Source organism: Coturnix japonica, chromosome 1 (assembly GCF_001577835.2).
Source record: "Coturnix japonica isolate 7356 chromosome 1, Coturnix japonica 2.1, whole genome shotgun sequence".
Classification (NCBI taxonomy): Eukaryota; Metazoa; Chordata; class Aves; order Galliformes; family Phasianidae; genus Coturnix; species Coturnix japonica.
In genome coordinates this window covers 149,246,404-149,823,119 of record NC_029516.1, presented here as the reverse complement: position 1 = coordinate 149,823,119, position 576,716 = coordinate 149,246,404, and the positions used below count along the sequence as shown (strand labels likewise).

Sequence of the window (576,716 nt, the reverse complement as noted above, 5' to 3'; positions counted from 1 at the left end):
TTGACCCCTGCTCTCTCCTAAGCCTTCCATTTTCATTGTGACATCTGATTTCTCACCAACTGCAGGTCCACATCTGGGGATTCATCTCATTGCAAGGCAGGGTCAGCACTTCTTAGCCCAGGAGGTGGGTGAGAACCAGACGGGGACAATGAAAACAGGACATTCCAGAGTGAGGTTCAGGTTGGATATTAGAAGATAATAGCTCTCAGAAAGAGTGGTGGTGCATTGGTACAAGCTGTGCAGGGAGATGGTGGAGTCAGCTCTGGAGGTGTTCAAGAACTGTGTGGATGTGGCACTGAGGGAAGTGCTCAGTGGACATGGTGGGGCTGGTGGTTGGATTAGATGATCTTAGAAGTCTTTTCCAGCCTTAATGATTGTATGATTCCGTGCAAGTGAGGACATTGCAATCATATTTGGAGAGGGTGAGAGCTGGTTGCAGCAAGGAAGATAAACAGGGTGTGTTTGTGCAAGTGACCTTTCTTATATTAGCATGCCAAGGAGGGACCAAATGTACTGCAGTGAAGGAAGTGAGTCCACACGCATATGGGAGCGGGTCCAGCACTACAGGGTTGGCACAGGCTCAGAAGCTGCCTCTCATGGTGATGGTATGGAGCTTTAGGGGCAGCTGCCATTCACAGCACTGGAATTTTGAAGCTTTTCAGACTGCAGACTGTGCTGAAAGGGATGAAGCACTTCCCAAATGCCAGCAGGCAAGGCGTTCTGCTCTGGCACCCCGCAGTCCTCCAGCGGGCATCAACAATGGGGACAGTCCCACAGCTCCTGCGATGCTGAATGGAGCCCTGCGAGTGCTTCATTGAAACTCATAATTTGTTAGTTCAAGATTTGGCTGCTAAATTATTTGTGGACCAATCTTAACTTTTTTATTTTGTGTGTGTGTGTCAATACTGTACTTGTTTTTCTCTGAATATTTTGAGCGGGTAATTATCCAGTGTATACTGTATGCTGCAGAACCCAGGAATATTTGCTTTGGCTTTTCTTCCTGGTTAGTTTGAATGTGCATTTGCTGGCCTAGATCTCGTGGCATTGTTCCTGACTGCATAAATGAAATTTTTAAACAAGGGAATAATGAATACAGACCAGAGAATAAGGCACATCCTGTGGCAGTTTCACAAAGGCAATTTTTCTTGCTAGGACCCATGAGGAGCTCAGTGGTTGTGATTATTTACACATGTACTTTAAGGGCTGGCTGCATACCGCTGATGCGGGGTAGCAGGCACCTAGTGATCAGAGCTCGCTGAGGCTGATGGGTGCTTTGAATCATCCATCCTTTTGTCCGTGTGTCCTTTCCCTCTCCTCCTTTCTGTCTGAAAATAAACAAGGAAGAAAACCTTCACTTGAAACTGCCTGGAACCAAGGGCTGGGTGTAACCAGCTTCACACGCAGACAAGAGTCAGAGCATGGTGTTGTGTGTTGCTGTTTCCATAGCTCAGCGTATCGCATAGATGGGTGGCATTTGGGAGGCCCAGAGGATCGCCGTCACCCATGCACACACCCACACGTGTACACCCACGTGGTGTGGCAGCAGGTCAGTTGTGGTGCCTGCAACAGCACCTTTGTGGTGAAGAGAGCTTCAGAGCTCACTGAATGTTCCTTCAGCTTCTCAGGTGGGTTCTTACACCCTGGGCTGAGACCAGCGGTGCTGGAGCAAAATGGCACCTGGGCTGCCACTTTGTGACCATCAGAGAAACGACTGAATTCTTCACAACAGCTCAGTCTTTCTCTCTTTTTTTTTCCCAACTCTTTGCATAAGATCTTGTAGTTACGCCAACACAGGCATGACTTCAGGAGATCCACATCCAGTGCCACAAACGTGTGCACGCACCCCAGACTCAAGGAGCAAAGAGTTAACAGTCTATCACTTCTCATTCTGCATGCAAATTGCCAGCAAATTTTCCTGGTGTTCTTTTCAAAGTAAGTGGTTTGAAAATGCAGCCCCTTCCTCCATGTAACCTCTGGCTGTGATTAAAGAGCTTCCAGGCTGGGCAGCCCTGGCCGCACCCTTTGGACGATTATTGCAGTGGCTGCTGCATTCTCTAATCCCTGTTAATATCACTGCTTGTCAAAGGAGATTTGTGACTTTCCTGGAAGACGGCCGCCTATTTTGTACCAACTGGGGGAGAACGAGACGCCTCATCAGCTCGTGCCGGGAACAGCGAGTGGCAGACAAGAAAGGCTCCCTGTTCGCTGGGGAGAAGGCACAGGAGGTGGGCGAGATGCTGGCTCCTGCTCGTCTGCTTGTACTGCTCCTGCCCTTTTTGGATGCCATGTAACCCTGGGTTTTAGCTGCCACAGTCCCTCTACCTCTTGTGGCATCATTTGCTGGAGGTGGGAGCTTTCATATCCTGGCCAAAATGCAAGACAGATTATGTCCTGTTGACCTATATTCCCCTACAGTCATTTTTAATTAGTACAGCAATTTGCAGCATTACGTTTCTCCAGGCCACATCGCTGAGCTGAGCCTGTGCTCTCTGGGGGGATTTTGCAGGCTCTTCTGAGCAGATACACAGAGGAATGCCAACCTGACACAAGGGTCTCCTCACATCCTCATTGCTTCCTCCAAAGTCCTGTCCTGTTCCCCAGAGAGCCCTGAGGTGGTAGAGGGAGAGACCTGCCCCCAGCTTCCCCTCTGCTTGGTTGATCCTCCCAGGGGCAGGAAACCGGATCACGGCTTCAAGGGGGGGATTCACATGGGACCATCTGCACAGCTGGCACAGGCAGAAGCCTGCAAGGCTGGTGGAGGTGGAGTGAGGAAGGCTTGCAAAGGGAAGGGAGGGATTGCGAATGAGAGGAGCTGATTTCAGAGACTGACAGAACAGCTGAGGCTGGAAGGACCCTTTGGGCTTACCTGCCCCTTCCCCAGCAGGGGCACCCAGAGCAGGGTGGCCCAGGGCCACGTCCAGATGGCTGTGGGAGTTCACCATGGGCCAGTGATGTGTCAAAGAGGCCAATAGTCTCCTGGGCTGCATTAGGCAGAGCATCACCATCATGCCAAGGGAGGGGATCCTTCCCCTCTGCTTAGCACTGGTGAGGCTCCTCTGGAGTGCTGAGTTTCTCAGTACAAGAGAGATCTGGAGATACTGCAGTGAGTCCAGTCACAGAGATTGAGGACTGGAGCATGTGGTGTGAGGAAGGGCTGGAAGAGCTGGAACTGCTTGGCTCAGAGAGGACCGTATCCATCAGTACCTGACAGGAACTAATAAGCAAATTTTCCCTTCCCTTCTGCCAGTCTGGCTTTCCCCTGATTTTCTTGCTCTTGCACCTGGTGGTGTTTGTTTGTTTTATTTCATTTTTACCTGTAGATGGTCTGACATTATTCTTTTTCCATACATTTATTAACAGTTGCAGTTGTAAAGCAATCGTGTATGGACCTATCAATGCAATGTGAATATATACAGAATCCCAGTCTTCAGTCTTGTGATATGAAATGTAGAAAATAGATACTTCTGCCAGTTATTCCTTCAGCAAAGGAATCTACTGAGACTCATAGTTCTTGCTTATATCAAAATTGATCTACATTACCAATTCATGACCAACCATGAAACTATTCCAAACAACTGCACAGTCACTATTCATTACAATGTCTTCAGTAAATCAGCAAACATTTGATATACTCTTAATTTTGTGGGTAGTGAAATTATTTGGCTGAATGTTTTTAACAGCTCTAGCTACTTTTATTCCTTTTGTTCATTTCCATAGACTCGGTGTTGTTGTTTAGAGATCATAGATTGTTTCTGTTCTTTTCCATCTCTTTAAGAATCTGAAGGGAAGTTGGAGAACTTCTGGTCATGAAATAATGGCACTCTGGACTTCTCCCAAGCTGCCCCACGGGCCAAGGATACTCAGGTCTGTGTTTATACCAGTGCCATGCATAGGATAAACATGCTCTGGTGATGAGTCAGAGCAACAACAGAGTTATTGCATCCTTCAGAGGATGGTTCTCACAATTGCTTGGTGAGGTGTTCTTTCCCTGGAAAGCAATAATCAGTCACACACCAAAAAATGAGTGCTTATTGCCATCCTGAGTTCCCAAGAGGGGAAGATGTGACCAGGTAGCCAAGAGCCAAGGGACTCCTTTGCCTACAGCTGTACTGAGCCTGGGTTAGTGCTGTCTTGCAGCAATAATTGTCTGCCAGCATTATTATAAGGGCATCTTTGCCTGTGCCTCTGAATGCTCTGATTTTATAGGTCTGGGAAATGAGAGATAAAGGCCAGTGGATAACTCAGCACACTTTGGAAACCAGGTTTTTATAACCCTAGTACTCCTTCTTCATTTCCCTGCTGTGTCATCTAAGGGCACCTTAAATCCAGAACAGGTGTGGCTGGGCAGAAAGGTGTGCGGAGCTCATTAGCTCCAGCAGGCATTGTTTCCAGGCCAGGTGCCAGTATGCTACTGAGTGATATGACTGCTGGGCTGTGGTTGGTTTCTGACCAGATCAGGGCCATGGCAGAAGGAGTGTGTGTCTGTGGATGGTCTCTTTGAGCAGAGCCCAGGCAGGAAACACAGTCCTGGGAGCTTACCCATGAGGCTGCTGAATGGGCCACAATGAAATGGAGGTGGAATATATATGGTTTGGGCATTGTTGCCCTGAAAAGATAAAGACACTTGGTATTGTTAAAGCTGGTGCCTTTCTTTCTGCCAAGCTTGAGAACCACAATTTTCAGCCCCACCAACTAACCTGTTACCTTGCTGTTAGGGATTCCTGCGTGGGACATGAAGCATCCATCTCTGCCTGAGCCATGGAGGAATGTGGTAGCACATCAGAGGAAGATGCACCAGTCCCTTTGTTAGCAGGAAACCTGTGATGTGGGGACATTTTTTTTTCTCTCCTTCTCTAATGTCTTACTTGCTGCTGGTATGGGGAGAGACACTGACTCTGCAGACTTGCACCAATTACAAGGGAGGCCGAAGATCAAGACTGCTCTTAAATGGAAGGAAAACACTGCAACAAGAACTTATCAAACCTCATGCCATGTCCCTGACCAGTGGCATTTCTGCCATGTAGTTTTGCATTGCAGCCAAAACCTGTTAGTTTCAATCAGGGCTTCATACAGCTGCTTAGTTCAGTGGCACTTAGGTGGCCACAAGGTTGGTAGCAGCAAGTGTCAGGTCAGAGCATGCCCCATCCAACCAACCTGACTCATACAGGTGTTCTGAAAGGTTAGGGTTCCAACTGGTCCAGAAGAAGCACTGCTCAGCTGGATTCCACGGGTACGTACTGCATCCTGTGTCAACAGGCAGGCTTTCAAATAACTGCACTAGCATCTCTTTACTCCAAGCTCATCCACAAATTTCAGACAGGTCAGATGAAAGAGAGCTGTGGCCTGAAATGGTGGAAGGAAGAAGGATGCTTTCCATGAGATTCATATTCTAAGCTGTGCACCTCCTTTCCTGCCCAGCACCTGCAGGTCCTGCCTCAAGCATGTAGGCAGCTGTAGAGGAGGAATCTGTTTGATCTTATGTTGTGAAGTTTAGCATTTCCTGATGAAATCTCTATTAGATGATTGAGAGAGTCTGGCCATGATTACAAAATGGAAGTAAAGGACCCAAAGGGCAACTTAGTCTGTTTGCATGGGCAAGGCAGGATTATGTTTGACAACACACACACAGAGTCTTCCTTCTAGGTCATCACTTCTATTACTATCCCTTTCCTGGCTGCTACTCATGCAACAGCTGAGAGGTAGCTAATATAATTAGCAAATTGTAGATAGGGACAGCACCGCTAGGCAGAAAAAACACAGGTTAAAAGGCAGCTTAGTGATGAACATGTTAAATCAAAACCCAGAGTATTAACAAACTGTTGTCTTGTAAACTTACTGAGACTTTAGCCTTCAGCTTCAAGTAAATGATGAAAAGTAGTGATAAGGAGTAGAACAGAAAGTGTTAAGGGGAGAGCTGTGTTTGAGAGATCTCCAAGAGGAGTGATGGGAGTGGACATGATAGAACTGGCTATCAAAAAGAAAGTCTGAGAAGCCAAGAGATCTGTGCTAAGATGATAAGTCTGTGGTGCCAGCCATTGGTAGGGATCTTTCTCCCAGCCTGCACAGGAGAGTGGGGTTAGTGTTAGAGCTGAGCAAGAAAGAGCGTAGAGGTGTAGCTGGAGTGGGGCTGGAACTGAGTGTCCAAAGGAAAGTTAGTGAAGGCAGGAGATCTGTGCTGAGAAGTTTGTATTCAGTATTCTAGTTTAAGCCTAAGCTACAGTGTTAGGATTGAGAAAGAAAGAGGGTCTAGAGCTGCTATTGGAAAGAGGCTGGAATTGGAAACCCAAGGGAAAGCTAGGGCAGCCAAGAGAACTGTGCTGAGAGGAAGTTTGTGGTTTAGGGCAGGAGCAGGAATCTTCATTTGAGCCTGAGTGGCAAAGTAGGGTTAGGGTTAGGATTGAGCAATCAAGGTTCAGTTGTAGTGGGACTGGAATTTGTTGTCCAAAGAAAAATTAAGGTATCCAATAGATCTCTGCTGAGAGAAAGTCTGTGGTGCAAACCAGAGACTGGACCTTCATGTCAGCCTGAGCAGGGCTAGAGAAGAGAGATCATCTAGAGTTGTGGTTGTAGTGGGGCTGGAATTGGTTGTCCAAAGAAAAAGTCAGGGCTTCCAAAAGATCTGGTCTGGGATTAAGTCTGTGGTGTGGGCTCACTGTGGAGATCTTAGTCCACTCTTCATCTTTAAATAGTAACAGGTCATCTCATGTTTACTTCCTTGTCCATTTTGGATTCAAACATTAAATGACACAAAATGTTTTAAGCTTAAAATTGTGTAATTAAACCAAAGCTTTTCAAAGTACAATGTGCAGCTAAACCGAATGATCATCTGGAGTTCAAGCACATGAGCGTAGAGACCCAACACAGACACTCAAGAACTATTTTTCTTCTCTCCTTCACATGTTCAGGCTTTGAGTACTCCCAGTGCATGAAATTTCTTGTACAAGCTCAGAAGTTTCTTCCCATGCCAGTTTAACTGGTGCAAACTCAGTTTCACTGCTGTGGTAGTTCCTGGGACAAACTTCCAGAAGAGGAGTAGAGAGGGGAGGGAGAGAGGACTGTGCTTCACCTTAGTGAAAAAGCAATATTAGAGACAGAGAAATAAAACATCCGCAGTGAACATGAGGAATTCATTCTGATTAGAAACATTCAAAAGCATAATCCATAGCTTTCTGATGATTTAAAACTTTAAAAAATATGCCACTTTTAAATAATATTGTCTGCTGTGGTTATCTTGGATATCATTCCTCTTTGTAGATATTGCCACAGTGGTTATGGTCAGTAGAGACACCTGAGCTAAGACTAAAGCAGTTAGAAAGGGAACAACATGCTGGGCAAGAGATTTCAGTCATTCTCCTTTGTGCTGCATGAAAAACCAAACCTGGAGATGTATCAAAGGTTTGTTCAATAGATATACTTCCAGCCAGTGGATTTGTTCAGCTCACCAGTTACTGAATGGACATAGAGGGAAAGCTCATGACTACAGGCAAGAGCAATGAGGCCTGATCTGTATGGGACAGTCTCAGAGATTTTGTCAGAGCTTACATGGCCGAGGCTCTATATATTATAGAATCATTAGGGTTGAAAAAGACCTCTAAGTTCATGTAGTCCAACCATCCACCCATCGCCAATATTGCCCACTAAACCACATCCCTCAGTACCACATCTACACCAGATGTTACCAAGCTAAACATAAGTTTGTCGACATATTGCTAAGTAGGATCATCTGGTGAGTTTATATGAGTTTCTTAGACTACTGTGGATGTTATATTATGTAAGAGAGGCAGGGTGTCCCCACATTATTATTGTAATTAAAGAATATTGTGCTTTTAATCTGAACAGTTCCTTCCTTAGCATTGTTTGATACAAGTGATGATAACAGACTAGTTATTGTGAGTTATTAATAACATATTACTTACTCACCATATGCCTTGGAGCCAAAGCAGTAAGCAATGCTGCTTTGTGCTAGTTGTCCCTCCCCATATAGATATCTTAGCACATCACCTTTGATTTTCCTTGCCTCCCAGGCCTTGCTTCAGTTTGGACTTGATGTTTACTGGCCCCATTTCCAGTTTCCTCATTCTTTAAGGAGTCTGGGTTCCAGCCAAGATAAAAAAAAAAAAAAAAAAAAAAAAAAAAAAGAAAGAAAGAAAAACAGAAAAACAGTTTGTCTTGCCTTCTGCATTATCTCTTGCATTTGTATGGCATGGATGCTCTGGTCTGTTTCTAATTTTCACGATTATATGGTGTTTTTGAATCCAAGGTGCTAAATATAGAGCTAACCTCTAATAGCCAGATTCCTTTTCATTTCTGTCTCATAATTTTCTGCTTTTATCATTTAAGCTGAATAGATTTACGTTATTAGGAGCTCTCCAGTAAGCACAACTGGGTTATGAACGGGACGAGTGCCTCAAAAGTTTCCAGGAACATTTGTCTGATTTAAAAGATATAAGCCATGTATAAAAATATATAAAAATGCATGAAATATAGGCTTTTCCAGGTTCTTCAATAAAAAAGAACTTGTTCAGTGCAGGGTGGCACCTTCCCTCTCCCCTCCCTACTGTTACTCTGTGTATGCTCTCAGGGCAGGACAAACACATCCAGCACTCCGCTTAGGAAAATGAAACCCTGGAGAAAAATCAGCAGACAGCATGAAAAACGCTGGCTCAGACATCTCATGTTGGTAGACTCCTGCCAAAATTAGTTCTGGGTGAGCCAGTACATCTGTAGTCAGAGCAAAGTATTCTTCTTTATCCCTAGCCCTAACACAGTCGTGCCCAAAAAACACAAGTCAGGAAAATGTTTGGGGAAACTATTAAGGAGCACAGAGGGAGAGGAGTATTTATGTATCCAGACAAACACAGAGCCATTTGAGATGAATATGAAGTCATGTGCAATAAACAGCCTGGATTTATAGGGACTAAGCGAGTAAATATAAGTGATTGATCCTTGGAAATACTTCAAGATCCGCCAGGGATCTGCAAAATATCTGAAACAAAAAGGGAATAAAAAGGAAAAAAAAAAAAGAAAGGAAAAAAAAAAAGAAAGAAAGAAAAAGAAAAAGAAAAAGAAAGAAAAAGGCTGTGTGGTAAGAACGTGGCAAGAAACCCAACTGACACGTTGCTCTGTGGATAATGGTTCAGTGGCTGCAGGCAGACTGTCCTCCAGGCCACGATCCTTTGTGCCTTGTCCAGTACTCCAAACTCCAGTCCCCACAGTCAGTGGTCCAAAGGGCCCACAGAGCTGGACCAGGAGCTGTGTCCATCACAGGACTCCTTTGCCAGGCTGCTCTGGCTGTTTATGTACACCAGTAAACATAAAGTGGTCAGGGTATGAGCCTGAGAAGTGCCCAAGCTCATTTGCACTACAGATTACGGATGCAGTCTTTGATATGGTTTTGGCCTGGTCCAGCTTGCACTTTTCCAGGCAATGCCTCACCATGGTTAGCAGATGGTTAATTCACTGCCAGCAGTGGTTTGGGCTCAAGAGATTTCAGCTTGAGGAATACATGAGTCTATCCCGTATCATCCCAGCCTCTAAGGCCTGACTGACAAAGCCCTAAATCAGATCATCTTTTAGCATCTCTTGCCTTGCCCTCCTCCTGGCTAGTAATGCCTCCTTTGAGGCCAGCTGTGAATTACTTGCCAGAGGGAAGTTCTTAAAAAGCTTTATGCTGGAGCAGCTCGCCTTATGTTCTCCATTAGGCAGTCTTTATTCCTCCCATGTCCAGCGTTACATCAGCAGAAGTTGGATTAGACGTGTATTTCCTAGCTAAACAATGACTAAAGGAAACACGATAACTATCTACAAGTACTTGGTGGGTGTAAACTTCAGTGAGGAAGAGGGATTGTTTAGTGTGGTTTTTATGGCCAAAAGCGATTAGATTAAACCAAACAAAGCAAAGCATATACTGAATGCCCTCTGTAATATCTTGTGGGCTGGAAGCACAGCTCCCAAGGGATGTGGCAGAAGCCATGTCTGGGTCACTGAGAACGCAGCAGGGAGCAGAGCAGTGTTTACTTTATTTGCATGGGAACTCCATCCCACGAACAGCCTGTCTACTCTCCCTTCCGTGCCCACACCCACGCTGCTGTGTCTACGTGAGCACACATCCAGCCCAAAGAGCGTCAGAGAAAGCTTGATTCAGCCCCTCCCCGCCACCACCCCACACCTGATCTGTCACCATATATTCTAGTGGTGTATGATGATAACCTAAACAATAAGGTTTTTTTTGCTGCTTATTGGTTCTGATCTTGAGACGTTTAAGCTTCACTTACACTTTCTATACTGATCAACAAGGGAGTTTTCCTCAGCACCACAGCACCCAGTTTAGCTCACCTCTACCCCTGGGTTATCACATACCTAACGGGATGCTAGCAGCATTCCTTTCAGATTATGCTCCTGTCGAGTGGTAGGACATTATATGGGATGAATAAACTTTGTACAAGGAGGAACTAAAAGGAGTTTAAGGTCATGACAGAACAAGAGGAAATGAGTTCAAACTAAAAGAGAGGAGATTTAGACTAGATATAAGGAATACGTTTTTTACAATAAGGGTGGTGAGGCAATGGCACAGGTTGCCCAGTGAGGCAGGTAGTGGATATCCTGTTCATGGGGGCACCCAAGGTCAGGTGGGTTGGGGCTCTGAGCACCTGGTGGAGCTGTAGGTGTCCCTGTTCATTGCAGAGGAGTTGGACCTGATGTTCTTTAAAGGTCCCTCCCAATCCAAATGCTTCTATGATTCTTCTGAGAACACATGGGCAGTCCCTTATTAATCAGAGGGCAAAATAAGCTGCCTTTCACACGCAGAAGCATGTCGTAATCCCAGCTACACATGCCTTTTTCCTCTGAGAACCAAGAGTAGAAGCCTGCGATCATATCTGACAGGAGTTTCTGAAGGAGAATGTGAGCTGACTTCAGCACCAAGAGCAAGTGACTCAATCACTGCTGAGTCTTTCAAAATCCTGCAGCCTCTTTGGGAAAAAGGAGCAAGCGTATACGTGATGTTCAATGAGTCAAGATGCTGTCCCTTGGCACGTCTGTTTCTCTGACTAATTACACAGACACAATAGCAAAGAAATTAGATAAGCCAGGTAAGGTCTGTTGTGGATGTCCTGGTTGTCTAGGAGACAAGAGCTTTATTTACCTGACGTGACTTGTGGGCAAGTGTAGAACAAGCATACCCTGTTCTTAAACAGCAGATTGCGTCCAAATTGCAGGTTATCTGTTCTGAAACACCACCACTTAATGCTTTATCTTTCCTTTTAATTGGTACATTAAATCCCACTTAGGACAAGTAGGAGAAGCGTCCTGCTACCGGCTGCCAGCAGAAAGAAAAGGAGGACGGATGCGTCCTCCCATGGCACTTTCAAAGAAGGCCCTGATCAGTTCATAAAAGGTCAGGAAGGGAGGGAGTGATTTAAAAGCCTTAAAAAAAAAAAACAACAGACCAGACTGGAGTGCGTCATCTCAAGTTTTCTTCTCCCAGGGGAGTAATTCCTCAGATGTTTCATGTGCCCCTCGCTGGTGTCTCTCTGTTCTGTTTTTCTATGGGGGCAATTGGTCTATTTTTGCATATTCTGAGCCTCCTCCCATCCCACAGCAGCAGAGTTACCAGACATCTGAGTACATGGGAGAGTTGAGTGGGGTTATCACCACCTTCCCTGAGCGTCCACAACCCAAAGCTAACATTACTTTGTTAGATGTACACATAGTAAACTACCCCACAGAGCTGTCATGGCACTATTGCAGAGCCCCTGCAGTGCTGTTACATCCTTCTCAAATTTGTCTGGCTTCAAGTGGCTCAGACTGTAACGTATTTTCTACATTCTAATAGACATGGAATGTCAGTCTTCATGGCTTCATTAAAAATGTTATGCTTAAGGATAATTAGTATAGTTTCCCATTCTGAACAAGAACTTATTTCACATCAAAGACTGGCAGCAGGTCATGCTTGTGATAATGTTTATAAAAGATTAATTCTTTTTCCCAGACACCTGCTGTCTTCGCAGATCCCAGTGAAACCATGCACGCTTTATATGAGCAGTGAAGAGGAAGAAATAAGAACCACATGGTTTCTGTTGCTTCACATGACCGTACATATGGACTCTTGAAAGATGCTACCAGTGAGTGCTCCCAAAAGCCCTGATGCATGTATGTTTGGCCTATGTCACAACAAGCTGCGACTCCTGTGTGATGTAGGCTGGCCTAGAAACTAGGGGCACTGCAGGGAAGTCCAATCTCCTTGGATTTTCACTGTTGGCACTGTAAACTTAGAAACTTTGGAGCACACTGACTGTCTTCGAAGAATAGCTGAGATCCAGTATGAGAAACTCTGGCCACCAACCCCCTTGGAGGAGGCTCAACTGGTAAAGTTTATGTGTCTTTTTAAAAATAGCATTTAATATAAAGTGTATGTTGTCACACCTTCTTTCCTCTGCGTTGAGGACATACCCCAGAAATGCAATATATACTAACACATGAATTCTGAGAAAGTCAGATGTAGGCAGCTCTAGGCAGTAGTCAGAGTCTTATGGACAGTATTATGGATGCTGTCAACAATACTGCCAGCAGTTTCACAGATATATCCAATGTAAATCATGGTGTTTTTTTCTAAGGTATGTTCTTTGCTCCCTGTTCCTGCCCAGACACACTCTCATGGAAGTGCTCTGGATTTCTCTTACAGTGTCCTTTAATAGGAAAAGCAATATGCAACCAAATAGATAAACTTGATAAGCCAAAAAGTGTTTTTAGCATTTAATTAGACTCTCATTTCAAAAGTACATAACCTATAAGATGTCTGAGAACATGAATCCTCAAAAACACAATTTTCCATGGCAATTCTCTCTTCCCAAGGCAGGGACTCCTCTGTTATTGAGCAACCAGACCTCTGCTTGTCTGTTGTCTGTCTGAGGCTCTGTGAGACTTGCATATCAGTAAAGCTTCAGCCCTGTTCATGGAACCCCAGCACGGCTGAGGCTGGCAGGGCCCTCTGGGTCCCTCTGTTCCAGCTGCTGCTCCAGCAGGGACACCCCAGGGCCACATCCAGGTGGCTCTGGGAGATCCCCAAGGAGGAGACCTCACAGTCTCTGGGCAACCTCTGCCAGTCTTCATTACTGCAAGGCACAGAAGTGCTGGTGATCAGAGGGAACCTCCTGTCTGAGGTTCAGACTTTGGTCTGCACTGGAGACTGGAGAGATGCTCCTGAGATGGTGGAGGACCAGAACCAAGTCTCCTCCCATGGGGTGCGTGCTCCCTAGCCTCATCTGAAGGATGCAGGTACACTCTCAGGTACATCTTCTTTCAGGCTCAGGAAATCTTCACAGCACTCAGCATCATGAATCCTCATTCCATGCCTTTGGCTTCCCCCTTCCTTCTCCTCTTCTTCCTTGCACTAGGAAATGCACATGTTGCAAGGTGTCTGCCTCATTGCTGTTTTTCCTTGCATGATGACCTGAAAAAAGGAGTACCTCAGTACAAGAGACACATCTGTAAACCAGAGGAAAGTCAGAGCAATAATAACAAAATAACAAAAAAACACAGTGCTCTTGGAAAAATCTGCAAGGCAGCAACTTAGAAGCCAGCTATTAGTATGCTGGGAAAAGTCTTGAGTGAAACAAACAAACAACAAAAATTGAACTTTTTAAGTATCTCTAAAACAGGCAAGTAAAAAGTAGTGTTGTCTGTATGTAGATAGCTTGTGTAAACAGCCTCTTCCTTCCCCACTTGGGGCTATGTCTCCGTAATTATGTATTATTTGCAGGAAGACAGTACAGTACAAAGTGTGAGGAGTGAATATGTTCCAAATGTGTCTGCACTCTGACCAAGAGGCTGTGATTTCAGGGAGAGGAGAACAAGCCTCTTCCTTTTGTTTACTCTCCTCCAGCTCTTTGTAACAACTGCAGTTTTAACTGGAAGTGACTCACCTGGCAAAGAACATAAGAAACCCCAAAGTACCGCTGAACTAAAGCACAGTGCTGGAAACAATCCTCCAAATTTAAGGATTACAGTCCTTTTGAAACTGTAATGATATTCAGACCCTTCAGGCTTCCCTAATTAGCAAGAGGAAGAGCTATCGCTCTTCTCTAAACGTGGTGTCAGCATTTGTTACAAGCAACGAGCATAAATTATCCACAAACCTCCTGATGACCTATAAACCTGTAACTTGATATGACTCACCCAATTTTTATGCTGGAACAAGTGAATTTTTTTTTTCATAGATTTTTATAGTAGAGACTCTTTCATCTATAAGGCTCCACGTAACAAGATCCCATGGCTGGGGGCTGAAGCTAGCTCCATTTCAGTTAGAAGTGAGGTGTACAGCTTAACAGTCATTAATTAAGCATTGAAAGAACTCCTCAGGGAATGTGACGAATCCGCCACCTCTTGAAGTGTCTGAACTTTGGCTTTCCAAACCTCTTGTTACTCCTGAAATTCAAAGTGTGGCCTTTGATTTAGGAGTTATGGGGAAGGGCATTGCTGTGTTAGTTCTCAGTGACACCGAGAAGACCTTTTCAACACTGAAAGTCATTCTATTTTTTTTTCTTCTTTCAATTGCACAACATGAAAATCGTTCCTTCTTCTGGCAACAGCCAGTTAACTTCATCTGAAATCAAGAGGCCACCACCAATTTAGACCAGTAAATAAGGCCAGACTTCTGAAAATCAGCTAAATTTGCAGTTGCCTAATGGGCTGCAGTATAGCATTTCCATTCATGCTGCTGCCTGCTCCTATTTCTTACCAATGTCTCTCTTTCACCGTCACTCCTTCCATCACAGCAACGATACTCTATGAGTCACTCGTAATTCCAATGGATTTTAATAAAAACTTCCAAAATATCTTAAAATAAGGGAAAAAAAAAAAAAAGCCTCCAAAGCCCCCAAAGGTTTCCCCTTTTTGTACTTCACAGGAGACCTTCTCTGCCTTTCCCTTTTCATTTCCCATCCACTCTTCCCCTGCAGGGTTATGCCAAGGTAGCTGCGAGGACGCCCAAGCTGACATACTCTGTTTGCATTCTTCAGCCTATTTGGGTTGGCCTCTCTTCTGTGTATGGGCTTGGCGATGTGAAAAAGTGACCTTGTGGCAAACTTGGGTGTGACCTTCTGAATCAACAACAGCTCCCAGTGTGACAGCCAGGGTTCCTACTCTTATTCCATGGAAAATGTGAGGCAGCTTATCCCATTTCCACCAACAAATAAACTGTTTTATGTTTATCTTACAGTAGGAGTATGTGTTTATAGTGTTATCACAGCGTGGCTAACGCCATGGTATTGCCACATCTTGTCTGCCTTCCTGATAGGTCGTTGCAGAAGCTTTATGTGTGTGCCCTGGCTTTGCTGATGGTGTTATTCCTGCACAGAGCCAGATCTTTGCCTTCCACCTTGGCGTTCCTTCTACCGTAGAACCACAACAGTAACACACATTCCTGCCACTTCCATGGTTCCCATGGTTCCCACTCCTTTAGATCTGAAGAGGGGAAATGGTTTCAAACTGAAAAAGGGGATGTCTGGACTGGATATAAGGAAGAAGTTATTTAAATTAAGGATAGTGATGCACTGGCATAGGTTGCTCAAAGAGGTAGTGGATGCCCTGTCTCTGGAGACATTCAAGGTCAGGCTGGATGGTGCTCTAAGCAACCTGCTCTAACTGGATGTCCTTGTTTTTTTGCATTTGGGCTATATGGACTTTAAAGGTTCCTTTCAGCTCAAATGATTCTATGATTCTGTTTTCCTCAGCATTTCAGCACAACCTGAGGCTATGGTGCAACTCAAAATAGATAAGCAGTGGAAGAAGGTAATCCTCCATTTATGCCGCCAGCTGCCAAACCATCTCATAGCTCCACAGCTCTGCATTGGTGGCACTGGGTATTTCAACAGCTCCTTGGGTTGGGTGAGTCTGGTGTTTGAGGTGTCAGAGAGACTGTCCAAGCCTGGAAAGATATTATGGGGAAGAGAGAGGGAGATGTACATTTCTGACTGAGCAGGACAATAGAGGATGTCCCACGTTGTGCCATATTTGCAGTGACTTTCCAAAATGAATAGACTTTCATCTATAAACAAAGAGAAACTTCATTTTTCCTCTGCTATTTGAAGTATTAAGTGGCATACGTATCTATATGAAGAACAGTTACAGTTTTGTTTTTATTCTTTCTGAGGCTCTGGTAATTCAGACAGCCTGAGGTCAGCACACAGGTGCTGTGGTGGGCTGGTGCACATGGGTATGCACACAAACAGTTGCTTTGACTGCTCCTTCCCACTCTCCAATCTGCCTCCATACGCACACTGCTGCACTCCTGGGCTGAGCTGAGCAGCTGCGATGCGGCAGCTGTAGCACACACCTGCCCTTTGTCTGCAGCCCTGCTCCGTTACATGCCTCAAACTTTGCGAAATAGAGTAGCTATGATGTAATATAAATACATTTATTTCCTCTACCCGCTGTTGTGGATCAATCAGCAGCTTGAAACAGCAGGAGGGAAATGAAGTGTCAATGCAGAGGAAAAAAAATGCTGAAGGTGTAATTAACCAACTAAGCACCATTGGGACACACTGTCCCACTCAGTGGGCTTCCAGCTGCTTTGGGCCATAACCAAATCTATTAATAGACCGTGTTGAACAAGGCTACTCACACTTTGGAGCTCTTGTTCCTTGCCTGTAATTTCAATATGCATTTGGATATTTCTGAAGCCAAGTCTTCAGAAAGAAGATGAAAAGCCTGACTGATCCCTTCAGAGGAAATCCCACGCTTCATACCACACTCAAACTTGAAGACAGAAATAGTGCTGAGACATGAAACTGAGCCCTAGTATAGACAAACAGCTGTCCATAGAGCATCTGCCTTGCTGCAGGCTTGATGATGGACGTAAGGGACAAAATGTGGGTCTGAAGGGGCAAAATTCGGCCTGTTGTCACTATAGAAAAAGACCTGCTGCATTCCTGCAGCTGATCTAAAAGTATCCTACACCCTGAGGACAGGCATATGTCCATGTTACTTCCCAAACCATCTGTAGCGTTCTTGTTTCAGGATCCTCCTCCTGCAAAGCAGCATGCACACGTACATGAGAAACCATCCCTGTGACCCTCTTTTTATGAGGGCTGGAAGTGATAGGAAAAGAGGGAATGGTTTTAAACTGAGACAGGGGAGGTTTAGGTTAGATAGGAGGATTAGATTAGTTAGATTTAGGAGGCAGTTTTTTACTCAGAGGGTGGTGATGCACTGGAACAGGTTGCCCAAGGAGGTTGTGGATGCCCCATCCCTGGAGGCATTCAAGGCCAGGCTGGATGTGGCTCTGGGCAGCCTGGTCTGGTGGTTGGTGACCTTGCACATAGCAGGGGGTTGAAATTGGATAATCATTGGGTTCCTTTTAAACCCAGGCCATTCTATGATTCCATGATTCTATGATTCCATGATTCTATGATGACTGTCTATAGCCCTACAGCAACAACCAGATAATTCCAAACATTTAAAAGTAAAGGTGATGATTTCTATCTGTCCCCATAGAGTCACAGTAGCGGGCAAATGTGTCAGATCAGACGTTCAGCAGGCTCAGAGAAGACAGATAGCTCCACGTATCAGGGCACTGTGGACCCATTACTCCATGAAGATATCTGTGACACCCTTGGACTGCTCATGTCCCTTTCCCCTACCAAAGACTGATCTGTGGCTGAAATCAGAAGTGAGTACAGTGACTCTGTGATTAATTCACATCTTGCCTGGGACCGAGGAAGTGATTTATGGTCCCTGAGGGAAGTGGTTGTTTTCTGAAGGACACGGCCCTGGAAAATTGAAGGCTGGTGAAAGCCTGCAGCGTCACCTGAAACTTGGGAGGTGAAACCATGATTGGTGGGAAAAAGCAGCAGCTCTGCAGAAGAGAAATGCTCATGGGAGAGGGTGTACCAGGAGAGCTGCGGAGGAAGTGTGTGAGGGAGCAGCTGCAGAAACAGGCTGTAGGGAGGTGGCAAACACTTTGGGAATGAGCCCTGGAAAAGAGAAACAGGGAAAGAGGAAAAAATGCAGTGACAGGAGTAGAGATTAAACGAGGGCTGCCAATGGAAGCAGCCTGAGGATGAGCAGCATAGGGATGGGAGCACTTGGAGGTGGTGCTATCCAGGTGCTTCAGTCACTGTGGGTTCAGACAATGTGAGAACCTGAGCAAAGCCACTGGAGCTGCATGGGAAGCCTCTCCAAGCTCACCTCTCCTGGTGGGACTGTCAGCTACACCACCAGATTACTTAACCCAGGAACAGGGTCACCCTTGTGGTAGACATGTATTGGAAGTCCTGTAGGAAGCTCCTTTGGTTGTCAGTGGAGCAACAGAGCAAGCAGCCTGCAATGACTCGGCCCACTTAAGGGCAGAGCTGCCTTCCCCAAGCATGTACCTCCTTGCTCTGACAACAGGAAGACCATAAAGCTGAGACAGCCTTAACTTAGGAATCTCAGCCAAAAGCTAGAGAGGATAAATCTGGATATTTGAATAGGTGGAGGATATATATGGAAAAGTTGGCACTGCACAGCATAGTCAAGGAGTGCCATAGTGAGAGCAGGTGAGTCATCTCAGGAGGCACCAGAGATGACTGTACAGTCATATATGCAATCAGCATCACTTATTGCACAATTAGAAGGGCACACAATGTGCTAGCCAGCGTGTTGGCTGTGGCTCCCCATATTATACACTTCAATTCAACTGTCTTGATACAGCTATCTTTTGCTATTAGTTATAAGGTAATGCTAGTGGGAAGTAGGGAATGACAAAATACTGCTGGAAAGCAATCAAGCTGTTAAACAAGCACTTAAATGCACATGTTAGTATTTCCCTTAGTGTGTTAATTCTATTTTACAATTTAGAAATAAACATACAGGTTTCGAGGAATACAAATAAACCAACGTCCAGAATTTTATTCATAAGATCTATCCAAAAAAATTCAACTATACTTAATATTTGTATACATTTCAGCAACTTCTTAGCTGTTGAAAACTTGTTTATTGCTAGTTTCCAGGGGTAAACATACTATTTTGGCACTGTCTGTTGAGGTTTTATGTTAAATTTGACACAGATGTTCTGTAGTCATTTTGAAGAGTAAAAATATTTCTGAAGGCAGTAATAAGGCCCAGTGAAAAATTAATTGCAATCAAGTCAAGACTGGATTTAAAGGAAAGGTTTCCAACCTCTCCTCTCCTCTCCTCTCCTCTCCTCTCCTCTCCTCTCCTCTCCTCTCCTCTCTCTCCTCTCCTCTCCTCTCCTCTCCTCTCCTCCCTCTCCTCTTCTCCTCTCCCTCTCCTCTCCTCTCCTTCTCCTCTCTCTCCTCTCCTCTCCTCTCCTCTCCTCTCCTCTCCTCTCCTCCTGTCCAACCTTCTCCCCACTCCTTTACTTCATTTTTCAGTTGTTGGGATACTGCATGTTAAAAGGAACATCCAGCTCCACATGATCTGGCTCACGGGACACACAGATCCTTTATATTTAAAACAAAACACTAACAGTGTTTCAATGGAGAGCATCATGGGTAAATGTCTTCTGTCATGACCTGTATTAATGGTACTAATATCCAGCTGTTAGCAGACTCCTCTTCCAATGAATGTTTTCTTTAAATGTATATTACAAATTTATTTTCACAGTGGCTTTCTTCTCTTTAACAAGATGTGACATATTGGCTCTGGTGTAGCACCTAATTGTTTGTATAAAGCTTTGAAACGTTTTTTTCTTCTGAATGCTGCTATGTAAGTACTGCATACATTGAATTGTACTGTTTTATTGTGCAACTAAAAGGTTTCCTGTTTTATGCTGTAATACAATTTGTTATTTTTCCAGCGCACACATTAGCCTGCATTCAGCTTCTGCACAAGGTAGAAGAACTCAAATTAAATTTACAAGCACACCTGAGCAAAGCTAGTTAGTTCTGGCCAGATCATGTTTCCATGATTAAATAATGCTGGCTATTATAACACATTGCAAGAAAATGCAGCTATAAATCCCTGTATGATTTTCCAATGCTTCATTGTGCCATAGAAATTCTACTAGACATTCCCCTAAGCAACAGGCTAGATGTGACTGAGCCACCCTGAGCAGATGTGTTAGCTGCTACATCTGATCAGATAAGAGTAGCAGTGCTGTACCCCTGTGAGTTTTCCCCTTAAGGTCCTTATGGTCCACAAAAACCAAACTGATCTTTGCTGCACTCCACTGCAGAGTTTATTAACTGAGGAAATTGGCTCTCCGAAAGATTTAGCAAATTGCTCAATGCCAGAGAGCAGATCTGCAGCAAGGAGAAAGAGCTAAGTGACTGTGCAGTAACCTTCAGTTACTGACATTTAATGTGTAACATTAACATTTAACGCAGTGTGCTGAAGGCAATGAAGTTCTGGGTAGTCACCCTGCCAGAAGTAGATGGGCACTGATTTCGGAGAACAGCGCACTATGTGCTGATGGTGAGGCAAGCCCGTAGTTATCACAGTGCTCATTGCCACATAGTCTGGGGCACTTGCAAATGGATCCCTGAGATGGTGGAGCAAGGGACCATCTCCTGTTTTCCTGAACAGCTGCTTCAGGACAAGGGTGAGATAGCTGTGTCTCCACTACAAACCATGAGAGTGGTGAGTCTTGGTAGTGACAACTGCCCATCACTTAGGGGTCAGAGCTCAGGAGGTCATGGTCACACTGTTTTCATTTTGATGGTGATTATGGTGCCAGCAGCAAATGAGATGTTGGTGTGCACCCAGCTGTGAACTGAAGATGCTCAAAGCATGGCCAGGACACGTCTGATGCAATGGAGACTAAACTCTGTATGGAGTTCAAGGTTTTTACAGGTGGCTCTGCTGGTTTTGCATTTCTTTATGATTTCTCGTTTCCAGTCACTTTCAATGTTGCCAAAATATGACCATTTGGAGTAAAGTTATACAATCCAGGTGTTTGCCTCAAGCTGAATTATTTTAGATGGAGTGGGGAGGAGAATTTCATTTAGAACTGTTCCTTGTGGCCAAGGTTAAGTCTGAAGGCTTACATTTAAAAAACGCTGTTACTTACCCACTGAAGCTCTCCAGTTCTCTGTCAGTGAAAAGATTGGTGTGTGAGTGAAATGAAAACAGAGCAGCCAATGAATTAGCCTCTATGGAGACAACTCATATTGATGGCATGAGGGATGGATGACTTGAATGGGGTGAACTAGCACAGCATACCATAGTTGGAAGTAGGAAGATAGGCTGTACTGGAAGGGAATGAACTGCTGAGAATAGAGGAAGTTTATAGTGGCGTGAATACCAAGTGAAGCAGAAGAAGATTAGGACATGGGTAACCACTGAAAGGTTTTTGCATCCTAAAGAAAGCACATGTTTATTGGTGGTTTATTCATGTATCCCAAAGTCCTTTGCACTAGAAGGTCACTACTAAGATGATGATCACCTACTCAGTGCATTATTTTCCAGTATATTCCTAATTTATACCACAGTCTTTGAATCATGAAGTATTTTCCTTATGGGGTTTTCTACAGCATTGCCATTGAAATACAAGAGCTCCATAACTATTAGCTGGTTCCATTCTGCAGCACTTGTGATGAGATACGATGATAAGGACCACCTCCTTTGGCAAACAGGCAGCTATGTCAGTGCTGCAGCTCTTCAGTTTGAACCCACCAGGACTTGATTTTTCAGTACACTCACTCTGTGATATGATGCAGCATCTCTTTCCCTGACTCACTGGAGTCTGAGAGCTCAGCATTTTTTCACATCAAACCACTGGTCTTGCAAATCAGGCAAGAAAATAAGAAGACACCATTAAAAACCATCTGTGAAAAAGAGTGGCTGAAAGATCTCTTGCAGCACTTTGGAGCAAGAGAGGAGACAGTGTCCAATATATCTTCTTACTCTCTCACTGTACTACTCCTCATTCACTTCTAGCTTTTGTAAAAAGACAAAGTAGAGATCCCACCACAGAATGGGTCCAATTTGTGTGCTGAAGGAGGGAGCTGTGTGGAAAAAGGCCTTCTGGTCACACAGTTAAAACAGTCCACAAATGCTTGGGTAGAGAATTCAGGTAGGAAAGGCAATTTTAAGTCAGCATTTTCTAATGTTTGTTTTTGCTCTGCCAAGCTTGTTAGTACCCCTTCAAAGCAAGGTTCTGATTTTTTTGGAATGAAATGTATTTGCTCTAACTCTTTATAAGGAAATAGCCTGCTCTTTCTTACAAAATATTTTTGCCAGTGGTAGGGTGCCCTTCCTGTGACTTTCCTCCCTGACTTGGGCTGAGCATCTGAAGATGATAAATGCACATCAAACTCAGCATTTCTTCCACCACCTACCTGCTTGACTCGCGTTTCATTAGAATTTCAGCAATGTGCTGGTTCATGGCAGATAACCTCCTCTCCCTTTCTGAGCTGTGAGCATCTGTGTGTGTCTGTGTGTGTGTAAGGGTGAGGGAACGGGTACATTTCTCATCTCCTCAGCGTTTATTGCATTCCTCTTTCTCTCCCTCCTCTGCAGCAATAAATCAATGCTACTTGTTATTGTCTGCTCCTTGGGCAATGTCTCAGGGTAAGGGGAGAGAGAGTCTCTCATGGTTGTATTGTTGGATGTTTTATCTAAAGCTAAAATGCAAATAAAATCAAATCACAGCCTTGTTTTCACAGATTCTGAGAGGAAGGACCCTATCCTGGCCATCTCAGCTGGATCACACATCACAGCTGATGCTTTGTCTCACATAGACTCCATTTGCTGAGCCCGGCCTTAATCTGCCCACATAGGCAGGAGCAGGCAGCAAGGCAACATTTCTGCTTCCATCGTGGAAAGTTTAGGGCTTGTGGTGCTGCTGCCCAATTCCTGCATCCACAGGCTGGGGTGCTGGATGCCCTGTCCCCCTACACATGCTGAGATGTAACATTCTCCTACATATGCTGAGATATGCATGTGCTCCTTGAACTTCTGCAGTGGGTCAATAGCAAGCGAACCCCTAAAAATAGGTTGTGGATAGAGCAAAATATAGCCTGAGTATTGTTTACTCTGACAAGAGCAGAGGCACACACACTGCTGCCTGGAGAATCTGTAAATCAAGAGCAACATCACAGTGGGTCTGTGACTTGTAGCTACTCCCTGGAGAAGATCTGACCAGAAAACTCTTGTCTTCTGATTTGTTGCCTGCTCTCTCATCACAACACACTTCTTTGATCTACACAGACTTCCTGATTTTCTACAAGAATAATAAAAAAAGAAAGTCTCTCCCATATCCCTGACCCTATGTGCAGGCATTAGATGCTCCCTCTCTCCCTGAAGTGACAGGCTGGAGAAATGCTCAGAAGGGTAAACAAGTGTAGTGGAGGAACAAGCAAGCAAGGCAGATGGGAACCTTTTGGAATAGAGGCATTTAACTAATCCAAGCTCAGGAACTTGAAATAAATACCTGTCCCACCTGCTTGAGATACAAGCAGGTTTAAAGCCAGGGCTTCATCTGGGATTTGTTCAGCCTTAACCCCTTTCAATGTTAACTGGGGTAACTCATCTGGAAACCCTCATGCAGCAGCTACTGAAGGCTTTTTGCAGGCAGATTCTCAGGCTCTGAAATACAGAAAATGGCCCCCCAACACATTAGCATGTTTCTATTGTGGCTTCATAGACATATTTTACATTTTCTTTCTTCAGTGGGAAATGGGGAAGAGTTGGACCCCCCAAGCAAGAAAAGTAATTTATCAACACAGTTTGTCAGCAGCGGCACTGGTAAAAGCATGCACACACATGTGTCTCTTCTTTCTCTGTGTCTTCTTTAAAATTTGCCTATTTTTTTATTAAAATGGCTGCCTCGAGCTACTGACAAACAGTGCCTGAAACATGAGATGTGCTGAGCATGAAAAGAAAGCAAACAACAACTTCTGTGCAAGCTCCAATTCATTCTGCTGATCTGATTTTGACTATTTCCTAGTGAAAGACTTTCCCCATTTTCTTGCTCTTGTTTTTGAGGTCACAATCATTGGACATGATGCGATTTTCAGACCCTTCAGGGAAGATGACACCCTTGAACTGGGGCATCCCTTCTCTGCTTGGGGAACTGCTGTGCTGCTCACAGCACCAGCACATGCAGCAGAGAGGCAACCCTGGCATGTACAAACACTCCACCTCTTTCATGTGGCTTTCTGAGGCTCCCAGATGCATTTAAGGATAAATAAATAAAAAATACGACATGTAGGAAGGGGAAAGTTTTGTCTCCGTGTGCTTGTTTGCTCCCCCTTCCTAGATAAAGAAGGTCTCTTTAGACTTCAGGCAGTTGTCAGGGGATGGACACATTCAGATGAGAGGTAATGGCCTTAGGTTGCATCAGGGGAGGTTCAGTTTGGAGATCAGGAGAAGTTTACTCTCAGAAAGAGTGGAGATACACCAGCACAGGCTGCCCAGGGAAGTGATGGAGTCACCATCTCTGGAGGTGTTCAAGAATGGCGTGGATGTGGCACTGAGGGATGTGGTCAGTGGGTAAGGTGGAGATGGGCTGATGGTTGGACTAAATGATCTTAGTGGTCTTGTCCAACTTTACTGATTCTATGTTACAACAGACATCAGCTGGGTTTGCAAATACAACAGAGATTTAGGGGAAATCTCTGCTTCAAGTGTTCTCCTTGCCTTGCTGCAAGGCACAATGGAGGTGATGGAAAAGGAAGAGCTTAGTATAGAAATGGGGGAGGAGCATCTTGGGGACAACGAGAATTAGCTTGGGAGCAGCTGGATTATGAAGACAATACGACTGCTCCATGAAGCTGAGGTCCTCAGAGTTCTGGCCTGTCCTACTGGTGCACCTGGGGCTCCCTTGGGTTTCTACATCTTTAAAACTTGCCCTGTGTGGGGGACTGGTGATTTCTCTTCCTGCTGAGCTCTGTACAGCAATTCAGCTTATCTCTGACTAAAGGAACCCACTGAGACAAATAGCTCTTAAAGAGAGAATGAATTATCCTCAGTCTTCCTGTCTTTTCACATCTCATTTTTCCACAACTCTCTTATTCGTTGATTATAATTGCCCCTTAATTACTCGTATGATTTCAATTATATAACAAGAAGGCTGTACAGTAGCTGCCAAAAGTATCTGTTAGGTTCTTCTTTTTTGATGATTAATTGAGTTTAAATAATTCTACAACTCTGTTTTCCATAGTCCTGAGAGAGCAGCGAGTTCATTCAATGCACGGACTTTCTCTGCTTGTTATCTACTTAATTTGGGTGCAGGTTTACCAGTTTCCTCTATGGAGATTACTATTTAGATCTGATAACGCTGACCAAACATTCTTAATGTGGCCAGAAGGATTTCATCTCTTATGCAATTAAATACTGTAGGGATATCCAGTGGTGTGAATGCAGTCAACAGCCAAGAACAGACCATTCATCACTGTCACTAGCACTGTTTCTGCTTTATATACCAACTAGACACTGAACTGGAAGAAGTCCAAATATCCTTGTGGGGTTGAGATGAAGACAGGACCAGCCCTTCTCAAGGACTTTTATCATGTTCAAGACAGAGAGAGATCAGACCCTGGGTCATACTAAGAGAATGTGCTTGCATAAAGCAACAATTAAACAATGAGGATAAGTTCTAGGTGGAGGCTAAATGTTGTTTCTGAAAGAAAGCATGAATAATCCCATGTGAAGTTACTTCTATTTTTTTTCCTGTACAAAATAGAGACAACAGCAATGAATAATCTTGCTGGAGATCCTCCCATACGTCAGTAGGGAGCTGGTATGGAGCTTTCTTTCCAGAAACGTCACACTGGATTCAGATGATTTTCTCCAAAAAGCAGGCTGACAGTGATGAGTGATAGAGATATTCAAGACAGACAAGGCTATCCATAGCTCAGAATAAGGCAGCAGGTGCAATTAACAAACCCTGTGATTGAACCTATGGGGATTCCTTCCAGGATGGCAAGTTTTTAAATAAGGCGTGTAAAAGTGAGAATGTTTGAATCACCATATGAGGAATCTTATTCTGTGTTAGATATTTTATCCTTGTTTTGCATTCATGCTTTTTTTTCTTCTCTTTTTCTTTTAAGTAATGTATGTTCCCATTGCTTGGTAAACACTAAGTTAAATCTCTTAAGTACGGCATAGCTCTTTTAAACTAAGTTTTGATCTTTTTGTTAATGTTATCCAGAAGCCTAAGAGGTACTAGAAGATACACAGCATAGGAGTCTGATTTGAACAGTCATGTAGCTTAACAGACATTTGTATGGAAACTTCACTTTTATCATTTTTGCTGTACCAAGAAATGGTGGGTGATTTACTCCATTAAAAAAATATATTATTCAATTTATGTCAGATTCTACTCCCACAGAAAGTGGAAATAAATGAAAAATGAAATGGATGGAATTTCTAAAACATATTTATTTTTAAATGACACATTCTTGAAAATGAAGCAATTGAATTGCCCAGGTCACTTTAACTTTCAAGAACTTGGATTTACTTCATCGTCTCACTCCATGACTAGAAGAGGAAGTTCTCCTGGTTCTGCAGCTCATTCTCATCTGAAAGCAAATAAGATATTCAACTGAACTGCATCCATCTGTCAAAAATCCATGGACATTTTATACGAACTGCAGATGAACATTCCCATGGATGTAGTGAAACAAACTGTATCAGTGCAGAGTGGTTTATCAGTTCAGATGCAGTTCCATGTGAAGTTTGCATTAGGATTTTCAGGTCAGGGAGCTTTCTAAAGATGTGTAATTGTGTTTGCACACCACTGAGCCTAAACTCATAAATTCTGAGGGGCTCAGTCTGGCTCCCTGCAGATCAGCACAAGTATCCCATGCCACACACTGGAGAACATGCTCTGGCTAGTGATTTGGCTGTTATTATTATCATCCAGAACATCTCTGTTGCCATAGCACAGATAATGTGGATGTTGCTAGAGTTGAAAAAGCAAGCAAACAGATTTGTTTCAAATAGTGTTTAAGCACACACATAGATTCTGCTTATTTGAACTTTTACAATTCAATGTTTTCGGCCTTTCCTCAAAAGATGTTAAATTAACATTCAGTGCATAGGACAGAGAACATTTTTGCATTATAGTTGAAATGCACTGATAAATAGTAGCAAATTTATACTCTAGCATGTGTTCATCACAGCTTTTTCAAGGCTTATATTTAAAATAAACAATATTGCCATTTAAAGAAATAAATTATTTCCACTTTCATCTTTTATCCTCAGGTAGGCTCTGTATTTGCAGGAATTCCTATAGCTCATGCTTTTCTACATCTGCCAATCTTTGTGCCACTGACAACTTTATTTCTGCCTCTTTTGGCTTTTGTGTTATCATGAAAAACTCTCTATGGACACAAGGAATATTAAATGGAAAATAAACAATATACCAAAGAACTGTCAAAAATTTCAGTGTCCAAATTTTCCACGCTTGCCCCTTTCAAGATTACGTGTTCATCACCAGACTCCATTTCTCTTTCACTAATGATCCTTTCCTTGAGGGAGTGTCTGATTATCTGACCTCTCTGACTTGTCCTCTCTTCTCCTTTTTCCCTTCACTGGCTAGAGGATTTGGGGATGGCCATAAATACTACAAAGGTCAATGGTTCCAGCTTTCCTTGGGAAGTGGAAACAAAAGCAAGCCCGCCCAATCATTCTGAACACTCTTTAAAGTCTTTAAGAAATAGTGGAAGGTACAAAGTGAAGTTTCATAACCTGTCTGAATCAGGATACCCTTCTTTGGCATATATCAGGAGAGGAAACGCAAAGTTTGGCCAATTTGAGTAGGACTTTGATGATAATTTGCCAAGAGAGAGAAGTTAAAGTAAGTGGTACAATATGAAATAACAGAAACTAAAATTAATGGAGCTGTAAATGGGATTGCACTGTGCGGGGCCCCAACATATGGTTCAAATTCAGCGCTTCCTCTGTATCTGACAGCATTCTTACAGCAAGAATGCTTCTGAAGAACCGCCGCTGCACCCACCATGAAAACACAGAGAAGAAAACCTCACCCCATGATGTCTCTTCACCATTCTTTCTCCTCCCATGGTGACTGTGGTTTTATTTGTGCTCGCAATGAAATGCAGGTCTGAGTTCGCACTCATAAATGGATTTATCTTATTTACAGTATAAACTTCAAGACAAACAGTTGAAGGTCATTGTGTTATTATTGTATCATCATTGTATCATTATATCTCAGAGTTCAGATATACTCCACAGCAAGAGCCATCTGAAATGTAGACTGATAGTAGGCTGAATGTAGGCAGCCTGACAGATATTGGTGTCGAATCTATAGGAGGCACAAGCATACCTGAAGAGGCAAATGGAGCTCAACCATACTATTGCAAAACAACTCCATTGGCCAAGTTTAGGAACCTTAGCATACACTTGTTGACAATAAAAGAGACGGATACCTTAGCTCCGAATATAATCAACTGAAATCTAGTCGGTGCAGTCAACAGTGCCTGGATAGCTATTCATAGGAGTAAATGTAGAGATTCAACTCAGTTGATTCAACATAGGTATCAGTGTTCTTCTGCAATATCCTCCTGTATTTAAGGTATTTGCGCAAGACTGTCAGATACATTTTGACACTAATGGGAAATTAGTGGTCTCTAGAAGCATCAGCTAGATACCCGGCAGGATACCATAGAAAGATCTATGCTTTGGCAACCAAACCTCGAGGTGATCTGCAATCACAGGAACACACTCTGTGTGGACTTAACAACAAATATATCAAGATTAAAAGCAGCCCATCAGCAAAAGTCTCAACCTCAACTCTTCTGTGTTAGCTATGAAGAGTCTACAGCACACAGCATGAATGAAAAGCATATGAGTTTCAAAGTTCATGAGTTAACCTGTTGCCAAGTTAATTCTTCACCATGTAGACTAGACTGAAGCTAAAATTCTTCAGCCTATGCCAAACACAGACCAACATTTTGGCCTCGTTCTAAGTAAGGAGAGTATATCACAATAACAGAAATCTGGAAGGAACTAAGCCAGATAGGAACTTCGCGAAAATGAAGAATTCATGTCTATGTATTAATTCTACTATTTCCATAGCATATAATTATTACCATCAGAGTGAACAGTGAGCTATCCCCCTTCCTCAAGCCTGCAGTGAGCCGTGTTTAATTGTTGCCAGGGATCCCTGTAGCAGCATTACCCTGTTTAATATTACATGACATGAGAAAATTAAACTATCACTATCAAGTTAAGAGCCCTCAGTTGTTTCTTCTTTACTTTTGTAATTGCTGGTGTGATGAGAAAATAATTATGATGTTGAGTTTATTGCTATTCTCATTGTCCTCTGTTAGTGATTTTTGCTGTTCAGCTACGGACATGTCCAATTTGAATTGTCTCTAATATTGTTGTCTTGGAAGGAAATTGAAAGGAAAGGGGAAGGGATAGGAAGTAGGAGAAATTAAAGGCTGATCTAAGATTAACATAGTGTTTACTTTGACTCTTGGCAAGGTCTGTTTGTAAAAGGAGACTCCCAAAGCAAAAATCATCTAGAGAGGTTTTGTTTAAAGTGACGCTGTCAGCTTAAATATAACACTTCAAGATCTTTTATAACTTTATGTTGTTATAAGTAACGCCCAAACGAATTATATCCTGTTAATACCATTGGAACACCTCAGATTATTACAGCTGACAGAGTAAAGAAAAATATTTTTCTCTAAGTTTTCATTTGTTTTCATTGCAGTTGATAGCTCTCTGTCCATGATCACTGAGATATATGGAAAGCCTATATACAAGAAGTGCCATGTAAAACATTGCCCAAATCTTCCATAGCTTTTTATTGATGTGAACTCACCAACAGATGAATTTTAATTTTTAATGTCATCACTTCTTTCTTCATGTGTTAGAGCTCTTTCCTGTTGCTTGTATGACTTTCTGACAGAGTAACAGGGAGAAAAAATAAAATAAAATAAAATAAAATAAAATAAAATAAAATAAAATAAAATAAAATAAAATAAAATAAAATAAAATAAAATAAAATAAAATAAAANTTGCCTCTTGCAAGGTCTGTTTTTGTAAAAGGAGACTCCAAAGCAAAAATCATCTAGAGAGGTTTGTTTAAAGTGACGCTGTCAGCTTAAATATAACACTCAAGATCTTTTATTAACTTTATGTTGTTATAAGTAACGCCCAAACGAATTATGTCCTGTTAATACCATTGGAACACCTCAGATTATTACAGCTGACCAGAGTAAAGAAAAATATTTTTCTCTAAGTTTTCATTTGTTTTCATGCAGTTGATAGTTCTCTGTCCATGATCACTGAGATATATGGAAAGCCTATATACAAGAAATGCCATGTAAAACATTGCCAAATCTTCCATAGCTTTTTATTGATGTGAACTCACAACAGATGAATTTTAATTTTTAATGTCATCACTTCTTTCTTTCATGTGTTAGAGCTCTTCCCTGTTGCTTGTATGACTTTCTGAACGAGTAACAGGGAGAACATAAAATAAAATAAAATAAAATAAAATAAAATAAAATAAAATAAAATAAAATAAAATAAAATAAAATAAAATAAAATAAAATAAAATAAAATACCAGCAATGGATTTAGAAATATAATTTTTAAAACCAGAAGGGAAAACAGAACAACAGAAATCACCATCAGACCTCAGCGGGAACAGGTCTCCTAAGGAACCTTGCTTTCAGCCATACAAGAACAAGGATACCTACCTCCTTTAGAAGCCTGTGGGAGAGGGCTGATAAAGAGATCCTTTAACGGTGATGTTTAGGAGTCACTGGTGTCAACGCTAGGAAATCCTGGGAGAGAGAAAGAAACAAAACTGGTTATTCATTTCCTTTGTTCAGCTGCCTTCAGAGGTTTTGAAGGAGCTGAATACAAAGACACAATGGCATATGCCAACTGTTGACTCTATCAAATAATAAAGCAATCCCAGTGGATATTAAGAAGCGTGGAATCACTCTAATGAGTCTGGCAAAATCTCATTAGGATGAACAGCAGGTGATGACAAAATATTTGCTCTGTATGCAAATGACTTGTTTCCTTCTCTGTCTACACGCAGTTACATGAACACTCAGAGTAGGAGCTATTGGATAATTACCCACTGGGGTAAAGCCCTGCATATGCGGTGGCTGCATTTCAAATGCATCAGTGGCAAAACTGGGAAGAACGCTTGAGAAAAGAACTGTGTTTTAGGGAAAGAGCCACACTCAGTCTCCTACCCCGAATAAAAGGCAGTTTTTCTGGACTTCCAGACATTCCATCTGTCTTTTCAGTAATGCCTTCAAAGCAAGAAGAGAAGAACTGCAGGTTGTCCAAACTTCTCCAAGAGCTGCTGGCATAGGAGGCATGGTGTTTGTGGGGGGAATGGAAATGATGAAAAGAAAAGAAGGCCAAGGCAGTTCCAGCTGTCAGAGGTATGTTATGTGCACAGTCCTGAGTCTGGTCTGTCTTCCTAGTTCAGAGCAAGACTACTAATTAAACAGGAAATATTCATCTGCGAACTCAAATATTGCTTTTTGCATGCATAGCAAATCACTTTTGCCACCTTTTGCTGCCTTTGCAGGCTGTGCAGCCCTTCACATTCACTCAGTTCCTGGTGGTATTTCTGGCATAGCACTCGTCCATTCTCTCAAGTGCGCCATTAATAATTCTTCATACATTTGTTTTTAATCACATTGATATTTATTTATTGCCACAGTTCTGTTCCTACTCCTCATACGTGTCAGAAGCAAAATTCTTGCATGGAGGAGATGGAAATCCCCCAAGAGCCCCACTCTTCTGTGTGTGCCAGAGAAGAGGAGGACACAAGAATTGAGTCAAAGAACATTCCAGACTAAATAAATGAAGCCATGCAAATACAAATGTTCCTGTAGATATTCTCTCTAGAACCTGGCATTCAAATGCTTTTGTTATGCCTTCTCCATGTAAATGTCTTTTGCACACACACAAAAAAGAGTCTGGAATGTATTTCAAGCCTCCTTTATAAATAAAGAATAGGATCCCTAAGGTTGTGTATAACTCCCAACTTTGATAGGCAAAGGACTATTTCTGTGATGACCTCATGCTCTCGTTGGGCTCATCAGCTCTTACCCGAAGTCTTGCTTACCTGAAGTCAATATGCTATGGGCTGTCCATCAGAGAGGGAATTTAGTAACCTAACTGGAGGAAAGAGCCATGTAGTCAAGGGTGAAAACAAAACACCAAGGAGCAAAAAAATGTCTTTCTCACTATTCAGCAACCTCAGATCTTTTGGAGAGCAAGGACAGAATACTAATCTGACAAATTGCTCCCTCTATGAAAGAAAATAAACATTTCATTAGCAGAGCTTTGGTGGTCCAAGGATACTGAAAAAAACCTGTACCTGATTTTAATAATTCTGTTTATTTTAAATTACTATTATTATTGTTAAATTCTAAGAATATTAGGGTCTTTAGTCTGCAGATGTGCTTTACATCCAAGTGGCTTTTCAGATAAAGCCAATATGATAATTTCTTCTTCCATATGATTAGGAAGCCTGGAAGGGTCCCAGACCAGGTCAGCAGGGGAACTGAAATAAAGTCCCTCACCCTCCTGATTTCCAGATCAACACCTTGTGATCTGTCATTTTGGTTCATTCCTGTGGATCTGGGACCTATGGATCTACTACAGATCTTTCTGTTACTGGACAATTTGTTATAACTGGGCAAACATCACCTGGACTAGCATGGGGAGTGTTTAAATCTCTGAGCATGAGGACTGGCAACGTAATATCTCATGATCCAGACCTCCAGTCTACAATTTGATGACTGGTGTATCCTACATGGTATTCGTCTTACATCTAATAATTGTATTAAATTGAGGTCTGCAGTTCAAAGCGCTGCCAAAATGACAGCGGGCCAAGAATTACATTAAGCATTAACATGCAGGCTCGGCGGGGCTTGCAGGGCAGCAAGGCTTGTTCTCACGCTTGGGTTACGCACACTGAGGTGCTGTGTTCCAACCCAAACCCACAGCAGAGTGGAGGGGCCACAGCCTTCTGTTTCTGCTTAGCAGGTTTTGCTGACCAGCCAAAAGCAGTGGAAATCCCAAGCCCTCAAAAAGCAGCAGCTCTTAAATAACTACACTTTTTGACTTTGTTTTGCTGTTGCTTTCATTTTCTTGCTTAGTTGGTTGGGAGAGAAGAACAACAATCGAGTGTTTTTCAGTGAAGCCAACTTCAATAAGAAATCTGGACAGCTGTGCCAGTGACCCATCTCAAGCTAAAATGTCCGTATGATGGCAGGGGTGGCCTGTATCAGCTTACCAATACTGAAACACATGTTGATCTGAGATAAAAAAAATATTGCAGATCCCTTCAAAACACAGTATGGATAAGACTTCACCAGGTTTGGCCCCCAACACCCAAAACAGTCCACCACCACTATCCCAACAGCTTATATGTCCTCAGACTCATCCTCTAACAGCATACCTCCAAACATGCAAAAAACATGTAAAAATCTAACTTGGGTGAGCAGAAGTGCAGCCATCAGGGCAACTCACATATTTCCTACCAAAATAGACAACAAACTGTATTTCTCTCTCAGGATCACATGGAGACCACACAGGCTTCAGAAATAATCCAGGATCAAGTAGAATAGACAGGACAGGACAAGCCCAAAGCAGTATGGGCAGCAGTTTGCACTGGTTGTCCTTGGCAACCATTCTTGCCTTCTGTTTTTTAGCAATATAGATGATATCTTGCAGAGGCTAGGAGGACAGCTTACCCATGCAGAGGTATCTAGTGCTATCTGAGATGCCAAAACAAATACCACATGGCTTTCACCTGTTTCTCCCAAAGGGAAAGTTTGCACATAATACCTTATTAGTCTCTGACAGGATGCAGAGACCTCTCAGATACTCTCAGGGGTCCAAAATGGCATGGAAAGTCTGTGTTTAAGAAACAAGATCCCCTGTGTGTCTGTGTTGCAAGGTGGTCCAGCTGCTCAAGCGCTAATCTGAATTTTTGCAGCATGAACTGAACTCTGAGCTTTTGTTTCTAGGTGAGTTTGCAATTAACAGCAGCAAGCACAGTCTCATCAGTGCCTATAGAGCAGGCCTACCCTAAAGGAGTGATAAAAACCTTTGGCTATTCTTGTTTCTCCTGTAGACCAACTGCTTTCCTTTGTGAAGACCTTTGAGACCTAAGATAAGGCTAAAATATTGATCATAGTAAAACAACAACAAAATAAAGCTCTGTAGATGGGCATCTTCACCTACCAATAGAAAGATCCTATACATTCATGTCTTTCTACTCATAAAAAACATTCTTGCCAAAACCAGGGGAGGAGAGAGCACTACCCTTTGATTTCTTTGTTCTCAGCACCTTGCCTTTGAGGGCAAAGAGCACTTCTTCACTTTTTTCTCCCTCACAGTCCCATTTATGCTGAGTTTTGCCTTTCAAATATCTATCTGACGAATGTCCTTTTACTTGAAATATCTCAGAAGGCTAATTATTCTCCTTTCCCATTTTTCTCCTTCTTCTTTGAGTAATAATTCAAAGTGGCAACCACTAATTTGCATAAAATTAGGTCTGTGGAACATACAGTCATCTTGTTTTTCAGCCCTTGCTGAGGCACTTACGCCAGTAGCCTAATTACCCTTGGATACTCCCACTAATCATTGGAGGACAAGAACAGGCACTTCTGGGAGTTCTACTCAGTGCAAGTGAGTGGGCACTTAGGTTAAAACACACTCTATATGTGCTTTAGCCTGTCTGTTCCCAGGCGGGAGTCTACCCAAGGCCAAATGTACCAGGTGTGCTTTGCTCCATGATGCTGTTGCACCACAAGACCTTTATCCTCAGCAGATCCAGAACTCTAGATGAAACTGGACAACAGGTGACTTCATGTCCTATAAATGTGATTTACTTTTTGGCTCCTCCACTTTGTGAAACCTTGGGATTTTCAGAATTAAACTGTTCGCAATTTAGCTGAGGGAACATCTGTGGGTTATTTCTTTATCCACTGATTTCCAGAGTCTCCATAGAAGACAGAAATTTAGAGTTTGCTGTATACTTGTTATTACTTCACTACCACACAAAAGTCTTAGCAGCACTGGGAACAGTGTCTTACCAGGCTTTCTCATGTAAGAGAGCAGTATAACTCCAGGTCTTGTATATCTAAAGCTTATGCAAACTTCAACAAGATTTTTCTTCTATTAACTATAGAAGAACAAAGCATCTACTCTTTCATATAAAAAAACTCACCTATTCTAGGAATCCCAAGTCAAGGTTTTTTTCCTGTGAAAAAGAACTTTGTGGAAATGATAGCAGAATATCAGATTACTGACTGTGTAACAGTCCTCTCTTTGGCTTCTGTCTGCTTCTTAACAACATCTAGCGAAAAGCTGAATGCCTTCCAGAGACACCTTTAATTCAGATGTTAAGAATGTTTATGCCTCTCAAGTGGTCAAATTAAATTGTATTAAATGAACCGTATGGACTTGATGTAGGTTCTAAGGCCTTCTTTAAACTGTTGTGTGTTCGTGAAACAATTAAAGCTGAATAAACATTGCTAAAAGAACTTTAGAGCGGATTAGCTCAAATGTTTAACTAAACCAATTTCTGCCACGGTTGGTTTCCATGGGCACTCATTTGATCTGGCAGAAATGGTCTTTCCTTAAGCATTTAACCAAAGTCTGATTGTAAGAGCTGCCTTTGTTCTGTCGATAGAGGTGAACAATGATTTTGCTTTTCATGATCATTTATAATGGAACAGCTCTATGTCAGACCCCTTGAATAAGAGATGTCTAGCAGCCAAGGAAGGAACTAATCACTGATTTGGATACAATGATTGGAGTGCAAGCATGCAAGAAAGCTCTAAATTTGTTACTGATGGCAAAACGTTTGGCTGGCTCTTAACAAAAATAATTATCTGTACATCAACTGTTTTTACAGACCACAATAGTCTGGGCCTAAATATCTGAACTTAGACTTTAGACTTGTTCAATTAGTCATGACTGGACTCCTGAGCTCTCCAAGGGAACCCACTGACATTACACCAGGACTTGATGTCAATAGGAACAAGTAAGACATCCAGTCTGGTTGGCTGAACTTAACCAGCTCTCCACACAAACCCCTCACTCTCCTTCCTTCACTCTGCTCTCCAAAGTATTCAGGAAAGCCTTTGAGAGAGGAGTTAGGAGTGTGAATATAAGTGAAGGGGGAAGAACTGGCTGTGGCAAGGTTATCATATTCCTTCAGAGTAAATCACTTTCAGCCTGCATTCACTGACAGTGTAAGCCTGAAATCCAAGCTATAGCTTCAGCAGGACTTAATTGTTTTGTTTAGTCCTGACATAAGTTGTAATACCAATTGCGTATGGAGGAAATTTTTAAGGTGAGTTATCAGAAGCTACTTTTGAATGCAATGAAGAAAAAAAAATAGCAAAACATTTTCCCCAGCTTCCCACAGAGGTGCTCTATTTTAGATCTAGCTATAAACACCAGTGGAACTTGGCTGGAAACATATAGCATAAGATCAGCTAGGTCAAACTACAGGGCTGTCAATTGGACTACCACAGTCAAGACATGACTCTGTAGCCTCTGTAGCACTACTCAGAGATGTCATTATCTTTATTTATCTATGAAATAATGACTGTGTTTTTAATAGCTACTGCCAGTAGCTGTGTGGAGGGTGACCTACTAAGCATAAACAGTAAATATTTATCCTACTGATCCATATCTTCTAATCCATCACCAGTCTTCGGCGCTGTGATCTGATACTCCTCTGTGACACCACCCTCACATACTACAGAAAGCAACAATTCCAAATGGTGATCTTTGCACTGTACTTAACAATATCGGGAAGTAATCATGGCTAATTGTTATGGCTGTAATTCCAAACCTGACAGCTGGCAGAGAATCAGAGGTCTCAGTCACATTTGCTGAATGTCTCCCTGATACGTTCCCCCAGACACTTTATGGCAGCACTCTCCTTCGACTACTTGCATTTCTTTAGCACTCAGGTAGTTGCTGCCAAAGCTATCCTCCTCTAGGGTAATTATTTGCACAGTGTAATTTCTTGGCAGCACAGCTGGCAAATGTTGCTCTCACGCAGGCTAGACTAGATCTGTGCAGAGAAGGGCTGACAAGGTAAAGATTTTAGGATCATCTAGAGTGAATGAATAAACACTGGTTATAAAGAACAAGCAGGTGCCATCTGCACCCACTCACATAACTCCTGTTGACTTCAGTGGGAGCGTACTGATTTTCACAGCCAGTTATTTATTTTCTGAAAGTTCTTTCTTTAGTATTAACAATGTCTCAAAATAACAATCCCAAAAATCTCAGGCAGCTAGAGAACTGAAAATGTTAGTAATGGAGCATGCATCCATTCTCATGATGGTCAGCAGAACAGATCTGTTGGCACCTGAGCTAAGATGGGGGAGGTAGCATTTTCCAAATGGTTTTGAGAGTATAAGATCAATTTTTCTAATGACCAAAGGAGAACATGAGGGAGAATTGACATGTTGTGAAACAGCTTCTGGATCCACTGGCACATGGATTGGAATTGCGCTTGAAGATTGTGAAATGCTTTTCACTTCACTAGCAAAGATTGAGAACCATGTACACTCTGCCATATATTTTATCCTATTGTTCAAAATAGGACTATAACTTTGAGTCTAGAAGCAAAACTGAGAAGTGAGTCCATCTGTGAGTTCAGTACACTGTTGTAGACTTTCACATAGAACCTTTGGCCATTGTGGTTCTTATACCTCCTTTGGTGTATGCATGTGCTGCATAAATGTGGCTTGCCTCTAGACTTGTCCAGCTGCAACCAGGGCACAGGCACCTGATTGAGTTACCGTGCCTGAGTCATCAGGTCACAGCTCCCTGCATCCCAGCTAAGCAGTTGTAGCTGTCTGAACACTCAGTGCCTGAGGCATGAGTGAGGTAATTCAACAGCAGAAAAGTCTGACGGTAAGACACCGGCACTTTGTCATGTGTAGGAGCCTTTGCACTAAAACCTGCATATCAGCAGGTAAGGTATACCTCCTTTCTGGTGTTTCTGTTGAAGCTGATGCTCTAAAATCAGTAGTGTGTACGTGAGCATAGGAAAGGTCAAACTGGTGTAAGCAAACCAGCACGTAGACAACACTTACCTGAGAATTCAGGAGGGTGCATTTATCTTAGGTTAAGATGCCATCTTGGAGACCCAACTCTGTTCTAATGATTCTTTCTTATAGCCTACAACTGTTAACAAAAGAATTTAAAGTGTGCCTAGCTCTACAGTCTGACACTCTGGCATTCAAAACACAACTCACATGCTGGCTGACTGGTGTAAGCAGACCCGATGACTCTTACTTAATGCCATTGAAATGTAGCCTTTCCCTGAGTTGTCCAAAGTTCCTTCTAAGTTAAAACTTAAAAGTTGCCCACTAAGAAGACAGAAAACCTTTTTTCCGTCTCACCACACTGCCTTAGATTTTCAAGAAACATGAAGGTGTAGCACTGAAGGACATGGTTTATTGGGCATGGCAGTAGTGGTGGGTGGATGACTGGACTGGATGATCTTAGTGGTGTTTTCCAACCATAATGATTCTATGATTCTATATTTCTACTGCCATTCCTTCCTCCCCAATTCAGTTCTGGGCATCAGTACGAAAAGGAGATTACAGTACAAGAGTACAACCAGCAGTACACTGTGGCGGGGTTGGGACAAGCTGAATTTGTCACTGCTCTCACAGGCTTAGGAGCATCCAAAATGCACAGCACGCCAAAAGAAAACCAATTTAACAATAAGCTCTTGAGATTTATGGCTTGTTATTTATTTATTTATTTTTCAGGAGCTTAGAGAAAGCGAGGAAGAAAGGAAAAACTTTGGATGCTCACAGTTCACCCGGCACTATTCAGCATCTTCACATGGCTGTGAAGAGCAAAGCACAGTGCACTGCTGTGCTGGACCAATGAGGCAGGGCTTTGCCAGTAAAAGTGAAAAAGAGTAGAAGACTTCAAGATAAATAAGACAGCAGGAAAAAGTAATGAAGGAATTAAACTGACCTTCTTTAGAAATGGGTGAGACGGGGTAAACAGGGAGAGATCTTGTTTTGCTTTCATCCTGGAAAAAATAACATTTCTTCCTTTCCAGTTCAGCACAGTTGAGTGATTTGGAAACAAATCTGTTTTCTCTGGAAAGATTTATTTGCCCAACAGACTTAGACTTTTTTTTTTCTTCTTCTTTTTTTTTTTTTTTTTTCTTTTGGCAAAAAGCAATAGGTTGAAAGAACAAGGCTCGTCTTGTTAGCAGGTTTAAAGGGCTCAGTAATTAACTGGTACATTTGGAGGCACGGCATGCAGGATACTTGCTGCAACCTACTTTATTACAGTGCTGCAAAATGGGCAGAAGCTTTAAAGAACTTTATTTCTCAGGCAGTATCAGATAGCTGGATTATTCAGTTATGAAGTTAAGCCAAAGCATTTGCTGAGGTAAGGACACTCTGGTGTGACCCTTGAGAACACGCTTTAATCTGAGACATCCTTTCTCTCTCCCTCCCTTCCTTTCCCTCTTTTTTTCTGTCTTTTCTAGCTTGAAAACAAAGTGACATTGATTTAGTCTGGGGATAACATGCGCTTTTTCACATCACTCCCTGCGCTACATAGTAGGTGCCTTCAAATCACAAATTGACATCCTGTGATCTGGGGAAGTCGGTCACAAGGGTCATTTATCCCTGAAGTCATCTCTTCTTGGTGTACAATGTGTAATAGAGTTATTCACAGTAAAAAACAACCCTCTCTTACTCCCTTATCCTTTTTCTGCCTCTTATTTCTTTTTCAAATTGGTATGATACTTCAGGCAATTGCTAGCTTGGCACAAACATTTAAATGTTGGTGGCCCAAAATAGGGCTCTAATTCCATGCTGCAATGATTTAAATCCTGGCAACTTGACCTTGTGAAGCTCTAAAAATCTGCAGCTTGTTGTAACTTATAGCATGGAGAAGTACAGTCCTACAGTACAACTACTGGTAGCCTGGTCCTTGAATCTGGGAGCCAAAATAGATTCACTCCTGTCAGGAAATGCAAAGCTAGTAAATCTCTTCAAGCACTAAACAGACCCTTGGAGATGGTGACATTGCAGAACAGTACACAAACATTTCCCAGCCTTGTCGGGAGCCCTTCAAACTGAGAGCAAGATCTGACACTCAGTTATCAGTGTGCATTTGTTGCTATGTCACTTTCTTCCTTTCTCAGCAAATCACAGAATCATAGAATCATTTGAATTTGAGGGGACTCTTGAAGGTCAGCTAGTCCAGCTCTGCCATGCACAGGGACATCTACAGCTAGATCAGGTTGCTCAGAGCTCTGTCCAGACTGACACTGAATGTCTCCAGGAATGGGGCATCTATTTTAGATCCTGACCTGCTTTTGTCAGGTAACTTCTTCCTGCTGGGAAAAGAAACATCACAAACTTCTGCGAATAAATGTTTCTATATACATGTTTCTCTGGGAATAAACGTTTCTATTTACTTTGCAACTACGGTGTTGCTTAGTAGATAAACTGAATGACATTTGTCCAGCAATCTCTGTCCTTCTTTCCATTTGAAAACAAAGTAATTGATTTTCAACTTAACCACCTTGGATGCAAATAGTGATTTGTTGAAACACTGCTTCCTCCTGATCGCCTTGCTACCCTGGAGAAGGGCAGAAGCATCTGCAACCATTTGGTTTCTCCAGCAGCCTCTTCTTATGGCTGCTCTGGCATTAACACCTTGCAATAACTGGATGAGGCCATGGGCAGCCTGGCCTGGTGGTTAACAGTCCTGCCTTTGGCAGGGAGTTGGAATTGGATGAACTTGGAAGGTCCTTTCCAACCCAAGTTATTTTATGATTCTGTGATTATGGTGCTGCCTTTCTTCAGCTCCTCATATGATACCAGGTTGGTATAATAGTCCTATCTGCTACTTCTGACACAAAAGACTCAGCCTTGCAACTCAGCAGGATGCAGGAGGAAGATCCATCTGTAATCAGTAGGAATTTGCTTGATGCTGTCCTTCATAGGAGAACAGAAGTGCAGAGGGAAAGGATGATATTGAAAAGATCAAATCAGATAGGGAGGAACGAGTTAATGAGCATGCTTCTCAAAAGAGATACGTCTCCTGACATCTCAAGAGATGGGTGAAGGGCATATTGCCTTGTCAGTTAAACACAGCCGTTAGTTTTGAGCCCATAATAATTAGCCAGCTTAGAAAAACATGCAGCTCAGCAGTTCTAAAAGCGGACAACAGCTTCTGCCACTCCTCAGCACAGATATATTTGTCCACATCCTCTCCAAGTGACATGCTGGTACAGAGGCGGCTTGGTTGGTAGTTAAAAGAGAACCTAGGATTAAGTGAGGCCTCATCCAGTGTTTTTCTCACTTGCTACATCCAGGTCAGTCTAGGACAAACCACTGGGAAGGAGTGGAAAGCTTGCTGTATGCTGGGATCCTGCTTGAACAGCAGAGCACATCACAGCCGTGCTAACATCCAAGTCACTTCCCTTTTACTGCGCTGCCTTGCACCTGCATAAGCAACAGTCATGGTCCATAATCTCTGCAGAGTGTAACTGGAGCAGAAGGGAGGAGGGGAAAGCTTCATTTTGCCCTGTAGTGAAAAGGGCACGTGGGAAGAAATGGCAATATTAAACCAAGGGTGGAATAGACGAGATAAAGTCTCAACTTTGCTTTATATGGCTTTTAAAAAGATTCACTTTTCCTCCTGGCCCTTCAGTCCCTACACTACAATTCCCAGCTGCTAAGATTCAAATCACTAGAAATGAAGCTGCAATTCCAGAACTACTGCTTATTGTGGTGTGTAATCTTTGTCACTTCTCACAGAGTAAAACAAGAGGCATCTGTCTACCAGGACTTCAGACAGTCCCAGCTGAAGCATGACCTCCGCAGAGACCTCAGTCCCAGGAAAGAATCATAGAATCATTAAGGTTGGAAAAGACATCTAAGATCAACTAGTACAACTATTGAACCATCCCCACCATGCTCACTAACCATGTCCCTCAGTGCCACATCTACACCAGTCTTAAACACCTCCAGGGATGGTGACTCCATCACCTGTTCCAATGCTTCACCACTACTTCTGAGAAGAGATTTTTCCTGATATTCAACCTTAACCTCCTCTGGTGCAACTGTTGCTTAGCACTAACGCCTTAAGCCTTACCCACAGAAACTACATCCTTAAACTGAAATCATCTTTCTTGCATCACTGTTTTGCTGCCTCATAGGAGCCTTCCATCACATCATGATTTTCATTTTTCCTTCTTTGCAATCCCAGACAAAGTGGTTGGGTGTTTTGGTCTCAAGAATCTCTCACAAATGTATGTTGACTCCAGTGCCAGGAGATGAGATCATGGTGCTTCTGTGTATCAGTGGACACCATATTAGAGAACAGAGAAAGATGTTCTTGTAATGCACATCTCTTGGTCTGTTCCTGTGTTAAAGGCACTTCCAGCACCTCATGGTCAATCTATCATCTGCTCATTTTCAGCAGTTAGGGATGAGGATCAAACTCTGTACCCTAAAGGTTACTTACCAGCTCTCCCCATTTCCTCCTGCTGGAAACATCCATGTGTCTTGGGCAAGCATGCATCTGCACTGCCAATGAAGCCCAGTTCAGACTGTTCTCCAGTCTGGAGCAGCTGAACCCCTGTTCTACCTGGATCTTGCAAGAAGGAGCCTGCCGTTCCTCTCACTTTCTTTTACCAGTGTGTTTAAATATCTATACTCCAAAAGTATGCAAAACAGAACCATTTGACTTGTTGTCCACAATGAATGCAATTCATAACTTTACAACAGAAATTTACAATCCCCTTTCGTGTATAAAAAGTTTCCTGTCATGGTTTTGCATCTACTCTATAGCTCAGCTCTGGATGGAAACACTTGGTGTAATCTCTTTAGAGATAAATAAGCCTTCTGCTGAAAGTTAAATGATGCCATTATTTTCTGCATGTTTATAGACATTATCCTGTCTTGCTCCCATGCCTGGATCCAAGACAGCCTGAATCTTTGTTTTCCATTTCTGAAAGCTCTGGAGGACAGAATGAACACAAGCATGCAGGAGGGGCACAGCAAGGCGAGCCAGCACTGGGTTCATGCACAAACGTGCCTGCTCTGCAGAGCCAAGTGGCAGATGCTGGACACCCCAGCTGTTTCCTTGGCCAGGAGAGTGTTTAGTCTAGGATCCATCTCCGGGCTGCAGTGGGGCTGGGAAAGGGGAATGCCACAGCATTGAAAGAGGCATGGGGAGCAGGACCCAGACTCCAGCAGTGGGGAAGTAAACTTTCCATCTTGTTGTGGTTTAACTTGGCAGGTGGCTCAGTACCACATAGTTGTTTGCTCACTGCCCCCTTCTCAATGGGATGGGGGAGATAATAAATAACAATATAGAACTTATGGATGGAGATAAAACTGTTTTGTAGGAGAGAAAAGGATAATAGCTATGTCTATACATATAAGTGCATATAACAAATGATGAACAAGTAATTGATTGCCTACCACCCCCCAGCCAATGCCCAGCTCACCCCCTGATTGGAGGAAGAGAGAGAAACTAACTTCCATCCCCTTCAAAACTCTTTCTATTTGATATCATATGGTATGGAATATCCCTTTGGCCAGTTTAAGCCAGCTGTTCTAGTTATATTCCCTCCTAGCTCCTTGAGCCCTTCACTGAGAATGGCCTTGGCTCTGTACAACACTGCTTAGCAGCAACTGTAAATATTGGAGTGTTATCAATACTGTTTTTCTCCTAGAATCAAAAACACATAATCATATCAGATACTGTGAAGAAAACAATTCCAACCCAGCTAAAACTAAGACAGTACTCACCCTTTATTCCATGCCATTTGCATAATGCTCAAGTGCCACAATTTCTACATTCTAACTAATTACCATCAGCTATCTTTTTAAAACTTGTATATATACATATAGTTTAGGGACAATCCATTTAAATTGTCCATGGTATTCATTTAGTTCATAAATTTAACCTCCATCTATCCTTCAGTGCAGGAAGGTGATTTAAATTGTTCTCTTTCAGCATCAGATCACTCAAGTAAGCAGGAGTTTGAATAAAATAAATGCCTTGGATATGTGAAAGGGAAATCAGTGAGGAAAGTTGAAAGACAGGAAATCATTGTGACGAGAGGAAATGTGGCATCTTTGCTGGAGTGGGAATGGGAATGAGAATGGAAAGGGGAAGAAGAGGAAATAACAGAAAGGGGAAGGGAAATTGAAAAGTAAAGAAAAAGGCGAAGGAAAAATGGAAGGAGCAAAGATGGGTCTATGGAGAAAATAATAACAGCACTGTAGTTGTCTGGGTTGCGGCTATCCTGCAAATTCTCATTCTAGTAAAATGCTGTTTGTGAAGGCAGCACAACCTTTTGTTTATGGGAGCTCTGTGAAGGATTTTCTCCATGCTGTTTTCCCTCCAAGATTTGACACAAACTTGGTCTTTGCTGTGTTGGATACCGTAGGGAAGCAGAAGTCCTTTAAAACTGAGGAGCCTAATATTCTAATCAGCTGGAATTCAATGAAGTGTATCAACCTTATTTCACAGGCAGAGGCTTCAGTCACAGGGAGACACTAAGTGACATGTTGGAGTCATAGGCAATGGGAATTGCAGACCAGCAGTCTAAGGAAAAAGCTGCGTTCCTACTGTAGTGATACAAACCATTTGGACAAAAATGCATGCATATGCTTAAAAACTGGAATAATTTGAACTCTAGGAATAAAGAAGTCTTAATAAGCACCAGCTTTAGTTTTGTAGTGTAAAGAATTGCTGCCATTGCTTCTGTGTTGCTAAAGAGATTAGCAGGGTATTTATTGCCTTTTACATTCGTACTCTGGCTACAGTATCCTGGTGTGTAATGTCAGACCTGGGCAGTTTCATTGCTCTGTGTCAGGCAGCAGGAAAGGAAAGCAGCACAATAACAGCATAGCACTGAGAGCAGTTACATGTGCTTAAGTAACCATCTGGGAAATGGAAAAGCCTGCTCCAGCCAATTAGAAGTATTAGACCAAGCCTCTATTTAAGTTACAGAGAAGGTTTGTAAACTGTCCAGGCTTTTGGGGTTTGGGTTTCCCCCCATTCCTTGTATTAACAGCTTGCTAGGAACTAGACAGCCACAAACTCACAGCCATGTTTTTCATCATCTTCCAGCAAACAGAGAGAATTTGGCAAATGTTGGGGGCAAATCCAGAGCTGGATTCCAGCTGCTGAATGGCTAAGCCCCTGTACACACTCCTGCTCAGCAGGGCAGACCATTCCCACCTCAAACCAAGCTGAGACTCATGCGTCAGAGCTATACTGAGAAGCACAGAATGGGAAATGGCACCATCAGCAAAGTGCTTGGCAAAGGGATGCTTCCCAACCTCCTCTGCAAAAACAGGGAAGCAGATGTAATTCTTCCTCCCCCGTGATGCTGTTTAACAAGCGGAGGAGCTGGGGCTGGTTTAGCTTCACTTTCTGCCAGCTGCACCATCCCTGGGGTGCAGGCAATGCCAACAGCCAAGCAGCAGCACTTCCCGTGCCCTGGGAGAAAGGAGAGCCAAAATGATCATGAGATGTGGCCATGGGGATAGGACTTCTCAAGATTATGAAGTTGGCTCAGGCACTGAATACTTGGAGGGCATCCAGTCTTTTCTGCCACCTCAGTGATCCCAAGGAGGAGCGATGGTCACTTATGAGTGATAAGGGAGGTCCTGATGCTGGCGGTGGCCAGGATGATGGTCCTCATAAACCTGGAGCAGAGACATACGCTGTCACTGTAGTGCTGCTTTAACACATAACATTACAGAAGGAAGAAAACAGTTCTGTAGATAAATTTCAAACCTATTTTGGCCTTTTAGAAAGTGCAGATAAAGTTTAAGCACAGCCCCCACCTGCAAAACTAATTTAACAACATATCTGCACGACATTTTGTGGAAACCCGATGGCTTGTGTTGCCCAGCACTCAGAGGAGTGCATTTTTGACCTCCTTAAAAGCAGTTACCTCATTTCTGGGTAATTAGGTAGTCAGAAGCACCAGCTGGGCCTAAACAAACATCCTTTACCCTAACAAGGAAAGTTATTGTCTAGTTTTTCAGGACACAGTTTTCTGTAGTATGCAATGACTCTAATGTCTATTAATTATTTCTAAATGGTTTAAGCATTATCTGCCTTTGGGTAAATTCTTTCTCTGTAGCGTAATCTAACCTGTGGGAGAGGAGAGAAAAAACAACAGTCCTTTGCAATTTCACCTCCACAAACATAACAGATTTTTCTTTTACTCATTATCACCTTCACCATCACACACCGAATGCTTAAGGACTTGGAAAAGGTTAGCAGGATGATTTCCCGGACTCCATCTCACATGTCACTGACTCACAGGATTTAAGGACCATCAATGCATGTGAGCCTTTTGGGTTTCATCTCTCCCACCAGCAGCAACAAGAAGAGAACATGCCTGTTTGCACTTCACCTTTACTGCAATTAAACTGTTGTTATTCTCAAGGTTGTGATCACAAGGTAATGAGTTAAATGAGATTGTACTTCAGGAAGCTGACATAAATGTCTCATGAACAGACAATCTGGAAACCTTAGATGTATCTACTTATGTAGAGTCGGCAGTTTTGTTTTAAAGAAGAAAAATACCTCCAGGCCTCTAGTTATGTTGTGTAACTGTAGGTTTTACTTGTGCTCCCTTTGCTTCATTTCGTCAGAGTTAAGCCCAGACACTATATTTTTTACTCTTGTGTCTCTCCATTAGCTGAACTGCTCATCTTCACTGCCGAAAGAGATAGAAGTATAACTACAAGTAAAACAATTTGGGATTATCTTTCTTCTCTATTACTACACCTTCCTTGCAACCACAACAGAGAAACTATTCACTTTGACAGGACAAGATGACGGGAGAAGGCAATATGGAGGACCAAAGAAAATGTGCAACCCACAAACTGGCTTCCAAACAGAAAGCTAAGCTCTTCTCATGGGTACACCAATGAAAACAAACTGAGCTTGATTTCTCAGTATCCAGCAGCTTTGTGTCCCTCAGGTACAGTTAGGTGGACAGAATCAGTAATGTAAATGTTACGTTGTTGATTCCAGAGGAGAGATTCCCTGTTTACTTCTGTCAGTGTTTATTAATACTTTGCTTAAGAGAGAAGCAGGTCAGTGTTGTGGAAGATAGCATTTAAAATATCAGAATAGTGTCTTCCAGTCTACTTAAGCCAAAGGAGTTTCCACTTTTCATGGCAGTTTTCTCTTGAAATAGCATAGCTACAAAGGTTCCCTTATGTGACCATAAAGCACCAAGCATGTCTGTCAGCACTCAATAAATTCAAATTAATAATTAGTCCTCAAAGGATTACATACTGCTTCCAAGATACCTCAGCATGTGGGCAGGAGAATGGTCTCCCCACAAAGAATGAGCAAGTTCTTTGCTTAATGGGACTGCTATAAATGAAGCTGTTTTCTCCTATGAAAGACTGGATTTATAACTTAATGTGTTCACCCAGAAGTCAAGTTTGCCCCCTCCCCCCAAAAGAAAGAAAGAAGAAAGAATAAAAAATTCCCCTATGCAGTGTTTGCAGCATACAGCAAAACTGGGAGTCACATGGAATACAAACAGGCTTCATCTCTTCTCTCTTTCACCTATTATCACTTGAGTAAGGAGGACTACAAAGGCCTGAGTCAACTCTGACTCATCTTCTGGGTCCTGAGAAAGAGTTCACCCCCATCAGCGATCCACGCACATTGTACAGACACATGCTGCAGCTTGGGAAGGGCAGCTTCTTGGGGAGTTGCCTCACAATTGCTCAAGGAGTGACATGGATCCACCACCTCACTCCACTTGCTTAGCTCAGCCAACTCCCTGACTAGTCTTCCCTCTTCCCTTCTAGCTCTCCTGAGGCTACTTCATGCCCCCTTCCAGTCCTGGCAGGACTGATGGGATCACACATCATTACGGCACGGCTTGAATGACTCCAGATCCACCAATTTGGCCTAAGATGGATCAGAAACAAGATCATTTTCTACTTATCCATCCTCAGTCCACCATGCAAAAGACCTGACGTGAAAGACCGTGTCCCTGGGGTATTTATGTCTCTGTCACTGTGTGTTGAGTGTTTGTGTGAGTTAATGCGGATGAGTTTGACTGGACATCTCCAAAAACATGTATGCTCCAAACATATAAGGACATAGCACTAGTCTAGCCTAAAGCATACCTCTCCTTTCCAGCCAGTCTCAAGGCTTTCATTCCCCTTGGGGTAATGGGTTCCTCTTGACAGAGTGGTTATTGCAGCCAGAAAACATACACAGCATTTCCTCCTGAGCCTTAGGAGGCAGTGACATGGCTTGATAGAAACCATGCAGGATGGGCCACACAGGCCAACATGGAACCACAGAGACAGCTATGGCATGTGGCAGTCTGACTCCCATGTCTAGTCAGGCACTGACATCATGTGAGGGACATCATACATCATTCCCTGCATGTCAGAAATGTAACCTTCCCTACAGACAAGACAACCCTCTAGGATACTGTCAGGATCCGAACCCTTACCTTGCAGAAGCAGTCATCCCATCCTAAACTCTACAAAATCATAAAGTTTCACAACCAGATATCTGACTAGAAAATAACATGTAATCCAGTAATCATCTGTCAGGGCTACAAGGCTGCCAGAGCAAGTGCAGACCCTGCTAAAGCATGTTTGCTGGGTCAGTATCTTTGCGTGTTTCTCAGCTCATGTTTCCAAGTGTGGCCTCCAGCCAAATCCCATCTGAGTGCAAGGACGTGACTCAGAAAAGGTGTTTCCAAGAAGGAAGTTGAGCATATGCTACAAAGGATTTAGGGCATGTTCAAAAAGGTACCCTAGTCTTAGAGGCTGCAGGGAGCCAGAAGTGTGAGTGGTGTTATCTACCTCATGGGGTAGGTAGATCCAACAGGTTTTGGAGGCCCCCGAGGAAAAGGAGAACAGGCAAGATTTCTTCATGTCAAGTTCCTAGTTTCACAGAAAACATAGTCATTAAATTTTTGTTAGAATAACTTTGCATAAGCATATGGGAATATCTTAGTCCTTTGATGAAAATGGTACATGGGACCAGAAGAAAACTATTTATATCTAGTGGATGTAACCTAAGCCCATGGAGATAAAACTGAACTAGTCTTGACCCCATTAACAATTTTACTATGACATTATGGTGTTTGGGATAGCCTGAAGAAGCCATTGAAGAAGATGAAAGTGCAATTCGTTTTTAAGGTTCTGCTATGGTCAGGAGAGAGTATAAGATTCTGGCAGACTTGAACTTAACCTAAGAATTCACACGAGGCTGAGGCTGAGAAAAAGTGCTCCTGCACTGGGAATGGGAATCTGCTTAGACAAAAAGACTGTGTGACAGCACTTACCTCATCTTCCAGCCATGTTTGCAGAGAACCATTCTTCTTTGGTATTATAGCTTTTACTACAGCATCTCACCACCTGTGCTTATCTCAAACCGGCATTTCCCAGGTCAGATCAGATGTTCCTACAGTCTGCCTGCAATGTTCAAATGATCATAGAAAAAAGAAACATAAAATCATGGTTTGGTTTGGAAGGATCATTTAGTTCCAAACTCCCTGCTGTAGGCAGGAACACCTCCCTCTAGACCAGGTTGCTCACAGCCCCATCCAGCCTGGCTTTGAATGTTTCCAGGGAGGGGGGCAACCACAGCATCTCTGGGCAACCTGTTCCAGTGTCTCACTACCTTCACAGTAAATAATTTCTTCCTAATGTTTTGTCTAAATCTACCCTCTTCCAGTTTAAAACTATTTCCCTTCATCCTGTCACTACCTACCCTTATAAAAAGTCTCTCCCCAACTTTCCTGTAGGCCCTCTTCAGGTACTGGAAGGCCACTAGAAGGTCCCCCCTACAGCCTTCTCCAGGTTGAACAGCCCCATCTCACTCAGCCTGTCCTCATAGTGGAGGTGCCCTCTGATCATCTTTGTAGCCCTCCTCTGGACTCGCTCCAACAGTTTCACGTCTTTCTTATGTTGGGGGCCCCAGAACTGGATTGCAACAGCTCTTTGGAGTATAGGAACAGGATACAATTAAAAAATAAACCAAGATTATTAGACATGTATTTTCAGGCATCTCCTGGAGCAACAACTAGGAGAAACAAACACACCTGAATTTGATGCTTTTGCCAAGTCTGGATTCACTCTTGAACTTCAAGTATTGTTATCCTCAGCAGGAGTTTGTTCTGCCAGCTCTACAAAATTAAGTAACATCATTAGAAATCAGAGAGTCTTGACCTAAACTGTAACTTTCCACAAGGATACAGAACTACACCACCCAACCCTAACCTTACTAGTGGGATCTAGCATCTCCTTGCAATAATGAACCAGATAAATATGAACGAGAGGAAGTCCTGCTGGCAATGGCACCACACAACAGCCCTGGCTGGGGTGAGGCTACCACAGCTTCAGTGTTTGGGAGAGCAGGTGTGTTCTGAGCTGTGTTAAGAATCAGGATGTTTGTCAAATCTCAACTGGAGGAATGCTCTGTGTATGGGGAGTGCCACAGAAGAAGTCACAAAGTTCAGTCACAAACCAAAAATAGACTGAAAGGCAAAGGGAAATTAAACAATTGAAGCTGGCGCAGCGTTAGGGTTCACTGCCTGCAGCCCTGGTGAAGAGTGATGTCAGGGCATACCAAGGCACAGAGGCAAGAACCATGTCACCTGGCTATCTACAACAGACTTACTCAGATACGAACTAATCACTGTTACTTCTCTATTGAGTCAGTGAACGGGAATATGTGGCAAATTTTGAAAGTATTTCAGACCACTTATTGTTGCACTTATCTTTTGTGATGATTCTGGGAGATCTAGGGTGCCCAGATGTAGATGTCTATATTTCTTCAGAGGAATCTGGCCCAGAGAAACTCTGAATGAGAAAATTTTGATGTCACTCTTAAAATGTTCTTCTCTGTATCTTCCTTGTTCTTTATGGGCAAGGAGGATGTCTTTCCTGAATTCCAAGCTCTCCAGGTGTCTGCATCACATGGAACCAAATTTCTGATGGAAGACTGAAGGCATCTATCTCACCATCCCTGGAGGTGTTCAAGAGCTGTATGGATGTGATGCTGAAGGACATGGATTAGTCAGCATGGTGGGGATGGGCTGATGGTTGCACTAGATGGTCTTAGAGGTAACTATTCTATGATTCTATGATCTCAATATCTCCATCACAGTGGAGACTGTCCAGTGGAGACCATCCAGACTGTCATGCTATCAAGCTTCTTTTTAAAGGTTTGCAATGCACATGGATAGCTGCTTGAGGGGGTCTTTTGGGGGAGAGTAGGGAGTAGAGAAGGGAGTCGTGGGAGCAGAGGGAAAAGGGAAAAGGAAAAGGGCAAGACAGAAGGAACTAGAGAAACAAGAGGGAGAGGAGGTGTTGTCACCCACCTCCTGCTCTTGGTCTGCCTCAAGAGATGCTTCACAGATGTTTTTGGCTCAGGCCACCTACCTCATCTCCATTACATAATGGGAAGGTTGCTGACAAGCAGCATATTTCACAGCGCTTTGTTCATGTCCATGTTTACCACTCACCCTCTGCGACTCCTACAATCTCCCCGGGAGTCTTAGTCAGCAATCTAACAAATTTCAGTGCAGCTGGAGAATAAAGCTGAAAGTTTTCCTTTGCTCCATGCTGCTACTCCAAGTTTCTCATCCTTCCCCATCTCAACTCTCTCCTCACCTGGTGTTTTCTCACTGCTGACTCCTCAGCCAGCTTTGTTGCAATCCTTGAGAGCACCGGATGCTGTTTTAAAAACACACCCTCAGGACCTCATAGGTGTTTACTCCTTTCTGCTAAAAAGAAGATTTGTGGGGAATGACGTGTCCCTTGCACAGTTCAGAGGCAGGGCATTTCCCACATCATAAAAGAGTGGACTGAAGCCGCAGAACCTGAAACGTCATTTCAGAATGTTGTTGTTTGAGAGAGAATTTCTCATTGCTGTTAAAAATCCAAAAACACAAGGCTACTCAAAAAGCCAAAAATAAAATCCCCTGGCAATTTGTGTATGCTTCAAAATGTTGATGGCTTTTTAGAAACCCTTTTTAGACCTATGAGACTCTGTGCCAAACTAAGATTCAGCAGTAAAAACAAACAGATAATGGAATAAACACTGTGATGACAAAAAAAAAAATAAGGAGGAATTGTTGCAATAACATACTTTTCCGGGAAAATTAACCATAACAACAGTGCTGGTGAATCATTAGAGTTTTCTGAACCATAACAGCTCTTGCTTATAAACATGATTGTGAAATCTTACAGTATTATTATTTCCACAGTAGCACTGGCAGTAGCTCTTTAAAGATTTTCTGGCTTAGAGAGAAATTTCTCATAAACACACTGAGATTTTTCTGTGCTTCTCAGCAAACTATACTGAATCAATGGCAATTATCTGGCCTAATTATTTACAAATCTTTAAAGGTCTTCTTCCAGTTTCATCACGTGCAAATACAGACAAGCTATGAGGCTGCTCAGAAGAAAATAAAGAGTTAGTATGCTTGTAAGAAGAGGACAGACTCATAACTCAGATTGGTGCATGTGAAGAGGGAGAAACCTTTTCTTAACGCATTGCCTTCAGTTTCAAGCAGTGTAGATCACATATAAGAGATTTTGCTTTAAAGGAGGATTTCAGCCTTTCCTCCAAAATCTCACCAAACCCTAGATGAAGTCAGTTTTATAGTCTGAAATCACAGAATCACCCAGGTTCCACTGTAACCCTTCTGGGGAACCACCGGAACCAGGTGGTGTTACCAAACTGTGGTTCCATTGGATAGGTTGTTATGATGTAGGCATCGAAGCAGAGACACCGATGCTCATTTGGGGAATGAGGATGAGGTTCACCACTGTGTTTCAGCTGTGTTCACAAATTACACTATCTGAATATGGCACCTAACCTGCAGTGCAAATCCAGGCTGTGCCGGTGATTACCATCATGGAGCAGTAGCTTTCATGGATTAAATTGTGGTGATGTGAGAACCCCCAGCTCAGTTTTCACCTACACGCCCTGCTGCAGCTGGTGGTAGGCAGCATTCCTGCAGACAATTTCAGCAGAAAAGACTGGATAAAATGTGAAGGATTAACTGTTCTCACTTAGCCTTTGACGTATTCCCTCTGCATCACAGCTTTTGGCACATCTGTGCTTCTATGAGCAGTGGTGAAAAGTATTCTTCTAATGTGATATCCACTGGGAACTGTGCCTGTGATCACACTTAAACACATACACAATAATCACTGATTCAGAGTGATTTTCCCTGTAAACAGCAGCATGATTTCAGTGGATTCTCAAGGGCCACTTGCTCGTACAACACAATGTTAGCTCCAGAGTCATGCTGACCCTCACTATGGCTATCCAGTAGCTTACTGACCTAACTGGTGGAACTGATGGGAACCTGTAAGAGTATAACTAAGACATCATGATTCCTGTTAGTGGAGTCAAGACACCACTCTTCTCCCTTTAGCAAAATTAAATACATTGGAAGATGGAAGCGGATAAGTCCTTCTTACCCAATAAAGAGCAGATGGTGGTAGTGGTTTGGATGGTGACCTGGCCAATGAGGGATTGAGAAGGAATTTCTTCCAGTAGCTCTCAATGTTCCTGGAAAATGAGTCTTGGGAAATTGTGGGCATGATGTCTCTACTGGAGGAAATACTACTTCCTTCAAGAGAAGACTCAGACCTACCTTCTGGAATAGTGTAAGCTTGCCCTGAAATTTGCCCAATTAGCTTTCCTTGTCAAACATTTCTCTGGTTATGACAGACAAATGAGGAAAAAAGGTGGCTATCATACAGACAACAGCAGATCTGACATCCTCACATGACTTCCAGCAATCTGGAAAAGAACATATAGTAATAGTTTACATAGGTATGAGAAAATCTTAAAGGGATGGAAGAGTATTGACTAAATGCCTTGCATGCCCGCCACAAGAATCAGATAACTGGCATATCTATCTGGTATTTCAAGGAAGCTAGACAAGGTTCTGAATGTATAATTGCCCTACCATTGACAATGACTGTATGAATGTTCTGTTCATGGCATACATGGTCACAGAGTCACAGATGCAGTCATCCAGGCACAGGGATGTGACCACACATGAGCTGGATTCAGAAGAGATGGAATGTGTAGCAGTGTCCATTTGTGTAGATGAAAATAACATGGATATGCTTGTCAGCCTACAGAAGCACGGATGAGAGACGGTTGTCTCTCTGAGTTGACTGCAAAGGGGCCTACTGAACTAGATTAGATTATACAGTGACTGTTCAAAAGCTAAGGCCTTACAAATTGTATCCTATACATGAATGACTACATGGATAAGGAAAATATGAAAATGGTCTCTTCAACACAGCTGATAATGATATAATAAAATCCAGAGGATGAAAGCAGAAGCAAAGCAGATTCAGACTAAGAGTGAGGAGCATTTTTTAACCACTGAGATAATTAACCATTGGAAACACTTACCCAGGGTTGTGGTTGATTCTTCCATCACTGACAGTTTCCAAACTGAGACTGGACTGCTTTTCGGAAAGAGATATTCTTTGCTCCAAGCAAGAGTGGAAGCAGGAAATTCTTTTGCAGAGGCCCAGTAGAGTTTAGGCTAGAAGTTACTGAAAAATAGGTAGAACAGGCCTGGAGGCTCAAAAAGAAGTATTTGTATTACAGAAATATGCTTACTTTGCATACACTGTCGTTATTGCAAAGATGAAATGCTTGGAATCATCTCTCTTGTACATTCACCAAATGCTTGGACCCCAACTCCAAGCAGAATTCAGTTTCCTTCGGGGCTTGTGTCAGCATATTGCTGAAACGATATTATCTTGAGCTTCAGTTTCTAAAGGTAGCTTAAATGATCAGAGAATCATAGAATCGTTTGATTTGGAAGAGAGTTTTAAAGGTCTAGTCTAGCTCCCCTGCAATGAACAGGGACACCCACAGCTAGATCAGGTGCTCAGAGCCCCATCCAGCCTGATCCTGAATGTCTCCAGAAAAAGGGCATTCACCACCTCTCTGGGCAGCCTGTTCCAGTGTCTCACCATTCTTACTGTATATAAGGAAGAAGTTTTCTACATTCTAAATCTCCCCTCTTTTAGTTTTATACCATTTCCCTTCATCCTATCACAACAGACTGTGCTAAAGAGTCTGTCATGTTCCTCTTACTGCCCCCCTTTAGATATGAAAGGCTGCTCTCAGGTCTTCCTTCTGTTCTCCAGACTGAACAGCCCCAACTCTCTCAGCCTGTCCTCATAGAGGAGGTGCTCCATTCCTTGGATCATTTTTGTGACCCCCCTCTGGATGCACTCCAACAGCTCCATGTCTCTCTTGTACTGAGGACTCCACATCTGGACACAGTACTCCAGGTGAGGTCTCACCAATGCAGAGCAGAGGGGCAGGATCACCTCCCTCACCCTGCTGGCCACATTGCTTTTGAAGCAGCCCAGGATACTACCCTCTGTCTTGTGATTACTGCAGGGGTTGTCACATCCCAGGTGCACTTAGCTTTGAAAAACCTCATGAGGTTCATCCGGGTCTACTGCTTGAGCCTGTGTAGGTCTCTCTGAATGGCATCCCATCCCTCGGGTGTGTCAGCTGCACCACACAGCTTGGTGTCATCAGCAAACTTGCTGAGGGTGCACTCAATCCCACTGTTGATGTCACTGATGAAGATACTAAAGAGCACTGGTTCCAGTACAGACCCCTGAGGGACACCACTTGTCACTGATCTCTACCTGGACACTGAGACATTGTTATTCATCTCAAACACAAACATAGTTTCACTTCAGTTGTATAATGGTGATCTTATGAACATGCTTTGCAATTACTTCCATGCATAACAGAGGAACTTACTGATATCTGATGGCTCAGCCTGAATGTGTTCTTTGACTTCCCATATTGCAGCAGGAATCTAGAGAGATCTATAGTGTGAATGTATTCAGAACTGTTCTGCTTCTTTAATGCATTGATATTTTTGTGTTTTCTTGTAGCTCATTAACAAAACCAAAGAATTCATAAGAAGAATGTAGTCAGCAAAAGGTAATATCTTCCCCCTGCTGTTTTTAAACCCCATTATTTCCAGATGTGTGCTGAAAAGGAATTGTAAAGAAATAAGTAATTGTCAATTTGAGAATTATTTTAGCTGGCACTTGTAAGGGAAGAGGATAATCAAAAACCTTAGAGCAAAAGAGCAAAACAAATCAGACAAAAGCTCAAATCCTTGTTCTAGTTATTTATTGAAAGGTAGTTCCTCACAGTTGCAGTTAATCTCACAGCTAAATCAGTAACTGCTGTTACTGATAGGCATTAGTTCATTCTGAGACTTTCACTATGTTAGCTATCATTCAACTCACTTCAGGATCTGCATCCTAATTTGAGATTTCAGCTGACACCAGAACTAATAACACAAAATAAAGTTTATTAGTAGAGCTATTTTAGCTGTGACGATCTGAAAACACAGATCTATGCAGTTCATAGAAAGTGGTTACATTTTTGTTAAGCCAGTTTCCTTTTTGAAAGACCTATTTCATTCAAAATTCCTTCTTTTGGTATGAAATTGAATGAGGTTTAATTTCCCTTAGACTAATCACCTTGTGCACTGTAACAGCTGAATTCGGCTCATACTTTATTGTATCATCTCTGCATATATCATCATAAGTTGTAATCATCTACACACACAAGAAAACCAGAGTTATGTTTATGCATGTTCCCCTGCTGCTATGGTATATATAAAATAAGAAGAGGTGAACCTACAGGCACCTCAGATATTCTGCTGTTTGTAAAGCAAGGAGTGCCTGAAAGCTCAGAGCCCATTTAGTTGGGATCTACAAATTACCCTACACTTCACTAAACAGAGTGCTGCTATTCCAAGAAGTGTCAGAAAAATCCTTTGTTTTTAAAGGAAATAAACCAAAGCAGCTATATCAATAAGTGGAGTTAATTGTTAAAGCCAAATAACATCAGAGAGCTTAAAGAATGACAGATACCCCAGGAAGGGAGGCTTTGCCTTGCTTGAGTGGACACACACTGTAAACAGTAAGACATCAAAGAGTGATTTAATGCTAAGATCTCTGGGCTTCTTTACCAAGTTCTCTGTTTATATTACTTTTCATATAAGCAGACTCATCTGAGCATTTCCAGTATCGCAGCTAAGATCCAGCCCCCGAAAACAACTAAACATGTAGGTCACTTTATGCTGCAAGATTCACTGACCTGGATCAGCGGAATGAGAGGACACATTCAATTTATTCTCTCAGAAACCAAGCCACATCTTGTCAGCACAGAGAGGCTCTAGACTATAGAATCATAGAATCACAGAATCACCAAGGTTGGAAAAGATTTCCCAGATCATCCAATCCAATCTCCTATCACCAATATTCCCCCACTATACCATGTCCTTCAGTACAACATCTACATGGTTCTCAAACACTTAGCTGCCTCCCTGGGCAGCCTGTTCCAATGCTTCACCACTCCTTCAGAGACAAATTTTTTTCTAATGTCAAACTTGAACCTCCCCTGGTGCAACTTGAGGCCATTCCCTCTTGTGCTATCTCTGTTACCTGGGAGAAGAGGCTGACCCCCCCCTCACCACAGTCTCCATTCAGGCAGTTGTAGAGAGTGATAAGGTCTCTCCTGGGTCCCCTCTTCTCCACACTAAACAATCCCAGTTCTCAAACTTCTCATATGATCTGTATAGTTGTATGTAGGTAGCAAATTCAAGCTTGTCCCACTTTTTCCCATGTATTTGTATTCCTGTGTCACAACAAATATAGTCAAATCTTAGTTCGTTTATGGGAATTATTCTACAGACAACTTTTCTCCTGCTGGGAATGATGCATCAGAACAAAGCAACTGGAAAAACTGAAACCTCAGGCACAGAGGATTGGTCAAGGATTAGTCAAGGATTGGTGCGACAGTCAGGACAAGTGTTTAGTCACCCTGACACAGCCCACTGAGCCCTTGACCAATAAGTTCCAGCCTTTCTTGTTGTCCTCACTAAGGAGTACAAATATATATGAGAAATTCAAGTTCTCCTGTGGAAGATGTCTGAGTCAAGCGCTTGCCACATGGCTGTCACACCCACTGGTGTTTACTCAATTAACAACTCTTCAGTATATTGCGTGGATTATAGAAATGCTGTAGCTTTAGACGGGTTGGAAAAAGCATCATATTGCTCTAAAGTAATGGACTGTAATCCTTCCAGCGGACACAGTGGTCTCATGATCGATCCCTTCATACTGTAGGTTTGTGGTCTTTGCCCACAGAAATATTTCTGACGGAATATGTGATGATCCTTGGCCAGGTCTATATAATAATTTTCTTTCCCATCAGAAAGTTTGACTAGTAAGGGATTTACTTTCTATGTGAAATAACCATTCTGGTTTCCTTCTTTCTCCTAAGCTTGAGAAAATCTATCAGGGTTTGATTGCACATATTTTGAGAAAATTACCTCACTTGCCAATTTAAGAAGCTTTTTTTAATTTTAAATCTGAAAGCTTAGACACATGAAGGGCATGAAGTTGCATCCTTTTAGAAGATCTGGAAAGAAGACTTAGATTTGTTTGGACTTCTGGAAATTTCATCCCACTCTTTTCCATGCACACCAGGATTCATGAACGATGTTGCAACCAATGCAGATATTACTTACAGGAAAACTGGAAAATCCCCAAGCTTCTCCCCTCATTCATGACCATTATTCTGTGATGGCAACAAATTCAAGAGGCTACTGAAGTAATTTAACATTGAAAAAACACAAACTGCATGCCTAGTATCTGTATATGTATGTATGTATGCATGTATGCATGTGTGTACCTATCTACCTATGTATTACACATATTCTGTAATATCATATCACCACAGGTTTATTTATTTTATTAAGCTAAGTACACTCAAATAAAAAAGCAAGAAGGACGTAGGTGAAGGAAGCATTAATATCCCTTCTGAAATGAAGCAAAGAAAGATTGACTGCTTTTTTTCCAAGCCATCTCTAAGAACTATCTTACTTAGCTGCCTCAGTGACTGCAATGCTTAAACTCGAAAGAGGAATGAGTTTCTGAGCATGTAATGAGTCAGCTCCCACCTTCTTGTCCTGCTGGTAGAGACAGGTAGTAAAGGATCATAGCAAAGGATAACATCACTTGCCAAAACAAGAATAAAGAAATGAATACTGATTTATATGTCTTTAGCAAAAACAAAAACAAACAACAACAATAAAACAAACAAACCAAACTAAACAAAACAACTTCATATTTCTGTGACTGCTGAGCCTTTGAGTTCAACAGAGAGAGGAGAATTAAAAGCAAGTTGAGTGATCTGTCTCAGGCATGCTATCAGGAAAGTGTCATGTACATGGGCTATGAGCTCTTTTGAACAGTTACCAACCTGTGAACAATTTTCAGCAAGAATCCTACAGCCCTACAGAGGGTCTGGCAAAACAGGAGGTGATTAGAAGGCAGAGTACAGAGAGATCTGAAATGCCAGTTGCCAGCTGCCTCATTAGCAATGAGGGTCAATGAAGATGATGAGGCGATCAGAACGTATCTCATAAAAGGAGGGACTGAGCTGTGAATGCTCAGCCTGAGGAAGGGATGGTTCAAGGGGATCTTATCCATGTGGATGAATACCTAATGGAAGGATTGAAGTATAGGCTCTTTTCAGTAATACCCAGTGACAGGACAAGAGATTACGAGTACCAACTGAAATACAGGAAATTCCCATGGATAATATTATTATTTTTTTAACTATGAAAGTGGTTGAACTCTGGTACAAGTTGCTCAGTAAGGTAATGGTGTTTCCAGCCTTGGAGGTATTTAGAACCCAAGTGCACGTGTCCTTGGGCAACCTGCTGTACATGGCTTTGAGCAGGGGTGCATGCCAGCCTCAGCATGCATGTTGAGATCATCATGTTCTGTGATCCCATGAAGTGGAGCCAGAGCTCATCTTGTTCCCCCTGCGCTATACAGACAGGAGAGTCTTCCTTCCCTCAAGTCAGAAGGTCACAACACCCATGGGAGTGTCTACCAAGGAGCCTCATCCTTCTCCACCACTGCAGAGCAAATGCATAGCCACATTTCCTGGCTGTCTGTAATGTGGTTTCCCCAGCAATAGTGTTGGTTAAGGGGAAAGGAGAGGGAAATGTGGCCTCCCATCCCTCTTGTTGTGTTTTGAATGCAAAAGCATGCCCCAGGATGCTCTGAGAAATGCAGCAGCAATGACATAGCTTCACTCCTTACAGCACTGCTATGTTGCCTATTATTAGCTCCAATGAAACACAGTGTAAATAAGACAGAAACAAGAAGGATCAGCACCCAGCTAGTTAATGATGTTTTGAGTGCAATGAAAACTCATCAAAAAGATGTGGGCGTATAAGAGGAAGGAACTGCCCTTTCAGAGATGTTATAAATGGCCTTACATGCATACAAGTGTCTGTGCACTTTAGAGTGGTAAAAAGCAACCCATTAGAAACAACTGCTCATCGACGTGGGCGTGATGCAAAAAAATGTCTCGCTCTGATTTCCTAAAAGGCTGCTTCAACACAATTTGCTGGCTTTCCTGCTTTGCAATTTTCCATTCTACATCTTGTTAGCTAAGGGGGATTAATGAGAACAGCCTGTAGCCAGCTACACTGCCTTTCTGGCAGAGTTTTGTGAGGAAGCTGTAGAGATCAGTAAAGAGAGCTGAAAGCATGGGTGGCCACGAGCTGCCTTATTTTTCCCTGTTTGTGTAAAGGAAGCAAAAAGTACAGCAGCCAGCCCTGTTGGACAGGGGAGATATTTCACTGGAAATAACAGATGGTTTCAGGCTCATATCTTTCTTGCAGAAAACAGTGCTCAGGTGTCTTGAAAAACTGATGATTCAAGCTAAATTGTTTCTTTATCTTTGGTACACTGAGGTAAAGTTCAAAGCATAGAAAGAGAAAGCTTGGGCCTTGTTTGTTTGTTTGTGTTATTACATGTACCCCTTATTTTGGAGGACAGTGGATAACAGAAAGTTCAAGGTCTCCAATAGAGACTTTGGTTTGGCTGTAAGCTTCCAGGAGCATGGCAGTGACTGCTGGCTGGGGAAGAATTGCTCCTCGCATTGAAGAAAGATTACTCTGGTGCCCCAGGAGCTGTGTGAGTGAAGCCCAAACAGCCATATTGTTAGAAAGGACTTCCTTGGATGCTCCATCTCTGGAGGTTTTCAGGATCAGGCTGGATGGGGCCCTGGGCAACCTGGTCTCTCACAGAATCACAGAATGACCCGGGTTGGAAGGGACCTCAAGGATCATGTAGTTCCAACCCCCCTGCCTAGCAGGGCCACCAAACATACGCCTTTACTAGATCAGGTTGCCCAGGGCCCTGTCCAACCTGGACAGTGTCTCCTACTGGATCTGAACACTGGTGGCCCTGGCTGTGTCAGGGGGATTGGAACTTGAAGATGCTTGGGATCCCTTCCAAGCCAAGCCATTCTATGATTCTATGATTCCTATTTTAGGCAGTGTGCGTCAGTGCACAGCCCATGTGAATGATGAGTATGTGAATTGCTATCAGGAGCACAAGGCCAAGCCCAAGAGAATGAAGTCTGTCCTTGCTGACTTGTCACACATTTTGGGATAGTCAGGAGCAGGTGCATGTTACAGTGGCACTCGGAATGGTCATTTTGCCACCCACGATCTTAACGTCTGTCTGGTGACATGTCCTTATGCCCTTCTGGTAATGGAGGTGGTGATGCACCCCAGGAAGACCTCGCAGTGGTGGTCCAGCCCTGTCTGTTCTCCATCCCTTCCAACCACATGGGGCAGCTCTTGTCACCTCATTAGTCATCATACAGAGCAGAGGGTGGAAAACCAAAATAACTCGTTTCATGTGATTGCTACTATCATTTAGGTAAGGCCCAGTGTTCAAACCCAAGGCAGATCCAGAGATCACAGCATCCAGTGGGAGAAGGATGGGAGGAGAGGGCAGCTTGTGAGGTACACCCCCCTTTTCCTCATCTTCCTTGGGGTTTTGCACACTGAAAGCCTTGCTTTCATTCATGGCATACTGCACAGATGTAGCAATGAGGAGAAAAGCAGCCCTCTGGCATTTCCTGCTGATGGCTAACATCAGATGACTTGCAGTCACCCCTCCTTCTGCTCTCAGCCCTTGTGGATACTTACTCATGCTGCCTGTTCCCTGAGCTTATAGGCTTATAGGCATAACTGGAGTGGTTTGCAGATGGAGACACTGGGAAACAGCAAGAACCTCTTCCCCAGCACTATCAACCCTGCCAGATCTCTCAGATTTGGTGATAACATCACTGCCTGCCTTGTCTTCCTGTTCCTAGACACAGTTTTCCTTCCTATCGATCTAATAGTCACCGCATGTAACTCATACAGCTTGTTGAGAGTTATATTGATTTTTTTTTCAATAATTGAAAAATATAATTGATTTGATTCATGGTTTTATTTGATGGGGCTTTGCAAGGGTCTGTCCTAAATCACATCTATTCAGTACCTTTATTAATAAAATAGATAAGAGATCAGAAAGAATGTGTTAACTTTGGAGACTTAAGTGATGGCAAATGTTTTGAAGGAAAGAGTTAAAACCCAAAATAACCTTAAAAAAACTGGTCTTAAACTAAAAATCCAAATAGTATTCAGCAGGTACAGAAGGTACCACACTCAGGCTGAGATAATCACCTTTATCACAACATGGTCGTATAGCTTCCCTGACTATAAAAGGGAAAATGAGTTAACAGCAGTTCTAGAGAAGAAATAAAGATAACATTGGATTACTAGCTGACCATGAGTCAAAAAGATTATGCTGCTCCTGCAAAAAAAATAAAAGAAAATCTGGCATCATACTGATATAGCCTGAGGGGAATATACCTAGCAAAGTGCATTAAATAATCCTTTAGAAGCTCCCCGACAAAGCATCATCTGGAATACCTGGGCATTATATTTTCAGAAATCCTGGAAAAGAACTAAGTGGAATAGACTAAATAGTCTTAAAATACTGCTGAGAAAAAGATATCATCACTCTATTCTCCTCCTGCATTTGGAGAAGAAAGGAGATGCTCAAAACCAGCTCTGCAAAAAGTGTGGTGAATTGTTGAGTGGGAGATCTGGGGAGGCCCAGGAGCATCTGCTGCTGGAGATCTTTAAGAACAGGTCAGGCATGCATCTGTCAGTGAGAAATGATTCTGAGAAGGAGGGTCCTGCTGTGAGCTAAGTAGCCTTCTTCGTGCCTTGAGGCCCCTCCCAGCAATCCAACTTGCTTCCTGCCCAGACGTCAACCTACATCCTCTGCTATTACCCCTATCCTGCTGGTCTGACCTCAGCCCAGGCTTACCCATCCGCTCGCAGGAGCACATTTGTCAGCTTCCAGTGGATCACTGACAACCATCTTTATTTCTGTCTCTTATTTTTTCCCACCTCCTTTTCCCCATTGCCTTTTTCCCTTCCTTTCCCCCAGATTTTTCCCTCTTCCCACTCACAGAGATCCTCCATCCTGCCCCAATCCCTGACACCAGCCTTGTCCCTCTCTGCTGGCTGATCAGCCTGGAGATGGTGAAAGTCACTGTTCATGATAGTGCTCACACCAAGGAGATGGATGAAAAATCTCTGCTACCAGGTCTCTGTGTTGTTGCTCCAGAGTTTGTCTGGAGCAAACTCTTCGGCAGGGTCTACTGTGATAGAACAAAGGAAAATGGTTTCAAAAAGAGGGAAGATTTAGATTGGAGATCAAGAAGAAATTTGTTTTATGATAACAGTGGCAAGGCACTGGAACATAACGCCAGAGAGGTGGTGGATGCTCCATCCCTGGAGACACTCACAATCAGGCTGGATGGGGACCTGAGCACCTGATCTAGCTCTGCATGTCTCTGCTCATTGCAGGGAACTTGGACCAGATGGCTTTTAAAGGTCCCTTCAAACTCAAGCCATTCTGTGGTTCTATGATTGTATGATTCTGTGATCTGCTGACCTAGGTATTCACCACTGATGGGTTTACACTTGCTAAAGGGTTGGTTGTTATTTTTCCCATCTCCTGATGACATTCTTTTGCTTGTTTTTGAAGAGGGTTTTGCTTTGCGCTTGATGACCAGGCAAGATAGACTGAATGATTTAACCCAATCTCCTTACTATTTGTCTCATCTTTTATGACTTTTCTTTGCTTTTATCCTTAAGCTTTTCACATGTGCCTCCAGCCCAGCCCAAACCCAAAAGACTTCAATTCTGAGAAGTGTTTTTGAGCACACAATGCCTAAGGAGTGGGTTTAAAATTAAGCCAAATGAGCGAACATGTCCATAAAAGGAGTTCTCAGTGGGCCAAGGCTGTGTGTAGAACTGCAAATCCACTCTGGGATTTTGATTCCAGTAACAAACTCAGCTGAGATTTGCTCTCGCAGTTTACTCTATCCTCCAAAAGAATCCTATGGAGAGCATGATGCAGCAGTTACCATAGCAGCCAGCACACGAAGAGTCCATTAAGTGATTGCAGTCCTGTCTCAAAGTGAATTAACAGGCTGCAGGCGAACTTTTGCACCTCCAAAAATGTCTCTTGAGACAAATATGTTGTGTGCAATGGAACAAGAAAATGCCAATGGGTTGCTCTGATTTGCCGCTGCATTGTTATCCTTAATTATGTCTGTGCTGATTTTTGAAAAGCATCGCACACGCTTTTCCTTTTTCCTGTCAGGTGGTTTTTGTTTGTATGTGTGTTTTGTTAAAAGGATGAGACAGAGTACCCCAGTCGATAACTAATGAAATGTGCTTCAGGCCTCTCTGCACCTCACCACAATTGGATTGTCAACCGTCCCAAGAGAGATGCTATTATCTGCGTGGGCGTGGAGAGTGATCTATCACTATTAATCATTTATATTAGAGTTGCAGGTAGTGCTTCAAACTTATCACCACCTCATCACAATGGCTGTTTTTCACACATGGGATGTTGAAGGTCTTCTTGTATACTGAGTACAGAAGGAGTATACAAATGGAGTTGGAAGGTAGAAGGAGGATTATAACATTACAGGACTTTAGAAATATATAAGCATATCTTTGAAATCAGCCTTGCTTTCCTCAGTGAGCAGTACCTAATAGCTATGAGAAGCCAAGTAGGTTTTCCCACTCTCCTCATTCCACTGTTACACCCTCAGTGGTTTTTCCTTTACTTGGAGAGGGTCATTTTGGTTCAGACCTGTGGGGGAAACCAAATTTGCCATGAAAATGATGCTTCTCCCCCCAGCTTGTAAGGCTGAGGCCAGTTTGGAAGCAAGGAAGTTGGTTGCTCTTCTGTAGCTTGGGTGGCCTTGGGAATGCTCTGCTGTATAGAATCCTAGAATGGCTTGGGTTGGAAAGGACCTTAAAGATCATCTAGTTCTAGCCCCTCTGACTTGGGCAGGGTTGCCACCCATTAGATCAGGCTTGGATCCTAACTCAGATATCAAAAGCAATGTGCATGACAACATTGATCTATCTCCACTGCTCATGTTGAGACCCTGGAAGCACAAGAAAACGCTCTCTTCTCAGTATCCTCTCATCAGCACAGCTCCTTAGGTAACCCCCTTAGACAGAGGGGTGGCTGTGCTTCCAGAATGTGTCAGGGAGGAGCTTGGTCTTGCACACAGACTCCTCATGCAGACCTTGCATGATTTCTTCCATTTATCTCAGTACCTCAAATGAAAAGCTCAACCACAAATATTGACATCTTGTCCCACTGAGGATGTTTTTGGGCTTGCAAAAGCAGAAGTCCCAGGTTAAAATATCAGAGTGGCCTTTTAACTTCACCTTGATGCTCTTCCAGAAAGTCATTTACAGTCTTTGAACCCCTCCACACTTTGACAAGCATAAAAGCCACATGAAGAGTCATTAAAAACTTTCTATGAAGGAAGGCAATGAGAAAGTTATACCGTTTGGGAAAAAACAGAACAAACAAAAAAACAAAGTCCTCCAGCCTTCCAGAGAATTTGAGTTGAGCTTGACCTCAGTGAGGTATCATTCAGTTCCTGTTTGCTACCAAAGTACAATGAGGTTTATAGTCTGGCCCCACCTTTTAGTGTCTGGGTCTAAAAATACAGCAATGAACTTGTGACACAAAGGTCGTATCCCCCAGAGAAGCACAATTCAGATTTAGCTGCAAAGCACAAATTCACCACTGTATGAGGCAGATTGAATTCTAAGTAGGTGGATGGAGGGTTTTTTTGTTCCTTTCTCCGTCTTTCTATTTTTAGGTTGCCAGACTTGGTAGGATTACATTAGGATTAGGCCTGACTTACGCAGCTGTTTGTTTTAAACGATCGTGACTATAACCATTTTAAGGCTGTTGTCACCATGGTTACCCTGATGCTGTTCTCTGAGATGTCTGAGCCAAGACACAGCTGAGAGGGAGCAGGGGGCTACCTTGGTGGGAAAATGCATGGATGTATAATGCATAAAGCTTCTTCTTTCCTTAAAAGAGCTGAAACTCCCATAAACGAAAAAAGGATGTGAAAGCTTGCATTTAGCCTATGCTCACATGCCACCATGTTGACAACCTAATGAAGCTGTGAAGGGTCTGGAGCAAAAGCCTTATGGGGAGCAGCTGAGGGAACTGGGATTGTTTAGTTTGGAGAAGAGGAGGCTCAGGGGAGACCTCATTGTTCTCTACAACTGCTTGAAAGGAGGTTGTTGTGGGGTGGGGTTTGCCCTCTTCTCCCAGGTTATAGCAATAAGACAAGAGGTAGTGGCCTCAAGTTGTGCTCAGGGAGGTGCAGATTGGATATTAGGAAAAGTCAGTGGTGAGGCAGTGGCACATGCTGCCCAGGGAGGTGATGGATTCACCATCCATGGAGAACTGTGTGCATGTGGCACTGAAGGACGTGGTGAATGGGCATGGTGGGAATGGGCTGATGGTTGGACTAGCGATCTTTTCCAACCCTAATGATTCTATGTTTCTATGATTCTAATGGTCCTCAGACAGCTCTTTAAATAAGGAAAATCTCAGGTGATGGTGAGGGAGGTGGAGGTGATGGACAAATGACATTCAGGGAATCAAATCAAGGCCTTCACTTCAATACCACCTGAAAACTTACTTTTAAACATAATGCTGCTTATTACTGTGCTTTCATTTCTTCTGTGAAACCTACCACTCATGTCTGGTGGGAGTTAGACCAGACGCATTCTGTTTCTCAGCAACAGGCTGGTTAACGCTGAGATTTGCTCATCTCTGTCTCACTTGTTTCATCTTCATTTTCCAAAGTTTGTTGATGTACTCTTTTCCTGTTTGCTGTTGTTGTTGTTTTTGAAGAATTTCAGCTTCCCATTCACCTTAAGTTCTTTTTTTTCCCTGTTATTCCTTATGCGGTTATATCATTAGTGATTAATAGCTGGATGTAATTTGCGGATTATATGGCATCTTTCAGAAAGTAGGGTTGTTTATTAGTTACACTTGTCCAAGAATCAGAGTCTCTTTCAAATCTCATCTCACTTCATGGGTCCCCTGGGAGGTGTCTGAGTATGAGCCCTCCATTTGTGTACACAAGAGCAGCTCTACATCACAGAATCACATTATAGCCTGGGTTGGAAGGGACCTCAAGGATCCTGGATCTTCAGCTCCCCCCAGTACAGGTGGGACCACCAACCTCCACATTTAATACTAGATGTAATAGTAGGCTGTCCAGGGCCTCTACCTGGCCTTGAACACCTCCATGGATGGTGCATCCACAACCATTATGGGCAGCTTGTTCCAGCACCTCACCACTCTCATAGTAAAGAACTTCCCCCTGACATCCAACCTAAATCTTCCCTCCTTCAACTTAAAGACAGTCAAACCTCCTAAAAAGGCATCTTGGATTGTCCCCCAGACCACTGCACAAGAAGCTGTAGGAGAAAACGTTTACAACTAGGAGACACAAAGACTGCTGCACAAGGAAGGGATCATTACTCTGCCCACTCTGCCTCTTGCCAGCCAGCAGATTCCTGCAGTAGGCATCTTGCTGTAGGTCCAATCTGCAACCCTGCTCAGCTCTGGAAGATCCCTGAGTATGATAAAAATGGAGTGCCTGGCATATGGCAGTAGAGATGGTATGGCTGGATAACAAAAATTATGGCTGGATAGCAAAGAGGTTGCACAGTATGGTTGGTTAGCAAAAAGAGTATAAGAATTAGAGGAGCCAAGAGAAACAGCAATGTGCCTGTAGGGATTTTTGCATGGTGCTGATTTGCAATACACCTGGTGTTAGCCACTGCAGGTGCAAAATGCTCCCATTGTGTTCACACAGCTTAGTGAGGAGAAAGTTATAGGTCTGAACAAAAGTGTACCAAAGCCAGCATGTGTGTGAGACATATGTGAATATCAAAGGTGTTTATTTCCAGTCACTTATATGTGTAAAAAAACAGCTTATTCCCAGAGATAATTTCTCAGAACAGCCCAGACTCCTTTCCAGCCAATGTGGGTAATGCAGTACTTTAAAGCAGATGATGGTCTCACGTGCTTCAGTATATTCCAGAAGCAGTGTGAAGGGCACAGTCTAAGTGAAAACTATTTCAGTGTTCAGATACATCACACAGGCCACAGGACCCTTTTCAGTCACTGGTTAAACAAAGATCCTCTCTGTTCCAGAAGGCTCATGAAGACATCTAAATAGTTTGAGCCAGCAGTGTGCACTTGCAGCATGGAATGCCAACACTATCACAGGCTGCATCAAAAGAGGGTTGGTCAGCAGGGCAAGGGAGGGGAAATCATCTGTAGTACTGCATCCAGACCTGTGGCCCCCAGCATAGGAGGCATGCAGAGATGCTGGTGTGGCTCCAGAGAAGGGCTGTGAAGATGATCAGAGGGCTGGAGAACCTCTTCTGAAGAAAGGCTGAGGGAGCTTGTTCAGTCTGGAGAAGAGAAGGCTCTGGGGAGACCTCATTGTGGCTTTCTAGTACTTGAGAGCAGCTTATAAGCAGAAAAGGGAGAAACTTTTTGTATGGGCTGATAGTGATAGGACAAAGGGCTTTAAACTAAAAGAGGAGAGATGTAGGTTAGATGTTAGGAAGAACTCTTTACTCAGAGGGCAGTGAGACACTGGTTCAGGCTGCCTAGAGAAGCTGTGGGTGCCCCATCTCTGGAGGCATTCAAGGCCAGGTTGGATGGGGCTCTGGGCAGCCTGAGCTGGTGGCTGGCAATTCTGCCCACAGCAGGGAGATTGGAACTAGATGATCTTCAAGGTCCATTAAATCCAAGTCATTCTATGATTCTGTGATTCGATGATTTCATCCATGTTAGCTTCCACCAACCTACCAGTACCTTGTGATTCCTATTAGCAAAGCTGAGGGTGAGAAGAATGCCAACTGGAGAAGGGCAAACGTGGCCTTAGAATATGGGCAGCTACTTTCTGGGACTGGTGCTATGAAAACCTGATGAGGAGCACTGGGCAGGTACTGAGGGTGAAGTTGGCCTTTGGTATGATTAAACTGGGTATACTCAGCAGTGGTACTGCTGTAACACGACTCTCAAATATTTGCCTGCATACAAACCTAAAGTTGTTTCTCTGCCTTGAAACACCATGTACCCTTTGCATTAGCTTTCTTGTATACCTTTGCAGAACCGTAGCCCAGAAGGCCAGCCATATCCTGGGTTGCATCAATAGTAGTGTGACCAGCAGCAGGTCAAGGTGATTCTGCCCTCCTATTCTGCTCTCATGAGACCCCACCTGCAGAAGGCTCCTAGGAGACCTTATAGTGACCTTCCAGTACCTGAAAGGGGCTTACCGGAAAGCTGAGGAGGAACTTTGTATAAGGGCAGGTAGTTACAGGATGAGGGGAAATGGTTTTAAACTGGAAAAGGGTAGATTTAGACAAAATATTAGGAAGAAATTCTTGACTGTGGGGATGATGAGACACTGGAACAGGTTGCCCAGAGAGGCTGTGGATGCCCCCTCCCTGGAAGCATTCAGGGCCAGGCTGGATGGGGCTGTGAGCATCCTGGTCTAGAGGGAGGTATCCCTGCCTATATCAGGGTGTTGGAACTAGACGATCTGAAGAGTCCCTTTCAACCTAAACCATTCTATGGTTCTATGATTCTACAAACTTGTGGTTTATAGAACAAGATTTGAATTGTTGAGCGTACGTTGATTTTGCTCTTCTACTTCAGCCTTGCCATTCTTCCTCACAGAAACCCCAAAGGCTGTTTAAAACAAAAAATCTAACTCTCAGTAAAATGTGGTCTGCAAAGGGAGTGACAGGATTTGCTTGCAAATAGAATCCCAATCCAAAAATTCAGTAGATGTTGTATCTTTGTATAGAGAGATCCAGCAGCGTGTTTGAACAGCTGCTGCTGTTACACTTTTGCCAAGTAAGTTTAAAAAAGCCACCTTCTAACTGCCATTTTCACAAATATAAAAGATTTACTTCAGTGCTAACCTGAAATCTTCTTGTGGCTACCTTGAGAGTTACTTTCAAAGTATTCAAAACCTTTGAGCAGCATTTGCTGTCATTCTGCTTGTCATGGGTTTATACCTTTCCTTTTCATTTTTTTTCCTTGCATGTTTATCCTGAGGTAATACAGATTGTAAATATGGTAGTGATGTGTGGTCTGCATTTCCATGTGTATATATCCAAGAATTTTGTTTCAGAATTGTTTTTGTTTCTTGGTTTGTTTCTTGAAGCTCACATCAAATAAATATTTCATTTATTAGATTTTTTTGTTGTCGTTCTTTAGAATTTACTTTGAAATTACACATTTCAGAACTACAGATGTAAACGAAGAATATCTGCCGCAAAACTGGGCACAGGGTGAGCTTAATTCCATGTAACTGAACGGCACCAGATGGACTTGGTACATACTCATGGTTAAGAAAGATCTGTTCAGGACTATCTTACCAAAGACATGTCCTTTGTGTGCTATGGGCAGAAAGGGCTTAATTCCGCAGTACAGGAAGCGTGAGGGCCTTAACACTGGCAGTGGAGACAGAGGGTGCAAGAAGACATGCCCCCAGGCTTTCTTCCATTGTGTCACTCAAGCCATTCCCTTAGGGAGCAAAGTTTATTCTTACATTTTCTGAATGCTAATAACATTGCACTTTCTGTTTGCCTTCTGACTCTTCCATTACCAGTTGCAGTGCCAGAGTATAGGGCAGGGACCCGGTGGGAGGAAGTGAGGCTACAGCTGGAGGCATTAGAAAGCATATTGCTTTAGCACTTTGATGCTGAATAAGATAAGTTATGGCATCTTTGGTTTGATTCCAAATTACAATGGAGAAGGCAGCCTGTCTTCATATAGCAAAGATTTTTCTTTTGACTCCATCCTGAGTAAACATCAAGTAAACATTTTTTTCCAGGTATATCTATAGTATATTGATTTCCTTCCAGAGGAAAATAACACAAATGCAGAAGAAGAACAGCACACCTAAGCAGAGTTTGAGATTTTTTTAACTCTGCATACTCCATGGGTGAGAAGGTTGCTCCATGTGATCCAGCACAGATCTTTTTTCATCATCTTATAGCTGCTTTGGAGACTGGCATTTTATTTCATGTGTTTACCTGCTGTTAAAGAGTTCAAGCAGCCTGAACACGGGTCAGGTAGCATTCAGACACGACAGGGCTCTTTCTGTGCTCTGGCAATCATCTACATATGCTTTGAACAAATGGTATGCACAGTCTCCTTCAGTTTCACATCAGATGAGGAACTGCATTCATAGTGTGTGCTGACAGCTATCGGTCCTCTCTGGAGGGGCTGAGATGTTTTGCTCATCCTCCTGTGTGGAAAATGGAATGAGCAGGAGAATAAAGGGCTGGAAGGCATTTCTGAGAACATATAGTCAATGTGGTTTAGATCGGAATCGGAGGAGAAACTTATTTTGGCAGCAAATATCCCACTTACTTTATAAATAGCTGTTTAGATTGCAAAATAGTCTTCATAAGTAATACTGTTGATTTGGCCTTGGTGAGAGACAAAACGTGATATTCAGAATGGAAGAGAATAAAATAAAATGTTCCCTTGATGGAGTTGACATGCACTTGGCCCCAGATGGCATTTTCTGCTTTAGGACCCACCAAACTAGCTTACCATGTGGTCAAGATTACATTAAAGATTTCTACAGTCCCAGTGTGTACAGTAAGACATTCCCCCCTCCAAGGGAAGTAGCTCATCCTTTGGAGGTGTTTGTATCATTATTACCATGGCAACTAGAAAAGATGAAAGTCTGAACCCGAAAAAAGAACTGTCAGCTGAGCTACGGATGGGCAGTCAGATTGTAAAACCATGCACAGACTGTTAAAGGAAATGACTGTTATGCATTAAACAAACCCAGTCAAGTTCCTGGTGCTGTAGCCTAAAAATAGAACCGCATCTTCATTAAGTGCAATGGCTTTTATAAACCCCTGTTAAGGCAGATATCAAGAATGGGGAATCCTCCCACTGTCTGGGATGAGGCTTATTCATTTTGACTCCAGAGAAACCTGTCCTATAGCACAGACTGCTTCCAAAGAAGACCATTTGTGGGAAGCTGGTGTCCTTCCCACCAGCTTTTGACATGGGTTTTATGAAACTTGGCTTCGAACAGCTATGACACTTAACTTGGCAGAGCTGAGCTGTAAAAGTGAGACTTCAAACAGATCCTAAAATCTGAACCCATGGGAGATTTCAGACCTGGATACAGTATTTTGGATCTGACTCCAGTAGACTTGGTTGAAACTCTGTTTTCTAATTTGGTTTGGGAGAAACCCTTTCGTCAGCCAGGATAACGGTGTCATCTCACATGGACAGTATATATGCCATGCTACCTAAACTGGAAAAAAAATTAGTAGAATTCTGCAGAAATTATTTTCAGGAGAAGGAATAAATCTATAGTTTCCACTGATTAGAACAGGCACTTGGTTATTAAAAAGTAGCTAGAAAAGCTACAAATTTCCCATACAAATATTCCATTAAGGCATGATTTGGCCTTACATTTGAACTGTAAGTCCTGGTCTAAAATTAAACTCACTCTGGCTCAAAATGATGCCTCCCCACTTGTTCCCAGCTTCCACTGTAAAGGAGTCTGGCAGAAGTAGTAACATGAAGTTAGTTCTCAAATCCAGTTGCAAACCCCAGCACAGAAAAAATTCACCTCTTTCCCCATCATATTTGAAGTAAGAGGTTTGTTTGAATTGCTGTGAAATATTGTTTCATCTCATAAATGGAAGGCTGTGTAGAACAGGCCCTTTTATTATTAAACAGAATAAATTCAGTAAGACTCTTTCAGGTCTTCCCCCTTACTTATTTATCATAGGCTAATAGGGAGAATTCTTTCCCCTTGGTGAATTTAGGGATTAGATAAATAGAGCTCAATGCCATGAAGTCAGATGAGGACTCGCTCGTTAAACATTAACAAGCACCCAGCATTTTCAAGCGTCTGCTCATCGATGTCTTTGTGGCAGGGTGCAGGGCTTGTTTTTGCATGTTTTTAGTGCACTGTGTTGAGTAAACACGACTGTGTGTGATTACTGGGATAAGACTCATCTAGCTCTATGGGCGACAGGCTTCCTTGCTAGCAAAAGCAGGCTGTTGTTGTCGCGTCTCACCACCTCTCACAGCCTTCCTAGTACCTTGCTTCTGTGTGCTTATAGCCTGTCTGAATCAGCTGATTGTTTGCTTCAGAACTCTGAAGTGCAGGTTCTCTCTCATTCTGTTGGCAGATGACAGCTTTTTAATGGAGTAAAGGCAGCAAGGAGCCCTGGTAAATCCAAGGTTCATTAGGGAACTCTGTAGGGAAGAAATAGAAGATAGGCACTCCTGTGGCTGCAGCTGCCTCCAGATCACTAATATTTTTCCCATCTAAGAGATGGAAGGAAAAGTGGGAGGAAGAACAGAAAGATCCAAAGAACAGTGAGATTAACCACACTTTCTTCACCACTTATGCCCTTCCCATCAATATATCTGATGCTCATGGATCTAACTCTGGGAATAGAGGAGAGATGGTCCAAACATCAACTGCAAAACCTGCAGTGCAGAGAAAGAGAGAAAACAGGAGGTAATGACACATTCTTGCACAGGGTGATGCTTGTGTTTAGGGTGCATTTGTCCCTCCTTTCACAAGTGTGGCTTGGTTTGCAGGGCTTGCAGAAAATCTGACACTTGTGAAAATGAAAGGATGCTGGAGGAGGACTTGTCTGCATAGACAAATGAAGATAGTCACTTGCTCATTCTGCCCAGTCTCACCAGCACAAGTCTACTCCAGGGTGGTGGGTGCATACATACACATTAATGTGATGGTAAAATCATGAGGAGCACTCATCCTTCCACTGGGTTAAGGGAACAGCAATTGTTCAAGTATCTGCACCAATTTTGTAGACATAACTTGGGCCAGTACCCATTCTTAATGGCCTTTTGTCCTTTATCTTCATGCTTCACACACAGATGGCCTGGTGTCTTCCCACAGAGCAGAAGCTTCTGTCCTCACACACAATCCATAAAAAAGAGACAGTAAAAAAAGGAACAAATTGTGTCAGAAAAACTGAAATCTTAATGGGAGCACAAAGGAGGCAAAAGTCTCTATATTTGCATTTATTTTCACTAGTTCTCAGATTTACAGGAGATTCAGCAAAATGTAATTTGATAGTAAGCCCAACTAGTTACAGTATCCAAGGAGAGTGAAAATCCCCTCAAATTGGATGAAACTTGATGCTGCCAGCATACTGCTGAATCCCCTCCAGTGCATTTCCAAATCACATTCCTCCTTTACACTGCTGAGTGCTGCCCAAAGAATCAACAGTAAATCAAGTAACCTGCAATATACTACTTTTTTATGATGCATCTATAAATTTCATGGAACTATGGATTTCTTCTTATGAAATTTAATTTGAGTCACTTGGGGAAACATTTCCATATTGAAAGGAACTCCTGGCTTTCATTGTACTTATCCTTTTCTTTTTTTGAATTACAAATGATTTGATTTAAAGGGACATAGGCCAGGCAAAGCTTGCCTGTGCTGTCTGTAGGACCCATTTCCTCTTGGCACGATGAAACAGGGCAGCTGTTGAGCGGAGCAGTTTCACCTCTGCCAGTCACTTGGGGATGGGAATAGGGCTTATGATTGGTGCTGGCTTTTTGTCTCCTCATTCTTTGTGTCAGCAAGAGGACAAGGCATGAGAGTGGCTATCATTTCCAGAATGACTGAGTCAGGGACAAAGCTGTTGCTCATCTGCCTCGTGCACAAGTGCTCTGAGCCAGCACCAATTTCTACACTGATGTTCTGGGATTTCTGTGAACAGCACTTCTTGAAGTAAGTATGAGTGAAAAAATGGGTGCCCAGCATAAATTAGGCAAAGCCTTCATTATACCGAAGCTGGCTGGAAATGACATTCAGAAAATAAGACTGTTCCACTTGCTGTCCAGGTGCAATTTGGTACAAAGCTCTGTTCCCATGGTGTTCTGCAACACAGTCTCAGGTGCAAATGGGTCACATTTTGCTCCTGGTAAAGCAGAGAGAAGAGGCCAGTGCAGCAGCTTATGGCTCATAAACTAATACTAAATGACCTGTGAAAAGTAGTTAGGAAATGCAACTGTTAAGAACAGCAGACTTCAGTAAGCACAGATGCAACAGAAAATGTTAAGAGGGCAAATAATTAGAAATGGCTGAAAGCATCAGGATTAGGGAATGGAAAGGGTGTATAAGGGAGGAGGTGAGACTGAGGCTTATACTTGAAAACCTCTGGAAGTGAAGAACTGGAACAGGTCGCCCAGAGAGGTGCCCTGACCCTGGAGACATTCAAAGTTAGGCTGGACCAGCCTTGGAACAACCTGATGTAGTTCTGTTGTACCTGTGCATTGCAAGGGAGTTAGACTAGATGTCCTTTACAGGTCCCTTCCAAATCCAGTGATTCTATGATTCTATAATTCAGGAAGTAAATTCAGAAAGCATCCTTCAGTAGTTAGGGCTAGTCATCAATGCAGATTCTTTTTTTTTTAAACAAAACAAGAAAGATAATATTAGGTTCTTGAAAGGTATCACTGTGTACAGGTGTAAAATGGAGAACACGCTGACCTGAGCTGGTTTTCCAGTCCCAAGAGGTGTAGGCATTGAGGTTGCTGACATGACTGAAGCAGAGCCCATGGGAGCTTAAGGCAAAGATGAGGGAGATCAGAGAGAGTTGTGTTGGGCAGGATTATCTGTTCCTCTCTCACAGTGCAGAGACCAAAGCCACCATACTAAGTTGCTTACTGGTGCATCAGCAGAGCAGAAACACACAATACAATTCAGGGATATCCCTAATGAAGAAACCAGTCTGAATTCCCTGCTACCACTTTTCTACCTGAAGCTCTAAGAAAGAGTATCAGCAGGAAACGTGTTCAGAAGGAAAAGGGTAAAGTAATACAACCATCTCCTTTCATTGGTTTTTCTGATGTTGCAACAGCATCACAAGCAAGAAGAGTGTTGCCTCTGGCCTTTTCTCCTTCTGTTATCACAGACAGTCATCCCCTCAATTAAGTTTCTGATGCCATGCTTTCTAGACTCCTACCATCCTCACACACTTGTAGCATTTTTAATGTTACCCGTTATTCCATATTACCTAGTGGTTTGTTACAACTGCCTAACCAGATGGGTTTATCCCAAGAAATAGGTGATCTTCTCTCATGAGCATTCCAGGAACAGCTCGTACATCATCAGTGATAAACATCTTGATGTCCAGGAGCACTTGACCCAGAAAACATCTTGAGATCAATTCTAGTGCTGCATATCCTGGTTTCCATGAAATAATGGCATGCATCCACATACCTGAAAGTACATTCCACTACCTCAATGGTCTTTTTATTTTCCAAGAAAAGCATGCATAGTTTTATTCAATTCACTGTTTGCATTTCCAGTTTTTTATTATTACCCTTTAAAAATCTAGTTAGAAATGAGAAATATGGTTCCTATGGAGCAGATATGGAATTGCCAGTACAATCTCAATTTGCTTAGTTTTGGAAATCTGGAATTATTTGCTAAGTAAAGAGGGCTTTGCTGTTACATGATACATTAAATATTCCCTTAAGAAATCCTTTAATCAAGGAAATGCTTTATTTCAGGGTGGAACTGCTCTGTGGGCTAAATCATCATACATGTTAACTGGAGTTTAAAGTGTCAGAGGTCTGAAACACATAGGACATCATTTACAACTGGTAAAGTTGGCGTATAGTTTCCTCGAGGTCATAAATTATCCAACTACCCACCCACCATCTGCACATTTATTGCTTGTGTGTCGCTTGAATAGCTTTTGAATGTAGTTCAGCTTAAATAAAATCAGCAATGGGCAAAACCAGATGAATTTAAATTGGCTGTTCGGTCCAAAATTGTAACGGGATTTTAAAAAGACTTTGGCTAATGACTTTACACAGCCTTGTTTCTCAGTCTCCTACTGAACGCCGTGTTTTCTCATTGGAATCACAGGTCATCCCCAAATGATGGAATCACTTAGCTAATTTGGTGCCTTTCCAGCCTGCCTTACCATTTACACCATCAGCAGAACAGGTGATTGAGAGCTGCCTCAGTGCTGAAGGCCTTAAATAATACAGCTGCAGGCTCCCAGACCCCAACAGCAGAGCTGGTCCTTTCTGCAAGTCACCACTGAGAACCCAGCGGTATAAGGAAGTCAGGATAAGACCCTGAGGTCCACAGCAGTTTATTTCACAGGAAGCCTGCTTCTAAACTGTACGAAAGCAAGACTGGGGCTATTTGTTTTCAGTGCCTTCCCCTGAGGAATTTAATGTGCATTCACTTCTGACTGCTTCGGAACCACACAGGCGTTATGAGCAATTCCAAGTGCCTTTCCTGCAGCCGCCTTTAATTATTTTCTAGCATGCATGCTCCAGCACCCTGTACAACTCCCACATTGCTGTACTGCAACAACATCCACATATAGCTGACTCCACAGAAGTCCCGCATGTATTCCAATCGTGCAGCTCTCCCAGCACTCAAAGATCTGACAAGATCAAGGTGCCAGGCCACACTTCTCTCAGGCTGACACTACCACCTTCCACCCCCACAAAGCAAATTTTAGGCATCAATACCTCTACCTATGCTTTCTGTGTGCAACAATCTGCATGCACATCCCAGTGCTGGATGGTGGATGATTTGTGAGGTGACTGTTTCACTGTGGATAGGTTGGTCAGCGGCTCAGGGCTTCCCCACATAGCATGTGAATCATACCCTCAGGCCTGATCTGCCAGGATGCCAACTTCAGATTAGCAGGATACACATACATTACACTGATATTTGTTTTAGATGCCTGAAGCATGCACAGAAATTCAGTTAGCCACTTGAACCTGCCCAGATCCTCTTTAGAGACATCACTAAAATAATTGCACCTCCTTAAGGTGCTTTCATGCAACAATAAGAACCCTCCAGGTCAGGGTTCCCTGGGGTGTTCAAATCTTTCCTCACTGCTGAGGAACATTTAAGGGATTTAAAATGGGATTTGGATATCAGTGGGAATCTCTGTCGCTTACTGCACCCTTACAGAGCCTGCTGTAAGGCAGACTGGAAGCAGCAAAGGGCTTTTGTAATAAGAAAGCCCTTTTCCTTCCCGTTGTTTATAGCCCCATATGGTATCCTGTGGTAACTCTTCCCCTTGGGTAGTTGGATACATGTACTAGAATTACATACAAGAGATGACACATTTTCAAAATGCAGAAACTTTTGCTTCAGTGAAAGAAAAATTGACAGCTGATGCTGCAAACTTCACCCCCCAAATGCCGGTAATTTTTGTCCATCTTTATAATAGATAGGCAGGGTGCCACCAGCAAAGAACTATCTGTTCTGCACAATTAAGTCCTTTACTTTATAGAGACTGACAAGGAGCTTTGTGAAGTGCCAGAATAATAACTCCTGGGAGAATCAAAACAGGGACACGGAAACACTTGTAAAGCAGTTGAGAAGTCTGCAGCTGTGAGTTACTTTTGGGTGGATGGATGGATAGATAAATCAATAGGCACATAAACAACAACAGACAAAGACACACAGTTCACTGAAGTTTATAGTTCTCCAGAAAGGTAAATCTTGCACAGCAGCTCTGAGTTTTCACACAGCAGTACGTTGCATTGTTATTTGCTATCTGTTGTGGCAGGTGTATCAATCCTAAACACAGCAGTACTTTACAGCATACAATAGAGCCACAGAGTTGGAGTTTGTCATCCTACTCATCTTCTTCATTTGGTGGGGCTGATTCTTGGCAACCATTCCTTGCTGGTCACCCCAAGTCTGATCCTGTGTACTTAGGTGCTTCCTCCTATTGGATTATCAGAATGTAATTTCCAGCGTTCATTCTACCTCAAACACATTTGCCAAGTAGATAAAAGTTATCCACATCGATTTATGTAAGATATATCAGCCACAAAGGATCAAGTAACTCTATAAAGGTCACTCAGAAAGCTTTTTACTCAGCCAGAAAGTAAACCTTGATCTCTTGGGCTCTGTTTAAGTTGGCCAGTGGGATGGTGTGTGGGATACTCTGGGATCACATTCCATCAAAAGCACAGATGAGAGACTTTGCAAAATATGCTAGGGCTTCTCTCCAGCCCACACACTTTCTGGGGACACGGGACCCTGGGGTTGTAGGTGACACATGCCAGCGTCTCATTTCAGTGTGGCGTGGGAGCACACACCTCAGGAATGCTCCTGGGTACCACCACCACATGCATTGCTTAAACTCCTTTCCAACATCATTTGTCCTCCCTCACATTCATTTCAGTCATAACGTCCTGACAGGACAGGAATATAATCCTTTACTGGTTTGATTTTCTATTAAACAAAAGAACACTGTGGTGCTTGTCCTATTCCTAAAGCTAAAGATCCACGGGTTAATGTGTAACTAGTATATTCCCGAAGTATTTAAGTTTCTGTTTCCTTTTTCTTTGCCAAGGTAATGAGGTGTTTGATGAAGGGAGTTCAGCTGCAGATCTGCAAATGTTCATTCTGTAGGCTCGAGAGAAACCACAACAGGCTCTCGCATTTAATACTCTGATAAATTGGGCACTTCTGCACCTTATATCAGGCAGTGACACAATGCAGCCTTGTTAATCCAAATAGAAACTACTCCTTTGGTAATGGAGTCTAGGTCTGTTTCAGCAAAATTAGATTTGCATCACTAATTCAAAATACCATAAAAATCTGAAGGATGCTCTGGTTATCTGCTCATCTGTTCAGATAAGTGAAGCATAAAGCCTCAACAATGCGAGAGGTAATGGAACAAGCTGATGCCAGCATACAGCACTGGTTAGTTAGATTAAATGAGCATATCTATTGATGATTGTCTTCTGAGAAACACATCAAGGAATGTATTAAAACAGCTCAGGATCACTGATGGGTTTTTGCTATCTACTGCCTTGTCTCACATTGCTGATAAGTCCAAGGCCATCCTTCTTTTCCAAGACTTTGAACAATGTAATTAAGGTTTCTTGGAAATAAATCAATACTCGGTATCACCTCTGAATAGCGTGCTGGCCAGACAATCTGCCTTCCTTATTGAGACGTGGCTGGGAGTCACTTGTGTCAGAGTTTAAGCTCTCACCTTCTGTGTTTTTTTGCTGGGAGGTTTTCTGGTGGCAGTTAAAGCCTCAGCCCTTTCTCTCACAGGCTACAGCCTTTGCACTGCAGCACTCAAGACACTCACTCCACCCTGGAGGATGGCTGTGATTGACTCTGATTTCATTAACCCTTTGCAAGTCTGGGTGGAAAGTGTAAGGCAGCAGATTGACTGCAGTTTTCAGACCGCCTTCAAGTGCAGCTCATCACACTTTGCCTTTCCTTCATCTTCAGTTCCTCGGTAGTAAGCACAGAGGATGAGAAAGCAATAGACTCTCAAGCAGCATTACTCAACGGGGAGGGGGAAGGCACTCTGTGGAATTCTAGAGAGTTATTATCCAGAGACAGTTACGTCTCTGCTTTCAGCTGTCTCTGGTAATGGTAACATCTCTCTTTCAGGCAACAGGGTGGGAAGCCATATTAGTGAAAATTATTTACCTTTTTCAAACATGATTAATTCAGAGTCTGGGAAAGCTTAGGTAAATTCTCTGGAGGCTTGAAACTGTTTAGTCTGAATTTTAAGAGAAACGAAATTGCACTTTTGAGCAGTTAGGTCATAAGTAAACCCTAGGACTCATACTTCAGCTTTGAAATGATGTCAAAATAGGAGGCTTTACTAAAGCTTCCGGAGTCTGGAGTTTCTGTTAAAAAAAAATAAGAAACCACAGGGGCTTCGATACTGAGGTAATTCATCTGTCTGTGCTTCCTGACCCTTTTCTCTTAGTGAGGGACAGGAAAGGCCAAATTCTTGATGGTTTCTGTTTGAAGTTCCCTTGGGAAGAACCCTCAGTAAAGACAAGTGCATCCACCAAAGAGTGGCAGCTCCACTGTGCCACACGTGCGGGACAGCCAGATTCATCCCAGGTGAATCTCTGGGAAGTGGAACATCTCGGTCTCCCTATGCTTCTATACCACTGAACAGAGCTCCTTGGTCTTTCCTACAATTGAGACCTGGTCTGGGAGCCCAGGAACCCCTCTGCCCCTTCATGTCCTTGATTTCAAGAAATATCATACACAAAACTGGTTCAGACAAGCCTCAACCAGTGTCACTTTGTCTTCCCAGTAAATGAGGATGTGGAGAACTCTCCACTATTAGGTGATGGTATTGTTGATAAAGGCTCCTTCAATAGTACTATGGTAAGGACATAGAGGAAAATGGTATTTTGGGGGGTTGTACTATTCAAAAAGAGAAATAAAGGATTTGTTCAGGTACTTGACGTTAAGAATTAAACTTCTTCTGCAGTGAAATCTTCTGTCAGCTTACTGACAGATCGATCTGAACTGTTTCAGCTGGGATAGACTAGATCTGAAATATATCTTGAGATAGAATGGAGGAAAATAATCATTCTGATGACATAATGGAGGAAAATCAGGGTCAGCCAGACAATGTGGTGATCACTGACACACAGAGGCTATCCATAATATCTTTTGGTCACATTCAACAAAGTGCTGTATACAGTCAGATTACTTTCCTCTGTGCACCCAGAGAACAGTGGTAAAGCACTGAGATATTAATCTGCACTCTCATATGGGTGGATTAAGAAAGATGCTCTCCAAAGAGGCAAACTTTAAGTTACTTTAGTGCAACTCATTGGGTGGGCCTGCACTAGGTTTCAAATAATGTCTTTGTCCACATCCTTGGATGAACTGCCACCTCGCCTCTGACACTCAGAGAAATTCCCTAAAAGTTTGGCATTCATTTTTAAGAACACAGTGGCTTACACTCTCTACAGTGGCTGTAGAGAGTGAGAGACCTCCAGATGGCATTCTCCATTGTCATCTTCATAGAATCAGAGAATCAAAGAATCATAGAATCATAGAATAGAATCATAGAATCATAGAATCATAGAATCATAGAATCATAGAATCATAGAATCATAGAATGACCTGGGTTGAAAAGGACCAGATGATCATGTAGTTTCAACCCCCCTGCTACATGCAAGGTCACCAACCACCAGACCAGGCTACCCAGAGCCACATCCATCCTCCTCAACTGACCAAGGCAAAGGCTACATGCCATTTCTCCCTTCATGTCCCACTGTAGCGTGGGGCTTTGATGGAGAAAAATGCACTTACTTCACATCCTCATCTTTTTCTGTAAAACAAGATGCAACACATATGTATTGTAGTAGATAGAAGTACCTAAATTAAACAGAGGAACCTCAGATAGATAGGTTTTAAAACTGTGAAAGATGCTCTGTACTCTCATTGCTGTGATGCTTAACAGAAACTGTTAACAGAAACAGAAACTCAGCACAAGGGTCTCAGCCTTCTGAGAAACGCATCTCCCCTCCTGTGGCAAAGGAGATTTGAGGAGCTGGCGAGCATGAACTGGAATTTTCCATTGAAATATGGAAAGCCTTTCTTTAAGAAGTTAAATGGATAAAAACAGTGCATGAAATTGAAGTTGATAATTAGCAAGTCAGCCCCAGTAAGGAGCTCATAACCACTTTGACCTTCGGGCTTTGTGCAAGGGCTGAAAGGGGAAGCACATCTCCCCAGCAGTGCAGCACAACAGTCCATAAGGTATTACCTGAGGAAATGGCAGCACAGGGACTTAAGCCTTTAGGAAAAAGATAAAAAGAAAAAAATCACGGATCAAAGGTAACGTAAAAAGAGATTGGTCCTAATCTTCCTGCCAGAAAATTAACCTGAAGAGCTAATTCTCTGAGTTGCTCACTGTCTTGTCAGCAGTCCCATCACTACACCTGTCCCTCCAAGTGTTGCCACAGGTGAGGTGAGATTTTCCTAGTTTTCCTTGGCTGGAAAAATAGCACTGATCTATGTTTTATGTTCTGAATCTCACAGCTTTACAAGCACAAATACTTTTCCGGCCACTACTGATATTTAATACTTCTCTAAGCAGTTATTGCTTCCCTTGCATGTGGCCTTGGCCCACAGATACAGCCATCAGTGGAAAGCTTTACAGAAGGCTTTTGCTATATCTTCTGGTGATGGGCTGGAGCCCAGCAGGAGAAAGACCTTTGTACCACATTCACCAGGTCACTCGTATACTCTAGCACCTAAGCCAGGGACTTGCATTTTTCGAGTATCTCCTTTGATCTCATGTCACATATAGATAAAAACACCTTCTACTATCTGGGTATTTTCCCTCCATGCAAGTGCACGTTCTAATACAGCCACTTCCTAGTCCTTTCTTTGTTAAACTAACCAAATATGAGCTCTCTCAGCTATTTGCAGGCAAATTTCCCAATTCTTAAGTCATTTTTTGTTGCTTTATTGTCTTCTCCCTTTTGACATCCACTCTGAAATTACATCTGCCAGCACTAGATATACTTTCTCCAGGGGGAAATCATGTTCCTTACTCATCGCCCACCTGTTTATACAAGTAAGAATTATGTTTTTAGCTCTCCTTACCACACACTGGCAATGGGAACTCATCTCAGCCTCCAAGAGATAGTTCTCTATTTCTTAGGTGGGGCCCATGTTACTTGTAGCTTAGCTTTTGCTCCTGGCTTCAGTTTCAGTGCTTATTGTTTTAGGAAGCCTGGTGTATCGGGAGAGCCAGATTTCCGTAGATTAATATCCTGTAATCTACCTTTACACCAAATTCTGTGCCAGCCATTAATTTCGTCTACAGAGATTTCATAGCTGTTTCTAGCCTGGCCTCAAGAGTCTCAATTTAAGGTCTAACGCCTGGAAACATCTTTCATCTCTTTTTTGCTATGAAATCATTCAGGAACCACTATCACAACTTAAATTCACCCACTAAGATTTGGTAGCAAAGATTTTAGGATGGCTTTGTGGTGACATGCCATTAAGTCAAACAGTATGCAACATGAGCCAAGGTGGATTTTCTTTTCTCCTGCAGTGTAATATGAGGGTATGATGGGTAAGCAAGAGAAAAAGAGAAGGACAAAAGCCTGAATTGATAGCCAAGCCTAGAGCTGCTTGCATGCTTCAGTTGTACTGTAATCTGCACCCCCACCCTTGTAACGCAATGAATAAGGGAGGCAGGGACACTTTTAAAATAACTTTCACTGCAGTCACAGTTACGATGTGTACTTGTAGAATCACTCATCAGCTATGATTACCACTACCCAGCCAGGTCACAGGCGATAAGCAGAATATAAAACTGCACAAAGCAAAGGCAGGACAAAGGTGAGCAGCTCTCACAAGGTAGTGCTTGTGCTGGCAAGGGGACGTGTGTGGAGAGATGAATTTGGGTCACATGAAGAAAACTGGGGAAGTGACACCACCTTTGGTTGAACAAAGTCTAATGTGCTCTCAGACATCCTAGTCATCTGTCTTTAACTAGGCTAAAAATCTCTTCCTTACAGCTGAGATACTGCACTTAAAGTTTCACTGATGTCTTTTATAATAGAATATTTCCTTTTCAATACTTCGTTGGATGTATCTTTCAGTAATTCTAAAATCACATTTGTCTTTTTCATGGCTTCTTCACTGCAGCGGTTTCTAATTAGCAGTTTGTTTGTTTGTTTGTTTTTCCCTTAGCTGTTCACTTCAGAAAGGTTCTAAGCAGAAACCCCTCTTACTGGAGCCTAAGTATTCTTGAATTCTTTCCCATTTCAATAAAACACTCTGATTCCCCTCCACATTGGCAAAGTTATTTAAATCACCAGCCAAATCAGAGAGAGTGCCTTCCTTATAATACCTCTACTTTCAATGCTAACCCAATTTTCATCTTATTGTTATCCACTTCTTTATAACATTTTGTCTGCTAATTCCCTGCTTCAAGTCACATAATTGCCCATGTAGCTCTCTCTCGAATATCCCACTTAAGTTCAGATAGGTATTGTTGACTTAATTTTCTTTGTCTCAGGAAAAGAAATATCCTATCAAGGAGAGGCCAGTTTAGGCTGGTAAGATGCATTTATATAATTTACTTGTTATCCACATCTATTTACTTCATTCTAAGACCTGCAGCAGATGAAGATCAGATTAACAAGCCTACAGCTTCCCATTGTGTTTTTCACAATTCTAAAACATTGGTATTAACTTTGTTGTTCTCCATTTGTTTAATATCACCTCTAAGCTGGAAATTTTATTGATAGGTTTTACTATCCCTGGTGTAATTTGTCAATTCTTTCAAAGCCCTGTGATGGGGATTAACTGTTTATCATTTCAAAAGCATCTGAGTTCCATGTAGATAACTTCATTTTCATTAACCACTGCCTTTCTTCCTGCCTTTCTTGAAAACAGAGGCAACTCTTTTGCTTAGCTTTGGAAACAAAGTTATTTCAGTATCTTGAATTTCCATCCCTTCGTGCTCAACTTCCTTATTTCTTCATTTTGATACACCCAACAAACTCTTCATCTTTTTTCCCCCACTAATTTTGAACTACAACTTCAGTAAAAATTCATCCCAAACACATTCACATGAACTGTCTTTGTAAATAAGTTCCTACAGTTCATCAAAGTTTTCTCATTTGAAATTAAAAGGAAACAAACTAACAAAAACAACCCAAAATCTTACTTTCCATCTTACCTGTGTCCATACTGCCTTTTAGCTGAAATATATCTGACTCACAATCCATCATTCACAAATATTTGTCATGACCAGCTGTTTTATAATAGTCCAAGATCCCATATGAAAGCTCCATTCCTCCTTTCTTCTTGATCTTCCTCCTCTTCTCATTAACTCCCCCATAGAAATATCTCCTTGCTGGAAGCATCTGATTTCAGCAGCAGGGATTCCTTGCCCACTTCATGGGTGCTCTTAACCACCCCCTCAGAATCCTCTGTTGTAAAGTAAGAACGACACTGACATTCAGCTCTAAGCATGGGTTATTTAGGTGCCTATAAGATGCACATATGAGCTAGAAACTGAGTGCCAAGGCTCCTGCTGTCATCAGTGCAACAACCACATGTAGTTGCCTGGTGTAATTCATCTGAATAGCTCTTCACTCTCTTACTCTGATTCTGTCTCTAAAACATAGGCATCCAGAGAGATCAGAGATGCCCATTAGGATTCTACCTACTTCCAAGATGCTTTTCCAAAAAGATGTGGCTGTCTTGTAGATCCTGTGTTGTATCTGCAAGCTCACCGCAGATGTCTCAGTTGACCTCTGGCAACATATATGGTATCAGGTGCCTACACTTAAGCAACTGTATCAAGCTCCAACTATCCACTGGCAGCTTTGTAATTTTGTTTTTAGGAAGACATGTACATTCACATGCCAAAATTATTACATCTGGAGCAGATTTCCACCTCCAATTAAAAAGTATGATTCCAGAAGTAATCATAGTTCCTCACTGGATAGTAGCAACTCAAATTGAAACTTGCTATATGAAGCATAGTAGGTATTTCAGGTGTGAAGTATAATAAATTCTAGCAAAGGTGCACATGTATTTACTTGTCAAGTATTCTGGCTTAATAGAATAATGGAGTCACAGAATGGTTTGGGTTGGAAGAGACCTTTAAAGACTGTCTATTGCAACCCCCTGCCACAGGAAGGGACACCTTTCACTACACTGAGCTTCTCTGTGTGGCCACAAAAAACAAACAAACGCACACAAAAAAACCCAAAAACAAACCATAAACAAACAAACAAACAATGAGAGACAATAAAACAGAGAGATTAACTGGTTCTTTGCTTCTTTTGTCCTGAATCTAAGGCAAGAGTTTTATCAGGGGAAATATATCAAGTGAGCCCATCAGAGAATATCAACAGCACGTTTTTTCCTTGGAATGAAAAGCTGACTGAAAATCATAATTGTATAGAAAGATGTGCTAGCCTGTATGGGATCAGCTGTGTGATGACATTTGAGAAGACATATGGAAAGACCATCTGAGATCTGATGACTCACTTTTATACAGGCCCCAGGTGTGCTGGCCTCACCCCATGTTAGGATATATTCTGCATCCAAGTAATAATATAGCATGTAGCTGACTCCATCCAGCCCTGATGTGATGTTCCCACTCTTAGCTTGGACAAGAGGTCCCTTCATAGAGACACAGAGCCTGACACAGAAAAAGTATAAAGTGGGTGACCTTTTCCCCTGCTTCCCCCACAACATTTGTCATTGAATTTAATCAGACAGACGCTGTTCAGTAAAGCTGTCTAGTCAGAAGAGTTTTGCAAAGGTTTTAGCCTATGGTAGAGCTTGTATGAAACTAGAAGTTAGAGCAGTCTTAAGGTTGAAAATCATTTTTGCCTGGAGATTTAGGACTGTCATAGTTCAGCCACGGTGGAAAAGAGCTCAAACACCATCAAGTGCCCTATAGTGGAATTCTTCTGGTCTGTGCACAAAGACAAAAACAAGACTGAAGAAAAAGTGGCTCAGAATAACATGTCCCTTGAGAGAGATCTCATAGACTCATAGAGTGGCTTGAATTGGAAGAGGCATTAAGGATCATTTAGTTCCAGTCCCCAAGTCGTGGGCAGGGTTCCCAGTCACTAAATGAGGCACAATATCAGGTTGCCCATGGCCTTGTCCAACCTGGCCTTTAACACCTCCAGGGATGGGTTGTTCTTAGAAACTGATGTTTTCCACATAAGAATGTTCTTTCACTCACCATCAGCTTTTTATTTTTTTTTCTGCGAAGAAAAAAGAAACAAAGAGTAAGACTGGAAGTGTCTTTCATGCACGCAGTCATGAGCAGACTGCAAGAGAAAAGCAAAGCACAAGAAGACATACCAATGGAAAAAGCAACATTAACGGTTGGATGAAAGAACAGAGAAATAGAATCAAAGTATTTATGAGAACAGTGGGTAAAGCACTTAATGAACCTACTCCGCTGAATCCTGCTAGGGAGCTGGGTATGGTGAAGAGACACTCATTTAAGAAAGGAGTAGCAGACCTTAGTTTGTTTGATATGAAGTCTTGAAAGGCTGTATATCTGATGTCTATGCATTTCTAGCCAGTGAGGATGAAGAGGGGACAAAAATGATAGGGATGGTGGGGGCTGGGGAGAGAAGAGATGAACCACTATTGAGAATCCTGCCATAAGAACAAGTAGGTCAATAAAAAGCAGACAGGAAATTAAAGAGATATTTTTGCTCATTACAGCCATGATGTTTTTAGATGAGAATGGCAGACTACAGAAAATCCCACTGACATTTTAAAACAGAGATTGACCATCTTAGGAAAGGTAACATAGGAAGTGATGGCATAAGATTCACCTTTTATAACCACTAATTTTAGTAGGGTGTATTTTAAGCCCTCATGTCTGTCCCTATCTCAGCAGAATGAAGGTGAGATGAAGCCTTTTTCTCATGCCTGCTTTGTAAAAGGAAACAGCATGGAATCTGACCAGGCTGGCAACTAGCAGCACTGCTGGCACCTTCCCTCTCACTGACAGAGCAAAAAGAAAATCATGAACAGCATCACTGACAACACATCAGGCCACAGACTAATGTTTATTTGCTTTTTCCATTTGCAGCACTCAATAAGGAATGTTAATGGAAAGTTGTTTAAGCTCAACAGGCAAAAGCTAAACTCATGAATAAGAGGTCTTGGAACATTTCAGTTTGAAATTTCCTTCTCATTCTCCTCAACCCGTCCACCCCACCCCCTCTTTCCTATTAAACTGAAGTCCATTTCCCTAATGAAGTCCAAGGCTTTTAAATCTAGCCTAACTTTCACGATTGCTATCTTTTCCTGAATAAACAAAATACCTTATGCCTCCTGCTGGAGTCACAGACTTCTCTTATTTGCAGGGGAGAGTGGTAGCAACATTTTAAACACTGCTTCATGAACAAAGGCAAAGGAAAGTTGAAAACTGTGAGAACCAGAAAACTGCTCAGCCCTCATTCTTTACTGGGAACCACCATGATAATGAAACCTGATGTATCTCACTGCCTTCCTTGATCAGCTCCTGATTGCAGGGCTGCACAAAGAGGAGCTCAACAAAGGGGAAACGGGACCTGTCCATAGACCCAAGGACTGATCTTGCAAATCTGGAGGCACATAAAGAGTGTGCAGCACTTGTGTCAGCTCAGGCAGCTCCTGGGGGCTTCATCCAGAATCAGGCCCTAAGTACTTCTACCAATTACAAAGAGATAACCCACTCAGATAGCTGTGAGCCCTGGGCAATACAGTGAACTTGTCCCACAAGTAGCAATGGGAATGTGACTCTGACAGATAAAACATCCCAGCACTGCTGTAAGAAAGACTGCTATTTCTCACTGGGTATTGCCGTGACACCAAATGCTCCCTAGAGATTAGCCCCATATTCATGAGCCACTGGAAAAGGTCCTTCTTTCTTCTCTATTCTAAGGCATTGTGTTCCTAAGGAAAAGTGCAAGTCTGGAGAGAGAGGCTGTTAACCTGGCTGCCATCTGAGGTGGCTTAACTACACCAGCACCCTCCCTTTGACACACTGCAGCCCTGAGCTCTCTCCCTCCCTGATACACATGCCTGCAGCCCCTTGAAGAACACAGGAAATTCTGAGAGCCGCAGCTACTAACTGAAATGCCTCCTTTGGTCTATAAAATCAAAACAAAAACAGCAAAAGAAATCCATGCTGAGACACAGGAGTTTAATGTGCCTTTCTAGCCACACATGTTTCCAATGTGTTTTATAACAGCCACAACAAAACACAATTACTCAGTGCAGGCAGTTGTGCTTCTGGATGGTTCAGGAAAGCCCAGACTTGCCAGGGCTGAGCAGGCAAAGGCTGAAGGCAGGACTTCTCTCCCACTTCTCATCTGTCACCATGCGTTGTCACTGAGATGGAGCCAGACAAAGAGGGCAAGGCTCAGATGTGGCAGTGTAGCTGCACACTTGATATGGCTTATCTCCTTGGCTATACTTAAAGACTTGGGCATTGCCCTTTACTTCAATATGTAAGTGTTGCATTAGCCACCCTATATCCTGAGAAGTTCACCCGTCAGTAAAATTTGTCACATTGTTTTTTCTGCTTACTTGGTGGTGAAAAACTAGTTACAGTCAACTTTCACTTCCAGATGAGACTTGGGCTTTCAAGTGTAACTTAGTGTTACTCAGCCACTCTGCAGCTCTGTCATCTTAAAAGCTCATTTGGTCACATCATTCAGCATCTGAATTCAAGTCAGTTCTGGGTAATAATAATCATTCATTTCATTGATTTCTGTTGCATTCCTACTCACAGTAAATGATAAGGCAGCACTGTCTCATGGATTCAGGTTGAGACTCCAGCCTTAACAATGATGGAATGGACTCATGAGGGTGGATAGTGGTCAGAGACAACAACATACCAATTAGGAAGCCCTGCACTTCATCCACTGCTGGCAAGAGGAAAGGGTAATTACTGAAAAATAAAGCAAACTTTTTCTGGTGCAAGAGGGTAAGCTGGGAAACAAGCAAGATAAGGCTGCGGTCTGCAATGCTGCAAGTCTAAGGATGGATAAGGAACCATCTGGTATAATCTGTCACCCACAGGCAAATCATATTGTACAGCTGAAAACTCTTGACCAAAATAAATGGACTACTGCATATCTTTTAATAAGACTTTTCTGGTTCTGACATTGAAACCAACAGGTGCCCAGCAGCCGCAGATGCTCACACCCACTTACTCCAAGATAGCATGTGTTCCAGTGATGAAATGCACTGCAGTGAGAGTGAGATGCAATGACTGAAGGCAGTACTGAACTTCCTGCAGTGTTTCTGTTGCCTTTGAAGTAGACAAGACTGGTTACTTTCTGCAGATGTGGATTTGAAACCTACTCTCCACAGCTGTGTTTAGGTGTGGAGTTTCACTGTGAGCATCCATGAATTGCAAAAGGTCTTGGGGAAATGTCCAAAAGCTTTGGGGATAAGACTGGTCACTGGAGACACATAGGCAGGCAGCTGGCATCTCTCAGTGTTTGTCAGGACAGCTATACTAGAGAAAAGCTCATTAACTGTCAGTGGTGGATGTAAGCAGGCAAGACCTTCACAAAGGCTTTAATACAGACCTTACGTATAGCTTAAAGCCTGGAACACGCACTTCATACCTTCATTCATTCCACTGAATCAAAGTTAAAGGTCCATTAATACTTAGAGTTCTATAGCAGTTGAAATCATCAAAGACTATTGCAGGAGTTCCCTGTATCCTACACAATCCCTTGTGAGATAGGAAGGAGGAAACACTATCTATCTCTGAATAAATAAAAGACTTGAAGCACTAAGGTGCTAAAATCATTCAGTTAATTGCATGTCACCTGTCTATAGGAGAGCCAGCAAATGTCTCATCTCCTGTCTCCAAGGCAGGTTCCTTATCCACATAACAATTCATCTCCTGGGTTAAAGAAACTGCACCATAAGCAGAGGAAAAACAATCCTAACCAACACTTAATGAACTGACAAATGGAGATTAGGTTTTCAGGTCACTGTACTAAATATTGCCACTGAAAAGCATTAGATTTGCATAGTTGGGGTTGCTAAGAATGGATCATCTTAAGTTCTTCATATTTTTGGCCAGGACAAATACATGAGAAGTACAGTACAGACAGGTGCATGGGGTCACAAGAAAATGTCTTTTTAGAGGGGATGGTTCTTCCCTGGTTTGCCCTTTGAGCACAAGTTGCTACTCACACTGTGGCCATAAGTAGGAGAAATTGATGGGTTATACTGCTTCGCTACAATCCTATTTATTAATAGTAAAGTTATAGAAAGCCTTGCAGATTTGCTCTCCTGAACTGGCAATTCTCTGTTTTGTTCTTACTTTAACTTTTATAGAACTGTAAGTTAGCTTTCTGAACAAGGTCTGCTCCCAGTCTCTCATCTGGGAATGTGATGAACAGAGCACTCGTTCATCCCAGGCAGATGTACCATAGCTGGGATGGGGCAGCTCTACTCTCATGGGTTACATCATGTGGAACAACTTGATTTGACATGTATTGATGTGTTCCTGCCAAAAGAGGTGGAAAGGGGCTAAGACTGGGCTGAAGTTTAGCTGGCTGGGATTGCAACGTCAGTACAGCAGCAGGCTGTGTCTGTGCACAAACAACACAGGTATGAACTGTTGGATTCTTCGGGTGCGTTTCCATGTGCATTGCTTTCATTCCCCATGCCTGAAAATAAGAGCATTTTTATTTAGATGCGTTCTCACAGACTTAGAAAGTCGTGCCTATCTTGAAGATGTCATGCACTTGATGAGCTAACACATGGCATCATGCAGAGTAGCTGTCTGTAAAATTGCTATAGAGAGAGGAAAGCAGCCAGTCTTCTACTTTTACATGATTACTCATTTCATTGGAGTCTTATTACTTGAAATGTAATATGTTATTTGCTAACATATGCCTATTTCTCTGTCCCTGGGGATTTGGATGCTCTCTCCCACTGTCTTGCTGGAGAGCTGTGCACTTTCCTGGCTAGTGCAGGTCACTGGAAAATTTTTCTGCCAAACAGATCCTCTTCCTCCTCCTCATTCGTAAAACAGTCTCTGCTTTCACACAGGACAGCCCTCTTATTCTTTCCAAATGCCCAGATAAGTAAGCTTCAGCACACAGATGGGTAACCAGTGTTAGGGTTAAGGATTACAACAGCAAGGCAATGGGGAATAGCTTACTGTTTGCCAGCTTACTCAGACACATTCTCACCAACCTTAACAAGAGCCTAAGACATAGCAATATACTTGTGCTTATTTGCAGAGCCTAAATCCAGGAAAAACACTGAAAAAACCTAGAGATAAGGAATGAAGACAGAAAGTGCAAACACTTAGTGAATTATCTTGAGATCAGCCCCTACAAGACTTGTGTCACTCTCACTATCACCTAATGAGCTGATCATCCACACTTAGGGATCCACTTTTTAACTAAGCTTTATGTCTTTAATGCTCTTTTCCAAATGAAAACCTCAGTTCATTTGCTTCCTTCTCCTTGTGTCCCCTGGGCTTCTCTTCAGGTTCAAGTTACCCTTCACTCTCGGGATTATCAGTATTAATTTACCCAGGAAACATTTTCCACACTCCTGCCCCAAGGCTAGTGTCTGCCTTTGGCTTTCCAGAGATGCTGATGACTCTTTTGGTGAGCAAAGGCTGTTCTCTCCCATTCTGGTAGCAAACAGATATCGCTGATAATGACTTGGCTGAGCAAGTCATTAGCCTTCATTAGGGTAAAATACTTTCCCATCAGGTGAAGCCATATTCCAGGCTCATTGTGAAGCCTTTCTATTCAATAAATAAGATATCTTCTACAAAACACATCTTGACAATCATAATCTATACAGAAAACAGAGACTGCTTCTATGGCTATGTCACTTTACTAGCCCCAGACACAACAATAATTGTTATTATGGGGTGCTAAGGGTGATACAATTCTCATCCATGATGTGATTGGTCTCATTTAGGCCAGGAAATTTAGGGGATTTTTGAGTCTGACCCATCTCACTGCTGGAAGTCATTAGCATCTCTGAATGCTGGCTAAGCATCAGCTGACACTGGAGTTGCTTGCTCCTAGATGAGTTTATTTTTCTTTAGAGAAACCATTTTAGAAGCCAAGCAAACTATACAGGAGCTGGATGAGATATAGCTTGCCTTCATTAATGAGGTATGGTGCTGGTTTCACACTCTGGAGCTGGTGCTGAGAGTAAATCTAAGACATCCTGCAGCCATGTAAGTTTGAAAAATCTTGTATCTGTGGTTCTGGAGGACGTCACTGACGTGAGCAGAAAGATCTCGTTCTTGCTCAGGATATTTCAACTACACTTGCCTCCTTTGATGTGTAAACACAACAGTCCATCAGGGGCTTTGAGCAACCTGGTCTAGAGGGAGGTATCCCTGCCTATAGCAGGGGGTTGGAACTAGGTGATCTTAAAGGTCCCTTCCAACCCCAACCATTCCATGATTCTATGATTCTATAAGCTTCAGTCCTGTGAGCTAAACGTTCATACATATGGAGCATGGGTTCATCTAACATGAATGTGGTCCTTAAAGTCAGGTGCCTGCCTCCTTCCATGCCAACATCTATGATAGATCCTGACAGGAGGTGTATAGTCTACTGATCCTAGATACAACTTCAAGACACTATGAAGTACCATAGGGAGGTCTCTGTGGGATGTAGAAGCCACCTCATGTACATGGTTAGAGTGGAAAAGACTCACAGAGTAGGGTGTCCTGAGGGGGGATCACAACCCAACATGCCATACTTGCTAAGACGGCCATTACCATTTTATGCTACATTATATTGATTGTATCCCTCCCTCTCTGTTACGGTTGTGGGTTTTGGTTTTTTTTTAATTGTTATTTCTTATTTTTTTAACCAGGTTCTGAGAGCTGTGGCATTCACTGTGGATCTGCCAAGAAAAACAGCAGGTCCCTGGAACAGCATCTCTGCTGCATGACAAAGTAGTTGCAAAGAGAAATTCCCCATGAGCATGTTCCAGTGCTCATTGGCTATGCTGGCTGCTCGAGCTTATGTGCTGAAGTTACTGAGGGCAGCAAGGCAGGGATTTTCCAAAGAGCAACCAAGGAATTAAATGCCTAGATTCCTTTTGCATTCCACAGGTGTTCTGCATTGAGTTGTGCCCTAGGTTCATTTTCCAGCTCAACTCTGGTGCTGGAATAGATGCCCACTTGGCAGCCAGCTGGAGGCCAAAAGCCACCTTAGCAAGGTTTATCGGAGAGGAGGCCAGGGCTTTAGCACAGAACTATCTCAGGAATCTCAGCATTGTTACCACAAACCTATGATGTTTGAGTTTAGATTTTGAAAACATTCTTCTTACTCTGAAGAACCAACAGATGAATAATGCAGTTCTACATCTCCCAGGGGTAAGCCAACAGCAAAATTTACAATAACTAAAGAGTGCCTCTTGGTCATATTCTTCACGTGTCAGCATGACAAAAGCTTGACTTTGGAATTCATAGTTGAAAGAATGAAAATGACTCCTGATGGTCTCTCGGTTATAAACACTGTCCTTATCACTGTGAAGTAAAGAAAACAGTGGCAATGAGTGCTGTGCATACCTTGTGGTTGTTGGAGGCACTTTTAGTGGGCTCCTGAAGCACTGCAGTCTCACCTCACCTCTCACCTAGCCTGCTGATCTGCATCCAGAAGCAAGCACCAAGCTCAGGGGGTTTGTGGGCTGTTGTTCTACCTGATGCATGGAAGACTGAATCAGACATATGAGAAAACCCCAAATAATGTGAAATCTGACAGTCTGACATATCATCCAAGGCTCAGTAGCTGTGGCCATACAACTCACCTCTGATCTGGGGGATAGGCAGGTAGCATATACATTGCAATGGTTTGCATTTGTTATTCGAGGAAAAAATGCATTGAGCAGGGTAATGGACATGCAAGCAGGAGAGGGCAATCACCTTAGAGGAATCAGCTCCCCTACCAACCATCTGACATACTTTAGATCTTTAGATAAGACTAAGTGTGTGGCTTTCTCTATCACCTGGAAGAAAACTCAGTGGTAACTCTGAAGATAAACGCCTGCACTGCAAACTTCAGAAACCAGGTGAGATGCGAGCAAATACTCAGATATTGGATACAGCTGTCACCAGATTCACTCACATTATTCATAACCATAACTCATGTTTTGATTAAAGAATTAAACTCACAACATAGTGCTCAAAGCTTACTTTTCTCTGACCAATGCAACAAATTGCTTCTTTGCAAATCAACAGAAAACACCAACACATAGAATGTAAAGATTTTTATTTAATCATGATTATTAACAACTATGAACATTTCCTAATATTTTGACTACTGTATTCTTTTTCCTAGATAACGAATAGTTTTCCATACAAGAAGTCATAACATTAGAAGTCCAGTGCTAAAAACCTCATGAAAAACTCAAAAGTAAATAATGTTAAAATAGAAGGAAAATCGCTGTGAAATCAACACAGGGGAAATTAAGGTCCGTGCACCAACTCTGCAGACTCTCGATCCTGCTGGTAAAGAGGATGTAATCCAACCTCCTTTCATTTCTAGGGGGGAGGGGAGAAGAAATTAAAATAAAAATAAATCAGTCTTCAAATTTAATTTGCCTTAAATTTGCCATAAAACACTGAAAAGCACAAGCTTCTCAATTTACACAGTCTCATAACTGCAGGCATTTCTAATATCATTTCTACCCTTTATTCAGTGGTGACAAGTCCTGAGGGACAAAAGGAGAGGGATGAAGCAGTAACTACTGGCACATTCTCTAGCCTAATTATCACTTAATCAACCTCAGTGGGTCAAAAAAAGAAAAGGAGAAATGTCAATCAATTTTCTCCTCTTTGCTCACTCCCAGAAAGTCCCCTTATTTAAAGCATTTTAAAAACCACTTGTAGGACTCTGAAGACCAGGGAGGTGATCAACCCCCTGTATTCAGCTCTGATGAGGCTGCACTTCAAGTACAGTGCTTAGTTTTTGTGCCACTCACTACAAGAAAAACACTGTGATCCTGGAATCCTGGAGTGTATCCTGAGAAGTGCAACAAAGCTGTGAGGGGTCTGGAACAGAAGTATTATGGGGAGCATCTGAGAGAACTGGGATTGTTCACTCTGGAGGAGACTCAGGGGAGATTGCTCTCTACAATGACCTGAAAGGAGGCTCCTCTCCTATGTAACAGTGATAGGATGAGAGGTAATGGCTTTAAGTTGTGTCAGGGGAGATTCACGTTGGATATCAGGAATTTTTTTTTCTCAGGAGTAGTAATGCATTAGAACAGGCTGCCCAGGGATGTGGTGGAGTCACCATCCCTGGAGGTGTTTAAGGAAAGGGTAGATGTAGTACCGAGGGACATGGTTTAGTGAGCAATATTGGTGGTGGGTGGGTGGTTGGATTACCTGATCTTAGTGGTCTTTTCTATCCTTAATGATTCTATGATTCTATGATTGATCTTGTGGTTGGCCACATTGCCCATGGCAGGGGGTTGGAATTTTGAGGTCCCTTCTAACCCAAACCATTCTGTGATTTTATGAAGTAATCACAAAGTCATGCTTATCCTGGAGACAGGGCTCTGTCACATCCCTAAACCCTATGGCTTAACCAGAGGGTAAGAGTAACCACTTTTTTCTTGAGCAGAGAACAGGAATACTCATCCTGATTTGGGCTTAACACCTCAGAAAGTGCAGAGGTCAGGATAGATGATGGCAAGTACAGAATTAAAAAAATATGATTAATATCTGAATTTATGGAATGTGTGATATACAGCAAAGTAAATAGCACCATTCTGAAAAAAACACCTTCAAGCATCTTAAAGTGTAAGATGGAACACAAAATTATGGTATTTGTTTTGCCAGTCATCTCACACATACAGACAGCACACTGCTGTTGTGAAATACCCACATGAGACCTGGAGCTCCCTTTGGAAAAGCACTACGTTGATCCAATATCCTCACAGACAGGATCAAAAACAGTGGTTTGTTGGGAAGACTTGGCAGACCAGAACATGTTTACAGTTCAGGGCCTTTTGCATACAGATTTGGGCAGTCCTGCCAGGATTCCAAAACTCCTGCAACGGCAACTTGGTTTTGAGGAATAAATGGGGACTTAGTTTGCTGCTAGGTTTGCTGAATGATATTTGCTTCTATTTGTGATTTTAAGAGATTCCCCTCACGCCATGCTAAGCACTGTGATTGGTTTTGCTTATAAACAGTCCTCTTTTACAGGGAAGGCTGTGGTTCATTCTAACTGACTAACTTCCTTGTAGACTGGAAATATATACTGTTTACCTCAACATCTACACTGCCTGAGTGCACTGGTAAAATGGCAGCCATTGCTCAGCCCAAATAAATCTTCATCATCGAGCTCCTTCAAGCTTTAATATCAAGCCCCTGTAATTGTGCCTGCAGAGAAGAGGGGTGTGGAGAGAGGAATGATGCGTTATAACTTGTTTCAGTGGCTGGCAATCACCTCTCTGAAAGATAATTTCCTCCGATAAAATCTCTGCCAGGCAAGATAGACCTGCAGGGAAGAGTTTGGTTTTGAGAATTTAAATTGTTTCTTTACAACCATCAACTGCAGCTTGCTGGAGAGACTGAGTGTAGGGTGTTAAAACCATTATTGTGTGGCAGGTAGTCTGTATTTTATCTGTTGTTCTTTTAAGATGAAGTCTCTGACAGAGTGGCATAATCTGGAGTGCTGAAGAGTCAGGATGAGGTACAGTCCCTACCTGGACACTGGCTTCCTGCCCAAGGACACACAGGCAGAGGATCAAGTCTTCCACCAAGTGTGGAAAAAAGGACCTTCCTGCTCTGCCTTAATCCTGATGTTTCAGAAAGAAGTAACACAGCGGTTGCCGACCCTCTTAGAGATCCTGAACCAAACACTCCTGAAGCCCAACACACCAGGAAGTGCATGAATGGAATTTCAAGATAGTAACTACAAGAGTATGTAGAACTTCTGTGAGTTCATTAAATTGCTACAGACACGGCCAAACAACTCCAGGAAAGTTCTAAAATAAGATAGTAAATTAGAGCATAAAACTTATTCCAAAGAAAACCCTTTACCAAGCCCGTTCAGGTAGTTTGTGTATCTGTCTCACGAGTATTTGGGTGACTGGGATAGTGCCCACCAGAATCATTAATTGCATCAAATCCAGGTGCTCACTGGAAGCCAACATTTAACCATGCAAATGAATGTTTCTGTGTTCAAGGTAAACTCCAGAAGCTATGCACGTGCATTAGCGACTGCTTTGTGCCTGCAATGCCTCTTTCCTTTCTCCAAAACAAGTTTTTGCATGTGCATCACATTGTGCTTGTTTATGAAATTTTCATTTGTAAATATTTACTTTGTATTTTAATGATGTCTATTAACATCCCTCAAGAAAGATGCTGCTGTTGCAGCAACTGGTTCAACACTGGCAAAGACTGGGGCTGAGATTTAACAGATACTTCTCTGCAGTGAATGCCAACTTCAACTATTCCTACCCCCTACTTCTTGAAATATCTGCATTAATACTATCATCTTATCATTTCCTTTTCATCTGTAGCCAAGTAAATATCTTCAATTAGACTCAAATAGTGTGGATGGCGCCCTGCATGGCGGCCTGAAATTGAATCACATCTCAACAACTTCATTTTTCATTTCACTGTATCATAATTATCACAAATTACTCAATGTAGAAATGGGTGTAGCTTGAGTTTAAATGACTTCTCATATTCATGCAGTGAATGCAGTAGTAGCAAAGATAATAAAACGCTTTATCCCCTCAGACATTTAAAAAGAGAAACCTTTCAAAAATTATTTCTAAGGGCAATGGTCTTAGCAGTCAATCCAGTAACCCAGAGGTTATTTTGTTGTACCAGTAGCCAAGATGCCCCCAGCTTGTCAATTCATCTTTCTTGACGGATTGACAAAACACAGAGGGATCCACATTTTCCTGAGGTTCCCTTTGAAGTAACAAATGGCTAGGGCCAACTCCAGCTATGCCAGATGGTGTTACATAGAGATATTCATCCATGACTGGTTATCAGCAGGTAGACTGATGCCCTGCATAGGCCTGCTACTGTGAGCAGGTCAAATCTGGAGCAATTACATGTTGATAGCCCATTTGTTGAGAAATGCAGGCAGACACAGCTGTGTCCCATGGGCTGTTGCAAGTGTTTCACTCACCATCCAAGTGGGAGACATCCAAAGAGCTCAGCACTTCATCTACTGTACCCAGGACTGACAGTGTCCAACAGTCTCCAAGTGTGTATAAACAGGGCTTATATTCCTCAGTTAGGTAGAAGTCAAACTGATGTTACTGCTCTCCTTCCATTAAGGACCTCTTGTGTGTGTCCCATGAGTTGTCAGTGGTGTGATAAAAGCCACAGTACTTGGCTTGTCACCAAACTGTCCTTAATGTGGCCTGCCCTTCTGCTCAATGACATGAGAACTTTGGTTAGTAGAGCAGCAGAGTGGGAAACGAACACATATAGTGTAGTTTTTATTACACTTATGCCAGCTCCTATTTGAAGTCCCACCCCACAGGGGCTAGTGAAATGACTCATTCCAGTTTGCTACCCAAAGGTATTTAAAGAAGCTGCTGCGACACAACACACTGTCATCTCCTCAGAAGCCAATTTGCTCACCACCTTGTGGTGGGTCAAAGGCTTCCCAAGTAGATTAATTTCTAGCCTTAAGATATTGTCTCAGCAAGCTCTCCCCAGTGCAGAAAGCACTTTCATCAGACACTTTTACTGCTGGAAGTAACCAGAGATGATTGCTTTCGGGGACATTCTATGAGGGTGGCTGTCTGTTAAAACAGGTTGATGTATGAGTGGAAGGTTATTTGTAAGGCTTGAGGTTAACTGCATTGCTGTTTTTCAGAAGGATGATATCCCTAAAAGTCTGCTCCTGGCTTTGGTTTCATTGTTTTGATATTTTAAGTAATGCCAATGGCTCTCAAGAGAGAGAGAGCATGGACTTAGTTATCCCTGTTGTTCAGTGCTACTAATAAATACCAAATGGCAGCTAGACTGGAAGATACCTTGCCCTCCTCCAGACTGCGACATCCCCCAGAGGACACCACCACTGGCCATTAATGAGGAAATATCAGTCACTGCCAAAAAGAGTTTGTTCCAGCCATCCTCTGCTTCCTTATGTGAATGCAGAATAGTTGGGTAGCCAGCAGTGAGCAGGGATGGTGGGGATCACGGTCCTGCAAGGGAGCTCTGAGATGGCTGATGCTGCTGCAGTTACTACACTGTGCTCAGTGCCGTGATTTCTGAGCAAGAAGGGAGTGCAGGAATGGGCAAACAAAAACAAGCTGATCTTCAGTAGGATATGCATGACCATGCGGCATGTTTGGTGAGTCAGAGCAATTCCTAGAAAGAATAAAAAGAGTAAAAATCTACTGACAGGATGCCTTAATTAGGCAGTTTTGGTTTCCTCATGCAGAAGGCAATTAAGGCAGTGCTGGGAAAGGCTGTTCTGGCATCTCTGGGAAATCAGAGGGAACAAAGGAACGCAGCTCTCTCCCCTGTCACTCTGCGTATCCTCAGCATTGCTCCCCCGATGTCAGAAACAAAAACAGTGCTCACAGGTGCTGAGCTGCCTGGAGTTGTAGGCTCAACCTGATCTGTTTGCTGGCTAGCAGGCAGGCTGACACAGGCTGGCGTGCTCCAGGGGTTTGGTGTGAGCCATCACCCTGCCGGCATCTCCTCCCACCATCCTGGCGGGGCAGATCCACATGTAAAGAATGGCCAGGAGCGTGACTTACCTCTATCACCCATCCGCAATCACAGGGCTGGACACACATGCCTTGTGAATGGGGAAATAAAAAGAGCGGAGGTAGGTTCCCTGCTTCACGCTGCCCACCAGCCCCCTCTCCATCTTCCCAGTGCTGGGAAGTAGGAGATAACGTCACTCTGTGTCTGCTGCTCCTGCTGACAGCAGATAGCCAAGGGCAGGCTGCTCTGCCCTGCACACGTGGCTGCGTGCGTGCAGCTCTTTGTGCTCAGTCTTGAGTGTCAGAGCTGACAGCTCCAACTGAGCCTGTGGGAGTTCCTCCGGTGGCCGCTGTGGCTTTGAGCATGAAAAGATTGGGATCTAATGGCTAACAGAAAGATCATTTCCCCTACTTTATTAAATGCTCCCAACCCAGCACATGAAGAAGGGCAGTTGCTGCAGCTTAGTTCACTCTGAAAATAAAACTCACTACTGAAACAATACCCTACGTGGTTTGGGATTTCAGCTCACAGACCACCAGCCACTTGCTCTTCCATGGTGAAAAAGAAGGAAGGACTGAAAGAAAACTTCAGGGTTTCATCAAAACGGACTGAAAACAGCCTCAGTCCTTGTGCTCCTCATCACTCGAGAATCTACTGTGTGCCAGTGCTTGATAAGGGATTTGAAGTAATTCAGGGCATTTCCTTGTCCTCTGAAAGGCAGGATGGGATGTTCTGTAGCCTCCTGAAAAGAGGCAAAATATTCAAAGAATTTGAAAGCAACATTAAACTTTCAGACCAACTGTTCATACAGGACTTACTGTTTCTGCTTGGCCTTTGGTCATAACATCACTAGCTCCAGAAGCACAGATTCCTCCCACCACTTTGACACCACGTAGCTTTGGGGAAGCTGGCTCCCATCTCTCTGCTTCCTTCTCTCCCAGGCACATATTGTCTCATCTCTGTTGACCCTGAGTTGTCCTGGGTGGAGCCCATGTTAACACAGCCTCCAAAACAGTGCTTCTTGGTGCTACATGTTATAATTAATAATTATTATAAATATGACTCAGAGAGAACAAAGTCAGAAGAGATCTTGAGAGGTCACCTGGATGACTTGTTTATTCCACGGTCAATCAACAAATTCAAGTACTGATCTATTCTGCTCTGGACCTCTGCCATCTCCTGCTCTGATACAACCACTTAAGCTACTCAGTTTCTCCTGATAGCCTATTTCCTGTCTATGCTATCTTAACCATAAGAAAGCTTTCCACAGTACCTAGGAAAAATCTCTTTTGAGACTTTAGACTGGATATCAGGAAGAAGTTTTTTATGGTAAGGGTAGTGAGGCATTGGAACAGGTTGCCCAGAGATGTGGTGGATACTCCGTCCCCGGAGACATTCAAGGTCAGGCTGGATGGGCCTCTGAGCAACCTGATCTAGTTGTAGATGCTCTGTTCATTGCAGGGGAGTTGGACAAGATAACCTTTAAGGGTCCCTTCCAACTCAAACGATTTTATTATTCTATAACTGTAGTCCCACCTATCTTGTCTTGTCCTGTAAGGACATGGAGAGCAAACACTTCACTTGGGTAGCAGTCTTTGTTCTATTTGAAACCACCACAGTCTTTACTCCTCCATGTTCTTTTCTTCCAGATACTGAACAAACACAGAGACTTCAGCCCTTCCTCACAGGTGTTGGTGCCAAAAGCAGCAAAGTCATGATGATCTCTGCCATACTAAAGTAGTGACTGGGAATCTGTGAATACTTACATAAGTAGCCAGAGAATTATCCTACAGTGAAATACCCAACTTGGCAAGCAGAAGTGACCGAACACATCACTTCCCCATGCTTGCTGATATCTCTACCATTGTCTGACTCCACATATGCCGGCAACCTGAAGTGAAACACAACCACTTCAGACCTCATGGGACTCTCCTGCAGAGGTATGCAAATCTGCTGGTCTACCTTGCTTTACTTAGCAGCAGCTGAATGTGGGTGTAATGGCTGGTGAGGAGAGGTGAGGGTACAGCAGCCGCTCTGCACCTGGATGGATAGCAGCTGTCATCTGTGCCACCTGGGGCCAGCTGGTGGGCTGGGTTGGAGGCTGGTCTGAAGGGCAAGGAAGGAGCAACACAAGGAGGAAAACTGCCGTGGAAAGCAATGGGAGGAGCTACACAATGTCTTTGTAGGCCATTAGGATGTGAAAGGCACTGAGAACTTCCCTGGCTCTCTAACACAGCTTGGTGGGATGCAAGGCCTCTTTTTACTCCAGCTCCCGAAATGAGTGCTGCTCATTCTGCTTTCTTATGCCAGCTCTGAAGCAGCAATGGAGCCATGGAGTGTCACACCAAGGACCATGACAATACTCAGTGATTTCCATCTCCTACCTTCCCTGACAGCACAGACTCTGTGCCTGGTGAGGTTGTGTGAGAAATTAGGAGTGAAGCAAAACAACCCTGTTGACAATTCAGGGGAACCAAAGCCAAAGATAAGAGAATGTAAATGGCATTGTTAGAATGCCCTTTACTTTCTTTACCCCAAGATCCAGGAGCTACAAAATGTGGTGGCATCAGACCCATCACCTGGAAAGCTTTGACAGGGCTTGGTCATCTCCTTAACACCAACAATATCCAAGGGGATCCTGGGGCTCAGGACACATTCTAAGCCACCTGTAGGACTGTCTCCCCTTGTCTTAAATTATTTCAGGATCGTGTCGTTATATCCAGCAGCACATAGAGTCAAAGTGCTCTTTACTGAATTGCAAGACACACTCCCCTTTGCTGGTATTTACTCTCTCTTGAAGAACTGAGTTGTGCTTAGCATAATCAACACGAGTTCAAATAGAAAGACTTTTTATATCCTACATTTTGTAATTCTTATCTAAGAATTACATCTATCACAGCATGGGTAGAACTGCAAAATCATGTGTTAAGCAGAAGCCTTTCTGGATGAGCAGTTTAAGAGTCTCTGATTCTCCTCAGACCCATGATTACTTCTGACCTTTTCTCCATGTGACTTCAGCTTACATGGGATTCTCAGGTTGATGAATCTGTGCTCTCAGAGAAGCTCCAGATGGAAGGCTGTTTGTTTTCACCTTCCTCTGAATGTCCTGTCAAGCAGTTTGCTGCTACTCCAAACCCAGACAAACAAGATAACTACACGCGCAAATCCTGTTTGTGCTGTTGGGCTTCTTTACTCTAAATATAGCTGGGTGGAGGAACCCTGACTGATAAGGAGGTGCAGCCCTCTGCATATCTACTCAGTGGCCTTGGCCCCTTTGGGGCAAGAAGCTCTTTTCTTTGAGTTCCCCCCCCCAGATTCAGATTTTAGGGGTTTGAAAGCTGAGCAGGCAGCTGAAGTTGTTGAAGACAAATGAAAGAAGGAGGAATCCACATTCATCCCACTGCTCTTTTGAGGATGGGGTGACTCACTCTTGGGGTTTTTTCTGTTTTGGTGATGTAGTGGTGGGTCCCCCCTGAGCAGGGGCAGTTTCCATTTCTCCTGTTGGCAACCGTCCTGCAGAGCCAGGCTCTTTAGCTGCAAATTCTCCTCTCACTCACTCCATCTTAAACCTGGAGCCACTCCATGAAACTCAAAGGCTTGTTTTCACTGGAGCATTCCAGCTGTTTCACACAAGCCCTCTGTCAAGAGGCTGGCAAAGCTGAATTCATAGCAACCTGCCTCCAGGCTGACCTGCTACACACTTGTGTAACTTTGACCAAATCAAACGTGTTCCCATGATCTTTTATTTTTCACACCTTTTTTTTTTTTTTTTCCTTTACTTATCTTGAAGGGTTCCCTGGTGGAGTTGGTTCTTTCACTTTCGGAAGCAGCTTGGGCATGAGTATATTCTTGGACTCGAAATCCCTCTTCAACTCCTTCTTGCTAGAGGCCATTAATTAGGGTTTTGTTGTTGTTGTTGTCATTTGTTGTTGCTTTTGTTTTTAATTTATTTGCATTTGCTCTGTATATTTTGACTCTGTCTCAGTGAGGGGAACAGTGGCTTGAGGTGGCCGAATTATTGTGTCTCTCTAGGTCTCCTTCAAAGAATGTTTCCATGTAAATCCATGTAAAGCCATGCACACAGTCCAACTGTGCAAGAATGGAAATCCTGTTTAGGGCTCAGATAGACTCTTTTTGTAACGTCCTTTCTGGGAGATCTTGGAGGAGATAGTTACAATGGCCAGATTCTTGCCTTTTCACAAACATGCCATATCTTGGCTCCATTTCCTCCCTTGCTTATCACTATTTTGTTAGCTTGAAGATAACTTCCAGGCGATCTGCTCTCACCTAAAAGTCTGATCAAAGCAAATTCCCTGTTTTTTAAGAAGTAACAGGGGAAAGGGTGGGTGTCTTTTTTGTCTCATAACAGTTTATTTTCATCTGAATGTTTTCTGCTTTTGTAATTCATAAGCAATCGTGTTTTTAGAAGGCTTGCCAGTTATGATAGGTTTCCTTGACTTTACTGTAACAGACAAGGCTAAACACAGCTGTCTGGTGCCTGCAATCCTTAGGAGTCCTGCAGGACCCAAGTAAAAATAAACTGAACTTTAGACATAGTCAAGACAAGGGCTTTTTTTCAGCCAAATCCTTTGTAAATAGGCAAAAAGTCAAAGTAGATAGAGGGGGACAAATTCATGTCTGGGATCACTATAGTAGCTTTGCTGGAATTTTGTTCACAACATTCAGTTTCTGCAGTTTGTCCTCTGAAGAAATCCTTTTACTAGGAACAGACAGTAAGTAAATCAGAAACTAAGGCTCAGCCCCTCTACTTTTATATTAATGAAAATGAATAGGGAAGAACTTCTAACAGAGATAGCATGCATCTAAGTGTCAATATAAGATTGCCTTTGATGAGTTTTCATTAACTCCCAGAGCAGAAACAAAATATTACAGGATAATATGTGCCAAAACACTTTGGAATATTCAGAAAGCATATGAAGATGAATGCTTGTGAGAAAGATATAAAAACCATCCTGCATCTTTGATTTTCATTGGACATTTTGATTGCTCATCCAATTTTCAGAGAAGGAGGATTCAGCTGTGCTGAGTCATAAGCTGGAAGGGCATCCCAAACGTTGATTACTATCCCAGCATGACACCAATTGAAAGCATATCCAAAACTCCAGCAAGTCAAAATGCCCTACTTCTCCTCATAGCTAGGTTATGGAGGGCTATTATCATTTATCACCCATTTTTAGATTTAATTTGCAACACAGAAGGAGAGACTTTCCTCCAGATGGTAGTTTAGAAAAGGAGCTTAATGTGGATGCTCTACAGTTGTGTCTATATTACTGCACCTGGGAACATTTCCAAGTTCTTCATCTGGATGCACGCTCCAGATGTCTCCTTGTACAGGTGCTCACCAAACTGTGATTTTCTGTCACCCAGCTTTCCAGAGAAATGCAACCCAAATCAGATAATTGAAACAACATACTACAAAAAGGACCCCAAGTGAGAGCAGAGGGTGAATCTCATCAGAACATAGCATCCCATGGACAGGCCTGGCCTCTCTGGGCTAATCTCTGGAATCAGAGAATCATAGAATTCTTAGAGTTGGAAGAGACAGGGAAGGTTTAACTGAGACAGGGGAGGTCTAGGTTAGATATTAGGAGGAAGTTTTTCATACAGAGGGTAGTGATGCACTGGAACAGGTTGCCAAAGGAGGCTGTGGATGCCCCATCCCTGGAGGCATTCAAGGCCAGGCTGGATGTGGCTCTGGGCAGCCTGGTCTGGTGGTTGGTGACCCTGCACATAGCAGGGGGTTGAAACTGAATGATCACTGTGGTTCTTTTCAACCCAGGCTGTTCTATATTTCTATGACTCTATGATTCTATGACCTTTAAATGTCATCTAGTCCAACTCCCGTAGTGAACAGGGACATACACAACTACATCAGGTCACTCAGGGTCTGATCCAGCCTCTAAAAGCCTCTCCTTCTTATCTAGTGGGAAAGGTAATTTTGAGAGTGTTATACTCCTACGAGGCTGGATATTAGGAAAAAAGTTTCTTCTCAGAAAGTGGTGATTCATTTGAACAGTCTGCCCATGTTGATGGTGAATTCAGTGTCATTGGAAGTGCTGAAGAAAAGGGTAAGTGTGTCACTGAGTGACATGTTTTAGAGCGGTCGTAGGCAAGGGTTGATGGCTGAACTAGGTGATTTTAGTGGTCTTTCCAACCTTAATGATTCTATGATTCCACCTACTGATGTAAATACCCACTCTGTGCAGTCCTTTGGCATGAGTGTAAATGAACATCTGGGACCCTGAAAGGGGCCCTAGAACAGTCCTAACAAATGTGTCACTTTAACCCTGTGTGAAGGTGGGGGTGACAGCTGCAGAAAAGCATTGCAACAGCATGACATATTGGGAATGAAGTCAGAGACATTAAAGAAAGACAGATGATGAATTGGAAAAGCTCTAGGAACTCTTCCAAGCACCAACCTCTTATTTTATTTTCAAATGTACCACATCATAGGAAAGAAGCATGGCTCTGTAACGTTTCTCCTGGAGGAACTGGAATTAAATGTTATTCTTAGGAATAGTATATGCAGGTGTTCACCAGATATTAACAAATGTTTCACTATTAATTACAAGAGTGGTAGGTTCTATAGCAAACACTTCATCTTCTGATTCATACAGCGCCTGTCCTGTTGCCTCTCCACCGTTTAAAAAATGAATGTGTCAGTAATGCAAAAAACACACTAAGCAGAACTTTTACAAATGGATATTCTCCTACAATAACAGCACACACTGTACGTGTCCTTCTCCTTACAGCTCCCAGATGCCTTGGGGGAATCCCAGACTGGAAGCAAAAATAAACCAGTGTGATTGAGGTGATCAGGACCAGGCTTGATTTGTAAATTACTGAACACTCAAAGCAATAATTGCAGCAAAAATTAGGAGAAATCTGCAGGATGATTTATGTTGCCACACACCAGTCCATGAATCGCCCTGAACTACATAAAGAGGACTGGGTAAATTCATCAGAGGAACTAGTCCCTACGTACAGAACTCAGCGACCTCTCATCACAAACAGCAGAACAGGTTGTTGCCATTGTCTAAATGCACACACACACTCACCACACACTTACTTCTCACAAATGAAAGCCACATTCCTCATAAATAGTGGAATTTAGGGGGGGGACGGTTGGGGTGGGGAGGGGGCATATTATACCTACCTTCAATGCTGTTCTGTTGCTTTTAAAGTCAGATGGATTCAGCAGAAAATACCGTGGCAATATTCTGAAGGGCCCCACTCTGTTTCTATAAAGTGTTTCTTCATTAAAAATGTATTACAAAACTCTGAGATCTGAAGTGCATATCAATATTATAGTAGGCACTTGAGGTTTACATTCCTCAGATTGATCTTGCTCCTGTATAAAGTCTGCTTCAGTAAATGCCAGCTGGGTTTTTTTTGTTGTTGTTTGTGGTGGTGGTTGGTTGGTTGTTTTTTAAAATTGCTGTGCCCATGTTGAAATAATCTATTTAAGAATATTGCAGTGTAAGCAATGCTCTTCTTCTGTAGGAACAGATCTGTTTTCTAATGCAGGGGAGAAAAAAAATCAAAGCTTGACGTTATTGTTCCGTTTTCGAAGATGTATCTTTAATCAATAGATTTCTCTGATTCACTACTGGTTTGACAACACTGAAACTAGAGGAGCTGTGCCTTCTTCTGTCTGAGTTGATTTTGTTCCTGTATATAAATATGAATAAGAAGAGCATCTGCAACTACTCCAGATACACTGACATGACAAGGGCTATCAGCCCTCACGCTTCAGGGTACATAATCTGATAACCAGCTGATGTAAGGGAGAAATATCCCCCACTGGTACAATATTGACTAATTGGATTCATTATAAGCCTTTTATGTCTTTCTCTAAAACCCCTTGCATTAGGCACAAGATGGACCAGCAGCCTGTTCTGGCAAAGCAATTCCTGTGTATATAATCCACATAACAGTTGGCAGTGGGTGATGTGGCACCTGAAAGGGCCACTGAATTAGCAGCATACCAGCTGGAAGGGACTCTGCCTGTAACCCCATGGTGGCAAAGAGCCCCAGATGAGGCCTCAGTCAAGAGGCAGAGAAGAAGTCTATGGTTTATCTGATCTGTGGTGTTCAAAACTAAAGTGTATGTTATCTGACCTGAGATCCAGTCAAGGACAAGAAAATGAAGGGAAGGGAAGGGAAGGAAGAGGAGAAATAGAGCAACGTACCATAGAAAACTATAGCATAGCATTGAACAGATCTGAAGGCTGTGTACGGGAACAAGAATCCTGAAACTGGAGCTAAGCCAGTGCTGGTCTTTGAAGTGCTGGCTCATCAGATGCCAACCTATCTCCTTTATTTCCACCTTGGAGGAGAACAGATGTCTGGGTTGGAGTGAAATAAAACCTAAAAGCAGAAATTGATGGCCAATTTTATCCAAAGAACAATAAAATCCCTCATCATGTTCCAGAAAGCCAAAGTGCATTAATACTTCTCAAATGGTACTTCCCACAGAAGCAAAAGCTACATTAGCTTGTTAGCCACAAGGTGATTGTGTGGCTATCAGAGAAAGGGAAGAGGGCTCTGCATGATGCAGTTAGGAAGGTTGCTTGGAGAACAGCTACACTAGGGGGACAAGTCCATACTCTCAAAAGACACGTTCTTCAGACTATAAAAATGAGAAGGGAAAGCAGGATGCTTTAACTCCCCATCTTGCTGCGTCACAGTACGTTTTCCATCCAAGGCTGTGTTTGCAAATATGTCACACTTCAATGACACTTGAGGCTCAAAATGGAGCAATCTTGTTTATCTGGCTGCTTTCCAGGTTAGCTGGAGACTTCTGGGCTGTGTGCTGACAACAGTTTACTCAATTAAAAGAAATGGTACCCTCATCCTGTCTCTGGGAGAAGAGAAGGTTGCAATGCAGCATCCTCGTGTCTCTTTATGTGAGAAACACAAGTACTTAGACAAATAAAAATAGCATACTTGGTTTCCCTTTACTCTTATCATTCCCAGTGAATGTATTAGCTGGAATGAATATTTTATCTACTTGAAGTTCCCAGTGGATAAACATATCTGTCATGAATCATATACACAGACTGTCCCATAACCATCAAAATAAACATCCCTGCCTCAGTTTATCTCTGAGAAACAACCCTCTTGACACTGCAATGCAAGGCAATATTTAGGTAGTGAAGCTAGCCCCACACAATTGGGAGTTCTTGCATGCTGTTCTTTCCTCATTTGAGCTGGGGAGTATTCTGGGATGTTTTGTGGAAATCCTACTAAAAAAGTGTGTGTGTGGAAGGGGAGCGGGGTGGTCTTGTTTGTTCTCAAGTCCATTTCTCATCTGCCAAAAGACAGACAGCAGTGGGGCTGCTGGATTTTGGGCATATCTCTCAGTGAAGAACATGAGCCAGAAAGTCCAACATGTCTGTATCCTAACTGCAGCAAACCAACATAGCAAAAAACAAATGGGTCTTCTACCAGTTCTCTGCCTTCTTCTGGATCTGTAAGAAGTGCATTGGCAAATCTGTGGTTGTCAGGCATTTGGAGATCATATTTTTATGTTCATCTTGTAGCAGTGTGAAGCATGTTCAACTAACAGATTGGGATAAACTGGTGTTTGTACATCTGGGGCTCATATTCTACTCAATACTTTCATTTTTGCTGGCATGGGCTAGGATGTATGAGTATCAGAAGAGAATCAGGGTGAAAGGAATTGGCCTGCACTCAGGACACACCTTCTGAAACCACCTCAGTAATCTGCTTTCTTTCAGCTCTGCCTCAAGATATGCTTCAATACTCACAACCCTTGAGCAGCTTTACCAACACATGGTAGGCTGAAGGGGCAGCCACGGTGTTCATTTACAGACAAATCCATGCAGGTGGCCTATGGAGGATGCAAGATGGTAGCTACTGTCAGTGGAGGTGAAAGGGCCACACAGAAGGTCTGTGGCCCTCCAGGAGCCATGACACAGGGGCAAAAGAGGGCATGGCACCTAGGGGCATGGAGGCTACATCACGGATATGGCTAATGTTGACAGAGATGAGTAATTACTGACTCACCAGCTTTTGTTGTTTTTCAGCTTATTATGGGAAGTCTGACAGACCCAGCTCCAGCCTTTCTCCAAAGGGACTGTAAACCAGCAAGGTGTTGGCTCATTTAGTTTCACTCCTGTGATCCTCCACTCAAATGGAAAGGGACCACCAGGAAAGGAATAGAGTTCACGGTTTCCATGGTGTCAAAGCTGACAGTTCTGCATTTCACCCAATTTCTGGTTCAAAGGGAGATTCTGTTTCAAAAAACCTTAGTTCTTAGGCACCAGAAAGCGAGGTTTGGGACTTTAAAATATATATATATATATATGTAGTGAAAATGATGCGGGTACAATCCAGCTCAGCTTTGGAGAGGATGTGGAGGAAGAGGAGGATGAAGGGAAAGGACAATGAATTTATAATCTAGTTTTTAGCAAGGTGTAAATTTACCACCCAGACTCCCACCCATTATACCACAGACAGGAAACCAGCCGGTTGAGGGGGCAGTGAGTTTGTTGTTCCTCCTTGCACAATGACTATGTGTGTTATTTATTTCACAGGCCGAGCCATGACTGGTATAATTTTTAATCTGTCTCTTGCCTTTTTATGTTTTCAGATCAGCTACACATTTCATCAGCCTCCTGCCCACCAGCAATCATAAAATATGAGCCTTTGTGGGAAAGCAGAGACGTAGAAAGAGTTTCTTATGAAACTGTGGCTGGGATTGTTCCAGACACCTCAGGCCAGCTGCTCTCCAGGCAGCAGCTTTGTGATACAAGGGACAGTAAACATCAGCTTTGAAAAGTCAGGCAGTTGGGCCTTTTGGCTTCCAGCCCACAGAACAAGTTCTCCTGACTACTGAGGCATGGCTAGAAAAATAAAAGGGCTCTTTAGCGCTGATATCTTTGGACGCTGCTGTGCAATATGGCTGGAATGGATCCAGCATATTCCTACCTGCTTTGCATCTCGGGCTATAAAGCAAATCCAAACACATCACTCCTTTCCTTGTGCTCAGTTTTCATTAAAATATCTTCTGCTATTAATTCTGTTCTGTCCAACCTTGAACAATGCAGTGTCACCGGGCTGCTGCATTGCCTGTGGTGACTAGAAATAGCTTGTATCACTGGCAGAGTGGCAGAGATGGCAAAATTATCTTTTTTTCCCATTCCGCAATGCAGAATCTGTACTATTTGCATGAATTGTACCTACAGAAGTTCTGCTCATTACACATTCCTCATGACTGCTTGTAATGTCAGTCAGGTCAGAAGAAGGCAATACTCACCAGCAAGGTGTTTTATATCGAGGAGGCCACACTTTGTTTTACTCTTGAGAACCCTTCAGAAAAGGCACAGATGAAGATAGAAAGGTGGTCATCTTCTGTGAATGGAGAGACTGAATGGGCTGGGATTCTTCAGTCTGGGAAAGAAAATTAGGTGAAATCTAAAATCACGTATCTTTTTAGGTAGGTCAAGATGTGTGCGATGACCCACTGCAGGGGACACTGAATGAGATGATCAGGCAGAGCATTACAAGCAAACTAAAGGGGAACACTCTTCCACACAGCAGGGAGAGTCACAACCATATTTTTCTCCCTGCCATAACCTTTTGGAATGTCAAAAGTACAAACAGACAAAACAGTGAACACTGGGACAGAAAGGTCAAGGTGGACTCACCTTAGAGAATAGCCTGGTCACAATGGACAGCTCCAGAAATCCCTGAAGTACAGATTTTATCAGAAATTAGTTAGGTACGTTCTTGTCCTCTTTCTTTTCTGCTTTTTCAGCAGCTGCTACTGATAACTAAGGATACTGCCTTGATGAGCTTTTGATTTGACTCAGTGCAGCCACTCTCATGTGATTTAACAGTCTGGCTCTGCTTTGGAATGATTCCAGCATCTTCAATGAATTTGAAACAGCAATGATTTCCTACATGTTTGACAATTCCTGCTTTTGTTTCCATTGCAGCATTTCCTACGGCTGCTCTTTGCTTCTGAACTTTTCCTCTGAGTTCACGTCTTGGTTCTCTCTGTAGTGGTTACTGTTACATGAAGACAAACAGAAATAACAATGACAGAACATAATCTCTGATAGCATTTTATTAAATTGCCACAACAAATAGTGCTAAAAAGGAGGTAAAAACTCAGAAATCATGGTGGTTTATCTGGAAAAGGGAGGGCCCATGAGTGCCTATAGTGCCCCAGCCATGCACCACTCCCAGCCTGGGCACAGGTCTCCTTCTTTTCCACTCCTCTGTTCAGGTCTCTGATGAAAGGAAATTCGAATGTGAGTGTCCTACAAGATCTTCATGCTTCTGTTGTCAGCGAGCAGGAGAACGGCCTTTTTCTTCCACCCAGCCTCTCACAGTTGCAAATACCATAAACTATTTGGGGCAGGTGCTGTCTTGTCCCTCTGAACTGATACTATTTACCCTAATGTAATGCAGGCCTCTCATCCAACCTAAAGAACAATAGCCTCCTGTCTATATCAAAAGTGTCTCCACCCTCTATTATGATAAGAGGCAGTATCATTCTCCATAACCACAAAAAGCAACGATCTGGCTTAGGATGGAGGTGAAAAACTCACTGCAGACCAGCTCTGGCCCTTCTGGATGGATGAAACAAAATGCCCACCCTCTGTATTGCTTCAGTTAAGGGCACTGTGTAGCACTGGACACCTGAGCTGTGACATGCATAGCAGCAGCGAGACCTTCCTGGTGGTCAGGATCCCACTGCCAGCTCTCCTGGGCTTCTCCCCCCTCTTGAGGAAATGATCTAGCAAAACAGAGCAGGGATGCTAAGCACTGTGTTATTGCCTGTTGGAAAGAATAATCTGTCAAGGCTAATGCAGTCCACGGACCTGATGTTAAGTGGTATCCTGTACAATTTATCAAGGACTACATTATGAGCCCAGTCCTCCATCTGTTTCCTGAGAATGTGTTGGAGAGTTCTTCCTCTCTGCTACTGTCCTGCTTTAAAAACAAGTCATGTAATTGTAAGGAGAGTATTTGCAAAGCTGGAGCAGCAATTAAGCCATGGCTCCTGATCTCACCTTGACTTGCTCTTTCACAATAGCCTTTTCTTGTGATATTTGGCACTGAGAGAAAGAACTATTTATTGAGAACTGCCGATGGGCTGGCTCAAAAGAGACAACTCCTGTTTTAATTTCCCAAAAGCAGGGCCATCAAAAGGTCAAAGAAAACTGATGGAATAATTGAAAATAAAGATGTTAACTGGAGGGCTGGACTTTTATTGTGAAGGAACTGGGATGGCCCCTTCTCACTTGTAGCCACTCTCCATCCTGTGATTATGGAGCAGTTTGCTGCACTGCCCCAAAACAGAATGGAGCAATACTGAGCCCTGCTAGCATTCACAGAGCTGGGTTATGTGTTAAAAAGCAGCTACACTTCTTCTGTCTACCACGTAGTTTCATTTTCCTTGGAAACTCGTGAAATATGACTGCATGCACTTGTGTACGCAGCTATCCATCTCTTATACACGCAATTACCATAACAACCCTCCATTGCAGATTCCAGCTCTGCCATTACATCTTCGCACCTTCTGAGACTTGCTTTGATGTTCGTGCAAAAGTATGAAACTTTCACTGGTTAGCTTTCCTTCTTCTGGCTCTATTTTTTTAAACACACTATTTAGCTAATCCAGGAGCTTAGTTTGTCATGGGAGAAAATCCTCTTTTGTTGAATTATTAAAGCAACAGGATGCTTCTTCCAATATGCTGATACTAGTCTGGAAACCTAATGGAGCTGAGCCAAGCTGAACTATTCCAAAAGTGAGTTTGCCCTTATGGGGAAACTCCAGCTGAGAGATTAAGTATTAGATGGATGCTTACAGTTGGGAGATTCATGCTCATGCTTCAAAATAGGTGGCCCTTTTGCTCATCCAGTTCCTACTAGCAATGCCAGAAACTACACCAACCACAACCAGTATCGATCACTAAGTAATTCTATCACTCCTGCAAGAACATTTTAAAATGAAAGATATTCCTACTGTTATCTCCTGTAGCCAGAGCCTTTACTTGCTCAGGGAATCTGAGGCTGAATGTAAGCTAATCCTTTTGTAGCTTATGGTTACATCTCTGCTGTTGCTGTATGCCCACTTAAGTCTTGTGACAAAAAGCTAATAGCAGTTATAGAGAACAATTCCCCTAGTTCCTGCAATCCTGCACGTTCAGGTGTGAACCTTTGCTTTAGTACATGTTCTGAAACTCACTGGCAATTTTGCTGTCAGCTTCTAAATCAAGTCATATACAATTGAGAAAACATACCTGAATGAATGAGTGTGAAAACAGGGCTGTTCTTATAGTCTCATCTTCTGATCTTTCTTCTGGACCTCCTCGTCCCACAAAAGGGAGGATAATACAGAAAATGATGATTTAGAGAAGTAGTTGAGTCTTTAGAAAGGAGGGAAGGACTGAGATAGTCTAGTCAACTACGCATGGTGGCAACACTGAAGGGAGCAGCATTTGTGTTACTTGGCTTTTCCTTGGCTGTATCAGCTGTACCTCTCCTATGAAGATAGGTTGATGGAAATGGGCTTGTTTAGCTTGGAGAAGGCTCCGGGGAGCCGTCATTGTGGCCTCCCAGTACCTGAAAGGAGCTTATAAACAGGAGAGGAAACAGCTGCTTACGAGGGTGGATAGTGACAGGACAAGGGGGAATGGTTTTAAACAGATAGGGGAGGTTTAGATTAGATATTAGGAGGAAGTTTTTCACACAGAGGGTGGTGACGCACTGGAACAGGTTGCCCAAGGAGGCTGTGGATGCCCCATCCCTGGAGGCATTCAAGGCCAGGCTGGATGTGGCTCTGGGCAGCCTGGTCTGGTGGTTGGTGACCCTGCACATAGCAGGGGGTTGAAACTAATGATCATTGTGGTCCTTTTCAACCCAGGCCATTCTATGATTCTATGAAATGTTCACATGGAGAGTAAGAGGAGATATATGCATAATTACAAGCTTGGGTTTCATCTACAATCATGTCCACATACCAATTTGTTTTCACAGAATCATGGAATCACAGGATGCCTTGGGTTGGAAGGGACCACAAGGATCATCAAGTTTAACTGACTTAGATATACAAACACAGACCTGAACTGCGTGCACTCATACATGCACATTCATTCTTTCTCACTCACATACATATCTATTTCTATGCGTCTAACTGTATATGCATACAGATAGCCAGTTTCCCAATAAATTTCATAGTCCTTTTCCAATGTATTACAAAGCAGACATAGTCAGTGTTTCTACAGATAAATGGTATATCCCGCTGTGGAACTAATTGTTTCTAAATTGTTCTGTTTTAGCTGTGGGATGGCTCCATTTTAGGATGTTATTAAAGAAATTAAATATATATATATATATATATATAATTTAAAAATAATAATAAAACACTGCAAAGCTGTTTTTTCTCTTTTTTTTTCTTTTTTTTTTTTTTTCTTTTTTATTCTTTTAATCTCAGAGCTTCAGAATGCATTTGCCACCTTCTGGCCTCCTGTTGTGGGATGTCAGTTCTGCAATTTGTCTCAGTTACAAATTGGTTTGCTTTGCAGGTTTGTAGCTTGAACCAGAACCGCTAGTGGGAAACTCAGATGAATAAAATGAAAGAGACCCTCCAGGCACCATACAAATTTATAGCACAGATTGCCAGTGCCACCTAGAAAACTGAGTGAGATCAAACACTAATCCATCTGTGTCTGCAGGATGCGATGGAATCCAGCGTGGCCAAAAATGGACACATCAGCCTTTTTAAAATGTATGTTTCATTTCTCATGCATCGACAGAACAGAAGGATACAGACTGTGGCTGTCTCAAGGCATTATGAGATTTGCATACATGCTTCCATATATCTTCTGCATGTACGCATTTCTTTAGACAATGTACTGCTTTTATTTTTTTTTCCCCAAATGCAAATTACTTTTAAATGCACTACATTTAACAACCATATTCCCATACAATGCAGTTCTGTGTGTAAGCGCCATTGCCAGCCTTCCTGTACAAACCAAGATGCAGTGAGTGCGGTGAAAGCTGCACACGTTTCTACAACCTCAGCCTGTAGATTTATGATTTAATAAACAGCACAGGAAAAAAAGCCCAGCTAAAAAAAGCCCTGCAGCCCTGCCACTCTACTGAGAGTACCTAATTGCTCCGGAGCTCAATAAAAAGTCACAGTTTAATAAACTCCACCTCGTATTGCCACTTTACACATCCCCAATGCACAGGGTGTCTGAGGTCAATTTTATTGTTCAGTTTCTTGATTACGTTCATGCTAAAAGGAGGGATTGTGGATTCTAATTTGTGGTGACCTGCTTTTGTGAAAGGGCCTGGGGATGAGCAAAAATAGAGGTTAAGTTTGGATTCCTGTGTTTAAAACCATTTATTGCTGCTACAGCATATAGCCTCAATTCTGCAAAGCTTCTTTACCTGTATATCTAATTTCAAACAAATGCTTACGGTCATTTGTTTTATCCCAGTTTAACCCTGTATTTAAATCTATATCAGCACATGAGGGCTTGGCTGAATGAAGTCATAAAATAATTACAAGATAACTGGGTTTTCACAGCAAGTAACAACAAAGCCGTAACAGTTTAAATAATATGTGTGCTTGGCCATACATTACAGCTAATGTCACAGGAGGAAGAGGATATTTCTGGCATAGGGAAAAGATGGATACTGACAGCAAAAGGAGCTATACTACTAAACTCATAAATCACACAATTGCACGAATGTAAAAATTGAAGCTGAAAAGACAAAACTTGCTCTTAATCCAACTAACACCAGAAAATGAGTCAAAAGTGTGAAACCAAAGAGGAGGATAAATTCCTTCCAATTGCTCTCAGATGCCTTGCTTTGGAAGAAGAAGATGGATGAAGTCAGCTGTATTGAACACGCATGAATCCAATGCACCCAAAGTGGGGCAGGACAAACCCACATTAGTGGCACAGAAAAATAGGCAGGCTTTCTAAAAGGAATCTGAGTGTGTAAGTTCTTTGTTAGATTTCTTTTGAGAATATAAAATCCTCACTTATATACACTGATAGGAACAAAATGCTGGATTTGATTTAACAGAAATCAAAACAAAATAAAAACCTACATGTGGAGGAATGACAGGAAGGTGTAAGAGGATAACTTAGAGTAGAATCCAGGAAAAACAGCTGAAAGGCCATTTCATGGCACTTAACTGCTGTGCCTGAAGCTTGTCGGGCCATTTGTGCTCTCCTCTTTGGGAGCTTTGGACTTACACTGGTTTGATGTTAAGATGTGTGTAGTTATATACTACAGGATCTGAAATGCAAAACTAGGAGAAATTTGACAAAAAGTCAATATTTGTTTCTTTAGCCAAAAACCTCCTGAAAAACTGCTGGATATTCCACTGTTTCCAATGTTTACTACACCGGACACAGCACAGACAGCTGTGTTCAAGCTTGCCCTGGCACCAGAGCAGAGCGGTAACCTCAGCTACCCTTTCAGTCTCTAAGCTTTGATGATTCACATTTTGCAAGAGCAGCTTTGCTTATAAATAAGAGCAGGTTTAGCAAGTGAAACCAGTTAGCTTGTAACCACAAACTAAACGCATGCCTCCTAACAAAAGGAAGAGCTGGAAGCCAAAGAGCAAACCCCTCGTGCTGTGAAATGCTTCCCAAAGTTTAATTTCACATGTAGGACCAGTAGCACTCACAGCAGGAAGGTAAAGTGAGTCATGGAGGGATGTCGGGAATTGGGATGAGAAAGCATTACAAAAGTACTCATAACATAAATTGCTTATCATCCTGCCCTTTGTTCTTCAAACAGAGATGACTTTGGCACTATATTCTGCTCCAAGAAAAGAGGGAAATCAGGAGGGTGCTAGATTGGAAGCTGATCCCACAAGCGCTCTTACCAGCCCAAAATGATGCACAACTGTTTCGTATTCAATGCTGTAATGCAAGATAAATGAGGCAAATAATATTTTTGGAAACTGAGTGTGCTTTGTTGTCCTGTCTCTACGTGGGCTCATTTATTTCATTGAAACAGAGGTAAAAAATAACCACCATTCCAGCCTGACAGAGCTCCTACCGCTTTTCAGAATCCTTTACAATATTCAGCATGACAAAGTGCAAGACAGAGGTTCAAACCTTTTGGTAGTGACAGGAACTAAACACAACCTCCTTCCACTTTATCTCCAGTTCAATGCTGCCACATTATCTTATCATTCTCAATCTCACTGAGAGAAAAGGGACCACTGAGGAAGGAGGGTTTTTGCTTGACTACACCTCAAGTTAAGAGCACACATCCTATATCCAGCCAATGCAGGCTGCTATTTCCTAGGAGCTCTCTTCTCTTTTCTGAACACCACCTACATGTGAGGTCATTTTACTTATTTGTGGAGAAAAGACTGAACCTATTCTCACCACATCTCACTGACCCAGATGACTGGCAATGGCACAATGGTCACAATTAGGGGATAGGTACAAGGACCAGTTCTGGCTGTTGTTCCTAAAGGACACAACACATTATCACAGAATATTGTGTGTTGAAAGGGACTCACAAGGACCATCAAGTGCTGTCTTTTTTTTTTTTCCTCCTCACTTGAATGGATAGAAGAGTATACAGATGTAGCTATGTTTCTTAGAAAGTACTTGTTGCAAACAAAGCACCGGGTACAAAACGCTGCTTCTCTTTCTGTGTACATTTATGCAGATCACAAAACCATCATCTCAACACAGACCCTGATAGGCACAGAACACAGCATCAGTTTAACTTTCTCAGGGGAAACAGTGATTTTCCTGATGGTACTGATGAGGTCAGTAACTCATCTTGCTGTGAATCAGTTAACTCAGAGCAAAGGCAATCTACACAGACACTGCTTATCCTCCTCCTTCAGCAGTGTGTATTCTTTGCCTGCTTTTGCTGCTTCCGATAAAGCAGTTGCATTACATCAAAATCTTCCCTGATTCTGAGAAAACTGTCTCCTGCCAAGCTCTGGGAAACACAGAGATGTCTCATCGTGATGGAGGTCAGTGGGTTTATTTTGGCAACATGAGCACAGACACAACCAGGGAGCAGTGCAGAAGCCTGGGTTGGGTCCCATGCCCATTCCTGTGGCGGTCACTCAACCCAGAACCAATTGCTTCCCCATGGAGCACCAGCCTGCCCTGGTGTGAATGGGTTGACTCTGCAGAAGCAAGAGCAAAATCCACAGTAAACACACTATGAATGTAGCTAAATGGTTATCTCTCAAATGGACAAAGAGTGAGACACTTAGGATACCTGAGATTTTTCACTTAGTTCAATTATCTCCAAAAAGAGTGCCATGAATTCCTTTTCCTTGTTATCTTCCATGCCATGGTGAGGGAGGGGTAGCCCAATGGCATTTTCCTTTTCTTTTGTGCACTCACAGCAAGTTTATTAGCAGGTGAGCAAAACAAAGGCCTTCTAGCTTGTTGGCTTGAGAGTGAGTGAGTCATGGGCTTGAGAACCATGTTTGACGCATGTAGAGACCATCTGCTTTCACACGAGATCAGAGTCCCTGGTACAGTGTGCCATATTAGCACAGGAACATGGAGATGGAGGAATACGAGAATTTGGATCCCTAATTCAGAGCAGATAAAAAATCTGGTACAGGGAAATGAATATGTTTTTGTAAAGATACCCCACAACACAACAAATATATAATTTCATTCAGCAGCAGGAGACACATGAACAGATATATCCTAAGTTTAGATATGGTTATAGTTTATGTTTGGATTTCATCCCATCTAGCTTCAAAAATATCCATGTGATCTAGGCAGATTAAGCTCCCTGTAAGTCAATGGGAAGAAATGGGCACTTCTGAGCCTAGACCCACTTGATATATTTCTGCAGGTTGAGACAAATTGAACTTTTAGTGTCTTTTACTTGCAGCGATTGTTCTCTAACCCTCATGTGATAAAACCTCTGGTAGACCTACAATGAATCTCCAACAGTGTGATCTCCTATAAAGCATCCCAGTGAAGATAAGACAGTTTTACCTTATTAGCTTCTTTCACTACTCAGCATTTTTAAGAAAATCTCTATTACCTATTCTGCACCACAAATTAGCTCTAGAAAAGTCTGGTGACAGAATCCTATCTCTGTAAATGAGATCCACACTTGCATGTCCTGCACAAATCTCTGTCTACGTTGCTTTTGTTGTTCAGAAGCACTACAGGGTCAATGAACTCTACCTGCCAGCTCACCACCGCCTCCCAACTTGTCATATATCCAAATTTCCAAAAGCTGAGATGATAGCTTTGTGGTCTGTCTCATCTGCAGCACATCTGGATGGACAGCAAGGAACTCCCCATGCTCCTCCTGAATCATGTCCACTCTAGGAGGGCTGCATTGGCGAGGGTGCAATTGAGACAACAGAGTGGTACCCAGGTGACCTGACTTACCCACCCCAGCTGTTGGCAGATCAGGTGATCCCTCGACCAGCTATACCTGCATGGCACATCATGGGGCGGGAGAGGCACTACAGCTTGGCATTGTAAATGTATTAAGTGAAGGTGGGTAGGGAGGGAGCCAAGTGGGAACCTCATGTTCAAACACACAGGACCTAGCTGATGGTTTCAGGGAGGAGCCGTGTTTAATGTATCTGAGCTGGAAGGACAGGTTAGTCATGAATATGGCCTAAAGCAAGGAAGAAGCGTAGATGAAAGATGGGGAATCCCAAAGAGAAAAGAGGTGTTCACACATGCACACACATCTGTAAAGAAAACCCCAAACTTGACTTTGGGAAGGGCAGATTGCTTTGGCATTAAGAGAAGTACACAAACAATCGAATGTCCGAGGAATGACATATTCATTTTTTCATTCTCCATATCAACAGTGTACATGTGTTTTTATCTCCCATTCAATTAGAGACTGGGTGCTCATGTCTGATACAGTCTCATACAGGTGTGAGAACAACTGTGGTAAACAGCCTTCCTCTGTTATCCACACTGCTTTTGTACCCGCACATGTGTGTAGGGCGCATCCCATAGATGTTTGTCCTTAGAGGTTTGGGGTGTTGGCTCATTGAGTAGATAGAACTTAGCCTACAAGATACGTAATCATTAGTTTTCCTACTGAATGGGCCACAGGGCCCTGGAAAGCTTAGAGTCTACCTGTGATCTTCTGGTCCAAACATCTGTCCAGGAGACCATCACAGACAGTCATGGGAGAAGCTGTGTGTCCTTTGTGGGAGTGAAGAATCAGGGCCACCATCAGCCAAGTGATCTGAAAACGAGGTGACTTCAACAAGTCAGAGCAGAGCTTTGGCTCTAAGTCTTATGTGTGTTACATAACTCACCCTTGAGATGCATTACAGACACACAAACAAGAGGACAGCTGCTCTGTGGCCCTACTCTGGATCTTTTCTCTTACCCTGCATTGCACGCAAGACTATCTGAGACTGTGAAATCTCTGGACCTGCCTGGCACAGGGTGGTGGCATTCAACCAGCTTGTATGCAATAATACACCATTTAGGAGAAGCTTATTTGTCAGCCTGTATTGCTGAGGGGTCTCCATGGTAGTAGCACAGCTTTGTTTTCTATGTGCTAGGCAGACAGATGAGCTAAGAAAAGACTAGAAGTCTGGGCTGGTGCTGTAAGGGAAGACCTGTCCTGCTCATGCAGAAGCATTACTCCAATCACAGGGGATCAGGAAAACCAGCTACAGGCTCTCTGAATTTCTGCGTGAAGCAATCTCAGTTACACAACACACAATGGAGTTTACAGTGCTTAACTCTCTGTTCTTTATTGCAGCGTTGACTAATGAAGCCTTACTTTAAAATAAAACCCTGCTTCTGGTAACATTCGGGTATTAACATAATTATTCATTGTCTGTGTGTTGTGCTTGTGCCAATGCTAAAGAGCAGATGTTAATAGTGAAATCCGAAGAGTTTATTATACACAGAAATAATTAGCTTCCTGTTCTGTAAGAACAAGTCTGTTGTCCACCAGACTAATTAGAACATCAGTCAGTCTTGTGTCATGCTGTAACCAGATCTCTGAAATGTTATTTTCTAAGGTTTGAAGGCCTGACGATGAGGCAACTCATCTGGATCTCATACAAAAAGCCTGACTTTGCTCTCTTTAATCTCCTACCACCTTATTCACCGAAGCGCGATGATAACAATAAAGTACAAGTTATTATTGGTTTTATTGCAGTCATGTGTTATGATTATAACATTTTATTTTTATTTCTGTAGGATCTACAAGCTCTTTTGTTCATTGACAGAACCAAAAATAGATATACATATTTTCAAGTCAAGAGAAACTTGCAGCTGAAGTCAAAAGCAACAGGCAGATAAAGTCTGCTGTAAAAAAGATAAGAGGAATCTATTGCAGAGACAAGAAGAGTGAGCAGGCACCTGAGATGATGACATGTTAGTAGTTTTAAAGTACATAATTTTTTATTTTCATAAAAACAGAAAAATAATGTCCTTCCAGTAGTTGTGTAGGATAGGACTAGAGTTAACAACAATGGAATTCCATTGAAACATGAGGGAAAAACTTTCTAACTGCACAGACAGTGAAGCACTAAAATAGGCTCTCTGGGCTGACTGCAGATTTGTTTTCTCTCCATATGGCATTTGCCATCACTGTGGATGCTGCCATGGGTCAACATAAAATGGTTCCTGCAGGTTCCTTCTGCTCTGTTGTTGTACAGAATAGATGGGCAGGCCATCAAGGTGGTGAAACAGCAAGACAAACCTTAGAGACAAAACTGTTCAATAGATAAATAGACAGGACCACGTTTTAGAAGAGTTATGCTGAAGAAATTGGTGATGTGGAGACTTAGACATGTGCTGAGATCAACTCATGAGGACCAGAAGAATGGTAGTAGTGTGGAGGATTGTTGGTATAGGGGCTGGCAGGAGGGTCTAGCCATGATATATCTTAGATCTTAGGCAATGTTTAATACTCAAAGAGCTACTGCAGACTGGGTATTAATCTAGGCTGTAAAAGAGTTTGAGTCCACTAGCTATGCCTGAGTAGCAGGTCTTTACCTGAGCAGGAGGCCATGTAAGCACACAAAAAGGATCTAGTCATTGCTAAAGATGGCTCCACATCCAAACTTCTTCAGCACCTGGCAGTTCAGAACTAATCACTGTCATGCAAATCTTTATCCAGAAAGGGCAAGAGTTAATGGATAAAGGTGATTTATTGTTCCAACCATCTCTCTGCTTACACAGGAATTTTTACAGTTGGCAGATAAAACTTCTACCTAAAATACCAAGGCCAGGCTCTGTCACTGCAAAGCTGCCCTATGAGGTAGGCAGGAGGTGCCCATATATTCTGACGTGTGCTCTGCTCTGCACAGAGCTGCCAGCTCCTCATCTGACACAATGCCAAATCTTTTACTACATCTGCTCAAAAAGCCAGGCCAAAAGAGCAGGGGCCAGTTCACACGAATCTCTCCTTAAGTCTGTGTTGCGCAATGCTGGTTTCTGTTTCTCTTCTTGCAATAATAAGCTGCAACTGCTGCTTCAGGGATTCTACAAAGGGTGCCGTTTATGTAATATCCATTTAGAAATGACAGAGCTTTCCTTTCTGGGCCTTTCATGTAGCAGTCCACCCACACGCAGGCGGTGTACGCAAATGACGTATCACCCGGGGGCTGAGACTTGCTGCAGAAATTGATAGTAAGCCGTTGTTATTCTAATTATGTGGCCATCTTCCTTAATTAAAGCTATGCCACAGGTCATTTACCCTGATGCAGAGTCCACGAACATTAATCCAGGCAGCGTCTTGGAATCAGGGAGTTCTCATTAGCGTAGGATTGGCTGTGAGGGAAGTATAATCATCTGAAACCCTTTACAAAGGGATGTAAATTAGCATCCGTGCCTCCCGTGTACTGTTGAAATAGTGAATTATTTTACTAAGTGGAAATACAAATGAGCACATAGCAGTGACATTCATATTTGTAGATCGGCCTGCACTGTTTGCTGTGGGGATCTGTGTGTGTATTTCTGCCCTTAGCCAGAAACTCCAATTACCATCTCTGATGGTTTGCAGTCTCTTTAAGCTCATGCTCCTCCCCATGCAAAGCACTGCAATCTGTTTACACTGAAGTAATGAGTGAGAATAAAAACCAGACTTTATAATGCCTTATTAATCTGTGTGGCTCAGAATCAGAAGCACATAGCTTTATATTAGGAGTGGTTTTAGGCCTGACAGTGACTCCTGAATCCCTTCCTTATGACAGGATTTCACTCACCAACTTGTCTAATCAACCAACATTAGAACTTTGTTTAGACTTTGAAGCACATACTTGATTTTTCAGAGATTGAGACAGGCGTCAAGAAGAGGAGAAATGGATGTGGGTTTTTTTTGTTTTTTGTTTTTTGTTTTTTGTTTTTGTCAAGTACTCAGCACTGATTCTACACATCATCAAGTACATCACCCACAGCTCATCTAAAAACATCCCACAAAGGAGGTGAGATAGGAGTGATCAACTGTGTTAGAGCTGAAGAAAGGGACAGCACACCCAGGATCACAGGCCACACCACCGCATTTGTATTATGTGGATATGGGGACATGGAAGTTATGGATGCAGTTTTACAGAAGGAATTACTCTTCTAATCAGTTGAGTTCTTCTTTAGTTGGAATAATTAAGTTATTGGCATTGTTCCCATCCTGTTCAAAAGCTAAGTAATGGTCATAGCTAATAGTTAATCATAGACACCACTACCAGGGCTATAATTTTGGTAACTCAGTTTCAGAACAGACTTATGCTCTTGACAGTAACTTTGAGCAGTGATATAAATTAATGCGATATTTTGCTGGTGGATGCCATAAAGCTGTATTATAATATATGGATACAGTCAGAATAGTTCTTCACTGAAGTGGAAAAAGTTAGGGAGTGGCATTATAAATCCCTTTTTTCCTCAAATGCAAGGAGACTGGTTCTAAGGTGTGACCCTTCTGATAGTCTTTACTGGAAGAAGGTGAAAACAAAGAATAGGAACTAGTACATTTAAAAAATGAGTAAAAAATAGCTATTGCTTGTAAAGGTCACATTTAGAGTAGGAGAAAGCAGACTGCAGTAGAGCAATTCTATTTAATGTATATTAAGATATCGATAGGATCATCAGTAATGTGATATCCAGGTAGCTTGAAACACAGAGATGATATTGCTGACATCATAATTTTGCAGATGAAGAAACGAAGGTTCAAATTCTCAAAGCTATTAAAGTATTCAGATAAAGTATCTTGACTAAGTGACTTGCACTAAATTTGGTCAGGAAATTGGTCAGGAAATCAGTCAGATTTCTCTCTCCTTCCACAGCGCTCAGATAAGTGGTCCAACTTCTCCTTTCAGTGGGAAGGTTTTGCTTTGGTTATAATATAAAATGTTTTTAACCAAGCACATACAGTTGCTGAGTCCTCTCCTCTACTGATTGAAAAGCTGTTCAAACTCACTTTCACCCTCAGGAAAATAACATGTATTCTTTTGAACAATACAAAGTGTTCTCATGTGTGGTTTGCTGGCAACTCATAATGAATTTGTTTTCCCATATATATCTGTTTTTAGCAGCCATTTGCTCCTGGTCTCCAGTTGTCATCCTTTTTACCACTTAAATACAGAATCTTAGGTTCGGAATTATTTGATCTTCAGGGTACAACGATGAAGGTTGTGAAGTCTTCCAGGGGCAAGCTGAATTTCATGATAGAAAGCCTGGAGCTTACAAATCATAGCATCACAGAATGGCTTGGGTTGGAAGGGACCTTAAAGATCATCTTACTCCAACTCCCCCACCGTGGGCAGGATTGCCACCCACTAGATCAAAGAGACTCTTTGCTCTACCAGGATTTCATTGTATTTTGCACCATTGTTACACATAATCAGGTTTTCACTCGTGATCAGACATCAAAAACTTGCTAACCTAAATATTTTGTCCAAAGTCCAAATGATATGAAAACAAATGGAATAGTCCCATTAATTGTAATGGGCAGCCTGTCAATATGACTGTGAGGTGTATAGGCAGCAGCTGCTGATTTTGATCTAGTAAATTAACAGCAGTGGCAAAGTATTGACAGCAGGGCCTTCAGCAAAGGGGACAGTCTAAGTTAGTCAGACATGCACCAACAAGACAAGATGGAATTCACTGGATGATGCTACGGGAGTTACAAAGCTATTGAGAGGTCCAACCAATCAGGAGAATTTTCTGATGAACGAGAAAAGGCAAATGCTGGTGTTCTTGAAGAAGGGCAAAAAGGAGTATCCAGAGAATTACAAATCATCGGTCACACCTTTCAGTCCCTGAAAAAGTTATGAAGTAAATTCTTCTGGAAGCCATTTCCACACACATGAAGGACAGGAGAGTGATTTGGAACAGACAGCATTTATTTACCAAGGGTAGATCATGCCTTCCCCACCTGGTTTTCCTCTATGATGAGATGATTGACTCAGCAGGCAAGGGAACAGCACCAGGCATTGCTTTTAGGAAGACCTACTCAGTGCCCTTACAGTCAGATTGATCATGTATTGACTGCAGAAGTGGACTGTAAGGTGGGCTAAAATTTAGCTGAATTTTTGGGTTCAGAGGCTTGGAAGAGCAGAAAAAGTCCAGCTGGCAGCCAGGTCACAGAACAATAGTATCCTCTGCAAAGCCAACACTCATAGTCACAGAATCATAGAATCATAGAATCACAAGGTTGGAAAGGACCTACAAGATCATCTAGTCCAACTGTCCTCCCTTTACCATACCTACAGAAAAACCACTAGATCATAACTCCTAGCTCCCTATCCAGACGCCTCTTGAACACTGCCAGGGATGGCAACTCCACCACCTCCCTGGGCAGGCCATTCTGTACTCTTTCTGCAGGGTGGCCACTCACACACTGGGCTTTATTAGCAATTCAGCAGTCAGCTAGTCAAGGGTAGCATTTGCAGTCTAGTGAAACCATACCTAGAGTGTTGACTCCACTGTATGTAGAGTACATAAGTGAGAGCCCAGAGAAGGACCATCAAGATGCTCAAGGAGAAGAAGCACATGGCAAATGAGAAAAGAATGAGTTTTATTGAGGGGAAATGACCTGACTGTTGAATACAGCTACCTAAGAGTAGGTACAGAGAAGAAATTTGTCTCTGAGATGCATAAAAATAGAACAAAATATACAAAACCAATCAAGATTAAATATGTAAATTTCTAATTATATGTCAAGAAAAAGGACATTATGATGATAATACAATATTGATGTAGGTTACCCAGAGAAGGTGTGGTATCTTCATCTTTGGAGATACTCAGACTAGAAGCAGACACATCTCTGAGCAACCTGATGCTGTTTGGAGCAGTGGGTAGGACTAGATGGGCTGGTGAGGTCACTTCCATCCTAAATTACCCCATGATTATGCAATTCTAGGTGAGCTGAATGAGTTGCATTAGACCAATGAAGGTCTCTTGAGAAGATAGCTAGCACTAAACTGAAAATTCAAGAAGACAGAAAATCTATTTCTACCATTACTGTGATGCTTCAGCCAGCAGCATTGGAAATGAACTCTTCCTCATCTCTCAAACTGCCTTCTCAGTTGTGATAATGTGAAAGAAACGGTGACTGTGCAGAAATTAGAGACAACAAATTCTTATTTTACTTACAGTAAAACCCTGCCAAAAAGTAGATGTTCATTTTACTGTGCTTTAGTAGACACACTCTCCATCTTCTCAACAATTTCTATTACCTGTTATTACTTCTTGGGAAGGTCCTGAAGACACAGCTGCCTTTTATTGCATGTTGGTAATATGGCTTCAGATGAAACCCTTAGTAATGGTAGCAACAAAAATGCAAGGAAATCCTAAAAAAGCCCACCCCAAACAACAAAAAGCAACAACAGCAGAAAAACCATCCCCCATAGAAAGCCCACATGGAAAACCCCCTCACACCGTACAGACAAAGGACTTTTTCTCTCCCCTGTAATTTTGGGCAGACAGCTTGGTCATTCCCTAACCTTCTATTTTCAGCTAGCAGGAAGCCTTTGAGTTGCAGGATATGAGGGCGAAAGGGACAAATGTGTCATGGACATTACCAGCAAGCTGCTTGGGTGTGGAAGGTGACTCCACATCTTCTATCCCTATGAAGAGCTGGAGTGTGAGAAGGGCAGGTTGATGGGACAGACGCAGCTGACTGTCTCTCTCCAGTGCTTGCAATGGGAATCTCTACTTTCCTACCAGCACCGTGACATGCAAGCATGTCAGTCCTTGTTTTCATATTGCTCAGACCACACAGGAAAAAGGCAGCTGTTTTCCAAAATGAAGCGTGGTGTGACTGCAGCTGTATTCTTCATCCAACATTTGTGACCTTTCTTGCATTCTTGCTTCCTCCGCCCAGCAAGTCGTGGCAGGATAGAGGTACCAATAGGCACGGTGCTATTCCAGAGATGGTGCAGTACCTCACTGGGAGAACACCCCAGCTGGGTGTCGCACTCAAAGCTGATCAAATCGTCAGAAGAGGCTTTATTCTGCTTTTCTGACAGCAGGGGGGCAGGAAGCAGAGTCCCACAGTGGGATGCCTGGCTCTGTAGCTTTGGCAAAGCAGTGATGGGCCATTTTGCAGGTCCAGCCATCCACTCAGCAGCTGCCTGATTTGACTGTGCCCTACAATGACTGCAAGAGAAAATGGCTGAGACCAAGAGGGAAAGCATCCAAACCCGAGCTGACACAGCTCATTTAGTCTTGGCAGAACAACTGTCAAGGAGCAGCCATTCTGCATTCAATGCCACTGAAAGGATGGGATTGGCAACAGGACTCTCTGTTGCCTGTATTTCTTTCAGAAGAGCCTTGTTTGTTGTGCCACCAGTCTTTGAGTGAAGGCCTTTGAGAGAGAAAGCATAGTGCCACAAGAATTCCACCCTGGTCTCTGGAGGAAAGGAAAAGCAGGCCATGGTATTTTTCTATCCCTTTCCCCCTTTTTTCCTTAGAACACCTGAGACAAATAAAACAACACACACTGTTATACAGAACTAATATGCACCTATGGACTCCATGAGTGCCTGAGCAGTGTCTGTGAAGCCTCTGACTGCTTGGGATAGCCTTGTCTGTTCCAGCTTTAACCTGCTGAAGCAAATAGCAACAACTAAAACATTGCAATTGAGCACCATGCAAGGCCTGTGTCAGGCTACTGATTCCAGTGAGGTGTAGGCACTGTGTACAACTTTGGGAAGCTGGTATTGAGGGAATCCACAGATGCTGTAGCTCTGATCTCTCCTCCAAGCACTGTGCCTGACTTAAAGCTATTGATTACTGCTGTGTGTGGGGATCATCTATCAGATAATCTGCCAACAAGTAGGCATTTCTCAGGCTTCTTTCTCTAGCTGTCAACCACCAAACTGTCCTTTTCAGACATACGCAAGCTAACTCCATTTTCTTATTGGAAGAACCGGCATATCCATCCCCAGTTCTTTGTTTAAAAATGCCTCAGCAGCATGCTAGGCTGGAGGAGCAAGCCCTCTCCAAAATGGTACAATGTTATGTCTGCCTGAGTTCTTCAAAAAAAACACAGGAACGAGGACAGAATATGCAGTTCTGGGCTGAGGAAGGTAAAGAAAAGCAGTGGCTACGTCAGGCATAGCAGACACTGTGGAAAGCAGTGAATCTGGGGGACTCCATTTCCTGAAGCCATGCACACGCATTGTGAGCAGCATGAGATGAATGGGCGCCCCAGCAGCCTTTGCCTTGTTTGTTTGTTTCTTTGCTTGCTTGTATTGCCAGAAAGGAGCTGTGTTGTCCTGTAGCTGAGTCAGTATTCTGCATGATCAGGACATCAGCATGTGTTCCTATGCAGCCCACAGTACCACAGCCATGAGTACTCAAATGAGAACTGGAAGATCTGTTGGGATGATGCACCCTCAAAACTAAAGGAACTGAATCAACTGAATGTGCAGATCCTGTTTCTTTTTGACAGGATTGTAGATGTTCCTTTTTTCACCCATTTACTTTTCAATGTGCACAAATATTTATTCAATTCAGTTAAAAACGAAGCATGTAGATTTCCAGGTAAAAAGCAGTCGTAATGGTCAGAAAGTGAAAGCAGACACGAGTAAGATATTGACTTGAATGACACTATTTGCTGGATAGATTGATCGAAGCATGGCAAACAACAGACACGGAGCTATTTTGAAGTTGAAAACTTTTGCTCCTAAGTTTTATATATTAAAAACAAAACCAACACGAAACGAACACAACAAAACGACCGCAAGACGTTGTTGTTGAGGACAGTTTGATGTTGGATCACATGAACAGCTGGAGGCAATAAATGCAAAACTCAAAAACAAAGACAAGAAAGGAGAGAAAAAAACAAATCACCAGGCTTCCTACCAAGCCCATACGCTGCAACTCATGAACAGCTCTCCGGTGCTTTGCTCTTTTAGATGTAACCTGGGTGATGCAGTGTTGCTTTGGGTGATGCTGTAGGTCGGGCCTTTTGGTCCCTAAGTGGAGTGAGGCGGCTCTGCGGGATCACCTGCCCGGGGGGTGACAGCGGGGAGCGGTGTCGCGGCTCCCCGTGTGTCTGGAGGGACGGTGCCGCTCAGCGGCACGGATTGGGACTGCACGTTTCGGGTGGGGAGAGGGGAGGGGGAACCATCACCAGCCCGCCTGCAGACAAAGGGAACAGATGAAGGGCTTGGGGGGAGAAGCGACCAGTAGATCTCCGACAGGGAGATTGGAGAACCCAGAGCTTGTTGGAGCTGGGAGGTGTCTCACTGCTTGGGTCTCGTTTGCTGGGTTTCGTTTTTGGGGTCTCAGTTTCTGGGTCTCAGTTTTATTGGGTTGTTTCTTGTGTCTTGTTTCTTACAACATTGGCCTCAGCATAATTAGACGTGAGACTGCAACATCCAAAAATACAGGTCTTATAGAATTCCTCACAGACCCCTTGAATCAACCAGATATTCACCCTCCCAAGCAATTGGACCCCACGGCAAAGAGAATCCCAATGGGCTGAGGAGCAAAGTGGGTGAAACGACATGAAAATCCACCCACTCACCCTACCCCCCCCCCCCTTTTTTTTTTTTTTTTTTTTTTGCTGGATGATGAAAGGCTTCTGAACAAGGATGTTTATCAGAACGCTTGTTTTGCAAATCTGGGACCCTGTGTTACACTGCAGCTGCTATTTAAGGAGATATTTCAGCAAGAGATCAGGAGGGGTTGGAGCAGCTCAGCTCACACTTTCCTAGCAGATTTAAGCAGAAAGCCACCCCCCCTCCCTTCTCTCCCTCCTTCCACCCCCCGACCCCTGTGTCGTTTATCTGGTCCCCGTTGCCTTTACCTGCATGCTTTGCCCCCCTGCACCCACCGGCACACTGGCATGGTGCCTGGCACACGGGAACATCTATGCCACCATGCAGCCCATCACAGCAGAAATGCTGACAGATGGCAGGGCTGAAGGGACGCGGGATGACGGACAAACATTGCCGCTCCGGCAGCTGGAGCAACGGTAGCACAAACGAAACACGAGCAATTTCCTCCCTGCCAGCAAAGAAAATAGCTGTGGGGAGAAGGCAGGGAGGATAATTGTCAGCCTGCTCGAGGTATCATGGGAATAGGGGTATAATCCCAGCATAAACAACAGCGTCTTATTCTTGATACAGAGCAAAGCCTCACAAAAGCCAGAGCTGTGCAATTGCTGAATCAGCCATCCCACTGCCCACCTCTCTCCGACCTTCCCTTGTCCGTGATTGCAGCACGCAGGGGCTGCACTGTCACCAGCGGGCTGGGAGTGGAGGGTGACTGTCACAGTGCCATGCAGAGAGGACAAATGCTTCGCATTCCTGCTGCTCTCTCCTCCGCTGAAGATGCTGATTGTTGCTGCAGTGAAATTCCTTCAGCTCTCTCGGGACTCGGACCAGGCTCTGACTGCCTTCAGGAACTTTCTTTTTCTCCCTTTGCCATGATTAAAATATGCTGCAGCCATACGTTGTGTGCTGCAGGCCTGACTGTGTGTTCACAAAGCTTTCATAGCAGTGGTTGGAGCTGCTTCTGGCTCTCTCAGCAAGACAAACAGGGATATATCCATGATGCTCGAAGAGAAAGACCAGAAGCTCTGTGCAGAAGCCCTGTAATCCTCAATAAAGCCCAAATCCTGCAAATACACAGATACGTTCATGATGATGCATCCATGAATGGTGCCACTTAATTCAATGGGATTGTTCCTTCCACAGGCTACTGGGATGGCTGTGCTCTGCTAGGGTGAGCCTGTCACATCCAGCTTCCCAACGGCAGCTGAAGATGGGCTCAAACAATAAAAGAATAGAGCAGATATAGCTCCCTGGTATGCTTTCCCAGTTTCCAGTAACATCCTAACATGGTGCCTTGCTTTTGGACTCCTAACATAAGGGATGTCCTTATACCCCTAGCAGTTGCTCCTGTCCTTATACCAGCATGTATCAGGGCTTGCTTTGAGCAGGAGCTGTGGCTGTTTTATGCCATGGTCTCTGGCTCACCTCAACTCACAGATCAGCCCAAAACACAAGGTTTGTGGATAGATGATGCAGAAAATACAAGGCTCCCGGCTTATTCTACTTGCAGCAGCCACTGAGCAGCAGGCTCTGCTGTAAGAAAACTGATGAATGCAAAACTGCTGCAAATACTGTAATGAGAACAGATGTTGTGAAAAGAGAGAGAGATAGAGAAATAAATAAATAAATAAGTAAAAGGATTCTGTACTCAGGGCTTGGAGAGCAATCTCATTTTGTGTCCCACAGCCTGGAACATACACACAGACCAATGGAGGTCCACGAGAGGTCATCTAGGCCCCTTTCCCCCTTTTCCTTCTTCTTTCTGTTCCTCAGTCCCCCTGCTCCCCCTTGCCCTGCCAGTAAAACCCAGCTCTCATTTCCTTAGGCACAGACATGCAGAAACACTATTGGGAGGAAGCTTGTTTCCCTCTGCTGGGCTGCTCACACCTCTCCAAAACACATTCTCCAGCCATCCCTTGAGCCTCAGCTGTGGGGAAAGGCCCATAGGGAGTCATGAAAGCCAGGTGATTCCTCTAAGCCTGTTTTTTCCCCACCTCAATCTGATCCAGAGAGGGAGAAAAACATTAAAAAGAAAAATAAGAGCAATCTGCACATTCCTGTAACAGCAATAATAACTGGATGCCTCCAGCATTTCTGAGAGCAAGACTTTCCATTTTCCCCACGCAGGATTTCACCATTCCGAAGCAGCACTGCCTGTTTTGCTGCTTTCAGAGCATGGGGAGTCTGGGGATGCCGCTGCCTCTCCCTCTCTCACCGCTCACAAAAGCTGCAGTGTTCCCTGTCCCCAGCTGACTCGTCCTCTGAGGTCCCCCCTTTCCCTCGCCTGTCTCCAGCCATCAGCTCACGCATGCCTGGCTCTGCACAACAGAGCTGGTTTATGTGTGCCCGCACAAAGCAGGAGAAACGTCAGTGCGGGAACACCAGGCTGTTTGTAAAACCTGCCCTTACTCAGTCATGGAGCTGTGAAAACAGCCCTACCTGCCTCTCCACCCTCTTGGTTTTACCCAAACACAGGGAGCCTCACGTTTCTGTTGTTGCAAAGATGAAAGGCTTCTCTTTTTTTCTTTTCCTGGCACAAAAGGGAGTGCAACGTGCTCAGAAACAATGTGGTGCAACCACACCAACTATTCTGGGGGCTCGTAGGTGGATCTGGAAGGCAAAGCTAATTTGTTGTTGTTTTGGTTTGTTTTTTTCACAGCTGATCAGCCTCCAGCACCTGTGCTCTTCTCATTTTGGGCATTTCACGTTTGTCTGCTTCAGAACCATCAGACTTGGTTCTGTTCTCATCAATACCATAAGATGTTCTGTGCCTCATGGTGGAGAACTCAGCAAGGTAGAGGGCAAGCCTCTTCAACACATGGATTTTGGCAGGTTTCCCAATGATCTGTGATCATAGAATCAAAGAATCACAGAATGACTTGGGTAAGAAGGGACCTCAATGCCCATCCACTTCCAACCTCTCTGCCATAGGCAGTGTCACCCAGCAGCTCCGGCTGCCCAGGGCCCCATCCAACCTGGCTTTGAGCACCTCCAGGGATGGGGCACCCACAGCTTCTTTGGGCAGCCTGTGCCAGTGCCTCACCACCCTCTGAATAAGGATTTTCTTCCTAACATCTATCTTAATTCTCCCCTTTTTTAGTTTAGATTCTTGTACATCTACCCATGGGAAGAGTAGAGGTTGGCCTCTTCCCATTTCCAAACACCTGGTGAAGCTATTCCTGTTCTTGCCAATTTGCTCAGTCACATTGGGTATCTGTTCTCTGCCTGAGGGTTATCACTTATCAGCACTGAGATTGTTATTTTTATTTTATTATATTTAATTTGCCATTTGGAGGTGTGGTTTCATAGAACTGTAGAATCATTAATGTTGGAAAAGACCTCTAAGATCATCCAGTCCAACCACTAAACCCATCACCACCATGTCCACTATCCGTGTTCCTCAGTGCCTCCTCCAAGTGTTTCTTACCACCTCTGGGGACAGTGACTCCACCACCATCCTGGGCATGCTGTTCTAACGCCTCACCACTCTTTCTGAGAAGATCTTCCTGGTATCCATCCTGAACTTTCCCTACCTCACTATAACCTCTTTTTTGGGAGCTGCAGAGAGTAATAAGGTCTCCCCTTGTAGGGAATATAAACCTTGTTGGTTTACAGTTACCAGTGTTTCTAAGCACTTTGTGAGAAGTGGCTTCATCCTTACTTTTAGTATACTATTGCACTGATATGGTGGGATGGCCCCAAAAGAAGCTCTTAGTGGAAAGCAATGCTAAGATAAATTTGACCACAAACATCCCATTAATTTCCATATGTCACTGAGATCTCCGGTTGTCTTGGAAGAGTCTTTCACTAGCGTGCAACATCTGTTCTGGCTCAGAAGGATGGTTGTAAACATCACATCTTAATTAAAGCTGTGTATACAGCCGTGGGAGATGTACCTAGGAAAAAGGACTCCAATGGCACTGCTTCACAAGCTGGCAAAATAAACCCAGCGTCCTTACTCTCTCATTTTTGTGAATGCCGATTCTGTCACGGTCGAAAAGGAACAGAGAGGAAACGCAGCAAAAGGACACTGCCCCCTCTTGGCAGCGTGTCCCTTCGCTGCGGGAAATAACAATCCTTCACAAACAGCTCGATGAGAATCCCCCCCTCTCCCCCCCCCTTCTTACCCCCCGGACATCATTTCAGAGGCAACAGATGCGGATTACACATTCAGAATGGGTTCTGCTCTGTGGAGTACTCACATTTTACCTTTCTTTTCACTACATAGGAAATCTTTCTCTAAATGTAATGACTTCTCCCAACCGTGCAAAAATCAAGGCGGTCTTTCTACATGAGCTATTACCATCTCAATCTAGATAGCAAATTGACTGCAATGCAAGCACTCCCCGTTCTCTGTTTCCCTTTCAGACCTTGCAGCAAGGCTCATATATGCATACAACAGCTCTGTGAGACTGTTTTCAGCATTCAACTCTCATTCAGTCACTGTGAGATTCCCATAAAGTAGGATTTCATGAAAAAGCTCTTTTATAACATTTTTTTTGTGTTTGAGTGAGACTGAAATCAAACTGGAAACTCTTCAGAGGATACAGCAGCACACTGGAACCGTTAAAACATTTGCTTTAGTTGAATGCATTCAAGAAAAACACCTTTGCAGAGCACTCCATATCATATCATGATACATATATAAGGGTGAATATTCTGAATATTTAAGTGAGAATATGAGTTCCATTGGGCATCGGCTGAACACTTCCATGGCTCTCATGTCCCACCAGCTTCCTCTGAGGCTGCACAACCTGGTAGATCTTCATTGCCAAAATATCTCTACAGGAGGTAAACTACACTCTACTCTAAATGCAACTGTCGAACATGTTGATATCCATATCTGATCCAGCTGGCTTAGACTCCTTTAGTCAGAGGAAAGAAATAGTTCTTTGTAGGTGAAATTTGTCAGACCCTAATAGTTTAAGATGAAATGAGAGGCGCTTTACTTTTCTCTGTTGACTATAAAGAATGTACTGGTTGACAAAATCAGATGAAAATATCAGTATTTCAAGTCAAAGAATCATGCAATAATTTAGCAGGCAGCTTTGAAATTTGCCTAGTCCAACACTCCAAAGCCAGATCAGGTTGCTCAGAGTCTCGTCCAGTTGAGTGTTAATAACTGATGGCCTTTTTGTCTTCACTACACAGTATGAAATTCTTTCACTACTGGTCAGTCTGGCTCTGTCTTTCTCTATAATCCTCCATTAAGGAGGACTGTAGGCAAGAATAAATCCCATCCCTGATTCCCTAGACCCCTGGTCATAGGGCAACAACCATCTGTGTATTCTTTCCATCTCAGCAGACCCTATTTGAGATTGAGTATCCCATGCTCAAATGTTGAGATCTTTCAGAAAAGCTTTCTTTTCCATCAGAAAATTTATATCCAGCAGTGGTGCTGAGGTGGGAAGATTCAGGCTAGGCCACTAATTTATTTTCTATTTTGGGTTCATCCTTCCTTTGATAGCTGATCTGGATTTACACCTCTTGGTCTAATCTGATGTTGGTACAAGCATGTGTTTTGCTGTTGGAAGCATAGCACAAAGGCTATCCCACAATCCAGGACATAGCTCATTCCTTATAGGTCTTTCAGTCTATATAAAGCACCGTACAACTGAGTGCAAAGCAGATAGAAAGAGCACGTAGGTCACAACTGCAAGGCTGTGTGACTGTGTAATGGATGCTATGAATATACTCATTGGTTTTAAGCTGTACTCTGTTTTCATTAATTCTATTTATTTCCTTCTTACTTAGTAGATTTCGGATCTGCTTATTCTTTTAAAGAAAATTAACAAAAAATAAGAACAGTGCAAAGCTCATCCTATTTTATTCCCAATTCTCTTAGATAACTTAGAATGAAAGTATAATAAGCCAGCATACAAGATAGATGTGGGAAAGCTGATGTTCAATCAATGCAGCCCGTTATGCACAGTGTTGACATAAATGCAAAGCATAATCAAGAAGTTCATTCTGGAGCCATCGTGCTTTTTCTGATGGCAAATGAACGATAGCATAGCCTCCCACCCAGGAAAGTCCAGAATTGCAAAAAGAAAATGGATAGAATTAATCAAAAATTCAGAAGCTCTGTGATTTGTGTCCTTGTGAAAGCCCTGGCGGATCATTTCCTAGGGCTTTATTCTAAAAAGAAAATAAGAGCAGCATAAATATGCAAATGAGACATCCAAGAATGAGCAAGCAAGAGAAATATTATGACTGTTTGTCCGGCTAGCCTCATAGATAGATATATATTAACAAAACAGGCTCAAAGTCATACATGGCTCTTGTTTGCATTTTAAAACACAGATGCATAGCTGCAAGTGTGTGGCTATGCATGTAAATAAGTGATAAAAATATGGATGGATGGATATGCATTCAAATTAGTTGGCACCTCTATTCAAAGATCAGAGAAATATGTGCTTTCCATCATTTCTATTTAAATTGGAAGGAAAGTTTCTCCTTCCTAGACTTGTCTGCATATTCTCAAGCACAAAAACAACTTTTCTGACATAATGGAGACCTTCAACTTCATTGCTGTGTTTCACATTTTCTGCCAATAATTCTGTGTTCCCTCTCAAAATATTTCCCATGCAAGGCTCTCATATACTGATCCTATCACCATACTTTTCCACAACAGTATTAATGTTTATTTTCTTTTAGGATTCATTTGTTTTATCAAGAAACCATGTTACTCAGTGTGGGGAAGAGCTGGGCCTCATGAAGATGTCCCCTTGCAAGCAGATGAAAATGTACGTTTTCTATGTCTTGCTCACAAAGCACCTTTCACCCAGTATAATGACTTGAGTGATACCCTCAGCACCACCTGTGATAATCTGTACCATATTCTTCCACTTCATGCTAAAAGATGAGAAATTAATAGTAGATAATGGTTAATAAAGGCTATAGAGAGCATCATTTTAACAAGTAGCAGTGAGAGGCTTTGGGAGGTTTCTTTAAGATCACTTGCTGCACAAAAAACAACCAGCATACAGGAACTTTGAAAATGTCAAGGAAATGTAATGGGGTGATTTGTTAGAGTTGATAGTAAGAAAAGATTAGGACCACTGGTAATGCTCAACCATGATGAAAATATTGTAATTGTTTCTGTCAGTTCCATAGGCCAAAATGTGAAAACAGGTATTTACAGGGATATCGAAGGGGTACTTGGTCTAATTTGTCTTAATAGATACGAATACTGAAGGCATCATAAAGCTAAAATGGAAGAAACATCATGAGTACTTTAGTTTCAAGCAGAGACGTACACTTAGGTAGAAGCTGAATATTGATCTAGATATGCATATAGTAGGAAAGAAACAAATCTCCTTTCATTAAATTAACAGTGTGAAGCAATTTCTCAGGTAGTTCCAGTAGAGCACTTAGACATCCTACTGATAAATCAGGGTGAGCTTTCATCAAACTGTCATCAGTTTCAGTCTGTGAATCCACCTGAGTTACCTCTGATGGTAAAAAAAAAAAAAAAAAAAGAGTTTTTAAAGGAGATCTTATTTTGCAGTCATCTAATTCCTCTTCTCCCATAGGTCACTAGCCAAACTTAGGAGGATAATATCCAGAAACTGTTGTTTTTTAATCGACATTTCATTTTGAAGTTTGCCCTCCTCTCCTCCTTTTACAGATCCCTAATGGCCATCACTCTAATTAGATTTCACAAGGGAAGTAATGAATTCCAATCTTTAAGCAATGCACTGCAGAACTTCAAAGTAAACATTCCTCAAAGCGGCTGAAAGACCAAAGCCTGGCTGACTTAATTATAAGGCTTTGCAGTCAAGATGAACTACCAGCCTTTGGTCCAACTTAATTCAATTTTCCCACTTTAGTAGAACTGTTTCCATATTTGCACCATCCACCACAGGCACCTACAGAAAGGATCAAACTGCACCTTAGCAGAATATGTGATACCCTCCAAGTTTAACTAGGATAGTTTTCTACCGCTGCTCTTTTTGGTTCAGGCATAGTTATGGCATCTCTCTTGAACTTCCATTAAGGAAAGGGATAAAATAGAATGGAAATGACCCTTTGCATTCTGGGGCCTTTGAGGTCTTTGCAAACCCATAACTGAAAAAGGCACACCATTGCCCTTCTTCTCTGAAGTCCTCACAACACCATAGAGTTCTGGCTAACAGTATTCCATTCTTCTCCTGTTGTTATGGGAGGTCTTGCACTCTTTAGAAATAAAGTGGGGATTTTTTTTCATGCCAAATTATCTGCGATTATTTATTCACCTGAATTTTTAAACACAGCCTCTTTGGCAATGCTTCTGCTCTCTATATTCATGTTTTCACAAGCTTTTATTCGTTTTTTTTTTTTTTCTTGGCATTCACCTCTTAAAAAGAGAATTTTGAACTCATGTCCATAACCACACTCGCATTTCCCAAGCACTTCTACATCAAGAGAGGTAATTCAGACTCCTTCAAACAAAGAATCAATCTGATCAATCACAGCTGCTCAGTAAATTCAAAACACAAGCAATGGTCTCAATGAAACATTTATTTCTGATCCATCCACAAGGCTGAAAATATCAACTACCAGGCACCCTAAAAACTGCAATCTGCAAAAAGCAGAAAAAATGCTACAGCAACTTCAAATTGTTCCCCAAGCTTCTGATAAATAAATAAGAATAAAAGTGCTGCTTCCCACAGTGGATAAGGCAGGAAATAGGAAAGAATCCAAAATTTCCTGAGATGGTCCGTAGAAACTGCATACTCAGTCAGAATTTGAGAACAAAATGGTCAAAGTTGTTTTTACTTGATTCATTAAGCCAGATGATTTGTAAAAACAGCAACTTGGAGTGTAATTACTACATTATTGCAACAACACTGATTTTTACTGAGAGGCCCTTACCTATGCCTGGAAATTTTGACTACTTATAGGAGAAATTTTTATGGCATGCTTTATCTAGAATAAAAATGTGTCCAGACATTCCTACCCTTTTAAAAAGTGCATTTCATACAGTGAGTTCAGCCAAACTGGTCTAAAAACTCGAAAGGACATTTTAGTATCCAGAGGTAGACAATTATAGCTTTTGAGAGACTGGAGGTTCACAAGGTTTTGCAGCACAATTTCCAAAACTATTTTATGTCTTAAAATTCATAGAATAGGGATGGGTTTGTTGTTGTTGTTATTTCATTTCGCTTTCTTTGCAAGCATTATGCTACTGGGGTGCCCTAGTTTGCATCTTGTGCAAAGCCATGGGATTTCAATTATTTCAGTGTCTCCTTGGAATTCTCCCCTTTCTCTTCATAGCTTTAGGAGTATCTGATACATGTCTCATGGTTCTGAAATCTTGGGATGCTGCTTGCAGGGCCTGGAAGCCTGACACAGCCCTACAAATGTCTTTGTCTGTGAGTCTATCTAAATTAAATATGAGAAGATTTCCTCAGCTGTGTATGCAGTTTCTCACCTTGTGAGCTATGCAAGTGGAATTACTGATTCAACTAGCAACAGAAGAATAAAAGCACTGCAAATACACAGGTAAGAAGCTTCTCCCTAATGCATTCAGTGCTTTCAGAGTATTCAACCATCCCAAGTCTTGAACAACAACAAGTACTAAAATGTTTGAACCTCTCCCCAAGCGGTAGCTGTGATGAAGGACATGAGAAATGCCTGTTGTTCCAAAAAATAGTCAAAATCATAGCATATAGAATTGTTTGATTTGGAAGGGACCTCTAAGAGTCATCTCATCTAACTCCTCTGTAATGAACAGGGACACCTACGGCTAGGAGACTTATCCAGTCTAACCTCAATTGTCACCAGGGATGGGGCATTCAGCACCTCTCTGGGCAACCTGTGCCAGTGCTATATTCCTCTCATGATCTGCATCCTCTCAGCACTGCATCCTTTCCCAGACTCTTAGGTGGCTACCATGTAATTAAGGAATAAATTCACCATATTTAGCACCTTTCTTCCCTTTGCCCTCCTAGAACTGATCAGGTCCTAGTTCTGCCACATCCACTGTGAACTGAATTCTGCCATAGACAGAGTAATGAGGCTGGGAGTAGGAATGTTAACAGTAAGTATTCACAGGGGAGAGTACTTCTGCCTTTTAGTCAAGATATTCAGATGGGGCCCCACAGCAGCAGGGAGCCTGAACTTCTAAGTAAGAAATATGGGATTAACTCCATAACAAACAAGAAAAGATTCTTCAAAAATCTTAAACTCTCAGCTCGTGAGCCAAACATACCTCACGTCATTTATTCTCACAGTTAACTTCAGAGAAATATTGTGATAGAAAACCTTCCAAGTCTGCAGAATTGGGCTGTTGGCCAAGCTGAGTGAAATTTCAAAAAGCAGCTTCTCTTCTGCATCTTCAGCCCTGAAAGACAGCTGCACTAGGCTAGGTCAGATCTGCCTATCATTGCAGTCATCCTAGTGGGATCCCACAGTCCTGCCCGTAGATAGTAGGTGCAGTGATCATTCCTTGCTTCCCATGATCAACTGTGGTCACCTTTTTGCATAGACTAAAAGCTTGCAAATGTATGGTATACCTACATATAGTTTAAATTAGGGGTTGGAGGAAGAGAGGGGAACTGGGACAGGTCCATAAGCATTCCATAGTCCAACCTTGCCGTGTTCTCAGGAAAAATTGTAACTATATAAAGACATCTTGATAGAATCATAGAGTCACCAAAGTTGGAAAAGACTTATAAGATAACCCAGTCCAACTGTCTATCTACCACCAATATTTCCCACTAAACCACGTCCCTCAGTACAACATCTAAACATCTAACATCTCCAGAGTCAGTGATTCCATCAGCTGCTTGGGAAACCTATTTCAATGCCTGACCACTCTCTTGGAGAAGTATTTCCTAATGTCCAACATGAATCTACCCTGGTGCAACTTGAGGCCATTCCCTCTTGACCTCAGAGGCATATATAAGGCATTGGGAACCTCAGCCTTTTCCCTGTGAAGATGAACTCCTCTTTCACTACGTCTTTAATGTGCAGGCATAGAAATGTCTTCAAGATCATGATGCTGTTTTCTAGTACCTCTTCTATCCAACAGTACCTCACCATGAGTATCTGTTTCAGGCTTGCTGTATCCCAAGGCTGATTTCTTGCTTCTGTTTGTTTCTGCTACAGCAGCCTCCAAGCCTTCTGCAGAGCCAAGGAATGACAGGCTGTTTTTACAGCCTCAAATATTGGCTTGAAAGAAAGCGGTTCACCATTAGCTCAAGCAGTCTTTAACTCACTTGCTAAAGGAATGCTGCTGTGTGCCCGATCTCTGATATCAATTGTAACAGTGGGCACAGAACATCACCCTTTTCTTCCAGCCTCATCCATCTAGATGAGGATATATCAGTGTGCAAATTCAAAACATAATTCAAGGGATAAATACCCACTCTCACACACGGTTCACCTTTTCTATTATTTTTTTCACTGTAGAAACTGGGAAATTATATCCCCCTCTTAGTTTCCTTATGTCAGCTTTCCAACATCAGGTTTTAAAGCCTTTTGCTACAGTTAAAAATGTTCTCCTACCATAAATCCCATGTCAGCCTCAAAAATACTGACTATTTTTCACATGCTGAGTTGAGCCTCGTTCATGAAGATTGCTTATGGAACAATGCGACAGATTATGAGTTCTAGCAGGGAAGCCTAAAATAAATCCTAATTGAAGTGCAATAGAGTATGACTCTTTTGAAAAAGAAGGAATAGAGGGAGGCCAAGGTTATTCAATTAAGGCTCCTTCGAGCTTTTTTAGCACTGAGAAGCATAGATTTGTATAAAAAAACAGCCAACAAAACAGTCCCTCGACAAAGTTCAAATGTCATTCTTTCTGAAAGAGCATGCACGTGAAAACTGATTATCACCAAATTGACATTAATAGGGCAGAATTTGGAGAATTAAAGGCTGGAAGGATCATCTCATGAGAGACTAATGGAGTTAAATATCATAGCTAAACATTTACCAAAGGGAGCATAACAATCTACAGTCTCGGAAGGAAATGTTTACTGAAGAAATAAGAGGATTGGCTCATGCACATGGATACACACAAATTGTAATGCGAGCTCAGTGGACAGTAGGCTCTCTCTTTTCAGCATGAATTGAGATCTCAACAATTGTTTTAACTTGCAAAGGCACATCTTCAGCTTTAACTGTTTTATTTTCATCTCGTTCTTCATTTTCAAAACAAGAAGAGCTGCTCTGAAAGATGGATGGAAACGTGTCATTTTGAAGATGATAAAACCAGCCATCAGCTTTGTTTGAATCTTCACCCTTTGTCCTATGAAACATTTAAGCCTGAGCAGTGTGAGCTCACCATTTTGCAGGGCCTGCCTTTTCTGCTAGAAGACCTCTAGGCTAAATGCTGATATTAACTAATGAAGGGACTTCAGCCTAATTTTGCATCTAGTGGTCAATATACACACAGGCATTCTTCACTTAGGAAGCCATTCTTAAAGGAAATGTGAGAAATCTAGTTTTTTAGAGTCTAATTATCCACTGGACAAGACACTGAAACCCAAACCATGTTGCCCTGAGATACATTCTAGATAAGGAGAGTGTTCAAAACTATCTTTAGCTTTCACAGTCTTGTGAAGAACAAGAACATGTAACTGATTTATAGCCCCTAAAATTTCAAGTAAATGTGGGGCAGCTCAGGAGATTTTTCAGGGCTATCTCACCATTGTGCCATCATTTTTTTTTCTCACAGTATTGCTTACCATAGAACCATGGAATCATAGAATGGCCTGGGTTGAAAAGGACCTCAAAGATCATCCATTTTCAACCCCCCTGCTATGTGTAGGATTGCCAACCACCAGACCAGGCTGCCCAGAGCCACATCCCACCTGGCCTTGAATGCCTCCAAGGATGGGGCATCCACAACCTCCTTGGGCAACCTGTTCCAGTGTGTCACCACGCTCTGACTGGTGCCTTATGCTGTCAGTAAGACAGACTGAAGGAATGCTGTTACATAGATGTCACTATCAAGACTACATCTGTGTTGCAGCCACTGCTAAACATATGGTTATAACAAGCTGGGATGTTTATTTCAGTGGTGGGATAACCTAACCAGGGTTCCAGCCTAATTGAGGGAACTGAGGAAAGTCTGAGCATCAGATGTGGCAAGAAACATCCGCACCCACCCACGGGAGCTTCTCTAATTCACTTCTTACTCTGCTTACTTTTCAAGTTCTGAAAGATTTATACATGGATGATGTAAAACAGAAAGCAGAGATTCAGGGAAAAAAAAAAAAGCAGTCCGCATAGCCCTGTTTCATTTAAACCAATTTTATGAAGCTCCTATTAGCAGCACCTGTTAAAACCTACTAAGAAGATTTGAGCTACCTGCCACAACTTTGTTTTTAGAATGGACCTTTTTTTATATTCATTCTTGTGCAGGAAAGCTGAGCTCATTGCTTTCAAATAAAGAAAGCCAAAGTAGCACAGAAATGTTCTGCTTTACCAGTGCACACAATATTCCTTTAGGACAGAGCTTGAAGATAAATGTGAAGATACTTATATCAGGTAGATAGGGTTTTCTATTGCTGTCATTGATAAAATCAGCTGAAGCTGAAACTCTGAGCCAGAATTATGAATCGCTGTCTAAAAATATTACATCACATAAAGAAAGCAAAATTACACATCTCGAGATACAAACATTGCTTTTAGCTTCCCTTATAAAATGCTCTGTTGTATGAGTGGGCGCACCCCACATTTTAATGTCACAACCCATTTTGGATGTTTAGATGAAAAACAATTGTGGTTATAAGTTGTGAACCTCATTTGCCCAAGAACCGAGGAACTGACCTCTTGGATAAAATTAATTGTGAAAATGAACTCCTGTAGTGTAGTGGCATATTGATTTTGTCTCAGATCCCTTTTCTGTTTCAGGAATCAAATGGAAATCCATCTCGTGCCCTTGCTCCCATGACTGTCAGAATCCAGGTTGCCCTGGAGACACAACGTCAGATTTGCAGAAGCAGAGCAGAGGCATCGGCCCTGAGGCCCTCCAGGGACTGTGCTGCTGAAATTCTTCTGCGGGCCTCCTTCGACCCTCACGTGCTTGCAGACAAAGAGAGGCAGCTAAATATCTGTAACACGAGATGCTACTATAAATTAAACACTTACTAATGACAAATCAGAAGGATGAATTTAAAAAGCTATCTTCCTTTTTCTCTGCGTGCCTGTGGGAAAGCTAGTAATGTTTTTTAGCTGCACGGCCACAGGCACAGTGTATTTAATGCAAGAAAAGCAGCGAAAGCTCTTGTTCTTGTGAAAACATGATACCAGATAGCAATTAATAGCATCATGGATACAAGAATATACCCAGATGAGACAGTCCTTAAATCCACATGCATTTCTAACTGAACCATTCATCTGGGAATACTAGTTAGTATCTGCTGGAAACAGAAAGAACAAATCCCCCTCATAGGATGGGCTTGCAGTCCATCTGCAGTGGGATGTAAATCTCTCAGCAGGTCAATACATTTTTTCCTCCATATCCTCACATATAGGATTTGCTGTTCCCATCACTGCACTGTCCTGTTAAATTACTGCACGGGAGGCTGCAGCTCGTAGAGGGCATAGGCTCTCTGAGAACAAAAGCCTGGTGCACATGACATCAGTGTGCACACATACACACGCTGAGCCGCGGGACAAATGGGCGCAGCACAGCTCCCTCTCTGCATCACCCAATAGCAAATCAAGCATGGAGTGGAAATGAGGACGACAATGAGGGAATCCAGGAATACTGATTGTTTGCTGTGTAGGGTAGGCATTAGAACCTCCTGCAGAAACCCGGAAGATGGGAATGAGTTAGAGGAAATAAAGTTTCATTCTGCTGCTAGAAAATTGCATATGCATACAATGGAAAGGAAAACTTGTGCTTCTCTGCAGAGAATGGACCCATCGTCACTGCAGGGGGATTGTGAGTGGTGCTGGACAATAAGACAGCAATAGGAGAGAGTTAAGCATGAGGAAAAGAAAGAGGGTGGCAAAAAGATAGCTTTAGAAACCATGTTACAGTTGGGAAAGAAAGACCTGAACTGTGGCGGTGCTGCACCACCATTTTACTGAAATAATAGAAAATAAAACCTTTCTCAAACGTATCTCATACACTCCATTTTGATATATAAATGCAATTAAAGAGAACCATGTTCAGCATTGACTTTAGCAAAAAAAAAATTACTGCACAGTAATATTTACCCAGAGCAGTATTCATTGTGATCCTGTATTTGCGCTCTCCTCAGGGCAAACCACAATCACAATTAATGATGCTATTTAATAACATAATAATGGGGCAGAGGCAGCTAATATATTCAAGGGTGAGGTTAATGAATGAGATCAGGTCAAGAGGAAGGCACAAACAGTTTATGAAGCTTTTTAGGAGCTTCCCTGGTGGCAGTGAATCGGGTATGATCTGCCTGGGACTTTTAGTGAGCAGCAGTAATAAAAATGAGTAAATAAAAACCCTCCATACAGATGCAAAATAATCATTTCTGCTTTTTATCATGACCTCACTTTAAGCTTTATTATTGTATTTTTTTATGATCAGAAAGAAAATGGGTTATTGTTGGCAATGACACTGCAAGACATACAACTCAATCTGTTTGGAAACTCATTATTATTATTTTCTTATTGGAGTTCTCCACCTCAGTGATCTATATACAAAAGCCCGCTTCCTGTCTTGACAGGTTTACAGTGTAGGTAATTTAGTGCATAAGAACTAATGAACAAAGACCTTGGAATCAATTTGCTTTCTAAAAGGTAAAGCCTGTGATGTTTCTTCTCATTCCCACATTCTGTCCAGCTTGCATAGTCCTACCATGACCTGTAAGTGATATTTCTTTAAGGAGAAAGAGTCTTTGCTATTGTTCTGAAGCAAGTAGTAACAAGCCAGGGCTTACTATCACAGTCGAGTTAATGTAAATTACTGTGCTGTTTGAGCATTTGAACTGTGGTAACTAGCACGGCTTCAAGGTCTTCTTACTCTCTACAAAGCAAAATGCATTAGTGTAAAGCCATCTAGGAGGTGAGCTGGGCTAACAGCAGGCACGTGGGTACTAATGTGCTTCAGCAGCTGAGCAGTACCTTGTAAGCTGAGTAACTCACTGCTTTTGATAGCATGCTCTCAATCCACTGTGGAAGGGGATTAGGCGAAGGAAACTGACAAGCTCTGTCAGAGCTGTAGGTGCAGGGACTGAATGAAGGCAGCACGGTGCTGAAACAGCAAAAGGGGAGATGCCTGGATCATTCCCCTGCTACATCAATTGGTGCCCATGAAGTGGTTCACACAAGATTTTTGGGCAAAGGGGCAGAACTGAAAGGTGAAAGCAGGTTACTATTCTTTAACCCAGTGCAACAAGACAAGTTTTTAAGAGTACTTATATCATTTAATACTTGGAGTAGTTGATAATACACATATATACATACGCACAATACATACACATGCTACACATGCAATTAGCTGCCTTGCAGTGACGTGCTTGGTAGCAATAAGCTGAAGAGCATTGTCCCTTGTGGATCTTGCACATCCAGTCTGACCCCAGCTGTGAACGTCACCACAGTGAATTTACAGAAACCAAGAATGATGAAAGTCATGGTGAGGTTTTTAAGAGGGAACTGGATCTCTACTCTGAAGAACTGTGGTACTACAGTAGAGATAATATTTCTATTGAAGTAGGAGACTTGGGGGTGAAATATTTGGCAATGTACAGAGGGCAACGTACTCAGTAGCAAGTCCTTCCCTGATAAGTGCCATTCATAAGTAAATGGAACGTTTTAAAAGTATCTGTTCTCCCAGAGGACAAAGAAACTTTTAATTTGGTCAGTTCTGAATCACAGCCCAACCGAATGAAGAATAGATTCCTCTTCAAGCACACGTATCGGAATAACACAACAGATGATGACATAGGCTAAAGAGCTCTACTGTGCTCTGCAAACTTGTCTGAAAACCCAAATGCACACAGCAGCCGAGGATGGAAGAGCAAAGTGAGCGAGCACTGACCTCTAGTGGACAAAACACTACCGAACTTGAAGAGAATGGGAAGTCTCGCTGTTCACATGCCGTAACTATAGCACGGAAGCACAGAATGGTTTGGGTTGGAAGGGATCTTAAAGCCCATCCAGTTCCAACTGTGTGTGACGTGTGTGTTTTTACTACCCTATGATAGTGAGGGTTATGGGAAATATTTGATCAAGAAGGCAAGATAATAGGGGTGTGCATCTGGCTGGGATCTTGCATCTGGCATTACAGAAGTGCTTCATTACTGCTGTGAATTGTTCTTATTTCCTTTGAAACCTGTCTCATGCAAGAATTACTGGCTCAATACACAAGGCAGCTCTTCTTTCCTCAGAATGGCAGGGAAGGGAAGAAGCAGGAGAATCTCAAGTCCTTCATACTTCCCATTGCATGTGCATGAAACAAAGAAGGAAGAACTTCTATGAGGAGAGTAGGATAACAGGCAACCAGACTTACTGTCTAAATAATACTAAATATTATGGGATACTATGTCAGTCTTTGATTGATATAAAACCAATTTGTGTACCAAAGTTAGTGCCATCACGAAAGTGAGAATAAAATTTATCAGGGTGGCATGCAGTACAGAAAGTGACATTTTGGCTCTGGTCTGTGACAGAATCGTCTTGGATGTGCTCAGGAAGAATCCCACCACTCTCCAGAAGAATCCTTCAAAAAAGACAAACAGAAAACAAAACTTTATTTTTATATCTCTGCATTTAATGGGAATGGTATTAAACTGAGACAGGGGAGGTTTAGGTTTTGATATTAGGAAGAAGTTTTTCACTCAGAGGGTGGTGACGCACTGGAAGAGGTTGCCCAAGGAGGCTGTGGATGCCCCATCCCTGGAGGCATTCAAGGCCAGGCTGGATGTGGCTCTGGGCAGCCTGGTCTGGTGGTTGGTGACCCTGCACATAGCAGGGGGTTGAAACTAGATGATCTTTGAGGTCATTTTCAACCCATGCCATTCTATGATTCTATGTCTCTGTAATTTATACTATTCAGACAGAAACTCTAGTACCAGCTGAACTAATTGTGCTCATATTGTGGTTGGGACTTGTATTAGTTTTTCTTTTTTCCAACATTAGACTAAAATGATTGCTTTTCTGAAGCCATTAGAAACACTTAATTTGAAATATATATATATATATATATATATATATATATATATATATATATATATAATCCAAAAACTAAAAGTGTAACAGAAAAATAATAGTTGAAACCCAGTAAAGGTGAGTAGATACCTTTCTTTCAAAAGGTATCATTTGTTGATCTGCAAAGTACTAAAGAACGCTTTAAGATGTAGAGAACCCTCACCATGATACTGCTGCCAAATGCTATTCTGATAACTACTGTGGAATCAGCACTACGAGTTCTTTTGCTTTCATATCTAGCCAGCACAAAAACAGCCAAAAAAAACCCAACCCTGTTTGCTATGGAAATGCACTCCGCAGACTTACCGTGTTGCTCTTCTAATATCAATATATGGAGTTGTAGAGTCAAACTGTCGCACACACTTTGGATCAATTCTGTGAAACTCTTCAGCTGATTCACGGGGAAGTTTATAGCAGCAAGGTCCTACGGACGGTCCCAGGACCACAAGGATATCTTTCACATTACAGCCGTATTCAGATACCATAGCATTTACTGTGGCCATGGAAACTCCTAATAATGTGCCTTTCCATCCTGTGACAAATGAGAGGGTGAAAAAAAAATAATAATCTAAATTGTCTCTTCTACTTTATATTAAGTAAAAGCATGTTATTATTAAAGATCCAGAAAAAAATGAGTATTTAAAAAATAACCTGCTGTCATGTTTTATGTGATGATGAATATAGCATCGTTTCGTGTAGATGTGAAGTGGAAAGAAAAGACCTCCAGCCTTAGACTTCACACCTTGACATCATTCAGAATAGGCTGAAGGAAGTACAGCTTCGAGTCCTTCTATCTCAATTAGAGTCCTAGGAAGTCTTTGCATTGCAGTGTAAGTATCTCACTCCAAAGGCCAGGTTATCCTAATAACTTCTCCTGTTTTCTATACCCAAAGACTGAAATGACCCTATATCTAATTGTCTGTATTTATATAAGTATCAACAATATGTGTTCAGGTTAGACATGAACTGATGTGGGACTGGACAGGAAGGAAAGGATGTAGGAAACGTAAAGTTTAAGATAGTTGGAATCATTGTGAAGACTGTGATGTGGGAATGAGGGCTGAAACCACAACTTTCTCCTTTCTTCCAGAGAGTCGTGGTAGAATTTGCACTCCTCTTAATTTCCCTGACCTAAACTCACTAGGTTGGGGAATAACAGCTTTACTGAAGGAATGTCCAAGTTTTCATCCTCTTAGAATGAGTCACAGATCTGTCTTTATTTTGGATAATTTTTATGAATGCAGGAACACCTGTTAGAAGTAAATGGTTACTCACAAGTTATTTATTTCATAACTAATAAATAATATAATAATAATAAATAATAATAATAAGTAAATAATAAGCGTTTATTTAATCTCTATTTATTCTCTGTGTACTTTCAGTTGCTAATTTGTAATTCTTTGTTCAAATTTCCCTTAACTTCTAGTTATTTTGATCTCTGTGATTTAAAGTCCTTACCAGAATGAGCAGCACCACAGGCTTTTCTGACAGGATCAGCAAACAGCAATGGTATGCAATCAGCCCCCGGAGCTGCTATTGTAACACCTTTCTGATTCGTAACTATTCCATCGTAGCTGTCAGGCTCTGTCTTTCCCATAACACACACAGCATTAGCATGATCAATCTGTCAAAATAAAAACAGAATATGCACAGTGGTGAGACAGTAAAAAACATTCTGATTAATGCAAGTTGGTTGTGGCTTTGGTTTTCTTGCATAGACAAGTCTCTTCTGCACTAGATGCTATACATGAAAATCCGGCACTCTTGTTCAAATGCCAAGCAGATGTATCAGTAGAAAGACAGCAAAAAAATGGTATTGTTTGTTTATTTTTAATAAAAACTATATTGATGGTTTATTTGGTTATTCCACTCTGTGGTAAATCACAAGCTGGAATATACTTGGAAAAAACAATGCTGCTTCTCCATGTTGTACCAATGGCTGACAGTTTGGATGGCCATTTCTTCATTTAAAGTGCCAGCACAAATATTTGAATTGCCCTGCTTCTCACAGGTTCTTGCTGAGAAAGTTAAAAGTAATTCCTGCAGTTTTAGCTAGTGATACATGAAGGAAGATTTGATTGTTTTACATAAATGCATTGTTTGATAAGATACCTTGACTCTGTGAAAGTTCTCTGGATTAAATCCTGCAGCAGTAGCAAGCCTGCGGAGGTTTTCTTTAACAACAACTTGTGGATCTCTCCGCTTAGAACTGCTGAAAAGATTGCAGGAGCTCAGAGTTGGTATGTAGGAGATCCCACCTGTCCTTGTGGTGAATCCATGTAGGAAGATGTCATCTGGCAAAGCGAGAAAGACAACAAGCAATTGCATTCAATACAAGACCAGTCCAAATATTACATGGCTTTATACTGAAGAGAACTGGGATCAGACAAAAAAGTTCCGTGCTGCTTTACCTCTTATTCAGCTCTGCCATTTAAATTCTCCCTCTTGCTCATAATCATAATTCTCCGAGAGGTTTAAGGAGATGGAGGCCTGGCAGATGTAGCCTGGCTCCTTACAGAGGTGCAGTGCAAACCCAAGAGAAGAGGCAACTCACTCAGGAAAATGAGAATATATTTTTAAAACAACATTTATAAATGTTAAAAATGCCCCATCCCTGGAGACATTCAAGGCCAGGCTGGATGTAGCTCTGGGCAGCCTGGTCTGTTGGCTGGCAACCTTGCACATAGCAGGGGGGTTGAAACTGGATGATCATTGTGGTCCTTTTCAACCCAGGCCATTCTATGATTCTAGGATTCTATGATTTCAAGGTGGCAAATGAAGTATCAGTTCTCAAGACTTCAAGAAACTCAAACATGTTTATGAAGTACAATGGTAGGATCAAGAATTTCTTGCACTATTGAAAAATCCTGTTTTTACAATTTTGAGCCTTTATTGTAATCTCATGCACCAAATGGAATTTCTGGGTTTCTTGATAGGTTGAGGGTTCTGTATGGCAAAGCTGAATCTTGAAAGAAAGCCCCAGTACTGGTATTTGCTATCTTGATAAGTTTAGTGACATGATCAGAGTTAAGTTTTGAAATATCTTTTATGCAGTTTGGTCAAAGTCACAGACAAAAACTTGAAACACAGTGAAGGCAGATGACTTTAAGAAACCTGTGTTCCTTTCTTCTCTGGATCACCTCAGACACATTTTTAAGGGAAACAGTTCCAAATTTTTTGCAGTAGGAAACTTCTTAGCTTTCCTCTGAACCAAGAGACCCTATAATTGTCTGAGAGACATGCTGCAGCCATGACAGTAAGCCATGACATAGCAGGAACATTGAGCCATGAATCTGATTAATCAAGCTGCATGAGGCTGCAGACCAGGCAAAAAGTCCTACCCTGCCTTTCCAGGACATGACAGTAACTTTCAGAGCATGTAATTCCCAGATAGAGGGGTAGAGATTTACAGTCAGCAAAAATGCACTCATTAGAGCTGGGCCTCTCTCTACTCTGGCCGTGTCCTGGAAAAGACTTGCAGGTCTTTTACTGTTTTTCCATTATTGCTTCCCCTCTTAGAGACACGATACGCTATTCCAGTACCACATGGAGATATTTGCTGCAGAAGACATTTCCACATCTTACCCATTTTGCAGTACCCCTGAAGAAGTATGTTCAGGATCAGTGTACATAAAATCTGTTAGCTGAGATAACACTCTACCTGGAATTAGGGAAGATTTGAGGATGGTGAGCTCTCCTTTCAGGCTTGGCAGGCTTTCCAAGTGCATCTGAATCTCACTTCGGATCAGTGCCACATCAACTGTTTGCTCTTCACTCTTTGGTCCAATTGTCTGCAGGTTATTACAATCAGATGCTGCCCTTAATTCCTCAAATTCAAACTGGTAGACTGCAGTAAAGAGATGGTCTATATATATTTTCATTAGTTCTTTCCTTAGGGAGGGGAGAATAACTTTAATGATGCTTAAGTCCTTTTCATCAAGTATTTGTTTGATGGCGTACAACACAGCAGCTGTATTCTGAGCACATACCACCTCAAGTCCTTTCTTCAAACTCTGGAAATCTCTCAGAGCTGGAAGCAAGGATTCTTTCTCACCCTTCCTTTCACCCTCTGGCACTTGGCAGCACATGACATAAATAAATGGAGCAGGTGTGGAAGAGCACTTCTCAATAGTTTCCAGGGTGTTACGCAGTATTCCTTGAACGTTGTTGTGCAAGCTGTCTGGCAGGCCGAACAGATCGATCAGTACTGCTTCCACCATATTCCTGGCTACTTAAAAATTCCTACAGGCCAAATAAAAACAAACACAAAAACCAAATTTTCTTAGAATTTCCTCTACTCCATAAAAAGAAAATGCAGAAAAAGTATGGCAGCAAAATAGGTTTATGACAGAAGGAAGTGATGACACTCAAAGGGACCTGGACAGCCTTGAGAAGTAGGCCCACTTGAACTTAATGAGGTTCACCAAAGCCAAGTGGAAGATGTCGCACTTGGGTTGCAGCAATTTCAGTTATGTGTATGGACAGGGAGAAGAACTCCTTAAAAAGCACCCCAGCAGAGAAGGGACTTTGGGGGTTCTCGTAGACAAAGAAGTAAGCCAGCAGTGTGCATTTGTAACCCAAGCCCAGGCCAACTTTATCCTGAACTACATCAAAAGAGGAGTGACCAGCAGTATGAGGGATATTATTGTTCCCCTCTGCTCTGCCATTTTGATGCCCCACATAGAGTTCTGTGTCTGTGTCCGTGATCTGGGGCCTCCAACACAAGAAAAATGTGGAGCTGTTGGAGCAAGGCCAGAGGAGGCCACAAAAATTATCACAAGGCTGGGGCACCTCTCCCATGGAGAAAAGCTGAAGGAGCTGGGCTTGTTCAGCTTGTAGAAGAGAAGTGTCCAAGGAGATTTCATTGCCTAAAGGGAGCTTACAAACACAAGGGAGATGGAATTTTTACATGGACAGATAGTGATAAGACAAGGGGGGGGGGGGGGGGCAGGAAAGAAGGGAGATTTAGGTTGGATGGTCAGAGGAAATTATTTACTCAGGATGCTGAGGCCCTGGGGCAGGCTGCCCAGAGAAGCTGTGTGTGTCCTTGGAGCCACTCAAGGAGGCCAGGTTGGATGGGGCCCTGGGCAGCCTGAGCTGCTGGGTAGCACTGCCATGGCAGGAGGTTGGAACTGGATGGGCCTTGAGATCCCTTCCAATCCAATGCACTATCTGATACTGTGATTATATGAAAACTACAGGAAATTGAAATTATTTTACATAGTTTTTAGTTTGTCTACCATCTTACCTACCTAAGTTTTATCTCAGATCAGAGATGAAAGAAGGTTAGTCCTTAACATTAGATTCACTTATCTTCACTAAACAATCACTTAGCACACGTTAACATACTTATCTTCTTGATCTCTGACTGTTGGGACCTTCTGTGAGGGGAATCAAACAGGAAGGTTTTCACACTTTAAGGAGAAGTTTCTAGAACAATTTTTGGAGGCACATCATACATTTGCTGCTGAGGTGGAGCTCATATCTGATACCCCTCCTGGCAGTATCAGTGTTGGGTTCTGAATACAGCCACATCTCCTCTGCTCACAAGATATTTACTTCTGCTCTTTCACATTATTGACAGCATAAATTTGCTCATTTCTGACTTCTGCTTTGGGGGTTATATGTTAGGCATAGTTCTTCTTCTCAGGACACATAGGAACTCAGCACAGGATACTGAAACTTTACCAAACAACACAAGAAATAAACAACAGAACACAGCACATCCTCCTGTTTCAGTTTCTGCTCCATGCTAGCTGCAGTCTTTCCCTGAAATGAGGATGTACTGAAATTGTTGAAAACCATTCTGTAGTACATGGCTTTTCTTGTGGATTGAAATGAACTGTTCATGAATGCAAATTACTTGTTTACAGGAACAAAGAATTTGAGCATTATATACCAGAGCCGTATATATCATATAATGTCCGGGACTGTTCTCCTGTCTCAATTCCTCATTTTCCTCTAACTACACACTCTGGCTTTGCTGTATGTCGTTATCAAGCAGAACATGCAGCGTCAGTGTGTACTGGAGGCCTATCACTGTGGGACACTTGGTGCCCTTCCTGGCATTTTGTTGTTGATAGTGGACCCTAGTTTCCACACTCAAATAAAAGGTCAAATTCTCTTCTCGTTTTAATGGATTGTTTATTCAGAGAAGGTTTTACAGAAAACATTCTTTGTTTTCTTCATTGTTCTTTCCTCCAGACTGGAAGAAAAACAATCTTGACTGAAAATGATGTTTTCCTTTCTGCGAGTTGAACACTTACAAAGATTAATTAGAGACTATCAAAGCTGTTGAGCTGAAAGTATAAAAATGTGACAGCAGATAAAAGCATCTGCCAGGGAATTTATGACTCTAGATTTTGCTCAGGGTATTATTTACACAAAACTGATCACAGTCTTTAGAGAAAACAGCTTGCTCAGGAAACAGCGTCAAAAAAGGCTCATGTTAAAGATCACGACTTGGGAAATCAGGATATTTCCTTCCTTACCCTGGCACTCTCTGTGGGAGGTCGATAAGCATATGACAAGTCCTAATCTAGGTAGAGCTAATTGCCCCAGCAAAGGCAGTACAACAGAGGGGTGTGGTAGAAGAGTAGATTACTGCTCCACTTCAGATACGTCAATAGAGGAGAGCTAAGTAGAGCTGTGGGCCATCCCCATACTTCCCCGTAGAAATAACACCAAAGAAAAGGTGGAAGAAAATGTTTGCTGAGGGAGAGGTAACTGCTTGCATTGTTATTAAGCCATCTGTGCATTATCAGAAGTGTGCAGAGGCAGTTATTGAAGTGTATGCACAGAAACAATGGGGCTGATTCACCCTCCAACCCTTCCAGTTTCGTAGCAGAGTCCGACTCTTTTATAGCAGTGTCAGAAGTGCATTTGCTTAGAGTTATAGTAGAAATAGAAGACTGCTTTCTAAGTTCCTCGAACAAAATCCAACTCAAAATTCAGGCTTGCCAAGCAAAGCAATGTTTTGGCTTATCAGAAATGCATCCCTGATTATTCAGGTGTTAAGCAACACACTCTACACTCCCAGTGTTCCATGGAAAGCCACACTGCACGTAACTGCATCGGAAAACATTAAGTGCATTTAAAAATGGAGTTGCTCATTTCTGTACACAGCGTAAGACAAATACTTGCACCAACTTGAAGCCAGGGTCACTTGTTAACTATTTCACTCACCCTCTGAACCTCTGTCCACACAAATAGTTGGACAGTAAAACGATCCTCTGGCACAGACTTCAATAAAATAAAATAAAGAAAATGATAGACAAGGAGAGGAGATCGGGATTGAAAAGGAGAAAGGCAGAGGTTATATCGAAAAGAAACTGTAAAGTAAATAAAGCCAAGTGGTAGAGGCAACCCAGAAGGACATCTTGCTTTTTAGCAATCTTCAAAAAACCCAGATGTCTAATTCAGAGAATTGGTCTAGACAGGATTGCTGGTAACTTCCTGCATCTGTGAATCTTATTGGTCAAGTTATCTTACACAAACTCAGAGAAGTGACGTTTCTTTCTTTCAAGAGAAAAGGAAAAGGATATTTAACATCAGCCAAAAAGAGATACCCAGAGAAAACAGACCACTAAAGCAATCCAAATGAACAGGTGCAAGAGCACAATTTCACTAAAATTTCAAAAACAAAGAACTAAAAAGAGAAAAAAGTCATAAAAGCCTCTTAAATTTGATTAAAATATTCTGTTTCTCTTAACTTAAAAGTATCTAGGAAAGGTGGAAGAAACAAATCACCACTTAGAATGAAAATACTGAAGTATATGCAGTTTTCATCTGTAAACTCACAGGTTTAAAGCACAGGAATTTACTTACACAGGCAGAAAGTTCTTTCAGCCTCTTGAAAGTTATCATCTGATGTAAGCACACATTGCCAGCTTTATATATCTTACATCTCACAGTCAGTCCTACGGCTGATTTGCACAAAGTGGAAATTCCTATTCTAGGTAAGATCAGAGTGGGAACCTGTATTTCTTCTCCACGATGAGACCCTGCTCTGTTGCTGTCACTGTGCACAGGAAGTAACAAATGGCACTGAAAAGCACCGCTGTGATTCAGTGCCTGGATAGCCCTAACCCCGGAAGCAACATTAACCCCGCCATGAAACCCACTTCTGTCATCACACCTAATGCATTAGCATTGCACAACCTCGGATTCAGAGATGCAGGGCACACCAGAGCAGAACAAGAATACAAAGAAGTTAAGGCAGCACTTGTACAGACTGAGATGTTCCTCGTCTAAGAAACATGTAAGGCAAGGTGCACGTAGCTGCGTGTTCCAGCCAAGGATTTGGCAGTCAGTCAAGAAAAAGCATATTCAGCAGGACTTAGGGGTTATGAGAGGCCAACCCTCAGCCACAGTCTGCAACATGGAAGGCAGCTTTACTTTGGAGCAGAAGGAAATTTTGCAAAGCTCAGTGAAAAGAGTTCGAGTGTTTGGACAGGGCAATGCAGTGGTCGAAAGGCAAGGGGGGGAATGAGGAAATTCTATTAGGGTTATTCCAAGCCATTTGGTAATAAATGTATTTTCTCAGACTTGTTGAAATCAGTCATACCAGATAAATATATATATACACACACACACACACACACACACACATATATATATACATATACATATATATATATATACATACCAAAATAAATAAATAAATAAAATAAACTTATCCATGAACAGAGGGATTTGGGAAGTCTGATTCCCTACAAATTGCTCTCCTGTGTCTGTTGTGCCTCTTTTCCTTCCAGGTGCCAAACACTCCTTGGGGATCCTCTGCCATTTCTCCTCCCTTTTTCCTTCCAACACATACTGGGCAAAGGAAGGAGAGAGCTCAACTCTCCCAGTTTTCTGTCCCAAAGGAAACTGAGGTGGCTGTCTCCTCCTTTGAGTATCGAGGTACCTGTTCTCATGGTGTTTGCAGATAATGGGTATCTTTGAGGTTTTCAGCCCACTGTCAGACATGGATGAAGTAAGATATGGTGTAAAAATTAACAGTGCGACTTGACAGGGAGACCAACAAAACCACTTCCTTTCTTTCAACCAGATTAAATAAAGGAAAAGAAAAACTAAAAACCTACAACTTCAAGCATTACCTTCAGTGCATAGTGCTGAAAAGGGATAAAGAAAAGGCTAGAAAACAGTCAAGATACAAATCACACAACATCAGGATACAAATGACAAATTGGTGTTACTTCTCCAGCTGACATTCAGCTCCTACCACTGCAAAGTAAAAGAGGATGAAATAAACAGCTCATGGGCAGAGATGAGCTATTAAACCACCAAACTGATGGGACTTAAGGTTAAAGCTATTTCCCCTGGAGCTCAGAGGGATCTATGTGGATGTGAGACAAGACTATACGATAAGGAATGGTTGGCGCTCCTTGGTGGATGGCGGGCCGCACTTTGGGCGGGAAGGGGCAGCCAAGGCTGAGGTGGCTGTTGTGTCATGCTGAGGTGTGGGCAGAATGTTTCCTGAGGGGTTGGGGCGGCTTGTTTGGTGTTGGGGGTGTGAAGCAGATGGTAAAAGTGGTTATCTAGTCAAGACTACTAATTTTCAGGCACAGTTCATCCATTTTACATTGAATATACTACTCCTGGATGTACACTTTAAGTCTCATTGCACATTTTCTTCAGAGCTTGGCATCACTTTCAACAACAACACAGTATTTCTCCATTAACGTCTATATTACTTCTCTGAAAGTGGAATGGGCTGCCCAGGGAGGTGGTGGAGTCACCGACCCTGGAGGTGTTCAAGGAATGTTTGGACACTGTGTTGAGGAACATGGTTTAGTGGGAGCTATTGGTGATGGCTGGATGGTTGGACTGGGTGATCCTGTGGGTCTTTTTCAACCCTGGTGATTCTATGATTCTATCTGAAGCAAAACAGAGATAATAATGTTTTTGGTTTTGCATCTTTGTTTGTTTGTAGTACTAATTTGTGACTTATGGTCTGACATCTTGCTTTTTTGTCTTAAACCAAGAATAGTTTAATAAATAATGCACAGTTGCCATATAGTAATGACAATGATGTAAATATGAAGGTGTGCTCTAGAGACCAGTTAGACTAAGGACCTGCAGAGAAGCCAGCAAAAACACTGATATTTCATTTTCTAATATTCTGGAAGGAAGAGTTCTAGTTCTCAGTCACTGGCTTTGAGCATCCACCCACTGGTCCACAAACAAAATAAAACTGTGTGTATATAATTGTGTGTATGCAACCAAACAGAATTTCCCACAGGAAAGTCCTTATTATTGTTCTCCTGCATTAACAGGAAATAAAACGATGATAAGACAATTTGCTTCTGTTTTCATAGAATCACAGAATAGTTGGATTGGAAGGGATGTTAAAGCCCATCCAGTTCCAACCCTGTGCTGTGGGCAGTGCCATCCACCAGCTCAGGCTGTTCAGGGCCTCATCCAACATGGCCTTGAGCACCTCCAGGGATGGGGCATCCACAGCTTCTCTGGACAGCTGTGCCAGGGCCTCACTGCCCTTTTGTGTCCTTTATAGGTCATTCCTTTTGTCTGAAATGGCTAAGGAGAATTATCCTTCATTAACTGAAGTTGTAAAACAAGTTGCTGAGCAGCAGCATTTACAGTCATCGGAGATAGAAAAAAACAAAATCATTCTTTTCCAGTTGCAGGTAATAAACCTTCTTCAGAGTAGCTAAATTCATTTAATTTATTTATTAGATACGAATGTATTCTGATGAAAAAGACATGAACATATTTGATTTTTTTTTTTCTGGGTGTTTGCATTTAAGTGTAAGCTGTGCAGTTCCTCTCTGCTGTGTTTAGTTCTTGCCAAAACTGTATGTGTATCATTTGTAAGGCTGCTCCTTAGTTAAGACTTCCTTAGAGCAAGTTATAGCAGAAGCATTTATTTAATGTTATTTTGAAGATAAAACATTGAAATAGTCACCCCATAAAACACTCCATTTCAACATAGAGCTTATTGCATTTATGCCATTGATTTCTTGAAAAATGAATGGGAGAAAAAGGACACAAAAAAGGAGGTTTTGAGAGCATTGCTTTGCATAGATCCTTCCTCCCTTCCTCCCTTCCTCCCTTTCTCCCTTCCTCCCTCCCTCCCTCCCTCCCTCCCTCCGTCCATTCCTTCCTTCCTTCCTTCCTTCCTTCCTTCCTTCCTTCCTTCCTTCCGTTCCTTCCTTCCATTCCTTCCTTCCTTCCTTCCCTTCCTTCCTTCCTCCTTCCTTCTTCCTTCCGTTTCCTTCCTTCCTTTCCTTCCTTCCTTCCTTCCTTCCTTCCTTCCTTCCTTCCTTCCTTCCTTCCTTCCTATTTGGCAGAATATTGGATATGTGTGGTTCTTCTGAGATTCTTCTGTTTTCACGCACTCAGTTAATGGTGGCAGAGATACCAGTCCTGCTAAGCCTATAACTCCAGTTTACTTTAAGTTATGCTGAAACATTTTCTTCTTAAGAGCTGACAGTGTCTTATTAGATTCAAAGCACTGAATAGGAGACTTCATAGCACTCATAATGCTTCCATTAGGGAAAAGATAATAGGCAGCATCAATCACAATACAAAATTCTCTCTCCAAATACACAGAGAGTGTTAGTTAGGGTGGGATTCATCACAGCTTGCATCACCTGCAAATCATATGTTAAGCCCATATTAGTCATCTAGGCTTCCTCTAGTCAGCAAAAACAGACAAAGATTTCTGAGGCAGTGATTGAGCCCTCCCACCTTATGATGGGATGATGAAGTACTGGTTCCTGGAATGGTTTTCTTCTCATCAGTGAGCAGACATAGAAGCCCTTGTAGGGCTAGGTGCCTATTTCTTAAAGGTTTAAAAATAGCTGACGTTAATCCTTCACTCAGATACTACAGTGATGAAGGCAGGATAAAGTCTTCAGTAGAGCAGGCTAGTTAATCTCCCTCATTCCAAATACCCATCTATGTGTTTGTGTATGTGTGTCTAAGTGTGTTTTTAGCACCGTGTGGTTTTAGTCTGATTTGAACTAAATCAGTTTCGTCCTCTAAAAAAGCATTAAGGTTGCATTTGATCCTATGTAATTTAAAGTGATTTGAAGAATGCCTTATTTCATATTTTAGACTCAATTTAAGGATAAAAGTCTAAAATAGCATTCCTCCATTATGTCTCTAAGGTGACGATTTAATGATTTCACAAAATGCATCCCTGATTATCTTGCACTCAAACACATTTAAAGATGAGAAAAAGAATCTTCTGATCAATAAATTTGAATTACAGTGTTTAACAAGATACCTGACATCCTCTCAAATAAGAATATTCTCAAGTGAATGATGACATGTTTTACAGGTTAGATATCAGGAGCTAGAAAAAGAAATGGATTCTATTATGTTAGAAATGAAGACAACAGAAAGGGAAATACATCTGCAAGATGATGCCATAGCAGTGACGAAGTATCACTGTGAAAGCCTAGAAGCTGAAGTCAGAGCCCTATATTCTGAAAATATGAAGCTGAGGTTTGATGTAGAAACAATACAGGAAGAATATGAGATGGCAACTGCAAGAAATAGTAAATATCGGGAAAAAATAAAGGCTCATAAAAGTCTCTTTTGGGAGATGGAAAGTAAAATGCCCATTGTGATTGAACTTGCTAAAAAGAAAGCTATTGTTACAGAGCTGAGGATAAAGAAAGAAGAGTTAATGAGTGACCTCCAGAATCCAGAAGGCTCTGCTATAAAGCAAGTGCAGGTATTGTATTTCCTCACTGATTCATTTCTTTTCCTGTGCAACAATTTTGGCGCAGTTTATCTGATACGATTATTTTGTCTAATAACACTATATCCAAGATGAACTGACTAGGGGAATAAAGATTCATTTAAAATGGTAAGTTAATTGAAGAAAATAAGTCATCAGCTGTAGTAAAAAAATCATCAGCCCCAGGAACTGGTATATTATTGTAAAATTCATTCTCTGTAATTGAATGATCTCAGTTACGAAAATATTACAGGATTGTTAATTAAAATATATCATTGTCAAGTGATTATGTGGTTAGTTGGATAACGTTAAATGCATACTTTTTATAATTCTGTGGAACACTGCCACGATGTTGCGCATTTCATGGGAGCAAACCACAGCTGAGCCAACAGGAAGTAGATTTGATAAGAGGGTGATAGAAAGGAGGAGACAAGAAACATGAAATTCTTTTTGGTGTTCTAGTCTAATGTTGTAGATTTTGAGTGTAACTGCAAGAATCATTAAAAACTAAAAAAAGCTGGAAGTTCCCACCACAAAAATTTGTTAATATATGAGCAAACACAGGCTTGAAGTTGAAATGAAGTCACAGATTGCAACTCTGGCATAACTTACAACATTGGAAATGCAATATTACTCTATTCAAGTAAAATGATGATTTTTTTTTAAGCAAGAAATTTGTGAAATCCCAATACAATAAAGACCATTAACATTGTACTTTCCATGAGAAAGAAAGAATCTGTCTCAAATATTACAGTAAATACTCCTTGAGTATATAAATAGATTTAAAACAAGATCATAAGCATCCAAATGAGTTCAGATTTCTGTGTTGTAGTTCCTTGCATACTTCAGACCAAGAGTGCATCTTTTAAAGTACATAAAAGCGTAGATTCAGGTTGGCTATAAGGAAAAAATCTCTGAAAGAGCAGTCAGGTGCTGGAACAGGCTGCCCTGAGAGGTGGTTGAATCAGTGATCCTGGAGGTGTTCAAGGATCATTTAGATGCACTGAGGGACATAGTGGGGAAATCTTGGTGGTAGGTGGATGGTTGGACTGGATGATCTTGGAGATCTTTTCCAACCTTGGTGATTCTATGATTTTATGATATTTTTAATTACTACTTTAATTATTTTTAATTATTAATTTATTATTATTTGAATGTGAAATTATATATTAGAGATCTTGAACTCATATTTATTAATTAAATGAGACTATTAAACTGTGAGTAGATATATTGTGCAACCTTTCAAAGGAGAGGATTTCTCTGTCTTAACTTAAATCTGCAGGAAGAAATTGCGCTTATAAAACAGGAAATCACATCGGTGAAGGATTTCATCAATAAAAAAACGGATTTGCTGGAAGAAATTAAAAAAGCTCACACTAAGCTTAGAAAAGAAATTGAGGTGAGTCATTTTAATAAACTATAATTGCAGTTCTCTGACAGAATGTAGATAGTACAGATGAAGTTTGAAGTACTTGATGCATGGTTGCTGGCCACGCATTTATTCAAGCATATACAGTAACTTTACTATCTTAAATTCTTGATACTGCTAATCTTTCTAAAGTCCAGATCTTCACTGGGTTCATGAGTAAAAGTTAAGAACATTTTTTTTTAAGTCTTCTAAGAAAGATTTAAGCTGTAAATTGTGTTCTGAAAAGAAGCCACTGAATTAAAGTGCATTTTATTTCTGCAATATTTTTGAAGCATTTTAATTATCACTGCTGACTTGATTATTCATGACTTGTCTCCTCACTTCTTATACCTCATCAATGGGAGAATCAATCGCACCAAAAAATGGCTTTCCAGTGAATCTCCCTAATTTGAGTTACTTTAAATTAGGGATAACACAGAGCTCCTAATTAGCTGCCAAGATAAAATTCTGATAGATAGTTTAGCTCTTCTCTGTTTTAGTAATTAAACTGAATTCTATTTTTTCCACACTAAAAATAATTTGTATGTCTGGAAAGTTTTTAGTTTGGAAGTTTCACATCATTTACCTTCTTAATTCAAATAATTTCCCTAAAATGTGATGATCAAAGCCTGATAATGTGAGGATTAACTGAACTGATGTTACCTCTGTTGCCCACTGTAAAAAGCAGGAGGAAACAAGAATAATTTTTCAAGTGATGGAGAACAGCAGAGAGTTTTTAAACTGAAGAGCAAAGCACAGCTACATTAGTATAGGTCTCTGCTATTCAGCATCTGAAAAATATTTTATTACCAAGGCAACAGCTACTTAATAAAGTTCTCTAAATCCATAGTGAAATTAGGCAGTCTAAAAATAATGTTCTACTCTGTTATCTAAACCAATTTAATTAAGTAGAGAAGGTTAGCATATTTTTCAATTTGGATTATGAAATCTTTGTGTCTCAGAAGCAAGCAGGATTAAAAATCAAATGGTTCAGGGTATTATTTTCTATCAAGAGTTCACTGAAAAACAGTCCAGCTTTTTGTATATAAAGTGACAATGGACAAGCTGAAACATTAATGCCCAGCAGTCCTCAGCACAGCCCAGGAAAGAATACACAGTGCAAGCATGTGAGTAAGGGAAGACACTGGAGACATAGATGAAGTCCCACTAAGCTGGAAGGATGGGATTCAGCTCAAGACACTTAAAGTGCTTGAGTCAGACTGGTTCCCATTATAACCAGTGGAGATGTAGTTAGTACAATGGATGCAATCCAGAGGTCAATTCAGTTGACCAAATGTAGGTGCTTACAGTAGGGTGAATTGTGTAATCCAGTCTTTGTAGACTTCTATACCATGCATTGCCTAGGTTTCTACTGATCAAAACGAGAACGTAGAACAGGTCACACGTATGCCTCAAAAGCAAGCTGTCAGTCTGCAAACTGATCCTACATCATGCCTTCAGAGTCTGTCATAGTACTTTTACATCTTGTTTGAATTTTCAGCTTCTAACCATGCTTATGTTAGCAGTATCTGAGCTCCTCTCATTGGTTTAAAGTGAGGATGTGAGCTGCCATGTTTCTAAGCTTCCAGGTAAAGGAAATCATCATATCTGAGTGACGATTTGTTATTACTGCAGAACTTCTAGTACCTCGGTTCAGCAATGATTTCAAGTCCTTATCAAAGTTTTACTCCATCCCTGGAGGTGTTTGAGGCCAGGCTGGATGGGGCTCTGGGCAGCCTGATGTGTGAGAAATTTAAAGACTCACAGGAAGTCACTGTCAATGCTGTAGTTCTGTTGCAGCTGAATGCCATCATGGGTGCTTAACACAATGCAATAATGTTTCATTTAGCTGGCATGAGAATGTATTACCACTTGTACATCATTCAAATTACACTGGGGCCAAATTTTCATTAAGTGAAATTTCATTAAGTACATTTCCATTTTTATTGCAACGAATGTTTCATGCTTTTACACTTCAGAAAGCAAATCTCCAAAGGGTTGTCTGCAACAGCAGTATTTCTCAGATGGGGGCAAAACTGATCTGGTACTGCACTGTTACAGATTTGCCTTTCTACAATAATCCAACATTTTTCTAAGTGCATTCAATAGTGAAAATGCTACTGAGGCCACTTCTTGAATTTGAAATGACTACTTCATTTGAACTCTTAAAACCAAACACACTCGTCAAAGAATGAAAATGTCATTCTTCTTACCTGGAACATGAAATGTTCCATGTGCAAAGCCTTGCCACAGCTGTGAGATACTCACTCATGAGTTTTCAGGTGGGATTTACTTTGTTAAACAGGTATCAACAGCAGGTATCAACACTGAACTTATCACCTAAGCAGAAAGGTATGACTGATATTTTCCCAAAGCAGGTAAATACAATAAATTAGATCAATGGCGTCCTACATGTTTCTGTGTTATTTCAGTAGCCGTGAAGTCAGCACAGAATGGCACAGTTGGATGTCAGAATTGACACGTACAGTTAGGTGAAAAACATCTTTAAATACTGCTTTACTTGAAACACTTTTGAAGTGTGTTTTATTCTATATTTTTTAGGTACAGAATAAAAGATATGATGCGATTCTGAAACGTTTGCATTGTCAGCTGAACAAACTTCATTCAAACAAAAGACAATGGCGCTGGAACATACAGCAGATGGAGAAAAAGGCAGAAGAACTCAAAAAGCATCTTGGAGAAGTGGAGTTACAGATTATCACCTAAAACAAACCTAAAGAAGATATAATGCAATACAGAGTGGGTAATATTTTCCAGATAGGGTTATAGTTTTTTTTTGTTTTGTTTTGTTTTGTTTTTTGTTATTTGTTTGTTGGATTGGGTTTTCTGGGAGGCAAATGCTACAAACAGTAAAGTAGCTCAATTAAATTAATCTCAATCTAATGTCTTTGGAATAACATATGGACATATGATTTCCAGCTACAAGAGGCATATGAACAAGTATACTCAGATGAAAACTTCAGATAGACCAACTTCAAATGGTCAAATATATGTTTCCCCAGTAGCTAGCAAAGAGGAACGAATAGATTAAGAGAGTACTGCATCCAGATAGATTTTAAAATGGAACAACTCACTATCTAGAGACAGCAATTGTTGACCATAGATCACAGATAACAGAACTTGGAGTATAGAGGATATTAACTAAGTAGCCATCTAATGCTAAGAAGAGTTCAATTCTGGATAAGATCATTCTTAACATAAGTGACCACCAGAGACTCCTATTAAAATAGTGAACTGTAGATGTTTTTCCTTGCCACATTTTTATTATGTGCTTCCATTTGTGAAATTTACAGTATTTTGTCTATTCTTATACTTACAGTATTAGTTCTGGCTGAACGTAACCAGAGACATTTATCTGTTATGTGAAAGTAGGTAGTGTTTTACTTGGAGTACTGTCTTACATACATAGAGTTGTCTTTATACCTGAATATAGACTGAAGATTTTAGGAAGTGAAGTGTTTTCTGTTAAAAGTGTTAAACTGCCCCTATATTTTCAACTTGGGAAAGCAAAGTTTAAAATGCAATACTGTTTTTGATTTTCTTAGGACATTCATATAGAAATACGGGTTTTCCTTAATATGCATTTTAAGTCACACGCTCTTTTTTTTTGAGACTAGAAGGGGCACCAACAGATCTTTGTCTGGTTGGATACAAAATACATTACTGCAACATTAAAGCTGTTTCTCCCTTTGTACAGCAGAACATCTTGCATTTGATGTGTGATGTCTTCTAGAAACAGATTCAGACCTGAAAAACTGTAGAATTTACTGTTTATTGGTAGTTACAGGCCTTTTATAACTTACACTATCTTGTTTTCAGAGTTATTTTCTAGTTACATCAGAACAAGAACAATAAATGTGTTAGGGTATGTTTTGTAGCAACTACATAAAGTAAACCAACAGAATTTATTTGGATACTTCCATTACAGTAGACATAATGTCACAGTTTAACCTTGTGCATTAGAACCAGTTGAAAACAACTAGCAAACAGTCCAAAGTTTCTAACTTAACAGAACTATTACACATTGGTGTGTTTTTTTGACCAACAAAGATGTCCATTATTATTTCTCTGAGTAACAGGAATTGTCTGTGTATCAACACACCTGTAACACAATTCAGTCATGTCAAAAAGTTTCTGATACTCTTTTTTGTTCTGCATCTTCCAAGAAAGTTCATGGTTTTATCTACCAGGGTCCTTATCAACTTAATGGATCTCAGCTATTAAAGGTGTTTCTCAATTTTCTTGCTGTAAGATGGAAATTCAAGCATTCATTTAGCTGTGTGTGCTATGTGCAACTGTTTTGTTCTCATTTCTGTGTCATTAACACATTACACTAGAACTAAGTTTGTCTTGTATTCCATAAAAATGTCAGTTTTGATCCAAATAAAACTATCTACAGTCTTACTATGAGTATTCCATTCATGTGTTGGATCATCTTTAATAAGCATTTGTGGAAATGTGTTAGCCAGTCCTTAATCATAGAGTCATAGAATGGCCTGGGTTGAAAAGGACCACAATGATCATCCAGTTTCAACCCCCTGCTATGTGCAGGGTTGCCAGCCACCAGACCAGGCTGCCCAGAGCCACATCCAGCCTGGCTCTTGAATGCCTCCAGGGATGGGGCATCCACAGCCTCCTTGGCAACCTCTTCCAGTGCGTCACCACTGTCTGAGTGAAAATTAATGATCCTTTACAGGGATGTTTTGCTGATGCTTTTATGACTATGGAGTCTGAACCAATGTGGTTTGTTAGGAAGTCCACCATGCTGCAAAAAGTCTATTCCATCTCTGAAATAATTCATTTCAGGACATAGTTGTTATTGACATCTCACATCACCATCACATATAAAGGCCATTGATAGGCTCTTATGCCACATAAACATACCATTTTTGTGTCTAACTCAACTACCATGACACATTTCTGATTTCATTTCTTACCTTTGAAGCTTTTATTGTCCTCACCAAACTTGTAGAAGTTTAGTCACCAAGCACAGCTGAAATCTGTATTTGGTTGTTTAACGTGCTAAGAGTCAGATTATACAGTAGGAAATCATTTTGAACGCTGTTGATTGAACAAAACTGTGTATCTCAGAGTACTTTAATGTTTTCCCATGTGCAGCATTTCAAATTTAGAATTGTAATATTTAACAGGTAGATAATAAAAATAAGAAAGGCATAAACATTTTAGTAGCAAATTCTACTTAATCAGGAGAAAACTCATCAGGGAAAAAAACTCAATTGAATTGGGGAAATAAAATTCAATGTCTTCCCTAAACTTTTATCATTCTGCACAAGACATGAAAAAGAGAATATATTCAGCTTTTTACAAATTGCTTAATCCTAGCAAATCCTGGCAGCCTGCTGAGGCATGTTTTTCTTGGTACAATGGTGTTCAGCAGTAGTATCTGCTATCTCAGGGCCCTTTTTTTTTTCTCCTCTTAGCAAGCAAACACAAACAGTAGGAGAATGATTTATGATTTTGGGGGAATAGCTCAGTAAGTGTACTTTATGTAAGCTCCTGGCACAGAAGCATGCTGCCAAACCCCTATCAATCATTTCTGAGGGTGGTGTGGGAGTAAGGCAGGAACTTGGGCTTTAGAGCTATGCAGGCAATGGCAAGAGGAGTGACTGCCCACTCTGAATAGCAAAACAGTCAGCAAACAGCAGCAGAGAGACTAACAGCGTGGAAAACTTACCAACCAATGAGTCCTACCAGCTGTTGATAGATTCCAATGATAGTGTGTAATGAAGTAGGAAAATACCACGGAAACTCCACACTCAACAGCCTTTTGACACGTGTCAAAGTGTGGCACGTGATGCAGCAATATGTACTGATGGGTGGTAAAGAAAAGGATTTCCCCATGCTGACAGTCTACACAAAACCATTTCACATGTCGTAACAACAGCCTCTGATGCTGAAGAAGAGGAAGTGTCTCAGGAAATGTAAAAACAGTGGTTAAGATCTTTGTTCCTGTCAAGCCTACGTTCAGTATATAGAATGAAAAGGAAAATGAGTTGGAGATAGATACCAATGTTATGTTGTTTCACCTGTGGTGCAGAGCTTGCTTTGATCATCAGAGTAGCACAGGCACATTCAGAGAGCCACGGGCATGGGCATGTGACAGCCTATAATGCATGCTATTCTTCTGTGGGTCATACATGATGCTGTAGAGGAAGAACTGTGACCACACTGAGCACTGATAGTGTGCCATTCTGCTAAGGGTGACAAAAATCTTTCAGAACCCCTACCCAGTTTTCTGAAATGCATAAATATGTCTTTATCAAGAGCCTTCATTAAAATGCAGCCACAGCATGTAGATCTGAGTCATGCTAAGGCACTGATTTCTTGAGGAATTCCAACCAACGCTGAAATATTTGTCTTTTAATGGTCTACTTTGCAGAAGGAAAAACTTTACAGGAGCGGAGATAAGGCAGTGCAATGAACTGCCTCATAGAAATGTGAATCCAGCCAAAAACACTTTACCAGCGTTGTTTGAAGAACCCAGGCTCAAAGCTCTCGCTTTGCTTTTTCCAGCACTTAGAGGAAGGAACATCCAGTGACATAAGAAAAAAAAAAAGATTACCCACAAACCAAAAAGTACAAAAAGGACAAAGCAAGATCAGCAAACAAAATCTCGACTTTCCCCAGCCCCCAGAAGAAGGATTACTCTATTTCCCCATCTGCAGTAAGGAAAGGAAAGTACAGCTAGGGAAGAAAATTTCATCATGTTATTGAATGTACTTCTTCAACAATGAGTTGCTATGAAGAGCAAAGGACAGCGCTGTGTTGAACAGGGAGAGATTTCTCATGTGAGAAAATTGCATGAATGCTTCTACTTTCTGTAGCAATTTTAATTTATCCTTTTAAGCTAATGTAGTCTGATTTTAGATAATTTTGTAAAATTTTCTCTAAACCTTTTCCAAGAGGAAATATACCATGTACCATATATTCAATCATATAATATACCATATACCCGTATATCAAAACGTATTGACTGAATGCCATGTGAGTGCTTTGGCATTCACTAGCATATACACACTCCATTGTATCGGTGTAAGAAAATCGCAGTGTTTTCAATGAGTTACAAGCACTTTTCTGAGGTGGAACTTAGTACCGGTTTGAAACGCAGCCTTTTCTCCAGCTGTAAGGCTTATTGGCTCCCCCAAGTGGCGAAATGTATTTTTACACGGGCAAAGGAACCTGTACCTGTGTTTAGGTACTGATCGTTTTTAGTCAGCACTTAACATGGGAATAGCTAATATTTCTCCAGAACATGGTAAGTACTCTTAAGCACTATATGATTTCCGAAAAAGCAAGATGAAAGAGGTGCTGAGAATTCTAACTGCTACAACTGAAAACAACTGGAGTATTTAATTTATTCTCAATTCACAGGCTCATAGAATGGCCTGGGCTGAAAAGAACCACAATGATCATCCCAGTTCCAAACCCCCCTGCTATTGTGCAGGGTCACCAACCACCAGACCAGGCTGCCCAGAGCCACATCCAGCCTGGCCTTGAATGCCTCCAGGGATGGGGCATCCACAGCCTCCTTGGGCAACCTGTTCCAGTGCATCATCACCCTCTGAGTGAAAAACTTCTTCTTAATATCTAATCTAAACCTCCCCTGTTTCAGTTTAAAACCATTCTTCCTTGTTCTATCACCCTCACAAACAGCCACTGCCCCTCCTGTTTCTATGCTCCCTTCAAGTACTGGGAGGCCACAAATTACCAGTCTGTTTTTAAAAGAAGGAAAAACTGACAAATTTCCTCAGACCTTCTGTTCTAATCTGAGTTACAATGCAAAGTCCACTACAAATATATGTAATTCACATATTTTTTTTTCTTAAAAACTATTTAATTTTGTGTGTGCGCGTGTGTGTGCTAAAAGAAATCCTTTGCAAACTTTACGTCACTCTCCTCTTAAAACTCTTCTGTGAGACCAAAGGCTCTGTGTTGTTTGTTGAAAAACATGTTTTGAAAAGATTAGGTGCCCTAAAAAATGTCTTATAGAGGACTAAAACTGTCTATACCTGCTAGTTAAGGATTTACAACATACTGCAAACCAATGTTTTCAGGCTTCTCAAATAACCCTGCCTAATCTTTCAGGCCAAATCGTTTGGCCTGAAACTGCATTTCTGACTCAAGGTCAGTGTTCTGGAAAGCTTAAGCATAAGGTATGAAAGCCATCGCTTGAGGGTTCCCAATATGCTTGACAGGAGAAAAGCATCCCACAGCTGATGCAGTTTTTGCATGCCCTATGGCTGAGTCTGACTCCATTCACTACAAAGGGATGAGAGCACAAATACCCTTAAATTAAAAGTTTCCATTCAATAGCTATTATTTTGTGAGATAAGCCCAGAAACAGCACAGGCATTCTGTTGCTTACCCCTATTAAGATGTTTATTTTATGGCTCTGTGCTTTGGAGGAAAGGATTGGACTTTGACAGAAGCTTTTTATTGCATGGTTTCTTTGAGGCTAACCAGTCTATTCAATCCTACCTTCATAACACTAATGTAAAATTTACATCAACAGGCCTGCAGCCTTCTCAGTCAATATGGATAAAAAATGTTGTGATTAAAATGTTACCATCAGGTTTTGTTGTACCTGTTACAGCCTCTAAAGGGCTGGAAGGTCTTGTTCTGATGTGCCGCAGAGACCCTATTTACCTTTTGTGCATCTTCACTAAAACTATTTCTCTATCAAATTATGAGTTCTTACTACCGTTAAGACTTCTTTAACTGGTAATGTATTTGTATTAGATTGACTGATACAGCTGGAAAATCAAGCAAACATTTCAGAAGAGAAGAGCTTGGGTACCTGAAGTTTTTTCCCAATTACATCTGTTGATTCTTCCTTTATATTCATGGAAGGAAGGAAGCACTTCTAGGAGAGTTTCATCTGCTCTGTTTTGTATGACTGCATTAGGATGACAAGAATTTTGCCTTAAAATTTCAAGGGAGTGAGGGGTCCATATCTCAGGTGTAAATAACTATATTCTTTTGATGTCTAAAGTTAGATAAGATGTATTCAAGCCATAAATCCTTATGCCAATAAAAACATCATTAGAAAATGCTCAATATTTTTTCTTTTTGGCTGTTATTTTCTTATTTCTGGACATATATTTTTTTTCTTTGCATTTCTCTGTCTTTCTCTGTTGATTTCCTGGGCGTTAAGCTTTTCATTCATTTTATTGCATGCATTGCCCCATATTCCATATGTTATATTGGGGAGCAGTGGAAAGCTGGTTCTAACAGCTATTTCCATTTTTCAGTGAACCAGAACAGGCTTTTAGCTGATTTCCTCCTTGGTGGAGTATTCTTTGCTTTTTAAGTGCTGTTTTAGTTTCTGTTTTAGACCTCTCATTTTTTCTTTCTTTTTTTTTTTTTTTCTTTTCCATTTTTTTTTCCCTTTTTTTTCTATCTACTTTTCCCCAGACAACTTCACTCACAATTTTCATCAACCATGGGAATTTAGCCATTTTGCACCATCAATTACTGTACAGGGGATTTACCTTGCCCATTTTAGACACCTATTAAAATGCAATAACTCACATTCTGGTGGTGCCTTGCCCTTTGCATTGACAGAAAGGAATTCGGATGGGAAGAAATCTAACCTTTGGATAACTAATATGAGATGAGATGAAATACCCTAAGGCTCTAAGTCATCATGACTTGCCTTCCAGCCCTGCCTGTTTCCCTCTGCGGAAGGTGTCCAGGGCAACTAGTTGTAAACTCCTGGTAGATGATTAAAATTACATGGCATATATCCCATCTATCATCTCTAGTTATCCCTCACCGACTACAGGCCAGGAATTAATACAGCTCTACCCATTGCAGTGAAACCCATAATTGAGTTACGCTGTATTGAGAGCAGAAATACTTTCGGTGTTAAAGGATCACAAGGAATAATTTTAGAAACTTTAATAAGTTGTGTGACCTCCATGCTACATTTCTGAAATTGAATTCTCCCATGGCAAGACAATTTCTTCCCCGCATCTTGGCTCCTGCCTCAGACAAGTCATAAGTAATTTTGATATGTTTCATGGTTTATAAAAGCTCTCTCTCCTTCCCACTGCTGTATTCTCTTCTTGTCTTTTGTGTTTTAGCACACTGGTAATTATTTTCTGAATTATTAGGATATTCAGGCCAGCTAAGAGTGTCTTTGTAGTACTGCCACTACATCATTCACTACTTTCACCTCTTCTCCCGAGTAAATTTTAATTAAAGATCTTCAGCATTCCAGTCATGTGAACCATGCATCTCACCAGCTGACAATAATACATCAGTGAGAATTTCTAGTCTCTTCTTTTTTTACCTAGACTTAAAAAATTAGTATCTAAGGACCAGAAATATTCCAAGTGACCCCTGAAAATGAAGATGAATTTAGGAATATGAGCAAGGAGCCTATGGAAAAACTCATAGAAGGAGAAAACGTATAGAATGTATAATGTACAGAATTGGAAGGAGTACAGGGCTAGATAATCTCCAGAGGTCCCTTTCAACCCCTAAGATTCTGTGATTCTGTGTGATTCTGTAACTAATTAAACACAGGCTGCCATGAGTGGAACCAAAAGAAATTGGGGAAGGATAAACAAGCCTGTGCTCATTTTGTACTATGGACCCTATAGTAGAATCCAATATTCCTAAGTCTGAAAAATCCACAGCCAGCAGATAGTCTTGCTTTTCTCCTGCCATTGAGAAGTCACAGCCTACTGTCACTGTCAGTGCCTGTTAACACATACTATAGATGGGCATGTTCCTATGTGACCTACTCCAAGTGTTCCTGCTCTGGCAGGGGAATTGGACTAGATGATCTTCTGAGGTCCCTTCCAATCCCTGACACTGTGATTCTGTGATATACCTAATATATTAAGTATATTCAGCCATGGACACAACATTTTGTCATCTTCTGCTCTAGAGTGGAAGCTTCTTGAAAGTCCAAAGTGGAAGAGAGTTTTCTCATTTAAATTACTTTATTCTGCCCTTCAGTGGTATTCTGTAGTTCCTACACTCCTAACGCATTTGAGATCCCTTCTTACAGGCAGGGAACAGAATGTGAGTTCCAGTGAGTTACCTGTAATAACAGAGTCATTGTACAGCAGGACTTTGGATAGTAGCAGGATTAAGAATTCCTAAAGTAGTATGTGGAGAAGAAAGTCCTCCCAGTGTAATTTCTGTCATGTCCGGTCCTACCTCTGAGAGAAGCCACGTAAACAGAAGATTTGATCTAGGTAGGAAGAAAAGTTTCTCTCAACAGATTGCTTGCATTACTGTACGAAACTGCTCACTGAATTGCTGGAAAATCTCATTTCTATAGTCATAGTCATTTTAATGAACTACTCCTTTGTAATCATTCAATTATCCATCTTGCAGCTCGAGAAAACCAGTCAAACAACCATTTATCACAGCTCTGCAGCAATTAGTGCTCACAAAACAACAAAGAAGTGCCTCACTACTCAAAGAGGGATCAAAGTATGGCATCAAGTGTAACTCATTCCAATCATCATAACACATTGCAGTTTTTACAGTAGCAACCACAATGTTTTAGTGGTTTTGAATGCTTTGGTTCTTAAGAATTATACCTAACAAGAAGTATTTCCATAAGTATAGTAATTTTAAATCTTGCTTGTTCATTTGCTTGTTTTGGAAGGTGGTGGTAGTGAAAAGTAGGAACTAGTAGACCAGTCGCTTATTTACTGCAGATTCTACCTAGTTTAACTCCACTCACTTCAATGAGCATGGAGTTGATAAAAGGACCATATGCTAGCAATTATAGCTGTGGGTAGTTAGTTGTCACTTTTAAGACTGAATCAAAATTACTTTGCCTTCATGCTGCTCCGGCAGCTACAAATGGCTTTCTTTCCATTTGAGAGGCTTTGTGATATTTGATTTTTCCCTCAACGCTTACCTTTTTTTTCCCCCCTTTGTGTTACAATATATTGCTAGCTGATGGCACAGGGAATTTTGACTACTTTTTAGGTTAATGCCATCAGAGACTTCCATAACAATGCTTTTGAGACCATCAAGAGGGATAATTTTTTTGGCTGTTAAAGAGGAATTTGAACTTTCATCAGTGTATGCTTTATTTTTCTGATATTGTTTAGTGTAATAGTGATTGGTTTTGATACATAAGAGTAGAAAATCATATACACTGGGAAACAGACAACAAAAAATCTGTCATAAAAACATAAAAGAGCAGCAGAAAAAAAAACAGCACTGCAACATTGTTTTTAGAAGGAATGGAACACATGAAGAGCCGACATATTGTGATGCTAACAACTTTAATTAATGATGTATAATAGGTCAAGTATGAATGAGAAAGAGAAGATCTGTTAACAGAAAACATGTGCGAGTATATTAAAATTAGAAATTAAGGGATCTGCAATACAAAAGCAGAGAATTCTGATGAAATGCTTATTGGAAATCCTGTTGAGATTTTTATTTTTCCCTCCTGAATGGAAAATGAGGCGTACTTACTAGGGATAACAAAGGGGAAATTCTGCCTATTGAATCCAAATGACATGTGAAATGTACACCCTCTTTGTTTTGTTTCTCATTCACATATGACTGTCATCTTTAGGGTGGAGTTCAGGGAATGTTTGCTTAACCTAACAATTAGTTTGAATCAGCAGCCAAGTGGGAGTACTTTTTCAATGGGATTTAATGATCATGAAAGTGAATGGACTGTTTCATGGCCGCCAATTCTCTTACTTTTGCAGATGTGCCTAATAAACACCAACTGGGAGTGATATTACTTAGTAGACATGCTGATGCAGTTTTTTTTCAGTGATGGGGTTCCAAGTAATTTGCCTGGAAACCATCTTCCTCCACAGTCTGCACTAGGATGTTGCATTTTGCTGATCAGTCCTCCTAACCAGAATGGCATAGACATTTAGCAGTGGGTTGCACAGCAAGGCAGAAGACCACTTGCAGAGGAGCTTGCTGAAGCTGTGTGTGATTCTTCATGCCTAATCTTAACCATGCCAAACACATAAACTAGTAGGCTAGATTTCTTGTGCAAAAATCAAGTACCTTAAGAAGGTGATAAATACCCTCCACAAATAAGTTTGTCATGAAATGAATCTCTCTAGGGAAGCAGAATTGATCCACAGTGATGTCCCTGTCAACGCCTCCAATTGGCTGTGTTGGAGCTTGTCCAGTATTTAGCCATTAAAACATTAGGTGATGCAAACTAATCATCATGGCTTCTCAGACTGAGAAAAAAACACAGACCATGTAGATAATAATATTGACGACTGTCCCAGGTAGCATCAATCACCCTGGGGATATGAAGTTTTCTTTTTCCGTGGTCTATTGAGGGAACCAACACATACACCTTCAGCTGGACTTACTGAAATCAAACCAAACACTTTCAGTTAAAATAGAGCACTGATGGAACTCAATTTTATTCATGTGAAATTTGAATTTCTAGTTCAAGTAAGACCACTATTTTCATTCAGAATACCTTAGCCATTTATTTTTGGCAACTAAAACCACATGGAGGTTCTTGTCTCTTCCCACCGTCTATAATGGAGGCCTAAATATGTGAACAAAATAAAGCTAAACACTGTTGAGATTGTTAATGTATTCAGAGCTTAAAAATTGCATTGCTGGTGCAAATTGGATGAGCTGTTGAGAAAGTTGTGAAGTTTCCTCTTGGCTAAATAAGATTCTTGTTCTGGCCTGCTCAAGGTACTTGTATTTCCTCAAAGCTTTGTCTGGTTGTAGAGGTTGGAGATGGGTCTCTTGCTTTTAGGATTATAGTGCAGTTGTTCCGTGAGTATCCACAGAGAATGGAAAGAAAAGATGGAAGATTCATACAGGAAAGGAATCCACAGAGAAGGTTTCTAAAAGCTATACCATCACAGGACTCTGCAGCTCATAATGTTCTTGCTCATATCCTGTGCAGAATTCTGAATCAATCTAAGATCATGCTCATTAAGTTTATGTTAGGTGGAAGATCATAGAATCATAGAGTGACCTTGGTTGAAAAGGACACAATGATCATCCAGTTTCAACCTCCTGCTATGTGCAGGGTCACCAGCCACCGGACCAGGCTGCCCAGAGCCACATCCAGCCTGGCCTTGAATGCCTGCAGGGATGGGGCATCCACAGCCTCCTTGGGCAACCTGTTCCAGTGCATCACCACCCTCTGTGTGAAAAATATCTGAGCCTTCAACTCTAAATGTTACCTTACTACAGTGCTATTCTAGCAGAGAATAGTGAGGAATATGTGCAATGGCACCATATTAGTGACAGCATCACAGGCTGGTGCTGGGTTGTATTTTTGTTGTATCTAATCTTCTACTTACTCCAGTTATCAGATGTGTATCTGGCTACCACTATCTGGTCACTTCCTATCAAAAATACTACAGTGAGCAGACATTATTCTATATGTTTGTCAGGAATAAAGGCAGTACCATTCAGAAATGCCAAGGCAAAATAGTTGCTCTTAAATTTTAAATTACCGTTTGTAATGAGATACCCTGCTGATGGTTCTGCCAGCATTTCTTACTGTGGTGTCTCACATATAGAAATATATGATGAAGTAATGGAACTTGGCCCTCTAGATGGTGACATTTTTCCAGGTGAAGTAATTAAACAGATCCATATGGACAGCTTTACAGGCAGTGGTAATTGTGGTGACTGAAAAAGATAGTTTATGTTCCTTCCATTCAAACATGTAATGTTTCTTTTGCTGTGTTGTAAATGGTTGATCTGATATGAGTATAGTAGTTTAGCTTCCTTTAATTTTAATTTAAAAATATATACCCTTGAACACTTAGAGAACTTAGCAATTATGCTAAAAAGTGAAAAGCAGACAGAATCTCTGATAGCGTTCCCCCTTCAGAGCAGAATAATCTGCCATTTAATATCCCAGAGCATGTAAAATATGGTAAGAACATTGCAGAAGACAAAGCCACAACTGTTCCCCCCAGAATACTAAGATTTGTAGCCAATAGTCTCCAGAGAAGCAAATATGGGAGTTGCACTTTCACATAACATAAATATTGTAATCTGATGCCATTATTTAAATTGGGACAGTTTAATGGAACAGTTCCCAAACTTTTTCACTGGTTCCAGTGTGTTTCTCAGTTCCCTTCTAGTTGCAGCTACAGTCCTTTATTCCCATTTCTGATCATGATTTGTACTTTTTCAATGAAACTTTTGTCACTTGTACAGCACTTATTGAGTTCTGGTCCCTTTTATACAAACTACGGCTCTCATTTATTTCTCCTCCAGTGTCTTTCTCCCACAAGCTGTAGGCCATTCTGCTTTCTTCTGTGATACTCAGAGGTAAAAATGCATCAGAAATGACAGCACTTGTGTTTGTTATTTGACATTGTAAGAACAATGAATCACTTGCATACATCCTTTGGTCTGCAAAGAGTCTGCCTACCAAATCCAAGCTGCCTCACAAAGCTCTGCAAAAAAAAATTGTTTGGCACAGTTGAGAACAAATGAGTTCAGTCACTGAACTCGTTGTTTTCATTTTCTTCATCATCAATTCCATATCTGCAACTCTTTGACATGGCATATCACTGCTCAGAGAGAAGTGTGAGGTGTCTGTCAGTGGATGGCCTAGCACCAAAACAGACCAATTAGCAATGTCCCCATCTGCTGCCTAGGCTCATGCTTGCTTCCTGCCTGCTCCTGAAGCCAAGAAAGGAACTGGAAGCCTTGGATTTTATGCATGGCATCTGCAGCTGCATGTTGTCCTGAGATCTTCAGGCAGGAGCTGAAGAACAGAGGTCTTGTTGGCACCTTTCTTAACAAGGCTGGGCCTCTTAACGCTTAATGCTGTTCAAGTGATCATCACAGGGTGGTTGAAGTGCATTTGGGACAGAACAAGGAATTGGTGCTGATAGCAAAGCTCTTAGATTTTCACATCCTTTTTGTGACAGAAATCGCCTTGCCTAGCGAGAGAAATCAATGCTCTGAGTATCATCTTTATTAGGGTAAAATCACGAAGTTTAAAACTGAGACTGATGAAGAGTCTGAACAGTGTCTGGTGAAAGTCTGCTACAGAAATGACCTTTTATCTAGCAGGGTACTACATCTGCAGAACTTCATGTTTGCAATACCAGCCCATTAATTATTGGATAAAGTAAATGACACAAGAAGAAAATATTTGCACACATACTCATCTCCTATTAACATGGAAACAAAGTATGTTTTCTGGGTCTGCATGCTAATCACAAAGCACATCTTATTTTTATTCTGGTAACCTAGGATGATCAGAGGGCTGGAGCACAACTCCTGTGAAGAAAGATTGAGGGAAATGGGCTTGTTTGGCTTGGAGAAGAGAAGGCTCCAGGGAGACCTCATTGTGTCCTTCCAATACCTGAAGTGCACATATAAACAGGAGGGTCAATGGCTGTTTATGAGTGTGTATAGTGATAGGACAAGGGGGAATGGTCTTAATCTGAGATAGGGGAAGTTTAGGTTAGATATTAGAAAGAAGTTTTTCACTCAGAGGGTGGTGACACACTGGAACAGGTTGCCCAAGGAGGTTGTGGATGCCCCATCCCTGCAGGTATTCAAGGATGTGGCTCTGGACAGCCTCGTCTGGTGGTTGGCGACCCTGCACATAGCAGGGGGGTTGAAACTCTGTGATCATTGTGGTCCTTTTCAACCCAGGCCATTCTATGATTCTGTGATTCTATGAACCTTCTTTGTGGCCTTCAATTGCACCCTACTGAAAGTAAGTTCTATTTGCAGGTGTGGCAATTGGGTTTTCAGCATGTGTCACAAAGGTTCTTGGAGGTCCACGGATTACTTCTGAGGGATCTGTTAAAGGTTGCTGAGGAAAGTAGATCTGTTGTTTCTTAGCCAGAAGGGTCTTCCAGTTTGAAAGAGCTGAAGGCCATTTTGCTGGGGATAAGGATGGTAAAGCTGAATGAAAAATACAGGGGTTTGGGGAATACAGGCTCCAACTTTGGGATCTATTCTGAACTAATCTTTGTGAAAAGTGTATGGCAGAATAAAAACAGAATTTATTCCCTCTTCAAGGCAGTAGTGATTTTACTTTCCGGAGCTCATTTTAAAGGCTGCACCAAGAGCTTTCCACAGCAACTCCAGAGCACCCAGCCATTTCCAGCACAACTCCAAATGGAATTTTACTGTCTGAAATTCCTCAGTGTGTGGAATTTATACACCTGAAGGCTATTAAAAAAATCTTAACTTAGGGTCTGGGGCTGGAGATGAGCTCTGTTGTGAGAGCAGCTGATTCTCTGCACTTCTCATTCAGGCATGGAGAAATGGTTTATATTTGTAGCAATAAAAGCCCTGATAATCTGCACATCCTACCACTTCTGCTTATCTATTTCTTAGTAGGTGAAGACTATCATGACAAACAAGAGTTTTATGAGGAACTGGACTGGAGGAATATGCCTTCCTATGGTTTGCATCTGGTGAGGATGTCTGATGCCTGAAAAGAGCTTCCTCTTCTGCTTTCTCCTCCAAAGGAGCACTAACAGCCATGCTTTTCATCAAGCACTTGACAAAATTGTATATTTTTGATCCTGCTTCTCCTTTGCCAGATGCTGTGATTGCACTAATCTCTTTTTCTTAGGAAACAGGACTGAAATAGCTCGACAGCTGATTTTGCTTTTTCAAGCAAATTATCCAGAAAAAATTAAAAGCAACGATAACAAAAAACATATGCTGTACCTGTTTCCTTACTCGTTGACACTGGTTCGCCCCATAAGTGGAGCCAAGATTGCTTAGTTTAACTAAGAGTAGAAACATAGAATCTCTGAAGCACTGAAGCATAGAATGGTTTGGTAGGGATCTAAAAGCCCATTTACTTCCAGTCCATTGCTACGAGCAGGGACACTGCCCACTACATCAGGTTGCTCAAAGCCCCATCCAACTTCGCCTTGAATCCAATTTAAACTGACCTTTTTTCAGTTTAAAACATAGCACTGTTTGTGTATCTTTCTAAGGCATAAGTCAGAGAGTCAGTTCTCATTCCTGGTGTAAATCAGGAAGAATACCAAGCTCTGAGAACGAAAGTGGCTCATAACTTCTATATCTATCTGTATATTTCTTCTGTCAGGGTTACACTTTCTTCTTTGTTTAATAGCAGAAATCGAAGTGGGTGGAAGGAAAAAAAAACCGCAACAACAACAACCAAAAAACCCCACCAAAAAAACAGCACAATAGGCTGTTCTTTTTCCAAAGAAAATTAATTGGGAGGGATTGGAGAGGCTCTTTTCTCCTCCCTTAGGAGTCTCATCACTGATTTGTCCTATGAGATGCCTACATCTGGTTCAGTTTAGCTCAATCTCAGCTGAATCTGTCTTCAGTATTGACCCTTCATCCAGTTTCAGATGTCTATTGGAATGCTGCCTTTTCTCCCTTGCTCGCATCTTGTCATTTTTCTTTCTCCTACTGCTCTTATTTCATTTTGGACTTGTTTGCTTTATGGAAAACCCTGTAAATCATTCCAAGACCCACTGTCAGGAAGGATGCTACAGTGATTTTGGCTTGATTCCTTCAGTGTTTTTAAGTTGCTTGCAGTAGCTGTACTGTGTAATCAAACCCTGACACTGATCAAAAGCAAAAAAGAGCCAGCAGATGGCACCATTTATTACATTATAGAAGATTCATAACCAAAGCCTTGAGGGCTTTTCCCCCTTAAAACAGGTTGCCAGTAAAAGATAAATCAACCCTCCATTTTTAGAGATGTTACTTACAGGCTTAGTAGAGACCTCACTTTATATCCTTTCTCTGGGCTTCCTGGGAAGAATTCAGTGGCAATGCCTTAAATGGAAGAACATTTTAGAAACAATAATGGAACTAGAGGTCAATAGGATACAGCCCAGGGGAGCTTTCTTCTGTTCTGCTCTTAAAAATATCCCGTTGCTTCTTTACTTTCTCCATTCTATTAAATAACAGATTTGCTTTGAGGCGTATCTCCAAACCCAGTAACTTTGGAAAAGATTCAGGCAATGGTCAATTACGAACATGGTGTAGCTCTGCTGTTACAATTAATAGCTCTATTTTCTTACAACATATAGCAGCTGTTATCTGGGGCTCTCAGAGTGCTTCAGAACACTAATGAAGTACACCTCACAACACCTCTGTAGATAGGGAATATTAATTCCCTAGGAAGCACATTGACCTCACTGGGCGCTTGTGTGGTTCTGCTTGTCAGAGAAACTCATGTGACCAAAGATTGCAGAACTGGGAGTAAACAGTGTAATATATTTCATGCTATTTCAAGCATTTCTTTTTTACCCCAGAAGAAGAAAATAATAATAAAACAAAGTAGTTTTGCCTTACAGGAGTTAACCTTTGCAACTTTTTTTGGTAGGGGATCAGCCTGCTCTCTTTCCAATTAGCTACATGTATCCAGCTGGTAGTGTATGAACTGCATGTGCTTCAAAGACAGATTAGTGACTTCAGCATCATTTACTATTAAAGGTTAAAAGCACCAGCTCTTTCTAATCTCCTGCTGCACAGCCAATGTAATTTTAATACTGTACGCTGTAGAAAAGGAAAGAAATGCAATGCTGAAACATTTAACAGGATATATTTTTCCATCTTTATTTTAAGTTATGAAAACTGTCTGCTAAAAAGCTACTAAGTGTTTCCAGTCAATGATAGTTTCCTGGCATCAAAAGATTAAGAAAATTAAATGAAATATCCAGCAGAAAATAAACCAAGCGAAGACAAAGAGAACAACTTGGATTTTCTATACTTATCTGCCTGCTACGTGTATCTGCTTCACTGGTCTGTCAATTTTAATTGGACTGCAACCTACTGTAGCTGGGTTCACACTGGTTCAATTAAAAAATTCTGCTGTTCCTTTTTTTTCTTCTTCTTCTTTTTTTTTTTTTTTTCTTTTTTTCTTTTTTTCCCATATTGCCCATAAATAGGAGTATTGTAGGAGTAATAATGTTAACCCCAGAGTCCTGGCATGATACCAGGTCAGGTAATTATATTCTGCCTATGTAAATTTCAGTTGCAGCTTCAGCCGAATATGTTAGCTTTTATTTACCATTCCTGATCATCATGTTATATAACACTGCTGTGTGTCGTTAAAGAGCCATCCCAGTGTGGCTGTGTTTTAGTGGCCACTGAACTGGATACAAATAAGTCAGGATCTTCACTTTCAAGGCTATTTACAATACTTGCTTGCAGTGTTGGGGGGTGAGGATTGATCTAACTTCATGAAAAGCCTGTTGGGATGGACTCTATAGGCAGTCGATAGGTTGTGGAAACTTTGCATAGAGATGTGATTAAACTCAGCCTTTTTTGATGTACGTATGAGAAAGGATGAACAACTTTGTGTTTTCAGTGCTGTATCCCCTGCCCCTTCCAAAATAATAATAATAATAACTTAAGAAATGGAAAGTAAGTGTTGAGGACAAAGATTACTCCTGCTTTGGGTACCTGATGAGTGAAGGAAAACCTGTGCTACAAATAGAGCACGATAGTTATGAAGTGCAACAGGCGTACAGGAGATCAGCAGAAAAGAGACAACATAACAGTCAGAACAGTCTTCTTCAAAGGATCTCGGAACCAGGGAGGTGTGCACTGTTTCAGATGTGGAAGATGGATTTACTTCTCAAAGGCTTTGATGACAATTTGGCACCTACGTGCCTCTTGTGCCACAACTTACAGATATTGTTAACTTCTGCTTCATTAAGGTGGAAACTGAAACTGTGTTTTAGATTTTGTCAAGCTGCTAGTCAGCTTGTGTTATCCACACTGTCTCTCCATCTGCATTTAGCAAGCACCACCTGGTAAACTGTAGTCAGATTTTCCTTTGGGATCATAAAGGCCTCGCTCAGCAGATTTCCTCATCCCAGTAACAGCAATTCTTTTGACGAGCCCACCTGAATTAAGTAAAGTTTCATGGGCACACAGCAGATATTACCTGCAAGGCTGAGTAGGGGAGGTGAGGTCTTTTGGCTCTGGCACATGCTTGTTTTAAATTTCCACCAATTCAATCTCTCAGATAAAGGAGGAAGACCGTTGTTTTTGCTAGATGATGGAGACTGGAAGATGCAGGACACACTGCAGGGCTGGTGGCCATGCCAAACTCTTCTCAGAACTGATAGCAGTAGCTTATGTATGCAGTCATACAAGAGCACCGCAATCCGTTCACATACAGAACACGCAGAGCTGTCAGGTCTGTAGCAATCCAATTAGGTTACATGGTTTCTAAAGCTACGTGTTTTGAGGAAGCTTAAAGCAGAGTTAGCTCTGCGCTGGCTCAATGGCTGTGTCAGCTATCCGGTTGGGTGTGTTTTTACCTCTGGCTGCTGAAGCACTGGGACCTTTTCTGTTTTTCCCCTAGAGCAATACTAGGAGGAACACAATTGAGTTAACTATTGACTATCTTTATTATTATTTCTTAAATGAGAATCCTGATATATATTGGAAAGAAATAGTCATATTTCTTGGGGGGGGGGGGGGGGGGGGGGGAAGATCAATAAATGGATCTCATTATGCATTTTTCAGATTTCTTTACTGAAACTGAAATATTAAAGTTCGGCTGTAGTAGCTGAAGTGCTATTAATTTGTGTGGAACTTATTGTTTGACCTTTGCTTTTGTCAAAATCTCTTCCTTCTAACCTTTAGTCTCAGATACCTGCTTGTATTTCTGCTCATCCTGTTCCCATTATCCTGTTCCCATTATCTCAGCATCTGAAATGTGTGAGACAGAAAAGAAAAGCAGCTCCATGCCATGTCTATCTTCTTTTTTACAGCTCCTGTTTTTGTGGCAAATTAATCAAAAGCTGCATGGGAGAAAAGCCCCTCATCCTTCCCCCTTGGCAAAAAGCCTGAAAAAATGGAAAGATCAGTCACTGTGTGCTAACAGTAGCTGGCCTTCTTAATTTCATGTGGAAATTGGAATCAGCGTCCAACCCTCCAGAAATACTTTGCTGCCAATCCTGAGAAGCCAAATCATGGCTGTTACAAAATGAATGGCAAAAATGTATTTTGATTTCACTGGGGCCACAGTTTCAGTGCAGACACATAGAGCTAAGAAATTATTAGGCTGATCTCATCTGCCACAACGGAGAAGGAATCGGGAGAGCTGGCTGCATCCATACAGGAATGGAGACAATGGAGCTTCTCAGGTGCTATTTGTAAGGAAAGCTGAACTGCAAGAAATCTACAAAATAAAGGCAAAGGTTGGGAAGCAGTGTGCCTGCATGTCACTTTTGAAAATCATAGAATCACTAAGGCTGGAAAAGATCTTTAGGATCATCTAGTCCAATCATCAACCCATCCCCACCATGCCCACTGACCACGTCTCTCAGTGCCACATCTACACGGTTCTTGAACACCTCCACAGAGAGTGACTCCACCATCTCTCTGGAAAGCTTGTGCCACTGCCTCACTGCTTTTTTGGAGAAAACATCTTTCCTAATATCCAACCTGAACCTCCCCTGGTGCAACCTGAGGCCCCCAAACCAATTCAGCTCTGTGAAGATTTTCAAAGATAGACCTACTCAATTTTCATCTCACGTAACAGAGACATCTTACTCATGTGTGTCATACCGGGCTCCAATAGAAAGTGAAATGCTGATCTTGACAGCTTTGTTGGCATGAGCACTCCTGTTGGCTCCTGGTCTTGTAGAAAAGTTCCTTCCAAGTTCAGTGGTTGGCCAAGTCTGGCCAGTTGTGGGGAATGTGTCGTTGATTGGCTTTTGCAATGGATTTTAAAGGGCTGAACTGTAGATTGCTTCCCGTTCAATCGGCTTACCCACCTACTTGATGCATACTGATACATAATGGTAGCTTTCTTCCTAGTCGTCTGTGGGCTGGTCAGCAAATCTGACCCACAAAGCCAGACATGCGAATGCCTTCCAGTACAGAAATGACACTCACAGTCTGTTGCTGTGAACTCAAGTGCACCCTCATCTGTGAAAGGGAAAGGCTGAAAAAGAAATGATCGAAAGTGATCTACAGTAACCCGCAAAACTCCCAAGAGAAAGCCAGAAGGAAGAAAAGGAATCAGCAGAATTTTTAAATGTGCAACTCCCCCTTTTATCACGTTTCTAATCCCATTTTATCTGCTCCTTTTTGTTTTGCTTTGTTGTTGTTTGTCTCTAGCACGTACATTCTCCAGGCTTCATAATGCTTCATCTTAAGGGGGAACCTGAAGAGCGCATTTTGTCTGCTCACTAATAACCTGAATTTTTTTCATCACAGAAGCCAATCAAAGGAGGGAGATTACAGGAGACGGAGTACTGAGATTTGCATATTAACAGCGCAGTTATTGAAGAATAGCTGCCTCATATTGGGAGCAAACTGTGAGCTCCCATTGGCCAACAACAGCTGCCAGCCAATGCAGACAGGGGATTCAAAGGTCATATGTTGTTTTTTTATTTTTTTTTAATTCTTTCTTGAGAGTGCTAATATAAATCAGATACCAAAAGCAGCGTGAGCTTGTTCGGCACTGCTTCTCCAACACACGGCATTCACTGCCTGCCCATTGGCTCATGCAGCTCCATCCCCGCGTAATGGATCATATTGTGTATATTAATACTCCAGCTTTACAGTTCTATTTCCATTAGAGGAAGATTGCCTGTGAGCCTCTTAGTGGATAAATAGGAATTTACAGCTTTCAAAAATTCTCTTAAAGCTTGCAAGATCCAGGGAAGGAGGAATTACACATGACTATTTTTGAAGCTTTAGAAGGTCCAGAGGACCTAATTGTGTTCTCAGATATGTCAGGGCAGCTCCTATTGAATTATTTGGTTACAATGTGTGCTTACAAGACAGCTAAAATGAGCCTTTCTATTTATTTATTTATAATTAAATAAGTATGTGTATATGTAATAAATCCTTCAGTTATAAAAAAAATAGACCACGGAATCTTTGGGGTCAGGTCAGCCACATTCCATCTCAGAATGAGACAAAGAAACAAATTCAACACAAATAAAGACAACAAAGTTAAGAAATACGTTCGGAGAGTCAAGGTGATGTGATTTATGATCCAGCCCTTGATTTCACAAACCAATTTACACTAAAGTTGAAGTATAAGCTGTGCACGAACCTCTCCATGTATGCCTCGCTTTCCTCAGGGCTACATGGAACAGAGATGTTCCCAGCAACTTTTCCTTTCTACAGCTGTTTGTACCATGGCTGAAAAGCAAAGCAAAACCCATGAAGAAACGAGAGATCTAAATCTGCACTGCTGGGCAAGGAGTGTCTCCTGCTCCTCAGCAGAGGTAGTTAACAGTTACCTAAAGTAGCACATTAATTCCCACATTTTGTCCTCTACACGGATGTCCTTGTGTCGCTTGGTGTAATTTGTGTCAGTGCTGTTTGTCGTCACTTCTCAAAGTGAAGCTCTGACACCAACCCTGCCAGCCAGGGGGGAAAAAAAACTGCACAAGGAGGCGAAGAATGCCAACATTGCTTCGATCAGATGGAGGCAGTGGTGTGGAAATTGTCTCTGTTGCATAAGTGTGTTTGCTGGTAAACCTGGAGTGATGGGCTGGTGAGCGCACTTCATTAGCCCACTACCTGTGGATGCAGCTCAGTGCCACATTGGTGCAAAAATTACTGTGAAAAAAAACCCACAAAAACAGCGGCTGGAGACTTTTCTATCAGCTTTTATTCCTGCTACTAGAATTCATAGCTGCCCTGTGCAATATTTAATACCTGATGTTAGTTTCCACCCTTCAGCCACAGCCACTTTTCACGTACCAACTGATTGTCACCTAGAAGTGTGCTGAAATCCATTATAAATGGGCACACAGTGGCCTTCTCCAGTACTAAATCACAGCAGAATGGGGCCGCTTGCAGCAGCCCTGCACAGTGATTTGGGCAGGGAGAAGAATGGGCTTCTCCCATGCAAACAGCAGAGTTCAGACTGGCAAACACCTGCTGGGCATGAGGTTCAGCCTCAATGCTGAGTGAGGCACTGGGCAACTCCAGCAGCGCCACTTGGCTTTGGGGCAGCTTCTGCTGGATCCTCTGTGCCCAGCATCCCTTCCTGGGATGTGTGATGGGGAAGGCACACGGGAAGGCGAGGTCAAGGACTCCTGCCATGCTGCATAAAGTGATGGGATAGCTCAGGTGTCACCTGCCTGGGATGCAAAAGCAGCCCTCTAGCAAGGGTTCTCGCTGCGGGGTTCTGGTTTGGAACCACAGCCAAGTCCTTCTGGCAGGCGGATCCCGGCAGAAACCCCTATCCCATGGAAAAGGGGCAGCTCTTAGCGCTGGGAGCACAGCCCTCCATGAAGCCCGCAACCGGCTCTTTGCCAGGCAGGGCACCTGTCCCCAGCCCCTCAGGGACCTCTCCCCACCGCCGGGCTCTGTGCTCTCCGCCCTCCTCACCGCCCACTCCTTCTTTTTCCTCCTCCTCCCGCTGCTCCTCCGGGAGCCTCTCCTCCGCTGCACACCTGCCTTGCCATTTGTCAGCGGCTTTGCTAGGAGGGGAGAATTTTCCCTCGCTCCCTTACAGCATCCCTCTCCGGCACACACACACACACACGGAGGCACAGCGCTGTGTGTGTATATCTGTGTGCCTGTTTGCAGCGGCGGCCGCCGCCTCTCGGCACCCCGCTCCGCCGTCCCCGCGTTCCCCACCGCCGCGGGGCGTCCTCCGCCCGCCGCAGCGCAGCCGGCCCGGGGAGGAGGAGGAGGAGGAGGAGAAGGAGGAAGAGAAGGAGGAGGCGGCGGCGGCGGCAGCGGCTCCGCTGCTCCGCGGCCGCGCACCGGCAGCGGTAGGTACGACGCGGGGATGGGAAGAGGAGGGCGGTGGGAGTCAGGGGAGAGCCGCGCTGCCCTGCCCCGATGGAGGCGCCCGGTACCGCTCCGCTCCGTTCCCGGTATCTCGGGGCTGTGTACCGCCTCCGCCCGCCGCGCCCCCGCAGCGCTGCCGGGCACTGCGCTCCCTGCCTCCTTCCTTCCCCGGAGAGTCAGAAAGTTTGCTCTCCTGGGCGCCTGACTTGTGTTGTTATTGTTGTTGTTGTTGTTCGGGGTCCGCTTGTCGTAGGGTGTTGTTTTTTTTGTGTGTGTGTTGTGGTTTGTTCGTGCGGGTTTTATTTATTTATTTATTTTTCTTCTTCTCCCTTCTCCGCTAGTGGGCCATTTATTTATTTATTTATTTATTATTGGGTTTATTTATATATATTTTTAATTGCTGCTGCAGTGGAACAGAAGACGGGAGTTCCACCGAGTAGGGAGACCCCGGGACAGCCCTCCCATCTTCTCCATTAGGGCATCACAACCCGGGCAGCTGAGTCTGTACGCCCTAACCCTAACCCTATCCCCTCCCTATCTGGCTACGAGGGTCCTTAGCCTCGGTAGGGCAGTCCCTGCAACTGAGTGGCTGTCAGGAGGTGTCTGTCCCGTCTCTCTCTTCCTCTTTCCCTCCGTTCTCTGAGCGAGTGCCCTAAGACAGTGAAGCTGTCGCAGCCAGGAGGTGACAGCATCCCGCCGGAGAGGGACGGGGACCGCCGGCAGCGGGAGCTGCCGTAGGATCTATCTGGTGGGAGAGCCGTATCCTACCCGGCTGAGAGCGGGGTCGGCTGCGGGTCGAGTCTGTCTCTTGCTCCTCGAAGCTGCTCGGAGAGGTGGATGCCTGTTGTCTGGTATGGAAAAAGCTGCCTCGCGTTGTGCTCTTTAATTTTAAATGTGGTTTTTGGGAGGCTGATGCCAGGGAAGTAGGCTGCGGTCCCGGTAAATCCAGGGCAAGGAAGCAAGTCCATCCTTACCACGGACTGTAGATTTGCTGTGTTATTACTTTCTTCCATCCCTCTCTGGAAGTTCTGCTGTAATATGTCAAAAGCTTTGATGCCTTTTGCAGTGTACCACCTTCACTGTTGCTATTATTATTTATTCCATGGAATTTGAAAGGGAATTATAAAATTCATAGATGTTAATAAATAAGTTGAAAGGACTTTGAAATAGTGCATGTTGTGCATGGTGCAACATTGTAGATAAGCATACAGGAGTACTAAATGCTCTGCAGCTTTTATGTCAGACCTTTTCCTATAACGCGTTGTACAGAAGCCCCTTCATCCCTTTAAGTATGACTCTTGTGGTTTTGGTGCTGTGGTCTCGTCTCGTGTTGTGGGGGTGCCTTCCTAGGCACCCACGTTGGCTTGATCCTAGAAATATTTTATTCTCTAGCTTCACAAAGATGTCTCACTGTAATTTTATATATGTGTGTGTGTGTGAAATTGGCAATTGTGGCTTTTAGTTCTAGATCTTTTCTCCTGATGCTCTTATTTATTTATTGGTGTTAGAGCCAAATGAAGTGGATAGGGTGAGGAGGGGGTTAAAAGGAGGGAAATGAATTGTCTGAGACTCTTTGCAGCGTCCGCGTGTGCAAAAGCAATGACATAAAGAAATAAAGGCACCAGAACAGCCCCCAACTGAATTCTGGACCCAGTGCCTCCGTCCCTCCCTCCCCTGTGTGTGCTTGGTGGCACCGAGCGTTCTGCAGTGTGTGGTATTTACAGAACTTGCAGCCTACTGTAGCTCTTGAGTAGTAAGGGAATGCTTTGTGTCCTCAGAAGCCAGTCTGTGGCAAGTCCGTAGAACTATAGGTATGGTCAGGGAGCACCGATGCACGTGGGAGAGTGTATGTATATAAATATCACTGGGCTGTTCGAGTTCATTTCTCCTCAAGATAGTTAATCTTCTGTGGTCTGGAATGTTTACCTCCTTTTCCTGGAATTTTGATGTGTTTTTATTGTTACTCTCTCGGTGTGCATGTGTTCTAATACTAGTCTTAATCTTTGTCCTATGTAGAATAACCGGGTAATAGCTTTAGAAGACACTATTGCCAGGCAAGGCAGGCAATAGATCATGAAATCAGACAATAGTATTTTGTTTCCTAGCAACCCCCTACTGTGAACAGAAAACAAAACGGTGGTGGATGCTTCCACTTCACAAGAGCTGGATGTCAGCACCCTGAAGTAGGCACAGAGCTACCAGCCATGCCATCAGATTTGTCCCATTTGTTTCAGCTGCTTTGTTAATATCCCCCTTTTGTGAGAAAGGGACTTGCTAGTGTACATGCAGTTACATGGTTAAAATGCCACTCTGCTTTCTTTGCTTGGTAGTGGTGTCTGTTAGAGTGAGGAGGGTGAAAAATAAGTGGTATCTGTGGGCTTTTCTGCCAATACGAGTGATTTGAAATGCCCTTATTATTGCTGGAGTATTTCTAAATCCATGTGATTATAGATCCTTGAAAATCAGTTTTATCCTCTGCTGCGCCCGGTATGCAGTGTCTTGGACTTTGGTTAATTGTCTTTTAGCTTTGTGTTTTAAAACCACACTTGTTAGAATGGATTAAAATAAAATTCTCTGCCACCCACAGGAATGAGAAATAAAATCCCATAGTGCTGCTCTGCCACTTTTACGCTCTTGGCACCCAGTTCACCCCTTAAAAGAGCTGGAGCTATCACAGTGCAACAGGAATGGGTTCTAAGCCGCGATCTTTCTTAAAGTGCTTTTGATAATGCGGTAATTCCTTTGGTTAGTCTCTGAGCGCTGAAATGGAATCTCGACCCTGGACCAATCTCAGATGCACTTTGTGCACTGCCATCTATCCGAAAAAATCCATTAGTGCAGGCGGCGGATATAACCCTGCATCTGTGCTTACTGCCTATCAGGTTTCTGCTTTCCAGCAGGTGTTAGTGCTGGGGAGGCTGCTGGAGGGATCTAACTGTGGCATGGAGAGGAGGTGGGCAACTGTACAGCAGTGCAGGGGAGCTCTTGCACTCCTGCCTCCTGTACTTCCTTTATAGCATGGACCTAGATGAGCTTAAAGGTCCTTTCCAAACCAAACCATTCTATGATTCCATAGTTGAAAGTGGCACAAAGCTGTCGGCAATGTTTTACCTACAAGTCTTAGGAACCATGTAGAATGAACACAGTGGTGATTTTCCTGTTGGCTGCACCCCTGAATACCTGACAGCAAAGGTATCATTTCCATCTTGGAAACCCAAAAATTGTGAGAAATATTTGCTGTAGGGGAAACAGCAAACATAGTCCTGTATGCATAGGCAAACAATTAGTGTTTGTCCCAGGTGTGTGAGCTGCGTTCCTCTGAATGACTTTTGGAGCTCATAGTGTGATTCAAGAGATCCGATATGTATAATTACGTACATTGCCTGTAGACTTTATTTCTCTGGCATGCGTCCTACTGAGATATGAAAGTGTCACAACAAACAGACTAGGTGACCTTTAAGGGTCTTTTCTAACTGAAACAGCTCAATGATTCTTTGAAGTACTCCTTCAGTAAAAGCGGTTGAAATGCAGCGGTCAGAGAATACTGTAATCCTGATAAATATCAATGAGCAGCTACTTTCTTATAGGCATTTGGAATCAACATTTTTTAGTGCCATAGCATGCCTTGACAATTTAGTAGAGAAGCACATTAGTTGAATTTTGGAAGGTTTTATGGTTATAAAGGATGTAGGCTTTTTTTTCCCCCAATTTTCCCATGTTATTTCTTTCTCTTAAGGCACACCTCCCAAACAGAATCACAGAATGACCCGGGTTGGAAGGGACCTCAAGGATCATGTAGTTCCAACCCCCCTGCCTGGCAGGGCCACCAAACATACACATTTAATAGATCAGGTTGCCCAGGACCCCGTCCAACCTCGTCTTGAACACCTCCAAGGACGGGGCATCCACAACCTCCCTGGGCAGCCTGTTCCAGGGCCTAACCACTCTCCTAGTGAAGAACTTCCTCCTAACATCCAACCTAAATCTTCCCTCTTTTAACTTAAAGCCATTTCCCCGTGTCCTGCTATTGTCAACCAAACCTAGAATCTCATTTAGGTACTCTGCAGACTGAACTCAGTCCAGTGCCTCGCTGCAACCCCCACGTAGCTTCTGCCTATATTTACCAGGCAGCAGAACAAGGGAAGGCAAAGAAAACAAAAAGTACAAATAAACAGAGCAAAACAAAGCAAAGATGGAGAGAGAGAGAGAGTTTGTGAAGTTGGCTGCCTATAAACAATGGAAGACATTTGGAAACGATTTTATATTCTCTTCATGAAATTCCTGTTATGACAACTGCATTCGTTGGTGGTGATCAATGTGAAATCTGACATCTGCTGTCATGTAGGTTGGAGGCTGGTGGAAGCAGTCAACAAATGACTGAAAACCAAGGGCTAGTGCCTTTGTGCCTTCTTGCCACTTATCCCTCCTAAATTTTGTCTTGGAACAGTGAGTTAAGTCCATTTTGTTTAGATGCTTTGGGTAGAAATGAATTATAAAATTGACAGTTTTGTTTTCTCCACTTAACTATGCAATGATGGCAGCGGCTAATGAGCTAGCAGGGAACATGCTGCTCATCTTACTGAGATGCACATACTGTAGTCCTTTCACATTTTTTTTTTCCACAGGGCTGCTACTTATTTATTTATTTACTTTCAGAGGGTACCACAGCAACAAGAATGTAGACTTACTGACTGCATGTTTAAATCCAATAGATTTAATGACTGTTGTACTGTTGGATATTCACCAAAGTATTTATTTCCTTTTTCTTTTTAAATGAAAGGAACAAAAGCATTACATCAGTACTGGACTCTATCGAAGCTTCAGTTTTCAGTCCTATAACGTGAAAGCAGTGAGCTGTCAATTCTTGCCAAATATGGAAAATAAATAATCCGTGTGATTACAGCAACTTAGGATTTGGTTCAGCAAAACATTGACTCGTGTGCTTTATTTTTTTGTTGTTGTTTTTTTCAGCATATTCTTAAGCTCATCTCTGCTTGCTGAGATCAATTGGATGTAAGCCTGTGGTTAAAGTTAGGCATGTAATTAAATGCTTTGTTGAATAGGGGACTCAAACAAAACCTGTAACCTTTGGAACTAATGTCTTTGTTTTGGAGTAAACAGAACTTATGTAGAATAATTGTTACAGGATAGCAGAGTGGAGGGAACAAAATTTGAGAAAAGGCAAGTTCTCGAGGCAGGAAGTTTCAGATTGGGAATTTACTGATGGATAACAGCATCGCTGGGAGTAATCTAGATTTCAGACCCAGCAGGAAGTAATAATACATGGTTTTGCAGCATGATTAAAGAACAGCACAGTTTATGGTTGAGCTGACTACTGAAAGGAATCCTTTTTGCATTAGTCTTCTACGAACACATCTGAAAACTGAGTATCATATCAACAGAAATTTATTGACGAATTCAGTGGATCTCAGAGAAGAGCCACAAAATACTCAGGTGCCTGGAGAAACCAGCTTGATGGGAAATATTCAGAAAGAGTTATATATGGAAGTTAGAGTTTTAAGGGAAGTCATTTTTGTAGGCAACTAACAAATGTACTATAGGAAGCACTTCTGCATTTTGAAGGTGTTGGAGTACAAGATCTAACAACACTTTTCATGTCTCTGTTTTATTCTCATTTGAATTGAAGGTTACAAGAGAAACTAGGTCAGATCTTAGACCAGCCATCCCTGACTTAATTTTTTTCAAGTTGGAGTGTCTGTACTCTGGCAAAGCAATTTTCAGTGCCAAGACAGTTGGGTTTTATGTTTTTAAAAATACACAACTCAAAACAGGGTCATCATATGGGCTTGTGGTTGAGCTGATGTTGGGATGATGGATATTCTGAGGTGAGGGGTCTCGAACACAAGTCTTATGAGGAGTGGCTCAGGGAGCTGGGATTGTTTAGCCTGGAGAAGAGGAGGCTCAGGGGAGACATCATTACACTTTACAGCTTCCTGAACGGAGGTTGTGATGAGGAGGGGTTTGGCCTCTTCTCCCAGGCAACAAACAGGACCCCAGGAAATGGCAGCAAGAACCAGAAGAGGTTTAGATTAGACATAAGAGAACTTTTTCTCTCAGAGAGTGGTCAGGCACTGGAATGGCTGCCCAGGGAGGTGGTGGAGTCACTGTCCCTGGCAGTGTTCAAGAGGCATCTGGATGAGGAGCTACGAGATATGTTTTAATGTTTGTTGTAGCTACAGTAATGGGAAGACAGTTGGACAAGATGATCTTGTAGGTCCTTTCCAAACTTGTGATTTTGTGATTCTACGATTCAAGGATCAGCTACAGTAAACAACCATTTTTTAAGTTCTTATTTATTTCTGCCTTTTGAAAACAATGGTCATCCCAGGGGGGTGTACAGGACACAGAGATGATGGCTTCTGCAGAATTTTATTTCATCATGTGATGGATCTTAGTGCCATCAGGTAATCATGAAGAAATACTGCATGCTAATAATCTCTTTGTGTCTTTCTCCCACCACTCCCCTGCCTCTATCCCCATCTTGATCTTTCATCATGATGTCTCCTGTGATCTGGATGTTCTGTGTGCAGTGTAAGTTCATATGACTTTTCCAAAAGCCATACAAATCGCAGAAGATAAGGTAGATTTCCTTCTGCCAAATTTTGGATACCTGACAGCTGATTGATTAACCAAGGACTCTTTCGGTAATCAGAAGTTAAAACCTGATTTGGAGTAAGCCTTCCATGGTTGATAATGACTAAATCAGCAGTTTTGCATGAATGCCATACTCAGATGAAAGCTGATCTGGGTTACAGCTGATTGGTGAAGCTGATCTTTGGTTTAAGCAATTTATGTGCAGGGAAGGGATGTGCTGAGGGTGTAGAAACCAGGCTTAAGCGTTCTGTAGATTTCCTGTGTTCAGCATAGTATGGGAAAAAAATGCTCTGTAGACCACACACTCCCAGTATGCTCCATGTTACTACTTAAAAACACTTTGACATGTAAACCAGGTTCAGCCCTTTCTGGACTTTATGTCTGGGGGCTTGGTTGGTGGTGATGGAGGTCTGAAAAGAGGTTGACTGGAGAGAGATTCAATTGGGCAGAACAGAAGGATTAGCACTGAAGTTGTTGCCAATGCATTGTTGATGTTGGAGGGAAAATTTCTGATGGTTGGGTAATTCTTCTGTAGGAGACTAATAGAACCCATGCAGTTGAGTGGATAAAGCTAGGTAGTTGAGGATGGTGGAACTGGATAGATTGACTACTTAGTACTACATGTGTATGTTAACAGTGCTCTTCTTTGGAACTGTGTGTAAGGTTGAGCTTGTTGGATGGAATCTGGTAGGATGAAATATGCCACGTAAGTGCAAGACTGGTATTCTGCCTGTTTATTTTTAAACAAAAAACCTAGGTCAACAACTACCTTAACTACTTCTTTAAAAATTATTTATATATATATATATTTTCTGTCAGTAGATCTTTATTTTTGAATTTATTTTAAATGAGACTTTAAAATGCTGGTGATTTTTACAGAAGTACATTTAACATAGAATCATAGAATCACAGAATCATAAGATTGGAAAGTACCTACAAGATCATCTCATGCAACCTCCCATTACCGTAGCTACAGCTAGCCATTAACCCATATCTCCTAGCTCCCTATCCAAACGCCTCCTGAACACTGCCAGGGACGGTGAATCCATCACCTCCCTGGGCATCCATTCCAGTGCCTGACCACTCTCTGAGAGAAAAACTTCTTATGTCTAATCTAAACCTCTTCTGGTACAGAACAGCACAACACAGTGATGGTGTTTAGGATGTGAGCTTTGGTATGTTAGATCTTACCAACACACAATGAAGAACAGTTCCTCTGTGGCCAGAGTGAATGGCGCACAACTATTTTAGTATTACAGGTTTGATTTATATAGACTTTAAAGGGGTTTGTTCCCTACACACAGTGTAGAAAAAGTTTCAGTACATAACATCTGTGTTGGGGGTAGAATATAGTGAGGGTCTGACGCTGTTTTTTACTACTCTGCTTGTATCCAATTATACCTGTTAGCAAGCATTTTGACAGAGAAGCAAAGATGAAATGAAATGGAAGTAGCTGATAAAGGCATGGGATGAACGCGGGGAGGTGGAATGCAATAACCAGAGTGAGAGTACGCTCTTTGAAGAGGTGCTGGTGCTTGGGCCCTTATAAGAAGAGTCAAGGACTTTTAGCAATGACAAATAAGTTTCTTTCATCTGAAAGTAGCAGATTGCTCCCTGGAATGTTGCTATGTAATATCCTAATTTAGTATCTCCTGTGCATGCAGAGAAAGAGCTTGCTATTGCTACCGAGTGATGCAAGCACTTCCCTCACAGTCTGCAGCAGTAGAGGCTTATAGTTTGGTGGCAAAGATCCATGGCTTAATCTCTTCTGATGACTTACGATGGATGCTGGCATTGCTTCAGCACTGACTAAGTGAACCACTTAGTTTATTGAGAGTTTTCCTTGGAGGTGTGACCCTTGCTTAGCAGTGAAATCCGATGAGATCACAGCCCTGGTAGTGCAGTTATAGACACATCAAAAAAGTGTGTGTTTATGGTCCTCTGTTGGCAGATAAGGATGGCAGGCAGCTGGACGTGAGCAAGCACTCTCTGTGGATTCAGTGGCTGTAAAAGGGTGCTCTATTCACACATCCTCCTGCCTCCTTTGCTTGTGTGCATCTGGCTCCCAGAGTCTTCAGGTAAGCAGAGGTGTTCTTGGCAGGCTGCTGCATATGAGAACTGAAGACATAAAGGACCTGGAAAATAAGTTCTATTTTAAAATCCTCTTTCTGTTGCCTTTCCATTAGTTTGCCTAAAACGAGCATCTCTCAGCTGAATATTGTTTTAACAAATGAAAGGGCCCTTGGTCAGTTTTTGGTTCAAGGTTATTCATATCTTAACACTGAGAGGAAATGCTGTTTATGCTGATGACTCTTCTTCTGCAGTGTAATCTCCAATTTTGTATGAAGCAGATAGCAATTACCATTTTACTTCACTGACAGCCTGTGAGGGAGCACATGTTTCCACTACCTCGAGGGAGATGAGGCTCAACTTGAGCTGACACACTGCGGGTGAAAGGCTGGGTGTTCTGTTGCCAGTCTGCTCAGCTATCCGGTTGCTTGCCTGTTCTGTAAACAAGGTTAATACTACTACAGAGAACATGTGAAACCAGCTGCAGTGTGTGTGTCATTAGTTGAGTCTTGCAGTTTTATTTTCCACGTTGTATTTGTTGAACTTAGGTGTAATTTTGTAGAACATAGGTAATGGGCAGCTTGTATTGTTTTCTTTACATAATACAAGGTGGCTGCAATTTCTGTAGGGGAAGGAAACCATCAACTTTTTTTTAAAGTAAAAGGTTGAAAAAATGGAATTTCTTTTTATGCTTCTTGGAGAGTATTAAGTGAGATTATATAACTGCATAAACTCTCCAGGGAAAGAGAAGTCTCACTGATAATGAAAGAACGGAGTAGCTGCTTAGTGTAATCTGCTCTCTATGGAAAGTGGTGAGAAGGAAGCAAATGGAGCACTGTGCAGTCAGATCGGGCCTCATCTGTTAGGACCTGGGAGCAACAGCACATCTGATGGTGCAGTTTTATATAAGATGAGATTGCCAACCTTGCATCTAGGTTTACCTTTTCCAGTTCATTCTGCTTGGTGCTGTCTACTACAAATAAAATGGAATGGATAGAAGTTATATTTTTCCAGTTCGTGTTACTGAAGAATAAAGGGAGTAGTGTGATGTGGTCAAACAACAGTGTAATCAAGCAATTCTTCTGTATCAAAAGTGTAAGAGTTGTAAGAGTAGCTAGACAGTGGTCATCTTGAAATCATGCGGAAAATCTATTTCTTTTGGTTCTTCAATATCAAATGGCTGCCAGATGGAACTGAATATTGAATGGGAAGCAGAACATTGAATTTGGTAATCGTGAAGATGAGATGCTTTGACACCCCTGTCATCACTGAAATATAGCTGTGGTGAGCACTGAAGTCAGTGCTCTTACTGTTTCAGGGGCTCTTCAACATCGCTTCATTCTAAAGGAATCAGTTTGTTATCAAGGAGGGCAAAGAGCAGTGGCCACTCATATGGTGAATGCTAGGAAAATGAAGACCTAGTAGTTGATGAGAGACTTTCTTTTGTGGTAACATCCTTGTCAGCATAACACAAAATGAGCAACATAGGGTGATATATAAGCCTCTGTGTACTGTGCTTTTAAAGAGATTTAAATTCACTAATTCAGCATTCAATGGAAAACAGGGAAATACAGAATTAAAACCCCAAACCTGAAATAAACAGCACTTACATGAATGCATGGCGGCTCACTGAATATGAGAAACATTTAGAGAGCGATTGTGAGCATCCATACAAGGGAAAATGCCAACTTTGTATTGCCATAAGTCATTATGCAAGGAATTAATAAGTCATTGTGCAAGGAATCCCGTGGAATGGCTGTATGTGACAAGATGTTCTGCAAGCACCTGAGGAGCAAGTCTAGCAGCTGCAGAAACAAAATGAAATGAGAACTGCTGATGTAGATTTATTCCAATGCTGAGATCATTCTTTGTGAGAAAGAACAGTCACTGTAGTTAAGTGTTGGCTGGAGCAAGGAGTGTTTATGTGCCTTTAGTTACTCCTGGTTGTGCTCTGAGGAGGAAGATCCTGTTGTTTTTTTTCTGCCTCTGCTCTGTGGTTCTCAATAATAAAATTGTATTTAGGATTGAAACTGAGCAGGAGTTCTGTATAAATTTCATACTGCAACATAATGCCTGGAGAATCCATAATATTAGGAAGGGAACCAGTGACAGATTCAGAAGGGCTGTGACCAACTACAACCTCCAGTTCAAGTGGATTTTTTCTTCCCTGATCTTGAAAATAAATAACAGTAAATATTTGAGGGAAAACAAACAAACAAACAAACAAACAAAACAACTAAAGGAGTCCTCATCAGCTATAGAAATTACAGAAATTAGTGTTTTGAACGAAGATGGAGAACAGGAAGAACTGTGACATAATGAGGAAAAAAATGTCTGTTCATAATAGGCACAATAAGTACAGTAAGAGTAATAGGCTGCATATGTTACAAGAATAAACAAGTTCATGAAAAAAATTCTAGTGCAGAAAGGATGCAGAGGGATACTGGAATAGATTATGTGAACGTTCTGGGACCTATATCAGTTGAGGTCTCATAAAATATGTAGATACAACTGTGTTATCTTTAAAGGAGGCAGCTGCCCCTGTTGTGTTGCTGTTTCCAGCTCCATTTGTCTGTGATTCTCACCAGGTCCTACAGTGAGTGGGATAAAAGGAAATGGGATAGTTGGAAGGTTCATGAGTTAAACCGGAATCCAGATGATCAGTCTGTTATCCCTCTTTATGTCAGAATAATGGATAATCTAGCAGTGAATATATAGGAGATGCTGGCAGTTGAACATGGATAAGTTTCAGGTTTGAAAATATTTTCTTTCCTGCCAAGACCAGTGTTGAGTATTTTGCCATGTTGTGGTGTTAGGCTTGAAACATCTGGATAAGTTCACTTTTTCATGCGTGATCCCTTGCTAACACAAGCTGAGGTTCAGCCCTGGGTGGTACAGAAACACCAGGAAGCTTAGGCAGAGTAAAACTTACCTCTCTTCAAAGTGCTTTTGTAGACATAACCCATGTGGTTAAAGCACTACTGAAAATAAAGTGTGGGAATGCTACACCAGACTATTTAGACACTTGTGTTTCAGTCAGTTACTCAACACGCTTTAGACCATGTTGGAGGAATAATGCTGTAATAAAATGAGTTCAGTAGCGTGTGGTTTGTGTTTTGCATAGTACAATTGTCACGGACTTGTTGGAGTACTTCCAGTTGTGCTTGCTTTTGGTTGGAGGAAGAAAGTTGTTTGCATTCTGGGAAATGCGTGGTGAAGGCACTGAGAAAGGGAAACCAATGTCTGCCTTTCCCCTGACTTTCATTTAATAGTTAAGAACAGAAGTAGCATGCAGATCAATAAAAATGGCAGGAGTTCCAAAATAAGCAGACTTTTTGGGAGGAGAATGCTGAACTTTGCTTGGAAACCAATTGGTTCCTGTGCATTATGTGTTGATGGAAATTGAGTTCTTTTTATGTGAGTAATAAGTCAAGTGTTCTGTTAAGATCTAAAGGGCTGGATTCTGGTCTCCAGTAATTTAAATGTCGAGTAATTCAAACTGTGGGGATATTCATGATTTACACTACAATAACAGATTACAATCTGGTTCTTATTCCTTAGGATTTTAGTATGGTTATAAAAGGGATATTCATCTTCATTTTCTAAGTGTCTAGCAAGTTACCTAATTAATCCAATACTATCTTCATTCTGGAGGAGGTTGTTTAATTTGAATTTCGTTGTCAAATACCACATAGACAAGCTCGTGTGGTGCTAACATTAACTAATGATAAGAGTTATCCAGATATGCTGTTCTATCATTAACTTGAATTAGTGCAACTCCAATTGTTTTCAGCAGAGAAAAGCCACATTGCTGAATGGAAGAAAGCACCGTACTCTGCAGTTACCATGCAATTAACTGATATAACCCCTGTACTTGTCATGCTTTGTGGAAGATCCAGCCAGGGTGACCAGCTGCAGGTCAGTTGTGTGAGAACAGAGACCCTGGGGCTTAGAAACAGTTTATTAAGATAATACTGTGGTGTGAAGATCAGCTGTCACAGTAGTCACTAATGACAGTGTGTGTCTATTTACTGTATATTGTCTAAATAAGAGGTGCCTGAGTTGGAATGTTTTGCATTCTGGAGGAGGGTAAGAACAAGCAGCTGAATGGTGGGGGTGTGAATGTGGAGCTGGCTTTTGCCCTGCTTACTGCAGGTTCTTCTTCATTGTAGATTCCTATGTGGGTTTTCTATTAGAAAACCGAGTACCCAGCATTCAAATTAGGGTTGTAAGTTATTCTCCCCCCTCCTGTTCTGCCACTTATTTTTGCAGAAATGAAGGATTCTGCCATATTTCAGTTTTCATTCATGTCAACCAATGACACCAAAATGTACCGAGGAGAAGAGAGGAGAAATAGATGAAGATGCAGGGAATGACAAAGCTGTCCTTTAAGCTTTGTTCTCAGGAAGCTGAGCTAAAAAGACTTTTTTTTTCTTAGGCATTTCTTTGTCCAAAAGAAAAAAATCAGAAAAGTTGAACTGAATTCCTTCATCCAAGTCAAAGAGTACAAAGCATGATGTCACTTGCTGGAGTCTCTGTGTATTTGTCACTGGGAAGCCCACAGCAATGTACTTTCCAAATGGTCTGTAAAAAATGTACATATAATCTGTTTTTAAACAAAACATATCTTGCTTTTTACCATCAAAGCAAAATACAGCTGCTATGTTATGTAGACCTTTCGTTACCCTTAGGGTGTGTCTAATGGGAAGTCGGGTGTGTTACTGCTGCCCATAGGAAGTTCTTCCTCACAGTGAATCTTTACAAATTTCCAGAGAATTTTTATTTTTTCTCCTCAAAAAAATCTTAAATAATGTGTAAGTACGTTTGAAACAGTGTCTTATTGCAGCTTTATAAGAACATCAGAGTTTTGTTTTTTTTCTCAAGAGCACAAAGAAAACTCGATGCTTAAGATTCAGTTTTGCGAACCCTTCCCTCTTCTTCAAACATTCATATGGAAATACACCATTAACTGTGAAATTCCCTAGCAACCTTAGCAGCCTAGAAGAAGGGATCCAAAATCCAGCAGTAGTCAATTCTCAAGAGAATTTGTACTATCTATTGTTAATATTCATTATATTCTAATAAGTGATTTGAAAAATTCTTTTCAGAGTCTCTTTCTTTCTTTGAACTGCAGCAGTTGTTTTGTTGGAATAGCACAATATTCACTGCTGAAAAGCAGGACCCCAAGCTCAATCTTCATTCTCATCAAATCTCTCTTGAAAATCTGAAGATTTCTGAAGAAACTCCAGTTTAAATTTAATTCCCTTGCTAATTGCTTTAACGACCCATTTTTTTTTTCCTGATAAATTGTTCATTGAAAGCTGAAAGAATAATTACTTCATAACATAATAAATGGTTTGATAACTATGCTTAATGAGGGAGCTCATAATATCAGATATGTGGTGGCAGCAGTACGTTCTGCCATGTGGGGCACTCTGACAGCCTTTGCGCCTCCTAATTCTCTCATTAAGACCAGTCATCTTTGGAAACCCGGAGCTGGTGTTATGGTATGAAGTGTCTCAGGTGCAGAAAGTCATTCAGGCATTGCTTCATCTCAGCCTTATTCCCAAGGGGACAGAGAAGTTCTGGCAAAACATCCCCTTGCTTGACAGTGACAGGACCAACCCATAGCTGTCACATGGAGTGATCTGCCCTAGCCAGTGAAACGGGTTCCCACGTGATATTTTGGACTTATTTTCTTCTTGGAGCACACCTCTGCTCTTTATTACTTCCCTGTTCTTTGCTCCTCCATCCTTTCTATTTACTTTCTCTGCTTTTCTATGTTAGGAGGCTCTGTCAAAAGAAAATCCTAATTAATTACTTTCTACAGGAACAAGTTTGTTGAGCTTTTTTTTTCTATCATTATTTTTCTTTAATTTGGTATTTGAAGTTTCCCATATGAGCTCTTGAGCTCTTCCTCCTTAATACCTTTTCATCTACTGCAGACTCTCTTTTTTATATTCTATACAAGTGACAGTAATGTGTGTGTATGTCACATGAAGTAAAGATGCTTAGTGGATGTAGACCAGCAGAGCTGTATTGCCACACTTTGTGTTATTCCAAGGCTTAAAAACCTGAGCCTCTCTTTCAGGCTTAGAACTCAGTCTGTCTTGTCACCTGAGTTCCTCGCTCTCAAAATAACATTCTGTTAATAATAATCTCTGTTATGCTCCTTTCATTATATGAGATCAGTAGCATAAGAGGCTACCTGCACCTAGTAGAACAGTTTTGTACAGCTGTCAGAATTCTCATGTGTTTGCTAAAAGGTGCTTAATTTTATCCTTACTTTGAGGCAGTTGTTCCAAAGAAAGGAATATTTGTACCGTACAGCACCATTAAGTAGGTTAGGTGTGGGCCAGTCAGCTTGAGAAATGCGGTTATGGCATTAAGGTCTATAATCTCAAATGTTAAAAAAACATACTCACCTGTCTTTAAATGCAAAATGTGAGTGTGAAATAGGTACTACTGGAAAGCAAAATGACTGGTGAGCCAAAGTAATTAAGGGAAAGTAAATAATCTCTAAGATTCTCATTCCGCATGAAACTAATTTTGTATCTTAGCCTTCATGTATTTAAAAATAGTTTCCTGCTAATTCAAGATGCTTGTGTACTATGTGTGTGAAGAGCACTTCAGTTATAATGAAGGGATGGCAGATTAAGGAGTTATTTTCAATGGGTGTATATACATACATATATATATATATATTTTTTTTTTTTTTTTAAGAGAGACCTTCATTTTGGCAGTACGAGTGAGTGAATATTCCTGTAGCAATAGCTTGATGTGCAAGACAGCAGGTGGTCAGCCAATAATCTTCTGATACCTTGTGAGTAGAAAACCTTTGGTTTTGTCTTCAAGGCATAGAGATACCAGTACTTTCACTTCTTTTCTTCCCCCAGCCTAGTAAGCCGCTCACTGCTGGGCCATATATAAGCTTTTCTGCTTTAATTTCAAGAATACAGTTTATTAATAATTCTTTCCCACGCTAATAAAATCTACCTTGTAAAATGGATGGAATGCATTAGAGAAGCCAAAGTGCTCTGGAGCTGCCATCTGCCTTGAATAGTGCTAGCATGAGGCTGATGGTGGTCTGATGGAAACCTGTCAGCTCCATCAGTATCTCAAGTAGTTACCTAAGAGAGCTAATATATGTTCATTATTTATCTGCAGATTTATGTGCTGAAGAAGATTAATCCTACATTTATTTCTGCATGCATCCTGCCCTTTAACTCCCAAGGCTTTCTGTTGCCCAAAAAGGACCACATGTGTATTGCATATGCAGACTTCCTTCTCTTACTCAGGTACTTAAATGAGGTAGTAGGGCTGAAACAGATAAGGGACTCAGTTTTGTATGCGCAGCGTGCATGAAGAAGGGATTGCATAAGCTTGCTCTGAGTGTGTAACACAGCTGCCCTAATTATGAGCCTACACTGTTTTTAGGTATTGCTACACAGGCTCGGAATTGCTTGCTCCAGGTGTGTGAATTTCTTTGCTGACTGTACAGGAACCCTACAACTATAAATTTAAGTCATAGCAAACTGAGATGTGTAAAGCAGACAGACTGGATGTATTCCCCTGAGCATCAGTTGAGGATGCCGTGTGTTACTTGCTAAGCAGGGATGCTGAGCCATTTGGTAGTGAATTCAGATGAGGTGAAGATAGAATCATAGAGTCCTTAGAGCAGGAAGGGACCTTTAAGGGTTGTCTAGTCCAACTCTCTTGCCATGAGAAGCAACATGTACTGCTTGATCAGGTGCTCATAGCCCTGTCCAGCCTGACCTTGGGTGTCTCTAGGAATAGGGCATCCTCCACCTTTCTTGGCAACCCGTTCCTCACTGCCCTCACTGTAAAGATTTCCCTTGTATACAACCTAAATCTCCCCTCTTCATGTTTGAAACCATTTTCCCTTGTCCAGTCACCGCTGACCCAGCTCAAGAGTCTGCCCCCTTACTTCATACAGCTCTCCTTTAGATACTGAAAAGCCACTCTCAAATCACCTCAGAGCCTTCTCTTCTACGGGCTGAACATCTTTTTACCAGATATGTGGCTATTTTTTTAATGCAAGTTAGAGGCTTTCTGCTTTATTAACTGTAGATCCTCATGCTAGCTTAAGAGGATTGGAAATTAGTGCTCATGTCCTGCTGTCATCCTCATGCTCTCTGAAATCAATGAGGAGTACTCTGCAGATAAAGTCAATGCTTGGCCTGAACCCTGCAGATTTGGTGAAAGAAAATGAAGAAAACAAAATAAAAACAACCACAAAAAAAAAAATAAATCGGTATTCTTGAGAGCAGCGTAAACCTATTCAAAGCAAGAGAGTTCTGTAACCTGTTATCTGCAGCAGGAAAACTGCTTTTTATTAATCGATCAAAGAAAATGTTGAAAATAATTGGAAAAACGACTTGAGGGAGGGAAGAACAGTGTTACGGAGTATTAGTAGGAGGCTGATACTGTTTGTGAAATCAGACTATTCTTAAAGCTTTCATATGCTCTGTGTAGTGTATATAGAAAAATAACTTTTTTATCTGGGGAGAAGGTATGATTTTATCTCAGTAATTGAAAATAATCTGTGAAGTTGCTCCTTACCTAAACTTACACAACCCCCTTTTAAATCAGTTGTTATCTTTCAGTGAATTTCTCAATAAATGTTGCTGCCTGCACTTGGATGGCATGATCCTATGTAGCAAACAAGGCTGAGTACATTCTATTTATGACTGAAAGCAAGAATTCCTGGTGTTATCATGGTGGCATTTGGCAGTGATGCTATGCTTAAAGGTGGTTGTTGGTGTTTATTATGAATTGTGTATCCTTGAATGGCTTCATTCATGCCAGATGGAAGCCTGACCAGGTATCTATTCCAGATTTCTTTTCCTCTTAAATAAAAAAATATATTAAAAGAGGAAAGCTTCGAGTTCTGACTTTATTTGTTCACATTTGTTTGTCTGTCCACCCATTTCTTACAAAAATCTTGCTCTTTTCCTTCATTTCAAAACTTCATTCTGTTGTGCAACATCAGTGATTGCTCTTCGGTGACGTGCATTGCTCCCAGTGCTTTCAGTTCCTCCAAAAAGCCATGCATATGAAAAGGGGAGAAGGGAAACACAAAAGCATATGGAATTATCTCTACATTGAGCAATCTGTGTGCAATTCAGTTTCTGAGCAAAGTGCACAGTGAGTACTTTTATGGAAGTACTGATAGAGGTGGGTTTATTTATTTATTTTAGTGTCTCCTATTAAGAGCTCTCTTTTTTAAGGCAAAAAGTCTCATTTGAAGTCTGTTGAACTCGATGAGAGTTTTCAAAGTGGCCTTCCAGTGTCTCTTATAAGTCTGTAGAGCCCCACAAAGTGGTAGTGCTTAAAGGTGTAATTAGCCTTATAAATCTCAGTGGGTCGTTAGTTCTGAATCCCAGTAATGATAGGACCAGCATACATGTAACTGAAACATAGTGACAAGAACAGGAAGATTTATGCAAGTGTTATCTTATTTTGGTTTGCATGGTCATAGCATTGGTTTGTAATGTTGGCTTGGAGGCATTCTTGCTACCGTAACATCAGCGTATTCAAAATCAATACAGTAATGTATCACTGACATGTTTCTGGAAAGACATTTGTATCCATATGGTATAACCCAGTGGCTGGGTTTTATTTATTTTTTTTACATATCTGCAGGTAATGCAACATGGCTTAGAAAATCTCTCAAAGATAAGTGTAGAAGTCTCAACTCATCATTTAGCTTTATGAAATCATACTTGAAAATATAACTGTGCTTGTCACTTTCATTCAATAATGACAGCTCATGTTTTAAAGCACACACCTATGGAGGTTTTGTTTGGTCTTGGTAGTCAGAATGCTGAATGGTGCAGAGTTTGTAGCTCTCACATGGTTACACACAAATGAGGATGTGTTGCCTCAGGACACTGTGAATCCTTCACCTCTGCACGTACTCTGTGAGAATCTCTGATTCTGCTGGCTAGTGTAAGCCTCACCATCATTTAACGAGAAAGGCTTCTCAGTATATTCAGTGGGGAAAAAAAATGCTTGCCTTTGGATCAGTGAAAACTTGAATCTTATTTCTCCAATCAGAATTTATTGTAATTGATCCTTCTTTCATATTTTGAGATGGGAAAGGGTTGCTCCTATATACCTGCATAAGCAAGAAGTTAAAAAATGAGTCAGTGGAATGGCATAGCTTTCACCATATGTCATTGGATGCCAATTGTGTGTCCACTCCACCCCTTTGTGCTTCCAGTTCCTAGTAGCGCTGGTATTCTCTTGCTATCTGAAGCAGAAAGGGAAATGCTTGGTATCCCATACTATTCTACTATAACAACATATTCAGCTTTGTGAAGCATATATTTGTCATTATATCTGTTTCCACTTATAAAAGATAGATGATAAAAGCTTATTGCTTAGTCTCTGTCCCTTCTTTGCAAAGGTACTTACTGCCTTCACAATTCTGAGGGGATTGTTAGGGACCATTCCTGCCTATGTTTGTTAGGCACTTAGCAGTGATGGGGGCTTAGGTGAAAGAGGAAAGGCAGACTTTGTGTTTTCCACCATTCTTGAAACAAGGAATTCAATTTCAGTTTGATCTGTAGTTCTCCAGCAAAGCACTGACTTTGACTGCAATTGTGTTTGCTTTGTTGTTTTTTTGTCTAGTGGACGCCATTTGGCATTGTACTATATGTGAAATAATTTCATAACATTTCTCTAATCTAACTGTAATCTGCTATTGGAATCTATTAAATAGAAATACACACACACACAAAAAAAACATTAGACAGTGCAAAAAATAACACGAGACTTAGACAAACTGCATGAGCTAGAGCATGGCCTCAGGTCCTACATGAGAGGACCTGAAGTAGGTTGACCGGCCAGTTGTGTATTACCACTGTAGAGAACGGTTCATGTGCTTTGACAGTTTTGTGGATGAAGAAAAATAAGTCAGGACCTAGGATCAGGAGAAAAGGAGTTGCAAGACTTCTCATCAGTAAGTGACCCATCATGCTGATTCTTTACCAAGAGGGATGAAACTCTCAATAGCAGAGGGCACATCCAGTGTGGCTGCCAAACAGAATGGTCTTTGAAGAGCTCTCAGCCCCACAGAGGATTGCACCAAGTAGTACCATATAAAGGAGCCTGGGGCTTTCACTCTGTGCATTTAACTGGGACAGACGTGTACTGTTCAAGACTTTGTAAGATGCCATTTTTTGAACATTTGTTGGAGTACTGTCTGAGGGTCTGGCATAGATAGGGTTTTTCCTGCAAAGGACCTCATTTCAGGATAGAAAAACAGTTTTTATTTAGGTTTACTATTTAGTTTTTGGAAACTTGTTTAATTTAGTTTTTCTGCATATGCTACACAACTCCTGTTTGTTTTTGTTTTGTTTTTAATCCAGTAATACAATAGCATTGGAGTAAGTGTTATAAGTTGTTCTTTCATTCTCGATGTTTCAGCTTCCATTTCAGGAAGAACATGATCAGGGCAAGAATGTTCTCAGAATCACCACACTCCCTTGGGTTGTCATTACAGTCACACAAAAGAGACGTATAGTGAAACTTCACTTGTATGTGCTGTATGTGGTATCATTTACTTAAATGATATGAATGGGAGAGTTATCCCAGCGGATGTCTGTTATGATTCTTTTCTCTGGAAAGGTTATTCATAATTGTTGTTTATCATTTTGGAAAGGATTTTTTCAAATGTGTCTTGAGTATTTATTTTCCATAGACTTCTGCCTAGGGGGCTTAAAAGTGATAACAAAAAGAGTACACGGTCGAAAATAACTGTTAGCACAAAAGCAATTTTCAGTATTTTAAGTGAAAGAAGAGGGGAAAGTCCTTTTCATTTTGTTTTCTCTGACTTCAGTTCTTTAACTTCTACCTCAAAACCTCCATTTCCCCCCCTTTCCTCTTTTCATGTTATGGACAAGGGGAACTTTTGTTTAGTAAAAGCTTGATAGCATCCATAGGAACTTGGCAGTCCAAGTCTTTCTGTCTGTTCCTCTTTCTAGCTGAATTTCTTTGTGTCATTTTTGACTGAATCTTCAATGTTCTTTACATCAAAATTGATAGTGTTCCTTTCTACAAGCTCTTACAAAAACATATCCAATGGGAGGAAAACAATATATAGATTGTATTTTGAGACTGCCGCAATATTGTGATAAGAGAAACATTCTGACTGAGGTTTGATTTCCAGTCTCATTTGTTTGCCAATGCAATCTTATATGTCACATACATATCTCAGAAGATTATTGTGCCTCAGTGCAAGGAAATTTCTTCCCAAAGAGAAGCGCAGTTCTTACTGTAACATCTGATAGGAATTTTAAGCCAGTTTAATGTAAGAGGTAAAAAAAAAAATCCTCTTTAAAAACTTGATTTAATTTTATATAATCATATTTCTGTGTAATGCTGTGGGAATCGTATCAAAAATTGAAAATGGAATAGAATCTCCTAATTTTGTATGGCTAAGGAAGAACTGAAGGAAAGACTGACTCTGGTTGTGTTTGACTTCAAGGTCAGAGCAGAATGGCTGAATGTGGTAGTTAGATTCTACAGTTGGGACAGTCTTTTTCCATGTGGAGAGGTGATGGAACTACTGAATTGCTCCTGGTGTTTCCCCAAGATTCAATGTTTATTTGGCCATTAACTGTTCAGTGCACCTTCATCTTGGATGGAGAAAGTAAAAAATGAATCTTATGTTAGAGGAAGTGGAATGTTTTTGCTTTTAGATCTCTTGCTGGTTGATACAATCGCATGCCAAGGGCACAAGCCCTTTTTCATTTTGAAGTTAGTGATGTCTGGGTTCAGTGATGGACTTGCTTGATTTTCTAAAGCTCCTTGAGCAAGGAGTCGGAGTTGTTTGGGAAACTGTTGTATTTATGGAATCTCAGCATGCTGCTTATGAGTGCTGGTTCAGTTGTTTTATCGTGGGATGCCTTGGGTGGTCTGCTGCTGGAGGCCAGAGCAGGAGTGAAAGATGACCATTGGCCTTGATGGCACCCGTGGAAGTGGGAAGAACTGCTGCTGGGGTCTGAGGGAAGGAGGCTTCAGCCAAGTTGCTCTGCAGGAAAAGCACTGGAAACATTCACTGTTTTTCCAGAAGCAGAATGAAGAAAGTTTATAAATAAGACCTTGGGGAGTTTGCAGAGCTTCAGCAAGCTTGGCTGACTTTTGCAGGAAATAAGTTTGCTTTGCTTCACTCTCAGGCCTAGGGTGAAGGAAGTACTCTGTGTGAGTGATGGGGCAACACTATGACTCAGTAGAGACTTGTGAGGGAGAAAAAGATTGTATATTCCTTCTAGGATTCTGATTACACTTGAAGCATTGCAGTAAAGGGAAATAGAGAAATACAGATTCTAGGCAGGGTAGGATTCATAGAGTTCACTCTAGGCAGTGATTCCCTAGGAAGTGTATCCTAGGAAAGACTATGTTTTAGCTGTCATGGCATTTTTAGAATCAGCTTGCATCTATGGATCATATTTCTTTAGAGACATAAAGGAGGACTGTCCCAAATCAGTTTGCCCCACAAACCAGGTAAAAAACAAACATTCCCTACCAGAATCAGTAAGCTTCCTGACTGTCTAGATTGGAAACTTCATGAGCTTATTAAAAATGTGTCAAAATGCGTTGTCCAGTTCTCACTGATACTCTTAGGGAAAGGTAGAGCATTTTACTGTAGATTCTCTCTTTAGCGACATGGATTGTGAATCACTGCTATTATTACCTCATTCTGAATACCTGCTTGATCAAGAATTAAAATAAGTACTTTCTTTATTGGTAAGCCTCAGATATTCTTCCAACTACAAACCAGATGAAAGAATATTTGTCATCTACTGAATGTACATAGGAAATAAACGCTCTATAGATCCAGTTAGTTCTTTCTGTGCTTTAGAGATCCAGAATCCTTTCCCAAGTGTGCATTTGCCACCAAGTAAGGCCTCCTTACTGTAGAAACCATCAGTCATCAGCTTTTCTATCAGCAGTGTGCAGCAGAGCCAACAGGGCATGAAAATCTAGACTGCTGTGTCTTGGAATTAGAAGAGATAGCAAAAGAGACAGTGCATTTATTGAGCCTCTATGTGTGTGTAAGGGTGTCATCTTTTCTTTTTTAGCTGTTTTTTGTGTCAGTTTCTAACTTGTTGAGTTAGAATGACCAAACATGACCAAAACTTTTACGTGTCCTAGATACTGTTAATCAATTTGACATTGCTGAAAGAATTAGGAGGTGGTTTGGATCTTGGGAAAGAGTAGCCTGAATTCATCTCAGCTAACCTTTAGAGTGTTGAAGAAAGATGTCTCTTTCAGAAGTTGCCTTAATCTCTTTGTACGGAGAGAGGCAGGTATCTTTGTAGGTCTGTATCTGTAGGTATAGATTTTGGTCTTGGTGTGGCTGATGTCTTCTGAAGATACCAGTCTTGCTGCATTGACTGCATGAAGAGCCTTGGATGATTGTGTACTCAATTCCTGTCCTTCAGCTGAGAGCAACATTCATGTGGAATATGCTGAGAGTGGTGAGCAGCACCTTTTATTCAGCCTTTCATCACCAACTGTGTGCTGGTGTGGAGTAATTTGATAACAGGTAGACTGCCTGGACAAATGAGGTTGCCTTTACCTGTGTTGACAAAAGGATCAAGTGGAAGTCATCAAGAAATGCTGACAGTTCAAGACCTATTGATAATAGAAGCAAGAAAGGAAGGGGTGTGGCTGTAACTAACATGCTTTCTAACAAATGTTTTCCTGTGCGGAGCAGTGAGGAATGAAGTGAATTGTTCCCTGTGAACTTTGGAGAGTGACTTTGAGGGTTGAGGAATATTCATGTTCAGGTGCTTTAGTTTTTGCCTAATTCCAAGGGAAGAGATAATCACTCAGTTTTGAGGAAGTGTAGGGAAAGATGTGTCATTTCTTACTTGTAGTTCAGGAAGGTAACAACTTTTGAGGGGAACGTGGGGAAAAAAGGATGTATATTTGCTGTGTGTATAGTTAAGAATTATTTTTTGGGGGGGGATCAGTACCGTGCATATACTTTATATCATGATGAGTTGAAATTTTTGGAAGAAATACAATGGAAACTTTATAAATAGTTATGCAAATCATAGTTTTAATCATTTAATATTTTTTCGAAGTATATATTCGCTAGCAGTGCGTTAATTTCACTGAGCAAAATGCTGCTGCTGTGGGCTCAGAGTTTATGCCTTCCCTGCTCCTTTCCCATCTTTCTGTTTACTGTAAGTAATACCAGGTATAGGAATTGGAACTTTAACTGAAACTTAAGAATCTTAGGGGCTCTATTTCTCTGGAGGACCCTACAGAGACTAACTCCATGTAGTTTTTATCTACAAGTTTAAACTGTTTCTCTAAAGTGCCTGGCTTCTTTTGTCTCTGCTAGGAAATTTTAAATTAACTAGAGGTTACTTTTGAGTAACTTGTTCCTTGGAGAATATCACAAGGAATGGAAATTGGTCATAAATCAAATTCAGCTGGTCCAGAAATATTTGATGAATGTTGGGAGTAAACCTAAGTTTGGCTATCTTAAATTGTTAAGGTGCAGACCACTGTCTCTGGGACACATCTTGTGCTGATGCTTAGCATTGACTTTTGAGGGCTGCTCTCACATAGAAATGAGCACTCTTTCTACCGTGTACTTTGATAGCAGTTTCTGCTGTCCCACTTGCAAACAATGCAGAATGTTTCTGGAAATTGGGCTCATCTTTTCCATCTCTGGAAGAGACATTACAGAGTTGGAGCTGCTCTGGACTCAGCTCACTCAGGTGAGGTCTGTTCCAAACTAAAGTGAATTTGAGAGCTTTCTCTTGTTTTCCCTTCCTGTAAATCTTACTTTGAAGAAGTTACTATTTTTCGAGAGTAGCTGCCACCTTAGGGTGTATGCATTTGTACTTTTCAAGCTAGCTCATTTTATTTTATATATGTTTATCTGGTCTGAAAACTTTAATGTGTACTTATTTCAGGCTGTGTTCTGAACCCTCCATATCTGTTAGACTAATATATGCTGTGGAGGCTGTGGAAGCCTTACTTAGCTCTCAATACCCATGTTATAATAACTTATTATTTGGCTGAGGGCACTTTTGAGAGCTAATCCATGATGTGTTTACTTTGGCTGGAGGAACTGAAATGCTTTAAAGAAAAGAAATTAAAAGCTTCCCAAATGCTTCTGCATTTTTCTTTTCTACTCGTATTATGCTAATCTGATTGTTTTTAATGTGAGGGCTTTTTTTGCCCTGGGTCCTATGTAATCTGCAGTGTCATAAAAGGTATACCACTTTACTGCTAAGCAATGTAGGCTGCCTTGTAACCTAGAAAATCTGAGGCTCTCAAGCATACTGCATATTCGTAAATATTTTTTCTTTTGCATTCTTGAAATGTCACCATTCCTGAGGTCACTGTAGTTGATATTTAGGAGGTCTCACCAAGATGCCTAAGAGGGTGTATAACTGAACAGAAGCTTAAGAAGCATAACATAAAAATCTCTGTGAATATCTTTTTTTTTTTTTTTTTGGGGGGGGGGGTGTTTGGTTGGGGAAATAATTCCTTATATGCCAGGTTGGTTATTACCATCACTTGGTTAGCAGATAAACTAACTGTTTACCATTGGAATTAATTGTCCTCTCTTTGCTTTCTCTTTCTGGGACAGAAAGATGAAATGTGACAGTGACACCCTTGTCAGTATTAGGGAAGTTTCATTGTTTTGTTCTGTTTGTTGATACCTGTGTCTGGTGCAGCAGTAGGGGCAGTTCCAGCCTATTTTGAGGCCATCTCTTGGAAAAAACTGCTGCAGGTGTTCATACTGATTCAAGGGGTAATGCAGCGTTTGTCCTTCAGTGTGCTCGTCCAATTCGTGCATGGGTATCCATAATTATATTTAAGCTTTGTGTCTTTCTGCTCTCCAGTTCTTTCAGAGAAACCCATGTTAGTGAGGTCAGTAATGAAACCTTCAGGCTTTGTAGTGAGCAGCTATCCATGTGCCTTTCATGAAGAGACTAAGGTATAGAGAGTGCAGCTTGGGATCCATTGATGCCATGGAGCTGATGATATGCAGGCCTGCTGCCCTGGTGTTGGAGCCAGCTGGTAATTTCCTAATGGTTGGCTGGGGCCAGGGCTTGGATGAAAGGGAGCTGGCTGTAGCTGTGGCCAGATAATTTGGAGATGCTAATGGCTTGTTTGTTAAAACAAGTAGAAAGCTTGGCAGAGAGAGGGGATTTCTTCCCATCTTCTCCCACACTTGTCACCCTTCCACTTCCCATCTTTGCCCACTGATCACCAAGAGAGTGTTTGTTTTGTGGATGCTGGTTGTGAATGCCCTTTTCTATCAGTGTTTTGCGTGATTACAGTTGCACGTTGTGGAGGTGGGTAGTTCTGTTTCTATTTGGTACAGCCTGATTTGTTGTGGCGGCACACTCACAACTGTATCTTTGCAAACCTCTTAAGAAAAGAAAGAGGAAGATATGAGCAGTTGTAGGCTGTTGAACTGATTTTGGGCTGGCTGGCATGAGTGCATTTGTGTCCATGACTGAAAGCAAACTCTAGATTTTCCTTCTCAGCTGGCTTAGATTCAAGGTGCTTTACACAAAGTAGCATGGCTCTATGCGTGATTTATGGCCAGAGCTCAGAGGAGTGCTTTCTTGCGCGTGGTTGACACAAGTGAGGTCTGCCTGTATGTATTCCTTCAGCATGCTTGTCTAGACTGTGTGTACATAAGTCTCTGCTTTAGGGTCGTGCTCTCTGTGCTCCCTGTGCAGGAACCATTGTGTTTCCTTGCTGAGAAATTAGCTATGGAAGAAAGTGAACTTTCTGAGCACAGGACTGTGGCTTCTACTATGTCAAGGCCTTTGCAAATTAATGTCTATGGTTTCCCTTTAAAGAAGGGAATTCTGTACTCAGTATTTGCAGCTGTCTTCAGCAGAAGTGCAGCTCAACAGCTTGAGGTTTGGTTTTGTAAGCTGCTTTATCAGTATGGTCAGTACTGCCTTTATTGCAGTGTGAAGGCAAGTCCTTATAGGATGGTCAGACCCTAACTCTCTAATTTCTTCCTTACCAAATCTAAGTTACAGAAGAATTTTAAGGCATGTAAGGCGAAGATGACTTAACATTAAGTATATATATAGAGACATACACACGTATAATATTATATATATGTATTTTACCCACTCCATATCCTCTAGTTCCATTTTAGAGACAGATGGCTGCTTGTTTTATGAGCTGTGCCTTCCATTGTCAGCCCTAAGTAGGAAACATTACAGCAGTTCGGTGCAGAAGTGACAGCAGAATGGATCACTGTGATCAGGTCTGCCTTGGAGAGGAGTAGGTGAAATTCTGCCAGGTAGTAGTAATGAAGAAAAGATATTTTTGGCCACTGTTCACAAGTGAGGTATCAGTGTGTAGAGGTATGAGTTTGAACATGCACTGAGAGGCATGGGATCTCATTTAAAGTGCTGCAGTCTAATTTAAAATATGCCCATCGACAGCTTTTTCCATCTTGGATTCAGCCTGGAATAACTACTAGGAAATAAGTAGGAAAAGGGCCTTGAAGGGGGCTTTCATGTTTATGTATGGGAATATGCTTACATAGGCTATACGAAGACTATATGATGCTCACTTTATATTTCAGAAAATTCTCTAGTGAAATGCAATTAGATGACGATGATTATTTTAATGAACGTTTTCTTTTAAATTAACAAACTGTGCTGTGTTATAAACATCACATGGCTTTGGTCACTTAGTAGGGATGGTGAAATCCTTTGATATATCTTTTAGCTGGCAATTTGTGAGTTTTGAGGGTTTTGTTTTTTTTTTTTTTTCCATTTACAATGTATATTGCAGCATAAGGGGATCAAAAAATGTAATTGAAATAATTTTGTTTCCAGGGGGATTCTTTCCTCATTTATTTTTATGCATTCACTATTCATTTATTCACTCATTTATTTTTGTGCATGCTTTTTCATATGCCTTGAAACTCTTCTATCGTAGTAGAATACACTTTACTGTAGTGAATTTGTTCTTGTTACTATTTGGGCTTTGCTGCTTCACTTTTTTTTTTTTCTTTCCTTTTTTTCTTCCCAGAGATGTCAAAACATTAAATAAATATAGAGGAGATTTGCTGTGGATCAATCTTAATTATCCCGAGGATCTTACACACTTTAAATCTATAAACATGTGTACAAATCTCTTAAGCACGGAGGCAGTTCTGCTGAACTGGATGGGTCTGTTTTTAAACACGTAGGTAAGAAGAGGAATTTCTAAGCAGTGAGGCAATTGCTGGTCTGATCTTTGTTCTTTCTAGAGGATGGTTGACTAAAGTAGGGATGTGTGTGTATTTTCTTTTAATCGAACTAAGAACTTAAAGTTAGAGTAAAGCAAGGTCTCCTGGTGGCATGAAATTGACAGCTTGTGAAGTGCTGTGCTGTCCATTTTACAGCAGATGCTCCTTCTATCCATGCCTTTTAGCTGACTGAGCAGGACAGCAACAAAATCTTGCTGCTTAAAATCTGATCTTTGGCACTCAGTTCTTTTGGTTCGTAAATCACAGTAACTAATAGTAAGAGATTTTAATACATGATACTGTATTTTAATAGCTCTCTGGTATAACAGTTAAGTTACAATATTGCCCATTAAGCTTTCTTTCTAGTCACTGTAGGTTGTTTGGGGTTTGTTTATTTTGCTTTCCTTGAACAGGTGATTTCCCCACCATGGTCTCCTTTGTCCCCAGAGAATCTTTACTAATTTCAGCACAGAACTGTGAGTGAAGTTGCTTCTGTTTCACAAATGGGTTTCAGGACATTTTTGGTAGGGTTTCTTGGTATTTCTGGAAGCAAAGACATTAAAAAATAGAGAAAAGCTGAGCTGTTCAGGGAGGAAGGAGAAGAAACATAACAGGAACGCTGAAAATAAAGGTGAAAGCTTAAGAGAGGTCAGGGAATAAAAACATCCATGTGTGAGGTTGTGGAAGAAAAAAACACCATAATGAAGAGGGAAGAGAAGGAAAATAACAAACCAAGCTGCTGTGTATTGTCTTGGCATTTATACCTGGTGTCCCAGATAATGTTTGCTGGAGCAATGTTTCCCAGGTGCTGGAGTTTGGGGCATCATTTTGATGTATTATTGTCTTTAATTCTGACTTTTCTCACGATTCAAAACCACAGTTTATCAATTATTGTTTTTTTTCTTTTCTACAGTACTTCACTCTTGCATTCTCTGTTCATTCAAGGGCAGATCTGTTTATTGCAACACTGGAAAAGTGAAAATAGTGCGCCTGGAATTAGATACTAAAACAAGGATTGCGTTAGCCACACTGAGCTGAGCAGGGGTGAATGCAGCACAGTGACAACTGTTGACTTGCAAATTTCATATCCTCTCCACAAAAGAACCGTCACAGCTTCATCTTTTAATCTCATTTGCATCCCAGCTCTCTGCCTGCTGAGAGACCTGACCTTCCTGTTTCACGCAGTGGTACCACGGTTGTCTGATTTATCCTCAAATTAAAGGGAGCATGATTAAAAACGTAATTTTTTATAATCAAGCAAGGGAAAAAAGCAGAGCAAACTGGATCATCAGGCATAATATTTGGTGGTGTACATCTGCCAGAATTAAATACTAAAAAAAAAAATTTAAAAAGTATTAATTGGGATATTAAGGCCTGTTACTAATTGGAGGTAATTATACTCCTAGCATAAAACCAGCATGAATGTTGCAAGGTATGGAAACTTTCTCCAAGAAACCAGCATTCAGCCATCTATACTTTCATAGTCTCCAAGGAAGCAAACTGATAGATAAGTAACGTGGAATGCTTGGTGAATTTTGTAAAGGAAGACCTTGTTTCTTGGTAACATGTGCTCCAGAAGGCAGCTGTAGAGGTGCTCAATATACTGGGCTGCCTAGTATTGAAATGGACCGTATGCAACAGAGATGTAGAACAAGAACATGTCTTAGGATCTCTGGGTGTATGCAACATGGGGAATGCACCAATGAATGTTCCAGCTCTGTTCAGAAGTGCTGTGCTTTATTGGTGTTACCACAAAGGCTGAAATCAGTAAGGCAACTACGTGCCCTTTTCCTCAGCTTTTACACTTAACATCCGGTGTACACAGGGGAAAGAGCATTATCAACTGTAAAATGTGTGACATATCTCTGAGACAAGCAGAGAGGCTCTAAAGATTAAATGTTTAGTGGCCTCTTGGTAGTATTACGGGCGGAGGATGAAGACAGAGGAGAGAAAAGAAATTCTTCCATGAAGAGGCAAAGGACGAAGAAGCTGTCCTTGGAGAGGTAGCAAATAACTGAGTTAATAAGGAACTGTACCTAAAAAGTAGCTATGTATAGAAACAGCTTTTGGAGTTGTGTGGAAGAGTACTAGTGGTGAGTACACGAGGGCAGTGCAGCAGTAGTGTAGCAATGTCCTGTCATCTTTGCAAAGCACTTTTGCAAGAAGTCCATCACTGTTCAAGATTTCCAGCAGCTGTGCACTATTTCTGGCATTTGATTCCCTGTTCTGGCAGCGACCGTAAATTCAAAGACTTAAATTGCAATTAAGAATGATGGCTTCCAGACAGTACTGTTCATCACCCCAAGGAAAATAGAGCCATCAAAAATCCCTCACTTATAGATACTTGTGATCAAACAGCACAAACACGGGCAACGTTTTTAAATGTGTTACTATCTATATGTGGAATAGAGTTAGAACTATTCTGTGGTAGTCTGCACGTATTTAAGTAGCTCGATTACTCATGCTGTTTCTTCAGTGAGTTCTTTTTCATAAAAGTACCACAGTTCTGCAAAACGACCCATCAACTTATAATAACATGCCCTTTTAGTAAGAAACTGCTGAAAGGATGTACACAGAAAGTAACAAAACTCCACCAGGCTTCATATTAAAAGTTTTCATTACCATTCTCTCAGTCTGTTGCAAAGTTTACAGACAGGTCGTGTATAACACTGTGGTCCTGATGATTTGCTCAGGAAGGTGCCTTTGCTGTCTTTAACATTTTAATGCAGCATCTCATATTTCTGTATCCTACCTTATTAATGAGTTTGAATAATAACGCTATTGCAAATTAGTTATGGGTCAGCAGCTGCTAATTTTACGAGGCTGTACTATTTCCTTCACAGCTTTGCAGACATGCTCATATGTCATTCTGTAGTTATCCAGGGTAGATGTGAATCTTGTTAGAACCCAGAACTTTTTTTCCCTCTTGTATCTGACAACTTAGCCACTGGTTCCACTGAAAACTGAGAAGATAACTTCAGTATTCTGGAAGTGAGGGGCGATGGGAGCAGTTCAGATAGAAGGATGGATTTTGTGAGTTTTGGAAAAAAAATGTGAGTAAATCTTAGTGTTTAAGTATCTTTCTAGGCCATATAAATGTGAGAGGACCTGGTGCAGCAAGCGGTCCATTGAGACACTTATTTCTGAACAGTGATCCCAGGTGTTTTTCATATAAATGAATAGTGGCACCTTGATGATCTCAGGAGAATCAAGAACCTCTCCCCACCGATTCTCTATGAACTCAATATTTTTAACAGTGTTGTGACTGGTGCCACTGAATTATTATTATTATTATTATTATTATTATTATTATTTTTACTGAAAACCACATATTTGGGTCATTTCCTACACAAGGCTGGAAGTGCTGACCAGCCATGACTGCTGGAGAGAAGAACATAAAGCTTTTAGAGGAACATACTTGTAGGGATGAGCCCCCAATAAATATACTGTGAGCATGGAGAATGCCCCAAGGGAAGATCACATCACAGGGAGGGGCCTGATGTCTCAACTATTTATGGAACTTGGATGAGAGAAGGTTACAGAAATCAAGGAACTGAGGCTTATAAATAGAATCATTAAGGTTGGTTAAGACTTTTACGATCATCTAGTCTAACCATTAGCCTGTCACCACCATGCCTATTAATCATGTTCCTCAGTACAACATTTATGTCGCTCTTGAACACCTCCAGGGATGGTGATTCCACCGCTCCCTGTTCTGATGACTTACTGCTCTTTCTGAGATGAGATTATTTTCTGATTTCTAACCCAAACCTCCCTGGTGCAAGTTGAGACCCTTACCTCTTGTTCAATTGCTGTTACGTGGGAACACTGCTGGCTTATGTTCAGCTGAGTGTAGACAAGCACCCCCAGACCCTTTTCCTCCATGTAGCCACTGCCCCAAACTTGAGCATTGCCTGGAGTGAGCAAAGTGCAGGACTTGGCACTTGGTCTTGTTGAACTTCATGCCATTGGACTCGGCCCAGTGATGCAGCCTATCCAGGTCCCTCTTCAGGGTCATCCACAGTCAGGCCAACATTTCCTCTCAGCTTTATGCCATTTTACTGGGCGTGCACTCAATCCCTTCATCCAGGTCATCAGTAAAGGAATTAAATAGCACAGACTCCAGTGCTGACTCCTGGGGAACCCTGCAGGTGACTGGTCAGCAGCTGTATTTAACACCATTAATCAGAGAAAGTCACAGACAGTGTTGCTCTTAGAAACATTTATTTCTGCTTAGAAAGGTGATCTCCTCAGTCTTCACTGGTCAGCTTTCTGTCCCTTTTTACAGAAAATGTTTTCAGTTTTTACAGAAAATAGTTAATCTGTACAGAAGCACACACTGAAAGTAAAGAGTAAAGAGTCCCAGAAATTATTAAGTCCTGGAAAAAGTAGCTTTGACTATATCTAGAAAAGCTAAGCAAAGAGTTAAAGCTGAAAACTGGGGCTTACAATTAACTATTCAGCTCATTTTGTTTTTTCTTTATTTTACATCAGTGTCCAAAAATACGTGTGATCTTATATATTATGCATGCTACAGTCCTTAGGCAAAATAGGGTTAGTTGAGGACAGTGTCGGATATAGTATTTGTCATTACCTTTGATTTGCTTAGTTGCATGCTGCTGTGGATTTGTGTTAAACTATTAGTACTTAAATCTTGAATGCAGATTTTTTTTTTTTTCCTTGTTGTTTTCAATAGCAGAAATGTCTGCTGTTAAATGAAGTTTGCCTCCTCTGGTTTTGATTCTTTAATGAAAACAGATAGCCATGTTGAAGTAAATGTTCCAAATTCAGATATTCACTTCTCTTTCATAAGTGCTGCTACTCTGTATTATTAACTGCATTGCTATTGGATAGTAAGAAATACTATTTCTGTTCCATAACTCGATTTTCTGTTGAGTAGCTGTTCCATAAAGGTCATATCACTACCAAACAATAATCGTAAATGTCATGCTTTCCAGTATGTTTAACCATTTCATATCTGCATATATACGTAGTGGAACAGAATACTTTGCTAAATGAGTTTCAGAGATTAACTGAGTAATTTAATTCAAAATAAACCAAGCAACAACATCATTCTTCCTGGGCCAGTACCTTGCTGCTTTGATATCATCCACCCATTTTGAGATGACATATAGTTGGTCTCTATTTGTTTTCTGTTTATAAAGGTGATCAGTGTACTTTATACCAAAAACTGTGCTTAACGCAATGGCAATGATTTAACAAAAAGAGACACTTCATGCCTAAAAGTGGTTTGGTTTCTGACATTCTCTTGGGAGTGAGGGGTGAAAAAACTACCTACATGTTTTAGTAGACCTGTATAAGCTGACAATCCACCCATCTGACCACAGGCACTTGTCTGTAGTGGTCATGTATTTCTGGAGCAGTGTTTTGGATATTTCACCGAGGTCTTTTTGGGCATACATGTGTTACATGTAGGCATGTGGTCCACACCATGGCAGAAAGTAGCTTGTAACCACTATAACATTAAAAGCTTTTAGTGCAGGATTTAGTATAATATTTCAAACATTTCTGCTCTGTGCTAGATTTCCTCAAGGCAGAACAGAAACGTGTAAGCATTTTGTTCCTATTCTCACTCTTTTCATTTGCATTATTGTTCCAGACTGTATGTATTTCCTTTAGATGCTTGCTGTTTCACTGCTTTCTTCCTCCTCTTAATGTATACAATAGCGGCTTAGAAGGACCTAACAAGGAGAGGAAGGGAAAGCTTCCTCGAATGTCACAGAGGGAGAATTTGGTTCATGAAGCAGAGAGTTAAAATTGTCTTACACAGCTGATTAAGTGTACGCTGTCTTTGTATGCATGCCCTTGTGCAGTTCAGTGTAATTTATGTTGGCAGGGTATGCAGTTCTCGCCCAGTGACCTGAGCTCAGACTGTGACATGTTCAGCACAGCCTGACAGTAAGGGAAGACCACCTATGTGTATAAGCATATAAGATAGGATTGTTAATGTGGAGGCAGTAAGGTGAAGTTAAAGATGATTTTGTCTGCTCTTCATTTGCAGGCAGATTAAAAAAAATCAGGTCTGGTTATTCATTCAAGGTCCTTGGCCAGTCATTACATTACTTTCCTTAAGAAAGATCTGCCAAGTTGGCAGCTAATGAGACTTCATCTGGATAAGAGTGTTTTAAAAGTAATTGTGTATGAAATTGTGGTATAAATTTCCATTGGTTTGTGAGTGGTGAATCATTGCGAGCCTATCCTTTAGGTGAAGGGGAGCTTATCTGAAATGATACTAAAGGAGAGATGATTTTGCACTGCAATTTGAAAAGGTGTTGCCATCTTCGAAGGATACATACAGAAATGTAAGAATATACTTCAAATATATTAGGTTTTGTTTTTCTGAGATTACAGGTATAGAAACACAAAAAAATATATACATATAAGTGGGTACATATATACAGTAAATGTATTTTACAAAATGCTTCACATAAGCAGAATTGCTATCATAAACCTTCCTTCTTCTAATCTGAATTTCCCCAAAATATTTCTTCTCACACCACCAAGAAAGCTGTATTGCTGGAGCAAGAAAACTAGCCTTGCCTTTTGAAAAAATTATCAACTGGTTGTTTCTTAGTGTCTGAAGCATAGTATTCCTTATTTGTTTATGCATATGTATGCAGGAGTATTTATTGGCCATAGTACCTAGGAATCTGAATCATGAGTGAAGGTTCTCTCTTTAGTGCTATGTAGACACAGAACATGTATGTCTGTAAACTGGTTAGGAAAGCAACCAGAGAAGGAGGTAAGAGGTAACAGATGGCTACAGACAGATGGAAGAGTACAAGGGAATCATGAGACAGCATTGACCAGCATGATAAGCCATAGTTTTCAGCACATTGAGAAAAAAACATATTTTGGAGTCATCTCAGCAAAGCGTATTTTGATGTACTCTGCTTTGAAATGTTAAGCTAGCAGACAGTGAAAGTGCACAATACTGGAAGAGCTGATATCACCATAAAAACTGACAAAATACATCAGGTGTGTGATGGGCATAAAGAGGCTTAAAAATAAGAAGAAATTCAACTGGATTTGTGGAAGACAGGGATGCGAAGAGGAGCTATGTGGTTAAAGGGAATGGCAAAGGAAAACAAACTTTGCAGAGGGATATGACTAATGCAAGATTGTGTACATCAAGTGTAGAAGAGAGGATACTTGTGTTTTGGCCAGGGACATGAGCTGTGTGAATGAATAGGAAAGGCCATATAGCATAGGGAGGTTATGTAGAAGGAATGCACTGAACTGACGCACTAGCAGAATTTGAGAGACTCTCTGAGTTGAAAATGTTATCCTTGTGGTTTGCATGACAGGCAAGATAGTGATATTGTCCAAAGTGATTAGAGGAGGATATGGAAAGCTGAGATAGGAAAAAGAAGTCGTTATCTGCTTTATTTTATTGGTCTTTATTTATTCTGATCTTGAGTAAGACATCTCATGGCAGAGAAGGAGAAGGAATAAAAAGGGGATGTTGAGCATTACATGAAGAGGGTTTAGTGGAAACAGAAGGCAGACTGAGAGCAGAGGTGGAAGATTCGTGAATCATTCCCTGGGAATTCTGGTTTGCAGATGTTGTGTCGTGATAAGGCATAGATGGAGAATAGAAGGAGATTAAGGACAGAGCTGCTTTGAGTTCCCCTCAGGAATATCGTAAGTAATGAGGCAGCTACTTGAAATTTGGTATTTGTTTGATGAAGAAAGACTTTCAGGAAAAAAAAATAATACATTAAATATTGTATTTTTAATCACGTGTCTACAGTGCAATATGGGATATACAATCTCTGGAGATCTTTTTCAAACACAGCTGACTTTACAGCCCAAATCATTTGGATTGAGGCAACTTCGCTGAAGACTGATTTGGGGTAGGTTGTATCTTAGGGAGTGATAATGATTCTCTAAGAAGATTACAGACTTGTTGGGGCATCATATTTTAGATGATAATACATATTAACTTTTTGAGGACAACTGTGAGAATCCAAAAGTGAAGTTGCAGATCATGCTGCAGATAAACATCGATCAGAACTTTTTCATAAGTTATATGAATATAACAGTAAGTAATCGTATTACTTTTGTAGAGGTGATGAACTCTTTTCTCTCTTGAATGAAAATTTCTGTGGTGAAGACTTCAAAGAACAGGGAAGAAAATGCAGTCCCAAGTGGGATTTCAGAAGTATTTAGAAAGGCACGGGAATTCTCTTTTCTGTTTTCTTTTTAGATTTCTCTTATTTCTAGGATCTAGATTATCAGTTTATGTATACAGACACAAAGCTGTTGAAATTAAGAGTAGAGAAGGGAAGAACTGGCAGTGTATGTTATAGAGTGTGTTTGGAGCAGATTTAATATTAAAAAGAGTATTTCTTTTGCTCAGTGAAACTAAAATCTAGGAGATTTCTCTGTGAAAGAGTCCTAAGCAATATCTGAAAACAAATACACGAAATAATAACTTGGGACAGAAGATCAGCCATTTGGTACAGTCCTGAGCTTGATTATGCATAAACTAAGGAAGTAAATTCTATGCATAATTGGTAAAATGACCATGCAGCATGTTGAGAATATCCTGAGCAGTGTCTCCTACTATGCTTTATTTATTTATTTAAAAGAGTTTTTGTCAATAAATAAGAATAAAAGAATAAAGTGTTGTGGGGGTAGGGTGTGGCATGGAAAGAACTAAACACCAGAATTTGTGCCAGATCTTAGTAATTTGTGGAAGATAAGGTAACTTTCTGAGTTAGTTGGAAAAAAAATAAAATATTATTTGATCAAGAATAGAATATTCTGCTTTTTTTTTTTGTTTTTTTTTTTCAGCTATTTGCTTATTTGTTTTGATAAACTCTTTTTAATAGTTTATCAATAATATTTAATCAAAAAGTTTTTAATAGTACCCAGGTGAATGTGGTATCACTTTGAATTAAGCAGAGCTGAATAAACTGATTGAGGTATTACTGTCTTACTGTGTTTCAGAAGGGTTATTCAGAGAGATTTATTTTATTGCATGTACTTGCTCATGTCTCATTTTTAGTGTCTCATATATTATTACCAGTGATTTGAAATTAGTAGCAAATGCTGTGAACATTAAGGTCTGGGCCCTGGTAGGTACTGCAGAATGGTATGAAAAGACCTTTAGAACATGCACTGAAAGAGCTAAAAACTTGCGTACTAAGGGGGATCATCAGTGGGATAAAGCTGGCATTTCTGGCCTTCTGCCAAACCTTTCCTTCTCTATGACTAACCTCGGGGCTGGATAAGTAAGGATCACCAGGTGGCTTGGCTTCCTTTTTCACTTTACTCACTGAACTCGCCTGCAGTACTGCTGAAATGATTTAATCCTACTTTCAGGGGTTGGGTGATGCATAAAAATAAGGAAACAAGGAGCCAACAAACAACATTTTTGGGCACCTTTCCTCTCACGGCACCTCTCTGGTGACTCCATCAGTATTTCCTTACCAATCCAAAGCCTGAGATTGTGAGGGCCTTAGTCCAAACCACAGCTCACCTTTCCAGCCTTATTATGGATCCTGACCTTGTTCACTTTGACTGCCATCTAAGACCTTGTCTGATGCCAATTCTTTTCTGTTTGTGAGCAGAAGGTTGTACTAGGCATTATTAATCACCAGCACTACTGGCATTGGCATTAGAAAGTAGTTACCAGTGCTGTTTTAGAATTTCTCACATTATGGTTCGGTGTTTCTTCCCAGCTGATGCTTGAATGGCCTCTCTCAACATGAATTTCCCCTTTATGTGGACTGCTGCCTCACTTCTGTATTTAGATTATCATCTGTTTGCTCATGAATCTGCTTTAAAGCTTTCTTCTCTTGGTAGCATGCTTGTTTTCGAAGATGTACTTCCACTCTCATGTGAAGTTTGTCTTTTTCTCTTAGTTCTCAGGTCTATCAGGGCCTATCTTCTCTCTGGACCTGTATCTGAGATCATCAAACATCAACAGTAACATGAAATTTGGGAAGGAAGAAGAAACTACTCTGAGTAGCTTGATTGGGATTGAAATGTTACTTCTAACATTCACAGCCAGACCTTACTGTTACGATAGGGCAATGAAATTCACCTCAACAAATTGGCCTCATGTTGTTTCCTTAGTGCAAGTGTTCCATGGAACAGGCTAAACAGGGCCTTTTGCAGTTACAGGGCCTTATGTTAACTGTTCAGAAGTTAATGAACTGAATTAAGTCTAAGAAAACTGAAAATAAAGTCTCAAGTATAGATAGATAGATATGAATAGATATGTATTGCTGTTGGAGAGTACGTTCCTGGGTAGGAAAAAGAGTTAATGAGGCATTTCAGTGTCTTTATATGGAGCTGTATAAATTTCAGCCACTTAACTTTAGCAAGAATATCCTGGAGTGTTTGAAGTGTGGTGAATAATTTAAAATAAATAAGGATAATGAAGAAGACCCTGCTTGCCGTTTTGAAATGTAAATTCTGAAGACCCTTTAAAGTTTTTGCTCAGACAGAAAACAAGTAAATGATTAGGTCTTGCATTTTATAAACAGTTGGGTGGAAGACAAGTTTGGTTATCTTGACAATCTGTTTGATCTAGATCCGCAAGCATGCGGTCATCTGTCTTTATTGTGTGAAATTGTAACTGATTGCTTTTTTTTCGAGTGCTCTTGAAGCTGCGTCCAAGAGGGCTTATGAAGACCAGATGAGATTTGTTAAGGGTGGTTTCTTCAGAAGCAGTCCGTGTAAAATATGGCATTTTTTAAATGCATTATTAATGCTGTTGTTTCCTGTTCTAGAGTTGCCCTTGGCCTTAGGTAAAGTTAAAACTTTTATGATGTTACTTGCATTCTCTACCATTAGATAGGTGGATTTGTTCTGTACTTCTGCTTCACAGCAGGTATCTGGCAAATATAGCATCTCTGGCTAATGGGACTTAATTCTAAAACATTTATTGCCCATGGAAGCACAGTGTGGACAATTCCAATAAAATTTAAAGTACGTCTGGTAGATACCACAAGATTGTTTTCCAGTACCCAGTGACTTATTTCTTTTTCTTTTTCTTTTTTTTTTTTTTTTTGGTTAAGACTATTAGTTATTATGAAAGCAGTTAGACAAAGTATGACTTTTGACAGCCTTTGTTTGTGAAAATTGTTGAAAAGTGAAATATAAGGTACATTGGTGCAATTGCTATGTCAGTCTCGTGTATTGCTAATGAAGGGTTTCTCAGAGGTAGCTACTAATTCTGAAATAATAACAATGCATGTTGTAAAAATAAAAAAAGGAAAAAAAAGGTAGATAAGATTATTCAATCGCAGTAGTTTTTACTGAAGGAGGTTAGCTGTACCAGCAAAGTTTTAGCTTTCTCAGTACTTATTTGATACTGTTCTCACTTCAGAGTCATTCTCAAGAAACAAGAAAGGATATGCCACATGGCACATGGCTTTGACCAATACTTACCTTGTTTCCTCAATTGTAGGGGCTGGAAGGGACCTTCAGAGATCATTGAGTCCAACCCCACTGAAAACAGGCCCCCTACAGCAGGCTGCACAGATAGGTGTCCAGGGGTTCTTGTATATCTCCAGAGAAGGGGAATCCACAGCCTCCTTGGGCAGCCTGTTCCAGTACTCCGTCACCCTCACTGTGAAGAAGTACCTTTACATATTGGTGCAGAAGTTCCTATGCTCCAGTTTATGTGCATTTCTCCTTGTCCTGCCCCCACAGATGTTTTCTATGACTCTGTCTCTCTGTCTCTGCATCTTTTTTGGGGGGGCGTGATGCCTCAAGCTAATCATAACACAGCTCTGTTTAGAGAGGATTACTTTGCATGTCTCACGCTTTGTGATCTGGTTAATAAATTCTATTATGGTGTTTTGTATTTAGAAAACAGTAAGATTAATATCCTTTACTCGAGATTCTCTCTGCAGAAATGCAGCTGAGAAAGTGTTTCTTACTCCTGTATTTGTACAGTTCATTACACAGTTTGTTATCAAGATAGCTTGGGTATCTTGAATGCGTTCATATTAATTCGTAGAATTGCTTGAGTTGTAAGGGACCCTTAAAAAACATCTAGTCCAACTCCCCTGCAAAGAACAGGTGCCAGAATATACATAATCTGTCACCTATGTCACTGAATTCCCAGGCTGGTCAATGGAGCCTGGTCAATTGGACTAGTGTTTCTGAGGGTTGACAGAAGAGTCTTAGTAGATTCCCCAAGTACCAATGACTGTATTGATATGAATTGTAAAAGTAATTTGTCTGCAGTCTGGACCTGAATCCAATTCCATCTTTTTACTTCACTGATACACTTTTGAATTCTAATCTTGCCTTCTAAGGTGTACTTGAAGTCTCTTGGAGCTCAGTTTCTTCTATGAATTTTGCAAGTGGTCCTTCCATTATACTCTTCATGCTATTGATATAAATATTGAATGGATTGAACATGAAACACAACCATGTGGAGTCCTGCCTAATGTGCTGTTCTTGTGATTGTAGTGATTGTTTTCTGACTGTTTTTCCAACTAGACAGCACCCATGTTACTGTTCCAGTCATTTATTAAGGGCTGCTGTTTAAAAGTGCTTCACTGTTTTGTGGTTTTGCAGCCCCAGGAATGTGAACTCAGTTACTTTACGACAACATTAGAAGAGCCATCCTATTTCCCTCTGTCGTTTTTAGCTGCTCTCTGTAACTTCGGTATCAAAAGCTGACTTTCTTTTATTCTGATCTTTTTCTTAGCAAAATGTCTTGATGTATTTCTTTCTCAAATACTCCCAGATGTGGGAATAGTTAAAATGTGTTACTCCAGTCCTGTACTCTGGATGATTCTGGCAGTTGTTTCAAAAACTCTTTTCTCCTGAATTTCCCTGCCTTGGTGGTATGCAATAGATCTCCATTGTGGGGGTGTTCCTGGTTTGTTTTGTTTTGTTTTTCTTCTTCTCTAACACATTTTATAATCATTGCATTGAGATTTGTCCAAGTTCTAAATTTCTTTACAGCCTGGAACTAGATCAGTTGTGTGTGTGTTCTTGATGTACAATGCAGAATGCTTTTTCCACCACCTTTGAGTGAGCAGTATTTCTTTATGTTTTAGACACATGGGCTATTTAAGTCTGTTTTTTGAATTAAATACTGTTTTATTTAGATATCTGGCTCCACCAGCTTGTTCCCAGTGCTGGCTTTTGGGCATACAGAACTTTGAGTAGATTTATTCACTATTAGCTCTCGATGCTCTTCTTGATTAGTTTTCCTGTTAGCTTTTAGGCCTTTCTCAACATCATTCCTCTTCGTACATCCCCACAGGACTTTGTTTCTCTATCCTGACTTAAATTATTTTTTCAGTTATTGTAGTAAATTGTTGTACTTTCCCATTTTTCATGAGATAAACTATACTCCTACCCATTCATTCACATAATGCTGCCCACTTGCTGAAGAAAGTAAATTCTTCTGCATCTTCAAGGTCTAACATAGAGAAATGTCTGATTCAGAATTCTTTTTCTGCAGACCTGGCAAGTCCTTTTCCTTTTTGCTGCAGTGATGACACTGTGACTTCAGCAGTGGTTGCTGAAATGGTACCTTGGCATCAGCCACTGTCTTTCTGTTCCTCAGTGCTCTCAAGCTGCAGCCATTGTGTGTGTGGAAGATGAAACTTTCCCAGCCACTTTTGTCTACTGCAAAGGACTGGAATGCCATCTGTCAAATTTCACTTTAAAACTTGCTTCTTTGATCTTTCAGTTCCATTTCAGCCACATAAAATTTCACTCAGCGCTTGTGACAGAGCAAATATGAGCCTTGCAACTCTTAACCCAGACTCCTCGTGTTCAAACTGTTTTCCTCATCAAGGGTATAGGAATCAGCCATGCTTTGATGTAGCAGGCTGAGATCTGTGGCTCATTTCAGAATGTTATGACACCAATGGCTTCATAAATAAGAGATGTGATGTTACAGCTAGGATGCTTGATCTTTGAGTATTTATTTTTTGCTTGAATAAATTGATTTTACATTGTCTTGATGAAGTCACTGTGCCAGAATTTAGGTTCACTTAATCTTAGGAGAAAAGAATGTTGCACTAAAGAAATTCCACTGTACTGGGGTGATTTGTATCTTGCTGTTTTGGCAGCTGTGAAGCAGGCATATGGAAAATGCCACAATATCCACTGTGAACAGCAATGAAATAGTTAAGTGCTGACACTGAAAACAGCTGGTTTCATTTCTCTGATGTTACCTTCAAAAGAGGAGAATGGGGCCTTGATCATGGACCTCCATGGAGGAAATGTGAGACCACGGCCAAACTCAAGGATTTTTGGGCCATGGTTGTATAGCGCCCTGTTGCTGTATGTAGGGAATGTTTTACCAAGGTCTATAAAGTAGAAGTTAAAGTGTAATCTGTGGGCAAACACATATTTCATATCCTCCTCTGGACCTGATGTGCAAATCAGTGTGATCCTCTTTTCTGTACCCCCTTACATGTCCTGGCCCTTTAGCTCATCTTGGATGACACTATGCTTGTAGTTACAGAGGCTCCATCCCAGTTTTGGGTCTTAGCATTCAGGTGGGAGTCTCGAGTTGTGAGATTGTGTCATTTTTTTTCTTTAACTGCTTAGTTCACCAGTGCTAGGAAAAGTGCAGAGCTGGGCCTTTCCTTTTCATGGCTCAGAGGGCCTGTGTATGCCTATGACATATCTAATCAAATGGAATTAGTGGGAGGATGCGTACTGCAGCTCCAATTCCTTTTAATAACAGCTTGAAGGATGGCTTTTCTGCATGATCTCTGGTGTTCGCTGTGTTATTTAAAGACCTAATGTTCTGTCATATATAATTTATGCAATAGAGGTGCATTTCTATTATATTAGATGGAGAAGGATATTAGCAGCAGTACACTGCTATATTTTTTGCACTAAAATTTCTGCAGAGATAAAAAGATATCACATAAAATCAAGTTTTGCCTTTTTCTAGAACTTTTTCTAAGCAAAAAATCATAAATTCAGGCCATTTTAAACTGAAATGGATCTCTGGGATCCATCCAGTCCAACCCTTGCTCAAAAGAGGATCCACTATGAGGACTGTTCTGAAAGTAATGCCTCCTATTTTGTGATGTTGTCCCATGATGTCAGAGGCAGATGTTAGTGGTATGGCAGTAGAGGTTGAACCTTCCCACCTACATTCAGTTACATTTTGTTGCTGTGTGACAGATGGCAACAGAGGGACATTCTGACAGAATGGTGTCTGACATGGAAGTGCATATGAAGCAGAAGTGTGCCACTGAATTCTTCCATGTGGAAAAATGGCAGCCATTGGCATGCATTGACACTTGCTGAACATTTATGGTGACTGAACAGTGGATGTGAGCACACTGAGGTGTGTTTCAGAAGTGGAGACAGTGACAGCCACGTTCTGCATGGCCTTGTGGATTATTATGGGTGCAGTATGCAGACTTCTGTTCCTTGCTGGTGAAAATGAATATCTAATGGTGGTGACTGTTGAAAAGCAGAGATTTTTAGATGAGATTTACTCTATCGAACACTGTTATTGTGTTTTTTGTGTTCTTTTTTAGTATTGTATTGTGCTCTGTTGTAGTTTATTTATGGAAATAAATAGGAGGCATTACTTTCAGAGCGACCTTCTTAGATAAGGTTTCTCAGAGTACTGTCCAGCTAGAGTTTGATCATCTCCAGGCATGGTGATATCACAACCTTTAACTTTTTTCCTTATGTCTAATCAGAATGTCTTTTACTACAAGTTGTGTTTGTTACCTTATGCATTATCACTTTGCATCTTTGAGAAGAGTTTGGCTTTGTCTTCTCTGTACCCTAATCAGATAGGTATAGGCATCAGTAAAATCTTTCCTCAGCATGCTCTTTTTTAAAGCTGGAAAGAAAAGTGATTTTCTTAGCTTAATCTCCAGAAATTCACTGCAAGAAAAACATAATATAATGCTACTTTAAAAACATGTTTTGCTTTAAAAGCACGAAAGAAATCCTCAAAAGCAGTGTACTTTCTGGGGTAGCCTTTTGTGTAGTGTCTTCTTTGGAACTGTAGAATGTTGTTGCATATTTGTTTTCATAGTGCATGTATGTTATTGTATGTTTTTGAAGTTTATCATCTCTAAATTTCAATACGTACAACTTCAATGCTACAGAATTTTTCAATCTTGTTTTTGCGAGCGAACATGAAAATAACATCAGGTAGAAATCTACGCCAGTGTGTTATATCCATCTGTTTAGGTATCTACAACAGCATTGTGTGAGAAAGGGAAAAGAGCCCTGTCCTTGAAGTTTTATCTCACCAGAAGTACAGCGTTGCCTGTTGATGATTTCTCCAGTTCAGCTTGGAGGACGTGATCTTTAACAAGAATCCTCTGAGAGCTAATCAGTGTCAGAGCTGCTGTTGGGATTAGTGATGAGAAGTTGCTGTGAGCTTCTTGGCAACTCTTGTGCAACCCTGGATTGCTTGTTGTCAACAGAAAGAGAGATTTCTGCCTCCTTCACTACACCTGGTGATGAACTGAAGCCCATTCGAGCAGATCATCATGAAACTGTGCTGGAACAGGTCAGAGAGCTGTTAGCTGAGGTGTTGTTTGACGATCTGAAAAGTCTGCTCACCCAGCTAAGACCCTCTGGCACCCAGGTTTGCAAATTTAAATTAAAGATAGTAAGGACTTGAAGTTTCACCTTGAATGTAAATGCTGTTGTTTTTTAACCGAATGGAGTTGCAGGCACCTAGAAACTGTAGGGTGCCTCCTGTAAGGTCATGCAAACTAATGGGATGTCGGAGAAGAAAATAATTGATGCTGTGCTTGAACTTGCTGTAAGCTCTTAATTTTGGCACAGAACTCATTACTCAAATATGGAAAAAGCCAGGAACTGACACACAAGCTCACATTTTCCTCTTAGCAGATGGCCATTTCTGCAGACCTTTTTTGCCTGTTCTTTATGAGCTCCTGGAAAAATATATCCCCCTTAAATTTTTTCTGATCACTGACTTGTCACTGTTTCCTCTGAGCCCCTGGGTATGAGGTTAAGAATACACGTGCTTCCCAAGAAACATTAATAGAGTGTATCTGGACTCTGTGATGCCCTATATATTCACAGTCATGGGAGCAGGTACTAGCACATCTGCCCATGTTTGGCCTTCTTCAGGGATCACAGCCAATTTAGAGATGTCTGACTGGTAACTGAGTGTCTTTGCAAGGAAAGCACACGGGTATCTCACTGGCCTGTATTTTTTCAGGGACACTGGATCATAAGTAAATATTTTTTCCTACTTAGAAGCCGCTTTCAAATTGATGGACGGTCTTTGTCTTCTAGCTAAAATTATTTCTGATCTTTCACGCAGTTCTAAAACTTTGCTAGAAAGCGTGCTCTGTCATCATATCCAAGTGTCAGTCTTTTCAATGTGAAGATTGAGAATCTTTTCACCTATGAGACAAAGATTTGAATACACCTGTGGTGAGATACCTGCTTCCTACACATAATGACAAACAGATACCTGCATTTTTACAGCAAATGGTATCTTTTAAATAATTTGAAAGTGGACTTTGAAGGTAACTGTTATTTTCAGATCCATGGTATTTTAAGTTGTAGGAGTATATCTAAAAAATACGTGTGTGACCACCTTTCTGCACTTTTCATTGCTTGAGGTATTCCAGTAAATTTGTAGCTTAGTTTTACATTTCTATCACTGTCTGCTGCAAACAACAAGCATCTGAAGAAACAACTCCATAAATGCCCATGTCCCAGAGCTTTTACCTACCTTGCTGTTTACCTATTCCTAGCAATGAACTGTCTTCCTTGGCATCTCCTTTACAAACAATTACTTTTATAATGCTAATTTTACCAGCAGCTCATCTGCGTTTACCCTTCCCTTGGTTAGAATCATAGCAAAGGCTCTCAGGAGCTCGCTTCATTCTTCATTTGTATGGTGAAGGACAGGCACCTTGGAAATATCCTTTCAAGGCTGCCAGAAGGTGGAAATACCTAGCAGAGAGAAGAGAGGCACACGGTGTGTCATGGGGCTGTGCTGGCTGTGGGAAGGATAGTGAAGAGTGGAGCAAAGAGCAGAGCTATTGTAGGAGAGGACCTTCTGAAGTGGCCTCTTTGCTTACTGAAGAGCCCTGTCGTGATACCCTGCCTGAGAGCAGCACAGGAGTGAGGCTGAAACTGTGGTTGATTATCTCTGAACTCTTCTTGCTTGTGCTGCTTTTTGAGTCTCTAGCCCAGCTGTAAAGCAATAATTAACCTGAACCTTTTAATTTTTCCCAGTTGGCTGTAAATTAACTCTGTCATCCTGTTGTGTGGAGTAATCCTTCAAGCATTTGTGGGGTACGTGGCAATTTTAATGGTTTATGAGCGTATAGATGCTTTCTATTTGGTCAGTATTTCTGTAACATCATAATTCTCATTATTTTGGAGATTTCTTTTTGTGGAAGAGCCGTAATAATGGGCCTTACTGTCTTAGTCACTGCATATACATAGAACAAAAAGCAAAATCCCCACTCTCATTGCTGTGGGCATGTCCAAAGCTCTTTAGCAATACTTGTGGCCAAATATGCTACTTTAAAAACAAAATTAATTTGGGAAATTTGAGGATCGTAATCTTATTGTTAACAGAGCTTTGTTTCTTGAATAGGCTGTTGTTGTTCAGATATACTGAAATAGTATTGTTTTTAGTTGTTTCAGGTACAGAGAGCTCTTCAAGGCAGGAACATTTTTGATTTCTTGCAAATGACATTCTTAAAATAATTTGGATTTAAGAACGACTTGAAGAGAAAATGGGATCTTCACGTTGGCCAGTTAAGTTCCATGTAGCGGCTCATAAATCTCATATTAGTATCAAAACAGTGGGACAAATGTATTTTTTTTAATCTCACGTTTCTTTGTGCTCTATTTAATCAAGAGCCTAAAACTGCCATTTTATTAGTGTTGTGCAGTAATATGGTCCATAACTATAGAACCTATTAAACACTTCATAAAGCCTTCAGGGAATCTTCTTTCAAATGTTACACTATGTTTTTATAAGTTATAGCCCTCTGGAAATTGGCCTATTAGCAGTTTTCCATGAAAGTAAAGTGTTCCAGAAGAAAAGAGGATGACCTCAAGTGATCTCGATTGAAAGCATGAGTGAAACTTGATGATTACCAAATGTTTTGATATTGCATATGCTAACAGTGGATTTTTGTCAAACTACTTGTAGGTACATCTAGGCAAGACAGAAAGACATACCTAGAAATTATGGTTGCTTCTTGCATTGCAGTAATAATTTCAAAAGTAAAGCTATAGCTCAAGCTGTAACGCTCTTATTTTGTGAACTGAGTGGCAGAAATCCAGCTTGGGACAAGATAATACGGATACACCAATCTTTAAATATTCAGAACATGATCTTGCTTCTTTGCATTTGTAAAAGGATGGTATGAAAATCTAGAAGAACACAAAAACTAATCTAGCAGTGTGCCAAAGTAATTAAAGCAAAGTAAATAATCTCCAGTATTCTTATTCCCCACAGAAATTGTTTAATATCTTATCTTTCCAAACTAATTTTCTGCTAATTCATGATGTCTTTGTAAGTTCCTCCCTGTTTGGCCAGCGCTGGTGTTTTGCATGGTGTGGAAATAACTCAATTCCTCTTAAAGAGTGACCTGTATTGGGTACTGTGTTCTAAATGAAAAATAACAATAATAATAATAAATGACTTTTTTTTCAATACAGTGGAAATGCCAAGCATAAAGCTAACAGCTGTGAGCCTCTTTGGTCAGTTGTTATTTACACAGAGGAAGGTTTTTGCTTGGCTCAGGAGTGTGTGGCATGTTATTCCAACACTGTCTTGGTGCCAAGAGACATCTTGCTTCTGGGACCTGATGTTCATCTTACTTCAGTACCAATCAGAGCTGGCTCTGATGAAGCGGAGGAGGTGTATGGCTGTTGTAAGGTCAATCAGATGATCTGGCTTTGGATAGTCTGTAAATATTAGAGCCTGATGACCTATGGCTCCTCGTGGTTACTGTGAACAAGAGGCAGGATGTTACCCTGAGGGTCAGCTCAAGCTTCTGTTTAGGACAACCCTTGGGGGTTGGAACTACATGATCCTTGGGGTCCCTTCCAACCCGGGTCATTCTGTGATTCTGTGATTGGAGCACTCCACCTCTTTAACCTTTGAGGCTTCCGGACAGACTGCACAGCAAAAAGCAGTAAGATTCTGAATGTCGACTTTAGATAGTCTCTCTGGATTGAAAAGAGAAACTTGCTGGACACTGTCTTCATGCTCAGAAACTTCTTACGCTCTCTTATTAAATTAATATTAAATTAATATTAAATTAATATATTTTTATGTCTTTTTTTTTTTTTTTTTTTTTGGTTTTTATTTTCCCCAAAAGTAGGTCTGTCCTATAGAGAGTAGCATGGCATGGGGCGGGGGAATGGTGAGTTTCTTCTAGCCCAAGGGCTTGGTCATTTGCCTGTGATGTGGGAAATGAGCCCAATCTGCCCTGAGCTGGACAAGTCCTGAGGTAATCCCTACTTCTCAAAGGAGAAAGACCTAGCCCCAAGTACAAGTTTGGCTATACAGTGTTACTGTACCACTACTCTTGAAACTATTAGGCTGAGCAGAAGTCCAAGTTCACTGATCCAGAAGAGGAAACAAGGATGAATGTGACTTTCTAAATAGTGATTATAGTGAAATAGCCATGATGATAGAGATGATTTCCCAGGTGTGCGTTCTGTTTTTGAAGGATTGCAGTATTCTTACATAGGAGAGCATATTTATTTCCTTATATACCTGCATATCTTTAAGTGTGGTTTTAATTGAGCAAGATGAGTGCAAACTGGTGTTGTGGTGCTGTAATATGACCTAAAAGTTTTCATTTACTTTCCTTTTTGTTGCCAATTAGAAGATTTTACTGTTGTGTGCAGATAAGCTAAATGATAGAAGATTGCAGGAGCAGACACTGGGCAATTAACATCCTTCTTTGACAGGAAAACAAATGGTTAGTCTGGTTCTAAACAAAAGATCCTTTAGAGGCTGCTGCACCAATCTTTCAGCCTGGGCTTTCTGTCTGTCTGCTTGGTCCCACTCCAGCTGTTGCCCACAAACCTCACAATGCCCTTGCACATTGAGTAGAGCCCCTCACTCAGGAAAAGTGTTAGAAGTGGGGTTTAATGAGGAATTATGCTGAGCAGGGCAGGGCATGGCCACATGAGTCTACTGACCTCAGAACCGCAGCGCAGCTGAGGTTGTCAGGGCCCTCTGGATCCCTCTGCTCCAGCCCCTGCCCCAGCAGGGACACCCAGAGCAGGGTGCACAGGGCCACATCCAGGCAGCTCTAGGAGATCCACAAGGAGGAGACCCCACATCACTGGGCGGCCTGTGCCAGTGCTCCATCACTGCATAGTACAGAAGAGCTCCTGGATTTCAGAGGAAACCTCCTGGTCCCTGATTTGTGCCCATGGCCTCTGGTCCTGGCAGTGATCACCAATGAGAGAGCCTGACTTCAGCCTGGTTAGCCAGCAGCCACCTGTTTACACAGCGCTGGCCTCACTTGTCCCTTTGTTTCTCTGTTTTCCCATGCATGTCCAATTCCCTTGGTGACTCTGAGCATCCCATATGCATGGAGCTGGCCTTGGTGGATCAATGGCTCCAGTGGTATGCCTGGGGGAGCAGGGCAGGGAGTGGTTTGGGTTCCCCCACTGCTGGTTCCTGTTCTCCTTTGTGTGTGTGCAGCACAGCTTTCTATCACAAAACCTAGCACTGGGTAGCTAGATGGAGTGACTTCTTGTAGAGCAGCTTCTTTCTAATGTTTCTTGACATTAACAGCTCAATTTCTCAGTTAGAATTGAAAATAAAGTTGATTATGCATGTCCACAGGGTGACATTGTATTTTTGATCAGTAACTGTAAAGTAAACTGGAAAGTTCACTATAAATAGTGTTCTAGTTTAATTATTCCTAGAAGACCACTGTGACTCACTGTAGGGTTTTTGTTGTCATTCCTACAGCGAGCAAGCAATGTTTAAAAGACTTATTTTATGTATTTATAAAGGGACAAATTTGGATGATGTGGCTCTGTTTTTTCCAGTCACACTTCCTGTAAATATAGAAAAACTGCGTGTTTCTTGAGTAGCATTTCCATGTGCACGACTCAGAATGCCTTTTTATTTTGGTTTCAATAAATGTTACAGGCTGAAGGCTGCCTTCAAAGCAACTTCCTGCCTTGCACGCGATCTCTGAATGCGCTGAGTTCCGAGATGAGGTCTGTGAATGGTAATATTTGAAGAAAGCAGTGGATTTATGTAAAACAATATCAATGCTTTTGTAGGATCATTAATAAAGATCTGCCAGAGCTATCAAAATCTGCCTGGAGAGTACGAAGCAGAAGTGTTTAGTGTGAAGTTTAGTTTTATTTTCCTTAATTAGGCCACACTAATTTTCTCCAAGGAAAAAAGGACTGATTGTTCGTGCTAATTAGAGATACATCACTGGTCTGGATCACATCTGTAATTAGTACCGAGATTTTAAATAGGTATCAGAGATTTTTTTTTACTATAATTTGCATTGTTAATGTGCTATAGATGCATACATATATGTATCTACAGATTTAAGGAACAAAAGGAACAGCTGGTACATTTTTAAAGCAATTGGTTCAAGGTGTTTCATGATGTGACATTACTATTCCTTCTGCTTGTGGCTGAGCTGTGGTGTATTTGCTGCTTCTGGACACCTCCACTTTGTCACAGGAATGTAAGTGGAGCTGGGAAACCAGAAAATAAACCTATGCTCTCTGCTGTCATCCACTCAGCCCTGTAACTGCCAAAGTGTTGGTGGAAATAGTAGTGCTTAGGTTTGCTCTGTTGGTTTCTGAGACAAGTAGAGAAAAATGCTGAAAGGAAGAAATGATTTGAGGGAAGATGAGCAACAAGCTGGCCTGGGATGTGTAAGAACTGGATTGGAAGGTGGCATGTGTTTCCTGCTGTGCCCAGAATGCACCACTGAATGGGTACAAATGTAGATGGCAGGATAAAAATGGAAACAATTCAAACCACAAGCAATAAACTTGTATACAGATGGTTTTCTGGCATTCACAGCTGCATAGGTTTTGGTTGTGTAATTTTTTAGATGTGCAATGCAAGGTTAGAGCCTCTGTACGTCCATATCCAGCTGTTCATGCACATAAAATAGATAAAGAAGTGAAGCCAAGTAGACACTGTGTGTACATCAGACTTACTTGCAGTGATAGGCATCTAAAATATACTAGAGCAGCATCCTCTCCTGTCAAATGGCCCTTGTATCAGTCTTTTATGAAAAGCAGCTGTGTATTTTAAATCAAAAGAGTCTCTCCAATTTCATAAAAATGAAATATTGAAAACTGCTAAGTATACATTATATCTCTAGGATGAAGCTTAGGGGCTGGGAATCCCATGAATTGGAGGACTGATGAAGGTGTAAGGTAGATAAGTTCCTTGTGTAGACTTCATACATCCTGGAGGCTATGACTTTGTAAACCCTAGGATTTAGATTCTTTACACAGCAATGCAAGCAATTAGCTTTCCAAAAAACTTGTTTAGCCTTGCATTAAAAAACCAAAACCATTCTTTGAGTTAACATGGAATTTAAATCGATTTTCATTTTCATGGAGAAAACCTAAAAAGTACTGTCTTGGTCAGTGGAAAATCTGCATTTTTGTTTTGTATTTCTTCACTCTTATAAAATAAATTAAAACAAAAAAAAAAGTGTTTGAAATGTGTTGTTAAAATGTTTACACTGGACTTTCCAGTAAAGCTGGTATAAGACCACCATTCAAATGGCCAACTGCAACCCCCATGTGCTTGTTTTGGCTGCAGGCTGTCACTGCTAATGGAGAAACAGCTCAAGAGGAACAGAGTCAACCTTGGTGTAGATATTTCCATTTCTCAGCTTCTTTTTGGTAACACCATTAACTGGCATGAATTTGTCTGTAGCTTCAGGATGTATTTCAGTGAAAAACTCAGGGTTTTTTTTTCAGTTTTAGCTTCTGGTCCAGCTTCCTGCTGAAGTAAAGCACCATGGCCACTACCTGGTGATGCACAGTTGGGTTGCAGGCCTGTTGGAAGGCCTCCCAGGGGTCCTCAGGCTTTCCTTATCACATCATGTCCAGTATGAGTCCTTGTATGGATTTCTCTCTGTTTTCCTCTGGTCCAGCTATGTTAGCAGAGCACTGTACTTGCACGCAGCTTCTACTTATTTCTTACAGACTTCTCTTTCATCAATTAGATGACTGGGAGGGGATGTAAGTCATGGTTTGTTCTTCTGTGGAAGTTGAAATCTGGTCTTTCAGAGATGAGTCTTCTGTGGGAAATGAAGGAGTCCATCCGTCATTTCTAGAGGAACGCTGCACCTGTTTATGCATCGTTAATAAGACTTCTCTATTTAATGTTCTCTGGGGTATGTGTCTCTCCCTTGATCCACTTGAAGTGCGTTCTCATAGTTAATGATCTGAATTTGCCAAGCACACTGACTCATTTCAGTGCTGTTTTTCATTATGTAAGCTATTAACAGGTCACTGCTCAGATGCTGGAAAATCTGTTTCAGGCTAATAGCGAGGTGCACAAGTGCCTCTCCATGGTGTATTTGCTACCTGTGCACATGTGTTCTGGCTTGATAGTTGGTAGAAAATCTGATGGCAATATAAGATGCAGCGTCTATTCTGTTAGCAGTCAATTCCTAATCAGCCTTTCATTAACACATCCAACACTTCACCTTTTCTAGGATTTTTGCACTGCGTGACTGAAGGAGGGTGAGAGGAATCACACTGCTGTATGGAAGAAGGTGATGATAAGTGAGGAAGTCACATCCATCCCAGGAGAAAGAGAGTTATTATAGTAGAGGAGGTAATAATGCAGGATAAGAAACTCTTGGAGATTGTTTCAAGTGGCTGCATATGAGAACCTGGCTTTCTGGCATCCCTGAAAGTCAGTAACAGTGAGGATCCAGGATTTATGAAGGCTCCTGAAAAGAGTAGTAGTTGGACATAGGAAAGCCTTAAAGAAAGTATTCAGGGCTTGTTCTAGGGCCCAAGTTTTGAAAAATCAAAGTTACACTGCTAACATCAGATGGTAGATGTTACAGGAGCGATCCTCCTGTTGCCTCTTTTTGGATAATATCCTTTTCTTTTTTTACAGATGGTTGCCTTCATGTCCACACAGAGATTTTTTCCTTAATTTATTTTCCTCTGCATACAGGCAAGCAGAGAATGGATGAATGAAACAATGAAGTTAGACATTAACCCAAGCTCAAACTTTATTTCTGGACTTCACCCATTTTCCAGAAGGAGAAGAGGGGATTACTTTTTGTGGTTTTTTTTCTTTTCTCTTTCCCTAAGTGATACCTAAAAATACTCAGGAACAAAAGAGGAGAGCAAGGAAATCTGAAACAAAACAAATCACCACCACCACCAAAAAAAAACCACCATTCACACATTGCTCATTTTGGAGGAAAGTCTTGAGTTACTCTTCTCCTAGCTAGGACAAACCTAGGAGAATCTTCCATCCATGCAGATTCACAGTCCACTGGATAGAGCTGAAGATTTTGAATATCAGTGTCCTTCCTTACCAAGGAGAAAATGAAGAAGACCATCCTTCCATGAGCTTGAACAGGAAGGAAATACTACAGTTAATGTGTGTGCTGAGGTCTCAAAAATATTATCAGCATAAAGCAGCGCAGAGACAGGTTCCCTGCAAGGAAAAAGGGACGCTGGAGGACATATTATGTTACAGTATTTATTACATAAGAGGTATTCGTATGGAAAAGAGTGAATGCAGATTTTTTGAATAAAGAGGATAGGATGAATGATGTTAATGAAAAACTAATTGATGAAAGCAGGCGTTTGTCTTTCATGCCACTCTCATATTTTCTGAGCCCCTGCAATGATTTTATGGACATCTGAGTAAAATGATGGGAAGATTAATCCTTTGGCATGCTGAATTTGTTTGTAGGGTCTGCTGTGCCAAGATGGAGGTGGGATGAATCCAGATCTGATCCAACAGATGTTAGTCAGGTGCTTGTTCTCCACGCAGCTGAGAGAACAGCTTCAGGGAGTGATTCAGCCCAGCTATGTTTTGCACTGCCTATTTCTCCCCACGCTGTATGGAAATATCATCCAGCAGCAGCTTGGAATTGCTCTGCTCAGCACTGGGTCATTAACTGGCCACCTCAGTCAGGAGTCCAGTTGTCCTCATCTTCATGGTTTTCCCTGCTGGATATAGGGGGGAGACCTATAGTAGGTAGTTTTAGATTCCTTTCTGTTTTTCTTGAGATTCAGGAAACCTGGTGAATAATTGGTGGTACCCTGACAGCTGGGACTGTTCTGTTTATTTTAGTTCTTGTACTAAGAATAAGACTGCTTGTATGGCTGTGTTAATAAATATGGTCCCAAGTAGAGCCATGTGTTTTGCAGACTTTTTTTGTTATCTGATCCAGCTTCTCCACATCCTGCTTTTGTCACTAAGCACAGAACCCACTCTGCCAAGCATGTGCTATGAGAAGAACCTACCTGCTGGACACAGCGCACTTAATCTTTTCCAGATTCTGTTTCTTTCAGTTGATATCTCTAAACATCACATAGCAGGTTCTTACAAGAGCTTCTCTTTGATATTTACTGGTTTTTGGCCATGATTGTGACGCAGCAACCCAGGAAGTCCTCAATGCCGTTGTCACAGCTTGAGATTGTTCTGAACTCCTTTTGTAGCAGATAAGTTTCTTGTAAGAATTTACCTTTCCGGAGATTTAAGGGTTTTGAGCCATGTGTTCAGATTGATACTTTGAACTGAGGGACAGTGAAAAGCCAAGACAACGTGACCTCACCTTGGAGCCTACCAATCCAGCTGATGGAGTAGATGTTGCCTTGTAGTACAGTACTATCAATTAGACACCTGCCAGGGATTTCTGTGACTCACAGAGGTAATGGCAGGCTGGCTGCTGCTTTCTAGGTAGTCCCGCATAATACAGTCCTCTGTCCTCTGCACTGTGTAAAATCTAATCCTTGACATTGCAGGCGAGCTGTGTTTGTTCTGATTACGTGATGCATGTCTGTGAGATGAGTCAGCTGCACAACTCATCGTAACCAAGACAGCTGAAATTATGCCATACCACAGGAGATACTGATTTAGTCACTATTATTGTTTTCTCTAATACAGGGGAAGTCAACCATATGTTAATTATTTTTTTAAGAATAGCCCTATTAAAAATCTAACTGATATTATTAGCGGATAGACAATCTCTTTTACCGTGTAAACTCTGTGCAACCAGCAGACCTCATGATCCTGTTCTTGGTATGGAATTCCTTTGAAAGTTGGTGTGCCGGCGTTCCTTTCTTTCTCAGTTAAAAATGCTGCTTTTCAGAAAATCAATTGGTTTTCTAAGCATAAGCTTTAAAAGGTCATGCCAGAATATCTGATGACCTATTTGAGTTGCACTTTGAAAGAATATGCTCCATGTACTCCTTCCTATTCACGTAGTAATCTTGATTAGTTAAATGTGTTTTAAATTTCTAATTTAGGAGGACAGTAAGGTGATAAGATTGCAGCAAGGATGGATTTTAAGAAACTTGTGACATTTCTCTTGACAAAGTTGTGAGATCAGTACTTCTCAGCCTCCATTTGCTGGTTTATATGATCTATACAATGCCTCAAATATTTAGTGTTTGACACAGGCTTAAGCTTTAACATCCAGTCCATCTGGGGTCTCAAGTAAGGCTGGAAATATATTTTCCTTTTAAATGTTGGATGTGGCTTTGTGTTCAGAGTGGAAGTATCATCTAACTGATTGGGATCAATTTTAAATATGATATGCCAGCACTGCATGAATACATTTGACAATTTGGGGGTTAATTGGGTTATGCAATTGTTCTCACAGGCACTTCAAAGTTGTGGCAACAATTAAGTCATGTAAACTTGCTGGATTTTTGTGGGTAGTTAAGGTCCAGTTAAGAATCTAATTTGTAATGAGTTAGACTCCTTTTCTTCCATTTCAGAATTCCAAGCAAATTTTGGTATGTTTTTGTAAGTGTTTCTAGTCTGCAGAGCCCTTTATTTAAGAGCTGGTCAGTGTGATGTAATGCAGTAGAAAGGAGCTTGGGAGCTTTTCACTTGCACAAGGATCTGGAAGAGTCACCCAACAGATGCAAAGAGTGCTAATCCCTAAAAGCTCTTGGGATGCATTGCAGCAATACATGAATACTTCTGGATGGTGATCATCTCCTTATGCCCCCTTCTGGCCCTCAGAACAGTTGGAAAAAAAAAAGAAAAGCAATGTGCATCTTAAAGCAAAATGACACAGGTGCCATTGTTAGCAATCTAAGCTTAAAAAGCAAGACTCAGACCACCCAAATCACAAGATTTTAAGAACAAAGAAAGCTTTCATCCCAGTCTTCATGCATTTTAATTTCTCACGACTTCTCTCACTGTGTATGCGAGGGGGTGGACAATAACTTGACGCTGAAAAGTGCGCCTTTAATTCCCAGCCCTCTCTGCTTCCCCATTCTGAACTGGTTTCCTTTTGATCACCCTAAAACAAGGATGACCGCTCCACAGTTCTTATCACTTATCACTCTGCTGCTTCTTTATTCCTATTTCAGCACCTGGTCCCCTGGAGGCCCTGCTGACGTAGGACTATTCGATGCTAATGCGTCTAATCCCAAGCCCCCAAATGCTTTTCCTAGCATTCAAATGATCTATTTCCTTTGAATAAAAATGTATTATTATTTTTTCAGGTTCTTTCAATTTTCCATTATCTTTTTGATAATAATCTGAGCTTGTGGCAGGCTTTCATATCAGGCAATTCTGGCTTCCTAAAAGTGAGTACATTGCATCAATGACACCCAGAACTTCCTACTGCTGGGTGCTGCAGTGAATGATACTAAACTAAAGCCAAATTCTCCTAAGAGAAAAAGCTGTGACCTGCTTTGAAAGACCACTGGAAATAATGAAACTTAAAGCAGGTCTAACCCATGCAGATAGTGCCCTTGGGACAGAGGAGAGACTCTTTCCCAATGGTTATTCTTCCCAGCCTGAAGCTCTCAGGTTTAACCATGGCTCCTATAAAATCCACACTGGGAGATCTCCATGGAGAAAGAGACTTTGCTCCTGCCATTTCTGCAGCCCGACTGCATGTCTGGTCCCTGCTCATCACTGGCCATCTCTCTTTCCCTATTTCTCCCTCGCTCTCTCTCTCTGTCCCTCTCTCCTTTCTTGCCCATCCTTGAGAAACCTCCTGTGGCTGAACACACTCAGTTATTAAATCATCCTCCTCTCTAGATATTTCCATATAAGTGCAGAAGCCTGCAGGAGGAAATTATGTAGCCTTCATGCCTGCTGCCTGGCCACAATTCTTCTGACAGAGCAAAGCATGCAATAAACTGGACAAAGAAATCAAGTAGTTATTCTCCTGTGAAGCTGTGGGGGTATTTTCATGTTTTTGTATCTTTGCTAAGTTGTAATCCTGCTTACTGCTGGAAAAAGCCACCCTTGGAGCTGAGCTTCAAATCCTTTGATTTGATTTGTTTTCTTTTTCTTAATAGTTGATTCTTAACCTATTTAATTAAGGCAGAAATGTATTTTTTTCTCTCCAATTTTCTCGTGTAATTACTTAAACACTGGAAATCAGAAAAAGAAACATACAGCAAGGTTAACTTTTGGTTAAAATGCCATCACTAGAAATAGCTGTATGAACTGAGACGGTGATAATTCAATTAAAAATGATTTACGAAAGATTATTTCCACTTCTCCCTTGATCTGCCCTGCCCTTCTGTGTGGGACTTGGACAGTGCTTTAGTCAGCATTTCCATTCTTTTGGCTTATTATAACATGCTTTTGGGATTTGTTTTTTCGTTTCTTTTTGTGTTCTGTTTTTTTTTTCTTGGCTAGGATTACAGGCAGAATAAAGTTCAAGAGTGGCAGCAGACTGTGGTGCTGGGTTTACATATGGTGTTCTGCCCATGTCACCCGGAAAACTACAGGATAAAAGAACTTCTGAGTCTTTACGACTTCCTTGTACACAATGCCTTCTGCCTCAGAGTCATTCTGGAGGTGCCAGGATGCTGCTTCATCTGGGCTCTTTATCTTTGAGGCAGTCTCTTTCTCCTTTTGCTGACTCTGCCCTGCATCCACTGCTCTGTCTCTGATAGCATAGGGCCATAGAATCATAAAACCATAGAACTGTTTTGAGTTGGATGGGACCTTTAAAGGACATCTGGTCCAACCCTCTGAAACAAACAGGAATGTCTACACCTTGATCTGGGTGCTCAGAGCCCGGCCCAGTCTGACCTTGAAAGTCTCTTGACTGCTCTGTGAACATCATCCCACAGCAGTCAATGCCTCACCCTGATGTGGCTGTCAGTTTTTCTCTTGGCACACTTTCAGGCCACTTAAAAGCAGTGACTCACTTTTACTAAGGCAAGTTCAGTTTCTTGCACAGGTAGACTGCAGGGGTACAGCTGCCATTTTATGGTCTCTGCTCTGCTGCCGGCAGTGGGAATTAGCAGCTGTATTGGTTAAGGGTAATTCATGTTTTATATCTGTTATTATCTCAAGACAAGGGAGAAGGAAAAATCTCAAATTGACAAGCATTTTAAAGGATTATGTGTGGTACAATTTTAACATTGTATTTCTTTTCTTTGAAAAAGGAGAGAAGGTAGAATAATGGTAATTTGAGTTCTGATTTGCACATTTTGTTGGAGAGGGTGGAGAAGCCAGGGAGAAATTATGAGAATAACTTAGAATCAGGGATATAAGATATGAACTGTTGGTCACTATTTGCCTGTTATTTCCATTAATGTTCCATCTTTAGGAAAACAGAAATCCTGTTTGTGTTGTTTTTGACCCTTTTAGGTAAACAAACAAAAAAGTCAAGGAGTAAAATAAGGTACTATGTGCAGATCTGTGGAATAACCATAGACTCATAGAATGGCCTGTGTTGAAAAGGACCACAATGATCAGCCACATCCAGCCTGGCCTTGAATGCCTCCAGGGATGGGGCATCCACAACCTCCATGGGCAACCTGTTCCATGATTCCATGATATTCAGGTGATGATGTTCTTTTAAAATCCCTGTTGGAACAGACATCCCCTGCTGGAACAGACATCCCCTGCTACACACCATAAATGCATTCTCTGAATCTCAGGCCACTTGTGAAGTGGGTAGAAGAGATTTGGTCTGCGTTACAGAGAGACCGCTGTGGGAAAAATGGAATTGCAATAGATTGGAGAAAGCTAGAGTTACAGTTGAAAACACTTTATTCAGAAAATATTCTTTCTATATAGATTGTTAAGACTGTCTAAAAGTCCCTGGTGAGGGAAACCAAATCCACAATTGAATTGACTAGTCATTCTTTAAGAAGGCTCCTTTTATTTGTTTCTGCAGCACAGCAGAGAACAGAGGGTATATTAACACAGATGCTTGGCAAGATTTTTTAGCTATAACTGTCAAAGCCACTTCAAAATTAGAGTAAACTATTGGACAGCTATAAAAATGAGTGTTGTAACTTCATGAAACGCTGTTACCATAATCCTTGCAGATCAACATGTGGCAAGATTATTTTGTTGGAAATGTGTGCCCACAGGCTATTTATTTTTTGTGTTTTATTTAACTGCAAATGGCGTCTGAGATCAAGAAGGCTTAAACCAATTATGAGAGCGGGTGCAGCAAAAATCATGATTGATACATTTACAACACAGGGTCGATTTCTGTAGTAATGCCATTTTATTAGGGAGTGGAGCAAGGAGGAGAAGGGGACAGAAAGCGTAAGACTTTGTAGCACCAAATTAACAAGGTATTCTGTCCGCATACAGATGTTCCTTCCCTCCTGGAAGACGCACTGATGTCTCTATGCAGACCTCAGAGAAGAGACAGCCGTGTAGTTGTTACTAAGCCTACTTCCCTCTCACTTTGGCTTATTGGATTATTTTGTACAGCAGAATGGTAGGAATTTAAAAGTGAAAAAAAATGCTGTCGAGTCATCTGGCCCATCTTGCAGCTAATACAGGATTGTTCTCTGTGGATCTCTGTCCACTTGGCTTTAGATGTGATTGGACTTCAGCCAATTTCCTTTGGAAGATTATTCTACTATAGAATACATTTCATTATTAGGATTTATTTTTTTCCTGTCAGCCTAAATTTTACTTTGCTCAGTATAATCACATTACTCTTAGCTATAGTTTCCTGAAAATCCCTATTAAAGAAAAATCCTTACTGTGTGCATCCTTCCAGAGCTTGTAGATAATTATCATGCTTTTCTTTCAACTGTGGCTTTAGTCAAGCTATACATATTTAGTTATTTTAATATTTTCTAATAAATCAATCTTCCTAGATTAATGACGACATTTATTACAGCTATCATTAAGCCAAATCTCAAATTCTTCTATTTAAAATTCAACAATAAAAGGCTGGACTGAATAAAGACTTACAGATTAAATCCTGGTGTCACTGAAAACCCATCTTTTGAACTTGTGTTTTTGACTTCAGATCTCTAATTCGTCTGAATGGCAGCTCTCCTGAGGCAGACTTTAGCAGTAAGACTTATCTAAACCACCTTGAGTTATCTAGTGTAAGTGCCTACATCAAAGCCATTCTCCCTTGGTTCCTTTTATGATCATTGGACCCTATAGTTGGGTGCAATTCATCTAAGCCATTTTAAATATCCATGTTATGATGAGAAGGATTGAGCCCTCAAGGTACCTATTTCTCTTTCTCAATTAAGGGTAGCCCAAGGTGATGTGTTCCAATATTGTCATCTGCAGTTGGTGAGACAAATTCTTCACCCTGGTGCTGAAGTTATGGAAGTCAATACAGTTATGGAAGTCAATACAGAGCAGCTGTGCTGCAGGGCCACCTGAATTACACTCTTCAGTTCTTCTGTCCTAGACGAATGATTTCCCTTAGTATTCAAAGGCAAATTTTGTGCACATTGAGATATCATGATTAGAAAAGTCTTGATGCTCTCCACGGCAATGCTGCATACTGAAGACAGCACTGGGGAGCTTAGTCCAGTGACGCCTAGTGTACTGGGTGTGCTGAGATCTCCCTAACACATCTGAATGGCACTGAATTCAATGCAGAAGTATGATGGTTACACTGAAAAACTGGGGAGTGGATAAAACAGCCTTTTGCATAGACATGGAACAGATGCATTGCTTACCTGTAGAGAGCAGGGGATCTAGGTGTCAGCTGCTTAGGTTTTCAAGTCTCTCTAGGCTGGAGTAAGGCTATAGTAGATGTCTTTCACTTTCCAGGTCCTCTGGTAAGATGGCTGCTGCATGGCAGATGCCTACTGTTCTCCCCTTCTTGATTTTGTATTTGTCCTTTGCTGACAGCTTAGTGCTCAGAATCCAAACTGCATTTAACACGTAGCCCCGGGCAAATGACTGCTCAGGTGCAATCCTTGCCTTTTGGTTAGCCATAGGTTACAGCTTGCTCTCCATGCAGCTATAATAATTCCTAACTTAAAATGGAATAACCAGGAAAAGAAATCAGCATTTGTGTTTTGTTCATTAGTAAAATAAACAAATAAATAAATAGATAAATGATGGTTTCCCAGTAGATGGTTCCCTTCTGGCAGGCTTGATGGCAAAATAGGCTAAACCTCCATTCCCTGTAATTGGTGCATAGTATCTCGGCAGAAAATTTGTTCTAACTACATTTCAAGAGTAAATACCAGAGAGGGAGAAGAGCTGTTGAAAATGAGGGATAATATCAGCACAAGTTAACGTGTTTATTAATTAATCCTGAAAGAATTTAGCCTGAAAATTAAAAGAAATTTTTCAAACATCCCAAGAGGTGAAGTTCTGAAGTTCTGGAATAAACTCTGAACACATTATTAAAGTTGAAAACCAAAATAGATTGAAGATACTAGAATTTGGTAAACTTGTGCAGGGTTTTCTGCAACATATATTGTCGTGCATAGCAACATTTACTGTGGCTAACAAAAAATACAAGTAAGCACAGAATCATGGAATCATAGAATTGCTCAGGTTGGAAAAGACCTTAAAGATCACCGAGTCCAAGCGCAATCTAACCATACTAACCTAACTCTAACAACCCTCTGCTAAATCCTGTCCCTGAGCAAACATACAATATGAATGTCATACAATATGAATATCCGGTTATAGTGGTGCCAAAGCGGAATGAGAAAGGAGGTTGACAACTTCTCATGTGCTGACACCGTAATCTGTTGTATGTTGAATCCGGTGGTTCATGGAGTCTGCTGTTTGCTAGCAGATGCCAGGAAGACTCAGTTGGAAAGGTCAGCATAAGAAATTCCTTTCTGTTGCCAGGCTTTGAAGATGGGGGATGTCAGCTGTCTTCCTACCACCAGAATTTCTTGATTTTGGTCTTTTCTTATTGGTGTTAGGAAGGGATTCTGTGGTTGGTGTGTCTCTGCAGAGCAGATTCTGTGTAGCTCTCTTAGACCAAGATCAAAAACTAGGCAATAATCCAGTTTTTCCCCCTGGGTGTTATACTCCTTCAATACTGCTCCCCAAACACTGTACTCAAACTTTTCTCAGCCAAAACCTGTGCTGAAAACTTGGCAGACAACAGAGTTCTGCTCTTAACTCACAGTATCAAGAGCAAAATGCAGCTATTGTCATCATTCCTACAGGCATGCAACCCTCACCGGCTACAGGCCCACCACAGCTTCATCCTAATGCTAACAGACACGGTACAGGATTGTTTTGGGATATTTAACTCTGAAGCATTACTGTCCTGGAGATGAGAAGGCTTTGGAGGAATGTGTGTTTGGCAGGGGTAGCATTTTTAGCTACCTTTGCTTAAAAGTGCTCCTCTGTCCTGTCTGTCTGCTAACAACCTGTGTGTGTTACTCCTCATCATTTGTGATTTTTCAGAGGATGATGTCTTGGTGCCTGTCCTCCACTTCAAGCAGAAGCCACAAATCACTGCTGAGAAGGGCTTTCTAGGCTCCTTTCTAAGTTCTTGATCCTGCTTCCCTTCACAGCCTGCTTATGAGACAAGAAGGAAAGTAGGCCATTCTTTAAAGCTAAAAATAACTGTGACCAAACACCTACGAGTTGTTGCTGGCCTCCATTACAGTGGCTGTCTGTTTTAATGAGGACAGGGTGATCCTCCTTTGAAAGAGGGTATGATGTTTCTTCTACGGATTTCTCAACCCACCTGTGATTCCTGAGGCTGAGCTTTACTGGTGACTGGTTCTGTGTGGTTCGTCCTTTTATGCAGCTATGTGGTAACTTACTCTTCAGATATTACAGTGCTGGATTTTATTTAAGGACCTTCCCAGACAACTGAATGCCATGGGCATACCAACCTTACCTATGTCGTCCTTATAAGACTTAGTCCTGAAAAGTGTGATCTGTGTTCAATTTATTGGAACTTCTCTTTGTGATTATTTGAACAGAAGTTTCTCAGTAATTGTCACTGTAGTTGGAGAATGGAAGGGTTTGAAATGTATTCCACCTATAGCATTGAATTGCCTACCAAGTCTTTCAGAATGAAGCAGTGCAGCTCGTTTTTTCTGCCTTTCTTTTAAAATAGAAAAAAATAAAAGTTTGTATTTCCATACTGGATTTCTATTCCAGTCTCTAAACCTCAGTGATGAAAGCACACCTGCAGATCTCAGGCCATCTGCAGAGATGCAGCAGGGTAGCATCAGCTTTGCACTGTCTACCCCAAGGCAGCGGTTGTGTTTTCTACCTTCATCAGGGGAGGTGAGGACCACTTCCCTTCAGAAGTGCCTACCACAGTAAAGTCGCTCAACTCTTTCCCAGAAGTGTATTGGGTTGGGAATCTTTGCAGTGTAAATGCTGCTTCTGAGACAGTGCAGGGTGTTCTTCCCCACTTTTTCCCACAGGTAGTTTGGAGAATCCAGTCATGGAAAATGGATGTTGTCATTCAAACTTAGCTCCATGAGCCCAGAAGGGTCTGCATTCTTATATATCTCCTCACTTTACTTTTTCAGCAGAGAGCATTGGTTTTGTACTAACTTGCCAAGAAGATAATCAAAGAAAGGATTTCACTTTCTAATCTGCTTTGCTGTCAGTTCAAGATGGTCCCAGAAACCATTTGCTGTATTGATTAAGCTGCTGTCCAGTGTAGTTACTCTGTCCGTAACAGCGATGGTTGAACACTCTCATTGTGATGGGTGGCAGGAATCTGTTCACGGGGAGAGGTGTGGGACTGGCGTTGACACTGATTGACTTCACTTCCTGCCTATTTGATTGAAGCAGAGAACACAGAATTTAAATACTAATGTTGCTGAAGAGAGGAAAAAAAAATATCACTCCGCCAAGTAATAGGTTAAAAAAATGTTTTATTGCATTATCGTGTAGCACACTCCATTGCACACAGCATGACTGTAATGTTGTCAATGGTGGTGTACAGGTTAATACACTTTATTGAAGCAATTTCATTAGACTGAAACTGAAATCTGTACAGGAGGCTCTGTGTTTTTTTTTCTCTCTGAAGTCTAATAGGTGTTGTATCTTAGGGGAGCTGTAAGAAGATTGGCTCCCAAGAATAATCTGTTCCTTCTCTTCCAGAGAAAAGTTAGAATGTTTAATTTTAGTTAGGATAATTAGAATAATTTCACATGGGTTCAGGAGATAAGAGGGAAGGTATGAGATAGAGCCTCCTTAATTTGCCTTTATTAACTTTACCAACTGTGAACCTGCTGGCCTCGCTGTACTGTCAAAAGGGGAGACATTTTTCTGTACTTGTAGATTTATGTTAAAAAGAACAGATTTAAAATAGGGAAGGTAATCGTGGAACCTGAAAGGGTAATTCTGAAAAATGAGGTATAATAAAGAAAGGCTTGGCATGTCCATTTATTCCCAGGTTTCAGTCTTCAAATGAATGTAAAGGGAAGACAGGAAACCCACCATCTTGTAAATTTTAATGCAGAAAAAAAAAGAAAGAAAAAAAGAAAAAAAAAAAAAAGAAAAAAAAAAAAAGATGTAAAAATGAAAGCAGCCTGCTTTGTTACTACCTGGCATCTGAAACCGATATCAGTTATTAAGGATCTCACCTCTTAATTGCTGTATACAAACGCAATTCTTGAAAAAGTTGCAGTTGTTTCAGTGTATACTCTTTGCAGAGAAGTAGGGGCCTTATCCATAGTGTCTGATACACACTGCATATTCAGTGCAGCAAAATGGAAGGGTATTTGCAAATTAATGCCTGTGAAATGAGGAGATCGCAACACATTTCTGACATTGTGCTTCAGCCTGAGCTTTGTGATACAGTTTAGATAATTCTTGGTGTAGAATCTGCTCGCCTGTGATTTGAAAATTCTATGTTGAGTACTGTCCAATTTAGTCATTTTGCCTAAGGCAGTGAGCAAAACTTGTGTCTGTCTTTGATAGTAATTACTTATACAGTAATGTGAAATACATGATGGATGATGTAAGAGTTGAAGCTGTTTATTTATTAGTCAATTGTTTTGAGCAGAGGAATTCTTTTCTTGTAAGACTATCAGCACACATTCTCACCATACTCGCACTGTGAGCATAAATAAGCAAGGAATCACCCAGTAAAGTGTTACTTAGAGAGTGTTTGTTTGTTTCCCTTTTGCACTCCCAGCTCTAGAGTTACTTTTATTTCCTATGAAAACTTGCATTCTGTAGAATGCAATGGACACCTTCCAGCTGGAAAATTTTAGATCTAATAAATAGCATGTAAAGAGCTGGCAGACCATGCCCTGGACTTTTTCCATCCTAGACTCCAGAGAAATGTGACTGAAAGGAAGATGAAGAGGCCAGATAATTTGTGCTCTGTGTTTTCAGTCTTTGGATGACTGGAGCTTCTGAAAGTGTACAAAAATGGTCAAATTATAAAATAAAGCAAAGCCTCAAAAAATTCCCTTTTCCTCCTTTCCTCCCACCTCACCTATACACACTCACACTCAAGTAGGTAGGCAGACCAACTGGAATAAAATAATAAACACTCATAGTTTTCAGTTTTTCAGTTGGCTCTGAAGTGGAATCAGTTCTGCATTGGTACAGATGATGCTTGGAGTGCTTTTTGCAAAGGGAAAGAAGTGCCCTTTAAAAAAAAAAAAAAAAGAAAAAAGAAAACAGTGCAAAAACAATGATGTAGACCATTGGAACCTCAACACACCACTGCTTCTACCCCTGCTCCTTCTGACAGATGTGTTGAGAGAAAAAATAAGGTCTTTAAAGGATATAACCATGGTACATCACAATGTCATGTGGCGCACCTTCTCTTACACACCTTTCTAGGCCTAAATAGCAAAGTCAAGGTCCATCGGTTGCACACAGTTTTTGATGAGACCTATTATTTTCTTTTTTCATTAGAATTATAAAGGGTGGATTTAATTGTATTTAATGTCCTGGCTGGATGTTGTTTTTTTATGTGCTGTCAGATCAGAGCAATTCTTCATGGGGTAAATGTTACCCCAAGTTACACTCAGGCTTCAGTCGCACCTCAAGCGACTGCAGAAAGTACTGAGGTGGTTTAAAGGCAGCAAGGCTTGCAAATACCAATTTTTTACAACTGCCAGCGTGTCAAAACACTGAAGGAAAATATTGAAGTGTACCAGTGGGCTTCCAGTTTGTCTGGTGTTTTTTCTGTTGAATAATCACATCTTCTAGGGTCTAAAGTGGTAGTTTGTTGTATGTAATGTATTGCTGTCATGCCACAAGGCATTTAAAAAAAAAAAAAAAAAAAAAAAAGAGAGATTGAAATTATCTTGAGGAAACCAAATCGCTTTATTTCAAAGACAAATTGGATTGATCTATCTTACCATTCTCTATAGATTTCATAAGCACATTACTTGTTGAAGTGGTAGCAGACATTTTATATATTACAGCAATTTGCATACGTTCATTAAGCTGTGCTCTGTAAGGCTTTCTGACAGGGGCATTTGATGAATCCTTTTGTGAACTGCATTGTTTCTTTGCACAGAACAATCTGTTAAATCATGCCTTTGTCCTTCAGTTTGTCAGTATCAGTAAATGAAGCAGATGTTAATAACCGTGGGAGGGTTTGGGGGCATTTTTGGTGTTTGCAGAGTATGGGATAACTGTGGAGGGCATGGTGCATTTGCAAAAGTGACAGCTGGTGTTATTAAAGATAGAAAGTGTGCTACAAGTACGAAGTTTTCTTGGCATCTTTTAATAACCCTATGAGATCTTTTGGAACAGATAGATGGGTGGTCATTTCTAAAATAAAAGCTGATAATGTTATGCACAGCAAATTGACTGTGTGTATCCACATGTAATTTCTCTAAACTTTGGTAGCAAAGTTAGGCTGCCTTGGAAACATGCATAAATTCACAATGTTTCTCTATAAATATGTGATAAGAAATTCCCAGGTCAGCAATCCCTTGAGACGTGTCTTTGAGTGATACTATTTCATTCATTATCACATTAGGATGATTTTACACCCGGTTCCTGTTTTCAAGGTTACCTTTATAAGAGAAGTTTTGTTGGTCTTGGCTGCTCTCGGGTTCTACTTTGGTACTTGATTGAACTTGGGTTCTACTGCCCATCATAAAGACCACTCAGCTTAAGATACTTGCATCGTAGCATCATGTATGCGTTTAGGTGCCTAATGATGAGTGATAACTCCTATTCAGGTGAGGTAGCGTGAGGGCTTGTAGTCCACTGCAGAGGATGAAACATGCAACAGTTAACATGGGTAAGAGACAAGGGGAAAAAGAGAACCATAGAATGGCTTAAGTTGGAAGGGACCTTAGAGACCATCGAATGATAGAATCCTATCGTAGGGACCTCTGAGGGCAATCTAGTCCAGCTTCCCTGAAATGAACAGGGACACCACAGCTAGATCAGGTTGCCCAGGGCCTGATCCAGCCTCACCTTGGAAACCTGCAGAGATGGAGCGTCAACTGCAATACTAGATCATCTACTTCCAACCCAAAGCATAGTGTGTGAAATAAATTTATGTGAGAAAAGCGTTATAAAGCTGATTGCTGAAGAAGTGAATTCAGAAGAGCAGAAGACATTATTTCAAAAAATAAAGAGTAAATTTTGGCCATGCTTTGATCTTGCAGTTGCTTCTTATTGATATTACATACCAAACAGCCCCCACTGCTTTTGGAGGTGGTATTTGCTGATTTACACATTAACATTAATGGAATTCTCTTTGTGATTCCTCTGCTCCCTATTGTGGAAATCTCTACTGGGGAACTGAATAGGAGATGCGAAGGGCAGACGTGTGGCTTTACCCGTGCCTCCCTGTGATGCAGTCTGAGCTGCTGAGGAGCTTCTCTGTGGTTGACATCAGCAGCAGGAATGGAAAGATAGCGTATAGAATAAATAACTCTAGCTATTGTCATGTTTATAGAGATTGCCTGAAAATATGTAGAGAAGACCTGTGAGGGATGTCTGTAGTTGTTGTTTTTATACATGAAAGTAGGCAGCAGCTACAAATCAGTGAACTGTTGCTTTTGTATGAAGAACTGGCAAAATCTTTCATGCAGTTGCTGGATAAAAAATTTCTACTGCTTCTGCCTCACAGAGACAGCCTTATCTTTATGTCTGATTATCTTGCAAAAAAAAAAAAAAAAAAAAAAAGCAGTGAAATAATTACCCATGCTGATATTTACATTTTGTCTCCCTGCTTGAAAATTACCAGAGGTAATCCTACAGAGGGAGTCTAGGACTCTTTTGGTGGGTAGAGCCTTTTGAGAAGAAAATGCCTGCTATTCAGCTGCAGCACCTAGGTGCTCCCAGTCAGGTGCCCATTGATGCGTGGTGGGTGTGGACTGCTCTGTGACTGACTCATCTAACTACTGGGATGATTCACTTTGCAGACACTGGGAATCGTGGTGGGTACCAGTGGTGCAGCTGCAGGCAAAAGCTCAAGCAAAATTTTAGAGAAGGGAAAGAGGCAAGGCTTTTTTCTAATGTCTACTTTAAGTTTCTTTAGAGTTGTGGCTGTTCTGCAGCACTGTGTGGAAGATTGTTTCCTACTGCAGAATTCAAAGATGCTGTTGGTGCAATAGAAATGCTCAGTGCAGCATCTGTTCATGTTGGTGAAGCTGATGAGGTCATCTCAGAAATCACTGTACAGAGCAAAGATCAGACCAAGATCATTTGGACATGTTAGCTAGTTTTTTTCTCCTTCTTTTTTTTCTTTCCCTATGTCTTGTCCTAGTCTGCCGAGCCTGATTCTTTACGAAATGTATATTCTTCCTCTTTTTTTGCTTTCTTAAGCACATGAGACTTATGAAATGCCTTACTGTCTGTGTCACTGTGCAGGAATGACCAGAAAAACTTAGAGATACTCTAGGACTAATTGTAATTAAGTGTTACATACACTTACAAAAATGTACAACTAGAACTCCACATCAGTAGCAGAACTTCCCCATTCAGCATTTTTGGACAGAAGGAATGCACATGATGTCTTTAATTTTTTTTCATGTGGTTTCCCTGTTCCCATTGCTGTCCTGCTGCAAATTAAAGGCAGAAATCTGCTTAAATATACATAAGGATGTTTGTGGTTGCCTAATACATTTTTATTTTCTTCTATGCCATCATCAGTTTTGCATATTGACAATGTTGCTTTTGTTATTTCATTACAGATAGTTGAAGCAAAACTGCTGTTTGGAAATCTGATGTACTTTCAGAGCCTTTTTACTAATTTTGAATTCATATGGTAGAAGTCACCTAAAGACCTGTCTGTTATTACATGTGTAAAATTTAAGTTATCATACCATCAGTTTTATCACCCACAACATCCCATGTTATGCACAGCTACAGCGGGATCAGCTCATAAACTAATTTCCAAATATGATGGTATATTTTCTTTTCATTTGTAGTTTTCAGCTTTATTCTGTTAGTGATTTGTACATGTTATCTCTTTTCCAGATTTGGGGCTCTGAATTTGGAACAGTTTTTGGTTATATGCTTCCTGAAACTTGGAGAATACCTGCAATAAATAGGTAAGTGCAACAGATGTATTCATATTTTGTGTTGGATGATTTGGAATATCTGTGAGTTTTGTTTAATGCTGAACTTTGTAAAGCTCTTAATAAAATGAACTTACCACGAATGGGACAGTATGATGGATCTTTGCAGGCTAAATTTTCAATAGGGTGGTATTTGTATGTCATAAGTTGGGAAGTGCGTGATGCTCACGGCTACTCAGAGAGAAGCATGTAGCCAAATGTACAAATTTATCTTCAAAATGAAGGGAAAAGTCTCTATGAGCAAGTGACAAGCTCTGGAAATAAAGTGAGTTGAAAGAAGTGACTCTACTCTGAGTCCTCCTTTACTTAAGGCTGTGCTTTAGCTAGCTTTTGTCTGTTTCATTCGGTTTTCTTTGCAAGTACTGCTGGTAGTAAAGGTATGAATGTGACTAAATGCTTGAAGAAAAGGGCCATATAGGTTGAAATTTTGGGCATGCTGAAGTTCCTGGAAATTTTCTCAAGTATTTCAGTGAAGCTGATAATTTACTCAGAACATTTACAGAAAATACTCAGGCAATTTGAGAAGTACATTCTTGCATATAATGAAGCAATTTTTTAGGTGATTTCTTTTTTAAAACTCAGGTCACACTTTATGATGCTTGAAGTGCTGCTGAGCTCCTAGCAGTAGAGAAGGGAAAACAAGAAGATGTGGAAGGTTTTATTCTTCCTAAAGAGTTTACAGAATCAGCTTTTGCATCTCAGCTTTAAAAAGGAAAAGGCTTTTCAAATGTGTGAATGTAACAATTGAACTTATTTTGATCTGCGTGAGAAACTTTGAAGAAATTTATAGTGGCATAGAGGCTGAATTGTTCTTATGGAATAAAATTCAGGAGTAGGTTTTGACGTAGGAGACCCAAGAGATGGATTTTGAAAGAAGTTGCTTCTTGTATAAGAATTAGAATGCAAAGTATTTTCATACTGTGTTTCCTCCGTAAGTCCCAAGATGATTGGCAAAAACTGGAGAACCACTGTCTCCATTTTGTGTCTGGAATCAGACACTTGCTTGGTTTACTTGATGTATGATTGTTCTACTTCTGGATTGATTGGATGTTCAGGTTTGTGTCCAGGTCTGTTTGAGGATTATGTTGTTTTTGGAGTATGTACAAAATATCTGAACCCTACTTCTTATTATTTCTTTAATATTTCTTCAGTCTTGTGATATGCCTTTACTTCTCCCCTTTTCCTCCATGCTCTCCCTCCTTGTGGTACATTTCTGTCTCATTTGTTCTGTTTCATTTTCTCTTTTGCTTCTTTATTTTTTTTTTTTTTCCCATGACTTTTGCTTTTTCCATCTTGTTCTAATTCATTTTCAGTCTCTGGAGACTGGCAGCGGTGGGATCTTTCACAGGGAGGAGCTTCAGAAAAAAAAAAAGTCATAGCAGAATGAGCTTCCCTTTTACTGCCTCTCTAGAGAGCCTGCTGTAAAAGGAAACTTGCTGTCATTCCCGTAAATTTTCTTTTGCAGCCAGCTCTGCTGGGCGTCCCCTTTGTGCCCTGTGAACATCTGTGTTGCAGCTTACGTCTGAACCCAACTGCAGAACAAATATGTGAACCTGCTTCTTGTTTTGAGCAGGAAGCTGCTGCTATTAGTAGGGCAGGTGGCCTCGGTTCACCTGCGACTTCTAATCCCTGTCTGGGAGCAGAGCAGCCGCGTGTCCTCTCCCCTCCCTCTGCCGGTGCCTTTGTCCATGGGGAAGCACATTTCCCCATTTCCCTTAAGGCACTGCCCCATGCCTGTCAGCTGTCAGCATTCATTTTCTCCCTGAAATTTTCCCAAGACGTCATGCACAAGAAAGAAAGCAGCAAGCGCTGCATGACTTTTATGGCGTAGTTTACTTTCCGTTGCTCCTGGAAACTTGTGCCTGCGTGCATGCAGTCATTCAGGCACCACCCAGTGACACCACCCTTCTGCATGGGGAAGAAATCTTGAAGCCCTGAAGTGTTCAGGCTCAACCCCATTCCCAAAGCTGTGCAAAAGATTCCAGGAAAAGGTGACAGTTTTCTGAGCAGTTTTCTGTTGGACCCTGCAAGAGACAGCTCACTGAGCATGAATTGTGAACCTCACTTTAAACAGATTTATGTTAAACAAGTCTTCTTCTTCCACTCTCTTTTAAAGAAAGAAAGAAAATCAGTGCTGTCCTGTTTGCACAATCACCATCCCACTTGAGCGTGCTCAGCAACATTTGAGAAGCGTAGGTGATGAACTGCAATCTTTGTGACATATGTGCTCTGCAGAGAGAAATCTGTTGTGTCAGGTTGGCTTCAGCTTATTCTTGCAGGGTTGTTGTGATGAGTCTGGAAGGTGTGGAAACTTTTGAGGAGGATTGGGTGTGATGGCAGAGAACGGCTATGACTCTGGCAGGGGGATGTGAGGTCAGTCTGTGTTGGCAGCCATCAGCTGGGATGGAAGCATAGCTGACTTACCAATAGGCTGCACTAGGGCCACAGCTTCCCAAATATTTCAGTTACTTGGAAATACCAAATCTTCCCATCTGATGGCAGCTGGAATGGCTACTGGGCAACATTGTTTTCCTTCCCTTTCAGTAAATGTGCTGCCTTTTGGCAAGACTTCACAGCAGTTTTAGAGCTTTCCAAGCCAGGTTAGAAGAAGTTGGCCCCTCTCTTTCCAAAACTAACTGTCAGGGCAGTCCCAATTCTCTGCAGATGTCTCTGTGCGTGTGAATCCTGCACAGACAATGGTATCTTGTGCTCATTCGTGTGTGCACTTGTTATGGAGAGAAAGACTGGCCTGGCTGATTGTACTATTGGGAGTGCTAAACAGTGAAAAACTCTAAACAAAAAAATCTGGTCCTCTTCAAACGTTGGCGGACAGATATCTGTCTTCCATCTGCGGCAGCCTGTGCAAAACAGCAGAAGAGCTGCAAAGTTTGTGTTCGGAAACCTTGGAGAAATAACTGGCAGGCTCTGACTTATTTTTTAACTGCGCACGGATCTGAAACATTAAACACAGAAAGTAATGTTGTATTGTGACAAGCGGCAGAAGCAGGGAGGTTCAGCCACAGGCCTGTGCACCGTTCTGCAGGCTGTAAGCCATGGGATGTGGGGCCTATGGCCCTTGGGCACTGCTGCCCAGGCCCTGCAGTCCATTGGCAGGGGCAATGGTCACCCACTGTCATAGGCAGTCCCCTGAGTTCCCTGTGTCCTGCCTCCCCTGGCTGCACCCATGCTCCCCGGCTCCCAGGCTGTCCTTTGTGGGTGCCTGGTCCTCAGGTGGGGCACCCATCCTGTGATGTTGCAAGGCCTCATGCAATGGAATGAATGATGACTGAGAGGCTTGTGTTCTGGCTCTTTCTTGGGGCTTTGCTGCTTTCAGTGGGCTTTGGATCAGCCTTGTGGCACGACTGGGAAGCCAAGCAAGGGCAGCAGCGATTTGGTCTGCTTGGAGGAGGTGTCAGTTTCAGCCCTCCCCTGCTCATTATTACTTTTCCCTCTGCTTCCCCACCTAAGCAGTTCCCTGTATTTAGTACCACGTCTCCTCTGTGTTGTCCCTTCTATTTATCAAAGTTATGCAAAGAAATTCCACGTTAAAGCATTTACCTTTTCTGACTTGGGACTGCTTGTCTCCCTTAGCAGTACTAGAAAATATGTGTTTACAATAGGTGATTACAAGCACGACTCTTCAGTACAAGGGAATATGGAGACAAAGTTGTCTTCAGATTCCCTAGAACAATTGGAGCTGAGTCACATTGTTAAACATGCCATATGTTACCAAGTAACATACAGTGTTATTAAGTGAGGATGTCAGTAAAGTGTTACACCACTGTCAGACTTAAAAATTAAAGCATTAATACGGAGCTTTGAAATAGTCTTGTTTAGCTTTGGCCTCCATTTATATTAGTACTTCTGCATGCAAATTTAATTCCCAATGCAAGAAAATGAAGGTAAAGGAAGGAAAATGAAGGCGAGCCTTTCTGCATAAACGGCTTAGTGACTCTGAGTATTTACAAGGGGACGGGCCATATAGAATTTGAGTGTCCACCTTTCACTTAACGGGCTATCACCTACAAGAGATTCTTCTTTAGACCTCCTGAACCTCCCTTACAGTGCTGCTGCATGTCAGGATGTGCTGTGCAGGCAAGGGATGGAGGTAAATGTCTAAGTGAAAGATGTTTGTTTTATGTGAACAACCAAGAAACCAATGCAATGAAGGGATATGATCTGCTGTTGATTCTGCTATGCTTTTTTTTTTTTTTTCCTTTTTTTTTTTTCCCTAGTGCTTGCTTGAGGAAGTTGTTGTAGAATTGGAGAGAGGTGCATACTCATGTGTTGTGCTTTCTGAATGGGTATTAGCTGTAGATTCTAGCTGTAGACGTCCTGTTCTTTGCAATGGGGTTGGACTAGCTGACCTTTAAAGGTTCCTTCCAACTCAGACGATACTATGATTCTGTCTATACTCATCACACATATGCTCCTTGTCTCTGTGTATCCCAGCAATATGCACTGCTCTTCAGAATGTGGGGTTTGGGCCTGAAATCTCACATGTAGGTAAACTGTGTGGTATCCTGATGTAGCAACATAGGAACAAAGTAACGTGATTTTGTAAAGATGAGATATCCAGCACAGTGTATCATAAATTGATCCCAGGAGGACAGACCTAGAATATAAACTGTAGTGCTTTGAATATCTACATGTTATAATTGTATTAAACACTTTGCAGCAATTTGTATTGTATTACAGCTGACAAAGTATTTTACCTCCTAGTAGCTAACTAATGTAAATAGTGCTGATATTTTTCTTTTCCATATTTATAATTACATTAATTGCTTTGCGTATTAATAACAAACAGTTAAGTGTCAGCACCCAAGCTGTAGCTGCCAGTAATCCACAAGCAATTTGTTTTTGAACTCAAAATGTGAAACTGAAGAGTAATTACCCCTTTTGCAAGCACGTATCTCAACAGTGTAAATTTTACATGGGAAAGCTCACTGTTCTACCTCAATACTGTCATTTTCCGTATCGAATTTAGTACCAATAGAAAGTTTCAGCTTTGTGCTAAAAAGGTCGGGAGTCTTCCAATGAAAAATGAATAACTCACTCATATCAGTTAGGATTCGTGACTTGTTTCCAAATACAGCTAAACTTTGGGGAAGGTGTTTCCTGCCTCAGAAAATAGCCTTTTTCAGAAGCCAAACCTGGAAGATCCGTATGTGATGCCATTTTTACTTTTGTAATGTGATTTGACTGTGCTAAGAAAGTGCCAATGCAAACAAGAATTTTACAGCTGATTGGATTTTTTTTTTTTTTTAACATTAGGTGGATTTTTGCTTTTTTTAATGCTTCCAGAACAGTATTTTTCTACGTTGGTATCTTGAGGACTTAAGCATTTTAATTCTTAGAGACAAAGCAAATGGAGATCTCAAAGTAAACCTGGCTGATATTTCATTTAAAGAAAAATTCTTTCTCAGGTTTCTTGTTTATTTAAGTTTTTATTTTCTCTGCAATTTTCTTTTATTGTGTTTATCTGCTTGCTTGAGGCTGCTATTTAAAGCAGGTGAGGATTATGAAAGTTTGCAAAGCATTTGTATTTGTCAGGGCTGTACAGTGAAGAGTAGGTTCACGCTTAATATTGCAGATGTATGCTGGATGTTCTGGGGAAGAGCAAAGGTTGATTAAATTCACAAAATTAGGTGATTTGTAGTTTTCTAAATATGTCACTCAGCCTAAAATTAACTCAATTATTTACCAGTCACATACATGCTAATGAACTTTGACAATCTCAATCGACCTGCTGTGAAGAACTCCACTATCACCTAATAGTGTTCCCTCTGTGAAAGAGTGACTGTAGCGTTTATCACATGTAAAGCAAAAAAAAATGCTTGAGGATTTTATTATTTTTTTAATACCTGCCATTCCAGAGCACTAGTAAATTAATTACATTCAATTAGTAAAGCTATAAAAGTGGTGCTTAATTTTTGCGAGAGTGTCTCCTAAAGTTTAATCCCCCAGAGGTTTCTTGCATGATGGTGATGGAAGTGGCTGCTCCTAAATCAGCATCAGTTATATTATTTAAGAAATAAAGTTACTTTTCATGTAAAATGTGACAAAATTATAAAGCTTCAAGACACTCACATATGATAAATAGGTTTTATTACTATTTCTAAAGTTAGAATCACCTTGTAAAGACATCTTTAGCTATGTGTCACCACTAGCTATAAGAAATATATAAAGAAATTTGTGTGTTAGCTGAAGTTTTTAATGGATTTATCAACATTCTTGCTAAATCCAGAGGTATATTATGCAAATAGTAATAAGATTATCCTGCATTTATACTTGAGTTACAGGTAAATCTACAAAAGGCTGCCCTGGATGATGATGTAGTAGCTGCTTTTGCCTTTCTAAGGTTTTTAGAAGCATAGAATCATAGAATAGCTTGGGTTGAAAAGGACCACAATGATGATCCAGTTTCAAACCCCCTGCTATGTGCAGGGTCAGACCAGGCTGCCCAGAGCCACATCCAGCCTGGCCATGAATGCCTCTAAGGATGGGGCATCCACAGCCTCCTTGGGCAACCTGTTCCAGTGCGTCACCACCCTCTGAGTGAAAAACTTCCTCCTAACATTGAACCTAAACCTGCCTCCACCCTGACACAGAACCATTAATCACAACCCTTTTATTCTGCAACCAGCCAAGCAAAGCTTTCCCCAAAAAGCTTTACAGAATCCTGGGTTGCAATCAACATTGACCCATATAATAGACATCACTGTAGCATTGACATAGGTAGGGAAAAACAACAGAAGAGTTTTGGGCTTTGGTTATTTATATCAGAAAAATTGAGCTAGATAAATAAATATAATACACAATGTCTAAAGCTTCGGGGCACTGGCAGGATACTTGGAGACAGCTACACATTCAGCCCTTTTGGATGGAATGATTAAGTGGCTGATTGAGTGGACAAGGCAGGTCTCATTGTGCCCTTAGGGAGAGGTCAGCCGTGCTTCAGCTTCTCTTTAAAACTTTGGCAGAGGTGGGTTTGAAACTGCAACAGTCTCACTGTGAGATGTATTACTGGGTAATACATACCAGAGCCTGTTTTACTGGATTTTACTCAGTTACTACCACACACAAAAGAGCATGAAAAGTTAAAAGCAAGCAACAGCAACAAAATAAAACCTACAAAAGAAAAAGAAACTAAAACCATGTAGTCTTAAAACTGAAATTAAGTAATCACATCCAACTGAATTTCTTTTCTTATTATCCCAAATTATTACTGCATTTGTTTAGAATATATAATTTTTTTCTTTTTATTTTAATCATTTTTGTGATTTTCTTACTTGATTCATTCGGTGACATCAGCTGTAGTGACCGAACACTTGTTGCCATGGTGACAAATTACAGTGTTACAAAGCATCCTCAAATGAATCAGGTAAGAGAAACAGGTCAACTAAAAATGGAGAAAGTTTACTTACAAAGATAAATAGAAATGTTGGGAAAAAGTTTGAAGGACATTGGCTTTGAAATCTTCAGATGGTACTAATTTAGTCATACCTTCTGTGGAGCCAGAGATGCCAACATGGCTGCTGTGACAGTGAAGCACAAAGGGATTCATCCACACCTCATAACATCCATCAAGTGGAGATCACTTAAAATAGATAGGTAGTTCCAAATGAGTACAAGTGGAACCACAGCTTCTTGTTCATCCTTTAAATTATGATCATAAACATCACAGTTCATTGTGATTTTGTTCTTGCTGCTTAATGGAATGTGTTTTAAAAGGAAGATCTTGAGTGCTTCTATCATATCACAGTTCTGATGCCATTCTGGCAAGAGGCAGGAGCTCATCCAGTGGAGAGGATGTTGAAATTCAGGTGAAATCTGATTTGTGTCCCATATATGTATCAGAAACGTAGGTCAACATTTAGGAGACCCCTCTCAATACTCTCATGTGGTGTACTGTACCATCATGGAGTTAGGTATTATTTGAAGTGTATGCTAATAATAGCAAAAAGACCCTCCATGTATACAGTGACCGGAGTTAATTCCATTCATGTCATGACTGCTCTCAGTGGGAATGCCATGCCTTGCCTTGGCTCAGATGTTATTTCCAATAAATATGGAAATAATGGCTCACAGTGCTGCAGACTGTTAGGAGATCTCATGGGAAATCTCATCAGATTATGTGATAGGTTTGAAATTAATCCATGTCCCCACTGTATTTACACAATATATAATCGTGTCTCTGATGGCTTATAAGGAAAGGTAAACACTACCATCCTAAATCAGCAAGGGGACTTGCTGCAATACATTCTCTTGCTAGAGACTACATTTCTTTGTATTGATACAGGCAATTGACAAAATGATTATAGAACTTCTTTATGCTGCAAACATATTATTGTCTGGTTTGCAACCTCAGTATAGAAATCATCATCTTTCTTGCAGTAATCCTCGCCTTCTAGTTCAACAGGCATTAATTTTTATGTTATCCTTTTCAAAATCTGAAAGGGAAAAAATGTTGAGAACTTCTTGCTCCTAGTGGGAATATTGCCGTGCTACAGATCCATTCATCCATCATTCCTAGACTGCTCTATCCTCTTCATACGCTGTTGAGGCCTGCAGAACTGTGTCATGTTAGGCCAACAACTGTCTTCTTGTTGTCTTTCCCCATAGGACAGGAGGTTATTGCCTACAGAAATATGTACACTTCACTGTGTTTCTGAGTAGTGACTATCTCAAGAAACTTACAACAAATTCTCCAGCCCATGTGTTTCTGTCAGTTTGGAGGGTTAACATAGGTATTTGGTACTAACAGTGATTTTCAATTGCTGGACAGGGTGGTCCAAAAGTAATGCCTCCTGTTTATTTCTGTGGTGACTACAACAGATACAAAGAGCACAAAAGCTCTGTTTATTAGAGAAAATTCTCAGCTACAAAACAATAGTTTTCAACAGTCAACACCATAGCAGTGCATTTTTACCAGCGATGAACAAGAGTCTGCATGCTGTGCTTGTAAAAAGTCTGCACCAGTGGAGGTGACCTGATGTTTCACAGCTGCCATGATGGCATCACTGCTAGGAAAATTCTGCCCATGCAATCCATCTTCATAAGCCTGAGGGAATGGAGATCAGAAGGTGTCAATTCTGGACTATACAGTGTGGATGCCCCATCCCTGGAGGCATTCAAGGCCAGGCTGGACATGACTCTGGGAGGCCTGATCTGTTGGTTGGTGACCCTGCACATAGCAGGGCATTGAAACTAGATGATCGTTTTCAACCCAGGACATTCTGTGATTCTTCTCTGACCTGACTGGAAATTCAAGTCTTCAGCTTAGTCAGCATTGTGATATAGTGGTAGAGTTGATGGTTTGTTCAAGGTTCCAGGAAATCCAGTAGCATCACCCCTTCCTCATCTCAAAAGACAGTTACTTTACCTGCTGAGGGCTGTGTCTTGAACTTTTTCCTTAGTGGGGAATTCACATGTTATCACTCCATGGACTTCCATTTTTACACTGGTGCATAGTCGTAACATCATATCTCATCACTGCTGATGCTGAAGCCCAGGAATGTGTTGCCTGAAGCTTTATGTTGATTCAGTAGGTCCTGACAAACTTGCATATAGTGTTCTTTCTGTTCCTATGTGAGCATTCATGGGACCCACCTGGTGCAAATTTTGTGATTTTCCAGCGTTGGAACCATCGCTTCCAATGCACTGAAACCGATAATCAGTTTCATACACAGTTCTTTGGTTGCAATCTCCTTTTTGTTTTGATGAGCTGATTGAGACACTCTTCATTTTGTGTTGTCACATCTGTGCATGGCTGTCCGGAACGTGGCTTGTATTTTATGTCTATTGACAGTGCTGAAACGCACCACCTCACTGTGGTCCCCATGGATGTTCAGCAAGCACTGATGATTGTAGGTGGGTGCTTTTTTTTCTGCATGGAGGAATTCAATGATACATCTTTACTTCAGATGTACTTCCACGTCAGATGTCATTGTGTCAGACTGCTCCTCTGCTGCCATCTGTCACATGGCAGAAACATATAACGGGATATTGGTGGGAAGGTGCACCCTCTACAGCCATACCACTAACATCTACTTCTGATGCTGTGAACTGACATAGTAATAGGAAGCATTACTTTGGAGCAGCCCTCGTACAAACTCTGGTTCAACTTAGAGCTTCTTTTGTTTTCTTGCCATTTTGACAGACTGTACTCTCGGTGTATCAGCAGTTACATCTGACACCAGTGTCAAAATACAATAGATACAAGGCTCCCTTTAGTTAATCAAATAGAAAAGAAAATGAGGGAAAACCCACATAATCGTTTATTTCTTCTAATACTAGTGCTTCCCATCGTTTTTATCAGCTTTTAAAAATTCTCAATTGCATTTTAAAAGCTTGTACATTTTATGTGATGAGAACAAATGCAGCCACCTTCTTTTCTACTTCTTACTATTCATGGCGGCTGGATTTTGTATGTAATCTGTAATTGTATTTTACCCTCATCTGGAGTGAGGGAAGAGAAAAGGCCATATAGCTCTTTATTCTTGTTTATCTTTCTGAGCCAAAGCAATTAGAATGGGGGAATGCACCATCCAAATAGCTAAAACACTAAATTCTGATCGATTAATCACCAAGTTGACCAAAAAGGAAGCATAAACTGGCAGTACAGCTGCTGCTGACAGTGCAAGCACAAGGTAGTGAGTTTGCAGCAGGAGGATCTGAAGAATCATTATTACTGATAATGATGTATGAGTTGGAAGGAAATCAGGTTGTTTCAGAATCAACATTGGGTTTGTAAGCGGCAGTCTAGGGAAAAACAATTCTTGCTATATATCAGCTGAACTGGTTTTCAACTGAATTGCTGAGGCTTTTTTAACTTCACACACTGAGGAATTAATAATGTAAGTACATTTCTCCATGCTTTCTGAAGCATTGAAGAATACAAAGTGGAGCAGCATATGGTACTTAAATTTGTGTTTAGCATAGAAGTATTTATTTATTTGTTATGTGGAAAGAAAATGAATAATATTCTTTGTGCACCAAAACCTCTGTGTTGGGCATTTCCTGAAATTTCATTATGCAGAGGTCTTACAGAAGCTGTGCTGTTCAAAACATTTTTGTTTTCATGTCCTGGAATGTGTATTTGTTCAAACAAAGAAATGCTTATCTGTTGAAAAGTTAATGGTGATAGATTACTTCAGTTTTCATGCTTACCTACTGTTTTCCATTTGGCATTAAATTCCTGGTTGAATCCAAGAGCTAAATAGATCTGGATTTAAAAAGTTGCCTTGACGCCTTTTTCAGCCAACCGCTGTGACCTTATGATAAAAAGGAAATTTAGTCATCTAATGGAGCATCCTTCTTTATAGTTTAAACTCTAATAGATACCCAAAGGATTGCAATTTAAACCATTTTCTTTGAACAGTATTAATTTTCAGAGGATGTACAGGACCTCCACCTTTACTGTGACAACAACAGCACTTTAGGTATCAACAGTGTAACTATCTGTTGAATCTAAATAGCATGCAAATTGTACTCCCTATACTCTTCCTATCTCATTATAGGTAATGCTGCATATGCTCTGTTAATCCTTTTGAAAAATTATTGACTCCTGAATAACTTTCTTTTGCTGCTATAAATCGTATCTTGTGTCTATTTTTTTTTTCTGTCATTGACTTTTAAGTTCAAGGGCCCGTTTTACTTCTCATCAGAAAACAAATTTCTCTCTGTGCTTAAAATGAAGTACTCCAGGCTTGTGTGTTCCATTTTAATGGAGATGTTGTGAGACTCTCCTGCTTTCTCCTAACTAAGTGATGCTTATGCAGTGTGCAGAATGGGAGCGTACATAAGCAGAAGAGTAACAAAACAGTTTAAAACATCTGAAAGTTAACACTAGCATTTATTACCATATTCAAATGTATAAGAAAAAAAATAATTAGGAATTCTTCCCTCATTTGCCAATCTTTACCACACTTCTGTTGGTAGAATAATTTTTTACAGAATAGTAACCACCGGCCTTCAGAAAAAAAGATGCTACATATCCAGCTGAATCTTGAGATCTGTGTCTTCATCTGTATTTAGCTGGTCCATCTTGGCTGCTCGCTGAAGGGTTGTAGGCATCTGACTGTGAAGGAGATGAATGATCTCACAGTGCTTTAGGAGGAGGATTTCTTTTGCCCTAGGATGAACAAATATGTGCGCTTGACCAAACACTTAACATCAATATGTGCCTTTTTCCATCTGATGAGTGTGAAAGGAGCCTGAGCTGGCTCTGTTATATCTGAGCAGGGATATTTTTTTCTGATAAGCCTAGCCCAGCATGTCCAGAGATTCCTGCCTGCTATTTTTTCTTCTGACAAGATTTCTGTAGAACAGTTTTGCATCACTATTTCTGTCATTGTTCTTCGTTGTGTAATGCTTTCTGATGTGAGTTATAATGGAGACCCTCCTTCTTCACTCCCACTCAACGAGTTAGGATTCTTGTTTTTCTTTATGGGTGCATGCTGGTGTGCTAATCAGAGTGCATAGTTCAAATGTTTGGGTGATTTTTACTGGTGCTATATCCAGCTCATCCTGTGACTTACCACTGAATGATGGGGATATTGGCCTGTGGTTCTTGTTTCCTTTTCTTCTAAATGGAAGCACTGGTAATGATTGAATATTTTTTAATGTGCTACTTTATATGAGCTGAAATACGGAACATAGGCCCCGGAGTGTGTCAACAGAAGGACAGTGAAGGTGTGAAGGTTCTGGAGCACAGGTCTTATGGGCAGTGGATGAGGGAACTGGGATTGTTCAGTATGGAGGAGAGGAGGCTCAGGTGTGATGTTATTCTCTTTGCAACTACCTGAAAGGAGGTTGTGGTGAGGTGGGGGTTGGCCTCTTCTCCCAGGTAGCAGTGGCAGGATGAGAGATGATGGTCTTAAATTGTGCCAGGGGAGATTCAGGTTGGGTATGATGAAAAATTTATTCTCTGAAAGAGCAGTGAGGTATTGGAACAAGCTGTCTGGAGAAATGTTGGAGTCATCATCTCACCATCCCTGGAAGTGTTCAAGGACTGCACAGGTGTGACCCCGAGGGACATGGTTTAGTGGGCATGGCTGTGATGGGGCAGTGGTTGGAGTAGATCATAACAGAAGTTTTCCAATCTCAATGATTCTATAATCTTTGGTAAGGTAAAAGTCTTGGCTCAATAAACTACTTATAATTATTATTAGTATCTATGCTATTTTGTTTTCTGGCTTCCAGTTGGGTTCTGTGCACTCCTAAAAGGATTGTTTTCAGAAATTTGACTTAAGCTTCTCATTTACTTTCTTTGCCTAGAGTAATGAAAGTGAAGGACATTGAGTATTGTGCAAGTATTACTATATGACAAAGGTAGTGTTATGGTTACTTCAGGTCTGTCAGAATTCAGCCCCTTCCTTCTGCATGGAAAAGCTGTCTGACAAAAATGATTTTGAAAATGCCACTTCAAATTAAAAGTAGCAGGCAAAAATCATAGAATCATAGAATCACAGAATAATAGAATCATTCAGGTTGGAAAGGACCTTAAAGATGATCGAGTCCAACCATGACCTAACCATACTACCCTAACTAACAACCCTCCACTAAATCATGTCACTGAGCACCATATCCAAACAGTTTCTAAACACATCCAGGGATGGTGACTCAACCACCTCCCTGAGCAGCTTATTCCAGTGCTTAACAACCCTTTCTGTAAAGAAATTTTTCCTTATATCCAACCTAAACCTCCCCTATCCCAACTTGAGGCCATTCTCCTCATCCTGTTACCTGTCACCAGTGAGAAGAGACCAACCCTGCTCTTGCTGTAAGCATCTTTCAGATAGTGGAAGAGAGCAATAAAGTCTCCCCTCAGCTTACTTTCCCCCAGACTAAACAGCACCAGTTCCTTCAGTCTCTCCTCATAGGGCATATTCTTCAAGCCCCTTCACAAGCCTTGTTGCCCTTCTTTGGACCTGCTTCTGCACCTTCATGTCATTTCTGTACTGAGATGCCCAAAATTGAATATGGTGCTTGAAGTGAGGCCTCACCAATGCCGAGTACAGGGGCAGGATGACTTCCCTAGTCCTGCTCACCACACCATTTCTGATACAAGCCAGGATGCCATTGGCCTTCTTGGCCACCTAGGCACACTGCTGGCTCATATTCAGTCCATCAGGCATCTTCTAGCCACTCTAGCCTGTAGGGTTGCCTGGGGTAGTTGTGACCAAAATGCAGGACCTGAGACTTGGCCCTATTGAAATTCATACAGTTTGGCCAGTCTATCCAGGTCCCTCTGTTGTGCCCTTTTCCCCTCAGGCAGACCAACACTCCCTCCCAACTTGGCGTTGTCTGCAAACTCACTGAGGGTGCACTCAATCCCCTCATCAAGATCATTAATAAAGATGTTAAATAGAAGTAGCCCCAGTACCAAGCCCTGGGGTACACCGCTCATAACTCTTCACCAACTGGATTTAACTCCATTGACCACAACCCTTTGGGCCTGGCCATCTAGCCAGTGTTTCACCCAGTGGAGTGTACACCCATCCAAACCATGGGCAGCCAGCTTATCCGCCAGGATGTTGTGGGGGACAGTGTCAAAGGCCTAAGTGCCTTTGACAACCTTACTTTGACAACCTTACAGTCTTACTTTCATCCACTAAGCAGGTCACCTTGTCATAAACTTCAATCAGGTTTGTCAGGCAGGATCTACCATTTGTAAACCCATGCTGGCTGGGCCTAATCCATTGGTTGACCTTTAACTGGCCCATTATGGCCCCCAAGATCATCCTTTCCATAAATAAATAAATAAATAATAAACAAATTGGCCCAAGGATGGTATTATTTCTCTGTAGCAAGTAGTTTAGCAAGAAGGTCTTCCAAATATACTTCTGGTCTTTTGAAGAAATATATGTTCAAGAATGCATTAGCCTGCAGAGGGGTACAAGCAGGAACACTCTTAATATGATTTTCCATGTAAACATGAATGCCTTCTCCTAAGTCTAAGAACAGAAGTAGTTCTCTTTTGGGCAAGCAAATTAAGGGCACTTTGCTGGGCATGTTTGTGCTACTCTTTAATCTTGCTTTCTGTTTATCAGTGGCCTGCACAAATGGGCACAATCCCCAGAAAAAGAAGACAGCAGGCATAAGTTAATTAAACAAAAGAACTGCATCTGCATGTTGATGGATAAGCAGAGCGAGCATCTCACCTCCTGCTGATGTTGGTTGACTTTCTGTGTGAATTATTTCCCCAACCCTGCAGCCTTTATGTGGTGATAGGTGGTAGGTAGAAATGGGGATTTTCCAAGGAAATACTCTTCCACCTAACAGAGCCAAGCTGCTGCAATTCTTTCTTTTTTTCTTTTTCCCCCTGAAGGAAAAATATATACTTGATTTTATTGATAGTGTTTAGACTGCTAAGATGAACTGTGAGCAGAGCAGGCAGGCTGTATTTTATGGAGTCTGAGAGCATCCTCTTTCTGGAAAATCTTTCTGAAATTATCTCATGGTGAGTAGAATTTGATCCATTCTATAGATAAAAGAGGCTGCTGTTTACGAATATTTTGATGAAGCATAGACATTGCAATGTCTAGATGGTATGATAGATTTCATTATATCCTTAATGCAATCCAAAGCCTATAAGAAACAAGTAAATAACCTCAATTTTCTTTTATTTATTTATTTATTTTTAAACTCCTTTCCTCTCCTTTTCTTTTCTCCTTTATACTGCCTGAATTTTAACTACGAGTTCTTACAGATGTCTTCTGTGACCCGTCACTTGTAGCACTTCTCTGTGTGAAATTTTATTACAATGAAATCATCAGGGGAAAACAAGAAATCAATCTACTCAGATAGTTACTACTGCATTTTGGAAAGGTAAAAAACCTTTGGAGAATAGAGTTGCAATGGGCAGATGATGTGTTGCGACAGAGCTGTCTTTTCCCTGTGCCAGTCCATTTCTAAGATGGTCATGAAGAAGTGGAATACTCTGGCATCAGGCTCTTTCCCTTCTCGTGCCCCCTTTCTATCAGCAGCGCAGTGTTTGCTGCTGTTAGTAGCCACCTGCTTCCCTTCCAATCCTAGTCATGCAAAACAAGGCCATTTCAGAACAGTCATTATAGGTTTGGAAATGGCAAAGCAATTCTCCAAGTCCCACTGATTATGTTGTATAGCAACCCTACTGTATGCTGTTTCTGCTACTTGGAAGGCTGGTAGCTGCTTGGCAAGCTAAAGAAGAAGCTTCTTTCCAATAGCAGTGTTTTTCTTTTATCCCAGAGTGTGGTATTATTTTCTAGTAGTATGATTAGAAAAGAAAATATATACAAAGCTAAAGAAAATTTCCAACATATTTATAATATAATATTATGATGGGCATTAAATAAAGTCATTTGAGTGCTTGATTTCATTCAAATATGTTTTTGGCTTTTTAAAAGAAATAATTTTTACACAGAAACTCTCGCCTGAATAGCAATTATTTGATTAAAAGAATACTGGCCCAGGTCTTGTGCTTGGCTTTCTATAAGCTTAAGCATGCAATCATTTTTTATTGCATTGTTGAACGCAGATGGATTTAAATAGAGGTTCTCCCACACAGGTTCTTTAATGATACATGTAAGGAAGAGAGTGCCAGTGGATTGAAATGAAACCCAGAACCCACAGCTCCATAAGAGTGTAGGATGGGGTATGAAAGGAATCCTGGAGTTTTTTGGGAAGGACATTACACAGCAAGGAGACAGGAGCTGGAGTATTTGTGAGGATGGAAAAATAGCAATTTTTCTCTCAAGAGCCCTTTGTTTCAGTTGGATTTGGGCCCTGTTCCCTCATAACCTATTGCTGCCTACAACAATACTTCTAAATGCAAATGGCACCCATTCTATCTGCCTGCTTTCATTTACAGTTAGGGTTTCAAGGGTTTCCTACCTAGGAACTTTTCTTCAATATAAGTAAGGAGAAAAAAAAACTATATATGCAATTCACGCTAAAGTCTTCACAGAACGTCTGCATTCTGTCCATTGTGAAGTGAGGAGTAGATAAGTGCCAGAGGTTGAGCCTCTGAAACTCTGGACAAAGCTTCGTGCTGCTGGAAACGTTCTTGTTTTGAAAAGTGAATAGTAGCTGATTGTTACAGCATGGTCTGTGCTGATGGCAGGAGTATAGAAAAGGACTCTGGAATGAAATACAGTTGAAAATAAGTTTTAAACAGCAAGAATCCTGCCTGTAAAAGCTCAAGTGAAACTCCTTTTGCCAAGAATCTAATAAGCAGGAACTCGACAGATAAAAACTAGCAACAAACAGCTCCAGTTTTTCCAGTGGAAATGTGCTCAGAGCAATGATGCAAGACCTTGGTGATTCTGGGTGTGTCACCCACATCTTTCACTTCCAAGGAAGTCCAGAAATACTTGGTGTGTCCTCATCGTCTGGAGAGACTTGGCAGGAGATGTCACTGACTGTTTATTTGAAATATAGTCTCAGGCAAATAGGAGACATTCCATCTCAAGATTACAAGAAGTGAAAATAAAGTTTAAAAGAAAGCAGAGGTGTAATTATTTACCTTAAGGGATCTGTTTTTGAAGGTTCAAATAAAACAGATGTGTTTCTTGTCTACTACTGATGGAAATTTTGCAGAGTTTATGTAGGAATCAGTATATTTATCAATAAGTACATATGTCTAAATGGTGCCTAAATGCCTACAAGCCCTTTAACAGCATTTTAGAGAACTGTTTCAATGGTCTGCTCTTGTTACTGTGGCTGGTACTGTCTGAGAAGCTCCTGCCATAGCTCTCTGTTATTAAGATTCTGGCATGTATTGGTACTGTGTTCTTTTGGTATTCTCCACATGCTAATCAGATGTTGCAAGGCTTGAAAAAGAAATTTGTGAAATTGCTGTTTTCTTTTCAGTAGCTTCAGAAAAGAAGGTAGATTGTGTGGGTCAGAGGAAGAAATTGTTTTGAGTTTCTTCCTGGTGGCTGGAACTTAGAAACGCAGTGAGCAGATATGGAAGAATTTAATTCACCATCTGTAAATGTGCACGTCATTCTGCTAATTCCATGTCCCAAAACATCCAGATAAGTCCAGAATTGAAGTTTGCTTATATATATCTTTTGTCAATGGACTGCTCCAAAAAAAAAACCAAGAATAAACATAAAAGAACAAAATATCATTGAGTACTATAGCATCTATAGGAATTTCGCCAACATGGGTTTACGTACAGTCAATAAACTTAAGCAATTCAGCTTCAGATGTTTGGAGCTTTATTGAGTCCATTCACTTTGTAGATCTTCTCTGTTAGTATGAACTTTCTGTTACACACCTTGCATGAGCCCAGGAGGTTCAGCATCACTGGAGAAGATGTCAAGGGCAGTTATCAGGAGAGATTCCTCACCATTCATCTGCCTCAAACATCAGGTAAAAAAGTACTTCTTGGACATCATTAGATTTCCCGTGTTTAGAGTATTAAACAAAGTTAAAACATGAATCAGTTTTTCATCCAGATGCTGTGACTCAGTGGAAATGCATGTGTTTATTTCAGGATATGATTTGACCTAAATTTGCATCTTGGTCAGATTTGTGTACTGATTTCTTTTTCTTATCTTGTTCTCTCCGTACTGGGGTCTGAAAAAAGATTTCTGAGGGATCAGCTTTAGTGATTTGTATTTAAGTACTCCACATTTCTTCACTGGCCTCTTCTGTTTGTATGTTGCTCTAAGATGGTTCCCCAGTCAAGATTGGTGTCTCAGGAATTTGAGACTGTTTCTGGAAGGATTTTTAATCAAAAGGGAGGAGAACAAGCATTTTAGGCCAGGGTGTGGGGGGGCTGGGCTCTAGCTTTGTAGACAGAGCGAGGGAGGGAGTGATTTTGCAAATGATGTTCAGAAGCAGCTGTTGTTTCATTTCCATCATCATCATGCTGTACGTGAAGATCAGCAGAAGGGAAAGGAATGGTAAAGGGTCCCTTAAAAGAAGGAAACTGAAGGAAAAGGTAGAGGAACATAAAATGCAGAGAATTAGAGAGCAGGTGAACAAGTCTGCCCAGGGATGGAGAAAATGGGCAGAGTAAAAGTGGTAGTGTCATGGATTTTAGCCTGACTGGTCAGGGACCCTGGGAATGTATTTTGTACACTGATACACTGATATATTTTTATACAGTGATACACTGTACACTGTTTTTGGAATGGTTGCTAGCCAGGAAAGGTGGATTAAGGTAGGAGCAACATCTCCAGGCTGCAGACATAACTTTGTTCCCTCCTTCTTTACTCCCTTTCCTCTCTCTTGCCTAAAGGCTTTTTCTCCACTGCTTCTCCGACTAGGTAAGGGTCCCTGACTAAATGAATAGCCAGCAAGACTTGCTTGATTCTTGACCTGACTTTAATCCAGCTTTAAATTATGGAATTGTAATAGGGTAATTTATCTCCTTTGTTTAAGTAAACAGATAACATTGAGGCAGCTAACAACCTCCATTTGTATGCAGGAAGTTGGAGGGAAGTAAGGTTCTTTAGTACTAGGTCATTTCCTTGCCTGAAGATTACTTGGTAGGGAATAATCATCATTCACTGATTTCCATCAGCAACTTTACGTGGCGATGACAGGTAAATCATAAAGTAGAGTACAGATACTTGTAAATGTAGCAGCTTTTCAGCAAGGACCCAGTTAACCCATACAGGACTTTCTTTTAGTACAGCTTTTAAAAAGAAATAAGGAGTTTGAAATAACTGTGCTCTATATAAGAGCCAACAATAAAGCACATGTGGAGGAAGCTTCATTAAGATCGCTTGACCTATGAGTAAAATAAAAAGGAGGACAAGACAGACTTTCCTAGTGATTTACTTTCTGTGCCCATGAATCATGTTTTCTTCCTCTGTTATTGTGATTGCATTTTTTTTCCCTCAGCACTGCTTGCCCTATCATTATGGGTAGAAAAATAAAGGGATTGTGATATTTTCTCAGCAGTGATGAAAGGAACAGGACATTTCAAGGACATGCTATAAAAGTTGTTGGGACTGTAAGATGCCATAGCTTCATCATGTGGGGACTACTGTGAGTGGTCTGTATTGGATTAAGCAACGTTGCTGAAGGATGATAACCATTACCATAAGTAATACTGGTTTGGCATATTCACCCGCTGTTTTCACCCTCTTGTGGGCAAGTACGCTTTTGAGGACCTAAACCTCATAAGAAGGAGATCTAGGCAGTTCGTGTTGCCAAGGAACCTGGCAAAAGACACTGATTAAATATCAACCACCAACTATAGAGGGTTTGAAGTGTTTTGTCTTCAAGGGGCTTACTGGGAAAAAAAAAAAAATTAAAAAAAAATAAATAAAAGGCACAACATTCTGAAAATTTTAAAGAGATACCAAAATGTTGAGTATTTGCAAAATAGTACAAGATGAGTATATTTTAACTTGGATATCTGTGGGTTGGCTTTTTTCCTATTTTTGGTAGAAAAGAAGGGAAGAGGAAGCAGGAGGGGCTGAGTGCTCCTCTGCTGACTGGAAGCCCTGGACCTGGAAACCACAGAATAAAAACAGCAGATGTGAAACAGTGGCTTCTGACTCCCTTCATATGAGCACAAATTCATCAACCTAATAACATCATTTAAAACTTCTCTTTTGGGGCCATGTGAAAAAAAGAAAGAGCACGGAAGTAATTATTACTAGTGTAAAAAAAAAAATCCACAAGACGACATTTGTCCTTGGTAAAATGTTTCTTCATATTGCTTTATGGATTCTATTTATCCAGACAAATTATTCCCAAGACGTAAAGCAGCACTTCTGACATCATGCGAGATTACTATAGAAGACTATAATGTGGAAGTGGCTTTGTCATGAAAGATGAGTGTTCCTCTGGCTGTGCAGCAGAGCTATATGTTGGCCAAAGGAAGGATAGAAACCCTCATGATGTTCCAAACTCCAACCAGTATTTCCCTTCAAAAATATTAACAGTTAGACATTTTAATCCAATTACAGTAGCAAGTCAGAAAATCAGAAGGCTTTCATACTGATGGTATTGTTTGAAACATTAGTTGAGCTATGCAGCTGAGTCACTATAGAGGATTTAATTATGACAGTTACTGGTGTTTTTCAGAACATCAAAGTCCTAGCTAGTAGATTATGCACCAGATGTATTACATGAAGTAGAAGTTGATGATGGTTTTCTGGATGTTTGCTTTATGTACCAAGTGAGAGCATAATTATTGAATAGGTTGTACTACCGTTCTCACAGCTTTGTCTTTTTTGCTTTATTATTTTTCCCAGTAATTGCATTTTTTTAAATTTTTTTTTTTTTTTCTGTTAGAAGATGAGTTGGTGGAAAAGAAGCATCTACTTCTTTATTAGCTCAGCACACTAAACATCAAGTGCTGGGTCCCGCAATTTGGCCACTACCACTCCAGGCAATGCTACAGGCTTGGGGCAGAATAGCTGGACAACTGTGTAGAGGAAGTGGACCTGGTTGACACCCAGCTGAACATGAGCCAGCAGTGTGCCCAGGTGGCCAAGAAGGCCAGTGGCATCCTGGTTTGGACCAGGGGAGATTCAGGTTGAACGTTAGGAAAAAGTTCTCCAAGAGACTGGTCAGGCACTGGAACAGGCTGTCCAGGGAGGTGGTAGAGTCACCATCCCTAGAGGTGTAGAAGAAACATTTTGATATTGTACTGAGGGATGTGGTTAGCAGGAAGTATTGGTAGTGGATGGATGGTTGGACTGGATGATCTTGTAGGTCTTTTCCAACCTTGGTGATTCTATGATTCTATTACCAGGCTGGATGTGGCTCTTGGCAGCCTGGTCTGGTGGTTGGCAACTCTGTACACATCAGGGGGGTTGAAACTAGATGATCATCGAGGTCCTTTTCAACTAAGGGCATTCGACGATTCTGTGATGATTTTATGATCATGCTAGCAAGCATGTCATTTGGTATGCATTAAAGCTAAAGGTAGATTGGTTTATTTCAAGGTTATTTTCTAACTCATACAACATATGTAGTTCTTTTCTTCAGCAAGTGTTCAGTTAGTAAGGGTAGCATGAATCTCCTCCAGCTTTGCAAGAATGTCAGCAGACATAGGTTGTTACCAGCAGCAAACACGGGTCATTCACACAGGTGGGCTGGAGGATATTGTCTGGAAAAAAGCTTGTTATGTTTTTCTTGTTATGCAGTGTATTTCCTAATGACAGTGCTGAGTATAAAAAAAATACTCCCGTTATTTTCTGTGGACAGTTTAGGTCAGAAGTAAGATAAAAGTGTGAAGCCCTCCCTTTTTTATGGTAGCAATGTTGGAAGAATTTATTCTGGGAAGAGTGCTGAGCTGTTATGTAATTGCAAAGGTCCCTCTGGCCTAGCAAGCTTTTTCCAGTTCCGTAAAGCTCACAGCAGTTCAGGGAAAAGATGAACAGCCTTTGCTGGGACATGGCATCAATTGTGTGAGAAGTGGAAGTGGGTCATTCTGGACATAAAATTTAATGGAAACGTGTTTTGTCAACATGAAGACAGTTGAGAGCCCATCTGCTGAGGGTGTGTCCACTTCTCCTGCCATGACATCTGGTTAGAGGCAGGAGTAAATTTCCCCCCATGAATCATGCCGGAGCTGTAGAGCTGGGAAATAACTGCTTCTTCTCTTTCGTTATGCTTGATGTCTCAGCCTAGAGTGGGAAGTGCTGTGGTTTAGCAAGGGTCCCGGTGGAAAAGGAGGTTTCAAAAAACACTGGGAGGAAACAACTGATAAATCCTCGTATCATAGATGCTGAGAAATTTAGCTCTCTTTGTGGCGCTATTAAAACAACAGAAAATTGCTCACTTCCTAAAACACTACAGAAGAGATTTTTGTGATGCATCCTTTCCAAAGGGGGATAATGCATTAAAAAAAAAATAAAAATAGAAGGCAAAATGAGGGAGTTTGTTTCAGAACTGTAGATGCAGTGCATTAGATACATTAGAATGGAAAAACTGTTATTTAAAAATGCTGTTCAAAATGTGATGGTTGGGGCTAGTTCATTTTCTCTTCCACTTGGGTTTGAACATTTCACGTCCCATGGAAATTAGATATTGAAACTAATGTTCCCAGTAATAATGCATTAAGCTGGAAAGTGCTGGATCTCAGGCATATTAAGCAGTAAATACTCTGCATTTTTATTGTTGCCACATACCTTTCAGTAGTGAGTCCCATAATAATACAATATTATGCCTTCAATTGATGTGTTTATTGTTCGAAAAAGATGAATAGGCAGATGCTGACCCTGGCTGCCAGATAGAAAGGAAGATTTCCAAACCATTAAATGTGATACTGAACTTGCTGCATTAAACGTCTATCTTCATTTTGGCTAGGTCACTTATCTGCTAATTGTGATCTGTAAGTCTAGCTGTGAATATGTCATTGAAATGCTGTCAGAAAATCAAATCCTCCATTTGCATTCATAGTGGACAGAGGAACACCTCAGTGCCTTGCTTTATGATGGTATCCTAAAAACTTCAAAATGCTTTGCATCTTTCATTGCGAGGCAAATACTGCTGTAAAACCCAAGTCTAAAACCCTGTCTTGGAGGTTTTGGTAATATAGGTACCCTCTGAGTTACAAAAATCAGTTTATGGAAGGCAGGCCTTCTTAGTGTGGGTGCTGACTTACATGAAGACAAGAAACTTCTTTCTCATGGAGTGGAGTGATCTCTGTCTCACACTTTTCAGCTTAGATAATAGACAGATGAAGCTCAGCATCAGCATATCCTTAAAGGGATCTATTTTGTTGAATTAGAGAAAATGAATCTGTTTGGAATAATATAGCTAAACTATAGAATATTCAGCTTCCCTTTATTTTCAGTTGTCTGTGGAGCTAAGCAGGTTATTGTTTGCCTACAAAGGAATCATGCTGGATCTGCCTTTAATTTGTTGCAGGATATACAGTAGGGTGGGCACTTCTGCATGGCTGAAATGAGAAAAGTGTCTCTCATTTGTTTCCTCCAGCCAAGCATATATCTCTAATTTTAAGGGCATTCTACCCTTGGTTTAGATTTGTTTATTTTCATTTTATAGGCCCCATTTTAAATCCATTTTAATGAGCTGTTTATGCAGTGGTAGTATTTTTAATATATGTTTGGGTTCTGTGCAACTCTAAGTCAGTCAATGATGCATGGAGAGGGCATGAATTAATAATATGGCAAAGGCAACTGAAATATCTGTCTCCAATAACACCAACGAAGCAAGATTTTGACGTGGGTGTCTGTCTGATGCTTTGCTTTTCTTGCCGGCTCTGACAGCCTGAGCTGCTTTCCTACCCTTGGGGTTGCTGACAGCCAGCCCTTCTGTACCCTGCAGCTGGTTGGGACCCCCCACCTGATGCATTAAGCTCTCAGTGATGCTGTTATGGTGAGTGTGGGGTGAGCACTGGGGAGCAGAGAGAGTAGTGCCAGGACAGAGTTTTTCAGCCCGTGCGCTGTCTGCAGGACAGTCTTTCCACACTTAGCTCAGTGCATTTGAGTGAAGTGGAAGAGCACTAAGAATCAGGCCAGCACACCTAATTAGCACAATAATCAGCTTCATGTGAGGCATTGTTGGCCAGTTTGAGAGCCTCTATGAGTGTCTGGAAAGCATTTCAAGCAAACTTCCCAGACACGGCTCTGATAGGGAGTGTGATGTATGGATGCTGTCTGGGCATGAGTTTTTTGGCTGCTTGGACTTGTCCATCCAAAGTATTGCTGCAGAATCAAGGAAAGTAGCAACTGACTCATTTCTTTTTCAACCTAAAGCAATGCCACTATGGTAGGGTGCCAGTCCCCGACACATTAGATTCATTAAGAGACAGAGCTAATTTATCACTTACAGGGGTACACTAATGCCACTAAGGAACTTTCAGCCACGTGGTTTGCCTGTAGCTCTCCTAATCACAGCAGATCTGCATGGGGCAATTCAACCACCTGACCCAGAACACGAGGTGTGACGAGCCCTTTTGGATGGTCTTTATATGTGCCTGCTTCCTGGCCATTCATAAGGAGCTTCATAATATGTCTCCAGACATATCTTCAATATAATAACAAGAATAATTAAAACTCAAATACCAATTTGGTTCTCTGACCATCTGGGATCCAGGCTGAGAGATGAGATACAGTACAGACCCTAAAGCTGTTAGTAAGGTAAGCTTTCTTACTCTTTTTTGTAATTAATTTAAATGGTTCTTAAATGAATTTTTAAATGAGTTCATGCTCACAACAGCTTTGAAGGTCTGTGACTGTCCAGTGGGATCTGGCTGCTGCTTCTATTGCTGTGTCTTGGCCTGGCTTCCAGCTGGAAAAAAAGTACCTCTGTATCAGTGGAGTGAAACCCTAGCATGGTGATAAAGGAAAGCAAACAGAAATAATTGTAAGCTTTTCTGAGTCCCATTTAAAGAATCTCTGTTTTGATATATGGACACCAGAAAGAAAAACAAACAATAACTACAACAAAAGTGCTGGGAAAAGGGTATTACATGTGCTTTATTAGAATTAGCGTGTGATGGCTGAGTTACTTCCTTGTAAAGGGGAACACTGAAACATCAAGGGCATAAAGTTAAAATTGATTAAGGTGTAATCCATGGCAGTGTTTTATGGAATGTCACATTTTAATAGGGTTTTGTTTTCCCCCAGTTGAATATTTTGGAAAGTTTTAATTAAGTTTTGATCCACTAAACCGAGAGAATAACGAAGGAAAGAACTGAAGAGTGACATAGCCAAAAATAGAGGGCTCACCTTTGTACTTGCTCATCCTAAACAGCAGAGTCAAGAAAAGCAGCAATTGAGTCCTTTATTTTCCAACGTGTCACTATGGCAGGGTGCCATTTGCAGACTTATTAAATTCATTAAGAGATAGAGCTAATGGTATCACATTTAGTGGTACACTGATGCCACTAAGGAAATCGGAGGGCGCAGATTAAGCCAGTGGTCTATTGCACCATGTGACCAGGGCAGCTTGGTTGGAGTCGGGAGGGCTTGTGCTGAGGCTGTGTGTCAAGCCAGGGAAAAGCCAGTGTGTCTGGACTTCCAAAATCCTCCATAGGAGGATGAACTAGAATGAATCCTAGATAGGACAAAGAAGAGATGGAATACATCCAGATTCTAGTATGGATTCAGCAGGAAAGGAATGAGAAGAAGGCTGGCTGTTTGCCCGAGCTTCATTTGAATTACAGGGGAGGCTGAGGTAGGTGAGAAACTATCTTATCTAAACATAGACACGGGTTTTTGGCCATGTGAGTAATCTAATGCTGTCTATACCATTTTTGTTTCTTAAATAAGCTGGGTTTCTGGCTCTGTGTTTGTTTCAAGACAGACTTTTTCTTTGTAACAGCAGTCATCCTAGTATAGATGCATAACAGAGGACAAAATCAGCTCGTGGCTGTCCAGCTATAGCTAGTTTTGTCCCATGCTCTGCTGTAGCAGTGATGCAGAAGCAGCAGTTTGAAAGGCTGATCCTGTCCCAGGTTTCCAGCCAAGTCCTGGTACTGAGTTTGGGCAGCACCTGTTAGGGGACAGCCAGGTGATGTCTCTGAACTGCCATCAGCTTCAAAACTGCCAGTCACATGGCTATTGCTTTTAGTCTTAAAAAGCACAAGTCACTGGCAATGTTTAGGACTAAAGCTGTGAGAAGACACTCTTCAGCATTATAACAGAGCTTCTGTAGATAAACACCAGAGTACGCATACTGACATGGCAAAATATAGATGAACTACATCTTAAATATGTGATTAATACTGCACATATTAGACATACTGTGAGTTTGTGAGGTTCATCTATAGGTCAACTTTGATTCAGGGCCTATCTCAGGCCTCAGCATTTTAGTCTTTTTTTATTTTTTTCTCCAAGCTTGTTTTTGCTCTGTGCCTGTTGGACACTTGAAATCCCTACTGGAAGATCTGCTGCTTGGTGGGTAGTCCAGAGTAAACCTAAGCAGATCTGCCATCTGTCTTTCAGACTGGCATGATCTCAGCTGGTGGTATCTACAAACCATGCACTGGGAATTATCATCCCCAAGAGCAAGTAACATCACCAAAAAGGCAGTTCAGAGGCTTGGGTTTCAGTTTGTTGTTTGTGATAGCCTCTTGAATTGGTTGTGGACCTGTCAGGAACTAAATAACGTACCATGGGGAGCTTCATCAGAGAAGGAATACCAGGTTGCCGGTGGGAATTCCTATTGAGGCTCTCCTTTCCATCTTCCTGGCCCTTCTCAGCTCATTCCCAGGCAGTGAGCCAGGAAAGTTCCTGTTCAGTTCAAGCATACCAGAGCGTGATTCCCTGATATGTGAGCTGTGTGTAAGGGATGCCTCACAGTAAGTGGATGACTGTATGACAGAGTGCAACAGAGAAGAGTGCAGAAAGAAGAAGAAAACAGGAGCTGCTACGACTCAATGTTTTAACTGGGAGATATTTGGTATCCCTTTACTTCTCCATCAGGACCTAGAGCGTCCTTCAGCTCATGGTTGAGGAGCAGCATTATTCCATTTGTCATTTAGTCTGAACTGGGCTTCAGCTGCATCAGAACCCATCACCTGCTGCCTTCCATCCCATCTCTTTGGTCTCACTTTCCTTCATCTATTCTCACTCCTTTCTCATATTCTGCCAGGGGAAAACAAATTCCTGCTAACTGACAAAAAAATACCCAACCTCCCAAAACAAAATACAAAAGTAGCACCGGTATGTGAATTCAGTCAGTGTAATTAACTATCCATTCTCATTAGCTTTGTCCTCCTCCCTTCCCCTTCTTCCTCCCTTTCACTTTGCTGCTCTCCCTCACTATCTCACTTCTGAAGCAGGACTGAATTCCATGTGACAGAGAACTGTCTTTTGCTTGTTTAATTTAACTGTTGGATGCTGGAACAGTATATTGCATTCACTGGTGAAACAACAGATTGTCATTAGAGGAAATGAAATGACTAATAGCAACTGGCCTGCTCTGCTTTTCTGACAGGTCAACTTGTTGAGAGAGGTTTGGTAGCTGATAAGATAAGGCAGTGGAAAAGAGACTGAGGCTGTTTCATTGAAACTTAGAAAAATCTTGTGCCCTGTAGATTGGTTGATGTTCTGCCCTAATATTTCAATTTTATTATTAACCAGAAAAGTAAGATAAAGTCAGAGTTCCCAAGGCACAGCAAAACAAAATGAAAGATCCCAAGGCACAACAAACCAAAACAGCCCAAATAAACATATGCTTGAAGACATGCATAATGTATTAACTGTATTTTGCTTCATTTGTTAAGAGCAAAAGAGAACAAATAACCAGTGTTTTGGCCCCTTATGGGCCTCTGTCTGGGACACACTTAAAAATCATAAATTTTTAAAGAACTTCTTGTCATAAAAGTTTTTCAAGGTCTCCTACAAATATGTATCAACTCTTGCAGGTTCTTGGACTCTATGTGGAACAGAACATTTCTCTCTGATTAGCTAGATAAAGTTTATGCAACGAGTAACAAACTGCTTTAAACCTTCAAGTGTCTAGCCATATATCCTTGCACATGAAAGTGGGCGCAACAGAACTGTGCAATCGAATTTACAGGCATATGTGCAATTGGGATTGGGCCATTAAAGCATAGATTCTGTGATAGTGTCCTCAAAATTGCTGGGAGAATTTGGAAGCCTTTTCCTCTTCCTTGTCTTATGTATAAATCTTACAGTGAGATGTGGTAAGTGGACATGGTGGTGATGGGTTGATGTGTGGACTAGATCTTACTGGTCTTTTCCAACCTTAGTGATTTCATGACGTTGAAAAAAAATAGGTTTAAAGGCTGTTGTTTGGTTGTTATTTATTTATTTATTTATTTATTTATATTGTTCTGTTTCTCTTCCTGATGGACATTATCCCGCAGATGCTTTAGAAATTACAGCCTTATTTCCAGGGCAGAAGCAATAGTTCTGTCTCCAGTGCTATCCTTAACCTGACTCCTCTTCACATGCTGTCTAGTCAACATGCATCTGTCTGGTCTTTTGTGCCAGAGCTTGCTGACACAGCCATGACTGGAAACTAGCAGGAAACATCATCAAAATATGCCCTTACCAGAGCAGCGTGTGTTCTCTGAGGGACTTTATATCCTCTTCTGTATTTAAAGCACTGCATATATATGCTGTGAAGCTGCTGACAGATGGAAGCTGGTGTTATTAACAAGCTGATTTTAAAGGTGGCAAATTCCAGGAAAACCAAACAAAGCAGATTTTCTTCCTATTTTAATTAATGTTGTATATTCACCGAAGTTTTTAACTAAACAGGAGGAGTTTCAAACCTTTATCTGAAATTACTTTTGTAGAAATGTGGATATTGTTCTTTGAAACTGTTAAAAATAGGACTTGTAGATCAGAGAAGTGCCCCACTTCTCAGTTAGCTTGTATTTGTGCATACCATAGGCTGCAATACATGCAGACCACTACTGTTTTTGGAAATGCTTTACGAGACATTTATTCTCTCACAAAAGTCTTGTTTTTGTCATGTCTACTTGCAACCACTGCAGTTCAGCTGCAAAAGTGGCTGCTATTCCTTCAAAATATGGCTCTTATAACAAGGCTAGAGGAGGCCTTGTCATATTCTCCAGTGGTGACCTCTGTTTGCACTTGCACAGTCTTCAGTCCATGGAAGGCCTGTCTGTGCATCCAACTTTGCTATTATTCCATCATTATTTCCATTATTAGCTCATAGCTCAAATGTCTTACTGATGGGCCCATTACAAATGCACATACAAGTCAGTTGCAGGAACAAGAATAATCTGCTTTGTTCAAAATGTGATGTCAGTTTGCGTGACTATAGTTTCTGGAGTGCAAACAATTTGCAATGCTACTATATGAGCAAGAACAAGTGCTTGAAGGATTAATTCCAATGAAGAATTCTTGCTTCTGGTTTTGCAGCATTTTTGGACATGCAAAGCTGAGCAGATGTGAAAAGATGATACCTTTAAAATTCTCCTTTGGAAGGTACATCTTGATATTTGATAGGACAAGAAGGAAAGGCCTCAAGTTGTGCCAGGGGAGACTGAGGTTGAGTATTAGGAAAAATTTCTCCTAAAGAGTGTTCAGACACTGGAACAGACTGCCCAGGGAGGTCACTGTCCCTGGAAGTGTTGAAGAAATGCACTGATGTGGCACCAACCAGATATGGTCAATGGGCAATATCAGTGGTAGGTGGATGGTTGAAGCAATGCATTGATGTGGCACCAACCAGATATGGTTAATGGGCAATATCAGTGGTAGGTGGATGGTTGAACTACATGATCTTAAAGGTCTGTTCCAACCTTAATGATTCTATGATTCTATGTGTGCACTGGATTTTGAGCTGTGGGGGAGGGTTCTTCTTTTCTTCAATATATTTTTATTCAAGCTTTTTTGCCACTTGTTGCTGGCTCAAGAGTCAGTGGTAACATTGCAAAGCACAGCCAAAATGTAACTGGAGATGTTTTAGGATCCTAATTATACTTTTGTTTCTCAAAGTCCTTGTCAGACTGATTTCTGCCTAAAGAACAGCTTGTTAAAATTGAAGTGTGCAGGCTAGGTTATGTGGGTAGGGAAACCATTCTGAAAAGTAATGACCCATCCTTCCACCAGGGTCATTTCCCCACTCATTACTGAGATGGTGTGAAGTTGCAGAATCCCTCAGGTGTCCTCGCTCAGTCTTGCTGATGGATAGCCAGAAAGCCTCTTCTCATCTCATGCAGAACCTATTGGAGGTGAATGCTGGCATAGCGAGACACACAGGTGTCCCCTCCAGGCCTAATTACCCAACACACAACTGAGAGCAAAAGTGAAGGCCATCAAGAAGCTCTGTCACATCTTGATCCCAGTAGTTTATTTAGTGAGAAATAGCCTCTGGGAATCCTCACAAGCGCTGCTCATTCCTCCTGCCCATAATCCAGAGAAAGAATGCACTTTCAAATCCTGGCTTTACTCTTCTTTACTTTAAATAGTTTAGGACATGAGTTCTCAACATTATTTGTAGTTAACCTTTTCTGACCACAGAATCCACTTTGTGGCCTCAGTCCCATCAGATTATTTTGAATATACATAAAAGTAACAACAGACCTTGGTTTGAGAAAAGGCAGTTCAATCCGAAAGACCACTTCCCTCTGCTTAGAACTATTGTGCTGATATCATCAGTGCATTAATTTTGCTGGGTCAGTGGCAGGACTTTATCATCAGTAAAGCTCTTTAAGAAACCAGTATCAAAAGGAATCGGAATAAGCCTTTTGCAAGAAAGGATTGAGCTTATACTGACTCATTAACTTCTGATAACTCGGTGCCTTTTTTTCTAGGAAGAGAGAAGTGATGGGGAATGTTGCTGATACAGAGGGGAGTTGTTGGAAGTCTTGTCCATATAGTAGATCTATGTTGGCAGAGGATTATCTGTGACAGAGAGTTACTCATCTGAATAATATCTTAATTAGCCAGAATTCATATTTCATGTGCAGATTTCCCAAATCGTTGCACTGATCAAGAATCTTTGCCACTTGTTCTCGTTCTTTTCTTTCAGTAACAAAGAATGAATAAAACCAAGTCTTGCTTTCCATTGCTCCTTAGGATCAGCTCTGGGTACTGATTCGCTTTTATGGTTCTGCTTGTTCCACCATAAAAAAACAAAACGAAACAAAACAAAAAAGAAACCAAACACAATGATGATAATGCAAAGTTATTATTATTATTATTATTTTTAATAGACCCAGCTCTTGCAGTCCTGACAAAAACATTCTGCTCCAGGATTTTTTATTTTTTTTTTTTTTCTAGAGTTCCTGTCCTCACGGTCTAAATACTAAAATGGCATTTTCTAAGAGAGTCATTTAGAAGGGTGGTAGATGAATTACTATTTTTTCCTCTCATGTGCATTTGTGCTTACTTGCTGCTTCCTCTTAGAAATTATTTCCTCCTGTTCATAGTGGTCTCATTACCAGATATATGGAGGATGCAACATTGTGTATTGGAGATGTAATATGGCAGAACAACAGATGATTTTAATTGCAGCTCTGTTGCTCCAGATAGAAGACAGAAATATGTCATCTCTTAACAAACGTTGACTGGATCATAGTCCTTTATTTTTTTGATATTAGGTTTCAGAAGTGGCTCTAAAGTCAACTGGTTTATATCACTTTTGTCCCATTTTATGACCTGTTTATGCTGTTGTTATACATCATTTAGGCAGGCTACACTGATACTAAAAATACTGTGTTTGTATGATACAGTGCCTTATTATATTATAATGGGCAAATTACTGCTGTTTTTATTCCTGTTAGGATCTGCAGTAATTTAAGCTTGGTTGTAGGTGCTTCATACTAATATTCAAATGGTTATGTGCTCTGAAATATGATGGTGTTCCCTACCTTTCTTCTCTCAATTAGATGGTCTGTCACACCTGTATGGCTGCTGCTACTTTAAGCTCACATGGCTGACCGTTAACTCCTTGTGTCAGTGCTAGTCCACACACTTAAAAAATCAGGATATTTAGTTAATATTTGGGCACGTGTTTCTAGGACATCTCGTTCTATCTCTGTGCACTGCAGCTGCCTGGATGCTTTCAACTGGATGTAACCTAGAAAGTGATTATTTGCCTCTGTTCAGCATTTGTGAGATATCTGAAGTATTGTGTCTAGTTTTGGGCTTCCCAAAAACCAGAAAGTTGTGAATAAGATGAAGCAAGTCCTATGGAAGGCCACCAACACGCTCAGGGGGATGGAGCAGAGGATGGCTGAGAAGTAGAAAGAGCTGGGACTATTCAGTTGAAGAAGTCACTGGGGGGATCTTGCTGCTGCCTACAGCTACCTAGCGGGAACGGATAGAGAAGTCAGAGCCAAACTTGTATAAGGTTCACAGTGATAGGACAGGAAGCAATCAATACAGTTTGGGACCAGTGAAATTCTGATTAAGTATAGTTGGAAAAAAATAATCATTATGGGTGTGATCAAACAATGCACAAATTGCCCAGAGAGGCTCTGAGGTGTTCATTCAGACAAACTCAAAACTCAACTGGAGAAAACCCTGAGAAACTTGCTTTGAGCAGCAGGGGTCCCTTCTCATTTACCTTATTCTACAGTAACTTTATTCTCAGAGAGAGAGTAGATTTTGTGGACAGCACCGGAGGTCTGCATTTGAAGCTCTGGGATGCAGTATCCATAGAAATAGAATTTTGAGAGAATCACAGAATCACAGGATTTCAGGAGTTGAAAGGGACCTCAAGAGATCACTGAGTCCAAACCCCCTGCTAAAGCAGGTACCCTACAATAGATGACTCAGGTAGGTATCCAGATATGTCTTGAATATCTCCACAGAAGGAGACTCTGCTACTCTCTGGACAACTTGATCCAGTGCTCTGTCACCCTTACTGTAAAGAAGTTATTCTGCACTTTTGTACAGGATCTACCGTGTTCAAGTTTTATGCCACTGACTATTGCTGAGCACCACCAAGAAGAACCTGACCTCATCCATGTCAATGGTTTCCATTTTCCATTTACCTCCCAACTCCCTTTAGATATTTATAAACATTAATCAGATCCTATCTTCAGTCATCTTTTCTCCAAGATGAGGAGATTCGGTTTACTCAGTCTTTTTTTGTAAGGGAAATGCTCCAGGCCCTTCGTAGCCCTCCACTGGACTCCCTCTAGGAGATCCCTGTCTTTTTTGAACTGAGGAGCCCAGAACTAGACACAGTATTCTAAATGTGACCTCATCAGGGCAGAGTTGATAGGAAAGACCACCTCCCTTAAGCTGCTGGCCATGCTCTTTTTAATGCACCTCTGGATATTATTGGCCTTCTTGGCCACAAGTGCACATTGATGGCTCATGGTCAACCTTTTGTCTACTTGGACCTCCAGATCCTTCTCCTCAGAGGACCTCTTCAGAAGGTCTGAAGCATGCAGTTATTCCTCTCCAGGTACAAGACTCTACACTTGCTCTTGTTAAATGTTATCAGATTGCTCTCTGCCAAACTCCCCAGCCTGTTCAGGTCTTCTTGAATGGTAGCACAGTCTTACAGTGTGTGTATTCTGGATAGCTACATGGCTGAATGAAATTCCTTTCCAGAGTTTCATAAGTGGTGGCACTGCAAGAGAGAAGAGAAAGATGATGGCTTGCAAGACAGCCAAGGACAGAAACCTAGTTCATGTTCTATTTTTAGTGGACTTGGACAGGAACTCACACCAAATGCCACTGCCAAACTGCAGTTTTTCTAGGCTGCAGCTATCAGATGAAGGACTGGGAGACTCCTGTCACCTTCTATGGGCACACTGGGTCCCAGCCTTGTCCCCATGTTCCCTGCTGTCTGCCTTCAGTCTCTGGGAACCCCGGGTTGCTGGCAGCACAGCTGGTGTGTATCATTACATTTGCGTTCATTACAGACTGTTAGCATTGTGTGCTGTGACATGTACCTGGTATTTATTACTTTTTCCCCAAGTTGCATGTTACTGTCTTGGGTGGATGTGAGCCAGTTTCCAAATCCCACTCTTCCTTCTTTCCCTTGCACTAGCTCAGAATCGAATTGTATTTAGCAAGTATAACGGCACTGACCCATACAGTCCATAGCAGCCAGCTGCAGTCCTCAACCCCTTGCTTTCCTGTTTCCCTTACTCATTTTTCAGCTGAAGCAGATCTGCTCTTTCTGGTGCTCAGTATGGGAACCATGCTTCTCTGGCCCTAAGTGCAAGCACTTTCTGCCCCCTGCCAACAGTCATGCGAGAAGTTCACGTGCCAGCTGCACCAGATTAGGGAAAGAATGACTTGTCCCATAAACATGTGCCGTGAATAACAGCCACTCCATAATTCAGTTTTCAAGTCTATAACACATTTTGATCAAACAAGTAATTAATTCAGTTCACCGTTTCAAGTTTGCTATGAGCAGTGATTTCAGTAAGGCACTGTTCAGCACTATAAATCCTAGCACGTCCTTATTTTTGGTATAAATCGTAGTGCAGCATCTTGTGATCAGGAAAATAGGTCTTTAGCTCTCTGGTCAGGTGTCCTCCATGTCACAGGTGTCTGGGGAATTTCCTTTGTGACTTACTGTAGGGAACCTGCTTTAGCAGGGTTGTTGGACTTGATGATCCCCAGAGGTACCTTCCAACCCCTATGACTCTGTGATTCTGTGAATTTAAGGTAGGTAGCAAAGAGCTGTGTACAAGTGAAGAGCTCTTAGTACACCTCCATGAGTCCTTAAAGAATAGCGGCGCTGGGAGTTGAACATTCATGCACTCTCCCAGCCCAATGTCATCTCACTGGAGGGACAGGAAGGATAAGGAAATTTCTGCACTGTGTCCATTGCTAAACCTTGCAAATCTTTGTCAAACAACAAACCTTTTGTAGTTGGTGCAGCTTTATTAACACATTTGCTCCATTAAAAAAAAAAAAAGGGGGTCTTGTTCTAAGTTTTGAAAGCTTTTTAATTTCCCCTCATGCGTACTATTCCCGCATTATCAAAAGGCTTCGTCTGTCGCTTGTAAAATGTACTGCAAGCTGTAAGACTTGCATAACAAATGGTACATTAAGATAATCAACCTCTTCAGACCAGTAGGTCATGGCACTGAAACTGCCTGTTCATGACAGCAAAAGTTCCTCAGCTTCAGAAATCCTAGAAAACACACACACTCCTCAAACAAACCCAGAGAGAAATGATCTCCCCTTCCCCACTGCTCCCCTGCAGTGGGAATGGCCTTTGTCTATCACTGATTTTCCCCCAGAGTGAAATCACATCCACCATTCAATACAAAATTAATAAAGGTATATAGAGCATGTTGAGCAAACACTGACATATCCCCAATGGTGAATTTACATCCCCCTGTTCTGTTTAAAATTAATAAAGGAAGACAGAGCACACAAAACCAACACCAGGGAGTATAAAAGCCCCGCATGGAGAGCCTGTCGTGTCCTGGTGCTGGGAAGCAACAATACATGTTAGGCAAAGCACTCCTTGACAATCTCGTTTGCCTTTTTCAGCTGGGTTCAGAGGGCTCGTGACAACATGCCCTGTGGATTTGTCGCCTGGGAGGGGGCATCTCATGGGTTATTCATAGTGTGCACAGCGTTCCAATGAGCTCTCCTCCCCTTTTTCTTGCAGGTGATGCATGGAATAAAACACTACTGTAATGTGGGGCTGGCTCAGCCATGTCCCACCTCCCAGGTACCTTCTGCCCTCAGGTCTCCCATAGGCATGCTCCGCTGTCATTTGCCTGTGTTTATGAGAGTGTAAAATTTTTCTGTGATCTGAACAGCCAGCAAAAGGCTTCATCAGCCATGCTAATAGAGCAGAGCCTGCCAGAACAAGAGAATACAGACGCTCCTAATGTCCGCAGCTATTCCCCTTCAGCAAATTGCCCTATTTTTGTACAGGAAATAGGTGAGAATTTCTGAATGAAAATGAGAATTTCTACCTCAACAATTACCCTGCCCTCGGCAGGTAGGATTGTCTTTGTGAGTATAGAACTGAACACTGGGAGGATGGGCTCTGCAGTCATCCAGCAGCAAACGAGACACAATCCTTTAAACCCAAAGTGTTCCATAACTGCTTCCTGCCTGGCCCATCTTACAGCTGCACCCTTCAGCGCCCCATTGGCAAGCGCCAGCCATTGATCTGGCTGCAGGCACTGTCCAAACTCATCCGGAGCAGCTGGGAGCTGTCAGTTTCTCCAATGGTTATGGCCACACATTTCTGAAGAGATAAGAGTTGTCTTGTATTGCATGCTGGCTTCAGGTTAAGCTTTTCTTTATCGCTCTGATGTTCTGCAGACACTGCTGGTTACCCCCAGGTTCGCAGCGCCAGCTTCTCCCACCACTTAATGCTTATTTTATGAGCCCAGAAATAATGCTGCACGGAGTGGAGCTGTGCCAAGAAGAGTTGTTTCTGCTTGTCTTCATCCTTGTCTTGTTTTTTTTGTGTGTGTGTGAGTGTTTTTTTCCCTCTATACTTGCTGCAGCTGAAAGAGGTGCAGCTGCAGCAAGTATAGGGAGGGAAGAGGGAAGCTTCCTCTTATAAGCTCATACTCTTCCTCAGTATAAGCTGAGGGAAGAAAAATGCGACCCAAAGTGCTGCACAACCTGATGGCTGCTGTGCAAATTTACAGCTGCCTGTGAGAATCTATCAGCACTGTTTCACAGGCTCTTCTGAGAATCATAGAAGCATAGAATGGCTTAGGTAGGAGGGGACCTTAAAGATCATCTAGTTCCAAGGCCCCTGCTATGGGCAGGGTTTCCACCCAACAGATCAGGCTGCTCAGGGCCCCATCCAACCTGGCCATGAACTCATGCAGGGATGGGGCATCTACAGCCTCTCTGGGCAGCCTGTGCCAGTGTGTCACTGCCCTCTGTGTGAAGAATTCTTCCTAACTTTATTTGTTTGTTTGTTTGTTTGTTTGTTTAAAATTTTAGAGCCTTGTCCTGTCACTATCAGACAGTGTAAAATTCAGTCTCTCTCCTGTTTATAAGCTCCTTTCCAGTACTTGAAGGGCAGGTCACCCCAGAGCCTTCTCCAGGCTGGAAAATCCCAGCTCCCTCAACCTTTCTACATAGGAGAGGTGCTTCAGCCCTCTCATCATCTTCATGACCCTCCTTTGGAACCACTCCAACAGCACCACATCCTTCTTGTGCTGGGACCTGGATGCTGTACTCCAGCTGGGGCTTTACAAAGGCAGAGTAGAGGGGTCAATCCCCTCCCTCTCCCTTCTGGGCACCCCTCTGTTGATGCAGTTGGCCTTCTGGGTTGCAAGTGCACACTGTTGGCTTGTGTCCACCTTGTCATCCATCAGTATCCCCAAATTTCTATCCACAGGGCTGCTCTCAGTTCCTCTACCAATCTCTACTCATATGTGGGATTACCCTGACCTCAGTTCAGCGTCTTCCACATGACCTTGTTGAACCCCATTGATTCATGTGGACTTCTCAAGCCTGTCCAGGTCCCTCTGGATGGTGTCCCTTCCTTCTGTTGTGTCAACTGCACCACTCAGCTTAGTCTCATCTTAAGCAACTCTTATAATTGCTGCTTAAAGAAACAGTGGTTGGTGTTGGTCTGGTAAATATCTGAAAAATGGCATTGAGTGTCTTGGCAGTCAGATCTCTTTCGTGAATAGCTTGCAAAAGCTCTGGAGGTATTTCAGATGTAGTCCACCCGCTGTGGTCCACAGGGTCTCCAAATCTGTTGCTATGCATCCTATTGTGCCCTGTGGGCAGACCCAGCTCTGTGGGCCATGGTGCATGGCCAAGCTGCTAAACCATGAACTTCAGAAGCATATTTTGTAAGTGATGCCTTGCAGCTACCTTAAATGTGAGCTGTTTGCTTGGATGAGGTGCCTGTGCATTAGGTAGGATGAAGCTGTGCAACAAAACATCTTCCTTCCAAGAAAACCCCTTCCTGTAGGCTAGTCTTCAGTCATCTCTGTAACCTTTGTCATCCTCTCCTCCCTGGGGAGTCTTCTGTGTGACCTTTGCTATTCTACCAAGGCGTGTCATAAATTATTATTGTTTTAAATGGCACTTAGTCTGTCGTAGTGGCTGCTAGCCTTGAAGATTTGCAGTCTACCCTGTAATTTTGAGAGGAAAAAAAATGGCTAAGTGACAGAAGAAATATTGTACTTCACTATAAAACTACTTTTGTGTTTGGTTTTCTGCTCAAGTCATTCATATCCCTGTCACTAACCTCATTCAGGTCAAGGGCTTGAGGCAGAACATGGGCATAATATTTTTGGTCAGAACAGTGCATCTGAATATTACAAACATATGTAATTTTGAAATTGAAATGAGTGTGGTGTTAAATCCTCAGGCAAATAATATAAAATCATAATAGATTACTGAAGTTTGCATTTCTTTTGGCAGTTCAAAACAAAGCTCTTTTAGCTCGTTATTCCTAACATTAATGAAGCTTTTAACACAGAAGGATCTTCTCCTTATGGCTGCAGATTGGATCCAGATCCTGCAAACTTTATAGTAAATTCTGTGGGCCTAGGAGTTGAAATAATAAAGCAAAAATTAATCAGACACACATTAAGTGTGAAGCGTGGAACCAAACATCTGCAGTGCTCAGTGGATGTCTGGGCAACATACTTGCAGTGCTGCTCTGCCAGCTTACATCTGGAGTGGTTCATCAGAACAGAACAGATGCTAGTGTGAAATAGGTCATCATAGCAGCAGGGCACTAGAACAGAGTTATTTCCTCTTTTTTTTTTTTTTTTTTTTTTCAAGCAGTAACAGCTATTTCTTTTTATTCACACCAATTACGAAAATGTTAGCCAATGCAGTATGAATGCATGTATTGTGAGAAGCCAACGCTCTTAAAAGGGCATCAAGGTAAAAGCCAACCTAACGTAGCTTTGGCAAAGCGTAACAGGTAAACCAAGTATCCTCTCACAGGGTAGACCAAATATCATTTAACAGACATGGTGACTGTGTTTTTTTCTGTTGAGATGATGATGATTTGTTTTTCCTGCTTCATTTTTGCATTTTACTAGAGATGTTACTGAATGCCTTCTTGGTGGCAAATGCCCAGAAGCAGAGATGCTAATTCACAGGAGTTTCATCAGTCATTTCAAAGGAGAGGTCACACAGATAAGAAAAATGAACAGTACGCAGTATGTGAAGCAGTGACATTCAATGAGTCCTTGTCACTAGCAGCCATTAGCATGCAAGCCTGCTGCTATGTTTCAGTGCTTTATGTGCTTTTCTTGACCAGGCAGGGAGCCTTTGGAGCACTGTAGCAGTTAATGCCATACAAGCGATTGTTTCTTTCTTGAATGCCTTATATTTTTAGTACCATTTAGATGCTTCTCAGTCCCCCTGTGCATCTAAAATTTTAAAGAGAATCAAAGAATGCATAATTTATATCTGTCCCAGAGGTAATGGAGTGACTCAATGATATCTGTGAAGGGGATGATTTTAAATTTCATGTCTTATGCAAGAGGTGGTTTTTATATGAAAACTACAAAAATTGGCCTCGGGGATACCCAGATAATTATCCTCATAACAACGGGTGAGGATTCCAGGGGGATTACGGCTGAAAGCTGTGGTGTATTGGATTTACCCTTGTGTATCATAGTTGTCATAATCAAAAACACAGCAACTCATAGATCTTGGGGAATCTGACTTGCATTCTGACTTTGAATAGCAAATGCAGGAGGTGTGAAACGACAGGTTTGCCTCGACTCCGTTGAAGAATTCATGCAAGATGTAAGACATTTGTTTACTGCTGAAATTCTATCCCTGGGTTAAAAGAAAAAAAACAACAATTGTTTACTGATGTTGTGCAGAACCCATCAGAACATGCTTTATCGCACAGCGCAGTTCCACTAGACTATTTCTGGTTTCATTTACCAAAAGCCTAGAAGTGCCATGGCTAGGAATAAATGTCTGCTTCTTTGATATGCTATATGTTTGAAAATGCACTTTAAGGTCTGTATTACAGACGGTTCAAAGGGAATATAAATTGGTGTGGTATTCTTTTTTTTTTTTTTTTTTCCTTTCCAATCCAGTCCCATACATTCATTGCCTTTTTTATCAGCACTGTTTTCCGTAACATGTCTTTAGAAAGAACTTAGCATTTTGTATTTTATTTAACTCGGGCTTTGTTATATTTAAATAAATGTTAAGATCTTGCTGCTTCCATAGTTTAAAATGTTTAACATCCTCTAAACCAATTCCACACTGGCTTTTAGCATTGCGTATCCAAGGAGACAGCTGATCTTATGTTCTTCTCCTTTCGAAACTCTCTAGGTTTAACGATTCTTTCCACTTCTTGCAGGATTGGCCATGAGAATTTGTAACATTCCTATGGAAATACAGTGATGGGGCCGCTGAGAAGTTACCCTCTTTTGTACAGGTCTGTAAACTCTGCCACATTCTGACTATTTCAGCATGTGGATTCCTGTGCTGTTTTGTTATCTTTCTTTTTTTTTTTTTCTTTTTTCATCTTGAACGCATGCAAGTCAAATGAAAATCTAATTTTAATCTGGAGCAAGTGTTGCAGAGAATGATTTTGGTTTCTTGCAAAGTGTTTAGGACATAACTCCATTCTGTTACCGTTATATAAATGCATAGTAACCCATTCATCTTTCCTCTGAAGTGAACTATTACAGCTTATAGTGTTGAACTGCAGAAAGGAATTGGGCCTGTAAGTCATTTTCACATCACCACTGTGTCTTTCAGTGTGTGCTGGAACTTCTATACCCTACAAAGCCCTGCGGTCAATGCCTCCCACCCAGGCTGCCAGTGTGTGAGTGGCTGTCCCTCAGCTACTGCTGGAGCTACTTCTGGAGGTATAGTCAGATAAGAGTCAGCAGAATAGCTGGGGCTTTCAGGTCAGGAGGAGCTCAGGTTCATGGAAAGTTTAAGAAAATATATAAAAAAAAGAGTTGATAATTTAAGAAACTGTAGGAAGGGCATAAAAGTAATGGTTTGATTCGTGGAGTGTCAGCATGGCAGGGAGTGTTAAGGAGCCTGTAGCTAATGCTGTGTCCTTGTCAGCCAGAACAATAGCGCATCAAAGTATAGTGGCCTACAATCACAATGATTTAGAGGGTAGAAAATACTCCTCTGCATTTCAATATGTTTTTTTTTCTTTGCAGGTATGGTATAGGGAAAATCTGATTTTTATTGTTTTTGAAGGTAGTACAGAAAAGCATTTTTATAGACATTTTGCCAGAGAGAATCAACTTCTCCATCTACACAGTCATACCCTGTGATCAGAGCACAATGAGGGCTTGTGAGAGCTGTGTCTGGCCCTAAATAATGGTTTTCAAAAATGTTCACATTTGAATATGTTCTGTTTTGTTCACTTATTTGCCTGACAGCGCTGTGGGTATAATTGCTTTTCTTGTTGCCTCTGTACAGTCACTTAGCATTCCATTAGTCTGTATGAGTTCTGTAGGGAAACTAAGGAATAAAACCCAAACCAGGAGGTTTTAGTGTAACAGAGGTATCCAAAACTACCTTCAATTTATTCTCAGGAAGGAATTACTGTAAGTTGGTAGTGCCTTTTAATATGACCCCAGCTTCAAAATGCCTTGGAGACTGAACCTAGATGTAAACCTTACACATGACTACAGCTTCTATAATGAGCAGTGGGCCTAGATCCTGCTAGTTGAGATGCTGCAGATACAGATCTAATCGTGATGCCTCAGGCCTGTGTTGAGTGAAAGCTCTGTGCTTAGAAATAAGTAGTTTTTCAGAGTAATTGCACAACTGTTGAATGATCTGTGTCCTTCTAAAGCTTTACGAATGCACTGTTCTTTTCTTTAATGATGTTATCCCTCAGGGCAAAATTTCTGTTTTACTTTGGGGGCAGAGGGAGAAAAAAGTGCAAACACTGAAATGCACTCAGGATAAAGGGAGAAAACTTGTTGCACATGTTGGCATTTGGAATGTAAATCCTTTACGAACAGCAGTGACAGCTTTAAAAAAACCCTTCCTTTCCAGGCTTGTATGTGAGAGCTGTTTGAATCACAGCTCACCAAAGGCTTCCAAGAGCTGCAGCTGAGTTTGCTGAAGTAAAGCATGGTTGGGCCTAATGAATTTGATACAAATGCAGCCAACAGCTGCTCTGAAATAGAGTTTAGGCAAGTTGTTTATCTAAACACCTTTTAGAAGCTTTCTCTCTCACATGTCTGATTCCTGAAAAATAATGGCTTTTAGATATACATACAAATTAGTATTGCATTGTTTAACACAAATACGACATTAATTTGATGTATGTGCAATTAGATACATATTACCATGTGGCATGAAATAGTTGGGGTACTACTGTGCTGTAGTTTATTACAATACAAAGGAAAACAAATTAAGAGGGAAGACATTTCTTCTGAAAAAGAGAAACCATGTGTAATGCTCCAAGGCAGTATCAAAAGGTGTTACATTTAACCTTTGCAAGAAATAGATATTTGTATCAGTAAGAATGCCATCACAGATGCATTTTTCATATTGCATAGTTAAAGAGCAATTATACAGCATTTGCCTGGTTGAAAGCTGAACTCATCTGCCCTCTGCCTGGGGTCTAAGCGAAGCTGCCTCTGCAGCTGTGTAGGTACCTATTGTAACACTTATCTGTAGCATCTGGTATTGACATTGAAGCAAAACAGGATACTGGTCTAGCCAAATAATTTCTTTAATCCAGGTCAGCTTTTTCCATTTATCTCATGACTTCCACTGCAAATTTTGTGTATTTTTTTTTTTTTTTTCTTATAAGTATCTTCCTGTATGGTTCTTGTTTTCTTAAACTTTCTTTTATTTCCTGCTCATGATCCCTTGGACATTCTCTAGAGAAACTTCCTTTTCCCTTCTGCCTTTGTGGCTTATCCTTATTTTACTGGAATTTCATTCATTTATTGCCGGAGTTTCTTAAATTTTCCTGTTGGGGTCCCTAAATGATGCACTTTTTCCAGTGACTCTCAGGACCTCTCAAATATTTGCCCTTGACACTCTTAGGAAGAAACAGGTGTATTGGTTTTATGGTAAGCAGAAGACACCAAAGGCAGTGAGAGTAGTTCAGAGCAGGTTTAGACAATGGGCTGTGGTGTGGGATGGAAAAAAGTCTTAATCTTCTGGGCTCAGCTTCTCTGCTCTCCTCATGTCGTGGCCTGCTGGCCCTGTGGTCAGCCAGGGCTGGCTCTTGGTGGGGTGTGAGTACAGAGAGTGCATCTCCGTTGTATTGCTGCTTCTTGAGGGTATTTTAACAATTATGAAAAAAAACATTAAGCTGCCAAAAGTCATAGTGAGGGTTAGAAAGAAAGGAGGGGAAGAGCCTAAGGAGAGCACATATCCATGGGAGTGTGTAAGCATGTCAGTCATACTTTTGATCTCTGACCAGTGGCTGCATGCATAACTGGAAAGCCCTGCTGCCACTGGCTGTGTTAGGTAGTCCTGCCTGCCTCTGAGCCACGCTGCTGGAGGACCAAGCCCTGGTGCTTGTGGGCCATGTGATGGCCCAACTCTCCCTCCCCAAGCTGGAGGTGATACTCAAAGCAGTGGCTACATGGAGGTTAGCAGAAAGGAACAGGGTAGGTCAAGGCACAGACCAGCAATCCAAGGGAGCAAACAGGCATCTGTTTTCTCTGTGCACCTTATGCGCAAATTACCTGGGAGAAAGGGAGGGGATGCTGCTACCTGTAAGTGTGCCATATGTGCATTTGATGTATACATCTGAATTATTGAACAGATGGAAAACAAGTAGTCTGCTAGCTGGAGAAAATCTATAAGCTAGATGCTCAGGGAAAATGTGGCAGAATGAAATGGAAGGATGGGGAAAGGAAATCTCACTGAGGTGCCATGGAGGAACAGTTGCATTTTATTAAAAGAGAATACAGGATGGTCAGACTGTAAAAGTTAATGTGTACAAATCATGAGATGTATGTACAAACTGATTAAAATGCCATATATGCACTTTGTTTTTTATTTGAATGATGGTTCAGGGTCACCGTGCAACTCTATTATTGCCCATATCAAGGCAAGGGGCATATGATGGTTAGAAAAAATAAAACGACAATTTGCTGACCTGAATGAGAGCTGTGGCCCTAGCAAGACTTCTTCAGGACAATGGGATAAGTAAAGATGCATGGAAAACAAATCAACCAACCAAGAGAACAGAGAGCTTCCCATGATTTTAAGTTGTTTCCAAGTGGTTCCTTGGTACGGCAACAAGTGCTACTTCTGTCTGAGGAACAGAGGTATTCTGAAACACCACCCTGTTGTTTAATCACAGCTACTTCCCAGAACAACAGGGAAATTGGTTGAGAGGCTCCTGCAAACTGTCCTAAGTGTCTATAGACTCAGATCAGGAGAAACGCTCTTTACTTGTCTCACCCCATTGCCCATCATCTTATGTTTCAAAGTGGCAATTAGTTAATGATCTTTGACTATCTTAACTCATGTGGTATGCCATAAAATAAAGGGTGATCTTTCATGCCAGCAGTTGAGAGTGCCCTTGGGACACTGAAAATCATCTGGCTCATTTGCTTGTGTTGCAATCAAGATGTCTAAATAATCTGTGAGAGATGTTTACCTGATACATTCTTAAAACAAGCACCACCACCAAAACAAACAAAAATGAACAACAAAACAAAACCCCAAAACATCTTCTAGTGTGGAGTATTTCAGTTATTCTTTATATAGTCTCCTCCAGAACTACACAACCCTTAGGGAATATTCCTAAAATCCAGGTTATGCTTCCTTTGCTCCATACTAAGCCACTTGGTGTTTTATTTCTTGTGAAGAAAGGGAAAAGCTGAACATGACTTTCTTTATTGCTGTCTGTTGAGTATTGAAAGAAAGAATGCCTCTATATTGGAGATGTTTGTTTATTTGTTTGTTTTTCAGAGTAAGCAATTGTAAAACCTGCAGATACCAATTTAAAAACTTCTGAAGGATTTCTTTCTTCTTCCTGTGTAGCTGCATCCCTTTGCATACTGTGACTTCTTAATTCAGGCGCTAGTGCTAAGAACCTGGAAATCCTCAGTATGACTGTCAAATGCATAAAAATTATGGAAAATAAGCCCAAAGTTGAGGAGATTGATAACTAAAGGTGGAAGCGTACCCTAAATTAAAGTGGCTCCCATCTTTATCTTACCTCAGTCTAGGTGGAATCCCTGCCAATGTCTTCTCTCTCTTCTATCCTTTAAATTCTTCTAAAGTATGATAGTAGGTAATGAATGACATTGTTTGAGAGACAATAAGAGTGGAACTGATAGCTCTCAACATATGGATAACTACACATCTTGCACCTTTTCATTGCTCACATTCTAGCTGCACAGAGATATGTGAACAATGGATGAGGTGAAATGGTGGCTGTAGCGCATTTCAGAAACAATGATTGTTCATTCAGGCCCCTTTAAAGGAGAGACAGCAAAGAACTGCTAAGTTTTCTATCACTAGTGTCCTCAGAAGAATCAATCATGCATCTTGAATAATAATAATAGAAGGGGGAGGACAGCTGCTCAGCCAAACATCATCAATATTGACACCTTCCAGGAGGAGTAATCAGTAATCCCCTTGACCAAAGCAGGTGTCACAGCAAGATAAAAGTCATAAGCTCCAGCTCCAGCGGGAATCTGTTGCCATAGACAGAAAGATATGAATTGATTTCCCTTCTGAATAGGAGTTAAAACATCTTCTCCAGTTGAGAAAAGGAAAAATCCACTGTCACTACTACTGCCCAACTCTCCAGAAACGACATTGAAACTTACAGAACTTGTTACAATAAAAAGAAAGGAAAAAAGGAAGGAAGGAAGGAAGGAAGGAAGGAAGGAAGGAAGGAAGGAAGGAAGGAAGGAAGGAAGGAAGGAAGGAAGGAAGGAAGAAGGAAGAAGGAAGGAAGGGAGGAAGGAAGGGAGGAAGGAAGGGAGGAAGGAAGGAGGAGGAAGGGAGGGAGGAAGGGAGGGAGGAAGGGAGGGAGGAAGGGAGGGAGGAAGGGAGGAAGGAAGGGAGGAAGGAAGGGAGGGAGGGGAAAGGGAGGGAGGAAGGGAGGGAGGAAGGAGGGGGGAAGGGAGGGAGGAAGGGAGGAGGAAGGGAGGGAGGAGAGGAGGGAGGGGAGGGAGGGAGGGAAGGGAAGGAAGGGAGGGAAGGAAGGGAAGGAGGAAGGAAGGAAGGAAAGGAAGGAAAGGAAGGAAAGGAAGGAAAAGAGGAGGAAGGAAAGAAAGAGGAGGAAGGAAAGAAAGAGAAGGAAAGGAAGAGAGGAGGAAGGGAAGAAAGAGAAGGAAAGGTATGGGAATGGGAAGGGAAGGGAAGGGAAGGGAAGGGAAGGGAAGGGGAAGAAGGGAAGGGAAGGGAAGAGAAGGGAAGGGAAGGGAAGGGAAGGGAAGGGAAGGGAAGGGAAGGGAAGGGAAGGGAAGGGGAGGGAGGGAGGGAGGGAAAGAGAAAAGAAAGAGAGTTTAGGTGGCTGAGTGCCAGACAAAATAAACAGTAAGAAAGAAATCTTTTTTCCACCACAGGTTTATGTATTTCCCCTTTTACTTTTTAGCTAAAAACATGTGGAAAATGAACAGACAGTAAACTGTTCAAACAGGAAACATTAAGAGATTTTATTATTACTACTATTTGTTTTCATAAGAGAAAATGGTGGTGAGTTTGGTTCCAGAATTAATATAGGTGCAATGCTATTGCCTTCAGAAGCTACATCTGATGATTATTCACATCCTTGCTGCCAGCTTCAAAAAACTCTGACATCAGCTTAGTTCAGGAGCAACCTTTGTTGCTTAAAACCCAGCAAAGTTCAATCAATATTATGAGTAACAGTAAGGCAGAGACTTGAATTTGACAAGAATGTTTCAGCACTTTTTTAAGCTTAAAGTGTAGTGTGCATAACTCTTTGGGACTAACAGTTCTAAGATGCATGGCTCCAGATTTGCTTGGATTTATCGGATCAGCTATTGCATTAGACAAAGAGAAATACAAAGACATTGATTATTAGCTGCCACAGGTGAAAAACAAGAAATAAAGCTGAAAGGAATCCATGTCCACATTAATAAGAGTTGGTTGACTCTATAGAAGAAATGATCCTATAATAGAACCAATAATTGCTAGGGAAGGAATGTGTTCCTGCTTAATGTTATTGATACCAGACTTCAAAAACAAAAAGACCACTGAATATTGTGTTCAAGAGGCTTTACATGAATGAGTGGAGCTTGCTAAAATGGAGCTAAAAGCTGGAAGAATATCCTGGGTCATACCACTCTCAAATTTTGAGCTTTCAGAACATTATTAAAAATTAACCAAGGAAATAATAATGCATAGTATTGCTCCAAATAGCCTAGAACTCAAGACAAGTATTCTCCAAGTAACTAGCCATAGTGTATTGCCTCAAATTCTAGAAAATAAGCAAGCAGCTTGAGGGGCTTTCAGCTATATCAGCTGTACTAACATTCTTCCCTGCAGAGCTGACTCAGATCCTCCACTGATAGATGTCATTCGTCTCCAAGTTGACAGAATAAAGGGGAATGGTTTTAAACTGAGACAGGGGAGGCTTAGGTTAGATATTAAGAAGTTTTTCACTCAGAGGGTGGTGACGCACTGGAACATGTTGCCCAAAGAGTTTGAGGATGCCCCATCCCTGGAAGCATTCAAGGCCAGGCTGGATGTGGCTCTGGCAGCCTGATATGGTGGTTGGTGACTGCACATGGCAGGGGGGTTGAAACTAGATGATCATTGTGATCCTTTTCAACCCTGGCCATTCTATGATGTTATGATTCTATAAAGTTTGGCAGTTCATTTTAAGGCCTAATTTTCCCTGCCATTCAAAAATTGTTTTTTAAATTTCTTAACCTGCAAGTTATTTCTGTCACATCTTCAGTGAACAAGGATGGTTTATTCCTATTATTCCCTTCTTCTTTGCAGTCACTCTTAGTATTTTCAGTCTTTTGTCATACTTACCTCAACAACATTTTGCTCCTTCCATTTTTTGGCATAGTTTATAAAGTTACTCAGTGTCAAATAGCTCCTTCCTTAAATGTGGCTTCCAATACTACACATAACATTTGCTGGTGAAGTCTTTCTAAAGTGAAGTAACAAAGCAGAATTCCCTTGTGTGTGTTGTAAATAACACTCTCCTCTGTATTTCTAATCTAACATTCATAAATACATAAAAGTGATCCCGGTTAAGCTTGAGATCTACTGGGTAACTTCAGATCCTTCTTAGCAGGACTAAACCTGTTTGGTTATTTCCTGTTCATTGTTTGCTTCCTTGACTGTTTTCTGACCTCCCCTCCCAAAGGTAATAACCAGCAGCTCTAGGATTTTCTCAACCTGTCATCTACATATTCAAGGGTGAAGTTCATAAGGCCTAGACAATTTGAAAAGTTTTAATTTATCTCTGTGATCTGTAATCTACTTTTCCCTCCTATAACACAAATCTCTTCTCCTTTGTCTCCAGTGTTAACTGTGCTGGCTTTCTGATCACAGCTGGTCTTTTCAATAGCTTTTCCATCAACTGATTAGGAAACCACCTTTTTCTTCTTGCACGTTCTAATAGTGGTATTCTAACAATCACTAATAGTGCTTTTCTTAGGAAGGTTTTCTACTTCTACTTCTTTCCCTTTCCAGAAATACATTGCAGTGTTACATAGACCAGATGAAGGACTCTGAAAGATGGCATACAATTTTCATAGCATGGGATTCCACAGAGGCACTAGCTGTACAAGAGCAATTGAAGACAGTTATAGCAGCACTTGACAGATAACACGCAGATGTCACTATTCGTACAGCTCAGTGTAAATCTGACTTGATCCAATTAATAACAAGGAATTACGACCAAAGAGAATAAAGAAAAAAGATTCAGAGGGACTAGAGATGTTGAAAGGAACGTTTACATGTTAAATGCAGCAGAGGGATGAATCTGAAACATGGCAACTTGTTCTTAAAACTGACAAGTCATGTGGGCTTAATTTCATCAAAATGCTTTTCTTTTAATGTTTGAAGGCCACCAATTCAATTATTTAGTTCATTTCATATTTTTTTGTTCGTTTCACTCAATTGAAAACATCCAAAGTGTTCTTATGTTTCATTCTCACCTCATCATGCATTTTTTTTCCTCATTTTGTGTGGTAAAAAAAGCAGAGATGATTGTTGAGAGATGATTGGTTGGTCTTAGTGACCTTTCCAACCTTAATGATTCTGTGATTATGCAGTACCTGGTTGAAGATACAGTGTGTTCAGCATTGAAATGTAGAATCAAATATTTATTTTTTTCTTCTTCTTCCTTTTGTGAGCAATTCAGTAGTCTCTTGGAAATCCTGTCTGCAGCTCTGCAGACCAGTTGCTGTCAGGTTCTCCTGTCAGTCACACCTGAATGAAATCAATCAAATGCACTATCTGAGCCCAATGAACTTGAATGCACAGAGAGAACCAGTGGTCCATGGAGCATCTGAGCCTGTGATTTTTCTATAATCCCTCCAGGATAACACCCCTTCAATGCTGGAGAGTTCATCTCTTACTCTCCAAGTCTTCCTTCTGTAGTGCTTTCTGCAAAATTTCTCTCCAGGTTTTAAACGATTAGTTTATGCTTCATTTTGTAAGGACTCAAGTAGTCAGCAGAGTCCATAGACCCATGGCTGGTAGACAAAAGTTCCCTCTGCCCATCTTCCAAGACAACAGAAGCACGGTTAATACAGTGCTGAATATAAACTAATGAATTGTCATGATAGGCAGCGTTTATTAGCTCTGAGTCAGTGCAATTAACTTGACCTCACTACTGACAGTAAGTTTATGTGGCTTCCAGTCATCTCCAGCCTTGTGCAGAACAATCTTGCATTTGCTCAGGAAAAGCACAATAGTGCACCACAGATACCCAGAAAGAAACTGCTCTGTGATCAGTGGAAAAGCTTCATTCATGATCTAATTTTCCATGTCCCCAAAAGCTCTCACCTCACTTTCCCAGCTCCTTCTTACATGTGCTATCTCAGCTTGAAAGTGAGATTAAATGTTTAAACATTGCCCACTACTGCCCCAGCTCTGCCACTGGAAGTGCAATAAATGGGCAGAAAGATGTTCATTTGAAAGCCACTAAGAACAGAAGTTACACCTGTTCTTTGCTGTGTTTTGATATTCTTTAGGTACTATAGTCACATGTCCCAGCAGAGAAATTATCCTATTAGCCCCAAACTGAGCAGCAAGAAAGTGAATGTATAAAATGTGGGGGAAAAAATACTTCAGAATTTTACTTGTTCTTGGTATTGTTCTGTATTTGTGGTAACTCTATTTTTATGATTGCATTGTCACTTCTATGTTCAGATTGCTTAGCTTGTATAGGAAATGCCCAAATACTGCCCATTAGCTCTTTCAAGTGTGGGAAAAAGAGTAAAACCATTTGATCCCAGAAAGACCTAAAAGATCTAAATTGCTTCTTAATCAAGAAAATCTGAATAATTTGGCTCTGTTTCTGTGCTTTAGCTTTTCTTTGGTTTCCACTTCAACTGATGTACATTGTAGATGGGACAGTCTTTGAAATGAGTGATTTTCTGAGTATGATTTTGTGAAGAAGCAGAGCAGTGATTGCTTTAAGAGAATCTGTCACCTTGTCCTCTAGAAGAAAGGCAACAACAATCCTTTCCAATAATGGGACTGTTATCTCTCTCCTAGAATTTATCAGTTGAGAAACATATTGATCCAATTTGCAGGTTGCAGCCTGTACTTCTCTAAACACATTGAAAAACTTTGCATATGATGATGGCCAGAACTTCTGCATTTTGTTTGCAGATGTGTAGCCCCCCTTCCTATCTCCCTTGTGAGCTGCTGATCCAAGGAACCTGGAGTGGATGAAAATTTCCTGTTTCACATAATTCATTTAATTTCTGTTATTTAGGAGATTCTTTTACAATGTTTCTCCTCCTTCAACTCTCACCAGCTGTAAATTTTGTGCAACCCCCCCCAACCAAAAAAAAAAAAAAATAAATCCCAAAACCAATAACAACAACAAAATAACAGGGCATGGAAGTATTTGTAAGACTGAAAATTTGACTTAAGTTAAAAAAATTTATGAACTTTCTTATATGTACTGTTAATAGTGTTGTCATTTTTTAAAATATTCCCTTTGGAGCCAGTATTTGTGTTGGCACCAAAGTGGCCCTTCCCTTTTAATCTCCGGGTCTGCTTTTTAGGATTACTGTGGGTTTAAAGTGACACTTTATCCTTCTCAGAAGGATTCTCCCTGTTGTTATGATTCACTATGCTTTACTGTCATGGTGGAATAAAAATGAATGTGAAATCATTCATTTTCTGATCGATTGAAAGTGAGAGAGATATATCTTTCTTGTTTGTTAGAAACCATTTAAAGAAGCTACTATGGCAACCAAAATTAATGACAAATAAGGAGGTTGTTAATTAATTGTTCAGGCTGAGTAGAATAAGAAAAACCTGAATGTGTTTACTAGCATCCCAAAAGCTCTTGGTTATTTGTTTGGAGAGTCAGTGCATCTTTTTTACTTATTACGAAATAAAAGATGTTTATGATAATGGAATTGAAAGGGCGCACTTACACTATTAGCCTTCCCCTTGTGGTCACATTGGACATGATCACTAAAGTTTGGGTCACGCTCACAATGATCCCATCTGCTGCTTACAATTTGACTAATAAAGTTGATAATTCCTTTAGTCTATTGAATGCATAAACAAACGGGAGTAGTCCCTGTCCCAACTGGTTTACAGTCTACAAAGCTGTTAGATGCCAAGCAAAAGTAACACTTTGGGATTCAAGGAAAAAAAATGGCATTTTCAATTGCTTTTTAAACTAGATCTGGGGATACTAGCAGACAAGTGTTGATGTGTGCTAGTGGGCATTGGATGAGGGGAAGAAAACGTAATCTTTGCAGGAAAATAGCAAAAACCCTTGGGAGGCCTACAGGCAGTTAAGTATATAAACTACAGGTTTCTTTACTGCTAAAATTGGCATGTTATGCTCTGTAAAGCAGGATTGATATGTTTTCTACAACAGAAGGATCAGCCAACGAACTGATTCGATCCATAACTTATGGGGAGGCTGATCTGCTTTACTTTTTGGAATAAATTACCATTTGAGAAAATAAATACATCCATACAGAGAGTTTAGAGCGTGGAACATTTGGACATTGTTCATTTTTATGTACGCGTTTAACTCAAAGATCCAGACATATGGTGGAAACGCATATGGCCAGCACCCCATAAGGTCAGTTGCCATATGGCCAAAATTCTGCCTTAGCTAAGAATGTTGACAGGCGTGTAGCATCTCTGCCAGCTTAAAGTGAGGAGTTATCTCATAGCAACAGGATGCTCCTTCTCCTCTCCTTTGCCGCATTGTTTACTTTCTCAAGGTGTCAGCTTTCCAGCTAGATGACAGTTGACCTTCTAAAGAGTCAGCTGTATGAAATTAGAAGTGTATGAAATATGAACTAAAGAACCAAAGAGTTCCTGTTCTGACATCCTCGATGCAATTGTTGCCACTGAATAAATTAGGAGCAAGCTTCCGAGGCTGTGACAGAGATCACAAATAGGGACTAAACAGCTGAGAAGCATTTCCTTTACTATAATGAGTGCAGTAAAAAGCTAACTCTAGACTATTCAAATGAAAGAATAAACTGGAATACTGGTTACAATAGGATATTATGTTTGCCCCTAGTGGAAACTTGCAGTTGTTACTCTGGTGACTGTGTCCTACAAATTTTGTCATTTCTCCATTATATTGACAGGTAATACTATAAATCAAAAATGCTGTGAGTTGGTATTTCTGAAAATGGTAATACACTGTGTTCCAAACACGTAGGGTGGCTACGCTGTAAAAAATTGGTCCCCATCCCTTATTTTCTCACAGCTATATATGTACACTGGGAGGGTTACCTGCTGTGTGGGACATGTACGTGACCATAGTACCCCCTTGCTTGGACTGAACTCCAGTTAAGCCTACTTAGAGTTTCTTCCCTCCTAGCTTTGTGGCCTTATGGCTACTGGTGATAGCTGTGTTGAGTAAGCAGTGAGACGCAGTGTCTGCTGAGAATGTAAGTTCTCCTGCTTTAAAACAGACTCTAGAATATTTCCATGTTCTTGCTGTTATTTATTCAAATATTTACCTTTATTATTAAGATTATTATTATTATTTTAATAACACTACAGCTAGCTAAAAAGAAGAGAAGGAAGAGACCTCATTGCAAATAACAGCAAATGAATTACTGTCAGTACAATAGCAAAGACACTAAAGGCCATTCTGTTTTCCAGGTCTTCTTCTTCTGCTTCAGTCACCATGATATCTACACCAACCATGGTGTCATCATTCAGTTACTGTGTGGCGGGTTCATGCATATTTACCAATTTGCAAATTATGCCCATGTAGCTCTTAGTGTAGCTGTTTCTTTGTCTTTTTCCTTTTCTTCCTTTGCTAATGATTCAAATTGCTTACATGCCTAACATCACAGGGCTGTATTCTATGCTTGCCATTTGCCTTTGTACACCAATTAGGTCTTTGTAATTTAAATGATGTTTTATTTGCTGATTTGGAAGCATCCTTGTTGCTAGAATGAGGTTTTCTTCAACCTGCAACTGTTCTTTGATATAATGATTTATTAAGGTACTAGGAGAAATATTGATCCCACTAATAGCCTTTGCCTTTCCACATAATGCCTTACATTTTACTCACTGAGAGGGCCATATTCCTTTTCTCATCATCTGATTGACCATAAATGCTCTGGCTTTTCCCCAACAATTATCACACTTATCAAAGCTGTGGGTAAAAGTCAGGTATTTATAGACTAATTAGAGAAGTCAACATGTCCAAATTGTGTACTTTGCATAATATGAAGAGTCATTGGACAGCGCATAGAAATTAAGGAGTGGCTCCATACGGGTCAAAAACAGATTAGCAAATTCAGAAGAGTTATGTATATCTTATTGATTAGGAGTGTCTTTTGGGGAATTACTCCATGGAGTTATATGCTGCGCCTGTGATTTATTAATGGCATTTATGCTTACTTTTTATTGGTCTTTTCCAATGTGTTCTCCTTCATCTACCTTAACTCCCTCTTTCTTGAGAAAGCTTTCTAATGCTAATGTCTATGAGGTGGTGGTGAAGGCATTGATTTTTTAGCACATCTGGAGCTAGTTCCTTTTGTAGTTTTTACTATTCACCTTAAAAAGTGCATTATTCTTATGGTAGCCACAAAATCTGGAAGAGAATAAAGGACAGGTGCATGAAAGAATAAAGAAAAAGACAGCTTTTTTTTCTTAAATGACACGGTTTTTTTCACCAAAATGAACCCAAATGGAAGTAGAGGTGCTTTGACTTTCCGCAGACCAGATCACCCCATGTTTCCAAATGGGTGCTTAATGTTATGAATGCAGCATTACTGAAATCAGCATCCTTTAGTTCATTCTATCTTCATTTCCATTCCTATGAGTCAGGCATAGTTTCTCACACTGGGGTATGTAAAAACTGTATCATTTATTTAATGCTAGTTTAAAGGAAATTCTTCTTAAGATTGAGGGCCTCAGCACTTTGAAGTGTTGCTTAGTCACTATCTCTACTGTCTAGATTCAGATAAGGTTGAGGTTTCCATAGATCAGTGTTCTAGAGTTACAAAACTAAAATCAAATTAGTAGAGGTAACTAAATTTTATGCTTTTGTGGTTTTAGCAGATTTCTAAATATTTAGAGATCAGAGAGACTTTGCCTGTGGAGGGAAATATTCTCAGAAATGGTTGTCTTTTTGTTCTTTTTTTTTTTTTTTTTTTTTAATCCCTCTGAAAAATGTTCAACAGTGAATTTTGTTGATGACAGGATACAGAGCAAATTGGGTTCTGTTCAGAAATATCTCATGTGCAACAACATTCCCTGGAAATTCTGTCCAGAAAGCACAGAAGAAAGGAGTATGAATGCTGGCTTGGATTATGATATTTATCTCTAGTTTTTCAAGTATTAGTCTGTTCAGAATTTATTATTAGTTAACATTTGATACTTGTGTTTTATTTTGCTCATAGTAAGAACTGCTGCTAATGAAGCTGTCACAATAATGAGATGACTTCTGTCATTCACACTGAGAGCTAGTCACACTGCATGGAGAGAAGCAGGCATTTTTAGGGCAGGAATTATCTTAACTCCAAATAGACATGCAAAATAAATCAGATTGCACCCCGAAAGTGTTTCCTGCTGTTACCAGTGAAGGCACTAGGTGTGACTAGTGCAGAGGGAGATGTGCAATGTATCAGTGAGATTAACCCATGATGATGTGATATGTGGGAAGTACCCTCAGAAAGTCTTCAAGGTGGAAAAGAAACTGCTGAGAAAGCCTAGATAACATGTTTAGATTGGATCTGGTTTTCTCTAGATTATCTAAGTTAGCCAAGCAGAAGTGCACCTCTGCTCACTCTTTTCAGCTGTTCTGCTCAACAACTCTAATGGGCTGCTCTGAGTATGTAAGGTGGCTCCTTCATGGTTATAAATCTGTATAGCTTCATGAAGACCAGCAGCATTCTGCAAACTACGCCAGCACAGAACCTCACAGGCAGAAAGGTAATTCTCCACCTGAAATGCAGTAGCTGTCAAGGGGTGAGATGATACCCTTACCTTAATGAGGCCTACAAGATGCACGGGCTTGCCTTGTTCCATCTACCATGGATCTGTGGGAAGAAGGGGTCAGAGCAATCCTTGAAGAGAGGCAAAGAAGTCTAGTGTGAACGAGGTGGAAGTGGCACGTTGTGTTTGGTGCCATGAGAGCAAGGCTTGGACAGCAAGGCTCCTTGAAGCTCCTTTCACAAAGCACTGCAGAGGGTGGTGTGCCATGCACTACCCAGGGCACAGCTCTATCCAGGAGGTGGGGTGGATGTCACAGATGCCAATGGAGAGCAGACAGAAAGGACTCCATCCCATGGTCAGCACTGTCAATAGATGCCCTGAAATAATTCCACTTAGGCAACGCGTCTTCATCCCCAAATGTTAATTAATAATTGATCTTGTTATGTATGTAGAGAGCTCTCTACAATTCAATTCTCTGTATTTATGTCTCATAAATGACTCTGCCTTGTCAGATTTTATGGTGAAATAGTAGATTCAAAATTAGCATAATGTAACAACCAAATCGTATATATAGCCTTGATCTGCAAACACTTTTGCCCATGAATAATTTGAGTTATTACAACTGATCTCCCTGGGACTCACATATGCTTTTGCAGGATGAGAGCCACAGCGTTTATTGAATTACTTTCTTTCATACGCCACATGTGTTCAAATGAAACTAATTTATCTGTCACGTATCTAGGCATTTCCCAGCATATATTATGTAATTATTATTTTTTTAAGTGTGGTTCTAATGAATCTGAGGCCTAGATAATGTTTCCAACAGCTAGCTAGATAAAAATGAATCTGCATTAATGTTGAGATAAGATCTCACTTTATATGTGTATTGTAGTATTTAATGTGTACTATTATGTATGTTAGCAATAATAAATGCATATGCATATATAGATATGTATGGATATAAATGCAGGCGTATAAATATAGGTAAGACTTCCTATCTCCATATATATTGCATATGTATATATATACATCCTACGCATTTGAAAGCACAAACAATTACTATGTTATTAAATGGAGTTAAACCAGCAGTGGTTAGAGCAGACATTTTCCCCTCGGGAGGCAGTTCTGCTTCCTTGCTCCTGCTGGCTGGGGGTCTGTGTGAGTTACAGCATCTCCCTGCCTGCCTCTGCTCCCTGCTAGCCCAACCCAGCTGCAAAGTGTTTGCAGCAAGTGTGGAAGGATGGTTAGCTAGTGGGCAGCCCCAGGTGTGCCTGATGTGCTGTCATGGTGTGACCAGTCCCCCTGGGGTACACTCATGCTAGCACAACTCCAGCCCATCCATTTTCCCTTTCAACTGAACAATCAGATTCTATTTCTGGGGTTTAAGGGAAATCATTCAGCTCACAGAGACCAGCACGCTGTGTGGCTCTGTGAAGAAGGAAACTTGTAAGATCCAGTTTTAATGCTTGTCCAGTGTCTCAGTGTGGACATCTGTCATCTGCTCTGTGTCAGGTTGCTGTGAATCTGGAGAAATGTTGCACTTGGTTATGTCACCGTGCTTATATATTGCTTTGCTGGAGAAAGGCAATGAAGAGAAGGGAAAATCGTCATCTGTATCCTCTGAATTTAAAAAATGCTAAATAAAAAGTGACCTGATACTCTCATATTCAAATGAAACAATAAGGAGGTATACTGAGCTTGCTCTGAGGACTTTGCTTAATGATATACAAATAATCACTGAGATTGCGGTGTTTGAAATGAGTGTGGTTTATGATCTAATGCCTAAAGATCATTAACCAACATCTGCTATTTTCTAGAAATGGCACTGAAAAAAAAGTCCCAAATATAAACTCCTTCAGTTAAATTGCCCTTTTTATATGCTGTAAGTAATGGGGAGAGAACCACAGGGAATTCTGGAGGTGCAGCATGCATTCAGGTGAAATGAGATTGTTCTCCGTCATTCAGAATTGACCTGAGAGATTACTTGGTCTCCGTTGGAAAGGAAAAAGCGGTTGTTATGCTGACTTCTTTTATTTTAAATGGACTCAGGCAGCCATGAAAGCTTTTAGGCAGTACATAGCACATTTGGCCAGAGGGCTGCCGGAGCTGGCTTTAGTGCATTATGTGCTGTCCCTCATATCTGATGCTTGGTTCTCAGGAAGGATGCTCAGCGTTCCCAGGTGGAGCTGATTTCTGATTGCCTTGTTCAGGGAGTGCTGTGCCTTCCTTCACAGGTTGTCCTTTTCACATTGCAGGGTTGTTCCTGGTCCAGGTGAGAGTAGGGTTGTCCAGAATGGTATCCAGCAGGAGGAAATCTGGGCTTCAGATAGGCTATGTGTGCATATCATTTCCCTCATTTATCTGGCTGTATGACACAACTAGCATTAGTGTAGGAGGTGAGGTAAATCAGATGTGTACATCTGTGCCTATAGACTGTGCTCATAGTATATAAATGCCCTATCCTCTAGCCTCTGCTCATAAGACATCTTTATATTCATGGGCTTTTCCAATGAACTAGTCAAGCTGCTTGCAAGAGGAAGGCTTTTTAAGATTGGATCCCTTAAAAAAGATGACTGTAGATAAAAGTGCATCAGTGCACATCAGGGATGAAATTTTCAAAGCAAGGACATCCCGTTGAGCTCTGTTTTGCCATTGTTGGCTTATGTGTTTTTTCCTATGTGTAAGATGCAGTACAAACATCTCTGTTAGAGGCCTTTTGTTTGGAGGTTGATCTGAATTTAAGGTCAATAGCTCAAAAATTAGATTAAATGAGGGTGATTAAATTATACTAAGGGAGCTGCTTCTATGAAGTTCAATTTTTTTAAAAAAAGAAACAACCTACAAGGCAGCATCTGCATTGGTATGATGACAAACAGCTACCATTACAGAATACATTTCTACAAGCGTGTTTACAGGGCAAGATATGATCTGTGTGCACTCTGATGCCCCAATAAATGAGTCATTTAAAACTCAGTAAATGAGTTTGGGGTAGCTGATTCCTCAGTGAAACAGTAAAATATTTTAGTTTATTTTTGCTCTGGGGCAAGAAGACGCATTGGGCTGGTAACACAGCCACTGATGTAAGACTGATTGTTACCCTATGAGATATATTTATGTCCCCTCTCCCTGCATGATCACCAATCATTTGAGACTCCTGTCATCCAGGAGTAGGTGTTTTTAGCACTTTTCTGGAGATACAGATAACATGTTAAACATGAGCTGGTGAAGCTCAGCAGCATTTGGTTGCATTTTTTAGTATCTGTGGTTTTGACGTGTTCATTCATTTAACCTCTTGGTGTATTCCTGTTCTCTAAATTGAAGCAAATAAAGTTTACTGTTCTCCAAAAAGAGGGTATGAGTCTGCTGCTGTTAGGAAGCTCCTGAAGAGTCATGAACAGTGACACCATATATAAGGAGAACAGTCTAAGCGTTAATAATATTTATTTGAAGTTAGTTTATTAAGCATAACTTGCAATTGATCTGCCTTTGGAACCAAATATTTTTTTTTGGTTATAGTAGAGGGTGCCCCCACATACATCAGAATGGCCTCAGATATCGTTTTCGTACAGGCAACTGAGAAATCTGCCTTCTTTTCCCTACGGTTTGGAATCCTGTGATCTGAAGAGAAAAGGGGTTTTCACAAAGAGAAATGACAGTTCCTTTAAGTTTATGTTAACATTATCACACAGACTGAAAAGGTCAGGAAACTTGAGATTGTCTGTAGTGTCACAGGAGGTAATGTTGGCTGAGGTAAGTTGGCAAGCCTATGAAAGACGGTAGACTTGTGCTGACTTAGCACATACAGCCCTGGAGTTATATATTTAACCGTTCTTGGTTAATTAATACAATAAAATTTCATTTTTATGTCTCTGCTCTCGTACTGCAGAAATGGGAAATGACAACTGTTTGAGGTGGACAGAAAAAGCCAGATGAATGTGCCCAGACTGCAAACCCAGACCAACCTTTTTTCTTCATAAATCTTTTATCCTTCCTGGAGAGTTGCGTCTTTTATTGGCCATTGTCCTTCTAGCCAAATAGGGCTAGGTGAATTTCTCCATCAGAAGACCACAGAGCTATGTGTTATGAGCTATAATTTGAAAAGCGTGGTGGTCAGGAACAGAAAACAATGTGATAGAATAAAGGTGCTGCTAGCTTACATAAAACTTCTGTGGCCAGGTACTGCTCCATAGCATGGATCAAAGTTGTTTCTTTACTAACATTTGAGAGAGCAGTTTCATATTGGTAGATTGCATTAGAAACCAGATATTTTTTACTTTTTCCTTTTTTAAAAAATCTTGCCTGAGGTCTGTCTGTCTTCTCTCTCAGAATTTATGTATGTATGTTTGTATGTATGTATTTATTGGGTCCACCCATAAGTCATCATTGCCATGAGCAAAATGTTACATTATTGCATTAGTGGGAGGAAAGCACCCTTGGCCCATGGTCACATTTACCAAGATTTTTATGGCAGAATTTTAAATCCCCTAACCACAGGGATCTGTGAATTGAAATATAGACGCAACCTTGAAATGTACAGTTTCAGCATTGTTGGCTGTGATAAATATGAGCCATAAAGTAAATCTGTGCTCTGAACCAGATTGGATCAAGAATCACTGCTGAAGTTCCTTTGCCGTTTCCCTGCATTTCTCTTCTCAGCATCTGGTTCTGCAGATCACTTTTCCCCATTTCAAGGTTGTATTCTTTTCTGTGCTTGGGGTAAAGGATTTGTCACATCCCAAGGGGGATCTTTGTTTTATTTTTTAATCTATCTTGCTGTAGCTTTATTTCTGCAGCAAGTGGTTTCGGTAATCCATACTGATGAGTTGTCCGCTCTCCAGGTAGGGTTGACAGGTAGATTTATGAACCAAGAGAAGATAATCTGCTTCCACAAGGGGTCACTGGTACCAGCGCACATAGCAACTAGTTCCTGCCATGCTGCTGTAAAGGGCAGGTTTAGACAAGCCGCTCATCACAAGGAGGGTGGAAAAAAAAAAAAGGAAAAGGAGTTCTTACTCTTCAGAAGATACCTACAAAGAAAAGGAGCAAAGCAGATTAATGAGAATACTTTTCAGAACTTTATTCCTTTCAGTATTCAGGTAGCCAGATGCCAACAGTCCTTTGTGCTATCCTTGTCTGCGTCAGGACTTCATCATTCTCTGCTAAAATGAGATGCTCAGCTGATGTTGCTTCACTGCTTGTTTTAATGGCTGCGAAGATTGCTAGAGCTACAGACAGCACAAAATGGAATTGTTAATTCGTCTGTAAAGCGGAATCCATACAAGTAATTAATATAATTTCTCCTGAAACCCATATGCCTGCCTGCCTATTGTTAAAAGAGGTTGCCACTGGTTGTAATTTCAGGATGCTCCTCTCCTGATTTCTCTGTGTGTGTGTGCAGGCAGCAGAGGTTCCTGGTGTCAGGGGACAAATCTCCCCTTTAATTTGTCAGCCTGCCCAAAAATCACCTCTGGAGAGAGGTGACTCCATTAACATGAATTAATGGAGCCCTTTCTGTAGGCAGGGCTCTGCAGAGTGCTGCTGTTTGTAATAATCAGGACATTTCATGAGTGTTATTCGTGTGTTGCTGAAGCTTTATTTCAAAGCTGATCATCTCAGGGTGTACATAGGTCCTCAGGACACTTGAAAAAACCTCGGGGTTTTTTTCTTGTTTTTGGCATCCTGTCTGTGTGCAGCTCCTAGTCCCCCAAGGATAAACAGAGGAAAGCTTTTCTGTGCTATCTGGTGATAATTTTCTAAAGGTCAATGTTGTCATCCCTGTTACAGGAAATCTTACCTGTCAACTGCTGCCCCAAATGGCTAGGAGATATTTCTTTGCATTTCGCTTGTGGTTGGGCTTTCCACATGTGGCTCTCTCTGAGTCATTTCACATTCATATGTGCCTTATGCTAATAGATTGTTTTCTGAAACAATGTGCTGCCTTTACAATCATTTTCTCTCTCATCCCCTGCCTGTCATGCACACCAATTCCAGAATCTCTGAAATGTGTGACATGGATGCCTGACATACTGCTTTATATTACCAATATGGTTGGGTTTTTTTTCTTTTTCCTCTTTTCTTTTTTTCCTGGAAGAAATATAATATTCATGTGAGATGAAGAGAAGGCACTCCCAAAGACATTGTTTTCTCTCTTCTCCTTTAAAGGTCAGTTTTAGAGATGGTCAGTACGAGGGATGAGTTTCTTGTCAGAGAAAATTCTCATTGGTATCAGTTTTGGCAAACGTTCTCCGGGCTATTCACCAGGCTCCAGAAGGATATTGTCTGCACTGTCCTGTGAAGTTAAAGGTCTTGTGCTGTTCACATAACCACAGCCACCCAGTCCTCTTGGCCAGCTTGGAGCTGCATTCAACTCAGAATTAGCAAGAAACAGATGTTTTCCTCAAAGGAAAGGAAAAGGAAATGGGAAAAATAGCAGCTGCCACGTAATTTCCATTGTGGGAAGATCCATCTAATCCATCATGGACTTTCTGCTCACAACCTGCAAGCAAATGCTGTCCTGGGAGCTCCAGCAAATTTGTGCAGAGGTGCTCACTGGAGATGTGTGATGGCAGATGGCAGGTTGCAGACATCAGTGCTTATTTTCCCATGGTTTCCCTTGAGCTCCCACAGCTCCAGACTATCTGCTCTTATTGTGGGAAGGGTAATTGTTGCTGCTTTCTCACAAAAATCTTCAACAAATGAAATGGGTGATTTCACCCCACTGCAAATTCTTTTGGTTTAGCAGGCATTTCTGGGACACAAATACTGCCTCTTGCTCAGCAGTAATCATATGTTGTCATTTGGGCTCAAAGAAGGAACAAAATAAAACAACAAAAAAGGGCCATTTTGATTTGTATTAAACAAACATTTATCTCCTCAAACTGGTCAGAAAGAAATTAATTGTTTTATTCTTCTGATGTACTAATTACATGTACAGGCAAGCTCATGTTGGATTTTCCTGCATGCGCTATCATTAAAGAATGGATTACGTCTGAATTAAATTACTGTATTTCCACCAAAGGTCTCTATGGGTCAGGATGGTTGGCAAGATTTATAGGCTAAAAGAAAGGAGGTCAATGGGTGTCAGTGGTTAAGAAATATATTGTTCTGCTCAGGGAGTTATCCTCTCCTGAGAGTCTGAATTGCTCTTTTTCTCATTCTTAGCATCTCTTCACACCCTGGCACTGCACGGGCATTAATTCTCAACTACTGTAGTTTCTTGTCAGTTCTTACCCTTTCAACTACCAAAAAACATTGTGTCAAGTGCATGCTTTCCAAGTCCTGTCTCAGCTGAGGAAGCCTAAGAGATCATGATGGCAATGTTTAATTTCCTCAAATGAGATGTGTTCTTATTCCTTCTTGGTCTACTGCAGTGGGGCACTGTGTTTACTTGCAGTGACTGCATACACGATTGCTTTCTCCCTGCAAGGGCTGTAATAACTGTCTTCTCCTCTGGCTATGTCAAAAAGTAGATGTGTGTGAAAAAGAGAGAAAAACATGACCAAAAGAATTGTTTCTTTGGGGCGAGGTTCATGGGCAGAAGAGGCAGTGGATGTTACATTCAGGTCAGCAGAACAGGACAACGATTTAGGAAAGAGGGAACAGCTCTATTATTGTATTTAAGAGCAACAGAGAGAAAACTTATAGGGCACAGAGCTGTTTTTGTATCCTATCACAAGGGACTTTCTCTCAAATTTTGATTTCATAATTAGAAAATATGTATAATTGTGACACAATCTGAAAAGCTGCAGTAAACACAGAAAATTGCAGGTGTCAAATTACCTTCTCCTCTTTTTCCAGGTAGAGAAAATGGATCTGTGCAAGAGAGGAAAAAAAAACCTGCAGACACATGAAATGTAAATGGCCACTTAACAAAAATTAAATACATAAATACCTAAATGTCTGCTGATTTCTAATCAACTGCCTGTTTAGGCAGCATACAAAGGAAAAGCAGGAAATTGTAAGCACCATTTGAGACTCTCTTCTCTAAGCCATATTAGTTGCATTATTACTGTAATTAACACATTCTCTAATACAACCAAATACGCTAGAGACTGCTCCAGGCTCTCGGCTTTGGGACAAATGACTGCTCTGTCTGAGAGCCAGCAAAGAGCCACGGGTTTCTCTTGCGGTCTCCTGGGTGTCAGCATTCCCAGGGATTGGGCGAGATGCTCTGTCAGGTCTGGAGCAAAGCCAAGGTTTAAGAGAGAAGCCACACATCCTCCTACTGTGTGGTCCTGACCTCTCCGTGTTCCTGGAACCTGGTTTCCTTGTCAGCAGTGCTGACAAATCAGTCACCTAGGGGGACATCATAATAATTATGAAGTGTATGCATTAAGAAATCTGACAATTTATACTTGGGTGAAACACCTTCAGGAGGACCCACCAGCCTGTACCCATGTGCATGCAGTTTGTCCTTGAGACTTTCCATCCTGGCACTCACATGAAGGAAATCACAGTGAGACTTTGGTGACTCACATGGTTCTATCAGATTGTATTGAGTAGTTATTTACAGAGGGGGTGAATGAGTGAGTAGCTGCCAGACAATTTGTAATGTGTGTTGCTGTATAGCAGAAGATAAGCAAACATTTCCTATCATCATCTACTCACTCAGGCATGTGCAATCTTGCTGTGATTTTTTCCTGGTGCATGAAATACTTTGTGAGAGGACGGAGAGGTGGCTGGGAACACTTTTCTGACCTTGAATTTGCAGCTATATGTTTACTTAAACTTACATTTTTTTCTCTGAGTGCTGTTTTGCCATGTGAACACTTGCTGCAACAGAAAGGGGGAGGAGAAAGTTACATGGCTGTAAAGAGAAGAATTGGGCCATAAACATTTCTCTATTGTTAGGTTGTCCATATTTTTGGGAATCCTGTTGATGGGAAAATTCTCTGGAGTCAAGATGTCTGTCCTTCCAGGCTGAACCTCACACTGTTATCTGGAGAGGGAAAGAAAAGAAGGAATTTTTGTAGAATCACAGGTACTTACACAAAATCTGGAAGTCCTTCTGTTCTGTGTTGACCATAAATGTGATTAGTGAAAAAGGGCAAAGTAAGTCAGAAAGGAATGTGGAAACTTCTCATAAGAGTCCACACTATTGCTAAGAAACATGAGGTTTTGTATATTTCTATTGCAAAACTTCCTGTAATCATATAATCTTCAGTCTTGTTGTCTAATATGTATAGAATCTCAAAATCACAGAAACGTTGAAGTCAGGCATCTCTGGAGATCAGCTGGTCCAACTGCACTGATCAAAGCAGTTACCCAGGGTGGGCTGATCAGGGCCATGTCCTATCAAGTTTTGAAGATCTCCAAGGATGGAGATCCCACAACCTCTCCAGACAGCCTGTGCCGATGTTAAACCACACTGGCAGTAAGAAGATTAAAATAAAATAAAATAAAATAAAATAAAATAAAATAAAATAAAATAAAATAAAATAAAATAAAATAAAATAAAATAAATAAAATCTTCTTAAGTAGGGATGAATTTCCCTGTATTTCAGTCTGCCTCTTTTCCCGTTCCTGGGTACTGCTTGAAAAGAGTCAGACTCCATTTTCTTTACCTGCTTCAGACATTTATCCATGTGGGTAAAGTAGAATCATAGAATCACAGACGATACTCCTGAGCTTTCTCTTGTCCAAGATGAACAATCCCATTTTTCTCTTCCTCTCCTTAAATCAATGATGCTCCAGTCACTTGGTCCTTTGGATGTAAATCCATGTCTCTTGCACTAGGCAGTCAGAATGGGATGCAGATGGATACACTGGACTCATAACAAGTTGGATACTTTAGACTTACCCATCTAAACCATTTTTGAATATTTTTGTCTTAATTCTGTATGACCAGAAATCTATATTGACTGTGTGTAGTGGCTCTAAGAGTCCTTTTCTAATCTCAAAAACTCATGGATTAATTGATGTGGAAGGGAATTCTTGAGAGATGTAGCCCAGTGCTCACTCAAAGCAGGGCCAACCTCTAAGTTAATTGAGGTCCCTTAGGGCTGTGTCCTGTTGAATGTTGAAACTGTCTAACTGTGGCAACACCAAAGCCCCTCTGGTCTCTGCTGCATTGTTCTCATCAGAGAGGAAATGTTATGAATCCAGTTGGGCTTCCCAGTGCCACAACTTATCACTGCTGACTCTTTTCCTTTCACTGCATACTCAAATAGGGGTCTGGCTTCACCCTTAGTCTTATCCACCTCTGCTTATGTGCCATTTGCACCAGCTCATAGTCTCCACTGGTCTCCCTCCAGCTTTTCAGTCTCCTTCCTTGTACTGGGAGGCAAAAAACTGGTCACATCATTCTAGATGTGGTCTCATCAAGTCTGTACAGAGAGAACAAGCACTTTTCCTGGTCTGAAAGCTGACACACTCAACGCTGAGCTATGTAATATGTGCTGGCACTTCCACAGTGTCCTCCAGTATGTATTATTTGGCGTTTACTAGCAGTGATGTTTCTTTTTTTATTGTGTTAGCTTAGTTTAGGTCTTTCTAAAGTCTCTCACAAACCTCTCAGATGATAAAAATAACTTCCCAGCAGCTTTCATTATCTTACAGTCCTCATCACACACATGCTTTCCAGTTCTGTAGTGTATTTATGGAATGCCATAAGACAAAAGGAAATCTCAAAGAACTGTGAACTCCTTTCTTTCTTTGTTTTTTTTCCTTTTTTTTTTTTTTTCCACCCCAAGGTGGAAGCTAGTGATTAAACATGATTCTTCTATTCTGTCTCATGGCCATTTTTCATCTATGACACTATGCTTCAGTCAGCCATGGCTTATTAGATTCTTTATTAGGTTCTTGTGTGACAATTCATCAGAGACCTGTTGGAAGTTGTCTGCTGCATTGTTGCAGGGTGTCTGTCACAGACAAAGAAATGATTCTGGCAAGTGCTACATAGGGAAGGAAAAGTTGGAATCCACATGAAAGACGTGAAAGGAGCTGATTTTAGACTAAATTTTGTGACACACAGCCTTAACTTTTTCTTTGTTACTTTGGGCAGAGGCTTCATCTGATGTTTCTGGAAGTTTCTTATGGCATGGTATCTCCTTCCTTGTGTAATTATCCTTAGGAGAAGGATGCCACAAACAGCCACTTGAGCCCACCTGCAGTGTGACCATTTCTGAGATTTCTTTTGGCCAGAAGGTACTTCTGAAGAGTTTTGAAGGGTTGCAATAAAGAAATATTACACTTTTGCAAAGGCTATCTCATGAATAAAGAGACAAAGACACATCGCTGAAATATTGGCAGGTGGACACAAGCACTGTGGACTATTCAAATGTGTGAGCTGACCTTTTGAGGCTGAATAAGGTGGAAGAGTCCTTGAAAGTGAAGACTGGTTGTTTGTTTGATATAACAGGAAAAGGAGTTTCAAGATGAACAAAACGGCAGTGAAGTGTGAGACTCGGGAATGATCTCTGCAGCAGCCTTGTGGATCAATATACCATCAGGACGGGACTAAATTTGTGAGTGGACAGAAAAAGGATGTTGCAGTAATTGAGACATGAGCTGATGAGATCCTAGATAAGAATTTAAAAGTAGGGCTGAGAGTGAGAGGTGTGCCTGAGAGACGATAATTGGAAGGAATCTGCAAAAGGTACATCCACAGAGCAGTCAGGGCTTGGGGTGCATCTTAGCCTGCAGAAGGTTTTCTCCTGACAGCTCAGCCATCAGCAGAAATGCAGACGCAGGGCTTTGATGTGGGCTATCTATTCTCAGATGGTCCATTAGGGTTCAGGTGTGGCTGCCACTGGATTTCACTTCTCCTTTGCTTGTGATCTCTAGATTCTTTGGGGGGAAGAAATGCTTCTAAAGCTGTAAGAAATTGTTCCTTTATATGTATTATTTTTTTTTCCTTTGGGCTCTTTTGCCTGCGTGCACATGAATGGTTGCAGTTTCCAACATCTATGGCTTGGCAGTTTCTCAGATCTCATTTCAGCTTGCTTCACCTTCCCTTTCTTTCTCCTGATGCAAAAGTCAAAGGCACTGCCCTGGTAAATACTGTATAAAAGTGTGTGTGGGGGGGTGGGGGGGTGGGGGGTGGGGAAGGAGATGTTAAAAAATTCTAGAAGAAAACAGAATTTGTACAGGAAATGAAAAAAAGAAAAACCCAAACATCACCTCCCCGAGGCAAACAATAAGATCAACTAAAAAAATATTACCAGAGGTGGAAAATACCGATCACAGTCCTGAAAGACATGAGACTGGGAGGCAGGGAGAAGCAATAGGGTACAATGCAGGCATGCTGTCCCAGTAGATGCTTACTGTAGTTAACCACCATGCTGCTGAAGGGCAGGGATTTGCAGTCCTCCTCTGAGAGGGAAAAGCTGCACCTGTTAAGGAACAGTGCTACCTTAGAGCAAGTCATAAATACAGCTATGGGGTTAATACTCCTTTTTAACTTGCGACAGCACAGGAATGGGTCTGGTTTACATCCTTTGGCACGTATGTGACACACTTGGTGAATAGGAAGATTTTTATGAAGGTAGAAGCTTCAGAAAGACAAAACAGTGGATTACTCATGGGGACAATCACCAGCCCCCATTTAGAAATTCTTCAGTTCATCTACCATGAATTATTTTTCACAGAAGCCTGAAAACTTTGCTTTAACCTTGCTACTTCAAGTGCAGTTTCTAGGGAGCCTTGGTAGAGCTTGTGCTCCAGTACCTCTCAAAGTGAACAAGTAGACAAAATCAGAAGGAGTGCGGGGATGCAGCAGTGCAAGAAATGTCACCCTTGACATTTAGACTTGAATTAATCTGCTGTGACACTTGTAGCATTTGTTGATGACCTGGGGAGAAGATGTTTGCAAGGGAGGGTGTGATCACAGATGTCATGTGGTTTTAAGGCTACTACGTTGGATGAACCAGTTTTCATGATTTCACGTTGCTTACCAAAGTCCTACTAACAGAAAGTTTTTCAGGCTGCATGTTTCAGTCCACTGTGGGTGCTGCAGTACACATTCTGTATTACTGCTTAGCCACATGTTAGCATCTTGTGTAGGAGCATTCCCTGCAATGTGAGAGGGTAACTGCATCCCTTGACTGTCCATTTCTTTATCCATGACATGTTTCTCTGTTACAGGTGCATGTTGGTGAATAGTAGATAGAGGCCAAGAAATAGCGACTAAATAGGTTTTCTCATTAACTCTTAGCAAAGTGTTTGTCCTGTAAGAAGTAGGCAATTAAAGCTATTCCTAATCACTGAACTGTGCAAGTTCAGCCGATCGCATAAATGGATTATAACAAAATCCACAGGTATCCAATGCAGGGCTTTCTGCTTTGAAAGCAGAGACCACCCCTGCCTTCCCACTCCACCCCACTCCACTGGGGTGGGAGGAAGGTGCCAGGGGCTTCTGCTTCCAGGTATTTTTCTACATTTCTTTTTACATTTCTTCTTTGCCCTCTAGCTCTGGAACTTCGGTATCAGACACAGCCTTCACTCTCAACCTTGACATTTTCATTTTTTAAAACTAAGACTCAGCAGCATTTGGTTTTGCCCTAAGTCTTAAAAGGAAAAAAAATAAAAATAAATCCCAAACCAAACGCAGGATGAAGTCTGATGAATTCTTTGCAATATATCATTCCACGTATGAGAGTCAGATGTCACCAACTGGGATTATTTGTCTTGAAAACTCTGGCAGTTTTACATGTCAGGAAAAAATTTAATTTCATTCTGTTAACCTTGTCCTATGCCATTTCATTTAGCTTTGAGTCTGAGCAAGCTAGGAAAAGCAAGTGTATGTACATGGCCTGAGCATGCACACACTTTGGTAACTGGATTAATTTATTTGCTGTAATTTATTTGCTCTTCTGCTCTGGTGAAATGAATGTTTATTGTACTACTTTTTGATGCTTTGGTTGGGTTTAATTTTAGTTTTTATTTTTTTTTAAACAGAGAAGGATGGAAATATTGGGTAAAGCTCCTAGATATCCCCCTGTGGAGCAAGTGGTAGAAGTGCCGCTCTGCTACACAGAGGCTCGAATCCCGGGGGTTGGACTCGATGATTTCTAAGGTCCCTTCCAACCCGCACGAGACTATGATACTATGATGATAGAGGGCAGTATTCCCAGTCCACCTGGGAGCCATGTACTACCTCTGTTCTGAAATGGTCGGAGGGATTAATGGGTGTCTGTTGGAAATGTGTGCCACACTAGCTTAAAATCACACTGTTTCCTTGCCTGTCCTCTGTCAGGGCTTGATATGGTCAGTCCGTGTGTTTGCACCTCAAACACCAGCACTGTGTGAGTCCTCCCCATTGCTCGCTGTAAGGCAGCCCGGTACCTGCTCCATGCTGAATGGCCTGTGCTTCTTTATTTAGTGCAGAGACCAGAGTTGGAAGAGGAAGCAGATGTAGGTCACCTCTGAGGAACAGAAATAGCTCTATACACCTCCTCCCCCTCTATCCCACCTCTCCTCAAAGTTTCACTGTAAGAGCAGGAATCTGACTTCCCAGAAAAGCTGGCTTCTCTTGAAAGAAGGTGAGCTCAAGTCAGGCGCTCTGAGTAGAGGCAAAAGTGTTTGTTTCCCCAGCCACGCACTGATTTCAAAGCTGAAGATGATTATAAGCATTAAAAGCCAAGCCTCATAAAAAGAAAGTGCAAAACCCAGTTGAAGCATCACACATTTCCTTAATGCCCAAGGAACTCTGTGGTCTTTGGTCTTTAGCTGGTTGAATACACAAGGAGGAGTGAAGCCTTTATGCCTTACTTTCCAAAAAAGACTTGAAATTAATGGGTAAAACTAACTACATTAACAAGAACCATCTAACTGTTGATAAAGGCCATCTAGTCCCATGTAGGTGCATTAAAACCCTGCAGTGCAGGGAAGAAGGCAGGTGGAGTGGGAACCTTCCTGCTTGTTTAGAAACCTGTTATACCTTGATGCTATTTTCTGAATGAATGAAAAGGTCAAGGATAATTGCTGCAGAAAAAGCCATTTATCATCGTGCTTGGGCAATACAGGGGGTGTCCTAAGAGTCCAGATTTGCAGGATTGCAGCTGGTACACCTGATACATTCAGGGTCTGCTCACAGCTTGCTTGGAGCCCAGACACACTGCTGTGTTCTGACACTTCTAGTGGCTTTTAAAAATGACATACAGCAAGCTCTGTTCCCCACAGCAGTCCTCTCTCCCAGCAAAATCCTGGAGCCTTGGGCCCAGATAATGTGTCAATCAGTGAGACTTTGAAAGCAGGGATTGGCCATTGTGCAGCTGATTGCACAGAGCCTGAGCGTGAGTGCAGGCACACATCCTGCTGATAGCCTTGAATAACAAGAGGTAAGGCTTAGGAAAGCCTGTATCCCTGTGGTTCTGCTGACCAGCTTTTCCCCAGTGTGCTGAAAGCAGGTGTGGGATTGAAGGCACACAACCAGAGATGGTGAGCGCCAAGCTCTCAGTCTCCAGAAAGAATCCAGTGGCATCTGGCCAGTGTATTTACCTCTGGCTGCATTTACCCCTGTGGCAGAGCACAGACAGGAAAGGTGAATTTGACCCAAGTAAAAACAGTAAAGCATCCTCCCTGCCCAGAAGCACCCCAATCTGCTCAAATGACCCTCCTGACCCTTCAGCACATCAGGGTATGCAGACAGCTTCTGCTGAGCAGATGGTGCAAGGCAGAGGAGAGAAGGAGGAGAGCAATAGTAAATCTTCCCGGCCTCTGCTGCTCCACCTCCATGGGGTTTCATCTGTGTTTCCAACTGAGGAGCTGCCCTCACAGCCCAAGCTCAGTTTGTGGTCTTGCATCTTTTAGGAACCCAACCACAAAACCACATGTCTCCAAGACATTCTTCTGGATGAAGAACTTGGCATACCTTTGTCCTCAAAATACAGTTTGTATTTTTGGTAAGAATCATTTTCTTATAGCTCCTTCTTTGTCTTCACCTTCTTTTTTTTTTTTTTTTTCCCTGTTTTGCATTTATTTTTCCTTCTCTTATGTCTCCCTCCTAGGCTGGAAGAAGCCAAATTGCCTCTGAGTTCTACTCTACACAGCATGGATCTGAAATTAGCAAAATGAGCTAGTCCATTCCCAGTTTATTAAAAAAATGATTTTTTTTTTTTCTGGGGCTGATAAGGAAACCAATTAAAAGCCATGAAGTCTGTTTTAATAATAATGCTAAATGGGGCACTTCATGAATTGGAGATTCATCAAGCAAAGAAAAAGTGATTTATTGTAGTTTATTAAAATGAGCTCAGGATTTTTTAAAGAGCAGAGTACTTACAGTTTTTGCCTCTTGTTTTGAAATTTATTCTTATTTCTCGCTCCTCATTTAAACAAACTTCCTGCAAACAGCCAGGAGGCAGTTCAACAGCTGTTCTGTGGACTGAAAGCAATGGGATATTTGCTTGAGGACACGGTAGTATAGGGTGAATTATATGCAGGGAAGAAATAATTTATTAGGTTGGCCCCATTTCTTTGTCATTTATCTGTGAACAGATCACAATTTCTGCAGCGCTGTTTGTTTTTCAGCATTTGACATGTGAATCCATAAATAAACAAATTTGACTGCTGAATTTCTCCTGGACTTTAATTACATACATCCAAATATTCAACACGTATTGTTTTTGCTCTTTTAATTGGACATGTATTACTGACTTCTCTTCCTGAACTGAACAGGATTTTGTGATCTCTGGAGGAAATTAATTTGCAAAACAATCAAAATGTATTTTCTATGAGACTTCTGTGGGATCATTTTAGAATTTCAGAAACAGTTCCAGCCACAAATTTTTTACTTTTAAAGGTATGGGGAATGGGAAGCAAACTGGAAATGATTAGCAAACCAGTCAAAACAAATGTATTTATCTTCCTTTGGACATATGTAGGGAGAAAGTTGATTATTCTGACAATAGCTATGAGTGGTGTAGCTGTCCAAGCCAGCAGATATGCTCACAGGTGCAATGATCATGAGGTTTTAAAGTTAAAAGCAAGTGAGTTTTATTGATAGTGTCTGTAAACAGTGTTATGCTTTTCACTCATGTCTAAATGTCATGTGCATATTAAGTGTCTGTTCTCCTGGCACTGAATATGATTTAGGAAAATTTATATTTAGATTTGCATGGAAGTAAATCAGTAGAAGATAGGATGATCTGAAATGTGTAGACTTTTCTAGCTGAAGGAACCAAATTACGGAAATGCAAAACTAGTTACCTGCTTCATTAAGAAGCATGAGTGCAGACGATTTTTATGAAAAAAGTTATGGGAAGCAATTGGCTAGAGAGTGATTGCAGGAGATAGGCTGTGTACTAATTGGCTTGTTCAGGATGTACACAAAATCTGATTTACCATTCGTCTGTAGTTTTTGTAAATGATAATATTATGGCAATTAAAGCATGAATCATTTTTTTTCTGCAGTGTTGTGATATTAACTTAAAGTGATCATCTGGGTTTAATTCAGATCTAAGAAGAAGCGATTTATTTTAAAATGTTATCTTTCAAGTCTCATTTCCCTTTCTTCTGAGTGTCTATTCTTTGTCTGTTATATATTGTGGGTTCTCATGCTCTGATTACAGATCCTAAGAGCAATCATACTAACAGATTTTCCTCATGTCTGGTTTTGTCCTGGCTGGTTTTGTCCCTTTTCTTTATAGTGGCCATAATTTCACTCTATGTAGCATTTGTAGACATTTTCATTGTGCCTTTTGTAAATGCTACTTCCCATGCGGATCCTACAGTGATGCATGTGTGTTTGAGACTGGCTGGGCACCAGCCAGAGGAAACGAATGCATGAGTTTTTCACTTAGAGGGTGGTGACACACTGAAACAGGTTGCCCAAGGAGGCTGTGGATGCCCCATCCCTGGAGGCATTCAAGGCCAGGCTGGATGTGGCTCTGGGCAGCCTGGTCTGGTGGTTGGTGACCTTGCACATAGCAGGGGTGTTGAAACCAGGTGATCATTGTGGTCCTTTTCAGCTCAGGCCAATCTATGGTTCTATGATTCTATGAGATTCCACTAGGAGAGTGGTTAGGCCCTGGAACAGGCTGTCCAGGGAGGTTATGGATGCCTCGTCCTTGGAGTTGTTCAAGACCAGGTTGGACGGGGCCCTGGGCAACCTGATCTAGTAAATGTGTATGTTTGGTGGCCCTGCCAGGCAGGGGGGTTGGAACTACATGATCCTTGAGGTCCCTTCCAACCCCGGTCATTCTGTGATTCTGTGATTCTGTGAGATGCCGAGGTGTTGCAGGATGTAGTTAACTATAAAGGGAAACTGACTAGAATGTAAAGAGATACACATTGTGAATTATTTTACCCCAGAGGTTGGAGAGAAAAGTGAAATTCTCATCTTTAAAGGTTGGATTTTTCCCCCTTGTGCTTCATCTATTTCAGTTTCAATTTGCTGAGATTTCCTCTGCACACAAAGCAATTATTTCTCTCATGTCTACATAACTGACCAGGGGGGCTGTGTAAAAAGGGATCTTCTCCTTGGCCTCACACCCTGGGGGTCTCCATGCAGGCTGGCACTGAAACACTCTGTTAGGTAACTGGGGGGAGAGGGGTCTGCAAGCTCCGAGTTATTAGAACACTCATATTACATTGGCTTCACATAAATTTATCCTTGGAAATGGGCAGAGGATTGATGGAATTTTAAAGCTTTTTTTCTTTATTCTCGGTGCAAGTGGAGGAATGATGGATTTGGTCTCAGCCAGCCTTCCAGGATAAGGGGGAATGAAATTATGTTGAACTCGCAACAGAAAAATAAAGTAAAATCTGATTTTTCTACAAATAGATAAAATGTTTCTCACAGTTTGTAGAAATTGCGGTGAAAAATGAGCTGAGACATAGAGATGGTGTGACTTCTGTTTATAAATATTTGTATTTTATGCTGAGAATTCCTTCAACTGTGTACATGCACTTAAAGATAGCTGAAGATTTAAAAATAGTGGAATCGTAGAATCAAAGAATGGCCTGGGTTGAAGAGGACCACCGTGCTCATCCAATTTCAAACCCCTGTTATGTGCAGGGTTGCCAACCACCAGACCAGGCTGATCAGGGCCACATCCAGCCTGCTTTTGTATACATCTGACTCCAACAAAGTAAACTCTGTGGATTAAACTAATTCCTGTTGAAGCAGGACAGAGTGGTAGGTTGTTTGTTGTGTCCATGTTGATCCTGAGTCCATTTTCCTTTGAACTTGCTCTCATAAGTTGATGCTGTGTTTTGCAAACCTCTCGTTAACACTTGCCTTTGTGGCCTGTCACGACTGAGCCAAACAGTGGTTTTAACTGTCTGAATAATTGTTTTTCTAAGCTTGTTTATTTTAGTTATCCGAAGTTCTCAGATAGAGAAAAATGAAAAAAATTAACACTGTAATTTTTTTAACTACTGACCAAAAGCACTGTGCTGATATTCAGTTATGTGTCTGATTTCTTCCACTTTTGTTACATTTAACCACTTTTTATGCATCCTTGCTCTTTCTTCCTTCTCCTTCCCTTTCCTTGCCAAGCTACTGCCAAGCATGGAAGCTCTTCTTCCTTCCTGTCTCCTCACAGCCTGTGTGCATTTTGCACATTCTCCCTCCATTCTCCCCTTCTGAACATTAACTAAATTACTATAAATTACTTACTTATGTTCTGTAGACATTCCTAGGATACTACATATAAACAACATAGACTGACATGTATCACATATGGTTGGGGTTGTCAGGGCCCTCTGGGTCCCTCTGCTTCAGCCCCTGCCCCAGCAGGGACACCCAGAGCAGGGTGCCCAGGGCCACGTCCAGACAGCTCTGGGAGATCCCCAAGGAAGAGACCCCACAGCCTCTGGGGCAGCCTGTGCTCCATCACTGCACAGCACAGGAGGACTCCTGCTGTTCAGAGGGAACCTTCTGTGCTTCGGTTTGTGCCCATGGCCTCTGGTGCTGGCTCCAGACACCAGTGACAAATCCTGGCTCTGGCCTCTGTCAGCCTCCCTCAGGTATTTACAGGCATTGATGAGATCCCTCTGAGTCTTCTCTGTGACATATCCAGTGCTTTACACTCCATGTCAACAGGGCTTGTTAAGAGTTAAAATACTACAGTTTGCTCAACTGAAACTCCTTGGAAAGCAGAATTTCTTTTTCTTACATCCCAAACACTCATTACTTTCTGTATCTCACCTCCTCTGAAATAAATGGCTATGCTTTCACTGACTTCAGCGGGGAGATATCTGATTACCTGACTGTTTTCAAATATGCCTGGAGGTCACAGCAGGAGCCATTTTTCAGAAAGGTTCAGATTCCACCCCATGCTCTGAGTGTACACCCAGGGGTTTCAAAAGGATACGGCAGAGAAGGTTAAGCTATCCTGAAGTCCTCCTATAAATATTGATGAGGGAGCTATGGGGAGCTCCGCGTTGCTGAAAGATGCTACTTTCATTTGGAAAAAAAAATTGCAACAAGGGAATGAAAACTGAATTCTTTTGAAAAACTCAGCCATGTTTGTGAGTTCTGAGCACCTGAGAATGCGATGTGATGCAGAACAGGGAAAAGCTTTATTGATAAACGTGGCCATGATGAAACCTCTGTGGAAGAACATCAGTCTGCAACAGAGGTACATTGGTGCCTGTACGGCTTGTTTTGGAACATTTCCAGCAATTCTAACAAGCTCTTCGCGTCCTGGCATCTCCCTGTTCACGCTGACAACTCTGTGCTTCAGCAGGACAAGGCCACTGGGGCTGTTGCTGGGCAGCGCCATGGGCAGCACTGGGCACAATGCACAGGGAAACTGAACGGAATATTTTGCAGCTGCCTCAGGGTGGAGGGATCCACAGGGAGATTATCTGCACAGGAATATTAAAATGTTTGTGAGAGAGTTTATCTTAGCACTGTTGAATTATATCTTCAGCTTGCACTAGAAACATGTATTGCACTGAATATAAGGCTCTTGACTGTTGAGCAGCTTATCTGTATTTGTTCTCTTTGGAAGTGTTTTGTCAGCTGAGTCACTGCTCACAGATGAGCAATACCAGGCAAACAAGCTGGGTTGCACATTTCTGGAAGGAGAGTGATTATCTTCATTCATACTTCTCATACCTAAAGGGTTTGATTGCCTCTGGCAAATTTTACCGACCGCCTTATGGAATGGGCACATGTGTTATCTTAGGCTCTTCACTAAGGAACTAGAGAAACTGAGTTTCAAATGACTTGACAGGGCATTCCCATGACTTCCCAGGGCACTATGTTGTGTGCCCAGTAATACCTGGCTGAGACATTGAATTCCCTTTTCAGATTTCCCTGCCAAAGAAACACTTTTGCCTAAAGGAACAACTTCCACAGCTGAGAAAGTTAGGTAGATTCATAATATGAGTAGTTAATATGTGAACATTAATATGTGAAAACACAGTGTGTGTTCCTATTCTATTTCATAGAATCATAGAACCATAGAATCATTAAGATTGGAAAAGATCACTAAGGTCATCTAATCCAACCATCGGCTCGTCACCTCCATACGCTATAACCATGTCCCTTAGTGCCAATGTGCCACATTTGACACGAAGGAAATGTCATGCATGAAACGAAAATGTAAACTCTGACAAGTTTTTATTTTCTTTTTCTATTTTGAATTTTACTTTCAACAGGCAACTTTCATTTAAGATTACGGTAAGAATTGTGTATCTTGAGGTGGTGCTGGATTCACCCGAAAAATATTGGTGTTCTCCCATTTTTTTGCTAGTTCCATAGTGAAACTTACTTCTCCGTTTTCTTCATCTTAGAGGAAAAGACAAAAATACCCCCTCATAAATAAGTATTGATGACTACGCTCTTTTGAAGTACTTTCAGTAATCTGCAGATTTGTGCCACGCTGAGGCTCTGAAGTCTGCATTCAAAACGTTTATCCAGGCAACCCTCTCTGGTTGTAATATGGTTAAATGCTGAGTAAAAATTAGGAGCTTTTTGAATATCTGCTTCAGAAATTTAATTATATCATGATTCAAAATTCATAACCTTCAGTATCTGTAAGAATGCTACTTAATTTCTTGCAAATTCTATTGGACTTATGCTCCAATCAGCTGGAATATTTTATGCATAATCATGGGGTGCTCAGTGCCCATAATTAACAATTGTGTGTCAATTTGTCAAGCACCATGAAAGAAAAATGAGAACGCAAGCCATACTCTCATTTCTCTATGGGTCAGCAAATATTTTTCATTATAAATCCCATTTTCCAGCAGAGTTCCTGAAATTACTTTGATATTTTAGTCGTTTAAAAACAAACAGTAGCCAGTGTGCAATTACATTTGATCCTGACTGGAAACTCTTCAGGACAGAGTATTTTAGTTTAACTTATGGTTTAGTAAATAAGGGAGAACATTCATTTTTTATACAGTCTCTCAGAAATTTCTGGCAGGTGGCTAGATTGTTCTTTTCATTTGTGGTTAGACCTTAACCTGGCAAACTGGGTTAGGACCTGCTCTGTTTATCTCATTGCAACTGCCCAGTTTTCTCCTCTTTTCTTTTTTGTTTCACAATTCATTCCCAGTGCTGATAGCTTTATAAGTGAGGGTAGCACATGATCATCCCATTAATTTCTGAGTACCTCGACGTTAAATCACAATCAGGCATCCGAAGGAAGATAATTAAGACAAACAAACAGACAAAATCAATCGACGGTCCCAGCAATCAGTTGCACATCCCCTGCTATTGGAATAGAGCTGTTTTAATTACATCAATTTTCTTCACAAGATGAAAAATCCACTTATTTGTAACAAGGAAGCAAATTTCAACAGAGACAAGTACTGAAACAGTTAAGACATTTAGTCTAACATGCTTCACCGGACGGTCCATGTAAATACAATTGATATAATATAGGAAGGCTCTGTAGACTTCTGGCTTTCTATCCTGCCTGCCGAATCTGTCCATCTCAATATACATCTGCGGTTTCTAGAGGGAGCAGGTCTGTAAGCAGAGTTTAGCAACTTGCTGCATTCATTTTGTACACCCGTCATCTTTTTCAGTCAGAAATCCCAGTACAGCAATGCTGCTTTAGAAGCAAGGGTTGGTTTTGCTTTATTTATAGCAAATAATACTTGTGTTGGGCCTATACGCAGAACTAATGTAAACAAAAATGTAATCTCTCTTGAAAATTGAGAAACTGGTATCGTTTTTTGTGTTTTCCTTTTTTTGGGGGGGAAGGGAAGGAGGAGCTCCCACTAACATTATCCCATTAAACTTCCAGTTACAGCTGTTGAAATTGCTGGACACCAGGCAGTGTCATGAGCTGAAGAGTCTTGCAGAGCTGCTTTCCCAGAGGAGAGTTGTATCTTGCAAATCTCTGCTGGTCACCCTGTATAAGTACTTTCGTGTGCCTGTAATCAAAGAAAATACTCGAGAACCTATTTTAGTGGAGAAAAGTGTGGGATTTCTTCTGGCTACTCAGCTGACTTGGACGTGGTGCAACTAAAGTGAATTTAAGTCATAACAGTAGGAAAGCAAGGGGTCATCATAGCCAACCTGGGGAAGCTGGGATTTGTTTGTGGAGCTTCTTTATAACATTTAATTTTTGTGTATGATTTGTCGCCATCTGCTGAACCAGAGAGCAGATGGGATTGAAGGGGGATGTGGGGAAATCACTCTTGTCTGTGAAATGGTGCCCCTCAACCCTGTTTTGAAAGAAGCTTGCTGGTGTTGGAGAAGTTACAGTTGTAGGACTCTCTTAGTACATGAGTCTTTTGATAATGCCACCACATAAATGCCACATATTGACTCATTCTGTGGATTCTTTTCTCACTGGAACACTACTAAAACTTCTAAGAGGTTTATGAAACAGCTATGAGAAAGAAATATGTTTTTGGTTTTTTTTTCTAATTGAATCCAAGATTGAGTCCTTAAAGATTTCCTACATTCTTCAAACTATCGTAGTCTGTTTCCTGTGCGTCTGCACACACATTTATTTTCATAGAATTCTACTTCAAAATTATTAGTGAAAGCTTTTCTTTCTTACTTCTTTTTTGATCTTTCTGGTGTACTTCACCCTTATATGCTTGACTTCTATACTTTTTCTCATGAAGAAATTAAATACGGATGGAGACTATTCCAATGGAGCATAGCAGAACTGTATTTTGATGTGATTTGACCCAACATTGGAAATAAAAATTTCTTTGATTTCACGTTGGATGACTTATATCAGGAAACAATGTTTTGTGATGAATACAATTTTTGTGTTTTAAGTGTCACTTCTGTACTGAAGATGTCAGTTGTGTACTTATGACAAAGCAGGGACCACAATAGTGCTTAATAGGCAAACTTGTCAGTGTGGTCCTACAGGTCAGATTCAAACAGTTTCTTATTGAAAACCATACTTCAAACATCCCTCACTGCTATGGTAATCTCATCTCTATTTTTATGCCTTTGGTGAGGGATTCATGTATTTGAGGTGGATATTAGGAGAAGTGCACTGTTGAAGATATTAAAAATAAGTTTCAGAGCAAAATGATTCAAAGCCAGGCCAGGGTGGTAGCCATGAAACGGCACAGCCATCTGACGATGGGTGAGGCGACCTCTCAGAGGTCTCATTCAAGGTATACTTAAAGTGGATTTTATCTTATTAAATGCAAATAACGAATTATTAACAAAATTCTGTGTTTTTTCATGCCTCTCTTTAGGAAAGGAAATGCTCGAACATTTTATTTTCACCAGATTTAAGAAAGAACATTACAGTTCATAAAGAACATGCAGTTTTGCATCTCCTCCTAGCCAGGAGATGAAAGGAAATAAGATGTGGAATATAAAGCTTGAACCATTGCTTGGTATGTGGCATTCAGAGACATCCAGCCTCTTCATACAGGCTTCATCTTAGATGTCTTTGAGGCTTTTCCGTTCCACTTTTCCCACTGGAAAGCTGTTTCCAAACCCAATTAACGGTTTGGAACTTTATTTGCATTCCTAGCCTAAATATATTCACGAACAACCTTTATCCATTTGTTTTGTGACACCATTACCTTTTATCTTGAATAGTTCTTTATTAATATTTAATAGAGTGTTAATTAATAATTAATAGAGAGCAAACATATCCTCCTTTACCTTCCTCTCAGCTGTTCCTCTTCATTTTGCTAGACTAAACAATCTAAGCTCCTCTAATCTCCCTTCAAGAAAAAAAAAGAAAAAAAGAAAGGAAGACCTCTTTCCAAACTGATTTTTGCAGCCTTTTTCTACACCTGGTCTGTTTTCATTTTATGATGACAGTGACCAAACTCCAGCTTGCAAAACACATGTGGCTTATAAGCTCTTGCAATGTGACTCTCTTGCTGATTATCCAGAGTTAACTGCGGCTGCACAAAATGCAAGAGAAACATCTTGCTGGCAATATGAGGTAAGAAAATAAAATAAGTAGGCACAGGGTCAACATGCACCACTCTGATATGTGTGATGCTTTTGATAGGATGAAGCAGTTTCCAGCTCTGCTGTATATTCTGTGGACTGCAGGAGCTCTGGGCTGAGGGTGTAGAAGCAAAGAAGGACGTGGCATTTCAGAGGGTGATGTGCAATGAGCAGGGAGGCTGGTGAGGTTTCAGGGAGGCACAAAAATGGGAAGGCAGAGAAGATGCATGCAGCCTGTGGGCTGTGAACAATTTGCAGTGGGCTTGTCAAGTGTTGCTCAGATAGAATGTTAATAAACACGGTCTAGAGCTCAGCTGTCCTGCTGGTGTTAGCACCCAGGATTTGTCTGTCTGGCAGATTGCAGTAACACCTGAGCAGTGTGAACACAGGAGCCCTGGTGCTCTGAGGCTATGGCGGTGTGATATTCCACCTGGGCTGATCAGCCGTTCTCACATGGCTGAGCTGCTCCCAGAGCCAAGGCTGGTTGCTGTGGTCAGTGTGACCTTGGCTATCCCAGCCAAGCACTGTAGGCTTAGATGATGGGCACATAAACAGTGAAATCTCCCATAGTCTTGAATGTTTGTCAGGTACGTAAATATCTCAGATTATTTTCCTTAAATTATCCCGATGGGATCATTTATGCAGCATTTTTATAACTAGTTTCTGCATAAAATATAGTCCTGGTACTCAGGTTATCTTTTATGTAGTCAAACATTTTCTTGTTTGCATGCTAATCTAAACTCTCCATCACTGAATAACTTCAGCAGCCAGAGCGTGGTTTTGTTATGGTGCTTTGCTTTGGAAAAGAAAATGAATGTGTCTGCTTTTCCTAATCATAAATTCAGTCTCCTGTTTCTTTGTTATAGCTCTTTTGATGTGCACAAAACTCCAAATCCGTTTTTTGTGAAATTTAAATAGCAAGTATATTTAAGAACCTGTGTGTATTAACAGTAAATTCTCTGGAACTGGATAGGTGGCAAAAGCTGAGGCGACATTTGTGTTCAAAGATTTTTTTTTTTTTTCCTTTTTTATACATTGGTTTTGACTGGGCCTGAGATACTGTTTCCATCTTCAAAAGAAGTACAGGATTTGCTATTTCAAAGTGGTGAATTAAGACTTCTAGTTTACTTTTTCTGGGGGCCTCTTTTTGTCTCATAGAAAAGTGTAATCCTGGTAAAGAAGCATAGATGATATGGGATTTCCAGTTGGCTTGAATACACTGGGTTGTTGCAAAGTTTAGAATATGAGTCTGTCTCTCTGAGGAGCATTTCAGGTCACAGAAATGAGCATTACTGTCACTTTTTTATATATCTCACCCTGTAATGTGAGGAGCAGCAGATGTCTCAGCACTTAACATGCAGCCATTGTTATATCTATATCTATGTATGCATTATATGCACAGCACTTCATGTGCCCGCACTCTTGGCCAGCCCAGGTGTCCCAACTCTCAGCTGCAACCTGACTGCATGTGACTGCAGCTGGCTTCTCTAAACTGACCTGTTTTTAATTTACCAATGTTCCTGCTATGATGACTGCATTCATGGTTATGAACAGCGAGCTGCTTCTTTGCCAGAGAGCAGTCAGATACTCTTAATTGTAGACTGAGTATTGACTATGAGTATGACTATGCTTCAGCTCTTGCTTTTGAGTGAAAGCAATTAGATCGCAGATGTGGTGTCATTGCTAGCATTTGGTTGGACCCAGTTCATTTTAATTTGAGCTTAGACAATGGCAGGAGGAATGCTAACGATAAACCAAGGGCAGTCATAGAATTACAAAGGTTGGAGAAGACCTCCAAGATCATCTAGTCCAACCTTCCACCTACTACCACCAATATTCCCCTCTAAACCATGTCCCTCAGTGCAGCATCTAAATGTTTCTTGAACACCTCCAGGGGCAGTGAATTAACCATCTCCTTGGGCAGCCCGTTCCAGTGCCTAACCACATTTTCAGAGAAGAGACAAATACAGGAAGAGCTCAGTTCTCCCGCGCAGACAACGGCAAGCTGGGCAGGTGCTTTCTTCTGCAGAGATTCTGCCCAAGGAGTGTATCAGGGAGTAAGTAAGAGACTCAGGGACTTCACTGTGGATCTTTGGGGCCTAAAGTGACAGCTGCAGCAACATTTATGTCTCAGTAGGAATCCAAGACTAAGATTTAAACAGACAATGTCAATTCAGTGAGGAATTGTGGTGTCACAGAACCCCAGCACAGAGTAGCTGGCAGGGCCCGATGAGCTCACCTGCTCCAGCCCCTGCCCAAACAGAGGACATCCAGAGCAGGGTGCTCAGGAAGGATCCTCCTGTCCTCTAGTTTGTGCTCATTGCCTCTTGTCCTGGCACTGAGGGCTGCTGGTATCCGTGAGGTAGATGTAATAACTGTCCTCAGGAGCTAGCAGGGCTAAGTGCAGTGAGGAGTGTGACTTAGTCTTGTATGTATTTATGACTAAGCGAGATCTGAGGTCAACTAGTTGTTAATATCTCCTGTTAGACGACATGCATATTTTGTGCTGCAGGCACTAATATTCTATTCTGTGGCAGCCATAATGCCACCTCAGTAGCTTCTCATAATTTAATCCCACTTGATTTGTACTTTTTCTTTCTTTTCTCCTTTTTTTTTTTTTTTAATTTTTTATTTTTTATTATTTTTTTTTTTTTTTCCCCCTTGAAGCTTTAAGTTCCAGACTGAAAAATAAAAACAAAAATGGTTTGCTGTAGCAATATCTGGAATGAGAATTGGATCAAATGAATAATGTGCATTTATACTCACAGTTCTAGTTTGTATGATGGATTAATCACCTTTTCCGTGTGAGTTATGTCATCACTTCCAAAATAATGGCTTAGTTTACATGGAACTACTGAAGCCGTAGACAGCTGCCTTAGTAACTGCTTGTTCAGAACAACTCTGTGAAACTAGAACTTTAGTCAATAGCAATACTTAAAGAAAGTGCAAGAAGAGCCAAGAGACCCCACTGTACCAGAACTGATCACTTTTGTCCAGACATCATAATCATTTTTTAATTATGTTTTGCTCATCTTTTTCTATGGGACTTGTTGAGTAAAGTGATTACTTTATTGTTCACAGTTAATTAGGACATGTAAGATTTCCCACCAAATGTAGGAAGGCCAAATAGTGGCAGATGCAGATCTTATTTCAGCTGTGTCCTGTATTTAAAGGAAAAACAGCTGGGAGCAATAGTTAGTATCATTAGTGACACCCAGCCAACACATTTAGTCCTTTTGACTCCACTGTAAATGTGAAAAAATCTCAGTTTGCAAAATACAGGGACCAAATGTTTTTTCGTAATAGCTCATTGCTGGCACCAAGTATCAATATTTTATTTGAAACTCTAAATGAGCACATTCCAAAACGAAGTAATTTTAGATTAGAGTAATTACTGTGTGGCTTTCAAGGAGCCAGGGAAAATTGAACTTTTGCAAATTGTACCCAAAATCATTATTACTAGAGACAAGAATAGGGGAAGATGCAAAAAAGGGAGGCCTTCCCAACTCTTCCTGAAGGGTTTTGTAAACTAAAAATAGAGTAAACTATTATTAAATGATTGTTGATGTGAAAGTATTTGTTTGTGCTCTCTAAGGTACAATAAATATTGTCCAAAAGGCAAAATGTGCAATTCTGTAAGACAGACTTAAAACACTACAATCAAATCTTCCAGCCTACTGAGAGTGTTCAGTCTACCATAATTTAGTATGTGTCATTAATAACTGACATGCTTTACTGACATATTTCCTTTTCCATCGTGTCTATGAAATTTTAATAAAATTGATCTTAGCATACTAAAAGCATGATCATTTGCTAGGAAATTCATTTGGAAAGAATAAAAAAACAATGAAAAAATGTAATTTGGAATGCTGAACAACTGTAGACTTACAAAACTGTATTTTCTGTGACATTTACAATTTTCCATCATCTTCATGTAGAACTGTGACGTGTAAGCTCTTTTCCCAACACAAATTTGGGTTATAAATCTTAAGTCTCCAATGCAATGATCTGGGATAAATAAAAGGAAATGAAAACTCTGTTGAGTCAAGCTAGGATATTTTTTTTTTCTGTTGCAGAGGCAACTTCTGATTTTTATTCAGTGGTCTAGTCCCATTGACTAATGTTAGAGCAGCCATACTGGGTCAGAGCAAAAGGTAGTCTAAGCCAATAATCTGTCTTCAGATTATGAAAGTACAAAACTATATGAAATTAGTGCCAAGGAAAGTGTACATGAACAGGATAGACAGGTGTGGTTATTTAAAAAGAAAAAGAGAAAGAAAAAGAAAAGAAAAAAAAGCATTATATTGCAGCAATTAATTGCTCAAGGACTGGGTGTGTCAAGGATGATAACCTCTAGAAGGTTATCATTCTTATGGAGTCAACTTTTCAGCTTTTGTAAACTTTTAGCAGTTACAGCTTCCTCTGTCAAGGGCTTACAATTTAACTATGTGCTGTGTGAATAAGGGCATCCTTTTTGCTGGTTCTGACACTACCACATGCTGATTTTGTGCTGTATACCCTAATTGCCCATCTGGGAAATACATAGAACATTTAGTTGTAGCCTTTCAGCCTCTCAGTTCCCCTCACAATTACGTGAAAGTTTGTAATGTCCCATACTTTGTCACCTGCCAGGCTGAAAAGCCCCACTCTGCATGGTAATATTTTGCCTGGAAGGTGCTCTATGCCTTTGAGTGTACTTGCCATCCTCTTCTCAGTTTATTCAATTTTACTGTGCCTTTTTAGAGTGGACAAAGCAGGAGATATAGATGATCTTTCTACACTAAGAGAGTGATGTTTCTATTAGTTTTCTTTTCCTTTCCTAGTAATTTAATTTACTTTCTTGAGCACTGAGATGAGTTGTTTAGAGGACTGACTGTTGTGACTCTGAGGTTTCATTTGGAACTGATAATGTGAACTCTGATGAAATTGAATTTACCCAGACTTCATCACCTTCTGTGTAAAATCATGATTATTGGCTTTCTTTTCTTTCTTTCTTTTTCTTTCTTTCTTTTTTTTTTTTTTTTCCCCCTCACATGTCCAGCTCTCTAAATTTATCTATTTTCATTTTCACCTGCTATTTTATTGCTTGGTCCTTGAGCATCATGGAGTGGTTATATATCAAGTGTGTTGGAGCAGGAGAGCTCTTTTGAAGCTAATCTCCTGGTCATCTTCACTTATTGTGCATTTGTTCACACTGAAGAGGATCTGAGAGCCCACATGCTGCACTCCTTTCAGACAAAATTAAACCAAAAGATAAGCTCCAGAAGTGCAACTTCAGTGTTCTATCCACAGACAAGCACTCAGTCCAATGGAGAAGACTGAGATAGATAGTCCAAGTTAAAAAAATAAAATAAAACCAGCCCTGAATTGTGGATAGTATCATCTTCATCAGCATCTGTGTCAGTGTACAGATCTGCTCCTGCCAGCCTTCATTTCTAGTACTGACAGACCTGCAAGTCCTTTTGTAGTACTTCTCCAGATGTACTGTCCAGAGCATTTTACTGTCCAGAGCAAATTAGCGTAATCAGCAGGTTTTGTTACCATAATGGTAGCTACCTTTCAACTTGACTAAAAAGTATGAAGGCTGCTCTGAAAGCAATGCCTCCTTTTTTATTATGTTGACCATGATAGCAGAAGCAGATGTTGGTGTTATGGCAGTAGACGTTGAACCTTCCTGCCAGTATTCCATTACATTTTGTTTCTGTGTGATGGTGGCAGCAGAGTAGCAGTCTGACAGAATGGTGTCTGGCATGGAAGTAAGCATAAAGCAAAGGTGTGTCACTGAATTTTTCTATGTAGAAAAATGGCACCCACTGACATTCATTGATGCTTGCTGAACATCTGTGGAGACCAAACAGTGGATGTGAACACAGTGAGTAGTGTTTCAACAGTGGTGACAAAGACGTGAAAGACAAGCCATGTTCCAGCCAGCTGTGTACAGCTGTCATACCACAAAATGAATAGTGCCTCAATCAGGTTTTCTGTTCTAATTGGCGGGTTATGACCAGGGAATTGTGTATGGAACAGAATATCAACTTCACTGTGTTGGAAATGAGGGTGAAAATGTTGGGATGTCGCAAAGTTTGTGCCTGGTGGGTTTCATGAATGCTCACACAGGAAGAGAAAGATCACCATTTGCAAGTTTGTTATGATCTGCTGAGCTAACACAAGACTGAAGGTGACAGTTTCCTGGATCGTATCGTTATTGCCCGGGGAGGTGGTGGAGTCACCGACCCTGGGGGTGTTCAAGGAAAGACTGGATGTTGTGTTGAGGGACATAGTTTAGTGGGAGCTATTGGTAATAGGTGAACGGTTGAACTGGATGATCTTTTAGGTCTTTTCCAACCTTGGTGATTCTATAATTCTATGATTACTGGTGAGGAGATGTAGTGTCACCACTATGAGCAGCCCATGAAGCGGACAACCTTTCTCTTGCAATACAATAATACCAGGCCCAGTGCCTGCTTAAAGACCGTGGATCACTTTGCCAGTTGTGGCTGGACTGTCCTACCACACCTATCACATAGTCCAGATTTGGTACCTTCTGACTTCCATCTGTTTGGGCCAATGAAAAATGGACTGCATGGGCAATATTCTCCTAGCAACAGTGCTGTCGTTACAGCTGTGAAATAGTGGGTCGCTTCCGCAGGTACAGATTATTATGAGCACAGTATGCAGGATCTTTTTCATTGTTGGCAAAAATGCATAGATAATAGTTGTGACTGTATTGAAAAGTAGTGTTTTGTAGCTGAGAATTTGCTTTATCAAATAGTGTTATTATGCTCTGTTTATCTGTTACAGTATCCCTGGAAATAAATAGAAGGCATTACTTTCACGGTGACTTACATATGCTCAAAATTTGGTCCCCCAGTATCACTCTTCCCCAAAGACCACTGTTTTCCTTACTTCACTTTTTCTTTAAATCAAACTTGTACTCATTTAAGGACTTACTTCTTGGCCTATGGATGCTTAGATTTATTGAGACACTTTGGATGAGAGATTGTGCTGAAAATCCTGATTATATAAGGCAATTTTTCCTTATCAGTGTGCCTATTGAATCTTTCAAGGACTTCCAGTGTGATTGTGAGATGGCAGTTGGAAATTCTAACCCTGTGAGCTTCCTGAAACCCTCCAACAATGAGTGTAGATTAATAAAATGTATATTAGTTTTGTATTACAGCCTTATCTCTTCTGAATGTTCCTTTTACACCCTATTTGTCTGCTGTCTGGGAATTACTTTATTTTCACATGTTACTAGTTTTCTGGCAATTAGACCACAAAATTTTAATGCAGTTATCAAAGCACATGGCAGTACATCAGAGGATATCTGGTAAAAAAGTGTGGCTTTCATTCCCCATGTCCTATTGTGTGGTAGCATTCATCTTCTGATTCACATGAGACCAACATGGGAATTGTGGTTTGTGCTAGACATCATAAGACCCTGTGAGCCTTTGAAGCAGCTGACAATACAAGCTGCATAAGGAAATTCTTCCCCCGATGCCATTTCCCTAAACGCATTAGTAGCTCACAGTGGAAATGAGGGTGTTGAAAAAATTTATTTCTTTTTAATGGGAAATAATTTGCAGTCTTGGCATCAAGATACTATTCCAACTGCATGGAGTAAGGAAGCATATTGTTTTTTGTTTTTTGTTTTTTTTTTGTTTTGGTTTGGTTTGGTTTTTTTTGTTGTTTTGTTTTGTTTTTTAATATCTTGTCTACACCATTTCTTACCAGCCCTTTTCTACTACTGTGACTGATAAATTCAGTGATTCTTATAGAAATGTATATATATATATATACATATATATATATATATATATCTGGCAGCATTCAAGGCCAGGCTGGATCTGGCTCTGGGCAGCCTGGTCTGGTGGTTGGCAACCCTGTGCATAGCAGGGGGGTTGAATCTGGATGATCACCGTGGTCCTTTTCAACCCAGGCCATCCTATGATTCTATGATATTTATATCCTAACTGCTTTCTGTAGTTACATGAATTTTAATATATGTAAAGAGCTTTATAGAGGAGGCATGTTTCAGTATTTGCTTTATATTATTCTTCTGCAATGAAAGAGAACCTGCCAAAAGTCAGGAAAGGAAGTACATGAGTTTGAGAGGATGGTATATCCTAATAAACTGACATAATCAATAACTGATCTTTGACATTTGATTTAGTGGTAGAAATGCGTACATTGGTCTAGAATGAATGCAGTGTTGAGGAATGATGAAGAAGCTGATGATGTAGTTAATATAAGTTATCTCACTAGCATTTTTGCCACAGCAGTGATTATGATATAAAATCTTTTAACGTGCAGGATTATCACATCTCTCACTACTCTGTTTTTCCATTTCAATAAGCAAAATTTCACTTATTGGTGCATTTGATTGGAGATCTGAAGAAACGCAATTTTCTGGTCTTTTTGAGATGGAAACTAATCTTGCTGGACTTCTTGACAATACTTATATTTTATTTTAGGAAATTGTTTTCATTACTTGAGTCTGCTCAACCAAAAATCTCCAGGCGCTTCATTCGATTTTCTATACACAGAGTAGGATAAATACATAAATTGATGGTGTGTAATGATTTATGATTAATTTAACTTTCTGTTGTTTTGATGCCTAGTTTTTCACATCTATCACGGTTAGAATAGAAATACCCACAGTAAAGGCATAAAAAACAAGAAGAAAAAAAAAAAAGGTAAAAGGAAAATAAAGTGCCCTAGTCATCTTTCAACAGGGGTCTGAGAATTCCTCCCTCTTCCATGAAACATCTGATTACTGTAAAGCAAAAGCCTTAATAGTTCTCACTTTCAGTGTGCAGAAATGGTGAATTCTGCCCATTTATCCAGTTACCAACAATGCTGTTTTTTCCTGTTTACACTACTGATTTCATTGACAGTCACACATTTTTCTCTTTTAAATCTGGTCTACTGAACATAGCAGGATCTGTGATGCAGTGCTCCCTGATGTCCGGTCTTTTATATGCTTTTAATGAATGATATGAAATCTACCTTGTGATTAGAGACAAATTCTAATGTGGAGAATCTTTCAGGCAGATATTTTTGGAATACTTAAAAAAACATAAAACTAGTATTATTATTGTATTGAGTAATAGCCTCTCCTTTGTCAGATGACCTACGTGCTTCACAACTACAATCTTCTTCGCAGTTGTTCTGCCAAAACTGCTAATAACTTAAATGCTCATTGTTAGGCTTATTTATGACACATCTTGCTTCATTCCTCGAGCTGCATGCCTTTTTTTTTAAGTGAAGCTATGAAATTAACATACTTCTGCTAAATATTTATAAATCATAAATGCTATTAACTTTGAATCACAGAATTAAGCACTAACTCTGATTACTCTTTTATTGTGAGAATGAAATAAGCATTTATGCACTTTGTTTGTGAGATAAGATCTGGTGTACAGGGTGCTAAGCAGCCAGCTATTCTGCAAAGTGTGTGCCAGGAGATGACTTTTAAACCAAAGTCTGTGCTGTAAAGACAATGCGGCAATGCTTGGACAGGATTCAGGGGATGTGTGCTGCAGAGGGAACGCAGCCATGCTGTCTGTGGAGTTTTAATCTCCCCAAATCTCTCTGGCTGTACAAACAATAATCCGCTATGCTCTTTGTGTAGTTATGAATGGAGCTGCTGAGACTTCAAGCACATCAGTCCTACTCACTGCTCCTATGGGGCAGGCTTTGTGCAACACTTTAGTAGTGCACAGGCAGTTTGAAAAGCGTCAGGCTTCAAAATCCTTTTGCAGACAGTCTGTTACTTCTGCCATTAGCCTCTGGTGGCCCACAGGACCTTGTGAGCAAGCAGTCATTAGAGTATAAGTAGTGTTCAGTAAACACCTTCTCAAGATTAAATACCACTGTTCTTTTAGAAGGCAGGTCTGGAAGAGTATTACTCAACCTGAAAGCAGATGCTGCTGATTTTCTGCTTTAATAACCCTGGAGTGGCAAAGACTCTTGCTCTGACACTACAAAGCAGTTTCATAGAATCATAAAATGGCTTGAGTTGGAAGGGTCCTCGAAGCTCACGTAGTTCCAACCTTGCCACCAAGGGAAGAGAAAGGATGAGAAAAGGCAAATCAGTAGAACAATAAGTATGAATCTGAGGTTTTGGAGATACAAATATATCTAAAGGAGATTATATGCCTTTTAGGTGTAAGTGACTTCCCTTTTCTTGCCGGGAAGCTTTTTCTTCAGCTCCTGGATTCCCTTGACACACCAGTTGAGATTTTCTGGGGTTATACTGAATCTGAAGTTTATCTTTTTTCACAACTCAAAAGGATTGGAGTGTATCCTATATGAACATATCTGATGCCACTGAGCAGCATGCATCATTTAAAAACACTTAATTATTAAAAAAGAACTTGCATGGAGAAACAGGAAAACCATGTGACCTGCTAGGGAGCAGTTTGCTTACTAAAGCAAGTATATCATATGTTGTAAAACGTTTAAGTATAGAAGCAGCTTTAAATTAAGGAGCATTTACATGCAATCAGACAGAAGGACAGTTAAAAGCCTACTGAAACTGAAACAACGTATAGCGGACCCTCTTGCTGGGACATAGTGCAGACTTGCTTTTAGCCATATCACGGCCCCATGAGTATTGATATCAAATTTAATTTATTTTCATTTAAATCAAATTGTTTGAAATATGACTTTTTTCTTTTCCCAGATTTTCCCCTCCCTCCTGCTGCACCATTTCTCTTTCCCTACCTAGTTAAGCTTTTCAAGAAAGCCAGATATTTGTTTCTTCTAATGATACGGAGTAAAATTCCTGAATTGATGCTGCTCATTCTTCAAGAACTCTGTTCTGGCTCACTGAGAATTAGTATAAATCTTGTTACCACAATGTTGGAAAATATTTTCAGGAAGGGAAAGAATAATTTCATTTGAAGAACATTGTAACATTGTCCTCACGTTGCATCTTTGGAAAAATAATATATTTCAAACTACTCTGCACAGAGTCTTAGCTGGAGATGGCTGTATAGCACAGTATGTACCTCCTGTTAGATCTAAATTTAGCCTTCCTGTAGTCAACCAAAAGCAAATTAGCCATATAAGCAAAATATAAATAATGAAGGCAGCCACTTTGCTGGGACCACCTTTAACAAAACAGTTCTTTCCTATTCAATTTTCAGATTGTTATGTTGTTCTAAGAGACTGATAGCAAATGATCAGACCGATCTGATGAGTTTCTGATTGACATCAGATTTCATTAGAGGCATTATTACTGAAGGGAAGGGGCACAGGTTGGTCATGGTTCATTCCACCTGCCTATCTCACTCAGCAGCAACCAGGAAATGTCCAGTAATTTTCTGGTTTTATGCTCCTTTTAACGTTTTAATATTTCAGATGGGTAAAGTGCAAGTTAATCATGTTTATGCATTAATAAAAGGTACATAAAGTGTTCCAGTTATTCAGTTGAATGAAATGGTTTCAGAGATGTGGTAATAACCTTAAGTGATGTTTTGAATACACTTCATATAAATTAGATCCATTAAACAGGACAAAAGTGATGTTTTGTAGGCATCCACAGCTAATTGGCATGTTTGCTGTTTTCTGCAGCTACTTTGAGCATATGCTAGTAGCTCTTGTTCATTTTCCAAATTTCTACACATAGTGTACCTTGTATGATCAATAGCGCACTCACCTAAATTTTCCCATCCCATGGAAAGCTTTCAAAGGTTGAAAGACTGTACTTTCAAAACCCCAAGTGTCATTGAGCTGCTTTCTGGTAGGCTCTCTTTTATTGCCTTCACAAGCAGGTTTCCCAGGGAACTGGTAGAGTCCCCATTGCTGGAAGTATTTAGGACATACGTGGCTGTGGTTCAAAGGGTCATTAAGAATCATTTAATTGGAAAGACCTTCAAGTTCATCATATTCAACCACCAACCTGACCTACCAAGTCCCATCAATAAGCCATGTTCCTCAATGATTCTGCAATTGTATGAGATGAGAGAGCATCTGCTACCCACTGCAGTTCTTGCTCACTCCAACCCAGAGCAGTTTTCACAGGTGGTGGGGTAAATGAATCTTAAATATTATGTGTTTTTTTTGTTTTGTTTGTTTGTTTGTTTGTTTGTTTGTTTGTTTTTCTGCTATTTTAGCATGCTTCTTCTGATAAAACAAAAGAAAGGATTTATTGAATTGTCTTTTGACACTTGGGCCAGAATGACAGACATTGGACTGTGGACCACTCACTCAGGAATTGTATTCACAAGTAAAACAGGCAGGAGAAGAACCAGAATGAAAAGGCTAACTCAGAGAAAGAGCTGTTTAGTTTTGCAGAATGTTTTGATATGTGCCATTGTGAAACATTAAGAGTATGGTCAGTTTTAAAAACATAAAGTGATCTTTATCTGACATAGTAGTCTTCTTCCCCAAAAGTATTGTTAGATCCCATCTATAGTAAATAATACTGTGTTCTGTTGTAAATATTTAAACTCTTCTTCATGTTCTTCAGTTTCCCCAATAAACGATGGTTGTATTACATAAATATTTAGTAATTAGATACCATGTATGTTTTTGTGTTTTTCACTCTTGACTTTGAGCATACTACAAAAGACTCAAAGCTACATTTGGTTCTTCCATGCTATCCACTTTTTCTATGTAAATATTCAGTTGAAATTTCCTGTTGTATACTTCTGAACTTGGCAATGAAAAGGCAATTTAAGAGTCAGTCTGCGGAGCATACCAGAGGATAAAGGAAATAAGGAACAAGAGCAGTGTATAGCTCCAGTATATATGTGGTTACATAGCAGAACAGGATATTGCACTTTTCAAGTCAGAAAACCAGGAGGGGAAAGTTAAATTCTAGTGACTGCAGATCACTATTCTGGAATTTCAGGTGGTCATTAAAGTCTCTAGCATCTGTTTTGAGGGGTAAGAAGAGTTCTTGCTCTCTTTGATTAAATTCTTTGGTGCAGAACTCCTTGCAGAATTGAACATGCAAATAAAAACATTCTGTTTGGCGTATATATCTTCAGCTTGCCCATTATTGTAGGCAGAAAAAAACAAAAAAACAAAAAACACCTTCCTGCATTTTAGAAGCTTCAGATGTGTAAGAAATAAATGTGTACTTGAAAGCATGGTACAAAAGATCAGAAATTTGGAATCAAATGTAAAAAAAAAAGAGGTATTTCCCTTTGTTGGCTGAAGCTAACAAAGCTTGCATTCATAGTCATTGTTTTCTCTAATTCTTGACTAGAAGGAGCACTGTACTATTTTATCCTCCACCCTCAACGATATTTCTTGTTCTCTAAAAGGCATTTTCTCTCTCTAGTGAGAACTCTCTTTGTTTCTAAACAAAACTCCCAAAAGGTCACATTGGAAATTTGAGTTCCAGGTAATTCAAACTTAAGGCTAGGTTAAAAAATGATGTGTCTGCAGCTTGCCAAGTGCTATTAGAATCCACAGCGTTAGTTTAGATTCAAGTCGAATAGAGTGGTACCCATTGGGAAATTATGCTTTCCTGAGAAGCATGTATGGATTTTTTTCTTCCTATATACCTTTCCAATAAATTTTATGATAGGAAGACGCTGTTTCCCATGAATTCTTTATTTAGGTTAAGTATTATATGTGAACTCTGATTCTGTGGTTTAATCCTGACAAAAATAGTTGATTTTTTATCCGTTACTGGTAGAGAATTGTATTAAAATACACAGCAGACTCACATGCCAGTCCCAGTAATGGTTTGTAATAACCATGGTAATAACACAAGTCCAGTTACATGATAAGGAATAAACATGAAAATACGTGTAGGAAGAATTTTGATTTTCCTGTTTAGATCCATGGTGGTTTCTGCCACTGAGCATACAGATCAGTCCCTGAACTAAGGAAAAAGCTTTCTTTTCTTCTGCTTCTCTGATTCTTTTCCATTATGCATTTAATATCAGATGCTAACATAAATATTCCGTCCCTATGTTCAAATCAGAATAGTTGCAGGTTAAAATAAGGCGAGATCAGAATTTTAGCTAGTCATTCTCCATAGCAGAGCTTCAGAATAAGAAGCAGTGGCTCACTGTTATGTTAACTACTAATGGTTCTCATTGTCTTTATGCTGAGACTATCTTTGAGGTACAGAGCTCCTCTCATTTTAGGGACAAGTGCATTAGCTGAATGTGGTTATATTTTTACAATATAAATCCTCATGTTCCAGATTGGGTTTCTGAAGTGAGTACAAATTCAGCCCTTAGAGATGTTGCTCATCACAACTCTCTTCACTTCTATGGGGTAAGTGGATGGACAACATCTTATAGGCTATAGCTTGTCCTCATCTTAGGAAGCTGGTTGTCAGTCTTGCAGTACTACAGCCATCTGTTTCTGGATAAAGTGTAAGCTAACTAATTGCACATCCATGTAAAGATGGCTGGTGTCAGCTGTGAGGTGGGAAAACTTTGTGTTTGATAGCCACTGGGAGATCCAGACAGACTTTGGATGCAATGTTAGAATTACAGAATGGATTTCTGTGCTTAGTGCTATCTGAACATGCTAGCATTCCAAGTATGAATGAAATTCTTTTTATTTTGCACTCAAAACAAAAGGTAAATAGGAAAAGCATTAAAACTAATAGACAGAATAGAATGGAGGACGCGTGTTGCTAAGCGTCACTTAAAATGCCATTCTTCTCTGAAAAGTGTTGGTAAATACAGTGCTATTTGACTCAAGAGATCTAATCCCAGAGTGTATTCAGTATGCTATCTTCAAATGCCAGTGATAAAAATAAAGCTTTTTTTTTTTTTTCTTTTCCCCTTGTATTTTATTTGTGTTAGCACCGGAGAGTCAACATAGCTAAATGCAAGCTCTGTATTCATTTTCACCTGTCAATAGAGTAGTTCTGCGTGTTTACAATGCCAAAATCATTCTCAGCAGTGTATGCCAATGTACTGGCCATTACAGTGGTGAAGTGACATCTGGAAAGGACACGAACAGGAATATCGGTATCATATAATAATGCCTAATACCACAGTGAGGCAGAATTTTTATAGTCACTCTGGAAAATACCAGTTCAATGAACTGGAAATATTTAACCTGCAATATATGGAGTTTGATAATGTAGGAGAGCAAGGGAAGACAATGACAGTTGAACTAGATGATCTTAGAAGTCTTTTCCAACCTTAATGATTCTATGATCATGATTCTGTGATCTCGGTCTAACTGAGAACATCAGTTCTGTTGTGGCATATATCTATGGCACAATGAGCGATTGCAGAATTTTTGTGTTTACTGACCGAGAAGTAGACAGTGAAGGAACTCAGAAATGTGTCATGGTTTCTGGCTCCATTACAGAGACATGGGGACTGAACAAACATCATCTTGTTCCAGAGCTACTGAGCTCAGCTTTGAACATGCTGGAGTAATTCTGGAGTCAAGCGTATGGTTTAAAGGAGAGTCATAAAATGTGTATGTCTGAAAGCAACACACAGGAGTCATCCAGTAAGTTAAGCATCATTCTAGAAATTTTATTAGCTGCATTGCCTTAGGCTTAGCTGGAAGACGAATGACAAAGATACAGAATTTGGCATGTTGGATATGAAGCATCCTATCCCTGAGAAATGGGAAAGTGAGGAAGGGTTATTGGTATTTCACAATCTCAGAATCAATGTTCAGTTGGAATCCACATAATATTTATACTTTTTAGCTATGTTTTCGTGCTATCAGATAAGGAAATGAAACAAAAGTGTTTGTGCTGTTCCTCTCTCATATGATAAGGCCAGAAACAGTCACATCCATCTCAAGTACCTGAAGATTTCCAGGACCACGAAATGAGAGAAGAATCAATTATCAAGAAAAAGTTACATAAGTACCTCAGTTGTCCTGGAATGTTTTCCTAACAAGAACATGGTACATACTACCACCAGTATGAGACACACAAATGTTTTTCAACCCACACTGCATTAATTGGAGAGAATAAGGACATTCGTCAAGAAGAAAGATCAACAGAAAAGTTAAAGAGACTTCTGAACTGAAGCCTCGTTGACAGAAGAAAACAATTGTACTGGAATCTGTGAATAAATATATTGAACAAGCCTTACCGGTGCAACATGATTTTATTAATTGAGACTCCCTGTCAAAACCCATTGAAACATCGCCAGAAGATAGAGAGGAGTTCGTGTCCTTTGTTGCCAAAGGTCACTTTGTAGCTGGAATATCCCTGCGGGCATCCTGGGTTGCAGCAGCAAGCCCCCAGGCCTGAGCCACATCCATTGCAAAGTGTAGATCATTTTGGCTTCTCTCCTGTGAAATACCTAAAAACATTCAGGCAATTTTAGGCCTTCCTGTCTGTTCAAATGTAGGCTAGACAGTCACTGAAATGTATTTCACACATGTCGATGCAGCCTTTAGGTTTTTTTGGATATTTACACCCTGTATATGCTTTCTTACATGGACAGTACACACCAGAGTCTCATCGAGAACAAAAACCTGGCTATCCTTTTTGCAGGGCAGCAGCTCATGTGTCATCTGTCCCCTGTGACTTTAGACCATCAGATTTGACTGACCTAAATGCAAAGATGAGCTATGACATTTTATATTTATCCTTTTCCCAACCTCTTTTGCCCTTATGACTTATGTCAAGTCTTTCATGAAAATACATCTGTCATATTGTGCCATTGCTTTCTGATCTTAGGCTTTTCAGGCACACAGATGTCTTGTAAATTCCCAAATCCTTCTTAACACAAGATCCAACAACAACAAAAAAAACCATACTTAGAGAGGATTTCTTTGTGATTCCAAGTATGCTATGAGTGGTATGGCAAGACCTCAGCATTGAGGAAGAAGTTTGATAAGGATTCATGTTGCCGAAGTAGTTTCTCCAAGAAATATGCTTGTCAGTAAGAAATTTATTGAAGGAGTAGAGTTGCTCCATTTACCTATTACTGTGTTACTGCATCAAGTGAAGTGGGGCTCAATTGCAGTGCCAACACTATTTAAATAGCATTTCTTTTTTAGCAAGGATTTAGTGCTGGGAAGATACAGGCTTTCATGTGTTTTTCCAAATTGGCATGGGCATATGCGCAGACATGCAGAAAACTGGATTGTTTGCAGGTCAGGCACAGCTCTTTGACCAACAGTGGACACATACATCTTCTGTGGCCTCAGTTTAATCCTAAATTATGCTAGAGCTGGATGACATTATGATTTTATGTGGACGAGTTGGTTGATTCAGTGCTGAGTACCAGCTGTTTAGAAACAGAAAAGCACTGATGGACTAAGGATCCCTCCCTACTCCAACAATTCTATGATCCCATGACAGAAGAATTCTTCATGAACTGCAACCACTGCACAAGTGACTATCTTTTACTATCAACTCTGTTATGGAAATTAATTTTCTTGCATTTTAAACCTCGCTTCTGTGTTTCTCCACTGCAATCCTTCGTTGTAGCCTGACCATGCATTTGTCAGCAAAAGGGCAACTACTGAACATGTTGCTGGGGTTATTTTTATGTTTGAGCTGTTATTCAGAGAGAACCCGTAAGCCAGGTAAATTTAGTCTGCATACAAAGAAACTGTAAAGCAGACAGAAACGCTGTTTCTTTTTAAGCACGATGTAAATAAAAGTATTCATAAAACTTTTGTTTACTGTGTCCGCTGTGTACCTTTCTCTCTGTAAACTTACAGAAGAAAATTAATAACCCCTTTCCAGCACTGAATAAAATATAGGGTTTTTCCCTAGTTTCATTGCAAAAGAAATCAATTCTAGATGTCTGTCTCATGTTCTCTTTGTATATGCATCAGTATACAACTCCTGGTAGCCTGTAAAAATGAATGTGACTTTTGCATCTCCTGTGATTGTTCAGAATAGTCTCATATAAAATATGAAACCCTTGGCCACGCGGTTACATCACATATGGAGTTTCTAGTCCTTGTCCCTCAGAGATAACAGATCTTCCTTTTCCTCTTATGAGCATTTTTTACATAGATGCATCTCGTTTGCATAGTCATAAATTAGCACACCGTAGGCTTATGGTACTCAGTAAGATTTATATATAACCCAGGGGACTAACATTTTACATTTGTGAAGTATTTCGGCTTTTATTATAAAATATCTTACTGATTCTCATTGAATCTTTTGTAGTTAAGATGCTGACAGTGGTTAGATTAGAAAGCTGACATCTGCAGATTTGTAACAGTAATTTATATACATATCAATTACCTGAAGTCACTGCTCCAAATGCTACGTGGCCTGTGCAGAACTAAGAGCAGTTTTCGGAGTGAATAAAAGTTAAATACTTCTGTTGGAAATAATAATAAAAAATAATAGCAAAGTGAAGAAAGCTGTTTTCTGCAGTCTGATGAGATTTCTTTTAGAATATAAAGACCCTCAGCATTCACACACAATTGATGGGCGTGTAATTGACTTTAGTACCTGATTCATCTGCTCCAGCTGAGCGGCAGATTTGCTGTGGACTAAAATGGAAGATATGATATCAGATAACTTAGAGTAATTCTGGTTTGTTAGACTTCTTTAATTTCTTATCTGGGCAAATGATATTGTTGTAAAGAGAAATAGAAATAGTAACAAAAAGAGATACTAAAATAGCATCTCCTTTGGTCAGATGAGCACCCAGCACACATGTTAATGGTTTGCATAAATTATGCTCACTTTCCAAACTGTCTTTCTTGGCACTGGTTTGAACAAGTCATGCTGCAAGAGAGACCATCAGGATGCTGTTCAGCAGAAACAAAGAACATCTCTTTTCTGTTTTGCATTGTACCGTGTTTTCTGTTTGAAATGATAAGGCTCAGTATAAAGTAGAATGCGCTAAGTGGAGTAAGAAGAAATGCTTTGTAAGTTTGGCCTAAAGTGGCCTACCTGTTAGCTTTCTCAGCAGATAACTGGTGACTGAATAAAGGAGAGAGAGACCTTCTTTATGCAGAGGGTAAATTGAAATTCTGTGAATATTTAGTGTTCTGTGTCCTTGGAAGTTCAATAAAATTGTTATACTGCAAAGTCAGAACAGTTTAGCTCTTACAAAAAGAAAAGGGTTTCCGTGTTCAGACTCTCTCAGCTGAGTTGCCACTGAGTATTGAAAATTCATTGTTTCTTTAAAGATGTGCCTTTAGAGCACCTCCAGATAATCTTTTTGAAGATGCAAAATGTCCACAGTTTGTGGTGCCAAGGGACATATGAAGTGATGAGACTTGATAGGTCAAGTTGATAGTGGGACTTGAAGATCTTGAAGACCTTTTCCAACATTAATAGTTCTGTGATTCAGTTATTCTAGTAGCTGTGGTAACAGTTCAATCATTCAATTATAAAACTGGGGAGAAAAAAAAAAAAAAAAGTATTTCTCAGCATTTCACTCTCCAGGTTACACAAACCTCTTCACGATATACAGAAAATGATGGAAACTTTGTGTCACTGTGTCCAAGAAAAATGAGAAGAAAATAAATTAGAGTAGAAAAAGAAATTACAATTATAGAAGGGATAGGTGTATGTTAATAATAATTATGCTGAGAGTTTTGTAGGTATACTCCCATGCTTCATGTCTTATTTTTGGCATTGAGTTAATATTGAGTCTGTGTAACTATATCCCTTTTCTTCCTTTCTTCCGTCTTCTCCCCCACCCTTTAAGAAGTACGGAAACTATAAATGCTTCAATGATGCCTTTGTGGTAGTAAACCACATTTGAAGCACCTTTAAAACCATTCCTAAATACATCAACCTTGCTAAATCACTTTTACAACACATTCTTATCTGTGTATCTGTCAAAGTATGTAGTCATGAAGGCTTATCTGTGCATGTTCAATATCCTAAATCTGTCTAAGATAAGGACAACTGGGAAAGAGAAGTCGAACATTGTAGGGTGTATGAAAATGTTAAAAATCCCGTGACAAATTTACTTCTTTGTAAACCTTTTTTAATTTTACAGAATCAAAGCATTGTTAAGGCTGGGAGGGACCTCTGGGTCTGTCCGACCCAAACACTGATGAAGCAGGGACACCCAGAGCCAGGTACCCAGGTTGATTTTGAGGTGTCTTAGGATGACTGATTATCAGTGTGCAATTCTGTTCTGCTCTTTGACAATGCTCTGGATTTGGAAAAGCAAGAAATAAAGATTCTTAACATTTTTTCTGTCATATCTTAAGTATATACTGAGCCAGGTCCTTTCAAAGTACTTCATACTTTCTCAACAACTGTTCAGCTACAAACCTCTCTCTGAGGGAGGAGTTGAACCACCTAAAATTAATCTCAGTGAGAAGCCTAGCAGGATAAGGCAGGACATGGATTTGAAGTTCTTAATTTAAGCAGTTTCTTTGTTTAATCATAGCATTGATAAACATGGTGCTAAGAGGGGGATAAAACTAAGCCGACACTTGCATAGCTATCATTTTCTGAACACTTCTTGCTCAAATCATACTGGGTGTATATGCATTTTTATTTTCATCTCAGAACATCTGTGATGGCAGTCCTCTGCATAGCTAGAGTAGGGAAATGAGCTGCTCATCTCATATCAACAGAGGTATCTAAAATAGGTCAGATGATTTGATTGCCAAAACCCACTTATTTCTCTTTTCTATGTAGATGGAGTCTCAGACAAGTGCCTCAAATGTAAATATCTACTTTGAAATTGTCCATTACCTCAGTCTTAATGTAGGTTTACAGATACTGATTAGGAAAGTGTATTAAGCAATAGGAGAGGTGTTGAGTGTTGCTCATATGCAAAGTTCCTAATTTAAAAAAAAGAACTGTCAGATCAGACAAAGCAGAAAAAGAGTGGAACGAAGGCAATATTTTATCTGACTTTTGCAGATGGGAAATAGAAACATGGTTAACAAAGGTTAAACTAGTTTCAGTCAACTGGAAATTAACCATCTCTGAGGTTAACAGGAGGTCTGAAACACTGAAATTCCCAGCACGCATCTGTCCCAGCTGAACTGTACCAAATACATTGACCTATTTTTGATGTCCAAGCTGGGATATTGATTTTTCAGGGTAGTTTTGATACTTTAGGCTACAGCACATTCTCATAGCGCTTTATGTATTCAAAAGACAACAGGCAATGATTTCAGCCTATAGCTGACCTGCTGCCACATTGTCCCAAACTCAAAATTAAGACCAAATGAAGAGAAAAAAAGAAAAGAAAAAAAAAGAGAAAGAAAAAAAAAAAAAGAAAAAAAGGAAAATGTGTCTCTCTGTGAAATTTTACTGCCTGTACATAAAATCTTTTTTGTTGTGTACCTTTGATTTGGAAGTAACTAGCTTTGAGTCCTACTTGATTGAACTTATCCTCACTTTTTCAATAAAAATAACCTATACTGAACTGCTGAATGCAGCAGACACTAACATGTAATCCCATGCACAGTCCCTATCAAAATTACAAGGGAACTTATAAAAGGTGCCTATATTAGGGTATTGCTTCGCTAAGATTTTACATGTTGCCTTCTTTTAAAGTACAAACTAAGAAAAGATATTTCATATACTACACTCACAGCCTTACTGTAGGCTGAAATGTCTAGTTTCACAGTTTGTACCTTTCCCATCTGACTTAGTCAAGCAACTGATGGTAATGATAAGCTGTCTGCCCTCCATGGACACCAAACATTAAAGCAGGACTAAGACAGTCATTTTCCTTGTGAGTTTCAGAGGCATTTTGTAAAAACGGAGGAATGTGAGAATAAAACTCTCTAGGATCAATTCAAAGCTCTGGAGAGAGACACATAACGATTACTTACAGACTCAGGTGGTTTCTTTTTACCTTTCAAGCTGTTGGTTATTCTGCCACTCAGACGTTTCATTTCTTTCTTGTTTTTTTCTTTTTCTTGTTTTTTTCTTTTTATTTTTCTTGAACTTTTAGTCTCTCACCCATTTTCTGTTTACTTCTTTGCACTCAGTAAGGATGAGTATGTTTAGTCTGCTGTATTTGAGTAACCTAAAATATTGATACTCATATTTGAGTATACCTTTCAGAGCTTCCTCTGTATTGTTTAATGAGAAATAAGCATTTTCAGAGACAGCTCAAAGTATCATAAAATAAACAGCTGTGATCAGATAGATCTAAGATAACTATCTAAGATAGGATGGTCCAAAAGAAGAACCTGTTTTATCTATTGACTACAATGGGTCTATTCCAGACCAGAATATCTTCCATTTTAGGCAGAAAAAGCTAAGACACATAAATCCTTTCTAGGGCTTCCTGATGACTGAACATCAGGGAAGAGAGAAGAGTTGGAACAAAAGAAAAACGTTCTTTGTGGTTACAGAAGAATTTGTGATCAATAGGAGAGGTCTATAAACAAGGTCAATTTGCTGCATGAAGAAGCCGTGGAGGACTGGAGTTCCAAGGACTAGGGGATACTCAAGTGCAGATATCATCTAGAAATAATCTGGTGCTAACAGAAGTCTCATGTATGAATTCTCTGCAGAGGTCACACAAAGAACATTTCTCAGACCCATTCTATGCAGAAGAATTAGAGTAGATTCTGACAAACACAGCAAACACAGCTCTGCTTGACCATGCTAAAAATGTTTGTCTTTCTGAAGACAATGGAATGTTTTAACAAGTGAAATTATACATGAAAATATATCTCTGTCAACCTTGTTCTAGGAAACTACCCCATTACTTGAATAAATTAGCACAAATTGTTTTAAACTTTTTGATCCAGTGGAAACAGGGAAGACTGACAAAAAATAGATGATGGGAAATCTGCCAAGGCAGACACATAGTGTGGAAAACTTCTGCCTTCTTAGTTAGCAGAGTTCTAAACTAGAAATGCAGTTCTGTTTTACAGACATCTGCATTTTGTGTAGAATATGTTATGTATAGTTTCCTTCTGCTATTATTCAAGATACAAAAGTAGAATCAGTACTTTCAAATATGATTTTTTTTTTTTTTAGCAATTTATCCAGCCCTCTGCCATAACTTGCTGTTTGGTGATTTTCACATCTCGATGTATTGGAAGGTGTTTCTGGATGGAGGCAGAAATGTCTCTTTTCAACCTGCTATCATTTGCAATCCAGCCTGGTCTTACAATATCACATCTTCTGGGAGCCTCTCTACATGACATAAACTATAAAAGGTATCAATAAGAACAGAGGTTCCTGCTTTGGAAGGGTACTGTAATTGCAGTTGCCTGGGGTCTGGAGATTCATTATGGAGAAAGTGAATGTTCTTCAGTTTGATTCTCTTGGGTATATTCCATCTCTCCCTAAAAAAAATCAATGCTTCTAGAGTGAATTTTCTTTTTTATTTATTTGCTTAAAAAGCAAATAATGAAAGCAAAGCATTTCACTGCCACAAGTGGAAGTATCAGAGTGGGGGAAAAAAATAAAAGAAATAAAAAAAAATAATTAAAAAAATGCTACTGACAAATATTTTAAGAAACAATAAAAATAGAAGATGAAATGTTTTACATGTGTCCTCATGTTAGCCTCTGATTTAAAGCTTGATGGCCACACACTTGGGCTGCATTCCCAACAAGTACTGAGAAGACATATTTCTCCCTATGTACATGAAATAAGATGTGCTTGTATAGCTGCAAGTCCCATTTTTGCAGTGCAGCTTGTTGCTCATAATAGAGGAATAAGTAATAGTTTTATGGTAGATAGGACATAATAAAACACAAACATAATATTCAAAAATACAAGTATGTATTTTCGATTCTCACAGGTGTATATTTCACCCCTCTACACAATTACAGCTTTCTAAGGAAAAGCACATTTGCAACATAACATGTCTGCAATCATTAATTTCTTTCTACTGGTTTTAACTGTGCCTTTAAAATGGCTGTAAAGTAAAATCACCCGAATATTGTTTCTGTGTATCTCATTGTTTTTGGAACTGTGATGTACAATTATATTTTTAATCATTTGTTTTAATTTTGCAGTTCATATGTGTATATATGAATACCAAAACCAACTGTCCCAAGAACTACACCCTTCCTTCTGCAGTTGGTTATCTTCCATTGCTCAACAACAACGTCTCAACTAAGTTTATGAGAGGTGCAAGTAATGAGCACCCTTTTAAAGATAAGGCTACTAACTTACTATTCCTTAAACATAAATCAGTTATTCCTGCTAGTGAATGCATCTGTGAATATCCTGAACTAAATCACACATTAATGGTACAAGCACTATGGATGGAAAAAAAAGTACAAGTTCTTTTTTTATAGAGACAGAGTAACTAAAGAAATAAGTGCTGTCTCAAAACACACTAGAGTCCCTCTAAGACTGTTTAGATAGAAATCTTTATTATTCCATGCACTGCATGCGATTCTTTATATGTTTCCACCACTTATCATGCTGAAATAAAGCATTTTTAAATGCACCCTTTCTGTTCCAATACAAGTATAGATACATATTTTTATGTACAATACAATACAGCCAAGAATTAGACTGTACATTTAAATGATTTATTTTATGTACATTAAGAAAGATATATTCTCAACGCTGCTTTTCCTCTGACAAATTGTTACTGAAGTATTTTTTTGTAATAATGCAAAGCTCAGAAGTCTATCTGAGTTCTGAATAACTGGGCATTTTAATTCACTTCAGTATAGCTGTGCTCCAGTTAATTCTAGTCTTGGCAATGGCTGCTACAACGCTCCTGGAAACTCTGAAGAAACCGCCTAATCTACTCACCTGATAGATTAATCTTTCATGTGACACTAAAAAGCAGCCACCCTCCCAGAAGTCTGGGTTTTCCAAAGGACATGATCATCAGATCTTCCGAAGTACTCCTCGTGTGACCTATTTCTGTACTGTGATACCCGTTTTTCGATAGTAATAACAGTTCTTAGCACTGACTAAATATGCAGTTACCAGCCACCTGAAAATCCACTTGGAGATGGTAACATCTTTTTTCCATCTTTCTTTCATCATGTGAAAGTGCCTATGTCCTAGCCATCAGAGCTGACTCATAGAACTCTCATCCATTCATGCACCCATCCACTCATCCATCCATCCATCTATTCATGCAGAGTCAGAAATATACACAAGATAAAAGGACTGCAGGTTCTGGTGTGGGTCCTCCAAGCATCTATAACCCTCTCCAGTGCCATATTTTCCCATCAGTAACAATCAGCTTAGCATGCTCCCATTCACTTGATGCAAATACGACTGCATCTGGATACTATTTCCATATCTGCAGTCTCTCTCCATTGCAGGAGAATGGCTGTATATTTTTAAGAGGTTTACATATAGAATGCTCCAGAGTTCAGGCCTCGCAGACTGATAGGTCTAATTTGTAGTAGTTTAAGACCTTGCAATATTGAATTATTTCTAGATAATTCAATAATAACTCTGTGAGGTCACTGCCTTTGAACTGAAAAGCGGCAGAAGAGGGATCATGTGCTTATACCTGATTATCCCCAGCACAAAAGATGGCATTTTAGTTTGCACTGGCAGAAGAGGTGATTAAGTATTACTGCTATGAGTGGGACAGGAAATGAGTAACTGGGATTTAGGCACATGTTCTTCTGCCTCTGCTGCAGAGTCTATCAGAAAAAAAAAAAGGACAGTTAATGGAGTGACATGGAATCACTCTTCTGTTAGTTTTATTTTTGTATGTGTGCAGAAATTAGAGATTCGGGTGCCTGTGTTCTGTGCTCTGACAGGTAAAATGGCATGTATTACAAGATGTCCTTTCCCTCTTCCTGTAGACTCACATCCACTCATTTTGGTGTTTGCCATAAGTTTAGGCCTTTTATTCTTATTGAGTGTGTAGGAGTGTAACAACCAGAGAAAAAAAACTTCTGTGGGTTTATGACTTGCCAAGTTTTGTATTTTTAAAAATCAAAGCCATTTTTTGGGAAGGCCACCAACAAGCATGCAAAATGTCTTTTGCGCTGTTTACCACGTATAAATGGCCTGGATTTGTTTGCAAAATTTATTTGTGGCAAGAAAATGCTCCCAGGCTGAAGTGATCAGTGCCAAACAGAGTGAGAGTTTGCAGGCCAGATTCTGAAACTAGTGAATGACCGGGCCAGTGAAAGGAAATCCTGGCATTGCCTTTGCCTAACTACATATTCGTGTATGTTGTAGTGGTGTTCACTATTTCACTGCACTCAGAATCAATGCACTTGCTGAGCAGATCCATCATCCTATTAGAGTTTAAAAAATTCTTCATTAAACCCATTTCATCCCTCCCCAAATCCATATTTTTTATTAATAGTGAAAATTAAATAGAGTCATTGCAGACAGACTGTAAAACCTATGTGTTTATGCTAGCAACTATGAGTATTACAGCTCTGATGAACTGTCCAGGCCCTGTTTATATAGTGGATTTTTTTTCTCTATCCTGTAGTATTTATACAATATTTCACTGAATGCTTCTTATCTGAGCCCTGGGGTATTCTATAATTCCTGAATCTAAAAGCAGAGTCATGTCAGACATCAAGTAAGAAATGTGGAGCATGAGGTTTTGAGGAGCATTTTAGGTGATTTTGAAAAATATATCATAGCTGATAACATGAAGCGCTCCCCTAGGGTAAAGGAAAAATTTAAGAAGTACAGGCATTCTTTAAGAGAGACTTTAGCTAGGGTAGGAGAAACAGAACATGTGCTAAATGATGTCATTAATATGCTTGTGAATAATGAGGGAGTTACATTTGGGGAATGGATGTTAAGAAATTTCAGTCTCAGTGAGTATGGATGGAGAGAGGCAACAGAATTCAAGCTGAATAATGGATATCAGACTATGTAGACTGCAGCATCCATGTGGAAGAAGGATCTCTTCCTCTGAGTCTTACCCTATGACTAAGTAAGCAAAAACACCAGAGGGAGTACAGCAGAATAATGGAAGAGGAGGATATCGAGTGAATATTCAGAGCTTCATAATCTATTTCTTATTACCCTACTCTTGAGTAGCACAGCGGAGCTCCAGCAATGATGGACTGTGATCTTCAGGATCAGTTTTTCCTTTTCTATGGTGGGATTTCTATTCACGTGCTTCTTAATGAAAGCCACATAATAGTGATGGCTGGTAGGTTGTGTCTGTGTACTTATGAGAGTGCCCATTTTTACAGTTCTTTAAAGAGGAAAAACAAACAAACAAAACCTGTAGTTCAAACTTTGTATATCATGATTTTGTGAATGTGGCACATTTGACAGACCTTATGAAACTGCACCTCAGAGTACCTGACTCTTTGGGATGAGGATGCTCTAAAAAAAGTGTGATAAAAGCCAACTCGTTTTTCCTTTCTTTATATTTTTCTCTAAGTGGAACAGATGTCAAATGCTTGTACTCTTGAGTGTGCTCTTTTTGTGTTTTTCCTTCCATGCCTGCTGTCACTGTGTCCTCATTTTTGGTGGATTTTTTACCCTTCTTCTGTCACTTTTTTTTCTTGTTTCCCCAACTCCGTCTTCTTTTCTGTTTCTCACATACGCACTATGTTGTGTAACTGTCTGCACAAAATCCGTGAGCGAGATCTCTGCTCAACTTCTCTCTGATGACTGCTTTCATTTTCCACAATGGGCAGAGGTGAAAGCTTTGTGGCTTCCCCTTCCTACTCCCAGACAGAAGAGGTCTTGAACACAAATCAGTTAAGCAATACAAACCCTCCGGGCCTGGTTATTCAACCAATTTTCAGTCCATTGGATACTCCTAAATTCTAGTCTCTGGAAACCCTTTTGAAAGTGTCTCATGGTATCTCAGACTTTCCCTCCTGTACACAACAGTGTCCAAAATTAGAAGGAAGTTTGTCTGTTTTTTCTCAGGGTTTTTTCAAGGTCATGCAAGACATTGATTGTAGGAACTAGAGACTAAAGGCAAATTTCCTGTGCTCTAAATGTTGAACTAAATATTCCACCGTTGTCACCCCTATTGCCCAGATTTATGAAGTAAATCTGTATACACAGAGGGAGATTTCTTTGTTATTTGCCTTTTTTTCTCACAATTGAATTTTAAATGTGTATGATTTTTTAATAATAATCCTTTGTGTTTTTCCATTGTGCAAAACTGAAAAGGACAGAAAATGCAATGTGTGAGAACATCCTGCCTTCAGACAGCTGCATCATCACAAGCACATTTTCATCCAAAACAGTACATCTTAATGGAAACAGAAATAAACAAACATGAAGAAATTCTGCTTGTCTGCTGCAAACCATTCTTACTGCTTTTGTTAAAAGCCTTGCCTGACTTGAAACAGATTAAGCACAACCTTCCTAAGAAAAAGCAGTGTGTGGGAAGACGGTACAGAAGCAGAAATGGATGGAGCTTCTAGGATAGCATGACTGCATGTATCTGTGGACAGTAAAGGCATAGTGGTTAGTTTCATTTCCTAGCTTTTGAGTATATATAAAATTGTTTAGTTACGACATGCTCTAAATATAGGACTTGTCATTTGTGTTTTAGCTTGCCTTCTAAGTGGTAAAGCCTTTATTTTTCTCCAAGCTGCACTGATAATTATTATGTGTAAAGATAATGTTTTTTCAAGGTTACCCCAGCATCTGAAACGTTTTGATGTTAACAGATACCCTGAAAGCCCTACTTGCCATGGGAGCCAAGATACTCTCACAGTACAATAAGTTCCCTTTAAAAAATAGCTACTGTTTCATCTTTTCTGCTTGGGACTTAATTTGCAGTAATACCTAGATAGATAAATAGATACCATTTAAAGAGTTTGTTTAATCCCATTCCTAAACTTCCCCATTGTGTGGTTCGGGGCTGCTGCTGTAGCCCTGTCCTGATCAAGTGATGGTTGGTGTAGATGATCTTAGTGGTCTCTTCTGACATGAATGATTCTATGATTCTACTACTTTATTAAGAGATATGTAGAGGACTGCTATCACAATATTAATTGAATCACTTGAATTTTACAGGTCACCATAGCATTTCTGGGGGCAGGATCTGATATCAAATGGCATTGTGGTGATGGTTAGCACAGGCTGGGGTTGTAATAGGTGTGGGGGCCCATTTTTTCTACATCTCTGAGTTATAGCAGTTTCCAGTTAAAACTCTTTTTAACCAGTAATACTAGAGGTTTCATAACAGAAGACTCGTGGAAGGGGTGAGCTTTGGAGAAAAATAAATGAGAACTATAGTGTTATTCTTTTGGTCTGAAATTGTTTGAAGCTGTTGTCAATAGAAATAGTTGCATACATTTGTCTTCATTAATCATTTTGAGGTGTTGTTTTTTGATGCAGCCAGCCCTAGCAATTCGCAGACACTTTAATTTTTCAATTATTGTACCTGTGGCTCAGAACAGATACTGATTAGTTTCACATTTTGCTCTGTGGGCAGCTTAATGTTCTTGTCACCTTACATTGAGTTTTAAATGTGCAGACTATAAGAGTATGTCAGATGTGTTCCCAAGTCTTCTGGGTCAGGCTCTGTAAGTTATGATGTATCTAGGTACTGTACTGATAGGTTGCTGAAAGATTGATGAAAGAACAAGGTGCATTTTTAGGATCCTATCACAAAAGTAATGATTCCTTTTGTAAAGCAAGCGCAAGAGAGTTTGTGTTGCTTTCTTTTTCACACATTTTTAGCAGATGATGAAGGTGATATTGCAAGCTGCAGTAACAGTGATACGAAAGGAAACTATGATAGCAGTAAGGTATAAGCAATGCTATTCAATAGTGGCACACATTTGCAAGGCATTTTCAAACTGCAATAGTAGAAGCAAAGGAGTAAAGAAAAAGTTTTGAAAAGCCCTAAACACAAAGATTAATTTTATAACAAATAGAAATGTTGCTTGTCTACTCTTTATCAATTGTGTACCAGCTATGACTCATTCATGCATGCTCTTTTCTTTCTGAAAATTGCCATGGAAAAAATCCCCTCCAAAACACAAAACCACGCTGAACATCTGCTGTCTAGGTATTCATTAGTTCTGTCTGCTCTGCTTTTGGCTAATTGCCTGGGAGTGAAGCCGAATCATTTATGGGGACTTAACCTGGTGCCGGTTATGGTAGTAGAGATCATGTAACATGTTGATAAAAAGCAAGAACTGTCAAACATGTAGCCTCCCAAACATAAAGTTTATTTACTGATTTCTCATACACTTTGTTTGCCTACAATATTGCCTGCACAACTGATAACAGAAAATGTATTTAATAACTACTCAGTGCTAATATGCTGTAGTATGCATGACTGACTAATTTAATTTATCTCTGATTAAGCCTATTATGTTTGAGATCACTTTACAGAAGAGACTTTTTTTTGCCAGCTGTAAGCTTATTTGAATTGTAATATAAGTTAATAATGTGTGAAATAACTACTGGTGCCTGCTTCTAAATGTTAATTTTACCAAATGACTTCCTGAGTTAGCACATACGCAACTCATCCATTGCACTGTAGTTAGTATGTTGCTTGGATGTAAGATTGCATATGTAACAGGTGTATGGCAAACAGATTAAATGACAGTGATGTCTACTGACAACGGCCACAGTGACACAATCACAGCATGCTCAGTGGTGAAACACTGTCTATATGTTGACAGAAACAACTGAGGAGAAGCCCCGGTGATGGTCTTTATCTTAATGTTGTAGAATCATTAAGGTTGGAAAAGACTAATATCTAGTCCAACCATCCGATCAGCACCACTGTGTGCACCAGCTATGTCCCTTAGAGATCTTGAAGCATTTATTTCCTGTGAGATGCAATGGGGAACAGGAACACCTTGGAAAAAAAGTAGGAGGGAATACATGAAACAAAAAGTTGCGAAGAAGAGCGGTCTAGGAGATGAATATGTTTCAATAGGAAAACAGCTATTTGGGTGAAAATCTGGATTTCTTCTCAGGATGAGGGTGGAGCTGCAAAAGAACTGAGGGAAAAAAGCAAAAGCAAACAAACCTAGAAGAACCACCCAAACAATTTAAACTGAGAAACGTAGGCGAAAATACAAAAAACAAACAACAAAAAACCTTTGAAAAGGCAAACAAAACTTTCTTTCCTAGTTAAAAGGAAAACTCTTTCCTATGTTTTCTCTGGACTAATTGCTAGAGTAGGCAGGCCCCTAATGGAGAGGTAAGCTAAGCTTTTTCTGTGCATAAGCCATTTCCCGAGGCTATTGATCACTGGTAAATGAGACTTCGCAACATCTGTGCTTTAGCCACTTGTTTTTCTGAGAGGCTTCAAAGTGCTACCAGTTCGTGGTTTGCAAATAGCTCTGTGTTTTTCAGTTGTTGCTTTTATATGAAATCATAAACGTTATTGTATTAGTTCTTGTTTGTTTTCTTTTTTAAGTCTGCAGAGAAAATATAAGTGGAAGGAAGTCTTCTGCATTTGAAGAAATAGATGTAGAAGTCTGGGGCTTAGTGTACGAGATTATTTATAAGCAAAGACAACCAAATTAAATATACTTTGCATTTAAATATGCAAATAAAAGAAGTCAATACTTTTCTCTGTCAGTTTACTGTATCTCTTCAATTTAGATAATACATAGGATACTGTATTTACAGTGTCAGACTGAGCTGCCAAAAAGTCACTTGCCTAGCATGGAAAGAAAAGTATGCTCCATATAATTTTTTAAAATATCACTCTGTTAAACCATCCAAACATATATGGTATGTGACAACACGTGGCATGTCAAGCACTGTTGTTCACATTTTGCCATGCTATCTCAATAGATCAATTATCAGTGAGCTGAGCTGTTAAGTGGCTCTGATTTCAGGGTTGCTTCACAGCATGTCACATGCTAGCTGATGGGAAAAGAGGTCAGCAGGTCCACCAATGGCTGTTGGGTTTCAACTGAGTATGTACTGTTATAAGTATCCAGTGGTATAAAATTGCCCCCAAGTTATATTTCTACACCAATTTCTTAGACAAAGATTTCAGAGTTTGTCCTGTAGCACTTGTGTTGGTAAGACTTTTCTTTCTGTTGTTCATCCAGAAAAGTCAGAATAATCAGTGAATGAATGTAGGAAGGAATGACCTGTCAGACATGGCTTCTTCATAACATATAGAGGTGGAAATGGTGGTCTGATAAACAACTGGCAGGGCTCACTGTAATATCTGCTGGAGGGAATGCAGTGCATTGGCATCCTGTGCTCTGCGCAGCCCTCCATCTTCTATCTGGATATAATCCTGAGCTGAAAATGATTCATGAAGATGGGAAAAGTTGATGTCATGGCTAATTCAGAGCTTGCTTCTCTTCCATAACGTGCTAGTGCAGAGAAGTAGCTGAGAACACTCTTGCAAGCGGGTCTGAGCTCTGGACAACTTACACCTAGAGGCTGTTACAAAGACTTTAGGCTTTGAGAACTGTAGCTTCACTGCCTAAAGAGAGCTCAGGTGTACCTCAGGTGTGAACTTCTGCTGTAACTCATTTTGTACATTAGTCAATGCTGAAAATGTTTCCTATTCCTACAAATTACACACATTCAGTGACAAGCAAGTTGTATTTGATGCTTCATATTTACTTGCTGCAAAGAGGATTTTTGAAGAATAAAGAATGTAAGGTATTTGATCATAAGTAACCTGAGTATCAGTTACTTTTATAGTTATGGGACAGTGCTGTGACCTACATGTAATAAACTGCAACACAGGGCTTTGGTCTATCAGGAAGGAGATTGTTATGCTTTACAGACAACTGAGAGACAATTAGGGCCTTTTCTCTCCATCCACTTTCATCTTTCTTTTTCCTCCAATGCTTAAATTGAGATTGATCATTTAACAGAAAAAAAATAGTGCTATGAGCAATGAAGCGTAGCACAATACAATACTGAAAGCTGCTTAGCCATCGTATTGGACTCAAGTTACTCTTAAGCAAAGATTAGCATGGATAACTTACATACAAGGCTGTAAATCTGCTTAGCATTCTGTGACTCTTACAGGCAAATAATGCTTCCTAAACACAGCCTTTGAACACTGCAAGTCACCTTTTGGAATGACTGATAAATTTCAGACTATTTCAGCCATGGAAGTGAATAATCTTCAGCATGTTGAAGCAAAGAATACAGAAAGTTAACTCATCATTTGGATTAGCTGTCAGTGTGATAGTCTATCTTAATATTGTCATAGGTTGTAGAAGTTTATTATAGTTATGAGTAACACTCCAAAAACCATTTGTTGCTATGAAACTTACTTTATCGCACATGATTAAGGTTTGACTATTGCTTAAAAACACCAAATGAATAATTACAAAACCACTGAATCACCAAGTTTGGAGAAGACCTCTAAGATCATCCAGTCCAAATGTTCACATACCACCCATATTTCCCCATTAAACAATGTCCCTCAGTACAACATCTAAATGTTTCCTGAACACCTCCAGGGGCGGTAACTCAACCACCTCCCTGAACAGTCCATTCCAGTACCTGACCACTTTTTCAGAAAAGAAATTTTTCCTAACATCCAATCTGAATCTCCATTGGTGCAACTTGAGGCCATTCCCTCTCATCCTATCACTAGTTATGCGGGAGAAGAGACTGACCTCCACCTCACCAACTATAATGACAATATGAACCCTCAAAGCATTCTTGTTGAAAGTTTGCCAGTTTTGCTTGCCTTCATTGCTTTGATATTTTTGAAGTTCGGCAGATGAATCCACAACAAAGGTGTACAACAAATACATAAAAGCAGTCTACAAAATATGTTTCTGTGCCCTACACCTAAAACCTCTAGGCTTCATGATTAAGTAAGGTTGAGTGAAAGACGCTTGCCGTCAGTTGTTTTTTTCCATGTGTTTTTAAAATTGTACTTGGTCATCTGAAGAAAAAGATGGCAAACCAAAGATGTACTAAACATTCATGTTTTAAAATGAAAACACAGTGTTCTAGAATACATACTAATAGAGCAGTTGAGGGTTGTTTTTTCTTTTTTGTTTGTTTTTTTTTTAATTATTCTTGGATTTTGCTATGTAATTACTTTTCTTAATTCATATAATAGAATTATTGCACATCCAAGTTGGAAGTGGCCAACAGGGACCATAGAGTAAAACTCCTGTCTACCTCTTTCCTATCCATTCTGTATTATTATTTTCTTAAAAATAAGTTAAGAGGGCACTGTAATGATGAACAAAAATTTCACAAAGCAATTAGTAAGAATAAGGATACATTTTTAAAAGCTAAGTTGAAATGTCTCGTAGTTATTTTCTCTGTTGTTTTAAATTGAATCTAGTTCCAGGATATCTTTTTCCTTAGACCAAATTCAGTGAGAATTTTCTGTGGTTCTGTTCTGGAGATCCCTATCATCACTAAAACTCAATTGTCCAAGGTTGACAATTGCTTTATAACAGTAGAACTGATAGTTAGCATGCTGGGTTTTTTAGGAACTGATGATGGGCTGATAGACTTGTGCAGACCTAGGCCATTCTCTTTACCTTCTATAAAAACTGGCTCAGTTTTAACTTTCTTCCAGTGCTCTAGAATTTCTCTGGTCTTCCAAGATTAATTAAAAATCAGTGCTGATGGTTCAAAACCTCCTAAGCCTGCTTTATATATATATATAAAACAGCTGATACAGCTGCTGTTTAATAAGATTCCAAACTACTGATGGTAAAGAAAGTATTTATCATAACCGGTCATAATTAAAACATCAAAGATGCTAAGGAAGCTGCAACTACATACCATGGTAGCAGTAGATAGAGGACAATGATAGAGATAGTATTTACAGCATCTCCTTAGAATGCCACCAGTGTGATTTCTCTGTAGAGGATTTAGCTTATGGCACAAAGAAAATCAAAACCCAATAAACAAGCAAGCAGACAAACAAACAAACAAACAAAACAAAACTGTGTAAAAGAACAAAGGAAGAAGTGCTGATCATCAAAACTTTGAAATATAAATAGAGCAGCAAAAAGTAGAATAAGAAAGTGCATTTGGCAAGAGACATAATTGGAAAAGTAAACTTCCGGAGAGCTTCTTCTTATCCCCAGAGGCAGAGCAGATCTATTTATTGAACATTTCTAACTTTCCTGCATCTTTATTGGCAGCTCTATCTTTCCAAACCAGCAAAGAACCAGTGTCATTGCTGAGATGTGCCTTCTGCCTGCCACACTTAGAAAGTTGCTGTTGGCTGTTGCTCTGTGGAATACTGATATTTTTTCTCCTATCTTCTATCATTTTTCCCCCCAGTCAGCTAATGTATATTAATTGTAATCCATTTCTCTTTGTCTCTTGCTGTGTTTTTTGTTTGTTTGTTTAAATAGGTGTTTTAACTTCAGTAATCCTGTGTGAAAATTAAGGCAAGCATTCCTTTTTCTCATTGTTAATGTTTTTTAGTCTCCAGAAAAAAATGCTGTTGAACAGGCCCCAGCTTTCATCTTTTTCCTAAACAAACTGTTTCTCCCAGCTGAATTTTCTCCTAATTGTTCTCAGGATTACAAAATGAGTCCTTTTAAGGCACCAGGTATATTTGTTTTCATTTTGTCCTGTTTGCCAGTAAAAAAACATAAAGAGAAAATGATGTCATTCATGAAGAAGCAACTGCTGATTTTTAATTCTGTGGTAAATTTTATGTTATCTTTCAAGATAAGGTGTAATATACAATTCCCGCAAGTAAAATGCAATTCTGACTGAGTTCAAAAGTGTCCTTATGTAGTTTTGTTTGTTGTTTTTTTTTTGTTATTTCAAGGCAGCACAAAGCCTCCAGCACAAGCTACTGAAATTGAAGTCTTCCATGATAATTCAGATTTCTTTTCTACACAGAATAAACTGATGCTTAAGGAACCCCTCATAATCATTTTCCTCAGTGTATTTGTGGTCTGGAACAGATATCACTCTGCTTATCCTGCAGAGTCTAAGTCTGCCAGCTGATCTCTTCCAAAATTGCCCATACTCTGGCTTCCTCCTTCAGTTGCACCAGAACAGATTGGAAGAACTTTCTGTCCAAACAGCTCTCCATACTGAGGGCGATGAACATAGCTTGGCTCTAATACTGTCAGCCCTAAGAATTCAGATATTTCACTGGTTTGTGGTCAGAATGCAGAACTGCTTTGTTCCAGAGATGCTCTCCTATGAAGGACAGGCTGAGAATTGGGGTTGTTCAGCCTGGAGAAGAGATGGACCTTCTTTACTCAGAAGGTGGTGAGGCACTGGAACAGGTTGCCCAAAGAACTGGGTGCCCCATTCCTGGAGGTGTTCAAGGCCAGGCTGGATGGGGCTTTGAGCAACCTGATCAAGTGGGAAGTGTCCCTTGCTGTAGCAGGATGTTTGTCCAAACACGTGAGGGAAGAGGGGCTCAGCGAAGCTGCTCAAAGCTCCATCTCATGAGACCTTAACTTTTCCAGACTAAGTTCAGTTGGCATTGATCGGGTGGACTAAAATGACTGCTGATCACTGCTGAGGGGTTATTGCTTCCCATTACATCAATAAAATGAAAGCAAGGCTCCAGGTTACCTGGGCAGGGTGTGCTGATATGAAATGCAGAATAAAGATTTCCTGCCTGTGGTGAGCATAAAAAGACCATAATCTGAATTTAGTGAGCCCTTTTCTTGCATTTCAGACTCGGCCTATATGCAAATTCTATAAGAATATATTTTTATACGTTTTCTTACATGGTAGAAGACCCTCAGTACATCCCTCTAGATCCCAAAGTAGAAAAGGCTATTAGGCCTCTTCTTATTTTAAATTTTAATCTATTCTGATATTCATGAAATGGTCTATCTGTAATGCCTTTTGTATTAATCATAATAAAATTTTTATCCTTTCTGAAGAGGGCATGCTGACGTAATGTCTAACTGACAGAGAACTTGTCTCTGCTACTTTATAATACTTGCTAAACTTAAAATGAATATCTGAAAGTTCCCACGGAGCTGTTGTGCAGTTACTATAGGTGGAAACTTGGCTAAAGATATGAAATAATAACCACGTGCAGCTATTTGCTTGCTTGCTGTTTTCTAGTTTATAGAAAATATAGGATACTTGTAGGACAGCAGTCTCTATCCTGTCACATTCAGGTTTGTCAGCATGCTTGTATTGCAATTAGGGCAACTATGTTGGTTAAGACTGTGCTTTGATAATGTGTCTTTTCAGTGGATGAACAAGAGATCCTTAACAAAAAATGAATAAGCTGATACACAATAAGGCAACACACAGCACTTCTGTTGCCTTCTGAAATCCTCAGACAAACTACTGTGCTATAACATAGATGTGTCAAAACTTAGACTGGTGTAGCCATCAATACTGGCATTTAAGCCTCTTGAATACATCAGTCTTGTGCAGAATTGCTGACTGCTTCCCACTTAGAGCAATGCCCATAATATGTGTCCTGGCTTTCCATTCAGTAGTGCCTCAGAGACAGGCAGAATGGGACTGGCATGCACACCTAAATAATTAATGGCTGTTTATCCAGGTACTAGCAGCACTGTGTGGCTTGTTTTTCAATTGCAGCCTACAAGGAGTGTTTCTCAGCTGATTTCTTGGCTGAGATTAGCATGGTGTGAACAAGGCAGCCAAAGAAGAGCATATTTTAGAGCACCAAATAGATTAAAACAAAGTAGTACACTTCTTCCTGACAGTTGAAAGCCACTCCTGTCTACAACCTGTGGGCATGCTTGCTCTCATTATTAGCTGTCATATGAAGGTTGATTAAGAAAATGAGCAAGGAAACTCATCTGGGGAGAATGAACAACAGACAAACCTAAGTACAGCTCTAGGGCAGAGGGGGGAAACTTAATGTGTGATGCTGGTTGTGGGAGCGTATTGTACATCTGGTTCAGTTCAGTGGCTGGCTCCACTTGGGGAAAGGAGCCTTGGCTATTAGTATTGTTTGGCCTCTCTGTCTTATTTTAGCCTCATATTACTCAATGTCTGATTATGTTGGAGAATATTCACTGGTGCTCTTGAGAACATTTTGGACAGTGATGAAAACATGACAAGGATTATGCCCATATCATTCTATCACAGCTTAGGGAAACGTGTAAGTGAGCCAAGGCAGGAACTGTTTGGTTGGCAGAAGAAGGGGTGCCAGTCTAGAAAAAATAAAGAAATTAATCAGTGTCCCCTCTATTCTACCACAGTGACTGCCTACTTGACAAGCAGATAAACTGACAGTTCTCTGATCCTTTGTGTGATTACCCTGAATCTGAAAAATTAGAAGAGGAAAAAGAAACCTACTTTGTTATAATAGTCAGATGGGGGATATGGAGCCGTTAAACTTGCAGACAGCTTAATAAATGTGCAGAAGATAGGTCCCACTGGCAAAGTTCAGGTGCAGTGTCTTGACAAAGGCTCTTCTGGCTAGTGGTAGTTGTGTTGGGGTGGGAATTTTGCAGATCCTGTGGATTTTGGCATTGTGTTTGAGCTGAGAGCATTACAGGGCATGCCAATCAACAAAGCAGCATTTCTGCCCATGTTTTCTTTCCAACAGCCTGTCTTACAGCCATGATAACTTGTGGCAAAGTGCAGTCCAAAGCTGGTGTGGCAAGCTTCTTTTGTTACGCTTGCTTACAGTGCAGAAATTACAGTCTCTTTCAGGTCTGGTTATAGGAGAGTTTCATATGGTACTTCCTCACAAGCAAAGAAGAGGTGGGCAGTTGTTGCCTCACAACATGTTCGCATATGAACTGTGATCATGTAAGTTATATATGAGTATAATATCAATTATTCATACTGACTATCTGAAGTTGTGAGGTACCACTGTGAGAGAAATGACCGTTTGAGTTTTGGGTTGTGTGAAACAAAATAAACAGTGTATTTGGCACGTAAGGAAGTATTATATTTTTATTCCTTTGTAATGCCTTCAGTGCATCCAAAGTTCTGTAAGCATCCTAAATTCATGCAGTGCCTTCAGTGCTGCATATCATCTTTTTATTTTAGGTTTATCTGGAAAAAGTATCTCCATTAAGCAAAGCGAAGATGATTCAGGAATTGTGGTGATTTCACTGAGGTTAATATTACCTTATAATAAAATCCATTCTTTATGGATTCACTTAGTTAGGGCGATAGTGCTCAAATATAGTGGATGATATTAAAATCTTTAACAAATGTTTTCGTAAGTAACTAAAATTACTGTGACATTTATTGTATTCCCTTCTCTTAGGTTAGGGAATAAAACAGTTACTTAAATTACTTTCAAAGCAAAACCATAAAGATTTCCATTCGGGATTAATACTGGAAAAATATCTCTCATGCCCAGTGGCACATTACTGTAAAGATCTGCCAACCATTTGCAGAGGACACATCCTCTTTTCTCCATCTTATACCTCTTTACCCACTTGAAGAGATGTGCCACCCACAGGAGGGACAGACTTCCTGCTCCAGTGTTCACTATAGTGATGTAGTGAGGGGCTGATGCAAGGTTTCCTAGCCCAGTATAAAAAGCCTAGGGCTCTGCAGGGTGGCTTCCAGGGGCAGAGAAGAGGTTTTGGAAGCAAAAGCTGGGCACCAGGACGTGCCCTATCTGGGTGAGAGGTGAGCTCTGGGTTAAGAAAGGATGGGGCATGGTGGCTGAAAACAGGTGGGGAAAGTGGTAGAGGAGCTTTGGAGAGGCAATGGGGTGGGGAGGCAGTAGTTCAATGTAGAAAATCCCTCTCCATCGATTTCTCTGGGATGTACATTTTTAGCTCTCATCTCCTGGGATTTACAGACCTGTCTGGTCACCATCCTACATCTTATTTTCACTCCAGCTCATAACAGACATCGCCTGCTCCCCATTCATCTCTGATGATGCCTTCTCAAACTTCGTGGTCCTCACAAGGAAGAATGGGGAAAAAAATTTAGAAGCAGGAAATGTAGTGAGACCTTCTAGAGGAGGAGCCACAGTTGCTGCCAGAACTGGCTATGTAGGTGGCAGCTATTGAAATGCACAAAGATGTCTGCCCTTCTCCATCAGCTTTACCATACCAAGGCACAGATTAGACTACTCCAGTTAGGGCAGCCCACTACTTCACTACTTTTTTTTTTTTTTTTTTTTTTTTTTTTTTTTTTTCCCCCAGGTGTTTATAGCACTTATCAATGAAGTAGGCAGAGTCCATCCCTGGGCAATGGCCATCTCTCTCTGTCTAAAACTCTCCTTTAGTGACATTGCCTGGATCTCAGGGAAGAGTTTGGTTCATGGTAGAATGGTAGACTTATTGATTCCATTTTGGTTCTGTCAGGTTTTGTGCTTGGTTTGTTTGTTTGGTTGGCTGTTTTGTTTTGTTTTTTCATGCTAAACTTATGGGGCTATAATCAGTTTGGAAAAAAAAAAAAGAAAACAAAGGAAAGGAAAGGAAAGGAAAGGGAAAGGAAAGGAAAAGGAAAAGGAAAAGGAAAAGGAAAAGGAAAAGGAAAAGGAAAAGGAAAAGGAAAAGGAAAAGGAAAAGGAAAAGGAAAGGAAAGGAAAGGAAAGGAAAGGAAAGGAAAGGAAAGGAAAGGAAAAAGACAACTCTCTGGTACTTAACTCAGCAGCTGAAGAAAAGTACTGCAAAAGTACTGGAATATGTCTGTTGAGTAAAAGTGCCTGTCATGGTAACTATTCTGAGTATAGCTGCTCTTTCGTGACAACTCCTTTGAATTATTTCCATGTGGAACACAGCAGCTCTGACAGGAGCTCTTTTTTAGAGGGAGGCAATTTTCCTCATATATGACTTGTCAGCTGCTAACTGTGGGTGTGTAAATATAGCTGAAATTTGGAAATAGTGCCAATCTGGCAGAGGTTTGGGCAGTTATTATTTATGGCTGAATGGATGAGATTTACCAAGCTCAGTTTGATGGTAAGCATTGCAGGGCAGGTACATTAGCCAAGCTTGTGTTTGTGAAGCACCTCAGCAGTTTTATATTGATTTCAATAATGCAGTTGTTCTTGAAACGGCTCTACGAGTGGTGAATAATATATGTAATTTATATAATAACCATAACAACATTCAGAAGCACTTCACTTTCGTTTTACTCCAATCTCATTGACCCTTTCTCCTCCCTTTGCATTTATGACTGTGTCCTCCCTATTTCATCATTCTTACATCCCATTCAGGGTTTGTTCCCACTCCATCTTTCAGCTGAACTCCCACAGAAGGTGGAATCCTCCCTCCATAGCTTCAGTATGAGTGACCTCATTTGCTCGGAGAGTTTCGGCTCTAATCTCTGCACTTTTAACTTACTAATATACTTCTGCATGCTTGTTTTGTTTTGTATTATCTACTGCCAAGGTTCTGATTCGTGTTCTCTCTCTGATAAGCAATCTTTCCTGGCACACTCCCTTCTCTGACTTACTGTGGTGTGCTCTTTGTACCAGCTTGCACTTTCTGTCTGCACATAGGGTCTTTCCTATGAAGCCAGTTGTTTCAAAGAGACCTTGAGGTCATGAGCTAATAACTAAGAGCTTTTATAGAGGTAAGGAGTTGGTTTTTCTTTTCAAGCCTGTGGAAGATGCTACTATAATTACAGTTCTTAGCCTGCTGCAACCTTTCTCTTTGTTTGAAAGCCCTTTTCCTGAGAAATCACATTAAGATTTTTCTTCTTTACTTTCAAGTTCATATCTCCCTTTTGATCTGAATGCTTATGAGATTTTCTCATCCACATCATCCAGAAAAGGTGCTGTAGAGCTCGATGTGCCTTTTTACACGGTAATATTCCATGCCTCAAGTGCCGGATATATATATATTATATATATAATAAAAGTCAAATAATTGTATTTTTTTACATTATCATTAAAGATTAAAAAAGACCACTAAGATCATCCACTCCATCCTTCAACACACTAATCATCAATCCCTCATTCTGCCCAAACAGATCAAAGTTACCTACAGAAGAACCCTCTACTTTTTTACTGTAGACCTTAAAATCCTTTCACTAGTCAAATTTTCTCTCCATCGCAGCATTACAGAAGGTGCAGCAAACTCAAGGAATAATTAGTGAAAGAAGTACAGAAGTCAGCAGAAGAAAATGTCCTGCTTCAGCAGTAGCTTGTTTTAGTTGTGTCTATTAGTATGTCTAGAACAGAGGACTGTCATTACTGGTACTTTCTTTGCTGCATACAGCAGCAAGTGTATTTTGAAACTTAAAGTCAGTAATTTAGCTTGAGTTGTCAGAAAGCAGGAATTTTGTATGTGCTCGCATTTTTTTGCAGATGTCTGTCACACAGCAAATGATGCTGGCTGACTGCCCTTAAAATGCTGGGGAAAAGAGTTCTTGAAAAAGGGAAATACTAATGACTTCGAGCCACTTCACATCTAATGGCTAGTGCACTTCCTGCTTCAAGGGAGCGAGAACGATAAAATGTTCTTTGCTGGGTGATGGAAGATTTTGTGTTATTTCTGGAGAAATACCCTGTTTAATTATTTATTTATTTAGTAAGCATTCAAATCAGTAAGTGATGATACTGGAAGTGATCATATTATTCTACGTTTGACTTAAGACATATATTGTGTTGGACAAAAAATGAGAAACTATTCAGAAAATATGTTCTAATATGCCCTGCTGGGTTTCCATCTCTCTGGGGAGCTTCATTTTATGACTTTATCAGCTTACCTCAAAGCCACAGAATATGTGATTCACAATTTCACCATCCTATTAGTTCATGTTTCTGTTGGGAAAGTGAATCAATTTCTGGATCTGATGTGTGTATAAACGGCATCCTTTTCCTTATATTGTCAAGGGAAATCATGCAGTGTCCAAAGAATAAAGATACAGTGAGATACAGATGAATTCCATAGCTGAATGCTGGAAGTTAAGATATATCTAAATGTTAGAACTTTAATAAAAATGTGATAACCAGCATTTTGCCAGCAGTGTGGCAGTGTACTCTCCCATAGTGCTATTTGTACACAGTGTACTTTGGTCACTGGCCGCTGCACCCAGGAAAGAACAAAAGAATTAGCCAATTAAATAATAAAGCTTTCCACTCCTGAAGTAGAATAGATAGTTATAATGTAATTCTTCATGTTAAACCAAATTATGTACCAGGACATTCAGATATTTCTTTCCAAAGCCATCGTTGTGCAACCTCTGGTACAACAAGAACTGAAACGCTTAAGGTCCAATTATGAATTTTGATGAGAAATCTTTAAACAAGAAAAAGACATCCAAACTAAACAGCTCTGGCATATAATTAATCTTTTCCCTCCTCACACCATCCTTACTATTCATTCAAGTACATATAGAAAATACGGCAACAGCCAGAAGTTCTTTGAAATAGATGATAATCTGTCATCTTGGCTGGAATTTGAACAGCAACTATGTAATGACTTCTGCCTCTAGAACAGGCATTTTTTGGGTTTCTCAAGAATTGATGGATCATATGATATACAAGAAGAAACTGAGACAACTGTGTCTATTTGGCCTTAGGAAAAGAAGTCCAAGGGAAGATCAGAATGCTATTTTAACTGGGGGTATAAGAAGATGAAACCAGACATCTCCTGAAGGGGGAAAATGATGGGAGAAGGAATGGACATATCTTGAAACATGGATGTATAGAGGGGAAAAGCAAATTGCAGCGAGGAGTACAAGCACTGGAGCAGGTTGTGCAAAGAGGCTGTGAACTCTGTTCACAGGAGCTCAAAATCTGATAGTCTTGAGCACCCAGGCGGTCTCCTCCAGCAAGGGATTGAACCAGATGACTGCCAGTGGTGCCTTCCAGCCTCCTTTCTTCTGTGTTTCTATAAATGCCGTTTATTTTAGGTACTCTGTTGTTTTCGTACGACTTTTAAATAAAAGTTGAACTTTTTGGTGTGTTTTCAGAGACTTCTGTCTTTGCTCTCCTTTGCTTGCATAAATGAGAACTGGAAAGGCTGTTAAAGAAAGGATTCAGTGAACTGAAAAATCGTGTATTTTTCTCTCGGTCTGTGCATTTTATACATTTGGTTTATAATACCAAGTAGAAAATAAATGTCAAAAGCTCACTGCTTTTATGAGCTATCTTTTTTCTGTGAATATTATATAAGGGCTGCTCTATATGTAATGCCTTCTATTTTATGATGTTGGCCTATGACATTAGGAACTGATGTTGGTGGTATGGTAATAGAGGTTGAACCTTCCCAGCAGTTTTCAATTACTCTTTGTTACCACGTGACAAATGGCAGCAGAGAAGCAGTCTGACAGAACAGTGTCTGACATGGAAGTGTGTATAAAGCAAAGGTATCTCATTGAATTCTTCCATGAAAAAAAAAAAAAAAATGGTGCCCATTGACATTAATTGATGTTTGATGAATGTTTATGACCAAACAGTGAATCTGAACATGGTGAAGTGGTGGTTCGTACATTTCAGTAGTGGTGATGGTGAAAAGAAAGACAAGTCATGTTCCAGATGACCTCCCCATAGCTGTTATATCATGCAGTGAAGAGCTCAGTGATCAGCTCATCAGTGTGGATTGGCTAGTGATGATTGCTATGCTGTAAAACAGTGTTTTGTTGCTGAAAATTTGCTGCTATAAAATATGGTTATTGTGCTCTTTGTATCTGTTGTAGTTTCCACAGAAATAAATAGGAGGCATTACTTTCAGAGCGTCCTATGCATATTTGTGGTTTTCGCATTGTGGTGGACAGAGCAAATAGAAGTACTCCATTGTTATTTGAAATACTAAAGCATGCCTGCATTCACACTGAAAATAAGTTCTAGTCTAAAAGTTGTTGTTGCCACAGATAGATCTGCTTTCCTGTATAGATATAAGCATCTCTTTTTGCTTCATCTGTCAATCTGTATCTTTGTGGAGGGAAGTCTTTTGCACAGCATGGTTTTGAAAGCCTTAGCCGCAGAATATTTTCTCTGGCAATCTCTTGAAGTCAGGACTTTTTACAATTTTTTTTCTGTCAAAAGCTGACTATTAAGTGTTGCTGTTTGAACTGCATCAATGTTTTACTATTTTTAGTGAAATAATTTCTAATTCTAATTTTCGAATTCTACAGGTATGCATTTCCATTTGGAATATATATATATATATTATATTTTAATTTCAGGCTAGACTATTTATAATCTTTTTTAACAACATTGACATGCAATATCTAATCAAGTGAAATTTTCTTTGCTGTTCAACAAAAAGCTTTGATTTTGATCTATAACTTTGGCCCAGTGTAGTCTGTTGAAGCAAACTTCATGTGTCAGAATTTCATATAATATGGGAGAAAGATTTTAATCCAAAATACATGTGTTTTATAACACATTATAGGAAAAGGTGGAATGTGAACATGGAGTATGTACAAATGGAATTTGAATGCTGTGGGTTTTGTATGGACTGTGATAGATTGGCTCTGTTGTAGAAGTCTGAAAATAGCACAGATATGCCTGTTTAAGAGAAAAAGAAAAGAAAGGCTGAAACATCTTTAATTCAGTACATTCAACTGGGCTGCAATCATGGGAGACACTCTTTTAATAACGCTGGTAAATGCAAAATATCCTGGGAAATAAGGGATAGTCAAATGCATTGACCTGCACACAGAGTCTCTGTTTTTTCTAAGGTTAGAGCCAACTGGGTAAATGTTGGTGCACTTCCATGAAATATGAAATAGAAACTATCACAGAAGCAGAATAGTTTACCGTGAATAGTGTACACAGTTATTTCTGTTTATCACTTCATACTGTGATTACTGTTGAAACATCTGTTTTTATAACTAATATTTAATTTCTTTATCTGGGATGTGTATTATTCAGTTCCACCTTCCTGGGGAGACAGGAAAGGAAACAAAAAATCCTGTGAAAACTCATGTTCCCTGCAAGAGAAATGTACTGTAAAGCCAAATGGGATTCATCAGTGTTATTTACTTAGCCAGCAGGGCTGTTTATCAGAAACATATACAGATCATTCCAAGCTTATAAAGGACAATGAAATAATTGTGACGAGACTGGTTAAGTTTCACTCTTCCTTTCTTTCTGAGCTCTGTCTTACTTGGCTATGGAATAAAGCTTTTGAGGAATAAAGATTTTAGCGTTACGGAATAAAATGTTTTGTGTTGTTTAACTGTGAGCAGCCAGTATTGTAATTTTTGAGACTGGAGCAATTTGTCTTCTTCCATGAAGCATTTTTTGGCAATAATGTTGATGCTTTACACACATGCAGTACATTTATGAGAGCTTCTCCGAAAGTAATGCCTCCTATTTTATTATGTTGACCCAGAGTGTCAGGGAAGGATGTTGGTGGTAGGCCATGCAGGTTGAACCTTCCCACCAGTATTCCATTACACTTTGTTGCAGTGTGCCAGATGGCAGCAGAGGGGCAGTCTGACAGAATGATGTCTAATATGGAAGTGCGTATGAAGCAACAGTGTCACTGAATTCATGCATACATTAGCACACCTTGGCTTTCTAGAGATGAACACCTCATAACAAGAAATTACGCTGCCACACGCAGCATTATTACACACAGCAAATTTGCGATTGATACAAGATGGGGAGTTAGAGATTGTAATAGTACTAACAAGATATGTAAAAATACTTTAAGCACAATTTTAACAATATTTAATTAAGTGGAGCAGTAGATTAATCAGCATCACCTTAACTAAACCCACAGAGAAGATTTGTACAATATAAGTGCTCATTATTGCTGTGTTGCCTTTACTGTCTGTGACTGACTTGGGGATGGGGTGATTGACTGAGCACTGATTTAAAAGAGCTTCACTCACAGGCTGAGCTTTGCATTGTCTCCAGTTGTTCTCCTCTGATGCAGGCAGGGGAACACGCTGCATCTGCTCAGTGCCACCATATGGTTCACTGGGAGGGGAGAAGGTGACATACCAAGATATCACTGCGCCGTTTCACTCTGTGTGTCACAATTAAAGCAAAGTGAATCATTTCCTTGGCAAATTCAGACTCTTGTTCTTCCTACAGAGGTACTGTCTCTTGTTTATTTTTTTCTTTGAATTACGTGATGGCAGATTGCTCTTGTCGCCTCCGTTGTTGGCAAACTGTAATTAGGTATCTGTGTGCACAGTGCTAGCTAAGGAAAGTGTTGGGAGCCTGTTCCATCACTGGAACTGGTTTAATTACCTTTGTCTGCTGGCTCCAAATAATTTTGGGCGCCCAGCTTCCCTTGCTTTGTCAAGCTGTGTAAATCCCGCATCAATTATACATCCTATTCTGGAAGCAAATCGCAGAGTGTACAAGCTTCGCATTTCCTTTGCATGACTATTTGTAGGAAGCATGCATAAAAGGAGCCTGTGTTCAGCCACAATAAATTCATTGTCAGTTTGAAGTGAATATTTATAACTTTCTTTTTACTCTTTGCCTGATGCCACTAGCAATTAATTTGGTGTTCAACTAATTCTGCCCAGCCTATGCCAGATCAGAATTTTCTGTCCCCAGCTTTCCAATACATTTCCTACTCAGTTTTTCATTCTTAATGCCTTTTTACCTTGTTTATTGGAAACAGGTTTTTAATTATTTTTCAACAGCATTGGAGACCTGATGAGCAATTGTTAGATATGTTAGGGAGAGACATTCACCTGATTAATGAGAAAGTTAACTGAGCAACAAAATTGCCTTGTGAAGAAGCAGCTGTGCACAGAGTTGGAGATAAAAGCAACTTTGAAAGAATCTGAAGAAAATATTTAACGAAAAACTATTTAAAATAAGGTACCCAGCAAGCTGAAGGTTGAATATAAACATACTTTTTCCTGGTCAGCTGGTTGATTATGCTGGTAGTTATGTGCAAAAGTGCACACACGCGTATAGGTATTTATTAGGAGGCAGATTAGGTAGGCTTGACTGAAAGCAGAGTGACAGGATATTCAAGGACAAAAAAAAAAAAAAAGACTGATGGGTCCTTCAGGTGTGTGCAGGAGATGAAATTGTGCTGCAGCCAGCATTTTAATTGTATGCAGAGTTGGCGTCCAGCTTCTGTGCTAATGTGTGCTCTTAGAAACAGATCCATCCTTTGTGGGACAGGTCTTTTCACAGAGAGAGGAAGGGAAGAGAGAAGTTTGACACTTACGGCTAGAGTAGAGCTCACACTGAGAAAATTTCTCATGTTTCTGACTCTTATCAGCAGCAATTAGATTCTCTGTTTGCAGGCTTGTGGTCAGCTTAAGGAATCATACCAGCATGATCCCCACAGGATTTTATTGCAAGATAGTTCTCCTCGCATATTTGAATGTCATCTTCCCTCCTCTGTGTTTCAAAGGGAGATGTTGCAGTGGGACTCCAGCAGAAACACTTAGCTAGGTCACAGGATTTCATCCATGTGGAGGGAGGTAGCATGCATGGAGAATCACAAGGAGATTCATGTAGACAGCACACTCTTAAGTGGCCAAATAGAAAAGGGAACTTGAGGCTTGAACACTAGAAGGAACACAACTGAGCTGTTGTATTGAACAGTGTGGCTTCCAGCTTTGCACTGGTCATACATGGCAACGAGGCACAGTCATAGAAACATAGAACCATAAATGGTTTGGGTTGGAAGGGAACTTCAAGGATATCCAGTTCCAACCTCCTGCCGTGGCCAGTGCCACCCACCAGATCAGGCTGCCCAGGGCCCTGTCCAACATGGCCTTAATTGCCTTGAGGGATGGGGCAACCAAAGCTTATTTGGGCAAAATGTTCCAAAGAATATGGTGGCTGCCTCCTCACAAGACTAGAAATACAGAATGTTTTTAAGTTATGGTATGGGATAAACCATCCCACTCACAAACTTACCGCCAAGGTTAAAGGCCAAGGTGACCCCTCTGCTTTCAAGCCAAAACTGATGGTTTTTTGTTCCTGCTCACTTATACATTAGAGAAGGCAGGAGCTTTTCTTTCCAAAAGGAAAGGTGAAATGGATTTTTGTATGTAACATTACATTCTTGCTTGCATGCTTTTCAGGAGATGAGAGCTGTTCAGATTAAAAAGGACCCAACTTGGGAAACTGAATGTCTTTCTGTGCCATGCAATAAGTTTGGGGGTAAAGGGTATGGAGAAGACTAGACAGATACTTTGCCAAGATGAAAACTAAGTGAAAATGGGCCAGACACATTACCAGGTTTTTAAGAGATTTTGAAGAAAATAGAAAAAAAATGAGAAGGCAATTAACTAACATCCATTTGGAAGAGGAAAATGTCCTTGTGAGTGACAAGCACCCTGCAGCCCCTTCACTGGTTCATCTCGCCTCCATTACAAGTAGCTTGGAAAATCCTTTGCAAAATGCAATCCCTTGCCTGGATATCATGGCAGACTTATAAATTTCTTTAATTATGCTTTGCATGCTTATTTCTGTACCGGAAGTGATGCAGGTCTGGTGGTTAGGTAATTACAGTAAACTCTGGTATATCTGGATTTATTTCAGTAACCTGTTTTAGCAGGTTCTCAGCAGGTAGCTTCTCTGTCTGTGCCTTGTGTTATTGTCAGATAAAAAGAAAATAATGATGCTTTCTTTCCGCCCATGCTGTCCTGCCTTATCGATTTAGCTAATGTGATTTCTGGGGCTTGTTTCTTGGGTCAGTGGTGCTCCAGCCTTCCTGGGCCATGTCAGCCCCATCTGTTTATGAAGTCTTTGTCTTGCGTGGCTTGGAGGGACCATTCCTGTTGATGTTTGAATGAGGGCTTTAATTGTTCTCTGTCACAGAGCACCTACTTAGATCTCCCTTGCAGTGCAGCCAGCACTCTGGAGCCAGTTCTATGCCATAGAAAGCAATTTGGGTTGCCTTGTAGGAGCTTAAGACATCCTCCAGTTCATTGGGCCAGCCAAGAACACGCTTAATCTCTGCCTGTTCAACAAATGCTTTAAACATAAACATACTCCAAAGTGTTTTGCTATACATGGGTGAGCTCCAAATGTGCTGCAGTGCTTTGCTAGATAAGGATCGGTATTTCTTCCTGAAAGAGCTCGTTACAAGACAGACATGTTAGCACTGTTTTTGTTTTTAGGTGAGAGGCTTGACACCTTGCTGTCTACATGGCAGCAAAAGTAGGCAAACACAGAAAATATTTTTTAATAGCTTCCTGATGTGTAAATACAGATTACTTAGAATGGTAATTTGCCCATGTATTACAAATTAGTGCTATCAATTTAAACTATGTGATAGCAACCACTGACGTTAATCTCTTCTTCATTGTTCAAAAAAGAACAAAACTCGTTCACTTTAAATGTGCTTTTTTTTTTCCTCTCTGAAGAACCTGCTGCTTAATGCAAGCTACTTTTGCAACTGAGTCCGTGTTTTTATTTTCTTATATACAATTTTAAAAGCACATGAAGATGAAAGAGATGCAGTGGTATAGGTTATGTGTTCCAATGAAAGGAGCTGTCCTGTTATTTTTCTTTAAGAAGATTTAAAAAAACTTCTGAGGGTGAATGCAAGTAATATGTTATACTCTCACCTTGGAAAACTTTGGGAGCTTAATGTAATTTAAGAGCCAGCCATTCGGATGCATTTGCAACTTGCCGTAAACCTAAAGCTGTGCAGCTGATAAACAGCGACAGAAGAAGGAGATGATCCAAAACACATTCAAAGCATCCAGGCCTGCGTGCATCAACTTCTATTTAAATCACATATGGAAAACTATCGAGCCTGGGTATTTAAAATGCCTGAGACAGAATAGTGTGTGAAGCAGAAGGAACAGCCAAGGTTGTAAATAACTCTCGTCAGATACCTGTGTATGCTTACATGTGTGAATATACTTGTACACATACATACGTAGATGTATTCATACAGTGTACTGTGTGTTCAAACCTGATACAGATGTTTGAACGGCAGCAGTGCTGTCCCTTTCTGAGCATTTGTCCCCAAATTTATCAGTCCTGTTCACAAAGCTTCACCAGCATTGTGCTGGCAGGGAAACTTGGCATCGCCTCCTTCTTTCTAAGTAGGGCCCTCTTCTTAATTTGCTCGACGCAGATACAGTCCCAGTGGTCCCTGAAAGGGATCCAAATCCCTCCTTGCCATCTTCATCCCTTATATTTTTTCCAGGTGAACACTCTGCGATTCTCTCATCAAAATAGATGGGTATTTTTATTTCCCAGACCCAAGTCAGACTATTTCTGGTAGGAGGCATGTAACAGAAATGCATTTGCCAAGTGCTGCTGCCTCTTTCCTCGGATATGGGAAAGCATTTTGTTGAAATGGGAAAACCAAACACGTAGAGCCCGCCAGCACCGCACGCCTCTAGTCTGTGAGCATCCCACCCAGGGACGTGGGCTGTGCTGCAGACCCAGGGGGGGGGCCAGGCGTGGAGGAGCCCTTTGTTGAAATGTTGGCAGCACATCACTGGACTTGTCGCCGTTACAGATGGAGAGCTTTGCCGAACAGATGGATTCTCAGCTTTTGGAAAGAAAGAGAAGGTACTTGATGTACCACGGTGGGAAAGGAGGGGGGATCCTCTGGGCATATGGGGAGGCAGGGAAGAAGGCACGTTCTGCACTTCTTGGTGCACTTGGAGCCTAGCAACCTCTCTCTGGCAAACTTGCTGGGAATGTGTAAGCACAGCACTCTGCAAGAGGGCAAAGTGACTATACCAGACATGGAGGAAGTAATTTGCACAGGAGCACTGAAAGTGAAGGCAGAGCCCAGGGAAATCTGTTCTGGTGGGCATGCAGCTCAGCATGATGGCTAGGAATTGGGCAGGGGCATAAGCACAGCCCATGCTGGCACAGAACTGCTGCCAGCACAGCATAGCTGTGGCAGAGGACCAGTTAATATCTTAAAATCTGTTGTGTTACCAGTGTGAAGGTAGGAATTCCTGTTTTACCACAGTTTCATACAATAGTAGAACCATGAAATCACTAAGGTTAGTGAAGATCTCTAAGATCATTTTGTCCAACAGTCCACCGACCACCAATATTGCCCACTATCCATGTATCTCAGTGCAACATCTGCACGTTTCTTGAACACCTCCAGGGGTGGTGACTCCACCACAGGGCAGCTTGTTCCAGTGCCTGACCACTCAGCTAAGAAGTTTTTCCTGATCTCCAACCTGAATTTTCCCAATGCAACTTGAGGCCATCCCCTCTCCAACTATAGCTAGTTTCTAGCCATAGTGAGGTCATTTGTACAACAGCATCATTCAAGGACCTTGTTGCTTCTTCTTGTCCTCCTCTCCCTCCCCTTCCCATCTTGTTCATACCTCACTTCCATCCTAATTGCAAGTGCAAGATCAATTCTGTGTAGCACCCAGGAGCCTGCAGCCTTGCCTAGAAATGATGTTATCTATTCCAATATTTACTGCTAAAATCTTCGTGAAATTGCCAAGTGGAGTGTGATAAAGAAGCAGTACAAACTGGAAGCAGCTATTATATTTTGGTATTGCATGTTAACTCTCTTCAACTTTTCAGTCAGTTTACAGATACACACACATAGATATAGAGTTAGCACAAACACTGTACTTTATTGTGGTACAGTATAGGAGATGAGAAACTTGGACTTCAATCTGTATTTTTACTTCTTATCTTAATTAGGCATTTTCACCATCTCTTAAATGCAAGCATCAAACATATCTAGCCTTAGTAAGGACACTAAAGGCCTTGGAAATCTGAACTTTCTGAGGGAAAAAAAAAAAAAGGATATAATAAAGGGTGAAAATGTCAAGGTTCTTGTAAAGCACGATTCTCTGCTGAAAGCAGCTATGCAAAAAACACATCATGTTCTTAAATAATAGATCTGGCTTTTGTTCATAGTCAGGGTTATGACTTCAGCAACTGAAATGTCAGGAGTCTTTTTTCCTGAAAAATAAAATGAACTGGATTACATACCCACCTGTGCATCTACTTTGCTCCGTTGTGTTGGACCAAATTTTCAGGGAGGCTCTGAGATAAAATAAACCAGGAATCCCATCATTGAATTTTAGTACAAACATTTTTTTCAGATTGTTGTGTCTGGATCTCTGCCAAGATTCAGCCCTATCATAAATTAATTCCAACCCACACAAAAGAGAAGCGAAGAAAAGAAAAAAAGAAAAAAAAAAAAGAAAAAAAAAATAAAAACACAAGGCAAATTTTATGGGGAAACAAGTGGCCAAGAATAATTAATTGGAGAAATAATTATCTAAAGTGAGCGTGCTCTCCTCTCTAATTGGAAGTTTACAACAGTTTGCTGCTTTATTAAGCAGGGTGCAGGAGGAGCATCAGCATTTTGCTTCACAAACCCTACTGAAATGAATACAAAGTTAATATGTTACTTCCTTGTGGTTTATTTCTCCTCACAGCCAGTGCTGCCATTGAGCCCACTTTCCCCTCTCTGTGGCCAAATCTCATCTGACTGCCAAAGGACTTGTGAAATTCATGGAGGAGATGAGCCAGGGTTTGCTTTATGCATCATACGTATGGCTTTATTCAGTCTCTGGTCACCCTCAGATAATAAATATTTCATATGTTGGACAGGTGAAAGGTTTCATTCAGCTGCAGATCTGCTTCCAAGGCAACCAACTCCTGTCATTTGAACAGTTTAAACATGCTGAAAACAAAGCCTTTCTGGTTTTCTTCTTTGTGGTTTTACATGGGAAGCTTTATTCATCGCCCTCCTGTCCCTTCTACAAGCAGATATAGAAAATCCAATAGCATTAGCAAGTAATTCTACACAATTTATAAATATATTCTCTCCTCCAGTCAAGACTTAATGATGCTATTTTATTTTACAAGTATAAGATAAATATCAAGAGTTAAGAAATGGCCCAGGTTAGCATCTGTGAACACTCTGTACACAACAAATGCATGCTATTGCAACAGTACATTATGCCTTATATTATGATTCCCCATTACAAAGGGTGTTTTCCCAGTAATTTTCTCAGTAGTTCTGTTACAGGGCTGGTTTGGAGCGCCAGTGCTCCAGTTCTTTCTCTGAGAAAAGTTACTTGAAGGATTGCTAACAGAGTGTTCACCCCATCTGATTTCTGCCAATCTAGGCAGTTATGACAGATAATCCAGTAAACGTCTGCTATATCCTTTTACATCCTGCCACAGAATGGGCTCTTCTAAATGTTGGCTTTGCTCCTTCTTCCTCTGTATATCTTCAGATGCAATGATGAGCTGCCCTCCCTGCCCTCATACTGGGTGGCTCACACTCTGCCTGTGCCTATTTTGCTCCCCCTTCAAGCAGCACTTGTCTTTCCTGACATGGCAATTGAGATGAAATGGAAAATGGATTGGAGAAGTGGTGGAGTTTTGATAGGAACAGGTACAGGTTGTGACAGACATTGCTGTGCCTGGCAGCTCTGTGGCTGATCCCCGATAACTAAACAGCACCTGACCTCACAGCCCTCCTCCTGCTGCTCCTAGGTATGTAGGTCTTAGCCAGTAGGTCTCTGGTTAACCCCACCTCACTCTGTTTATTTCCTGCCACTCTGCAGACACACCACTGAGCGTTAAGTATGTGAACTCAAAGACGCGCTCTCTCTACCGTACAGTCTTAATAGCAAACCGTCACAAGCTGGCTTTCACTAGGCAGAATTGTTTCTACCTAAGAAATATAGGCTTCAGGAGCATGCCCTCTCTCTCACCCCTTTCAGATTGAATTAAAAGCATCCACTTCAGGAAACTACAACTGTGTTTATTCGAGTGTTGAATTTGGAAGTAGTACCGGGATCTCTGCCACTTCACGCTTGAACCATGAAGCCCAGGTCAGTTCCATTTTTTGGTTTTCATGTACTGGCACACCGTGCTGCAGTGTTTTGAGCTTCCAGGACTCAGTGGGAGCAATTCTTCTTTTAAGATGCAGAAAACATCATATTTGGTTTTATAACCTTGCCTCTTGTTGCTGCTTTTTTTTTTTTTTTTTTTTTTTCCCTCCTTTTTTACTACTAAACCAAAATGTCAGGGTGGCATGTCAGTAAACACAGTGCGTTCAAAAAGGATCATGCTGACAGGCTTGAAAACTAAACACTCTCTTTTAAACAGGCAGGAGCAGCTCCCATTTTCCTGACTGCCAAGCAGGCTGTCCCTGGACCTGAGGGGACAGCTGTGCTTAATCTGCCTATCGCTCTGTCACTATGACTGCCAGCAATTGCACTGTATAATGCAGTCCTGGGATGTGGGAGGATAACAGGTTTCAATCACTGTGCACTGAAGTTGACTTTGTGACTCAAAGGCTGCTGACTCAATACCCTGTTAGTTTTTGTTCAGTGCGTCAACCTCTTTTCTACCTTCCAGCCTTCTTTGGCATTAGGGATTTTGTGTGTTTGTCAGATTGCTAGGGAGGAAGGTGCAGGGGCAGCTATTGATGGACATTACTCCCATTGCCTTGGAGTACTTTCTGAGGTGGCTTAGGTAATAAGCCTACACTGAACATCAAACTCCAAATTTCACCCCAACTGAGTTCATGTTTCTGAAATTTCATGGGTGTAGACTTTTTACTGCAAGATTGGCACAGGGAGAGTCAAAGGTAACAGGATTTGGTATCTGCAGTGTTTGTTTCTCCCATATACATGTTGGTTGACTATTTGAAAGCATGAGTCTGCTAGTCTGCCTTCAGGGGAGACATCTGGAGTCAACAATGCTTTTTGCTGGGAAATTTGTTGGTGTTTTACTGTGGTGCCTACGTGGATCTTGCTTCCTTTTTTTTCTGTTGTGTGCTCCTCTGTGGTTTTGGTGTTGCTAGGAATGTTCTTGCAATAAGAGTTTCTCTTGATGGAAGTTATTCCTCCATCACTTTTTTCATGCTTAGTACAGTGGCTAAAGGATAATCTGGAGCACATCCAAACATGATCTTTTCGTGACCAAGAAAGTAGCCCTCAGTTTGAGCCATTATCCCCATCCGTCACGAGCAGCCACCTGGATAGCAAAATGCAATGTCCAGACTCAAATCTTCAGCTATTCTCTTGCAGTTACACTCCTTGCAGGTTTTCTTTCTTTTCAGCTTTTCTTTCTTCGTTTCTTTGTTCCCTGTCTAATTATCTCAGGTCAACCCTACAACAGCTTAGTAGAATGCAGTAAGGGTAATACTCTGTGATCTCCTCGTGGCAGGAAAATTTGCATGAAAAGATAAATATCTTTTTTAGGTATTGTACTTACAGAAGACAATGGAGAGATAAGTTTTGAGTGACTGAAAATTTTGTAGCTGCACCATTAATGTTTAATTACCTTTGGCAGCCAAGAAATGCCTTCCTGGATTAACCAGACACTCTACTTCAGGGATATGCATAGGTGGCAGAAAGTGATAAAGCCGGTGAAATCGCACCTCTGGGAACATGTAATGGGATCTTTCCTGTGATATGCAAATGTTGCTGCCAAGTTGCTGTATAAACAATTCATGGGAGAAGTGGTGAGAGCTAGTTAAAATAGCTGGATCGCATATCAAAGATGAAATCCATCAGCGAGAATGGAAAAATGCATTAAAATAATAGTTTGGGCGTTTGTTTGTTTTTTTTTAATAGTATCCTCTGCCCAAAGCATTTAGTTATTGCCATTCACAGAAATGGAGTGTTTTGGTATCCAGTGTTCATGGATTTTATGGCAAAGAAGACTTTCTCTACTATGTGTAATCTAACCAATAATGCTACTCTGTCTTTCTTCTTCTTTAAGTGAGAAAAAAAGATGACTAAACAAATGCTCAATTGGTTATCCTTCGGGCAGAAGACATGCACTGCTTACTTTTCAGTGATAAATCCAATCCTGTCATTTCTATTCCAAGCATGAGCAATGATCTCAGGCATCCTAGCAAAATGTATTTCAGGGTCACATACAGTCATAGATCGATGAGTGTGCAGAAACCTTACTGATGCTAGCAGAAGTTGAGTTCATGCATTCAGTCTGGATTTCCACTTTTGGTGTTTCATTCTGTATGAGGAAAGGATTCCAGTTATCACATACCTCCAACAAATCAAGGATTGCTCTTTCACAAATGACATCAGAACCCTCAGTGACACCATGTCCAACCAAACTGTTTTTCCCCAGTTCATCCATGTACCAATTGCTTTCCCTCGGCTCCTTTCCCTACCTGCTGTTCATTTTGTATCTGATGTGGCTCAGCTGAAGCAAACTGAGAAGGCTCTGATTGACTTCAGTGGGAGTTGGATCATGCTCTAGAGTCCTAAGGGGCCAGCAGCAGAAAAATTTAAGAAGACAGCTGGGAATCTGAAAGCAAGATGAGGCAAGGGAAGTATTTTTGGCCGGTGACTTTCTTTTGTTTTGCTCTGCAACAGAAACGATACTCTAGATGGAGATGTATGTAAAGTCATAATAAACAGATCCTGCATTCAACAAATGCATCCAATCCTGTTCAGTGTTTAATCACCCACAAAAGCTGCCTCAGATGCTCTTCCACCAGGAACAATATCTCCTAATTAACTGTAATTAAGGTATATTATAGCAACAGGATGTGAAACTAGATGGATCTGTCTCTTGACATTTCAAATTTGGATTTTTTTTTTTTCTGCCAAGTCTTTTAATATGCTTCAATTAATGATAACAGAGGCCAGGCCATTCTCAGTGATGGATCTGAATACATGAATCTTAGTATAACCGAGATGAGACAGAATATAGATCTTTCCTCTAATAAAGCCCACTTAGAAACATGCATGGTCCCCAGCTAAGGGTAATTTACTGGCCCAGATGTTGATGAAAAGGAAACCAAGGGTAAAATTTTTATCACTTTATCCTAGGAAGTGCAAGGTCCATATCAGAGACAATGGAAAAATCTGCCCCTTATCTGCACGCTCTTCAGAGAATCTATAGTCATCTTGTAGTTGATAAAGCATCTCTTCAGCCACTGGGAAACCACATTAATCCATTTTAATCATGCACTTATAAAGCAAATTTTTAACTTTAGAGGTCTGAGGAAGAGCTTCGATTACTGCTTCTGCTCTAAGCTGTGGCACACAGAAGAGTAACAATATTTTTTTGATAGGGCATGGGGAAATGAATTCAAACTAAGAGAAGATTTGGAGTGGATGTAAGGTAAAGTTTTTTTATAAGGATGGTGAGGCACTGGAACAGGTTGCCAGAGAGGTGGTGGATGCCCCATCCTTGGAGACATTCAAGGTCAGGCTGGACCCCAGGCACCTGATCTATCTATCTGTGTCTCTGTTCATTGCAGGGGAGTTGGACTAGATGACCTTAAAAAGCCAACTCGTGATTCTATGATTCTGTGATTGCATTTTAACTGATTAACAACTTTGCATTTCTACCAAGTCTGAAATCTTGTTTGTACCCTGAAATATGCGCTAACACTGCGATGTGCTACAGCTCCATCTGGTGACTCTTCCCGAACCTGGTGATGCTTTATTGTGTGCCACTGATGGGCTTCTCAATGTCACTAGCCCATAGGACTCAGGGAGGAGGTGACCACTTCAAAGAGGAGCACCAATAAAACTCTGCAGATTTTGGTATGGCATACAGATATTTGCCCACAATTATCTATTAGATGTATGAAGCGTATGCAGTCAGAAGGTATTGTATAAAAACAGTAGGGAAAAAAATATGAGAAGCTTATCACCCATGCTATTCTACTGAGCACCTCTATTGAAATAAGGATTTAATTCAAGTGATCTGCTGTATCTCTGATTACGGAATACAGTAATTTTCCTGGGCTTTTTTCTTTTTCTTTTTTCATTTCTTTTTAGCTACTTCTATTCCCTTTAACTTTCTCAAGGAAATACTTGTATGGATTTATTAGAACTGTGTTCCCAGGCATCTTTATTGTAAATCAATTATCTGACTGAGAAATGGCATGATTACAAACTTTCCATTTTCTTTTAGGATCCCAGTAAACAATTCTTTTAAAGTTTCTAATTTTCTTTGCATCTTACATGCCCATGCTTGCTTGATCACACGCAGGAAATATTTTTGTACACTGCTGCTATGCATGACTAAGAAAGTAGCTGTAGATAGAACTAGATGAGATACAGGCTGTAATTTACACCTGACAGAGTGTGAATTTCATTGCAGGTCCTTTTAAAGGGAACTTGCTGTTTTCTCCACATTCAGAAAGAGATTCCATTAAATATATACATATATACATACGAGTGTTGTCTTTTGATTGTTTGTTCCAGTTTGCTTTGACTTGATTTCTTCTAGAAAATAATATTTCTCAAGGGAATGCAGTCCTGTGTTATTTACAGGCACAGGTCATGGTCCTGTGATGCTGGACATATCCCATAAGCAGAGAACAGCCAGACTAAGCAAAATTAACAGAGTAAAGAAAGCATTATCACTCCATTTCCTGGGCTGGGGGTGGGGAGAAGGGGGTCAAGGCACAGGCAGTATTGCAGAGCAGTATGAGGAATGGTATCCCCATCCACATGCTTTTCTGTTTCTAAAGGGCAGAAGACCCCTTATATGTTTCAGTTGAAATGCTATTTCAGGTATTTTAGAAGATATTTAAGAGATAGAAGGGTTTATTAGTCTTTCCTACTGAAAGAATTATTAGCAGGCGATTAAAAGAATAACAGATGAACCTATTTGAGCTGCTTTATTTGCTGTTGCACTGAGCTTCAGGCAAGAAGGTACATGGAGGTCATTTCACCTGACCACTTATATGTCAAAGGCCAGTAGTGTCGTACAGGAACTCCTAAATTAAGCTGTGTGTTTTAGACAGAAATACACCAGTCTCACAAAACATTGTCTATCTAGACAGTAAATTCAGAGGATGGGGTTTTGTCTCTGTGTGCAGCTGTTTTGCATCTCCTGTAGTTTCACCTGAACAAACAAGGGCAGTTCATGCTGCTGTTGGTTTAATCTTCTGCATCATCACAATTATTTTGATTAATTTGACACCTTGCAGCTTAAAACAAAACAAACTACATGAGCAGAGATGGTCGTGCCTCCTATGTGCCATGAGGTCTTGGTGCTGCTGTAGGAAGGCTATTGAGTATTGGCCATCCAGCTGTGCTGCGGAGCTGCTGCCCCCCGCCGCCCCTTGGCTACACTGTCTGTGTCCCCTGCACATTCAAGGGGTGAGGAGTATAAACTTGGTCCCAATAGAGTACAGTACAGAAGTTTGACGCATGACAATATAAGCAAACAAGTCCAAAGCCATCAGTTGCCATATGCATAGCTAAAGGCCAAATGCCTTATTCATAATGTTGCAGTGGAAGTATTAACATTGCTTTTGTTTAAAAAGTAACTAGCAGGCCATCTTTGACCCTCACAATACACCTTAAGCTGTTCTCTACTAGTTTACACTGGTTACATTCTGCTTTATGTTTTCCAGAGGGCCAATTTGCAATGATTTTTACTGCAGCAACAAATGCTATTTATGAATGTAAGTAACTAATTTACCAGAGTTTCACACACTGACTTCATTGCTTCTGCTTCACAATTGAAGGTTCTGCAAACCTTTGGTCTTGCTGTTGACTTTGGGTTGTTCCTGATTGTATAGGAAAGGCTGGAAATACTGTATTACAGTAAATGCTTTTTTATTGTTATTGCCTGTCTTATTAGAAAATGTTTATATACTGAAGTAAATTTACATTGTACTTTGCCAACACAGATAAGGGCAAATTCTCTATAGGACAGATAAATGCATGAGACTTTGGAAAAGGGTGATTTAAAGGGTTATTAGCAATGTGAAAGGGGTGGAAGTCTTGCATGAGGAGGGAGGGAGATGTTATCATCCCCTGTGTTCCTGCTTTTGTGTCACAGTAGCATCTTAAAGGCCTGAAAGGCTAAAAGCCTGCTTGGATGAGGTACAGAAACTGGCAAGTGAGTGGCCTTGCCCATGGAGCTGGGGCTCACTGGCATTCCTGCCTGGGAGCTCCCAGCTAAAGCCAGCATTAGCCCAGTGACAGCACAAGGAGTGCCAGGGCTCTAGTAGGTTTCAGCCCTGCTTGAGGTAAAATCCACATGATTTCCTGCCCTGAAGATTTATAACTGAAAATGGTAGACACACACAAGACAGCATTTTTGGGGAAAGGAAGTGGGGTGGGTGTTAGCCACCAAAGGTACGGCACGATGAACTGGCAGGAAGTAGGGCTTTTAGAACCATTCTACCCAGCACGATATGCAGCTGGAGCCCCATGTGTCCCACCCCAGGCAGCCTGTATAAGGGAAAAAAGTCCCAATGCAGTTTTTGAATCTTGATTCTACCACAGTCACTGCTGTTCTCCTGATCCTACCTTGTGTTACATATGGAATTGACTCTCCCTCAGTGGAGGAAGAAAGTGTCCAAGTGTCCTGAGAAGAAGAACACACAGATAGAGTATGTGCTGTTTCTTTTTGCAGCCTTGTAGTAACTTCTTGGTGATCCCATATGTAATTGTTCAGAAAATGGGCAGAAAATTCCTGGTTCCACTTTGCAACATAATTCAGACTCTGCTAAAAGTTAATGGGTATGAGGAAATACAGAGAGCCTGGAAGCTCTGCTGTACCCTGAGAGAAGTGGAAAACCTTCTCAGTTCATCTTATTTACCCACAACAATCAGGCTTGGAGAAGCATAAGAATGAAGGGAAACTCCATGCAGCTGTTGTCACCATCTACTTAGTGAGTAGTACTGTCCCAAAACAAAGGGTAAAGGTGAACAGTTGGACTGGATGATCTTTTAGGTCTTTTCCAACCTTGGTGATTCTATGATTCTATGATTCTAAAACTGTTTTCTGCCTTGTTGAGGCTGTTGTCTGGAAATAAGGGGACCGTGGTAGCTGAGTGGGGTGTGTGATCACACTGATCTTTAAGATGGGACATGCAAGGTGCAAAGAAGTTAAGTGTTGGGTAAAGAAATAGGGCTGAGGTGGTAGGATTCATTTGGAAGTAGGAAGGGCCAGAATAAGTTCTCTTTCGAGAGAACAGGCAGATGTAGGACAACACAGTAGTAGGAAGTGTGTATGAGTAGGCAGTTCCCGTTGTCAAACACTGATAGTCATGTGTTGGCATATTCACTGGGGATGGGCAGGAAAAAAAAATCAGCAAGTCATCTCTCTCACTAAATATATGTATGTGTCTATATTTGGGGACATTCTCTTGTTTACTGCTTGCTGACTCATGATTTCTGTTCTCCTGATGCTCAATGTTCTGGACTTAGCAGCCAGGCAAAGGATGGGAACAGGAGTTGTGTCTCTTGGAGCTGAGTCCTGCTTCACCCAGATCCTCTTATCTCATTGGTGTCCGGCCAATGGGTGTCTGAAGCAGATGTCTATACTTGAAGCTAAAGTATGAGTTTCTAGGCGAAAAGGGAGAGGAGCATCTCTGAAGTGTGTTTCATTGCCTGGTAAGGTAGGAGCCTGAATCAAGACACCTCGTTCTTCCTGTTGGAATTGGTGATGTCAGGAAAGTTCAGATATAGACATCTGTATAGACATATATAGAACCATAGAATAATAGAATGGCTTGGCTTGCAAGGGACCTCAAGGATCATCAAGCTCCAGCCCCTATGCTTCAGGCAAGGCCACCAACCTCCATGCTAATACTAGACCAGGCTGCCCAGGGTCCCAGACACGGTGAGTTTAATCCTTCCTTCAAGAAATGTGCCTTTGTTGAAAAGCTAAGTGTGAACTCAATGAGTGGAAACAAACAAAAAGAACAAATGAAGGAAAAGCAAAGAGGAAAATTCTGAGGTAAATGGAGAGGAACAGGCAACACACAAAGAGGAGTGGAAGGAATACAAGATAAATGACACCAGGAAGCACACTACCAATTCAGAGCTTATAATTGGAAAAAAAGATCTTGAGTGTGATGTTCTAAGTAATGATGGTTGCTTTTGGAGAGAGAAAGATATAGTTTGATAGGAAAGATAGTGAGTTTTTCTAGTAAGAGGAATTTATCACCAGAAACCTTGAATTAGAACTAACAAAACAAGCCTAAACTTCTCTTCCAGTGTCTCACTTAGCATCTGTCACTGAGAGAATATGTGGTGGTCTTACATAAAGCATTGATTGCTTTATTATGCAGTACAAAAGTGCTCTGCAGGTCACCCTAGGGCATTCAGGTGTTACCTTTTGTCACAATTTGGTGCAACAATAAAAGTGTATTTTTAAACTATGAAAATGCTTTGTTTGAGAAGGATATTTTTTTCCATGAAATTGCGTGAGAAGAGAGGAGTTCAATTATACAGCCTGTGGAGGAAAAATGATAATGAATGTGTTCTGGAAACTTTTTAAAAGTTACTTAAAATAGATTTTCCATACATAATATTGCCGTATGAAACTCAACTGTCTTCTGGTCTTCTCGGGCTTGGAGAGCAGCATGTTTCCATTTGGAAATTTGATATTAAGGCTTTCCTGCCTCACTCTGGTGGACTGTGTGATGCCATCCTCCAGAGCCTTTCACAGTTAGGGCTTATCCATCAAGCTGCATGTTTTCAGAAGGTGGCATGGGAGTAAGTTACAGTGTTATTCCTGGAAGGGCATCCCAGTCTTTTTCCATTTTTTTCCTCTCTCCTATCTGAATTTCTTTTTTTTTTTTTTTTTTTAAAACAGCCCTTTGTATTGCACACACCTCAAGTAGCACTGGTTAAGCACCATATAAGAGTATAGAGTGGAAGAGGCGTGTGATGTTTGGCACATTTGTGTAGGTGTTCATCAAGCCAAAGAGAGAAGAAATAGCATGTGTAGTGCATGTATAATGACTGCTCCAGGTGCCTCGTGACATCAAGGAGGCATTCCAGGACCTGGAGAGGAATAAACATATGCTTCAGTGCAAGTTAGGATGGTCTACTAGAGTGGGAAGGACCTGTGTGTTCCGATGGACAACAGGTTGGCTGTGAGCCAGCAGTGGCCAAGAAAGCCAATGATATCCTGGAGTGCATTAAAAAGAACGTGGCCAGCAGGTTGAGGGAGGTGATCTTCCTCCTCTACTCTGCCATGGTGAGGCCACATTTAGAATACTGTGACAAGTTCTGGGATCCCTGGTTCAAAAAAAGATACGAATCAACTAGAAGAAGTCCAGGGGAAGGCCACAAAGATGTTAAAGAGCCTGGAGCATCTCCTGTACAAGGAAACGCTGAGTACCCTGGGTCTCTTCAAGTTAGAAAACTAAGGGGGAATCTGATTAATTTTCATAAACATCTGAAGGGAGATGGGAGGCAAATGAGGTGAGGCTCTTCTCAGTGGTGTGTAGCAATAGGACAAGGACTAATCGTCTAAAACTTGAACACAGGATGTTCTATGCAGACATGCAGAAGACTTCTTATTTACAGTTAGGGTGATGGAGCACTAGATCAGGTTGCCCAGAGAGGTTGTGGAGTTTCCTTCTATGGAGATATTCAAGACCCATCTGGATGCCTACCTGTGTGACCTATTGTAGGACACCTGCTTTAGCAGAGGGTTGGACTCGACAATCTTTCCAACCTCTGCAATTCTGTGATATCAGTATTCAGCCTTCCTGCAAAATTGCTGAAGTCTTTTTGGTTAAGACATGCTTTGGGTGTCTTCTGTCTAAAATACAGTGATATGGATGTCATGTTTCTAAAGCAGGCAATGGCTTTTAGTAGAAAAGAGAATGATACAAGGACTAATTCTAAAATATTTTTGTTAGTAATTAAAATATTTTATTTGCCATAATAAATTCATAAAATGTAGAAAGGGTAAGGAAGGTTTGGTTTTAGAGGCAGCTGTCCTCTTAAATGCAAAGCAAGTGAATCGCATTTTCAAATCAGACAGGGTGAGAGATGGAGGTGCAATCACCAATTCACAATGGCATTTTGGTTCGAGTAGTAATCAGACCTGTTTTTATGATGGCTACACCTGCACTATAAGCTAGAAAAGTTGCTTTCTCTTTTTTTCATCCAGATGATTTCAGTACTGCATATGTTTTTTGGTTGTTTTTTTACCACTAAGCTGGACTTCTATAATGCTTTGCTTAATGTGCCTCCAGATTCTGTTATTTATAGACTTCAACATATTCAGACTGCAGCTGCTTAAGTACACAACAGAAAAAGTGTGTTTATAACCTGCTAAGATTTTGCTCTGTGATGCCAGTGAAGATCAGGTTTTAGCATGAAATATTACAGGGTGACCTTCAAGGAGCATTGTGAGAGCATACCTGTTTATCTAAGAGACTTCTGTTTTATTTTCTTTCACTACTGAAATCTCTCAGTGTTCTCCTTTCTGAAGGAAATCTGGGTTTTGTGCATTCTATGTATTATCTTCAAAAAGTGCTGGGGAAGAGGATTTAGCAATGCAGCATCTTGGACAAGCTGTTCTTACAGAAAATGTTTTGTGCACATTAGCTTTGTTGAATTTAAACTGTAAATAAATTATTTTCTCTAAGTTGTCATAGTCCTATCACTATGGCCATGATTTACCCATTAACTGTTTTTCAGTGAGAATTGGTGGAGAAGGATCCTTTGTAAACATGTCAAAACATGCATACCTAGTGTTACAGATTGAAAATTGAAATCTCTTAATGCCACAGTATATGTTTTGTAAGTTTATAAGAATGACAATGTTGTGTTTTATTGGCACAGTCTAGAATGAGCATAGGTGTTACAATTCATTCGCAGTACAAAAAAATCTGAAGTATTATGTAAGCAAACACATAGGTCCCATTTAGGTACTAAGGGTAGGGCCATGCTTATCTTTTCTGGCTTGTGCCTAATTAAGCTGTTCTGTTAAGGAAAGTGCCAGTTCCTGCAAAATCAATCTTTACTTTCAAAGGGTTCCTGTAAGAGGGAGACTGACTGACAAAGCCAGATAAATAAGGTGACTCCCTGGAAGCACAGGAAGGCAACTGACCTCTCTCTGATTGAGCTGCAGAAGGCTGACGAAAAAATTAGATACCTAAATAACTAAGTTAGGGCCGCATCCCATAAAATAAGACATTTTCCAAAATGTTCTGATACCTCATCTATTTTATTTATTGGATTTGTAAATGATTCATGCATATTCTAGCTTGAAGACTGTTTTCCTTCAGTTCAGAATTTATGTGAAGGTTTTTTACCTGTTAAAATATCTTTAACCACGCAAAAACATGAGACAATTCCTCTTTGTCATATGATACATATGCATCATTATGGATAAAGCACTAGCATAGGTTGCCCAGAAATATGGTGGATGCCCCGTCCCTTGAGGCATTCAAGGTTAGGCTGGAGGGGGCTCTGATTACCTGATGGAGCTGTAGGTGTCTCTGTTAGATTGCAGGGGAGTTGGACCAGATGGCCTTTAAAGGTCCCTTCCAACTCAAATGATTTAGTGATTTTGTGATTCTTTTAAAGCCATCTTTAGAGTTACATTGGATATGTTCTTTCTTTGCATGCGCTTCAGGCAGGATGGCCATGGTAAAAACATATAATGTTCAATACTACTGCCCACAGCTTTCTTTACCCAGATACGGTCAGGAGGATGTGAACAAGGATTCTCATCAAATCCTTGTCTATCTTGCCTTTATTTTTCTTTCTTCTTTACTGGGGGTTCTTTCAGCATTTCTAGAAGTGAAAACACTGGGAAGATCCAGTACAAACAGCTGATGTATTTTAGAAGACAGCAGGAGCTAGCCTCACAAATGACCTGTACATTGACAGGTCAGGTGGAGTGTGACCAATGTTATGGCCACTGTCCTGTGAATCACAGTGAGCAGTAACAAATGCTTTGCACAGGTTCCCATAAGAACTGAGAAATCTTGCCTGATATAACAAGATACCACATCACCTCTGTCCACGTGCACTGTCTTGAGAGCTGGCACCAGTATCATTTAATGTCTTTGCCGCTTGTAGACTGATGTTTCAAAAGGTTGATGGTATCAGACTTTTCCTTGAAGTTTTTAGTAGTCGCTAAAACAAGACAGAGAGGCGAAATGACTCAAGGTCACCAAGCAGGTCAGTGTCAGAGCTGAACCTCCTCCATGCATCCTGGGGCTGCCCGCTCACCCAGCACTCCACACAGCCTTGTTAGCATGGTGCATTTAATCAGCTTCACTCCATGTCGTAATTCATTTTCTGCGGTGTTATGGATATCTAAAGGGTAGGATTTTAACTTAGCAATCTGCTGTGTTATTGAATTAGTTTTATGTTGTGTTAATTTCTTTGTCTCACAGCATTCATCGCCTGTGATAATTGATGCACAATATATAACTGACTTCTGTATTCATTTGGGTAACTGCATTTAATTGCCTGGTATAAAATATGCGTTCTAAGTGCAATCTGCTATGACTGCTATGACTGAGAAGTGCTCATTGGTATGGACTTGAGAGCACTTTATCTTTCTGACAACCTGTCTGAGGAAAGTCTAAATGTCTCACACAATCCACCATCCAGGGTACACGCATTACGTCTGCAAAAGGAGAGGCCACAAAAATCATCCCTGGGAATCACTTTAAAGTGTTTTGCATTAGAAATCTGTTAATCAGAAGGTTTCAAGAAGAAAAGTTTATATGAATGCCCCTGCCACCTCTGAACTTTAAGCATGCAGAAGGCTTTACACATTTTCACCTGAAAATAAGGATTATGGCTTTATTTGCTTTTTCAAGTTAATCCACGGAGTACAGTTGCTCCCACACACGTTTATGAACACAGACTTCTTTTACATATATCTTCACGTCATTAATTCCCACAGGAGTACTAATGATTTATAGATTAAGAAGGCTATCTAAAGGTGTGATGTCAGGGAGCTGGTGTTGATTAATACCTGATTGATTAATACCTCACAGAGAATGGCTGCATAAACTCACACTCTGTTTCTCATTTAACAACTGTCACAGTGACTCTTTTTGTTTTCAAAACAAAGCAAGGATCTTCAGTAGCAGATGTATTTCCTAGCATGCACATCACTTACTCTCTGTATGACCTAGAGTGTTTGTTTATTTGTTTCTTTGTCTTGTTTTGTTTCCAGCGTCATGAAGGATATAACAGTGCAGTATCTGGGCTATACAAAGAATTGCTGAAATTTGCTCAAAGCCAACTTTATTTTAAACATTAATGAAACCCCCCCATTAGGATTTTTAGAAGTTTCTTTGCTAAAACTAAATGTTGAGTCTAAATAAGGAGTGAAGTTCCCGTAAGGTTGTACTATGTTGCTCTCTGTTAATATAATCTGTGTGGTGTTGGTGGAAGAGATCTTCCCAATTAGCATCTTTTGCTTTAAGTGAGCTTGTTTTCAGTCAGGAGGCAGCATTAGTTCTGCCTGCAGCTTGCTGTAGATTATTCATTCTTCATAGGTCCATTTATGCTTGGTATTCAGTTCTCTTTCACTGATGAAATAGCCTACAGCAGTTGTTGGTTAGACAGAACTAGTTTTACTTTAGGGTCCTCACATGCTCCTTTTGCTTTTTTCCCCTGGTTCAGCCTGCAGTGCATCCAGATCCTGCTGATCAAGCATCAGCCTTGATGGCCAGGGAGAAAACAAAGCTGCCCAGACCCAGTGAGTCTATGAGAGTGTGCTCTGAGCAAAGGCTGTCATGGCCCATTGGGCAGAGCTGGTGGCATAGTACAATAAGGGAGTCACAAATAATCCCATATTCATGTTGTTATTTTCTTTGTCCTTTACAAGGACTTTAAGAAGTGCCTGTAGCTGATTCATGAAAACATAACAAAATTTGAAATATGTGGACAATTTGATAGAAGGCATATGCAAAAGAAGTAGCTAACTAGTTCTCAGTAGGTGTGTTTATCTAGCCGAGAGTCTTTATGGACCAATTCCCATTTCTGTGAGAGCTAATAGAGCTTCAGTTCGGGCTTGGGGAAAGAGAGTGTGAAGTTTGGCATCTGATCTTGTAATCTTACCCGACATACATCTAACAAGGCAATAAAACAGTTGGAAACAACCAAACACCCATATTATGCCCCTTATCCCAGTAATCCACACCTGTATGAGTTGCCTCTGCAGTTCATCTTCTGAAACCATGGAGTAGCAGTCCCACCTCAGCAGTCATGGGGACACATTATGGGGGATAAGAAATTAGCCCATGGCAAAGTATGAATATATTTCATCACCATATCATCACAGTTTTGTGCTGCTCTTTCCTACATCAGAGCACAAGGCTCCTGGTCACAAGAGAAAGGCAACAGGACACCCTGGGTCATGCCAGAGGCAAGCATGGGTTGCAGATGTCCCAGGCTGAGCACAGCATGTCTTTGTGAGTCACGACTCATTGGGGAATGATTAACATGGAAGAAGGTGGATGTACCATGTGAGAAATATCTTATTGACAAATAATTCAGGCAGCTCTAGCCTTGAAATAGATTTTTGTAGTCGAAAGTTTATAGCCTGAGTGGAAAGAGCTAAGTGCAGATTTAAAGAGCTGAACAGGAGACACCCAGTTTTTAAAACTTGACATAAATCTCGAGTGGCTTGCCAAGAGTAACATAAGCTAATCATGTTCCCTGCAGAGGACTCTTGTTCAATGTTTTTTGGTGTTTATAGATGTTATTTAGCAGCTAATTTTATCAAAAAAATATTTTATGTCCTGTATAATGAATAGTGGAGATCAAATAAGAATTGGAATTGCAAATTCAAATAATAAGAGTTGATAAATATTGACTTTTAAATAGACCCACTGTAGATTTGAACAAAATGCTTCTGGCCTATGCTGGTAATTTGAAAATTACAACATTCAAAAAGAAAAAGAAGTTCAGCATTGTCTGATCCTGGCCCCTTGTTCACTTCTACAGCTATTAATGTGGTCATGTCCCCATGGATTGGTTTATACAGTGTTGAAGAACTATGTATTATAGAACTTTCTAGCTTGTACTTTTGTGCATCACATGAAGAAAGAAAAGCGTGGGAGGTGCTCAACCAAAATTCTGCATAATCACTTTAATTGTTTCTTTTAGAAAGATGAATTCTTGGGGTTTTCATAATGAAAATCCCATAATTAAGAACTTTCAGGTGCTTTTTAAAATGACAGCTCAGATGTTGCCACTGAGAGACACCTACCTGGTGTTAACAAATGCCCTAAAACATGGTCAGGGGTTGGGCTGTATCTTCACTAGTACCAAAGGCTGTATATCAATGATATTTAGGCTTCTGGACAGCCAGGAAAACAGTGCAGCCCCAGTTTAACCAACATTTCTGTGTAACTAATACACACTGACCTAACATAAGTATACCTCTGTGTTCATCTTGCTGTGTTTCTTCCCTCTTGTGAGTGCTGTCAGCTCACAGCTTTGGGTCACACCTTGTCTTCTCTCCAGCGTCCCTTATAATGACCATTGCACATGTGGCGAGCTTCACAAACAACAGCAACAGCAAAAAGCTACTATTATGTAACACTTGTGGTCTGACAGATATCTGATTGAAGCAGCACGTTTTAGCTGGAAGCAGATATTCCACTTCCACCTCAAGCTCCCTACCTTTTGTGAGGCAAAGATACAGCGCTAGTCAAGGAGCCGGCATCATCCTCAGCTCTCCTAAGCTTTCTTACATTTCCACATCTCTACATGTTCCATTCTGAAAGTCAGCACAGATTTCTTTTACTTTTCATTTCAGAACAGGAAGCTATTTTCTTGAAACTCCCAACATCAGTTAATTGTTAACAGTTAAAGAAAAAAAAAAAAAAATCACATCTTTGTCCCTTCAAATACATTCTTTCAGCTGATGCCTTCATGCTGAGGAGGCTGTGTAGCTGCTGATAAGACCAAATTTCTGAAGAGCTTTTCAGTCAGAGGCAAGCGCTCTGGCAGGTTCCTGCATGGCACTGTTTGCTCAGTGGGTGAGGATGAGCATTCATTGAAACTCCCCTCTGGAATGTGTGCAGGAAGCCTGGAGCTGGTGCCTGGTGCAAGTGGGCAGGAGCACTGTTTGTTGGTTTCCCAGAGCCGTTTGTTGTTCTGCAACCGTGTTCTGGTTGTGGCACTCAGTAGCTGATTTTGTCTTCTTTCTTTTAGAGCCTCATGAGCTGTGTGTGGGCCCTGAGTTCGATGACATCCCGTCTCAAGATGCTGCTAATACAGTAGCTAATTATTCCTAGCTGAAGAAGTCTAACGAAAGCAAAAAGAACTGGTGAAAAAGCAATGGCTGCTGGTAAGTGTCTCAGGTCGGCATGGGTAGTAAGAAAATCGTGGGAAGGAGCTGAGTTCATTGTAATGAGGGAGATGCACAAATGTATGACTAGTCCTTGTGCCTGGAGGTTTACCATCAGGAGGGTACCCTCCCTTAGCTATCTGACCCTTTCTTCTTCCTTGTGGTGCTCAGAGATATGATTTAGCAGAGGGTTGTTAGAGTTAGGTTACTATGGTTAGGCTGCAGTTGGACTTGATGATCTTTGAGGTCTTTTCCAACCTGAGTAATTCTATGATTCTATGATTCACCAACCCAGGAACCCATACCTGGATAGTAGATTTTGACCATGTGAATGTTAATTCTCTTGTTTTCAGAACAAAACATGATGTTTCCCATAGTGAATCTGTTGTCTTTGACCTCTTTTTAGTTCAGAGCTATCATATTCTTAAATCCTCTATAAAATTGCATCTCATGGAAAACAGGTTTTTCTCTGACGTGTGTTTGGTTCTCAGCTTTCTGACAGTTTGCCACAGATCATATATAGTTAAATTATATTAGATGACTACAGGATAATTCATCCAGCATAGGAAGGATCTCAGGAGGACTCCAGTACAAACTTCTGCTCAGAGCAGAGCTGCCTATAGGGTCGGATCAATTGCTCAGGGCTTTAACAAGTTTTGGCCCAAAACCTACAAGGGTTGGTGGCGGTACAGCCTGTTCCACCACTCAACTCTCCTCCTGGTGGAAAAGTTTTCCATATAATCAGCTTGAGCCATTCGTGTTTCATTCCACACCTGTTGAATGCTTCTAATCTCTTTATGATTTGCTATACTGTGCCAAGCAGTATTATCTAAAACTTCTGAAAGGTGGAGCATAATTAGGAAACAAAAGATTGATTGAGATATCTCATCTTTATTGAAGGCTTTGTTAAAAATGCTGCCATGTTCATGTGTTTCTTCTCTTGCAGCAGCTGATGGTTTGGGAAGTATAGCTATAGATACCACGCAACTGAACATGTCAGTCACTGATCCAACAGCTTGGGCCACGGCTATGAATAACCTGGGGATGGTTCCAGTAGGTCTAGCTGGACAACAGCTTGTGACAGGTAATTTATATATCTTTTTGTATTAAAGAGGTCTGCTGCACTAATCCATGGACTCTTTGCCTTCTTTTAAAATATCTAGAATTATTTTTGGGGCTATATTTATTTTTCATATTCTGAAAATGTTATCTATGATTAATATTGCATACACTGTAGTAGTTTCTTCTTGCAGCGGTTGTAAAATCTATATCATATTTTAACCTTGTGGAAAAGTCAAAACTCTCTGGCAAAATTAGACATCGATCCTCATGCTGGGTCAAGACCAGTAGCAGGGTCACATAAAATCTGTTTCTTCATTCAAGCAGGATGTCTTGATGTTCTGCTAAGGAATACCATGGTGTTAGACCTCCTGACTGGAGAAGGATTTTGAAGTTATGTTAATTGGGTATAAAATTATGTAGCCCATTCACTCAGTTAATATTAGTAAAGTGAAGCTTTCCCATCAGGTATGCACTTATTTACTTATGGAGTCATAAATTGAATTTCAAGAGGTTGTCCTTGTTTGATTTTTTTATTTCCCTTACAGTTTGGAGAAGCACTGCAGGCAACGAACTCATTCTAAAAACAATAAAATTAATATTTTGGAATCAGCAGTGTTTCACAGACACATCCAGGCAACATCAGACTTCACTGCCAGCAGAAAAGGACTAATTGGGTGGGATTAATTAAACTACATTGCTCCTGTGAGGTAGCTAGACATGATTTTTATATGGGTGGGTGCCCCACAGACACAAGCCACCAGCCAGACACATGACAGATCCCCTCTGGAAACTGCATTCTTAGCTTAAGAAGAGCAGTGCAACATCTGGATCAGAGCAGCCTCCTGGCGTGTCTGCACCCATCCATGTACACGTGCAAGTGGTAAGCCAGATGTAAATCACTATGTTGGCCTCACCAGGGATGTGAGAGGTTTTATTTTGGCCAAATATGTCCCCTTCTGGAACTTGGAACAGAATGAAGCTATGCCAGTTTGCAGCTGATGGTCTGGCTCTGAATTACCCATTTTACAGGCGGGTAAACTAAGCTGCATGAAGGTTGATTTATAATGGAAGATTTTCAAACAGAAAATTTAGCTACTGGAGGCCATCGACTTATTCTTTAACCCCGTTCTCCTGATTACAGGTAACAAGCAAAGCTGTCAGCACCTGCCTCCCATGCTGTCCATTCCTGTGCCCTGTGAGGAGTGGTGGTGGCTTCTCAACCCATGTACAAATATCTCTGTTGAATATCCCATGGAATTTGCCCACCTTTTTGTCTTCCCTTCTTCCTCTGTCTCCCCAGTTTTGGTGTAAGTTGTGTCCTCAGGTGCGATATGAAGTCCCTACAAAGCAGCCTCATCTCATCTGCAGTGCTTTTCCCCATCAGGGAGGATCCCATGGATTTTATTTCACTGTCAGCTCCCTACTGTAATTTCCATAATTTGCATATTACTTATTGTAGGAGTGTTGTACAGGTCAGCTGGTATTTGTTCAGCATTTTGAATATATGAAAGATGGCATAAGTAATAAATATTAATTAGTGAAGTGCTACTTGCTTTCTTTACAGAAATAACTCCTGTTTTTCCTTTCCCTTTCCTTTCCTTTCTTTAAGTCTCTCTTGTATTTTTCAAGGTAAATAGGTGCTTTGACATTTCATTATGTTTCCCCACGATTCATAAGTTTTTGACACATTTTCATCATGGCAAATCCATAATTTTCACCACAATTTACCATGAAAAGACTTATGGACCTTTTTTGCTGTGATATATTGGTAAATATATTTACTGTAGCTGCATTCAGCAAGTTTCCATCACCACGTTAGACCAAATATCTAACCACTCCTCAGCCATTTCTGACTTTCTTTTTGATTTTTTTCATTGTTATTAATCCTAGCAATGAAATAATCTCCCACAGCAGTCACATTTTGCTGTTTTTACTGTCATCTATGACATTTCTCAGAGATTAAAATGAAACACCTGTGTCCCAGCACTAACTTTTTCTCTGCCTTTAAAAATAAGTATTTTTATTTTATTATTTTATTTTCCTGCCTTGACAACAGTTAGGAAAGCAATAAATAGTTTAAAATGATCTTGGAGGGTGGGTGATCTTCCCTGTGCGCGTCTTTATAACCTTCTGTAGTCTGAAATTCAGGGTGTTGTACTCATCTGTATCCTGACACATTTCTTAATTTTGTGATATTTCAATTTCCAAAGCTCTCCTTCAGTTACAGCTTTTCTTCCTCCGAGCCTGGTTCCTGATTCCTAAATGGCAGAGCAATTTTCCTCCCTTAGGTATGGAGGCCATGAGATCGACTAAGTCCATTTATGGATTTTTATATTTTTTTTCAATTGACATTAATTTTGCTGCTGTGCAACACGCTGGGATGCCTGCATTGTAACAGAGTTGTGCTACCCACTTTACAAGCTGTGAAGCTCTTTCCTAGCCTGAGAATTTGTTAACATTAATAATAAAGCTTCTGCAACATCTGTCCGATGCTCTTCCTGCAGTCTGCAATGTAGGCTGTCTGTTCTGGGTTACTAATCAATTTTAAGCACTGCTAACCTTTTAATATCAGTTTAGATGATATCTGTACTCTATTCAATTCCTTATCTCTCTGTACTGTAAAATTGGATTTTTGATCTGAGCAAATGCCAGAGCCTTTCATTTGTAAAGATGTATTCTCATTAATAGGTGTATAATATCTCTTCTATTTCTACGTGTAGCCTGCTTGCACTTTTTGTTTTTCAGAAAGTTCATCTTCTTCCATAATACTTAGCCTCTGCATTACATGCGTACTAATATACACATTTATACACAATATGTATGTAATCATACAATGTAGTTTAGTAATGCATTAGTGAAAGTGTTAAAGACTGATGTGGAATGGCCTTGGTTGAAAAGTACTTTAATTCTAAGCCCCCTCCTTCAACATTTTATACATTTTTATACATTTTTCCTAAAAGCAGCCTGTTGGATCAAAGTTTCTTGGTCTAGGCCCAGAGGTAAGAGTTTTCTGGAAAAGTTGGAGAAAATCTGCTAAACTGCTTCTGAATTAGCCAGGCCTTAAACCTGCAGTTTTTCTCCACTTTAATACTTTGAGAAACATGTCCTGGTGAGAGGGGAAGGGTAGTTTGTACTCCGCGTTTTTTAGATACGAATGCACCTTGTGCTCTCAGTAGCTCCTATTCAAGCACATCTTTCAACTGTGTTTAAGTCTGCTGCTCTGTTACATTTTAGGAATAGCAGAAAAGCTTAGTGACCTGTGGCCAAATGAGGCTGGTTTATTTTGCTTTCACATCAAGACTTTTTAAAGGCACTTCTGGCACTGCTGAATTTAGAGTCCTTATGCTGTCTTTTGTTTCAGCAAATGGCATCAAGTCACCTGTATTCTAATTCTGACATTCAGCTCGAAAACATGATTTACCTCTCCAGTTCAGTTTGGTTTTCCTTACACTAATGAGCTACTGCACTAGAAAACATAAAGCAATTCTGAGATGCTTTTCTTCTGAGTGACTTAAAGGACCTAAGCATTTGTTCATAAAAGATATAAATTAAGAAGTTCACCAGTACAAACACATGGTACCTAAATGGTAATTCTAGAGTTGCTTGAGGCTATGCTCTGCGCTGCTTGTTTGTACTCTTGCAGAAAAAAAGAAATAACAAACTTCAAGTGCAGACATTCAAGGTGAAAGTTATACTTCTGCCTACAGGTCAAGGGTATGCCTGAAAGCTGATGCCTTTTGCTTACCTATGGGTAATTATTAAGGCAACATCATCCGTGCGAGTCCAGCCAACATGCCTCACCCTCAGGATATTAAATTTTCAGTGGACTCCAGTATTGTTTTTGCTGAAGTTATACTTTGACCAGTTCTACAGACTCCTAGTGAAATTGGAGGCTAGTAAGCTTTTGAAGCCTAACATCCCTCTTACCAATAAGTATAGGAAAGCTATACAACATTTTAGTGGCCTTGGGCGTATGTCTTTTAGACACTGGTGGTTGTGAAATATTAGACACATCAACCATTCTGTTTTTCCATTTGTCATTTCTTTCCCCACATACTTGTCTTTTGACTTAATTTCAGTGGAACATAGGAACTGTCAGCTTCAGTTAGATCACCTCGTTCAGGATCATGCTTTTGACAGTGCTGAGTAGCTGATACTAAGCAGGGAGATGTAAAAGGCAAGTCAGCACCAAAGTGCTTTTCCCTCCAGTGGGCCCTTCTCTTAATCATTAATAGATGGAGCAGGATTCCCCAAACTAGAAGCTGTATGTCCAAATCAAGTTATAACTCAGCAAAACTTCATTTATGGGAGCAGCACCTGTGACAGTGTTTGCAATACTGAAGCTATAACCCCAGAAGAAGTTTGTGATAACAGAAGAAATTAAGAAATATCAATCTTAATCTTAAAACTTAAATCCTAAACAGTAGACTAAATATCCCTCCCATAATTTTAGCAGCTCAAGACCCCCAGATCTTTGGAAAAAATAATATTCAGACTGTCTCTTTCTCAAAAATGAAGATTGTAACAAGAAGCAAACACTATACTCAGATTAGAATTAGTCACAAGCAGTTTTCAGTGTGATGGATGTAGCACAGAGCCAGCCAGCATTTCCTTATTCTACTCCCTTCATTGGCTCAAGAGATCACTGATTCCCATGCACTGAAGTTGGAGTGGAGAATACCCAAGTATTATTTCCGAAAAAGAAAGGGAAGTCTGAGATTTAATAATTCCTTTACTGATCTGCCTCGGGTATGGAAAAGCCTCTTAGGCATCACTGGCTTTCTACCACAGAATAGATGAGGCATGCTCAATGAATTACTGTCTTCTGCATATCATTGCATTCTTACTAAAACTGTAAACAAATCCCTCACTGTTCTGGTTTGGCACTATTTTTGTAACATTAATGAAATACAATCAAATCTTGTAGGAAATCAATCTATATTTGATTATACTCAGAAGAAAGGCTGTACAGTAAACAGCGCTGAAGTCTTCAAGAAGTCAGCTGGCCAGAGGATACTGACAAATCTTGTGCATATACTTCTTATGTAGCATCTCCATTACTGAAGGACTGGAGACACTGATACATATGTGGGAAGCCTCTTTTTTGCTTTACTTGTGCTGTCCCATTACACAGTGGTTTTCTTTTTCCATACATCATTGCTAAGCCACAGGACCAGCGTGCCAGTAATCACATAACTTGAAACTTCTAAGATGTGCCTAAGAAAACACATATTCCCTTTCTGTAATCAATATTAAGCTCTTATTTATTTATTGGGGGGCAGGGGCTGGGGGGAGGAAGTCTTGAGCACTTGAGCACTTGAGCATCTACTATTGTTGAATAGCATGCTCTGGATTTTAGCTTCTAGACAGAGAGCAGGTGGTGAAGGCACTCTCCTTACTCCTGTACTGCTGTTTCTGTAAGCTGGAGACCACAAGTAGCTGCTGAAAGAACTCAGCAGCCCAGGGGCATGGCAGTGTACATAGTAGCTTTGGACACTGCATTACATAGTAGCTTTGGACACTGCATTAGTTTGACATTGGTATCAAAAGAAAAAAGACTTGTAACATGGCATACTCTGAAAACCACGTTTTCTCTGACTATATTCCAATTCCTTCCTATACTTCAATTTTATAGTTGTCACTATGGAGGCACTGCATTTCAGTGAAAAGGAAAACAGTTACTGTTTTAACTATCTGAATGACCAATCAGAATAATTAAAGAGGTGTGAAACATACTCTGATGGATTAGAGTTGAGCCTGTACCCGAATAAAACTGTTTTTTTCATTGTCAAGACATGGGAAGCAGAAAGAGTGAGAAAGGATGTGGGAATCCCAATTTGTAGGTCCACTGGGAACACCTCTAAGGAAACATTACATATTAGTGTAACAGGTAGGTTTTCTTTCATTGACCTGAAAATCACCTGCAGAGTTAATCACACCTTCTATCATGTGAGTGATACTCAAGAAGACTCCACACCAGGGGACATTAAAGAGCTAGGAACAAACACGAGTTACAGCAGAAAATGTAGAGAGATATTCAGTGTCCAGAGAAAATGTGGCAGAAACTCTAAGGGCCTTTGACACACTACTCTGGGTGAAGTGTGCCTCTTAGGTCATTCAAGTGCCTACTCTATATTAGACCTTAATTAAGGCCTAGAATGAAGATAGTGATTAAAATCTCCTTGGTGCTTAAAGATAAATAGTGCTTTTTTAGCATCATCTGAGGGACAGACTGTTCTAAGTAAAGACCCAGGAGGTACGCAGGATCCCATAGAGGTGTATGTTAAGTGCAAGGCTTGTGCTATATGAGGGTTGGAATATTCTTTTTGATTACAGAATTTGTTCCTATACTTTTGTCCTTGGCCAGTTAACAGTTTAGGAAAACAGACTTATTACTATTTGGCATGACTCCTATTAACTCTTTCAAAATCCCAAACTACATTTACTATTCATGTAATATTGTTTGGGTAACTGTTATGGATTTTTATTTTAGTAACTGCAAAAAAAAAAAAAAAAAAAAAAGAAGAAAAAAAAATGTATTGTGCTGGTTTTATTTGAAGTTCCAGTGAAATAACGTTGAAATATTTCATTTCTGTAGTTTTCCTCATCTTTTTTCTGTTTGAAAAGCCTTCTTTCCCACCATTTTCCATGTGTTTATTTATTCTAGTCAAAAATACCCATGAGTAATTATGAACATCCCAAAGCAGAAAATAAGCCAGGAGCCTGTTGGAAACCATTTGCTGTTGACTGCTCACTTCTGCTGGAGCACAGCTCGTTCACAGCACTTCCCCTTCTCATGCATAGTCCAAGAACCTAAGGCTCTATGGCCAATATGGCATGTCCAGCATAACCTCTATGTGATACAGCTCATTTATGGGAAAATTGAGATATTGTAGGTGGAAGTCAACACAAAGATTAAAATTGACCATTTTAACTAATCAAAGATGAGGTGTGAATACCAAGTTGTATGTTTACGTGGAAAACAAGGCTTGCTAATGGCAGACTGTTGGAAGTTGGCTTGCTGACCACTGTGGTCTGTTCAGGTGGCAAGATGAAGGTGATGTTACCTGGTGCCCCAAAGCCAAAACTGTGAACTTCATGTGAGGACTGTCTGCAGTAGATGACACAGGTATCCCAGCAGGGCTGTTAACTCACTACATGCAGAATGCTCTCAGGAGAGATCAGGGTGGCACAGATAGGAAAGTTGCAGAGCAAGACTTCCTTGGGAGGGTAAGACTTGAGTCTAAATGAACACACTCCAAATCAGGCCATAGCATCAGTTGTATATCCCTACTCAAGCTCTTTGTCTTACATGGGCTAGAGCTTAGCCCCTGGGTAGAAAGCAGGCCACCACATGTGGAGGTGAAAGATAATTGAACTTAACGCACAAAATATTCTGTAAAAATCTCCAGCATGTGTTTACATTGTGTTCTGCCTAAATACTAGGGATAGGTTGCTTTGGCTTCAGGAATGTAATGCATCTGTTCCTATAACAGAAACAACTTTATCTGCCGTTCCTGTACGTGCACATTCCTCTTGCAGATGTTTTTTGGGTTTTGTTTTGTTTTGTTTTTGGTTTTGTTTTGTTTTTTGACCCTAGGTGATTTTCCTTTACAAATAATCTTCCCCTCCTTAACACAGTGTCTACAGCAGTTAGTCACTGTTTGTTATTTGCATTCAGGAACGGCTTTCAGATGGATAGCTCCAATAAGTTAAACAATGCCTGAGCACTAACAAGTCAATCCCATCCCAAATTGCACACAGTCTGTTTTCTTTCACTTAGATAAACTAGGTAGGTTAGGGATTGCATGGAAACAATGGGATAATACTGATTGGCATGAAAAGCAGCAGTGATTAGGAAGCTGGCTGCTTATTGTGTGTTACCCATAAAGTACCTTGACATCACAGTATTGTGGTGGTAAGTGAAAAAGCAGTTTAACTCTTTTATCTGATATTCAGAGTCAGGAAGAGAGAAAGAGGCGAACTATTGAACAAATTGGAAGCAGGCAGACACTTTCTACCTGCTCTTCCTCCGAGACTGTGTTGCTGTAATTTGGTAGAGAAGGATTGCAAAAGGGAAGTGAGAAGATAGGAAAGAGCTTTGCTAGCATTTACAGGAGACAGCACGGCGGGAGAAGGAGTGGATGTGCTTATTGTAACCTTTTATACAGACTCAGCAGCATGAGTTGTGTTTTGGAAGACAAATGTGCAGGCTGCAGAGTATGGAGAGGGCAAGTTATAGTCTTCTCTAGCTCTTTTTGTTCTCTCTTATGCAATTGTATTGCAAATGGTATATTTTACTAGAATTAAAATAGAATATTACAACCACTTGGAGAACTGAGGTTTTTCCTGATTTTGAGCTGCCTTTATCAAATCTATGTAACCTTCCTCTTGGGAATTCCCATTTTGGGACTTGAACTATACTCAGACTTGCAGGACCAAGGCCGTTCCATAAATAATAATTGAAATCTTTTCTGGAGTATTTTGAAAGCAATTTTGGCACTTTAAGCATGTGTTGTAGAAGTATTTGTGCGACATTTCAGAATGTCCTAAAGCTTTACTTACCAGAATAGTCAGGACCAAAAATAGATTAAATATTACTTAAAATAATAATAAACTCACCAAAATTAAGAGGAAAAACAAGAGAAAAGTGAAAAGATTTTATTTTTCTTTCAAATATCTCAATATTTACTGTGTTTCCACCCAAACACAATGCTGCTGCCCCTTAATGTAGTAAATACTGTAGCATTGTCCTTTGGGTTGGTTTTTTGTTTGTTTGTTTTTACAATGCTTTTAATTCTTTCATAACCCCCTAGGAACTCAGAGAAGTATTGTGAGTTGTGAGATGAGAGAGTTCATATGGTGCACCTGGTTACCAGGGCTGTGTACAGGCAGCAGGGAGTGGGAATGTGCAGCAGAACAGCTCCAAGAGTAACTGGTTTAATAAATTGCTTATGGTAAATATTGAGGGGTCCCATCATATTAGTAACTAGAAATGAAAAGAAGAAAAACCCTCAATTACAAGTCCATTCTTGTTATTCGTTAGCCTATATATAGTAAAATCTCTCTTCTAGTTCTCCTACATATGCTGTCTTTTAACTTTGTGTCCCTTTGTTCTGGTCTGTCTAATTACCTCAAGCAGATAATGAAGTCTGATTTTATAATAAACCATAGTCAGTTCAGGCTTGTCAAGGCTGATTTATTGGCTCCAAAGAGCTGGGACTTTCAGCTTCGAGGCTAAGATCATTTCTGGCTGCAATTCAAGGTGTTAATTTTGAGCTTTAAATCTAAATGTGGTTTGGAACATGTCCTATGTTTTCTGTTCTAAAAGAGCAAACAGCCTGCATTTCTGTTGTTTTTTGTTGTTGTTGTCTGAGTAGAATTTATAATCTGGAATTAAGATAAAACAAATCCAAACCATCAGTTTCTGCAAGAACAGTCTTGCATGTTTTAAACACAGCAAAGACTGTCATCTTGAAGGCCACTGAACTGTTTTATGTGAATGGAAGTTGTTAGGACTGAGCTTCCAAAGGGAAGATGTATCTCCAGAAAGTATCTCATCATATATTCATTCCTCTTTAACAAACTGCTTCAGCAATGCTTGATGCAGTGGAATATGTCTCTGCACATGTGCACGCCTTAGAAACAGAACAGTGCAATGCTAAGAAAACAAAATGATATTAGCCGATGACTCACATACACCATTTGGTGTCCTTCTGGGACCCCCTCTCTTCCTGTGTTTTACCTCAACAGTTGATTTCACTGGGGACATGAGAGCTAACCATCCTTCAAACTCTTCATCCAGGGATTTGAAGCCCCATGTTCTCACTAAAGGGCTGTCTTACAGCATCCTCTTTGATAGGCAGTTGTATTCCTACCTGCTTCCTCATTCCTTGGTCACTTATCTTCCATCATTAAAATGTTTATATACATTTTATATTATATATATTATTTTATATACATTATATATATATATATACTATTGTCACGGGTTACTTAGATTTACCTATGCCCGTGACAGGGGAAGCCACCCTGGTGGGCCCCCCTCCCGGGGCCCGGAAAGAGGGGGAAAAAGGAGTGCGGATAAAACAGCGACAATTAACGGAGGAAAAACTATTTAACTAAATAGATAACCACAGATAACAAAGATAACAACTAGATATAAATATAATTGAGGCTAAACTAAATCTGAACGAATCAGAGAGAGAGATGTCCCCGAAAACACGACGAGCCTACGTGAACTCTAGGCGACACGGCTGGAAACGCTTCCACTCCTCCCGAGAAGTTCGAGAGAAGAAGGAGGGCAATCCACCTGGGAACGGATTATACAGCCGTTCCCCCCCTCTGGTCCCGTGACTTATATTAACCCCTGTTGTTCTCTGGATTATGTAGTACTTCTTCTGTGGACTGCAACATTCAATAGAAGTATCCTATACTTTACATGATGTTATGATGTGGAATTACTGAATACTGATAGCAAAATTGAAACAAAACCATGAACATTCCAACCCCTATTCTATCATTATTACATCATGGTAAATAATATATATACATATATAAACACGTATGTTAATAATTATGATAGCTAAACAGTAAATTACATGTAACATAACAATTACAACTATAATAACTAAAAACCTACACCATGCCAAACATATATTACATATAAAAAACAAAATTATTGACTGCACTCCCCAGCATCAAGAAATTCCCTTGATGCACACATTGAACATCGCCGTCATCCTCTGCATTACCCACCAAGTGCACCAGTCCCCTGGCAAGACACAGTCCATACGATAGGTTTTGCCCTGTTCCAGAAGCTGGAGAAGGACCCAAACAGCTTTTCCAACATGTTCTTTACATGTACAACAGGGAATTATCTCTTCTACAGTCTGTAGGGGGCTAGTATTGGACTAGGCCGAATCACGATTGACAGATCCTCTAGTATTCACCAACCAAGTGCTTCTGCCAGATTCTTCTCCCATGTTTTAAATGTTCCGCACACCATTGCTTCAACATCAGTTTTCCACAACCCTATTATATCGTTCTTTTCACGAAGCCTTGGTGCATGGTAGGGAATATATAAATCCACAAGCCATGATCTTTTGGCCCAAGTATTATAAGGGAATTTTTAAATGTGTGTGCATTACGCATCACGAATTATCAGCATTCAAATTTTCTGGGGTGCCAATGTCGCCACAGGACTGTCTTGTTTCTCAAGACCTAAAATATGGTTGGTTTTCGAGCAAGTAGCATGGGTTACCATGCGTAATGTTTCAAGCCACCCAGTGGTTGCCTCTACAAATGTGAGTTACAATAACATTACCACTGCGAATCGGTGGCATAGGTGATAATAATCAACCTGCCCAACGCCTCCCCATATTTATACTTTTGCCAACCGCCCTCTCCCAGAGAGGTTCATCCCTTTGCTTGTTTTAATTATGGCAAATGTTTTCACAATCATGAATAAACTGCCGCAATTATGCGTCCTAGGTTAAGTCCACCCCGTCGTCTCTGGCTCACTTATTATGTTCGCGTTTCTCTTCCTTGAGTTGACCTGAAGGTCTCATGAAGCCAATCGAGCTAGAAATAAATTCACTCCTTATTCTGCCAGTCCTAAGTCAATTTGAGGCCACCTCACATTTGCAGCTTTATCTATCCTGATTGGTTGTTTTGTGTTCTTCAGGTAGCCGACTTTTGGGCAACATGTTGCATCCACAATAGACAGCACCTCTTACAACCAATTCTTGTGTTCGGGCAGCCAATGTCCTCTAATTCAGCGGCCGAAAGCAGATTGACCCCTTACCGTTGCCATTGTTCTGATCCACTCTGTAACCACCCCATAAGGCATTTGCACCATCCATGAGTCAGTACTAAAAGATACAGCATTGGCCACTCTCCCGTTTCAGCAACCATCAATGCCACTGACAGCTTTAACCTCTCTAAACTGACTTGATTCTCCCGTTACCTTCGTGGCCTCTGCAAAGACCTGTCGTGTGGGGCTTCCACACAGCAGCTTTTCCCATTTGCGATGCTCCTACAATTGCACATAGTCCGTCTGTGAATAGGGCTATTTCTTTTCATTTTCTGGTAATTCGTTGTAATGGTGGGGCCTTTATCACGTGAATACCCTTCTGACTGTGTGAATGTTCCAATACCTTTTATCTCAGGCCAGTCCATGATTACCTCTAGCGATTCCCTGGATCGATGAGTTTCCCATTCGCGCTCGCCTTGTAATCAGCGGTAATCCACTTGCTCCAGGTGAAGTCGGTAGCAATGAATAGGAGGGAACCTGTCCTTTGAACATCCAGTTCAGCGCACTTGGCAGTCGAGGTGCCAAAAGGAGCCTGTGTTCAGTCCCGACTACCTTCGAACAGCCCGAACCCCCTCATAGCGGCTAAGATCTCCTCTCATTGAGTGTAGCACCCTTCCACGACCCTTATATGATCGACTCCAGAATCCCAGGGTCGGCCTCACGGGTCTCTCCTGAGGCTCTTTTTGCCAGCATTAACTCCAAGTGGGGCCTTTCTCTCAGCAGCGTATACGAGATCTTCTTACATCCTGTCCCAGTCCGTACTGGCCCAGAGCTACAGCCGGCGCTATCTCCCCCTGGTTTTTAAATTAATTTCTGTTCAAAAGCCTGCTGCTTGCTTAACAGCAGGGCCCCATGCAAAATCGTCTCTTCCGCGTCCACCTGATAAAGGGCTTACAATGGAAGGCTGTAAGGTTTTTGGAATGTTGCATCGTTAAACCAAAAGCCCACTGCACCAGGAAAGATTGTGTCCTCTTTCCTGCTATTGGCTTGGACGACCATAGGCAGTGATTTTTGTCGATCACGCATCTTGTTGGGATGTGAAACGACGTTCCATCCTGCCGACTATTATACTCTAAGAAACATCGGATCTGTCCTGGGCAGGTCCTTTTACTTTGCTTCGCTTAAGACAAAGCCAGCTTGTAGAAGAATTTGGATTATCTGCTCTCCTTTGTGAAAACCTCTTTCTGCTGTATCACCCCACACAACAATGTCAATCAATTGTCTGCAGGTGTTCAGGAGCACCCACCTTGTTCCAGTACAGTTGACCAGACCCATGGCAAATGGTTGGGCTGTGTTTCCACCCCTGGGGCAAAACGGTTCCAGAGTATACTGAATGCCCTCCAGGTGAAGGCAAACTGTGGCTTACATTCTGCCCAACAGAATAGAGAAGAAGGCATTGGCAATGTCAATGGTGGCATACCATTTGGCTGCTTTTGACTCCAGCTCGTACTGGAGTTCCAACATGTCCGGCACAGCAGCGCTCAATGGGGTGTACACTCATCAGCCCACGGTAGCTACTGTCAGCCTCCATTCTCCACTGGCTTTACGCACTGGCCATATGGAGCTGTTAAAAGGTGAGTGAGTTTACTGATCACTCCCTGATTCTCCAACTGGCGAATCAAATCATGGAATGGGGGGCAAGGAATCCCTGTGGTGCGATACTCGCGTCTGTGCACTGTCTTTGTAGCAATCGGTTACCTGCTGCTCTTTTACTCGTAGCAGCCCCACAACAGACGGGTCCTCTGACAGGCCAGGCAAAACAGACAGCTGCTTAATGTTGTCCATATCTACAGCAGCGATTCCAAAGGCCCAGTGATACCCCTTAGTATCCTTGAAATGCCCTCTTCTGAGGTATCATCAATACCAAGTATACATGGAGCCCCTGGGCCAGTCACAATAGGATTGTTTTTGCCAGTCTTTGCCAGTGAGGCTTATTTCAGCCTCCAGCACAGTAAATTCTTGAGAGCCCCCAGTCCACTCCAGAATATGGGATTGATTCTGTCCCTCATGACTAGAGGGCATTAGCGTGCACTGTGCACCGGTATCCACCAGGGCCTTATATTCCTGTGGTTTCTGATGTGCCAGGCCATCGAATCCACACAGTCCAATAAACTCTATATCCCTTTCCCCTCCCCTGCATCGAGGGCAGGGCCCCTCTATTGGTTTACCTGTGGATGACTGGAGCAACTCCACTGGTGGTTGGTATGTCTAGTAGTTTCTTTCACCCGTGCTCGTAGTGCAAAAGTGGGCTGATCAATCCACTTCTCATGTCTTCTCCACGGTCCACGTAGGTAGCGCCACATTGGAAACACGCGTGGCAATCGTACTGTGTTCTTTGCTCGAGCTGGGAAGCGTGTGCGTTAACAGCTGAGACTTTTGATGATGCAGGTGAGGGATTAGGACCTGGACTATTTTGTTCAGCTCCTTCATTAGAACTGGTGACCCGTACGGTGATTGACCTTCATCAGTTGTTTCTGATACTACTACGGGATCATCATTACGATTAGTTGATGGAAACAATTTCTTGCACATTTCATCTACTCGGTTTTCTAGCCGTGAGATGGCAAGAAACTGCGGATGCAGTTGAGGGATGCTGCTGAATCGGGGGTTTGAAGCATTATAATCAGCTCAACAACTCGGGGCAATCTGTCCACGAACCCTTAGAACCTGTTTACCAATGTACTGTGCCATCTCTCTCGGTGCTGTACTTGTGATTTCCTGCACATTCAGATCGGCCCTCCCTCTCTCAGGGTCAAGTTCGCTTGGATCAGGGCTGTACAACATTTTCGCCATGCCAATTCCCTCAGGCGCTGAATCCTCTTTTGGACGGTATTCCAACTATCAAATTTACAGGCTTCAAAGCATCCTTATAGGATGGTATACCTTTCTCTCACTGGCTTCCTAACAGCCGCACAGAGAGTGGCAGCTCCATCCAACATTCTTCAATCCCTCTGTCGATACCTGCATCTTGGGCAATGCTTCCTAGTTGGCGAGCTTCATTACCATCTAGAGACAACCTGTTGGCCCCGTTGTCCCAGCAGCGAAGCACCAAGCAAGGATACCTCATCTTGACGCCGTGTGAACTCCTTTCTTGAGCCTTGGATTCGTCAGCTTCAGAGGTCGACAAATAGGTGATTTCCTCCTCATCATCAGTTCGTCTTCTTCATGCCTCTTGGTTTTTGCTTTGCTTTTTTTCGGTACTGCTCCATGCCCCGACCTGGTCTTCTGCAGCCCCCCCTGTGGCTTCTCCTTCTTTTCGTTCTAGACGCGTGGACACCGTTTCCATTTTCTTGCCTTCCACAGGGGCAACTGATATTGCTACTGATGCCTCCTGTGACTGATCAGAATTAACTTGAGCTTGAATCTCAGATCGGAAACTCTCTCTCTCCAGAATAGTATGATACAAAGCACGGTATGCATAAGCCAAACCCCACATAAGGTTTACCTCTTAGATCTCTGACCCAAATACTCACTTAATTTCTTAGGGTCCCTTAGGTGTTCAAGAGTGAAATCCCATGACACTGCGGGTCCCATGCTTCTAAGACTTTTCCTAAACCTTTCCATATTCCCTGCCAGTCCATCATTCTCTGGTCTGGAGGAGACTTCGCATAGAAGAATGCATAGAGAACATATATGCATTCATTAATAGTGAATAACATGGATTGCAAGTATGAACCCTATCTCAGTTATTGAAAGGCGTGTGGAAATTTGAGAGTAAAACCAAATAAAAAGGGTTTTTTTAGCCTGTACAATGAATATACACTGGTGGTGTTTGTAAAATTGCCTGTTCCATCTGGAATGCAAGTACTTGTAAGATTCCAATTCATCTGGGATGCAAGTGTTTGTAAGATTCACAATTCCGATCTGGGATGTAGGTGCACAAATTCTGAACCATAACCCATCTCATAAAGATACCAGGCAGGTGTCTCCATCAGTATCCACCTTATTAGCTATATACCTGCACAATTCCACAACACCAAATTATGGTGTTAATGTTGACCAATACTTTAAGAAAGATCATAATTGCTTTCATCCTCTAAACGAGCAACTGGGATGAAGAGTGGATTCATAGCTGGCAGGCTCTGTAAAGTCAGAGCTAGCTAGCTTTGCTCTAAGGGAGAAGAGAAACCCTTTGTTTTCTACAAAAAGTTAGATAGCAGTGCTGAGAATGTACAGCAGCCCTTAATGTTGACATTGTCTGGGTATTCCAAGGTCACGTTCTCAGTGAGCAGCTACGAAAAGATAACACTCCTAACGAAGCTCTTTAAGAGTAAAGAGAGAGTTGTTCTAAAGCTAAAAAGCTCTATGCCCCGCATTCTCCCACCACAAATCTGTCACGGGTTACTTAGATTTACCTATGCCCGTGACAGGGGAAGCCACCCCGTGGGGCCCCCCTCGGGGCCGCGAAAGGAGGGGGAAAAAGGGGTGGGATAAGAAACAGCGACAATCTAAGGAGGAAAAACTTATTTTACTAAATATGTTACCAAAATACAAGATAACACAATATAAATATAATTGAGGCTAAAAATTGAACGAAACAGAGAGAGAGAGTCCCCGAAAAACCGAAGGCCTACTGTGAACTCTAGGCGACACGGCTGGAACGCTCCCACTCTCCGAGAAGTTCGAGAGAAGAAGGAGGGCACTCCAGCTGGGAACGAATGATTAACAGCGTCCTGTCCCGTGACTTATCATTAACTTCTGTGTCTCTGGGATATGTAGTCTTCTCTGTGGACTGCACATTCAATAGAAGTATCCATACTTTATGCATGATTTGATGTGGAATACTGATACTGATAGCAAAATTACAAAACCATGACAACTATATATATATATACACTATATTGAAATATATAGTATATATAATTATACAATACAAAATATTGACTATATACTATATATATATATATATATACTATATTGAAATAGCAGATATGCCCTGAGGAATATTAAGATCTCTTAGCTTCTTCAGGTGGTAACACAAGGACCATATTATTCTAAGAACTGTATAGCAGAAGCGTTATCACACATCTGTGTATTCCAGCCAGTGAATTTACTGTAATTTTCCCATTGTCCCTCTTGTTGCACATCAGGTTGTTGATCTAATGGATTTTTATGTGTTTTTCAAATTCCACAAGCTCTTTTTTCTTTTTTTTTTGTTTGTGTTTTCTCATTTGTTTGCCTTGTCCTAGCTCAATTATTTCACATGCAGATGCGGCATGATATCTGGCCTCTGTGGACCCTGTTGCGTAAAAGTCGCATCTCAGTAGACTTGATTGCATGATCTGTTATTTGTTTTACTTCCAAGTTTTCTTTCGTCTGCAGCCCAGTGATACTGTTTAGTGCTTCATCCACATATGTATATAGTAAGCTTGAACTCAAGAGGTCCTCCTGAGAATTTTTTTTATTGCTTGCCATGCTTTTATGTTTGAAAGATGACAAGCTGTCACAGGATTCTTTTATGATTGTGTTATAGATTGGAAATATCAGAAAACCTCATGTTGCTTAATGGCCACTTATAAATAGAGTTTACGAATTTTCCGGTACTGCCTGCTCTGCAAACTCATTTGGGGATTTAAAGGGTAACAAACATGTTTTCTCTCAGGCATCGGTAAAATCCAGTAGTAACGTCACTGGCCAAATATCATGGACAGAGCTATGAGTGTTCCCCTACAGACTTCCAGAAATGAACAGTGGAGGAGAGAGTGATCCCAGGGTTATGCAGAGGGAGCCCCCTCCATTAATAATTTAGAACAGAGTAGAACCCAGCTTCTTTCTTCCACTTGTGCAAGCCTGCAGAGCCAGCAGGAATAAGAGACTTTTTTTTTTTTATGCTGTGTGAGTAAAATAAAGAAAAATGAACCTGGCTGTAAAATACCAGACTTCATCTATCTCTTAGATTAGGGAAAAAAAAAAACAAAAAGAGAGAAAACAAAGTCTTTTCCATCACATATAATTAACCTTCTCATTTAATGCCCAGGCCCACATGCTGCCTTGACCTAAGGGACTGTTTGCAGATAACAAATCAGGCTTCAGGGAGTGCAAAGGGGAGGAAAAGAGGCAGGGTCACGCTGAGGTCTTTCAATATACTTCTGCACTATACTTCACCATGCAGGGAAGCGGACGCTGCACATTTCTTGCAGCTGGCAGTATGGTTGTGTGCCGTCTGTGCAAGGCAAAATTTGTGGGTAGAAGTTATATTGCTTCAGCTCGTGTAGCAGAACAAAATACGTCAGCCCTTCAATGGTCTGAGACAACCAGGGGACTAAAATTTTAATTATAGCAGATGGTAAAAAAAAGGTGAATTTCAAAGAGGGAGTAGTTTTGCAACACATTATAATTTTCCTCCCTTTATTAATCTCATCGTCTCCCACAGACTTACCCATCTATTTCTTCACACTGCAGAATAACCCCCTTGTCACCACTTCCCTGTTAATATTCTCTTCTCTTTCACAGGTGACAACCTGATTTTTTGTCTACTTGACTTAATATATCAAATCAAACTTAAAGGAAGTGCTCTCTACTTGTACTTAGGTTGGAAGTTCACTGCTTTTACCTCAGTCCTGGGCATGGTACTGTCTGTTTTGTTCTGGCTCTACTGATTGGCCCAAAAACCTTTTCTTGCCCTAAACTTCAGACTGTCACAGCTACAGCAGTACAGTTGAAACGTCATGACTTTTAAAGTAGCCTTTTAAATCCGTACCCACAGGTTAATGGCCAGTTTATGTCTGTAAGGAAAAGATCTCTTGTCTGAGAGGTATACTATTCTTCTGAGGGCAAAAATACAATTTAGGCTAGTTTTATATGCAGAAAGCTCTTCTTTATTTTTGTTTTGTCTCTTTTTTGTTTTGTTCTGTTTCATTCTTGTCTCTTAGTCATTAATCTCTCCTATGAAACTAGTCAAATCGAAGCAAATGTACTGCCAAACTTATTTTTCTTATCATTTTTAAATACATCTTTTCAAATCTCCAGATTATCTTCCTGTGCTCTCTATCTCCTAAATCATAGAATTATAGAATCATTGAATGGTTTGGCTGAAAAGGGACTTAAAGACCATCCAGTCCAGCTCACTTAGCCTTTATTTGTACATGGGGTTGCCCTGGCCCAAGTGCAGGACTTTGCACTTGCCCCTGTCAACCTTTGTGAATTTCACACAAGTCCACCACTCAAGCCTGTCAAAGTGCCTCTGACTGGCATTCCCTTCGACACATCAACTGCACCACACAGCTTGATGTCACTGGCAAACCTGCTGAGGATTCACTTGATCCCACTGTCCATGTAACAGATAAAAATGTTGAGTAATATCGGTCCCTATGAAGACCGCAGAGAGACACAGCTCATCACTGGTCTCCACATGGGTGTTGAGCTGTTGACTGCAGCAAGCCAATTACTTACCCGCCAGCTTCAAATACATATCTCTCCAGTTTAGAGACAAGGATGCTGTGTGGGACAGTGTCAAATGCTTTGCACAATTTCAGGTAGAAAACATCAGTTGCTCTTCCCTTATCCACCAGTGTTGTAACCCTATCATAGAAGACCACCAGATTTGTCAGGCATGATTTGCCCTTAGTGAAGCCATGTTGGCTGTCATCATTCACCTCACTGCTCTCTGCATGTCTTAGCATAGTTTCCAGGAGCATCTGCTCCTCCTGGTGCCTCTTTCCAGGCACAGATGTGAAACTGACTGGCCTGTAGTTCCTTGGGTCTTCATTTTTTTCCTTTTTAAAAATGAGGGCTATGTTTCCTCTTTTTCAGTGACTGGGAACTTCACTTGTATTGTCATGAATTTTCAAATGTGATGGATAGTGTCCAGATAAGCCGGTTCCCTAAAGACCCTCAGATGCGTCTCATCAGTTCCCCTTGCTTCATTCAAAACGGACTACTGTTACACTTAAGTATGACACATTTTTCCCAGTGTCCCTTGTGACAGATTTCTGGTCTGGCTTTTTCAAAGTTTTCAAGTGATGAAACTCTTAAATATTTAGGCATGTCTGAGCATCCTATCCTTGTTAGTAAATGTTTTAGCAGTTGTTTATATACACAAAGAAAAGTTGTTTTTTCTAATGTGGCTTAACCAAAACAAGATTGGTCTTCTAAGTTACTTCCCAGCAAGTTTTTCACCTGTTCTGGTTTCAGCAGGGATAAAGTTTTCTTCATAGCAGCTGGTATGATTCCATCTTTGGATTTAGGAGAGAAACAGTGTTGATAACACACTGGTGTTTTAGCTATGGCTGAGCAGTGCTTACAGAGCTGAGGTCATTTCTGCTTCTCCCACTGCCATGCTGGTTAGGGGGTTGGAGGTGCACAAGGAGCTGGGAGGACACAGAACCAGGACAGCTGACCTAAACTGGCCCAAGGGATGTTCCATAGCATATGGCATCATGTGGAACTTTGAAACTGGGGGAATTTAATCTGGAGGCAGCCACTACTCAGACACTGTCTGGGCATCAGTTGTCCTGTGGCAAGCTATAGTATTGTGCATCACTTGCTTTGTATATTCTTTTATGATTATTATTATTATTATAATTTCCCCTTCCTTTTCTGTCCTATTAAACTGTCTTAACTCAACCACAGGTTTTACCTTTTCCATCTCTTATTCTCTCCCCCATCCCACTGGGAGTGGGGAGGAAGTGAACAGCTGTGTGGTGCTTAACTGCCTTCTGGTTTAAACCACAACACCAACAAGAAAAAATTAATTCCTGCTTATTGTTGTTGATGTAATTAGGCTCTCTAACAATTTCCTATCTTGTTTCCTTACAGCAAAGAAGTATGTACAACACTCTGCTTTTCTATTCTTGGATGTGGAACAGAGTGCCAAAGAAAGACATTTGAGGGCAGTAGGTTCCTGTTAGTTTCCAGATAGGAATCTCCTTTTGGAATGCAGAAATTACTGTGAGTGAATTGAATCACTCTACAGGATCTTCTGCTTCTTCCATAGATCACAGAAGGATCCAAGGGTTAAAAGATTCCTATTTGAGGTGTTATGGTTAGTTCATAAAATCACAGAATCAAAGAATCATTAAGGTTTGAAAAGATCACTAAGCACATCTAGTCCAACCATCAACCCATCCCCAGCATTCCCTCTAACCCATGTCCCTCAGTGCCACATCTACACATTTCTTGAAAACCCCCAGGGATGGTGAGTCCACCATTTGCTTTGACGTGAATCAAGTGAGTCTCTCTCTGTCTTGAGTGAGGTCTTTCATTGGCATTATCTGCTTTTTAGCTGAGGTTGAAAACGAATTTCTACAAGAAAACTGCTGTGTTGTTTCTCAGTGAACAAAGAAGTTCCTCACAGAAAAGCACATCATTCCTAATATTAGATTAGACCTGGGATGAAAGTAGACTTTTGCTTCAAAACTAGAATTGAATTACAGAAAGTGTTCCTGGATTGTGTCATCTCAGAGTTGTCATCCTGTTGCAAGACAGGAAGAAGAGAAAAATTCAATTTGCTTGAGCTTAGCCTTGCCTTGCAGATTTTAGATGATATCAGCCTTTGAATTAGAAATGTTGCTGTGGCATTTAGGCCCTTGCAAGCTGTTGCGTTCATGGGAAACTGCAGAAACTCTGCTAAGAAGCAGATGGATGTGGGTAGAGGATGGGTGAGGTTCCTAACTCCCAGAATCTCCTGCTGGACCTATGTGACAAAGCTGAAGGAAACAGGTATGGGGGTGTGGGTGAAGGCTGGGTGACCAAATCTGGGCTGCAGTGGTTGCTGATAAGTGGTCAGGGGGTGTGTGGACTTATTTGAAGAGCAGTCAACAGAGACAGCCTTGTATGTGTTTGTGCAGCTTGTAGGGAAAGCTTGCGATGCTTGTAGGGAAAGGTTCTGAACCCACATGTCCCTTGTATTCTGTTAATTAAGAAGTTGCAAAAGATTACATATTAGCAGTGCTGTAGAATGAATGTTTTACGTGCATGGATAAGCTGAACGCGACTTCAGACATACACTTCGATGCCATTTCCCAACTAATTGCATTTAGAATTTAGAGCTGTCTGCAACTATAACTGGAAGCGCCTACTATGCTGTTATTTACCGATAAAAAAAAAACAAACACTTTTTAAATCACCTTCCTAGCCAGATGTTCATAAACAAGGGTTTGACAGTTGGTCCATAAAACAAGTCAAGCATTTCATCATTGTTCTCTTAGGTGGCTCTTTTGTTTAAGCATGTTTAACTAAACACATACATTTACTTAAGATGAACTGTAAAAATAACATCTGGAGTTCTTTTATCTGAAAGAAAATGCTGAAGGGTTTTACACAAGGATCAAGTACGTTTTCTAAACTGTAGCAGGGTTTTTGGAATTGAAGCTGAATAAATGTGCTCCCAGCTTTTGAGAGGATCATGGGCCAGTATTATTTAAATGTTCTTTATACCTATATGGCTCTCTATGGGGAATCTGCTCTCACCAAAGGATTCTTGTTTCTCATTCCATAATGAGTTTCTGTTTTCATCCTTGCCATCTGGGACCCTGACACAGTCCCTACTAGTCACACTGGTGGAACTGGATGCAAGGCTCAGTCCACAGTATTTATTTTAGAATATTCTGTTCTGTGATAGACTGTGTTCAAAGAGGAACGTCAAAGAAGGAGCTGCTGTGCATTACATTTTAATCTGTGCTTGTATCAGTCTTATCTCTTTTATGTCTCTTATTCCTTTTCAAGATATGTGAGATTCTTTCTTTCTCTCCTGAAGCAGCATGCTTTAATTTTTCATTTATTTTTTTCTTTTCCTACTCTGTTTCTTAGAAAAATCATGCTAATAAGTTCTGGTTTGCTCACCTTTCAAATCAGTGTTACTATGCATTTTAGCTTTGCTGAGCGTTGGTTTGGTTACTTTGCTTTTTCATATTCAGTTCACAACATGAATGAGAATTCTGTTGAAATTTAACAAGCCCTAGGGAAAAAGATTGAGACAAGTGCAGTCAGATTTATAAAGTGGGGGATAAATTGGAAGAGCTTTTGCATTTCTTCAGCCACTTTGGGTGTTTTTTTGATGGATGGGCTGTCTTTCACTCATGATTCCGAATAATGTTGCTTCAAGTTCTGAGGGGTACCATGACTTTGGCTGCTCATGACAACAGAAAAATGATAATCCAGAAATGCTAAAAAAGGTGAGAACAAAAATAATAGATACGAATTCCTAACCTAAGTCCACCATTATTTTATGATTTAATTCTCGGGAACACAAACTGTTTCATAATGTGAGACTGGCATTTAATCTGAGCAACCTGACTGTTATGAGAATTATGCAAGGCAGCATGGAGCTGTTTAATGCCTAAATGACAACAAAACATAAAGATGCGGGCCATAATTCTATATGAAGTAGTATACTTCCCTGTGAAGCTTGGACGAGTACGTTCCTGATTTAAATATCTGGAACTACAGTAAATGGTATGAAACATAAATCCTATCTGTGATGGCACCCAGGGACCAAAGCAGCCAGTCAGAAAGCTCTCCTTGCTGCAGATTTATCATTTGGTTTTAGGGTATGTGTCCTAGACTTTGAAAGGACCTTTCCTAACCTGGTCTTTCTGTCTCATTTCAGCAATGCAAAGAAGCTATAAAACTGCCTAAATGTGAAAGGCTAAAAAATTCACCTGCCTTGCAGAGGTGGTTAAGAGCAAGCATATGTGGCTGATTAGCAGCCCTTGTTAAACCCTTAGCCTCAGGGGGAAAGAAAATGTCACCAACAATAACAGCACAGAAGAAAACAAAAACACTCCCAAATCTACTAACTCACTCTCTGGTGAATTCAGCTATCCCAGATACACAGGTTTGGTTCAGAAGGATGATGTTTGCCCCATTTGCTTCCAGCATTTGAGTTGGAAGGGACCTTTGAAGGTCATCTGGTCCAACCCCCCTTCATTGAGCAGGGACACCTACAGCTAGATAAGGTGCTTAGAGCTCCATCCAGTCTGATATTGAGTGTCTCCAGGGACAGGGCACCCACCACCTCTCTGGGCAACGTGTCCCAGTGCCTCACAACCCTTACTATAAAAAACATTTTCCTTATATCCCTGCTGAAGAATCTGTTCCCTTCTTTCTTATAGTGCCACTTTAGACAATGAAGGGCAACTATCAGGTATCCCCAGAGCCTTCTCCAGCTCTCTCAGCCCATCCTCGTAAGAGAGACGTTCCATTCCTTGGATCATTTTTGTGCCCCTCTGGATTCACTCCAACAGGTCCATGTCTCTCCTGTACTGAGGATAGTCATCTGGATGCAGTACTCTAGGTGAGGTCTCACCAGTATGGAGCAGGAGGGCAGGATCCCCTCCCTTGCCCTGCTGACTACAAGTCACCAGCCCTTCTCACTTCTCTTACCAGCAGCTTCTCAGATGCCTACTTCTGCACCCATCACAGGGCAACACAGGGAGGTGAATTGTTCCTGCCAGAGAGGAGGGCAAAGGAGGTTAAGTGATATGGTTATCCATGATTTGCTCTCTCTCTGGTAGTGGTGAGCATGCCAGAAGCTGCCATCAGCTGCTTCGTTCACACTGTTTGCTTGAAAAGATCTTTCCTGTCTGCCTTGAGAAACAGGTTGGGCAGTGAGCTGGCAGCCGGTTCAGATGCATCTTGATTGGGACACATCCTCCTCCTGGTTATAGGCTGAAAAGTTTTTTCCCTTCAAAACTCCTGCGGAGTAGAGATGTTTCAAATGAAGAAGTGTGATAAAAGCCAACATTCTAGAACTTTGCAAACCCCTCCTAAGACTGGCATAAAAGATATTTCACTCATAGATGAGGAGAGAGAAAAGAGCAGCAAAACTTCAGAAAAAATCTGCTTGCTAGCGGTGATGCTCTCCATGTTCAGTTGCTGGAATATCACAAGCAGAACATATGGGGCAAGACCCAATTAGCTGCTCCAGACCTGACAGGCTTTTAGGAGAATCAGGCTGCTCAGACAATGTTCTGATTTAACCACTCTGATCTCAGCAAGTGTCACAGGGTTAGATTTGTCCTCTCTGGCTACACTGGAATCTTTGCAGACAGAAGGCAAAAAGAGCACCAAAGCAGAAGGCAACTTGAGGTCTCAAGTTTTGAAAGAAAAAAAAAAAGACCATTTCAAACGTTAACAAAAGCTGAGAACTTTCCGCTTTAACTCTTTCCTTGGTTGTTGAGCAGAGGCTCAAACAGAATCTGACATAATGCAGGGAATATATAATCTTTTGTGGTTTCAGCTGTCAAAGACAAAAATAGATCTATTTTTCAGACTGAGTGAATATCATTTTATTCAAAGGCATAATTTCCTTCAATTTTTTTGGGTAGAGCTTAAAAAGAATAGCAAACCTTACTGCTCTAGTGTGAATACCAAAAAATGGCATCTTCCTTCCAAAGTCTGGAGGGGCTACAATTGCTGAGACAGAGCACTGGGTTTGTTAACATGAAATAATAAAAAAAGAGCACTTTTCTCTGACTCCATTTGCACAGCAGTTGAATTGTTTGGGCTAAAATTTTCCAGAGCATTTCGGCCTTGGGCGGATATTTGGCATGTAAAATTTCAGTCCAAACTGTTAATGATTGGCAAAAGCTAAAAGCGTCTGACAACCCGGGTGCTGTTATAGGAAGTGCCAGACAATTTTAATAATAGATGACTGTAGCAGCCCTGCCTCCTGCTTTATGGTTTTGGACACTTTTGTTGTGCAAAGGCTATTGTATGTTTTGTGCATGTGTTTTTGTGAATCTTTACTTACTTATTTATATTTTAATTCTGGGAAGGTTTTGCTTCAGCTAAGTTTTAGGTAACAGTGAGTTCCATGGGAGTAATTGCTCGATGCAATTAAGAAGTGCTTCCTCCTACCTGTTCTTCATTTACAGCCTCGTTATTTAATTTGCTAAGTGTTTCTCAGCTTTGTGTTATGGAGCAGAGCCCCCAGAACCTGCCCATCTACCCCCTCTGTAAAATTCATGAGCTTTGTAATTCAGCTCCATAACTTCTTCTCCCAAGTGAGCAATATGTGGGTTATTCAATGGTGTTTCCCACAAGCTGCTTTGTAATGTTCCTGATGATACCCATTGTCCTATTTTTGCCAGGCTTTTATTTTGCTTAGGGAGGACAGGATGACTAATTTCAGGCAATGGTGGGTGAGAAGGTGGTTTCTCTGAGAGGCCTACAGTATTTTTCCATGCTTTTTCTCTCCTGTACCTTATCAAAGTTTAGTTGAGGCATTTGGGTTCAAGTTTCTTTTTTAGTCTGGAAAACTATGCTAGAAGTATACTGAGAATAAAACTCATGTATCCTTGAAATGAGAACCAGCGCTCTACCACTATTCAGCTCTTGGGCCACTAAGACGATGAGAGGGCTCGAGCACCTTCCCTACAAAGACAGGCTGAGAGAGCTGGGGATCTTCAGCCTGGAGAAGACAAGGCTCTGAGGAGACATTATATTGGCCTTCCAATACCCAAAGAGGGCCTATAGGAAAGCTGGAGAGGGACTTTCTACAGGGCCATGCATCAACAGGATGAGGGGAACTGGTTTTAAACTGTAAGATGGTAGATTTAGACTAGATATTAGGAAGAAATTCTTTACTGAGAGGGCTGTGAGACACTGGAACAGGTTGCCCAGAGAGTCTGTGGATGCCCCCTCCCTGGAAGCATTCAAGGCCAGGCTGGATGGGGCTGTGAGCAACTGGTCTAGAGGGAGGTGTCCCTGTGTACAGCAGGGGGTTGGAACTACATGATCTTAAAGGTCCCTTCCAACCCAAACCATTCTATGATTCAACCATAAAATTGAGTTACAGACCTTAGAAGAAAAAATAAGTAGAACTACTGACAGAACCCCAGCTTTGTAATGTACATGATGAGGCAAAAGGAGTTTCTTAATGTGGATAACATTTTTCTAGTCCTTAAATATTACAAAGCAATGCATTTTTCTTTAAAGTGAGAGAAAGAACTTATAATTTCAAACAGGGTCTGTCTGACATCATTTGGCTTTATCTTTAATTTCAGAAAAACATATACTTGTTAAAATAATTAATGTCTCTTACATTTATAAACCTGCATTTTTCTTGAAAGCATTGTCAAAGGGAGTCACATTTAAAGTGTTCTGATAACAAATTGCAAATAGCAGAAAGGTTAATTTCATTTCTGAACGGTGAGGTTGGTTCTGTGTGTGAATGTGTGTGAAATTGCCTTGCCTTTAGTTCGCTGCTCTGAAATATTAGCAGAAGAGCCCTTGGTGAAGACTGCCAGAAATTACAGATGAAATTTTCTAGCAGCAGGAATTTTAAGTTACAAGTTTTGCGCACAACCCCTAATATAATCTAAATTAAAATGTGTTATGCACAAGCGCCACAAAGCCTGGATTCTTCCTTAATCAGAATACAAATTGAATTAATTTTGTGCACACAGTGTCTCACTCTGGTTCCTAAAGTATGCTGTTCATTTATAAAGACTTCTGATTTCTTTTCAAACAAGATCTTTCCTCTGTTAAACAGGGTAATGAAATATGACATTGTGAGAATGTTGTCAAGATCACTACTTTCAGAAGAGAAATATGCCCTCTCCCTCTTCCCCCCTCCCCCTATGCTGAAAGTCAGCCAAGAGCACTGCTTGTGTTTTAAGTTGCTTTGGAGGCTGAGGTGCAACCCTTCTTGAAAAGATTCCCTCTGCATCCTATAAGCATTTCTTACGTTTTTAGTCCCCCCTTTTTTTTTTTTTTTTTTTTAATGAAGAACAAGATCTTCTGTTTGCTTGGAAATAAAAGCTGTGTCGCGATACACTCGTTGACAACAAACAAGAACATTTACATGAATGTTCTGTGAATCCATACAAATGGGTGGATTTTGTTGTACGAGTTGGGTTGGTTTGGTTTTTTGTTTGGTTTGGTTTGGTTTGGTTTTTTTGTGCTTTATTTATATGATTTGGTCATTGTTTTTCTGTTATCCACCTTATTTTCACTTAAAGACTTGAGGTGATGCAGTGTCTGGGCTGGCTAATGGCTGACCAGAGAGCCCCAGCTGTTTGATACTTGGCACAGCATTCTCCACATGCTCAGTGCTGCTTTATTGTTAGTTGAGGCATGTGTTTCCCCTTGCTGTGAGAAACAGGAGAGTCAGAAGGAGTCACTAGGGGACAAATGCATTAACCCAGTTCTGTGCACTGCCCTGCACAGCTCCCGGAGTAGCTGGAAAGAACCTCAGGATGCTTTAACCCATCCCAGCTGGCTGTCCCTGGGCTATTTGCCAAAATTGAGGATTATTAGTTTGCACCGTTCCATTGATAATGGCTCCCATGCTGAGGCCCCGGGGAAGGAGGCCGGCAGAGCAGCTGGCTACCCTGGCATCTCTCGCTGCCGATGACCTTCCTTGTACTAGAGAGATGCCCAGATGGTGGGGAAAAGTGTTTTCTGCTCCGTGGGAGATGCAAAAGGAGTGGAGATGAGCTGAGAAAGCTAGTTATAATGTTATAATTATTGCAGTCGTGCTGAAAAACTTTATGGTGGTGACCCAGATGTCAAAGGAGACGGAAATGTCTATCTAAGTCTGCAGAAAGGCTGAAATAACAGCTTCCAGACCTATGTACTATCCTTATTTACCTTGGCCTGACACATGCTTTCCTGACACTGTGTCAATAGAATAATTACTGCACTTAAACAGCGTGTTGAAGAAGTGGAATGGTTTTATTATGAAGTTAGAGATGTCCCATTTGGGACTTCTCTACCAGACATGAAGATTTACCACTATTACAGGTCGTTTATCATTGAGTCCTGCACTTCAGAGAGCTGAGAGGGCCCTTGTGCTTGTGTCCTCAAGATGTGAAAGCAATTGAATTTGTAGATTGAAAGAGAATTTGAATGCGTCATCTTCAATGGCAAAATATGCATCATGAAGTTTTCAAATCCTGCAAAATTAGAGTATGGGAGGGGTGGTTAAAGGAAGCCTTAGCTAATGAAGAGATGTTTCAAAACACATAATTCTAAATGTCTACAGCTCACGCAAAGTATCATGTTCATGAATTTACCAGCTTCGGATCAAGAAAGTATCAACGTATGGAAGCTTTTATGTATTTAATCTTTTCCATATATTTGTTTGGATTTTAGATTGAGAACAGAGGTCAAATCACAGATGTAACAAATCACAAACAGAAAGTTTCAGAAAAAACATCACCTTTTTAGTAACAACTTCCTCCATTTTTCCTTAGCCATTTAATTTCCTTCTCTTCTGGCAGCTGTCTAGTTAAAAAACTGAGGGTACTGCAGCTTGTCCAAAGCTAAAGAGATGATTGCCTGAGCCCCAGTGCTGAGGATCCTCAATAGCATGCTCTATTTTTTTGGTCATTTTCCCTCTTTTCAATGTAGAAGGAATCAGACATAAGGTAATAGTTAACATTCCCTTGGTTTGTACAACTTTCAACCTGTACTCCACAGTGCAGAAGTCCTCTTCTTTAAGACACAAACTGTCTGATTTTACCTCCTTTGCTTTCTGTTTCTGTGTGCAAGCTCTCTCATCACCAGAGCTTGCTCTTCACATGGTTACTCCATCCTCACTGAGCATCTAGTTGTAAGCTGAGATGTCCTTTTGCTTTGGATGGAGAAATGCTGCCCATAGGCTGAGCCTGCTGTTAGCTAAGATACCTGCTCCTGTAAAGCAGCTTATTGATTCCTCATGGTCTGAAGAACTCTAGTAACACTACATTTGCAGTCAGAGCTAAGCACGTAGGAATGTTTTTAATTTGCTGAGGTGCTAGATAGCTTTTAAAGCCAAAATCTAATAGAATAGCTTTGTCATAGTGCATTGCAGTTTAATTAAGACAGCTCATTTTATAGACATTCGGGAACATTACTTGCTGCTATCAGCTCTGGCTTCTTTTTAGATCATGTTTTATGTTGCATAGTATTTCTCAGGATAGGATTGTTGGTTAATTCTTAACCAGTAAAATGTTTTTTTAATTCACCAAAAATACCACTTTATTACTTACTCAGCAATTACTTAATCAAATTCTAACGTGACAGGTATTCTGCCCATTCACAGAGCTTTGGGATATTGTCCTACAAGTTACTGCCATAAACTGTATGGAGGTCAAACAGTTCTAGTAGAGAGCAGTACAAAATACCAAGACTTCTTTCTGCATTAATTTATAGTCAGCAGATCTTTACTATCTCTAATAATGCTCCTTCCAGTATTCCATGAGTTAAAGATAGAAAAGCATTATTTGCTCTTCTATGGACTCTGTTATTTGAAGAATTTAACATGAAAAGAACTAAAGTAATAGTACCAGAAGTGATCATTTAACATTACAGTTTAAGTCTCTCTTGTTTCCTCGGGCTTTTAGTGGAGAAGCACGCATGCAGAATAACTTGATTAAAAGTTTGAAATATCGTCACTAAAGATATTCCAGATGACTTCACAGGACAACTCCCTGTCATCTCCAGTTATGACACCAAGAGAAATACATCCCATGCCAGAAAGCCCCTGGATATTTTTGAAGAAGGCACAGAATTTCCTGTGGCTGGGGAAGTCCCTAAGCTGCCGAGTAGTGAAGGCTCAGTGATTTTGTTTCAGGACTGTCAAGTTTCTGGTACTAGGTAAATTCAGGAATTTGCTATTTGAGATGGGTTTGTAGCTGAAAGGGTCCTTGGGTCTGTCAGAACAGTTTTTCATGTGTTTCTGTGAGAACCAGTGAGAATTTGCTCATGCAAGTGGTATACATTCCTGGACTGCAGAGCTTCTTTAAGAATTAGCAAAGCTTTTGTCACTTCTGTGACCTGGAAATATAAGGACAGTGTTCGTATGCCTTCCAAAGATTCAAAAATCCACACAGTAACTCCAGTTTAATAACTAGAGCATGTTTTATATTTTATGAGAAAAAGAGGCCTTTTGTTTTCAGCTAAGGGAGGTCCAACGGTATGTCTGCATAACATTTTTTTCTCATTTTCTCTGAGGTCATGTTAATATGATGGTATTTTTACACTTTGGAGACTTTTATTTTTCATTTGTCATTGAAATATAGTCATAGAATCATAGAATCCTTAGAGTTGGAAGGGATCTCTGAAGGCCATCTAGTCCAGCTCCCCTGCAGTGAACAGGGACACCACAGCTACATCAGGTTGCCGGGGCCTGATCCAGACTGGCCTTGAATGCCTTCAGGGTTGAGGCATCAATCACATTTCTGGACAACCTGTCCTAGTCCCTCACCACTCTCGCTGTAAAAAAATTTTTTCCTTATATCCAACAGTGTTAATCTGGCTTGAGAATTGAAAATTCTCCAGTTTCTTCAACTTCTTCCAGTGCTTATTTACATCTCCTTTCTTCTTTACCTCCCATAGAAACGCTTCCTGAATGTCTGTAACACAATGCTTTCCTAAATAGCAAACAAAAATCCATTAAGCGCCATATAGTCATGTTTTATGTATTTCTTTTCTCATCTGCTAGAGCTCTAGGGGGAAAAGTGATGTCATTTTGAAGGAACATGACAAAGTTTAACCTTACAGGAAGAGGTTCACTGAGCAAGCAGATTGAACAACTTCCACAGGAGGGAGTTTGGGGAAACTGTTTCCTTTGACTAAAGCTATCCTTACTGACAGACCCAACATAATGAAGCCAAAAGTATAGAACTGGAATGAAGAGGTGCAAAACTAGAGTGGGAATCCCCAAGTAGCACATAGTGAGTTCACAAAGACTTTTAAAAATCAAGAAATAAAGAAATACTGCTATTGTTCTTACTGCTTGGAGTAACTCTTAAGCAGTGGAGACTTTGAGAAGGTCATTATTCTGGACATTGTAAAGTTCTATATATTCATAAAGCCTTCAAAATGCTGACAGTGGTTAAAGCAGCATGTGGATAGAGTACACACCTATGCCACCGAGGTTCAAGATGATACTGTTCTCTATTGATTTTTCCTTCTCTTTCATCTCCTTCCCTACATTTATTTTGATTCTTCTCTTCTTCCATCTTTACTATTTTTCTCCTTCCCTTTTTCTCCCTACTTTTTTCGCCTCTACAGGTTTCCACTACAATGAGAATGGAGTTTTATCCATGAAAAAGCAGCTAGTTGTGGATGTAGGCTAAAATTAGTCCTTTGTTTTTTCTCTCTCTTTCTTTTTTTTTTTTTTTTTTTTTTCCAGATTTCTTACTAACATGCCTGTCAGTTACAAGAAAAAACTAACAAACCATTGCACTCCCTCAACATCCAGTCCTGAGTTTTCCATCTTATTTTTATGCTTGTCTGTCAGGTACATCTTTGCAGAGCTGCTCTAAGGGGAACTAAATAGTTTCACCATTGGCAGATAGGGTCCAAGGCCCCGCTGAGGTCAGAATGGCACTGATGGCACCGTATGAGCAAAAATAGCAATAGAAATAGCATTACAGCGACGCTTTCTTTACATGACAGTGCTGCAGTTTTATCTTAGGAGAAGGGTGGCATCTATTGTGGTTATATTTTGTTGTGTTATTATTTGCCATTCTTACCTATTATTTGCATTGCATTAGATGCTCTAAACAAGATTGGGGTCCTGGTGTGCCAAGCACTGTGGTGATAAAGGACAAACCAGGCGTGATTCACCCCATGATTTGCTTGTAAAAAGAGAAGGTGGTTTTCTTTAATTTAGTCTTTTCATGTATATTACTCTAAATATAGTGCTTGCTATGTGATTTAGTGGGCAGGAATCAAGGGAGCTCAGACTTGCTTTTACTGTTCTCAGCTATAGCACAGCCAGCTCTGAGGAGCAGCATCTAAAGTTTCTGGATTGTGCACTGTAAAGTATTCCTTTGTGCAGTCACTTCAAAATAGCAAAAGTGCAATAATGCAGCCCTAAAGCTTTGTCAGTGATATATGTCTCATACAAGTATTTTTCAAGTAGCAAGTGTTTTAATGATTCTTTGAGGGCTTTGTTTATGGATTGGGTCTGGCAGGCACTGTAAAGTTCATGCAAATTATTCCTTGGTTGATTATTAATGAGAAATATTCATCTGGATTCCCCCACACCACCGTTTTCGCCAAAATTACCTTAGTGATTTGCCTTTACTACAATCCAGGTTCTGTTTCACAAAATACAGTGCTTGCTAAATGATGTTAGCATGGATCCCCTGGCCGGGTGAGACAGCTAGAAGTCAAGGACATGATTTTCTGCTCCCCCTACATTCACTCCTGTCTCTTCTTCCAAATACACACATACCTATACACACATGCATTGCTTATATGTGTCTTACTCCAATTGCTGCAGAACTGCTTTACCCAGAGGTTGCTTGATCAGTCGGGTTCACGCAGAGTTTATTTAAGGGCATCTGCTCATTTCTTTAATATTTGGAACAGGCTGCCCAAGGAGGTGGTGGAGTCACCGTCCATGGAGGCATACAAGAAACATTTGGATGTTGTACTGAGGGACTTGGTTTTGTGGGGAAATATTGGCAGTAGGTGGATGGTTGGACTGGATGATCTTAGAGGTCTTTTCCAATCCTGGTGATTCTATGATTCTACAATGTAGTTATTCAAAAAATTCAAGGAGACGTGAATGCCTAGAATGGCATCTCTGCCCATGGCATCTCTAACCTAACTCAGGTTAACCTGAGTATTTTTTAAAAGGGGCCACAGACAGAGGTTCTATCTCTGTATTACTTTGTAGCAGATTTACAAAGATTGCATGCCAAACAGATGGCAAAATATAAAAGCTGAAATAAAATCTGTAATCTTGTGGGTAAGGTAAATAAGGAACAACTATTCATGATTTCTCAAGATGAACAAAGTAGAAGACGTGCCTGGAACTGCCAAAAACCTTTAAGCAAAGCAAAGGGAGGATGTTTCCTCCCTTCCTCAGTTACTACCATAGTATCAGGGCTCTGAAAGCCAGGGATACAAATAGGTTTGAATGAATTTAAAATACATGTATAAATAAGTGTACTGTAGGGTTTAGTGGAAAGGGATAAATCAGATCATGTGGGGTACGTCCCTGATAGAAAGGATGGTTCAGTTGTGATCTTGAGCACTGACTGTGAGTAAACACTAAGAGTACAGGAGTTAAAAATAGCTTGCTTTTTTCCTGCCTATTTCTTATTCTAATTCCCTGGGCATCTGCTACTGTCCTTAGTAGTGGTTATGCTGCTAAAATGGAAGAGCTATCAAACTCCTTCCCCAATTTTAATGGAATGTCTCTGGATAATCTAGCATCTATATCAGAAACAGAGAAGCTTAGATGTTTAATGATGTCTGAACTAGAAAAGGAATGTTCTGGAGGATCTTGGACATGATTGTGAAAGCCTTGATCAACACCCATTTAAACTGGTGCATGTCCTTGGGATACCAAGAACCTGTTGAGCTACTGACACTCCCACTTTTTTCTTATCACATTGAGAAAAGCTTCATGAAACTGAGGAAATGAGTCAGATCCATCAAAAGCTTCTTGAAGCACAGAAGATGGTAAGATTTGAATATCCAAGAAGACAGTAATACTGCCTTGATCTTTAGCTTGCAGCTGGATAGTAATTTGCAGTTGCTAATAAAGAAAAAAGGAAGCTGACATAAGGATAAAGACACTGGCAGGCCATAAAGAGTTTTAAGGAAGAATTTTAGATAAAAACACAAGAATAACAACATTTTTCTTGTTCTGATAAGGTTCCTCTTTTTACAGAGAAAAAACAGTCCTTCTCTGTTACTGCCAGGTAAAACACGGTCCCACTGATAATACAGTTTTGTTCTAAGAGAGGCCAAGAGTATTAGATTTGTACTTTATCAGGAAAACTTAAAGCTATTAGAAATCAACTCTATAGTCTCCAAATACTCAGCAATGGTGTTCCTGGAGTACACAGTCAAGACTCTAGAAAGTTTTCTATTTTCTCTGCAGAAACCAAATTGTAACAAGCATCTCACAACATTTATTACCAGCTGCTGCCTGGACTATCCTAATCTTTGCAGTACGTGTTGGCAGGCAACTCCATTCCTGGAACCAGATCATTTTTTAAAATCTTTCAACACCAGGAAAAAAATAGACTGCTTTTTCCAAGGTGTAAAATTGTCACTCTTAAGCCATGGAGACCTGTCAGTGTTAGTTATTTTGGTTTGCTGTTGTGCATTCATGCTGTCTTCACTGGGGTGTCAGAGTAGCATGTCCAAGCACTGTGGCCCCTGTTGGGCTGCTCGTATCTAAGGTGGAAACCTCGTGTGCATGTGTGTGTGGACACACAACCAAATCTGTGTTTGCACACACAAGTGTTTTTATGCATCCAAAAGAAATACAGCTTGGCACTACCCAAATATGCCACAGAAACCATTGGCAGTGGCAGACAAAAGGAACAGGCTGCCCACAGAGTCTCCTTCTATGGAGATCTTCAATACCTGTCTGGATACCTACCTGTGTGACCTACTGTAGGGCACTTGCTTTAAGACCGGGGTTGGACTCGATGATCTCTTGAGATCTCTTCCAACTGCTGCAGTTCTATGATTCTGTGATTCTGTGAAATGAAGTGTCCCAGGGCTAATGCTGAGAATCAAATAAGGGATTATACACTTAAAAAATAATACTGAACAGATAAATAACTTGTGGTAGGGGCTGGCGGAAGTGGGATGGTAATTTAGTACTGGTGATGAAGTGGAATCCCCAAAAGCACAGTTGGAAGAAGTATACATCCCTGTTATTTGTGCAGAGCAATACTGTGGCAAAACCAGAAGGTCATTCGGGCAGCACATGTTACCAAAGAAGGAAATGAGGGTGGTTTTCCAAGACTGTTGGTATTTTTATGGACAAACTTACTCTTAACATCCCAGAATGCAAACTAATACAAGAAGTTGTTTTACACTATGTACTGTGTTAAGAAATGTTTATTGTTAATGGAATTTTATTGTATTCTACTTTTTCTAGACCCAAACATTTCATGAGAATTTTTTTTTTTTCTTCTATTATTCTATTTGAAAGAGAAAGGAGCTGTAAAATCACATCAAGTGTTCTGGCAGATTTTTCTTTTTACCTCTCTGACCGCCAATTCTAGATACTTGTTCTTCAAAGGTTTCATTCTGTTCTACTATGCCAATCTCCTAATAGAAATTAACCCTTGTCCTGCCAAATTGAGGCAAATTATTAGTGTTAAATGCTTTCAAATTTTCTGTAATATGAATTTGAGCATTCAGGTCTTATGTAGAATATTCACAGGAGCTCGAACTTGATCTTTGCCATTCTTAGAGTGCTTCACATCTCTGATTGCTTTCCATTTTAATTATTTCATTTAGGAATTAATTTAGTAATTATTTCTTAACATTTTGCAAATGTAAACTCTCCATCTTCTGCCAAGTTAGTTTTTATAATTCCAATAGATCATAAACTTTTAAATATCTGCATAAGCTTATGTACATAGCCTTTAAAAATTAGCTACGATCAGTGAAAGCATGAAATATTACATTTTTAATCTTCAGATATGTAGCATATCTACGTAGTATACTGATCTGTGTTCAGTGTAGCACTGTTATGTCTAAAATACCTTAATAATCATATATTCATATACAACTGAGAGCAAAACTTACGTGAGCTGGGTTGATTCACTTTATTTTTTTCTTTATTTATTTTTTTTCTGAAAAACTTTCATTATCTTACTTTCTGAAAACTAACAAACTCACCAGGACATTCAACAGAAGAGCACTGGTTATTCTCCAAATGGGCATTATGCCAGGACATGAAGCAGACTGCTCTGGTAGCACTGATGGATGATAGTCTCCTGTTCCTAGACTCGAACTATCTATCCAACTTCTCTTAATGCACCACTCTGCAACATTAATACAGATAAACTTGTTTTTTTTCTGGATCCTCTCAGAAATGTCACAAACTTATTGGCTTTCCTTTCAAATGACTTTATTTGTTCTCTTTTCTCTGCACCTCAGAGCCCAGACTGGTATTTCCTTTGGTTGTATCATCTATAGACTTTCTCCATGGCTTGTCAACGCTGTGCAGGTGGGGCATGCATCAGCTTCTCTGTAGAGGCAAACACCAACAATTTATTCGAGGTTCTGAACAAGATCCTCCATGTTCAGAAACCCAACTGAATTTTCCATCACCACAGTACACAGTAATAGCTTTCTCTACTGAAGCAGTTATATTTCATTTCCAGAATGCTTTACGGATGGTACTCGTGCATCCTCTCATTGCTCATGTAATATATGAAAGCATTTCATTGGAAAAATGAGGCAACGAATTCAAGATCACAAAGAAGGAAAGCCTGCACCTGGTTAAAAAACTGTCTGAGCAATCCCATGTCTTTCAGCCTTTCCCCACATGGGAGATACTCCAAGCCCCTTATCATCTCTATGGCCCTCTGCTGGACTCTCCCCAGATTATCCCTGTCTTTTTTGAATTGGGGAGTCCAGAACTGGACGCAGTATTCTTCATGGCCTCATTGGGACAGAGTAAAGAGAGAGCATCACCTCCCTTGGCCTCCTGGCTGTGTTCATTTAATGCACCCAGGATAACATTGATATTCTTGGCCACAAGGGCACACTGCTGGCTCACAGTCAACCTGTTGTCCACTAGGACACCTGCTCTGATTGATGTTCAATCTAAATTGTCTCCCTCTCATCTCCCTTTTGAAGCCATGGTAGCTGCATTTGTGGACTCAGATGTCCTTGTTGCCATCTCCCTTAGATTTGTTTTTTCTCTGTATGTACCACTGTCATTTGAATACTCTGAAAACTGTACCTTTTGAATCGTACTGCCTTTGATTTGGTTGTCTGCATTGTGAGTAGTTTGCTGTTGTTTCAGTTACTGATCTTGTAGAGGAACTGAAACACATATAATAACTGCTCCACAGAGAAAAAATCAATGGTTAAATGCAGCCTGTGATAACAGTCATGAGATGAGGCTGTTTCTCCTTGGCTTTCACATGGGACTTGAAAGATGCATACAGTATGGGAAGAACTTGGCTTTCTCTACATCTTGTTTCATCTACTCCACATGTTCCATTCTTATCTCATAATGCTGTAGCTCAGTTAGGAGTATTTGATTTAATATGCAATTTCATGCCTGGCTGTGACTGTAGATGCATTTGTCTGGAGGGATGGACAAGGCATCTCCTGCATTTCCTAGATGCTACGAGAGGATCAATATGGCACAGTACATGGAGAACTCAGCAGACCACACCTACAGAAAGAGAGTGTGGCCTATTGTGACTGTTGAAAATATAGCTTTTAAAAGATGAGATTTAGCAAATAAGCATGTCCTAGGGACTTCTTTGAATTGTGTTGTACCCTTTCACCTCTGACTTTCTTTCTCAGTGTTCACTAGCCATGAATATTTAATATGGCCAATACTGCATCCCAAGGAATGAATGGCAGGTTCTGAGTTTCAAAGCCTAATCTGAAAAGCAATGCATATACATCAGTATTGAAAAGAAGCACCGCACCCAAAGCAAATCCTTTTTCATAAGCCCACTTATTAAAAAAGTAATGTAATATCATGAGTTTTCATTAATACAGTCTTCAATAAGCCTCAAGCAAATCCTTGCTGGCTGTGCACTTGGAGTGCTTTTGTACTGAGCCAGCTGAAAGTGATGAAGGCTGACAGTCAGCGAGCATATGGAGAGTGGGGGCATGTGGCTGAGACAGGTACAAGCTCTACTGGAGTAGATGTTGTAAGTCCTCAGCTGTTGTTCCCACCAAAGATGCGTATGGATGCTTCACGGAAATAAGAATGCTGATTTTCAGCTCCCACAGAGTGCTTTATCCCTACAAAGTGCTAGCAAAAAATGTGAACAAATTCTCATCAGTAAGTTAATATTACAGTATTTGTTTTGTACATATGGAAATTAAGATAGGGAAAGGTCATCAGGCTGAATCAAGGCCACGTTGCTTTTCAACAGCAGATTTAGGATGAAGAAGCAGGCCTCTCTGGTTACATCAGTTGATCATGCTGCCTTGTAGCAAAATGTAGCTCAAGTTTCCTAAAGATAAAAAAAAAATCCTGGGGAAGGAGTTGTTTCCCTCTTTGCTTCTTCAAAACAAACAAGCTCCCAAGCTACCAAACCCCGTGTTTACATGTATCATTAAATACTTTCCAGTTGCTAGCCAGAAAACTCAGCAGAAAACCTGTAGAACACCAAAGTAAGTCTCTTCTTTTAAATAATTGATGAAACCAAATAGCAGCAGTGTTGTGCCAACAAAGAGATTGGTCTCTCAAAATATTTTATTCATTATGCCTCCAGAAACCCAAAGCCTTGTTTTAGAAAAAAGCAAATTTCAGAAGTTGGCTCTCAGTTCATCTAAAACATCTGCTTATTACAAGTCTTGGTATTACAGCACTGGTGCTCCCCTGTAAATATTTCAGCTTTAAATAGTATGTATGAAGTCTTGGCAAAGAGATCAGGAAGGAGAAAGAGTAGTATTTGCCAAATACGCATTTTACTTTATGATGCTACAGTGGTGCATTTTAGTGATATGTGTGTTGAAGAGAATCTACTAATCCGATTAAATAAAAGGACAAGAAGGAATTAATTCCAAGGTTCAGAAATGCCCCATTCTATGCAGCTGAAAGTTTATATTCCTGGATGAAGAGGTTAGAAGTCTTGGATAACTACACTTGTATAAAACAGCTGAAAATCGGTATTTCTCCATGGTGTTTGTAAATCAAGGTCACATGTCAGAAGCCTGTGTTGTGATAAATCTGTCTGACAATTAGATGGAGAGGGCATATCAATGTTAAATGATATTCTTTGTACACTCTGATCAGAAGGCAACGTAAACACCACAGAGGCATTATGAAATAGTAAATTGCATTCCAGATGATAGCAGATATTCGTGATGCATGGTTTTACACCTTAATGTGATATGTTTCACTCAGTCATGTTAATATTGTAAATTATGTAACGTTTCTTTCTTTATGCACAGTATTTTCTTTTCTATTGGAATGGATCAGTGCAAATGTACCTCCCTCCTTCTCTCCCACTCCTTCTCTGGCCCACTGCCTTCCCTCTCCCCTTGCCTCTCCACTTTCCCTTTTCCTATATTTCCTTTTTCCTTTCTCCTTTTTCATTTTGCCTTCTTTTTTAACAGTGATGCTGGGGGAAAAAGAAAAGCAAACAACCAAGAAACAAAGAAACAACAAAAAACTGTATATGCAAGAAAATAATAACAAGTAGTTTTAAGATTTAAAAGCCAGGATTTTATGTTATGTATTTACAGATTCAATCTGTGTACCAGGCTTTGATCCAAGCCTTAGCATGATGACTGGAATCACTCCGATTAACCCAATGATACCAGGCATGGGGTTAGTGCCACCACCACCACCAACAGATGTGCCTGTAGTCAAGGAAATAATTCACTGCAAAAGCTGCACACTCTTCCCTCCAAACCCAAGTAAGTGGGCCTGATTTAAAAAAAAATGTTTTTTTCCTAAATATATTTCCTGAAAGATTTTTATCTAATAAAAAACTATGTTTTTTAAGTAAAGTAAGGCAGGTATGGTGTTCCCTTACAAGTTCTGCTCTGCTCATGGAGGAGTCTCAAAGCATGTTCACTCATCTCTGCAAGGTCATGTAAAAAATTACACAGCTTGCACAAAAAGGAAAATGAATTATTTAAGGCTAACGGAGTCTGAAAAACTACACGACTTGTAGTACAAATCTGTCCTTCTTTTACATCAGAGTGTCACAAAATATAAGTCAGTTCAAACCAAAAGTGTCTGAAGCTGCTGCACAGGCCACTCATTGTCCTGTGTCTGGCCAGGTGTCAGATGGTGATAGCATCACTGTGAAGAACCACTTCTTGAGATGAGGTTTGAGTCAGAAGTCCATCCTACAGATGTTTCTGAGCCATGGGTAGGGAAAACTAAAGTCTTCCATCCATTGAGCCCTTCCTGGTTACTCTCCCCATGTCCAGCTAGTGGAAAGCCTTAGTGCAGTGATAACTTGCTACACAGGCAAGGAGTTTGGAGTGCTGACCCAAATCTCTTCCATCTGGCTTTTGAGATGTAACTGGGGAACCTAAACTAGATTACTCTCTGAAGATGTCCACATCTCAGTATTGGTTATATGGCACCAATCTTCTTTATGCCCACCAAGAGATGGAACCAACCTGAATTGTCCATGGATGAACAAGGATGGCCCTGAATAGAGCACTTTATACCCAGGCTCTGCACAGCTCCAGCACGTGATCTAGATACAGAGAAAGGGAAGCTATTATTCCTCTCCTACTATTTTGGGGGAGGCAGAATGCCGATGAGTTGTTTCTCTATGAGGACCAGGCATCCTTCTACCCATTCTGGGACTTTGTGCGAATGGAAAACTTCCCACTGAGCCACCACGATGAGGGCAGACCAAAAAGCCTAATTTTGTTTGTGCCAGCCCCAGGGATTTAGTTTCATAGCAATCAGACCAGATGCTTTCACCATCATTATGAAGACAAAAGAGAAATTTAAGCAAATAGTCCAGTGGTCTGAATTTGCAATGTAACTAGATCATGTTTTAATCAAACTGAATGTGTGAATGTATATACGGATATTTTAATGTTGTAGCCCCTTTTAATATGTTAAAGGGTAAAAAAAAATATATATATATATATTAATTCATTTCAATCAGAAATTCCTGCTCAGAGAATTACTGTTAGATGAGTGCTCTAGCAATTTACATCTGAACAAGGTGAAGTGTTGTGACAGAGCATATTTTTCACACAGCCCTCAAAAGTTTAATGCTTTTCTGATTTAAGTGTCCATATATATGTATATACATAAAAATAACATTTCTAGCTATTCCATCTCACAAGTACTTGTAAACAGTGAGGTTATCCTCCCTGCACGCTGGCGTCTGCTCCATTATCTGGCACAAAGACAGAGGAGATAACCGGCGGAGCGCCTTCATCATGTTGTCACTTCATCGTGTTTACTGCTTTGTTTTGCTGTTTGCACTAGTCCTGTACTCTGAGAAATAAATGGAATTATGCTAAAATGAGGGAAGGGTGCCCAGCCCTCCTGGCTTCATGGGCTTCTTTTCAGGGGGCTTAAACTGAGGCAGACAGATGAGTGCAGTGAGTGGTGGGTGTAAGCAGGAGATGGTGAAAGTACAAAAGCTTTGAAATAGAGTATTTTCCAATTTTTTCTTTTTTATTTTTCTTTTCTTTTTCTTTCTTTTTTTCTTTGTGTGTGTGCATGTGTGTGTGTGTGTGTGTGTGTGTGTGTGTATCTTCAAACAGGAGACTATGTAGGGAAAAGAAGATCCTTTTAGACCTTAGCCTGGAGAATAACCTAAAAGTGGCAGGAATTAGGCTCTCAAAAGCCACCTAAAACTTGAAAAGGTTTAGATTCAAGTAGCCAATTTTGGACAATTTCTGTGCTGTTCAATTATTTTGCTTCTCCCTCTCTCCTGCCTCCATGCTATGTCAAATAACTGTTGCTGCCCTGAACTGAATAGAACCAATGGATCAAAAGACGAATTTTGTATTCCAATGTGATTTCTGTTTTGACTTAGATCTTCCACCACCTTCAACAAGAGAGAGACCTCCTGGGTGCAAAACAGTGTTTGTTGGAGGATTACCAGAAAACGCAACAGAGGAAATTATTCAGGAAGTCTTTGAGCAGTGTGGAGATATAACAGCAATTCGGAAAAGCAAGAAGAATTTCTGTCATATCCGCTTTGCGGAGGAATTCATGGTGGACAAGGCACTGTATCTTTCTGGTACTTCACATTTTTTAATGGATTTTCCTTGCTTCTCATTTGTATTTTGTGATGGTAATGTTTGCTTATTTTCTTAGCTTTTATCCCAGGAAGTCCTTTTTTGAGCTCAGTGGCTCTAGCTTGGAGTTGCAAGGGGCAATTCTGCATATCTCTGTGTCTGCCAAAACTTGTGAGCCGTTTTGTATGTTGAGTACCCAGGAGCAATTTCCTGCCATCCCACAACAATGCAACAGACCCTGAAATTCACTACAGAACAATCTTATTTTCGATTTACACAGGTTTATGTAGTTTTGCTCACAGGTTGTAGAAAGAGGAGGGCACCAGGCCAGGAATGCTGCTGTTTTCCAGTGCCAATTTCTGTGATAGCCTGACAATTTCATTGGCATATTTTTATAGATTTGAAGAGCAGTGTGAATAAAGTCTGCCTTTATTTATGAAACCACCTGGGTTAGATTCTGAGACCCATCTGTGAGCTGTGCCTTTTGTCTCCCAGGATCACAAGTGACACAGTATTTTAAATGTAAAATTCCAGAATCTCTTTTATTTTCCCACAGAGAATCAGACCACAAAACCATAATTCACAGGGAGAAGAAAAAAAGAAAAAAAAAAAAAAGAAAGAAAAAAAAGCAGCCTTGCTTTCTAAAATCAGGCTTCAGTGTCTGTCAGTGTCCTTTACATAAGTACTGACTTCCCTACTGATCCCTCCTCCGCCTTCAAAGTTGGATCCTATTGCCGATGTGTCTCCACTGACCAGTTCACCCCTCTTTCTGAATCTTGTCCCTCTGAGACCTTCTGTCTTTGTTTGGCCCCACAAGTGTCATGTAAAACCTTCAACCTACATGCATGGTACTCAAATGAATGAGAGATAGAGACTGTTCCTTCATCGATACCAGTTGACACAATCAGGCTTACCCATCTTGTGTACAGTTACTTTGAGGAGACCCCATTTGACCACCCAAAAGAGAGCTAGGGATACAAATAACAAGCTGACTGATTTAAATATTAGTTCAAATAGCTATACAAAATTGTGAATTTTATAAGACCTATGTATGGATTTCTTTAAAATATTTCTGCGTCTTGATGCTTCTTTCAGATCTTCATTTCTTTATGCATTTTTCTCCTGTCTTTTGAAAATTTATTTAAATTTTCAAAAAAAAAATCTTTTATTTTTATTTATTTTCACCCCATTTCTTCCTCCCTCCTCATTCCCTCCTCCCATTTTCCATGCTTCCTTTTTATATGTTTATCCATGCATTACTTCCATGATGCTGTACCTTATGGGGGCAGGCTACAGACCTTACAGTAGTAAGAAGAGGCAGTGCACATCCCAGCATCTGTTCTAAGGAGGCTCCAGCTCCACCAGCAACAGAGTGCTTGTGGAGGAGCTGAGAGAAGGCTCACCAAATGCAATAGGAACTGGGATTAATCTATTTAATACATTATAACAGTAGCAAGAAAGAGGCCATAGAAAAATGCAGAAATTTACAGACTGACATTCTGGGGCAGAGCCACTGTCCTGTTATCTCAGTTCCCCAATTTTCTGCAGCTCAGCGCACCCTTTGTCTCTCTTACTCGAAGTAAAGTTTTGTTTCAGTTTTCTGTGGAAAAATCCTGGAGCACCAGATCTGATGATTGCTGGAAAATTTCCCATGCTGTTGTGTGCCCTTACTTATGTGTGCACCCAGAACAAAGGAGGCAAGAAGAGATGGAGGAGACATTCCCTTTCTCATCCTCTATTTATGATTTTTTCTGACAGCGCATTCCTGAGTTCTTGATCCTTTTCTATGTGCTGTTCTCTTAGCCTTCCTTCTTCCCTTTCATTTCATCAGTGTCACACTTCTGTCTCCATTGCCTTTTTCACCCTCTCCCCCCATCTTTCTTTTCTTCTCCTCCTAAAACTTTTAACATAGTCCCTCTGACCAGATCAGGAGAACCAACCAAACAAACAAAACAGCATAGCTGAGATGGAGAGAAAAGCAGGGGTGCTTAGCAGGCAGCTTTCCCTTCTTTTTTGCCACCAGCAGTGATTTCTGCAGACCTCTGCAGATGAAACAAGGAGCACTGAATGTCCCCCAGCACAGCAAGTCAGAGAGGTCAGGCATTAGGCAGGGGCACCTTTTATCTGTACTGAAATATTATGCTTTTCTAATCAAATTTATATTGTTTTCAAACATAATATATTCTGAAATGATGATGGAAAAGCATATTGTTACGGCCTTTTATTTCCCCTGGAAGAGACAAGAGAGAAATACAAACAGAATTTGTGGTAAATATGGTATGCGTGTTATATTAGGGAAGAATCCTGCCTTTGATATCTGTAACATAGTGATAATTTTGTCTACCTAATCAGTTTTATCTGTCTACCCCATCTAATCTCATCAAACTCAGTATTTATCCTGCACTTATCATCAGAGTAATGCAAGTGATTAGAAAATCCATTAAGCAGTTTAATGGCTGAATTTTTTCCTTTCCACTCCCAACTAAAAGTGTATAAAAGGAGTCTGGGAGATGGGTAGAAACCCACGATAGAAAGGCTGACTTGAGGAAGGTTTGCTTTTAGCCCTGGAAGTTGCATTTTGATCTCCCAAGGAGAAGGCTTTCCATAGTCAACATGTTACCTCATGAGAAAGCTCTTTCTTCAAACTCTGTGTACTACACTCTTGTGGCTAATGAGTCAGAAAATCCTACAAACCTGGATGGCCCTGTACTTAAAATAAGGGCCAAACAAGTTGCTTTAGACAGAACTGCTTATACCCCAAAAGCCTAAGGATGCATTTTTTCTATGACAGTATCTTTCCATGTGAGTTTCTATTTAGTACTGGTTTTCGTTTCATGTTCTCAACCATTGTCAGCAATCTGATCTAGATCCTCAGTTAGCAGTTGTTGACTGGTCTCCAGTATAGCAACACTCAAAGGTAAGTCAAACTATGGAGTTTTTCCTAGATCAGTGATATGGAAATATCATGTTTGATTTTTATTTAGCACCCTCATTAATTTTTCTTGCTGCTGCTCCTTTAAAGTGAGGATCTTGGCAAGTTCCCAGATTTCTTTCCTCTGCCACTGTGTATGTGAAACTGAAATAAAAAATGACAGGCCAGGCACACAGTTAGTGCTAGCTGCAGTCCTGAGCAAAAAGCTGGGAAAAGGGTTTTGTGAGGGCAATTCATTGTCTGTGCAGGAAGGGAGAAAAGGCAGGTGATTCTCTCACGCAATAAATACCCTTGAACATCAATACAGATACAGGGTATTGGAAAAGAGCCTGCCATCCAGCTGCCCTGCAGCTCAGATCTGCCATCACAGATGGGTGCCTGAGGATCACATATATAAAATAGATCCTGCCAGTCCTGCATCACTGCCTACACAGTGTCTTGCTGTCTGTCGACCTGTCAAGAAGTCTGTTCTTCACTGGTGAGGTCACTGGTCCTGTAGTGTCCCCAGAGCCTGATTTAGGAGGGAACAAGAAGACATGCCAAAGAGGGATTTGATTTTTCGTTAAGGGAAGGATGCCAAGCCCTGAGCAATCTGATCTAATTTTGAAGTCACCTAGAAAGGTGATTGGACTAGAAGATGTCCAGGGTCCTTTCCAAGTAAAGTTATTCTAAGTCTCTATGCTGGTGAAAGCCACCTGGCTGACTGACCACATTCAGCTTCAACAATTAAACAAGCGGTCTGATTATCTCAGTGTGATTCACCAGTAATTTCAAAAATCTGTTCATTTGGAGGCAGTTAAACTGGTTACCTGAAGGGAACCATTTGTCCAGTGCTACAGAGGAGACTGGGTTGTGGATTGCAATTTACGCTGTGCTATCCCCATTTATTTAAAAAATAAGGTAAGACTTCAGTAAGACTGCACCAGATGGGTGCATGAGCAAAACTGCACAAGCACAGCCCTTTACAATAGTTTTTTCTTTACAGATTAACTATGGCTTTGAAGACCTTGCTCCCTGCAGTGCTGCATTTCTCAGTGTGGCTGTATCCAACATGTTTCTTCCAATAAGGCGATAGATAGGGGACAAGAAGAGAGAACATGTCTTCCTGGAAAGGGCAGCCCAACTGTGTGATCTAATTTTAGGTTCACAAGACCCAGAACCCTGGCGGTGTCCTTTCACATTGCTGATAACACCATTTTGGCACAAAGCAGTCACTATGTATGGAATGCATCTTGGGTGTAACATTTGTCATGGTTATCAGAATAACTGCACCACTGATCCCTTCATGTTTACATCTCTGGGGAGAAAAACACAAAATCATCCCCTTGTTAGTTCAGATCTCTGGGCCAAAAGGCCACTCACACTCTATTCTTCTGTTTTCTTTCACTGGATATAGGATATTTGCAGTTGTTCTCTCCAGCATCTTGTAACTAAAGCTACATGTAGCCTTCATGGAATAAAGGTAGTGCGCTCTCCTCTGAATAGAAGAAAGTAGAGCAAAGTAGAAGGGACTTTATAATAACAAACAATCCCATTGTTTGTATCTCTTCACCCCAAGTTTGTAAACCTTGGAAACCAGATCTGGTCTGATCCATAGAAGTTTTTGTCACTTTCTGGCCTACAGGCTGTGTAGGGAAGTGGTAGAGTCACCATCACTGGAGATGTCAAAGAAACATGTAGATGTAGCACTGAGGGACATGGTTTTATGGGCACAGTGATGTTGAGTTGATATTTGGACTACATGATCTTCGTGGTCTTTTCCAACTTGAATGATTCCGTGATTCTGTGATCTCTGTATGTGTAGCATTTATGCTTTGACATCATCTCATGTGTGGTATAGTATAGCCAGTCCTTTTCATTCATACAGCAAGATGTTTTTACAGCAGTACAACAGAGTATGCCTAGATATGCTTTCTTGCAAAAATGCTCCTAATCTACCACAGAAGCTTTAACTTTGCTGTCCCTGGAGAAAATTGAAGACTGAGTTTTAACTTTAGTGATGAGGTGCTGCAGCTCTTCGAAACACTGGCAAACTGCATGACTTGAAAGGTGGGTTCTTTTGGATTACTGTTCAAAAATGGCAAACTTCTTTTTCCTGCCATTTTGAAGAGGAGCTTCCAGTCCCTGGGGCTATTTCACTATAGTTGTAGTAGAGTTTCTGAAGAGCTCTTTTATGTGCCAGTTCTGCCCATTGTCCATACCCACAGCATCCCACGATATGAGAAGTCACAGCTGGGCTGTTCTGTTACTGCAGTTACAACAGCGTGTTGATATGGAGAAATCTGAGCTAGCCCTGTGCAGGCTGATTAATTTTACCTGCAGATGGAGGTCTGTTTACTGCTTCCTGCTTGGTGTTCTCTCACACCTTCCCTGAATCAGCATTTTAAAAGTCAGAGAAACTGCTCTGTGAGTATCTTTCAACCTTGGAAATAAAACTTGAAAAAAGACTGGTGCCCGGCATATGTTCTTCCACAGGATGGCCATGAAAGGCTCCTTTTATAGCTATGGTGTGATTTGTTCGTCTTTTGAATGCAGCCAAGGATTTCAGTTCAGAGAGAGCCCAGTTGTGCTTTTGTACAGCTCCTGCCTTAAACAAAGCCATTACAGTCTGCTAGCTTTAGTGTATGATAAATCCATCAAATTATGAATATGTAGATCTCTAAAGATGAGATGTAATAGGTTATCTGTTCTGAAAGAGGTCTTGCAAATGTCTGATAAATCTTCCTATGGTCTTAGAATTTTCTAAAAGAATGCTCAACTTAATGTTTTATATTATTTCTGCCTTAGAATAATTTATAGGTGGTTTATGTTTGTTGCCATATTATGTGGTATTAGCAATTAGAAGCTTCAAAATTTGAGATCTAGTATCAACACAGGTATAACATAACTTTCTTTGTTGCTCAGAAATTAAGGTAATACAATTTTCTCATATAAATTTCAGCATTTTCCTACACTTTTCATTCCACTGGTGGGTTGGACAACAACGCTAAGCTGTTCATGGTCTGAATGGCAGTGGGGGAAGAAGAACTTCACATTCAAACCAGAGTAGATCCTTTTTTAGTGTTGGTACCCTTTCCTTTAATAAATTTTAGGAGTATCAGTTGGAAAAATGACATATTTGGAAAAACTCATGAGAAGGAATGTAGATTGTGTACCTTTGGGGCTACTCTTTCAGCTCATCTATTATGTTGATAGGTGATGCAGAAAATTGCAAGGAAAGAAAAAGTGGATGAGTGTTTATCTTCCTGTGAAAGCACCATGATCGATAGATACTGTGTAGATAAGGGGGAGCATGTGATTGAATATTTCAACTGCACTTGAGGGGGAAGAAAAGAAAAAAAAAATGAGCAAAGAAGTCCCTCAACAGTTAGTTCTGCTTGTTGATTTCAGGTTACCGCATGAGATTAGGATCTAGCACAGACAAAAAGGATTCAGGCCGCCTTCATGTTGATTTTGCTCAGGCAAGAGATGACTTTTATGAATGGGAATGCAAACAAAGAATGCTAGCCCGAGAAGAACGCCACAGACGTAAAATGGAAGAAGACAGACTGCGCCCTCCTTCTCCTCCAGCAATAATGCATTATTCTGAACACGAAGCTGCTTTGCTGGCTGAAAAATTGAAAGGTAAGCAGCATTTGATACTTTACAGTGCATTATTCCTTAGGAGCAGGGACCATCCAGAAGTCAGAACACGGGAAGTGATTTCTCTCTGATGTATTTCATTACGTGCCCTGCTAATGTTCCCCTAATTCCTCTGCCATTTTTATGCCAGTCATAATGTTACTCACTCACCTGCTAGAAATGTATGGTATCTGTCCATCTAGCTGTGCTTTAACAGCTGGAACACAGCTTATAGAAAACTATATTGTAGGTTATTTTTCTGCTCATCTGATGTCATTGTGTGCTCTGAAAGTGTTCTCATAATGAGACAACCTGTTACACACATCTTTCATATTAAGGGCCTGATTCTTAAAATACTTTTAAATGATATTTTGTTATATTACATGCATGTGACTGTCCAAATTCCTAGTATTTCAATTGCTCTCGTGATCTGAATTTTAACACACCCTTCAGATGCAGTGGCACAACTTATCTCTGACACACACCATCAATTCTCTCATTCCCTCTTTAGGGAATTACATGTGCAAGATAATGTATTGTTTTGTTATGTGTTTGCTTGCTTGTTTGCTTCTTCTGGATACACTCAAAGACTTAGTATTTTACAAAAGTGAAGATTTCTGTCTTTAAAAGTTAACATACAGAGGAAGAAGCAAAGAAGTAAAAATACTCATAGTAAAGAAATAATTTAAAAAGTCAAGTAAACAACTCCTCATACCATGTAGACTTGTGTTGGTTTTCATTCAATGTTTAGCAGCTGTGCTTGGCATTCTTTCCCCATGTGGTGGCCAAGCACGTTACTTTGCTGTATGCCAGCCAGGTCACAAGAAACTGTGATTCTTGCCACTGTTTCGGAATTACCCAGATTAGATGTAAGCTATCTATCTGTCAGCATGCTGGCCTGTGCTCTAACTCTGAAACATGTTTGTGAAGCTTCAGGAGAACAGTGCAAAGTTGTTGCATCCTTGGAGCATGGAGCAGAGATGCACCCTACTGTCTCTTTGAGTACTGCATTGGTCACTGTTACATCAGTTGATTGCTAGTTAGGCTAACTAATATTCTGGCTGTGTACATTCCTCTATTAAATAGCACTAGAAACAACTGGAAGATTGCTACAATAATGCAGATAAATTGATAGGCCAAGAGGAAAAGAAGAATGAGGCCCAAATATAAGATTTTTTAATTTCTTACCTAGATTCCAGTCCAGCTCCTCTAGAGCTTATACAATACAGTAGTTTTAGATCCATCTGTTCCCAGAATCTGTTTTCAATTGACTGTTTTAGGAGTTAATCTTTTATAGGGAAGTTTTTCTTAATGTAGGAAGGCCTAGAGGTTTCCTGAGCTAAGCCAGAAAATACAAGAAGTCTGGGCAGTTTCTTCTGTATGGCTAGCCATTGCTTGGGGTAAGGGAATGTGGATTTCTGCAAAATGTTTGAGATGTCTATATTTAGAAGGGGTTTTCCTTTCAGTCTGGGAAGCTTCCATGCTTAATTAAAACTTATTTCAAGTTTTTGGAGCTTTGGTTCTTTTGAAGGACATTTGACCAGAGCAAATGAATACAGGTAATTGAGAATTCAAAATGGTAAGTTCATTTTTTATGGGTTAAAAAGCATTTAAATCCAGCAAATTAACATACTGCAGTTTTAAGAACATTTAATTAACTAAACATTATCCTTTAGCAAGATTAAGGTAACTGGTTCTTTAACTGTACAGGTTGTTGAGGATGCAAAATGTGGGGGGAAAAAAACCCTCCCTTCTCAGTTGGTTGTCTGTTGTAGTAGGTTATCTAGGAAGATGGGGTCCAATCATTATACTGCGAGTCCTACACTCTGCTTGACTTTTCCAATGACATCTTGGCCAGTATCTGTGAGGGAGTGAGTAGAACATCAGGGCCTGCCTTGGGCAACACAGAGTCATCATGAGCATCCTAAAAATAAAGGAAAAACTGCACAAAAAATACATTTTTCATTGTGAGAAGGGGCAGTTCATGTCATCACACATTCAGAATTTAAATGGGCTTCAGTGAATCTAACAGGAGATGTATTTACAAATACATACATACGTTTGTATATGCACATATTTATAAAACTCTGTGTCGATATACCTGTTCTCTGGGTGACACCAGACTTGCATTGCTGCAAATCCAGAAGAGGATCACAATATATCTGCTCTTAACAGGATTTGCCTTGAAAGTGTTGTTGCTGAGTAGATGCCCTGCAGTTGTTTTCTTCATCATGACCTCCCCATGATACCTGCCTCAAAAGAGTCCTGAGCTCTGTTGCTGACTCACGAGGTAGAGCTGCAGGTCCCCAGTGTGCCGGTTTCAGCTCCTGCAGTGCCTCCAGAACTTCACTAAGCAACACAAGCTGAAAAGCACGCCAAATAGCTGAACATCTGTCATCCCAAGACACTGCTCTGCAATCACAGATGTAGACAACTTGGTCTGAGTCCAAGGAACTTTTGTTGTCAAAATAACCTTGGAAATTCTTGATGGCAAAGAAATGTAACACTGAGCTGAGATGAACTAGACTCATCAGACAGTATCCTGTTGTAGTCTTTAGATATTTATTGGTTCTATAACAGAGGTGACAGTATCTTTTTTCACCTTCCACAAACTGCAGTACAAGACTTAAAGAAGTCATTGGTTTTTTTATGCCAGACTTGGCTGGAAGTTCTCACCTTAGTATCGCCAGCAGATTCCTCTATATTTTGTGTGCTAAAGCCACCTCGTATGGCAGTCACTGCGGTGGAGAAAAGTGGGTGACAGGGTAGACAGGGCTCTTTTATGCTCATTGGAAACAGAAGTTCATTATATTATTTCACCCAGATAATCTCTACTAGTATGAAGCTTCAGTGAAGTAACAGCTGGATTCTGAAAACACAGTGCCTGGTGGCTGGGTCTGGGAGCGGGGATACCTCCATTGTATGTGAAACTGTGCATACCTGCAAAAGCTTGAGGGGTTGTGTCTTACTCTCCATTCCCTGCTGTCTGTGGACTATCCCATATCCCTTCATTTTGGGAAAGAACACTTGCTTCATGCAGAAATTGTTGGAACTAATAAAGGAAACTATGAGCTAGCACAATTCATCACCGCTTCCCATTTTAAACTGTGTGAGACTGTGATGTTTAATGGCAATCTTTTCCTTTTCTGTTTCTTTTTTTTTCTTTGTCTTCTTATTTTTTTCCCTTCACTAAGGTCTTCGGGGTCCTGCAAATGCAATCCTTCATAACTATTTCCTTGATGGCAGCGTGAACGTTTTTTTCTGTAGCTTACAGCCAAGAGTATATTCACTTTTCTTCTCTGTAAATATATACAGTGTTGTTTATTTCCCTATCCACCTATTACATTTTGCCACTGCCACTTTTCACAATGTGGCAGTGACATATTGCCAGCATTTTGGGGATAGGTCTCATGAATCTGAGCCAGTCACTCTAAAAATTTAGGCCCACACTACTAACTCCCATTGATTAAATGCTTTTTGAGCTGCTCTGCATTGATAATTTGTGAGCAACATTCTCTGTTGGTCATTGCCAGAACCAAAAGAGGGAGAAGCCAAGGAGATGATAGTTCATAGAAAGAGGACATTTACTGCACTGGGAAGATGACTTGTCACAAAATACTTGATTTAACTGTGTTTGATACACTCCCATACAATGTTTGCAAGCCTTCTTCATTGGTCATAGCAGATTTAGCACAAGAAGGCAAAAGAAAACTGAGCCTGGATTATGGGAATGAACCAGCAGTCAGACTAGATAGGGAACAGGGGGAAGCTCCTGTTCATACCAGGGCTATGCTTATCTAAAAATTTTCACAGGTGTGAAGTCTGGTAAACAAAAGTATTTTGCAGTGAAATGTGACCATAAATGCAAATTGTCTACCTTTAAAGGCCTTTGGGAACAGTCCTTTCCCATGCCAGCAAAACCAGCAAAATATGATGTCTTTTGCAATTATAATATAAAAATGTGACCCTCTTCTACTTTGTTGCAGCTTTCTTCTTTTGTGCATGTTTGAGATTTTGATTCTTGAGTTACGTTGTGTTATTACTACACAGTGAGATGTGGCAGTAAATATTTAGGATCAAATTTGCATACTTTCTCATTTGTTTTCCTGGATGCTTTATAAAGGAAATGTGGTATCCAGAGCATCACACAACTAGAGAGATGGGTGAACCTTTTGTCTTTAAATGGAATGCTTGGATTGGAACCGATCATTTTTTTGTGTGTGCTTATGACATTTATGTTTCCAAGCCAAATTTTAAACATTATGGTATTCTTAATTCGAGCATATCTCAAACATCTTCAGAAATCACATCTTACAAATAAACTCCTTCAAAATACTACATCTGTCTTTTTTGCTGCAAGTAGTTATATAGTTCCACCATCCAATATAGACACCTCTTCATATTTGAAAATATGTTTCTAAATATTCTGAGAAAAAGAAGTAAATACCTGCAAGTCATGTACAGTACCTGGGTATTTACCTCCCTTTCTAAATTCAGTGTCTCTTTATGAGTACAGGAAAGTTATTCATGTGGCTTTCCATTAAAAAAATAATAATAATTTGAAAAATTGAGAAGTTGCTGCTTTGCCAGACACTGTATTATCCCCTGAAGAGAGAACAGATTGGAAATTTAAATAAATAGATGGCAGTTACAGTAGAGTGAACTAACTGGGGATGCATCTTGTGCAAGATTCAGGTAACATCAAGCCTGACAATCTCAGCCCATGCACATCGTTTGAAATATAAACAACATTTAATTGCTTGGGAAATGGGAGGTTTCACTGAGAGGAGAGCTGCGCTGCTGGCGTTCTTGGGCTGCACAGACATGGTTGTTTATCCACAGGGGCAGCTCTCATACCACAGGGTGCAGCTCAGTGCCAAGCAACAGTGGAGGGAGGCAAAGCTGAGATCCTCCTAACACATCCAACATGTAACAAGTTTAATTGCTGCTGAAAGGCTCTGGGCCTTTGTTTAGCACAATCTTTTTTATTAGTGGTATATCAAGGCAGAGACCTACAATAGACGTGCTTCGAGGCTTTAGCGTCAGATCTGTTTGCGTAGCCTCCTCATTTTTTAGATCGTCGTCTTCTCCTTCTTTCTTCCATATGCTTATGGCATCTGCTGTGGCACTGTGCATCTGGCTCCAAGTGTCTCACGCAGGGGCTGTAAGCAGACATGTTGCAAGGCTGGTTCTCTCTCCTGGCAAAGGAGTGAAAGGTTTGTTCTTCTGTCACTGCCCTGATAACCCAGTTCTCTGGGCACCTCTCTTCATCAGCACAAAAGAAATGCATTCACTATTAAGTGTATTACCAAAATCACCCTCCCTCACCTAGTCTGGATTGTATCAATGCAGATGTTAAGGTTTTTCTGCAAACCCACTTGATTAAAAGTACAGCGCTGCAAAATGACTTGAGTTAATTACTATGAACTGGCAAATTGCAGCTCACTGATCTGAAAGTTTGTGGTGTGATTTTTTCAGAAGTAGGGAGGAAACTCAGTACCTTCATAATTACTTCTTATTGTCAATAATGACGTCTGCAGGATAAGATAATGGATCACTGTGTCTCACACAAAACCCATCTCTGGAAGAATCTTCTCTGGTTGAATTTGAAAGAAGAAGTTTGATGACTCAGGGGCGACTGAGATTTTTTTTTTTAAATAGCTTTTAGCAAATGTATATGTATATTTTTATCAAATCTGGCTTTAGCTAGTCATTTATTATATAACAGAAAAAGTTTCTCAGGGATAGCACACAGTTAAGGCTATTTAAGACATAGTAAGGTGGATGATTAATCTTTCTTTAAAATAACCCTTTGGCAGTAAGAATTTGTATTCCCAGATTCTCACTTATTATATAGTGCCATTGGGTTAAAAACGGTATTAATTCCAAAAGTACCAGACAGATAAGTGTGGTGCATGACACAGTTATATAAAGTATTTGAGCTGGGGAAAAAAAATAAAAAAGAAAAAAAGAAAGAGTGAGGGTAGCAGACTGGAGAGTTGTGTTTCTAGGTCAGTGCAGGAGAAGCTCTTCAGCCAAGAGAAAAATAGGTCGGTGTTACAGCACCAAGGGTGGTGTGTGCTGGGAAGCAGGTTGCTCCTCGTGCACAGGGGAGCTGGTTGGACTGGCTGATGAATGATATTACTGCTCCTTTTCTCTGACCTGGTTCACCCGCTTCAGCCACCCACTAGGGCTTATTGTTTTTTATTTTGAGTTCAACACTTGCCATTGAGAAGTCTTAATTATAGGCCAATAAATGATCAAACCAGAAGTCAGACTAGCCTTGGGCAGAGATCTTCCCAAGGCCGCAGTTATATGTAGTGAAGAAGTCTCCTGGCTGACCTCTGTCCCTTTCTGTGGTAGTGGGGCTAGGCTCAGTTTGAAATTCTGGCAGTGGCTTTGATCAGATGGGCAGCTCCAGGCTGGGAACATATCCAGATGTGGAATTCTCAGTATAGGAGAGACACAGAGCTGTTGGAGTGCATCAAGAAAAGGGCCACCAAAATGATGCCAGGGACGGAACACCTCTCCTACAAGGACAGGCTGAGAGAGCTGAGGCTGTTTAGCCTGGAGAAGAGAAGGGTCTGGTGAGACCTGAGAGTGGCTTTTCAGTATCTGAAGGAGGGATGTAGGAAAGAAGGGGACAGACATTTTAGCAGGGCTATTGTAATAGGACAGGGGAAAATTATTCCTGTCTAAAAAAGGGAAGATTTAGACTGTGTATGAGGAAAAAGCTTTTTATAGTAAGGGTGGTATGGCACTGGCAGAGATTGCCCAGAGATATGATAGATGCCCTTGCTGTCTCTGGAAACAATCAATGTCAGGCTGGATGGGGCTCTGAAATACTTGATCTAGCTGTAGATGTCCCTGTTCATTGCAGGGGAGTTGGACTAGTGGACTTGTAAAAGTCTCTTGCAACTCAAAGGATTCTATGGTACTAACAAAGCTAAAAGTAATTGTAGCCTTAGTGTTTGGCCTTACCTTGACTAGAAGTTCAGCATACAATGTCACTTTCAAAGTTCAAAAACATAAAGCTGTGTGTATTTGAGATATATCTATGCATGTGAAAATATTAAGAGTGGTTGAGTAGTTTCAGAGTGACGGATTAACCTGTCTACTGGCTAAGGCCTTACAAACCATCATCTATTGTGAAAGCACGTTGTGGATGTGCTTAACATTGAGAAACAAATAGTCACAAAATTTCGACTGCTCTGAACTGAGTTCTGTCCTTACACAAGGGAAGCTCCATAAACTGAGAGTAAAGTCATTGTTTCCAATGCTTATCCCCATTTTGTAATTTGTTAGTAATTCATGTCATAGCTTTTTTCTATTTGGAATATGATGTCGGTTGGGGATGCTTTCAGGTGGTCAAATTGTGGGCAGAAGAAAATGCAAAACATTTGTCAAAAATTTTTCCTTTTTACATATAAATATCCCTTATGACAATTTCTCAGACAACTCTAGGGATGCATTTTCTTTTCTTTATATTGCATTGAACCTAAGTTGTGAGCTAGGATTTAAGTGCCAAATATCTTCAGTTGACATAAGAGGAATGTGAAATATCTTATCTCTAGAGGCATGTGATTGAGTCTAGCAGCACCTGGAAGTCTCTAGTGACAGACACCCAGCAAGCCGTCCTCAATAGATGGGTATATGAAAAGACACAGCGTGCATCACAGCTTACAGTATAACTTGAAAACCCAACATGCGTACACAAATGCTGTGTAGGTGTTCTGCAGCTGCTGTACTTGCATAATAGTTGGCATTCCTTAGACCAAATGTCAGTGAGTCTTGCAGTGATGGCTGTATTTGAGCAGGTCACCCCAGGCTCCTTTTGCAACTGATTGAGGAAAGCATGAACTTCTGGGGAGCAATTCACCCCACCTTCAATTATGCCAGAGGAGAACTGGCAAAGCATGCCGAAGACATGTCCATTTCTTTCCATTAACTGTACAAGGAGCCCTGGGCTACAAACTCAGAGGCTGACATGAAGGAGATGGATTCTATCTTATTTTCTTAAAATATGCTCTAATTTGGAAAAGATTTAAGTGCAAGAAATAATCCACCCTGTGCTCATTTTTAAGGAACAATTACATATAAAAGCACGTCTTATATAAAGGAATTTATTTTTAAGAGTATGTTTTTAAACTGTATATTTATGTGCATCTTACCTCAAGGGAATAATTTGGAAAAGAATTAGGAGGTTTGTTTTATTTTTTTAATGAATGGCTGCAATCATGACAGTTCATGCTCTGCTTAAATTAGATTCCATTGCTGCATTTCTTCTGCTATTTATCTACTAAATAAAATATAAATGAACAGTCTGGTATAAAAATCTGATTTTCGAAGTGAATCTCTGATTGCTCAGAAAGAGTCACTGCATTCTGGATGAAGAAAATTAATTCATGGTGAGTTACCTTGTGCCAGCCACTGAGCATTTGGGTTTGGAATAGAAAATAATTCTAATTTTCCTATTTCTAGAAGGTGAAATAAGGAAATTTTGAATCAGTAGAGAAGAGATTTTACTAATGTGCTCCTGTTGTGAATATATTACCCTCTGGCATTTTTTAATATATCTTCTAATAATGTAATCAATGAAGATTCTGATGTTTACCACTGAATTTTTTTTTCCCTGCTAGTACAGAGCCATGAATTAACTGTAACAGGCCCACAGACCTCTGCAGCTCTATGGCAGCATAGTAAGTTAAAGCAGGTTTTCAGTATGTCCTTTTAAATGGGTTGATTCTATCTGGCAGATGGATGGCATGTTTATGAACATCTCTTGTACACACCAACTGTGCCCGATGAAAACAAAACAAAAGGAGGAGTGTTTTCATTTCATGTAGATTCTGAAACAAAACAACATGAGGCCATGTACTGTGGAGAGATTAAAGTAAGAAAAAGGGAGAATGGCTCCGTGCATCTGATTTTCCTGATTGCAGCTTCATGAAGCATTTTTTGCCCAGTTGTGCATGTTGTTCCATCACAGGTTATGATGTACCTCTTCAGAGGTATTCCACACTTTGACATTCGTGTCACGACCTGGATAGAAAGTGATGATGTACTCATCACGGTACTTCGGTATTGTGTGATAAATTACATGGGATGATAATGATGTCTACAGGAAAAAAAAAGATTATTTGTGTAGTTACTCTCTACTCACAGCCAGCCACATCCTCAGTGTTAACAGGCTGGTGCCATCCGCAGAGCAACCTGACTCTACAGATTGTTAGAAACTGCATGGTAACATTCCCAACAGCCCTTACAGGTTATTTTTACTGACTACACTAATTGTAATAAACATTATGTTCTGCGAATGAGTTCTTGGCTATACTGGATCTGTGACATCCAATTCTCATGCATTTCAGCAGGCTGAAGATTTTATCCAAGCTTAGAGAATGTTTGCTTGCAGTGTGAAGAGTTTTTGCATAAGTTTCATTTATATCTTCTTCTTATTTTTTTTCCTGAGGCCCGTATTCAGCTAATATACTCATCAGGGACACCTTAATACATACCTGCCTTGTTTGCATCTGGAAAAACTAGGAAGTGGAGACTAATAAAAGGGAACAACATGGAAAATAAAGATACCTTTTCCTTCCCACAGACAATTATTGAATGATGATGATGATTAATCACATGTTAGTGTAAAGAGACATCATACAGAGATAGGATTTTATGATGCTCTTATTTTGCAGCTTTTTTCAGGCATCCTGAGTGAACATGACTATCCAGCTGTGGCAAGCAAATCCCACTGCTGTAGCTGAAAGCACGTTTCAGTTAATAAGATGCTAAAGATCAGGCAATGTAAAATCTATTCTTCGCAGAGCTGTGGGCACAGAGCGTGTCACTTGTCCTCTCTGCACTTCAGGCTCCTTGCCTTTTAGGGCAGTGATTGCTGATTGAGAATAAAAGCCCAAATCATCACTTGAGTGTTAGTGTTTCATTATTCTTTGCACATAGAATGCAGAGTCCTACAATGTTCCACATTTCTGTGTCCTCCAACACAGTCGGCCTGTTTTAATATCTTCCAATTTTTATTTTAAATGTCTTCCAGTTGGTTTTAATATTTTCCAGTTTTCATTTTAAATGTCTTTTGGTTATAATTACACTATCTTTCTATACCATAACAGCATGCTTTCTCTTACAGAAAAGTATACCTACCATGTAAAATGCATGAAGAAATCTAAACAGCAAGGACCAGATGAACCATTTAAAATGATTTGTTGGGAAATTGAAATTTTATAGAATAAAAATCTGTGGAAAAAGCAAGATCAAATTGCACAGAAATGCTTCCACAGGAAGACACTTTGTTGTAATAACATTTTCTTGCAGTTCGGCCTAAATGGAACTTAAAAAGAAAAGTGTCTTCTTAATCCCAATGAAGCCGGAAGTGTAATGGATGCCCTGTTAAGGACTGTCTGAAAAAGCTGAGAGCACTGTCAGAAGAAATAAGATTACCTGCATGAAATCTAACCACCAGGTTTTCTTGATCTTCCTGCAGAGAAATATAACTTTATTTACCTGAATGGTAATCAAAAAAGCCGTTCTCCATGCATTTGTCTGGATTCATTTGGACTCCTTAAAGAAAAATGTTTGAAACAAAACACAGACAAACACAAAATACAAAACAAATACAGACACATCATCTGTTCAGAGCAGTTCCTTGTAATTAATCAGTGCTTCAAGCAGAAATTGTTCAGATCAGTCATTGTTCATTAATTAAGAATGTGATGTTAGTGAAATCTGTTGACAAATGTGGGGCTGAGCTCAAGCTCCAAGGCTAAGCTTTTGACCAGGCAGATTAATGAGGACAAATTTCATTTCTTCTGCAGATCTGGTAACATAAATGTCTCCTCACTCTACTCTACTCTACTCTAAGGTCATTTCAAATGCTGAACAGCTTAAGGGAGCTGTTGCAAAAGAGTAGTCAAGCCATGGAGGGCGGAGGCTGCTTTTTACTGTGAGAAGGATATTAAAATGAGCAGAAGACAGATCTTGAAGGAAGATTTCTGGAGCTGTGTATGGTAGAACTTGCATCCTTCATCTGACAGAACAAGAGGCTCAAAAGTTGCCCCATATTGTATACAATGAGCATGATTTATAGTGATTTTAATGCGGCGCAGAGCAGAAAGCATGTTCTTGGCAGGGTATTTATACTTGCAATTTAAAACCTGTGCTTCAATTGTTCTAGATGATAGCAAGTTTTCGGAGGCCATCACAGTGCTGCTTACCTGGATTGAGCGAGGCGAGGTGAATCGTCGCTCTGCAAACCAGTTCTATTCAATGGTGCAGTCTGCAAACAGCCACGTTCGCCGTCTCATGAATGAAAAGGCCGCTCATGAGCAAGAGATGGAGCAAGCCAAGGAGAGTTTTAAAAATGCCTTAACAGGGATCCTGACTCAATGTAAGTAACTTCTTTTTGTCCAGTGGTGTTGTAGTGATGGTGGTGGTGGTGGTAGTGGTTTTTTTGTTTGTTTGTTTGGGGGTAAGTAGTTGCAATGCAGTCATATGCTACTTCATATCCTATTTCATACTCTATGGCAATTTGGAGGAACAAGGACCATTCCTAAGAGCTTATTTCTCAAGGTGAGCAAAGTTTCACTGGTTATTTTATTAACAGACAAAAATGTGCTCTATGCATAATGTCTACAGTTATGTAGACATAACACTTCAGGAACGAACCAGACAGAAGCCTCGCTGCTCTGGAAAAGATTGTGCTTTTGTGGAAAGAAGTGATTTGTAACCTGTGAGATGCAGCTAGTTAATTAACTAGGCCAATTACAGAATAGAGGACAACTAGGTTATATTTTTAGACTGGATTTAGGTAAAAGGCAGTAGGATTCAGCAACTTTTAGGAATATATTCACAGTGTACCAGGCCACTCCCATAGTAGAAGAATTTGCTGTGCTGCTTCTGGCATGAGGACTACTCAGCTGATACAATGCCAGTATTAATTTGGCAGATAAACGGCCTTAAATATTTAGTGCTGGCAGCTATTTCCTTAGAACAGAAATATAATCAATGAAGTTGCCTTAATGGGATTCCTTCATAAAAAAGCAATCAGGATACTTGCCTAAAAGTGTTCTTCAAAGGGAGAGAATAAAGAGAAGAGATAGAAGAAAGAGAAAAAAAGGAAAAAAGAAAAAAAGAAAAAAAGAAAAAAAAAAGAAAGAAATTGAAAAGAAAAAAAAGAAAAGAGAGATGAGAAGAATAAATTTCATTGTGGCTGTTTTTAACATGTCTCTCCAATATCTTTGAGTCCATCTCCTTCATCTAGCTGCCACATTGTGAAATTGCATGATGCTGCTCAAGCAAGAAGTTTAAAGACACTCAAGTGGAGTCTGGAACTAGTTCTAATATGCAAGTTAAAAACAAAAACTGAGTCAATTTACCAGATGGAGAACAATGCTGTTGTTGCATTGCAATTTCTGAATCACACCCCTCATCTTTCTATAAATACATAAACCCTGAAAGCTTTTCTGCGCTGTTTTTTCTGGTCCCTCCCAGAAATTATGGCCAAAGGCAAAAGCTTAAATGGACTTGCCCAAGCTTCCTGAGTTAGGAAAACCTTTTTCATTTTTAGCATAGGGGATGGAGAGCTCAATCTCCCAGCCATAGAAAAACTCTCATTCTAAATTAAGATTTTAGATTCCTGAACTTAAGGAGGGAGAATCCGGGACAAAGGCACTTGATTTCTGCAGACATATGTTCAGTGAGTAAATTTTTTAAAACAGCTAATTTGCTTGGTAATTTGCTAGTCAATGTCCTCCATCTCAGCTAGTGAAAGGCAGTGTGAGGAGGAAAGACACAGGCACCATGCATGGCCATGCTGTTCAATTCACAGCAGGGCCTCTGCATTTTTGTGTGCAACAGCCAGCCCTAGTATTCAGAAATACCTTCTTTAGCTGCATTCCGAATAATCCCCCAATGTCAGCAGGCTGAACGTTAGTTAAATCTGTCTAAATTAGCCCGTTTGTCACCAACTGTTGTGGAACATCTGTCACTTGGAAATAGAGATCCCTGTAGTTACAGGTGGAAACTTGCAGTTTGGCTATCTGGTTTGTTCCTGTAATGTGCTGAATGTTCAACGTACAGAAACAGAAATAGGTTTGGCTTCAAAACATGAGTCTCAGAGTGTTGCAGTCACAGCAATGACCTGGAAGAAGAATTTCTGGCAAATCTGGCCTGAGAGGACAAGGTCAGCAAAAGCATAGGCTCAGAAGAAAGGTGTTACATGCCGTGGATTTTATAAGAACAAAATGAGCTTTCCAGATGCTTCACATTGGTTATTTTATAAGCATCATAAACATTGGCCATTATTAGCATTAGTGTCTTATTAAAATTTTCTGCAAACTTGCTATGAACAGATGGATGATGTTTTGCTTTACCCGTGTATATGCCTAAGATTGATAAACACAGAGACTGTGAAATGAGCTTCCCTTCTTCAAGAATTCTCTTGTATTTGAATATCTGAGGAATGTTTTCATGCCTCCTTTTTTATTGTTTTCCCACAGCCCTATATAATGAGCTACAGTATATCACTTAATATGAATCTGAAAATACTTTTGGTTGTCCAAAATAGATGGCTGCTCTATTAAATTCTGCTGTGACTAAAACCAGCTCTGTTGTTCTACAGTAGGATCCAAAAGTCTAATGCAGTGCTTCAGCTTTGTGTCCTTTTGACATAGATATTACAGTAGTTTTTAAATAGTTTGTCATGTTGCAAGTCAGATGTCCAACTCTGAGCTGACCATCTGGGGCCTTCTGTGCATCCAGCAGAGAAAAATATGTATTTTAAGATGATGAGCCATCAGATCTACCTGGTAGTACTCTTCCAGTGAGATGCCATCTATTCTCTGCTCCCCATAAAGGACTCACAGGGAACCAGTTCAACTTCTACTAGGGCAACCTAGTAAATGTGTATGTTTGGTGGCCCTGCCAGGCAGGGGGGTTGGAACTACATGATCCTTGAGGTCCCTTCCAACCCGGGTCATTCTGTGATTCTGTGATTCTACATGCTTAGTGTGGATTAGGCAGTCTTAATACAGAAGAGCACAGCATAAGAGTAGAGCCTGGAGTTAGTTATAAATGTCAGAACTGAAGCAATGTTATTATGGGGAATGAAGAAAAAATATATTAACAAAATGGACTTGAAGTGCACTCACCTGGAACACATACACTCTCTATATGGGTCTCAGTGTAAAACTGAGGGTTACTGTGATAAGAACATTTCAGCTTATTGGACCAGATGCTAAAGAAGTACAAGTATTGAAATCCCTACTACCATTTTCTACTTGCAGATTTGTAGAAGATCACCTAAGCAAATTACCCCTAAAAAATTGGGTCAGGTGTTCAGGACATGAATTAATTACACAACCAAGATACTCATTCCAGGATAATCTGCAAAATAAAGTGTATTGCTTTTGTCATATCACTAACTTATGGCCTTTGATTTAAGCTCTACAGGAGATTTTGGCCTTCATGTGGTGCTTCTTCAATTATTTAAAGGATCAAGACAGAAAAATGTCCATTACCTTCTTTTTATTAACTTAGTTTTTCTAGATTTTGATCTATGCTTGAAATGTGCATCATTCTGTCTTTGTGGTTTGATTTCTAAATTCTTTTACTTTGCCTCCATAACACCACTGCATGTGACACTGCTCTCTGACTTTCCATGTATCTCCTTTTCATTTCTTCCCAAACCACCTTTTTAGCCTAAGGCTTATAGATGTTGATCTTCATGTTTAAGAGAAATGGAAACCCTAGAGACATCTGCATCGGGTTGTTTTTCAGACAACACCAAAGCCGCAGTTCACTCCTTTGAGTTTCTCATCCCTTCGTTGTAAATTTAATCTGTTTCTTACTGAGGTTTCAAACTACTTTGTGCAGTGTCCCTAGGCAACATTTTTGTAAGTACCTATAGGTGAATAAGAGCCAAAATCCCACATTCAAATATAAATTTCGTATCCCAAGGATTAGACAAAGAGACGGGGATATCCCCAAATGCAGGTAGATAGACAAATGGTGTAACTACCAGAAGTGAAGCCACTTTCCAGCAACCTTGGGATCCCTCTGTTCACTAGTTGGCATCAAGGAGAAGAGATATTCTGCAGGTTCTCACCCTGCCTTGGCAAGCATTAGTTTGGTTCACTGGATTTCTATAAGAAGCTTTTGAAAACAGGATGTATAACTCTAAATCACTTAGACATATCTAAAGGTCATCATCTTAACTTTTACTCACAATGGCTAAAAAACAACCCTACTCATGGCACTAGGAAAGCCAGTTTCCTTCTTTTAAAAAGAATTAATGATGATATTTTTATCCACATATACAAATTCTCATATTTTAAGATTATGTAAGATGCTCCAAACTACATGGCATTAATCCTTTAAAAGAAGGAAAGAGACAGCACCTGAGTGAATCACTACTTTTGCCTGAACAACAAGCTGACTTATGAAAGAGTCAGAAAAAGTACTGCAATTTTCACTATACCAGTGGTGCACCTCTGTCCCACAAGCCGCAAAGCAGCAAAGGAAAAGTCCATGTGTATTTGAATGGTATCCCATGTGAGGAGCTGTGATCAGAATAACATGATGTGGTTCTCTGAATCTAGCAGCTCCCATGTAGATGCACTACTGCACTTTCCTGAAAGGGATAAGAAAGGATGTGAGGAGGCAACCAGGGCAACTAAAAAGCACCATCTAAAGCAATTACACAGCATCATCAACCAGAATTTCATGACAATTCTACGTGCTGTTAACTGCTTTTATTTTTTAAAATGATCTTAAGATATAAACTGTGTAGTCCATATCCATTCATCTTCTAGATATTCTTTCCATCTTGCTAGTGAGAGAAACTAATTTTCACTCCACAATTCAATATATAGAGTGCCTACCACTTCTTTCTGCTGCTAGCAATCTTTTTTGCTTTCTTATGTTGATGCATTTTACGTAAACAGTACATGGAGGTAACAGCAAAGAGATACACAGCTTTTGGTTTCTGAAACCAGAGGAACCTCAAATTGGGAAATTATGCAGTTTATCTACTTAGCTTGCTGCTTTTATTCATGACAGGACTGTGAGGCTAAATAAAACTTTGCATTGACTCAGTAGAGCTATTCTTGAAGAATCAAGGAAAAAAACTCTGTTTCTCTCTGCCTTGAAAAGATCAGGATTGGCACCTCAAGTGCCTTGAAGACCTGAAGATGAAGGACCTTAGTAATGTATTACAGTACTCTGACATTTTGTCAAATTACTGAGAGTTACCCAGTATGATTCAAATCCATATTTCTTCAATTTAGAGATAAGGATGTGGTATAGGACTATACCAAAAGCCTTGTAGAAGTCCAAGTAGTCCAGTATCAGTTGCCCTTCCATTTTCCACTGACGTTCTCAGTCCATCATAGAAGGCCACCAGATTTATCAGGCATGATATGCCCTTGGCTGTCTCAGTTCACCTCCTCATCTCATCTCATAATCTCATCTCATCCCATGATATATCTTCCTGGAGAATCAGCTCCATGATCTTCCCAGTCACAGACCGAGGCTCACTGCCCTGTAGTTCACTGGGTTTTACTTTCTCCAGTTCTTAACAATGGAAGTGATATTTCCCTTTGTCCAGTCTCTGAGGACATTGCCTGACAGCCACAGCTTTTCAAATATGATGGAGAGTGGATATATTCTGAAAAGATTGAATAAAATTATCCTTACTTCTGCACTGTTCATTTTCATTCTCTGATCTCTCTGGATGTGATTTAATCTGCTTTAACATTATCAGTTCTGTCACAGATATAATCTGAATTTTAATACAGAAAAAAAAAAGGAATAAAAATATTAATTTTTTTTTTTTTTTAGTTTTTCTCAAAAGGAGATTGAAATAAGTAAGTTTTGTTTTTCTTGCTATCATTTCACTTCAAAAGTTCCTCTTTTTCTTTCGAAAAGGTAGCATTTTCACTGACACATTGGTGATTACTAAAATTACCATCTTATCAGATTTGCTTTAAATACAGTATCACAGTCCTTTTTCCCAATAATCTTTCAACCTTTTAGTATACTCTCTCTTAGTACTACAAATGAAACTGGTTTCATTACAGATGTTGTAAGCATGCTAGTTAAAATTCGCTTAGCAGTCAGACTTTTTATATGCATTCATGTTTTCTGAGTGTTCTTTCAATTGCTCTGCATTAATAACAACTTTTAAATGGATTTTCATGCTCTTTAATTGTTCAGTCCTACAGTCTTTTTTTCTTTCTTTTGCCAGTGACTAATTCAAAAATAGGAGCTTACTTTATATGCATTTTTAGGTCATCATTAAACTCTTTGTGAAAAAGATTGAGTCATATAATGTGTTTTTACAGTGCAGCCCAGATCTCAGTTGGTGTCATAGAGTGCCACTATAATATAAATAAAAACATTAATCATTCCTGTCATTAGTTGCCACTATTACATTCTACTTTAGTGTATTTCTAAAAAAATATTAAATACAAAATAACCTCCACAACCCATCCAGTACTTTTTGATTAGCTCATTTAATAGGCATGCTGTTTGCTTGCTTCTATACTGATAATTTGTCCAGTAAATCTCAGCTGGGTATCTTTATTCTTCTTTACTTGTCCTCCCATTTCCTGCCTGGCATACATGTGTTCTGAAAAGCATTTCTGTCTTGGATGCGTCTGCTGTGACAGAGAATAAGACATGAAAGACTGTTTCTGTTTTGTCTCACATTCTTATAATTCTTCACCGTTTTCTGGCAATATAAGCCTTTGTGGTTGCAACCTGTAGTGTTTCAGATAGCTTCTTCCTTTGTGCTTCATTTTCTTTGGATTGCTTTGTTTCTTCCATTGTCTGTAGCTTTCACTCCACCTGAAGTCAATAGGAATCTTGGTATCGATTTATGTGCAGCCAGAATTTCAGCAAAAGCTCTTGTTCTGTTATTTTTAACACTTTTTTTTTTTCCTTCATGTAGACCATTAAATATGCATGCTGCTTTACAGAAAAATAAGAGCTCTCTCTCCCGAGAGATTTGTGTCTAAGACACCATTTTCGCAATTCATCCCACTTACCTGGATCCTGTAGGACCTCCTAGGTTATATATGAAGGTTCAAAGCATGTGCTTGATTCACATAGAAATCTGCACTTGCACTTAAGCTGTCTTGCTGTGTAGCATTAGAAAGACTGCACATCTAGAATTGTTTAGGCCGCTTATGAGTAAATGAAGAAACCTTGAAAGTATAAATATGAATAATCTGTGCAACTATGGTTGAAATATTTACTTCCTTCAGTAGGTACCACTCCTGCTTAATTTCAAATCATTGGATTTGTCTCAAGTGGTGTAGTTCGTGATGATGACAGAGATGTTAGAGGGGCAGGAAATGATGGGAGCTGGGGAAAGGGATAGGGTGAGTGGGAGGGAAGGATGGAATGTTCCAACAAAAGGAAGGAAAATCTGTTATTAAGATGAGAAAAGAGGCAATAAACAAAAAAGAGGAGGGGGCAGCTTATAGCAGGCAGGGTAACAAGATACGGCAGCAAATGGAGAAGTAAATGTTCCCACAGAAAAATCTGTGAGACTTCTTCGCTCTGCTTCCTTGCTTCAGCAGAGGAAACCATATTATGCCTGAAACAAATATAGCCCCCCTGATCTCCAGGGAGCATCCTAAGCTGCAAGATGCCCAACCAATTATCACTTAGAGGGAGTCCTTTCACTTAGTTGGACCTGCTTTGATTGCACTCATCTCAGTTCTTCACTATCTTCAGTTTATCTCAAGGTTCCTTTATGGGTTTTGTTTGTTTGTGTTTGTTTTGATGAGTTTTATTTGTTTGTGTTTGTTTTGTTGAGTTTTATTTGTTTGTGTTTGAGGGTTTTTTTTGCTTCTGGGGATAGGATTGGAAAAATGGTTGTTCCTACTTCTGCTATTTTAAAATCCGAGAACTGAAAAAAGGTCCAGCAAACCATAAATTGTGGTAAGAACAACTAATTAAATGTAGTGCGTTGGGGTAGGTATGGAGAAGGCTTACAGTCTTGTCAAAGTGTTGAGGAAAGTAGCATTGACTTAATCTTCCTCTGAATTGGTGAGACTTCTTTTGCAGTTTTTTTGTGTGTGTATATGTGGGATTTGGGGTTAGTTTTTTTGTTTGTTTGGTTTCTTTCTTGTATGTGTGGTGGTGCAGGATATTTTTTTTTTTGCTTTTTATTTGCTTTTGTTTTCTGGATGTTAACACAAGGTCCATAAAATCTGTTGTGTAATATAAGAGGGTGACATTAAAAGAGCAGGTACAATACATTTGTACCTGCCCTACTGGGCTGTGCTGGCCTAATGTCAGGTTTCTGTTTATTGAGAAATGACATGGAGGTGAAGCGGTCTTGTTGAGTGCAAGTGATTTATCACATGGCACAGTGCCAGCACTTGCTATTACATCAAGCTGTCAGTTTCTTTTCTGTAAATTAAACCACATTTCACAACTTAAAAGATTTTCTAAGCTTATTTTGTAGACAGAATTTCTAACAATATCTTTCAAGGCAAACTGGGCTCTATTTAATCAGAGCATATATTTTTATTTTCAAGTATGACAAGGGAGTATTTTCCTGTTTCTATAGCCATTAATTGTTGATATTCATACCTCAAGTAAGGAACAACACAGGTTTCAGTATAAATCTTGAAAATTTGAGTTTTTCTTATCCCCATAATACTCCTTCTTTCACTTTTCATCACTGTTTCTTAGCTGAAAAAAAAAAAAAAAAAGGAAAGAAAAGAACCACTACTAACACCAAAGTCAGATATTTTTACAAGGCAAAAGATTATAATTTATGTTGTGGGACAAGCATTTATGGTATTTTCTGTCATCTCAGTAGGAGAATCTGCTTATCACACTATGAAGTATAATTTATTGGATAGACCAAACAGTTGGGTGGAGAGAAACAGGATGAGATTTGACAAGGGCAATTGTAGAGTCCAACATCTGGGGAGGAATAACCACATGCATCACTACAAGATAGGAGGTCACCTGCTGGAAAGGAACTCTGCAGAGAAGTACCTGGAGGTCCTGGTGAACATCAGGTTGGCCATGAGCAAGCAGAGTGCCCTCGTGGATGAGAAGGCTAATGGTATCCTGAGGTGTATTAAATGAGCGTGGCCAGCAGTTTGAGGGAGGTGATCCTCCTCCTCTACTTTGCCCTTGTGAGGCTACATCTGGAGTACTGTTTCTAGTCCTGGACTCCTCAGCTCTAGTAAGACAGGGGTCTCCTAGGAAGAGTGCAGCAGAGGGCCACAAAGATGACTAGGAGACTGGAACATACCCATTACAAAAGGCTGAGAGACCTGAGACATCATAGAGAAAAGAAGGCTGAGAGAGGATCTTACCAGTGATTACAAATATCTAAAGCACAGGAATCAACTGGATGGAGCTTGGCTCTTTTCAGTAGTGCCCAATGACAAATCAAGGGGCAATGTGCACGAAGTGGAACATAGGAAGTTCCATATGAACATGAGGAAAAACTACTTTGGGAGTAACTGACCATCGGAACAGGCTGCCTAGAGAGGCTGTGCAGTCATTTTCTCTAAAGATAATCAAAACCCACCTGGACATTTTCTTGTGCAAGCTATTATAGGGAGCCTTGCTTTAGCAGGGGGATTGAATTCAGTGATCACCAGAGATCCCTCCCAAACCCTATTATTCCGTGATTCTGTGATTTCTGCGTCACTCTGGTATAGACCAGACCTGCCAGCCCAATCCCTTAATAACCCCCAACAGCACATTGCAGGTACCAGTCTGAGTTAGATGAAAGAATGGGAACAGGAAAATACACATCTACATCTGAAGACTAGGCTATATATTAAGAAACCTACAGCCACCCAGGCAGCAAGACCAGACAAAAGGCTGAATTTTTTTAATGTATTGCAGCCACAGATCACCTTCTTTTTGATGTCCATGAAGTTTTTTGTTTGTTTGATTTGGGTTTTTTTGTTTGTTTTGTTTAAAAAATAACAACAACAACAAAAAATGAAGAAGGTTTTCATTTAGTTGTAGTAGATGAGTCTTTCTGCATAGCTGTAAAAGTCTATGTGTTTGTTATAAAAATCAGTAATGGCATTTGTGTATACGTGGAGCTGATGACCACTGATATATTTAACAGTGCACCCCTACAGACTTCTCCAGGGGAATATTTTGAACTTTGATGATTCCTTCCTTTGCCAGTCTGAGGCAGTCACATCTGTTTCTCACTTTTCTGTATGTGAATTGGGTAGCAGGGAGAGCCTGCAGGTTTTCAGTTTAGATGTGTGAAAAATAAGTTCTTTTTCAAAAGTAAACATTATCATAACCAAGACGCCGAGGGCTTGGTTCAGATTAATTAAAGATATATATTTATTAATTTCATTATAGTTCAATCTAGTTACAGTTTCTCTGTCGATGTCACATACCATTTGCCTACATGCATTTTTAGCTTTGGACTTAGTGCTAAGGTCTGTTCAGTATTCACCAAATGCCTTTCAGGACTGTTGCCAGAAATAAGATTCTTTCTATTCAAAACTGACCTGGAGACTCTAATTCATTCACTTACAGCATCTAGCCTTGACTACTGTAATTCCTTGGTTTGCTGGGCTTGGAGCCAAATTGTTTGGCAGGCTCCAACTTATTCAGAATTCAGCAACAAGGTTTCTGACCCAAACCACGCCATCTCTATATCCTTCTCATGCTGCAAATCTGTATAACAGTGTAAAGGAAACTACGACAGTTTCCTTTACACTGTAATTTTATGGGTGGAATTTTTCTTTTATTCTGCATGTCAGCTGTCATGCTCTTACAGCATTTTTCTGAGCTAAATTACCATATGTTCTACTCTTGCACTTACAGCAGTTTAGTGTAAGGTCGTTTTTATCCTGTATTCCTAACTGGAGTAATTTTGAGTGAAATTCTGTATCAAATGTGATTATTTTATCTTCCAGAGAAGATCCCTTGTTTTTATTTCATCACATCGTGTTTCAGTTTCTATTTTGTTACTTTTTTATTGTAGGATGTCATAAAGCATTCAGTTGTTAATGTTCTTTATTATTGAATACAAGATATTAAAAATGCTATGCATACATGGCAGATGATAACATGAACAGCGAGGGAAAAATTGGATACCTCTTGTCTCCTGAACACAAGGAAGAATTTCAGTCATATTTAAAATAGTCTGCTTGGTAAATGTAAGGATGGGTGAATGTTTTCTCTCTACCTCTTAATCTACAGATAAGGAAGAACATTGCTTCTCATTTCTTTCTGTTTTCCTCTGGTACTGTCATTTGCAAGCAAACTATTAAATTTTCTCTTGCCATGAAGAGATGGCAATCCTATCTTCTATGCAATTTCTACTGGCATAATTTAAGGTATTCTTGTTGTTGTTCCTATTTTTTTCTGGTTGTTTTTACATTTACACTTGATAACAATACTGTGATCCTGTGACATCTTTTGTGGCAACAAAAAACTGAGATTTAAACTTCCATGTAATAGGTTTACTAAAGCCTTCACCTCTAATAAAATATCTGGTAGTTTTATGCCACATTTGTTAGATAGTGACAGTTCCACATCACATTAGGCTTATATATTTGGGTCTTGTTTATAAATCAAAAGAAAAACAATTACCTAAAATCTTTTGTCTGAAACATGCCACATAAATTACCAGGCGTATAAGAATTCATTAGGAAAGATGCAATTACCTACACATTCCAGCTTATATTAATCGAAAAATCAATGACATAGCTTGGACCCTTCCAGAACAAAGTGGTTTTTTTTAAACCTAATTTAGTAAGGAAATAGCTTTGCATATGGTCAATGAAAATTTGATACAGCATGGAACTTAACAACAGATGTTTGACAATGAATATTTCATGCTAATTAATAATTCTACTTACTAGTCACAGTTGATAGTAAAGTGCATCCTAGAGCTCGAGGTGCCATAGAGATACAGGCATAACCTGTTACTTCATTTTGAAAATTTCCTTCTGGAGGTCAAGAGATGGTCTGAAAATCATGACCAGCAGCTAGACTGGGAACAGCTGCTTCACTCTGATTCCCCAAATAGCAGCCCACATCGTGAGGCTTCTCTTTGGCCAAATCTTATGGAAGGAGGAATATGTTGTCTGGAGAGCTTCTCGACTGACTCCTGGCTTCCTTTCATAAGTGTGTGCTGTTGAACTAATTATTCATCAAATTTGATCTCAATCAGGGGTGGGTACATCATGTCTTGTCTATCAGTTACCAGAGTGCAGGACTTATTCCTGTTTTAAGGTTGTCTATGAGAGAATAAATGAATATTGATGCAGCATGAATTAACCTACAAATAATTGTGACCTGGCAGAATGGGTGTGTGCTAGAATGGCATCTCATAAAACAGCAATTCAGGATTTTGGTGTAGTACAGGAAGACATGAAGACAGTTTCCTGTACTGTTCAACTGTGTCCTAGCCATGGTCTTGGCTGCCCTTTAGCTCTAATGTAAAGCTTGGAGACCTTTTATTTTGGATGTTACCTAAGCATTGTTTGTAATACTCCATAGCCTAACATGCTATGTATATTTAAATTGTTGTATATATGCTGATAATTTCCTTGAATACATAAAAGTGAGACATCAGTGTTTGATGTATATGATTTTTTATTTCCATAAGATCCCAAAAATCATTTCCCATAAGTCACACAGTCAGGGCTTCCATGACCCTCAGGACTCTTAGCTGATCTCAGAATATGACTTTGCATTCACACCCATCCTTTCTGAAGTGAAGCAAATTGAGCACAATAAACACTAAAATATGAGAAGAACAAAAGTGTAACTTAACCTAACAGCAGGTACAAAGAAATTTCTATATTGCAGGTATTGTTAATCTTCACATGAGTTACGATGGGCATTCATTATTCTCCCTTCTGTCTCCCTTATCATCCCTTGTAGCCCACTGGATGATTTTTCTCTATATTCCTTGATTTTTAACATCTAGTACCCCGACCTCTTTTTTTCCTTTCAAATTTTTTTTGAGAGCTAAGTAAGTGAAGGAGATCCTTTTTCTGCTCTTCATTTTGTCTATTGCAGTTATGCACAGAAAACTCTTTGACACCTCCTGTCTGGTGTTTCCATTGAGAATAGTTTCTGAAATGATCATATAATGACTTCTGATAAATCTTAGCACCTGTTCACAGAATGCAAATTAAACACTTTAAAGTTCAAATGTTTTTCAAACTACATATGATCATATTAATACCCATTAGTGCAAATTGGGAAATGAGATCTTCCATATATCTCTGTCAGTCTTTTCCTGCTTGAATTTCTACTTGCAAACTAAAAACAGATTCTTAATTAAGCAAGATTTTCTAAGCACCTGGGTCATCAACACAGTGACAGTAATTAAACTCTAGCCTCAGTTTCTACACATGTAATAATAGAGTGCTTCAGCATTTTCATTCTTTTGAAATTAATTGAAAAAAATGTACACTGCATAACTTTGTTGATGCATCCAACCTCCACTCCAAGCAAATTCTAATGTGCTGAAATTATTGTATCTCCAACTGAAATTTATAGGGGTCACGAATGGATCAGATCGTCACATCAGTTTTGAGACAGCTTTAGTTAGTACAAGCATTTGAGATTTACTTTTAATAGCAGATATGTACTTCTGTATCTTTAGAAGTTAATTAAGTAACCCCAATGACTGCAAATGAAATCTTCCCTATATGGCATCATAGAATCATTTAGGCTGGAAAAAACCCTCAAGATCATCACAACCGTCACCTAACATTACCAAGACCACCACTAAACTGTGTCTTTTAGTAGCACATCCACACATTCCTTAAATACCACCAAGGCTGAGGACTCTACCTCTTCCAGCCCTTCTGAATGCCTAACAACCTTTTGCATTACAAAGTCCCAGTAACCAGTCTAAAACTCTCCTGGTGCAATTTAAAACAATTTCATTGTATCCTATCGTTTATTAGCTGAGAAAAGGTATCAGCCTTCATCTTGCTACCACCTCCTGAATCTGGAAGCAACCTGTGCAGAGGTAAAAAAAAATAAATAAATAAAAAAAAAAAGGAGAGAGAATAAAAGAAATGAACACGATTAATTTCCAGATGCGGGGGTGAAAGATCTATCATTGACTTACAAAGTACGCTCACCATTTTAGGAATAATAGATTGTTATATATGGCAGGATCTTTCACATCTGTGACTTGAGTGAAGGAGAGAAGTCAGCAATCAGCTTGTTAAGAGACCAGATCAGAGGTCATTACAGCACTTCTGTTACCTTCTCCTTCAATGAAAGAGGGAAGAAGGAGGTGTTGCAAGCAAAGCTTTACGAAACAGTGGACCTAATTTTAGCCCAAGAATCCAGAGGTCTTGTTAACTGTGACAGAATCAAGGCAACTTACATCTCAGCCAAATCATTTTGAAGCAGGTCACTGTTTTGGAAAGACAACATTGCTTGTAACTTATGTGAAGAGAAAGACAAGAGAGTTGGGAGAAAAGGCTTTGGTTCAGGATGAATAAGCAGTTAAAAACTTAAGTATCTTAATTGTCATTGATGATTGTTCTGTACAGTGATGTCTGGCATCAGAATGAATTGATAACATTGAATGAGGGAAGCCCATTTCACATCTCTTCCTTGAAGGCAGAAAAATGTAACCAATTATATATAAAAAAATAGTACAACATGGACATGGGAGAAAATGAGCTAGCACAGGTGAGCTTCTATATATTTAATAAAAGAGAAGCCGCAGCTGCAGCTACAGCATGTAGCATTTAAATATGATTTAGCCCTTTCTACTTGCTGGCAAATTCCTACTGTCCCACACTTGAGAGCAGATCCTGCTTGTTTTTCATGCTTTCATTTGCACATCCTACTCATCTACATGCAGCTGCAACAGGGGAGTAGATATCAAGTTTATGCCTTGAGTTTCATGCCTATAGCTACGCGCATAAAGGCACATGGCTGCACAGAAAACAATAGCAGACATCACTGGGAAGCAGCTGCATGCATGTTCTTTGGTACGTGGTTGTAAGTTGTGTAGACTAAAGTTGTGGAGACAGACTTGAAGGGAGACATCTCCAACATTGATAAAATGTAAGTACAAAAGACACATCATTGGATGGATATTGATGATGTTGTTTCAGTAATGACATCATCCATAGACTCCTAGTGTCTTTGCTTTGCTTCTCTATAGTGATCACAACATAAATTGCTTGTCTTGTTTGACTTCCTTGTTCACCAAAGTTGAGCAGATTGTCGCCGTTTTCAACGCTTCTACCAGACAAAAAGCTTGGGACCATTTCTCGAAAGCCCAGCGAAAGAACATAGACATTTGGCGAAAGCATTCTGAGGTTGGTGATTTTATTATTACTTTCTATCCATCATCTCACAGCTGGATTGACACAGAACGAGTGTGATTGTAGCTGGACATAGTGTTTTCAGCAATATTTACAGCTGCCATTTTAGCTGTTAATCAACTAGCCATTTTACAACCTCATCTGCAGTATGAGTTGTTCCCATTGCTCTCATAAGGATAACAGTCATTAAATAACACTAAGACAGAGAGCAGTATGTTTTTATTTTTCATGCAAGATTTGGGAAATCATTGGAGGAATATGTTTACTATCTAAAATAATGAACTGAAGTAGTGAAATTAGTAACGCTATTTTCAACTAAAAAGAGAATTAAGAATTATTAAAGGAAAACATCTTTTTAGGAGTCATCATGATCTGGTTTCTAAAAGAGAATTCTGTGGCACAGATTTTTTTTCTGGTTGTACTATCACATGGTCATTATAAGATGGCTTTGCCTGAAAATAAGATAATTTCTTTCTTAAATAAAGTCTTGAGCGTATTCAGTCCAGAATTACGACATACTCCTTCCCATTTGTTTTATATTTTCCTTTGATAAGGTAGATAAATCATTTGTATAGATTGTAAGTATATTGCTTGCGAAGAAAAGAGTATAAATGCAATCATAATGCCACACAGAGTTAGCAATGTGGGAACGTGCATGTGTGACTGTCATAAGCATGAGCAGAGGAACTGGGATTCTAACTCTCCTTGCTGCAAGTGGCAGCAAGGGAAGCAACAGACCTCATCTTATATTTTGGTCATCCAGCTTTGGTTTTTAATTCAGTATATACGCTATGAACCTGTATTTTAAAAAGTAAGTACCACTGTCTTTTTTTTTCTTTCTTTCTTCCTTTTTTTTTTTTTAAATTTTTTTATTTTTTATATGAGCAACTTACATGCAGTCGGCTTACCTTCACATAATACAGTATGTCGATTGCTAGTATCACAGTCCTCTAAATGATTTTTCTCTGTCTCAAAATAAAAACTTTAGAAGGTAAGGTGCACTTATTTAATTATTTTGTAGTACACTTGGAAAATGAGTGTTGTACACTTAGTTTGAGAAACACTAAGTGCTGTGATATAAATCATTTGGATAACGTTTTAAGTGCCCATTAACTAATGCTAAATTACAGTGGAACACCTATGGAAATACATGTGACATCCACATGAATACCAAATGAATTCATTATGATCAGCGCTATTACAGTGAATACCAAATGACTTCACAATAATGGGACACTTAAAATAAAATGTTAGCATAATTTATTCGTACAAACTGTATTTTGCATTTTGTTCACAATATTTCATAAAAGTAGTGGTTAAAGCCTTGATTTAATTGGAAGCTGGGAAGTTGGGGGTTGATATTTGTCTTATCATTCTGAAAGGTATGAAAATTATGATTTGTTACTAGTTTATTTCAATTACTCTAAGACTATCCCTTCTTAAACTAACTTTCCGTAAAGGGATATGGTGTATCATTGATTTGCTGGCTACAAAATAGAGGAAATTGACAAATAAACAAATGTTTAATGGAAGAAAATGTTTATGAGTTGATCTTTCCAGGAATGTTAACTCACTACTTCCTTTTTCAAGTAGTAGTTATTTTTGTTAACTGCCTTTTGTTTTTCTAAAAATAGTCAAATTGGATAATAAAAGCAATTAAAAAACATAAGTTTTTCAGTAAAACAATATGTTTTAGAAATGCCTGTTTTTCAGATGTGAAATATGATGGAAATGTACCAAAAGGCAGCTTTGATTTAAATCATATAGTCTAACCATGACACTATCTTCTGATTTGTTAATTACCTGATCACCTTCCCTTTTTTTTCAGACTTTAGGAAAGCTTTAATAGAAACCCAATCACAAAGCAAACAGTCATGAACATTAGCATTCTCCATGGAAGATTATTGGCTTTGCCGGTAGTGTAGAAATTGATGCATCAAGGACAGTTGTTCCCTCTTTACAAGGGAATAAAGGGGTGGGAACCTTCTGTCTTCTCATGTATGTAGTCAGTATTCCCCTGGACAAAAAAAGTGCAAGTGGCATTCTCCAATGAAGAAATAAGCTTGCTAATTTCTTGCAGACATGTCATTTATAGGGTGATATAGTGGCTGACAATTAACCATTCTAGTCTGTTTTGTTTTGTTTGTTTTTTTTTAAATCTAAAATCACTTTGATGTAGAACGCCTACTAATTAGCCTCCTTGACTTTGCTGTGATTAACGGCTGTGTACACATTTATCAGAGTATTTGAGATCTCCTGATAAACCATGGGCACATGGGAAACACCTTTCCTTTTTCACACAGTCCCTCACTGATGGCTTATTGGTAATTGCGTGGAGCCGTGGTTGGGCTCTTCAATTCCATTTCCTCCTCCTTTCAGCCTCTTCCTTGTTTCAAAGATTTCAAACCACCTCTTTGGGAATTAGGCTCTTTGTTGGCAGAAAAATTAGCTGTCTGCAGGCTGAAAAGGCCTACACTAATCACAGTGCATCATCCCTGTGTTACACCTGACAGGATTATTAGGACAAAATGGAGTTCTCTCAATCTTCTCAGCACTGCCTTTAAAAAGCCAGCCACTGCACCAATACCAGCCTTTCTGCTGGGAACAAAGGCTGTCTAGACTCCTACAAAGCCCTCACACCTGATGATCCTTTCCCCAAGGAGACACGCATTGGTTTCCTGCTGCCTGCCCTTGTGGTAGTCACCTAGACACCAGGTAGTTGTCTCCCATCACGATTGAGAAACTTTCAGGACACTGCTGTCAGGCTGGGTCTTTCAAACCCAAGGCAACCTGGGAATTGGGGGATGGAGGAAAGACTGCTTTGGTCAGCATCATACACCTAAAATATAGGATGCTCCATCACCACTGACTGCTCCCAGCTGCCCTTATGGTCAGTGGGGAAAACTAATCAGTTTTAGAGTGCAGTTAATCTGATTTTTGATAGTTATATGATGGATGTGAATTACCCAAAGTGCTTGAGCTTTTTACATTTGTGTGAAAGATGTCTGTAGGAACCAGTTTTAGTGGAGAAACCTACATTTGATCAGAAAAATCCTTTCCCAAGTGACAGAAGAAGCAAGAATTCTTTATACCGTAAGAAGACTGACAATTTCTCTATCAGTCAGACTAATTCGTATCAGTTTTAAGCATTATCTCTGCTGCTAAAACATTCTTCTATGTTTTGCTGAACTAAAGAGCACCTGACATGGAGACTCACTTTCTCTTGCTTTCCCCAAATGTTACCTTTGATAAATTCTATTCTTCCTCATGAAGAATTCCTTGTGATACTGTTCTTATAAATATCCGTAGGCAACAATGACAAATCGTGTATACTTAAAAATCAGAGCAGTTTTAAAAACAGATACTACTGATAAAGCTGTGACTTTATGGAATCCAATACTGACAAAAGATCGTTTTGGATTTTAGGAGCTCCGAAATGCTCACAGTGAACAGCTCATGGGAATCCGCCGGGAAGAGGAGATGGAAATGTCTGATGATGACAGTGATGACAATCCCACTAAAAAGCTGAGAGTAGATGATTCAGGTAAAGCCAAATCCTTCTATAATGTCTCCAAGTACATACAGCTGTTGTTTTAAAAGCAAACAAAAAAATACATATGTTAATTGACAAATTAATAGCTGATTATATAAAACAGTATCTTATTTTAAATCCCTGTAAACTAGTTATCTGAATGCTACAAGCTTTCTCTATGAGGTTTCTCTTGCCTGCTATGATATATAGTGATGAAAACTCTCCAATTCTACCCACGTCTGAAAGTATTATGTGTCTTAAGCATACTGTTTGCAGTCCTGCATAATACAGTTTTATTCCATGCTTGTCAAAACTAACCATGGGGCCAGTTGAAGTTCTGTTACAGTCAGTATTTTCTAAGCCTTACCATTCCTTGCAATAAGTACACAGTAATATAGAACCTCTCTAATAAGTACACTATACCATTTAACTGTGTTTTGTGGAATTGAATTTAAACAGTACATATTTTACAATACAGTACTGTGTGCTGCATTAGTCTTATATGTATTAGACAGCTATCATGAAAGAAAGAACTATGGTGCTTGTAATATTTGGAAAGCAGAGCAACTTTTTCAGCCTCCTTGAGTATACCTAAGCTATCCAGTGTGGACGCTCAAAGAGTTGGCTCACAGACTACTAAATTAGTGGTAACATGATCTGGATGGAACCTTTGCTTGTTTTCTTGATGTTGGCTAATGAAGTTGGGAGTAGCTAGCAGGAAACTTATCTTCAGAAAGAAAATTTGCAGAAGCGGAAGCCAAAGCAAAGCTGCAAACTGCTAGCTAGTGGTGAGATATACTGAAGGTGAAGAAGGAGAAAGTAAAGAAACCTTGTGTCTGATGAGGATAAGTTTGGTCTATACTTCTACATGTAGGTATTGTATTCAAAAAGGAAAGAATAACATCCCTTCAAAGGCTTGAATTGTTCATAGACAAACACTCTGACTCATCAGAATGCTGTGTGGTGAATTCGAATGACTCAAGACTTAAAGAACAAAGAAAGGATCATCATTCTAGCAAAGAAAGTTTTACTAAAGTATTTCTCTTGAAGGGAGAACTAACATTTTTCCTGTAAAACCTGTAATGGTAGCCTTCATTTTGGCCTGTTTTACTATGTGGATCTGAAATTTCTAGAGACCACTAGTGTGGAGCTGAGACAGTGGGTCTCTGCAGACAGAGAGCACTGCTAGCAATCAGAGATTGTTTTAAATGTCTTATCATTTTACGTTGACTATGTCCAATCTTGTGGAGAGAAGTCACTAGAATTAACAACAGGAAGATAGAGTCAGGAATACAAACAGCTTGTGCTCCAGAAAAGGAGTAATGATGTTTTGAACTGTCATACTTATCAGTTCAGCTGGGTTTAACATATGTGTGCCAAGGGCTGAGCTATGCAGGTCATTCCTTTTGCCTCTGATTAATAATATCACAAATGAGAAAGGATGTTTAGTTTTCTTCTATAAAAAGGGACATTTCTGTCAAACGCCTTGATATCTGAGATTTCTACTGTGTACTAAACTACTTCCATTTATTTGTATTGTTATAATGTGGTACTTGACACCTCTCAGTGATGAGAGCAGCAAACCCAGAACTATGTTGCAAACTAAATCAAAATTTGGCAGTGTGAATCCACTTGAGTATTTGTCTGTCACTGTCCATTGTCCCATTCATCATCCTCTTGATCTTGTTGGAGATGATCCAGCTTGCTGCATACATACAGTCCTCCAGTTCTAAAATTATGTTTTATAGCTTTCTTCTTCTAACATTCCACTCTCGAGTTAAGTATGTAGGTTTGATTCATTTGCCATTGACAATAGGGGGAACTTGAAGTTGATGTATATAAAATACGGACAAATGAAAAGAAAGTGAGAGAAGGGCATTTATTTTTCATTTTTATGTACAGTGTTTTTAAAATTATTTTTGGTGTTAACCTTCCTCTCTTCTTCCAGAATCACTCCTTTTATCTCACTGGAGTGGCTATTTCTATTCATAGTCACCTCTGTTTTACAAAGAATGTCTTTTATTAGGAGTCTTCCATGACAAAGAAACAATTCTGCAAAGTGAGGAAACACTGTCACTTTCCTTATTTTTAATCCTTTCTCCTATAGTGTTTGCCTAACTAGTTAACCATGGGGAGGGCAGAGCCTGAGTAACACAAGAAGTATATCAACCCTCTTCAATTCAAGGACAGAATGTACACTTAAATGCTTAAAAGTCTAAATCCGAAACTATCTGCAGTGACCAGACATGATGAATTGATTTGGATGATTCCAGAGTTTTGAACTGCCTGTTCTGCTATCCTAAGGATTTTCCCGTGGAGTTTACTTTTCAGCCTGGCCAATGCATTTCATCACCTACTTGAAGGTAGAAAGAACACCAATGTGAGGTTACCATTCCCAAATCCACAACAGGTGACAGACATTCCCCCTGTCTCCTACTCTGGTGTCAGATCTTTTTTACATTAATTCACCTGGTTAAATCACAGGTCTGAGAAGGCATAATTTCAAATTAATTCAACAAATTAGATTGGTTCCTAAGACATTATTCTGTCTCACTGAAGTCTGTAGTTTCGGCAGTCCTCCAATGTATTTTTTTCTGTTACTCAAGCCTTTTCCATTCAGAAATAACACATCTGCAAGCATTTTTAGATACTGTGGCGCTGGGTATTTCACAGCTCCTCACTGGTAGACTGAATTAGAATGGTAACTATTCTCTACAATATCTGAAAACTATAATCTTGATAGAGAGTGGATTCCAGCCCCAACATTTCAAAACACAGTACAGCACATCTAGGTTCTGAGGTTGTGCAAGGACCTCAGTGCCTGAATATTATTCCAGACTTGCTGGACTTCAGTTTTCAGAGCAATGTTAGAAGGACATGAGCCCTTATGCTCAACAAATTCCAAGTATTTGGGATAGATGATGAAAAAACTCTTAGTAAAATTGTTTTGTGTCCTTTTTTTTCAAGTTGTGGAAGGTATTAAGTCTTGCAGTAGAGCAATTTACATTGTGTGTTAGAAATCTGCACATTGTTTGGGAAAATTCATGCTTGCTGCTTGCTTGAGGCAATAGGGAACAGCTGAAGAAGAACTTGCTGCAAGGATCATCACTCCATTCTAGACTTGAATCCTCTACTGGAACAAGCTGTCCAGAGATGTGGTGGATTCCTCAACACTGGAGACATTTAGGACCAGGCTGGATGGGGCTCTAAGCATCTTAGTGTAGCTGTATATGTCCCTGTTCATTGCAGGAGAGTTGGACTAGATTACCTTTGTTGGTCCCTTCCAACTCAAAGGATTCTCTGTTTCTATGATTCTACTTTCATCTGCCAGTTGTACTTCTCCTACTTGTTTATGAACCTGATTTACTGATACTGGCTCAGCAGCACAGCTGGAATAAAATCTGGGACCTTTCGTCTCCTGGACTCGTCTTCCATCCTCTAGTTTAAAGGACAGCGCTGCCTCCTGAATAAAAATCTTCTGCTCTTCCTGGTGTTTTACAGGTCACTCTCCTTTGGGCTAGTTGGTACTCTACCGTAGTATATGCAAGCTGAATCTTCAGTCAAAGTGAAGGCATCACTACCTGCTTGTTCTGTTGGAGAGCATCTCAAACAGATGCCAGACCCCCCCTAAATACCCCAGGGAGCAGGGAAAACAATAAGTTAGTTAAGCCGGCATATGTGACTAATCATAGGAATCCCTCCCTCTTGATTTACAGACCAAAGATTATTTGCTTAATGGGAAAAGATGGCAAAAAGCTGATCTGAAAATGACATAATCTGATCTGTGGGCACAGCTATTCCTTCAGAACAATGTGTAAGCTTTTATTTCAAAATTCAGTCCTTAAACAGTGATTTTTCTGCGCTGTGGATTCTGGAGTTTAAAGGGACAAGAGGATTGCTGAAGTAAAGCTGGGAGATTGCTAAGAAAAAAAAAATAATGATGATTGGCAACTCAGTTAATACATTTGAAAGTCAAGGTGCAGCTACTGAAGCATTATATCAGTGGAAAAAAAAAATGAGATTCTGTGCTGGAGTCTAGAGGATGTAGGAAAATCTTCAGAACGATCAGGATTTATGGATGCTTCATCTCCCACCTGCTGGCACTGGGAGTAAGGATCCACATGTAAAAGCCTCCAAAGTAATTTTAAGAATTAGTGAAGTGAAGCTGCATGTTGTAGGAAAGAGCTGAAGTTTGGTTTATACCAAGAAGTCACCTGTAATTTTATTTTTAAGGGGAGGGGGGGGTTAATCTCTTGCTTTTGCAGTTCTCTGTGACGCACCATTAATTCCAGCAACTCCAACTGCAGTGAGAGATGGCAGCCAGTACCAGGGGAAATGAAGGAACGCGTGGTGCTTGCAGAGGAACACGGGAAAGATTAAATGAGGATCCCAGAGCCATTGGCCAAGTACCATCTCTGCTACGAAATTCACACCAGGATAAATCAATGCATTCATAGTTTCTCAGTATCAAGTGGAGGCAAGGATGCTTCCTTTAATTCCCCCACTGCCTGTCTTGTCTGCATAAATGATAAACACCTCAGAATAAGGCTGTCTCCAGCCAAACATACTTGGAACAGCCTACTCTTTAGGACCTTGGAGCATTTCACTTCATTGTATTACCTGTGATGATGCTTCTGCATCACACAAGCCAGATGTGGCCCAAAAGGCCAGCAGTATCCTGGGCTGCATCCAAAGAGAGGTGGCCAGCAGGGAGGGGGAGCAGATTCTCCCCCTCTGTTCTGCCCTCATGAGGCCCCATCTGGAATATTGCATCCAGCACAAGAAAGATGTGGAGCTGTTGGAGCAGATCCAGTGGAGGACCACAAAGATGATCAGAGAGTTGGAGCACTTCTCCTTTGAAGAAAGGCTGAGGGAGTCAGTCTTCTTTAGCTTGGAGAAGGGAAGGCCTCATTTCAGTATTTCAGTACTTGAAGACAGCTTATAAGCAGGAGGGAGAGTGACTCTTTAGGTGGTCTGATAACAATGGGAAAAGGGGCAATGGTTTTAAACTAAAATGGGAGAGATTTAGGTTAGATGTTGGAGGAAATTTTTTATTCAGAGGATGGTGAGGTTCTGGCACAAGCTGTCCAGAGAAGCATTGGATGTCCCATCCCTGGAGGCGTTCAAAACCAGGTTGGTTGGGGCCTTAGGCTGCCTGGTCTACCAGGTGACAACCCTGCCCACAGCAAAGGGTTGGAACCAGATGATCTTCGAGGTCTTCTCCAACTTTAGCCATCCTATGTTTCTATAATTCTATGAACTTATTAAAGTGCTTCTCCTGGTGATCGCATACAAATAATAAATTGTGGATTAATCAGCATATGCCCAGTTTGGACACACAAGATTAGCACTGCCTTCCCAGTCAGGCCAGCTGAGACCTCCATGTTGGGATAATGAAACGTACCCAGGCAGGTGCCAAGTTTAGACATGACAGCTCTTGACATCTTGGACAGTAGCCTGTATCTTAAAGTGCTCCTCTGAGCCGATCCTTGCTCTTTGCAACATCAGTGGAGTTAGTTGCCATAGGAGACAGTCTGGATGGTGGGCAATCCATCTGGCAAGAGAACATAAGTCCTTGTGAAAGTCAAGATGTGACAACTGCACCTTGTGCATGCAGCATAAGACAAGCTTTATGGTATTGTCCTGAAGTCTATCCTGAAAGTTGCAAGCCTGGCAAGTCTTCAAGGAAAGCCTGAAACAACACCAAAGTGATCTGCTTGGTGCTTATTCATCTTTTTTTTTCTTTTTTTTTCCCCCTGCAATTTAATCTTCTTTTGCTTTCTTTAAGTCTTGCTTGAATGCAGAGATGCACACATGTGATGGAAACTGTGGTTTATAGGAGGATTAAAGTAGTGGGAAAGCTTACTACAATCTTTTTACAACTTGGAATAGAAATTACTCAGCCCCAGCTGTGTGAAGCTGAGCTTTGCTCTTCCTTTCCCTCTGCCTGACCCAGTGTCTTGATGAATTTCATGTCAGGTCTTTGTCGTCCTACTGATTCCACAATCAGGTTTTTCTCCCCTTCCTTTCTTGCAAACCTAATCTTTTGTGCAGTTTTCAAGGGGGTGGGGAAATTTTTTAATTATTTTTTATTTTATTTTATTTTCCTGTTTTCATGATATCTGTTGTTCTAAACAAAAGTCTGACATTTTTTTTCTGTCGTTACTTCTCAGTTTAATAGCTTTTTAACACAGATTTTGTGAAAGCAATCCTGATATTTAACAAGCCCGTAATTTCCTTGTCTTCCTTTTAAGCACTTGTTGGTAAAGATAATGTAAAATAGCAAGATGTATTTACTTTAAAAATTAATAGGCTTGCATTGGTCTATTCCTCAGATAAATCAAAACTCTTTCAAAGCCATTAGCATCTGGTGCCATAATCAGCCCTGTGGCAATAAGCATACAAAGGCTTACATGAGGAAAATAAAACCTGTAAGCAAAATCTACTAACTAGGTTTTATAAGTTGTCTCAAAAAGAACATAATTTAGATCTGAAAAACCAAATTGTGACCATGCTGATGTAATCCCCCTATTTTACCAGAGAAGACAACTGAATAACCCTTTTTGGGCTCTATGATTGGCATAACTCCTCTGTGAATGGCAATGCTCTGGAGAGCACAGAAACAATCAGCTTTACACCCCAGGACCATCAGAGATGAAGACTAGAAAGCAGCACAAAATGATTACTCCCTTAACGCAGGGGTAGTCTGCTCTAGTGCCTTTCCCAGCATGCTAGTTCAGAGCTGTCATCATGAGGCAGACTCCAATATTGTACTTGAAAATGCATTCTGATCTTCCCATCACTTTTACAAAAAATGGCTGAAATTCAGGAAGCACATAGTCAAAGGCTTAATTTTGAGCCCCCCATTTTAAGTCCATTTGGTTATGCTACTTGTAGCATCACTACATTTGGTAATGCTAATTGTGCAGCTGAATTTAGCAGAAATGCTGTGATGAATCAGGGCTGGAGACAAAATCACAGAATCATTGAGGCTGGAAAAAAAAAACACTAGGATCATCCAGTCCAACCATCCACTCCCATCCCCACCATGCCCAATAACCATGTCCTTCCATGCAATATCTACATTGTTCTGTAATATTTCCAGGGATGGAGATACCACCACCTCCCTGGGCAGCCTGTTCCAATGTCTGACCACTCTTTTGGAGAATAAATCTTTCAAAGTATCCAATCTGAACCTCCTCTGGTGCAACTTGAGGCCTATACCTTTTGTCATATCAGTGTTAACTGGGAAAAGAGGCTGACCCCCACCTCGCTACAACCTCCTTTCAGGGAGTTGCATAGAATTGCCAAGGCTATCTACCCTGGGAAATGTGGCAGGTAGCCTCTTCCTCTCCCAGGCACTGGGACAAAGATCTGTGCTGTTCCAGTGTACCCAGCATTGAAGGGGTTACCAACCTAACATTCCATTTTTAGAGAAAATAGACACTTCAAAGACACTCCCCTGATATGGGTTTTAGGAGGATGTCCCGTTAACTACAAAACAAGTCTGTTGTGCTTTGATGCTTTTCAACTGCCAGAAATACTATTATCTAGATTACATTTTATTATGTTTTCTGGGTATTTTGTACTGATAAGGTTTTATGCAGGATCGTTACATGTGAGAATAGATTTAATCCTGTTTTTAGTAAGCTTTAAGGACACTGAGGGATTATTTATGTAATAAGATGCAAAGTTGCTATGGAAAATGCTATAGCAACCTAACATCTTCACAAAACCAAGCAGCCACTTGTGACAGCAATCTAAATTTACATTTATTTTAGTGTCATTTTATTGACATTCTTAGTATCTCATTTTGACAGCATGTTAAAATATGTTTTGCATTCATGCTAGAACAAAATTAACAGCATGTTGTTGGAATGAAGATGATGCCTATAATTTTTGGAGATAATTTTAGCATATTTCATTTTGTGTAAATAGCATTAAAATAGTAGTGAAAAGAAGTTTGGGTGTATCCCCTCTGTAATACAGCAAACAACATGCATTGAAAGTAACATTTCACGAGTCAATGAAAGCTGAACTGTTTTTATTTATTTGCTTGATATCTGAATGAAAATATTTTTAAGAAAGAAATGATTTTGTTATCAGAATTTATTTCAAATCCTATATCTTTTATTATAACTTTTCCTGTTCAGGATACAGGCTATAATTTTTCATTAGGTTTCATAAAGCAGGGCATCATTTCTGAATGCATACACTCACAGTTTGATAGGGAATTGCATTACTTGAATGGGACTTTTCTAAAACACAGAATAACAGTGTGCATTGCCCTGTAGGAGGTTAAATAAAAAGGGAAGGGAAAAACAAACACAGAGCACCAAAACAGGCTGAACTCTGTCGTGTGCTCATTGCAGTTAATAATGAGACTCCCATTGACTTCAATGGGAGCAGAAGCAAGATCTGTATATTGATTTTCTCCAACCCCTTCTATTAAGAATCTTGAAGTGTGGCTGTAACATTGTTGAAGTGGGATGTTGGCAGCAAAATCAATAAAAGACAATATTAGAACATATGCTGTTTTCAGCTTCCTCACAATCTGATATAGCTGGTATTAGCATCCTTCTCCAAATTACACTTCATGCTTTCTATAAAGTGACCTTCTTTATAGTGCCCTCTCCAATATACAGCTTTTGTGCTCTTACTCTTACATTTAGCCTTCAAGAGCATGAGCCCTATTTATAATAGTGAAGATTGTTGGTTCTGAAGAGAACACAAAGAACAGATTTCTTCATGAGTGATTTCATGGGGCTCACAGCCTAAACCCAATTTCTGATCTCTTATGTAAGATCATTTATATTATTGTTTGATCTAAGTTCATGGTTAGGGTGTTTCTTAATAATGCTGGCCTTCATGCCCTGTTCTTTTAAGGAATCTTTTCCACTCCAGCAAATTAGAGAAGGCTGCAAATGTTGCTTGAGTTGGAGATGCTGTTATTTTCTTATCCACTTACTGTTTTAATCCATGAAACATCAGACATTGCTAAGGTACCAGAAGAGATAATGATCAAAAAGCAGAACCTCTTCCATAATCAGTACAAGCTTCTAAGCTTCAAATTACCATTTTGGGGTGCACCCTTATGTCATGAGACATGTAAGGCTGGCTGAAGTTTCCAGCACGTTAAAGGCTTCCTTTTCAAAATAAGCAGTTTCTCAGACCCTATGCATCTAGCAGACTGGCAGTCTGTGATGTGGTTGCATGCCAAGAGTTAAAAGCCCACCCAGCAGGGCTTGTGCTTCAGTCTGGATCACACCAGAAATTCACAAAACTACAACAGGCTAGTAGTGCTGTTTTACTTTGAGGAATGAGTATTAGATTCAGAGGAATTTTGTGATATCCCACTCTTTGGTTTTGTCTTAAAGACTATCTCAGGAAAATCAGCTTCTCACTAGTGCCACATATCTATAGTGTAGCATTTTTATAAGCAGTACGTTGAAGATTCAGTCCTGATTACAGGTGAGTTATTTTCTTTTAGCCTTATTCAGTTTTACATTAATAGGAGAGGAAAGAGAAACTGAAGAAAAGCCATCTTGTACATGGAATGACTGACTCAAGAATTAGATAGCATACCATTTTATACCGCTTCTTCACTAGTTCAAACATGTAACTCATTGAATACTAGCGTAAGAATACCAAAGAAGGAAAATTTGTATCTATGTGGTTAAAGGGAAGGTGTTTTTCCCTTTCCTCTTCCTTCCCTTCCCTTCTCTTTTGAAATTAGGAGTTCTAATTGCTATGTAATTTTTTTTACCTTTCAGTGGGAGGATAGCTTGCTGTCATTTTGCTCATTTATTCAGTTCTCCATATATTCATAGTATAGCAAGATGTTACTTAGGCATAGGAATGTGCTAAGCATGCATTTGCAGCACTACTGTATCCAGTTACTGTTGAATGCTTCTATAATTGCCAAGTGTCCATCTTACATGTCAGCCAGGGATCCCTCTGAAAAGACTTGTGTGTTTGCTAGTCCAGAACACTAATTTCTTCATTGCTTCTTTTTCATGTGTCAGCTACAGACAATATTCTCTCTTAAATTTGTCTGAATTTTGGAGACAAGTGTGAGCTTTCAACAGCTGAGGAAGAGCACGAGAAAAAGTAATACCTCTCCCTATGTTGTTCTATTATCAGATAGTTGTCTGTCTCATCATGTTTTGTTGATAGGTTTTGAGATGCCTGTGCTGTTAGACCTTGATCCCACAAGCTTACTGCCTGCTGCTCAGTGTTTGCACTCACCTTCTGCTCAACACCCACACAAACGAAGTCTTAAGCAGTGGCTTACCCAGAAAGTCTGGTACAGGGAGTATTTTACTGTTGTCTCTTTAAAGTTCTACACTTTAAAGTTTCAAAAAAAAGTCTCTGTTTCTGGAAGGACTGCACATACCACCAATCCCTCTAGAACCTTGCCATCTGTAAGTTCACAACACAATTAATTCTTTAGTAGCTGAGAAAATACTTACTAAACATGTTAAGTTCTAGAGAAGCACAGAGGCTTGCCTCAGTGTGCGGATACTGTGTGTACTGAAGTCAGGATGGAGAGGAGAAAGGTGGTAATTACTTGGAGATATAATTCTCCTGCATGGTCTTCTATTCTCATGAGGGATAAGTCACTCAAGAAAAACTACCTATGAATGTGACAGTCAAGAAATTCCAAGCTTCTTGGAATTCTTCAAAAGGGTAAAAATGTGGGAATACAAGAAGGACTGTATGGAGCAGCAGCTGTGGAGCAAGATGAACAGCATGAGAACCAAGGACACCTTTAGAAGAGGAAAGAACAGCTTGTGGCTCTGACTGGATAAGCGCCCACATGAATGGTTGAAGAAGTGTTTGTGGAATGTTCTATTGACATAGAGGGGTGAATAGGAAAGCTAGGAAAAGAAAACTTATGAAGGTATATAAGTGATGTGAGAACTTGCAATAAAGGATTTTTATTGTTCACATCTGAGTCCATGCATCAGACGCAGCATAAAAACAGTATTCCCATATTTAAGATCCATTTTTCTTCTGAGACTAAAGTAACTGAGAAATTATTACAGCACTACACACAATTTTAAAGAAAAATTAGCTCAGCATTCTAATCCAGTGCAAGGTCAGGGAAGTAGCTGGATAAATAGTCTCCCACAGTTTAAGGCACAATGGAATTTTTAACAAAGGTTGTTGATGCTCACATTTATATAGAGCATTCTGCATTTACGATCAGCATTTGCCTTCTATAAATCAGAGCAATCCAAAGCACTGCAGTCACCTAAAGCAGTCAGATCAGCCCTTTCTTATCCTAATGGACATGACAAATTGAGAGATTCACAGGAACACTGTCAGGTTTGCTTCTAAACAGGTTTGTTCCCTGCAATGACAGTATCTTCATATTTATTCATCCTACAGATATTTTTGTTCAAGTTGTCTCAGCAATGCTGGACCTGAATGCAATTCCTAGTTTAAATGTCAACAGTAGCAGTACAGCTATGCATCCTATTAAGGCCAGTTTTTATTTTTTAAATCTGAATGGAATTATGACCAATTAAATCAGCACCTAATAACCACTGATAACCTATCTACACAGAGATCTACCCATATATAGTGATGTGTAGAATCTTAGGTAATCTGTGTATCACATCCACACACATGCATAAAATCCATTTATGGCATCTACATAATGTTAACATAGAATCTGTGAAATACTGAGCTTTCATCAGCATATCTTGTGTGATCCAGCTTTCAAAAGTCTGTACTTCCAGGTGCAAGGCAACATGAAAACAAGTAGTGTTTTTCTTTACTGATGTAGGTCATCAGTGCCACTTGGCATCTTCCCATTAACTAACACTTTACTTACTTAAGTGAGCCTATCTCTTCTCTCTTGAGACTGGAATCTTATCTGTCATTTTTAGTGTTACACTAATAGTTATTTCTTGAAAATTATTGATTAGAGGAAAAATTCACTTATTTCCTGGCATCCATAAAGCACTGCATCTGCAGAAATGTCTTAATTTCTCAATTAGAAAAGAAAGGGAAAAAAAGTTAAAAGCAGGACTTCTAAAAGAGATTCAGTACTCAGCTAAATATATTTAAATAAGACAGTGCTTTTTCAAGTAGTTATTGGTAAACATAAAGCATAAGTATCAAAGTTATACCTCTGCATTTTCTTGGGATGATTTGCTTCCTATGCCTCTAGTTCAAGGGGATAACCAAGTAGGAATGACAACACACAAGCCCCCATCCAGCAGTCCACCCACAGCAGTGTGTGGTGCTTCCCTCTCCTGTGCCCTCACAGTGTGTACCTTACTCATTGGGATTGGTACATAGGTGGCAATAGAAGAAATGTGTCCCAAAAAGAAGAGGAAACAGAAGATTTTTGGTCTTTAGAGGTGACCTGGAGAAATTGGTCTCAGCAGGGTAGACTAAGTAACAACTGTCAGAATTCCATTTCCAAGTTACATAGATGCCAGTTCTCCAAAGAAATGCTGTCAAGCAAAATAGACCCAAAATGTGACAGGCTTTGAAATTTTTTGTAACAAGGTGGTCTCTTCCAAGTTCTAACTATGCATTTCGGTAATGTGATGTGACATCTTTTTAGGGATAGTCTGAAGTACTTAATGCTGCAATTTAGCTGCAACTAAACTGGGTAAAAGAGCTGGAGAATATATTGCAAAGTAGGTATGAGTGAGAGCAGAGAAAAATATCAAGACACGACAGGCAAGTGGAAATTACAAGTCGACAAAGGTTTGGAGTCGGAAGAGGAAACGACCTGAGCAGAACCAGCACAGAGGAAAAATGAGGGAAGTATGAAGAAAGTGGTAGAAAGATGAGTTAAAGTAGGAGATTAGTTACATCTGTTTTGAGGCCTTTGAGAAAGTCAGTTCATTCTTCTCATCTTTTGAGCCACTTGTTAAACTGCAGTAAGTAATCTGTATCTATTTCCTAGGACTGGCTGAAACGGTAAAATGGTTTTCCCTTGAGTTTTTAACTAACAGTCAGAGTTGTGAAGAACATAGTGAAATACAGAGAGATGGCACTGATCCATGGTCTAGAAAGTCTGGAAGCTGCTAATCCAGAAGCTCAAGCTCTCAGTTAATAATCTCTCTCAGGCTCTAAATAAAATGTCAGATATCACGAGACTCACCGTAGCATCACAGGAATTGGCAGCACCACTCCCTGGGGCATTCTTAATCCACCTCAGAACCAGCATTTGCATGTTACTTTTTGCATGCTACTTTGCTAGTTTTGTTATTAGACCCATCTGGTCTGTAATCTGCCCTCCTTCTCCCTACACCTTCTTTGCTGTTTGCAAAGAGATATGCTTCATTACACAAAAAGTAATAAGCCTTCATAAATTGCTTGGTGAGCCATGTGTGCTTTAAACCTGGAAAAGAACAGTGCTGTTGCAGAAGTCTGCTAAGCAGGATTAAGTTTTATAAACTGAAACAATCTCTATTCATAGAAATGCTTTGGTTTCTCAAATGTTGCATCTGTTTGTCGTGGATGGGATGGATAAAATTGCCAATAAATTATGGTGGAATTTTTCTCTTTTTTTCTCTTTTTTTTTTTTTTTTTTTTTTTTGGGGGTTTTTTTTTTTTTTTTTTTTTTTTTTTTTTGGCAGCACCCTGTTTACTAATTGTTCACTAGCAAATCTTACGTGAAGAGGGAGTCTGAAAATAATTCTCATGAGTATTCAATTTGAACATCTGGCATCATCATGAATGTAACGGGTATAATGAGTTTCTCCACATTGAATGTAAGCAGCATGGTGAGGAAAGGACTTTGAAACAACTGCACCTGAATAAAGGTTGTTTGAGATCTCCCTCTCAGTGTGTGTCTTAATTCCCACTAACATTAATGACAATAACCCAACCACATATAGGATAATTAGCGCCCTTGAAGTTTAAATTTGCAGTTTCTGAGACATTCAAATGAAGTGTGCCTAACATTAGGAAAAATGAGGAAATTGCTTCCTTGTTTGGTTGCATTCTGTCTGAAGGGAAAGAAAAAAAATGATTCATGGCTAGATTAGCTTGTAATTGCCCCAAATTATTTATTTTTAAATCATTCTAATTCTGTTTTCAGAGTTTATTCAGGCTAGTTCAGTAGCTACTTTCAAGTTTTAACTGAAGGGGTTATTTAAAGAAGCCAAGTGACATAATTTGTTTGTGTAGAAACATAGCATAACAGTGGAAGAGACATATATAAAGAATGCTACATAGGGATAGTGTTGCTTTTGTCTGTTAATATCAGACATACTTCTGTGCGCCCACTTTTGACATCTGAATGCCAGTGATTAGTGATGTAGTAACAAAAGAAATGAGAAGAAAGGGGAGGAAATGGAAGCAAAGGAAGGAAGAGAGGAGAAGAGAGGAGAGGAGAGGAGAGGAGAGGAGAGGAGATGGATCAAAGCCACCAGAAATTTCAAAGAACTTAGGATCTGGTCATTGTTGTAAAGTTGGACTGAGAAGATCCTTCGTATTAACCAAGGTCTAGCTTAGTCTTAATCTTCCAGAATGTATCTTTGAGGTACCATCAAAGAGCTGTTTTTCCAAAATATCTTTGAGCTGCAAACAGTGTAACTAAAATTTGTTCTCAGAGCTGTTTTTGTAGAAGGGTTTAAGAAAGTCAGCTGTGAGACAGGGGTAATAAGGGCCTCAAATTTTCTTCTGTCAGGAGATGAGGACTGGTGGAGAGACCATTAATGTTTCCATCTGCTTGTAGGACCTTCCCTTCCTTCCCACCACCTCAAAAATGTCCTGCAAACCCAAACTTTCCACTACTCTCAAGTTGTAGGTCACTTGTTGGCATCAACATTGCACACACTGTGTCAATAAAGGACCATACTCAGACCCTTAGGCTGTAGCAGAGTTTAATTTCCAGTCAACTGAAGCCCTGAGAAGAATCTTCTGGGGCTCCAGAGATTGCTTCTAGTGTATGAAATTGATTTTTTTCCTTCAAGACATCCCCAGTCTCAGCTTCACATTTTCCTGGCATGTGCCAGCATGCAGAAAACAGTGCCCATTGCTCACTTTTGAACTCCTTCTCTATACACCTAGTCACTGTCACAAGACCCTCCATCTCTCTTGTGCTATCACTAAAAATCCTATCATTCTTCCACTTACTTAGAATCACTGAATGGCCTGGGTTGAAAACGACCACAATGATCATCTAGTTTCAACCCTTCTACTATGTGCAGGGCTGCCAACCACCAGACCAGGCTGCCCAGAGCCACATCCAGCCTGGCCTTGAATGCCTCCAGGGATGGGGCATCCACAACCTCCTTGGGCAACCTGTTCTGGTGCATCACCACCCTGCGTGTGAAAAACTTCTTCCTAATATCTAACCTAAACCTTCCTTGTCTTAGTATAAAACCATTCCCCCTTGTTCTATCCACCCATGTAAACATGTTGTACCCCCTTCATTTTATACATTCCCTTCAAGAACTGGAAGGTCACTTTTCTTAATATACTGAACAAATATCCAAATTTTTCTTTTATTTCATCTCACTTTCTGGATTCTGACTTCTGTCATGTGACCTTGTGCAAGCCCTTTCTCAAGTTAACATTCAATGTATCATAGAATCATAGAATCAATTATGCTGGAAAAGACCTTCAGGATCATCAATAGTCCAACTAGAGAGTTGTTTCCTACAAATCAAGAGGTGGATACAGTACTGCTCAAACAGGAAGAACCCCCTGACATTACAATTTCGTAGTACTTGTGTTACTTGAAACTACTTTCTGCCTTCTGAAAGAACCTGAGATTCTGAATACAGCTAAGGAAGTGTCAAAAGCTGTCTTTGCTAAGAGGACTGTTAAGTTTGTTTGTTTGTTTGTTTGCTTGTTTGCTTGCTTCCACACATTTCCTTCATATATAATAGTTTCAGATATAATAAAAAAAAGGATCCAATTATGGTTGCCTTCAGGCAGGAAAAACAGACAAATCCTCCTTAATGAAATGTAGCGGCTGCAGAGAAGTTTAGATTCAAGAGATTCTTCTGTTTAGAGGGTATGATGATCTACACTGACATTCATTTCTATTTAAAGATTTTCTCATAACTGTAAAAACCAAGAATTTTTAGTACCTTTCAGATATCTGTGCAGCATGTAGAGAAAGGCTTATGTAAGAGTTCATACTATTATCTTAAAATCTTGAAACGCTGTTTTATTACAGAATCACGGAGTATCAGCTAATATCTTCCATGCTTGTTATCTGCTAAGACTATCTTCCTTTCTAATGACAACTGACAGTTGTTGTTGTAAGTTATTGTATAACTTACCCTGTTTCCTACAGCTTAAAGACATACCTCATGACCTCCTAGATCCTCCAAAAATGTTTTCCCATGCTGACTTTCCCCTAGTCATAGTGCTTCACAGTTCACTTATTTGAAAAACAAGCAAGCTAGATAGAAGCCAAGGAAAACTTCTATTGTTTGTATTTATAGTTGTGAACTCTATGTCATTATTTAGTCTCTCAAACTGAAAACTCTTTGAAGTAGTAGCTGTTTCTGGCAAGCTGATTATTTTTTTTCTTTTTTTTTCTTTCTTTCTTTTTTTTTTTTTTATGTGGGTGTTTTTGGTTGGTATTTGTTTGTTTGTTTATGACATTGCAAATGCTCTGCAATGGAATTGGTGCAGGCAAAAAATTTCCATAACAACAGCCATCATTTTGACAGTTCTTGATGTTGTTCTTGTTGATATTATCAAAAGGAGCATTATATCATTTTAAACCCTATTTTTTTATGACAGGAAATTAGGATCATGGCATTAGTAGAACTCAGGCAGAAGGAAAGCTTGGGAATATATTCTTCATCTGTTTTCATGACACTGTATTGGTGCATTGGCAAAATTTCCAAAACCCTGAGAATTTCTACTAAAGTGGTTAGACCAAAAGTCTTAAGATAAACAAATAAAAAGTTGTCAGTTTTATGATCCATTTCTTTAGAAGTACCTATAAGAAAGAAAAAGTATCTGTAGGAAAACTTGTGCTATCAGATCATGGGGAAGTCTATGCTTTTGAATTTACAGGAGAGTTTTCTGTTGTTGCCATTGCTCGGTCATTTGTTTTTCAGATATTAATTCCAGATCGCTACAGATCCTGAAGATAAGCTACTGCCTATGCATTTCAACCAGGAGTGTCTCCCATATGTGAATTAGTAGTCTGTCATTAATATTAAATGTAGTGTTACAGATGTTATTAATGCTCAGGTGTGTGTTAATAAAACTGCTAGAAATTTATGCATTATCCCCAAGTTCTGCAATAACTATATACATATAAAAACAGAGGTTTGGTTTATTTCCTGGCTACTGAGTGAGTTATAAAATACCATGATTACTTGTAATTACAATTATTTTCACTTTGTAGACTTAGCCTACCTTGTCTTCATTGGGCGGCTATTATGCATCAGGTTAGATATAACCAAAGAAAGCTAGATAAAAGTAAACGGCACAAATCAGTGCTGCTGATATAAAAAGCGCACACCTAACAGCATCTGAAATAGATGACCTAGAAAAGTAAATTGCTTTTTTTTCTTTTCTGACACATCAGTTTGAGACATATTTAATACGCCTTTAGACTTCAGTGTATTTCTGATCAGCCAGTAACTTCTTTTTTTCTTTTTACCATGATATTTTTTTATGTTGGATCTGATCTGGATCCACTGCATGTTACCAGTGTTGGGCCAGAAGGCTGTTGCTGAGGCACTGCTGACTCAGAACAAGCAAATCACACTAATCTCTTAGATGTCTTCAATATATTGATGAGAAGGCTTCCCCGCTTACATATGTCTGATCTTCCTGTAGCTGGTTCTCTGAGACTGACAGGTATCCATTTGCGGCCCTCCATGAGAATGCTATAAAGTCTATGTTGGGCTGGTTGCCAGCTGTATCTGTTCAGGTACAAATATCCTCTTCTGCTTACGTTACGAGCAGTTATTTGGATTCTTGTCAGGGTTTCCTTTTGATCTAGCTTCCTTCTATATAGTGCTTCTGTAAAGGCTTTCCACTTTAATTGTCTTTTATCCTAAGAAGCTTTCTAGTGTGTCTCAGTGAGGGGTTCTGTACATGAGTATCGGAACTACCAAACTTAAAATGGAATCAGAAGTTGCAGTGGGGTAAGCTAAGTAAACTTCTTAAGCAAAATATGCACCCCTTGGCTTTATTAATGATACAGTAGGAAAAAATTTTTAAAAAGTACAAATATAAAAAAATATTTACTATTTAAAATGCAAATTCTATTAAATCCAAAAATTCTCCATAAATTTTAGTTTAGTATTTAATGAGGTTTATTTCAATCTGCATAAAATTTAAGCAAACCACTCTATTTGGGATAATTGCATTGAATCCAAAATGATTTTAATTCACTAAAATATAAATAACTTTAAATTACTGTTGTGATATGCAAACAAAAAGAATCCTTTTGATTTTGTTTCAGAGTTACCCGGTACTGAATGAGACGGAGCCCCTGGGGTCTACCAGATGTCTTCCTTTGACTTATGCTCCATTTGATGACTTTTTTACTAACCACTTTATTCACATTAGGAATAGAGTTTTTTGTAGCTAAAAATTAAAAACAAAAGAACTGTATGTATCAACACCATATAGTTAATGATTTCATCTAAAAATAATTCATCTGAAACCTTGTGACAGTGTAGAATTTTATTATACTGCTGCTGTATGCTTTGCATCCTTCTTATTTAAGGACTTACTTCAACCTTGGACTCTGTCTTGAATTACTTACTGTGAATGTCTAGGAAGAACCCCAGATCATATAGTAATTTTGATAACTTTTTGGACACATCTAAGAGTCCTGCCTAATATCACAGACTGATCTCTGCTTATGCTTCTTCTTGCATTTCAGGCTGTTTGAGATATTTCCCTTTTCTCTTAACATACGTTGTTACTTCTTTCAAACACAGCCTTTATTCTTCTAGAAAATCCTAACAGGTTCATCACCTATAGGTTGTTTATTTTCACAACATGTAGAAGACGTTTCCATTTTCCCTACTGTAATGCTTTTGTAGCAGACAGAAGTGCTGTCCTTAGCCCCAGTCAATAGCTTGAATGTACCCATGTGGGAAAAAATAAGTTCTCCATCTGGGCCATGATGAGGCCAAGAAAATGCACCACAGGAGTTTATCCAGTTAAAGCAGCCTAAAGATCAACCAAATCTGGGTTTCTGGCTGGAACTGAGTATTGTATTAAATGCAGCTCTTTGATTGGGGACAGAAGAAGGCAATTCTCCTTGGAAAGAAGGCAATACAAATGGCTGTCATTTTATCTAATTATTTACCTCTGGACATAGCAAAGACAAGCTGTATTTTCAAGTAATTTGGTTCAAATCCATTACATAAATCAAAGAATAAAATTTTGATTAAAGTTTTTGTTAGACTGAGGTTTTTATTTGCTCAGAAACTGCAGTCAAGATTATGAACATAGCTTGCAACAGCGCAACAAAAAAAAAAAAAAAAAAAAAAAAAAAAAAAAAAAAAGAAAAAAAGGGATTTCATCCTCTTATTTGCCCATTGGACTCATCATTGTAATTTCTTGAGGGTATATTTTGTCACGGTAGGATGATTACATGCTTTTCAGAACAATTTAATTTGATGTAACAATACTGTAACTCTTACTAAATCTTCCAGAGATACTCTGTAGAATATCGAAATTAAGTGCAATAACCAGTCCATGCCTATATTTTAATACTGGCTAACTCTACTTTATTTTGGATGAAGTATTTGTATTACTTTAAAATTAGTAAAAATTATCTTGGAAAAAGATGAATGTATCCTACCAAAGATAAAACATTTCTTTTGGTAATGAAATACCATGACATCTGAATGCTGCTCTAGTCAAGTGAGGCCTAACATTAAATGGAGTTAATATGCAATTTCTGATAATTTGGAGTTTAACCATATTGCTGTTGTAGGTGGGAAAGAAAAAATTCTGTACTATCAAGCCTGAAATCATTTAATCAGGAATGTAAATCAGTTACGTGCTTCAGTTACCAAATGTTGATAGAATTGGCTATGGTAGATTGTTGTTTTTTAATTATAGCTGCCCTGTAATATTGTTGTGTTATCAGGTTCCAAGAAGGAAATAGTGTGGTATGATAGTTTGATATGCCAAATGACCACTCATACTGCCAATACGTAAATACTACCAGTGGTGAGTTCTTCTATGGGATGAAAACCACATCCCTAAAGCAACGAACGCCATACTTTCCTATATGTATTTATGTTTAGATAATTTATTTAAATAATGTTCCTGCTACATGCTTTATAGCCCTCTGCCTTTTGCAACACAAATTTTAGCTTATATTGCAGACTGTGCAAGTCATTTGGCAAATGTAATTTCCATCCCTGCATACTAATCGATTTCTTCACAAACACCTGCTATCAGTTATGATAATAAAAATGCCATTCTAAATTGAAAAGGGGCCAAATGGAGCTTCCTAAGGAAATGACTTAAGTGTCTTTCAATGTCTTTAATGTAGTAATGTTCTTGTAGTGCCAACACTTTTTCAGAGCATTTGCATTTTATATAATTCTACTCTGTTGCATCTTTTTTTCTGTCTTAATGGATTCTCATAACCATTGCTATGAAGCAGTTCGTAGGGAGATTGGAGAGGAATTTCTGTGTTTCGTCTATCATGGGATTAAATCCAGACAACCTGACATAGTCTAAATTCCTTAGCACAGATCTGATTCCATATCACTGCACTAGCTTAATTATTAAATGACTGTATCAGATCCCATAACATCATGGGAAAATGTTGCAAAGTTGGGAAGTGTTTTGCTTTTGGATGCCAGTTTCTTCCTCAAATATAAGCCTAAGTTTAGCAGCTAGATTGCAAGTAGCATCTGAATTATCCAGGGTCACTTTATGTCTCCTTCCATCCCATGAAATAACTTCCCAATGACATCCTTTGCCAGAGCCTAATCGTTTTCAGCTCTGTTAGGTCTTGTCTCAGCTCTGAAATGTCTCACTGGCTTTCATCTCTACTGTCATCTCCTCTGACAATATTCTCCATGTTATTTCTAAGGAAACAATCAACTTACTGATTTATTCTCATTTTCATTTTCTCTCAGCTCTAGCTGCCCAAGCATACGCGCTTAAGGAAGAGAATGATAGTCTTCGATGGCAACTGGATGCTTATAGAAATGAAGTGGAGCTTCTGAAACAAGAGAAAGGACAGCTCTTTCGAACAGAAGAAAGCCTTACAAAGGATCAGCAGCTACAGTTCCTACAGCAGACGATGCAAGGCATGCAGCAGGTATTGCTTTGGAAGGAAAAAACAGGTCTTCTCTTTTAGGAAAATGCTGCCAAGGATCTATTTTGTATGCAAGGTTATTAGTCACAAATTACTACTTTGACTTCTTTTCAAAATCAAAATCTTGCTGATTTTAGATGGGGGGAACAGGAGGAGGATCTGGGGACATTTTTAGGGACAGTCATTTTAGGAATCCCTAAACTGTAAACCCATTGATCATTCAAGAAAGCTTTCTATGCATGTTGTAGTTAGGAGAAAATTACTTCGGTGCATCCTCTACTTTTCTCCTCATTTAATCCAATTAGCCTTAATTTTGCACAGGAGCTCAGGAAAGGTTTTTTTCAGCTTAGCAGAGTGGTACCTTCATTTGCATTTGTCCTGCATCTTTAGATGCATCTCCACTTCTCAGCTTCGTCTTTTCTTCTGCTGACTCTCCTTTGAGGATCTCAAAGATCTTCAGTTTGTCCTGATTGCCCTCCTGCAAATTTGCAAATGGTCAGTAACACCAGTATTATCTCCCAAGGTTTTATTATTTTTTTCTGATCCACAAATGTAATGTTCCTATTCAGACAATTTTTAAATGGTTCAGTGCAACAACAAAGCTGATAACCAGTAAGCCATTAACTACTGTGTGTCCCCTTAGGAGAGACGTGGGTTTCTACATGCATTACCCTGTATTTGACAATGTGCTCCTGATACTGAGCAGGTCAAGTCTTGCCTACCACATCCAGACCTGTTCTCCCACTGCTTTCTCTCAGATGTACATTAATATATAAGCACTTTTTGTTCAATATGCATGCATATTACTTCTTTCCTGCCTTGACACATACATTTGGCTGCTACATAACAGAGAGCAAGGGCAGTGGCTCACCATGACACTGGGTTGGGTTCCCATCTAAGAATACCCCTCCAGTGAGGAAAGGCTGAGAGAATTGGGCTTGGTTGAGTCTGGAGAAGACAAGGCTCTGAGAAGACTTTGTTTTAGTTTTTCAGTACTTAGGAGAGGCTCAAAAGAAGTACGTATATAGTAAGTAATAGGACAAGGAGAAATGGTTTTAAACTGAGAGAGAATAGGTTTGGATTAGATATAAGAAATTCTTCACTACGAGAGTGGTGAGGCACTGGAACAGGATGCTCAGAGGAGCTGTGGATTCTTCATCCTTGGGAGGGTTTAAGGCCAGGTTGGATGGAGCTTTGAATAACCTAATATAGTGGAAGATGTCCCAGCCCACAGCAGGGTGTCTGAACTAGATGATTTTTAAGGTCCTTTCCAACCAAAACCAATCTGTGATGCTGTGATGCTACAATTTAGAAAAAAGCTGCTCAGCTCTGTCACTGCAGAGGTTAATTTGGCCTTGTTCATGAATGCCCTGAAGCGACACATGTCCTCCTCAATCACTCATGGTTATTAGATTCCAAAAGGAGACAAGTTGTACCCACTTCCAGATTGTACTAAGCTGGTTTATAGGACGAAACTCCACAGCCAGGAGATATTAACTTATGTATGAGCTGCCTGGCAGGATTAAGAATTGCACTGCTATCACAGAACCTATCGAATCCAACCAGTCTACAAATCCTGCTTAACACCAAATAATGGAGCACAAGATGAGCTTAAGTACTACACATGTGTTTATATGAACATAAGCCCCATCTAAGCCCTCAGAGTTTTACCAAATCGGAGTGATTTATCATATGGAAGTGTATTTTGGACTGAAACAGAAAAGAAGTTGTTGATCATTCAGGAATAAAATCTTTCCTGTACTCAGGAATAAAGCTACTGATCAAAAATACTTAAGGTTTCTGTGTACTCTAGATGTGCTTAAGGTCTTCTCATGATCTTACTTTTCTGTAAGCGGATACTTACTTATCACAGTCTTTGTTACATTCAACTGCATATAAAATATTGTTCTAAATTTCAGCCTACTGCTAATTCTCCATTAAAATTAGTGACAAATCAGCACAAAATCAAAAGACTAGAGCCCTAATGCTCATTTTGCATTTTTTATCATTTCCTACCTGGGGTCTGAATGAAGGATAATCAAGACTGGAAAATATAAATAGATTGCTACCATAATTTCAGGAAAATGTTAAGAACACAAGCCAATAACAGAGAATGACTTACTTATCTTTCTGTTCAGCTGAGCAATGGACACTATAGTCACAGTTCCTCTGAGAGTTTTTATGCTCGTGACAGTTTTGCTGTGAGGTTGAATTTTTCTTGTGTGCCATCCAGGGGGGTTGAACCTACCAAATCTCAGTGGGATATAATTAGAGATGGCCCAAGGAGCTGGAGAAGACATTGCAGATAATCCAGTCTGACAATATGCTGAGGAGGGCAGCAACACAGAGGCACAGGAGGTGGAGTTCAGAATATTTGGTGGGAAATTATCAGTCAATTAAGCAGCTGGATGATGGCTTTGGATTTCAATGATTAGCCGTAGTCATGACATCTCATGACCTTTGTGCTTTTCATGCAGTTCATCCATGAATATTTAGAACTAAACCTTTGATTTAGGTAGACTTTGTTTTATCTCAGCTTGGCTTTGTAAGTGCTGAGGGATGACAATCTTAGCTGAAATCCATCAGTATAGCAGGTGCTCAGCATCTATGGAAATCAGTCTCCCTATGAAATATTAAACATATACCCAGAACTTGAGTGGTAATAATTTAACAAGAAGACCTGTATTCTCTTTTATCCTTTTCTATATATTAAAATTAATGTCAGGCAAGGTAAACTGAGTGCCACTGAATTCCCGAATCCTACATATATGTCAGCATTAAAAAAAAGTATTTCTCCCATCTCTTTCCTCTCTATTTCTCCCACACTTTTAGAAACCCTTTTTTCTTCTAACTTTGAGAACTAGAGATTAATTGATTTGAGCTGCAGTCTGTAAAGCAGATTTATCTGAGAAAAAGTGGATACATTTTCAGAATCAAGAATTTATTTTATTTTAGTTTAGTTTTTTGGAAACATTTGGTGCCAAACAATAGCAAATAGCACAACCTCAATGTATTTTTAATGTAATTCTACCATCTGGCCATTTTTCAGGATGCTTTCCCACATTTGCAGGACTGATGAAATGTATGTTTATTTTCTCTTCTATTACTGCTACTGTTCCAAAGTAGTGACAGCAAAATAGCATAGATGTTTGCTTATGAAATGCACCTTTTGGGCAATAGTAGCAAGCTCCCCATTTATTGTGTCTAAAAAAGAATATCCTTTGGACTAATGGCATTGAACTTATGGGGTTTTGAGTCAACTTTCTCCATAAAACTGTGTCACAGTTTAATTTCATACCCGCTGTGAGATCTCAAATAAATGGAAATAATGTCTTGTATCCATGGTAACAAATGAGATACACTTTACCTGATTTTGAGATGGAAATTGAATTAACTTGTCACCGCTGCATAGGTAGCACTGCCTTCAATTTATTTCTATATGTGAACACACATACCAAGCAGATCACTTTTCAAATGGTCCCATTTTTCAGCAGTGTTTGGTATTCTGTAATACAGTCTCTGATCACAAGGAAGGATGTTTTAGTTTTAACTATTTTTACATTACTTCACAGCATGCTTTTAAGAAATTTTTAAATCTTGACTCTGAAATTGTTTACCAGATACATTACTACAGGTAATGCAGAAAGTAGCACCTGGTAGTGTTGCTTGATGCTTGCCACTGGTAAGGCTCAGATTTCAGCAGGTATATAACTTGTCTAAATGTCAGCCTTTTGGTTTGGCATATTCTATGTGGAATAGCAAGTAGAATTCTTTTAGAAGTCTTTCAAGAAAAATCTTTCAGTCCTTCTGAGAACAAAGTTTAAAAGCACAAAAAATGTTTTTCTTGATTGTTGTCCACCAAAGAATATTCCTGCACTTGTCACCTGCATGCTTCGAAACAAGTGATACCGTTGAATCACTGTTGAGTCAATGATGTGGTTTCCACATCCTTTTAAAATCTACCTGAAGCTGAAAAGCCTTTGAAAAATCTGAATGTGCCATGTATGTGATGTCAGTCATCAGCACACATCCAAATAAATCCTACATCTTTACTGGGCACTCAGGGTTGTTTGTGAACCATGTCCATAGAGCAGCCACTAGTGCAGTGTGTTAAATGTCAGGGTAGTCCAAAGCCTGCAGAGCACCATTCAGATCCTAGAAATATACTAATTCCTTTAGCATGGATCTTTACTTGAACTAGCTTTCTCCACATTTTGATCAGGTTTAATTGCCCAAGGTATGGTGCCGTGTTTGCATAACTATAGTAATCTAGCTCATTTTCCAATAGGCTGCTGATCTGACACACTGCTTCACTGCATTGTGTAAATATGCCATACTAATGTTCTTTCCTTTCACAGCCATTTGAGCATGATACAGTACAGACTGATGTAAATTCCTGTAAGCAAGGCCATGATCCAGAAATCCCCATTAAACCGTCCTTCCACCTAAGTCTTCTCCATGATATTTTCCCTACAGTTCTACTGGTGCACATGCTGAGGTGTGCTTGGGACATGTGAGAGACACTTCATAGCCCAGGTTCCCCAAGGGGCCTTTTTCATTATCTGGGCTCAGGTTCACGCTCCTAACATACAGCGACAGCACAGGCTCCCCTTCGTTGGTGGTGATGCATTAAAATCTAGCCACAGGGTTATTTCATTAGTGGGGGATGTGCAGGGGTGCCTCACTTAAAATCACTGCTCGAGGTGAAAAGCAAGAACAATAGGAATAGTCGTGGGTGGTAAGCATAGGGCTGACATGAAGGCTTAGGCACTGCTGCCACTGCCATGGACTGTTAGCTCTGGATGTCTCAGCAGGAGGCTGAACACATTCTGACCCTGTTAATGACCCACATGGGTACCACTCTGATGCTGCATGATGAAAGTCCTCTTTTGTCTCGTCTTCTTTTTTCTGTTCCCACCCCCCGCCCTCCCCCAAACAGTATCAAATTTACTCGAACAGCAATACAGATTCTAAACCTGAATGTTCAGAAGGCAGGAACTGCCAGAACTACAGACTCTTTATTTTGCTCTCTGTGCCTCAGGGACCCTTCCCTGTTCTGTTCTGCAGACAGGGAGTGCACAGTTAATTATCACCTATTCAATACATCCCTGGCCTTGTTGTTCAATATGCAACACAGAGCCTTTCTGCGACGCCACATTACTCATGACATTTCCTACAGAGAACTAGCTTTTGCAGTTTACCAATCATTTAGCATGTAAAATAAATAGCACATGCATCTGAAAATTACTCGTCTGATCTTAAAGGGCTCTTGATAAATGCCAGATGACTAGAAGTCATTTCAGGCTTTCAGTGTTCATCCAGGGAAGAACACTTCACTCTGTGATGTGCCTCGCAGTTGTGGTCAGGAGGGTGAGAATTGCTGCCTTGCTACCAGAGAACAGTGCAGATCCCCCCTTAGATTCACTGCTTCCCTGGGGCAAGGACTGTGGGATGCACACAGCCATTGTGAACTGGATTTGGTCTCTAATCAAGATGGCACAAGGGTCCTGGCTCTGTTAGCTTTTTAAAGCAAGACAGTGTAAATAAAATGTAAGCACAAAAACCAAGCATAGTGTTGGCCTCACCATGCTGTCACTGAAATGAGTTGGTCTTCTGACATTATCAACCACTGGAGCAGAGCTATCCATTTCCAGATCACTTAAATGGAATGGTTTTTTTTTCTCCCCCCCATTAAAGAACACTGCTTAGGTCCTTCCTACCTATTTTGTCTGAAAAGAAGTTTTTTTCTCATACAATTAGTAGAAGAATCTACTCTTCCCATGGTCCACACTCCTTCAGTGAGAGCAGGAGAAAAAGCTCATTTACGTCCAAGAAGGTTCAGTAGTAAGTAGGATGGGGCATCACGACAAACTTTGATCTCTTTTCCACTATCTACCAAATTTCTGTAAGCCTCAGCTGGCATTTAGGCCTGCAGCTCTCAGATTTTTCACAGATGTTTGGTTGTTAACTGTCACGGCCATTCTTTTCTCTCACTTGGAAACTCTGTCACAGGAACGTTTGTTGTTGGCTGAAAACTGCTGAATCCAGTCAGTGCCATGATCATTATAACTACCATTTACTCTTAAATATACAGGCTTTAGTATCGGTTTAGTGCTGAGATTAACATCATTGTAGAATAGATGAAGCATTTTATGGATATATGTGTTAATATACCCTAAAGGCAGGGAAGCTTTGTACTCCTTTATATCCACCTACCTTTTGCACACCAAATATCTATTCAGCACATAATCCAGCCATTGTGCTTATACACAAACATAACCTGATTTTTCACCAAATGCAGTACTGAAGAGAAGGGTAAATAAAAGAGAGAAAAAACATTACCCCTTGTACTTGCTTTTTACCTGCTGAATAAATAGACCAGAATAATTAAGTTGGAAATGTTTTTATTACTCTACTAAATATGAATTCTAATTAGATCTTCCTGTTTTCCTAGAAAAGCAGCACTAGGGTAATAATTGCAATGCTGATCATTATTTATAAATTTATGGGGAATGGATACAAGATAAGAGCAAGGAACTGGACCAAATGTTCTCTTCCAGGCCAGTCTCTTCTTTTCCTGCCCTGTTGTTGATGTTTGGATTCTGGTAAGAAATATGTGTCCAGGATGGGGAAAATCGTTCTCATTAATATTATTTTTATTCCCTTGTGCTTTCCAGGGCTCTGAACAGAACTGTACATGTCCAAACGTCCAGTAAATACTTAGTCTTTCTGATTATATTAAAAAAAATAATAATAATAAATTTTAAAAAAGAGCAGCAGTCAATTAAGTACTAATTGTTTCCCATGTCTCAGACAAGCCAAAAGATTTGTCCTCTGTTTTCAACAACCTTTCCTTACTAAAAGTAGTGCTTTATTTCCCATTTCTGTGACCACTCCTTCAGCAGTTTCAGAGGAAGAGTAAACAAGGGACCACAGATTCTCTAAGCACCATATTCTTGATTGCTGTTATAGTGGTGAAAGGATATAGAGTAGCATATTTTTGCCTGCTACCAATGGTAAAGCTGAAGTGAGATTGGCAGGAAGAATCAACACTTTGGAGAGAAATAATCTGGTGTACATGTTTGATTGAAAGTATGAAAGAAGTCAGCTAGTATCTTCATTAGCACACTAGTGTCGTCTAGTGTCAATGATGTACAGGTCTCTTAAGTTCTACAGCCTAGAAGTCTTATGTGAATTATTTAAAAGATCCTAGCATCAACTTCCTGATTACATAGTTTCCAAAAGCATTTGATGCTTTCATTACAAGGAACTCTGCTTCTACTGCCAGGTACTATATTTTAATGGCAGTAACACTGGGTAAATTGATTCTTTTCCCTAGAAGGACACTTCTAGTTAAAATGTGTCTTGTCTTTTTGTTCTCCTTTAAAATGAATATTTTTTCTTGAATAGGAAAATGAAAATTAAAAAAAAAATCTAATCTGATTTGCTAAAAAAGAGCATGCTATATCATGCCCATTTGCAGTCCCATGAAAGAACAGATGTGGTGGTACAGTTCAAGTGTCATTGCCTGGTGAAGAGGTATCCACAATGGACAGGTACAGGTTGGAAAGCTGGAGAAGAAGAGGTTGCTATGAATGGATGATTGTGTCTTCTTTTGAATGTGTATCATGCCAGGTACCAGCCTTGTAGGACAAATATGAGGGCAGAGGGAACCTGACATTCACCTAGGATCAGCCCTCTTCCTTTGATAAGGATCGGAACAAACTCTAAGTTCATCTGTTCATACATCCATTGCTAGCAAAAGACAAGGGCTATATAAGATCAGTGACCTCATTTAGCAGAGGTAGGAGGGGGCTTTATTGCTGAGATGCAATTGGCTTTGTCCAAACTTCTCCCCTCCACAGTTCATTATGAAAATAAAGAGCTTGTGCAATCTGCTATAAAAGGCAAATCCTAGAAAGGGATTTCTGCTGCTAGCACAAAGTATCTGTAAACTGGAAGGATTTCACTTCTGGCCAGAAGGTTGGTCCTGAAAGGTCCCTAAGGACTTCAGTCTTTTCATTTGATGTAACAGTTCATAACAGACTTAAGAGATTATTTGTCTTTCTTGACTGGAGTAAGAGAAACTCTTAAAAACTGCTTGACAAAGAGAGCTGTAGATTGTTAAGCTATTCTTTGCACCATCCACATTCTCCTTCCACCTGATCCACAATTCTAGACACAGCCTCTTATAGTTAGCATGGCTGAATTGCTCTGCATCATGGAAACAAAAGAAACGGAGATCTAATTATCTGATATCTATTATGTATTCTTTAGTATCATACAATAACGTAAGTAATAAGGAGCCTCCAAAGATCACATGCTCAAAGCAGAATCAGCTCTGGAGTTGTTTTGCTAGGGGCCTCGTCTGGCTGATTTCACACTTCCTCCAAGATGGAGAGTCCACAGCTTCTCTGAACTCATGTTCCGGTGACTGGCTACCATAATGTGAGATGTAATAGAAGTGTGACTTGTGTCTATTAGCTCACAGTCCTTACCTGAGAAGAGCCTGACTGCATCTTCTCCCTAATGTCCCTTCAAGCAGTTACAGTTCCATCTGTCTGTTTTCTCACTTGACATATTTCGGTCCTGCCTACTCCTGTGCTTGGTGCTGTGAAGATATAGGACCTCTGCGGTCAATCTAATAGCTGGGGATGGGAGCATAACAAACACCTCTGCAAGGAAGTGGCAGGACAATGTTCTTCATTATTACCATGAATACACACATGCTCTTCAGGTGTGTGCTTTGCTTCCCAGACACTCACAATGTGGTTAACCCACAGAGTTAACATGGTCAGGATGTTCTTTTCCTCTGGTCAGAAGGAAAGCTCCCTTTGCAGGTAAATTCCCTAAACAAGCTGGAGATGGGCTGCTGACCCTATGGAGCTTTCACCAGATCAGAGAAGGAAGATCAGGACTGGGTCTCTTAACATTGCAAACCCCAGGTGCCATCCAAACAATCATATCCCTGTAATTACTATGACATTGACAGTCCCCAAGAGATGGGAATGATGAGAAGCACTGCTCTATTACACTGTGTTACCCTTTCCTCCCTTAAAAATAAAATCCACAATCATGCTCTTTATTTTAATAATGCCTTGTCATACATCAATGTGGCATGTATTTCACCCTTATTGCTGCAACATGGCTAACTTCCTCAAGGGCTCATTTCTAAAGCTTCTTTGACTTGTCTTTCACATTCCTCTGTTTCCTTGGTGATTTGTCTGGCCTCATCAGCGTCTTGTTACTAATGCGTATTTGCTCAGCTGGGAAGTCACTGTCTCATTATTCAAGCCTGCCATGTGCTGGCCATTTGTGATATGAAATCTTGTCTGCCTTAGAAATAGACACAAACACCCTTCCATCCTGTCCACTGGCAGAGCGATATGTATTTTTATTTTGCAATTGATCGTGTGCCTGAGATTTCATTTTGATTCATTATTTCTTTTCCTTCCACTTGAGGAGGACTCTGCCAAGAAATATTTATCATTGTTCCCCTCTTTATTTGTGAACAGCCTGAAAGACTTCTGAAACATTTTTTTTCCCTTGCTTTTCCTTGCTGATTTTAGTCCTTTTCCATCTGGCCAACTCTTTTTTCTTTCTATAAAATAAAGTTGGAATTGACAGCATAAAGCTTGCTTTGGGATGAAAAAGGAGAAAGAATAAAGCCTTGGAAATGGGCAGTGTAAGTGGGCACTTAAATTTTTAGGTTACCTCTGCAGTCCTCTCAGCGCCTATTATTTCACACTTTTTAGGTCTCCAGTTCTGGTGTATCATAGGGGAAATGTCTGCACTTTTGTTCAGGTTGCAACTTGCTTTGTTTTGGTTATTTTTTAGGGTACAAGCCTTAGTGTCTTCAGGACTGAAAAAGGTAACCTTGGGTGTAATTCAGCCTGCCTTTTTGAGGTATATGACTCTTGACTTCCTTTTAGGCACCTAGTGGACCAGAGCTCCCCATTTTTCATGTACAGGAAAGTAAATAAATCCTTCATTGGTTGTAAGTGGAAAACAATATTTTGCCTCCTAATATCATGTAGATAACATTTATAATTCATTTGCCTGTGTTCACTAGTTGTCAAAGGTACTTATTCAACTGGTTTAGCACAGTTAAAATGTGTAACATCATCCCTCCTTGGCTGATATTTTAAAGGAGTTTGCCATAGATCTTTTCTGGTCACTCTGCAGCTACTCCAGAAACCAGAGGATGAGTCCAGTTGTGGCCAAATGGGCTGGGATTGCTGAGACTGCCTGTTCCCTGTGATCAAAGGCAATGCTCCTACCTCAGAGAAACCCTTTTGTCTGAACTTCTGCACTTCCCTTTCAGGCAACTGTAGAGAACAAAAAATAGCAAAAATAGGACCATTCAGCAGTGTAACTGCTAAACTTGTGGCAAACACTAGTTTTCCTTTTTCATTATTCTGTCAGCCTTCTAGTATCCTAAGTACTGCCTCAGGCCTTGTGGTCTCCTCTGATCTGCCTCCCTTTTCTTAGCATTGATGGTTTCGTTCTGGCAACCATGCATTCCTTCTGAGAGCCTTTGTCTTGCTAGGCTGTGTGTATGCCTTTCTAGATATGTCCATAATTTATATTTAAATGTACATAAGTAACACTGCCTTCTGGGGAGAAAGGAAGAAATGTGAGCTGGGAGGTGAAGAGGAAAAAGAAGGCATGTTTCATGATACACAACAGCAAGCTATTACTTTCCCTTTAGGACTTCTCATATATTTCAAGGCACTGTGTGTTGTTCTGTTGTTAGCATTCTTGGCCACGCTGGCACCACATTGTACACAGTCTGAGTAATTCAGCTGGCTCCAGTAATGCCATCTATATTTAATGCTTCAGAAGCTGTGAAGACTGGTTTAAGATGGTAATTTTGTGTCTGAGCTTGCAAGATCTACACCACATGGGCAGCTCCAAACCACTGCTGACAGAGATTCAGAATTGGAGGTGGGAACGTGTGGAAAAAGATATATTAAAAAAATAATGCACACACACACACACTTCCCTCTTATATAAGGAAATCAGCTACTCATATATGTACAAGGAGGAATTTGGTCCTCATGAATGAAGTAAGCTTAACACTGACGAGCTGTATTTGCCAAAGCAGCTCCAGAACTTTCATGGGAAACAGGCATGCTGCCTTGAATTTTTATATATGCATATATATTTTTAACCTAAAACACATTTATTGGCATCTGGAGAGACAACCATTGCATTAATTCTCTCTCCTTTCCTGTCTCCTCTCTGGCAATGCCAGTGATAGGACATAAGTGATATGTACCCATCTGATCTAGATCTACTTCAAGGCTTCCTCTCTTAGGGACAGCCCAGCAGCCACAATGATAAATAGCTCTGTTTGCACACATACCAGCTGTGCTTCCAGACCAGTACTGGTGGAGCTCTAGGCTTTGTATGGGATTACTCTGAGATACTCAGAACTGGATCTCAGAAACTTAATCAGCAATGCATGTTTTCCAGACTTCTTCCATTCATCAGTTAGTCTTGGACATCTTTCCCTGCTGATATCAGAAGCAGAGTTGATCTCCCCTGAGCAAACCGGAGAATTGTTGACTGAATGACATGGCTGTGCCACTAAGTTGATGACATTGGGGCTTCAGGAAATGGCCAGAGAGGTGAAACAGGATTGAAGAAAAGGTTATTTTGATAGCTATGTTGGCAGAAACTCTGAGGCAAGCCAGAAGGACACAACAGGTAGAAAGTGGGGTAGCAAATGTGTGGGTGGGTGTGCACTGGAGGAATCTCTGTTGGAAGACCTGGAAGAGGCAGTGAAGTATATGGAACAAGATCAGTCAGCAGGAAGAGCAAAATCAAGGAGAACATTTTTGTTTTGTTTTAATTGATCACGGTATGTACTTGCAAGCAATCTGAAGGGCAAAAACATATTTCTATAGGATCAATTTTTAATAAGCACATTCATGTGGAAAAAAAAAATCTGAATAATTAAATACCATCATCTTGGCATTATTCATTGCAATCGTTATGGAGTGGCTGTCTGTTTATATGCAAGCATGACAGCAGTTACTGTTACAAAACTTGTCTCATTCCTGCCAGTGTAACATCCTCTTTCCATTTGCTTCTAATTTTGCCAGACATCACGTGTTTGTGCTGAAATTTTTCAAGCTGATCGTCTGTCTTGGTCTGATATTTTTTTTTTTCAGTCAAAGCTACTTCATCATTTCCTAAATTAAGACTAGAAGGGAAAAATATGTAGTGTGGCAGTTATAATTCCTTTTACTTGTTGGTAGCATCAACCACTTGGGAAAAAAAAAGCTCTGAAACTGACCCATGTAAAATGAGCATATTCTGGAGCTTTTAGAGATAAATGCAAGGAGGAATAAAAGAAAAAAAGGTTAAGTCCCCAGGCAGTGGTTACAAGGCTTAAGCTATTCTGGTGTCTCTGGGGGTTGGATGGGAAGATCCCAGTTCTGTGAATGAAAAACCTTATGTGTGACTGGAAATGTGGTACATTAGTTACAGATGTCCTGTTTTCCATCTCCATGAAATTGGAACCATTTACTGTCTTGAAAATATGAGCAGAGGGACACACAGAAAGCCTACAGTCATTGGCAGTTTAACTGTTAAGACTCCTGGAAAGTTTGATTTCATGTCAGGTGATTGCAGTATCAGCTGCAAACCCATGAAAACCCATACAAACCAAGAAGATTGGATGCATCCTGGGATTCCTGATCCTAACTGGCCTGAAACCAAGTGCAGTGATGCTGAGTGGGGAGTATCTGTCCTTGTGCTGTCTGAGTGTTTCTGCCACTCCAGTTCCTCCCATGCTAGGCCTTCTCTTTGGAAATTGCCTCAAACACAAAGTAGAAAGTCAGGATCAAAGGAAGGAGGATATAATTAGACTAAAGCACAGCAGGAGACAGCAGTGGTAGATGTGAAAATAAAACAGCAGTAGTTTGTGAGTTGGTCTGTGATATATAAGACTTGGCTGTAGAAGAATCATAGCAGTTAGTTAGGATGAGGATTTTAGTGTTTCCAGTGAAAGTTCAGCCTATAAGTGAATGGCAAAGATGGACTTGAGACTCAAGATTATTCAGGTGGGAGCTTAGATTGTTCAGAAGGACAGCTCTAGGGTTTCTCCCAGAAACTGGAGTAAAATATCTGAATTGAGATGAAGGTTTGATCTAGAAGGTAGTGGTATTCTTCTTGGATTGGCAAGCCTATTCACTTCCTCCAGAGGCTGTAGAGCAAACAGGATCCCTTGTGTGGTTCTCCTTGGACTCCCTCATGCTTGTAGCACTGCACTGGGAAATGTTGTTAATCAAATCTTACATTTGAGGGTTTCAGCTGTTTGCCTGGAGAGGCAAAGAATGAATTTCCTTCCCAGGTATATAATCAGCTAAAAGCATTTCTGGATCATGTGAGGATCATAAAATCACAGAATCCTTAGAGTTGGAAGGGACCTTTAGAGGTCATCTAGCCCAACTCCCCTGCAGTGAACAGGGACATGCACAGCTAGATCAAGTTGCCCAGGACCTGATGCAGCCATGCCTTCAAAGTCTCCAGGGATGGGGCATAAACCCCATCTCTGGGCAATCTGTTCCAGTGCCTCACCACCCTCACTGTAAAAGGCTTTTTTCTTATATCAAACTTAAATCTACCCACTTTAAGCTTGAAGCCATTTCCCTTTGTTCAGTCACCACAGACCCTGCTAAAAAGTCTCTCCCCTTCTTTTCTGTAGCTTTCCTTTAGAGAAAGAAAGGCCGCTATCAGGTCACTTCAGAGCCTTCTCTGAACAGCCCTAGCTCCTTCAACCTGTCCTTGTAGGTGAGATGTACCATCCCTTGGATCATCTCATTCATTTTCACTTCTCCCTTTGAACTGTCAGAGACTGGCCACATTGGTGAGACATAACTGCTCAGGGAATGGAGATGGAGATATCAGAGATGGACAGCCTGTGCCAGTGAAAAAATATGTACTCAAAGTGAGGGCTGTAATGGTGCAGAGCAAAGGAAAAGCACTCGCCTTGGCTAGATTTACTCTGCTTAATGCTGCCCAAGTTACACTTTGCCCTTCTGGCTGCCAAGACACGCTGTTGACACAGGTTCTGTTTGTTGTTGACAAAAACCTCAGATGCATTCACTTGTCAACCTGGATTATCGAGGGCAAGATGAGGTAGAGAGTGCCAGCACTTCCCTGCAGCTTCTGGAGAAATCCAGAGGGAGCATGAAGTAGGGACAGTGGGGAGATGTCAAGGTGAGCCTGACACCATCTTGGCCACTTGGAAATCCCTTCTTTCTAAAGTGTAGAAATCAACTATAAATCCTGGGAGAAGATTAATGATCTGTCTTAAAACATGAGATTTCATGAGGTGACCAAATTGTCCCTTTGGGGCCAAAAGGTTATGAAACATTAGGAAATCTATTACTGCACTATGGAGCTGCCTGCGGAACAGTGTGTGACACCTGACCGTACAAATGCATTGTGTCTTCTGAAATTGTAGGGAATGGTACCCAGCAGGCAAAATGAACACAGATCTGAGGTGGTGATCAGATCCTGGTCAGGAACACACCTAACTGGACTGTAAGAGAGTGTAAGATAAAGTTGGACATGGATTTTATGTTAGTGGCTTAATGCATCCATCAAATTGGTGTTTACTTACACCAGAAATGTACTATCAATATCTCTGTCAGACCCGAAAATGTTGAATGTTTCCATGCAGCTCTGAAAACAATACTGGCACTGAGTCCTTTCATGCCTGGGACTTTCAGTGCCATGGAACAAGGCCAGAGGCTATTTCTACATTTATTGTCTGTAATTAAGCAAGATGCTGAACACCTGCAACATCTGTTTGAGTCAGAGTTACCAGTCCTAAGCACATGCATAAACTGAGCATTAGGTGTTTAGATACAAGGTTAAATGAGTAATCCTAGTTATTAAAGTAATTGCTTGCTCAAGTAGTCCTTAAAAAGGAGTATAAGCATTTGTTGTCTGAGCAAATCAGAATTTCCTTCCTTGATTACTAACAGAGATCAGCATACACTCATTTCTAATCTCTTGGTTGTCTTCTCTAGCTCTTTAGCAATGTGTAACATTCGTCACAGTAACACAAAATTATATAATTATTTCAGGATTAATTAAATCCACCAACCTGCTCCAAACAGCTCCAATAAATCTGTGCAGAGCTTGGGACTAGCCAGGGCCAGGGGATATGGACTTTCAAAGATGTCCCTACATCCCAGAATTGTCTTCCTAAAAATTGGTTTTGGACATGGCTTTTTGTTTTGACATTCACATCAGCTGTCTTCCTAGCTGATATATTGATTGGAGGGCGTCAGTCTTTCTGATTTAATAAAATATCACAGCATGAGAAGAAAAAAAAAGAAAGGGAAAGCTTTTGTCTTCTTGGCAACTCAACGTGAAAGCTTTCCAGAATATTGCTTTGCATAGAATGAAAATGGCTTTGAGCCAGTGACTAATTATATTAAAAGGCTGTGCTTTTAAATTATTTATGTACCATAGTGTTTACCCTAGTATTATTAAAACCACTGCATATACTTCTACAAATAAGATTTTGCTTCAGATGAATGTGACAGTCCCTCCGTGGGTGATATACTGTACCAGGAGTTTCTACTTTAATGTAACAAACATCTTAATACGCATTAACAGATGCACTACTTGTGAAGCACTGCTGCAGGAGGGGATGCAGATGAAAATAATTTACCTCTGGTCCATTTAGACACAGATTACACAACAATAATAAATGTAGGAGCAGGCTGCAAAACGTTGTTTGAAATGAGGATTTATCAAACTGAAGGTTTAATACTGCTTTGGATCCAGATAGTGCTAACCAGAACCTTCTTTTGTTTGTACAGCAATTGTTGAGCATCCAGGAAGAATTAAATAACAAAAAATCAGAGCTGGAGCAAGCCAAGGAAGAGCAAACGCACACACAAGCAATGCTTAAAGTCCTGCAGGAACAGGTGAGTGTTTCTGGTGGGAGAAAAATGCAGTTTTAGGCATGCTGAGGGGATGGAGGAGTCATGGCTTTGCCTCCAAAATCCATAGGAGCCTGACCAGTGACTGTGCTGTAAGCACGACATGACCTTATGTCACGTCCATGTGTCTGCTCTGATTAGCATTTGTGAACGCAGCCAGAGCTGACACAGAGTTTAAGGGAACAGAGTGAAAATGGACCCTTATTTTACACTATCCAGTAATGAATTTACATCCTGAATAGCATTTCCACTTACTTTGTTCAACATAGATGTCAGTGAAGTGTATTTTCACTCCAATAAAAAATGGAGAGCTAAATATGCCTGAAAAGCTCTTTCAAAACTAGTATTACAGACAAAGAGCTTGTCATCTCCTGTGTCATTCATGCATATATCACGAACTTATCCCAATGGCATCACAAATAGTAGTTCGTCAATGCACTTTTCTAAGCAGCGAAAAGCAAACAGCTGTAAATCTGATTCTTTTTCTTAGCTTTCTTTCATACTGTGGTGTTCTGTGCCACTCAGAAGTCTATTTAATACTGTTGTTGTATAAGCAAGGTAAGATGGACAGTTCCACAGCAGAAGGAAAATCTGGAGCTGGATCTGTAAATCTGGAGACAAAACAGTGCACTGTGTGCAGGCACGGTTTGCACAAAATGAATGTGTTGTTTATAAACCGCATAGCATGGTCACACTGAAATCACAGATCCCCACCTGTGCTGCATAGGAACTGTCTCTGCTGTGAGATGTGGTTTTGGCCTTTCTACGTGAGCTTAGAGCTAAAGTATTTTGTGACTTGGACATTATGTGCAGTTTAAACACACAGTGGGTTCTGAACTGCCTTGATGGCAGAGATTCAGCAGGTTCTCATGATTAAGAGTTTTCAGCATGTATGTGTGCATAGGTCAGACTGATTTAAACATTTAACCTACACATCAGGGCAGGTAAATCATGTGTATTTCAGATGTTGTTAATGCTCATTATGAAAGCTCTGACATTGTTCCACACCTAACATTTGTCTTTGAATATATCTTATGAGCAATATATTCTATAAACTAATAATTTAGATTCTGGGGAAAAAAAATTAAAGATTTTATTTTCAGATATATGTTCTAATTGCTTATTGTTACAAAGATAACCTTCTAAATGAGAACTGATGCAGGACTGTGCTCTAGAAAAAGCCCTGGGGAAGAATGGATTAGGTAACAGCAGCATCTTTGCAAACACAGAATCTACTGGATCTAATTGCATCTCATTTACATTCCTACATGGCATTCAAGGTACAGCATTATAAAATACTCCCTAAAATAATAATGAAATTGAATGGCCTTATTTTATCTTGGTAGCAATTAAATTCTGCTGAAACACCCAGGAATATCTTACAATCTGAAGCCCCAGTAGGGACCATAGGGACCACCAGGGCAGGCTTCTGAATCTCTGCAGACTCCTACTAATTGCGAATCAAATGTGCACTCATGCTAGGCAGACAGACAAAACAGTAGCTGGAAAAAAGGCACGATGGATCTGCATTTCTCTTGAGCATTAGCTGAAACATGCCTAAGGCTAAGGCTGTAAGTAGCCAGAATTCCTAAAGAGAGCTGCACAGCCAGTGTGCTTCTCCAACAACTCTGAATCATTTCCAAAATCTTCCAGAGTAGCAAAGCCCTAGCAGTAATGACCCCCACTTGCCAAGGCTCACAGCTTTCTTTTACAAGCACCACAGCTCATCTGTGTGCTCTTCCAACAATGAGTGTTAAAAATCATATGGCAGAGTCAAGTTAACGTGAACGTTTCTTTAAAAAATACACAGTGCTGTGCTCCTGCCTCGATTGCATTAATCCTTTTTTGTGATACGTTTGCTAAAATCTGTCTTTTCATCTCAGACATACTGCTGGCAATGGTCCTGTTCACTTGTGTACCACGCTGCACAACTGTAGCAAAAGGCTTCTAGTCAGAACTGACCCACAGCGAGCAGCTCTGGTTGTCAGAGGACTCTGTGCCCACTGGTTTGTGCCTGACCTGTCCCACCATGGCATGAGATGTGTCATATAGACTTCCAACTCCTTTACCCTCCTCCTTTCCTTTCAGGTCATCCCTTGGTTGTTACTGGCACTAGTTCATTGTGTAGCCTCAGCATGCTCTCTGCTGGCAACATCACTCTCACCGCCAGTCTGCAATGGAGCTTGCCTCAAAGGTATGACAAGTCTCATTTTTCCAATATTGTATGCTTTTCCAAGGTTTCTATTCCAACATTTAACTGTTTTGGATTTGAGAGATGAATATAATTTAAATTTGAATTAAAAAGAAAAAAAAACAATATTGGAAAAAAGAGACTTCATCCCTCTAGCCTGTGGGAGCAGCACATTTTCTACTCTCGTTTTCTACTATTAGCTGCCCTGGTTCACATCCCCCCCCTACTGCGGTGGCTGTAGAGTCAATGTGGATGCTAGCACTTTCTTGCTTAAACTCTGATATCCTTTTCAAGGCAGTACAGGACATGAAAAAGGCTCAAGCATCCTGCTGCATTCATTGGATTAACACTGCCTCCACCAGTGCCAAGGTGGTGATGGTGAAAAACTGGTGAGCTGAAAGCCTCACAGACCAACATAGGCTGGAGGCTGAGCCCATTTTCCTATCAAAAGTGTGTGGGGAAATGGAGAGTTGCATGTCACCAGTAGAACACATAGAGAGCATTGTCCAACTAGCTGGCAGCTACCAAGGGGTGATGGTATTTTATCAACCTGAAAAAGGAAATGAGAAAGGTAAGTATTGAATAGTGCTCCCAGAGCACTTAGACATGGCATTAGCGTGCAGAACAGGTTTACGCACCCAAGCACGCTTCCCTGACCTCATATTCAGATGAGTAATTCAGCTGAACTCCTCAGGACTGCTCGTGTGTGTTGCATTTGTATAACAAAGAATTGGCAGAATCAGGAAATAGCTTGCAGCATGATGCAGACTTTGGGCTTTGAGTGGAAGAAGCCTTCTTGTCTCAATCTTACCAGCATCCTCACAGTGAGGTGGATTCACAGGATGATGCAAGAATTTTGCAGTGGATGTAGCATTCACTGGAAATGCATATTGCTTTTAGTATGAGTAAATAGTTGTACAAGAGTAGTGAAAGACAAGCGTCACTCAGTTAAAACAGGATCTGATGACTCTGCAGTCCCCAAGTGTTCTTTGTACCACTTTCTCAGGAATTGCTGCCCTCTTCCCTCTCTTTCAGGACTGGTTTAGTCATTCACACTGCCTTGCATCATGAAGTATACATATTATATAATGGTCACTTACCTTAATTGTCAGATTAGCAGCTGTGAGAAGGTACTGATCCATGGCTAGCTTTAGCTGTTGCTTCCAGATAGCAAAAAGATGATAGAAGTAACACCATGCCAATCATACCATGGTGGTAGTTAGCCAAGGCTGCTGTGTCAGACACCTAATCAAAACATAATTATGCCCATATTCACCTGGATTTTAGATCCAGCGTCATTCAATGTCACAACTGTAACATCAACAGTTAAATTACTCCAGATTCTTTGGAAAAAAAAAAAACAACACATATGGACACCAAGGAATACAGAGGAAAGATCCATTCATTGTTTCCCATTTTCCCCCTACCCCAGATATCTACTTTCAAATGGTGTTGAAAGCTTCCTCTAAGAGTACAAACCTCTGTGGTTCACAGGCTTAGGAGAGCTGTGGTATCTCCTCAGTCACAGGATGAATGATTGTATATTTCACTGTGGCTCAGGACATGAGCTAGGATACTCCTTAAATCTCTCAGGAATGACTTTTCCAATCGCCCACGTAATCCCAGATTTCCCCAAGAAAGCCAGTTGAGGAGGAAAAAATGAAGTGGTCCAGGTCATAAATCGGAAATTGGCAGCATCTCCTTGATTCTTCTTGCCAGTGGTTAAATAAAAGAGGCGTACTTCACTTCACTTCCTTTTCCATCATACCCAGGAGCCTTATCAGTTATTTAGATGCAGCTTCGTGAAGGAAACATACAGTCAGTAACATTTTTTGGCATCTTAAACAGCTCAAAATATATCATTCAAAAGTAATCATTAGCAAAACACTATTTAGCCAGTGGCAACTTGCAAATGTTGTAAAGTTTAAACTAATAGCGACAAGAATGGGAAATGAAACCATTTGTTATTCCTGAGTGCCAATTCTGCACACTTTTTATGCCTTGAAACTACTTTCTAATCTTATTATTTAAAAAATAATGACCCAGTCTTATTATTTTCCTTTTTTCTTCTTCTTTTTTTTTTTTATTTATTTTATTTTTGGCCAACCTATCACGCCTTAAGTGTGTGGGTTTCAAAATGATTTGAGCAAAAACTCATTAGAATTATATGCTCCATCTGTTTTTCTCATTGGAAGCCTTATAAAACGCTCCTTCAAATAAATCAGAGATAATTGTGTGAAATACTTAAGTAATGTGCTTGTTTTGTTCTGTTTTGTGTTTGTTTTTTGTTTTGTTTTGTTTTTGTTTACTCTTTGCAGTTAAAAAGCGCCAAGGAATTAGCAGAAATCAATGGGCATGATGAATCTCAGGCAAATGTAGGTACAGCTATATATGTATAGATTTAGTAACGTATATGCATGCTTATGGTCTCAAATTTTTCTGTTTATGTCTTAAAGTTGATAGAATGGCTGAGTGATTTGCACATCATGTTTGAAGTGGCTGTTTTTTTCCTGAAGCCACAGGTTCAAGCCCCAGCAAACTTCATTTCGAGGTAGATAAATTGAGTTCCATGCAATTGACTTTGCAGGATTTATTTGAATGAGACTTTAACAACCAGTGTCCTAGTTGTTATATGTAGGTGTTAAAGATACCATGGAAACGACTGCAGGAGAAGAGCTTTGGCCTACTGTCCTGTCCAGGATTACTCAAACAACAGAGTTATACTGTTTGTCTCTGTGGCTGCCACCTCACAGCTGAGCTACTTTGGCCGTATTTCAGTTCTGAGGGAGGCTGTTCATGTACATGTATAATTTGAAAACAGCTAATTTGCACAAAAAGGACCATAGTAATTCACTGAGTCATTATTTTGTCCAAAATTATTAAAGGACTTGCTAAGGTCATGGTTTTTTAAACCGACTGCCAAAGAAACCCAACGTGCTCCTATTGTTCCCTTAATGATTGTTGTCAAAACAGCAATTTGTTTAAGAGGAGAGGAAATAAAGGAAGACTTTTCCTGCTATGTTCATAGTCCAAACCATTCAGCTCTGTGTTTTGTCATAAAAAATAAATTAATTAAAACTGATTATACGTGATATTTTCAGCCCAGTCAAAAGAACGGAGAACAGTCTGAACGCAAATATATTTTAACATCTATTTAAATTAATAATTTCTCTAATGGCACAGCCAGGAAAGCAGTTTTATTTTCAATCTGTATGGAACTCTCAATTTTTTTTGAGCTACTTGGTGATAAGGGAATGTTGTGCTCCTTTTCTAATCCATCCCTGAATCTCATTACCTGCGGCCTGTTTCCGCAGTGAAGCCAATAGAGCCTCAGAGCTCTCAGCATTTGGACAGGAGACATTCAATACTGTCTAATAGCTCCAGCAAATCTGCAGTCGCAGTCTGTCTGCACAGCATCTCATTGTCCCTCGGAAAGATTCTGTTTGCAAACCCAAATAAAGACATTAATCCGCTGATGATATTGAAATGCTCACATTTGCTTCCTAAAAACTTTTATTTGTACAAACAGCTGCTTTTAAATTTCCTAAGGGGAATTAGAAAGTTTCCAAAGGAACTTGAACCCATCTTCGAAAATGTGCATGAAGCAGTGTTTCACCAGATTGAAATGTATTAAGGGAAAATTTCCAAAGTACTTCAACTTTTATCATTCTGATTCACATAAAGCAGAATTATAGAATCATAGAATCACCAAGGTTGGAAAAGACATCCAGGATCATCCAGTCCATCTACTACCAATATTACCATGCTAAACCATGTCCCTCAGTACAGAAGAGCATGGAAGACATATTGTTATATAATGTAAAGGCTTAAATAACGTTAATATGTTTCAGTACTGTAAAGAGATTGTTTCAGTAGATAATTCCCAGAATTTAAAACAAACCAGTGCAGAATCTTTGGTTAATGGTATATTGTTCAAAATTTAATATTCTGTTCTAGTTTTTAATCGTAGGAGTTGTTTTGCTCCGTTCTCTGCTCCTTTTTCTGTGATCTCTTTCTATGATGACCTTGCAGCAATATTACATTCCTCAGAAAACAAGTCAATACCTAAATCACTGCTGAAGAGGGAAACTAGATGGGTACAATTACTGAGTCACAATTGCAGCTGTGTACTCAGCAATGATGCCACTAAGAGATCCAAGATGGCACAGCAGAACAGGTAGAAATGGAGAACTAAAGGAAAATAACAGAATTAAAGCATTTGCAACATTAGTGAACTTTGTAAAACAGAAGTTGAAGCACCTATGAAACAAGTGTCCTTTGTACTGAATGTATAGAGTGCAGGTTTTGTGCCTTGCAGGTTGTCTCTCCACATCTATTATCAGCAGACATCCTGGCCCTTGCCTTTGGCCAGTGTGTCAATCTGGAATGATCAAAGAGAAAAAGGCTTGGTGGTTCCTGCGTGGCTGTTAGTGAACTGTGATGCATATAATGGGATTAGGATATATTTGTTACAGTTGACAGGTTGAATTCGGCAAATGAAATACCTTTACATGAAGAGCAACAGTGATAGGTGTTGGTAAGGAAAAAATGACAGTGTATGTCTATACACAGAACACAATCTAATCTTCACACTGTGGCATATTTAGATTTCTCTGCAGAAAGTCAAGCTCCTATAAAGGACAATCAGAAATTTGAGGCACGTTGCATTCACATCAAAAATTTCCTATTATAATCTTAAAAGATTATCTCCTCCAGTCCTGGGGCTTTCTGCTGATGGCACTGGTCTGCAGTATATTTTACATTAAAAATATGTTGTTTTTTAAGGAAAAAACCTGGAAATATCTTTGCTAGGAGAAACAGATATAGATGAAAAATGTCTGCTTAGACCAAAGCTGGCATTTTTTCCATGTTTCACTTATGTCAGATCATCCTGAAAGAGAAATAAGAAGCTGGATACTTTGGGAAACTTAATATTCCTCCTGAAACATGCCCCACATGTATAACATACAGAACTTTACTATTTTTCCCTCACTTTTGTCAGGAGAATTAAGCATAACTAATTCAGAGGCTGGAGTAATGGCAACATTACCCTCTCCACCATGACAGTTCACAAAACACAAAGCTGGGGGGACAGGAAGCAGAAATGAGTGCTTTGCAGGTATAGCAGTGATTTCTAGAAAGCACATCCATCTCAACAGGGTCTGTAAACAGTCACAAGGGTGTTTCACATGTGACTTGCCAGTTGCATGTGTGGTGTTATTTGTTCTGGCTGTTGTCCCTTCCCAACTACAGCCTGTGGTAGGAAAGGCCAGGTGCCAGGCTCAGGCGGTTCTTGGAGTGGAGAGCCTGCTGCTTTCGGAGCAAACCCTTAGCACCCAAGCAGTGCCTGAGGAGCCATCACACAGCTTTCATTTCCTCCAGCCCTGTGGTCAGGAAAAGATTGTTTCTTGCTTCTAATGTGTACTTTTAATTTCCTCCTCGTTGCTGCATATAATGCTGTTTAATTCACATTTCTGTCTTCACTAAAAATAATGGCCATCATACAATTATAATTTCAGATGTAATCCTCTTCCAGGATATGTTCGTGCTCTTGGGACCTGATTATCCCCAGTGTGAAATAAAAGGTCCTGCACAGGATGTGTGCTTGAGTAGAGAATTTTGCAACCTAAAAATACTAATCTCCTGTTTTGTGTTTCACTCTGTAAATGCCATTTTATTCTTCCACTGTTTCTGTGGTTTCATTGTCTTTCTACGGAGCATCTTCTGTTAAGGGCAATGCTGTACTTTAACTGAAGAACTCCTTTTTTATTCACTGATGAGTTCAGCATAACATGCAAATACCACAGCCTTGGTGAATATATCCCTATTTTGGAGGCAGGAAAGTTGACCTCCGTGGTATCCCTCTAGTAGTGAACAAGAGATCTTGAACGTGAGCCTTACTTTAGATCTGGATGATCTTTTTCCAGAACTTGTCTTCCTCCCTTGGCAGCTACTTGTCTTTTCTTAGATGGAGAGTAACTCCTGTGAATGACTCCCATTATTGCCCTTGTAAAAGTACAACAAAATGGCAGTCTAGAGTAACAGCCCTTCACATTCAAACCAAAGCAAGTGATGGGTCATGGTCATAAGAAGCATTTTGAATGCTTGGATTTAAATTACATGGTAAATCCCGACTCTCTTGTAGTCAGTATTTAAATACCTCATACATTTAATAAGCCGGGATTTCACCAGAAGACTTCTAGGGTAACCTCATTATCAGCAGGTTATAATACAACAGATATGTTGTTTTATATGAGGGCAAAGGTGATCCCACCACAAGTTTTTTAACAGCTTTTTTCTTTTCCATTTTGAGTTCCATTGCTTGAGCAAAGTAATGACTTTGACCTCATTCATCTGTGTCCTTCTAGTTAGCATCTCCAGCAAGTTGGATGCAATATTTTGTGGGTTTGTCTCCAGACGTGGAATCAATAATATTAAGTAGGGATGTATTTTTCAATTTGAATGCTTGAAGCTATTACTAGAGCATTTCTCAAGTTCAACCAAGCATCTTACATTTGATGTTGATTCTTCCTTTAATTTTTTCCCCCTGTATCTGTTTTTCAAGCAATTACCAGACAATCCTTATCTCTGAGGAGGAGTAACCCAGGGTGAAATGTTTCAACCATTTTACTAAATTGCTCACTTTATGCTACAGTGGAAGTGATGTTATTTATAACTACAGCCTAGTCTTCTCTTTTCACATATAGTGGGTTAATCACTGATGATCTCCACCAAAGATACAAGACAGCTCTTAAATAAAGCTGAAATTTGTGGCCAGCTGAGCCAGAATCTAGAAAGATAACCCCTCCACTTCAGTTTTGGGGAAAGTCTGTTAATTCCATCAAACTCCTCCTTCATGTGCTTCATACCTTTAATGGAAATACCCAAGATACATGCCATGAGCATCCCATTTCAGTATATATGTTAGTACGCAACTGGCATAGGATGGGGCACCTCAATGCTGCTTGTGTGTCTGCCTCGCATTGAGCTCAGTGTGATGAAGAGACCTCAAACACAGACAGAAGAAAGGCAGCTAGAGGAGGGCAAGGTCTGCTTGAGTTGTCCCAGTGGTTCAGGACTATGGGACAACAGCTGGTCATCTTTATTGATGAGGATCCCAAGAAAGTGGTTACTGATGTTCTTGGTTCACATTGTGAGTGCCACAGTTATCTCCTGGATAACCCTCTCTTCAAAAGGCTTATTATCTTCATAGAACAACACAAACTTACAATTAAAAATGTTCTCCGCAGCACTAACATAAAAGAAATTTGGTCCTCAAATTTTGGCCAGGCAACCTTAGTTCAGGGTTTGCATGTGGCAGGAAATTGTGTGTATTTTTCTGTCTGATCTTCCCAGATGATTGGGGTTTGTATGCTGTGGGCCTCAGTCCCAGCAAGCTGAGGTGGGTCAGCAAGTAGCTGCCTCAGCTCTGCTGGGACTCTCTGTCCTTGTGGTCAGCAATTCTGCAACGCGTGGGAATGAGTGGGCACTGCAAAATGTGCAGTGATGACAGCTGAGTGCATTAAAGGAGAGTGGGAAGAGGGTCCTGGCAGCCTTTCTGTGCCTAAGAGTGTGGGGTCTGCAGCCTCTACTTGACGTTGTGGCTCTGCCCTCTCCAGCCTCTGTTGTAACTGCTCCCCTTTGCAAGGGGATTGCACTCAGTCAGTTAATTCATTTAATGAATGCAGTTAATTGTCTGAAGAGAGCAAGCAAGAGTAACTGTGCTGCTCTGGGATGAGAATAACCCCCTGAGGAGAGGGAGATTTGATTTCTCATTATGGGTGTGTTATGTTGTTAGATGGTGTAAGGACTGAGTGTCCTGAATGGAGAGAGACCCCAGCTGTCCCCATGCATTAGAGATCTCAATTCTTGCCTGTATTCATATTCTTCTGTCACGATGGGACTAGGACAACGGGGTGAGGAATGGCTATCTCTCTTGTCCTTGCCCACTTTTTTTCCATTCCAGGAATTTATTTGTAGCCCTTCCATCACTCATTTCCTCTCATTTCCTTCAATTTAAGGCATGTAGATTATGATAAATTCAGGCAGCTAGGACCATTTGCAGATCAGCAGCTTTTCTACTTACCACAGGAATGAGGAATGACCACCTTGTTAATTCAATACTGGGAGGACTGAAAAATAACAGGAGTTTGACTGTGTTATCCTCAGCCCTCAGAAGTTCTCACACACTGATTAAGGCTTCCCAAGCTTCCCCTTTGCTGCCCCAGCCCTTGATTCGGTGTGTTGGAAAATAGCAATTAAGTTTAATTAGCACAGTGCAGATTTCTCTGCTGGCTGAATCAGTGTCTCCCTGCACTTTCAGGCTTGATCCAACACTATGGGGAAGCAAACTGCTACAGTAGATCGAAGAGACTTCTGACACAGAATCATCAAATCACAGGATGGTTTGGGTTGGAAGGGACCTTTAAGATCATGTAGTTCCAACCCCTGCTATAGGCAGGGACACCTTCCTCCAGACCAGGTTGCTCACAGCCCCATCCAGCCTGGCCTTGAATGCTTCCAGGGAGGGGGGCATCTACAGCCTCACTGGTCAACCAGTTCCCAGTGTCTCACCACCCTCACAGTAAAACATTTCTTCCTAATATCTAGTCTAAATCTACCCTCAAATGCATGGTTTGAGCTACTTGAAGCTGAGCTTTCACAAATAACCCCTTTATTAATATGTATCAAGAAATCACACTACCTCCCTTGTCCCTAGCTGTAAGTGTCAGAGCAGCAATGTAATTTGACTTTCTGTTGGAGTGAACACCCATCATCTGAGGGAGGAAAAGAGAGAACTCTGAAACACAATGATAAAACCCATTCAGCCACCCACTCAGCAAATCAAAAAAGTTTTTTGACTTCATATTTTACATGAGCTCCACAGGGAGACAGTTCTTCAATGCCCAGAGCTACCTGACATTTTAATAATATCTGATCATTATGTACAGTCTTTCATCCCAAAGCATTTCTCCCAAGTATTTATACAGGTGTCATCCCATCATTTCTAGTGAGCAAATGAATAATCTTCAGCCTTACGCATATGCAGCTGTGTGTTTAACCCATGCTGCACGCAAGATAGATTGGCTTGATAACACAGAACTTGGACTCCCCCACAACCATCCTAAGGATGAGGATGATGTGTCCCATCTCTGCTTCAGCCACAATGTGGAGGCTGGTGATAAGTGATGTCCTCCAAGGTCCATCTTGTCTCCTTCAGCTCTGCCCTTGTGAAGCTCCATCTGGAGTACTGCATCCAGGTCCCAGTAGAAGAAGGATGTGGAGCAGTTTGAGTGGGTTGAGAGGAGACCACAAGGGTGATCAAGGGCTGGAGCACCTTTCATATGAAGATAGGCTGAGGGAGTTAAGCTTATTCAGCCTGGAGAAGAGAAGGCTACAGTGAAACCTCATTGCAGCCCTCCAATACTTGAAGCAGGAGGGAGACTGACTTTTTATGTGGTCTTTTTATGGTGATGCTGATGAGGGGGAGTGGTTTTAACTTAAATAAATGAATAAGAGAGATTTAGATCATCTTCTATGAGGAAATTATTTACTCAGAGAGTGGTGAGGCACTGGCACAGATTTCCAGAGAAGCTGTGGATGCCCCATCCCTGGAGGCCAGGTTGGATGGGGCCCTGGACAGCTTGTTCTGGTGAGTGGCAGCCCTGCACACATCAGAGGGGATGGAACTGGATTGTCTTTAAGGTCCCTTGAAACCAAAGCCATTTTGTGACTCTATCGTTTACATACAGAGATTTCTGTGAATACGGGTGTTGCCCTGTGTTTTCAGATATCTAGAATTATTGTCTTTCAAATGCAGACCCTTTGTGAAACCCTGTTCACTCTAACATGTGCATTGTTTTGGATCTCCCCCACTGATTTCCTTTTATTTCAACAAAAATATTCTCTAAATAATTCAACATCCTGGAAGGAAAGTTAATTGCCTTTTGATTTTCCTTTCTAGGTTTTTAAATTATTTTTCCTTTGTATTCATTTTAATTTAGTAGTGATTGCTGGAAGGATATCTGTGTTAAAGAACTTTTGAATGGGTTTTGAGAAGTTCTCAGTCTCAAATAAACACAAAGCATCCTCCCTTACAATGCTGTCAGTGTTGCTGGTGGGTAGGTAATGCGTTCCTACAGCCAACCACTGGTCTGATGCAATTCCCTATTGCAAAGTGTGCAAAATGACAATTACCTTTTCCCTTGCAAAGCAACCACCTTCACACTGCATGAAACATCTGTGTTAAGTCATCAGGAACCTACACATAAATCCAACTTTAGAAAACGAAGCAACCTGATCATACTTTTAGAAACAGGCATGAAGTAAGTTTCATATTAGTCATCCATATTTTGCATATGTAGATCCCTATAAAATAGATATGCTCAAATACAATGAGAACAATATGAAGATATAGTTTCTGTGAGAAAAAAGGTTTTCACATTATTGCTACTTGCCTAAACTCAGCAGGTGAAAGTTATAAAAGTTTCATAATGAAAAAGTTAAAAGTATCTCTCTGGCAAATGGGTTGGAAAAATAGGATGTCAAGAGCACCATAATACAATTAATTTTCACCTCTGAAAACACTTCTATCATGTCGGATAAATCAGATGAACTAATCTTAGATGCAGAGTGCTGTGTTTCAAATGCTTCATTCACAAGACCTTAAGTTTGTTGTTCTTGTATTTCTTCATTGTTGTTCCTATGATTTTAATACCAGATAACGTTTCAAGCCAATTGTCAACAGTTTTACTACCAGTGTACTCTTAAATTTCCTGTCATGGTACAATTTTCTTTATTAATGCATTTCAAAAGTAAATTTCCATATTAGTGTACTTTAAAAGTAATTACAAATTGCTGTGGCTGACAAATGCAATGCTGGTTTATTGCATAGCTCAAAATAAGTTATGAAGTCTTGATCTGAGTGAACAGATGACACCTGGTCTCTATCATTTCTAATGATAAACGAGTCACAAGCACAAACTGTTACAGTATTCACCAGCAGTGTAGCATATGGCAAATACTTACTTCTGCATCACTACTTAGACAGCAGTAGGATAGGGATCCCGTGAGACCCTGTGTGGGGAATAAAAAAATGGAAAACAAGAAGTTGCCAGCCTAGAGTGGTGGGTCCATCTATGGCTAGGGGGGCAGCTTGCAAATTAGTGAGGAAATGGGTTGGGCTGGTGAGAAAATGGATCAGGATGGCAAGATCAAGAGGGCCCTTGGTGAGGGTAACAAGGGACAGATGGAGATCCACTTCAGATGCCCACATACAAACATACCTGGGAAACAAAGAGGAGGAGATGGAGCACTGTGTGCTGACTCAGAACTGTTATGTTGTTGGAATAACTGGGATGCGTGGGACAGCACACTCATCTGAGGTTCGGTGAGGGATGGGAAAACAAGACAAGCATTTACCTGCTTCTTGTGTGAAGTCTGAAGATGTGGAGCTGGTCTGTGGAACAGGCAGCAGGCTGGCTGAAAACTGGAAGGTCTGGATCAGAGGAACCCACCTTTACCACATCTCCTGGGAAAAGGATGGAACAAGATACCTTGGGAGTTGTTTTCTCTAGGCAGATGAGGGAGGAGGTTAGGAGCTTCCAATATGGATTTACCAGAAGTAAGTTCTTGACCACCCTTTCTGATGAAATAGCTCTTTGCTTGAAGGGATTGCAGTCCCCCCTGACTTTTGTAGGGTTTTGGAACAAGCATCTGTGTGTCCAGTTTGGGATGTTACAGTCTGACTGGGTGGACTCCCAATCCAAGGTCACTGCTTTTTCCCTCTACTTCACCAATCACACTGAGATATTGCACCCTCTTTGGGGACCCCTGCACAGGACAGACAGTGAGAAACCAGAGCAAGCTCATCACAGACCACCATGACAGTCAGAGGCTGGAGCATTTGTGAAGAGAGCACAAGGGAACAGGTCTGGTTCTTGCCTGGAAATTGTCTGAGTCATGATCACTGTCTGTGATTGTACTCTACATTTCTATAATCCTACATTTTCTGCATTTGCAAGGAAATCTGACTTAAGTTAAATTTAAATAAGATTTTTCACTGTAGTTGAGCTCAAGGTGAGTTGAATAATTCTGTATTCACCATGGATCAGAGCACACACAAGACAGTACCCATTCTTGACTGACAAGCATATTAAGCTGTCAGAAGTTGTCCTGTACCTCAAACTTTCATATGCCCATGTACTTAAGGACTTGACTTGATGAGCATTAAACCTAATGCAAGATTTCCATTTGCTTGATTGGAAATCAAATTAGGTTCCACTCCGGTTAAAACTTCAAGATAAAATTTTCTGATGTAGGTCTGGGATACATTTAATAAAAGACCAGCAAAGTAAATACAACTGTGCCAGACTTTAGGAGAACTGCAGGTAAATGAAAGTAAAATTGCATGTTGTTTGTGTCATAGGCCAGTTTCTACTCCTCTTTGCAGTGGAATCATCAAACATGCATTCCCATAATAAGCAGAGTCTGGACAATCAGTTCTGAAATCTCAGCTTGAGTTCTGTGGACTCAGAACATGCAAATGTGCCTTTCAAGAGCTTAAAGACTGCAGATTCAGTATCACGTGTGTGGGTTTTTCTTCTATCAAAACCATAAAACTGCATTTCGTTTCCAAGCTTATGGCATCTCTCTGCCTTGCTGTTAATAGCCTGCAAGATTTTTGTTCGTGTATCAGACACAGCTTTTTCTCCTACTCAGAAATCCTCAGGCTGATGAGAAATTGTTGTGTATCCCATACATTCAGCATGTGTCTGCTATGTCCAGCGTATAGTAATCCTTCCTTCTGCCTCTGCTCTAAACACAAACAACTTGCTTTGTACAAACTTCAGCATGACCTACAAATGCTTCCAGATTTCTTTAACGTGTCCTTCAGAGGGCTAATATTATTCTTATCTCCCCACTACAAAAATCTACAGAATTCCATATACCACAACAAAGGAAATGAGGTCTTTGAAGACAATCAGCAGTTGTCATTCCTCCTAGCTTTAAAGGTAATCATCAAACAGCTGGATTACCCAGATATCTGAGTATCTCCGCTCTTTGGATATTTACATCCTGATCACATGCCAGGTGTCTTCAGCGTCACATTCATTAAATTCTGTATGCTGCCTTTCAAACAGAGTCTTGAACAATGGCTGAAATGGAAGTGCACATTTGCAGGAGTGGCTTCCAGTTAGGCCAGCTGCCCTGCTCAGCCCTTGAGCAACATTTATGTGGAATGACAAGTCTACTCCCTTTCCATTTTTAAGAGATCCTGCCTAGCAGATGTTCTGTGGTTCACAGATGGCTAAAAAGAACTATTTTTGCTAAAGATAGAAGCCCCAGCACATCTCCTGCTCTTCAGGACCTCTGTATCTTTCTCTGGTGTTGTAGCTCTCTCAGGAATACTGTCCTCATTTGCTTATGTCTACGCATGGCTTCCAGCTTCACTGGTGTGGACTGTGGTGGACAGTGAGACCAGACACCTCTAGGAGCATTCCACTTTGCCTTTACTCTGTAATTGCTTCTAAAAGAAAACAGGTTACAAGACAGGATGATGCAAACTCAACATCTGTCCCACCTTATGGATGAGACAGAGCTAAGGTAGATGACATTCATGTGCCAGAACTATCATATGCAAATCTCCATATTGTAAACACAGCCAACAGCTGCATTTCAGTGCTGGTACCTGTGGAAATGAGTAGTCCCCATGAGAATCTCTGTCATCATCAAGTTGGACTTCCACATTGTCCAGTAGCTGACGTAATTTGTGAATAGTGAGTAGAGCTAGGTTCCAAGGGAGACTGAGAATAGATTAAGCCTTCTGCATACTGTATTTAGTTCTTGCAAGGTGATTTCACTTCTAATACACATTAGCTTTGCACATGCTCGGCTGTGTTCTTCTCGGATGCAGTAACTGACAGATGGTAGCAAAATATTCCTTTTATAATGAAACCTGCTGAAGGAGACTGCTTAGGGCCTCAGAAAATACCATTTGCTAAATGAAAGATGGTCTGCAGGAAAGAAAGGAAATGCAGTAATGTAGTATATATTAAATAATTTTCCTCAGGCACCTGGTGATCAGTAGATTTTTCTCATGTCAGAGAGGTGACCTGGCTGTTTGTTCCCAGTTAGTTATTGCCTCATTCACCTTTGTATACTCCTTAAAGTCATGTTTCTGTGGGTTGGCGTAAGTAGTGCCTCTAACAGAAGTGCAAATTAACTGTGTGAGGATAAGTCATAGAGGCTTCTTGGGTACTAGATTTGTACCTGCAGCATGTAGTCAGATATTTAAAGGTTTTCACTTGTATTATAATTAGTCTCATTTCTGGATGAATTACATGCTAATTTTTTTAGACTCAATTATGTCCGTTTCTCTTAAATTGCTATTAATTCCTAGCAGTACTGCTATTGCATCCTTTGTCTGGCTATGCACACTCAGGATATTTTTTTTTTTTTTCATTGCCTGTGGAAGCTTATTTTGGGAGTTGAATACATCAGAATTGTCTGATTTATCATCTGAGGCAGGCAGTTTTGGATGGCAGAAACCTCCCCTTTCCAAGCCTTCAAGAACCTGCAGCCTTTTTCTAAAGCCACTCTTTTTGCTGAGTAGCTGTTTTTGCCATTCTTTGTTTCCACAGGTCCCCCATAACCCATTTTTTACTCCTTTATCCTCCACACCAACATACAGTTAAGGAGGACTTGATGTGACTTCCTTTAGCATCCGTTTACACTGTCCTATAAATCATACAAAATGTTCTGCACAGGCTCAAATCTAGAAATTAAATGAGAATCCATCTGTTCATTGCTCCCAATGGGAATATAGGTTCTTTCTCTGTCTCTCTGCTTGACAAAACTTCTAATCCCATCTGAAATTGCTGTGTGTTGTATTTTGGGGCTGTTATATCAAATACATATCTTTCTCCTCTCTCATTTCCCTCTCAGGAATTGTTATTTTTAGACTGCTTTTCTATCACTTTAGGAGTCAAAAGTTACATCTTAACCTGTACGAGCACTGATGGCATATGTTGCTCTGCTCTTCTGCTCCAGCATCAGGAAATCTGCCATCCAGCTCTGCTCTTCCAATCTGTAGCCCCCATGTCATTGCTGCTCTTACAGAGAATTGCTTATGAATGCTTCTCTTAGTTCTGATTCTTGCCTGGACTTTCTGTCACTGCTTTCAGATGCCACGGCCAGCAATAGATGCTTGCATTTAGCTCTGGCAAAGAGAGGAATCAGTAGTGCTGGGCAACTGAAGGTATATTCCTGCTGCTATGTGTCCTGTACTGTGTGGTACTACAAGGAGCTTTGGTGTCAAGGTGATGTAGCTGTCAGACCACTTATGCAAACCATTATTTTAAGAAGATATCACTGCAACTCTTGATCTGCTGCCTCTTTTCTACCTCTTGGTGCCTAATTCTGTACTACAAGGATCGTAGCCAGTGAGGAAAATAGAACAGGCATCTCTAAGGCCCAGTTTATTTCAACTTAAATAACCACAATACATGACTGTTGACTAAAAAGGCATTGTAGGTTCACTACCTTATATGCACACACTGCACATAGGTACCTGGCCACAAGCCATGCTTCAGTTGGCCACTACAGCTGCTGAAAACCAAAGCTGAAAATGAATTTCACACCTCATTCACTGTGTGGGTGAAGGTCTAACAGAGCTTCTTGCTGCCAGGGGCTGAGCATACACATTCAGTCCTTCAAATCCACATACAGTTTTGTAGCTGGTGCATTGCAACTTGTTCCACTTCCCAGCACGAAAGAACATTTGAACCCATGACGCATCCCAGACATCAGGCACTGCGTATTGAGAAGCTGTTCCTTGGTGCCAGCCTATAAAGAGCACAGAGCACGTCACTGTATGTATGTGCTTAGTGGGTTTTTTTTTTCCAGAATGAGGAAGTGCCTGACTCTTTTCACCCATCTCACAGCTTGTAAGCTTTTCTTCATCTATAAATAGGCACTTTGGACATATTTGAAGCTTCTTTTTTCTTCTTTAATTGTCTGTGGATTATTCATACCTCCAGAAATGCCCTCAAGCCGTACAGTCCAGTGTCTCTCTTTTATTACCAAAAATGCTCTCCGAGAATTTTGGACCATGGCACCACCCAAATGCATGTTTTAGATGGGCCACATCATTAAATCAAACAGTAGAAATTAGATTGTGTGCTAGTAGGAACAGTGGAAATTTGATTGACTACCTAGTCCTAACAGCACGCCTTGACTCCCTCAGCCAGAACGAGCACTGTTCTTTCCCCATCTCTCCCCAGATCACCCTATCTGCAGCTTCATGCTCTTTGCTTCTAAGGTTTTTCAAAGAACTTCTGAACATTTCACACAGCAGATGCAGCAGTGTGAGTCACTGCCTCACCCAAGAACATGTTACTGTACATCCGTCACTCCATGGAAACAGCCCATGTATATGGTTGAACATCTGCCTGGGTACCTCTGATGGAACATCTAGCACGTGGTAGCCTGGATTAGATTTGGATGGCTCAGGCCACCTGACTGAAGAAAATATGGAGCTCAAAACAGGAGCCTTGACACTTAAGGCTGACTGTCCCTCAGTCTTCAAACAAGGTGATTGCATCCAGACTGCCTATTAGGAATGGTCCTCAAAGTATGTTCAGGGATTGCTTGGAACAGGGGCCAACACCATGCTGGGCATTAGTTGGAGAGTCTAACAGGGTAGATGATTGTGTTCTCATAGCTAGAAACATTTCTATTGACAGTTGAATTTACTCCTAATGCTGTAGCTGAATGTTTCCAGCCATGTTCCCTAGAGGCGGTCTTTGTTTACAGCTTTAATAGCTAGAAAATGTGATTTTTCTGACCATCTCCACACTTTATGGCACATCTTTCAAGCTGTTTTAATGACGAAGCACTGGCAACACAGTTATTACTTCCTCCATAAGCAAAATTTGTCTCCTGGGCAGTCCTCAGCTTAAAGGTACTTCAAAAAGTATCTTAATAATCGGCAAACAAATCAATTATTTATAATTGTCTTGTCTTTAAATGTGAATTAAAGTAATTACCTGGTTGGTGTGTTTTTTGGTGGACTTTTTATTTATTTATTTATTTATTTTGAGGGACTTTAAAAAGAAGCAGACAGATTTAATTGAGGTAAATACAGTTTCCATGACCATCTGTTTTGTTTTTTAAACTTTATAGGAAATCAATGTACTGACAGTAGCACTGGTCAACCAAGACAGAGAAAAAACTTCTGAGAAACGAAGTCCAGGTCTGAAATCAGAGAAAGAGGCACTACTAATAGGTATGATAGACCAAATAAGTTTTTTGAGAACAAACTGTCTTCTGGTAAGTTTTTGTTTTGCACGTATGTTTGCATGCATCTTTGCATTAGTAAGTGACAAAAGAAAAATATCTTTCATCAGGATTCAGATTGGCTTTTAGTAAAATGCGAGTGATGTTTTCCTTTCTGAAAAAAAAAAATCAGAAAAAATAGTAAAAAGGTAGCTTGCATTTAGAATTACAGGATGAATGTGTGAGGATTTCCTTTACATCAAGATTAATCAAACAAGAATTGCACAACTTATTAACTGATTTTTAGAAAAAATTGTGAAGGAGAAAGGGATGGAAATATTAGTAACATACCAAAGTGTGTTGTACAAAGCAAGCCAGATTTATGCTTTTGACATTAGGTGAGGGAATAATCAGCATGAATATTGATAAAGAATACCACAAGGACTGTCATATCCTCCACTGACAATAAAATCATTGAAATAAACTCTACATGAATATCTAAAAATTCAAGCTCAGAGGAGGTGGCTAAGGTTGTTAGTACACCTGACACACAAATACACAAGAATACCATGTGCCCATGCTGCCCCTGGAGGGAAAAAGCCCCACTGACATCAGGGTTGGTTGCATTTGGCTTCAGCAGGCAGCTTTTCATGTAGTCTAAGGGCCATGGTCCCAAGTGCTCCCTAAGGCATGCCTGCCATTTGCCATAACACTGAAAGAATAGGTTTCATTTAATTGGTTGGGTCCTTTCATAAAATCAGCAGTATCCTGGTAGGGGGCAGTTTCACAACCAGCATAATCTGTTTAAATGCAATTTATTCACTGTGAAAGTTGCTGCTTTATTACTATAACACGGAATCAGACAGGCTGGACCTGTTGTTTGTGTGTGCATGTGGACACACATAGTGCAAGGAATACAACTGCCTCTGGGACATGTCATAGTATAAAATTAATTATACACCTTTCTCTTGGTATGATCAGAAGTTCATAGATGCTATTGGAAAAATAAGGGAAGGAAAATGTTGTTATTTGCAATGCCAGTCTAAAATGAGTTAAATTTGAGTTATCATTTTCAACCATGTCCAGTATTTGGGAAAAACTGAAATCCAAGATTATCCTAATTCATTCAGCACCAAGAAAGCAGTATGGCCTGCAGTACACAAGATACAGTGACCCATTTTTGTCATTTGTAAGCATTTTTAATCCTGGTGTTTATGCTTTAAATATAAGGAACTTCCCCTAGGGTGGTACAGCTAAGAAACCCATCCAAACAGACCTGAAAGTATTTGCTCTGATTCTTACAGTTCGACTCTCCCCAAACAGTAAGAAACATAGATGCCATTCTGTATTTTCACTGCTAGTTTAGAAGAGGAGAAATTGGATAGTGCTTTTAATAGCAATTCTGCTACCCCAAATCTTGTTTTCTATGGTTATTATTATGCCATCACTTGATTTTCACTGCAGAAGAAATCACTAGGCTTAGATCCTGAGTCATCTTGAACCACTTTTATTCCCACTTCGTTTACAACAATCCTGTAAGTAGCAACAGACAGAGCTAGTTCTCTTTTAAGAGAAAATAAATGAGTAAATATGTCATAAAAGATTTGTGTTTTCTTCAGTAGCAGTTAGGGGTAATATGGATTAAACACATTTCATAACCGGCATCAGTATAATTACTAGAAAAATTTGAGGGAGTGCAGTTTGTGACACAATTATATGAAACATTTTCACAACAGAGCATCCAGTGAAGGGGAAAAAAGCAATAATTTTACCATTACAATATCCACAATTTTACATTGGTAAATCAAGCATAAAATTGGCAGTTGAAATGCTTCCAGCAAGTCTTTGTTTAGAAATTCCTTTATTCATCAGTATATTATCTTGGTCACTTACTTGCTAACTGCTGTCATTCCTGAAGATGAGCTATTGTGTTTACCGTGTTATTATGACTGCATTAAAAATGTGCCTTTTTCTTATGTTTATTGGGTTGTGTAAGAAAAATAAGGACTGTAATTCGCACTGAAGAACCTACAAGAATAGACTATTCAGATACATTTTGCTTATTTTAACTGTCTAAGGTGATTTCAATGCTTTGTGTGCATTTGCTCTTAACACAGGTATCATCTCCACATTTCTCCACGTCCACCCTTTTGGAGCTAATATAGAATATCTCTGGTCTTATATGCAGCAGTTGGATTCCAGGGTAAAAAAAAAATTAATCAAAATCTGTTTGTTTTGTTTTGTTTTTTTCCTATAGAAATACTGTATTTTTCATTACTGCAGGTTAAACTCTTTGTGTGTTTCCTTTAGAAAGATAATGGGACATGGGGTTTGGGGGTTTGCAGTCTATTCATTCCCAAATTACAATGCACATACATACTTGTGTTGAGGTCCTTTGCCTTCCTCTTGTTAGTTATTCTTTGTTGCAAAGCTTTAAATGGCTAAGACTAGCAGTTGATTTCATGATGAATACAGGTGAGGAGAAAGAAAGCACAGTAAGAGGTACGTGTATCTATGGCTACACTGTAGAGAGTTTTAGGAGGTGATTCCTTTTTCTTCCACCAATTGTTAGTCTCGGGTCACACCTAATGTGAACTTTCTTTAACACATAAGTGGACCATGAAGCTTATCCTTTGTCTAATGAGAAAGCCTCACAAGGGAGCTGGCTGACTCTGTTGCTAAATTCAGAGAGCTGCGTCCAACACAAGAGCGAGGCCAACACACTATAGCATGGAAAATATTTCTTAATGCATCAGTTCCTACAGTTCATAGCCAGTGTACGCCTGTAGATAAGATACTTTGACTTTTAAACATTTACTCTATGATAAGATGAATCAACCCCCAGAAGTATCTATTCTTCTCCACTGAAAATTAAGCAAGTCAAGTGAGAAGCTGAGCTGAGAAATGTCCACCTTTGATCAAGTGAACGCTACTCTCAGCACTGTACAATGGCTCTGCAAGATTGCAGACTGCAGGAGATACTGGACAGATGCAGATGTCACACTCTGCTAAGTGACAGCTCTGATCCACTTCTGGCAATACATCTGAACACGAGTATTATGGTGCTTGCCTAGATTTTCTTGCAGTGTGGGGTGAGGATAAAGCCATGATGTGCACTTGGGCTCAGAATGTGAGCAACATTCCTTGTGTGGTGTTGTTAGGTATACCTCCAGTGTTTTCTGTTCCTGAAGACTTCCTCCAGCTATGCCATTCACAGACAGGATCACCTTCCAGCTGCTTTGATGGGCTGCTTTCATACCTCTGAAGGATCCTTCTCCTATTTCTATTAAGTAGAGGAGAAGCTCTAAAAGCAGATCCTTTAAAAGCAGAGAAGATCCCGAGCTACAAACCCAATGGAAACCAGAGGGCTTGCACAGAGAAGAAGGATGATGTTCTTGGGCATTATATTTGAACCATAACAGCTCAGATTTTGAAGTGCTTTGAAGTTCACTGTTAACCACAAAAACAAGGAAGTAAGGGAAGCTCTTCAGCTGCCTCCCCCTTCACTGTTGCAGTCTTCTTTATTCATGTGTATAGGCTCTTGTCCTTGAGCTTCTACTTATGTGGGTAGCCTGTTGGCTTCTGTGAAGCTGCCAAGATCAGCCTTTAATTTGCAGATTCAATGGATGAGGCATTGCCTCCATCCCTCTGAGATGCCAAATTACCAGCCCTCAGCACTCAGCATACCTCCTGCATAATAAACACAAGCTGCAGAATTTGACCTCACTGGTTTACTTTGGAAGCAAATGCTTGTAGCAACAAATTACTTTTTAATAGTGCAATCCTGAGATGCAATCTCTGAGATTAATTTCAATTACTTTCCATGGTTAGCCTGTCATCTCTCACCTGAACAGGAATGATAAGGTCAGAATACCCATGTGGGCTGAGGGCTCTGTACAGAGCTCAGATACATAACCCAAAGGCAACCAGCTATCCATTACTGCCATAAATGTACGTAAAAGATGGACCTGATTACTCAGGGGCTCTAGACTGACTCCAGCACAAATTTTTCAGCACCACCTTAACAAATCATTTAATCTTTCTGTCTCAATAACCTCTTCAGGAAAAAATAAAAGGTGATAGGTACTTTCTCACTTCCTTTGGGTCTAATGAGGTGCAATTATTGTACTTTATGATTGTACATTGGTTTTAAAATCAGACTTTCCACCATAGAAGAGTCCTACTAGTATGAGTAAGCAGAAATGCCATCATTGCCAGAGAAGCCTGTAAAATCATGGAGATACCTGTGGATGGCAAGCAGAACCCATGCCTTTTTTTATTGTTCCTTACATGCCCATTACTTTTGAAGAAGTACCTGTAAGATAAAATAATTCATTTTTTCCATGAACATTCATTTCTTGATTTCTCTACTGATTATACCAGAAAGATTGTATTTTTGAAAGTGTTTTCAGCAGTGGGAAGACCTTTCCCATTAGGATTGTGACCATTTATTAAGTTTACAAGACAACAGAAGCATCCTGAGTCATCCTGAGTCAGGAACTTCACCTCTTGTTTATCTGGGGCTGCTGAACTGGGCCAGACTGGGAGAGGACGACTCCAAGAGTAGTCAGCTCTGAATAATAAAAGGAAGCTGACTAAAAATAATGTCTCTCTGTGGTAGGTTTTTTAGAACAGAACAATTGATGGAGCTGAATGGAGAAGGATTCAAGAGCTCTGGGGATGAGAAGGAATAAGAAAGTCCTATTGGCTTTCTCCTCCTCATAAGAGTACCTGCAAGTGTCATTCTTAAATGGACTTTGCACAACACTATGTGATAGCAGCACCAACACAGCAGTTCTCATTCTTTAGCACTGGGGCTCCACTTTAAAAATGCAGGATCACTCCTACAAGAAATCTTCAGTTCCTTTGGAGTCTGGAAGTCCATGTCAGACTGTAAATAATAATAATGGTTGGCTTTGCTTTCTTTTGCCTTGAAGTTTTTTATTTACTTACTAATTTACGTATGTCTGTCTGTCTGTCTATCTATCTATCTATATCTATCTATCTATCTATCTATCTATCTATCTATCTATCTATCTATCTATCTATCTATCCATCTACCTATTTTTACTTTGGATTTATTTCATTTTTCTAATCTACAGGGCAGTCTTCTTACTTTAATTTTACCTCTCTTGTCTTTCCCAGATCTCTGCAAATGAGATAGAAATGCTTTTAATGAGACTGCCACGCATGTTTAAACAAGAATTCACTGGTGTAGGAGCAACACTGGAAAAGAGGTGGAAGTTCTGTGCCTTTGAAGGAATTAAAACTGTCTGACTGTGACTAGTAATGAAGCTATGCAGAAGAATTCCTAGAGCATGGCAGGGTTATAAAGTATTAAAGTAAGAAATTTGGGTTTTGGCACATAGTAGTATGTTTTCAAAGTTATCCAAGCCTAATTTTAGTTACATTCGTGACGTTCTCTTGTGAGTGGAAATGTAGTTGTGCACCAATTCCTAAAATAAAATAATTTTAAAAAATTAAAAAAAAACAAAAAACCAACCTTTTGAAATGTGACAGATCTGTTTCCTATGAAAACTGAAGAAAGATACCGCAGTCATAATGATCTCAAAATACTACATGTCCTACATCTAAGAAAAGCTCATTGAGCAAACAGTTAAGGAGAAAGATTGCCCAGCTGTGGTCACTGGGCCGCAGTGCTGTATATGTAATATGTAGTAAAACTCATTAAGTTTCGTTATTGAAAGTTCTTTCTGTTTAGTAAGAGAATTAAGTAATTTTACAGTGAGGAAAAGCATACCAAAAGAAAACTTGAAGATGTGTCTGAAGTTATTGTATTTTGTAAATTAAGTTATATGCTGTACCAGGGATTTTTGCCTTATTGAAAGAGGCCTGAAAATGTGATTGGAGTCCTCGAGAATGCTTTATCAAGAATATTATTTTTCTAATGTAACTATTCTCCATTACAAGTTCTTTTAACATGGATTGCATATCAATTTTCATAAACATGTAAATAAGGAGGAAACCAGTGTTACTGTATTGTATTTGGTATGTAACATTCAGGTTTATGCATCAAAATAAATATTCAGTTGCATTACTGTTACAAATTTTATAGCAAATATATTAATTTTTATCAATAAATATGACTTCTACCATATTGTTTGTACAAGTCTTCCTTTTGATGATTCTGAATTCCTTATGAAACCAGCAAAAGTCTTCTGGCATTTGTCTCTGTCGTCAACTCTTAATTGCAGATAACTTGGATAAATTAATGGAGAATCAGAAAAAGTGCTTACAAGATTAACCATATTTAAAACAGCTGAAGTTATTACTAGAAGAAGCACCAGCATGGAGTTTTGTTTATCTGGACAGAGTTCATTTGTTTTTCAGAAGAGTGGGCAGATTAAAAATGAACTCCATTTCCAGTGTGGTGTTGGGTAGTCACAGTGCACCTAATCAGCTCCTCCTTCTAACTCCCAGCTAATGCATCTGGCCTCTGGCCAGACAAGAACTGGAATAACACCTAGGGATGTTCCTTAAATTGACCTGAACCGTTATTTAGGATTTACTGTCAAAAACACAGTACTCTGGCACTCCTGTAAAAGCTGAAGAAGAAGTGCGCGTATAAGCCAACACCATTGAGTCTGGAATGGCTCCTGCAGTGGAGGCAGGAATGGCAGTTCAGCAGTTAGCGTGGTGCTGAATAAGAAACAGCAGCCCTTCAAGTCACACCTTAGTGCAGGCAAAGGAGCCATCCACAAGATAGCTGTCCCCATAAAGAGGGGGCACCAACAGCAGGAAATATGGTAAACTGCAACAGATGCAGAGAGTACCTAGACACATGTCAGAGTGATGTTTCACTCAGGTTCTTCAGTAAACAGCAATTAGTGTCAATTGCAATTAGTCATGAAGGAACTCTTAACATGGCTGCTAGTGATTACTTCTTCAGGACCTGTTTCTCTTCTGGCATTCACCTGGAATATAGAAATATTAAATGAAATGTTATGACTAGGATTGCTGCAGAAGTTGTATTACAGTAAGTTACTTGGGTGAAATAAGAAATTATGTACCAGTTTAGTTAATGAAAATTAACTAGTTTAATCTAGATATCTATTTTTTCTTCCCTTGTGATCATACAGATTTAAGAGTAATTCAAGCAAAAACGTGTTAGGTCTAACAGCTCTCATTTAAGTACTGTAACATAAAAGTGTATGGATGGCACTTAGACTGTGGAGCAGAGATGTGAGAAAACTTTCACTTCACCTTTATTCATATCATATTTTTCCATTATATTAATTCCTCCTCCCTTTTCTCTTATGCCCTCCTCTTCATTTTCTTTTAGCTCATCTCCACTTCCATAAAACAACTCCCATCCCAAGCTGACATGGAGTATTTTAAAAATGACAGGACACTGTAGCCCAATCACCATATTGGCTCTGCTTGTGTTTTCATTTCCTTTTTCCCTCCTGAGTTTTTCCTAGAATGTACGTGCTTTGAGAGAGTGGATTTTTAGTCCTTGTTTAGTATCAGCTAAAAGGGAACCTCCTAGAGTGGCCTTTAGACAGAATCATGAAAAACTTAAAATTTAAGTCTAAATATCATGCAGGTATCCTGCAATATTGTTGTGTATCAGTTGAGACCTTGAAACACACTGGGGCAACTTTTCAGAATCAGGTTGAACCCCAAGGTTGGCTTTAAAGTGATGCACTCAGTGGTTCTGGGGGAAACTGAATGAAAATAATAAGCTCCATCACTTAGCTGTCAAAATGTTCTGGTGATGACTCTTACGGATTCTACATGGATGTCTGGAAAATGATATGATGGGATGAAGATGAAGAAACCCCCTTCTGAAAGACTGCTTTCACAGACATATTACTGATATATAGAGAAGACAAGATGTTCTGGAAGTCAGTGTTAAATTCTGTGCAATGCACCTCTTAGCTTGCTAATCTGAGTAGTAGTTTCAGTCAATATGATGCCATCACGGGCCAGAATGATGCACTCCATACAAAGTATATCACTGGATGATGGCTCTAAAACCCTGGAGCTATGGCTACAAGTGACAGTACTCTTCTTAGCATTGTTAGGCACTGCAGCAAAACAACTTGTGAAAACTGAGAAAATTTTATAAATCTTATCTGTCCATTGATGAGGAATCTCATCAATGAATATAAACACTTGAAGGGAGGATGCAATGGAGGCAAGACTGACCTGAAGCAGGTTTCTCCTGTTATATCAGTCTGAAGGAGGCCACACATTTGGCAAAGACTAAACGTCATTTACAGTTAGTGGGAACTTCAGAATTGTAGTTGGAAGGAACACAAGAAAAGGTGAGGCCAAAGGCAGCACACCATCAGGCTGAGCAGGAAGTCAATATGTAAGGTTATGCAGTGGCCTGGCATGAAACTGCAAGTTATGGTCTAAGGTCGTAACAGCGTCCCCTCTTCTAAAACTGAGACTAGGGAGGCAGATTTGGTTTCCCATTCAGCAAACTAATGTGCATTTCACCCTACACATTTAGAAAGATGTGTGTACCTTCTCTGATAAACTGCATTTTAATTTAACAAAAGATATGCTGTTTGGTGAAAACTTCATTATCCTCATTAATAAAAATTCTAAATATCGCCTCGTGCTATTGCATATAATGAGGTCTGATTTTCAATTGTATGTTTCAGGCAAAACTTGTATGTTCACAACTGTCAGACTAAGACATTCACTTAAGGAACAGCAATACTGAAATTCAGACAAGATCTGGTATTAAGTAATATGTAACTACATTCAATTTCATGTCATGTACAGAGAAAACTATCAATGTAGTTATCAATTTTTCAAAACTACATAATTTTAAAAAATATCAAAGCATTCTGGGGGGTTTGTTTAAGTCAAAATTCTGGTCTTGCAAGCATTGTGTTATTTAAAATCAGAATTGTTTTCACAATCAACGTTAATATGACAAAAATATTCTGCTCTGAGTTGAAGCGGGGGAGGTCTGAGGAGTAGAAGGGGGAAAGGATGTGGTTGATTTGGGAAATAGATCTTTTTTTTTGTGCCTCCAGTAGTAGCCAGGTCTGATATGGGACTGATGTCTACTTTGCATCATATTTTACCCATTGCCTTGAAGTAGGAACTTAACAGATGCATCTCAGAGTTCAGCATTTGAAGTGTGAGGCTTGTAACATCTTTATCCTGTGAGACAGTATGTACAAGTTTCTTGCCCTCTTTGGCTTGTCACTGTGGCTCCCCTGACAAGATCTGCCGCTATTTTACTCTGGTTTTTCCCTCAAAAAGAACACAGAAACTGCAGTAAATTCCTCCAGGTTCTGTTCCGTGCAGTAATTCTGTAGTCTCCTCTGGCAGCAACTGCTGAGATGCTCAGGGAAAAAAAAAAAAAAAAGAAAAAAAAAAAGAAATCTTCCTACATTTATTGGCATTAACTGCCAATAAAGCAGGATAAGATCTGCAGGACATTGTTTGTTCTTGCAGACTCTCTCAGAGCGCAGCCAGTGTAACTGCTTGGACTGACTGTGGAGTTTAAATTGAGTGTTTCTAAAACAAGTAAGTTGAGTGAAAAAGCAGCCAAATCAAGAAATTATGTTTACAAGGTGCAGATCTTCTAACTACATAAACTCATTACACTGAATACGTGGAAACCCTAATTTGTAAACAAAATCAAATGGGTATGCTTGGGAGTAACTTTGATTAAGAGTTCTGCCTCACATTGAGTAATAAACAGCATGGCTGCTCAGAATCAATGGGCTGGCTCCAATGTGTACTGCCTCTCAGCAGGGGGATTTTGGGGGGATAGCAAAAGGAAAAAAATATATATATTCCTTTAAGCACAGCAGAGAGCACTTCTGCAACCCTACCATAGCAATATTATAATCAATTGCTCAGGTTTATGGCTGGTAAGTACTTTGTGCCAATTTATGTGCCTTTGTAGACACTATATAGAAGCCCAAAAATAATAATCCACTTGGACTGCTCGTATCATAGTCAGGTTACAGTTCTGTAGCGATTCCAAAAAGTGGATTAAAACACATCTCCCATATAAACACCCAGCCATAACCAAGCTTATCTGGTGATGGGAAAGATATATTTTTGTTTGGTGGTTTGTTAGAAGAGATCAGTGTTGTCAAACCTTGATTTTTCCTGGCTTCTTCTAACCAGTTTTGCTTTGCTCTGCAAGATTTAATAATCCTTTAGTACTGCGTATTTTCTCTATGTGAAGATATTTATATATTACAGACTTCTTGCTTCTCAGTATTCTTTCCTATAAAATAAACAGATTGAGCTTCTAAGTGTTTTGCAATAAAGTATTTCTCTTCCCCTCTGCAAATCATTCTGTATCCTTTTCTTCTTATTATTCTTCCTTTTTTAAATATCCTTTCCAATTTTTCAACACCTGTTTCACATCATGCCCAGGAAAGCTGTTAGGTGTGTTAATCTGATCAGTGCTGTACAAAGACATGAAGTCATGTCTCTGCTCCTGCTCACCTCCCCACCTCTTGTTCTGGTCAGACTCCTAGCTAATCACAAAAGTCAAAGCAGTAATACAAGTGAATCACTGTTAGGTCATCTTATTCATCCTCCTGGTCTAACAGATTCCTCTGCATTTGTGCTTTTTGGCATGCCAAGCTTGACTTTTCAACCCCTTCTGATTGGCTTGTAAGCACAAGGGCAAAGGGCCCACCCCATGAGGGCATTTTGGGGCTTAGCTCCCATGCATGGCCTCCAGGATTTGCTCTTTATCAAGAGGAAAGGCTGGATAATTCCACGATGTTTATAGCCTTACGTGATTAAAATGGGGTAATCAGATCTGCTGTCAGGATGTTAGCTGATCGCATCAAGCATTCAGAGGGCAATCGCAAAGGCTTTGTCTAGACTAGGGTTTAAATGTGTGTCATTAGCACATATTAGCTGATACATTTTAAAAGTCTGAGGCAGACAAGGCATAATGTCTTTAATGTGAAAAGCTGGCTGAGTTAGGCCCTTGGGCATTGGCGTCTACACAGGTTTGTCTATTTCAGAGTTTAAGAATAAGTTAGCCAAGGGCTTGTCTGCAAAGACCGGTTAATTTGGAAGAAGGTAGGCTATGAATTTAAAGGACTACAAGTACTCCAGGTCTCTAAGACCAAAAAGACATTCATTCTGAAGTAGTTTATTTCAAATAGCTCTGTAGAATAACATTATACTCTTAACTAGGTACGTTTTCTTTTTCCTAAAGCCTTCCCGTCAAAAAAATACCTAAAACAACCCAATTCCCGTATGAGAGTTGCTATATTTATAAATTAACCCTCTGGTGTATTTCTGTTTTCATCACCACTCCTCACTGAATACAGCTGATTAGTCTGTTCTTGTCTGGGGAGGAGGCCAGAAAACTTGTACACTCTGCAGATCTGGCTGCTGACGTTAGAAGCTGACTTGCATTTCACAGGGGGAGACACGCTATGCTTGTGAGAGGAATGGGAGCTCAGCTACAGAACGCCATAAAATTGGATTAAAGATAGAGACTGGAGGGATTTTGTTAGAATCTGGCACTCAAAAATAAAATAAGACAAATCCCAGAACATCCCAGGAGCTTCTCATAAACTAAAAAAGGAAGTGGGGAAGAAAAACATTTAAAAAAATCATATTACACATAATTGTAAACAATGGGGGTATCTCATGAACAAAGGTTTTCGAGTTCCTTAGTTGGTTCTGTCCACAGTCAACTCAGGTGAATATTTGTCTGAGTCTTTCCGAAGAGGAGCCTTCCTAACTTGTTCTGCTGCCATATCTAACCCAGAAATAAGCCACCCTAATCATACACACTTCCAATGGAAGAGGCGTCCTCATGCAAGAAAAACCCACAGCTCTGCATCTGCAGTTTACTAGTTGATAAAGCATGACAACATTAACAGAAAACTTTCCTTGTCCTAAATGACCTAGTGAGGAGATACTCTGCTTGTGGAAAGTAAAGATTTGCTGAGCAGTCAGATCTTTAATCAGAATCCCATTTCAGACCCCCACCCTTTCACTCCAGTCATCACTCTTGCTGGAATATGTAACTTAGTTTGATAGAGACAACAAAGCAGAACATATATAGTTGTCTTCAGAAGACCAATGATCATGTTTAACATCATGCCATCAGTCCAAAGCTGATTTAGCTAATAACTGCCAGGCAGGAATGGCTTTATAGGAGGACAGTAGAAGCCTGCTTTGCAATGAAACATAGTGATAGATAAAGAAGCCAGATAATGGCTCAAGAGCAGATTTCTGAAATGAATTTCCTATCCTTACAAGTTCTTGACTCGCAGCTCTAAAACCAGACTTTCCATTTATCCACGGGGCAGGACAGGGAAAGTGTCTAATGTCCCAGCAGAGAACTATGGAAGTTACCTGCCTTTTCATTTCCAACCCTGTCATATCTTTGCCTCACCTGTGCTAATCACAAATGAAGGAGACATCTGCAGAATGCACATTTGACCATGACTTGTGGCCACAGAATTTCTGTTCATTCAACGTTTACTTTCAGGGGTTGGTTTTGATCTTTTGGTCTATAAAATGGATCCCTACTGTCCTAGTGCAGAGATACCCAGTGACCGAGGAGGGGAAGGCAGCCTTCCTTGAGGTAGAAATGAAGAAACGTCCCCTGGTGACCCATTCTTCCCACTTTACTAAAAGCATAGAAGGTCTGGAACTGCAAAGCTCGCAAAGTGGTTTGTTTATCTTATTAGAAAGGCAAAAGATCCTACATTCTGTTCACACACAGTGTTTTGAGTGAACTTTAAGTCTATAGCAAACCCTTTAGTTTATAGCTGTGGATGCTCTTAAAACAAAGGTTAGTGTGGGGAATTGGAGCAGCTCTGAGATAAAATGTATGTTTATGAGGACTTCACTTTTTCCTCTTCAAAGGGGCTTCAGAGTGAAGGCTGAGGTTTCTATTTTTTTAAATGTTTACAGTCAAGAGCAGGATTAACATTGGAATAACAGCCTTTCTTTGTTGTTTTTTTTTTTTTTCTGTGCTCTGGGCAGTTAAAAAGTTTGAAGCAAAACAGGGAGTTGTGCATCCAGGTGAAATGGAACTGGGTGCTGCTTCATGCAGTAGGGAACAGTTGCTTTTCTGCTGCAACTAAACGCAGTTTGATGGTCAGAAGTTCACTGAGGTACATTGATCACGCAACCAGCAAGGAAATTAGACAAGTTTTAAGCTGCGCCAGGGGAGATTCAGGGTGGACATTAGGAAATATTTCTTCTCAGAAAGGGTAGTCAGGCATTGGAATGCACTGCCCAGGGAGGTGGTGGAGTCACTGACCATGGGAGTGTTCAAGAAACATTTGGATGTTGTGTTGATGAATATGGTTTAACTGGGAAGTATTGGTAATGGTTGGACTAGATGATCTTCTAGGTCTTTTCCAGCCTTGATAATTCTGTGATTCTGAGTCTGTGAAGTTCAGGATCCAGCTTTCTGTTTGTCTTCCAAGAGGGATGAGAACATATTTTCTGACATTCACAGACATGATAAAAACAGTGGAGGTAAAAGAGCTGGATCTGTTCGAAAAGCTCTAGTCAAAAAAGTTGACTAGTGATGCCACTGCCATACACTGCTGTGCAGAGATGACCATGACAATGCAACTCTGGCCACAGAAAACAGCCATGCTTGTATGGCCTCTATAGTGCTTGGTGCCCTCTGCTTGCTGTTCCCATTCAAGTAATATGGTAGCACTGGGTGCCTCCTTCTGGACTTCTTTCACCATGGTTTCTTCATCTGAAAAGTTGATTTTGAAATGGTTCCAGCATTGTTCCTGTCAGCCAAGAAGATGTAGTTTCAATAGAAGATTGTGAATTATCTTCTGCAGGACCGCATGGATCCTAACTAAAAAGGAGAACCTGGATACCTTTTCACCTTTTTCCTAAATTCACTAAAAGCCTTGAAATAGCTTCACTTGCTGATTTCCAAAGGAGCAGCAAAAAGGTTTCCAGAAATAGGGTTTCAGCTGATAGTTCAGACCTGTTTGACTCGTATCTGTCCCAAGTTCCCCTACTCAAGCACGCAACAACACTCAGAGGAAAGCAAAAGCTGTTCCAGAGTTCAAGTCACGCGTGTAATTCAAAGCTTGGTGAAGGTTACAAAAAGGTCCCTTGCGGGCAATCCCAAGATCAATGCTACTGTTCTTCTGTGTAACTAATCTAAAATAAGGTTTTCATTAACTCTTTTTACTTGATGCATTGTGAAACAAACTGAATGAGAATGTTTGGGCTGGCAAACAAAGCTACATGAAATCCCACATGAGCCCAGCTAAACAGCACACATCAAGGGCTGAGTAACAAAGAAAACAACTCTTGGTATGTGAAGTCTCAGCTTTGCAGCTAAGCAGAAGATTGACAAGTTTAAGGCCATACACGAATACCAGGACTTTAATCCCATTAAAGATGCTGGGAAATTGTTACTTTGTGCTATGTTGTAGAAGTATAACGTCCTACTAAAAAGTTCTTGTTAATCGTGAATGCATTATGTGGCAACACACAAACTTGGGCTAGGTCATAGCCCCTTTCTGAACCACTGAGCATCTGAGAATTGTCCTTAAAGAAATGAAGGAGAACCATAGAATGTGTGACTGAAACTGATATTAATACCACCCAGCAATGCTTCTAAGTCAGGCAAATGGGTGCATGTTTCCTACCAAGAATTTGCTTTTAAATTCTCAGCCATCTACACCAGGATTTTAACCGGAATGAGGACCTCTCAAGATGTAAAAGATTTTAGGCACTAAAATACACAGTATCACAGAATATCCTGTGATTGGAAGTACTCAGCACTTTGTGCAATAGCCCAGAGCATGGATACTAATTTTGCTTGTCCAGGTGAGTACTTCATATGCTGAACTGCTGGATAAGCATGTTGTTACAGTGCTTTGTTTTCTATCTCTCCATGTAAAGCTTTATCCATGCAGCACGTTTTGAGGATACCTGTCTGACTGATCCCCCTGCTGCAGCTGTAAGGACACACCAAACCATTGTGCCTTACTAAGACTGTGGATTACCTGTTCCTAACTTCAGGCACAAACATTACTGCAGCATCTCAATTCAAAATAGCTAGGTGGGACTCAAGGCTCCTACTGAATGACCGGTTTAGGGAGGTAGCTAGAAAGCCTCAATCTGGTGTATAGGCAGATAGGGGCAGAACATCCTTCATTCAGCAGGTCCTGTGTAGACAGGGCTGAACCTTCCCTTCACAATCCAACCACACTGGAAGATGTGGAATAGCTCCCATGTTTCACTCAGGATACTGTGTTTTTCACACATCACAACAAGGTGTGTGACACTGCAATTAGCAATAGATCTCAGGAGATAGTAGACACATCAGCTTCCCCAAGCCTTTCAGTTTTAGTGCAATGAGAGAATAGTCAATAAATGTTGCCCTTTTAGATAAGATTTTCAGTGGAAGAGACCACAATTGCTGTTGCCTGGGGTGCTCCTAAATCTGTAGAGCACCACTATGCTGTTGCTTCTCCCTTAAACCAATACTACTCCCTAAAGGCATTTGTCAGCAGAGAATGCTGCCACAGCCAACAGACATAAGCAGTGATTTATTGATGACTCTCCCAGAAGAGCCAAGTCACACAAAGGTCGTAGCACTGCAGACAAAGCAAATAGCTTGCTGTGAATATTAATTATATGAGGACTGCTCCAAAAGTAATTACTCCTATTTTATTATATTGGTCAGTGTTGTCAGAGGCGGATGTTGGTGTATGGCAATAGAGGTTGAACCTTCCCGTTCATATTACAATACACTTCTTTGTTGTAGGTGGCATCAGAGGGGCAGTGTGGGTAAATGATGTCTGACATGGAAGTGTGGATGAAGCAGAGGTGTATCTTTGAATTTCTCCTTACGGAAAATGTGGCACCAACTGACACTGAGAGGAGAGGAGAGGAAAGGAGAGGAGAGGAGAGGAGAGGAGAGGAGAGGAGAGGAGCAGGAGAGGAGAGGAGGAGGAGAGGAGAGCGAGCAGGAGAGGAAGAGGAGAGGAGAGGAGAGGAGAGGAGAGGAGAGGAGAGGAGAGGAGAGGAGAAAATGTGTATTTCTCCTACTGAAAATGTAGTGAATGATCAGAACCAGGGGAAATGCAATAGAAAGGATGTGAGTGGGAGAAGAATTCCTTCTTACTAAGGAAAACTGTCAATCAATCCATGTAGTATAATATATATAAAGACAAATTCACATGTAAAAGCTAACCTGTCCAATTTACAAAGAGGTACAGAAAAAGAAACTAAAAAATTAACTTTCTTCTCCTTTCCCTAACCCTACCTAAAATACAAAATGCAACACACATAATAGATGAATAAATGAGCAAAACCAGTAATGAATACCAGATCAGAAATCCATTAATTCATATTACAGTGTATGAGCAGAAACTTACTTTGGCTACAAACACTTCACAGACTAATTTTCAGATACGTGAGTTCTTGTTTGGTTTGCCTACATGTTTTCTGATGTCTGTGCCAAATATATATATATCCTTGTTCTTGCACTGAAATGTAACATTGGCACGTGTTAAAATGCTTGTTTGTATGGGCTTAAGCATACTCTCTCTTTGTGCTTTTTGTAGATTCATACATATTAGACACACATCTTTGGGTTTTAATTACGAAATTAATGTAGACAGGAACCAGAAATAAAGCTGACAAATCTAATTTAGAAAGTAACTCAATATCATCTCAGGATCTCTGAGGAGGAAAGGGAAAAAAAAAATATGTCCAAGGGGTTGCAAGAATTTTTCTGAAGGGACAAATTAAAAAGTAAACAAACAAAAAAGCTGATCAGATTAATGCAGGAGTATTTCCCCAGTGTCAAATTCCATATTTATCACCAGCCAGGAGAATGTGATGGCATTTTAAACATGAAATGACTTTTCATACTGCTTCCAACCCCAGACACTTAGGGGAAAAAGCTATATAGATCTACATCGTAAATGCATCTTAAAAGAGAATAGTTTCTAAAAATAGTCCTTTAATAACGTTATACAGTGCTGTGTTAGTTCGGAGCACAGCAACTCCCTCCGATTCCTTAGATTTAACTTTTCTTTTGAAGTGATTGACCAGTCCCAGGTATTGACAAAAAGACTGTTTCAATATAAAGCAGAGAAAATGTTTAAGTGACACGGTCAGGCTGAGACCACGCTGATGTGGAAGGGGAATAGGTAACTTTTATGTTCTGTGGGAAAAAAAAATAAAAATGTCACAGATACACAGAGATTATCTTGAGCATACAAAACATAAAGAAACTGACAGATGAAAATGCAGTCCCTGCCAGCAGTTGGTTGTTCAGTCAGGAGGGGGTAAGAAAATGTAAAGAAACCTTGAGAGAATAACATCATTTTCTAAACAGAAATCTGAATTCAAACAACTTTGATCTAGGGATGTTTTGTTGTTGTTGTTTTTTCCTAATCTAAGTTTTGTGCTCCTGTGTCCTCCCAAAGAATAGTATGGGACTAGGATTCACACACACATCCATATCTGTAGGATACTGTTTCATCTATTGAAGAGAGGCCTCCAGTCGATGTGCTGCCAGTAGTAATCACAGCTTCATAAGGCAGGCTGAGGATTAATATATCAAGAGACATGGTCTGGAACAACATCATGGCCTGCAACATCAGATGCAGAGAGGCTTCAGTCGCTTCTGTTTCACTCAGTCGTCAAAGCAAAAGGTTGCTATGCTTTTCCTATCAATAACATGTGCACCAGAGATAACCTATCCCTGTGAGGGTAAGGAGGCCTTCCAACCAATATCAGCAGCGTCATCCCAGCAAATGCAGTCTGATCAATAGCTGTGATTGCAATAAATCTGAACGTAACTAGACATGGTGAATCAATATTGTTACATGAGCTGGTTGCACTAACTCCAGTGCCAAGTTACCGCCTCCTAATTAGGTAGATCACAAGCTAACCATTATCAATACATTTGTTTGAACTAGTCCTTAAGTACATGATTGTGTGAGTGTTTCCCATCCTCAAAAAAACAATACACAATCAATTGTAAAACAAACAGTTCTGTTTCAATTCAATACGTTCAAATATGAGGGTCAGATCTCCAGAGATGCTGTTATCTTTTCCCATTGACCTCACTGGAGAAACCAATAAAAAAAGGAAAAGTGAGTCAATAGCCTAAGCCAACATGGTCTGCAGGGCTCTTTAGCTAGCCAGATGTAGATGCCTGCTATAGGGTAATGTATACACTCCTACATCTAGACAGCTGAGGGGCTCCCCAGGCTCCAACTTAGTCATCCTCATTGTAGACACCTATGAGCTCATTTGCTGGGGATTTAGCTTAAGCTAACATAAACCATATCTGTGTTACAGATCCAAGACCCAGAATTCCTGTTTCATTCTGTGGTTTATAAAAATACTAATTTTAATCCATATCAGAAAAGAAAAAAGTGCTGTGAATTTCTTGTAGATTTTTGACAATGAGCCTTGATTTTTCAATCACTTCTGTATGTTAAACAGGATAACCATGAGTTGTGTACGAACCATAGGTATCCGAGGCCGAACCCATCAGTATCTTGCCTCACTCTAGGATGCTTTTAGAAACAGGAATAAAGAAAAAAATAAAACAAAAAAACATCTTTAAAGGTGAAATCCTTGTATTATAAAGTATTTCCTTGATTAGAAGGAACATTATTTTTATAACCGTGATTTTGGGAGCAAAGGGAAATGTAAAGGCAATTCTGATACTTACATGAGTACTATTTTCCTGTCATACATTTCCACACCTCGTGAGGTTTTTGCTAAGCACTGTAGAAGTTATTGTGGGATAGGGGACAATTGGTATTACCACTATAAAAGCTTCCCCTAAGTTGTCCCCAGCATGAATCGGAAGTATAAATGGCCGTGCCTAAGTGGGAGAGGTAAGAAATAGACTGTTCCCACTGGAAAGATAAGCGACTGGAAATGAGCCCAAAAATTTGTGTTTAGGAGTCTCAGAGCTGGAATACTGCTACAGTGGATTACCAGGGAAACCAGAAATGTGCAGGAACCAGAGCCTAAACATCTGACTGTGTTTGCCAGGCATATATTTTGGAGAGAGACACAGTGTGCATAAAGAGCTCAGATTTACTTTGCAGCACATCTCAATAAAGAGATATTTTCTCCTAAATTGCTGCAGGACATAATTTCTCTCTGGTTGAACCTTTGATTTCATGGAAGTAGTGTGCTCCTGTGTGCATCCAATGACCCTGAGTTGCAACAAACAGCATCTTATTTTTGCCTACCTGAATGCTCTGGCGTAGAGAAAGAGGGAGAAAGGAAGCATCTGTGCCAATTTAACTCCTAGTCCTTACTCTTTGTGGCACAGGGCCCTCTGCATGCTTTCTTCTGCCCAGAGATGAAGCTGAAATGCCCACCCACCCTATATTTCCTCTTTTGAAAATATTGCCTATGCAACAGCCTCCTTGCAGCAGGCAATTATAGCAACAGAATCCTCTTGCCATCTCTTCCTTTCCATCTTTCCACTCTTTCTCCCCCCCCCCAAAAAAAAAAAATAATCTTGCTACAGCTTGCTTAAAATCCCTGCTACATCTTTTGGGTTCTGATTCTTCACTTGGCCTTCAGTGCTACTTTCAAGTTCTTTTCCTACACATACAGGAATGGGTAATATATTTAAGAGAAGTGTCTTAAAAAAACACCAAGGACCACTGAGACACCTGGCTTTAACATGTGTACAAACACATACAAATGTGCACACACAACTTCTCTGCAAGGTCTTCCATCAATGCAGAATTTGCCCTAATTCTGAGAAGCTCACTTCTAGCCCTCCTCCACACTCACACATACTCTAATGCACTCCTGCTTGTATGAATCCACCTTCTCCCACGCTGACATATATATTCTCTCTCCTTCACCGCTCTCTTTGCCTCTGAGCTAAATTACTCTACTGTAGAAATTGCCATCAGCAGTTTTCACCCTTTGCTGCTCTTTCAAGGAGTGATGCAGTCAACATATTCAATTATCTACTTGATATCTTTTGAGATATTTTCCAACCATTTACACCCACATATTACAGGGCAGCATTGTTTCTGAGGACCTCTGTGTACTTAGGGCAGGAGTGAATGAGGTTGCACTTTCGTGTAGATTAGGCTCAAATTGATGTTTTGGGAACTACGCTGGTCCTAATAGAAGATATCTACCCAGCTGCCAAGCACCCACATGTTAAGTCACACATGATGTATTTTTTAGTATTTTATATTAGAGGTTAGTTCAGAGGCTGGAGCAGTGTCCTAAGAGTTGGAGGCAGTCTCAGACCTTGGTGCTGTCACTATAGGAGTAGATGTCCTTCTGGGACATCAGGCTAAGCCTATAACCCCACCCATTTGCTTCTTCCCATCTGCAGAGCTCATGGTAAACAGTGAGATGAGTGGGGTGAAGGCTTGGAGGCTGTTTCAGTGAAGTCAGTTGGGTTATCTTAATTCCAGATACATCCCATAGGGACAGCACTGCATTATTCCTGGGTCAGAGATGTGAAAGGTGCTGGGAACCATTTTCCTTAAAAGTCTGAAAGAAAGTGAGAAGACTGTGAGCACTGTCACACCAGAATAACAGGGGACATACAAGTGCCCAAGAGCATTTCTTCTTTTTGTTGTTTCTCATATGTGAGAATTAAAAACAGGCTAAAATGCTTACATTTAGGACAAAGGGGAGGGTGCTGTAAAACTTGCTTATTTCCTGAGCTCTGACATGCTATAGAACTGGTTGGTGTAAGAATGACACTGTGATCTATACAGTTTTATGATGGACCTAGAATTTAGTGGATGAAGGAAGAAGAGTAGGAATAATCAATTTCTAACCTATGGGCACATTGAAGAAGCAGGAATTTACACAAGCTATAGCCTGAGAAAAGTTTCCACTTGTCAGTGCTTGCACCCCCGTGGCTCAAATGAAAAGGCTGGGCTGCCAAGAACAGCTTTCTGTTCATGAGAAATGCTAGAGGTGTTGCAGTGGCATCTTCATCATGGAGGCAATGTAGTGGGAGGAGGGCCTGAAGGATAAAAAGCATCCCACTTTTCTCAGTGTCAGCTATGTCTGCAGGACAAACACTTCTGAACAAAGCCTGGGAAAGGGCCCAAATGGAAAATGTCCATCACAGCTTGTGCTTATTCCAAGCATGGGTTTGGGGCTTGCAGGGATATCCATGTGAAGAAGGAATACAGAATGCCCTCTGCTTGAAAGAATCCAAGGGCTTCTCTCTCCTCTTTGTTCTGTCCTACTCAGCTGAGCTGGGGCTTCCCATTCAGGCTGCTAGCAGCAGAGCTGTTTTCTGTTTTACTGTGTTTTGTACAGGAATCTGTAACTTTGCAGCAGCATTCATGTGACATGCAGCAATACATCTTTTCTGCTGAATATTTTCCTCTTAAGCACATTTTCTTTCTTTTGCACAGGAACACACATAATCTTTCTAAGGCATGGGGTTTGCTACACAGGATTTTCTTCACTGCCTCCATGCCAAAGCATTTCACACTGGTAAAAATTATGAGGCTGCGTACAGTGAAATGCAAGGAAAGCTGTTGCAGAGCAGCACTGCACAGTGTGAGTGGGAGAGGGAGGAAGGAGTCAGTCACGAGTCCAGCAACTGAAAGAGAAATAAATTAAGAGTCATAAAACAAATTGCCGTTCGAAACTCCCCTTCCACAGCAAGGCTATTACTGTTGGTTCTGACAGCTGTACAAAATGAGTATAATTTGGGAACAGTCCTGAGGATACATCTCTGCTCCTGTCCTGTGGCACGTGTTAGATCTCTTCTGTAACCATGCTCTGAAATCCAGCAGAGCACAGAAACGGGGAATTCATAAAGATAATGAGAACAGCCGTAGTCAGAGCAGATGAACGAAAAAGACAGAATGGGATGTAGGGTTTGGTTGGTTTCCAAAGCAAAGTGCTTTGCCAGTGGCTATCCCACTGGAAGCCCATTGCCTGATGCCTCATTTCATACTGTGTATGTGTATGATTCTTGGTACCTATGTACCCCACAGCAGTATCCCATATATATCTCAGTATACATACAGGTATCCTAATGACTGGGCATGCAGACCACTGGTTCTGTTTGGTGCGACACCCATCCTATGAACAATCAGTGTTTCTGCATTCAGCAGCCCCTGCTTGGATGCACAAGTTTCCAGGGGTGTCCACCTGCTGACAGATGATGTAACATCTGGATGAGCTGTGCAGAACATCACTGCAACAGCACGGAACATCCTTGTATATACTGAGGGCATAGAGCCCTAAAGGAGGAAAGCAAAGCGGGCAGTAAAAATGTTTACATGTGCTGGGAAACACACACAGTCCAGCCTATGCTTTTTATTGTCTACTTGCAGATATCAAGTAAATGTAGCTGGCTTAGGAGCCCCCTGTATCTGTCTGGTTCAAAGTGTAGGAAGATTACAGCAGCCCAAAACCATATGTTGACAGCTATCTAAGTGCTTCCCTCCCAGAGAGCTCCTGTTTGCTACTGTCAGTGGTGCAGCACAATATAACTCTTTAAAAACATTCTTTTTTAATCTTGATTGCACTTGCATATAAAAAAAAAAACCCATACACACAGAGTACTGATCATTTTGTATGAAGAAACTGGCAGTGCTAAGTACAAAATGGAAAAGAGTGGCACTGCAAAAAAATAGAATGTGTGGTTAAGTGCTTTCAGAACAAAAGGAGCACACGTTTGTTTACTGACCTTAATCAGACCTTTGTCTTCGAACAGCTCCAGAGACACTGAGCACACAAAACATGGGGTATGGTTCTCATCAAAGCTCATTTCTTCTGGCTAGCTTTTCGCTGAGAAGCTCTGCTCTGCCAGTCAACAGAAAGGAAAACACAACAAGGAAATCTGTAATAATGGTTAGATAAACCTCTTTCTCCTTCAGAAGAAATCTCTTCAGAATAAGATTTTTTTCCTCTTTTTTTTTTTCTTTCCTCTCACATGATCCTTCTTATTTATATATGTATCACCCCTCGGCTTCGCACGTACCCACTCTACCTATTGCTGGTTTTGCGGGCTCAGCATCTTGGATTACAGACAATTACTTGTTCTCGCCCCAGAATACTGTGGGTACCAGCAGTACTGTGAACATAATACTCAGCCTCATCAGTAACTACGCCAGATACAACTTGAGTTCAAAAAATTAACTGCGTAGTGAAGATACATACACAAACCACAGTGGCACCTAACAAAAAATGATGACTTCTTGAGAGGTGTTCTTGGACTCCTTGGATACGATGGGTGTGCTTCCCCTGTCCAGAATTACCGCATCTCCCCACTGGTGTGACACATCTGTATAGACACACAGCTTTTGTGCCCTGTGCCACTTCTGGTGCTTGCTGTATAGCTGCATGGTGTGAGGATGAGGAATGGAAGAACTACTTCACTCAGTCCAGGGGTAATTTTAAATACTTCTTTGCCTTTGCTGTGTACTGCATAACAGAAATGCTGTAAGAATGTACGTTCACCCATATCCACCTGTAGCAGTAAGGTGTTCTTGTACTACTGAGATCCTTATGCACCCACTGGCTTGATGTCCATGCTCTTATCCACTACTCCAATAGATTATAATATAAAGTCACCTGGGTCTTTGTTGCCGTTATCCGTCTTGTTATCCTTACTAACACCTACAACAGGTCTTGAAGCAGATTCACAACATCTTCGGATGCTGTATCCAGTCATCTTTGATGCCTCTACTGAAGCTATCAGCATGATGGCGATTCACTGAATGTGTGCTTAAAATTAAGTTTCTCCTTTCAAGGGTTGCAGCCGTCTTTTAAGCACACTGTCTTCAGAGTGAAGAACAGATCCTAGGACAGTCCACCTTTTTCCTTGACATGTGACATATTCTGTGGGACTTCTCAAAGACATGCAAGAGCTGGGCTTGAGTGCTTCTGCAAGGGAAGGGAGCTACACACCAAAAGATCAAAATACACTTCTTTTGTTTTGAAACACATTTACACCATGCAGGTGCAAGGTTGTTTGTTGGGGGAAAAAATGAAGGTTGGAGGCCACTTCTCTTTCCACTGGTGAGCTGGTGCTGGCTGGTGAGGTTCTTCCAGGTTGCAGCTGATTCTGACTGTACCTGGATCTAGCTGGAGACAGTGCTGGAGTGATGGAAACCTGCTGTGTTCAGCTTCCTCATGCCTGTGGTAGCAAGGAGGAAGTTTCTAGGATCTGCCTCTGGATCACTCAGGACCATTATGTCCATATGTCCATCTTTGCTCACAAGAGTAGCCCTCTGGTATTCTCAGTGCACTGCATAGACTATAATGTCATGGACTAATAGAATCATTAGGGCTGGTGTTACCTCGATCTGGTAACCTGGAAAGTCAAGTCCCTTTGTGAATGTGTATCGACGGCCCCGACCAAGTCACAGCTGCTTGTTACACCAATATGGTCAGCGGTAAAATGGCGTTTATTGGAATGTGAGGGTCCCTTATATAGGTATCCAGTTTCATCCTTATCTTTTATACATATGCATGACCCAGCAGGGGAAGGCCTATCACGTTACATCCCGAGGGTCGTACTTCGCCTAATACAACATCTCCCCTTCCCCATGCCCAATAAAATCAAGACCCGTAACAACGCGACCGCTAAAACTATCCCTAACATATAAAAGTGTTAGTTTTCATATATAAATTTTGTGGTGATTTATTTAAAAAGTGACCTGAGATCACCTAGTCCAACCACCAACCCAACCACCAACCCATCACCACCATACCCACTAACCATGTCCTTCCTGACCATGTGCCTTACCTGAGAAGGAAGAGCACTCCTTTTGAGTGTGATATAACCCAGTCTTCTCTAACAGTGTAATTTTTGTCTTCCTTCAAACATTCACGTCAGCTGATGCCTGTGGGTCTTTTAATTAAGTAACAACAGGCTCTGGTTTAATGACTGGTGACCTGAGAATATTAAAATGCATATTGGCAAAGGGTATGTTGCAATATTTTGTCACCAAGGGTTTTATGATAGACATTTCCAGAGAGTAACTAAGTCTCCCACAGTCTTTATCATTGCAGTCATACCTGTTCCTTATATTCCTAAAGCTATGCTAACACATATTCACAACTCCCCACCTAGGAATTGCTGATGATGTCAAACATGAGAGACTTTCTTAAAGTCCAGGAAGGCATGTATCCAGATGGCTTTACTGCTTCTGGGTGCCATAACTGTACCAACCTCAGATTTCTTTCCAAAACATAAAATAACCTTTGCAAGACAGCTAGAAGCCATGCCACACAGAGTAATTAGAAGTTTGCAACAGAAATTTCAGCCCATTTCTAATCCTAGACATGCTGCGGTCTCTGAACATAAAACATCGTTTCTTCCCTTTTTCTCTACTTTGCCAGCTACAGTTAGTTTTTGAATTTGGAAATCTACCTCCTTTCCTCCTAGTCCTAAATCCTGCAAATGAGAAGATACAGTTTGCTGCTCTACCTGAACAACTGTGTAGGAAAGGATGAGGAGCTTAAAACTCACATTGATGATTTTTAACTTGAAGTCTTGAAAGAACTGTAGAATATGTTTTAAGGAGCAGGAGACTGAAGGCTCTGGGCCATCCAGATTCATCTTAACAGCTGCAATTAACTTCCTCAATACCCTCTTGGATAAAAGTTATCAGATAAGAGATCAAGAGAAAGAACATGATTTAGCTGTAGCATGTCTTGATTTACAATCCGTTTTCACCGATCCGAGTTCATTTTGTGCAACTCCTGTGTCATGTTCTTCTCTTGCAGAGATGGAAGAAAGAGTTTAAGTCAAAATAGATAAGTGTAGAGACTCCGGAGGCTAAAATGAAATGATTCTTAATAGCATTTTTATGGCACTCCGAGGATATCTCCATATCCTATCCTACAGGGCTATTATGATGGGAATTTCATCAACTTCACTCGAAAGAAAAAGAAAGAGAGAGAGAAAGAAAGAGAGAGAGAGAGAAAGAAAGAAAGAAAGAAAGAAACAAAGAAAGAAAGAAAGAAAGAAAGAAAGAAAGAAAGAAAGAAAGAAAGAAAGAAAGAAAGAAAGAAAGAAAGAAAGAAAGAAAGAAAAGANGAAAGAAAGAAAGAAAGAAAGAAAGAAAGAAAGAAAGAAAGAAAGAAAGAAAGAAAGAAAGAAAGAAAGAAAGAAAGAAAGAAAAGAAAAAAAGAAAAGAAAAAAAAAGCTTTGGTGACGAACAAAAATGCATCATGCAGCAATTTAAAATAGCTAAAAAAAAATTTGGTTCTAGTTTCCTGGGTTTCAGCCCTTGCTGAGAAAAAGTGGCAGAGGGATAAAGAAGGAAAAGAGGGATTTAGAAACAACCTTCTTTATTCTTATTGCTTGTTTTTCCCACCGCTCCCTGACTTTCAAAATCAACCTGAGGATGCTCCTATTTGTGAACCTTGGCTGCAGAGAGGTCTTATTTTAGTGAGTAAGAGACCTCTCCTTGGTCATGCTTCCAGGTCAGAATTATTAATGGTCTCAGTCTCAGCCCTTTAATTGTTTCCCCTCCCAGTCATGCGTTTTTCAGTCATTCTTCAGCTAATGCATGCTCAGTGCATATTAAGTGATGAAAACGTGCAATCAAAGCACATGCCTTGCAACTGCTGTTTATACTCAAGGATTTAAAACTGGTAACAGAGGAGGTTAATGTTATTCTGGGGAGATAACGCTCGTTGCTATGGTGAAGACATCTCCTGTCACTCACCGTTGGGAAGATGGTGCCTGTGTTATGAACACTTGACAGTACTTTTTCTTTCAAGATTAGCAGTAGTCATTATTCCAGTGCAGATTCCTGTACAGATGCTGTGTGTGGAAATAGGCTCCTTTCTGCCTTCTTGATGGGCAAAACATACCCATACCAATACTGAGTTTTTAACACCTGAAGAAACAATGAGAAGTGGAAAGATATTGCATCTGGAGATAATAGTCTTGCAACATAAAGTAGTCGACAATTTAATTTTTCTTTATTTAATGAACATTACAATTTGCATCATATTCTGGAGATCCGTCATCTTCCTGAAAGACATAAAATTTCATTAGGCCTGATCTGCTGCTCACAACTTCATGATCTGCACTTCCTACTGAAATTTACTCAGGCAGTAACCCACAAGAAAGCGGTTGTTTTCAGCAGTTTATGACTTGTTATTTAACATTTAACAGAATGTCAGTTTATTTTGGTAACAACCAGTACTGAAAGGTTTATTTGCCACTGTAAACCATAATCAACCATTTGTATCATTACTACGAGATGCAACAATGGCCCGCTGCACTGGAAAATTGCTTAGCAGCTACAGACGTTTGCATTGAAGACTGTGTATGGGGTTACTTCACCTTAAAGGTCAAATGCAGATAGAGAAAACATTCAGTACAATGTAATGTATTCGGACAATTGGTAAAGCCCAGTGCCAGAAAGGTAATACTGAAGTAATTTCCAGTGATTTCTTAAATTATGGTCAACAAAATTGATCCGTAGGACACAGGCCTTGCAGAAGATTGCATTTTCTTATCACAGCATCAGAGACTTACGCCTTTTGCCTTCTTAGATTCTGCAATTATTTTGCTGAATAATTTATTACACTGTACTCACAAACAGATTAAGCATCAAGGTTTCCTAATTCACTCTTACCATCAGGCAACTGGCCACAGAACTCATAATTGAGATGTTTAGAAAAGTTTTAAAAACTTCCATGCTGATTGGAATAGGCTTCAAATGACAGCACACGTTTTCTAACAGCATATCAGTTCTCCATCTTAAGCCATTATTGTGGGCCAAGTCTTCAACAGAAATAAGTGAGTAATTCACAGTGAATAATTCAAGTGTTCAAATTAGTTTCTATTTCAGCTCTCAAAATACATCTGCAAGCAGACTCCAATTTCCTTTCTTCTATTTATTTCTCTACTATTTCTTTTTACTCCATATTGTACAAGTAGTTACTGCAGAACATTTGAGTTGAGTTTAATCACAATAGCTCTTCTGTTGCCACTATCTCAGTAGATATATATTTGCACAATTCTTGCAAATGCTGTTATGAATAATAAAAAAATATATATTTCTTTTAACTTGTTCCTGGCTGCAAAGTTCATTTTTCCAAAGTTTGTGTTAGGAAAACTTTCATTAAGAACAACCACTGTACAGGGAGGAAAAACTGATGAAAAACTTTAAACTTTTAAGTGCTTAAAAAGAGGTTCTTTTGATATTGTGATTTATTTTTTAATTTATGAATAGCAGTGTTCATTCAACCTCTTCCCTTCAGAGCTGATTGGAGTTTCTGGCGGAAAGCTTTAACTCATTTTCCTCCTTCCTTCCAACATT

At 40.5% G+C, this 576,716-nt stretch overlaps 3 protein-coding genes and 2 long non-coding RNA genes across 9 annotated transcripts; 2 read left to right on the top strand and 3 right to left on the bottom strand.

Annotated features, from left to right (window-relative positions):
* Positions 1-26,312: 26,312 nt before the first annotated feature.
* Positions 26,313-52,121, bottom strand: LOC107308120. 3 transcript variants are annotated; one of them, XR_004305938.1, is made up of 5 exons: positions 50,056-52,121; positions 49,297-49,426; positions 30,623-30,709; positions 29,741-29,820; positions 26,313-26,465 (listed from the first exon to the last, which is right to left on the bottom strand). It is a non-coding gene; the product is annotated as an uncharacterized LOC107308120 (long non-coding RNA). The 3 variants fall into 3 exon arrangements; XR_004305939.1 differs by lacking the exons at positions 49,297-49,426; positions 50,056-52,121 and adding exons at positions 38,033-38,123; positions 38,931-39,298; XR_004305940.1 differs by lacking the exons at positions 49,297-49,426; positions 50,056-52,121 and adding an exon at positions 38,931-39,294.
* Positions 52,122-107,412: 55,291 nt separating this feature from the next.
* On the bottom strand, positions 107,413-113,705 carry LOC107308242. Its single transcript, XR_001552705.2, has 4 exons — positions 113,076-113,705; positions 112,685-112,818; positions 109,593-109,770; positions 107,413-108,918 (listed from the first exon to the last, which is right to left on the bottom strand). It is a non-coding gene; the product is annotated as an uncharacterized LOC107308242 (long non-coding RNA).
* A 34,329-nt stretch (positions 113,706-148,034) lies between these two features.
* Positions 148,035-170,486, bottom strand: LACC1 (laccase domain containing 1). Of its 3 annotated transcripts, none has more exons than XM_015851742.2 (6): positions 170,384-170,486; positions 154,206-154,786; positions 152,657-152,838; positions 152,003-152,168; positions 150,851-151,076; positions 148,035-150,056 (listed from the first exon to the last, which is right to left on the bottom strand). In XM_015851742.2, exons 2-6 carry the CDS (start codon positions 154,762-154,764, stop codon positions 149,882-149,884), a joined length of 1,308 nt encoding a protein of 435 aa, XP_015707228.1. In that variant the 5' UTR covers positions 154,765-154,786; positions 170,384-170,486; the 3' UTR covers positions 148,035-149,881. The 3 variants fall into 3 exon arrangements, with proteins under 3 accessions (XP_015707228.1, XP_015707227.1, XP_032297979.1); XM_015851741.2 differs by lacking the exon at positions 170,384-170,486 and adding an exon at positions 158,372-159,132; XM_032442088.1 differs by lacking the exon at positions 170,384-170,486 and having other exon boundaries at positions 154,206-154,948.
* On the top strand, positions 160,449-168,332 carry CCDC122 (coiled-coil domain containing 122). Its single transcript, XM_015851743.2, is given in 5 exon segments — positions 160,449-160,915; positions 160,917-161,196; positions 162,855-163,253; positions 164,542-164,658; positions 167,230-168,332. Coding segments are annotated over 5 exon segments (1,041 nt in total). The 5' UTR covers positions 160,449-160,835; the 3' UTR covers positions 167,395-168,332.
* A 19,553-nt stretch (positions 170,487-190,039) lies between the features above and the next one.
* On the top strand, positions 190,040-554,567 carry ENOX1 (ecto-NOX disulfide-thiol exchanger 1). Its single transcript, XM_015851740.2, has 17 exons — positions 190,040-190,391; positions 260,166-260,239; positions 300,905-300,982; positions 411,738-411,873; positions 412,820-412,957; positions 452,840-453,013; positions 455,119-455,325; positions 461,646-461,879; positions 473,068-473,280; positions 488,109-488,215; positions 491,648-491,765; positions 512,828-513,012; positions 528,861-528,968; positions 533,493-533,549; positions 548,359-548,461; positions 550,569-550,654; positions 553,597-554,567. Exons 4-17 carry the CDS (start codon positions 411,864-411,866, stop codon positions 553,726-553,728), a joined length of 1,872 nt encoding a protein of 623 aa, XP_015707226.1. The 5' UTR covers positions 190,040-190,391; positions 260,166-260,239; positions 300,905-300,982; positions 411,738-411,863; the 3' UTR covers positions 553,729-554,567.
* Positions 554,568-576,716: the final 22,149 nt, after the last annotated feature.

Bases quoted from the DNA above. Each gene is read 5' to 3' on its own strand.
- LACC1 (XM_015851742.2), bottom strand. From the start codon at position 154,764: ATGGTGGAAGCAGTACTGATCGATCTGTTCGGCCTGCCAGACAGCTTG. The intron at 151,077-152,002 runs GTAAGGACTTTA...CATTTGTCACAG, and splicing joins CTGTGGTGCTGCTCATTCTG to GATGGAAAGGCACATTATTA. The intron at 150,057-150,850 runs GTAAGTCTGCGG...TCTTTTTTGAAG, and splicing joins GATATTAGAAGAGCAACACG to GATTCTTCTGGAGAGTGGTG.
- ENOX1 (XM_015851740.2), top strand. The intron at 488,216-491,647 runs GTTGGTGATTTT...TTTGGATTTTAG, and splicing joins TTTGGCGAAAGCATTCTGAG to GAGCTCCGAAATGCTCACAG. The intron at 550,655-553,596 runs GTAAAAAAAAAA...TGTCTTTCCCAG, and splicing joins TGCAGCAGTTGGATTCCAGG to ATCTCTGCAAATGAGATAGA.